The sequence below is a fragment of the Monomorium pharaonis genome, chromosome 4 (genome assembly GCF_013373865.1).
Source record: "Monomorium pharaonis isolate MP-MQ-018 chromosome 4, ASM1337386v2, whole genome shotgun sequence".
Taxonomy (NCBI): Eukaryota; Metazoa; Arthropoda; class Insecta; order Hymenoptera; family Formicidae; genus Monomorium; species Monomorium pharaonis.
Genome location: NC_050470.1, coordinates 10,178,577 through 10,643,861, shown reverse-complemented (window position 1 = coordinate 10,643,861; position 465,285 = coordinate 10,178,577). Strand labels below are relative to the sequence as shown.

At 30.2% G+C, this 465,285-nt stretch overlaps 28 protein-coding genes and 1 long non-coding RNA gene across 64 annotated transcripts; 21 read left to right on the top strand and 8 right to left on the bottom strand.

The window, feature by feature from the left end:
- Window positions 1–5,923: 5,923 nt before the first annotated feature.
- LOC105828146 (putative uncharacterized protein DDB_G0271606) lies at window positions 5,924–17,866 on the bottom strand. 4 transcript variants are annotated; one of them, XM_012666360.3, is made up of 16 exons: window positions 16,321–17,864; window positions 14,255–14,352; window positions 14,094–14,167; window positions 13,605–13,875; window positions 12,599–13,498; window positions 12,139–12,490; window positions 11,922–12,058; window positions 11,765–11,845; window positions 11,530–11,700; window positions 11,210–11,458; window positions 10,959–11,142; window positions 10,758–10,829; window positions 10,285–10,551; window positions 8,511–8,687; window positions 7,952–8,356; window positions 5,924–7,490 (listed from the first exon to the last, which is right to left on the bottom strand). In XM_012666360.3, exons 1-16 carry the CDS (start codon window positions 16,535–16,537, stop codon window positions 7,240–7,242), a joined length of 3,906 nt encoding a protein of 1,301 aa, XP_012521814.1. In that variant the 5' UTR covers window positions 16,538–17,864; the 3' UTR covers window positions 5,924–7,239. The 4 variants fall into 4 exon arrangements, with proteins under 4 accessions (XP_012521814.1, XP_036141465.1, XP_012521815.1 ...); XM_012666361.3 differs by having other exon boundaries at window positions 7,240–7,490; window positions 11,922–12,055; window positions 16,321–17,866; XM_036285572.1 differs by lacking the exon at window positions 10,758–10,829 and having other exon boundaries at window positions 11,922–12,055; window positions 16,321–17,865.
- Window positions 17,867–19,172: 1,306 nt separating this feature from the next.
- Window positions 19,173–22,048, top strand: LOC105839043 (NAD-dependent protein deacylase Sirt4). The gene is made up of 4 exons (XM_012685059.3): window positions 19,173–19,374; window positions 19,519–19,789; window positions 19,886–20,168; window positions 21,575–22,048. Exons 1-4 carry the CDS (start codon window positions 19,308–19,310, stop codon window positions 21,914–21,916), a joined length of 963 nt encoding a protein of 320 aa, XP_012540513.1. The 5' UTR covers window positions 19,173–19,307; the 3' UTR covers window positions 21,917–22,048.
- Window positions 22,049–23,370, bottom strand: LOC118645118 (eukaryotic translation initiation factor 3 subunit H-like). Its single transcript, XM_036285565.1, has 3 exons — window positions 23,298–23,370; window positions 22,948–23,235; window positions 22,049–22,873 (listed from the first exon to the last, which is right to left on the bottom strand). Exons 2-3 carry the CDS (start codon window positions 23,208–23,210, stop codon window positions 22,126–22,128), a joined length of 1,011 nt encoding a protein of 336 aa, XP_036141458.1. The 5' UTR covers window positions 23,211–23,235; window positions 23,298–23,370; the 3' UTR covers window positions 22,049–22,125.
- A 1,903-nt stretch (window positions 23,371–25,273) lies between these two features.
- LOC118644128 (THAP domain-containing protein 1-like) lies at window positions 25,274–29,947 on the bottom strand. 4 transcript variants are annotated; one of them, XR_004962900.1, is made up of 6 exons: window positions 28,986–29,702; window positions 28,690–28,864; window positions 28,221–28,467; window positions 27,873–28,127; window positions 26,342–26,455; window positions 25,274–25,385 (listed from the first exon to the last, which is right to left on the bottom strand). XR_004962900.1 is itself a non-coding variant. In XM_036285569.1 (5 exons), exons 2-5 carry the CDS (start codon window positions 28,849–28,851, stop codon window positions 26,448–26,450), a joined length of 672 nt encoding a protein of 223 aa, XP_036141462.1. In that variant the 5' UTR covers window positions 28,852–28,864; window positions 29,738–29,947; the 3' UTR covers window positions 25,418–26,447. The 4 variants fall into 4 exon arrangements, 3 of the variants coding, with proteins under 3 accessions (XP_036141462.1, XP_036141461.1, XP_036141460.1); XM_036285569.1 differs by lacking the exons at window positions 25,274–25,385; window positions 28,986–29,702 and adding an exon at window positions 29,738–29,947 and having other exon boundaries at window positions 25,418–26,455; XM_036285568.1 differs by lacking the exon at window positions 25,274–25,385 and having other exon boundaries at window positions 25,418–26,455; window positions 28,702–28,864; window positions 28,986–29,706.
- A 1,896-nt stretch (window positions 29,948–31,843) lies between these two features.
- On the top strand, window positions 31,844–35,002 carry LOC118645261 (putative nuclease HARBI1). Its single transcript, XM_036285976.1, has 3 exons — window positions 31,844–32,678; window positions 33,586–34,445; window positions 34,685–35,002. Exons 2-3 carry the CDS (start codon window positions 33,617–33,619, stop codon window positions 34,954–34,956), a joined length of 1,101 nt encoding a protein of 366 aa, XP_036141869.1. The 5' UTR covers window positions 31,844–32,678; window positions 33,586–33,616; the 3' UTR covers window positions 34,957–35,002.
- Window positions 35,003–35,123: 121 nt separating this feature from the next.
- Window positions 35,124–38,521, bottom strand: LOC118645260. 5 transcript variants are annotated; one of them, XM_036285973.1, is made up of 7 exons: window positions 38,299–38,509; window positions 37,610–37,806; window positions 37,339–37,546; window positions 37,123–37,238; window positions 36,889–37,053; window positions 36,619–36,802; window positions 35,124–36,166 (listed from the first exon to the last, which is right to left on the bottom strand). In XM_036285973.1, the coding sequence occupies exons 1-7, from the start codon at window positions 38,360–38,362 to the stop codon at window positions 36,135–36,137; spliced, it is 966 nt and encodes a 321-aa protein (XP_036141866.1). In that variant the 5' UTR covers window positions 38,363–38,509; the 3' UTR covers window positions 35,124–36,134. The 5 variants fall into 5 exon arrangements, with proteins under 5 accessions (XP_036141866.1, XP_036141867.1, XP_036141868.1 ...); XM_036285974.1 differs by having other exon boundaries at window positions 35,124–36,159; XM_036285975.1 differs by lacking the exon at window positions 35,124–36,166 and having other exon boundaries at window positions 36,356–36,802; window positions 37,339–37,559; window positions 38,299–38,521.
- Window positions 38,522–38,613: 92 nt separating this feature from the next.
- LOC118644096 (E3 ubiquitin-protein transferase MAEA-like) lies at window positions 38,614–44,462 on the top strand. The gene is made up of 5 exons (XM_036285970.1): window positions 38,614–38,998; window positions 39,464–39,875; window positions 40,254–40,566; window positions 40,738–41,047; window positions 42,490–44,462. The coding sequence occupies exons 1-5, from the start codon at window positions 38,960–38,962 to the stop codon at window positions 42,589–42,591; spliced, it is 1,176 nt and encodes a 391-aa protein (XP_036141863.1). The 5' UTR covers window positions 38,614–38,959; the 3' UTR covers window positions 42,592–44,462.
- Window positions 44,463–49,170: 4,708 nt separating this feature from the next.
- LOC118644106 (NADPH-dependent diflavin oxidoreductase 1-like) lies at window positions 49,171–63,646 on the bottom strand. The gene is made up of 12 exons (XM_036285969.1): window positions 61,764–63,646; window positions 59,306–60,799; window positions 58,970–59,052; window positions 52,709–52,826; window positions 52,509–52,590; window positions 52,285–52,424; window positions 51,827–51,972; window positions 51,552–51,637; window positions 51,328–51,474; window positions 50,904–51,209; window positions 50,554–50,756; window positions 49,171–50,453 (listed from the first exon to the last, which is right to left on the bottom strand). The coding sequence occupies exons 1-12, from the start codon at window positions 61,952–61,954 to the stop codon at window positions 50,327–50,329; spliced, it is 3,123 nt and encodes a 1,040-aa protein (XP_036141862.1). The 5' UTR covers window positions 61,955–63,646; the 3' UTR covers window positions 49,171–50,326.
- Window positions 63,647–63,685: 39 nt separating this feature from the next.
- On the top strand, window positions 63,686–69,693 carry LOC105840114 (ubiquitin thioesterase trabid). Of its 3 annotated transcripts, none has more exons than XM_036285968.1 (8): window positions 63,686–64,337; window positions 65,231–66,247; window positions 66,504–66,785; window positions 66,891–67,092; window positions 67,419–67,696; window positions 68,040–68,269; window positions 68,750–69,179; window positions 69,347–69,693. In XM_036285968.1, exons 2-8 carry the CDS (start codon window positions 65,532–65,534, stop codon window positions 69,423–69,425), a joined length of 2,217 nt encoding a protein of 738 aa, XP_036141861.1. In that variant the 5' UTR covers window positions 63,686–64,337; window positions 65,231–65,531; the 3' UTR covers window positions 69,426–69,693. The 3 variants fall into 3 exon arrangements, with proteins under 3 accessions (XP_036141861.1, XP_036141859.1, XP_036141860.1); XM_036285966.1 differs by having other exon boundaries at window positions 63,686–64,360; XM_036285967.1 differs by having other exon boundaries at window positions 63,686–64,400.
- A 6,248-nt stretch (window positions 69,694–75,941) lies between these two features.
- On the top strand, window positions 75,942–160,680 carry LOC105830491 (octopamine receptor beta-1R). 2 transcript variants are annotated; one of them, XM_036285965.1, is made up of 5 exons: window positions 75,942–80,817; window positions 81,354–81,828; window positions 92,822–94,050; window positions 150,844–151,065; window positions 160,208–160,680. In XM_036285965.1, the coding sequence occupies exons 3-5, from the start codon at window positions 93,332–93,334 to the stop codon at window positions 160,512–160,514; spliced, it is 1,248 nt and encodes a 415-aa protein (XP_036141858.1). In that variant the 5' UTR covers window positions 75,942–80,817; window positions 81,354–81,828; window positions 92,822–93,331; the 3' UTR covers window positions 160,515–160,680. The 2 variants fall into 2 exon arrangements, with proteins under 2 accessions (XP_036141858.1, XP_036141857.1); XM_036285964.1 differs by having other exon boundaries at window positions 75,942–81,828.
- Window positions 134,507–137,692, bottom strand: LOC105830492 (DNA translocase FtsK 1). The gene is made up of 2 exons (XM_012669839.3): window positions 137,320–137,692; window positions 134,507–134,677 (listed from the first exon to the last, which is right to left on the bottom strand). Exon 1 carries the CDS (start codon window positions 137,628–137,630, stop codon window positions 137,322–137,324), a length of 309 nt encoding a protein of 102 aa, XP_012525293.1. The 5' UTR covers window positions 137,631–137,692; the 3' UTR covers window positions 134,507–134,677; window positions 137,320–137,321.
- A 15,807-nt stretch (window positions 160,681–176,487) lies between the features above and the next one.
- LOC105836380 (octopamine receptor beta-3R) lies at window positions 176,488–354,925 on the top strand. 15 transcript variants are annotated; one of them, XM_036286005.1, is made up of 6 exons: window positions 325,134–325,260; window positions 330,767–330,833; window positions 331,030–331,838; window positions 334,539–334,845; window positions 348,556–348,667; window positions 354,077–354,925. In XM_036286005.1, the coding sequence occupies exons 3-6, from the start codon at window positions 331,236–331,238 to the stop codon at window positions 354,285–354,287; spliced, it is 1,233 nt and encodes a 410-aa protein (XP_036141898.1). In that variant the 5' UTR covers window positions 325,134–325,260; window positions 330,767–330,833; window positions 331,030–331,235; the 3' UTR covers window positions 354,288–354,925. The 15 variants fall into 15 exon arrangements, with proteins under 15 accessions (XP_036141891.1, XP_036141901.1, XP_036141889.1 ...); XM_036286001.1 differs by having other exon boundaries at window positions 325,163–325,286; window positions 330,770–330,833; XM_036285999.1 differs by having other exon boundaries at window positions 325,175–325,286.
- Window positions 229,028–240,193, bottom strand: LOC114253940. Its single transcript, XR_003625371.2, has 2 exons — window positions 240,143–240,193; window positions 229,028–229,910 (listed from the first exon to the last, which is right to left on the bottom strand). It is a non-coding gene; the product is annotated as an uncharacterized LOC114253940 (long non-coding RNA).
- LOC105831479 lies at window positions 243,714–245,319 on the top strand. The gene is made up of 3 exons (XM_012671624.3): window positions 243,714–244,405; window positions 244,549–245,114; window positions 245,228–245,319. Exons 1-3 carry the CDS (start codon window positions 243,733–243,735, stop codon window positions 245,282–245,284), a joined length of 1,296 nt encoding a protein of 431 aa, XP_012527078.2. The 5' UTR covers window positions 243,714–243,732; the 3' UTR covers window positions 245,285–245,319.
- LOC105831476 lies at window positions 250,199–256,413 on the top strand. The gene is made up of 3 exons (XM_012671621.3): window positions 250,199–253,242; window positions 253,389–253,954; window positions 254,166–256,413. Exons 1-3 carry the CDS (start codon window positions 252,570–252,572, stop codon window positions 254,247–254,249), a joined length of 1,323 nt encoding a protein of 440 aa, XP_012527075.1. The 5' UTR covers window positions 250,199–252,569; the 3' UTR covers window positions 254,250–256,413.
- LOC105840436 lies at window positions 256,641–313,241 on the top strand. Of its 5 annotated transcripts, none has more exons than XM_036285992.1 (4): window positions 256,641–258,436; window positions 311,804–311,889; window positions 312,033–312,592; window positions 312,710–313,241. In XM_036285992.1, the coding sequence occupies exons 1-4, from the start codon at window positions 258,339–258,341 to the stop codon at window positions 312,815–312,817; spliced, it is 852 nt and encodes a 283-aa protein (XP_036141885.1). In that variant the 5' UTR covers window positions 256,641–258,338; the 3' UTR covers window positions 312,818–313,241. The 5 variants fall into 5 exon arrangements, with proteins under 5 accessions (XP_036141885.1, XP_036141884.1, XP_036141883.1 ...); XM_036285990.1 differs by lacking the exon at window positions 256,641–258,436 and adding an exon at window positions 304,127–305,839 and having other exon boundaries at window positions 305,984–311,889; XM_036285989.1 differs by lacking the exon at window positions 256,641–258,436 and adding an exon at window positions 304,128–306,543 and having other exon boundaries at window positions 306,661–311,889.
- LOC105831477 lies at window positions 260,755–263,790 on the top strand. 3 transcript variants are annotated; one of them, XM_036285995.1, is made up of 3 exons: window positions 260,755–262,264; window positions 262,409–262,527; window positions 262,700–262,966. In XM_036285995.1, the coding sequence occupies exons 1-3, from the start codon at window positions 261,592–261,594 to the stop codon at window positions 262,721–262,723; spliced, it is 816 nt and encodes a 271-aa protein (XP_036141888.1). In that variant the 5' UTR covers window positions 260,755–261,591; the 3' UTR covers window positions 262,724–262,966. The 3 variants fall into 3 exon arrangements, with proteins under 3 accessions (XP_036141888.1, XP_012527076.3, XP_028044928.2); XM_012671622.3 differs by adding an exon at window positions 263,077–263,790 and having other exon boundaries at window positions 260,764–262,264; window positions 262,409–262,959; XM_028189127.2 differs by having other exon boundaries at window positions 260,766–262,264; window positions 262,409–263,790.
- Window positions 268,084–272,104, top strand: LOC118645263. The gene is made up of 3 exons (XM_036285994.1): window positions 268,084–270,560; window positions 270,705–271,261; window positions 271,375–272,104. The coding sequence occupies exons 1-3, from the start codon at window positions 269,888–269,890 to the stop codon at window positions 271,450–271,452; spliced, it is 1,308 nt and encodes a 435-aa protein (XP_036141887.1). The 5' UTR covers window positions 268,084–269,887; the 3' UTR covers window positions 271,453–272,104.
- On the top strand, window positions 276,074–278,243 carry LOC118645264. The gene is made up of 2 exons (XM_036286009.1): window positions 276,074–276,834; window positions 277,298–278,243. Exons 1-2 carry the CDS (start codon window positions 276,708–276,710, stop codon window positions 277,843–277,845), a joined length of 675 nt encoding a protein of 224 aa, XP_036141902.1. The 5' UTR covers window positions 276,074–276,707; the 3' UTR covers window positions 277,846–278,243.
- Window positions 277,900–281,391, top strand: LOC118645265. Of its 2 annotated transcripts, none has more exons than XM_036286011.1 (2): window positions 277,900–278,441; window positions 280,263–281,391. In XM_036286011.1, exon 1 carries the CDS (start codon window positions 277,936–277,938, stop codon window positions 278,434–278,436), a length of 501 nt encoding a protein of 166 aa, XP_036141904.1. In that variant the 5' UTR covers window positions 277,900–277,935; the 3' UTR covers window positions 278,437–278,441; window positions 280,263–281,391. The 2 variants fall into 2 exon arrangements, with proteins under 2 accessions (XP_036141904.1, XP_036141903.1); XM_036286010.1 differs by having other exon boundaries at window positions 279,535–281,368.
- LOC105829209 lies at window positions 284,384–287,046 on the top strand. Its single transcript, XM_012667899.2, has 3 exons — window positions 284,384–285,996; window positions 286,143–286,705; window positions 286,823–287,046. The coding sequence occupies exons 1-3, from the start codon at window positions 285,306–285,308 to the stop codon at window positions 286,886–286,888; spliced, it is 1,320 nt and encodes a 439-aa protein (XP_012523353.2). The 5' UTR covers window positions 284,384–285,305; the 3' UTR covers window positions 286,889–287,046.
- Window positions 299,988–301,619, top strand: LOC105840367. The gene is made up of 3 exons (XM_036285993.1): window positions 299,988–300,679; window positions 300,822–301,381; window positions 301,503–301,619. Exons 1-3 carry the CDS (start codon window positions 300,007–300,009, stop codon window positions 301,605–301,607), a joined length of 1,338 nt encoding a protein of 445 aa, XP_036141886.1. The 5' UTR covers window positions 299,988–300,006; the 3' UTR covers window positions 301,608–301,619.
- Window positions 315,052–319,454, top strand: LOC105836379. Its single transcript, XM_012680368.3, has 3 exons — window positions 315,052–317,501; window positions 317,644–318,206; window positions 318,326–319,454. The coding sequence occupies exons 1-3, from the start codon at window positions 316,826–316,828 to the stop codon at window positions 318,455–318,457; spliced, it is 1,371 nt and encodes a 456-aa protein (XP_012535822.1). The 5' UTR covers window positions 315,052–316,825; the 3' UTR covers window positions 318,458–319,454.
- Window positions 354,926–373,714: 18,789 nt separating the features above from the next.
- On the top strand, window positions 373,715–386,242 carry LOC105837054 (organic solute transporter alpha-like protein 3). Of its 2 annotated transcripts, none has more exons than XM_036285888.1 (6): window positions 373,715–374,072; window positions 377,283–377,478; window positions 379,225–379,456; window positions 383,339–383,495; window positions 383,931–384,071; window positions 385,245–386,242. In XM_036285888.1, the coding sequence occupies exons 1-6, from the start codon at window positions 374,066–374,068 to the stop codon at window positions 385,436–385,438; spliced, it is 927 nt and encodes a 308-aa protein (XP_036141781.1). In that variant the 5' UTR covers window positions 373,715–374,065; the 3' UTR covers window positions 385,439–386,242. The 2 variants fall into 2 exon arrangements, with proteins under 2 accessions (XP_036141781.1, XP_036141780.1); XM_036285887.1 differs by having other exon boundaries at window positions 373,881–373,968.
- Window positions 386,243–399,854: 13,612 nt separating this feature from the next.
- Window positions 399,855–409,615, top strand: LOC105837055. Its single transcript, XM_012681525.3, has 5 exons — window positions 399,855–400,826; window positions 404,044–404,127; window positions 405,649–405,908; window positions 406,302–406,533; window positions 406,938–409,615. The coding sequence occupies exons 1-5, from the start codon at window positions 400,641–400,643 to the stop codon at window positions 407,355–407,357; spliced, it is 1,182 nt and encodes a 393-aa protein (XP_012536979.1). The 5' UTR covers window positions 399,855–400,640; the 3' UTR covers window positions 407,358–409,615.
- A 140-nt stretch (window positions 409,616–409,755) lies between these two features.
- Window positions 409,756–419,259, top strand: LOC105837057 (protein jagged-1). The gene is made up of 7 exons (XM_012681527.3): window positions 409,756–410,487; window positions 411,512–411,615; window positions 411,785–411,941; window positions 412,835–412,957; window positions 413,884–414,014; window positions 414,864–415,140; window positions 416,457–419,259. The coding sequence occupies exons 1-7, from the start codon at window positions 410,345–410,347 to the stop codon at window positions 416,785–416,787; spliced, it is 1,266 nt and encodes a 421-aa protein (XP_012536981.1). The 5' UTR covers window positions 409,756–410,344; the 3' UTR covers window positions 416,788–419,259.
- Window positions 419,260–442,257: 22,998 nt separating this feature from the next.
- Window positions 442,258–445,182, top strand: LOC105837073 (cuticle protein 79). The gene is made up of 4 exons (XM_012681551.3): window positions 442,258–442,407; window positions 443,205–443,516; window positions 443,909–444,076; window positions 444,881–445,182. Exons 1-4 carry the CDS (start codon window positions 442,396–442,398, stop codon window positions 444,998–445,000), a joined length of 612 nt encoding a protein of 203 aa, XP_012537005.1. The 5' UTR covers window positions 442,258–442,395; the 3' UTR covers window positions 445,001–445,182.
- Window positions 445,183–455,713: 10,531 nt separating this feature from the next.
- On the top strand, window positions 455,714–459,776 carry LOC105837063 (cuticle protein 64). Its single transcript, XM_012681538.3, has 3 exons — window positions 455,714–456,790; window positions 457,503–457,784; window positions 458,934–459,776. The coding sequence occupies exons 1-3, from the start codon at window positions 456,779–456,781 to the stop codon at window positions 459,291–459,293; spliced, it is 654 nt and encodes a 217-aa protein (XP_012536992.1). The 5' UTR covers window positions 455,714–456,778; the 3' UTR covers window positions 459,294–459,776.
- A 1,706-nt stretch (window positions 459,777–461,482) lies between these two features.
- On the bottom strand, window positions 461,483–464,192 carry LOC105837051. The gene is made up of 4 exons (XM_036285817.1): window positions 464,008–464,192; window positions 463,063–463,348; window positions 462,463–462,594; window positions 461,483–462,121 (listed from the first exon to the last, which is right to left on the bottom strand). Exons 1-4 carry the CDS (start codon window positions 464,190–464,192, stop codon window positions 461,825–461,827), a joined length of 900 nt encoding a protein of 299 aa, XP_036141710.1. The 3' UTR covers window positions 461,483–461,824.
- Window positions 464,193–465,285: the final 1,093 nt, after the last annotated feature.

The following is a 465,285-nucleotide window of genomic DNA, read 5'->3' as shown; positions in this document are numbered from 1 at the left end:
AGCTAGTTGCGACTTGCGACATCCAATAGGCGCTTAGTTTCTAGTTAAAGCTCGACATTTATTGGGTGTTGCAAATTACAACTGGCGACTGCAATTAATGTAGAACGGGCTTTACATCCACGTTTGGCGCTGATGCTAGTCAAATATTGGTCGCACGAAAAAAGCCACGGTGGCCGCTCTCAGGTTCCTCTCTGTGTATATCCACACAATGGATAAAATATCTACACCTTGCATAAGCGCATGAGCATATACATAAGAAAATAGACCAATCGAATTTCTTATACATATGATTATGCATTTATCGAAGTTTGTGTGGATATACCATAAGAGCCCCCGCACAGGCTAACGCATAACATAAATGCATAAGAAATTCGATTAATTGAATTTCTTATGCATCTTACTTATGGACCAATCAATTTGTGTACATACGTTATGCAAAAGTCTATGCGGGAGTCCAAGGGCCGCCGCACAGACTTCCACATAATACAAAATGCATAATGCATAAGAGAATTAACCAATCAGAGGTCTTTATTTCTATCCTAAACCTAGACAGATTTTTGCATAACGCATAAGTGCATGACGCATAAGAGAATTAATCAATCAAAGTCGTCTATTTTCCTCCCCAGGATAGAAATAAAGACTTCTGATTAGTTGATTCTCTTATGCATTTTGTGTTATTCAGAAATTTGTGCGGGGGCCCTAAAATCTTGTGTCCACGACGATCCGAGAACTTGGTCCAAGTTGGATGCCAAATATAAAAGCCACTAGAAAATTACTGCAGATGTTAGTAATTTTCTAGTAACTTTTTTCTAGTAACAAAGCTTAACTTCTAGGTATCAATCATGTAATTTTTCCCCTAGGGCGGAAACGTGAAAAGTGAAAAGTTTCAAGTTACTGTCTTTCTATTTGACACCAATATAAAAAGATAGTTACATGAAATTTTTCACTTTTCACGTTTTCACCCTAAGAAAAAAATTACATGATCGCTGCCCTTAAGTTTAGGGGCTTGATTCTTGAATTCATTTGCAAGAGAAACGTATGCGCAAATATTCGCTTTAACAGAAAAGTTGCAAGTTTATTGATTAAAAGCCATACAATAGCCAATAATTTTTCAACTTTTCTGTAAGAACAGAATTTGCAAATACGTTTTATTGTTATTTTTATTGTTTTAGAGCAAAAAAATATTTACCGTAGCAAAAGAATTAGTAAAAAAGTGGAATTTATATATTATATTATATTATAAGATAATAAAGAATTTTTTTTTAATTAAAAACAATTTTGATGTTAGAAAATACTATGCTCTAGTTTACACCGAGCACTTGGTACGCGTATCAAATAGTAAATAACTAATGAATGTGTTTAATCATTGGCTGATCAGCTTAAATTCACTACTTGATACGCGTACCAAATGCTTGGTGTAAACTAGTAGTATGAAGATAGAAGAAAATAGAATACCGGCCTTAGTTCGGTCTTCTGGTTCTAGTCTTCATAGGTGCTATTATGGCTGCGTTCCGATATTTACTTTTAATACTGAAAATCTACAATATATGTGACGTAAACTATAGATTTTCAGTACTGGCAGCAACTGGCAGTGAATATCGGAACGCAGCCTATATATAACGAATTGAAAATATCGCGGCAAGATGGCGGTATCTGAAAGCAACTTTTCATTGGCTGTTAAAAAGCATATGCGTATGAGCACACCTTGTATTCTTTCACCATGGTATATCATCAGCGCCAAACATGGATGTAAAGTCCGTTCTCCATTCGCAGTCGCCAGTTGCAATTTGCAACACCCAATGACTGTCGAGCTTTAACTAGAAACTAAGCGCTTATTGGATGTCGCAAGTCACAACTGGCTGCTTACGATTAATGTAAAACGGGCTTTACATCCACGTTGGGTACCAGGGGCTCGATTCTTGAATTCATTCGCAAGAGAAACGTATTCGCAAATTCTGTTTTTACAGAAGTTAGAAATTTATTGGCTATCGTATGACTATTAACCAATAAACTTACAACTTTCTGTTAGAGCGAGTATTTGCGTATACGTTTTTCTTGCGAATGACTTCAAGAATCGAGCCCCTGGGGCCCGATTCTTGAAGTCATTCGCAAGAAAAACGTATACGCAAATTCTGATCTTACAGAAAAGTTGGAAATTTATTGGCTATCGTATGGCTATTAACCAATAAACTTGCAACTTTTCTGTTAGAGCGAGTACTTGCGTATACGTTTCTCTTGCGAATGACTTCAAGAATCGGGCCCCAGGGGCTCGATTCTTGAATTTATTCGCAAGAGAAACGTATTCGCAAATTCTGTTCTTACAGAAAAGTTGATTATTTATTGGCTATCGTATGGCTTTCAACCAATAAACTTGCAACTTTTCTGTTAGAGCGGGTTTTTGCGCATACGTTTTCTTGCGAATGAATTCAAGAATCGAGCTCCTGGGGCCCGATTCTTGAAGTCATTCGCAAGAGAAACGTATACGCAAGTACTCGCTCTAACAGAAAAGTTGCAAGTTTATTGGTTAATAGCCATACGATAGCCAATAAATTTCCAACTTTTCTGTAAGATCAGAATTTGCGTATACGTTTCTCTGCTAGTCAAATATCGGTCGCACGAAAAAAGCCGCAGTGGTCGCTCTCAGGATATGAGAAAGTTTCCACTGAGAGTTCAAATCGGGTTAGAATTGAGCTAATTAGCCAATAGTTGTGCTGGTTACAACGGAAGTAATCTAATTTCCGTTGTGACCAGCATAGCCATTGGCTGATTGGCCCTACTCTGACCCGATTTGAACCCTCGGTGGAAACTTACTCGATCTCTATGAAAATCGAATATATGCAGATTTTACGATGACCTTAGAATTCAGCAGAATCCCCGTGACTTATTCTCACTTATTATTCAACAAAAATGCTCAGTAATTTAATAAAATGATGGAAAAGAAGTTAAAATTATATTTTTTTAAATTTAAAAGTAATAATATATTAATGAACAATCGCGCACAATTTAATCGCTTTGAATTTTTAAAAGAAAGTCTGGTAAATACATAGAAAAATTTTTAAACTATCGATTAATAATAAATCAAATAAGAATCTTTCAATCTTACGAGCAAAATAAAATTTAAGAGATATATCAGTTATTTCGGCAAGATGATGTAATAATAATAAGGATAATTAGTTTTTTGTATTTATTTGACATTTTCTTTTTCGACTTCACGTAATATAATATTCAGTAATTTTATTTACAGTCATCGACACCCACAGTGCACAGACTAAATGTATTTTAGCGTTTACTTGGGAATCGATTTATTTACAAAAACGTGTTTTCGAGTTACGGAACAATCTTTAAATTCGCAAATGCATCGGATCTCGTTCGCAATTTTCCATTTAATGAAAGCAGAAGTGTAATCATCAGAAGTGCAATTGCATTTTATAAAAAGATCAAGTAAATGCTCCTTTGTGCATTTCGATCACAATTTCTTCATCTTTCTTCTGTTCTTCTACCAAATATTGGTAAAATGAGCTTCCATCATCCAAGAAACGCGAAGCTAAATGTAAATGCGGTACGGTGCCGAAACGTAGCAATTCTTGTCTCAAGAGAATATAGACATTACTATCATCAAGCCAATAAGTAGATGTTACATTCAGAAATGCGAGATCTCGAAGAACTCTCAAATTTCGATTTCAACGCTAGAACGATTGATTTTTAGCTTTTCTTAATTATCCTCAGACAATTTAAAGATAAACATAAAAAATAAAACATTTTTAAATAATAAAAATAAAATGACAAGTCAAGAACGAACGTAAAATGAGTTATAAAACTGCCTGAATCGTAGTCATCTTAATCATTCGAAAACTGTGCGAGATATAAATGTCCCGGTCGTTCTAGTGTTACAATATCTTTTAACGTTAACTGAACGTCGTTAAAAATTGTTTCCTCAATTTGTTTCGTGCATCTGATCTTATTGAGAAATTAATTTTTAAACATTACATAATAAATGCTTTTTTACTTTCGTGCATTCGGTATCTCATGCCTCTTTCTATAGTAAAATAAACAATCAAAAATTCCAATCTCTCCTCTCTGCGCGCGCGCGCGCACACACACACACACACACACACACACACACACACACACACACACACACACACACACACACACCCGCACTCTCTCTCTTTGATGGTGCTTGCATTTAGATATGATTCAACAATTTAATCCCTTTTGTTCTTCGTTCTCATACGCTTTGTACACTCATGGACGCTCGAGATAAACCTATGGTGATAAATCAGTTTTCAAAATACAATCTGAAAAATTGCCTTCAATACACTAGATGAGAAAATATCGATGAACAGAAATATTATACAAAAATGAAACTTTTCTCTTTTTCTCTCCGTCGCGCGTGCAAGTATTGTTTATACGCCATTTTATTCAATCTTGTGAACGCGACGACATTTAGGATAACGTTAGAGTCCCACAAGCAGTCTTGCATTTTTCGAGTTTGCGAGTTGTAAAATTTATTAATGTCATTATGAATGTGTATCATTTTCGTAATTGTATCTATGTGTAAATTATTTTCGACATTTATTTTATCATATTATATTATTATAATGTGTGTATATATACATATATATACATATAAAATGTTTTCTACATATTATATATATATAATATATATATATATTATATTGTATTAAATATAATATAATATATATTCATAGTTGATATACATGTATATATATATACATATACATCACATATTTATATATCAGTTAAGAATTTAATCAATTGTTGAGTGTAAATAAATGTTACAAATAGCACTCTTGTATGTGTTTTAAAGATATACATACATACATACATACATACATACATACATACATACATATATATACATATATATGTGTGTGTGTGTGTGTATGTATATATAAAAGCTCTGTTTCTCTTAAAATATTATCATTAAAGAATATTTTGTACACATAGAATAACAAGCGTATAAGAGATCATTTATCAGCCAGATTCAATGGCGAAAATAAATGTGTGAAGGCGGATCAATGTAACACTGCTGCAAATAATGTTTACCTAACATTAAATGCTTTAATTACACACAATCTTTATCAAAATTATAGTGTTTACAGTATATTATTAGGACATTTTTCGTAATTACATCTATTGTGCAAACCTGAGTCTATATAATTTTATCTGCAAGCACACAATATAATTATGAAAATGAACTTTACGTTATTTTCCTCTCGAGATTTCACATCCCAGTAAACTTGCTTTATGTGCTTCTTATACAACTCCCAACACATTCATATCAAATTTTTAAAAAATTAGCATATATGCAATAAAGTAAGTGAAAACTAAGTAATAAATGCAATTAATATTTGCAAAAATTATAATAGAATATAATATTTAAGAATTGGAAAGAAAAACTTGTTTACATAAATGTCAAACAATTAGTAAAAAAAGATACTCTCTTTAAAAGATACTTTCGGTACAAAATACTTGTTCTTTTGTTTTTAATATAAAGTACTGTAAAATAATTTTGTCTCAAGTAATTATTAAGGGTATGAAAGTATAATATGCTTAATAAATTATAAAAAAAGAAAAATGCAATTAATCGCGCATGAGACTCTAATGTATAATTAAATAGTAAATAATATTAATCTTCTTTTAAAATATAAGTTGAAGTAAACTTTTAACAGAAATGATTATTTTGAAGTTAGTGGGATACATGTAAATATCCTTTTTTGCGTAATTACACAGAAATTGTAACTTTCTCGAGATAAACAATTAAAACAATTGAAACCAAATGCAGGTTAGTAATAGTATTGATGTTGTTCGAAATTCTAAGAGATCTCGTTTAATTTGATCCTTTATTGGCGGGTGGAATGTTTTCGTTTTCTTTAATTCTGCGAATAAATCTTCTATGTATCTTCCGAGCTTCTTTATTAAGAAACAGTTCTATATATCACTTTCGATCAGGATAATGACACTTTCATGCGCCTTCTACACACGAGAGAAAAGTATATATTATATATTTATTTTTTGTAATATATGTATGACTTGATGTCACATACTCATCGTTTTATTTCGTACGCTTTTCGTGTTAATAAAGTCGCATTGTTTGCAGTAATACGAATAGAATATTAAATACGACATCACTCTGTGTATGTAATTGTAATCAGGTGCTATCTTGCAGTTCACAAGTTCAAGGGATCGCATATTATTTGCCTAAGGATCTTTGCAAGTCCCATCGTAAATAAGCAAGCACGTGATGTATTCTATAAATAATACTAGATTAAACGTATCGACTATCTAGTTCTTATTCCTGCTGGCGACAACGATATAAGTTTTTTGCGTTAGACACATACTTAGTATATAGACTATATTTTTACGTTTGCTGACAGCAATAAATAAAATATCTTGTTTTTCTTTGTTCCGAAGTTAAGGAACGTAATGAACGTAACGGTGCTTTCAATATTTATGAATTATTGCAAAATATAGTCACAATATATCTCGTAATATTTGTTAATTGACAACAAGAAAAAATAAGAGACTGATGACAAATGTGCTTTAAATATAAAAACATTGAAATTAACGCTTTATGCAAAAGTCGCCAGATAATTTTTAGTTTCTTGTTAGATAATGAGATAGGAATACATAAGAAACTTGCAGTCTTATCTTAGGCAAATAGATCTTATTGTGTTGTTATTTAGAAAGTACGCATGAAGCTCTAACAGCTTGATATATAATCAACAATAAGAATTTTCTTTTTTTTCAGTCTTATAAACAATACGTCATTTTCGTATAGAAAGCTGTCCACTTTTTCGTTCTAACGCTTTGTTCTTACTATCATATTCTATTCTGTACATTTGTAGTTTCTAAATAACATTCCGCGAAACTTGATGGCTTCACAAATGATGTTAGTAATCATCTTCAACAAAAGATCTTTCGAAAGAGAAGTACTGTCCAACCGATCATCGACTCTATTCCTAATCAAATTACATGGTATTACTTTGATAAATCTCTTGTCAATACGAAGACTTGATAAAACGATCTACGTAGGCGAGCACCATTTGTCATTTATCAGCGTGTATCCAGCATCCATATAGGGGATGTTATATAGGTGCTTTGGACGTGAAGGAAGATGTACCGAAGAATACCGAATTCTCCAATCAGTAGCGAGTAGTGTTACCAATGCAATTTCACGCTAAAATTGAAACGTAATTCGAATACAATGTCACTTTAGTTATGCACTATAGTTGATGCATGTTGAAGTCTCTCGAGCTCCTCCAACGATAGGACGTTCGTTTGCGCAAGCTCCGGAAGCTTGCCGGCCCGAGCTTGAGCGAGAAGTTCCGGGCTGAACCATCGCGCAAGCTGATTAGATGTTGGCGATAGATCACCTCCATTACTGCCCACAAATCCGAGGCCTGGTGAAGGTTGACGGCCGACTGTCATATTCAATTGTTGTGATCGCATCACCCGTCCTGCATCTACACATATAATTTTAATGTACAGATTATTGTTTAAATAAGAGTAAATATTATCGCTATCTATACGGGTTGTCACACAAAATATTAAAAAGAATAGTTGATATTATTTATATATAACTCGATGATACTGTTATAAAATTTGCTAGCGTAAAGCATTTCAATGTAGTTAATAATTGTTTACTTAATTTAATCCAAAGAGGAATAAACAAGATGATGTCAAGACAGGATTAAACGAAGAGGAAAACTAAGGTAGTTTTGTTATTTTTCCAATTTCTGAACACCATTGCATGCAATTTGATTTGGGAGAGAAACACCTGAAAAATCAATGTAAATGGAATGAGAAGGGATCTAAGCTCTGCAAATATTGATGTGTAAAAGTAGAAGTCGCAAAGATTATTCGACTTGTTTTTAAAAAAAATATTTCAAAAACACTCATAATTCGTACTTTATCAAATTATTACCTGTACGATTAGAATTGTAGTTTTGGCTCATAACAAGTTGCATAGGTGTATTTACAGTTCTCTGCGGTGGTTGTTGTATGTTAACGGTTCCATGCGGCGGTTGTGGTTGTTGCATATTAGCGAGATGCGTTGAAACTTGCTGTGTCTTCATTTGCGTATTCATAGGATTCGCTCTTTGATTCATAATCGAGTTCTGCGCTACATTGTATTGTGGAACATTGTGATGCGATAACGAAGTTGCCATCGTGTGCTTAGATCGTGCTGGATTGCCATAAACATTCGGAACTGTTCTATGTTGTTGTTGTTGTTGTTGGTGTTGTTGGAACTCTGTATTTCCCGTATTATATTGGAACTGATTGCCACTCGCGTTGTTGTTATTATTACCACCTTTTACTATAGGTCGACCTGTAATTAGAATTCCTGTGGCATTAAACATAGAGTACAGCTACATTTACATTGTCAATTTCAAGATTAGATTTTCGAGATCAATAATAAGAGACTTTTACAATGGAAAATTTCTCTATAATTTTAGGAAAATTTTAAAAAGTGATAAACCTACCTGGATGCTGTTTAAGCGGTGGATTCGACCATGTCGATTGAACAGGAGGTTGCGATCGCAATGCGGTGTGTCTCGAAAGAGCTCCCTGTGCAAGTAACTGAACCGCAGCTGACTGCATTTGTTGCATTTGAGAAGCTTGAGTTTGTGTAGACAATTTGGGTGGCTCATTGCTGCTTCCTATGTCCAGATATAGATACAATAATTTTACAATGACAAAGAATTATTTTAAGGCTAAATATTCATAACAAACACAAATGTTAATGCTTTCTTGATTCCTTAATATTTTCCTTTTTTTATCTTCAAAAATTATAGTCTAGTGATATAAAAATTTGATTTATATCTTCGTCAAAATTAAAAGCTAAAATTCACGTTTTTATTTAATATTTATATATGTATATACGCAACTTACAAATTAATTATTTATTGAACATCATTCTTATTCCTATACTAATACTATTTAGTTTCCTATTTCTTATAAATCATATCTCACTTTTATATATTATCTTTATATAAAATCATTTTGTGAATAAAACAATAATTAACTGTAATAATTTTATAGAAATAACAATAAATGTAGTTGTCACTTACACATTTATTTTCTGTAAAGCATAACCCATGCAATTTTGGCAAGCAGATCGAATAAAAATATGGCATATTAAAAAAAAATTCTAATAAAAACGAGCAATATTAAAAATAGGAGAAAAATGTGAGTGTGTAAAAAAAAAGAAAAGTTAAAGCAGATGATACAAGATCAAAATAAAGCTTTTTATTATAAAAAAATTATTTTAACATATACTATTTTTCGAAGATAAATCTATGTTAAGAAATGAAGAGTTTATTTTATAAAGTGCTTTTTTATCACATATAAAATAAAAATAATATTTCAAAATATCTGTCATATTAAAGATATTTTTTAAGCTTATAAAGCCGCCGCCGCAAACGTAAAACGAAGAAACAAAATAGCTCTGCTTTTTATGGGTGCTTTCCAGCAACGACACGGTGCGACACAGAGTCTCATTCTATCTTTGTTGTTTACTGATATTGAAAGAAGATAGAATGATACTCTGTGTTGCACCGTGTCGTTGCTGGAAAACACCCTATAACGCAAAAATAATAGAAAAAAAATATAGCTCTAAACAATTAAGAATTTACTTTTATGAAACATCAATGTACACTTTATCAAACTCCTCATCCACGTGACAGCACAATTAGACATTTTCACTGGTTGTAAGTAAAGTAGCATTTTGCAAATCAACGTTCTTTATTTCATCTGATGCTGTAGATGTGGTTATTTTATTTTCGTCTACCGGCATATCCAATTTAGATGGTTTTTTTAGTACCTCGTTAAGCGAGACACAATAATCATTATTGTTAGTATCATTATCAACATCTACTACATCAGACTTTGTTGTTTTTGTATTATTGTTTGCATTTTTATTAACACCAAGGAAAACCTTTTCCTTCGTAGTACTAATTTTCTTATTATCTTCTATGTCTTTTTTCTGCTGTAACGAATACAAATATTTAGTTTTTAATGCCGATTCTTCCGTATCGAAGGTATTACTTGTACGATTAGCTATGGCAGATTGCAGGAAGATCATTTTAAGAGTTTCATTTTGCACCTGATTGACAGAATTAGAAAACTTAGAGAGATTAATAGAAGAAGCAGATGTGCGTTTCTGATGATTATTTTGAGACATGCGAAAATTAACATTTCCATTAATTGTAGGAGTAATAGAAGAGGTCGTTTCTACTTGACAGAATTGATTCGCACCGTCAGGTTCCTTATCAGCAGTCATTTTACGTAAAACGGAGGTTGGAGTGAAAGCGAGCGGACTCGCAGTTTGCTTAGCTGGCGAATTAACAGGGCTCGAAGCGCGTTGCTGTTGAACTTGCTGCTGCTGCTGTTGTTGCTGCTGATCTTGCCGCTTACGAAAATTCTCACGTTGTTCCTCCAATTTTTTCTTGATTAAAGCATTTTGCATTATAGACTGAGTATGCATAACAATCTCCCTTGGCGACGGTACTCTATGCGGTATCACTGTTATAACAATAACAATTTACATATATTTATATATATTTTTTCAGTTTTATTAAATATCGCCCAATAATTTAAATTAAAATAACTTATCAAATAATATTATTACATATAGTCCTTTTCTCATGTAACTTTAATACAAATTTTTTTATTTATATAAAAGATTTAAAAAATTACAAAATATAAAGTTTATGTATTTATTATATTACCTGGATGTTGTACTGTTAAAGTACTAGGACTAGCTGTTAAATTTGACGATATTATCGGAGGTGGACAATAAGCTGCATTCCAAATACAGTACAAAATCGTTCAATTTAATAAAAAAAAAAAATATAGAATCTCAACATTTTAAATTTGCCTTTACGAAAAAATAAAAATTTTTTTAATTATCAACACGTAAAATATTTTACCGTTATTCATAGGAGATGGAATTCTCTGTTGCTGTTGTTGATATAGCATCTGTTGCAGGATGTGATCCTGAGGGATAGGAGCAGCGGGATGAGGATGCGGACTTATAGTGCGAGGCGTAGTGCCACCATACATTTTCAATATGTTCACCAGTACTTCTCGATGGCGATGTTGCATTGCGGGGTTCTGTGGGAAGATGCAATTAATTTTTTAAAATCTCTATTCTGCAATACAATCTATCGTAATAACTAACCTGCAACTGCTGTATTAGATGTTGCCTAGTGATCTCCCCTTGCTGTAAACCTTGAATAATTGCTTGAGCTTCCGGACGCTGTAAGAGCTCTTGGCTCGACGGGACATTATTTATCATCATTTGCATCTCCGCCGGCACCGGACTGACACCTAACATCCGTTGATTTCCCATCATCATTGATAGCATATCGGAATGTCGTTGTTGCTTTTGTTGTTGTTGTTGTTGTTGTTGTTGCTGCTGCTGTTGTTGCTACAATTAATATTAAATATTTCGTTTACCAAAATGTATCACATATTAATTATAAAAAAATATTATTGTACCTGTATTTGCAAAACTTTCATTAGATTCTCGTGTTGCATCTGAGCTTGATGCGGATGTTGAGTAGGACCAAGGGGACCGACGTGATTAAATGTAGTAGTATGAATAGGTTCTGCGGGCGGCTGTTGAGATGGCATCGATGATTGTTGAGTTTTCAATTGTGAATTAAGTAACTGAAAGAAAAAAATATATGCGTCTTAATTAATATACCAAAAATTAAGTATCATATATACTTACTTGCATTAATGTTACAGGCTGTTTTTGAGTGATAGGTCCGTTAGCTGCAGGCACAGCTTGTCCTCCAGTCACTTGAGCAAGCTTAAAAAAAATCTTTTTTCGTTTTGATATACTTATGAAATAAAATAAAAAGTCAAATTATCATGTGTAAACCTACCAGTTTCTTAAAAGCAGAGAGATCTTCTTCAGTCTTATTTGCACGGGGTGCATCAGTCGAAGTCGCAGGTGGAGGAGCACCACCCCGCATACGTGCTTCCAACTCTTCCAAACTATGCACAACTTTGCCACCAACTTCTAAAAAGAAATTTATGCCTATCAATTTCACTGTAATTTGTTTACTTGATAGCAATATTTATTTAAACAATCTATCTTACCCAAATCTTTAATAGAACAATTCTTCATCATAGGTATAGCTGTACTACTCGCATCACCCTGGCCGTTTTGATTTGGCTTATTACCACGATGTAACATCTCGAGTAATTTGACGCCATTTGTGGTAGTATTAGCATTATTGGTAGTGTTGGCCGGAGAAATTGGAGCGAAGTAAGTGTTCGATTCCGTCACCGATGGTATTTGAATATTCGGTTCGGTGATGTCGTTTAATAAATTATTCAGCAATTCATCTTGTATGGAAGCTCTACGACTATCTGCTTGCTGAATTGGGCTTTCTCTCTTGAACCACTGACTGAATCGCGAACCGGTACCGCTATTCGAACCAACGCCATTCTACAAATAAAAAGGCAAAAATTGTTTGAGTGTGACGCGAGAAAATAAATTACAAATATTCGAAACAAAATATTATGTAAAATATTTCGGATTAACGAGACGACTCACCGTCAACAATCCGGAAACTCCAGGGAACGTATCAGATTTCAGAAACTCATCTAGATTAAAATCAGGATGCGAGTCCTCTTGATTCTGATTTGCGCTGTTGGAGTTCTCTCTCGATTCGGAGGTCGGCCCGGTGACACTACTTTCATTAACATCTTTCTCTTTCTTCTTAGTGATAGATTGCTCAGTCTGTTCGGAAAGCGGAGAACGTGGCGCCGGCACAGCGTTCACAGGCTGATCCATGACAGTCGGAGTGCTGCGTCCCTTAGGACCCGTCGCCGAATTCTCATTCGGTTTCTCGTCCTTCTCCGTGGAATTTCTCTTGCCACGTTTCTTTTGTGTGGGATTTTGCTTCTTACTTTTGGCATTGCTACCGCTGCTCACTACCTTTTCCTCCGGAATATCCTCGAAGCCTCTGAGCTCAATCGTATCATGTTGAGACGTAGGTCCTGAGCTAAACCATTCGGGCTCGTCCAAATCACGAGTGTCACTGTACGTTCGTTGACGACGGTCGTTGATAAATCTCTTCTCGCGTCCGCGATCCTTGTCACGGTCCGTCTGATGATTCCGCTCATTGTTTCGCTCCGCTCCTCCCCTATCGCCACGATCGCGCTCCCTTTCACCGCGATCCCCGTAATCCCGGCCGAATGATCGCCGCTCAAACCTCTCATCCCGTTCGCGATCGCGTTCTCGCATGTCGCGATCCCTATCTCGCTCCTTCCCTCCATCACGATTATCTCTACTGTCACGATCACGCAGAGAGCCACCAGCAGCTGTGCCTGATCTAAACCCGTAATCTGCACGCTCAGATTCCATTTTCTCGTTCTCCGCTCGAAAGTCCCATATATCCCGTGTTAGAATTCTACCGCTACCAATTCGACGAACAGGTTCACGGTGGCTAACCTGTGTAAAGTATTTTGTAATTGTGTTTATAAATAGCAAAGCGATGTAAAAGATAATGTAAAGATATGAAGTCTTGGAAAAGTGACACTTCAAGACGAAGACGTACCTCTGTTTTGCCAATTGGGCTTTCTGGGCGCCGGCTCGGTGGCTGATTTGAAACGTTAACGAAACAACCTGAATTAAAACTTCTTCGTTGTGGACTCAAAACGATGCCGTCTTGCTCCTTACGTATTCGGTCTCGTGGATCGCCATTACTACGTCGCTTACTATGATTCTCAGTGATTTGATCACCACGTCCAGTCCTCTCTTCCTTCGGGGGTGTATCGCTACGCTTTCTGTCCGAATGCCAGCGTTCAGGATCCCAAACGCCTCGCGAGCTGCAAGCAAAATTAAGTATTACGCGATTGGTAAGACAAATATCGATATCTTGATAATTCGATTCATTTTAATCACACCGTATGTGTGGATTATTTTGATCTTAGTTTTAACTGATTTTTTTTCTTTTTCTAGTTCTAAAAATTGAAAAAAGATAAGATAATATAAACCAAGATTGAAGTTAATCTACTTTGGTGGATCATAAACCTTTATAACTTACTTGTTATAAGCGGCATCTAGGAATGTAGGTCTACGTCTAGACAATCGCAAATTTTTGATCAGCATTAGATCTTCCTGTAGAAAAAAAAACAAAAAACACATCACAAGATATACTTGGTTTTTTAAATATAAATTTCAACACTTGCAAAATGCGATATTTACCCGAGAATATTGAAACTGCGGTCTAGAACGGCCCACTTCCATGATCGAAGTGTCAGTCACCTCCCCGGCCAGCGACATCGATATAATGGCCTCATCTCCTGTAAAACAATGATGGAAAGGAAGAAAGATAAAACAATCGCAATGTAAAAAAAAAGCGGCTTCTTCGTTAAACTGGGTCCAAAGTTCATCGAAATTCCGAAAGTTCCTAATTCTCGGACGCGATTTGCTAGCTTTTGGGGAGGGTTTGTCTGCGGCACGCATCGCGATCGTACTTACGGAAGGTCACTCGTTTTAGCGGATTGACAGACTTGTTTCTCCGAAACCAACGGCAGGACCTGGTTTGCATGACCAGGATGTCCAGAAAGGGAGACCCAGTCGGGCCGACCAGCGGTCGCTTCCGTGGTCGGCGGTACCAATTCGACCCGATAAACCGATCGACGGCGATCAGTCTCATTGTGCTCGTTCGTTCGCCTCGAAATAAACCGAGTGCGCGAGAAAGAGCCTGCCTTCCTTCCTTTCTTATCCTTCGGCTCCTACCTAAACCGTTGTGTTTCCCGCGCGCAACCGTCTCGCCGTTTGTAAACAAACGGGTGAAGGGCAAACGAGGGTCAGTGAATTTGCGAAATCCGTCACGAATACTTGGTGACTCCGTGAGTCACTAGAAAATGAGATTCCTCCACAAGTGATATTTGTTCTCAAAAAGCTCTCGCGAGATCTAAATGTTACGAGAATCTCTGTCCACTCCCCCCTTTTTTTGTCGGCTTTGAAGTCAAAACAAAACGATTCCAGTAGATTCGCCCCCTTGTTCCTTGGCGCAAAGCAGCTTAGAAAAAAGAAAACCAACTGCCGTCCTCCCCCACGTGTTCCTTCGCGGAGAAAGAAAAAAAAAGTATTAAATCGACTTTTCGTCGGACGTATCGGGCTTTAGAAGAACGCGAAGTATTTCCGTTATCGAAATAATTATTATTTGACACTTCGGTTCCACGCCTTATTCTACTGCTTGTAATTCACACTCGCACAACACTCGATACAGAAAGGAGTATATGTAAACGTCGTCGTGTAAGCAAAGTACAGTGTGGACTGACTCGATTCGAACCGTCCTCGCGGACACGAGATAACACAACTCTCTCCCTCTCGTGAACCAATCGAAGTCTTCCTAGATAAGTGAGCGCTTGATTGGTCGGAGGGATGATTTAAATGTAACTGATTCCTGCGTAAACGGGGAGGTTTCTAGAAACTTATATGATTATCTCATAAACAGAAGCGCAAATTCACATGCACAACGTACAGTCAGCCCCCCCCCCCAGGATATTTGAGTGCACGTAAAAGAATATTTCATATTTATCTTGTCTATCGCTCGATCCAGAAACGCACGTGTCTCTGCTTGAAGAAAGTATGGATCTTTTGTTAATTCAGTACTTTTAAGACGGATCTTTTTTGCGCATAAATGAATGCGAGAATTAACACGAAGAAAAGCAGAATCGATGAGGAGTGCTTAATGTCGGTGTTAATGTTAAAGATCCTAAATAAAATTTGAACAACAAAATTCAAGAAGGAAGGGCTCATGTTTTTGATCCACTTTTAACGATAAACATGTTTTCAAATATATGGTCTACTAAGTTTATTAGTAGCGAACTTTTATTAGAAAACTATATTTGAGAAGGTATGTTTACCATATAGATTATTAAGTAAAGGTTCATCTTAAAAAAATTAGAAAGGACAGAAGGCGGCGGGGACAAAGAAATGAAATTATTAAGAACTTAAAAAGTGATAAAGTGGACTTTGAGTAACTCAATCGCGGGTCGCATAAAACAGCTCATAATCTACCGTATATAAGTTGTCAGATTAGTTAAAAGTTTACGGATCTGCAGACTTCAATTGGCAGCGTGCGCAGTAAACAAGTGCTAAGTTTTTTTTTTTTAATCAAAATCGCGCTTTCGTTTTCAGCGTAGGAAACATGACGTTTAACGAGAGAGAAAGCGGAAGAGAAAGCGAACGGACCTAAACTCGCGAGGTTATTTCGAGCTCGGGGAAAAAGGGACGTGGTCAAATCTATCGGCTCGTACCTTCTACCCTTTTCGTCGCGGTCGTGGTCGCGGTCGCCGCCGTCACCGACGTCGTCGCCGTTGTCGTTGTTGTTGTCGCCGTCGTCGTCGCTGCTGCAGCCGTTGCCGTTGTCGCTGTCGCCGTTGCCGTCGCGGTGGTCGTCGCCGTCGGCAGTGGTGGCGGCGGCGGCTGCTGCTGCTGCTGCTGTTTGTCACTTGTCACAGACTCGACGGACATCGCGCCGTTGATCGCCGCTCGTCGGCGGTGGACGGCAGCAAGAGGAGGAGGAGGAGGAGGAGGAGGAGGAAGAGGAGAAGGATGAGGATGAGGAGGATGGGGTGTCCTGCGCCGATACCGGCGTCCCGTTCCCTGTGTGATGACGACTCGCTATCTTCCCCGAGACGCGATCTCTGTCTTCTATGTCTCTCGTGCTACCATAGACGAGCGGTGGCACGTAACACACAGCCACAGCCACAGCCACACATACACACACCACACACACGCACACACACGGTATACACAACACAAATATGCGCTCGCGCGCGCACGACACACGCGCACAGATACGGGACGCGCGCGAGATTGCTAGTTGGCTCGTACGCATGCACACTCGCACGCACGCATATATACACGAGAGCGAGCGCGCACCTTTTACACGTTGCTGCAGTAGTAGTAGTAGTAGTAGTAGTAGTAGTTTACACCCTCTAAATATATATATCTATATATATATGTGCATATATATTGCTTAGTACTGTTTAGTATCACAGACTGGTTTTCCCTTTTACGTTTTGTGTGGCTCGGCCAGCGACAGAGCTTAGACGGGGTGATGTGTATATGTACTTTTTCCTCCGACCGTTTCGAAACGGGAGGATGAATAGTAGTGGATAGAAAAAGAGAACAGGAGAAGGAGGTGGAACAAGAGGGAGAGGAAAAAGAGAGGGAAAAAGAGAGAGAAAAAGGGAAAGAAAGAGCAAGGAGCGTGTGTTTACGGGATGAGAGATCACACGGGAGAAAGAGAGACAGAGAGAAAGAGAGGGGAGGGAGAGAGAGAGCAAGAGTTACACGCAAAGCTGCGCGAACGAGTGGGCCCCGTGAACGTGGATTCTGCGAGTGGCACGATCGCGGGATCTTTCGGTGATCATCTCATGTCACAGAACACACGGCCCGTAGCGCAGCAGCCGTCGCCGTCGCTGTCGCCGTTGCCGATCGCTCGGTCAGTCCATCGATCTTCGTATATATCACGCGCAACACAAAATAAACGGCCCGTGTACACACACACGCGCACGCACTGACTCTCACTCGCGGTGCTATGCAAAAATAGAAAATGGCTGGCGCGATCCCCACTTCTACCGCTGCTCGGTTGGTTTCCTCTGTGACTGGCCCGAGACTGACCGCCTAGAACCGCTTGTCTTCCTTTCCTCGTCTCGCCTTGCCTTGCCTCGCCTGTCTTTCCTGCCTCCGCGAACCCTCACAATGCTAGCCGAACGTTTCTGACCGAGGGGGATCGAAAACAAGGAGATGATGGAGTTTACAGTAGAAGTTTCCCGGAACACGATAGAAAGGGACGGGCGCTGTCATCGACGAGAGTTCGACAGCCACTAGCAATCGTCGACGATTAAAGGCCCCTCGCACAGACTTTGCATAACGCATAACATATGTACATAAGTAAATTGATTGGTCCATAAGCAAAGTACATAAGAAATTCAACCAATCGAATTTCTTATGCTTACTACACTATTGTAGATCCGGACTAAACGATGTGGGCGACGGAACACGATCACGAAGCCAATCACGAGCCTAGAAACAAAAATGCATGCCGCTTCGTGCATGTCGATACGCCTGATTGGCCGACTCCTTTGACTATTAAAGACCTATGGTCTGTTCTTTCTAGCTGCACTGTTGCACTGGTGCAATAAGTTAGAATGAGAAAAATGGTCTGTTCTTTTTAGCTGCACTGTTGCACCGGTGCAATAAGTTAAAGTAAGACAAGTATATTATTTTCTCATTCTAACTTATTGCACCGGTGCAACAGTGCAGCTAGAAAGTACAAACCACTAGTTTACATCGTGCATTTTGATACGCGTATCAAATAGTAAATAACTAGTGAATGTGTTTAATCATTGGCTGATCAGCTTAAATTCACTACTTGATACGCGTATTAAATGCACGATGTAAACTAGGCCAAGGATTAAACACATTCACTAGTTCTTTACTATTTGATACGTGTATCAAATGCACGATGTAAACTAGGCCAGTAAGGGCCACTTGCACCAAACTCTGCCCTAGTTTCCAAGTGCTCGGTGTAAACTAGGGGTCTATTCGCGTCACATGTCCCAACATGCTCCTATTCACTCCATTGCACTCCAATACGTTGATTCCGATGATGCCAACCTATTAGAATGCGTTGGAGTGAGTAGGAGCATATCGGAGCATGGCGACGCGAACAAACCATATGTCTCTGATTAACTTAATCTTTGATTAGTCCATTGGAATTGACCAATCGAATTTGTTAATTTTGCTTAACGACAAATACGATTGGTCAATTCTAATGGACTAATCAACGATTAAGGTAATCAGAGTTTGGTGCAAGTGGCTCTAATGTCCGATTTCTTTACTTCCCGATAAAGTTATCCGGAGGATAAATATCAAGTTTAACCAATCACGTGCATAGATCTGGTAGTTTATCTCCTGGATAATTTTAACCGCAAGATAATTGCATGGACATAAAGAAATCGGGCATAAATATCGGAACGCAGCCTAAAGGCCGCCGCACAGACCTTTGCATAACACGAAATGCATAATGCATAAGAGAATCGATCAATCAGAATCGTCTATTTCCCTCCCTAGGATAGAAATAAAGATCTCTGATTGGTTAATTCTCTTATGCATTATGCATTTTATATTGTAGAAGCTGTGCGGGAGCTCTAAAATTTAAAGGTCAAACGATGCACGTGTTAATGTGCATGTTTAATATTTATGTCAGAATGATTAAATTATAGGTTTCATTATGATTGCGAGATGTACTTGCCATAACACGAAGCTCTTTACGGATGTTTTGTCAGGAGGATCACATCGTAAGTTTATGCTAAATTTGGTTATGTTCGTTTTATTAAATGCATAAAAAGCTGTCTTTTTAAATTTTAATTATTTAGAGTTCACGAGTTATATTCCGTATAATCACATGTGAGGATCGTATTAAGATGTTTATCGCTTTGCAGGGCAATTATCGAATCTTGCATTCGTTCCGAAATGTAACCCAGTGTCAACAGAGGATGTGACAAGATTAAAAGAATTTGTTAATAAACGTCATCATCTATGCGTGTTGACTGGAGCAGGAATATCCACGGAAAGTGGTATTCCTGATTACAGATCAGCTGAGGTTGGACTGTATGCCCGAAGCAATCGCAAACCAATTCTGTATAAAGAGTTTTGTGATAGTGAAGCAGCCAGAAGACGATATTGGGCCAGAAATTACATTGGATGGCCAAGGTTTTTGTCTTTCTATAGCTTCGACGTTTCTTATTATATTATTTAAGAAAATTAATTAAAAAATCTCAACATCTTTTATCAGTTGTGCATTTATAGGTTTTCCTCTCTTAAACCAAATATTACACATGAGATACTAAAACACTTGGAAGATATTGGAAAGGTGGGATGTATTGTCACGCAGAATGTAGATAATTTACATTTCAAGGCAGGAAATAAGAAGGTGATTGAGCTGCATGGTACAGCATTCAGAGTAATGTGTCTTAATTGTGATCACAAAATATGCCGACATGAACTTCAAAGAGTGTTTCAAACTCTTAATCCATCCACAATCGCAACTGCTCAAATGATAAGACCTGATGGTGATGTAGAATTGTCACAGGTATACAATAGTCATATTTATATATGTATATGGTATCTCTCAAAGTTGTAATTTGACAGTTTAGTGAATACAGACATGCGCTGCGTGCTAGTCCCCTTTTAAAAAAGTGCATGTTGTAACAATTGCAAATCTCAAAGTGATTGTTGCCTCTTTTTCGCGATGCTGTTTGGTTCTCTTGCTGCGCTTACTTTATGTTGTGAGAGTAGCTGTCATTGTGATTGAATTTTGATAGCTGTCAAATTTGTATAGATGATTATCTATACAATTATTGTTGTAATTTATTTTTAAAAAGTAAAAAATAAAAAGTCAAATAGGCGCGAAGCACGCGTCTGTGATGTCTAGTTTTTTATAAAAAGAAACTTGTTATCATTGTTATTGATTTTAATGCATCATTACTTAGAAAAATGATTCATTACTGTTTGATTTTTTGTAATTGTTAGAAAGTGATATTTTAAAATAACAATTACATAACATAAAATGTAATAATATTAAACTTTACAATTCTAAAAGTTTTTATATAACAAATTTTAATTAAACATATAATACTGATTTTTTCTTTATTAATATCTTTATTTTTTACACTTTATAGAAATTTAAATTGTAATTCATAAATGTAAATTTTATGAAAAATTATTTTAAAACGTTAACGTTATAAAAAATTCTGGTAATTATTAAATTCAGAGTGCAGCTTAAAACATAAATTACCAAGTATTTTTTTATATTTAAGATATATTATGAAATATAAATGTGAATAAAACTTGTGACTATGTCTTTCAATAATTAAGAAGGGGATACTCTTACTGATCAGTGTATTATCACTGAAAGACAGTGTATATATTGATTGATATAGTTATAAGTATACTTGAATCAAATTTATTCAGTTTTCCAGTGAAAAATTCACTGATTACGATTTAGAGAATAGATATAAAGAAACTAAAAAAAATAACGATAAAAATGATTAAATTTGATTTGTTATGGTTACACACAAAAAAAATGATTGAAGAAAAATAATGATTACGCGTTACTTTTCAATTCTGAATATACTTAACAAATGTTTTTTTTTTTATATTATATATAGAGTAACTCGATCATTTAGAGATCAATATTTTTTTTAATAGAATGATATATTTTTATAATGTAGTAATATAGTTCTTTAAAAAAAATTTGAGTATGTTGATTTTAAGATGACCTTAAAATATAAGTCATATATATGAAAATGCCTTTCTAACATAAAAAAAAATTGAAATATCTCAGTCTTATAAAATAATAAGAATAAAAAAAATGTTATATTTGTTTTGAGATAAATTTTTCATATTTTCTCATATTATTAAATACAATCAATATAAATGATCAAGTTACAGGTAACATATTCGGTGTAGATATTATTTTTATAAAATATGATACAGGAACAGATAGAAGGCTTCAAAGTTCCTGCTTGCGACAATTGCGGTGGCATTTTGAAACCGGATATTGTATTTTTTGGAGACAACGTGCCACACGATAAAGTACAAAATGTGAAAGCTAATGTGGAAAGTTTAGATGCTTTGCTAATTTTGGGAACAACACTTAGTACATTCTCCGCATACAGGATTGTACTGCAAGCGTTTGATGCTAAGAAGCCAATAGCAATGGTAAATATCGGTGAAACTAGAGGCGATAAACTTATCAATTTGAGAATAAAAGGGAGATGTGGAGATGTTCTACCAAAAATTTGGCAGTTAAATGCTTCAAAGGATTTTCTAAGATAATGACAAATGTGAATAGCTTTCAAATTGTTAAATATTATTTGAGATATTTGTACATATTATAGTATATTGTTATTTAATTTTAAATTTATTATAGCTGTTGAATTAAAAAAAATAAATAAACAATTGAACGAATTTCTTGAAAAATCGTATGTTTCTTTTATTTTTGTAATTATTTTTTTGCATGTTGTAAATATCCTCAATACAATTAATCAACGGGATGACTTTGCCTCCTTTGCATTTTGTAGACTTTGAGTGATATACAATTTTGCTAAGCTCTGAGCACAGAATTGCGAGATATGCTCGCTGTACGTGTTGATTTGTCCAGCGACAATCATTGGATTTAATCTTGGTGGGACTGGTAGAGGTCTCATCAATTTGTTGATATCGTCATCGGGTAGCGGTGGTTCGTCCTTCGCAGCCCTAGCAGCGTTCTCTTGGGCCCTCTTGGCCAATAGCCTGTTCTTATCTTGCTGCTGTCGAACCACCAACTGTTGATACCTGTTAAACTTCATTGCCTCCTGATTCAACTCATCCACTCGATCCATTAGGCATCTTAATTGGTTCTCTAACACTGTAGCTGTTCCAAGATCCAGGTACTTTGTGCCCTGCTCCTCTGGAATCATTTCGTCCAATTCTGACATCATGATATTCGTCAGATTACTGTTCTTTATAACAACTGGAATTTCGACAAAGAGACTTTCGTATCCAATCTTTAAGGTGCGCAAAGCTTCTGGAGTGAACTCGTTCTCCTTGTACATCTGTATCGCTTGCGGAGTGAGCCGGTATGCTTTGAGCGTTAGAAAACCTCTGGCGGACTTCGCCGTGTCGTAAATAAGCACGACCGATTCCTCAATAGAGGTCTGATAGTGATACTGCGACTCTAGCAGGGACAGATTCAGGAAGTTGCCGACGTCCGCGCTCTGATACCAACCAACGTGGAAGTGATCGACATTCACCCTGCGTGCCGTTAAACAAAATATTGTCCTTGTGTTCTAAGGCGCTACATTTTTGAATTTTATACTGATACTTACCATCTTAACCTCCGCATCATGGCAAGCTGATACTCCTCTTCGTCCATGATCTCGTCGTTTTTGGGAAATGGGAAGCAGTTGGTAATCTCCAGGCGGTTTTGCACGACCAAACCAAGAAGAGCACCCTGGGCGACTTCCATGTTGCCAGAGGACTCCTCGTGGCAGTGTTTCACCATTTTCATCACTACCAATCCGTCACATTGCACATAATCTATACGCGGTTCTACCTCGGGAATCCTTCTCGACGTCGCTCTTGAAACCATTTTTGATGGATTTAATCTCCCGTAGCTGCAAAAAAGTTATATACAGCTACTCAATCAACCAACGTCCATCAACGTCTACCACCGTACCGCGTCAATGGAGGTTAACCAAAAAAGGATCATATGTTTTTCTCTTCCTTTCTTCTTCTTAGGCCGAAATCACATGGTGCGGAATAGAGCTGCGGAATAGAACGTGAGTCATAGAAGCAGCCAATCAGAGCTTTGCAGCATCAACGCATTCTGATGCGGCAAAGCTCTGATTGGCTGCTTCTATGACGCAAGTTCTATTCCGTAGCTCTATTCCGCACCATGTGATTTCGGCCTTAGGTAAAGTTTCCATCGATGCTTTGCGTAAGATGATTGGTCACTTAAAATAGGGCATTTTTCAGAATATTTTGGAATCACATTTGTAGTCGAATTTTATTTCAAGATTGTCTCAAGTTATTATTTTAAAATGCTAATACTCTATCATTAATTAATGACTTCTTAAGGCCCGGTTCCACAACTCACGGTTAACTGCTAACAGGAGATTAATCGACTACCTATCTTTCTCTATATTATTATCTAAGGAGAGACAGAAAATCTATTAACCTCCCGTTAGCAGTCAACCGTGAGTTGTGGAACCGGGCCTAAGGGCCAGTTTCACAAACGTCGGTTAACTGCTAACGGGAAGTTAAGGCCCGGTTCCACAACTCACGGTTAAATTAACTGGCCGATTATTCCATTGGAATTGACCAATCGTATTTGTTACTTTTGCTTAACGACAAATACGATTGATCAATTCCAATGGAATAATCGGCCAGTTAATTTAACCGTGAGTTGTGGAACCGGGCCTAATAGATTTTCGGTCTTTCCTTAGATAATAATATAGAAAAAGATAGGTAGTCGATTAACCTCCCGTTAGCAGTTAACCGACGTTTGTGAAACTGGCCCTAAAACAGTATTTAAGACTTAAGGTCGGATCTACAATAAGGCCTTGTCTACAATAAAGCTTTAAGCCGTAAAAAATTGACCAATCACAATTGAGAATTCTTATAAAAATTGATTGTAATTGGTTCTTATGGCTTAAAACAAATTTTCATTGTAAACTAGAGCTAAGTGTAATAAGCCTTAAGTCGCCTTAAGATATTAATCAATTATATTTGAGTATTTTTCGCACATTCAATTGTAATTAGTCAATTTCTTAGTGCTTAATATGCCTATTGTATAAGGCCTTGTCTACAATAAATATTTAAGCTTTAAGCCGTAAAAAAAGTTAATTAATTACAATTGAGTATTGAGGAGTAGATTACCCCTAGTCTACAATAAAGATTTAAGGTGCGAATTAATGCAGCGAGAAATCGCTGGCGACTTGAGAGAAGTGGGTGAAACAGGGTGAAAAGTGACGCCAGCGACAAGTATCCGTCGCTTTTCTCTCGGTACATATTCATGTGACGACAAATCGCTAGCGACTTCAATGCCAGTAAAAGGCTAATAATTGCGGAGAAATAATATTATTGTTTGTAATAAAAATTGAAGAGTAGTAAATAAAAATAAAGGTGACAATACGTACAAACGGAGTGTATACCGCTCAGTGTGCAAATAATTTGCAAATAGCTATAACAACCTAGATAGCACAAAATATTTATAAAATATTTATAAAAAGAAAAAATATTTATAATAAATATTTTGTACATATTTTTATGTCCGAGTTTGTCAGGTATAAAAAAAATTATGATAAACATTTTTAAAAATATTGAAAACAAATATTTATACCATTAATTATTATCAAAGAATATTTCAAGTTCATATATCATAAATATTTTTCAGTACATTTTAAAAATATATTCTATATAATGTTGATAATATTTTTTGTATCACTTCTAAATGGTTTATAAAAAATAATTATATATATATATATATATATAACTCTTTTTTTAGTATTTATTAAATTACAATTAATCTCTGTACTTTGTTCTATTATTAATGCTTCGATGCATTCAGAACAACGTAAAGTTTTTTTAATATACAGGGTGTCCCTGAACAGGTCGACGCTCGTAAAAAGGTAGAAGGAATTGAGATAAACATGAATCAACAATATTGTCTTTAATTAGTTCTTGGGGTAGGTCTATCAATATCGAGGTATTAATTTTTCAAATTATGCGAATGAGAGCGAGGAAAGAGCTCGATCCGCTCGAGCTGTAACAGGAAGAAAAGATCTATTGTGAATGTACGATAAGCTTTCATTAATTTATTGTTCACAATTACGATAGAAATTAATTAGATTTTTGCAAATCCCATACGCTAATCGTGATTAATACATTTTGTGTCAAACATATTAAGCCAGTTTGGATATAAATTTTCATTTATCGTCGCATTTATAACATTAATAGAGTTATCTATTGACAGTTTACATAATATTGGAATATTTTTTAGAGGTATACAGTTATCATTTGCTGTGTTTCGTATTTCTGTGTGTTATTAATTTTTTAAAAGTGGCTTTAAATTGTTTAACATTGGGGTTATAATTATTATAGCCACTGTGAGAACGTATACTGTTAAATAATAACTCTAAATCTTGGCTCATTTTATACGCTTGAATATATTCTAAAAAATTATTATCAACGCAATTAAATTTGTACATATTTTTCAAACTTTTTATATTTATCAAAAATCCGAGAAAATCAGTTTTAGTTTTTAAATGAAATTTTTTATTTTTTTGGTTTTTAACAAATTCTAATGTTTTAATATACTCTCTATATTTTTTAAGTTTTTTAAAAATTTCTAAATAATTATTAGCACTTATCGGTTTTTTGAAATCACATTGACATCACTTATATTTTTTGAATTAAAAATATTAAATAAATCATTAATAATAGAAATACATTTTATAGTTGCCGAACAATCTTTAAATTGTAGCAACTGTAACAAGTCTTTGCAAAACTCCAATGCTGTTTGCAACTGATGTGCTCGATAATTGACTTGCTAATTTGACTTTCATCTTGTTTTTATAAAAATCTGTGTTTAGTTCTTAATTTGTTACCAAGATGGAGACCTTTTTTTTGTAATTAATGTAACTTTTTAAAATATTCCCATTTTATTATACTTCCAGCACTATCTAAAAGTTCTTTTATAATGCCAAGAGTATTTCTTACCAACTTTAGCATACGGCATGCTTCCAAAAAGACAGAGACCTTGGTGTCCGTACTTGAATGTTTAAACCATCTTTGGAAATTATTTGACTCTATGTCAAAGTTACAATCAAGATTCTGAAACATTTGAATATTACTTGACAAACCATTACACGTTAATGGTACTATTAACATGCCAGCTTTATGTAGTGCATTTAAACATTGTATTGTTAAATTTTGTTTTTGTTTTGTAATAATGCCGTTTATCAGATAGTAAGCAATAGGTAATTTCCAATTTTTATTTATACACGCAACGCAAAAGAAACTAATACTTTTTTTGCAATTTTAGTCGTATTACATTCTACATACAAATCACAATCTACATATCCAACAAATTTATCTTTATTATAACCAGCATGCTTCTATATTGCTATTTCGTCAAACATTAGTGCATCTACCAATCTATAAGAAACTGAATATACGTGTCGCTTAATAGCCTCTATAACCTCAGTATCAATACCGGGTTCTCCATCAACTGATCGATATCCTTTGGCTAATGTTTTTGAATGTGGCAATGCATTATAAATTTCCCGATAGGAAAAGATTTATAAAATTGTATGACAAAAAAGAATCGTAAAAGATTTATAATCCGTCATTATGAAAGCATAGTTGAGAAAATAGATGTAGAAACATTAACCTTTTATAAAACATTAATAAATGTTTACCCAATTAAATTTTGAAATGATATGTTGCCATAACAATAGCAATATGGCAAATCATCTTAACAGGACAATTGCAAAATTAAATTTAGAAATAAATTGTTCAATAATTGAGAAAAATATTTCAGTCGTAACATGTTTAAAACATTAAGAAATATAATTGTGCACAAGACTTAAATTATTTCCCAATTATTCCTAAATTATGATGCACAAATATTGAAACATAAAATGTGTAATATTGCATGTTTCAATATTTGTGTATTATAATGTAGGAATGATTTCTGACCGCTATTACTATCAATGAGATACTTAACTCTCCAACGGACGCAACTAATCTGTCAGACAAAATGCCTCTTTTTAAATCTTTATTAAATGTCTAGTGAATAAGCAATATTTGTTAAATTCATTGTGCAATACCTTTTGGTATTAATTTTAAATTAAATTTTGTAGATTAAATGCTGTAAATATTGCACATGATTATATATTGCTGCATTATATTGTGAAAATATTGAAGATCATAATGTGATAATTTTAAATGCTAAAATAATTACAAAATATTTAAGTTTCAATATTTGTTTAATCTTTAACAAATATTTAAGAATTATGTTCCGACAAAACTGTTGCGTTATGGCGAATCATCTTAGCACAATCTTTAATGCGTTATTGTGCAATGTTTGCAAAATCTTATCGGGGAAATTTATAGCAAACATAATTATAGGCTTTTGGAGAGTAATAGTGAAGAGACAATGCAAACTGTCGCAAGCAAAGCTTATACATTCTAGATACAGATAATTTTTTCCATTTCTTTATTCCACGTTTAATTAATTCTCTTGTACCTGCTTTTAAATGTTGTAAAATATCGTTGTCTTCTGCTGCTAGTAGATTCTGTTTTTGCAGCTCCTTTAATATATTCTTTAATGCACATAATTTTTTCTGTGTTCTTTTTTGCTTATACCGACTTATAGATAGTTTTCTTTTTAAATGTTTAATTTCATTTTTGTACACTTTTCGAATTCTAGTTTTTACTGGTGAATTCATAATTCTATCAGGAGATATACTAGTCGAACGATGCACCATTTTATTGGTATTATCTATAACAATATACAATATTCATTATAATAGTATTACATTAATTATTTAATAGGATAATAAGCAGATACATTGTTTTTTTTATTTATACTGACCAGCTTTATTTTCTTCAATAGAAATGTTTTGATGGTCTAAATTACTTGAAACTGTCTGCAGAAGAGGATAATTTGAATATGTCTGAGGTGGCGGATTATCTGAATCTATCTGAAGTGGAGGCACATTTGAAGTTTTCTCAATTGGAGGCTCATGTAAATTTTTCTGAATTAAAGGCTTATCTAAATTTGTCTGAACTCGAGGCTTATCTACATTTGTGTATTTAGGTTGAATTTCAGTTTTAAGTAACTGTGAAAGACAAGTTATCACAATATATCTTAAGCTTGTATTAGACTACGCATTAAAAAATAAAATTTAAGATTGAAGATTAAAATTTGATTAATTCATAGATCAAAGAAGTTTTGTTCTGATCTGTCAAATTCTAATCTTTAATCTTTACGTTTCAATTTTTAATGTGTAGTCTGATACGGGCTTTACAATTGTTACATTTAAGAAATAAAATATTATTACATGTGTATTTACATGTGGAACAGCATCTTTTTTTAATTTGCAATATTTATGATTAAACTGATAATCCGTTTCTTTAAAATGAACAGAACAAACTGTAGCAGATTTTTTTGGCTCATAATTTTGTAAATGTATGGCTTCGAGCCATTTCTTGCGCATTGCCATATCTTGAGGAAACCTAAAATTATATATATATATATAAATTATATTTATAATATAAATATATTAAATTATTAAGAAATTCAATTTATTTACAAATATTTAATTTACATAACCTACATTTAAAATATGTTACTTACAAATGAAATGAAATGTTTCTATTTAGAACACGTTCCATCTCTAATTGTTCAATATTTTTTTTGTTCTTGTGTTTTCGATTTTTGCAATTATATACAACGCAAAAACTCATTTTTATATCTCTTTTTAAACTTTGATATTAGTGGGTACGGCGGGCGCGTCGAACCACGTCTAACTACGTCGAATTCTCTTTGCTTCATCGGTATGAAGTCAGCTGTCGTACTAACATTTCCAATAATTTGAAAAATGCTATTCGATTGCTAGCCATTTGCTAGATTTTGCATATTTTTTAAAATTTTGTTTGCATACTAATTATTTTTCGCAAAAAATCGAAATTAAAATTTGGACAAGTCGCTATCCGGAAAAATCGCTATTTGGAACTTTTACTTATGATTTCGCAAATATTTACCAAAAATAACCTAAAATTGATTTGACGTGTTACTATTTATAATGGTAGCAACTTGCTATATTTAAAAGTAAAAGACGTTATAAAAAAAAGAGTGACATATCGTTTCATCTGTAAGTATTAGTATCCCCTTAAGTAATATATATAATTTGGAATATTTGTTAACTTATAAATTATGTCAGGATCACATAGAGAATTTTTTTAATTCTACCCGCAGTCATGGTGGATTTAATAATCCATCATGCATTTAGTTTCGGGCTGCATATAAGAAATTAATAGTACACCATGAAATTACAGGATCAGAATATGGAAATTGTTCATTTGTATTAGATACAACATTTATTTTACCTGTTGATAATGAAATAACCACATAGCACAAAAATTGCAATTACATTGTAGCAATATTGCTGCAAGATTACAATGTTGTTGTAACATTGCTGTAATATAACTGCAATTTTTGTATTACGTGGGAAGTAGTATAATAGAAAAAGAATGACAAAGAGCAGGAAAGTCTTGCATTCATTTTATAATCTTGATACTTTGTCCATGTTCGTATCATGATCAGGGACTCGATTCTTGAATTCATTCGCAAGAAAACGTATACGCAAATACTCGCTCTAACAGAAAGTTGTAAGTTTATTGGTTAATAGCCATACGATAGCCAATAAATTTCTAACTTTTCTGTAAGAACAGAATTTGCGAATACGTTTCTCTTGCGAATAAATTCAAGAATCGAGCCCCAGATGTTGTACAACATATAACAGGTTTTGTTGTACGCAAATTAAAAAAAATGTTTGTGCACAACATGTTTAAAATATCTAGAAGAAAATCATACAAATAATATCTTAATAACAATAAAAAATAGAGGTGCGTTAATAAAACCTTCAAAAAGTGTGACTATATAGTATGTAAGAGTACATAACGTTTTATACAAATGTATAAAGATAATATATTCAATTTATCGAATTTAAAAAAGCGTATTATACATAAGGTTTGACAAGATATCTGTATTTTTTGCAATATAAAACAATCTTATGTCTACATATATCTGTGTAACACAGAAGTATTTCTTAATATGTTTGAACATATATCGTTACAAGAAGTATTTAAAAATCATAAAGAAGAGTTGATAAATACTATATTATTACTTATTATGTAGACATAATAAGATTTATATTGCAAAAAATACAGATATATGTAAAACTGTAAAAAACGAATAAGAAAAAAAATGACATTGTTTAATAATGAATAAACATTACATAAATTATTTAAACATTTAATAAAACACGTTATTTAATTTAATTTTTCTAAAGTTTTAGAATCTTTTTTTAGTTTTAATTTATATTTCTTAAATATATATGTACTTTAATATTTTTGAAAATTACAAACAATTTTCAAATATTTTTTTATATAAATATTACGTAATATTTATATCTTATTTTATCACTTTTATTATTTACATGTATACTTGTGTTTCTTTAATTATTTGTAAAGTTTAAGTGCAAATATTTAAAAAGTAAGATTAATAAAATTGGCAAAAAAAATAAATAAAATTACTGCGAATATAGGTTTAAGTACATGTGTTATCTCTAATAGAATAGGCCTACATGTCTTATTTTTATCTTTTTGTTTTATTATTATTATAGATTTCCATTTAAGTGTACAAAAAAGTTTTAATGAATAATGAATCAAGAAACTTTTCCAATTTGTACAAAAAATTTTTACATACAAAAGTAATACTGTACATTATATTGAGTGGCATGCATTTTTTAGATCTTAAATTATGTACCACTTGATGAATGCACAGTGTTATCTTTGTAAGCAATTTTTTTTGTATGAGTTTGAGAATCGGACCTCAGATTGTGTAGTACGGAGCTGTTCCCACAGGAAAAGAAACAGAATATATCCACCTCTCTGTCGATTTTCCCCGTGCGCGTCACAACCATAGAGCTTATGTGTGCTTTCCAGCAAGACACAGTGTAACACAGTGTCCACTAGTGTGAGCGAGACACACTGACATGTTCTTTCTCACACTAATGGACACTGTGTTACACTGTGTCTTGCTGGAAAGCATACTATAATGGAGGGGCCTTGATGTGACCCGAGTAATGCCCGATTTCTTCACGTCCACATGCAGTTATCTTGTGATTAAAATTATCCAGAAGATAAACTACCAGATCCATGCACGTGATTAGTTAAACTTGATATTTATCCTCTGGATAACTTTATCGGGAAGTGAAGAAATCGGGCATAAGGCCGGTATTCATAGTCGGATCTTATATTTAAAATCATCTTAAGTATTGTCTTAAGATGCCATCAACCAATCACAGAGCCATATTAGTATCTTAAGATATTGCTTGAGACGATCTTGAAATAAGATTTGACTATGGTCGGTATTCATAGTCAAATCTTATTTTAAGATCATCTCAAGTAATAATGTCTTAAAATGCTAATACGGCTCTGTGATTGGTTGATGGCATCTTAAAACTCAAAATATCGATATTTGACATAAAAAATATCGATACGCAGGTGTATCGATACTGTATCGCCCATCCCTACTGTGCCGACTGTGCTCCAAAATTTACTTCCAGGAGCTCGATTCTTGAATTCATTCGCAAGAAAACGTATGCGCAAATACCCGCTCTAACAGAAAAGTTGCAAGTTTATTGGTTAAAAGCCATGCGATAGCCAATAAATTTTCAACCTTTCTGTAAGAACAGAATTTGCGAATACGTTTCTCTTGCAAATGAATTCAAGAATCGAGCCCCAATACTGAAAATCTGTATACTTCTATGTCATGTATACTATAGATTTTTAAAGGGTTTTACTATAATTAAGTCGGTATTCATAATAAAATTTTATATTTAAGACTATCTTAAGTACTGTCTTAAGATCATTAATCAATTAATTCGCAAAAATAAATTCAGGTTAAAGGAGTTCAGAAATTAGTCGCTACAATATCACTCATGCAAAGAGTCATATGTATCTGTTTGCATTCAGCGCTACGCTGATTGGTTTCTGCCATGGAACTATCTAACTTTATAGACATAGACAGGCGTAGACATGGAAAAGAGAAAGTGGAAGACAGGAAAGTCTTTGATTATAACAATTCGTACCACATAACGTTTTTTCTATACAGTTCGGAAATCTTCGTTTATAGAGAATTGTATTATACTAGCTTAAAATTTTAGCTAAAAACATTGGGTAACAAACAAAATTGTATAGTGATTTTTAAAAAGTTACTAAAGCTTCTCAAGCTAAATAATAAACGTTTTGTTATATTTATCATGTAAGTATACGTTTTACACATATATATATTTATTTATTTACACCTTACTCACAATATTCATAATTACAATAGATTAAGTGTGACAATGGCAATTAAGACTCAGATAACACAGAATATTTATCATAAATATTTAACAAATTTATTTTCAAAAAATATTTTTTAATGTTTATATAATTATTTTTTTATAAACGATACAAATTTAGAAATAATACAAAAATTATTATCAACAATATATAGAATATATTTTTTTAATGTACTGAAAAATATTATTTATGGATGAACTTGAAATATTTTTTACATTCTTTGATAATAATGTATAAACATTTATTTTAAATATTTTCATAAATATTTATATGTTTTAATATAACTAATAAATATTTATTAGTTATATTTTATTTTATAAATTTAATGAAATACATATATCATAATTTTTTTATACCTGGCAAACTTGGACATAAAAATATGTACTAAATACTTATCATAAATATTTTTTCTTCTTATCAATATTTTATAAATATTTTATAAATATTTTGTGCTATCTGAGGATTTATCAGAAACAAAATAGAAAATTAGCATAAGTATTCTAATTTACTATTTTTCTCTAAACGTTCTTTCTCTAAATTAATAAATATTAAATAATAATCAACTGAAAAGGATTAAGCAATTAAAATAATCCTTTATTCGCCAGTGATTGTAAAAAAACACAATGTAATTATTACATTTGACCTGAATGTGTACCACATAATTTCTATGTATCCAAGCACTTGAGAAGGATCGAAACCAACGGTCGAAACGTTATATGTTATTTAATTAAATCAATTTGAGGCCAGCCAGGTCAAACGTAATAATTACATTGTGTGAAAAGCATTAATCTGAAAAAGTAAAAAAAAAATATTAATACTTTCAGAAAGAGAGAGAAAGAGTGAGAGGGGAGGGAGATGGATGCAATAATGAGAATATTATTAAGAGAAGAATTAGAAGAAGAAGAAAAAGAGAACTTACGATTAGAACGTATATTTTTAAGAGATAGAAACAATCCTTTTGATTTACCAAATTCAGAATTTAAACGCTTATTTCGATTATCCAAAGAATTAATGCAACAGTTAATAGAAGAATTGACACCACACATGGATGAAGGGCAAAGAGATACAAAAATTTCAATTCCGTTGCGAGTTTTTTCAATAGTACATTTTTTTGCTACTGGTCATTATCAACGAAGCGTAGGAAGTCATTTTAATATTGCAATTGCTCAACAAACGATGAGTAAATATCTTCCAGAAATATGTAATGCCATAGAAGCTATTGCACCACGATGGATTCAGTTTCCAATTAATGAAGAAAGAAAACAACATATAAAAGAGGAATTTATGCGTAAATTTGAATTTCCTGGAATTATTGGAATAATTGATGGCACACAAGTGCGCATTAGTGAGCCAGAAGAAGATGAACATATTTATTTCAATAGAAAAGGGTATCATGCTAAAAATGTGCAGATAATTTGCGATTCAGATCTTAATATCATTAACGTTAATGCAAATTTTGGTGGAGCAGCACACGATTCATTTATTTGGAATTCCTCAGCGATTAGAACTGTTTTAGAAGAAAATTATCGATTAGGTGACAGAAGAAGCTGGTTAATTGGAGATAGTGGATATCCGCTGGAACCATGGTTAATGACTCCAATACGTAATGCAAGACAAGATACACCTGAACGAAGATTTAATGACCATTTAATTATAGCACGCAATTGTATTGAACGATGTATAGGTATACATTTTTACTTTTATAATTAAACATAGACAATAAATTCTGTAATTATACATAGACAATAAATATATACACATACAGCGTGCGCACATACACATATACACACACGTATGTATAATATCACTGACGAGTACTACTAATAGTATTTCGTCGGTGATAATATATATATATATATATAATATATATATATATATGTATATACAAATATATTGATATTATAATAATATTATACATTTTAGGGGTACTTAAAACGCGTTTTAGATGCCTTTTGAATAAAGATCGCGTTTTAAAATATCATCCACAAAAAGCTGGAATGATTATTAATGCTTGCTGTGTTCTACATAATATGTGTATGAAAGCTAATATGCCTTTGGATGATGAACTAGAAATGGATGATGACAATAATGGATATATAGTAATGCCAATAGATCATAACATACCAAATATTGAAAATGTTTTAAATGCAGGTCGCAATCAACGTGCAAATATAATTAATCGATACTTTCGATAATGGAAATTGTACGATAATAATAAAAAAAAATTATTTTTTAATATTCAATAAAATTATTTTATTTCGAATCATATAACAATATATAATGACATATAATATATATAATAAATAATACAAAAATAAAGAACGCAATACGATTACAGGTAAAAACTTAATGTCACACTTATGTTGCACTAAACATAATATTTTCAGCTTTTATTGAACAACGGAAAATCTCGTATTAAACAACACAGCAGTTTTGTACTTTCTACATAGATTATTAAACTACATAATACTGATTATAAATATTCTGTTTATAATATTTATAATATTGCATATATTAAAATATTACAGTAACATTGCACTTAAACTTAATAATTTTTTGCCTTATTTAATTTAACAATGTATACAAAAATGCTTTTGCAGAAAAAATATCGTAATACTGCAATTTTATATTCAGGGATAATATTAAAGGTGATCGCATTTACATTCTAATGTATGCTATAGAGTTTTTAAAATTAACTGTGCATTTCGAAATACGCTGATAATATTAACTGTGAAATAGTTGTTCAAATTATTTTTAATAATTTCTACAGCAAGACAATTTTACAATTAATATTATAATCCAACTATGTCGTTAGCGTACATTTTATTAATAGTGAGTAATGAAAAATTAAAATTTATACTTTTGTATCTCTTTGGCTCTATGTATTAACTATTGCATTAATTCTTTGGAAGCGAAATAAATCTTTAAATTATAAATTCGGTAGATTAAATGGATTGTTTTCATCTCTTAAAAATATACGTTTTAATCTTTTTTTTTCTTATAATTTTAACATTGTCATTATTGCATTCATCTCTCTTTCTTTTTCTCTACAAATATTATTAATTCTTTTTTCACTTATATACTAAAAATTTGTAATATGTATCGTATAAAGGTGCCATTTCATAGGCGTCAGTTGACGCGCGTCAAGACGATTTGTGACGTCATGATAGTTTCTACGTCGACGTTGAAGAAGTTCGAATTTTCTAACTTCTATAGCGTCAAACCAGCGTCCAATCGTCGCACGCGATAGACAACGCAAGTTACAAAACTGACGCGTGAAAACGTTTACGCGTTAGAATTGGTCAGAATATTAGCGTCAACTGACGCCCATAAAAAGGCACCCTTTAAGGTTGGCATATATAATAAGGCACCGTTAAAGGTATCCTTTCACGCTGACGCTTGACGCTCATTTTTAGCGTCAAAAGACACCATGTGACTAAAAATGACGAATGGGTATCTTTATTTTTAATCACGTGATGTCTTTTCACGCTAAAAATGAGCGTCAAGCGTCAGCGTGAAAAAGCACTTTAAAGATCAACGACATGTAACTTTAATCACAATGCAATAACTTTTAATATATACTTTCAATATAACTATATATATATATATAAAACAAATAAAATTATGAAATTATTCTGTCATATTGTAATTGTCATCAAGAAACTCAACAGATTCAAATTCGTTATCTGTTTTTTCATTTGTAATATAATAATTAACCAATTGATTGATATTAGATGCAATCTGTTCTAAGTGATAAGAAGCATTTTGAATATTTAGATTAATATTATTTAATATATCTGTTTGTTCTCGATGCATTGTGGTCAAAGTCACATATCGTTGGCTTTTATCAGATGACGTAATTATTCTTTTCTTATTTTGTAATGAAAAATTCTCCTTGTCTTCATTTACTGTTCGTTTGTTTGACGTTGATACAGAAGGTTTTTCTTTATCTCCATTTGCTGTTCCTTTCTTTAATAGCACTAATGGTGGAGGTTCTATTATTCCTGAAGATTTGGATGCTGTTGATAGCACTGTTTGTATCTATCATATAGATCATTTATTAGATATTTACCATAGGTCATTAAATTAACTTTTTAAGTACTTGTAAGTAATCAGTAATTACTAACCGGACTACTAACAGTCTTCGCTTCTTGAAATATCTTCTTGTTTTTATTTTCAACAATATTATATTGTGTCATTTCTTTTGTCGACGTTGAAGTCGATGCTGACTGTGTCATTTCTTTCGTCCCAGATTGCCATGCTATCGACTGCAAATTACATAAAAACACTTTCTATTTATATAATTTATTACACACTTTGTTACATTTTATTATCATTTTATTATCATTAATATTTCTCACCTCGGGTATAATCATTTCAGTGTTTGTACGAATAAAAGGTTGTACAGATGTGGATGATATTACTTTACTCGGAGTTGATGTTATAATTTTATTATTTGTAGATCGTTCTGTTGTGACTATAGTAAACAATAGATAATAAATGTGTAATAAACTATATGATAAAATTATAATATAAAACTACTAATACTATTTTAATACTGTTAATACTACTTTTACCTTTATTATTAATAGTTGTATTGGAGTCAACTATTCCTAATTCTTTGTTTAAATCTCCAGTTACAGCTTTCCACCCTAAGATGGCCATTAATTTTTCTTCCGTTTGGGTGAGTGGTATTGTTTTCATAGATCCACCACCTGTTGCAGTCATTTCCTGCCTTTGACGTCTTGCTTTTGCTTTTACTTTGGATTTCCAGCGTCCAATAGCCTGTAGCATAAAACTAAATTTTATTACAAATAATATTCAGATAATCTTATGTATAATATATACCTCTTTCCATTTCTGTATAGAACGTTGTCCATGTCCTAAACTGTTGAGGATTCCAATCATTTCTTCCCACAATTCTTTTATTTTAATATTATCTCCATCAAATCCTCCAAATTTGGATTTTAATAACATGGGATAATTTATAATTACGTCCCAATGTTCAGAAGTTGTTTTAAAATCTCTTTCAAACTCTTCGGTTGCTTTTAAAAAATAATTAAAATTTAATAACTATAGCGTATATATAATTTAAGTTTTGTATAAAATAATCCTGTAGAAAAAAATTATGCAACAATTACTACACAAAAATTGCATATTTTTGTACATAAATTTTTGCAGTTTTTACAGATTTTTGTACTGAAAGTTTTTACAGATTTTGTACAGAAAATTCTGCCAAATATTCTGCAGAAAAATTCTGAAGGCAAAAACTTTGTACAAAACTGCAGAAATTCCTCACAAAAATACGCAATTTTTTGTACAGTAATTTTTGCATAATTTTTTCCTACAAGGTAATAATATAATAATACATTATATTAATTGTTTTCTAACAATTTACAAACATAAAACATTGAAAAAATTTTATTTCTATAAAATAAACGACCAATAACATACACACACACACCTACACGCACGCACGCACCCACGCATGCACACACGCACATATATACATATAAATAATATAAAATAATACTTACCCATTATTTCTTTTAAAGTTATCCTTGTTACAGTTAGTGAAACGGTCAGGGCAGGGTATACCATTAGGTTAGAAAATAGATAAAGAAAGAGCTGTGAAAGTCTTTCTATTTTTACCACTTCGGGCGACAATCGGAACAGTCCGATGATGCACGATTTTGCTTAAGTAGTTACTTTCTGTATATAGACAGGAAATTTCTTTCTATTTCTCTGGTTACTTTTTTACATAGTACGGGTGCTGTTCAGTATGTATATTGATGTCTATCTCCCTCCTATATCGTTGTAGTACTCAATGTTGTAGCGACGAATTTCTGACAACTCTTTTGTACATTTTTTCCGACACACATTGATACTTTCTGATAGGTCGACACAGGACTTTAAGCGTCAGAAGAGAAAGACACTGAATCGACCCAAATTACGCGTAAACAAACCAATGCATGTGACGGAAGAGTGAACTAGAGGTGAATTAAGGCGAGTCGATGTAGTTCTTCGAGTCGTGTCGCTTATTGTGCATTGCCACTGACTTTGTTTTAAATCGCATTGACATGAACATGAATATCATGCCGCGACTTGTCATAGTTGACACCTAATCTGTTGTTGACTCCGTCACTGTTTTCCACTTCGTGGTTTCTTGTCGCTCATTGTCCTGGACATTTAACCAATATGTCAGACGTAAAGAGCCTTGAACATCCCACACTGAAGGTAAATATTCGCTCGTCTCATTCGCTACTCTTTTTTATAGCTGTAAGCATGACGGACGTTTTCACGATATTCTGGAAATTTTATTTTGTTTCCCTGCATAATTCTGTACACGCACATGCGTGTATTTGTCAAGTAATAATCTTTTTAATACCTAAACGCATCTTTCTAATATATATGAAAATAAATAAAATAAATAACTAAAGATTGCTAAAAAGTAATACTTTTTTAAATATAAATTTAAATCTGAAGAATATAAATATTTCTAAAAATAAAATTCTTTGTACCAAACACACACACACATATACACAGACACATACATTTTTAACAATTTTCTATATTAAATGCATATTTTTTTAAATCTAAATTTCTTAAAATGATGGATGTTATAATAACAAATGTTTTAATAGAACACATACATACGTATCAAAATACGTATAGGTTCAATAATATAATTTTAAAATGTAGGTTCCATATGAACTTTTGAATAAGAAGTTCCGCTCTGCCCAGAAAACTCTCGACAGAGAAGTGTCACATGTCCAGGCGGTATCTAATGAACTTGAGAAAAGCCTGAAGACTGACGGATCTTATGTAGCAACTGGAGAAATCAGCAAGTTGCTTGGTGGAGTGGTTGCTAGGCTTCAAGTCTTAAAGCGTAAAGCTCAAGAATCCATAGCAGAGGAGTTGCAAGCGGGTATGGTATGCAAGAGAAGGTTGGATCACTTGAAGGATCATGCTAATACTTCTCCAAGTGCTGTGAATCAGTGGAGACGACAGAGATTAGATAGAATGCTAGTAGAATATTTTCTTCGCAAGGGATACTATAAAACAGCGACTAAACTGGCAGATAGCAGTGAGCTTAGAGATTTAACAAATATTGGTATGTAATTTGATACCATGTATGTATATCACATTTTATTTATCTTATCTGAAATTATAATTATAATTTATCAACATTTTTACAATTATTTTAAAGTTATAGTGTAAAGTTAATTAAAAAACTACAATTTTAGAAAAGTACAATTAAGTATTGTACAAAGAAAGAAAAAGAAAAATCAAAAATATTTGGACATGTAAATTTGAGTAAAAATTCAAGAAAATGAAAGAGAGTTAATATGGATTGAAAAAATTATCCCAAGAAAGAGAAATTCAAGAAAATATTTTTTAAAATCACATTTTTTTAATTTTATGAATTTTTAATAAAAAAAAATCAATTTTTTCAATATCTTATGTGCATTATTAATACATTTATGGGCAGACGTATTTATGGTATCAAGAGAAGTGGAAAAATCTTTGGCCAATCACGAAACAGCAAGATGTATTGGTTGGTGTCACGATAATCGCTCAAAGTTAAGAAAATTAGGCAGCACCATGGAATTTAATTTACGCGTACAGGAATTTATTGAGTTAGTGCGAACCGACAGACGTCTCGACGCAGTGAAGCATGCACGCAAGTACTTTGCCAACTACGACGATTATCAGTTGCAGGAGATTCAGTGTTGCATGGGCCAATTGGCTTTCCCAGCCCAAGCATATTTGAGTCCCTATAAAGATCTACTAGATGAGAAGAGGTTCGCAATTGCTATTTACATCTGCTGTTTATAAATATATTGCAATCGTGTTTAATTTGATATACAAAGTTATTAAAAACTTTCATAATAATATAATTATTTATTTGATTCATATAAATAAATACTTTATTTATATTATTAATCAATAATAATTCAAGAATTTGTCCGTAGATGGGATAAGCTGATCGAAACATTCCGGCAGGAAAATTATAGATTATTTCAGTTGGCGAGCCAGAGCGTATTCACAGTAGCTCTGCAAGCTGGCCTGTCGGCTCTTAAAACTCCCCAGTGTTACAGTGCAAATAAGGAAGGTCGAAATCCTAGCTGCCCAGTTTGTAATGAAGCGTTAAATGAATTAGCCGCACCGTTGCCTTTCGCTCATTGCTCGCAATCGCGACTCGTTTGCAGCATAAGCGGGAAACCACTAAATGAATACAATCAGCCTATGATGATGCCGAATGGATATGTATATGGTGAACAAGTAAGTTAAATTATTAAAACATTAAGTAAATATTAATTTTAAAATATTATAGCTCTTAAAATATTTCAAAATATAAAGAATAATACTAGTATGAAATATATAAAATAAGAGATAATCATATGACATTGATTTAAAGTATTAAAATAATTTTTTAAATAAAAGAGAATTAATTATAATAGTAAATTTATTATACAAGAAAAATTTACGTATGCATTATGCATGCACATGCATATGCATGTTATATACTATCATATTAAATTTAGGCAGCCATGAATATTACACACACACACACACACACGCGCGCGCGCGCGCGCACATACACAATTATTTATTAAAATCAAAATTTTGTTTGAATAAAAATGGATTTATTTGTATATTTTTAACTATATATTCGAATATTAATATATTTTGTTGATTAAAAGAAATGTTTTTTAAATTAAAAAAATATTTGTAAAAAAATTATAACAAAATTACAATATAAAACAAACGCTAAACACAAAAAATTTTTATACTTTAACATTTTGTTACTAAACTTAAAAAAATAATGTTAAAAAATTGTTTATTTAAATTAAAAAAAAAAATGTTATTCGAAAAACCTACATGTCTCCAACTTTTTCAAATTAACAGATTAATGAATAAAATATTTAAATAAAAATATTTAAACCAATTATAAATTATTAGGCACAAATATTTGTGTTTAATAGTTTATCTGTTTGCATTAATATAGTATTTAATATATTGTAGTCTTTGTCAAAATATTTTATTTTAAAACCCAATTTTTGAATTTATCTCAAAAACTCACTTCATCACTATTTTATAAAAACAATTAAGAAAGCTTATAATACTGTGTTAAAAAAAATTTTATTTTAGAATTTTTTGATCCTGTATGAGAAAAATAAAACTTCATCACGTCCATCTGTTCACGATGCTATCTACTACTCGCTCAAGCTTATATATAAAATTTAATTGCTTAAATTTTTATGTAACTAATTTTTATGTAACAATTTTTATATAAAAAATCAATTTTCTTGAAAAACTTATTTTTAACATTACAACATTGCAAATCGAAGAAAATTTTAATTTTTAAATTAGAAAACTGAAATTAAAAAGTCTTATATTAAGAAAAATATTTAAATGAACTCTATTTTATGGGAATTACGAACTCATTTTATTTCTAAAATCCTGGTCCTCTCTCCAAGGGTTAAACCTAACAATTATAATATTCTTTTACTGAGAAAAATATATTCAAAGAAATACATTTTTTAACAAATATTTTTTAAAATATATGTATTGATTATAAATATATAACTTATAAATATGTATTTTTTAAATAATTTTAATTATATATTGTAATTAAATGTATTAGAAATTATCTCGTGTTTTTGAGAAAATGTTTGATGATTGTATCTTTTTAATATACTTGCAATTATATTTTGTTACAGGCATTGGAAAAAATGGCTCAAGAAAACAATGGTACAGTTATCTGCCCTAAGACCAAAGAAGTATTTCCATATAAAAAGATTGAAAAGGTTTACGTAATGTAAACTTCCAAACTGACAGGAAACTGAAGTATACATACATACTTGTACTATATGTTTAACTCTTATAGACCTTTTCTTGCTTCAATCATTTTGTTATTTAATAATAATTGTATATTACTGATAATACTGGAACAAAATAACATTTATTTTTAAGAAAAACTTCATCTACTTATTTGTATTCATTTTGTCTCTCTCTCTCTCTCTCTCTGTGCGTGTGTAAAAAATATAAAATAATATTATATTATTTGTTGTTATAGGATAATATTAGTTAATAGTTAATTAGATAATAATAGATAATATTATTTGTTAATGAGGATAGTCCTTATTCATTTATTTAACGTTTTTTCTACAATAAATCGAACAGTTTAAACTGTTTCTATAAATCTACTTATTCATAAAACGCAACTATAAATTTCTTATCTTACGAGGTCTTTTCATGTGCAGGGTTTATCAGGATTTAAAAGTTTTATTAATTGCGGATTAAAAAATTAGTTTTCCAAATATTCAATTAAAATGATATAAAAATGATACATACACGTAATTAGTTCATAATCTGTTCTTATTTTAAAACTGTTTCAAGTAATGTACTTTAAGATGCTAAATTCTGGTAATTAGTTTGACATCTTAAGATTTAACACAATTTTAAATATAAAAATACAAATATTGGTCACATAATAAAAATTAAAAATTTCTAATATTAAAAATTAGTGAACTATAGAAATAATGTGAATTGATTCTTAAAATCAAACTTTTATTTTACAAAAAGTAAAATAAATTTTGAAAAAGAATAGAATTAAATTTTTTTTACAATAGTACTTAAAAAATAATTTTAAATAGTTCAATGTATGCTTGTAATTGAGAGATTAGCAAGTTTTTGATCACCCTGCATATCTATATATATATTTAATATGTATGTATGAACTAACTCCACATAGAAATGATAAAATTCCTGATAAAAGGTGTAGTCAACTTAATGTTATAAATGTTTCGACACATTTGAATAATCAGTGTAAAGAATTTTACTAATTAATCAATTAAAGAATGTTTCAAAGTATCTGTGGCGCCTTTGTCAAAATAGTTAATTGGCTGATATTCACAGTTGTTCTTTATATTTAAGATTGTTTTAAGATTGTGTCAGTCAGAATAACATTAGTATCTTAAGATATTACTTTAAGATAAACTTGAAACAAGAATCGATTATGAATATCAGCCAAGTGAGGAAAGCCTATTCTTTCTATATACTGTGGCTGTGTTCCAAAATTCACTGCTAGTACTGAAAATCTATAACTGTAGATACGTATCAGAAATAAATTTTGAAGCGCAGCCTGTAAGTGGCTGCCATTTTCCATCCTTATCCACAAGTCCCATTAACTGCAGAAAAAAACTGTTTTGCATCATAAAATTCTTTTATATAGTTGGTTTATACATTAAGATCCGATAGTAAACAAAAGCCAATCGTATTAAAGAATATAATATCAGTTAAAAGTTGAACGTATCCGTTGTCTCTTCTTATAATTGTTATTGATTACTCACAAATTCGCAAATGAGATCGATAGCGATAAAGAAATCCAAACAAGTGGCGGAGAAATCTATTCGGACTACTGATAGATTCGCAATAATCCAACGTAGAGCAGTATTCACTTCATTTTTGGATTATTATAATTGTACTTCTAATTAAATTACCTTCTATAATAGAATTAAATTATCTCCTATAATAGAAATTGATCTATAATATTATAGGCAAGTATTTAGTTTTTGTTCTAAGCTCTAAACTGCGACGCTTATTTCTGATAAAAAGCGTTTCCGACGTGGTCCTATCACGATTGCAAAGTTTAGGGCTTAAAGCAAAATAATATTACAGCTTAGAACTTAGAGAAAAAAAATTTATTACACATTATATTACAGATCAGGATTTAGCCAAGAGTTCTAGAAAAATCAAGTAGTAAAAGTAAGCTTATATCCTTTTGAAGACTCTGAAGATATTTCCAAGGTTCTATAAATTCTAGAAATCTAGTATAGGAGACTATTTGTTTAGTCTAAAGATGGCAGCTCAAGAAGATATCTCTCAACAAGTAAGGAGAATTCTAGGTGAAGATGCAGATGACAAACTATCTCTATTGACAGAATTAATTAGCGACAAAAATTATGACGATGAAACTGCAAAAAAACCTGTTTCAAGCCTACTATTGTACTTCAAAGCCTATTATATTTGAAGATATGACTGATGAAAACATGACTTTCTTCACTCTCTTTCCGAGTTAATAAAATATGAAGGTTTTAATCCTTTATGGATGATAAACATTTTCATGGAAAAACATGCAAGAACTGAAACGGCATTAAGAAACAATTCAAAATGTGTGATAAATAAGGAAATAAATGTTTATGAAGAACAGGATATGCGAATTTCAAATAATATGAATTTTTCAGAGGATATGACATTTCTTTGTTTTGCTTTCCTTACTAGAGGAATTAAATTTAGGAATAAAAAAATGTTCGCTGTTATGAAGAGACAAATGGCACTAATGAATGTTAAGTATGATATTAACATAGTAAAGAGAAGACCGGAACGTACCTTAGATGCAAAAAAGTGACAATTTCAAGAATTGCATCAGCATTTTCTGGAATTACTGTTAGATTATTTCATCAAGGTATAGGAAGCTCTATTGTGAATCCTAAAATCTTATTTCCTGATCACAATTTACCCCGAGCATTGTTTTCACCAATGATAGCTTCAGCGATTCCAGTACATCCTGATGCTCCAAGAACAATAATAATGGCAATAGACGTTGCTACTGATGACATTCTTCATCGAAATGCCAAAAGAGGATACAAAATTTGTATAATTACTTCTTGGCTTCTTACAACTCTAATGCTATGCTACAGAAAACGAGGATTCATTTTTGCAGAGATTGGAACATAGTCACTTATCCAAATGAAGACACAGATGCATTTAGATTTACAGATAACGTTAAAGCTGCAAGAGAAAGAGCTAAAGCTTTAATATCAGCTTCAAGACCCGACAATCCTTACTTACAAACTTTAATAAGTTTGATTTAAGAAAATAATCTTTTAACAATATAAATTGTGTGATTATCATCATGCAATTCAATCTTCAACATTTTTAAAAACCTTACAACTTATATCATTAAAGACTTGCACCATTTCTATGTGGAAATAAATGGGCATTTGAACCTTATAATTAATGTAATCTTATGATAAATACTATATATAAATATTTTAATAAAAATTTGCTTAAAATCTAAATGATATACGATATTGCATGAAATAATCTGTCGACTGAAATTTATTTGTGTGATTGAGAATTGATATAAAAATATTTTATCTACTCTATCAATTTTTTTTTCTTTTCTCTTCCTTAAATTCAATGAGTTCCGATTTTATTTGGATTATTTATTAAATTCCCTTGATCATTTATTGTCTGTTGTTTTATATGGAGGATTGTCCTTGTAGGAATTCAGAATATGTTTTAGAACAGTCATTTTCGTCAGTCTGATAAGGATCGAGATAAAAAATTCCATTTTTCCTTAATGCGGTAGTTAATAGAAACACATTTTTAGTTGCAGCGATTCTATGAAATAGCTTATTGTTTTACAACCGTATTTTTCCTGGAGATCATTTAATATATAATATTATAATCCATTAAATCAGTTAAATAGGTTAATTAAATTTTTCCGAGTTATCTAATTTGTCAAATTCTTAAAATCACTGCATCACAAATGAATAAATCACCTATTTTCTTCGAATGCGTTTACATAGTGCAACTTGTTACGTTTAATCTATTAGTAAAGGTTAAATCGGAAAATGGATGAGATAATAGATTATCATCATGCACGGTAAGTTGATAGAGATAATGGATGTGTTATAGAGCTTATACTTGAGTGTAATTAAAAATGCATGTGTAAATGCGATCGAATAAAATTCGCTGAATATATTCCACATCTTATATAAAATGTTCCTAATTCGACATTATATTCTATAGTATTGTGCGGATTTAATAGTTGTTATCAATATAGAGAATAGAGTAGAATTAGTATAAAATCCGATAAAAATAAAGAATAAAACTTGATAAAAATTAGTCAAACATTTTAGAAACATCTTGTTTGTGTTGTAACGGAGAATTTGAATGAAATTTGTACAAAAATATAAAATTAAAAACACGTTTAAACTGCATCAAAATGTATTTGAAAAGTTAATGTAATACAAATATATATATATATATATATATATATATATATATATATATACACTGTTATAAAATCGCAATGAGAAAATTTTGATCAAAACAAATAAAAACTGCTAAATTTGTGTAATAATATTAATTAACGTAATTATTATACAAGCTTCAAAAAACATTCAAAATTGTTATTTAAAGCTTAAACTTTAAAAATGTTTATCTATATTATATGTGCTGCGATTGAAACAATTGTGGAGATTGTCCAGGTACGGCTTAATGGAAGAGTATTATGTATTGTATAGCTTAATCTCATGACCATTTGAAATGCGTAAAACATATGAATTTTATCGCTACATAAAACATAAATGATATAAGCATGTATACATCATATGATAAAAAATTACGTAATTATTAAAAATATAACATAATCATAGCCAAAAAATGTAATTATTTCCAGTTTTTTAAATTATCGCTCATTAATCTACGAATATAAAGACCCAATAAAAATCTCGCTATAGAATATCCAGTTTTGATCCTCTAAATCTAGGTAAAGTCTTAAATTTGGGCAACATATTTGAATCTCGTATGTGAATCACATTGACTATTACCATAAATATTATATTTCAACACAAATAAATGTTTCAGAAGAATATAAATGTTATGATCTTATGTAAAACATTAAAATATTGTATATAAGAATCATGTATACATATATTATAATATGTTGTGTAGCGTCATAGATCGTTGTGACCAATGAAAACACCTAAACGTATAAAAAAAAAGTTATTTTTCTTTTTTGCTGAATTTTGGCCAGATATCTTTATGACAAGACTTTTATTATAAGGTCTATATATGAATATAAGGTGGAAACTCGTCGTCAAAATTGTGAAGGGACTAGTATCAATTGGATGGCCAACAGTCTTAAACTCTCCTGCATCATTTCTTATAACGTAACATAGTTTGTTTCAATTGTTGTAAAACAAGGTTTATAAAAGAATATATTAACATTTAATTAATTTAAAATTATTGATCAAACAGTCGAAAAATAACTTCATTATTATAACTTCTGAAAAATTCAAGATACTATAATTTTTTATGTAAATGCAGTATATATCAACATTATAAAACTAAAAATATTAAATAAAAGTACTAAATAGTACTAAAAAATACAACCTTGCAATTACAGAGTAGAATGTAACACTACAAATAATATGAAAGTTTATTATAAGACTATTATCAGATCTTGTATTCTATTATGATGTTAAAGATATTATTAGACTTGGCCTTTTGTTTTTTAAATTAATTGTTAATTATTATGTTGACTTTCATTTACCAAAGATTCAAATCGCAGAATTTACAGAATTTGAAATCGTACATTAATTTTAACTTAATTAAATAAAACTATTTGTATAAAATTGTTCAATTTATAGGATTGTTACTAGGATTGATATTTAAAATTGTCTCGTTTTTAAATTAATTTCATACTATTATACATCTATGATCAGATTAATTTAGAAACAAAATATTTTTTTCTGCAGGAAAATTCAGCATGACAACTTTAGCATAAACTCTATTAAAAAATGTAATGCTTATCTATTAATATATTCTCGTTACGCGTTTAGCGCTACATAAAAAAAAATTATTCGATAATTTAATTAATGTTTTTATTCTCTTTTAACTCTAGAACGTCACACTAGGATAGTTTTGTACTCCAGCATAAATTTGAATTTATCTCCTAATTTAACAGATCAAGAGATCAACTCAAGACAGCGACTATAATTCGATTTAAAATCTTAGGAATAGAAAGGGACATTAGCTGACGCCAAAAGGCCATTAACTTCCGAGCAGTACAAACGTAGTGGAAATGGGTTTATACCCCAGTCTGCCGTTTGTTACATTTCGTTTGAATATCACTATACAAAACACTGTTTTTTCCTTTTACATAAAGAATGGAACTGAGCATTGTGATAGACAGACGGTCGCAAAAGATGCCGCTTGGAGTCGTGAAAATAATTTTTTAATAATTTTTTTACTTCAATAATGTATTCTAAAACTTTTTTTAGTTTTATAGCAAAATAAAAAATTTTTGTCTATTTTTCCTTTTTCTTAAGCTATCGTTTTTTTCAACTTTTATTTGTCAAAAAAATTATACTTTTCAAACAACACCCAAAATTTATTTTATCCCGGTTCAAAATCTATCTTTTATCTTTCAAAAACTTTTTTTTGTAAATTTATTAAAAATTGAAAATACGATAGATTAAAAAAAAAAAAAAAAAAAACTCATTTTTGCGATTTTTTTCTTTATTTTATTAAAATTTTTAATTATTTAATGTTAATTAATATTACTATAGATTATATTATCGTTTTTGTTAGAAAAACCAAAAAGATTCATGTAGCACAATATTGATTTTAGTTTATTTGTTCAATACAGAACGCTCAGGAAGACATAGAGTACATTTATAAACCACTGTGCATTAAAGTGAAAAAAAGTTTACCGTTCTAGGGTTAAATTTGATCGTAGTAAATAAAAGTTAGCTATGTTTAGCTTTAAACGCGTAACGAATTATACAGATTTAAATATATGATCTTCCTGATAAATTTAATGCTTTAGCGATTTCTATTTTAACAATACGGAAACTGGAGCATCGCAGCTTCTTTTTCTTAATAAGGCTTATTGGTCCAGTTTTAATAATGTGGGGCAGTAGTAATATAGTAGAGTTTAATATCTCTATAATTCTCATAAAACCATGGATTCCGGTATTTCATATATAAATCTGTTATGAGACAATCGTACTGTGTCATTAATGCACTTTACGTGATCTTAATTTATTTTTGTATCTATTTTTTTTCCTATCAATGGGACTTTAAAAATTATTAATCAATAGAAACTTCAAGCCACACGTTTATAAAAAACACGCACTTCAAACGGCTTTTATTTAATTAAAAGCTTGTCCTTCTAGTTAATTATTTAACCCTGTGTTTGGCGCATCATTTTTTATGAATGGTCGCTATATACATCATAGATACACTAATTTTCTTCTATTTTTTTAAAACAATTTTTCTTTTATTTGCACTTTGCTAATAAATTTAACATTGAAATACACGAAACAGTGAAGAATAAATTGACTGAATACCTAGAAGAACAAGTTCGGATTTGTTGCTCAATGGCAACGACGACGCATTGTAGTCCGAACTGTATATACTGGATATTGCGACTAACACAGGGTTAAAGAATTGTAAGATTAGATATGTATATGTTTAACGTATGTATAAGCAAACAAGCATTCTTTTTAAAACATTTCTCTTATTCGTGTCGAAGAAAGTAGCTTCCGTTTCTAAAATGTTATTCCTTTTCTTGACTTGTTTTTAGGAATAATGTTTTTTCTTCGACACATTAATTCTTCAAATTTTTAAATTGTTATTTTACATTATTTAAATATATAATTATAGGAGATAGATTGTGCACTCTAAATTTTCAATCTGTTTCCTCGCTCCTGAGTTAATATAAGCATATCGTAATGTTAAATCTTATCTTTAAAATAATCAAAATGTCACGTTGGCTACGATAAAAGGCATCACCATTGAAAACAGAATTCCCGTAAAAAGTCCAGTGATCAAAGATGCCGCGCCAAACATGCCGGCCGTCGAGGCGTACTGCGAATCTACCATTCTGAATATAATGATATTTGTCATTAACAACATTCTATAGATATACATTATATACATTTTTTTTATTTTAAAATTTCTCTTTCTCTTTTTCTCGTGCTTACCTAGGACAATACATCATCGATAGTGATGATAGATAGCCGCTACTAAGGCCCATAGTAATGGCAATAGTCCAGAATACCCAATCATTCTTGATAAGCACTGGCAGTATTCTTTCCGTCTTAATTGGCTGATAGTTGCACAATAAGAACAATGGTATGTAAGCAAGTCGCAAAACCACTGGAATAATCAGATACTTTCTACTTGGCTGTAAAAAAAATTAATGAATGTCAATCAAGATATTGTACAAAACAGTGTATATGAGAGGGGGGGGGGGGCACAAAAGGAAAAAAAGAAATATGAATATATAAATATGGTAATATAAAGTATGTAATATACAAGCAAATCTACGTACCCATTGAACTAATGATGCGATCGAGCTTCCTAGCATGGCAGTGATATTGAATGTTAAAAAGCACATGACACTGCTATAATATTCAGGTGGAACCACAAAATTCTCATCCAAAGACTTTATATCGGATTGGACAGTTGGGAAGAGCGCTAAAGTAACGAAGAAAATTAAAAATGTGTTGAAGCATTGTGGGAAACATGCCTTGAACACTGTCCAATAAGGTGGTTTATGTTTTCCTCTTGAATTATTCTCTAGTTGTCTTTTGTTAGTTTCTTTCTGATGAAGAAGCTCGTGATATCTATAAAATCTCTATAATTCAATTTGTTAACATTAATTAAATAATTTCTTTATAAAATTAATAAATTACTATATTTTAATTAACAAATTTATGTTTGACTTAACATTTAATTTTTAATAAAAATCTTACATTAATTGGAAGTGCAAAGTATGTATCAAAACAAGCCAGGAGAATGAACAAAGCTGTGATAAAGTAATATATAGCGGCGGTGCGCGCGTTTGGCGCCATTATTTGAGCCAGAAAGTTTATTATGGCTGTAAAAGTTCCACTGATATTCTGAAAATAACAGATTACAAATGTTTTTTACATTATGCAATGATTCTTTATCAGATGTAATTAATGTTAACATTTACCGATCCTAAGATAACAGCGCCCGTGTATTTGATGGGTAATTTAGCTGCCATTCCAAACACTGAATTCTGGTAGATACCATTGGCAGCTGAAACGTAAATTTCCAATGTAGTATGCACGATTAAAATCTTAAGAATTATCAATGACGTTTATTAATAGTTATGCAAATATATCTTTATTTAATATATTAGTTTTAATCTATTTTATTTAATATAATTTATTATAAGTATTATATAACCTTAAGTACTGATAAATGTGTAATAAAGCAGTTACTTACTATTTAATATAACAACAGATACCATAGTAATCCAGAAAAATATTCCGGGCCATCCAGAACTATCAGTCATTGCCAAGATGACAGTAAAAACAAATATCAAGACCAGAACAAAAATACTCCATACTATACGCGTTGTCAAGTTGCCTCTAAAAAACAAAGTTTTAGTAAAATACACTATTATTATAATTAAATAAATTACATATATGATTTAACCCTTACAAAACCGGTATATCTTTAACTGACTATTTGTTTTTAGTACTAGAACTTTTTCATCAATGTCATTGGGTTGAATGGTGAAAATGTTGCTCCCCTCCCCCCTCGCGCCACTACACTGGCTTCCAGTCTTGTAAGGGTTAAGATCAATAGAATTTACATTTATAATTGCAATTATCGTTAATATCATAATAAAGTTATACATAAGTTAAAGAACACACAAAATATTTTTATTATATACATACCCAAATTGTAAAAATATATTCAACCAATTAAACAACAAATTCGGTACTTGTGATGCAAATCCCAAATACGCGAGAAAATTTGTTGCATAGTTTGAATCTATATCAGTATATTCTTTAGACAATTTGTAGTTAACAAAATACTGCAAATATAATATTGTTTTATGTAGATAGTATAATGATTTCAATTATTGTAAAATTATTATAAATCATTGCATTTGGCTTACATCTTTAGCTGTTATAAACATGTTCCATGGCATCAAGGCACCGATTCCATGAAGTATCAATATGAAAAATACTAAATTTAATCTGAAGCAAAATACAAATTATATCAAAATCCTTAAATAATTATTTATAATTTCTTATTATATTAATAATTTTGTATACAATTTTTCATATAAACAAATATTAATAAACACAATTGTACCTATCTCTAGGAGGATTTAATTCAAGATCTGCTTGATCCATTGTAACACCTTTAAAATTCAATTCGTCATCAGGTCTACCTGTACCTTCCCATCCTGGTGAAAGACGTACAGGTTCTGAACCTTAAATCCAAATTAATTAGTCCATTAATTTTATATATTAATAAAGTTTTATTCAAAATTTTCAAGTTTTATATTATATTTACTACACATGTTACTTATTACACATATACCTCGTTAACAATATTACTATTATTAATATTATACATTAATTATAAGTTTAAAAAATAGTTTACATTAACTTAATTAAAGTGTCACTAACACATAGGCTACCAAGCAAAATTTATCGGTTATTATCTCTCATGGTGCTGCAAATGACTGTCATTCTTTGTCGCTTCGAATATTATTGTGTGAGATTTATTATTGTTTTTAAACTGCGATTTGTTATTATTTTAATTTTAATTTTATTCATTGTATAAGTAATAAAACATTTAAATAAACGTTTTGCTGTAATAATAATTACGATAGAGTACAATAATACAACAAAATTTACTGACGAAAATAAACGCCGGCATAATCGGCACGAGATGCTATTCAAAATCCATATATCAACTGACATACGTTGTCTACCTGGCGCGGTAGACAATGTATTAATATTAAATTAAAATAAAAGTGTCTTTGTAAATTAAATTCAGATTTTCTTTTTCAAATTTTTATACTTAAATAATTAGTTTTGTTTTAACCTAATTGGTCAGATTTATTTCAAAATTATAGCACTACGTTTCGACCATAGATTTTGGTCCTTTTCAAGTGCAGAATGGGTTCCATTTCTTTTAGCTTTCACAACACAATCGATTTATGACGTATGTCCAGATAAATCAAAAACGAGATCACTGCATTATAAAAATTCAAGTTATGTACATATTAAATCTAAATCAATAACAATAGTACTTACAGATACTGTGCGTCATGAGAATTACAATGATAAAATTATAAAAACTATAAAAAACTAAAAAAAAAAGTCTAATTAAAACAATATAATTTATGTGTTCTGTTCTAGTATAAATAATTCTAGTCCTAAACCAATTTGTTCAACATCAACAAAATGATTTGAATTAATAATATTATTCTTAAATATAAAAAGAGGCAAAAAAACGTTAATTTATAGTTAAAACATAGTTTTAAATATCGAAATATTTGAAAGAAAGAAAGAATAAAAAAGATAATTGAACTAGTTGATTACAACAAAAGATAATTGTGTGCGGCAGCTATAATGGAATGTCGCAATCAATTGAGTCATTAAAATCAATTGATGCAGTTTGAGAACATTGTATATAAGTATTTGAAATATTAATAACAATGTGTACAGAAAGATGGAATAATGGGAATCATAAATGATTTATATGCATGTGTGTTACAATAATTGATTGTTAATTATCAGTAAGCAAAGGAAAGTATTACAAGATGCACAAACAGAACAAACCTGTGAAAAAAGATTCGTCATAGTCTAAATTAACGGCCTTATATAAAACTCGTATTAGCAAAGTAGCTAATATGTATTATGTAATATATACAAACACAATTATTATACATAAAAATATCTAAATAAATATACATATTATTATTTTCAATAAGTAATAAAATAAATCTCTCTTTCTTTCTTTTAAATATAAGATAAAAAGATTTGTATAATACAAAAAATCATACCCATTACATATGTAAAAGAAATTGTCAAATACCTTCTTCAACCATTTTCCTGGTACTTAATTATTTAAATGAGATTTTAATAAACAATAAAGAAAAATCATTGTACAGCGAATTATAATTATTTATAATAATTTTTTTACTAATAAAAATTAGAAACTTGGATTGCTTCAAGTTTCACGCTTCTGACTACTGTTAGTGACCACAGAAAAGATTCTTACATTCATTTAGCTAAATCAGCATGTCGTATCAGCAAAAAAAAACTTCATGCATAAGAAAATATACGGTTCTTATTTTTCACAATTATGAACAATGTAGGATTATTAATGTAACAATTAATAATTAATTTTACAATATAATAATTAGAAATAAAGAAAAAAATTATTTAATTTTTAAAAAAGTATATATAATGAAAGTATGCTGCTTGATTATATTCTTTTATTTATATTTTTTATTATTTTCTAATATAATAAAATTATAAATAAACAATAGAATTGTAAAATATTAATATTGTGTAAATAAATGTGTATATGTATTGATATCAATATTATACAATTCTATTGTTTATTTATAATTTTATTATATTTATACATTGTAATTCTATATATAATTTTTAATAGTTTACAATTTATTAGAAGTATCAGAAGTAAATAGATTGTGTATTTATACGTATTTATATATACATATGATTTATTTATTTTTAATAAATTATAAACAATTAAAAAATATAAAAATATAATAGTTACATTTAAACAATAGTATTGTACAATGTTAAGTGTTTAGGCAGTGCTTTAAACATATTTATCTGTTATAAAGCAAGACAAATAATAAGCATGCATAAAAAAACCTATCTTTTAGATATCTTATCAGTCTTCAACTGTACTACAATAAATTAAGATAACTAAATGATACCTCAGAAAAGCTACTCAGAGAGTTCAAGAAAATATATATGTTCTTTTGAAAATTTTCAAAATTTGAGATAATTAAATTCGTTCAAAATAAATTTATAAAGTTTATTATTAATTACAATCAGTTTATAATTGATATAGAGTTACAAATTTTAATATTTTTGTTTATAGATTCAGAATGTTAAAAACTGATAATTAATCTTTTTTCCAGACTAAATTTTTATATTTCTATCAGTGATATAAAATAAAATTAACAATATGTCATAATCAATCTTATAAAAAAATGATACACCTATAAAAAGCAAAAATCACTTTTAATTTTGTCACTTTTAATTTAATTGTAATAATATATATACACATACATACATACATACATATATACATACATACATACATACATACATACATACATACATACATACATACATAGTATCAACATCAATTATATATATATATATATATATATATATATATATATATATATATATATACACTGAAAAATTTTGTTAAATTTATACTTAATAAAAATAAAATTAAAAATAAATTAAATTTTTTACTAAGTTTAACTTAATACCATTTATTTAAATTTTACTAAATTATTTTAAATTATACTATCACTTGTATATATCACATGCACAAAAATTATTAATTTTAATAAATCCAGTCTGTTCAGCTTGCTCTTGTTATAAAATTTTTATCATTATGTGTTATTAAAATTATGAAGACATTTTTATCTTATTAAAATTATTAAGGCATATTATTAAGAGATATTTTGTGTATCTATCAAGCCCAACTACAAACCAATGTTAAACCCACAAATACTTCACTGTCAATGCCAAGTATACTAAGTCCACAGACTGCTTGAAAGTCTCTTCAACAGACTGGTTTGGGCAGCTGTACAGTGGGAAAAATAAAACACAAGAAAGCCATTCCAAGAAAGCCGCTGCATTCCCTTGTAGCTATGACAGTGAACGCAACAGACGGCGTATCATGGCCCCATTACCTTTTGAAGGTACAATGCGGGTCCCATTGGAATCCTTCAGAAGAGTCTGCTCCTCAGGTCCCGCACCAAATTCCTTTTTCGTGTAAGTGCCCGCCATTTTCCTTTTTTGTTGATTTGTTTTTCGTTACAAAAGAGAAAAAAAGATTCTTAAAAGACTATTAACTTTGATGACGACTTCGATAACAACTGTGACGACTTTAGTGTATCTCTCGACGACCGGTCCAGAAAGAGTGTAAGTTCATCAGCACTTTCTGCACTCTGTCGCCCAATTTTGTTCCTGCCTGAAAAACAATATTTACTTTAGCTGTGATACATTTACATACATAATCTGCGTTAAATTATTAAAAGTTTACTATTGTTGTAAACGTGTCAAAATAAATTTTAAAAACTCTTAAGCAAAAAAAATTTGCATTCAAATTAATCGTAAAGATTATATATATATATATATATATATATATATATATATATGTTATACATTAAAATTTTTTTAAAAATTTAATTATTATTGGAAAGATTAACATAAGAGTCAAAATAGAAAAATATCCTTACAAAAAGTAAATATATCAAAAATTTAAATAAAAACTATATATTTGATTTTTTATAAACTATAAATATTATAAATATTTTATATAAATATGGTCTAATCTCTAGCTATTACAGTTTGATAATTGAGTCTAGATACATTAAACGCAATATTTCTAAAGACTGAGAAACAAAAATTAAATTAAAAGTTATGTATCACCGTAAATTTTTACAAGTTAAAATTTTATAAGAAAATAAAGGGTAATCTTCTCGTCTACAATGACCTAGATATTCTCGCAATCAAGTAAATTTAATGTAGGTCAAGCAGGCAAAATATTAATGAGAGCGTGAGAAATATATATTCTTTTTAACTATTATAGATTTCGTAATAAACCAAAGAGTCGGACGTGTTTCCATGCTTCGCGGAAGGGCAGATTAAAGGGGAGCGCAGCCGAGAGAAAGAGACAGACCTTACGCAGGACGACCCCCTTTTTTTTTACGTTGCTCGTCGTCTCGAGTTAGACTATCGGCTACCGGAGAGCGATTCCGCGAGGCTTATTGCCGGCGATTGACGTTAATGGACCGCACGAAGGGTGGGTGCGTGGTGAGAAAAAGAATCACGTGTCAATGTCCATCGGCCGACGGCGGGTTCGGTGTTTTGTTCACTCCCCGCCTCGTACTTCGTGAGGAGGAGCGGAAGAGAGAGGAGAGAAAGAAAAAGAGGTATACGGTCAGCGACGGAATCGTTCAGCCGAGATCGTTCGAGATACGGCGAACACTACGGGACGGCGGCACGCGAGCGTTCGTACCATGTTTCCGCGGCACTTAGCTAGGTTAGGTCGCGGGGGTTACGAGTTCATCGAGATATGCCGTTCGAGGCGGCGGCGGACCGCCGAGTCGCGTCGAGGGCGACCGATGGCTGCCGAGCGCGCTCGCGAGGGACGCGCGACGTTCGAAACAGAGGGTCGTAAAAATAGCGCGCGCTATCGGTCCGTTCATTTTGGATCACGATGCGATGTAAAGGGACACAAATGGGTACTCACGCTCGCGCTCCCGTCGTGAAACTCACGACGGCGATCGATCGGCGAGATGCCCGCTCGAGACGAGATATCGCGACGAAGTGGCGCGGCTAATGTCGATAAATTATTCGCGATAAATTACACCCGGCGAGGCGCGACGGTTCCATCTGCTTACGCGCCCGTATCGCGCCATCCACTCGCGTTTTTCTTATCTCTTGGCATCTTCTTTCCTCTCAGGAGTTCAATCTCTTTTATTAATCCGGGAATACAGGAAGTGTGACTGAAACGATTCAGCAGTTAACATCGATAATTACGAGTCTTGTCTTCTTTAAGCTCTATTCAAACAGGTTTGCAAACGCAGCACAGATTTCGTACGCAGAGAAACTAACCAATCACACGTCCAACATAGACAGCGTTAACGGTATAATAAACGTTCGTAGATTGGCAATTGGTAGATTTGTTTGTACAAAATGCGATTGTATGAATAGACCAAATAATTATATAAAAGGCAATCTCTCATGTTTGAACGATCACGGTCAAACGATAAGAAATGTTATTAAAAAAATGTTACGTAATTGAATTTAACGCGAGCAGTAGCACATCTATTTCGAGCATTAACTATTTATGCTTTATAGAAATCATAAGTCTCGAACAAAACTTGGTTAGATTGCATAAGCCATTACTAAAGTTATAGTTTTACAATTGTCAAGACAATTTCGCTAATAGTTGCGAAAATAAAAGAAATATAGAGATAATTAATATAATAAAAAATAATTATATATTAATATTTAAATATGTTGTATATGATGTTAAATCTCTCGTATATAAAACAAAGTAAATATATATTTTTATTACATATACATAGTTAAATATGATATAAATTATATATATCTCCTTTCATATAAAAGCTATATTTTTGCCTATTAAATATTTTTCATAAATTTGTGATTTTTTAAATGTTTTATCAACCCCAAGTTTCTGTTTGATATCTATTATTTTTCTCCAAATATCTGACAAATGTTTCTGCCTGTTCTTTCGTCATTTTACCAATTTCTTTTGCTAAACTAACGAATTCGTCGCGGACGTTATTTGGCATATCTTTAGAATTTCCCGCTAAATAAATATTCCCATTATTTTCTAAAAATTCCCAGCATAATTGTCTTTGTTGTCGAATAAGATGTTGCACATATCTGGAAAAAAAAACGTAATGGATAATGTATAATATAAAGTGTGTGTGTATATATATATATATATATATATATATATATATATATATATATATATGAGTATAAATAAAAAATTAAGATTTCATATACTTTTTATTTAGATATTATAATATATTATAACAATCAGTTCTTCAATAGTAATGGACTTTACATTAATATGTAATTGTGGCAAATAATAAAAATTATAATTTTAAAATAATTTATTTTAATGACTTACATTTTGTGATCTTGATCTCTGGAAAACGCACAAAATAGTCTTAGATTATTCGTCCTTGATAAACGTTCAAAGTCTTCTTTGCAGTGATAATCTTGGTTCTTATTCCTACATCCAAAAAATAGGATGCATTCTTTTAAATCTTCTCCTTTTTTTGCTCTTTCTAAAAGCAAAGATCTAAACGGAGCCACTCCAGTGCCAGGACCAATCAAAATCATCGGTTTATCATTATCAAATTGAAAAGTTCCTTTCTGCAGCCAAAATATCACTTTATCATTATTTTTTAAATTTGCCACCCACTTTGAACATAATCCAAACCTTGGCTCCATCAATCGAGTTTTAAATTTGACTACTGCTACCAAAATTTGTATTTTATTTGGAGTGTCTTCTAAGCTGGAGGCAATGCTGTAGGGACGTGGCTTTATAGGTGACATAATTTCAAATAATAATTTAATATTTAGTTTACTGGTCGTGTGAGGGAAATCTGTAAGAACTTCCAAAATGTTTCTCCTTGGTCTGTTTACATAATCATAAAGTTCTTCTTGGCCAATTGGACTGGCAAATTCACACAGTTTCTCTTTCTCCAGTTCATTTTCGCTGATAAGAGATAAAGTATGCATAGTAGATCTTCGTGGCTTGAAATTCAGATCCCAGTACTGTTCAACAATTTCTTTTAAAGTTAAATTTCGTTTTAAAACAAATGGAACTTTTATTTCTTTTTTCGATACTTGAATCATTGTATCCGGAAACAATTTTATATCATGTTCGTGTAATATATCGAAAAACCGTTTTACTTGTCCTACAGTATTCTTCGGCCTAATGTAGATAACATCTCCAGGATTATATTTAATGTTATCCACTTGGATTGCTATTAATCTAACATCTTGAAAGTGATCTTTGGAAGTAGTTCTTATATTTTCGACTATTTTACCTATCCTAATATTACTATTTATAAGTGTTTCTTGTGCATAGATGTCAGTATTTGATTCATAGGGACTATCTATTAACTGTTCGTTAATATGTATTGGATTTAATCGATTCAGTTCTATTATTGAAACACTGTATCTTTCAATTATTAAATTTTTTTCATTTATTTTGTCTTCTAGAGAAATTTCGAAAACGTCCGCAATTTCTTCCCATAATTTTTTGATCCAAGGATCAACTACAGCATCAATTCCCAGATTATGCTGATCATCAGCAAGTCCAATGGATAATAATTCTTTCCCACCTAATTGCGCAAGACGTTTATTCAATTTCTTCGCAGCAAAGTTGAATTTTGAATATGAACTGTCGCCTAATCCGAGTACGCCATATTTTAGATTTTGAAGCAAGGTTGTTGGAAGATTTTTGCGTAATAGATGTCTCCAAAATTGTCTCATGTTGGCTGGAGGGTCTCCTTGTCCAGTTGTCGCCACAACAAAGATAATTAATTGTTCGGAAGAAAAATTTTGAATATTGTAATCATCCAGTGATGACACGGTGCTTTGCAATCCTTTCCTATAAAATTAAAAACAATTATATATTATAAATTCTTAGTTTTAAATTAAGATATTTTATGTTTTAAACATTTAAGCTTTAAGATAAGACATTTTTTACTTTTTAGATAAGTAATAAATGAGACACAAATTGAACAGCGCTTGTAGAGTTAGTTATGGCTCAAGATTTTTTAATAGAAACTAATATATATGTTTCAGTACATTGTTTTCGGCCATCCTCAGTGTATTTATATAAGCTTACATTAGTATTTCTATAGATACTATATAGAATATAGTTTCTGTATAGAAAATCTTGACCTATTTATAACTGACTTTGGCTCTAACCATTATTCAATTTATTTTGTATTTTATAAATAAAAAACCTGTTCATATTTAAAATTGTAATTACAAAAGAATAAGATTTTTCAAATATTAAAATACCAATATTTATTTTTAAAATCAAAACAATATTTTTGTTATGATCTTTTGTAGTTTAAAAAAATGTGCAATAAGAAATTCTTGATGTATCATATTTATTGTTATATAAAAAAGATAGAAAAAAAATAATTAAATGATGTAAAATAAAATTTATGTATAGTATAAGAAGTAAAACATTTGTTCTATCAACATTCTTTTCTATATCTTTTCTTTTAATTACTTCTTGTTTTATATATATATATAAAATTGCAAATTATTCTAAATAACATAAAAAAGAAAAGAGATAAAATAAAGATGTGTATGAAACACTAATTTCTATCTGAATATTGTTAATTAAGAAAAAGTTAAGAAAAAGACGATTATATCTATAGTGAAGAATTCTCTAGAGTTCTTTAATTATAAATATGCGGAAAATAGAGAACATTAAGTATATAAAAGTGAATCACATCTGTTTAAAGATCATCTAAAAAAATGAGAGCATAGTATGCATGCCAGAAATTTTCTCCGGGGAGAAGATTCACATGCCAGAGGGGAAACCACAACAAAACCTTTTGGCGCTTTTCCAGATCTGCTCGGCAACATCTTGAGCGGTTCCGGTTTCGCTTCCGTACAGCACCTGCATCACTATTTCGTTCATTTTTGTTTTTGTGAATCTTTCACGTTGGTAATCAAGTAAACTTCTTGGTGATGTCAAACAGTCAATAACTGAAATATCTACTGATTTGAACAGTGATATCATCACAAACTGATGACTTAAAGCATGTTCTTTTTAATTATGCTGAGTTATACACATACTTTGAATATTTAAAATAAAATTGGCATTGAAAGGGAGATGAAGAAAAATCAATAAATAAATATTTCAAGTTGTTCTAAGAATGATTGACAGCGTTACAGTTGTCTTGTAGTTGTATCATCCAAATTACATTTGGTTGAATGTAAATTCGTAAAGAGGTTTAATTTTATTTCCAAATCCTTTGATTGCACCAATTGAAAACACTGTAAAAGCTGTAAAAACAAGATAAGTAGATTTTTATCACACATCAGTTATACGTTCCTCGCGTTTTATTAATTCTCTATTTTGTTATATAATTTTAATGTAAATTAAGATTATACATAAAATCTGAAAAATAAAAGCAGTATAATGAACAGACTCTGTAATGAACGCACTATTGTAAAGTGTAGTTAAATGCTATAAAGTAGAGTGGACCTGAGAACATGATTGTATTCATGTTGGAGCAACGCGGGAAAACGATCGGTGGCGTTTGTGGCAGCTGGTTGACAGAACAATCTCGTCGATGAAATGTCAAGGATAAATGTTTAGACGAAGTGGTTGCAATTGGCAGTGAATCCGAGATATTTATAAATATAAAAAAAATAGCTTCATAAACCGCCTATCACGCGTACCTAGACGATCATTTTCTTTCCCGTGATTTCCGAACGCTATCTTGGGTTTAGCTTCACTGTGAAATTTAGAGACGCGAAAGTTGCAACAAACAGAGCGAAATTCATACTCTAAAGGTGGACGTGCAAATTTAATTCGCGGGCGTCGGTGCCGTCGATCACGAAGACCGGAGTCAAGCTGCCAAGGGTACGCATGAAAAGTCGAATCGTTCGTTGTCGATCCCTTTTCTTTTTCGAGAAACGAATGTCTCGAAGCTCATCAAGGATCCTGAGGACGAAAGGACATCTCTTGAATAATTCTTAGTGGCTTCGGTCCCGCGACAATACGGGGAAAGTCGCAAGAAAACGCGATTATGTACGCGTAGTTGCAACGCGATGTGAGGTTAGATCAGCCTCGTGTGACGTAACGAGATCAACAAACCAGTTGGGATCAGCAATGACGTCTCCGTGTGAAGGCCAAGTTGCAAAATTGTTGGATCTTAGTTTTCCCGCGACATTTATTGGTAACTCTGAGCGCGTTTCTCACGACGGGGCAAACAACATCACGCGACGTTTGAGGTTAGGTTAGTTTTTTCCGACAACAATCACAAGTCGTCAATCGTGCTGAATATTTGCATATCGTGATCTGCTCCGATCAGATTGTCGAATGAGTTCTTCTTTTCGCGAAGAGAGGAAAGCGCGAAAATAGCGAAACGTGATCGATGAAACTTAGGTTAGGTTAGGTTATCCATACGCGTGTCTCTGACGGAGAGATTAGGACCGGGTGATCCAGCTGACTGCCGAAACGCTCGAAATCGTCCGATCGCGCTTCCAGGGAGATTCCTCGGCGATTTTATCGCCGCCGCGAGGGAGGAGGAGGCCGAGGTTCGAGAGTTTGAGGTTAGCCGCGGCGCGCACACTCACACACTGACACGCTCTCGAAATCGTCGCGGCGCGGCGGCGCACGTCGCGCGCATGCTCCCGTGACGTAACGGTACGTATGGTGTGAAGGGGTGGCGGGGAGCGCGAGCTGCGCGAGCGGTTGGCAGTACTGGTGCCCGTCTGTTTGCGGATGACTGTCAAAACCTACTTCCGCAGGCCAGCGAGCGAGATCGCCGCCGCCGCTGTCGTCGTCGTCGTCGTCACCGCCGCCGTCGCCGTCGCGGAGCAGTTCGTCAGCATCGGGTGGAGCAGCATGCCGTGGAGCGCGCGCGAACGCTCATAGACGATGTCGTGACGCGCGGTGACCAGCGGTGACAGCGACTCGCGCTTCTCGTGTCTTCTACCGTGTATCTCGTTGAGAAGAGAGTGAGAGAAAGAGAGGGAGGGAAAGAGAGAAAAAGAAGGAGGGAGACGTCTTTCTTCTCGCTGCGTCCTGCGATCCGATTTCTGCTCCCTGTCGTTGTCATCGTCGTCGTCGTCGTCAGATAATCCCGAAGGAAGAAAGGAAGGAAAGGCTGAGCGTCGCGATTGCAAGATTTATCGTGCGCGTACGTGTGTGTGTGTGTGTGTGTGAACGAGCGAGCTTAACCTGCCTACCTGGCCCGTCCTCGTTCCCGCGAACGCGAGCGGCGCGCTACGTACGAAAATTGCGCGCTCGCTGGTGCATGAATAGTACATGAGTCGACTGGAGGACCGTGTTGACTGCCTGTGGGATCTCTCATGGAGGATAGTCGAGTGTGACGATAGTGACTGGCGACGTGCGGGGACTCCACGCGAGGGTGGCACGGGATAACGTCAAGGTTACCACTTCGACCGCCTAGAGGTAGTCTCGCGCGCGCGCCTCTTCTTCGACTGTCCAAGAAGTAAAAACATGAGGCTTTGATTTCCGAAAAATTTTCCCCTGTCGTTTCTCGCGTCCCCATTAAGAAGACAGCCTCTCGCTTCTTTCTCTCGTTCCGCCAGGTTAGGTTTCCCTCGAGGAGACGCGAAGGAGAGATACGAGAGATCGGTCACACGGTGCCGTGTGTCTCACTGTCTCTCCTAATTTCGCGAAGTGCGACTGAACGGAGCGAGTTACCCAGGCGTTTTAATTTTTGGTATTAATCTATGTTCTGCCTTTGTTGAAATGAAACGATTTATACAATTACGGTCGAGGTAGAGGGGTCATTCGCGTGCGAAAAATGTGATTAAAAAGGAGTTGTATTTCTGAATATTTAACTTTGAACATCCTAAACATCTCTGTCCTTTGCCTAGTTGCACTTTGTATATATCTCTTTCTATACATATAAAAATACGAACATAATTCTCATATATCTTTTAAATCTGTTTTTATTTCAATCATGTTCTTTTCATTTTTTCTATAAAGCAAATTAGATATAGATTCAAAGGAGAAGGAAGAGACAAAGTGTAATTAAAATAAATTTTATTAGTATGTTTTTCTTCACTATGATTTTTCTTTCTCCTTGCAGACATCCCACTAAGTGAATTAACCTAATAGCAGGAAGCGATTCTTTTGTTTTCTGTATGCTTGTTTATCTTTTAGTTTTTTAATTTTTCTTTTTTTACCATATTCAAGTAACACATTTATCTCATTTTAAATGGGAGAAGAATGTATAACTAGAAGCAGTAATATATTTCATACATATGTACATATCTGTTTATATATTTTATATAAATAATATCTTTTTTTCAGATACTTTCACCAATGTTCGCATTGGCACATCTCTAGCGGCTTTGTTTCATCATAATCACAGACATAATGCCGATCACATAGCGTAGACTGGGTTGTAAATCCATATTTGGACTTATTTATCTCGACTAGACTATGCGCTGTGTGGCATAGAAAATTCAACTAGGATATTTAGGATATTTAATATCTGGTGCACATCTCGGCGTCATCTTTTAACATTTTGTTCTACAAGCAGTACTGTATCCCTTGTGGCAACGAGAAAACAAACCTCCATTAATTAATTACTCCTTCATCCATTGAAAAGATGACCAGCAAATTCGAGGAAACGGAGCAGAAATGGACTTGCGAATACTGCACCTATGAGAATTGGCCCTCTTCCTTAAAATGCACCATGTGCAGGGGCGCCAAGCCACTTCTGGGCGAGGATATTTATCGTCTTCGGGATCCTAGTCCTCAAAGAGGTTCCTCCAACGTCGCTTCCGGTCCCGTGTCCCAAATAAGCCCCACGGACAACTTTACCTCGCAAAATTACAGTCAAAATCTGCCCTCGGCGGGAAAGTGGGCCTGCAGCATGTGCACTTATCTTAATTATCAGAATACAACGCGATGCGTACAGTGCAGCAACCGGAAGCCGGTCAATCAGTCTGTCAATTCGTTAGCATCGAATCTACACGAACATTTAGCGCCACTGCGCTTGGCCGATGGACCACCGAACTCGGGATCAAATTCCCAACTGAATCCCTCGCCAATTAATCTCCATCCGGAAAGATTGTACAATATGCATCCAGAGAAATGGTCTTGTCATGTATGTACTTATGAGAACTGGCCCAAAGCGACCAAGTGTGTTATGTGTGGCCATCCGAAGGAGAAGGACAGAAGAGATAAGGGAACGCAAGGAAACGTTGGGGTGATTTTACCGAGTCCTGAGAGAGAACATAGTCAACGGGGCTTACCGTCACCCCCACATGCACCCTATATTCATCAGACACAGAGGGAGGATAATTTAGCAGTAGGAAGGAGGTGATTATAATTAACTTATATTTTAAATTTCAAATTTTTTGTAAAATGTGAATATAAATTTTATAATATATTGAATAATATTTATATTAACACGTATAATACACACAATATATTCAGAGAAAATATATAAATTTAATATTTTAAGAAAATATTAAAGGATTAAATGATATTAACAACTCTTATAATTTATTTTAAATTTATATTCTTTTGTTGATATATCATAGTGCATACTTGTAACTTATTTTCAACTTTTCAGAGGTCCACATAGGTATACAGAAAGTCGAAATGATAGTTTGTCAACTCCTCAATCTCCGAATAACTGTGATTACGAGCGCCGATTAAAGCAGTTAAGACGCCACACCGATTGGTGTTGGTTGAATGCTTGCCTCGGTATTGTCGAAGGTGACAATACCCCCGTTGAGGCTTATCTGGCAAGCGGCGGCGATCCTGCACGCCAATTGACGCATTCTGAGGTCTTGCTCCTCAATAGAAGCAGCGCGTTTGACGTTGGGCACACTTTGGTGCACTTGGCTATTAGGTAAGTACAAATAATTTAAATAAATGCTTTAAGTAAATTGATAATCTATAAAATATGGTTTATAATGTTAATAGATTAATCGAATTTTAATTGGGTTTTCTGCAGGTTTCAAAGAGAAGATATTTTAGCAACGTTATTGTCACAAATTGAAGGTTCGGGCTCGGGGGTGAAAAGGGTACCGAGTTACGTTGCACCTGATCTCGCAGTGCAAATTCGTCGACATGTCACCAACAGTATACGCTTACGCAAGGGCTCGTTTCCCTGTTATTTCGTTACCGATATGGCTACTTTCGCATTGCCAGCCGAGGTTATTATGATATATGTTTTGATTTAATATCGATATTGATTTAATATAATTGTAATTATATATAATTATACATCATACATGAAAACTAAATTCTTCAATTCACTAATAGTCAACGTTTTACTTTTAAGTACTAAGTAATCTTTAATTTTCTCTCTACATATCTTTAAATTTTTTTCAAATATAAGTATTTAAAATACATTATAATTTACTGAATTGATTGCATGTAGAAATGCTTATATATATATATATATATATATATATATATATATATATATATACACATATATATATAATTTTTATATTTGAAATTAGATATATATTTTTAGGTTGAGGATCTGCCGAGTATTGTACAAGAACAAATGCTAGAGGAATTGTTAGATAAGGAAGCTCAACAGCAGTTGGAAGGCGGTGGTGGCGAACCGCCAGCTCTAAATTGGTCTTTAGAAATTACTGAACGATTAGGTAGTCGTTTACATGCGCTCTGGAACCGATCGGCAGGCGATTGTCTTTTAGATTCTGCCATGCAAGCTACTTGGGGTGTTTTCGATAGAGACAACGCTCTAAGGAGGGCGCTTGCTGATACTCTTCAACAAGCCGGACAATTGTAAGACTTGTAATTATAGTATGTGCAGTTTTTAAAAAAATATAGTTAATTATTTCCTATATAAATGTTATATATATATATATATATATATATATATATATATATATATTAAAATTTCGAAATAATGAATTAATAATCAATATAATGTGTAAATTTCATAAAAAAGATAAAAATAATGAGCAAATTAATTAATAGAATAATAACGAAAATAAAAATAAATTGTTGAAAAAATAAATACCTAAAATTATTATATTAAAAGACATAAAAGAATAATTAATACATTTCTTTTAATTATTCAATTAGAATGAGCTTCATGTGTGTCATACAAAACATTTTTTTTTAGCTTTTATCCACGTTGGAGAGAATATGAAGCCTCACAAGCATCTAGAATGTTAGATTTCACTTTAGAAGAAACACAATGGCAAGAAGACTGGGAAAGTTTGTTAGCAACGGCCGCTCAACCCGGAAGCGCGTTAGAACAATTGCATGTGTTTGCCCTCGCCCATATTTTAAGACGTCCTATTATAGTCTACGGAGTTAAATATGTTAAAAGTTTCCGCGGTGAAGACATAGGTAAATTTAAAAAATACTCTGTTTTCGTTCATCTAGTAATTAATAACTAAAATTTTTATACTTGAACTTTAAAATAATTTTAGATATTAATTTAAAATTTTTTAATTCTAAATTTATTAACTTTTCAATTTTTTACCGAATATTTATGTAAATAAATTCTTCCTATGTAAATAAATTCAATCCTACATAATTTTTTATTTAATAGTTACTGGTATTTAATAATAATTGAATTTAAATAGTAATTATATTTTTTGTATTTATATAAAGTGCTGTAAAAATTTTTGTAATATTAGTTTCCCACGGTCTTTAAAGTTTTAACTAATATTTTAAGATATATTCACGAATTAAGATTCTAAAATTTAATAATCTTTAGACATTTTTTACGATCTTAAAAGAAATGTTTTTAATTTTATTTTTTTACTTTTTTTAACTTTGTCAGTGAGATTTAAAATAATATTAATTATTTATATTATTTTGTAGGCTATGCGAGATTCGAAGGAGTTTATCTACCATTATTATGGGAACCCTCATTTTGTATCCGTTCACCAATCGCATTGGGTTATACCCGTGGTCATTTCACGGCGTTGGTTCCAATTGAGCCCTATGCTTCGTCCAGAATTCCGCCCCTCGCGACCCATGGGGTAGTAAGTGGAAACAATAGTCCACTCGAACAACTACAGATCCAGATGCAGACCACTTTTATGCCACTAATGGATCGCGAACATAAGCTCTTGCCAATACATTTTCTTACGACGGATGAAATCGGTCGTGAAGAATCAATCTATAAAGAGTGGTTGGATGTATGCAGAACCGAAGGTGGAATTCTTGTGGCGCAGCAGAAACTTCACAAGAGACCATTGCTCGTTGCACAGATGTTAGAAGAATGGTTGAATCATTATCGTAGATTAGCGTGAGTATTTTTATTTTTTTGAGGTTTTATTAAAGAATTATAACTGCAAAGTGTACAGCAGTTTGTAAGAGCAATTTTAATATATAGAATATAAAATGATTAAGATTGTAGAGAATAATTATTAATATTCGATTACGAATAATTTCTTTTTTTTCTGAATGTTGCAGTCAAACCAACGAGGCACCTTTCTCGAGACCACCTACATTACAAGATTATAGTAGCGATGGTGATACTGAGGATGAGTAGTGCAGTAATTTTAAGAGAGGAGTGTTACGACATGAGAAGCATCTCCATTTCTCACAAGTTTATTCTCGACCGAAAATTATAAAATGGTTAGTATTATAAAACGAAACTATAATGTACTTTTATGAGTAACTCAACTACAGAGGAATTATATACTACGTCCATACACTGGCAATGTACTATATAAAAAAAATTGAAAACGTCACATCGCTATGGATTGCTATGGATTGCAAGCAAAAATTATAAAAAATTTGAATTAACATGTACCGAACTAAAAAAATGCATTATTTATTGAATTATTGCTATTATTGGAAGAAATTCTTTTATGATTAAATTACTCTACATTTGTCAGAAATGTTTAATTTATGACATAACAAAATAATATCAATTCTATTGAAAAATTTTTTTCTTGTGAAGAAAATTATTCTTCGGGTGTTAATGTTATTATGATGTTAATGCAATTTAAAAAAACTGATGTAACAATTTTTTTATCGTGATAAAACATGGAAAGAAAATACGAATTTAATTTCTTGATATGGAAAAAATGTTGAATATAATATATATATATATATTATATATAAGTATGAAGATTTTTAAACAATATGTATAAGTGTTACACAATTCATTGCCAGTGATGATGAGCGAAAGTGAATTGTCGTTTGTTACACATTGTCGAATCGTTTTTGCATAATAATAGAAATTGTTAGGCTATTGAAAACAAGATTTTTTCACTGATAATTTGTAAAAATATAGTCTTGGAAGAGGAAAAGAATTTAACACTTCCTTTCTCGCAAAGTATTGCGAAACACTCGGATAAATTTTTAGGCGTTTGTTTGTCTATTCCATTATAATGATAAACGAAATAATAAGTGTGATTTAATGGCAGACTTTTTAGTCGAGCTTTCCTTTTTAAAAAGAAAACGTAAATTAGTAATTTTTTAAAATAATAATTTTGAGATATATAATCTTAACTTAAATGTTAATTATTCGAATGATTATTGATTGAAAATTTCTTATCTTTAACTTAAAAAATTAATAAATCAATGGGGTTTTTAAGAATCGAAAAACAAAAAAAAAATTTGAAATAGAATTTAATGTAAATCACGTTTTTCTTACTTTTGAAGAATTTTTCTTTAACAAAAATATTTAAGTGCAAAATTATTTTACTTTTATTAAATTTTGAATAAAATAAAATATTTTATTTCAATGATATAATTTTTTCTTGACTATAAAAATCTGCCACTAAAGATTGATATAGAACACCTTGTACAATGTTACGAGTTTCGATATATTTCCGAGACGCGATCCTTAAGAATAGTAATCTAGAAAAGTCAACAAATTCCATGTATAATCTTTTTTAAGTCGTTTCACTTGTTAAGAACTTAGTGCTGCGTTAAAGAAATCAAGCAGCCGAACACAAATGAACAACGATCTGTTCCTTTTTGATGATCGAAATCGTGCGGATTTAGAGTGTTTATCTCCAATGGTGTGTTAATAGGAAAAAAATATAATTAATGGACTTGTGAAAAACTGCTTTTTGCTCTGTAAAGTAAAAAAGATATGATTTCATTTTTATGCGAGAGATATAGTATATTATTATCTAGTAACAATAATAATATATTAAATTTTTCGTGTAATTGTGGTTCATAATCGTGTTAAATACTACAGATAACACTATATACGAACTTTTATAAGAAGTGATGGAGAAGAAATTAAAGAGATGAATATAAATAGCACATACGTTTAAGTGTTAGGATTATTATTATCGAACAGCCGATACACAACACACACTCATTTATTCACACATTTAACGATGCATTCTAGCGAACGAATGAGCGATTATAACAAATCTTTAATCAAAAAAGTACAAAAAATCGCTAGATATGTTTTTTTTCGGAAACGCTATTTTTTGTTTTTTCGACATATATATAATGATCTTTGTTTTTTACTATTTAATTTCGATATTAGCAACATTATCAACATCAACATCAACATCAACAATGTAGCGTCTAGTCCTTTTGCATATAGCACCACATCGCGTTTTTGTTTTTGTCTTAATTATGAATTAATTATTGCGCGAATGGAAGTCGTAAATATAATTAAAAAATTAGTGAAAGAAATTCGAAAGGATCGAAACCAGATCGAGAAACCGGTGTAATTTTGTCGGATTTCGATTTATTGACTTTCGAAATAAATCTCGGGATTACAGAGAAATGAAAAAGCATAGATATGAAATGTAAAATTCTGAACATGATGTGATATGAAAAAGGTTGTATTATTAATTTTGACTTATTATTTTTGTCTTATTGTTACGCGAAGAGTATTATTTCCTTTTCCAATTATCACTTAATCCCTTCACATCCCTCATGTACATCTGTAAATTAAAAGTAAAAAAAAAGAGGTATTAATTCATAAAAAAAAATCGAATTCGAATAATGAATCCGAAGTATGGTGTAAATTATTGGAAGAAAAATTATAGTAGATTTACATGAGTTCCAGGAATATTTCGAAATTTTATTTTAAGTCATTTTTAATTTATAACCAAAAATATAAAGTCAAAATATTCCTGTGAGTAATTATTCAATATTCTAATATTTATTCGAATTCAGATTTGTTTTGTTTTTGTTACTTTATAAATTATTATTTTCATAATGTACAGTTTAATGTAAAAAAAGCAAAGAAAACTTTTTGTTTCTATTTAAATCACAAAGTTATTTAATCCAATTAACAATCTCTAATAATCATCTATTTATTACAAATAAATTATGAATTATGTAAATAAATTATTTCTTTTTTCTAAACAAAGAAGAAATGTATGAAGGGGGTTACTTTTTTTATGAAACCTTCGATTTCCACCGAAATTATATCGGTTTCTGGATCCCTAATTTTCGAAGAAGATAAGTCAATTTCAGTGTCCTGTTTGCGAAAGCGGCAGAAGCGAAGCTTATCGCGATCATTGTAATTGTTAACGTTATATTGATTATTGTTATTGTTACGATCATTATTATGATCATTGATGTAGCATAAGTCCGTTACTTACAAAACTCAAGATTTTAAGTACGAAATTGTATCTCTAGAATGAATTCTATTAGTTATGGATTTAGACTATTTTTACCGTAAATTTATTTTTATCACAAAAATGCGGTAATGCTGGCTTCTGCGTAAAAAAAAAGAAATAAAAGTAAGGAAATTTCTTATTAATTTTCGATATTAATTATTAATAATAATAACCAGTTATTTTTAATATATTAGTAGTAAATTTAACTGTCTTGATTTTGTTTTTAATTATTTAATAATTAAAAACTTATTTTCATTATTGTAATTAAATTTAAACAAAGATTATTCATTATTAATAAAAATCAATATCGGAAAAGTTATTTCTGTGGTTAATTTTTAATTAATTAATTCTCAAATCAATTCTCAATGGGACACAGCAAGTTTTTTTGATAAAATAGAGAAAAACTGTTAAAAAAAGAATTAACAATGTTTGGAGAATGTGTTTTCTTTCTAAGCAAGTATAGTTTTTCCGATTTTTTGTTGTCAGAATTTACTGTCGGCAAGTGATAAAGTATAGAGTTTTAAAAATCTATTCTCTAATCAGGAGGCAAAGAAATCTATAAATATATAAATATAAATATTAATATAGAGCATATATATGTATATATGAGAAATAGATATTATATGAAATAATATATCGATGTACACAATAATTCGAAATAACGATTTATTATTATTATTATTATTAATTATTATAATGATTTTGACGATGATAATTATAAATAATAAGAAAACATTGAGGTGTGAATCAATAAATATTGAATTACTTTATGGCATTTTTCTCCTTATTGAAAGAATTTTTCAGGATTTGGTTTTTAAGATTTAGTTTTGTCGACTAAATAAAGATTAAGTTTTAGGACAATGATTAATGATTCGATGGGATAATATCTCCTTCTGAAATATCCTGAAAAGATTTAAAAAATTGAAATGTTTTTTAGACAGTTTAAAATGACTTTAACCTTTTTAACAAATAGTATCGATTTCATGAAAATAATTTTATTTAATTTTTCAAGTTTAATTTAATATTAATTTAAAGTTAATTTTTTCATTTTTGAATTTCTGTATTTTTTAAGTCAAATTTGTATTAAGCAAGCCATTTTTTCTAAAAAAAAGGTATAAATGTTTCTTTCCAAAACAAAGTAATAAGTTTATTGCAGTAATACAAAGTTTATCCTATATTTGGAATATTGTTTAAAATTTTGAAAAATCGCGAAATACGTGTTTCATTATTTCGAGAGATTACTCTTTTAAAGGAGTTGGGGAAAGAGTATAGCAGACCTTCGAACCGATTGAATATGCATTTTGCGATTTTTTAAAACACATTTCGTGATAATTTGAACTGTTTCCAAAATATAAAGTGTAAGAAGACTTTATAGACATCCTGTATAAAGTATGAAAGAATTTAATCATAGTTTTCAATTATTAGTGTTAGAATTATTAATAATGTAATATTTCATCATTAAATAGTTAACGACTAAGATTATTTATTTCTTTTATCATTTTATGTGTGACATAATCTTTGTTAAAAAAATGAAATGAAATTTTAGCTATTAAAGTCTCATAATGTCTTATGAAATTTTTTCTGGTTTAAATCACAAAGAATACTTAATACATATTTTACTTAATTTAAAACATATTTAATTGTGATAACAAATTTGCATAGATGATAGTTTTTACTCTCCTTTCACTAAAAAAAATGTGACTTTAGCTGATAAGAATTCAAGATTGGAAGGTGATATAACAGATCTAAAATTTTCTAAAAATAATGTTTTGTTTACTAGAATTGATTAATTTTTTCAAAATTTCTAAATTGTTAGTAAACTTATTTGGACAAGATATTTTTATTTTCTGCATGTTCTTGTACCGTTATATAAACCTGAGATAGTCTTGTAACAATACTCTTCCTGCAATGTGAGATAGCGAAGTCATTTTATAATGATATTAATCTGATTGCGTGTAGTCTCAGCTTGCAAGTAAACAGTAATATCAGTCAAACACGTTTGTTGTTCGTGAGTACGTTATTTATTGACTATTGGGAACTTGTAACAACAACTAAGAGAATCATTTATATTACATTATATATACACATAAATATTATAATAAATTTGTGTGTGTGTGTGTGTGTGTGTGTGTGCGCGTGTGTGCGTGTGTGTGTGTGCATATGTGTGCGTGTGTACGTGCGTGCGCGTACGTGCGCGCGCCCGTGGATTATCATGAAACATTATCTTTCAAAAGTTTCCTGTGAAAGTTCAAAAGGGATACGAAAACAAGGAGAATGGTAAAAGAGACAACGATATAAAAGAAAAATTATTCCATGAGTCTTGTCATGTAGGTACATGTACATTTAACATTATATTAATAACTTTTCTGATAAAAGTACACATTTTCCGGATGTAATTAATAAAAAAAAATCGAAAAAGTTAATATTAGAATTACTCTTTATACAAGAATTAATTTTTAATTAACGAGAAATATTTCTGTCGAATATACTTACTTCCGTAAAATAAACTTCCGATGTTTAGAACAATAGACTAGAATTCTGGAATTGGATTCTAGAAAGTCTTTGAAAAATCATTTAAATTGATTAAACATTAAAATGCAAACTATACGTTTTGTGTGCATTTAAGAATATGTGTAGTTAAGAGTATTATTTTCAGAAAGAATATTGGTAAAAATTCCTTTTTGTGTGAGAAGTTATTTGCACTATACAGCGTACATGTATAACAAGAAATTGATTGATTTTTAATATTGATTCTAACATTAATTTCCGTGCACCTTGAAACTATATGTAGTTAGTAGTGAATCGCTTAATCAGTTATTTAGATGGAACTCAACTTCCGGCCCGAGGAAAGCTCGAAAATGGAATGTCCGTCGCAAATAGACGGTCCGAGTATTTACCGCTTAGGTCATCGTCAATAAATCTAGTCACGTAGTATAATATGTAAGAACCTTTGAGAGGACAAGTAGTCCATCTCATCTTTTTCGCTTTCCTTGCCGAGAATACAACCTGGAAAAATGAGATTTTCCCCGAAATCTGCTCTTTTTCATGCATTACTTTGCGTACAAGAATCTTTATTTTTACTCACAAACTTTTTATAAGTGATAATAATAGTAAGGAATAGTAAATAATTTTCATAATAATATTTAAAATTTTTTCCTCTTTTTCTCTCCATTTTGTTCAGTATTTAGAGGATATTATCATTCTAGAGAGAGAGATTGTTCAATAAATAATGATATCTAATCTAATCTAATCTCTTTCTTTCTTTTGTTGCTGACAGAAAATTAAGTAAAACACGTAGAATTTCTAGAAAATTTACACATATTACATACATATATAAATATTGCTATTAGAATTTTTATTTCTTTAAGTCACATAATAATCTATACAGAATTTTAATAAAGAGACTAGAATAAAAATAATAATCGTGAAAATTAATAACAAAAAATAATCGCGAAAAAAAATGTTATTAATAAAGAATTAATAATAATAATAATAATTTTAGTTTTGTTAACACGATATTTTAATAACTCCAATCTGATTTATATTGACAACGAAATCTAACATATTATCAAATTGTTGCATGACATGTGTTACAGTAAATTGAAAATAAGTAACGTGTTGTTAAGATTCATACAGATGGCAAAGAATGTGTGGCAGACTGTATACGAATCAATATCCGATTTGTGAAACGACCTAGATAACAAGAGAGTAATTTTTCATGGCTGTGTAGAGAAAATATGGTTTTATCATTTTTAAATTTTACTGACAATTTTTAGAATTAATAGGATGAAAATTGGATAGTTTCTATCTCCAAAGTAATTTTAAGAAATAAAAATTACTTTGTACTAAATAACATAGCTTAATTAAAGATTAAGCAAATTTTCATAAATAGTTGAAGATGTATTTCTGACATATAAAACTTACTTTTTATGCTATTTTTCAACAATTTTGACGAAGTTATAACGATACTCGACAGATACCGAATCATTCATCATCCGAGTTAATTATTTCGGATTGACGCAATCTACAAATAATTTGCAATTCCAACGTGTTGTGTTACTGTGCGTTTATTTGTAGAGTACTTTTATTTGATACGAAATCGGTTGTTGGTTGTTTAATGAATGGGATATTCTTGCGCGAATGGATAATCGATTATGAAACCTCGTTAATTACAGACATTTATATTATTGCGCTGTAGTTGCAAGTTGATAAATAATGATTAAGCGATTTTTATTTTACTTTAATCCATTTTCTTGATTTAATTTTAAAAAATTTAATTTTTTTTCTATGTAGAAATTATCCATGCAAAATTAAAATTTTGTGTGAAAATTTACTTTTCACGAAGCATTAAGGATTTAATGTTAATTTATACTATATAAATTTGCGCATTGTTGTCCATATTGCAACAAATTTGTTTATTTTTCTTTTAAATTCATGATGAATTTAAATTTACTTCAGCATATAAATCCGATTTTATTTCCAACCAGTGTTGTCTTTCAACGCAGTCTTTATAATTCCGTGGCAAAAAGCTTGTATAGAGATTAAAGATTTATTTCTAGATAAAAGAAGGATAATCTTAAGTCTAAAAAAACAAGATAAAGATCCATATGAGAATTAAAATATCTAAAAAAATAGATGTAAAATAACCGTTTTTTTAAGTATTTATTTTGCATATTTTTACATTTATTATTAGTTTTTCTTTATCTATATAAAAGTAAATCTTTAATCTTTATAAAAAAGTTTTTTTTGTCACAGAGTTATGAAAACTGCGACATCTGGTTGAAAATAAAATCGGGTTTTGTATACAAAAGTAAATTCAATTTTACCGCGAATTAAAAGAAAAATAAACAAATTTATTGCAATATGAACAACAATGTGTGAATTTGTGTAGTATATACATTAAATCTTTAGCGCTCCGAACGAATGCGAGATAACATTTTTTTGTGAAAAATAAATTTTTAGACGGAAGATTTGAACCATTTAAATTACTTTCAGACATTTACGGGATCTATTTTGAGATATTTGAAAACATTATCGTTTCTCTCTAATTCGCGAAAGTAACAAACATCGTTATCGCTACCGCTTGTTTATACATGCACCATGACGGATGGGGATCAAGTCGATTGGTGTGATTAATACTCGTGAGACGGATTAATTGTCAGGGTCCACTATGACGCGTCTATTCGAGAGAAACTCCTCGATTTCACGAGAGAGAGAGAGAGAGATGAACGAATTATGCAAGATTTATGAAGCCGCGACGACAATCTAAATCTTCGATAATCGAGTGAAATCATTTGTTAAATAAATAATTATCCGACATTGTACAAGAAACGGAGTGTAATTCTGTCGCAGTTTGATTTATTAAATCATTAACACACTCGCCAGATCGAAGGCGTTATTTTAACGTGACGACATTAAATTTCTGTATACGTCACCCCACGAAGCAATACCTAAATAAAGTGGCGTTCGTCATCACTATATTTATTCATTTTTGACCTTTGTCGTTTATCCAGAAAAAAAAAGCACGCGACTGCTGCGAAGCATTCGTTACGTACATAAATGTGTGAACTTCTCATCTAGCTGGTCAGTCCGGTTTCTTACGCGCGTTCCGCTTTATTTCACCCTAGCTAAAACTTTTTTTTTTCCGCTCCGCCACATGTGCGCGATATACACGTTACGTGATGTATATGGCTGCTTATATATCTGTATGACAAGAGGACAGACAAATACGTGTGGGAGGTGAGACAACAGGGAGATGATGGATCCCGCTTCGTGTCCCGCGTCAATTTTTACGCGATTACGAAGACATCCTGTCAAACGATTGAAACAGTCGGTTCTTCCCAAGAGAAATATCAGGATATTGTTTAATCTGTAAAGAATCTTCTGAAGAGAGAGATTGAAAGGATTTAAAGAAGACAAATATATATACACTTAATTCTGGCGAATCAAACTTGATCTGAATTTTAATTTGCCAAAATATTTTAAACTGATGCCTCAAAAAAATAAGGAGAATAATTTAGTCGCAATTTTTGCGAAACTCTCAGCTTGATCCAAAAAAGTTTCGTTCGCATTACAAGTGTGCGCTAAAAAGGTCTGAAACGTCAGAGTTACAACTCTCCAACGAATCGATATTGACGTACCTTGTGTGATAAAAAATTCTTACAAAATTGTATCATGTATTAAACTACACAATATATTAAATTGTAATTAAACTTTTAATGGGATTTTAATGAGCTGATATTAACGATTTTGCTAAACAGCTGATAATCGCAATAAATATCTAACTACATCCCACATATCTCGCTTTTTACGAATTAGATTCACCCTCGCCCGCGCTCTCGCGGGGGCGGCGGACGCGGACGTTCGCGCGGCCCGCAGAAGAACCACCCTCTTCCGCGCGGAGGAGCGACGAAGAGGAGGGGAGAGTGAACTCGAAGACTCGCCGACGAAGAGGGAGAGAGATGGAGCGTGTGGGCCGGAGGGAGGAGAGGGTAACGATGGAGGGATTCGGCCGAAGGTGGAAGTTGCTATGCTGTCCGTGGTGGAGAGGGCGAGGGTGACAGCGAGGGCGAGAGAGGTAGAGACAGGGTGGCGCGGTGGTGCGTCGCGCTGGTGGAAAGCGGGAAAGCCTCTCCGAAGCGACCACCCACAGTTCACTGCGGCCTCGCGAGCCGAGTGAGCCACAACTACGTTGGGCATCCCGTGCCGTGTGCCGTTCAGTCGCTCGTTCGTACTACCCCTGGAGGTGCTACACACACTTTCTCCTTCCACCATGTAAACAAAACGCTCGGGGTACGCGGGGATTCTGCCACGGGCCGTTTTTCATTTCTGGGAAACACGTCCGCGATGTAAACACGTGGCGAAGGATCCGGAGACATTAGGATCCGGAGGTGTACTCGATTGCACACACGTACAAAAATGAAAAAATAAAAAAGAGAAATGAGAAAGCAAAAGTGAACAAATCTCCCCACCTTCCTGCCGAAAGAGAGTAAACCGGACGCCAGTGTGTTGAGTGCTGAACTGGAGGTATTTGAAATCCCGGATGTGGCTTTCCGCCGGCAAGATCGATGATGGTGGAAAGTCCCAATTCCAATATACTGTTCCTGCGGACATCATAATGTTATTATGAGTTGCCGAGTTCGCGGAAGATATCTTGCTCCGGGGGCTGCAAGACCAAAGTAACTTCGACCTTCTCCTCCCGGTACACCGATAATAATCGTTCGATCCTGAAGATGCTTCTGTCCGATAAATTCAAGATTGATGGTTCAACTTTGATTTTCATAAAAATTCCGCTCTGCTGAACTACGTCACGATAAACGCCCGACTAAAGGGCGCTTCTCCCCCGTGTGTGGATTTTATTAATCGAATCATCAAGTTCGACAGCCTCAGCAACAATTCTCAGTATACGGACGATCGTGGCGCAGCATTCAAATGAAATATTCCAAGTTATCCAAGCTGAAGGAGATCACCGCTCCGTTCGACCGCGGCAGTTCGTTCCTCTCTCGTTTTAATCGAAACGAACAATTCACCAATCATTTCTTTCACGCCTTTCACGGCGTTCATCGTATCGATGCTACGTGTGCATTCGCCGCCCGTAATCGGTGATCAATTGTTGCGACGATCTCCAATATTGCGTGACCTTCGGCTATACGGCCGCCTGTTAAACACTTTGATGAAGTAATACGTCATCCTTTCGCCTACGGGGGTACTGGATTGTAATTACATCCTTTCCGCCTGCAAGCCAAGACAGGTAACGGACGAGGGCAACGAGGGATCCTGTTTGTTACCGCGGCGAATCAAGTACACAACGGACATTCGAGAAGATCGACAGGCCCTATCCGCATCGTCCACGATCTTGTCGGCCACGTGTTTCGTGTGATCTTCGTGGTGGTGTGCGAGTGTTATGACGAGCGGGGTGTAACGGGTGAGGTCCCGCGATAACGATGCTTTAAGTGTTTGCGCGGAGGAGGGTAGCTTGCCTTCTGATAACACACATTTAGCGATCTTACCGCGGTCATTCATGTATAAATCATGTGTTAACGTATCAAAATTCCCCGGGTTCTTGAAAGGGCAACCCCTTTGGCGGGGATACTGATGAATTATCGAAAATTACCCGCTCGATAACATTTTCAACGGAATTAATCGGGATTAATAGTTTGGATCAAACGCATTAATATACATGCTGTACGATACTCGGGGTATCTTGTAATTATGCAAACCATCGGTTACGATTGTACGCGCCACGTTGTCTACGCTTAATCTACGATAATTGACGATATCAACTACGGTGATATTGGTAACGTTTCAGTTTTCAAAGCGATAACGCATGCCGTGCAGGTATGATTTCTCATAGCGTTGACCATAATAATAATTAACACTTTCGCCGCCGCCGCCGCCGCCGCCGCAATACTCTAGGAAAGGGTAAATGATTAGATAAAATTACTTCTCTTGACGTAATCTGTCTTTGAATTGGAAGAAATTATTTCATGTTACTTATTATTATAAAAAAATTATTATTTGTCAATGTAAAAATTCCTTCCTCGTTATGCTATATGTCGATGTCTTTTTTTAATGCTACTTGTTCTTAAAGCACACGGGAGTGATTTGTAATTGTAAATTGAAATTGAACAGAATTTTTAGGTATAAAATCAAAATGATAAGAGAAAATAATTGATTCCTTTATCAATAAAGTATTGCGATTTTAATTTAAATTACTGTTACAGATACAATGTTATAGATACAATGTTATAGTACAGATAATGTGCTAAAATAAAATTGTGATGTTGTAGGTGTATGATACTTGGTGGTGAAAGTGTTAATGCGGTTTCACAATCTTGCTAACAATTATAATCAGAAAAATATGACAAAATTAGCATACACTGCGTCATTGATGATACAAGCTAACAACTCAATTCACCGACTCAATTCACCGATTCGGCGGCGTGTTTGTCCTGAAACAAGACAAATAACGCTCGTTCGACGTAACGTAAGCAGCTCATAATGAAATCGTGTATACCGCACAATGTCTTGTTTCCCCACGAACCTTGCATTAAAGGACAAAGAACTTTATTTTCTTAACGAACAGCAGAATGTGATTAAATAATCCCGAATAACTAGAGAAATATAATCGAAGAAGCGATGATAACCGTTCGAGTAATGCCGAGTGTATAACTAATGAAGATGCCACCACCGGAAACCACTAGTACTCAATGTGGAAAACATTGCGATGTTATTTTCGTGCGTTGGAGGAATTGTCATGAAACTAAAATATTGCAAATTGACTTTCCCGCGGCGAACGGGATGCGTCGGGAGTGAACTCGATAACGAGCGCAGCAGAGAAACACGGAGGTAAGATATATATTGACTTACTGATGCAGGTGAAATATACCGATACCAGTATACCGTATGTTTGTTTATCTGCGATCGGATACGAATGTGCATACTTATTTGGCTTTAGCTAATATATAGTGCTTATCTTTGCGATCGCGTGATCCGCCAATCTCAAACGAATGCTTTATCCGACGGATGATGGCAATGCTAGTTAATTCAAGCAGATAAATACCCATTCATGTACGAATTAATTTGCTAAATTGATATCCAGTGTATATGTATATATATATATATATATATATATATATATAAAACTGTAAGTTTTGCAAAATGTTATAGATAGATCTATATCTAGCTATGAGACATGAATAGTTCGTGCATATATTTTCGAGCCAGCTCTGGAATCAATATCAGTATGAAGAACTGAGGTATTCCTCTTACGAAAATATTAATAAGAATTCACAAACTCGCGGAGAAGCGTATAAGGTATTCGTATATTTTTCCCATCAGGAAATATATTTCAAACTTTCAAAAAGAATAAGAATAATCGTTTAATGAATATTTAACAGAATTGTTCTTCTATGATTGCATAATTTTATTGAATCAATTATTTTGGAGGTTTTGCTGAATGCAATATCGCGTTATACACGAATTTTCTTTGATATCCGTATTATGCAATTGACTCTGACATTCGGATCAATTTTCAAATTACTATCGTCGATAATTGAAATTTTTTTCACGGTTGCATCAACTGTATTATCAAAGGTATTATACGCATTAATGTAGGAGAGAGCAAACGCGAGTTAATGAGTTGAATTATTTCGCGAAATGTTGAAATTTTCTGGTAGGTGCCGACTGAAACAATCGCGTCGCTTTCATTTCATGCGTGTCGATCGATTTTCGATGTGGCTGACATAAATGTGAGAACTGGCTCTACCTTGAAACTCATTATTGCTCAGATAGCTATTTTCATTATGTTTTAGTTCCTGAGAATAAACAGTTGCGGTTTATCATAATTTATATTATGCTGTAAAACTCAGCTCAGTGATCTAAAAAAAAAACTCATCCTTTATTTACAGTTTTTAATAAGGGCAAAATTTGACGCAAAATTTTAACTTTAATTTTAATTTGATGTAAAGTAAATTTTATACGACAAATTAATAATTAATCTTCTGTAGGCAATTATATTTTTACTTACTCGACGGACAATTTTGGTCTTTTTGTTCAGCTCAATTTTTTACTGTTTTAGACTTAAAAAAAGTAGGGTTATTTTTTTAACATCTTTGGTACATTACCAAATAATTAACTGAAATTGATTTTAGTTTAATTAAAAAATGTTAAAATTTTTGTTCGATAAAAATTGATATTTTATTAGAGCGAATTTGGAGAATGAAATTGGGTTTATATCAAATAAAAAACTTAAATTGCCTACTAAAGATTAATAAATAAATTACAGTTAATTCTAAATTGCGTAAATTTTATGTAATAATCATAGTTTAAATTATAATTGAAAAATTTTTTTCTGTTTATCACAATTTTAAAAATTCGTAATTTTTAATGTTAATTATTAATTTAGCGTGTAAAAATAGATATAAATCTATTATACAATTTGAAATTCCGTTGTATATTATATATATACATATATATTTGCTTCACAATTTAAAGCTACCATTAACTTATATAAAAATGAATAAAGATAAATTGATAAAGTAAATTAACAGAATGCTTTAAAATTTAAATTTTATAATGGGATATCGCAATTATACCATAGATTTTAAATTTATTGGAAATAATCTTACAAAGCTACAACGTGTGGCTAAATTACGTACGCTGCAAGGAAATCAATTCGCCTTTGAAATTTTCATAAGGTTACGATGTCACACGGTTGTCAAAGGCGTCGGGATGCCTTTCTACGATCTGATTAACGTAACATACACGTAACACATAATATACGCTCGAATGCGCGTACGATAGCGATAAATAGCAAACTAAATATAATAATAGAAGCGATTTCTTATCTAAGCATGAAATAGAATACACTTTTAGCATTGTTTTTTAAGCAAATTTTTTTATTTTATAAATAAAGGCGGAAAGAGGTTATGACAATTGATGCCAGTGATCTGTTGCTGCAGATAAAGAGTTGCAAATATGATTCAAATATATATAATACAAATATCATTCATCTGCAAGAAAAGAAGACACAAATTGAAATTGTTTTCGAATTCTGTTTTATATGCAATTTATGTTTAGATGTATTTAGCTAAATTTTTAGACATTTCAGCAAAACTCTTCTTTCCATGTATCTAATATATATTAAAATTAATTATTTATGGTGGTATTATAAATATAAGTAACGTAAAACTAACCCTTAGTAATCACTCCGAGGTCTATCTAACCCCAACAAATACATTGATATTATTAAACTCTCAAAAGCGGAAAAAAAGAGTTCCGAAAGAGTTATAAATTTTTAAGTGAAAAAGGTTTTTTTTATCTTTCTTCGAGAATTTTTCTCAATAACTTTTAAACATAAAAATTGATTATTTAAATTATGAAAACATGTTCTTCAATGTACAAATTATGTCTGGGAATTTTTTGTTGTCGATAGGATGCATACTTTTGTGCAGTAAGCGTTCAAAATCGTTGGGCTCCAAATAACCCCATGTAATTATTATGGAATTTTTCAGAGATATGATTACTAAGGACAAATTGTAAATTGTTTGTTTTTGGAAGTAATATAGATGACAATTTTGTATAATGCTATGTTACCCTAAATACTATCCTTTTTTGATTTATGTCAAAAAGGAAAGTTTTTCTGTTTTTATCTACTTTCTTTATTTTTTCTTATTTGAATTCAATTTGTATCACTTTTCTTGATTAAAGATCGATGTATTTATTTTTGACTTATGCCATCTTTCTTAGACGATATTTTGAAGAAATATATATCATACACATGGAAACAGAGAGAGAGAGAGAGAGAGAGCGACAGTGCTTTGACTGAAGTATCTAAAAATTCCGCTGGGTACCAATGTGAAAATAATTTCAAACCATTAAAATAATTATGAAAGATGTTTGAGCATGATGAACAATGTTACAAAAAGTTTTGACATCCTAGTAATTAACTTGAGTATCCTACGTAATTATTTTATTTATGGTCTAACAAAACTATTTTTAAATTTGTTTTCACATTGCACACAGTTAAAATTTTAAATACTTTAACAAAATCGTTATTATTTTGGTGTCATATTATATTAAATATTCTCTTTATAATTTTGTTATATATATTAATTACGCTAAAGAATATTTATTATATAATGTGCTACTATATAAATATAATTATTTAATTACTTTAATAACGTTATATTATAAATGAAATCAGACTCAAATTCTAGTAAATGTAGTATAAAAATCTGTCGGGATAGAATTACATGATATTCTCAAGCATTTTTGCATAATAAATCCTGACTTCCTTTCTATGCAATATTTTTTACGTTAGCATATTTGTATGCCTCTAGAAAAATGTAATTTTACACGTGCTCAACGACATTCTGACAGGAATATCACAAAGGCATTTAACATGGTTTCGACTTTCTAACGAGTTCTTGCTTTAAAATTCACGTAAACTTTCTAAGTCTCATCGTACATTATTCACTTCTACAATTTCTTATTACGAGAGTTCGTGGCCGCGTTTTACACGAAAGATTCGGTCATAAATTTCCATACTTGCGAATCCTATTATCGTCATTTGAATAAAGTTGCGTATTACATGCGATTGACCGTTTTTTTTATTCGCAAACTAAAATTCGGCTTTATTCGAATTCGAAGACCCGGTAAATTTCCATTCGCGATGTTCCATTCGTGAAATGTCAACTAAATTTCGCAGTTGTTTTTGCTTGGCGCAAAAACGTGCGATTTCACACTCAACTATGACGAAGATATAGAGAGAAAGAATAAGATAATAACGAAAAAATTTTTAGAATAAGAATTATGGACAGCATCAATAAATTATAGTATATAATTTTTTTCTAAATATTGTATTTATATAAAAAAAAAAAACACGTTAATTTGTTTTCGGGCGCCATGTCGCTTGAAATTCTTGTGTTCACACTCGCACGAGAATCAGAGATGCAGTTTGTATTAAAAAAAAGTGACGCGCAAGAATTTAGGATATTACGCGAAATCGCAAAAATCGTGGACGACGAACGCCTCGTTTTTCGCGCTCGAATTTCTTACTCGCATTTCTTACTCGTATTTCGCAATCGCGGTGAAAACGCAGAAACGGCGACGCCGACGGCGACCGCGTCGTTCGCTCCTTCGTGGCTGCGCCACAGTGAAACATCCACGCGTCTGATCCGACGATGGAAAGGTGAGTGGTTTTTCGCGAAATCCCGGGAGGCTAATACATAATTTATCGTGAGATGGGATCGCGGAATAGGATGTATGTAACGTATAGAAACTGCGTCTCTCTATATTTGCACTCGATAGAATTAATTTTAATTCCCCCGTTCGTTTCGGGTCAATTTCACGCTGCGCGCGCGGCTCGGTTCAAGTTGCTCCGATGAATCGTGAAGTCGTCGCCGTCTCTCCACAGTCGCGTCGATGAGCGACGGGGTAGGAGGAGGGGGGAGAAACGCGCGAGCTCCTCTCCTTGCGACGACGACGCGAGAATCCGAAATGTTCCGCGGCATCGCGATGCGGAAATGTAAATCGCGGATCGCGTACGACACCTTGTGTTTCGTGCTCGTATTTCGCGGACGTAGTAGCGCGAACGCGGAAACGACAGGCGTACGGCGACGACAACGGTGTGTGCCTTGTAGTCACATCGCTGAAACGTCGTTTGACTCTCCTCGCGACGCGTGGAGGAGGAAGAGGAGGAGGAGGAGGAGAAGGAGGATGAGGAGGTGGTACACGTGCATGAGCATGTATTGCAAAATCGAGTTGAGTACACAACTGGAATATGTAGTATAATTGTGTCTACACGTGTTTGCACGTGCAACGGGTATTCCCATTCTCTTCCCACCCGGGCCAATTTCACGTCGCGCGTTTTCGATCGATTCGATATTCCCTTTGAAGTTGGCGGCGGCCGGCGGCCGATCGACGACGCGAGAGCCGCGCTGTTTACTCGAACACTTCCTCGGTTCGCGAGAAACCCCTCTCTTTCCCCTCCCCTCCTTCCGACAGAGGAGGGTTGATGTCTCGTATAAACGGAAATCGAGATTTACATGCAGACGACGCGCAAACTTCGTGCACTTTGTGTAGCACGCACGTCGCACGAGTGCTTCGCTCTCATATTTCGTGGCGCGTACGGAAATGATGGTGATGACGACGACGACGACGACGGCGACGGCGGCGGCGACGACGATGACAATACTTTATGTTCGCGTTGTAGTGGAACATCCACGCGTTTGAGCCGACGGAGAAGTGAAGCAAAGGTGAGATGAGTCGGCGCTTTGCTGCGAGTAGTATAGACGTACGCTCATTTTCCTTTCGCGTTTCGTATTATGGAAGCCTTCGTTCCACCTTCAAAGCCACCGGATCTTATTAACCCTTGGCGATTGTTCGCTTTTTGAATTATTCTCTTCTTATTTCTGCAGATATCCAGAGATGCGGTTGCACTATGCGGGATATATATCTTTGTATTATCTTTGTTGAAATGCAATAAGAGGATATAGAAAAAAAATGCATTACAATTATATATTAAAATATATTAATATACATTATATATTAAAATATATTAATTAGCAATCAGTAAGTAAAACTTTGTTCAATTATGTTTTGAATTTTATTTTAAGATTTATAAAAATGTAAGAATTTGATTACTAAAAAATATTTCAAATAATATATATTATTTAAGCAATGTATGTATTGAATAAATAAATACTTTTTAAATTCGAACTTTTAAATAATAATTCTATATATTTTCTTTATAGTTATTAGAACTTAATTTAATATATATTATATATATTACATATTAAATAATATTAAAAATTTTAAACTTATTTAAAATGGGGGGAGGATCCCACTTGCCTACAATCCCAATTGCCTACAGTTTCGTTTGCACACTTTAGCAGAGCTGCTCGATTGCCTACATTCCCGATTGCCTACAGCTTTCTTTGCACACACGAAAATAATTAAGGTATAAGAGTACGATTGCACACATGACATTATTTCGCACATGCACATTGCACACATGATATTAATACATTTGTACACATTGCACACATGACATTATTGCGCACATACACATTGCACGCATGACATTATTGCACACATAAGCTAAAAAAATAATATTAACACATTGCACACATGACATTATTATGCTCATACACATTGCACATATAACATTATTGTACACGTGCACATTGCACACATGATATTAATACGCTCATACACATTGCACACATGACATTATTGCGCACATACACATTGCACGCATGACAATTATCATACGGGTTTGCGACTTTCCAGGCACCCCTACCGACGAGGTGGGTGCGGGAAGGGAGAGAAGCCCCTCTCGCACCCCGCGCGCGCGCGCGCGCGCGTGTGTGTGTGTGTGTGTGTGGCCACAGCGAAGAAGTGTTCACGCTTTGTACTGTTCCACATGGGTTTGCGACTTTTCATGCAAAGCGAGGTTTATCTACTTTTCTCTTCATTTTTAATCTACTTTTATATTAATTTTTAATATCTCGAAAACTAAAGCAGTTAGCTTTATAATAAGATCTATACAATTTTTTGTTGAGCATAAAAATACTATCAAAAACCATGATCAAATCAAGGCGCCCAAGTTATTGGAATCGTGCCTTCAAAGTGTATGAGCACAATGATATCATGTGTTATGACTATTGTTTCTTTAACTTATGTGTGCAATAATGTCATGTATGCAATGTGTATAAGCGTAATAATGTGTGCAATGTGTATCAGCGCAATATTGTCGTGTGTGCAACGTATATGGGCGCAGTAACGTCATGTGTGCAATCCTACTCTTGTACCTTAATTATTTTTGTATGTGCAAACGTAGGCAATCGAGATTGTAGGCAATCGGGAATGTAGGCAATCGAGCAGCTCTGCTAAATTTGTGTGCAAACGAAGCTGTAGGCAATTGGGATTGTAGGCAAGTAAAGCCCTCTCATTTAAAATATATGTTTAACGTTGTCGCTATTTTTATATACCCAAAAAATTGTCAAAATGTATCATAACTTAGAATTTAAAAAATTATCATTGATATTTAAATATATATACGTATCAAAGTAAATTAAGAAATAATATATACACACACACACACACACACACACACGCACGCACACATATATGTGTACATGTGTAATTCTGAAATATTAAAGTAAAGAGGCAATTATAATGAAAAATTGTGTATAAGCAATATTATTCGTACAATGTTAGAAATGTATGACATAATATTAGTAATAGGGAAGATATAATTGTAAAAAAAAGCGCAGCGCAAATTGCATTCAAAAGATCGTGATTTACGTGATTATTCCACGCTAACAATTACATTACACGTTTCGTGTTCCGGGAAATTATTACTCGGGGCTAATAACAAGCCGAGCGATTTTTCTCACGTGAGAAAAATTATTCGCGAACCAACTTTTCTACCATCGCGAAATTTTCATCATCACGCGATGAAACGGGTGTTCACGTATATAACTTTACAAAAATTTTTCTCTCTTTCTTTTTTTTATCAGGATTGTCGTTGACTGTCACTGAATTTTTCAGGACAGTTCTAAAATTCTAGCAGCAACATTTTGCGCATTTCGCGAATATGATTAGCCCGACAATACGTTGCAAATGAAAATTTTATATACATTTCTCACGTAGAGGTCATTCTATTCAATTTTATCTTGAATTTTCACAATTTTGCTTAAGTAAAGTAACGTAAAAGTTTTCAGTGAAGTTTTTATGAAGATACGTATTATTCTTCTTTCTATTTTTTTCAAAACAAGCAAAAATTAGAAATTTAGGAAATTATTACATAAAATACTTGATAATAATACAAACTGCTTACCGAATAATTATATTAAGAGACACGATAGTGGCTTGCGCCAAGTGAACGCGTAGTATCAATTACGCCAAATTATTTGGCTTATTATTTATTATATATTTTGTTTACTCCAATGAGAGAAAAAAGAAATTTTGTTTATTCATTTTTTTAATAGTGATTTTCCAGGAATTAAATTTTCAAAACTATAAAATTAAGAATAGATGTTTAATTAGAATATTGATTAAAAAAAGATTTGATACGTTGAAAGTGACAAGCACATCGTGGACGTGCTGCGCGAACTGCTTCGTTATGGACATGTCCGCAAATTATTTAGAGAATTCATGGATGAAAACTTGCCACAGATCTAGGACACTCTGTATTGGACAGATCTATAAATATCGAGGGAAGTATTTCATGTTACGGTCGCAAATAAATATTGCGTCCGATTTTAATCTGGCTTGTACCGAAATAGATAGAACAGCCGATAGAATCGGAACTCTTTAGAGAAGTAAATTTCTTAATGCGACATTGCGAGGGACGTCAATAATATATATTTCGTCATCCTGTATATTTCAGTCCGGTTCGTCTTACACCGATAAAGGATTTTCTCGCGATTGATCATAGAAATCGTTCGTTTTAAATGCACTTTAGGTGTACCCCTACATGTAAGATGAGACACATATAAGTATGGAAGTATAAGTGGTGGAGATTGCAATTAAAATGGATGACCTTATATTTATAGAAGGGTATTTTTGAAACGAATAGATCTTTCTATCTATTTCGAGGACATACGTTGACGTTAGTAAGAAAAATATATCTGCAATAATTATAGCTTTGTACTAAGATAATCGTGATGTTTTCGATATTTTTTGTTTTCCGTATTTATTTATTAAATGTTGTATTACTTATAACACATAATATATAAAATATTTATTAAGTAGTGCAGCTTGGCAAACTATTTTATGATTTTACAGTACTGGGTAATTTGGAGGCGTCCGTTTGTTTGTCCGTCCGTCTGTAAGATATCTCAGAAACGGTGTAACTTTTTCAAAACTTTGTTTTCGTCAGTAAAAATATCCAAGGATCTTAATTCCATCAAGGCAAAATATGAGTCAAAATCAGTTGACTGTAAAGGTCACGGTCAATAAAATCTTTGAATCAAGTTTTTTTACATCGATTTTTGACTGCACTACTTTGGCTCTGTTACAATGAGTTTATTTATTAAATACCACATCGTTAACCATTATCCATATACCATTATTCTTAATATTATTTATACATTGTGTCCATGTAATAATTAAATTTTCTCATGACACAGTAATGATTAAATTTTGAATTATGAAAATTTTAAATAGTATATTTAGGGGTTTACAGGTGGTTAATACATTTGCCGCATGTTAATTTGTGTTTGTTATGGCTGTATCTGTTATGGTTGATATACATATTGCCTTAGTATTAGATCGTATTGTCACTACTTGTTATCCGCGTGCGCCTCGCGCGAATCCTCGTGCAAATCCAATTTCGACAGAACATACGAGCATATTCCTGCGGTAAATCAACGGCCTTTTAACGCGGATTATGTGTTCGTACATCGCCGGAATACATCTAAATACATTTACCGTGGATAATCCAAATTATTTGAAATATTTACGATAGAGAGCTTCCGCTAAATTTAGTTAAATACTAATTGAATCCCAAGTGTTACAATACAAATATTGCAAATTTAAGCCTCTGATCTCGAAATATTAATATTCAAACATCAAAATTTTCAATAAGCTAAATGTTTGTAAAATTAGTTAATTATAAGAAATGTAACTTTTTATTACTGTCATTCTTTGACTTATAAAATTAATGAAATTTGTGCGTGTGTGAATTACAATTTTTAATGAAAAGAATTAAATTTTGACAAATAAAATTACATTATTAGAAAACGTAGAAATCTATTGTAATAATGACATTTTTTAAAATAAATTAAATTAAGTAAATTTAATAATTCCATATACATATATACAACATAGTAACATAACTTTAATAAAGTTATGTCAATATGTCGTATATATGTATATGGAACAAAAAGAAGCATTAAATTTCTAATAATGGTATTGTAAAGATTTAAATCTTAAGATTTTATAAGAGAGAAGAGTATAATTGATTAACTTTTAATTAGTTAAAAAAAATTGTATTATAGCTTGAATAAACGGTAACATAGGGACATGGAAATGTGGTTCCTTTAACGATGAAAGTATTGGAATTTTGCTTCCCAAACATTTGCCAATTATTAATTAACCAACTTTTTTATGAAAAGTATTATTACTGCAAAGAATAAGTAAACAACTACATTTTTACCAATAATTACGTCATTTAAATTAAAATCTCATGCTTCTACGCATAATAAATAATTTTTAATTAATTATCTTTATAATGTATTATTGTTGGATGGAATAAATAGAAATGTGTTTTCTTTAATACTAAAAAATTGAAATTGAAAATTTAAATATTTCAAAGCTGACAATTTTTAATTAATTAATTTTAAAGTTGTATTGCAAAATGAAATAAGAAAAATGTTTTTAATAACAGTGCAATTATCAAAGTTGAAAGTTTTTATATTAACAAAAGTTAAAATATGTATTAAATAAAAAAAATTTATCTAATTTGTAAAAATTATTTCTAAGTGTGATAGGAAATTTTTGAGCTTTTTTTAAAATTTATTTTCTAGATAAATTAAAAGATAAGAAAATCAATTATTATAGTTTTTTACAAAATCGATTTTATGTAACATTATACTATTAATCTTTGTATATTAATTTAGAACTATTGATTGAAATCGTTTGTGTGTGTTGTTCCGCTGTGTCTTAAATATAAATATAAATAGTAAATATTTTTTCAGTACAAATCTAGATGTACAGTTGTATATACACAAAACTTGTAAATATTAGACTAGAATATTTTGCATTTTACATTTAATATTGCATTATTTATTTTATTTTTCAATATAATTTGTTTATATTTTGTTTGCAGGTTATCGTTGCACGAAGACATTCCAAAATCAGTGAGAAATGTGTTGCATGATAAATTCCCTTTGGACATCAGTTCGAAATTTGAAGAAAAGGGAAAGAAAGCGATTATGATATCACGTAGAACCTATGTAAACGGACAATCATTAGCTCAAGAAGATCCAAGTATACGAAATGTCTAGAAGCTCAAGTACTCAAGTACCAATTTATCCGAGTAGTTTAACGAAGCTTATTTTCCGAGATGCACCCTCGCCTAATTACTTTATTTTGGACCTTATTGTCCACTTACTTAAGTGAGTCACGAAGCACTATAAATAGATCATCTTGGATGCTGCAAACTAATTACCTCGCGATCTACTAGTATCGCTCAGGCGAAACTGTAACTCGACCCTCGTAAATGGATCAATTGTACGTCAGCCATATCAAGGGAGAAGTGGAAGAAGACGAGAAAGAAGTCATTGGACGACGGTAGCCAGTCGAAAAATTCGCGAAGAGGAAACTCTAGTTTCTCAAGATGGGTTTTAACGAGACGTTAGATCTGAACAGCTCCGCGAATTTACCGAGCAATTCCCTTCTCGACACCGGCCAGCGAAACATCAGCAAAAACGATATCGAGTATGTCCTCTGGCTAACTTTTAAAGCCTTCATTATGATATTCATCATCCTCTGCGCTCTGTTCGGTAATCTATTGGTCATTGTTTCCGTTATGAGGCACCGCAAACTGCGGGTGATCACCAATTATTTCGTGGTATCGCTGGCCCTGGCGGATATGCTGGTGGCGTTATTCGCCATGACATTCAACGCTTCCGTGGAACTTTCTGGGCGTTGGTTATTCGGGTATTTCATGTGCGACGTTTGGAACTCGCTGGACGTCTTCTTCAGCACCGTCAGCATTCTTCACCTTTGCTGCATCAGCGTCGACAGATATTACGCGATCGTCCAACCGTTGGACTATCCGTTAATCATGACGAACGTGAGATTGGGAACCATGTTGAGCGTTGTGTGGTGTTCTCCGACTATTATGAGCTTCCTACCGATCTTCGCGGGGTGGTACACCACGAAGGAGCACCTGGAGTACAGGAAGAACTATCCGGACGTGTGTGTGTTCCAAGTCAACAAGTTCTATGCTGTCGTCAGTTCCAGTGTGAGCTTCTGGGTACCGGGGATAATCATGATCGCGATGTACTACAAGATTTATCGCGAGGCCGATCGCCAGGAGCGCATGCTGTACCGGTGAGTCCTTTTTTTTTTGTAACCTCTTGTTAGTAATTATGGATTATTACGGAACCTGTAATAGGATCCTGATAATAGATCCTGATTAATTAATATCTTCAGAAGATTAATATCTTTAGCCACGATGCCTTTATTTCCATAAAATTTTCATTAATATTAATATTTTAATATTAATACTATGTAAGTGTGCAACGAGATTGCATTTTTATCGTTTTTGAAAATAATTCGTCATTAAAAAAATTTCTCTTATCGCTGCAAACGTAATACAATGTAATAATTAAAAATTACAAACAATCAAATTAAATTTGTTATTGTATATTTTATGAAAAACAAAAGAGCATAAACGAATGTTATCGAATAAATTTTATCGTTGAAAAATCTAACTCTATAATCCACAATATCTTGTTACACGTGAAAAATAAACTTACGTTTTCCGCTACATTATGTAAACAATATAATTTGGCAAACTACACGTTTATTTTTGAAATATGATCGCGCATTTGTCGTGTCAGCTGCTTTCTTAAATTATCCGCTACCAAAGAACCTAATGGACAAAAATAGCTGAAGTTGTTAGAGTGTTGTTATAATGGCGATACATGGTTGTTAAATCTCCGAAGGTACTTTCATATTTGAAAGAGAAAATAGGGGAGACAGAGAGAAAGAAAGAAAAAGAAAGTGCTTTCGTCATTAGTTTCTTCCAAAAGAATTCCAGTTCCATCCAAAAGACGCTCCCGAAAGCTTCGTGCCGTTCTTGAATGTCCAATTAGGATAAAAGGCGCAAAAGAAGATAGAGACGAGTTGTTGGCCGACTAAATAACAAATGTACTTTTCAAGAGGGAGAGAGACAGAAAAAGAGAAAAAGTATTCTGAAATAATGCTTCGCCATTCTTTTTCAAGTTTAAAATCTCGTTTTTTATTCAAAAATTTTTATAATAACAACATAATAATAATAATAATAATGTTTTTATGTAATACGAATGTTGCTTTGTTGTTTCGGAATTGTGTAATTTCATATTTCGTAAATTTCAATTTTATTCGGCAAATACGATCTGGGTTTCAACGAAGTAAAATTGAAATCTCAATAACAGAAGTAAGAAGTTGATTGCTAATAAAAATAATATTTTCCAACAGTTATTTTTGTCGCGAGCGATGCTATCTTCGCTTTATAGTTTTCCGCGTTCGATCGATGGGGCTCGCTCTCAGCTCGCGTCTCGCGCGACCTTGCCGTAAAGTTTTCTGTATTTTCATAAATTACATATCCGCGGTACGTCGCGTGTTCGCTCTTTATATAACGCGGACCACGTCGCGCTTTCGCGCACACACGTCATTCCGTCGCACTTTGAATGCGCCACCGAGACACCCCGTTCGGTTTATGAACGCCACCGGGAAAACGCGAACGTATAATAAAATAGGAATTATGCGTTGCTCTCGAATTTGTATTAGCTGTCAAAGGAATCCCCGAAATGTCGAAACATAAAATTATATACGGTTTAATTAACCATCTTCCAACAAAATTCATAATTCTATTTTAAATTAATAAATTTATAAAAATTAGGAAGATCTGATGATCTCAAGCATAGGTGATTGATATTTAATACTGATTTTAATATTGATTTTAATATTGATTTAATAAAAAATATCCTAATTTAAATATTGAATATTTAATCTATTCAATTTATTAATGTATGTACTCTTTAAACATTGAATCTTTTGAAGTGATGTCTATCTAAATTCCATATTTTCATATAATTACACAGTTTAGTAAAAAGTAATTTTTTTAATACCTAAATTAAATTAGTTATTTTTAAAATAGTTTTTTAAATTCGGTCAAATGCAAATTTGGTTTCTGTATTTTTCTATTACATTATGATTTTTGAAACTAGACAACACAGACGCGTGCTTTACATGCGTTATTTAACTTTATATTTTTTATATTTTTTAAAAATAAATTGTAACAATAATTGCATAGATAATTATTTGTACAAAGTATTATTTGCTAATTCCGTGATGACAGTCTCACGAAGTTGATGACCATCTCTTTTTTAATATAGGACAAGTCATTTACCAGCTGTCATAAATAATGATAATATCTCTCGAAGAAATGGCAGTAAAGACATTCATATTTCACTACTTTTAACTCACTGATAATACATATTACGTAGGTATCATGTTATTAATTTAAGTTGTCAACATTGTCACAGTTTGATAACTGTCAACATTCAATTGCAATGATAGTTACTATCGCAACATGATGTAAGTGCAGCGAGAGAATCAATCAGCATCGCGGAAAACCATCAGTAATAAAATCGATAACATTGTTTTAAGAGTGGATTTGCAATAAAGTCTATAAAAAGAGTTATTTTCACGTACTTTGTTATATTATATCCATCTATTATATCTACAATATATTATGTTGGAAAAGTTTTATAGTAATTAAAATTTAGTATATTATTAAGACTTTTAAACCTAAAAAAGATTTTTTTGTATTGGCTACGGTTAATAAAATATTTATGATTAAATATGGGTCATGTATGTAAAAAATATATATAATTTTTTAAAATTTTATCTAAAATTCAAATATTGTTTTAATTTATCGGTTATATTAATTCTATATCATTTTTGATTTGTTAATTTTAGCATTAAATTCATATTCAATATTATAAAAGATCTCTATACGTAAGTTTTTGCAAAAATTTGGACAGTTTAAACATTTTAATGTCTGTCATATTGAACCCATTTTGAATTTGTCAATTTTAACATCTAATTTAGCAATCTAAGAAATCCTAAGTTTGAAAAAAATATATTTTAAAGCTGCTTGGTAAATCATTAATATTATAATTTAATTCAGAGCACAATAGACCTCATTTAATAGTGAATACCTTAATAATCATAATTATCACGAAATATTTAAAGTTTGGAATTTCTAATACACACATGAAACTTTTTCAATATGTAACATATCGTAATAAAAACAATAAAATACATAAAAATAATCTTTTTTGCAACTTTAATAAATTGTTCAAAATTGTAACGTGATGGCAATTTAGGAACCAGATTCGTATTTAGCGTCTAAAAACTACAGAAAATAACTATTCCCACTCTATGTCGTTTCTTTACTGAACAGTGTTATCAATGCTTTAATATTTTTATAAACTAGTCATCTCTTTCTCTCTCTCTCTCTCGATAAATTAAAATGTTTTGTGGCTAAAGGTTTTACGACTAAAATTAAAAAGTCAGCGATAGAAATAACTTCAATTTAAAAATAAAAAATCTAGACTTTCGTAATCTGATTTAAAAATCACACCGCAAAACTTTTAGTTTTATGATAGCGATGTAAATAAATGCAAAGTGCCAGAAATTTAGTTTCACTTTGTTATATGAGTGACAATAGGAAAATGTGAACGGGACTAAAATGAAAATTTTATTTTGCTTTCGATTTGTTGTGTTTGCAAATGCTAAAGAAATTGCTGAAGCTTCAGCGAAGTTATGATTGCAAAACGTCAATTTGAAAAAGGAAATTAAATGCGGTTTTCAAATTATTCATTTGTAAATAATGAATGTACACACCAGAATTAAAAGAAAAAGAACTTAACGAAGATATTATTTCATTTTTAATTTGATGTTACCTTTATAATTAATAAATTAATAAAGGTGTCATTTACGTATACACGTGTGACAAAATGTAATCAAAATGTTAAAAGATTATTACGATAATATCATTATGATTTCATTATTTAGCTTGAAATCAAAGTCATGTTTGTTAGCACATTAAAGTTACGCTAAACAACTCTGACGTTTTCACCATTACGAGCTGCAATCTTCATGCGGGATTGTCTTGTCTACTGACGATTTCAATCTGGACCACTCTTGGATGCTGTGCCAAAACTGATATCGCTCAGTGTCGCGTTGAGAGACGGAATATCAGTTTTGCGTTTCGCTTTTGCGGGTACGCGCCGTAAATTTCGCAAAATCGATTGTGACTGGCGAGCTAGAAAGCCACATTCGGTTTACGAACATGTGTGTGCAACATGTTTGTAGCATGTTATAACGGGTTTAGAAACAATGTACTATGTGATATTTGCAGAATATTATAAAAGTAGACCAAATAAAATATTTTATTTGAATATTCGCAAATTTTCTGCAGTTTGTTACGTTTTAAAATTATTCAGCTTGAATATATTAATTTAAATTTTAAATCTGGTGAAGAAATAGCAAAAAATTTGTAATTTTGAATGATAAAATTTATAGAAAAAAAAAAGGAAAAAAAATCTTTAATATAAAATGAAAAAAAGAAATTATTTTGTAGAATGCAAGAGAAATATTTATTTTGCTACCTTAAACTTTAATAAAAAGTGGAATTTTATTTTGAAATAATTAAAAATAAACTTTAAAAACAATGAAATTACATATTTTGAATTTTTATTTCCATCAAATAAAAAGTTATTTAGGTCAAATGTACTAAATTAGAAATTTAATCCAGAATGTATAACATATCAAGCATTTAAAAAATTTCATAAAACTTTGTGTGTACAATAAAAAAAACAAATACATATGAAATAAAATTGTTAGGTAACTATTACAAAAAGAAATAATTACAAATTATACATTTTCTTTTTTGCATGGATGTTTTTAAATAAAAAACCTCTGAAAGAAAAACTGTTTCAATGGTTTTACGACTCACTGTGTGTACATATATACTTCAATTTTACTTTAACGAGTGCAATCTTGACGTGTCTAATGTGTTACTGATTGATCAGTTCCCACTTCCGCTCTTGTTCCTAATTTCGCCGGAAAGCTCTGATTGCGCGCACCAAAGGTTTAATGAGCAGCCTAACTGAATCCTAAGAATAATTTCGCGTTCCAGTTTACGTTCAAGAGGCTCTTCTCTGTCTAAAAGCCTTTCGACTTTCTCGCAATCGAATTTGTGCCGTGGCACCGCAATTTCTTCGACTGTCATTGACTTTTGCGGCATTCAATTATTTGTATAATTAAACTTGAGAGATCACATTTCTCAACACAAATGTGTGTTTTGTTGAATAATTAACTTTGGAGATCAAACACATAATGGAAATATGATGATACGGCAAAATTGCAATTTCCAACTGAGGCTAATATTAAGGATTTTCTTATTTTTTAGTACAAAATGCAAAAATTTGATTGATTTTCTCTCTGCTAATTTAAATTTAATTGGAGAATTTGGCTTAGTTTTTAATTGATTTAATGAACGGCACTTTCTAGTTTAATTAGATTTTTAAAATCTTGCTTTCTATTTTTTCTTTGGGATTAATAGTTGTGAATAATTAATTGTTCAGAAGTGTTATATCTACGATGTGCCAATCTTCAGATCGACGAAAAGTCAGTTCTAAATTCGAAAAAGATATTCGATAATGTTGAGTATATTCTATAATATAATCTATATAGATTTCGAATGATATAATGTAAAACATATCAAAGCCTATGAAAGATTTAAATACTCTTCTCCATAGATTTTTCAAATTCTTTTATATTTTTATATTCTTTTTAAAATATTGTAATAATGGACGTACGCAAGGAGGAGAGCAGAGAGAGCGTTTGCTTTCCCTACTTTAAATTTTAGCAAGAAAAAAGAATTAAATTATGAAAATAATTTTTACAACTAAAAATTAAATACTCATAACCCAACGCGTGATTCATTATTCTCTATAAGGGATAAAAGAATTAAGAATGAGCTTAAACAAATGTTTAACAGAGGTATTAAGCGGATTTTAACTTTTTCCTGACTAAAATTCTGAATACACGCATGATCATAATTATAAGTAATAATGAACTATATTTGATAATATCTTTGTTATGAAGATACGTGTAATAAACATGTCAATAAAGATGAGAAATTTATATATGTGTAGGGAGAACCCAACATGTGTCAGCATGTGCGAACATGCTCAGACAGGCAATTTAAATGCATGAAGGTGATTGAAGTTATGCAAGTGATGCCTAATTCGATTTTAAAGTTTAACGACATTCAGCACGAGAAAAAATATATGCATAATTTACGCAACTTTAATAATAACTAAACTTTTATTACTAAAAAAGTAATTTAATGAAAAAGATAACAAAAAAAAATATATATATAAATACCAAAACAAAGTACAGAAACAGTTATCATATATATTTCTATATACTTTAATTTTATTATTTATAATTATAACATTATCAGTATTATAAAAAGTAAAAGAAATATATAAGATATAAAAATATTAATTTTTACAAACATGTTTAAGTGTAATTAGAAATTAAAGTTTAATAATAATTAAGGCAATTAAGTCAAATACTTAATTATCTTAATTATTATTAAACTTTAACCAAAAAATCAAATACTTAATATTGTTGAAAAAATAAAATTAATTGTTGCAACTATGTAATTACAACTTTTTATTTAAACAAATGTTTATGAAATTTGTGTAAATACAATTTTTAATAAAAGAATAAAGCGTTTTTCTTCTGCTACTTATCGAGTAAATGATCCTATGTATTCATATACTGAATTGCTGAGAACGGCGGATTTCGCATCAATCCCGAGATCAGAATTCGGATCAAGATACTCTTGACAGAGTTTCCCGCATAGAATCCTGTATCGTATCAATGACACTCCCATCTACCCTTCAGTTTCCTTCGTCGATACCCCTAGGAGATCTTTGACGTGCTAGACAACGCATCGATATTCCACTATCGATACTCTATTGCTTATTCGTCAGTCCCTATTCCAAGTCCCCCTAAGGAACTCGAAAATTTTTTATTCATACGATTTTTGCGATGCGTTACAGAATTTATTCGTTTCGCACTGTCCGCAACATCCTTGAAGCCTCGAGGATCTACTTGTCGAAACTTCCGTAGAAATACGGAATAACAAAAGAAATCGCCGATTTCGGCATCAACTTGTCGTTCGGGAAGATGGTGGCTGCGACTTTTTGGCAGGTGATTTCCCAGGACGCTTCTTGCACCCTTCTTCATCTTATTTTATTCATTGTTTTGAAGCTATGGAGTCTGCAATAAAGTTTCTAAGACAAAGTTTCACATGTTTTGTACGTCGTGCAAAATAGAAGCGGGAGTTTCTCGGCTTTCTGAATGTCTCTTTTTCCTTCGGATCTTCCTTTCTCTCTCTCTCTCTCTCTCTCTCTCTCTCTCTCTCTCTCTCTCTTCGACGTTTAATTCTTTAGAAGTGCTGTTTAAAGTCGCATTCACAATGTTATTTCACCATTCGTCGTTTCTTTTTACGAGTTAATTCTATTTCGTACTAGAAAGAATTACCGCAAAAAAAATCGATTTAGAATCAATTTAGAATTGATTATTTTAAAAGATTTAATATTTAACTACTATTATTAATTTTTATTATGTTGTTTTATTATTTTAGTATTTTATTTACTTTATTATTTTACTTACCTAAATATTAAATACTAAGTATATATTCTTTATGTATTATTTTATATGCTTTTTTATTATTATTTTATTTTTTTATATTGTGTATTGTCATTGAGATCAATATTAAATTTAATATTAAATTTGTATTAGTACTTTTCTTTTCTAAATACAATTATTTAATAAGCATGACAAAGTTCTTGCAAAAATCTTATAATTTTAAAATTGTAAATCATATATAAAAGTTATAAATGTATCTTAACTTTTTATGAAAGAAAAAACTTTTATGAGATATCATTTTCACAACATTCAAATGTTTGTATTTCTAATGTCATTTTACACGCCATTACATTTTACGTACTTTTAGTTTACCTGAAAATCTCAAAATTTTTTTATGCTGGTTAATAGAAAAAAGCACAAAGAAAACGTGATTAATCGGTTGAGATATTTTCTTATCCTATTCGCTTATTTTGATAAAAGATACACTTAATTATTACTTGTAATTATTGCCTACAAGTTACTTATATAGTTATTACAGTCATATTACGTAAACGTTTTTTATAAAAAAAATATTTATTCAATTAAATATACTTTAAATATTTTTAGTCCTATTTTTATTTTATTTTATTATTTTTTACCATTTTACTTTAGTTTATTATCTTTTTTATTATTTTTAAAAACTTATTTTGTCAACAATATTATTTTATTTTTATTTTATTTAATTTTTATGACTTTTTATTATTCTTTTATTTTATTTTATCTACATTTATTATTCGCGCGCGGATATAATAAAAATGTCCAAATTCTATGGATAGAATTTCCGCGAATTTATTAACGAATCTATTATATTTGCTTGTTAAGGAAAGAAAAATAATCGGTTTGGTTTTCTGTAGATTTTTAATTAAAAGGTATTCATGAAAGTGACTGTACGTTGCGCATTGTGTTAATCAATTTTCCATTGCAGGCGCTATCTCGTTATTACGGTATCTTGTAATACATTTTGCATCTTTTGTTATTAAAAAATGTGAGAGAAAAAAAGAGAATGATATTGTTTGCAAAAAAGAACTGGTTGCCTAATTATCTGCCAACATACTGAATAAGAATTCCTATAATCTTAATTGATTATAAATTATTATACATTAAAGCCGATTATAAATTTGGATTATATATTAAATTATTATAGAGATTAAAGCAAATTTTACAAATTTGAAATAAATACAGAAATTATATTAGGAATTTGAAATTAACGTTTGAGTTAATTTTATTATTTGGAATATTAATAACACAGGCACACAAAAAAAGAAAAGTGGTCTGTCCTTGGGATCTCACTAGTCAATTTCTACGTATTTTGACATACTGAACACGAATTCGGTGTCAGAATTGCTCCATCATCCACCCTCTTTTTTTTAATTGAAAAAATAGACTAAAAAAACATTGAAAATTGTAATAATTTCGCTGCACGTGGAAAATAGTAGATGATGGCACAATTCTGATACCGGATTTGTATTCAGCGGATCAAAATACATAAAAATATCATGGTCTGGTCCGTGATACAGATTTTTTTTTTGGTGCGACAGTGCAGTACAGTCACCCACAAAAAAATGGTTTGTATCACGGACTAGACACTAGACTATGATATCTTTATCTATTTTAAGCCGCTGACAAATCCGGTGTCAAAATTGCCCCATCACTCACCATTTGCTACGTGCAGAGCAATTATTGCAATTTTTAAGGTTTTTAAACTACCTTTTTGATAAAAAAAAAGAAATGGTGGGTGATGGAGTAAGTCTGACACCGGATTCGTGTTCAGCACGTTAAAATACATAGAGATTGATTAGTGGAGTCCTAAGGACTTTTCTTTTTTTTGTGTGCCTATGTAATTTTATGTACAAATATATTTCTGATTGCAAAATTAAATGTGATTTTTAATAACAAAAAAAAAACTTAACGTACATAATATATTTCATCCGAAAGAAATTTTACGTAGTGGGGCAATTTCACATCGACAAAAGACTGGATATAAGCTACGGTTCTCACCAGATATCTCGCGATGTTGATGGCGGTGATTCATGAGTATTCGCCGTTTCAGCGGAGTCCACAAAACCCACCCCAAGGCAAGAAGCTTCCCATTCTTCGCGATATCGAGCGCTATATCGTGCACTAACCGACATCATTATCCCCTCACAGTCAGATAATTTCGAAAAAAAGTGTATGCCATTTCGACGATTTTTCAAGAGAGGAAGAACGGGAACTAAGAGCAAAACTATGTCACAGTATTTTCATTTGAGTGACATACGTACAGAATAGTTCATCAGAAATAGAGTATCTTCTATTAACTTTTTCTGATTTAAACTCAGATGGGGAAACTTTCGCAATAATTGTTATATAGTATTTTGCAGAAGAAATATGCATTTTTTTGCTACAAAGAAATTGTGATTATAATTTTTAATTTATTTATTTAATTACTTATCAAGTATTTATAAATAATATTGAAATAATATTGAAATAATAATTTAGTAATAATTTAGTAATAATTATGCTTTTAATTACTATACTATTACAATTATAAGCATTTAATTTAAGACCCCAATTTTAAAAAAATTGCTATATGTGTTACAATAATTCAATTTAAGTTTAATAATTTTAAAAATTAAATTTAGATTTATAACATAATCTAATACATTATATTTCTAAATAAAAATAATGCTGAAATTTTTCTGTATCCGTTTATATATGTAAAGATATTAAAAAATAGACATGATTTGTATAGTTTTATGAAGTAGACACTACATAATACAGGAAGAATTTTTCCTGTTAAAACTATAGTTTGAAATTATAGTTGAATTTTTAATTAACATTTTGATTACTATTCATTATTAATCTTTTGTAATCCAATCAGGTTACTAATGTATAATGTACGATTGTGTTTTTTAAAGAGTTTTTTGGCTTCAAAAAATCTGAAAAAGTTTCGGTGCACTCCTTTAAAAATTAGTAATACATTTTTATAATGAATGTAACTCCGAAACTGTTTTTACTTTTTTGTATGTGTCTATTTAAAGCAGAATTAACAAAGTGTAATAAAAAAAATTCGTAACTTTTTTATATTATACATGCATAAAAAACATTTAGCTTCAAGTAATTCAAGATTAGTACTTATGAAAAATAATATAATAATACTAGCTTGCTTAAAAAAAAAAAATAGTTATTTGGTAATTTAAAAATCAATAATTTCAGTTTATAGAAAATAAGAATAAATGTAATAAAAAAGAGGGAAAAACTGTTTTGCAAAAAATCAATATTTTATTTTAGAAATAATTACTTAATAGTAATTTGAAGAAAAAGATACCTTTGTAACGCACTATATTGCAATAGTGATTTGTATATTCTTTTTAAAAGTTCACACGATGTTTTTACTTTCTGACACGAAACACAATAATGAAGCTTTTTTATTACATTTTGAAATTGATTGCAAAAAGTACAGTATTTTTTTTTAATTTCTCAAAATACGTGAGTCCATTCTTTTTAAGTCTTAAGATTTCATATTTGTTTGATTTTAGTATTTTAGGCTGTCCGTGTACAAGCGAGGTTACATATAAGTTAAATATTTTCCTCATTATTTCACTCACCTTGTTATTGTTAGTTTTATTATTAGAAAACTTGCCATAAAATAAATCATGTGCTCGATCAGATTAAGAAAACAATTTTGTTTGCAGAGCGTTTTTCTTGAATATGAATATATTCTAAATTTCTATATTTATTGTGATGAAAATAATTTTTACTCACATTATGTATCAAAATAGAAGCTAAAAATAGCAGAAAAGTAAATTACTTACAACTTTGGCAAAATGCTACTTCGTTCAAACCGGGTTACTGATGGCACACATTGAGTTTTATTTATCACTGTACAAAACACGACTGATAAAATAATTTGGTCCCTTATAAATAAACCCTTAATATCAACAAATTTTTATTTTTTAATGAAGGGAGTTGAATCTCTCCATTTACCGAATTTAAATAACAAGATAACATTGTGTATATAATATATTCGTGTACTAATACGCTCTTATATTACTATACATTCTATTTTTAGAAATCTTGTGAAAAATAAAACTTAGTAAAATATTTATTTTTTATCCATTGCTAAAAGAAGATTACTATAAAAATAGGCAAAAATTCTATATCACGTCAATCGTAATACATTAAATCTATATGTATTAACGCGTACACGCACACGCATGCGTGTATTGATTATCAGAAGGCATGTCGATATAACGGGTGTCTTAGAAATAATATAAATATAATATCTTATCTAAATTAAATAAGAGATCTGTGTGTGGTTTTGTAACACAGAGTACTTGATCGCTGCAGTTTATTTAAGTATTATCCTGAATTTCTGTGATACATTTTATTATGTTATACAGAAAGAACGGCTTTGCTAAAGTATCTGAAAATTTAATTAAATACAAATCTGAAAATAGTTTTGTTAAACCGTTAAAATAATTATTTAGGACCTTCAAGTTAATAATTAAAACGTCAAAATTTTTTGCAATATTGCTTATTTCAGCTATTGCTTATGCTTCAATATTCATCATAATTATTTTAACGATTCAATAAAATTATTTTCAGATCTGTAGCTAATTAAATTTTTAGATTATTTTAGTACTTTTAGAATTTTTATTTTACTTTAGCAAAATCATTCTTTCCGTGTGATATGGAATAATATGTAATAATATATACAAATTATATGTAAATTAGCAATTACATAATGAAATAGGAAGGCCGAACTGCTTTCGTCGTAGACAACCATTCAAAACAATTGAAATTTATCTTTATAAAATCATGATTTTTTTCATGATGGCAACGATTATTTCGGAGAATTGAAATTTCTCGCTAAGACGTATTAGGGTCGCAATTTCTCTTTGAAAGACAGCGAAAGAAACGGCCTCGTTTTTCTTCTTTATCGTAATTTATACGTTGTTGATCGTTATGTGATGTCCATTCATCACCATTTACAGCAATATTGCAGTGAAAGCACGGCGCAAAAATAAAGGGTAAGAAAAGTCCGAGGACTTTCCTCTGGCATCATGATACGCAATATCATCTTCCAGCAAGAAGCTGATGACAGGTGAAACGTAACGCAAAATATACGAGAACTACAAGATAGAACATGACTTTTACGTGGTCAGGAAGTTTCTTCAAAGCAAGCCGGATTTCCTTTAACAAGCTCGTCTCAAGGGCCATCGTCGAGAATTCGATGTCGATAAGCGGATTTATTATATTGCATCCAAATGAACATGTGAATTCACGGCTTATTGGATCACTGAGGATATTTCGAAATCCAAAGCGAAATTTTATCCCATTAAAGAATAACATTTTCCAAATAGTGACGTAAATAGGACAATGAAATGTATTATTTTAAGATACTTTACTTTTTCTAGATGTCACTTTTAAAATGTGCATTTTTAAATATTTCGGGAGAAACAACACATTATCACGATAATGTGTTATTTTTGTGCCATATTTTTTTACAATTTTCGGGATACTTTTCTTTCCATTGCATGTTTGGTACGTTCGCGTGTTCGGTAATTACTACAGTGTCCTCTTGTAAGTCGATCGATCTTGGAGCTATTGAATTTCGCGTGCAGGCCAACGTAGCGCGGTTTACGGGTCACGTGTCTAGTAGCAATGATCAAAAGATCCATTAGGCCTCTATGGTGACCGTCGTGATTACGGCGACAGGGCGCACGATATCATAGCTTGATCACGACGGGGAAACTGTGGTAGACAATTTGCTTTGTGGCAAACGAGAAACTCTTCGCCGAAATTTCGTCTATATTATTCTTGTTGAATTCAGTATAAAGCAACCCGCAAAAAGCAAAATTTCATTAAACTTTGGTTTTTAACGACGCGTTAAATTAATCGTTTTTATCTTGTATTTAGATAATTAGAATATTATAAAAAAAAGTGATGAAAATGTAATGTAAAAATTATCTCAAAATGCGTTACTTTTTCTAAAGATATAATTTCAAATGCATATTATACTTTTAAATATTACGTGTTAATAACATCTGTATATAAATTTTGCAGTTTATGGGATTTTATAATGTTATTTATTCCACATGTCGCGATTAAACATATGATTCGATTTCTTGTATGTGCAAAATATTTCGAGTATATAAATCCAATAAAATATGTGTATTATTAATAAATGTTATCGTAATTATAATGGTTTTTCATTACTTGTCGCTTCGATTTGCAAGTAAAATAAGTAAATCGCGTTAGACATTTATTCTGATAGAAATAGTCGATAAGTTTGCAATCGTCAATCGCGGCCGTTAATTAACCGCACGCGCTGATAGTCGAGTTAATTGTTTGTAGAAAATAATCGCGTTTCGATGGGTAATGTTGTAATACGCGAAGCGGCAGAGGCATGTTAGTATATCTGCCAACTCGATTGTCACAGCTCGAATGACAACGGCGCGGATGACGCACAATGGCCTTGTGTATGTCTTAACGCATGCCGCAACTAAGCAGAAACCAAGTATCGAATAACAAATAATCTCACTCAGTGTTATAATAGTATATTGTGTTACAAGTGCGGAAGGTCGACTATTTCCTTCGAATGCATTCACCTGCACGAGTGGGGAATAGCCGTTCTGCACATGTTATACACGATACTTTTTGTTACTTATGCATCGAAGTGTGATCTTTGAATGTGAATTGACAAGGTTAGGTTCACGAAAGCAATGAAGCGTTGAGATTATTTACAGTACGTGTGTCGCAAGATGGCAATAAAATGTCGGTAACGTCTGTTAAAATTATCATATGCGTATCGCGAGATGATGTGCCCGTGGTACAATGTGAACGTAGGAATAAAGGGGAAGATGTGAAAGAATGATTAAATGTGCGGAAAAAAAGTAGAAATATTTCTGCACGACTTTCTCGTACGTTTGATTGGTAGAGGAATGAGTTACTTGTGCGAGAAAACTGTCCGTGCACAATCGGCGACTTTGTGGTCGGTAGAGAGTCACGAAAAGGATCTCTTTCGACACATATATGTAATAAAAAAATATTTAACAGTACTATTAAAATAGCTGTAATAGAATAACTTTGCTTCTACTTCAAAGTTTGATACGCAACTTGTTATTGTAGATTTGATTTAGTTATTAAATCTTATGTCTTAAAATTTTAGTTGAATTTTTTAACAAAAATGCAATTATAAATGAGAGTCTTAGTCGCGTAATTTTTTTTTGGATTCTAAATGTGGTTTGTTATTTTCTTACTTTCTTTTATTCTTTCATATTTAGTTTTATTTACGAATAAAATAATAATTTTTGAAAATAACTAAAAAAGATAAGTCTTGTTCGATCGTAGATCTTTATGATGATGGTATTTATCATGTGAGTTTATGTATTTTTTTAAATTTATCGAATTGTATGCCGAATAAAATTTCAATCTTTAAAACACAGTTATACGATGAACAAAAACAATAATATTCTGTAATATCATGATATTAAATTGATAATTAATTTAATAATAATAAATTAATTTAATAATAATAATAATGCTAACAAGCGTCTATTATCCTTGTTTGTAAGGAGATACCGCTTTAGGAAACCTATGCCAATATTAGCGACCTCCCTCTATAATTATTTGACAATTTAAAAATTATTTTGATTTATAAAATATAGAAAAGGAAACAGAAAAGAAAAAAAAACTATTTCTTGCAAAAGAAAAATTAGTATTTATTTTTAATAAAAACAATTACGTAAAAGTACTTTGAAGTAAAAGATATTAAATAATAATATACTATGTCAAGAATTATACTTATAGTGCTTTATTAAATATTATATAACGGATAGTCTTTGCAAAAGTGTGTGCATATACAAAAATGTTTTTCACAAACTAGTTTTTTTGCAAGAAGTATAGCAATAAAAAGTTTTTCTATCGCAAAAAACACGATGTTTTTTTTCTACATAATTCAGAACGCTTGGATACGTCTCCGTTAATTTGTAAGATTTTACGCGTGTCTAATTTTAGTGTTTTAGGTAACTTTGCTGTAGACAAAGGAGCTTGCATAAAAGGTTATACCAAGAGAAAAGAAAATATAAGCTCTTTTACTTTATAAAGTCACGTCGTGTTAAACATGCATTATTCAAAAAGTTCGATGTAAAATATATCTTGCAATTGCTCTCGAAGAGAACACACAATTTCCTCTTCAGAGCGTTCTTCAATCTTGAATATTGGTCTATTCTGATTTCTATACCCATTTCTATACTTATGATGAAAATATTTTTTTTAGTTATATTGCATATTAAAATAAAAGTTAAAAGTAGCAAAAATGTGATCTACTTACTCAAGCAAAAAAGAAAAAAAACGCTTAACCATCTGAATTACTTGTGACGGCTTGACTTTTACTTGTCACTGTATGAAACACGACTGACGAAATACACTTGGCTGAGTCCTCATTATCATTAATTTTTTTAAGAGAGGGAAGCTGATGGTTTTTCTTTGTGTTTATCATTTACTGAATAATTCAAAATTGAAGAATCGAAATTGAGTCCTAATATACTGGATTAACTGTCGCTTAACGGAGTAAGGTCCTCAGAGGACCCCAACCATAAACGGTTATAAATTGGACAGTTTTTATGCAATTAACGTCAAGATTTGCATACAAGGTTTTTAAAGACCGCTGATTTCAAATCCGATGTCAAAAAATTAAAATGGTGGATCTAAAATGGCGGACCTAAAATATCCATAAATAAACGTAGAATTATACTGACAGAAAAGAATGCTTAACTCAAATAAATATTCATTCGAATAGTACCAATAACATATTTTATCAATAATACTTATTTAAAACAAGAAATACTTTCTATAATTTAGAAAATATTTCTTATTTGAAATAAATATTAATCATTTTCTATAAAATGTGTTATTAGTACTATTCGAATGAATATTTGAGTTAAGCATTGTTTTCTGTCAATGCACAAAAAATGTAAAAATTTTACACAAAACATTTTTCTAAGGATTTCAAGGGATCTTTAATTACGGATTGACTAAATTTTAAAATTAAAATTTGGCGCACTTTAAATGACTCACATTCTGTCGTATCCAGAATTAAATTGCGACGGGGACGCAGCGGGGCTGTGGTTACGTTTTCTTGTTTTAAAAAAAAATATTTTTATAGTGTTTTATAGTTCTTTTTTATATTTTTTATATTTTTTATTTTTTAATGCTTTTTTATTTTAACATTTAACGAGTGAAATTGTAATTAGCGTCCTCTTGGATAAATGTTTTTATAATTTTTACATTTAGTAATTTTACGTTAATATGATTTTGGATCCGCTATTTTGAATTTTGCATTTTCGACATCAGATTCGAAGTCAGCGATCCTTAAAATCCTTGTATGCAAATTTTGATGTTAAATGCATAAATGTTCAAATTTATAGGTGTTTATTGTTGAGGTCTTCTGAAGATCCCACTCCGTTAACGACGTGACAAAACATGTTTCTGTCAAGCGAGGACTGCAGACTTGTTAGCCTGCAGAAAAGTAAGAAGAGAACGATTACTTAAATATTTAAAAACCTAATTTGTTAAGCTTTCTTTTTAATTATTTATCTTATATTCTAATTTTATTTGCTTTATATTATATATGTTATCATGTAAGACTAATTCTATTATTCTTTTTTTGATTATTGTATGCTTGCATCATTATTGCAATGTTATTATAATGACATGCAGAGAAATATGTGACTTGGTGGAATCATGTAATTAATTTATCATTAGGCTAATTAATATCGCATGAACAATCAAAATCCGAATTACCGAATTTATGTTAATTGTTACTACTATATATGCTAATTATTAAATACAATACCTAACCTGAAATTACACTATCACTATGCCAATTATTAAAGATGTACGTCATTAATTATAGCAATTGTATACTAAACTAAATCTGATCAATTTAATCCTAATTTACTATTATATTATGTAATTTTTTTACATAATTAATTTCGCGTATGAATACTTTTAACGTTTATAAAAATGACGACGCATTGGAAAGCGGGCAAAAGTATCCGAAAAATTAAAGTTAAGCGAGCGGCATTTGCTATTCGTGATTTCATTTGCATCGATTATGTATAATTTGGTACGCCGTGATTATTTAAAAGTAGCCAATTTCATTTGAATGCTCATGCATATTAAATTCTCGCATGGAATATTTTAATATATTAATTCATTTTTCTTTTCTCTGATTCGCAGTTGCTCCATCGATTTCTTCTCTCGAAATTGAGCGGGTTTCCTATTAAAGCATTTGTAAGGTTTCTCTTACGTGTCATGACCATGTTCTCGCAGATAATCTTTTTAATCATTCTGCATTATGCATCGTTTTATGATTAATAATTATTAAATATATCAATTATTAAATAATTACATGTATACATATAAATATACATATATTTATACGTATAATTATTTAATAATTAATATATTTAATATCATACTTCTTTATTTTTTTAAAACATTTTTTTATTTTAAAAGTCTATTACGATATTAAAGCAAATTTTCATTATATTTTACATATTTATATTAATCATATTTTAATTGAATTTATTTTTAATCTTTTTTATATTATATTTATTTTAATATCTCTATTATTATATATACTAATTTTAACTTTTAGAGTGTGAAAATTAATATCGACAAATACCAATAAATATTATTGCTTTTTAATTTTATAATTCTAATTATATTTATTGTGTGCGTGCGTGTGTGGGTGTGTGATAATTAAATATATAATTAAATGTCAAATAAATTTTCTTAAAAATAACTTTGGAATTAATTTTATGAGTTGTAAGAAATTAAACATTAGAAAATAATAATTATATTAAAACTGGTTTATAACTTCCATAGAAGTTGATTCTCTTTTTTTCTTTCTTCTTAATTTAAAAAATAAAAATACAATAACTTTTTTAAACAAAAAATGTATAAAAAGAAAAGATATAATATATATTTGATTTTATAATATATTAAATTAATAATAATATTACAAATTCTTTTGTAATTATTGTAATTATTATATACACTTATATATATATATCTTCTTCAATACAATAATCATATTATATATGAATTTTTTAAATAAAGAATTTATTCATATAATATTGTATTGATTAAGCGCGCAATAACAGTAAGTGCGCACTCGCTGTATACGTTAGTAGTACGAGGTAGTAATAGGTCAGGAAAGAAATTCGAAGCAGTAGCAGCGGAGCAAATAGAACCCCGTTAATAACGATGCGAATGAAAACCGTGTCCCGAATTACAACGGTGCTGCCTTAAGCTGTAGCTTGCAGTGTTTGCGATCAACGAAACACCGTTGATTGCGGAAGATCGAAAGTTTTGTTGTTAGTTGCAAAAGCTCACCTCACAATCAAATGGCACGCATTCAATACATGCGTGGAATATATTTGTATAAAATTACAGTTAATATTTTTACGTTTGTTCAAAGTGATAAAATAAATATAATAAAAATTACGTAATATTTACACGAGAATATGAATTGAAAATATAACGCAGTGCAAAATTAATAGAAAATTTTGCGAAATATAATCTATATTTTTAAAAAATATAAATAAGTTTATTAATTAATGTAACATTAATACATGATATTAATACGCAAATTTAATATGCAGTTAGTATTGTTTTACGTAACAAATATAATAGTAATAATTTGATAATTTAGTTAAATATATTAGTTAGTTAATGAAGGGAAGAGATGAAAATAATATTAATATGTAGTCTGTTTATAATTCAACGTCTCTTTATTTAACAGAGCGAGAAAATTTGATTTGTGTGTTAGTATTAGTATTTAAAATAATAAATATTAATAAGAGGATAATATGAACATTATTGTTATTATTGTTTAAAGTTTTTTAAATTCTTTTAATTGTTAAATGAAAACATTCAGTCGCAATTAATTGACGCACTGAAAAGTTAACTTTTTGATCTTTTGACAATTTGAGATTTAAGATAGGTATCGACTTGTCGTTTGCGTAGCAAATGGAATGATACGACAATCGCGCGAAACTCGAGAATCACTATTGCAAAATCGTAGTGTCGGATCATGTTACTCAAGAAGACTCGCGAAAGCTGTTTAAGTTACCCAAAGCCAATGTGCAGTGGGAAAACGAAACATTGAAAAAGAGAAGAAAGGTGAATAAACAATTTCACGTTGAAAGTTCACGAGTTAACCTGAGAGAGAGAGAGAGAGAGAGAGAGAGAGAGAGAGAGAGAGAGAGAGGGGGGGGGTGCAATTTTTGCAATTAACACTTTAAAAATTAGACAATTTAAAATTTATGATAAAAGCAAAGATTTCGCTTTTGCAAATAGTGCTTCTATTTAAAGAAATTAAAAAATGAAGTAATAGAATCATAAAATATATAAAAAAATATATTAAAACAATAGAACAAAAAAGAAGTCATATCAAATATACTTGTATGAAAAGGGAAAGAACCATAGGACAAATTAGTATTCATAGACCACATTGTTATGATTATGAGAGCAATGGAACAATCGTGTAGCATGCTAACTGTAAGGAGTGAGAACGAGAGATCCTGCATGAGATTAAATCTTGCAGCTAGTTCCGTTTTCTATATATTTCTATTTAGTTTTATTTTATATAAATGTTAATTTTCCTCATTAAAAATTTTATCACTACACGAGTAGCAGCTATCATTAGAACTTTTTTAAATGTGCTTATAAGTTTTTGAAATTTTATGTCAAACACATCCGGAAGTTATCGCGCTCATGTCAGTGCGAATTTTTTTAATTAACGGTCGGCATAGAACAGTGCTATGAAAGCAACGCATCACTCGTACTGCATCTCTATTTGAAGTTAGAGAATCCCCCATTCTCATTCCAGTCGCCGTGATGTATTCGGTGGCGCGAAACAGCCGTAAACACACGTTACATACAATCGGGCCGCAGTCCTATTCGCTGCTGTATTCAATCCCGAACACCGTATGTACGTATGCGCGTTCCAGTAATTTTCATTTGTGTTGTGTGCGAATGCCACAGTTTCCGAGTGAAGTATGAAACGTTGCAACGCTGGATTTATCCAACGGATGAATCCCTTAAAACCAGAGTTTTGAATTGCGTTAGAATTGCGTTATAAAAGACAATTTTTGACTGACATTTATTTATTATTTATTCTTTTTTGATTAATTATTTAATATACCTAAATATGTTTTATTTATATCGAGTTAGATATATTTAGTTGTTTAACAGTATTTTAATCGACTTATTTTTATATTTAGTAATACAAGAATGAACAATACAGAACTGAAACAGTTATATAATAAAATTATTAGTTTATTAAACTTCTTTTTAGATTTCTTATATTTTGTATTTTATTTCGTACATTTTTTATTTCTTTCATATTCAATGATTTATTTACGTGACTCGTTCTGTATATCACAGCTTATGTTGTAGTTTAAAGAAATATAACACAATAATAAAAGAGTAAAGAAATCGAGAGAAGAAAAAACATCGCAATGAAAACTAAACGCGTTGGAAACTTGTTTTCGTTCTGTTTCATTAACTGAACATATAAGAGTATCGAGAGTATAACTGATTTTATATCGCCGCCGGCAACGCAATCGGAAACTGTATTTTATAACAGAACTGGCTATATGCGATAGAATTATATTTGCAAACAAAGTTATTAATTAAAAAAAATTTTTTTTGATTACGTAATATTTATCACCAATAGAGTTAATTTTACGCTGATTAATAAACTGAATAATAGTACCAGATATAAATGGATTCAATTCAGGCGCAATTTAAAAATAAATGTTCCAATTTTTCTTTATCCACTTCGTAGAATGCTTGATTAAATTAAACTTCGACAATTAAACTTTAACTAACATATTATTAAAGAAAATTATATATATAGAACACTTCTGAAATTTGTTTACATTTTTGGTATTTTTGGAACGGTTAAAAATATGAAAAAATATTGCAAAACAGAGTTTTATTTTTATAACCTTTTTAACCCCGAAAACATTTTTTTTAATCGTTAAAAAAGAAGTAAGAAAGGGATTCGCAAAACTTTGAAAGGCAGGAACATCTTATTTAAAAGATCTTGTTAAAAGAAAGATTTTGTACAAGTTTATTATATTGTTTCTATCTAAAACGGGTGATCAAATTTAAAAAATAACTTATACTTCTTTTTTTATTTATACATATATGTTTGTTAAAAAATTAAAATTAATTGCCATTCTTAGATGAACATTTACCTGTTTTACCACGTCGCATGCTCTTATAATCATGCTAGCCTGAATAAAAGATACAAATATAAGAGTCATTTTGACCGTTTACTATTTTTGATAGGAAAACAATATAGTCACACACAGAGGAGGAACAAATCTAAACTTGCATCAAAATTTCTTTTAATAAAATCTTTTAAATAAAATATTGCTTGACTCTCTTTGCCATTAGAGTTTTCAAATTATTTCCTATAAAGTTCAAGGGTATTTCTTCGATAAAAAGATTAGCTTCTTAAAATATGTAAAGAACCGTGTTTCATTTTTTCATATTTTTAGCTGTTCCGAAAATATAGAGGATACGAATAGATTTAGAGACACTTTCTATATATACATATATATATATCTTTCTAATGTCGTAATACATTTTTGTTTAAATTTTAAAATTTAAATAAAAATGTATTACGATATTAGATATTAAAAATATTATTAAAATAATCGTTAAATTTGTTCAAACTATTTATTCTGTTATTTCAAATATTGAAATTTAATCTAATTGCATGATTGTTTTCAGTCATTATTGCCGGATTTCTAAAAAAAAAAAAATCTTGCTATAAAAGTATAAAAAATGTCATAAATACAATAGCTATATGCATAAATACGTTTTTAAAATATAAATAACATGATTTATGTATAAATCATATTATTTTCATGTGTTGTTTAAGTAATTTTATATACTTTTTTTTAGTATAGTTTCACTGACAATCTTTACAAATGTCGTATGTCTTGATTTTGTACACTGTGTCTCGGTATATACATATACTAAACATAACATACATTAAAAATGTATATTATATAACGTGCAGCTTGATTATTTTTATACATTAACATGTATTTAATTATACGTAGTTATAAAATTCGGAGTAGTGACGTCTCAACTCGTCTCATTGTGCGATGCGAAAAAGCTTTAATGAGCATAGCGTTTGTTTTAGACGTGTTGTAGAAGTCAGAATCATTTTCCACATATGTAGTTTTCTCGCCTCGCGTATATGGCGCACAAATTTAACTCTCCGAATTAAAATTAATTAAATAGAGAAACATATTTTTTAAATTTAATTTTTTTGTAAATTTGTTTGTAAGATTATTTGTTAAAAATATAAAGAACTGTCGGACATCGCGATCTTTTAACCGAGCAAAGCACTAAGCAGGATAAAAAGACGCAAACCGCGGGAAATGGAAAGTATTTATAAGAGAGTATTTCTTAGAAATGCGCAGAAGTCTCGGGAAAATATATGAAGCACAAGGAAAACTATTATTTATGACAAAAGACTTAACTCTTGCTCGCTCGATGAATTTCTCGAAAAATATGCGACGGTCCCAGACATTATTTTTCGGCAAATATTAAATATCATGAACTTTAAATAATTTTAAACATTAAATTGCTACGGAAAGGAGAGCCATAGATTCGCTAAGTTAACACGAATTTACATGTACAGAAAGCAATATATATGAGATGGAGTGAGGATTATATTATTCAGCAACAAAAATTAAATGTTAAATATCAGAGTAAAATAAACGCTTCAATGCTAAATGTGTATATTAAATCGTGTATATCAAAGTATCTGGCAAAAATAATATTTTGAAGAAGGGGTTGAGAAACGAAAACAAGTAGCTGCAACATTGATTTTCTCTACTTATTCACGATATATAAGTACTTACCTATTATATTCCACGAACCCTCTCTTATAAACGAGTGTGTCTTTTTGCGCGGCAGTCTTTTGTAGCATGTTTCGATTTTTTGTATCTCTATTGTGCTTTCATCTCCTCTGAGATGTAAAAAAATTGACTTGTGATACGTTCGCAAAAGTGTGCTCATTTGTATTAAAATAAAATACGCCCCAATTTTACGAATGTAATTCTTATTTTATAAATGTTTTACACGTTGCATAATGTATATTAAATTTTATGCAAGAATAAATACATAGCTGTACAGAAAATCTCCGAACAGAAATATCACAAATTAACAGTGTTTGTGTTGGAAATATCGAAAAATTTCTGTAATTCTATAAAAAAAATAATAAACATATCGCAATTTTATACATATACATCTAAATATGGAAATAAGTAAAAGTGAATATGTGTTAGGAATATCGCAAGATATTTTTCTGTAATTATATATTAAGAATTCTGTAATTATATATAAAGAATAATAAAAATATTGCAATTTTATGTAATAAATATTATGCAATCAATATGAAAAAAAAAATATGCATAATAAATATTATGCAATCGACATCAATCTATATTTTCTTATTTAACTTTTTTTAATGAACTAACTCTTTCAACATTTTTTTAAACATAATTTATATATACAAATTTTTAAAAAAAGTTATTAAATATTATTTGTTAAATAAAACAGCAGTAATAATATTTATTGAAAAATATGAAGAGTAATTTTTACAATGGGAAATAAACACACTGGTAAGTTATATCGATTGTATAAAGTACAATTGCGAAATGTTGCACGTTAAAGTATAAGCAGCAAATAAAAGAGAAAAAATAGAGAGCTTTATTGATATCAAACATAAAATGCGATAATATAAAGTCAATAATAATAGAAATTCCAATATTATTATTTTGAATGAGAGAAAATATAGATGTAATATTTTTTTATATGCATACATATTTTGTACAGATAAACAATTAGTTACATAGTTTGTAATATATGTGTAGAAACTTACGCGTAAATATATTTGCATGTATAACATTCCAAGTTGAAACTTTAAGACGTAACGTCACGGCGTGTCGACCACCGCTAACATTCCAGTCAAAACAATCCTTGGCCTCCAAGTCGCACGCACTTTACACGATACGACGCGTACTTTTGGCGTAAGTCCTCGGTCGAAATAATCCTTGAGCGAGGTTATTCGAGACGAGTTATGTGACTCGACGTTTATTTTATCGAATCGATCGAAGCGAATGCGACGATAAAACACGCGAGAGCAATTGAGTATCTGGTACAGTGAAAATATTGAACGATACTTAAAAAAAATTACTATCGATTCATAACTCAAATTATTTGTGTGACAGCTTGTAGTCAATAGTAATGGCTTACGTGCATGTGATTGTAATGGTGTTTATTGTGACAAAAAGATTCTTTTAATTTACTGTCTCGTGATTTTTGTGCCATTTTTGCACCACTGCTTGAATTGATTACGTGTCGGAACCAATAGAGAGCTTTTGTGCTCGATTTTAGTGCCTTTGTCGATTTCGCCTCTCTTTGATATCAATATAGTTTAAAAAATATTGGTGTGAAATTCTCACCGTGTCGATGTTTATGTAAACCCGTTGTAAAATTTTATCGTATAAATGTCATCATTTTTAGACATATATATTAAATATTATATATATATAAAATAAGGTATATATTAAATTATAATAGAGCCACTTGTTGCCTAAATTTAATATGTATACATTTACATGTATTGTATCTGGATGATTTACATCAACTCACAATTTTTGTATTTAGATTTGTAATTTACGAGTAGACTCTTTCTTAATGAATTAATTCAGTAAGAATTACTTAAAACATTATTTAAAAAATCGTATTGTGTTTTCGGTAAAATTATGTACCACTCGATTACTATGTACTATGCTTCGGTATACAGTCACGTAAAACATTTTCTGTCCTCTTAAATTGGGCATTTGGGACTGATTCTAGTACCTAGATTTAGGGATTTAGGAAGTTCGAAGAAACCGTCTCTTCCTTAACGAACCGATAAATAATGGCATCGCGATCTATTATTCAATGGCAATCCTTTCCTTCCTTCTATCTTTCTTTACCTCGATAAATTTCCCGACCCGAAAGTAACATAAAGCCGTGAACCAAAGGTGACGACCCAGCTGGAATTTCAATGAGTGTTCACTTCGTTACTTCGGGATCTTCCAAGAGAAACTGACGCACACTTTGACAAGTCAAGGTTGCTAGGTGGCCCGTACAAAATTCATCACACGAAAGAAATAAGATATTTATTTGTGGAACTATTTAATATATATACTTTGATCTTTTAATTATTTTATATTATAAATTGTTGACTAACAAGTCGGGATATATAATGTTAATAAGGTTATATAAATACGAGAAAAAAAATCGATGTATAATTGAATCAAATTAATAACTTGATAGATAAATCATTGAAATGTCGATGTATTAGCATCATAAAAAATTTGGGTGGACAAATCGTTATAATAACTATTTTGCTCGTATCTCTTTTTGGGATTATTTTCACACGTGTACGCGCAGAATGCTACATACTATATATACGAAGGCCTAGATATTCGCTCGACAGCGAAGCCATTTTCACTAAAGGCACACGCGTTATCGCGTTATCGACGATAGCTAAAATGCCATTTTCTACATGCCTGCATCTTGATAAAGCTGGTAACAGCAGCAGTATGTTATGCGAACGGCAACATGCAATTCCTGTCGTGAAATGATTTCTACGAAAGATCGTGACGGTCGTGGCGACGGCTTAAAATTGCTAAAACTTTTGTCACATCGCGAAACATCACTCTGCTTCCGCTTTAATGATCGCGCGTTTGCGTTACGCTTTATTCCTCAATCGCAAGAAAAATAAATAAATGAAAGAGCACAAAAAATTATATAAATAAAATTATTATTAATGCTTTATCAAGATTATATTAAACTCTTCTCTCTCTCTCTCTCTCTTTCTCTTCTCAGCTCTTTCTTCTTTTGATCTTATATAATGTTTATTTTGGAAGATGGATATTGGCAAGGAACCTCGTCTTCCGAAAAGGCGCAACAGTCAAAATTAATCTGGATGATGTGCTCTTTCTTTGGCCGATTGCCAAAAGTGTTATTTCTTCTCTTTATCGTTCCCTCTTTTATTGTCGGTAGCGAATGTTCACGAATGACAAGCAGATGGGATAGAGTGTATTAAAGCCTTCAAAAGTCCGACGACCGGCAGCCATTACATATAGGAGATCTCTTGACTCAAGACCGGGACTTTCAGAAAGTTAAATTGCTCGCGAGGAACTCCTTCCGAAATTCATAGAAAGAAATAACGAACTGAGGAAAATAAAGTTACATTCTTTTCTAATTTTAGGTACGAACTTAAACGATGACAAAAATGTTTGCGAGTTAAATTGCGAATAAAAACTTGTTTGCATACATTGCAAAAGTATAAAAAAATTGGCGTTTAAATAAAATTTAACTTAATCGATTTGTTCAAATGAATAATATTATAATATTTAGTTATAGCAAAGTAAATTTTAACTTTCAAGTAAGAAAGGTTTTGTAAATATATGTATATGTATAATAAAAAAAATAAATTAAAGATTATTTGGAAAAAATAAAATAGTTATAGAATAATAAAATATGAAACAAGAGATATTATAGTGTAACACTGTAAAATAACGAAAAAAAGAGTAAAATTTATCGTTAAGTATAAAAGATTATATATTAGAAAATAACATCAATACTATTTTCGTAAGGATATATTTTTTTTATTTTTGATACGATTTTCGATACGCGGAAAAGTAATGTTGGCAGGTATAAGAGATGTAAAATTTTTCATATATTTTCAAACTGAGATTAAATTTTTACGAGGAATTACTATAAAAATTGTACCTTACGTGGAGCTTTTTCGGAGAAACGAAACTTCCATATTCTGCAACTCTAATTTTTTATTTCTCTCTCAATTTATGTCTTATCGATTAAGGGGATTGCAAAAGATTATAAAATGTTTGAATTTAAACCAAATAAATTCTTACAGGTGTGCATGAAAGCACTTTGACATAACTAAAATGAGGTCTTTCTTTCTGTCGAAATCAGCTATCAAAATTTATGCGAATAAAATTCTTCGATTTGATTGACACTTTATTTTCGTTAAAATTTCTGAAAATATTTTACTGCAAAAAAATAATATATTACATATTTTAATTTTTATGAATTAATTAAACTTAATATTTGTATAAGGAATGTTTAATTAGTTAATAAAATTAGAAATGGTAAAGAAATAAAATTTAAACGTCTATAAGTTATTAAAAAGAATGAGAAAAAAGATAGAATTGAATGTATGTGTATAATTTACGTATGTAACTATAATAATTATATAGACAAAAAAAAAATTTCATAAAGAATTGTTATTAAGATATCTGAATCAAATAAAGCCTAGGACTAAATAAGACCTACTTTTGAATTTACCACTTGAAATTGTGTTTTACGTCTAGAGTGTACATTGTAGTAAGCTTAAAAGATGTGTCATAGGAAGTAGATAAAGTGGTTGGGAAATTAGAACCGGCAGCAATGCGTCTTTAATGTAATAACAACTTGTGAGGAAATGAGTATATAAGATGTTTTTATAAAAATTTGCTGCAAAGCTTATTGTATACAATACATAATGTATTACGTATATAAATATACATTATTCTCTGTTTAATACATTATTTTATTATGAAATATGGTAATATTATTTAATTTCTCCTAACTATAGAAAAAAAAAAAACAAATAAATTTATATTGATTTTTTTTGGAGTACTTATATATTTTTAAAAATAATGCCTTTGTTAAATAAGAGTTACTCACATAACTATTGTTATGACTATAGTTATTGTTTGTTATGCATGAATTATAAGTTTTTAAACTCCTAACTTTTGAAAAATTGTAATTGTATCCAAATGGCTAGAAATTTTCGAAAATTAAAAAATTACTTAAAGGCTATTAAACTAAAGATAATTTTTATGTCTAAAAATAAAATTTGTTTTTTATGGAAATTATATTTTATTTTTGTGAGTAACTGAAATAAAGATTTCATCAAAGACTCTCACTTAATTTATTTTTCGATACATGTGTATATAATATATATTTTTTAATAAAGTAAATTAGGCAGCTTTTTTATTTGGCATAGGTATTTTATAAGAATTTTCGATAAATATGTCACCCACTAATAAGTGGCGCGTTAATCTTGCACTTCACGTCTGCTATCGTCGAGCGAATCTATTTCGGACTAAGTGCACCATTACGTAGAGCTGCATAATACGAAGCGATGTACGTGCTGCAGCATCCTGTTAAGTTTTAATTAACAAGCGAGAGCGCGGATAATGCGACCCTGCAAGAAAAAGTATTTCCGGTCATTCATATACTTTTATTTTCCGTTATTTCGAGGGACAGAGTTTGTACTCGAGTAATCGATATATATTACTCGCAGGTGCAATTAGAACTTTATGATACACCCAAGTCGGTTAATTAAACCAAACACAGATAAGTACATGTTAATATGTATGTTCATATAATTATGGCATTATTTAAATAATGTTCAAAATTAGTTTATAAAATATGTTTTGCAACTTTATAAAATTATTTTTATTTAACTGTGTATCTGTATATATGTATCTATATATTTTTTACTTGATATTTTTATTTATCCATTGGTTATCAATATCGTCAAATTTTCATATAAAAACGTTATTTACAAACATATGTCTAGTTTGAATTGAATCACGCGTGGATTTTTTTTACTCTATTTAATTGTTATTATTCTTTAATTTGGAATTTCTTATAATGTAAATAAAATAACAAAAAATACTTTCTTGGCAAAGTTATTAACTCTGTATCTTTCAAATCATATGTCCTAAAGGGAGATGCGTAAACATAGTGTAACTCACTGAACTTCCAACGTAATTTCGGTACAAGCTCTGTCTCGAAACTTGAAGCCGTAGGTCACTGCGTGCATTTAGCGGTAAACAATATAGGTTCCGAGCAACTTTGACAAGAGTTATGCAAATTGCGGCAGCGAAATCTCGAGTTAGTAATGTCTGTACGCTGTTCGTATAAGTATAAAGGAAAAGTTTTAATGAATTGCTAGTTTAATTGAAGCATTATAATAACACAAAGAATTAAAAATTATTCTCTTTTATAATTTATATGAAAATATCTTCTTAAATTGATTCTCCTCTCGCATTTTTTGTTATTAATTTACAAATGTGATAATATTGGTTATTAAGATATGTTATAATAATACAAGGAAATAACAATTAATAATTAACATGTTCATCGTGGCGTGCATTAAGTGGTGACTTTGATCTTCATTTAAGATCGACTTGAAAGAGAATGTAATTAGAATATTCTAATCTTGATAATAACTTGCTTTTGCAGAAATTATAAAATATAATGTCTTTTGTAATATATATAAAAGTCATGTAATTTTAATAAATAAAATGTGAGATACGTGACAGTACAAAAATCTGTCTACTTAAACACTTTTAAGTACCCTTGTGTACAAAATTTGTCGATTTTTTGTTAGAAAAAAAAATTCTGAAATTTCCGGAAACCAAGAAGCTCCGGAATTTGTGCTATATTTCGAGGTGAGTGTCGACGGATTTTGCGCGATCAATTTTTGCCATCGGAAGTTTTTTTTCGGACACCGCCGGGATGAAAAAAAACCAAGTTCCGGCTGAATTTAATTGCTGTCGGTAAATCATTCCCCGTCGCATCGGATTTGCGTGGAAAACGGAACGCGTGCTACGCAAAAACGGTAGGTTTATTTTTTTTTTTTTTTATTATCTTAGATATCGCATCGTGATTTTAGAAGGCATACCGTTTGCAGGAAGCGCTAACAGAAGACAGAAAAATGACGGCAAAGAGATGCAAAGAGGCATAATTGAATTTCTTCAATTTTTTCGTTTCCGGTTGTTCCGACATTCATTTTAAATTCTGCGAAAATTTATGCGGCAGCATTTATAACGAAATCCATCCGGAAACGGGATACCGCAGAGAATTCTATGAAAATGGCTGCGATTTTAATTGGTTTAAGTTTCGCGATTTATTATTATGCTCGAGTCTTCGCGTAGTCGACCTACCGAAATAACTAGGAATTCATATTCGGAAGCGGGTTGATAATTTAAGAAAAAAAAAAAAAATTAAGGAGTTTAATTTAATAAGGTTGAAAAGAAAATATGTGATCGGAAAACTTGATAAATGTGACTAGTATTAATTTGATAGTAATGGTTAATAAAAGAACTCAATTGTTCGAATAAAGGGCGTTTCTTCGTCCCTTGGGATCAGTTCCGAATGGAATTTTCTCCACGTGGTCGAGCTTTATCTGGACCGTTCTTCTTTATCGAAGATTCAGTTAACTCGCGGATTAAGGCTACTGCGCGAATTACAGAGAAGCGTTCTAAATTGCCGTGGCAATCCCGAATCTGTTTCTTCTTGGGATGAACTTGTTACGCAATTCCACGCTTGACACACCGCCATTAATCTTACCGTTGTGGACCGTTCCTATAGTGTAGCCAGGTCCAGGCGAATTTCAGGTGCAGACATGACCATCTGTCCTTCGGTCATGAATCACACCCTGGTGTTTCGAATGAAAATGAGGATTTGCCGGGTCCAGACACGATGTTGTAAATAAACGTTTCCCTTACATGCGATATTAATTCCCGTTTCCGCTATTATTTCGCCAAACGCAATTCATACAATTGCCGTCATTTTCATTGTTTTAATTACTTTACCATTTAAACAGTAAAATGAAAAGCGTGCAAATAACCAAGCAAATAACCTGCAATGCCATGCGATTTTATTAAATGTTAAAATAAAACTTCATATAATCCTATAAATGTACAGCGCTTTAAAAGAAAACCAATGCAATATATTATTAACTCTCATATTGTCTTTTTACCGAGACAATTTGTAATAATATTCTATAATTTCTGCAATTGAAAAAATGTCTTACGGTTCTTTCTCTGCAATGCATTCGACGATATAATAACGCAGCTAACAGCTGTCATGTATTTTGACGCAACATATTTAAGGCAAGATATTCATTCTTGATTCTCGTCGTTTTCACCGGTAGACCGAGACAAAACGGAGCGGTCGTTGTCGTCGACACAATGTGTTCGTGAAAGAACCGTGGTTGCAATCACATAATAGCGGCCTGGTTTTAAAGTTCCATTTCTTAAACATCGTGGAATATTTTACGACAAATATACTACGCAGAAGAAAGAATATTATTATATAAGACAAAGTTGCATGTTCCAATTATTATTATAAAATAGAAATTTTTTAAAACAACTTCTTTCATTTATTTAACTTTTTAAGTGAGGCTCAAACTTTTATTTACTAACTTAAGTAAATATTCTGACTTTTTAAATTTATTTAATTACTGTTGTATTCCTTCTAATATTCATTTATATATACATATATATTTATTATAATTCTACAAAAATCTAATTTATTTTTAATTTTTTTTATTTTACTTCAAGCTTTCCAGTTAAATTACAAATTTATTAACTTGACGAAAGATCTGTTGTAAAGTATATAAAAATAAACAAGATATAAAATAGAGCAACGCTAATAAATTCAGAAGTCGGTATATCATCAAATAAAGTAAAAAATAAGAAAAAAATTTCAATTTGCATATCTGGAGTTATTAAAAAATATTGTGTTGATAATAATAGTGCTAATATTATCAGGCTTGCACATTTACGATTGCGATGTGAATATAGTTAATATTTACATCGCAATCGTAAAGGTGCTGAAAAAAAGCGTATTCTATAAATGTATGAGTTACACGAGCTTATCGATGATAAGCTCACTTTATATATAGCTTTTATCACTGCTATTAATCGCGCGTAATTATTACGCTCATGACGAATGCAGCGTATCTCGCTTTGTATTGCTGGGAAATTTATGAATATCGCGATTATAAATTATTCATAGGAAATTTAGTCACAATTAGATGAATATTTTTGGCAATATTGTAATAGTATAATTGACTATGTATAATTTCAAATAATTGAGAAAAAAAAATCGGTATTTGTGAACGTGATCAATTATTAAGTAACCAGCCTGTCACACATATGTGTATGTGTAGTCTATCTAATTATATTTATACATGAAGTGATGTATTACAGGAAGTGTTATAATGAAGAAGTGTCTGTGATTCGTAGCAGCTGTTTAACATAATTATCCTTTGATGTTCTTTCTTCACAGAGTTCCATTTCGCGAGTTCCATCTCTTTGTAAGATCTTTCGAATTGGCGAGGAAGGGAGAAGGAGAGATGGCTCTTTTAGCGGCTCGAAATTGAACTTTCCAAGATTATCTAGCAGTTCCTCTGGCCTTAATCTAAAAGATTATTACTTACTTCGAGACTCGTCTGCCTTGTCACTTTCATTACTCCCCGTTTTTCCCCGCCTAACCCTTATCCTTAAAAGGATACGAACTTGCAAAGAACGACAGCTTGCGCGGAAATATCTCGGAAGGAAATTAGTCTAGCCATACATTGACATTTGATGATCCAATTATGTTAGACACTTTCATCGAATTATATTAGAGAGATAAAAATTTGGACATGAGACAAATATGTCAATAATATTTCGCTGTGTATTATAAATGTAGACGAAAGACACCTATACTATATTATTCTGCTTTTGAATCGTATTTCTTAAATAAAAGCTAAAAAGATAAAACTTTGGAAACATAAATGTAAAGTAGAATGTGTCTTTTATCAATGGTATAGCAATTTTGTAATATATTGTTTTATATTTTGTAATAATTAATGTTTTCGCAATATAAAAATAAATTTTGCAAAATTACGCTTTAATTGGTATAATAGATTAACATGAATTACTTGTACCAAATATTTACAAGTTAATCTACGTGAAGATTTCTAGAAGTCTTTCAGTTTAACGAAATACATTAATTCTTTTGTCAATTATATAAATACTTTATGTTCCACAAAACGCAACATGTAGCGCGACTGTATGTTAAGGTTATATTAGTTTAGATTAGCTCTTAGTACATTTATATAGAAAAAAAAACACATAAATGTGTTTTTATATTTAATATATCTATGTATTAAAATACATAATAATATCTATTATTTCTTATTTATAGAATAAAAATTCAGGTCAATATAAAAAGAAAAATAGAAATAATTTTAATTCAATTTTAAAATAAATTTTTTTTTATTAATTAAATTAAAATCTATAATAAGTGGTTGTTATTATTGGCAACAATTAGATTTTAAAAAATTGTATATTAGTACTATATATAACAATTATATAAAAATTTTTAGCAAAAATAAGTGAAATTGGTAATCTAATTAGGTAGTCTAATTAACAAATTTAATTAGACCGCTGTACACTAATTTAATCCGTATAAAGTAACATCACATATTACTTTTATGTTGCTTTGTGTACGATAGTTTTAATGTGTACTAGTGCGTCCAACTGAATTCGTTATAATTGTTTCATTTGCACGCGTATGTCAACATATGTCTACATGTATATATGTGCGTGTATGTGTGCCTTTCTATTTTTATATAATTTTTATAAAGGATATAATCCACTTGATATTACAAATGCTTCGAAGCATTTTTGATTGATTGATTCATAAAATTCGTTATTCGTTATTCGATTGGTCAAATCGATTAATCAAATGCTTTGTTGCATTTGTAACATCGAGTGGATCGCTTTTATTGATACATACTCAGTATTTTAAAAATATCCAACATCACTCATCTTTCAATTCTCTCTCGACTTTTATTAAGAAATTCTCTGCAATATAAGTTATAAATTGCTCAATATAATTTCAATTGCGTATGATTTTTGACAATCATACTTAAAATCATAATAGCATTTATTTAAAATGCGCAATATTTCTTTTCTTGAAATTAATATTAATTTTTTTGAGTATTATAAAGTTTTTTTGTTACTATATACGATTATTTTTAAAAGAAAGAATACGGTTATAAATTAGATGAAAGATTATAAAATTCACAATATTTTACATATTTTGTGTGGAATTTTGAGGATAACCTTCTAAATTACTGTTTTATATACTAGCTGTTTAGACGTTATAATGGCCACTAAATGTTTATTGTGTTGTTATAAAAGTTGCATTTTAGTATTGCAGATAGCCGAAAGTTTTATAGATGTGTATTCTTCACGTTTTTTTGTGAGAAATATGTTGGGTATTAATTTTTTAACTATTGTGTAACTTGAAAGGCTTGAATTAGCTTTTAAATGACGTAATTGAATTTAATGTTTAATATAATGTGTACATGCATTTGATGCATGCATTTATTTTTATTTTATTTATTAACTAATACATTTTGTTACAATAGAATATTTTGTTACAATATTTTATATTACATCTACAATGCTTCAAGAGTTGTGTCACGTAAGTCCAGAGTTGAAAAGTTACTTTTTAAAAGTAACTCGTTACCGTTATCGTTCTTTATTCTAAAAAGTAACGCGTTACCGTTACTTGCTATCAATTTTCAAAAATAACTTGTTACCATTATTGTTACTCAAAAGTAACGCTTGTCGTTACATTTTTTGTTACTTTTCAATTTTTAATATAAGTTTATTAAATATTACAGGGTTTATTTTAAAATAAATAAAAACATTGCTAAATATTAAAATTCTTTATTAATTTTTAAAAGAATTTGTTGTTTAATAGTATCATTACGCAGATGTTTTCTTTGTAGTATTAATACGTATCCACCGACACTAAACACTTTTTTCTTTTTTAATGGCGCATTTACATATGCAATGCTGCATTCCAACAATTTTCTTTAAAAATTATATCGAGTAAATTCGCAAAAAATAACGATAAAAGTAATTGTTTAATTTGTTACTCGTTACCGCAAAATGTAACAAAGTTACTTTTTTTGTTACAAACAAAATTTATAATGCGTTACTTCCCAATTCTGCATAAGTCAATATTTTCTAAGTTATTTAAGTAAAACAAAATAGTGGTTTATAACGCCCTCTTTTTATTTTCTATTCTTAGTAGTATTTCTATTCTTAGGGATGTTCTCTATATTTTTGAAAATCTGTTTTTTTAATTACAATATTATTTGGAATGTTTTTTTAAATATTTTTGCATTTATTTTGTTGTTCTCTTTTTATTTAATATTATTATAAGTTTTTAAATTGTTATTAAATTTAGGTAGGAAAATATTTTTGCAACATTTTATATTATTTTTTATCTAGTTGTATTATTTTTTTAAGATACAAGCATTTGGCACTTTTTTAACTTTTTTTAAAAGTTTAATTTTTAAACAGTAAAATATGTAATTTAAAAAGTAAATAGGTAATTCAAAAGTTATAACTTTAAAAATTGGTATTTATTTTATTATCAACATATACCGTATCAAACGATGCATAAAAATGTTTCTATTTTAAATACAAACTTTGATAAACTTTGTGTGTGTGTGTGTGTGCGTGCGTGCGTGCGTGCATGCATATGCAGACACATTTAGCTATTTTTATTTAAAATTTATATGAATTATATCTCTCTCTGAGAAAGAAGAATGAATAATACATTTTTTACGAATTGGAAGTCTGATTACTCGAATGCATGAGTGAAACTTTGTATAATCTATAAACTTATTTTTATGTTGTTTTTTACGGAATAATTGTAATAACTTCTATTTATACGTGTACAATATATTGCAATAGAGATGACTTGTTAGCTGCATTGTAATTGAAGGATATCTCATTTACAATTTAAAATATGAAAGATGAAAAGATTAGTATTGGAATTTTTTCTAATAGTCATATTAGCTTCTTAATAAATTTAGTACACATTACTGCACAATTAGAATCAGCGTAACTAATCTCTGATTTATAAAGATACTATAATAAAGTAGCTTTTTTTATTAACAATATTTTTATTAATCTATAAACAATTATTATTTAATGATACTACTTTTATTTCATAATGTTATTTTGCTATTTTATTATTAAACAGTACAATTAAGATGTTTAAATTTATAATTTAACTTTAACACATTACCATATACAATATTAATTAATGAAATTTATATACATTTTATAATTTTTTCTATTAATTAAAACACATAATTATATTTATTATCTTATTTATTTAATCTAGAATTAATTATCTAGAAAGGGAGATAGAATTAATTTTCTTATTTAATTTAGGGAATAATACAGGAAATTTTAATTATAAATTTTCTTTTGTTGTATGCTAATTAAAATCTATAATCAGTTATAATTTCGGGGATAATTAAATAGATTTTATTAGCCAAATGTTATATCTGAACATCAAGCTTTATATGTATATAAAAATTCTTAGCAAAAGAATTAAAATTGGCTAATTCCGGTATCTAATTATTTTATTTGCACGCACAAGTGTGTACGTATAGATATATTTTTGATTTATATAATTATTATTTTAATTTAAATACATATTATACCTTTCTCTGAAAAATCACAAAATGACAAGTTTTATATATACATATATACGTATATATGTGTGTGCAGTGTGTGTAATACCACTCATTAGCACTTTCTAACAAATTTTCTGCAATAAAATGATAAATTTGTGTTAACATAAATTGAAATGCACGTGTTCTCTCACAATTCAAATAATAAATTAGATTTATTTAAATTCTAATACAACTCTTTTCTTTGAATTAATGTTAAAAATTGTTTTTAAATTTAATTTCTTCGTTACTTTAAATCCTTATTTAAGTATTTTATCTTTAAAGGTGTGTTTATATTCCTGGAGTTATTTAAATAACATATTTTCTTAATATTATTCAATATTATTTGGGACATTGTTCAAAACTTTTTAATTAGCTATACTCTGGTAGAAATTGAGTGCTGCTTTCAATTGCAGGTTATTTGACAGTTATATTGATTATTGTTTAATAATTGAACAGCGAAACTTGTTAGAATTTTAATCAAGTTATAACGCAATTATTGTGCAAAACTGTATATCTAAACTTAATTATTTAACAATAGATAATAAATAGACTAAAAACTTTATAGTTTAAACGATAAATATAACGTTATCAGTTGCTTTATCAGTTACAGTTAGTTTATTTTTAAATCTTCCATTTGTATGGAAATTATAATATGAGACACTTTATATATGTATATAAGATGCGCGAATTTAGTGCTTTAAAAATTTTGTTTTAAATAAGAATTTTTGAATAGTAAAATATTTAACACAGAAAAGTGAATATTATTACTTCTAAAATTTATCAACGCACATTGCATTCAACGACGCATAAAAGTATTTTTATTTTATACATAAATTTTGATAAATATGAATTATAATATGTGTATACACTATGTGTATTGACATGCGCGCAGATACTTACATTTATTTACTTAAAATTTATAAAGATTATGTAAGAAGAACAAATAATACAATTTATACGAAGTGCCAACTTAATTATTAAAAAAATGCAATTAAATATATTTATTTTAAATTTCAATTTTGATAATATAATATTTACAATAAGTAGTTGTATATTAAAGTAAAATTTTATCAACGGTTATTTATAATAGTATAACGTAATAATGGATGAATGTGGTATTCAGTTTAGCAGTACTGCTTTTTGCATAAAATATTTTTTATTTTGTTAATATTTTTTGTATTTGTCTTATGATTTATTTTTAATTTTTCAATTAACTTTTTGTTTTATTGGAGTACATGTATGCGTTTAAATCTTCAAAAAAATCTTATGAAAATGTATTTAACATACGTATACACAGAACATATATAACATATTTTTCTTGGAATATCTACTTTTACAATGTTAAAAAATTATATATTATACTTTATCAGATATAATATTTTTACTATTAAAGCATAGTAATGACAAAATTTTATATTGTATATAAATTTTACTATGTATTGTACTATGTTACAATTTTATAATTTTATTTTTTTAGCAAAAGTAGGTTTTGCTAATAATATTGTAAAACATTTCTCACGTTAAAAAAATCACCAAGAGTGCACATAAAAAAAAAAAATAAACATAATAAAAGTTAAAAAATATATAATACAAAAATAATATAAATCTAACATAAAATGTTTTTCTATATAAAAATAGAGTTTTATATAATGTTTTTTTAATAAAAGAAACAATTGAAAATAAATTTATAATAATTTTCATCAAAAAATATTATAAATTTATTTTTAAGTGTTTTTATTATTAGAAAAACATTATATAAAATTCTATTTTTATATAGAAAAACATTTTATGTTAGATTTATATTATTTTTGTATTATATATTTTTTAATTTTTATTATGTTTATATTATTTTTTTATGTGCACTCTTGGTGATTTTTTTTCAATCCTAAAACATTTGACATAGAATGCTTGATAATAAAATGATACGTTAACGATAACATTAATAAAAAGCGAATATTCGCTTTTTATTAATGTTATCGTTAACGTGTCATTTTATTATCAACTCACGTTGCATTGAACAACGTATAAAGTTATATCTATTTTGTTATATCTATATGATAAGTAAACATAAATTTTTATATATGCGTATGTACAGTATTTAAAAAAAATTTTGAAGGGTGATTCTACCATTTAATATGACAACTTTATATGACCGTGTATGTCTAGAATGACTAATTTTCAAAGATAGGGTGTTAAAGTTGGAGGAAAATTCCTAAAATACCAAAAATTACAAGTTATTAACTCTTTTATGTCTAATTTTTTCCTGGGAATAATTCGAATGTATGTCTTAGAGATTTTTATATTTACTAATTATAAAACTGTAGTCAAAATTTCAAAATTTAAAATAGCAGATTAAAACAAGTTTCGCTCAAATTTAACAAAAATTGGCATTTTGTTTATATTGAATATGCCATAAAAAATTTTAAAACTTTCAGTGTAGATTTGTTATGAGCAATCTCAAAGGCTTCAAAGATCTGTATATATCAACTTATATGTAAATACAACAAAATTTAACATTTTTGTTTGCTACATTATATTTGTTATTATAAAATTAAGTATTTTAGATTAAGTATTCAAGAAATTAAGTATCAGATTTTGTTCACGTAGCTCTTTTTTATATTGACTTTTAAAAATTGTTTAGAAAAAAAATTTGCTATCTTAATTTTTGTGGAAGATATGTGCATTTTTTATTTATTCCATTTTATGATTATTTGAGATATGCACACCACGGAGTGAAACGGGCGTTGAATTTTTTGTGAAGGATTCTATCTTTTATTTTAAAAATGAGCGTAGGAAAGAGTAGCTACTTTTATTTTTGAAAAGTATGCATTTTTTAAGGATTAAGACATATATGTTCCATTAGGCACGAAAGATTATGTAATATTATTTTTTTGATTAATTTATATTAATATAAAAATATTAAGGAAGAATTGTCGAAAAATCAATAGTTATTAGATTTTTACATTCTATTTTGTCATTAAGTATCTTGTAAATTATTTAATTTTTTGCAATTGTACTTTATTAATATTTTAATGCACAAAATATAATGTGATAAATTAATTTTTGTAAAAATAACATATAAAGAAACGTCGCCAATACTGGCATAAGTTTCCTAAAGAGGCATCTTCTTATTTTTTCGGAAATTAAACACTACTTAATTTTTTTATATGCAGAATAATCAAAGAAATTATATATTATGTAAAAAAATTACATAATTTTATTTAAAGGAATGACAATAACTTTTATATAATTTAAAAAAAATTGCTTGTTAAGAATTAATTTTATTATTATTATCTCCCTTTACCATGCAATTTTTATTTAAACATTTTTCTCGATAATGCTTTATTTTTTTGGCTTTTTTGAAACTTTTGCCATGCACCGTATATGTATACATATTATAGTTGTATATTAAGTGCTTTAATTTGAAAAAATGCACTTAAACTATTAAACCATTTAGATATAACATATTCATATATACATTATTTTGGTAATAAGCGTTTTGGATAAAATGTTGGTAGTATCACATATACATAATTAATAATTATAATATTTATTTATTTATTTATGTTTTATAGTGACATAATTAATATTATTTATGTCGTGGCACAAATACATTGAAATGTGATCTTCTTAATTGATGTGCTACTAACTTCTTAACTACTTATTTGTCGCAATGTATTGAATGAACAATAGGAACATGAACACCTGAAAAAAAGTAATATATGAGTTTCAATATAGAAAGAGTAATATTTCACATTGACGCACACTGTGCCATTTGTGCCCAATGTAGTATTTTTACTGTATGCAATTATTCTGCATTATCCTTTATGATTATTACTTAAATCCTAGAAAAACCGGTAAAAAAAATATTGCAAAAAATAACAGCTTATTAGCATCAAAGATATCAAATTGCTAGTCAATTTAATTTGTAATAAGTATTACTTATTCCGGCTAAGAATTGTGTTTCAAGACTGACGAATTTGTCGGTGCACAGCATATGCTGATGATTTTAAATTAAAATAATTAATTATACACGCAAATATTTACTTCGTAGCGGCGATATTAAATAAATAAATGTATATTATATACGTATATATAAATTTAAAATGAAAATAAAATATCGGTATGTATTTATATATTGTTATATATGTATAATATATAATTTCGGAAATTTTTGATTTTAAAGTTAACTGTATTTATTTATCTATACTAATTTTTGTGTGTTTTTACATCTACAAAAACTTTAAATATGGAAATGATCAAACCCTTGTGTTTCTTCTTGTTCAAACCTAATGCATCTGGGAGGACAAAAATTGTATGGTCTAAAATTCTAAAAAAAAAGGTAGGAAATAATGATAAAATTAATTTAACTTTAATTCAAAGAAAGCAGGCTCATATGAATTAATAACAATTAAGTTAAATTAAGGCCAATAACGAGCTACTAGAGATGTATTATAATAAAAATTAGAAAAGTTTTTTATTTATTATAAAATCGATAAACGGACTGAACATTTCGACTTACTGAGTCTTTCTCAGCAATATATACAAACACAAACTTGTAGATAAATTAAGAGAGTACGAATAAATAAATAATTTAGTGTATCGATGTAGTTAAATCATAAAACGGTTACATCACAGCTTAACGTGTCAGCGAATAAAATTACAAACAATATCGAACATATAACATTTGATAAATAGAGTTGAAAATATAAAACAGTGGTTAGTCTAAATAATTATAGAGAAATACATAACTAATTCTTGCGTCTACACGAGAATAGTTTAAGTCTGTAAATAAAATTGTAGTATAGAATTTGGTTCAGATTAGTTAACTAAAGTTATTAGTTATTTAATTTTATTGTATGCAAATATTTTGCATTATTATTTAGTTTTATAATTATTTATATCATTATATATACAGTAACCGACAAAAATAAAAAGCCACCTTATTTACAAGATTAGTTTACTTCATACAAGTGTATTATAAAAACAGTATATTATAGATTTTTTATATCTAAAATTAAAAACTTATTTATTAATTAACGGTTTTTAATTAAAAAGTAATCAATTTTTTATTTAATACAAGATTTATTTTTTCAAATTATATATTTAAGAGTGACGAAATAAAAAAACTACTAAAATCTATTTGGCATAATATTTTGTGGTTGTCATGTCAACAGTTTTGTTTATCGTGAAGTTTGTCATGTCCACGTTATTGTGTTTTTATTTACGCTGTTGCATTCATATTTGTGACATCGGCTTGTTTTGATTATTGTCCGAAGTCCGAGTTAAAAAATGGGAGGAAAACGAATTTCCATACAAATCCGAAGTTTAATTGTACGGAATATTCAAAAAAGTTTTTTTCAACGTAGCCAAAAATTACGAAGTAGAGAAGCGGTAGAACAGATCCTAAGAAAGTTCCAATCAACTGGATCAGTGATAAATAGAAAAGGCAGAAAACGAGCAATGTCCAAAAGATGAAAGAAAGATGAAAAAATAATCAGAGGAATTAAAAAAATCAAATTACTGTCAGAAATTTAAAAAAGCATTTATCTTAATGTTTCTGACCACTGTTTGTCGTAGACTTGAAGTAAATTTACATAGCTGGTTTGCATGTAAATGAACAGTTCTAATAATAAGTATAACTGAATATACTTTCACTGATTTCACTGGTTGTCATTTAGAGAGTGTTTTTAGTAACAGAGAAATGCGATTTTATTTTTACCCTATCATGGAAAAAATACAAAAGATAAAAATATATATAAACAAAACAATTTTAGGAAATTATAAACATATAAAATAATATTACTAATATTATTAATAATATTAATATTATCATTTTATATATTTATAATTTTCTAAAATTATTTTATTTATTATTATATCATTATTATATAAATACTCACTATTGTTTAAGTTTGTAAACTGCAAAAAATTATGAAATATTATTCGCGCTTTTGAAAAATTTATTTTAAGGTTTTGTATAGAAAAAAAAAACTGTGAATATATAAAATATATATAAATTTTTTAATTATCTAAACAAATCGTGTTTTTATTATTACAATAAATTACAATGCAATGTTTAATTTTTGAAACATATGCTGCTTTAGGAAGCTTATGGCCAATGATATTTCTCTGTATGTATATTACATATATAACATATGTATTATATATATAATATAAATATTTATACTCTATAAGAATGTCATAATATAAATAATTATAATTTTAATATAAATAATTATAAAGCTAAAGGATAATGCAGAATATTTACATACAAATACTTTTTTCCAACTAGATTGGGCAAATGGCACACTGTAAAGTGTTATATGAATTAATATCAAACTTACCATTAAGTTTGAATAGATGCACCTTTGGCTACAGCGTTGGCGAAAGCTTTGGCTATAGGATCGGCTAGAGCCATAGCTTTGGATGCCGCTACGGCTATAGCTTCGGCTATAGCATCGGCTATAGCTTCGGCCACAGCTTCGGGTGAAGCGTCGGCTATAGCATCAGCCACAGCTTCGGGTGCAGCTTCGGGTGCAGCTTCGGCTATAGGTTCGGGTTTAGCTCCGGGCTTGGCTATGGGACTAGCCCATGTTAGCGAACTACATAAGCCTACGACAATCACCGCGATAAATAAAAATTTCGAAATCTTCATTGTTGTATTCTAACTTTGTGCATTACACTTCCATCGTTTTATACCCCGTGATTAGTCGATTTATTATCAAGTATTTATGATCACACAATACGTATATAGCATAGATAAAAAAATCATGAAGTGCAGTTAAAAATTTAAATATGATTTTTTTATCTGTAAAGTCATGACTTCCAACATTTTATATTGTTATTGCGTAAACTATCCTTGAAATAATGCGGAAATAATTTTATCTTAGTACTTTTCTACAGAATAACCAAAAAATCATAGTATGTTAAAAAATCATATAATTTTATTAAAAAAAAAATAATAAAAGTAATCTTGATATATCCGAAATGCTTTCAAGTATATATATATAAAAATATATACCCTCGGTAACGATTTGCTCGAAGTCATGCAATTTTTGTATATAACAATTTTTTATATGACATATAATTTGCGAGTTTTTTAAAGTGTGCAAATTACGTACTTCATTTGTATATAATAATTTTTCATATAACATATAATTTTTGCGAGTTTTTTAAAGTGTTTAAGTTACGTACTTCATTTTGTATATAACAATTAAAAAATAAATATATATAAAAATTTGCACTGTATAATATGCAATTACTAATATCTAAATTGTTTACTGTTCTATCTAGGCTCTTGTTTTATATTGTAGTATGGCAAGCTTCTTAATTGAAATAAAAATGAAAAAATAGTTTTACTCTTGGTCCGAAAGTTCGTATATAAAAGATGTTTTTTGTTATCTCGCGACACGCATATGGTAACTCCCGAAGAATTGACCGATGCTTCATCGTTTTTGCGAACTTAACCTCGGCTAATCTGTTAATTTGCGAGAATCAAAGGCACTCAAGGTATTACACACTGAGGCACGGATAACAAAAAATACGGTATGCAGCACGGACGTAATGGCACTCATTCGCTTACGGCTCGTGTGTCCACTCCTTGCACTCGTGCACAAAAGGCCAACTTTACGCTCTTGTAACATAATGTATTATTCTTAGAGCACAGCAAAATATCTTCCTAATACTTTTTTTTTGTAACATCCTTTTTTAATTGAATTTTCCTCCTTTTTTGTTCTTTTTTTATTTTTAACAAATTCGTAAATTAGATGGAAAGTTTATTATTACTTATTCATTTCCTCGTCACGACGTCCTGTATTGTTCACTTCGACGACGAAACTTTCCTTTTAGTTCAATGTTTCGAGTTGCATCTCTAGCTGTAGTAGTTGCGGCCACATTATAACGGAGCACGTGCTACTCATTTACAACTATATGTAGTGCATATCTAATTATGACAAAAAATAAAGTAAACGATATTTTAATATAAATTTCTCGTTGCTTGTTTTGAACGCTCATTAACGCTCATATTAATCATGTTTTGAAATTAATATGAAATTTTAATTATATCTATATACAGATACTAGATAAAATTTTATTACTTTTCCAATTTTATTTTTTTTGTTATTATTATTATACCTTATATTTCAAGTTTGTAGAGAAGTTAAAATTTTAAAAATTATAGAAATTTTAAATTAAAATATTTTTTTATATTAACAAGTGATTAACAATCAAAGATAGTTTATAACAAATTAAAAGTTTTATAAAAAATAATATTTTAAGCAATAAAAAATTACATTTTTTAATTAATATAAATTTTGTATTAACACATACACACACACACAGATTATAAAATCTAATTTTAAAACTTTTGCTATATGTTTTTATTTTAAGTTAAAAGATTTTATATATTTTTCTTAAGCAATAACTAACTCTAAATCAATTTGGAACCCTATAGAAAGAATAGATTCTGTACACATGTGTCTATTTTCACGAAGTTTACGACAAGCAAGACGCTATACAGATCGATCGGAATATGAACTGTATCTAACTAGTCGTAAGTAGAAGAGACTTGACTGTGGTCAGACATGCAGTACGACGTCAGACGCCATTTAATTATAACACGTGTCACGAAGAGTTCGCCAATTTTGTCCATAATGCATGAAATTAGAGATCGTATTTAATCGACATCGAGTGTAACTAATGACTATTATAATGACTTTCCACAATCATGGATATATTTCTTTATTTTTATATAATGCAATATGTATCTCCTATCACGCTTTTTATTAACAAACATTTCCATTAACTAATTTAATTCTTTTAAGGCATAAAGTATAGTTAATTTAAAATTTGTAAAAAGCTTAAAAAGAAATTCTAATTGTAAGTTTTAAAAGCTTAAAGTTTTAATTTAGAGCTTAGTGTATAATTTGCAAATTGTCAGTTTCTTTTACTTAAAAAATTTTTACATTGTGAACAATTTTTTAATTTATAAATATTAAAAAAAAAGAATATATTATGTATATGTTTTTTTTATTATTTATACAAGTAAAATAGAAATTTTTATTACCATTTAAAATAATTAAAAATGAAAAATACTGGTAATTGTACATTTAAACAATTAATTATACATGTGAACATTTAATGTTGGTTCGTAATGGTGATATTAATAAATAAAAATTTATTTTTTCTTGTAAAACAGTCTACCATTGTAAAACAGTCTCTCTGATAAAATTAAATGTTTATAAAGAAATGGTAATATATTTTTATTATTAATTTTGAAATTTAAACAGCTTTTTTCGTAATTCTTTCGGTAAATCATTTGTCAAACCTTTGCGATAGAGCAGTTTGTTTTTGAAATAGAAAGAAACCAGAAGAAAATGCAGATGTGCTTTTCGTTCTCTTTGATATGCTAAAACTAAAGAATAGTCGCGAAAGAAATCTGGCATGCACATCTTTAAAGACTCCAATTCTTTGAATAACTTTTTGAATTGCGAACCAATGAAGTTCATCATCAATTGGATACGTGTGCAAATTGGCTTTTAACGTTCATAGTCAAAAGAATTATCCGGAGTTTTCTCTGGAAGCGCGAGAACGCATTTTAGCTTAAATCTTCAGTAATTGAGCTTCAAATATCGTCATCTACATTGTTATCAAACTTCACTCGAAGCCTGAGATCCAATTCCATTATCGAATATTACATTTCTTTTAAATATAAATATGGCTCTTATTTCAATATTATTTCGCAAATATAATTTTTTTATTATAATTATAATTTCATTACATATTATTATTATATTATTGCATTTACATACAATATAAACGTTATTTTTTTTAATCAACATTTTTTAAAACGTCTCAAAAATATTGTTGATGAAAATAATATGAATGGAATAGTGTTTTAAAAACGTTTTTGTTCCCTTTATTATATAAATATTATTTTAATAATTCGTTTTATAAAACGGTAACAAAATAATAAAATAATAATTTTTTAATTATTACTCACGCAATGTGTAAAAAATATATGTATGTATGTGTGTGCTCCCTTAGAAATGTGAAATCGGGAAAATAATTTTTCGTGGGTCAGACTTTTAATAGTGAGAATTTGGTCCTAAAGGTCCGCTTTCCATACAATTCACCCAATTTTCAATTCGAACCAGCGGCAGGCTGCTTCTAGCCCTTGAGTACCAATCTCTATTTCCTCCTGCTTTCCTAGTGCTTGGAATATATACGGTAACTCACGTTATTCCTCGTCTCGGAATTGCTGGCGGAATCGCTTTAGCAATTCCGATGTCGCTCACCAATTTCAAAGCTCCACGCGGTATCCGCTTCTCTTCCGCTGAAGAAAGGCTCGTCGATGAGTACTTTTTCCTCAATGGGTCCCGGTGGACACATTTGCGAGTCGCGGAAAATGAAAAAAATGCGGCACTTTAAAGGAAACTGGTGATAGCACTGTGACATTTAAACATGTTTTAAAACTGTAATAAATTCATGATGAAATTCGCAATAATTCATAAAGAAAAATATAGTATTATGATGGTATTATATATTAAGATCACTAGTAATATTTCTGTTATGATGAATTTCAGTGATTAGTTATGGAATCATTTGTTTAGTAGCCTGCCGTAATACGCTAATACGCCAGCACACAACAACTGACATTTGCTACATAAATCATTTTCACTTTTAAGCATTTTGAAAGTTTTTAAAGATATATTTTAGCATTTAATTACACATATTTATTCATAATTTTTAAACTTGGATGTATTGTTATACTAATTTATACATATGTACACTTGAGTATTCTTTTATTATTTAATACATTTGAATGTACATATTCCGTACGTGTTATGCCAAGTTAAATAATAGTATGGGATTTTATTAATGTAGTTGTTTAAGTAGTTAATTAAGACATGCTAACCTTTCAATAGGCCCATATAATACAGTTTCTTTTTTCAAAATTTTTATATTGAAGTAATTATTTGAGTGTACAGTTTATTAATACAAATCTATAGTTTACATTATTAGAAATAATCAGTTCATAATATTTATAATAATTTTCGTCAATCGTAAAATGGTTAAATTTATAAGTATTATTTATACATTTATACAATAATGAAAAAGTAATAATAAATTCGTTATTGATATCATAAAAATGTCGGCTATTATGCATTGTACAAAATGTAAAGGGGGAGGAAGTAGTATTACAACTTTCTCCTTTATCAATATGTTTTGATGATTTTTATTTTACAATAGGTATTATCTATCAAATAAATTACATAATTAAAGTAAATAAGTTTAAAACTTTTCTATCAAAACTTTTCTAATAATTTTATTTATCGTTTTTAATCAATATTTTAACTTTGTTTCTGTATTATAATATTTAAGATATTATTTTATATCGTATTATATTGATTTACTCTCTCTTTCTCTCTCTAGTCTCCTTTTTGTGTTGCTATACAGGAAATGATTATTTCCTCTTTTAGGATTTTGGATTATCAATTGCAATTGTCGGTCAGTGATGTGATTTTATCAATTATGAGAAATAACTTAATGTTTAATGATCTTAAACTCAGATGCGCATATTGGACGATTATCGAAGTTCAATTACGTGCGGTCGTCGCTAATAGCAACGGTGAAGATTGTGGCTACGACAACATGAAGTGTTCGTTATCGTACACTTTAACAAACGATAATTATCGTAACACTAAGCTAACAATATCAAGTACAACTCGACCACTCATCATAAATTTCGTATAAGTTATAATTGATTGTATAACTAGTCACATAATTTTAACCAAATTTTAAGTGCTGAGTAATTGCTGACTGACGTAGAAAATTATTATCATCTGGTTACCTGAGAAATTTGTGTTTGACTTGTATAAAAAATTTCTAGTTTATTTTGACCCAAATTTATTACAAGCTTTGTTATAAATTTATAATAAAATCAAAATTATTAAATTGTATAAAAATATTTAAAACTAAATTATAGGAAGGTCTCCAATACTGGGATATGCCTTTTAAAGGGGCATCCTTATTTTTCGGAAATTAAACACACATATTACACTTATTATTAATACTTTATATATATATAATTATATATATGTTATATATATATATATATATATAAATACCTATAAAACATGATCTGTAAAAATAAAAAAAAAAAAAATAAAAAAAAAAAATAAAAAAAAATTCTAATAATTTACAATTTATGGTTTTTTAAATATAAAATTTTATTAAAAACGAATTTAACCTAATCTAATTCTTTATATAGTCGTACATATTACATCTTGCAAAACAGCATAATGTATTTATAATTGACAAAAATGTTTTATATTGAAGTGTAAGGCTTCTAAGAATTCTTATATTATATATATCAATTTGTAAATATTTTGTACAAATAATTTATGTTAAAGGAGAAAAGAAAAAAAAAACTGTAGTCTATTATATCAATTTTGGGATCTAATTTTTTTAGTTTATTTGTTATTATGTCGTGAAAACATTAATTATTATATATAATTTTTAAAAAATGTTATAAAAACTATACTGATATGAGCTAACACTTTTATTGATGCATTGGCTTATATCAGCAATTTCTTTATATATTTTACTTTTACTCACTTAAACATTAGTTTTAATATTATAAAGATTGCCATATGATACTAACTAATTGATAAAAGACTCTTTATAGTTTACATTTGTATTTTCAAAGTTTTATTTTTAACTTTTATTTAAGAAATACTGTCCATACAAAAACAAAAAGATATCCCAGTATATATGTCAGATTTCCTTTTATTATTAAAAAAAAGAAACTTGCATAATTTTCTTTTTTTCTCAGAAAATTTTATGAAAGAAGAAATTTGTTAGTTACAAAGTCTTTTATCACACATTTTGTTGTTTTTATTTATACTTTATACATTTACTAAAATACTTTACAGCCATGCTTTTAAAAAAATCTTTTTTACAGATTATCTTCAGAACTATTGGGTTGTAATGGGTGCAAAAATTTTTCTTCCATCTACTGTACATTTATTAAATTTTAAAACGAAATATGGCCAAATCTGCTTATCACATACGAATGCGCGCGCGCCTCCTTCTCCACACACACAAAAACACACACAGGCACACAATGTAGATAGTGTAATTACACTATAGTCTAAATAGGCCGCATGAGATTTCCAGACGGCCTACTTTGCCGTCATAGGCTGCAGTCCTCGGGGCTAATATCAATTCGCTCTGGGTATGTGTGTGTTGTGTTGGATTTCGTCGAGATGTGTACTAGGAGCTAGTAGCGTCCGGAAAGTAGGTCACATGCGCCATGAAGATTTGTTGAAAAGAATTGCAAATAGTATACGCGGAATAGACTGTGATGTGTGTGTTTAAAAAGGAAACGTGGCGCAGTTTGCGACGCACTTGTTTAAATCAGGATAAACTCTCGTTCCGGAAGACCTCGAAACGTCACCGAAACTGCGCCGAGGGTTGACTAAAATACCGACGTGATATATTCCCAGGACGATAAGACGTAACGTAGCAACGTAGTAATCTTTCATATTCGTATTATTACGTTATTGATGCAATAATCGTATTATAATTTAAATAATATGTAATACAATAGAGGAGAATGTGTTATAGTAATTTACATTTTGTACAATAACTTCGTTAATCATCAATATTGTAAATTTTTAACATTTACATTCGTCAATACGTTGTTTTATCGATTTTAGACTTATAGTTATAAAATATTTATTACTTAAGATGTTGCGTGTATAAGCATTTTTGTGACGACACTATATAATAAATCAAAGAGAAACAGAGGTAACCATGTGTTCGCTCTACTAAAACGGATTTAAAAACTTAGTTTTATATATAAAAAAAATAATGTTCTGTTATATATATAAACTTATATATAAATGAAAAGAAAATATTGTAGATACAAATAGATTTATATATAGCCTGCAAATTAATATATGTAACTATAGGTTAATAATAAAACTATATATGATCTATTTATTTACTTCAAATCTCTACTTCAATATGAAAACTTTGAAGAAAATCATATGCGTCTAAGAGTCAGCATGCTTAAGAGGCTGCATTAGTAAAATCCCATGCTATTGTTTAACTTTGCATAACTCGAAATGTGTACAGCCGAATAAAATGTTAATGGGATGCTGGAGTGCTCGTCGAACTTAATCGGATCAATAAGTAGGTCACCAATATTTTTTATTAAAAAATATCTTTGCGTTGGCTTTACAGAATTCCAAATCCTTTTTTTACACAGTTAAAGTACGTACAAAAATTAAGAGAGCAAAGGGCAATTTCAATAACAAGTTTTTAAAATTTTTATGTGTTAAAACTTTTTTTGTTCTTGACATAAAATCGTCTATTGTTTTTTTATTTTTGTGTACAAATTTTAATTGTATAAAAGAATTTTAAATTCTATTATAATAATATTGTAATAAAAAATTTGTTTTTTAAAAGAGAATATCTTTCTAGACTTTTAATCTTAGTTCTAATTGTTTAACATTAATCTCTCGTATTGTCGTTAGAGAGCAATTATTTTATTACATATATATTATTAAAAAAAAAGGAACAGTTTTTGTATATCAATAGATTTGGGCTATAACCGCTGAAACTTAATAAAAATCTTACCTATTTTAGATTATAAATTTTATCTATTTTAGATATTTTAAGAATTTTTATGGATACCAGGCAGATAGGTTCTTTTTTCTAAAATTGTCTAAAGTAATCTGTTAGGTAAAAATTCATGTGGCAAATCCTTTATTATTATTCTTCACTAGCGATAAAATCCGAAATACTTTCTATCGAGCGAAGCACCATTTTTCTTTTAAAACATTTCTGAGGTGGAAGTCAAATTTTCTTTTACTTTGTTTTCTTTCCTGGATTTTTACTAAAAATCTTGGACGACTTGGTTCAATCGGTTACTTATTTTCGCAAAAAAGAAAAAATGTACACTTACATCAAAGAAAACTTGTAATCTAATCTGCAAAAAGTTTCGGAAAGTAAAGTCGAGTTGGATCAAAGCAAAGAAAAGAAAGCTTTTACCCTAACTTCTTCACTGTGTGAGCTTATCGAATCGTTTTGGATGCGAGCTTTTACGGTGAGATATGAATTTGTCGCGTGTACATTTGACAAATTTGAAATATTAGATGCATCAAAATTTCTAAACAACTTCTTCTAAACAACTTTTTAAAATTTTAGAAAAAAATGTTTTTCCTGAAAAATAAGCAGTTAATTATATTTTTATATTATTTTATATTAAATTTTAATTGCACTATAATATTTTTATAACTATGTATCTTATATATTTATATATTACTCAATACATTTTAATATTGTAATTATATTGATATTATTTATTTATTTTTTTTGCAAAATTTATATTTTTTATCAGTTATATTATAATTTATTAAATATTTTACATTTAATATTTTTATTAAAAAATATACTAAATATATATCTTTCCCTTTATAAATATTTTTAAATTGTGCTGCCGACTACGTTGTTTTTTACGAGTAATTTTTATTCTTTCTTAGCCGTGTACTTTATTTCATATCCCTGCTTTGCAATCATAAGCTGTATCTATCTGCTTCTTTTTCACAACCGACCGACTGATTTTTCATTCTATTACCTGTATACATAAAATATACTACATAGACTCCGTTTCTTTTCTGTCAAGAAAACGATGTCTCGGTGATATTCATTCCAAGTATACACTCGTTGCTTCACTACGAATTTCAAATTAAATCTTTTATCAATAAAATTTTCAATAAGAAACATGGATAATATATATATTCTCGTCCAGAAAATATATTTTTTTCTCAAAAAATTTTAAATTGTATTGTAAAAATGTTAAGTTGTATAATATTAATTGTATTAATTGTTATAAAACAGATGAGAAAAATTCTGTTTTAGGAAATATTGTTTTTTTTAAGAATCTAAAAATAATTTTATTTAAAAGTAACTTTAACCATTTTGCAATAATTTTTTATACGTGTTTTTATACGGTTATTGCATATAATTATACATATAATTATACATACACCTTATTCTTATGCTTTACAGGGTATGTCCGTCCAATTTTCCCCATTTCTCAACTACTTAAGCAATTCTTAGGAAATTTAAATTTTTGAGAAACTATTAAGAATGATTGAAAGTTTTACTCGGTAAGCCTTCGGCACAAGATACGATTTTTTATGCTAGCGCGTATACGAGGCGTCTTACGATTGAGTTACGATTGGTAATATAATCATTTGAGCCAATCAGGACATGTAATAAGATGGCTCGTATGCAATCTATGTATGAAAAATCGTATTATGTGCCGAAGGCTGTATTATTATTGATAGTGATTAGCGTGGTCGAAGATGTTTTATGGGGTTTAAAGTTAAAAAATGGAAATTTGTTGATGTGAGTATGCTTAGAATTACCTCCAATGTATGCCATTCTTTTACTCTTTAATTGTTACTTACACACACACACACACACACACACAATAATTATCAATATAATTATATGTATAATATTTTATGTTACTAAAATATCAATAAACAGAAAAATCGATTTTTGTCACATAGATGAGCTGAAGGCAATTCTTAGTATATTTCTATTAGTTTTTACCTATTTTATATATAATGTAATATAAAAAATGCGGGTAGGTTGTTAAACATTCATTTAACGTAATTGCACGAGGCAGACGATAAATGATCCCGTCGTGGTAATCTTGCGAAGGATAATTCACAACCGCCATCGCTATCAGCGGCCTTATTTCGCGCAAATTACGATCGGACTATCCGTATGGCAGCGAAATACCGCGCATAACTATGTAGCGAGTAAATGTACCTATATTCTAGATCGAGCGTAATGCGGCTGCAAGTTCCGATTTAATGAAGATGAATATATTGCGCATTGTTTCAAGGAAGTCGCGAATTTATTTACTTGAGTTTTAAAATTAGTATCGATGACGATGGTCGTAAAATTATATCCAAAAAGACAAAATTAAAATGAAAAAGGATAGAAATAAAATTAAACAAGAAAATTAATATAAGTTATGCACATTACATACAAATAGTAAAATTGAAATAATATTTGAAGTATCTCGACATTCTAGGAGTAATTTCAGCAATTGACACATTTCTAAAATTTTGTACCTGATTAAGTCTAAATGTGATAAATCAAATTTCACGAAGATATTTTTATTGAGAAGAATGCGATTGTTTATTTGTTAGAATCTCAGAAGTTTCCAATCTTTTCATACTCACGTAATATCGAATTTAGCTCCAACCGATGTTTCCCACGTTCTCCTCATGCCATAGCGAGTTTATGGAAAAAAAAAAAAATTAGTCGAGAGGCATCTTCCAAGTTTGCGCCTGTTTCGAGAACGAGCGTAACTTCGCGAACTGAAACAAGAGGTTCGTGCGATATTCTTTTTGTTAAAAACCGTGGTTGCCAAGGTCCGAAGTAATATGGAAGCTTCAGTTCAGATCTCAAACTTTTTAATTGAACTAGCTTGTACAAACGGTTTATCCAGTGGCGAGATCAATCTTCGATCGAAACTTCATTTTTTAATAAAACATTCAATAACAACAATAAAAATTTTAATTTTTTCTATAGATTATCATATGAGATAAATGAATCATGCACTTTGTTGTAATTGCCTATATTGGAATTATCTGTATTAATTGATGGAAAATTGTACACTTTATAAATTAAAAAACATGGTATAAGTGTAATTTATTGTGTGTTGTAAACTTTATCTTTTTCTCTCTTTCTGTTTTCTTAATCTGTAATAAATCAAGATATTAATATATCTATGCTCAGTATCTATGCGGATTTCTGAGCAGGGATATGCCGGAGGACTACCAAAGTTTAATTGCATTTGCCTCCAGTAATGAGCGAAACTACTTATTTGTAAACTACTTATTTAGGTTATGCTAATTAGTGATTCAAAGTTTGAGAACTTTGATATTTCGGTGTTTTAATCATAATTATTATATGTCAATATTCTCAGAATTTTTATGAATGCAAATTTTTGTTATGTATAATAATATATATAATTATAATCTTTCTATTTACGAGACATCCCAGAATTAGATGGTAATTATATATATTAATATATAATTTTATCATCATCATCAATATGTCTAAAAAAGAGCTATAACACATTTAAAATGTAGAAAGTAAAATATGATGAGTACAAAAATGTTATGTATACAAATATGTAAAAAATTTAACTATTGAAATATATTTGAAAAATCAAACAGCTTAATAATAAAATATTTTTTAAAAGGTTGTATCAGTACATATTTTTTAAATAAAATAAAATAAAAATACTTTTGCTTTCAATTTATGGCTTGCATCTGTCTTGCAATATTAATTTTCGCAAATATGAGTTTAGTTGAAAGTTGAGTTTGCCCATGAATCAGCTGTAAGTGCGAAATGGACGTTGTTAAACGTGCGCGCGAAGCAACTAAATCGAATAACGAATGCAATATTTGAATGCAAAAGCGTACCAACAAGTATATATGATGTGCAATTTTCTAGATTATGCGTATATATCACAGCAATACAAAACCAAAACATGTACATTACATTTTCTGAGTAGCGTTATTCCATGCAGTTCTAATTTAGAAATTACTCTAATATTTGAAAAACAAGGAAACCGTTTTGTTTTTCTATTTTAATCTTTTTTTTATTGTACCGAATTATTATATTGTTATTTTATATACATTATTAAATAATAATAATAATAATAATAGAATAATCTAGATGAAAATACTTTAATTTATAAAAATAAAATAAAATTCTTATGTTTTAGTAATAAAATGTTAAAATTTCTTTATTAATTTTTGTAAAATTTTTTATCAAACTATGATAAAAAATGTAATTTGAAAGTTCAGAGTTTAAGTTTGTCCAATTGTACTGCGGCAAATTCAAAGTGAAAATAATAATAAAATAATCGTACGTTGGGAAGATATTGAATTTATGCGATTTAGCAGGTCGAGAAGGTAGTGTAAAGTAAATTTGGATAATGGCCAAAGTGGTGATAAAATCATATGCATCGTATTCGTGGTCGAGAAGGTCGCAGTTGAATAAACATCAGTGACATGACTTTAAACAGAGAAAAAAGAAAGCACGTGATGATTTTACAAAAAGCAAGTCGTACTAAATGAAATATAACAAATAACTTGTTAATTTTTATAAGAATCTTTTAAAAATTATTCATATATTCAGATAAATAAAAAATTTATATAATTAAAAAAATTTATTTTTTAAAAGACTCATTGTTACAAAACAATATTATTAATGACTTGATGCAATGATAAAAGTCTAGGGTTATCAATAAATATTTCAATTGTAATAAATTCAAATTGCAATACATCATCTTTCAATTTTTTGAAATCGGAAAAGCTGTTTGTAATTTTGTTTATGCAATTCAGTGTTGAGTTGAGTTTGTTAAGTATTATTTTGAAATTATGAGAGATTATTTAATATTGTGTAACTTTAGAGCAAAAAATCTCTTAAAAAAACTTTTTTTTTTAATACAAAAGATATTGATATTTAATTTGTCTAATTGTTTGTACTAAATTATTTGCTATAACACATTATTTGTATCTGTATAATTTAATTCTTTAATATATTTGAATCACTTCTGAAGAAAGAATTATAATTGCACGAATACTTCCTAAATTAAATTCTGGATCGCATATATGTGAAATTAATTAATTAATTAGTTAAACGATAAATATTATTTTATAAAATATGAAAAATATTACGTTTTATAATATTTTATAACATTAAATAATTTAATATAGTAATGTTATTTGTTACTTAATTATTCTATATTTATGTTTCAGAAGCAAAGTCGCGGCCGCTCTATTAAATAAACATCTGCAAATCAACGGGATCTCGGCCGGCCTGACATCTCTGCCGGCTGTAGATCAATCGTCACCTGAACCGCAGCCAGAAGAGCCACCGATAACTAGCAGCAGTAAAATGAAAAGAGAACGTAAGGCAGCAAGGACGCTCGGTATCATCATGTCAGCGTTTTTGGCATGCTGGCTGCCTTTCTTTCTTTGGTAACGTATATTTATTATTTTTTTTAAGTTTATTCGCAAAAATATCTTTTATTCTAAAAATGTGGCAAAATATATTGGTATAACCTTGGATGAGTCGAATAAAGTGGAAGGAAAAGTCAAGAGAAAACGGAATTTACTATTAAATTCCAACAAATGTATTGGCTTTTAGGAAGAAACTCTGAGTTGTCAATCCACAACAAATTAATAATATATAAACGAATCTTAAAACCTGTAGAATATCCATTGGGGTTGTTTAAAGAAATATAATATTAATATAATTCAATCAAATCAGAGCAAAGTATTTAGGAGGATAGTCAGTGTTCTGTGGTACATAAAAAATGACGATCTGCATTGAAACTTATACCTTTGTACAAGTATAATACTGGGCAATATTAAATTGGCCAGTAATGATTACTTATTTTGAGTATTAAAAGTACTAACAGCAGTGGTTTTAATATTTAAAATAAGTAATGACTGGCCAGTTTAATATTGCCTAGTAATAAAAGATTATCAATACTATAACAGAAGAAATACAAAGATTCGCTGAGAAGCATGATCAACGTCGTGATTCACGTTAATCAAGAAGTCAAGTGTCTAAACAATAAGAAATTTATTACTTAAATGGATATTCTACACATGTGACATTTTAAGGAAATTGTCAATTCATGTAAACTTAATTATAATATTTTACTATATTAATTTTTTTATTTTCTCTCACTTTTTCTCTCTCTTTCTCTCTATGTGTGTTTAATGTTTTATTATCATTATATTTTGTTATTATATTTTTTTTTATTTCTTAATTTTTTTCTATAATTATAATTTTGTATTGTTATTATTATCATTATATTATATAAACGAAAAATAAAAATTATATAAGAGAAATTTTGATAAAGATAAAATTTTAAGAAATAAATTTTTCACTGTTACATAGCTGCAATTAATGTATAAAAAAATCAAAAGAAACATAAAGTTGCGTTAAAGAATCTCTTTGTTCCGTTTTAATTAATTAAGAAAATAAGTTATAATTTTTTACACATGGCAAAATTGTATAAAAAATATAATAATTTTCTTCAGTATGTAATAAAGTCTTAATTAAAGATTAAAAATGTAATTAATAAGAAGAAAAAGCTGTAATACGTGTGACAAAAATATTGTTTTTCTTATCAGCATGTATCATGTGAGATACACGATGCGCACAATCTGTCACGGTAATTAACGTTATTTTCTCTCGCTAAATAACATACAGTATGTCGGCTTCATGTTCGCCTCGTGTTCGCTTCGTTAATTACGTGGGTGGAACGTACGTGAGGTAAATCATGACGTTGCGATATCTTTTGAGAGGATTCTTAAACGCTTTTAAGAGACTCATGCACACCCATTGAAACTCATATAATTCTCTCAATTTTAAAAACTTGTTAGTTATCCTTATTGTATTAAATTAAGCACTGTGCTGCGTAAGAACGTAAGAACGTAAAGAAAAAATATTACACATTTCTTCTTATTAATATATGTACTATTTTGTTAACACTGTTATATTATTGAATGTTGAGAGAAGAGGAAAAAAGGGAACTGATGGATGTTTCATTTTACTTTGAATCCGATGAAAAGTTCGAGAAAGATATTTCGTTCAGTGAAGCATTTTAGAGAATGGTACGTTTTTGGCGAGAGAATGGTCTTAAAACTCGATAATTAATTTTGAGTGTAAATAGAACTACGCCAGATATAGCGTGTGCAGGATGCATCTCCATTTCGCTCCATTTTCCTGCAAACAACATGAGGTATAAGAAACAAAGAAAAAAAGAGACAAGAAGAAAATATTGTGTACATGAACTGCAACGTTCGCTAATTGCTTAATATATATAGAAATCTCATTGATTCCAAATGAGAAATTATTGTCGAATCAGATACAAGCTGAAGGATCAATATATGTAGATAAAATTATAAAATAGATAATTATAAATAAGAATAAAAATAAGAATTTATATAATTATGTAATAGAAAATTTAAATTAAGCGTATTTATCATTAATGATGCTACAACATAACAAATCATTAGTGGCGAAACTAAATTAATTCTTTTTTTTATTAGAAGAATTTATATGATTGTGATTTTATAAGATTACCAGTAATTTCATAAAATTATGTGTAATTTTATGAGATTGGAGATGATTGTATGAAAAGATGTTTGAGAATTTTTTATATTTATTAGTAGTTTGTCTATAAAATTGTCAACGATTTTGTGATCACAGAAAATTAAGTATTCTTTCATCGTAACGTAAACATATTATTGAGATACGCATATTGCAAAGATTTTAGTAAATAGAAATAACAATGACTGTGTATAATGATATCATAGACAATCATTCGTAATTTCCGACATTACTTATTCTCAAATTGTTTGTAAATTTCTGTAGGCATTAAGAATTCCGTAAGTTTATATTATATGAGACATCTTTCATTATATATATAAATATTTTTTTTATTACAAAACCATTTTTTATTAATTTTATATAAATCATATTTTACGGACAACATGAGAAAAACTAAGAAATTATGATTTAAACGACTTTTTGATAGTATTAACAAATTAAAAGTTTTTAATAAAAATTTTCACTTTTTCTGTTTTTTTTTTTGTAATTTAGATTAAAATTTTATTATAAATTTCGATGCATATGTGGGGAGCCACACTGAAAAAAAATGTACTAAATTGAAATCAATATTTTTTCAAATAGTATCAAGCAGAAGTTTTGTAAAAAATAAATAATATTTATTTTTTACTAAACTTCTGCTTAATACTATTTGAAAAAATATTTCAATGTAGTAAATTTTTTTTTCAGTGCACCTCCAATAATCTTGATTTTATGATATATTGTTGGTCACTTTTCTGAGCGATCTTCAAAAGGTTTTAGTCGGCGCTTGTGATTTGTTAAAAAGTTATAACTAAGAAAAGTTTCATAATGTATATATTTCCAAAAAAGAATATATATAAATAATAATAATAAAAGAATAGTACATTATGTAACAAGGGCATAAAGTCAGCCTTTTGTGTACGAGTGCAAAAAGCTGTTACGCTTGTGTTACACTTTTTGTTACCCGTGTCGATGTGTGGTCCCTTGAGTGTCTCCGGTTCTCGCAAATTGACAGGTTAGCCAAAGTTAGGTTCGCGAAAGCGACGAAGCGTCGGCAAGTTCTACAAGAGTTACTATATGCGTGTCACGAGATGATACGCATATGCATGTTAAAATAATCAAACGTGGTGAAAAAGTCGTGCTGGAATACTTTTCGTTACGATTTATGTCATCCATTAGAGAACAAGAACTGCGAAATGATATTAAAGTGTTGAAATCGGCGACTCTGCGCACAAAAATGACACGAAAGGGACCACTTTCGACACACGTGTAACAAAAAATGATTTCGTTTTGCGTAGACTAATATAAATGTGGGCAGGGAGGAACTTTTTTTTAGTGAAGAACGTTCTATTTGTTACGGAGAGTTTAATATCAAATAAATGATTGTCATATAATATAAACAATTAATAATTTCTTATTATATACACATAATTCCCGAATTACACAAATATTTGAAATCTCTCATAGCCTATTGGTACATACGATATATACGGTATATATGGCCATTTAACACGTATTCACGTTATATATTAATGGTCATTAAACACATATTTACGCTATATATATAGTGGTCGAGAATTTCTGAAGAGGATACGCATCAATCGACGTTAATCTCGAGAAATCGTCCGTTTGACGATTATTATCGAACGACATTTGAACGAAAGCCGAAGGCTGAGGGATATTGCGCCGTGTCACCCCAAAATTCCTGAGGGTGCAGTAACGCGGAAAGGAAGTGAGAGAGTCGGTTGGACGGACGATTATATAGGGAGCCGCGATCGATAGAGAAAAGTAGTGTATGCCGCCACGATCTCCGGAGATTTGCAACGAAGAGAGCTGGGGGGTTGTGTGCAGCCACCTCGAAGTGAAGAAAGGGTGATTCCGGTGTGTGTCAAGTGCCTCTCTGCGAAATATAACGTAGTGGCATGATGGCATGTCACAATAGACTCGTGACGACGACAAAAGACCGAAAGTCATTTCTAAATTTAACTTTTTGGTACATGACAGTAATTTTTTATTATAAATACTAGGTTTTATTAACAAAGAAATTGCATATGTTTAAAGCAAACATTTAAAACAATATATCTTCTATGTGAAAATATTTAGATATGTATTTATTTGTCTGTATTTAAATATTTTTTAGTGTAATATTAATTAATATTAATTTAATCTATTATAATACAAGAGACATGAACAATTTACACATTGTGTATATATATATTTTTTATTTACATATACCATGTAAGAAATACTTAATTTAATGTATAAATTAAAGTATAAATTTATATCTTTTCTGGTTGGTTTGTTTTTTGGAGGTCTTTTTTTAATTTTTTTACAGAACTTTTATTACGGACTTTTAGTGCGTGATAAACATTCATCGCTCGTATATAATGGAGATGAATGGTCACATAGCTATTTTATGAGACACAATATGCATATTGTTCAGAGAGGGATTTTGAAAAAAAAACAAACAGTTGCATCTGTTACAGATCAGTTATATTGATATCCGATGGAAACTATTCATATAGAAATATTAAAAAATGGAATTTTCTATTTAGCTTTTATTTTTTAATTTTAATTTTTCTTGTTTTACTAAATTGTTAATTAATATTTATGAAGATATGTTATCTCAGTGAAAAACAGAAATTTCTAAATTTTGATTCAAAATTTTGAAAAATTTGTATAAAATTATAAATTATAAATTATAAATTATAAATGCATTTGTATGTAAGATAATATTTAATCTCTAAAATGCAAGTAGACGAATTGATTAAATTAAAAGGAAATTAACAAAAATTATATAACCTTTTTATCGTTTAATATAAAAAAATTAAGTTTTGCCGATTTTAAGTAAATAAAATAATATATAAAATAATATATTTCTTTATCAGTGGGAAAGTAGAACAATAACATTAATGGCTTTCCCAAAATATGAATTCACCAAAGTGTTTTTCCATGTAATCACTTAGTGGGTTCTTACTTCGTGAAAAATTCTTCGCGACTGTCAAGGAAGTTCAATAATTCGGGAGAAGGCTGGGAACGAAAAGCACAGTTGTCATATTTCGCGATAATCCGAATCGATCCAAAAATCAGTGAATTTATAAAAAGAAAAGTTGAACATCTCTGTATACTTCAATTTAATCAACTTCTAGTCAGTTTCATATTTCGAACTCTGCTGCATTTTCACTGTTTCTTTAATCTCTCAAGTGATCCGTGTCAAAATAAGTTGACTGATAACCGCGATCTCATTTTGCTAATATTTATCTAGATGTTGAGTATTGCATAGTTAAAACATTTTACAACTTTTGTGTTATTTTTCGAAAAAATAATAAATATATTTTTATTTAAAATCTATTTTATAAATATAAACTACGAAACAAAACATTTTTCATATTTTTTTATATATTTTTTAATTTTTTATTATATTAATATTTAACGTTACTTATTAATGTTATCTTGCAATTGTTTTATTAATTATTTAATGAAGAAAAAGAGTAAATTAGGATATAGTATCATAGTAATAACAGATGATGGTAAATGCTTTTGTACATTTGAGATGTAAAGGGAAAATGCGAGGAAGAAGCGAGACAATTCGTAGTATTCAATTATTTGCTTGTTATCAATTGTCATTATACTGTTGTTCGTGGTTCCAACCAACTCTCTCGTTCCGCCGGAAAAACAATAGAATTGATTTCTCGTCGCATGATTTTACTAGTATATCGCCGCTAAATTCACTATACGACTATCAATTGTTCTATATATTCGAGAATCGGATCTCTGTTCCTATTATTTCGCCGAATAATACAAGCCAATACTCTACTTCTCTCTCTATCCCTCTCCCCCCCCCCCCCTCTCCCATCTCCGCCTGGCCTCATCACAGACCAAATCCTTGACCTACTTTTCCATTCTTGCCTACCAAGCTTTTTCGATTCTATTTGTCGCCGTCTGACATGTCTTAGAGTGTCACTACTTGCACTACGTGAATATTTTCTTAAGACAAATTGAATATGTCAACGTAACAAGGACGCGAACAAATTTTGTAAAGAAGTACGTTAGATCATCTTAGATATAATACGATCTGATATGATATAAAAATTTAGAGGAAAAATGTATTTATAATTTTATCACATTTATTTAAATGTATACTTATAGCATGTTACGTCACTGATTATAATTTATCGATCTAATGCAGAGCTGATTGCATGAAAAATTGTCTTGAATAAATTAAGGTAGGCTATTGCATAAAAAGTAGGCAAAAGGAATCACGTATTGATTTTGTGTGACAATTATGTTGCGCCGGCCATCGTTAAAGAAAGGGAAATGCGGATAAAATTTTCAAAGGAATTGAACGACGTGACGGTCAATGAGAAACTATCTTGATGTGTAAAGAACTTTAGTCATTCACATGCGCTCACAGAGAGAAAGTTGACCTTAACCGGCAACCGTTCTATTCTTAGCTAGTGAAGCTCTAATACACTAATATGAGACACACAGTTCGATTTATATCGAACGATGTAAATGCGCGTGAAAACACGACGATACTATAAAGTTCTATGGGTGTAAAATAATTTTTGGTCCTTTTTATAACGTATTAAAAATTGAAGAATAATTAAGCGCAAGATCTATTTGGAATTTTATATAAATAACAGGAATTTTATATAATTAAAAATAGAAGTTTGCTGAATGGAAATAGTGGTTACAAGAAGTTTCCATCGACATTGAAAATCGCGAGTTTCAGAAGCTTTCTCATAAATCTGATTAGAATCTGTTCTTGATTTTACTTTCATTTTGCCTAGAGATATTATTTGAAAATGAAAAAGATTTAAGTAAACTTTCTATATATATGGATTCAGAATTGATTCTGAAATAGACAATTTATTTTTAACTTTGCAGTGGGCATTTTTACATTGAGCAATTCAATATAGTTATTTCTACCTTTGCCTCCTTTCAAATCGATAATGGAGGGGAGAAATCGTATAACAACGTGGTTCAAGAGAGATCGTGATGAGGAGGAAGGATCCGTCCCCTTCTGGAAGCCTGTAAATCCATTCTTTCCTTGTCGATGGAAACAATTTCGACGTCAGGTGCATGTAGGTCATGCCGGTAGAAAATGAGATACTTCGTTTTCTCCTTTTTGACGCAGTATACAGATTGTTACAGATATACTATATATATTTTGTAACTGAATTTTACGTGACTTTTATAATTAAAAATTATCTTTTTCTTATGTTATATTATTATTATACTTTGTTATTGTATATTAGAAAAGAGAGTTGCTGAAATGCGTTACTACTTAAGTTATTTTAAGTTGTTTTATTTATTATGCATGCATATATTTTCCATTTGGAGCTGATTTGTATGCAAATAAACATTAGAAATTTTAATAATTTGTCTAGCAATAAGTGAAAGATTAAATATTTAATAAATAATAAATGATAATAATGATAAAGTAAAGATCTCAAAATAAGACTGGCTTAAATTTATTTTTGCAATCAAAACATTTTTATTCATTTCAATTATTAATTTTACATACTATTATCTTTTACATACCAGTTTTACATTAATATAATTTATTGTAATAAAATTTATAGTACAATTTAAGAAACTTGATAAATTTAATAAAAATAACGATTTAATCTTTATAACTATAAATATGTAAATAAAGTCGAGACTAAATATTTTGGCGCCTGAGGTAAAAAAATTTTTTATGACTTGTAAAATAAATTGGAATATAATATCATAAATAGCGGCATTTATTATATTAGTAATGTATTAACTTAATAAGAACACATAATTACGGTTAATAAAACTGCATTAATAGCGGTTAAGATATAATTTAACATAATTAAAAAAAATATATATATTTATTCCTATTTTAACACAGTATGGCAAAATATGAGGGCAAAAATGAGGGAACAAAGAATACTATAGATTTTCTTACTTGAGAAAGCATTGTAAGATGATATTAAAAGTACTGATGGAAAAAAGTATAAATAAAACATCACAGCAATATAAAATACTAAACGATACATTTTATAAGATAGATAAAAAAAGTATCTATTGGTAGCAAAGTGAAACGTTTCATGCAGATTATTTTTTTTTAATAAAAACTCGCATGTCATGTATTAATACGCATTGATTATTAATTGAAACTCATTGGTCATTTGCTGGTTTTCTTTGCAAGTTTCCACTTTTCAAGTTAAAATTATATTTTTTTAAATTTTTAAAAGCTAAAGTACATGATATAAAAAAATAAATACACATTTATCATGCTATTGGTATTCAGTGATTTATTTTTTTCTTTTTTACATACTTCATAATATACGCACATCGTATCAAATTTTTTGTTTGTTTACTGACTCGTGCAGTGAGCCTACGATTATATGATATACAATTGCATATGTAATCTTTACAGTTAACAGTCGATTTCAAAATATAATCTAATGTACTTAACAATAAATATATTATTACAAAATATCAAGAAAAGAGAAGTTTTCACAAAATATTAGCAGTTATTATGTGATTTATTACAATTATTGAGCAAATTTATTATAAATTCAAGTGTACTAATTATAATTATACAAGATGTCTTAGACATTTATATGCCCCTTACAAAATAAAGAGGAGTGATTTTTATTTAAAATCCTTTAAATTTAGGTATGTAATTGCGTTCTATCGAATAGTGATATATTCAATTTCCGGTTTAATTTTTTCAGACCAGATTAAAATTATTAAATTTACGTTAAAATTTTTTTATATGTAATTTAAATCTGCAATAAAGACAATGTGCCATATGGTTTAGGACACCCTGTATATGAACTTTTGTATTCTATTATATCTTTATCGCATTCATTTATATAAATCTTTATTGAATTACAAAATTTCAATTTTACAGCAGGGCTGCCATTTAACGCGTTAATAAATTTTTTAAAATCAATTTAACGAAAAGTGAGACGACCAATTTTGTTGTATGACTTATTTCAATACATTAACATTATGAATGTTTGTTTGACGCAGGTATGTCATCACGTCTCTGTGTAATTCGTGCAAGAGCGGCGACGTGGTGGTAGCGACGGTGTTTTGGGTGGGCTATTTCAACAGTGCCCTGAATCCGCTGATCTACGCGTACTTCAATCGCGAGTTCCGCGCGGCCTTTCGCAAAACCCTTGAAAGCTGCTGCCGCGCGATTGGACCGGTGCGTGACCTGCGCCAGGTGCATCGCAAACAGGACCTCGTGCACAGTAACGCTTCATCCGAGCTGCACGTCAACAATCAGCTGCGCAATAGCGAGATGACTAACGTCCACATTGAGGCGTGTATTTAAACGGATCATGCGATCCAGTGAAGTGAAAGTAACGGCGAAGTGCTCGGGGCATCTTCTGAATAGATAAAAATAGGTAAGATCGGAGCAGATAGGACGGATAAATTCCAAAAAACCGATAAAAAAATTTGTTACTTTCTATTTCTATACAAAAAATGTTTAATAATTCGAAACTATAATATTCTTTTCTGTGCAAAAATGTCGAGCTTAAAGAATTATTTATAAAAAAATTTAATTTTTAAGATAACTTAATTTCTGAAATATAAGAAAAAGAAAATTTTGTAAAAATTTATTTTTTTAAATAATACAATATTTTCGTATGCTTATATAAAACAAAGAAAGTTTTTAATTAATTTATTTACGCGGTGATGTTGGTATTTACCAATTATTCTTATCGGATCTTCTTTTTATGGTCTTCTCTGTTTATATCTTTGATAGGTAATTGAAAAAAGAAATTCAGGGATACAGTAAAGTATAAAAAAAAAAATAAGAAAGCGCAAATATTTCAAAGAATTTATCATTGAAATTAAGACTGTTTAAAAAAGTACATAAAGAATTTATCATTACAATTAAGATCGTTTCAAAAATGTCAAAAAATTTTCAAATCATTAAAGCTAAGGTCGTAAAAATGTGCGGCGACGTCACTTATTTGCATGACATTAAGCATTCGCCAAATCCGATTTGCGAGAGACAAGATCATAGTCCCAAAGAGAATGTGAATGGAGTATGTACGCCATACTCGTGCCTATTTCGTCCTGTGGCCGACCTATATTAAGGGACACATTCGCCACTCGTCCCCAAGGGTCTATTTCTGTCCCAGTAGCGTTCCATCAGGTCCGTAAATAAGGCTCCTGTCCGTCGGCAGATTGATGTTCCGATTCAGTAGTAATATTTTAGCGGTGGTCCAATAACGCATCGAAATGAACTTTCGAACTAACATTTGATTCGTACGCGAACTTCTATTTTGCCGTGATTGGCATATATTTTTACAATAAATTAAATTTCTGAAATTGAACAAATAATATTATAATATATCACGTCAATATAACGTTAATTATATGAATTAATATATACATATGTAATAAATTAATTATATATATATATATATATATATATATGTGTAATATGTTACAAAAAATTTGAACTCTTGCATAAAAAAATGATTCTATTTATTCTATTGTTATGTTCTCTATTAAACTATTTTTAGATAGATTAGTTTAAAATTTAATTTCCAAAATTAATTAACTAAAAGTTATTATGCGCTTTGAGAATTTTTTTTGAAAAAAAAAAAAATTCTCTCAAAACTGAATGTAATTTACAAAAAGCACGAAAGGATTAATTAAATGGATCAGGTAGCTTGAGGTATTTCTGTAGATGCTGTCCTACGATTGGAAGAGAAGTAAAGGGAAAAAAACAGAGACCAAAGAAAAGAGTTGGAGGGCGGGAGATAAAGCCGTTCTACTCGTTTAGGGGATCACTTTGTACATAATTGCGCTGCGAAAGCGCGTTTCGTTATAATCAAAGGGATTTATAATAACGAGCTCTTAGCGTTAAACGAGGTATCATTGTAAATACGAATCTGCGTTCGTTTAGGCTCGAGTAACTTCGTGTATAAATGTTAAAGCGTATCATCCCTCCCGCAAGACAAATCATTTTATCGGAATAGATAAATTTATGAAGGCATCTTATTAAAAAGAATCACTAAAATGCCAAAGATGAAGCAGAATATATATATATTATATATATATGCGTATACATAGTATATCTATATGTACAGCAATAAGACGTAAGAATGTTGACTACGTTATTTGTTAAATGTAACATATAATATATATTTATTATAATTTATTGTATATTGTTTATTATAATGAATGCAGCAGATATTTGATTTTGATTTGGTTCAAATTAACTTTTAATCTTTGGAAATATTTAAAACACATAGAGGAGGAACGTAAGTTATTTTCATTGATATATTATCATTCATATCATCTAATTAGTTTTTAATTCACATCTTTTTTAGTTTTGTCTTAGAAAAATAACGTTATTATTGAAATCATAATAGATCGATTTATCTCAGAAAGGGTATTTTATTTATCAAAATTTTAATTTTTTAGAAGAGAATATATCTATATTTTAGAAACAGTGTTATTTTAGAGTCATTATTTTATTCATAATATTAAATTTCTTTCTGCTTAATAATATTTATTATACGGTAATTAATACTAAACAAAATAATGATAAGAAACATAATACATATTTGATACATTATTTACTCTTATGAATATTATCAATCAATACATCGATTATACATAATAAAATATTTTATAATATATTTTACTGCCACATCTCAATAGAAATATTTATATTGGTGAATATGAATAAAATATCACATATATTTTTGTGATTTTAAAAATAAAGTTAAAGTCTCTTTCTAAGACTATTTCGGTCTATTATTATATAAAACGTTTAAATTTTTCAAAGAGGTTGTTGGCGTAATTACAAAACAAATTAGTTTTATAAAGGCGTAATTGATTTTCCATAGTATGTCTCTTTTTTCTTCTTATTAGTTTTTTATCGGCTGACAGATCAAAGAAGACGGTATACGTATATAGTTATGTATACTTCAGAATGCAGAACAATCACTAAAGTAAATATGATCGAGCGTGAACGATATCGTGGACGTATCTTTTTACTGCGATTAAAAATTGCAATTAGTAAAAATGGAAATTTTAATTATATGGATGATAGTTCCTAATAACTTTAGCTTTCAAAGCTGTAGAAAAATGAAAAACAGAGAGAAAGAGAGAGAGAGAGAGAGAGAGAGAGAGAGAGAGAGAGAGAGAGAGAGAGAGAGAGAGAGAGAGAGAGAGAGAGAGAGAGAGAGAGAGAGAGAGAGAAAGGGAGAGAGAGAAGAAAAGAGAGAGTGAGATTTATAAAATATTTTAGAAAGAAAACAGATTTATAAATGTAGGTTTTATTTAATTATGATATCTTATTATTTTAAACTATAATTTAAAATCATTTATTTTAATCATGAAAGAAAAAAAATTTTTGTACCAAATAAAATGGATCTCAGAAGATTTATATAAATTTCAATTTTTTTAATAAAAATTTTTTTTATTTATAATTATTTATACATATTTAGTTTATAATCTTTCTTTTGTATATTTTTATAGGGAAGGAATTACGTGATATGAAATCGCTACGAAATCGTTCGCCGGCTCGATCCATTCGTATATCACGTATCTGTTAGGCTGCATATAAAAGCGGTTAGTGTCCTCCTGATGTAACGTAATGTGCAACGTTGTAAATCGATGTTTACAAGACGTTTTTGACGTTAAAGTCGTTTTGCGTGCGATCAAGTTGGCAAAGCAGTTTTATTGCAAGAAAGGAAAAGATATAAAACCGATTTCAGATGATTTGTAATTTGCGAAAAAGTTACAGAAAATTTCGAGTATTAAAAAAAAAACAAGAGGAATTAAATATATAAAAATTTATACATGTATCGAATTATCAATCGTCTGAAGTTGGCCTTAGACAGAAAACATTCCTAATGAAAGAGAAACACGTAGTATTTTAATGACAATAGTGTGAATGAGTGAAAATTTATCATTCCTTTTATGAATGCGCAATTCCCGTAAACTTTAGATTGATATCAAGATTGTTCTGCGAGAGATTGTAATTACATAGTTGCATGCTCACATGCGCATGACGGAATTTACAGATTGCATAATTATATTTACTGTAGTGTGGTTTCATGGATCGTGATACGTAACGAACTGGCTAATTTGCCGCGAACTTGTCACATGCAACTAATTTGCAGCGTGTATTACTACTAGGTATTAGAGAAATTAAAACGATAAAAAATAGTTATATTTATTTTTTCATAAATTTTAAAGTCTATATACATATATATATTTTGAGGTAATAATTTGTTATGGATATTTTCTATTTTAGAACATTAACCATTATTTATTGAAGGGACTCTAATGCACAACGTATATTTTAAGTAGTATAATTATCAATGATTAGTTTTTAAAATGTTAATTATCAATATTTAATGTACCTGAAATAAAATTAATCCGCACTCTCTAAATTACAATCAGTGTATTATCACTGATTTGCAGTGGTATAGCTGTGATAATTAGTATTTATTATCTTTTAGTGATTTTCACTTTAGAATTAATATAATCACTGAAAGATCAGTGTATTTATTTTACTGATTAACAAGTTATAAGTATGCTACTGAAAATTATTGTATTTTCACTGGTTTTATTAATTTTTTACTGATTGTAATTTAGAGAATAAGTATACACATAAATGCATTTTTTTTAAGATTGATTTTTATGTAAGTGTGAAAGACTATGTATAAACCTATACACACATAATCTTCTAAAAGTTTATAATTTAGTTACTGCATACATATATAAAATACATTGTTATTAATGGCAAAAATGCTTTTTAATTTTATATTTTTTTAGATTTATGATGTAAATATATTTATTTATTTATGCCATCAATTGTCTCTTCGCAATTATTAATTAAAATTACATTGTCGTTAATAATGATAATTTAATTAAAAGTTGCCTACGTTGCTACGCATCCGCCATAGTGAAAGCCTAATGCGTGATATATTTGCAAAACATTGCAAATAGCATTTTTAAGCCACGACAAAAGAATACGTGTGTATGTGTATGAGATAAGATCTTTATTTAGCGCGTGGGTACAAAGAGCGAATGTATAATAGACTGCGTTTGAAGATGTGGAGAGATCTACTGTGTAGAAAATTAATAATAATGTTTTAAAAAAACTTGCATTTTTCCTCTCTTGCCATAATTACTTTCCTATTTATCACTGGTAGTTTTTAAATCCATCCAGATTTCTTCTCTAAAACTGAAAATAGCAGCAGATTTAATTATATTTTCTTTAAAATAAAATCGTTTCTTAAAACTCTGAAATGGTTCTTATTAAAACAAAATTTGATTCACAGGATTATCTCTTTTTTCTCCGTTATTATTAGTTAATGATTCTAATTAAATTTTAATTTTTTACAGTATTCTTGTGAAAGCTGCTTTTTCAGAAAATCTGATAAATTCGCGTAAATATCGTAACAATTTTTCAACTTGGCATGAAAAACGAGGATGATTTAATTACTTAGAACTAAAAACGTATAACTTTATGATATTAAATTTTCGTATGATTAATAAAACCCATTTTGGTCGGAAATAAAATGTAATAGATAACATTCGAAGTAAATAAACAATTAGAGTAATATATACCAATAAAATATTAAAAATACAAAATTATTTGTGAAAAGGATTGCAGATAATTGTTGTGCAACTGATTTATACAGTTATTAACTTGATTTTATTTAATTTAAATAGAGATGTATAAAATTTATTCATTTTATATTAATTTGTGGGGAACTTTCAACAAAACTGAAATTACATTTCTTTAATCTCGTGGTACATTTAAACTTTTTTAATGTCGAACATTTCGATAGTAACATTTTAGACGTTTATGCTTGCGAAGTGTGAGATGCGACATCTCGTTCCAGAAAGCTTGTCAAGATTTCATGGGTAGTCAAACTGCGACGTCTGCTTAGCATCCGGGACAATAGCATCCTCTCACTATTGTTGTACACATAACTGTGCTGCATCGAGAGCTGCATTCGTGTTATCGTAGAATATTTGCGCATAAACGGTTTTTTTAAATAAAAAATAGAATCTGAACAATAAATCGTAGAAATTTTATTCAACTTCTTTCTCTCCATATCATAAATATTAACAAATATTAATTTTACATACACACATAAAGAGAAAAAAGGTCATCAAGAGATTAAGTGACAGTTCTAAGCGATATTTTGTATTTCACATTTCATTTACACTGTAAAACCTAGCCTAATCTTTAGTAAACGTCTACTAATAACCACTTTTACTTGTAACTATACAGTGGAAAACATTTCAAGTTGTTTTCTACGAAGGATTTAAAGTTTCTCAAAACCGCTTGTATTTTACCTCCCGAGTTTTATTACATTCAGAAAAAGAGAAAAGTTAAAGTTCCATAAAATATATAAAGAGAAACGAACCGATAAACGGAACAAATTTCGAAGCAAAGTTTCGTGTACTGTGTAGTCCGTGATTTAATACATTGCTTCAAATGCAATATTCTCTTTAATGCAAAAATGTCTTTAATTAATATGTTGAATAAGGATATTTCTCGGGAACTTTTAATATTAAATATATTTTTTTATTATTGGCATGTTGGTAGAAAGAGAGAGATAACATTAATAAACATTGGTAGAGAGAGAGAGAGTGAGAGAGAGAGAGAGAGAGAGAAAGAGAGAGAGAGAGAGAGAGAGAGAGAGAGAGATAACATTAATAAAAAAATTTTTATGTGAATTAAATAAAATAATACCTTTAAAATATAAAAATACTGATTAAAAAATACACTAAAGTTGTACGTCTGGATAGGAAATTTCAAGATCATTGATTTTTCAATTGTTTGAATCTACGCATACATAAAAATCGATTGCTTCATCCTTTTGAGGGTACGACGCACAGTAAGTCCGTATCCTTTTATGAAACTTACACTAGAAGATTGTTAATTACGCAAATCGCAAAGGAGCGTCTCCGCTGTAACAAGAGGCTCGCCAATTAATTTGTGGAAATGAAACTGGGTTAATATAATATCGCCCCCAAAGTGTGCCAAACGTTTGCCTTCCGATTCCGTGTACCATCAAATGTCGGGATGTTCTTGAAGACGCTACCTCGTTGACGTCGATAGACGTGTAACACGATAGAATATTCGCTGTTCCATGTTGACGAAGGAAATTCAATTAAACCCTTCTCCTGTACAATCGGAGTCTGTTCAAAATCTTGACTAAATAATGCTTCTCTTTCGATAAATTGCGTTTGTTACTTTAAATTTAATTTTTTCTTTGAGAAACAACTGTAGAAATTTGATTCTATATTTTCCTGAGAAATTTAAAGAAACTTTACTGTTATCAGTTATTTTTTAAATTGATCTAGAAAAGTTGCACATCTGGATTTTAGTTTTTTCTCAACAGTACTAGAAATTAGGGATTCCAGACATTTCTTGAAACCTATATTCGAGAAATCGTTTTCAGAATTTTGCTGATATGAATTTAATAGAAGAGAGAGCTTTCTCTCTTTCTCTTTTATGTATAATAATTTGAAGGAAGTCGAGTTCCTTCTTTTGCTTTTTTCATCAGCGCTTCTTCGAAAAGCGAGAGCGGAGAATGTGGGGCATGCACCCGGTGCTGCTGTTGTCCCGGTTTCGATACTGGTTCCAGTTTTTTCTAGCTCGCCCGGGGGTTCTTCGCAGCGGGCGACTGCGTTCATGCATATGCGTTTCATAGATTTTCTAAGGACCGCTCATAAATGGAGAAAAGTCAGGATAGAACATCCAGGTCGGCTTTACTTATCGATGCACTTTCAGTGCAATTTCGCAAGAATTAGTAAAATGTCATAGGGCGTTGCGGTAAAGACTCAATGAAGCGATACTTCCTTTTTTTTTGTATTTTTATAAATAAGAAAGAGATGAATAAAGAGAGAGGCGGAAGGGGGGGAAGAAGAAAAAACAAAATAAAGTAAAATAATGTAAAGAAATTAAAAATATATACAATTATATTCTCGTTTTACAGCATATGTTATTAAAAAATAGTATTTAATACTACTTATTATTAATTATAATTAATTATAATTATAAATTATAAATTAACTATACTCTATAATTATAATTATTTACAACAATAAATAACTTAAATATGTTCTTATTAAATTAAAAAATTATCTTAAATGCGTTTTTTAAAGTCGCATTTGGTTTCTCAAAGTATTTACGATTTTGCTATGGCAGTTTTTTTTTCGCGATTTTGAGAAATGTATATTTGATAACGCGACAATAAAATATTATTGCGACCTTCGGAACCGAAAATACGGATTATTGACCAATCGCCGTGGTAAAAATAACATAACGCGAAGAACGTGTCGCACGTGTGCTTCATTAAAACTTACGGGTCGTGAAACGACCTCCAGACTTTGCTGTTCTCGCTACATTACTTTATAATCGTTTATTCAAAGAATCTAAAATAGGAGTTATGCCCCAGTATTTTAAAAAAATATCGATGTTTCTTGATAAATAGGAAATTATTACTTTGACGATCGAAACCTATTTCAAGAATATTTGATGTTATTATCGCCGTTTATGTCTATAGTTGAAAGAGAGCCTCCTTGTACATATATTTTACAAGGTATTCGGTTATTTCTTTTTCAAAAGGAATTTTTTTAGGAAATGGAATTATTTAATAAAGAATTCTTACAATTTTGTAGCAGAAGAGTTGAAAGAAGGGAAATTATTATTCTTTTTTTCATCTTATAAGACCTTGCAAAATGGTTATTACATATCATATATAAGATTGAGAACAAAGATATTTCACTTTATAAAATTTAGGAAGATTTTATAGAAGCTTTTAGACTCAGGATCATATTTATTACATGATTGTGATATTCATATTGACCTTATGTCGTAATTCGGTCATAATTTGACAAATGTCGCTTTCGATTCCCGGAGGAAAGTTTGGTTGAAAACTTTGGATCTATATTAGCTGCGCGGTATATCCCTAGAACATGAATAAATCTCAATGGAAAAATCCATTGCAATAAAACAAGAAAAATAACAACGACGGAATTCAAAACTTTATACAAGAATTATACATAATTCGGAATAATTCGAGTGTAAGGGAGACCGATGTTTGTTGGCACAGTTACCATTTCGGTATTTTAAAGATTTAAGTATTATAATTGAATATACTTATTAATGTGGTAGAAGAAACTTTTTTCCACAATTTTACATCAGGAATGATTTTGTATGAGTTATAGTTTCTTTGTGTAGTAAGTAAAATACGAACAGCTGTATTGTAGCATGCTTCGATAGCAAGATAAATTGATACACAGCACGGTATAAAAGTTACCCATACAATAAACTTCACATTAAGTTAAACAAAACGTAGTAGAAATAAAAAATAAATTACAGATATGTACTTTTTGGAAAAAGATTGTATTTTTAAAATTATTTTATGAATCAAATAGAGCAAAATGCTGTTGTAGAAAAACAAATATTTTATATACAGTAAAAACTATTTTATATATAGCTTATTTTAATAGAAATATTAAATATAAGGTGTTTTGTCCAAGTAAAGTTACAATTAAATGTTTAATTACTCCTTGCGCATAAATTAGGTTTGCCTTAAATATGAATCACGTACCCTATCTTTACATAATATATTAATTTAAATCATTTTATTATAACAAATAGTTTATTACTTGTTATAAAATAACATGTCATATAGTAATAAAAATTTTTCTTTTAATTAATAATATGTAACTTAAATTTGTTCTTGTAGGCTGAAGAACATTAATACAAAATTTTGAAACGCTTCGAAACTTGTTTTCTCTTGAATCAGATTTTTTTTATCGTAATATGTTTGATTAAAATAAAATTTTGGATGTAGTATGAGTTATGTTAGAATAAAAAAATAAATTGTGATAACATTGTTTTTTTGTCATAATAAAACGTTTTTTAACTTGCCTCTTGTGTCAACATATTCCCAATTTTTCCCTATAACGCATTGTGTTGCTGGGGCAAAATTAAAATCGATGGCGACAAGCTTGATCACCGCTACTTTAACGCAATCGTTTAATTAATACAGAGTATGTTTATGGCAGGGCATAAAGTTTTGTTAATCTTTGCACCGAAATTAATCACAATTAAGAGACTGTACTTTTTAATGTTGGAATATGTAAGATTATGGTAACCATGGAATATGTGAGATTATAGAATAATTCTCTAAAATATTTTTAAAACTGTACTGTTCAACATTTAGTATCGTTAAAAAGAGAAATAAAGAAAGCTTTGCTAAATTTTAAATTATCTTGTTAAATTTATATTTTTAATTATTAAATAATTATCTAATATATATTTTTTAAATAAATATTTAAAAGTAAATAAATTAAAATAAATACAGTTTGCACAATTTATAATTAGAATTAAGTTTCAAAATTTATTTCTTGGAAATATAAGTTTAAAATAAAAAAATTTAAATAATTTTATACGTATGTATAATTTTATAATATATGCATATTGATATATAATACATATTTCAATAAAATATAAAAAAATATTTTAAACTATTTAGAAAAATTAACACTTTAATTATTAAAATATTATCAGCAAAAAGTATGTGTAATTTAAATATCTGCTCTACTACTTTGTAAAAAGAAGAGTAAAGTACATCGATCTTTGAAATGTGGACATATCCATTAATACTGCACGCGCGTAATATCTCACAGCGAGAGGTTATCAAAACGATGTCATTCTTCCAATTACTTTTATGTTATATTTAAAAATAATATTATAAACCTCCCCCCCCCTCCTGTATCTAAACCATTTATATTCAAAATTAATTTTATTTTCATTTATCTTAATTACTATGTTTCAATTTTATTTATAGTTTATTATCTTGTTATAAAATTTAATGCATAAAATCTGTTACATGTTCTACGTTATTGATGTATGCTTTATATATATATATATATATAATTTATTTATTTTTTTACTTATTTTTTTATTGGTTTTGTTTTTATCTATATTTTTTATCTATTATCGTCTCTTTAATTATATATTTTAATTTATTACTTTATAATTATTTTACTATAAAATTCTATGTTTAAATTTTGTCATTATATTTATTCTTATCATACAGTTTCAAGAATACTTAAAAGCACAATTAATGGTTCTGAAACAGGTTGTATTTACTTATTATGAACTATTAGCATTTATTAGTTTTATTAATTAACAAATTATTTGTGTTATGTGTTAAAGACAACTGGTTTTCTGTTGCTAATGCAAAATCCAGTGTGTTAATGCTCTTTAATCTGACACGTTTGCTCGGTCCACTGATGCGACATTGCACTGAGTTCTGGAATCAGCGTCGCGTAAATCGAATTAGCAGCAAGTTGCATTCCGACATTTCATTGTTCGTCACCTGTTATACGTAACTGGTCTAGCGTTCTCGCTGATGTTTCATTCAGTTCCTTCATTAAATGAGTAAGTAACTAAAAAATATAATGTAGCATGTGATTTCATAAGATGAATGACAATAGACTAATTGAATGATTACTCTATTTTACTTAGTATGTCATGACAGTGGAGATTTTGTATCTTTTTTATTCTTTATAGCAAAATGTTTTTTTGGCAATTAATTAATGGAAATTGTTTTAATATGACTATAAAAGTTTTATTGTTTTATTCAATATTTCTAAAAAAATTTTTTAATCTGAAAATAGAAAATTGAAAATGATAAATTAAATAGCGAATTAAAGGATATGTATAATATTCGGTATAATATTCTATATAGTATTCTATATAATCTGCATTTTGGATTTCTGACAAAAGTAAATACTATTTATTACATTGATTACGTATGTTTCGTAACATCAATTTCAGTTCGATTTAATAATTCAGATTAGGATTTGGCTGACATTTCCACAATTAATGCAATAATTTAATTTAATTTCTCTTTCGAAATTCGTCCATTGAATTTAGAGTGTTATTTAATATCGTTACTTTACATGAAATCAAAATATTAAACGTTTTTAAATATTGAATCTTTCTCTCTCTCTGTCTGTGTCTCTCTTTCTTTAACTCCATCTCTCTTTTTCTTCTTTTCTTTCGTAACTGTCCTGAATAGAAAATTGCAAAGTTGTGCACAAAAGAATCCAAATCAAAATAAAATTAATAATATTAATAATATTAAGAATAATTTATTTACTTTTATATTTAATGCAGTAATATCAATAGATTGACTTTTAATGAACGTGTATAATATGTAAATAAAGCATTTAATAAATAAATAAGATTGGAAGCATTTTATAATATAAAAGTTAATAAACAAAATTCTTGTAGAAATATTAAATAATAATGGTGATAATAATAATAATAATGGTATTATATTTTTTTATATTATTATATTTTATTATACTATTTTTTTTAATGGAAAGAGGAAGAGAGAGAGAGAGAGAGAGAATTTCTTTGGAAGATTTATATAAGATTCTATAAAATTAGAAAGCTAATTAAGATAAATGTAGTGATACGAGTTGGTAGAATAAACCAGAATATTTTCTCAATTTTCATCTCATTTTATCTTTTTTTATAACCACAAAGTGATACCAAAAGAATGAAAATTTGCGCTTAAGAAACCTAATTTTCCATATCGATTTTTTTGTAATTTGAACTAAACAAGATTGCTAACAGACGATAGTCAAACGTAAACAAAGTGAATGAAATTTGCGTTTATGTGTATTACATTCAAGATTACCTGAGGTAGGAAAATACCGTTTTATCGACAGACTGTAAGGATTTCTATAGCATCGAGCCCAACACCGTGCTGATAAGGGTGTATCGATTCTCTCTTTAATTTTCTTTTTTTATCTAAGTGTAGAATTGCCTGTAGTCGGTAAGCTTCAAGTTAACATATGATGAAGGTAAACCTACCGAAGATCTATGTAAAGCTTATATCGTAGTAAAATTTCGCTTTTTTCTGCAGACGATACATATAGGTAATTTCTTTCGAGAAAAGCAAGTTTTTCTTGTTATGATAATGAAGAAATGAGAAGTTTTATTCTAAAAATCAATGTGTAATAATTATATTAAAAATATTATTTTATTGATTTACTTTATTGATTTACTTTATTGATTTACTTTATTGAAAATACAGTTTTTGACGATTGTGATAAAATTCTATTTTGAATACAAAATAAAATTAACTAATTTTTTATTATTATTATAATAATATAGTAAGTCTGTGCATATATCTTTATTATAATTACACATCAATTTGACTGTCCCTCAGATGTACTGTCAAGATCCAAAATAAGATTAGTGTGTATTTTATTTTATAATATAATGTAATACTTATGTTTTTTACTTGTTTCAATCACAAATTTTTTAAACCGTTAAGAAATTTCAATTTTTTTAATTGCTACAATTTTGTACACTATTATTATTATTATTATTTTTGTACACTATTATTATTATTTGTAACATTTGTTAGTTTTAATAAATGTACAATATGTAAACAACTAAATATCCATAAATTCTATGAAAACTATAGAATTAATTAATTTTTATTCTAATTCAAAATCAAATTTGAATAACAACGCTGGACGATTAAATCTATGCGTTCCTAATGGCAATTCCCTATTATCACGTTCCTCAAGTCAAGTTGACAAGGTCGACCATCGACCAAGTCGATGAATGGCATCCGGGGTGAGATGAGGGTGAAACACGCCGCATTGGACCATGTTGTCGAATCGATTATGCACGTACGACCCTCGTCCCCATACACACGCCGTCAGTTTTGTCAATGATTAAGTTTGATTGCCGTCCTCCGTTTGCCAAAAATATACATTAAACCCCCTAATATATATTGCCTAATTTATGAATCTCTGAATTTACATTTATATGTGGAAACTTTTTAAAAGCAATCCGTTATTCTTCTTTTGCGGTTAAAAAGTCATTCAATCTACGTAATCTTTTCAGCGTCTGGGGAAATCATGAAACATAATACTGCTGGAGGAAAAAGTACCTTCACATGTACCGTTATAACATTCAATATCATTTGTATATATATAATAAAAAGATATAGATATATGTTAAATATAAAAAATACATGTGTATCCCCTTTGAACATTAAAGATTAAACAGAATCAAAATTTAAATGCAATCTAATTTTATAATTAATGTTCAACATGGTTTCGCATGCCACGTAAGACCCTTCGTCGCGTGAATGTTGCACAAGCATTAGAATAATTTAAAGGGGAAATTGACGGGGCGTTCTTGTACAGAATTAGGAATTTAATTGAGAATTATGGAAATCGCACAGTGTATGTACGCGGGTATTTTAATTATTAATTTAATATATTCCCAAGGGGAATGGGTACGCGAGGTCCTTGATCGTCTAAACGCAAGACCGTAATAACCGAATTACCCAGGTGCTAACTCTATCGCTCGTTGTTGCCGAAACAATCAGGGTAATACCAGAGCGGTGTATCGTAACGTCCGCCAAGTGTCCATAGTTACTGGTGCGACAGTGCGCGAGGCACTGTTCTGAACTTGTTCGTGCGATGCAACGCCTTGAGAGAAGTTTGCTCTGGCGCATGTTCCGCATCTAAATGCGCGTTGTCTAACGTTAATGTTGTAGACGTTACGCGATGCGATAGTACGTGAATACATACACCTACGCGTAACGGCTACAAGATCGCAGACGATTCTCCATTGCGAAGAGAGTTTACTCTGTTGCACTAAAACGAACTGAGAATGTTCCATTAAAATAAATGGAATAGAGGCTAAGATAGTTCCGTAACAATTACGAACAAATCATTGGCGCTTAATAGCTTGAAACGTACGCCAAGGTGTATGTACACCATAGATATTTAACTAAGATGATTCTATAAGACGTTATAACAAGAAAGCAAATTTTAGAATTATTCAAGGTAAATTTCATTACATTTCAATATATTTAAATATTACAATTAAATTGTGATATCATATTAAGGAACAAAACACATTTGTGGGATTAAATAAGTTTCTACGTAAGTCCGGATATATAGATACATGTTCTGGGACATTTATCTTATAAAAAAAAAAAAAATGTTTCTGTACCTCTTTTGAACTCGCGTGATCCGTTCGAGGTTGCATCCAAGAGTTTCGATTTCTTTTTCTTTTCATTGATTATACGGCTATCTGGAAAGTTGAAAGTGCACCGGGAAATAGAAGTTCCCGACGCGAGTTCTATCTGGAATTGCAAATACTTAGGAAATTTCAGCCGGAGTTGATTTATTACCTCCCCCTCTCGTTTAGCTTGTGTTGCGAGGTGAAAGCTATTTACACGCTGATCGCAGTTTATCGCCGCTCACTGCCCTCGGGGGACTTGTCTCTCTAAACGACGAGATAGTAAACTTTCGAGATCGCTTCCCCTCTTTGTCGCCGTTCCTTCGCGGCTTAATTTAACACCTTAAAAATTTCTCGCCCCTCTAATTATAATCGTGCCATGCAAACAATCAAAATACTACAGCCATTTTAGAATTATTTCAAATTTTCTTTTATACAATTTACATATTTTATTTTGGAATACACCACACATACAATTTAATTTATTATATAAAAATTACGTATATACGCGCACGCAGATAATAATTATAGAAACTTTACAGAATGTATTGAAAATGCCTAAAAAAACAAAGAAAGTTTATATAAGCAACCAGCATCTTCGCCATGTTGAAATGAGGTCAAGATTAAAAAATTTATACTTTGTGAAATTCTTGAGACGTAAAAAGTTCAAACGCAATGTAAAAAATATATTATAATAATATTATGCATGGAGAGGACGGTTTTTGCTAAAATATCTAAAAGTTTCGCTGGATACAGACCTAAAAGTAATTTTGCCGGACCATCAAAATAATTATGTGGGACGCTCGAGTCGGTTGCTGGAGTGTCAAAACTTTTACCAATGTTGCTCGTCATGCTTAAACGTTCGTTATAATTATTTTAATGGTCCAAACTATTTTCCAACTAAATTTTTATGTTTATTTTTAACTTTAGCAAAACTGTTCTTTCCGTGCAATTATATAAATAACATATTTATAATTATAGTACTTTTCAAGCGGATTATAAATAATATAATTTTTATAATGTTGTTACAATCATTTATATAACATTCTAAACTTCTTATATATTGCTAGAAATAACTTTTTGACAAATCGGGGGGGGGGGAGGAGTAAATCTCGCGTTTCCGCGCTCGGCAGGACTGGCATAACGCACCTGCCAGTATTGAGGTTCACCCAGAGGGTTGTTTTCGACTACAGCCGCGCCACGAGTGGAGGGTGCCGGAAGCAGGCGACCCTCTCTCTCATCTGGGAAGACAGTGCGGCCTGATCCGCGGCGCCGGCCGAATCGCCGGCACCCCGTCCGCGTCCGCCGAGCGTTCGTTTCTCGACGCGATGTGCCGGAAACGATGAATGAAAATGTGCGCGACCTCATTATATCAAATGCGCATCGCGGTGAGAGCAGCCCGCACGATTTCCCGTTGAACCGCTCGCCCGTGGAAATCGCAATTAAAGCGCGAAGATTTAACGAGCGCTAAAGTTACTCGAAGGGTGCGAATCCTTTTTCTTTTTTCTTTTTTTTTTCGGTAACGCCGAAAAGGGGGAGGAAAGGTACAACTTGATCAATGTCGCCTGTTGGTGGTTGACCGGCGAGAGAAGCTGGGGTTCCAAGTTCGTTTGAATCCGTGAGGCCGCAAACCGATTTCTACTTCTCGTGACCGATATCTTTCTTAATCGAAAGTGCTTAATGCTTTGGTCGGCTGACAATTGAAGGCCTCTCAAACTTTTCCCTCGCATTCGCAAAACTGTACACTGCATCGCACTAAGTGGGCATCGAGCGAAATTCTAAGTAGGGTAGGTCGCGGAAGTGCGTAATTCTGCACTCGTGGTTTGCTTAACAATACCACCGGACAATTGGCACCGTCGAAATGTCTTCGTTGAAGCTCCATTCATTTAGAATTTGTCCCGAGGTTAAAAAATATTAAACGCGTCGGTACGTCAAACTTTTTTTTAAGTGTTTTATAGAGAGGCAGTTTTCACGAAATAAAATTTTGAAACAAGGATTACAGCTTGAAATTATTGAATACGTTGTTGTTTTGCAAATTGGAATTGTTTTCCGAAATTTAATCTTGCCCCTGGAAAGATATAACGGAACTATTTCAGTAGATATTTCAGATCTTTGATAAAGTTAGAAATAATACTTTGTGCTCGAGAGTGCAAAATATAATTTTCGTAACGCTAATGTTTAATGGATTCTCACGGAGTTCCGCCCGCGTAAGAAGATTTCCGGGTGGACCGTCGTTAAGATCGTTTGTTAAGACTTCGTAAATGTTCAATGTTATATCTTTTCAGTAGATAGAAATGGAATAGTGAACAGCAGTTTAGATTCAAGAATGTAATTACGCGCCGTTTGATAAATTTCATCCGCCGCTGAGTGCGGTCTGCTGAAGCTGCACGAAAGGAATTTCTGCTTCCTGTTCGTTTGTCAGAGGTAGATTAACGTTCAATGTGTGTTCGCGTACGTGTATTAAACATGTATAATAAAATTAAATTTCATTCACATCGTCATTTTGCGAGATAAATCCCGTCTCATTATCACGTAAGCAATTTAAAGGGGGAAAAAAAACATGCATTTTACATCAGCCAAGAATATATAAGCTTGACGTTTGTCATTTAGTTCTATCTAGACGTTCGCCCCGTGTTAATAATTTCTCGAGATATATGCAACGTAATCAGAATGTAATTTAACTCTTTAGATACGGTGTAACATATATTTCTTGCGCAAATGCGGACGCAAATTTGATTTGTAAGATCACGTAATGATTCGTGGAACAGCTCACGCGATAATCCGATTTTCCTCGAGTCTCGAGAGCTATCGTAATAAGACTCCTCGCGTAATTTCGTTTGTCGGGATCCCTATGTGGTATTCTTATAATAAGAGCTATGGGAGCTGCGAACGCGAGATTACACTCGTAGCACGTAAGAAAACGTTTTGGTTCTTTCTAACGATCCTGTATCGCTTGGTTTTTCCGCACACACCTGGAGAAGAGTTTATTTCTTCTCTCTGGGGAGCACCGCTCTCACCTTAAACGTAACAAAACCTATTTGATTTAAGAAAGAAAGAAAATGTTTTGTAACGCTATTTAAACCGTTGTATATCACGACAAATTGATACATTGAGAAATCTAAACATTATTCCTTATTTCTGATATATTAATGGTTTAATTATAATTAAATGCATTTGATTTGATATTTATTTGGTATTACGCATTATTACTTTATATTGTTTATTCTATGACGTATCATTTATTCATTTCTGTATGTACGTTAGACGTGCTTTTTATTAAACGTCATATTATTTATGTGCTACCAAAGAGAATATTCGTATCATTATACATATTGTAAAATAATTATGATTAACCTTAATTCGATTGTATTTGGTGACATTCAAATGTTACGTAATGCGAAAAAATCATCAGTCGACCTACACGGGGGACTTTGTTAACGGTATAAATGTCGAGAGTCAAATGCGTTTTCTTGAAGTGTAGTTCGTCGATATTTTTTTTATTAAAAATACTTTTTTCTCACGTGATCTTTCTTACGACCAAAGATATGCGCACGTTATGAAAAGAAAACGCCGAGGTGTTTCCTTCGTAACGATGAAAATGCTTTTCCACGGAGAAAAGCTGCGTTTTTATATCCAAGGTGAAATGTGGTAACCTAAGGAGGATAATCCTCCGATCAATTTAGAAGAGTCAATTTTTCTTAGCAAAAATTTAATTGCAGCTTCTTTATTATCGACATTAAATATTCCAGGCTCCGAATTAAGATACTGCTTTAGATAAAACAAAAGTCTGACCTTTGTTTAAAGTAAATTTTCACTTTAACGCTTGCAGAAAGTGTTTTACATCAATGAATAATTTCTATTTTAATTTCTGTCTTCGAGAAATAACGCGCTGCAAGTGCAAAATTTTTTGTACTAATTGAATGACGTTTAGCGACGTCGAAATAGCAACACAATATCGTAATATGGAAATAATGTTAAAGCGTCGTCATGATTTCTAGGTAAATGAGTAAATATTACAATTTTCAAGTAAATGAATGTTAACCCGGATTTTTGCCAGCTATGTAGATCAATTAAGAACTTTTTAAACTAAAAATAGTGAGGATGCTAATTTTTCGGGATTAATTAAGTGGATGAATAACGAGTATGCGTGATTTACTTTCTTGCTTCAAGAACTCTTAAAATTCGGTCATTTAGGTAATTGTGCGCAATGAAAGAATTACTTAATTTCTTCCACGCAGCAAATTGCTTTCTTTGTTTTGAACGTAACTATCGTAGTATTTAAGCATGAAAAATCCGCGCAAAATTGCAGCGAAATGATTACGGAATTAATTAATTTTAAACAAGAAGGTAAAGATCCTGCGGTTTCGCTTTTCAGGAAAATAATTGTAAATAATTGTGTAACGAGGAAAATGCTTAATTAATTTTTATGCAAGTTTTACGATAAGAATTTTAGAAGAAGTAATTGCATAAATAAGGCTCAAGTTAATTATGAAAATTATATTCAACTCTCTCAAAGAATTACGACAGAAGATTACGATGAAGAAAATCCATTTTAGTTTTATTTTGTGCGTGCAATGAACACACAGCAACTAAATGAAATTGGTAATTAAAGTCGTATCGTAAAAATATGCGCCTATCAAATTAAGTGTTTTAATTCCGACTATAATTATAAGTCTTAAAAGACTTTTCTGCAGACAATAAGCGGTTTTATGTATTAAAAGCTTTTTCTTCATTATTTAATGAAATACAATTATGCACTTTTTGAATTTATTTATGTAAATTATGTGTCGAACTTATTTAATTTTTCTGCATAATTTTTAAATATTTGTTAATTTTTTATTACAATTAAACTTACTAAATTCGTTAATATTATATTAATTTTTATTATTATTTTGCTACAATAAAAAATAAAACAAAGAATTCGCTTTTGTATTGCATTCAATTTTAAACCTTTATTAACTGTACTTTGATCTACGATAGAATATTGTGCTGATGCCAGGAAGAAGATGCATTACCGCACTCGGAAGGTGCAGTTAATTGCCGGTAATTATCTAACTAATGCTCCATGAAAAGCGGTGCTTGCACCGCCACTCGTTTCGACCTACTTTTATTCAACGATGTACGTATATCGAAATCTATCGCTTGCGCAATATTTTCAAACCCATCTTCCATACAGAAATTGACGTAAAGAAAAAAATATTGTTTAGATATTACAATTCACAGTGTTACTTCAGAAACTAACAGTCCTTACAATAGTTTTATGGTAAAATCATAATTTTATTACATATACAGTCATTTTAGTTTAATTTAATTTTAAATTGTGTTTAGTAATAATCTAATTAATTAATAATTATTATCTAATTATTACATTATTTGTCAGAGAGCGTTAAACAAATTGTATTGTAAAATAATCAGCACACAGATAAAGTATCTTGTCGTAAAGTACTTTAAAATACTATCGTATTTACTACGGGGATTATTACACGATATCATCAGATTTTTAAATGCATGTAGTATCCCATTATTACGGAGTACCGCACAGTATCTTTCCTTTCTCTTTTTATCTCCGCCATATAATTTTATTCACGCTCTTTTGCCAGTGCAAAAAGTGTCTGGCTGTATGCCAGTGAGCTAGCTCGACGATTATACCGCTACTGCGTTTTAGGACGAGTTTTATATAGCATTTGTGATGGGAAAAGGGAGATATCTATATAGACGTCTGTAAAATTTACGAACTTTTGTTTGCACTTTTTCGACGCAACGGCAGATGACAGGTTATTTCATATCTATCTCGTGTGAAGTTTGTATATGCGTTTTTAGAAAGAAAAAAAATGTTATCCGATTACGTGTAATTATAGAAAGTTTAGCTGTGTATATTAAATGAATATTATTAGAATAATCTGATTAATATCGATTTTAATTTGTCTCTAATTAAAAAAAGTTAAAAACTAATATAAATAATAAATAAAATAAAGAGATAAAAGATTTGTTTGTTTTATAAAAAAAAAAAAGTAAGGCTATCATCATTTTTGCTTAATTCAATTGCATTATTATTGATTGATATAATTACAGCATTGAAAGCTTTATTATAAAAAATTCGTATTCTTTATTAATTTTTTCTTTTTCTTTCTCTTTCAAGATTTTTTTGGTATAAATATAATATTTTTCCCGAAATCTTTTCAAATTTTATTCTCGGAGATATTTTGTTTATGCATTACTGAACACACGAAATAGAACAGTAACGCAAAAATACAGAATATTTTATATCAGATGAAATATTTCTACACATTGAGCACGTTTTGTCCTGTATATTTCCCTTAATATTACATCTTATAATCGATATTTCGGTTTTCTTCTTGCCCTTGTGGAAATGAGAGAGTTCCGATACATATTCCTGTTGATTAATTCCATTTGCTATTTTAATAACCAGTCTGTCGAGTCGATTGAACGAAATGAAATGAATCGTAGTTGTTGTTTGCAAAAACAGGATTGTTGACAAATCCATGCGAAAAAAATTCCCCCAATATTTGTTGTCGCAACAATAGCATAGACTCAAATGGTGATTGCATTAATATTGTGCGGTCAACAAATTTATTTGTTATATCGACTGTGACAATGTTTCTTTTACAATAAACCAAAAATATATTTACATTACAACAAATATTTTTACACATTCAAGATTCCAATTGTTATTGAATATTGCTTTATTTTTTAAGTTTCTCTCTATCTCTCTCTCTCTTACTTTTTGTTTCCCGTACCAAACTATTTTGTGTTTTTAAAAATCTTTCTTCTTAAAGTACTTGTGTACGTGATAACTTTGCAAAGTACCTTTTATCTCAAGTATTGACACATTTTCTTCAGGTTTGAAAGTGCTTTTTTCGAGATTTTATAATACGATCGAAAGGAATCATTGATTTTGATAAGCGCGCGTATTCGTGATTCAAGGAGAGAACTCTTCCTCGTGGGAGTGCTGATTCTTCACTCACCAGATTGGATTCCGTGTAAACACGCGAGCATTCGATTACAATTTGTAACCTACGACTTACGTATAAACATCTGAGAGCGATGTACCTTATTTATCTTCGTACTTGTACTGATAGAAATACGCTTAATTTTACCTCATTCGTTTAACCTTTTAAGAGTATCATAATTTTTGTAAAAAAAAAACATATATTAATACAATGATAAGAATATAAAGAGAAAATAAGATTTAACCTATCATATTATATGTATTTAAAACTTAATATTATACATTTGTTACACATGAAATCTATTAAATCTATTACATTATACTATTTATAATTACACATAGAATAATTATAAAAATTATATTTAAAAAAAGTTAAATTATAATTAAATAATAATGTTTTTATACTTTAAAAACTTCAGGCTTAGAATTCAAATAGTGTCTGGTTATTTTTTTTAATTTAATGTTTAAAAAATGTTTTTAAGAATTGAAAAATATTTAAAGAGGCATCTATAAAATATTTTTTTATGTTTAGTACTTAACAATTATTTTTAAATATAATGTTTATTTTAAAAATATAGAATGTTAGGCATTAATGAATGAAGTGTTTCTAATGCGTAAATTAAAAATTTATTTGATAAATATATTTATTTAATTACTATAAAGACAACTATAGCAATAAATATATTAGATAAATGCATCATATTATTTTTAACTATTATTAATTTTTAAAAATTGTAATGAACTCTTTTATTAGATATTATTAAAGCATTATGTTTAAATAGAATAGTTCAATGTCAACGGTTCATTTCTAAGTAAATCTTTTTATAGATGCTAGTTTTATTACAGTAATAGCGACGTAAACTGCTCACAGTAACAGTATCCTCTATCTATCCACTAACCCCTGTGCAAAGAATTTGATCCTCCTTTAAGGCCACGTACGTAGACGCAAGGATTCGCGTAGGATATGATGTTAAGGATTCTGCGGTAGAGAAAGTCAGAAATTTCGTCATAGAAATTCGTTAGAAACATATTAGATGTTCATTTAACAAAGATCTACTTCATTATATCTTTGTTATATTTTTTTTTCTTTTATCTTATGTGGATGTAACAAATAATTATTTACAATAATTTATGATTCTATTGTAATTATTTAAAATTAATGTTTTCATTATTTTATTATGTTTGTGTAAAATATTAAGTACATATAAGAAAAAAGATAATAATTAAAAATTTAAAAACGAACAATATATAGTAATAAGAATGTATATTTTATTATTTATTAATTTTATTAAATTTTATACATATAGAGAGAGATACATTAACTTTTCTATTCCAAAATTATTTCATAATATAATATATGACTACTGTTTATTTTATTAAATAATAATTTATATTAAGAAAAATATAATTTTATTTTTAAATTTTAATATTCTTGTAGTTATATATTTTTATTTTATTATAGTGTTAATTATATATATAGTTCACTAAAAAAGCTATATTAATTTCTTTTTCAAATTATTTTAATTTAATTTCTTAATTTATGCTGTGTTATTTAATAACCTTATCTGCTTGCTTTTCATAATTGGGAATATTCTAATTTTTCTCCTTTTTACAATAAATCACAGTCGAGTTTCACGACGAATCGCTTTAAGTGGAAGCCGCTACCTGATTAAAAGTTTTTCTTTACTTTTGCCTTGTCTTGTAATTACTTAAGAGTAGGCAAAGCTTCGAATCGAGGACGATCTAAATTTTGCGATACCGCGGATTCATCTCCTATTAAAAGAATTCACGTAGCAGTACCTATTTAAATTGCAAAAGAAAACGACGTCTTTAGAATTGGAAAGATTTTTTAAAATAAATATAGATTTTTAGTCCAAAAGTTATGGAAAGTTGTAAAGAATGATTAAAAATGTTTCTGTGCGCACATCAAATGTTTTTTTTGAAAGTAGAGTTCTTAATATAAAACTTAAAATAAAAGGTTTAAAAGAAGAATTCAAAATGTAATAAATCTTTGTATAAACGTACTATTTGAAAATTTCTCGTATAAGTTAAATTTTTTTAGTAAACAGTAAAAATAAAGAATTTCCGACGACTTGATGATTCATATTAAGATTTTCAACATTGACAAAGTAAGCTATTTCTATTAAATTTGAATAAGTACATTTATTATATATATTCTATATTTAATAGTTAAAATAGTTATTATAATACGTAGAATATCTCTTATTTGTCATATAAATAATTTTTTTTGTCATATAAGTAAATTATTTTAAAAAATATAAAGTATTAAATAGTATTAAAATTTTAATTGAGAAATAATAAAATGACAAATTTCATCTAATTAAAATTTAGTACGTCACATTTGTTTATTGTTATATTAGTTTAATTTTTAATAACATTTTCTATTTTAAATTAGTATTTATTGTTTATTACAGTAAATAATAATTATCATCATATATGAAAGAATTTCTTGCCAGAATGCTTTTGTCGATTGTTATTCGAGAAACGAGGAAGAATCCTTCTTTCCTCCATTCTAAATACTTCTATCACAAGAACCTGGAAGTCATTAACGTCCTTTCGTCTTTAATATGCTGCCACTGTGTCACCATTTTGCCGATAACGTGATATAATAATTAAAGATCGTCGCAATGGGTATTCTGAGAATCCGATATTTCATTACGTTGACTACTGATATACAGTTGTAATCACATCTGGACAAGATATTACTGCTTTGTAATGTCAAGAAATATATATATGTATATATATATATATATATATATATATATATATCTCAAATAGAATAAACTATTTTTATTTCATTACGCTGCTTACATCGTGTTTATAACGTTGGTTTCAAAAATCAAGACTGATTACACAATTCAATGAAAAATGACTTTTTTTGGATGCTTAATATAAATTCTATTTTTAAATTGTTCCATTACGTCACAATTTAAAGAAACTTGAAATTAAAGTTGCAAAAAGGATTATTTTCTTTGTCACATTATGATATGTGATGCTGAAAATGTTTTATTACAATCAAAATAAAATATGTTGTTAGGTAGGACTTTTAATTTTTAAAAGCAATTTTTTATGTCTGTTATTAATGAGATTTTTATATTAAATATATAAAATGGAGTATGTAAAAAATTTCTAATGATTTTTTAAAATTTCAATATAACTTAATTTTTGTCGACTTGTACACATTACATGCACTATTTTGAATTTGGCAATTTTAGCATTAGATTCATATTTAGCGATCTAAAAAACTTTAAAGAACATTATTGTTAAATTAAATAAAACTAAAACTGTCAAATAAAACTGTCAAATAGCTTTTCCGTAATAGATCTCACATAAATATCTTATTAATTATAACCGATGTAAAAAAAGATTTTTACCTCTACTTTTAAAAATTAAAAATCTGAACAGCATTTAGTTTGATTGCAAAAGAACTTTTCAGCACGTCACGTAGTTATAATATGACAAAGTACATAAAAATATCTTTTTTGCAACTTTAACTGTAAATTTCTTAAAATTGTAATGTGGTGAAGTGATTTGGAAACTACATTCAGCATTCAAAAAGTACAGTAAATAATTTATTCCTTTTTAGTAATTTTTTTTGTTAAATGTTTTATTGATTTATATTTACAATTTGTTGCATGATTTAACATGATTATGCATTTCTCGAAACATTCGTGAGAGAATAGAGTCTTATTTACCATTTTCGCATCTGTATTACGTTTTTCTCGTTATTATTATTAATACATACGTTTAATAAGCATTAATATAATATATTGAAATAATAATAATGCAGGCAAGAATGATTATTCCGAGTATATTGAATATATAATGTTATTCGTGACAATGCATCGATTGCAAGGCTTGCAGCGATTGATACATTTTCGCTACTAAAGTTGGAAATGGTAAGCTTTACTCATAAGTACGAATGCTCTTGAAATGCTTTTATTAGACGTCCTAGTATCGATCTATTCTAGACATAGCTGTAGATTGTAACAATTTGCTAAGAAATATATGTATCTCTCTCTCTCTCTCTGTCTCTCGTATATAGTTACCTACTAGCTAGAGGCAATTGCATTATATAGAGGTTCATCCTCAAGTAAATCCTCTTAATAGCATCGCCTGTAACGTGTTCGTATATATCCACTGGAACATTTAGATAGCTAAAAGTTCTGAGAGGCCTTCACGTATTAATATCCATCGTTTATTTCATGCAAATACGTTAATAAGTATTTTAACAAGCGTGCATTCAAGCTTAAAGTAAAAGATCAGGTGTGTTAATCTTTGATTATTGGGTTGGTGACATCTCGTGTAAAATTTCCACGAAATTCAAGCTGCATTACCGCATAAATTATTGATGAAATATATTGCGTATTAATTCGTAAGAGGTGTTAAAGCAAATTAAACAAATTTATCAGTTTCATTCTTTCAAAGACGAGCAATTTGGCGTTACGTGCGATTAATGAGAATTTTTTGATCTTCCCCGCTGACCGGAGCAAATTATTGATTGAAATTAATTATTCGGAAGTGAATTTATATCGGTCGATCGAAAAGTAGATCGGACAAATCGCATTCGACGCATTTGACATATACAACTGTCTGTCGTTTTACAGAGGTACTTGGTGCCATCAAAATCCTCGATATCAAAAATGGTGCTAAATTGAACGGTGAAGCTTATCAAACTATTATCATGCGTGGCAATCAAAATAGAGTTTTAATTCTCATTGTCATAGACTGACATTATTCCTAAAACTGATAAAATTTGCGCTCGGACCAACCGCACATAATCATGGATATACGAAAATTAGCAGTGACCTGTGCGAAACTGTTGCGAGACAATTCAGTGCGATTTAGACTAAATCGTGCAGAAAATAACGAAATGTTTACAGGAATGCTCAAAAAACGTGATTTGAAAGTTGAGAAGGATGAATCACATCCCAGAAGAAAATATCCACTATTATATATGTATTAACTCTATGAATAATTATATTTAATATACCTATGTATAAAAAAGATCTCTAATGAATACATATGTTTAAGAACAAAAAAGATAAATTAAAAATAAAGGATAAATCAAAAGAAAAAGAGAGAGAGAAATAGATTGAAGTACATTTATAGTAAAAAGTACGTGTATATATATATATATTTGAGTCATTTTTGAAGCAGAAGTGACATACAGAAATGGTGCTAAGCAATATTATTTTTTTTCCGCTGACAAAAGATTGCGGCATCATAATTGTGTATTCGCTATTGTATAAGAAAATTGGATCTTGGACCAGCGAAGTACGAATCGAATCGAATCTTGGACCAGCGTAGAAGTACGAAAGTCACAATCATGCGTCTTGAATGGAGAAGTAATTTTGTTCAAGACAATTTCGAAGAATACTGAAATATTTTTTCAATTTTCCATAATGCAACAAAATATCAGTTATAAATAATATCTATAATTAATTTAAAACTCAACAAGTTTTGAGGAATCCCGATATACGCAATATCCAATAATATTTAATATATCAATCACAATATTACGTGATTAATTCGGAATATCAATGTGTATCGAGATAATTCATAAGGAGGGATAACCGTTGTATTTGTGATGATAGAGAAAAAAGTAATGCGCCCAATAATGCAGCCCTTTTTACCATCGCGGACTTTCGAACACCATAAAGTCCAGGAGGATCACCCAAGAGAAGCCGTTTTCCGCGACGTAAACGGTGAGCTAACATTGACGCATTCACCATGTTGCTCGTAATGGCGACGATGTCGACGGACCTGCCTCCAGTTGAGCCCACGTCTTCGTTGGTTTTCATCAACAATACCATTATCGCCTCGAGCACAACTGCGACCACAACGACAGCCGCAAATGTAACGTCATCAGCGGAAAATCCGACGGTGGAAAATCTACCGGAGAACGTGAACGTGCTGCTGGCGGTGATCAAGGGTATCATTATGGGCACCATCATCACCACGGCGGTTTTGGGCAACATGCTCGTGATCGCCAGCGTGCGGCGGCATCGCAGATTACGAGTGGTCACCAATTGTTACGTCGTCAGCCTGGCGGCGGCCGATCTTCTGGTAGCGATGTGCGCCATGACCTTCAACGCCTCGGTCGAGCTATCCGGAGGGAAATGGCTCTTCGGGCCGATTATGTGCAACTTGTGGAACTCGCTAGACGTGTACTTTAGCACCGCCAGTATCCTCCATCTTTGTTGTATCAGTGTGGACAGGTACTATGCCATAGTGAGCCCGCTTGAGTACACAGTGATAATGAAGCAGAGTACTGTGGGATGTATGCTGGGTAGCGCTTGGCTTCTGCCGGCGCTGATAAGCTTTATTCCAATCTTCATGGGTTGGTACACGACAAAAGAGCACTTGGAGTACATGGTGGAGCATCCGGAGGTACGGAGGAGCTTTTTCTTTCTCTCTTTAGTGTCTTTGTAACGCGTTTGATATACGAGTTATGAATATGGAAATTGTCATTAACCTTTTAACGGTATAAGCTACCTTGATATAGAAGATGGAATATTTTTAAATTTTTTAAAATTTAAAAAAATTAATGACTTCTCGTTTGAATAATAATTGGACTGTGTTTTTAGAGCTTTCCGTGAAATTTTCTGTTTTTTTTAGGTATTTGTTGCATTAATTTACGCGACTATTAAAAAATTATTTAATTGAATTTGCGACATTCTTTCGTGTTTCAGAGTTGCGAGTTTATAGTGAATTTACCATACGCGGTCATCAGTTCCTGCGTATCCTTTTGGATTCCAGGCCTGGTGATGATTATTATGTACTGCAGAATTTACAAGGAAGCGATTCGGCAACGAAAAGCGCTCAGTCGTACGTCCAGCAATATTGTTCTCAACAGCGTGCACCATCATCGGCACTCATCCCGGCATCATCATCATCAGCAGATGTTGCTGCAGGCCGCTGCCGATACCGGTGAGCTAGCCCTTCACACAGCACACTTCGCGGTGCCCACGGAGCTCCACGCCGTTAACGGTGAGTGGAACTCCGTCAATGTATGTGTGTATTTAATTTAATTTGTAACGAATAGCCAAAATTAGGGTAAAAAGAATCAAGATTGAAAAAATCAGCCGGTAAGCTCATTTAAACCGCAACTTGGTTGCGATATCTCAATAATTTCGGGAAAGGAAAGATTTAGCAACAACGTTCACAAAAGAAACACATCAAGAAGTATTTGATACAGAATACGTTACAGAAAGTACGCAATTGAGAATACTAGGTTTTCACTCGGCAGTTCTCTCGCTGAGAGATTATTATATTTGCGTGAGTTATAAACAACTGCACGTATAAGTTATGAATTCAAATTTACGTTCCAAGGTGTGAACGTCTTGTTAGCATAAAATTTTGTACTCGCCTCGTGCGACGAAGCGATAAGAATTAGCATGCGACGGGTTACACTTACGTCACGAGTTTAGTGCGGTAATCAAGACTTGAAACGCATATTCTCGCATCGTGCGTCTGCCGGCGCGGTCGTATATTTCGACAGAAATGGTAAATGCTCGCTCGTGTGAAATCCTCTTATCTCCTTAAACCATTATACGGACGCGAGTGTCCCCTTCACTCCCACGTATAGGACGGCGAGTAGAATCCGCTATTTCTACTGCAGCGTATCCATAACGTATTTTGTGTGATTACGCAGCGAAATGCGTTCTATCATCCTATATAGAGCCGCCCTAATAATATCGTCCGCGATCCATTTTGGCGGCGACGTCAATTTAGTTCCACATTCGATCGATAGCGCGGTTTGATAACGGAACATTCTCATGTATAATTACTGAGAGAGGTAATGTACATGTATTATTATCCAGTAACAATTTAAAATATTTATGAAATGACGTCTATTTAAATTTTACAAATAGAATAATATTTATTGTTTTCCTGTTAGTGTCTGTAATTTTCAGTAATCTTTTATTTTATACAATGTTTTATAATGTTTTAAAAAGTAAACCGCGGAAATCTTAACAAAAAGATCATTATCAATTTTTCTTAATAAATAATGTAGGAAATTAATTGAAAGCGTATTTAAATATAGCTACGTATTCTTTTTATAATTTTGCGAGCACATTTGGTTGGCCGCTTTGATCAATGTGAAGGATTTATAGACTGCGAAATTCTTTAACACATTTCATCAAATGACGAGAGCGATGGGCAATTATCTATGATTGGCAATCGAAAATGGTAGCAAGCATTATTCACGCGGGAAAATAGGATTTTGTGGTCCATTAATAAAATCATCGTTTCAGCTATTCTCATCAATGAATGTTGTAACAGTTCGTGTGAATGGATTCACTAAAATTTCCGCTATAAACTTTAATACTTGACGAATTCCATTGTTTTACAAATTTATAAAATAAAGTTGAAATTAGATAGAAATTTTTTTTCTTTATGTTTCTTATTAAAGAATAATTTTATATTTTCCGAAGAATTTGTTATTTTTTTTCCACAAAAATATTACAATAAAAGATTAGATTATTAAGATAGGATTATATTAAATTATTTTGAATTAATGTTTAATTACTTTAAATTTTTTATAATTTAAAGTTTAATTAATTTTTTAAACTATAATTATTTTTAAAAATTTCAATTTATTTTAATTTATTTTTTAAAAATTAAACTTTGTTTTCTATTTCAGTGTTAATAAAACTCTTATTAAAGTAAAATTTTGGATCATAGAAGAAGCAAATAAAACAATAAATAATATACTTTTAATTATGCACAATTTTAATAAGTCTGACAGCTGGATATCTTTTCTACTATAAAATTGATTTGAAATAAAAAATTTAAATATCCTCATACATATATTTAAATAACACATAGAATTCTGTGGTTGTCACGTAATTTCGATAATTCGAGTGGTTAGACATGTGCTTCAACGAAAATGCATTCCGCGAATGTGCAGTACGCTCACGTGTGCATGATTTGGAAAATAATGCTGAACTTAAGTTGTTAGCTACCACCATTAAACACATGTGCAAAAAAACGGTCGAGTATTTCCAGTTCGTATTTTTCCTACTGTCAAAACCATATTCTAAGATAATTATACGCGATGATGGAGGTACTTGTGCATTTCATAGTGACGCGTGCCTTCCAGTATTCTAAAGCATGCTTATATTAGTTCCTTGGCTGAATTTTCTTTCACCGTATTGCACTATAAAATTGAATTTTAGTTTTTTTATTTTCACTTTTATTGTTTTTTAAAAATAATTATATTTATATAATTATTTATATTAAAAATACACTTACTTGAATATTTTAATACTTATATTAATATTATATCAATATTTTAATATTAAAAATTGTATTTTATATATATATATATATACATATACCCCCTCCCCCCTTGAAACTAGACACTTATAAGTTTTAATACATTTTTTAAAACTAGAAAAAAATTTAAATAAAAATTGAAATGTAAATTCTACATCTTTTATTTTAAGAGCCCTTTAACTTTATATACAATGTTGCTCATCAATAAAAAACCAATATAGATGAAATTTTAGATAAATAAAAAAAATAAAATTGTTTAATATATTTTTAAGGTTGTTTATGTAAATACAAATTTGAATAATTGTATAATTCTATTTGTGTGTGTGTGTGTGTGTGTGTGTGTGTGTGTACGTGTAATTATTCAATAGAATATTCAAATTATGTAGTAATTATTTACATAATTAACAGTATTTAACAGTATTCAACAGTTATGTACAACATTCCTTAATTGGATTTTTCAACATTTTAATATCTTTCGGGTTTTGTAAAACAAAAAAATTATTCGCAATTATTGTCCATTTAAAATATGTTTTGCAAACGCAATCATTATTAAACCGACTGAGGTGGGCGTTATCAAGTGCTTTTTATTTTAAATTGTTAAAGCGAAATATCGGTCGATCGTTGTATTATGCGACCACGAAATATCGGTGAAAGTTTGTGCAATAATATTGGCGTCCGCGAATTTTGTTACCGCAGTTGCGTATGCCTGTAGAAGTTGTTATTGAATTGCAAGCGCAACAATTCAATTCAACTGAAAGCGAGACGGACAGGCGGATTAAGTATAGTTATCGTATATTTCTCATCATTTTTATTACTTTTCTCATTCTAATTTTCTAAGTTACTAAAATAAATCTCTTATTTTTGTTTCTTAAAGAATTGAATATTAGCTTTTAAGGATTCTAACAATAAGTAACCTTATTTCTCTTGAGAATATTTGCTTGATGGAACTTTCACATTTATTAAAAAAAATTATCCATGTTTTAGTAAAAAAATATTAGGATGTATAAAATATGTATTATTATAATATAGATAGACAAAGAGGATAGAAAAAGGAGGTTAAAGAGATAGAGATGAGGTTGTCTTTACATTGAACTTTTGAACGGAGTTTGAATACACAGTACAAATACACAGGAGAGTAATCAACAGATTTGCATATGACTCTGGCGTTTCAACGGGCGTTTTCATTAGCGTAGTTTTATCTGTCGACTCGGACAGTCTGAAAATTCAATTAAACACCATCAAACTAGTAGTGCATCTGTGTCAACAGTACCATTCCCTTCTTGCTTACGTCGAGGATAAAAAATTTTGTTGAGGTATTTTTTATTGAGAGAGAAAGTAATTTATTATTTTTTAAAGAAATTATTTTAAAAGTTGTACAAACGACTCGTTAATTGAGAAACATGTCATAAAAATTTTAAAAGCGGCTAATTTTCAAAGTAAAGCAATTTATAAAATAAAATTGCACACATGTATATATACATACATACATACATACATATATATATATATATATATATATATATATATATATATATATATAAGAGAATAAATACTATAATTTTATTTTATAGATTATTTTATTTTGAGAACTTTAGCCGCTTAAAAAGTTTTAAAATATAAAATAAAATTACACTATTTATTCACACACGCGCGCATACACACACACACACACACACACACACCTCTGTGAATAAATAGTATAATTCTATTTTATATAATATTACATTTTTACAAAGTAATTTATCATTATGTTCGTTTCTTATTTTAAAAAGTAACGCATTATTGTTACTTGAAAAGTAATCACTTGTTTTTTTTAAATGAAATTTTGACCTTTTTCTTTAGAGAAGCAACAGCAGCGATATATTGTTTCTATAAATACTTCTAACTCTACATATATTTTATTTGCACAGTTTTATATTTTAATATTTTTTATATATTTTATATTAATTTTATTTTAATTCTTTATATTTTAACAGAATTTATTTTATAAAATTTTCTAAAATATGATTTTATAATTTACATTATTATAAATGTATAGCTGTCGTTATTCTATATTTAAATTCTGCGTTATCTAAATACTTTGTTATTAATATGAAAATACAGTTAATCCTATATATAGCAAATTATATTTATTCAGAGATTTTATTTGTTAAATTCATTATTAATTTTTTATGACAAAAATATATAATTTTGTATACATTTTTAAGAAAAAAACGAATTACAATAAATGTTTGTAAATGTAGAAAACATTAATTTACATGTTCTCAAAATTTTATTTTTAGCTTTTGTTTAAGAAATATCTAAAAATAAATTGGCGGTGTTGGTAATCTCTTTTTACAAAGTATTACAAAATGTGATTTTACATACAAATCAAGAGCAAATAAAAAATTAAATAACTTTAAACCAATATAAAAGAATTACGCTAAATTTTACGCAGATATTTAAATGCATTAAAAATTATAAAATTAAAAAATTTTTGAAACACTTTGAGATTTGACCCATTTTTATGCGGTCAAGCTAAAATTATTAATGTTTTAAATTTTTTGTTATTTTTCTTTCTTCTGATCACCTTTTGTTCTTTAGCAATGACGTAATTAATACTGTCGTGCTTGCATTAGAGATGAGATGTGATATAGAGATGAGATATGAGATCACAAAGCTCGCTATATATAATATATATATTGTATATGATATGTATGTGCAATGAAATATATACATATACAATAGAACATGTTTAAAACAAAATAATAAATTGTAAAGATATAAGATTGTAAAGATATTATAGATTCAAAATAAAATTATTGATACGGAATCCCATACGAACGAAGATTATACTACTTTAGGAATCCATATAAGCGGAATTCTCAATGGAACAGTTATTGCATCATACATTGCAACGCTGTACATATCGAAAGCTCTACCTAATGGATCCAAGTAAGATCCACATACAGTAAGCGGAAGGTATCGTAAATATTATCGATGAGAAGAGAAAGCCAATATCCCACCCGGCAATTTCTGAAATCGGAAGCTATTTCCCGGACAGAAACCCGAACTGAAACCACTGCTTCCTGTCTTCTCACTCACTCATTCTCCCCTCCTCCCTCCCACACACGCACACACACATTTGAGTAACATTGCATGAACATCATAGAACAAGCCTCATTAAATTAGTTTCGGCGAGATATTAATTAGGTCGCTAATGCGTTATTAAGGACATCAATTGTCCACGGTAATTTCCTATCAATGACGTAACGTTCTGAAGTTCAGTGAATGAAATGCAGCAAATTTAACTTCAATTTCACATTTCACATTTCTATTTAATAAAAAATGTTATTGAAATAAAAAAAAACGTTTTTATTTTTTTATCTTAGAAATTTAAACTATAAACATAAAAAAGGTTAATTGATTATAAAAAGAAAATTGTTGGTCATTATTGAATCTTAGTGCTGAGATTTCTTGTGTAATTTTTATGTATACTTTTAAATTCATTAAGCCAATACTTTTCTGTTTTGAAACACAATTCTAAATTGTGAACGAGAATACTAATATTAAATCGGCCATCAATTTAATAATAATGATGCTAACAAGTATCTAATATGGCAAATGGCAATGCCTACAAGAAACTTCTTTCTCTCTTAGAATACTGTAAAGAATTGTGAAAAATAACACCTCAGCCTGAGATCAAATTTTATTTTTTGTATTGTAAATATTATTTCTAGTTTCAATTTAAACCCGTTTTAAGTCCTATTTCGTTTTAAGTCTAATAATTATATCGCAACATCTTTTATTAAAATATACTTACCTAATAATTACTTAATTATTATATATACTTAATAATTGATATGAAAATATCATTAAGCAATATGATCCGCATTCACCGAGAAATTGTACTTTCTCTTATTTCTTATTTTTTCTGCTTTTACATATCGGTTTATGTTTTGTTATTAAAGAAGTTAGTTTTATTACTTTTTTACTGTCACTAGTTATACTATTATTAATATAATTTAGAACACAAGTTAAATTTATTTTTATTGCGTTAAATAATGTGGAGTTTATCTTATTATTTTATTTATTTTTGTTATTTTAATTATAAAAGTTAAATGACTTTTATATTTCTGTTATTTTATCCAACTTGGTAATTTTATTCTTCAAACTTAAAACTCTTTTTGTAAGATAGTTCTCTTTTTTTTTTTTAAGATAACGAATGTATCGAGATATATACGACCTGACGTTTTGTATGCGACTTTTGTGCAGAAAGCGTTGGTAATTCAGAACTTGAAACGAGGTGAATCTCGCGAAAAGAACGAGCTGGGACGTAACGGCGGGAATAAATTAGGGGAGTCGCGTAATAAATGTAAATACGTGTGGTTATGCTAAGCAGACGCGCAGGAGAGAGAAGGTGAGAACTTAATTTTGCCACGAAGCAGAATTGCACTTTAATTCTGTCGCCGGCACGCGACTTCACCCTCGCCACGCGAGACTTAATTAGATAAACATTATTTGCCCACACGGTATGCAGCATGCAGTGGCCTGCCGTTCGAGTTAAATTTGGCCTTTCGCCACGAAGAGTACTCGTGGCTGGAAAAGGCCAAAAGAATTTGTTTCGCTTTCTGATTTATTCTAAATAATACTTCCAGTGTTTGTTCTTCTCTAATTTCTTCTTTTAAATTCCTCTAATTGATTTTTTTCAAAAATAATTCTCCGTAAATTATGTATTTATCGAATATAAAGTACATCTCTCGTTGAAAACACGGGATTTTTTTAAATAAAAAAAAAAGTTATATAAAAAGAAGGATTATTTAATAATCTTCAGTGTAAGACTATGTGAGGTTACGGTAAAGGGGATAAAACAAACCGCGTCGAGCAAATCTCTCCCGTGTTCAAATAAACCGATGATTGTGTCAACCGTTAGGAAGTGCAAGCGAAGCATTGCGGTGTTTGCGAAGCGGATTAATACACGTCCAATTTCGCTTTTTGATAGGAAATTTAATTTACAGCGGCCTCGTATTGCCCATACCAGCGTCCGCAATCGTGGCAATTATATCGTACTTGCTTGAAAACACTTTTAGGATACTATTTGATAGTATACTTTCTCAATGTTTGCGTTCGTACAGTGTCCAGTCGACTGAAATCGATAGCACTGATTGTGGATAAATAACAGGGAAATCCGTGCAATTCGCAGCGAAGTATAACGTAAACGCCATTCTACTACTTAAGTAATAAGTGATTTTTATATACGTAGTCGTAGTACATTACAATGGAATATTAACATGTAGGGTTAAATGATCTATGCAGTAGTATTTGTAAAAGGAAGTAAACACAGTGTACAGTTAGAATTGCGAAAAAAAGAAGTAAAACGGTAAAATTTGATTTTACTTTACGTGCCGACTTTCCTAAGAATGGATAATTTTCAAAGTTAAATCGAGCTCAATAATTTAGTCTCCGACGGAAACTTTCCACGGGGCGAAGACAAACATAATTTCCATTCTGCCAGGAACATTAGTACCCGCGTGTACAGCTCTCTACAGATTTTATGTATGTATTTTGTATAACAATATATACGTGTATGTGCGTGGGGGGAATGGAAGGGGGAGGTATATGAAATATACCAGGTTCCCGTGTAATTGTGCCTTTGGCAAGATAGACTCCGCGACTCAACATAGCGATAAGTTTTGCCTTGAATCACTTTACCTCATAGTGAATGGAAGCCTGATTAGGTGTCTTCAAAACTTCCCTCACTTCGAACTTTTAGAAGACGATATACGTATCGAGGAGAACGTATTGGAAACAAACGCTGTTGATTTAGCAGTTTCCTTTGACGTCGAAATTCGCGCAGATGCAAGATGCAGCCGAGCAACATTCTATTGCTTGCGTAGCGTTTCTGCATTGTATTCCTATGTTATATAGTTTGAACTTTTTAATCATATATTATATATTATTACAATGTATACGCCCACGTATACATACAGGAAGGTTGTCAATACTGACATAGGCGTTCTAAATTGATAGCTTATTTCTCGAAAATTGAACATTGCACTGTATTGATACAAATAATAAAAACATGATCTACTTAGATAATTGAAGAGATAAAAGCCCATAGTTCATGCATTGCTTTTTTTATATGAAGTCTGTTAAAAACAAAGTTTTTAAAAGTAGGAATGAAATTTGTACGATTCTTTAAATGCAAATTGTATAGTTTATATAATAATAAATATATTGATAATACTAGATTATTTTATATGTTTAAATTTTTTTTAAACTGTGTTAAAATTTTTCTCTTTTATATTTTTTTCATAATGTGGTATGAAATCTATATGGAGCACAAAGCGGTGCATTTCTTTGTTGCTGAGAACAAATTCCAGATGTGCATTTATATAATTTGTTTTTTAAATAATTTTCTAATAATTTTAAATAAATAAAAGGCTAATTTTTATTTTTATTTTGTAGTTTTTAAATTGCTTTTATTTTTAAAATGTTTAATTCTAGTCTCTTTATTTTATAAACTTTGTTGTTTAATAGTACATATACATATTTTAATACTTATTGTTAGTTTATAAATTTATTTATATATTATTTTTTCACTCCAAAGCTGTGTCTGATTACTATTACAACAATTTTAAAATATTATTTTCTTAGACATTTATTTTTGATTATGTTGAAACATTAGTTATTAAAATACGAAACAGTATTACAAAAACTGCTGTGCCATATGATAGAAGATACTTTTGAGTTTACATTTATGTTTTTAAAGTAAAGTGTTTTATTTTTAGCTTTTGTTGAAGAAACATAAAAAAAGTAATATACAAATAAAAAAAAATTTTTACTTGAGTAATTAAAATTAAAAAACTCATAGTTTATTGCTTTTGTTTCCATGTCAAAGTAGTATGCCAGAATTGATAATCTTTCTTTACAAAGGATTTTCAAAGTGTGTATTGTAATCTACTGGTTAATGAATCGCGAGCCAAAGTTTGGTTGATTGCGAATTGCGAAAAATTTTTTAATAATTTAGGTAGGATTTAAATTCAAATTTAAAAATAATTTACATTGATATTAACGTCAATGCTGTTATCCGCAGAAATAGAAAATTTAATGTTTTATTTATTGTTTATATGGAAAAAGCGAAACTCTTGGAACAAGAAAAAATAAGAGGGCAAAAGTTTTACTCTTGGAGAAGCAAATTTCAAATGAATATTATAAAATAACAAAATTTCGTAATGTTATTTGGTTGATAGTTATATTTTTCATTTTTGAGAATAATTATGTCTTAAGTTAAAATTCCATTAAAAATTTTATAATAAACAAAATTAGTTTTTTCTAACTATTTCTTTAAAATAACATTCTATGAAATTCTACACGTCGCAATATTCATATTGATAATTAATACAAGCACGTTATAAAAACAATTCGTTGAATATTTTTCCTTTGGTACAAAAAATATTTTTATTAAAAGAAATATTTTACAAAAAGAAATATTTTTATTAAAAATTATTCAGCATTGTAAAAACTCGGCTCTCATTCACCTATGAATGCAAGAAAAATTCTTTCCTATTGTTTGCGGATAAATAAAAGTGTGAAATGTAAAGGCCTTTCTACATAAAAACGTAGGACACAAGCCTCAGATCGCAAAGCGAATGCGACAATCAATCGGAAGTCAATAATATTATTAATGTCTTTGTTTTTGGTGTCTGTGTTTGCGACTTGTGATCCACGTTCGGTGTCTTATTGGGTAGAAAAGCCTTAAGATAATTAATGATCTAAGAATGCTTCTTCTTTTCCGAGGAAAAAGGAGAGTGAGTGAGAGAGAGAGAGAGAGAGAGAGAGAGAGAGAGAGAGAGAGAGAGAGAGAGAGAGAGAGAGAGAGAGAGAGAGAGAGAGAGAGATGCGTCCTGTGCTCCACATCCATCGCGTGTCAAGTTTAATAGATCGTCATCGGTTGGTTTGTTTGCCAGCCAGAAGAGAACTTGTAAAAATTGGCTCATGTAACCTTAACCTTCGACTACAAAAGTGCTTTCACGGCCATGGCGCATCGCTGTTGTTGTGACGCGTCGAATTTATCGTTATTATCGTCACAAAACTCACCATTTCCCTCTTCAGGATTTATATTTCGAGATAACGGTCGTGCTTATCAATGTAACTCGCACAGCCGTTTATTTCTGTATTATATCTGTAATGCGGTTAAAATTGCATGTAAAAATCATGATAAAATTAAAAAATTTTGTTTCATTAAAATAAAGCTAAATTGAAGTGTTTTTAGTACTTTTCTACTCTATTTTTTATTCTTTTATGGGAAATAAAATTAATAGCAATAACAATTTTTAATGTATATAACTTTAAGTTATTAAAATATTTATTAGTAATTAGATGTTTCTAATTCGAGAAGTTAATTACGAAAGAAATACTTAATATCCTTCACATATTACAATGAAAAATAAAAAAAATCGAGCCAATGCAACCGATTGTGATAGTTTTTTTCCCGTGAAATCCGAATCTGAAAACAAAAATAGTAAATTGACTTTTGTTTTTAAACAAAGCAGAGTTAAAGATGTAAAAAAATACGTTTTAAGCGATTTTTGAACACTTGTAGGAAAACAATGGAAAGTTCGGAACCGTCTAATTGGAATGAAATAAAAGCCTAAACTTTGCCCTTTTAAACTATAGATTGAAATGTTAGGTGCCGTTAACTTGGAGAACTTGATAACAATATTTTATATAAGCGTTCGCTAATTCCGCTATACTTTTCTACTTTTCAATTTTTTTGTTGAATTAATCATAACTCATTTTAAAGAGTTCTTTAACATAAAGTTTTACTCTGAAAATAAAAATACTTTGCTCTATTTTTTTAAAAGGGTGCAAGAAAATGTTTATAAGAGGTAAAAGGATTCAAATAAAAAAGCACTTTTATTTGTAAAAAAACTTATGCTTATTAGCATTCAAATTCGAATAATATAAAATGTCAGTTAGAAAACAAAGAGAACAGTACGCGTGGTCTGAAAAACATGCGGCGGAATCGATACGCGCTCGTATAAAAAACTGTTACTAAGTATTCCAAGTTAATGACAGCTAATATTTCCATCTATAATTAAAAAGAGCAAAGGTTTAAGCTTTTTTTAAATTCTAATTAGAAAGTTTTATAAGCTTCCGTTGTTTTTCTATAGATGTTCAAAAATAACCAAAAACACATTTCTTGCATCTTTGATTCTGTTAAAAAAAAAAGAAAAAAAAAACCAGTAACAATTTATTTTTAAGCCCAGATTTATGTTTAGTGTACTCAAATTAATAATAAATATTTATTCCCGTAAAAAATCTAAAAACAATAAAATTTTATTGACTATACATGTACATACATATTATGTGATAGATTTTTCATTGCTCGGTCAGACTGATAGACGGTTTGTTATATCGGTCTGTTGTGTATTTTTATATATTTATTGTGATAAAAATAATATTTTTATTTATACAACATTTCGAAATAAAGGTTAAAAGTAGCACACCATGATATTTTCTGTAATACTTACAAAAACCAATTTTTCCCCATTACTTGGATGACGTATGCTCGTTTTTCATCCGTCGCTGTGGCACGGGCTGATAAATTCGTACTATCAACAATTTTTTTTTACGCAGAGGAATTAATTCTTTCTGATTACTGAATAATTCAAAATTGAAAAAACGTCTGAGTCAATATGATCTAAGTCTATGAAGGATTAATTAACTTTCTGCTCTTATGAGCGCCGCGCCGCGCTTATATGTGCGTCACTGATTAATGCAACGTTGTCACACAGATCTCTCAGATCATATAAAGATGATCATTAAGAGAAAAAAAGTTATGAAAGAAATAAAAGTAATAAACACAATCTGTGTTCCGTCAGCGTAGTCTTGTAGAAACAAAATAACGAGATTGACTTTTGAATAAGCTTATAAAATTTACTGATTTATTGTAATAGTTTAACGAACTTTTCAATGTTTCATTCTTTTGTTTTTATTGTATAATCTAAGTTTAATCTATAATTAAGTAAAAATGCATCCTGTGAACGATAGCAGCGTGGATATGTGACAGTCCGAGTATTTTAATTTGTTTGTACAATTAATGTTATTGTAAACATTGAAGATAAAATTTAACCATCTCTTACAACATTTTACAATCGTGCAGTAATAGTTTACAATCGTATCTTATAATTACGTTTACGCAAATTGCATCAACTGCATATATTTGCTCTCGCCATGATTCGAATGCTGTTTTTATAAGATAAATCACATTTAACATTTTAAGTCCTTAACAAAAATTGTACTAAACAAAATTGAGAAAACAACTATGTACTCTAGAAAGTTATAAATTAAAAAAAAAAACAGAAAATTTTAGTCAACTTTTGCGCCATATATACACGATCAGTTTGATTTTTTTAATTACATACACGGAGAGAATTTCTCTCTTAAAATTTACCTTCAAAATCTGATAATTTACTATACTTTTAGTAAATTTTACTAAAATGTAAAATTCTTCGAAGTCACACATTATCCCACAATTATTAGATTTTGAGGGTAAATTTTAAGAGAAAATTCTCTCCGTGTATGTAATTAAAAAAATTAAACTGATCGTTCGCCTCATTAGAAAGCACAATGGAGGACTAAATACTAAATATAGAAAGAGTGACATGAAATAAATTACAAAATATAAAATTACCATTCGTAATTAAATTTAAATAAGATAGAATCGATTATTAAAAGTAATATAAATTATTCGGATTAATAAAACAAGAAATCGTACGATAATATGAGTGCCGTTAGATTTCCATATTTTAAAATTCGAATATGAAAATACAAAAGGACACGCCGAAATAATTTCCGTCAGGTATAAAAATTGACCTAGTTTTCTTCGTTCAAATCGAAGAGTGGAGCAGCTCTGCGGATATTTTCGCGAGTGTTCTCGAGCGAATTTCAAATGACAAGAATCAAATAGTGCAATAGAATGAATCGATTGCGCTGATGATGGATAAACACGAAGAGCGAACTGCAATAGTAATTGCGAATGAAATTCCTTTGATGCTGTGACGTCCGTGTAAAGAATGAAATCATCGTTGACAGAAACCATCACGTCAATTAAACCGCTAAACTGCTCATTACACATTAAACATATATTGCGTTAAATTAGATAAATTATTATATCAAGTGTAAATCACGTTACATTAAATGGATCGCTCCGTTAAACAAGCCATTAAACTAAACGAATCTCTATGAATATAATGCTTGATATTTAAAGAAAGATTGATGTAAAAAAGAAAATGTATGGATAAAAGAAATTCAAATTTCTAAAAAAGAAATTTATTTCTGAAATGGGCCTTATGGTGGTACAGTACGCTCAACACATTAAAAGCTGCAGACCTCGAGTGGACATAAATTGCAGGATATCTACGCCAATTAATGCATATGCATTAACGCACGGTTATTTCGTAAAATGTCGGCGTCGTTGACAGTTTCTGCACGTTCTATCGTTCTCCATTGTACGTCGCGTCCTATTGTTCTTCTTTATCGTTCGAAAGCTAATTATAATCAGCCTTTGTTAAGCGCATAATATGGGAATCCTGGGCGGACACCGCACGCAGAATTTGCATAGTCGTAACACAAACCAAATTCATTTAAGCGAACACATGCATGCGCGCAAGCGCGAGTTACTCGCACGACTGATCGATCTTCTTTTTCGCGCCAAGAGTTCCAATAACGCAAATTTAAATCCCGGATAAAATCAAGAGGATTCAAGTGTACGTGTTTTGTTTCGTTTATTTGTGACGTTTTCAGCCTTTAAATCCACAGGAAATTTAACTGTTCGAGATAAACGGCGGAATAAACGACAATGTAGTTATCATTGTTTTATTATCGCGCGATTCAACAACATCGAATATAATTGTTTGTTTACGCCTGTTTGTCGTAATTCGCGATTTTAGCGCAGTGGGTATTATATATTTATTTAGAAAAAGGCTATGTATGAATTGTGGGTTCTTTTTCTCTTTAATTTTTTTTTTAAATCACGTTTTTATCAATAACAAAATTAATTATAAATTAATAAAATTAATACAATGCAATGTTTACCTTTTGAGAAATAAGGGTTGTTTCATAAAGCTTATGCCAATATATTGGCTACCATTTTTTCTCTCTCTTGTTCTGCTCTCTCCTCCATACACACACATATATTATATTTCTGAATTAATATTAAATAAGTTTCTTTAATTTTTTCTGCTGACAAAAAATTTACACAAAGTTTACGTCGATTGACAGATAATTAATATTTTAATTAACAAAAATCAATATTTATAATTTATTAGTAAAATATTTACAAAATATAAAAAATAAAATGTAAATAAAATATAAAATAAGTAAAATACGTATGTATTTTAACTTATAAAGCATAATCAGCCTCTAACTTTTAGATAATATCTTTATGATTTAATTTATCATTCGGGGTAGCTCAACAAGCATACGGGATACATTGAACTACTCTGACTATACACATTCTCTCTTTTATTAACATGATTTTTTCTAAACATATTTAGGATCTGATTGTTTAATCAGATAAACACATAACCTGTTAAAACAATTGTCATTAGTCCATAATTTTACTACACTGAAAAAAGCTAGATTTAAATAAATATTTTTTGAAATAGTATATCAAGCAAAAATTTGATAAAAAATAAATAATATTTATTTCAAATAATATGTATCATACATTTTATAAATTATAAAAATTATTATTTCCTCTGAAATAAATATTATTAATTTTTTATTAAATTTCTGCTTGGTACCAGTACAAAAATATTTCTTTAAATCTAGTATATCGTTTTTAGTGTTTATAATTATATAAAAATTAATAATAGTTTTAATAAAAAGTTGTTCAACTAGTCTCACTTTATCCCAACACATAATGATAAAGATTTACCTGTCAAAAGTGAGTTTTAATTCTAATCATATTATTATAAAAAAATGTAACATTATTAAATCGCTATTAAAAAAAAAAAATAAATAACAGTTACTCATAATACATTATTTTTTATCGCTAAAAATCAAGCAAAATAAATTTAAAACAAAATCAAGAGTTTATTAATAGTCTTACATCTTTTTTATACTTTTATTTATGTTTATATTTTCATTTTGGCGTTTAATTAGTCGTTTTAGTTAAACTAGTTATGACGTGCGATATTTAATCTGCGTTTTTGATCGACGTGATATTATTGAAGCACTACGATTATATAGGTTTTCATTATTGAAAAGTGTATTTACGAGAATAGCGAACAAACACCCTGAATGAAGCTTGATTAATGGCTATTGCTAATTGGTTCATTTGTTCAGAGATATCACTGTCTGCACTGCAGGACATCCTGCACTCTTTTGATTTTCACTATTCACGCACCTGATGGTAATTCATTTGTAACAGTTCGTTGCATTTGTTAGCAGGACAAAATTTTAACAAAACGATTTTCTTTTAATCTGATAAGTAATTAACCAAAGTATCTTTACAATAAAAGAATTTTTACAAGATAAATGAAATGCAAGATGAAACTGGATATGAATAAAATGTGTCACAAAATAAAATAAAATAAATATACAAATTAATGCATTAACTTTTCGATTTCCATGTTAATTTTCCATTAAATTTTCAAATAAATTTTTAAGTGTTTTAAAAATAAACGTTGACTTAAAAAAATGTTATATAATACCGTGTATATATAATGCTAAAAATTTAATATTAAAATATATTAAATAAATACAACCGTGTGTAAACATAACTATGTATAAATATAATATAATTTTATTTATTTTTATTTATATCGATATAAATTCTTTAAAACCATAATTATAATATTAAAATGACTATTTTTTGTACAAACTAAACACTACAGACGCGCGCTTTGCGCGCGCTATTTAGCTATTTATTTTTTACTTTTCGAAAATAAACTACAGCAATAATTGTATAGATAATCATCTGTACAAATTGTTGTCAAAATTCAATCGCAATGACAGTTATTCTTACAACATGAAGAAGCGCAGCGAGAGAACCAATCAGCATCGCGGAAAAGAGGCTTTATTACATGTCTTTTTTAGACAGGATTATTTATAGGGCATTTGGTTTGACCTATTTGAGAATTATCAAAAGATTAAAATAAAACAAAATAATATTAATATATTATTATTATTATATTATTATTATAAAGTTAAGTTAACTATTATAAGTTAATCGAATAAGTAGTTTTAAAGTAGATAAAAAATAATTATTTTTGATTGGAACTTGTTATTATTTGATTGGTTATCATATAATTGAAAAATTGATTAAAATATATTAATTTGTTATTAAAAAATTAATACAACGAGTAATATTTGTCAAAGAAACCAGAGAAATCCAAAACATTATTCCTGTATTAAAAATGTTATGATTGTTATAGGATAAGAAAGAAATTGTCGACTGTAACTTTTGTATACTAAAGCAATAATGTAAGAAAGTTCTCAAAATGTCTTTCACAAATTCTGAATGATATAATGCAGGACGTTTCAAAGGTATAGTAGTACTAAGGTATTTTATTGCGCGCACATAAAGTAGACACAGCATCAAGCGGTAAGCACGGAATAGCGAATCGTAATCCATGCTGGAATATGCAAATGGTTTTTCTTTGCTATTACATTACGAAGCGTAGTCGACAGACTGGCTTTTCCTTTGCTTCGATGTACGGAAATCCTTTTGAGAACGGAAAGCCCTTTGTATCTCATAATTTTAATCAGCATTCCTGTATCGAGTAGGTTAACTTTACTTTGATCAAAGTACTTTGCATCAATCTTCATCGTAATTTTGAAAGATTGTAGAATCTTATAAAATATAGAAATTTGCTAAATTGTCACGTGTTATAAGTCATCTTTTCGATTAACTTTCAAGTTCTAATTTACTTTAAATTTTGAAAAAAAAAAAAAAAAAACATTGTTAAAACATTATTATGTTTATTTTTATTTAAAAATAAACGACATATATTAAATTACATTAATTTTTAAAAAATATTAATGTTAAGAAAAAGAAAAAGGAAGAGAGGAAGGGGAAAAGAAAGAGATCGACTTTGAAATATTTAGTAATATCCAACGGCACACATTGAACATCGATGGAACGTTCATGGGAATTTAATGATACCGCGTTCGTTTTTTATGCGTAGGATGAACTCAAGGATAAATTTTCCGCTCGGTCTGTTACGGCCGATTTAAGCTTCACGTGCCACACCATTATTCTTTCGTGACACGTGCGTGAAACATAAGGATTACGCGTGCTTGCCGATATCCGGCTATCGCAAAAACGTACTTTTTAAGAAAATCGGTTGTTGCATTTTCCTCACGATCATTTTTTATTGATACTTTACGATGAAGCAATTTTAGTACTTAGAAATGACTATTTTGTTTTATATTATTTTACTTTATCAGACGATAATTAACATCTTTAAAATATTAAATATTGGTTTATTAATTTTAATTTACTTTTTATTTCAGTGAAGCAATATAGAAAGGTCATCAATGCTATCATAAGCCCTAAAGCGGCGCCCTTTTATTTCTCGGAAACTAAATTGTATTAATACTAATAATAAAAATACGATCTGCTCAGATAATTAAAGAAATGTCTTAATTCTGCCAATTTTGAAGCTGTCCAATTTCTCAGACGTTTATTTTTGGTTATGAAGACGAAACATTAATTATTAAACAATATAAAGCAATAAAAAAACTGCTACATTATCTGATAGATGACACTTTCTAGTTTACATTTATGTTTTCAAAATTTTGCTTTCAGCTTTTGTTCAAGAGATATTATTCAAAAATTAAACGGCTAGTATTGGTGACCTTCCTCCTGTTAGCTGTGTAGAATTAATAAAAATATTTAAATTCAAAATACGATTATATTTGCGTATTAATTTATTTCTATAAAAAGAAAATTCCAAAATAAATTTCCACATAAATGACAAATTAAGCAAGGAATTTATTTCAGCTTTGAAAGCTTTCTAAAACACCTTGTAAATGAGGAAAATAATACAAAAGTACACAATAGAGTTCGCAAGACTGGGTCCTTACAAAATATAGCGCTTTTTATTTTTGAGACAAGTGAGGGCCAGGTGCCGCGCTATAATAGCGCTTTCATAATCATGTTCGTTCCCTCGAGTTGAAGGAAACGGTTTCGTGCAGCGAATATATATCCTTTCGCTTCCACATTGAAAGCTTTTCGAGAAGGAAAGCTTTAGAAAACCGGAAGCTCGTTGTTCGCCCTTGACTGGATCGAACGAGAAGTCGTATTCTCGTTCACGGTCAAAGATTGTTGTTTCTCTCTCTCTTTCTCTCTCTCTCTCTCTCTCTCTCTCTCTCTTGTGCCCTAAATATTTTACTATTTTTATTTCATTTCTAAATTTTATCGATTGTTGTATTGTACAAGTCTGTCGCAGTACAATTCGTCTAAGTGGAGATGAGAAATAAATAAAATTGTTCAAGAATTAAAAGACCGGTTGTTATTTTTTAAATTAATATACAAAGTAAAAAATATTAAATATATATATACAAAAATATTTTATTTATTTTCAATTATTAATTTAAATATTTATTATTAAAGCAGGAGGACGATTATAATTAGAGAAAAATAATAATCACTATAATTATATTAATTGTAAAAGAGCAGATAAAAAAAATTCTTAGTCTTTTTAAAGATCCATTAAGTTATGTAAAGATTATTAAACATTATATTTGAAGAAATACCTTAGAGATTTATACAAAGCTAAGTAGAGTTTGTGATCTCGATTCCGCGATATTTAAAAGGATTTCTTATATACCAAAAATAGGACAACGTCCCAGTCTCTGCGGGGTTTTCCTTCCCATCTACTATCAATCCACTTTTTCGTTTCATACGTCTGCGGATAGGCTTTGTCTCGATGGCGTGTGCTCGGTTTCCAAAGGGGGTATAAATTGCCGGTCTAAAGATACGATCCTTGAAGCGAATCGGAAAGACCTAGTTTTGCTGTTAAAACCGGGACTTAGATAGAGCGAAAAAAAGAACAAAACGAAACGAGCTTTAACCAAAATATTTATGGAGGCTGCTGATTCTTAGACATACGTTAAAAAAAGAACTTTTGTTTTTTAGTTTAGAGAAATTTAAGTTTTAGGAAATTTTTTTGAGTATAATTTAGTACTTTTAAATCTGAAATTTTTATTTAGTGCTTTATGAAGAATTAATTTTAATCACATTTGATTTAAATTAAATCGTATTTGTTAACGTTTATTAAGGATTAAATGAATAATAATACGTTATATTAACGTTATTCGTATTATTTATTAATATTGCTTGATCCATATTATTAATACTACTGTTCTTATAAATATTAAATGGACATATAAATGTTAACAATATTGATTTTATTTTATAAATCTCTCTCTTTCAAGTCAAAGAATGATCCAAAAAAGGTTCTCTTTTTTGTTTCTCTTGCTCGTTCATGTTTTCCAAATAAATTTGAGAATGTAGAAATAGAAAATGTAAAAATTAAAAATAATACTGTGTATATTATAAAGGTAAGATTACATATATACAAACACAAATAAATTTAGCTTGACCACAATTTTTGGCACATTATTTATTAGAATTATTATTTATATATTAAAGTAACATAACGTTTTAATCAAACACTTTTTAATTTTTTTATTAAGTATTTTAACCAAATTCACGTAAAAAATTATAAATGAAACATAAAATCATAAAAAAGTATTGCTTCGGAATCCGTGTTGAAAGACACTTCATTTGACAACAGATAATAAATAAATATAAATTAAAATTTCTTATTTGTATTATTAATTCTTTTGAAACATTTTAAAACAATAATTGCATGAATTTTAATACAATATAACTAATTTTGCACTTTTGTAATGTTTTATTATTTTGTATTATCTTTATAACTACTTGATTGCATCCGACTGTAAAAATATATTATAGGTATATAATATAATATAATATAAAAATAATTTATTAAAAACTTTTTTAATAACAATAAAAATATCATATGTATATTAATATAAATGTTATATATTTTATTAAAGACTAATTAATGTGCTTTTTGTTTCTTGCATTTTTCTTATTGTCTTTTTGTCTCTTCACACAATGTTTTATTGAAATTGACAAAACAAAAATTGATAAAACTATAAAAAAAGATAAGAAACCTGTGTGACAAAAAATACGATTATAGATAAAATACTGTATTAAGAACAAAAAGCCAATGGATAAAAAACAAGAAACATAAAGTAAAGAAGATATTGTAAATTAATCTTTAAATAATATTATTTATAAAAAAATAAACGTTAAAATTTAATGTTACATATAGATCACATATAGATCAATACTGCATCTCTCTCACTTTCTACCTTGCTCCTTTTTCCTTGTTTTTTTAAATTTAATATAAGAATTATATACACATACACATTCATACAAAACGCACGCACAACATATTTATGCAAATAAGTATGATTGCAAAAGCTATGTGGAAGTTTGCACGGAAAAAAATGCACAAAAAAACTTTTATATAGTTTCGTACTTTAATGCAAAGATTTTTACAAATATGCACGTTACAAACAAATACAAACGTTCGGCTTCGTATTTGAGCTATCTTTTAATATAAGTGTACACTAAATGATTAGATTATAATTATATAATAGATAATTAAATGATAGATTATAAAGATATATTATGATGGGTTTATTATAAAAATACCGGGTCAAATAATAACCACAAAGCAAATTCATCATTTTAATTGCAAGACTCACTTCCATGTGGCCATATAATTAGTTTGAACAACTGTTTGGATATACCGTGCGAATAATTTATTTGACTTGATATTACTTTTCTAACGTACCTTTATAATTTAACATTTAATTTGTGCCGAAGATATTTTAAACATGGAATAAATGTTCGTATTTGTTCGTAATATACGTTATATGCGTCGAAACGCACAAAGCTATATAAAACAGTTTTTTGCATTTTTCTTATTGTACAAACTTTTAAAACTTTATGTGTTATGAAACGTGTGCGCGTGTAAAATTTTTTTCAGCGTTAAAAGAATGTTACTAAATTTACAATATGTGTATAATATAATAAAATTAAATCTAAAAGTAAACTTAATATGAATTATCACTTGCGGATATAGGTTGAGTAATTTCAATAGTCGCAACTGCAATGAATGTTGCAATCATTGCAAAGATAGTTATTTTTATAATTTTCATATTTATTTTTAACTAAAATTAAGCAAGTTATATATTGACTTCTTATTAACAATGTTCATTATTAAAAAAAACATGTGACGTTATATACTAAAGAACATGAATTATATACTGAATATTATTAAGCGATAAAAGAAAATATTGTTTTTGAGAATATATTATTATTTGAATATATTAAAAGTGATGCATCAAATACACACATTGAAGTAATCTAAAAAATAACTTTTATGTCACATACTAACTTTGACGAATGAGCTTGCTTATATAAACTTAAATATTCATTCTTTTATTAAAGTTTGTGTGCATTATATCAAATAAAAAAGGATAATGATGTAATTTGATAAGGTCACATCATTTTGAACACACGATCAAAATGCACGCAAAATGTATTTGTAGTTTACATTTCTTTTTAAAATTACTGATACGTGAAATATTATAGAATATTTATATGTTTAATGAGAAATAGAGAGAGAGAGAGAGAGAGAGAGAGAGAGAGAGAGAGAGAGAGAGAGAGAGAGAGAGAGAGAGAGAGAGAGAGAGAGAGAGAGAGAGAGAGAGAGAGAGAGAGAGAGAGAGAGAGAGAGAGAGAGAGAGAGAGAGAGAGAGAGAGAGAGAGAAAGTGTGTGTGTGTGTGTGTGTGTGTGTAATATATTATAAATATTTAAGTCAATTTATTCTATAATTAGATTAATTATAAGATATGTGGACAATAAATAGTATGTATCAGTAAGTTAAAGCGCAGCGGATAAAATAAAGTATTTATTCTGAGATTCTGAGAGGTGCGTTTCAAAATCTACTAATAAGATAAGCAAAAAATCCAATAAAAAGTTTTATTTAATAACAAATAATTAATTAAGTAGTTTTAAGTTTAATAAATACATGTAATATAAAAAATAAAATACATATAATAAGAAATAATAATAAAAAATTATAATTTTATTTTCCATAAATTTATAAATGCGTTTATAAGTGTGTCTATGAAATAAATTGACAGACATATTCATCGATTATATTTACTTATAGGTGTTTTACATCAATACGCATAAATCTATGAATTTTTGTACGTTTATTACACTAATCAATATTTATTAAAGAATCATTATGATAGATAATGATACTAATGATAAATAAATCTAAAAGTTATTTTCAGAGTTTTTGAATATTACAATAAAGTTCACTGTTACGTTTTCAGACGGAATTGCTTATTTTATGAATCATCCCTTTTGTATTTGTGAATGTCTGCATAGACTTGCATATACGCGAACAGATTTAGGGATTTGACAAGGATTCAAACAAATAACAAAAAGTTCGTATTCAAAAAATCTAAAGAAGGAGAAAAACTATATTTGCTGATAAATATTGCTAGGAAATTGGCGTTATTCGACCTTTAATTCTGCTTGAGAATTGACGTTATATTTGAAAAATTGTGAATTCTGCAGCCGGCCTTACGGAACAGACATGGATTATTAATGTTGCATGATAATACCTGACCACACAAACTGTTCGCAATACAAACTGTTAAAAATTGACTAATTTGAATATCGAAGTTCTCCCTGGCTTATACACACTCAAGCTCTGATCTTTCGCCTACTGATTATTACTTATTCAAGCACATAGCTGGATTTGACCGAAAGAATATTTCATGAAGATCAGGTAAAAAGTACTTTCGATGAATTTATTGCTACTCGTTTCACCGATTTTTTAAAAAAAGGATATCAGTGCACTTATATCATGTTGGAGCAAGTGTGTAGAAGTAAAGATAGACTATTTCTCTTAAAGTTCGTATTAAGTTTATTAAATGAAAGTTTAAATTAGAAATTTATAAATGGTCATTTTATTTGCAACCTAATATTTATTTTTTTCCATTGCTGTATATATATTACAAAATATAATTTTCTTAACTTTCTTTTACTTAATTTCCTACATTTTTAATTTTTTTTTAGGTGAATTTTTGAACAGAAATTTTTGCTACAGTATTTTGTTACAATAACAACAAAAGATAGCATATTACTTTGTTTTCGAGCTTATTTCTTGAACAAAAAATTGAAAATAAAGCTTTGAACATAAATAAAAACTAACGTCTTTTTCTAAATGGTGTAGTTTTTGATACCTTATTTTGTGGTAATTAATGTTTTTGTGTCATAATTCAAAAAGAGTATTTAAAAAATTACACTTGAAATTGTATACAGAATTCACATAAATTTAGAAATGGTTTTATAATTAGGCGGAAGAATCTGGCGTTTTATATTTTATTTTTTGATAGTAACTATGGACTTTACAATATTTCCAGGGATGGGAATCTTTTTTGTCACCTATATTTAAAAAAAAAAGATAAAATTAAACCTATTACACTACAAGTAATCTATTACACACCTATTACAATACAATGCAGAGTCAATTAAGATGCAATTGCATTATTAATTGTAATCCTAGAATCCGCGACCTTGTCATGACAAATTAAAAATTAGAAGATATAGGAAAGACAGAAGCTAAAGATAATTATATATCTAATACTATTAAAATTTACTATATGTGTATAAGATTAATTTTAACATCAATTTATTTATACATTTATCTCTAAAGATAATTATATATCTAATACTATTAAAATTTACTATGTGTGTATAAGATTAATTTTAACATTAATTTATTTATACATTTATCTATTTTGGTATTACAATTTCATAATGATTTGTGTCATAGTATTCAGATTTATTTCACTTTTCCTTAAATAAATTCCTCAAAGACTTTCTCAAGGTCATCCTAAAAAAAATTATACATTAATGTATAACTTTATTATAATAACAAAAGTAAAAATACTTTTTACATATATATATTAGAATGTTGTTACACAATAATCTTAAAATAAATTGCAAGTGGTATTATATGACTACATATTATTACTACATCTCTCTTATCTATGAGATTTACGCATTTAAAGGAGGATGTTAAAAATGAGCCTCTGATGGGGCCAATTTTTGCCTCTGAAGATACAAAAGGAATAATGTCCTTAAGTAAAAGGAATAATGCTTTGTATAAATTTTGATCTCCTAAATACAAAAAAAATATTGAGAAGTTTGTGGGCGTTGGGAAACACCGTAAAAATTAAACAAGAATATAGTATAAATTGTAGAATTTATTAATGTATTGAGCCATTACAAAACCCATGAGTTTTTTGGGAGGTTAAAGGGAAAAAAGGTAAAAGAAGATATGTTTTGTGTGCGTTTGTAAGGAAAAATGTAAGCAATTAAGTGTGGGGACAGAGGTACTTGCAAAAATCTGCAAATAACTTGAAGAATAAGAACTTCTGATTGTGTATATGAGTGTTATTTTCTTTAAAAATTTGTTTAGTTTTTTTTAATTTCCTTAATTAAAATGTAAAAAAAGATGAAAATTGAAATATACAAAAAGAAAATAAAAATATATAAAAATAAAAATACAACACATTAAAAAACAAAAAAAAAATGGAACCAATATCTTGTCGCATTCTCGTTGCAGTTCCGGATTCGGAATAATGTGATTTGCAAATAATGAGATTAAAAAAAGCGAAATGTAGAAGATAATAGTTTTGGAAAGGTAAAGTGCATAAAGTATACTCATGCACAGTTTACAAAATCATAATCAGTTTACAAAATGACATAAGTTATATTAAATAAATCAAACAACCTATTTACACTTATATACACAATCAGAAGTTCAATTGCTTACAAACTTTATTTTTACTTACAAACGCACACAAAACATACCTTTTTTTATCTTTCTTCTCTTCAGCCTTAAAAAAAAACTCATATGGGTTTTGTAATGACTCAATATACATCATCTTTTCTACAATTTACCACATTCTTCTTCTTGTTAAATTTTCACGATGTTCCCCAACGCCCACAAACTTCTCAATATTTTTTTTGTATTTAAGAGGTCAAAATCTATAAAAAAATACTATTTCTTTTATTTACACCTTTGGGGGCAAAAATTAGTCCTTTTTAAACATTCTTTTTTTAGTAGAAATACTTTTGTATCTTTATAAATAAGAAATGACAAATTATTTAATTTTTTCAGTATAGTATACGAAAATTTTGTAGTATATGGAAAAAAAAATTTTGTTAAAATACTAAAAAATTTAGTACGTAGATGCAAAAATATTAAGTAATTTGTATGAAATTAACAAATTAAGTGTTATTTAGTTAACATTTTAATTAATGTTTGCTTATTTATTAGCTAAAATAAAATACTTAATTATGTAAAAATAATTTTTGTATAGAAATGTGTAAAAAAGAGAAAAAATGTGTGTAAAAACATAACTTAAAATTAAATATTAAAAGTTAAGAATATGTATATAATTAATGTAAACGTTTTTTGAGGAACTAAAGTATAATTAAACTATGGTAAAACTAAATTAATAATGTAATGTAACATCAATTACTTACTTTACTTGTATGTGAAGCAGTAATTATAGTTGCCATAAATGTTATAATTACCGCAAAAACGTTGATCAATTTTAGAGTATTCATACTTCCTAGTTTAAATAAAGCAAGGTAGAGTATATTGACTTTTTACTGGTATATTGCTTCAAAAACGGTTTACTTTATATATATATATATATAACAAAGATCATGACTTACCTAATGCGGTAAAATGCGAATTATCGTTATTTTCAAGAGTTTATCATTATTCACATACATAAAACACATTATTGCATCACGTAATGTACATAAAACACTGTTTTTATATTAAATATAAGAATGTGTGAAAGTGTTTCCGCTTATACATTTAAGTATTTTTTAAATTAAAATTGTATAGATTACATGTACAAGAAAAGAAGTAATAACATCGTTTCCATGAAACTATATTTATTTTAGTGCAACGTTGTTTTAGAATGCGACATCCATTTGAAAACTTTTCATATTGATAGAATTAATGTGGTGATAGTCTCGACTATAGTATTCATATTTATTCTTTATTTTATATATTTTTTCTTATATTTGAATTAGGATCTATACAATATATGTGATGATGATCTTGAATATATGTACAATGTAAAAGTCGTTAACGGGGTACTTCAGAAAATATTAATATTGTTTACATTCACCAAAGAAAATATTCACTCTTCTTTGTCTTTTTAAATATTTTCTTCAAACAAAAATATCTACTATTTAGCAATTTGTCTTCGAGAAGATTTTTGGAAACGGCGTAGAAATAATATTTTGATATATGCAGTACACATGGTATGTGTGCGATTATAGAACAGAGAATTGTACGATTATGCTCTCTGCAGCGCCGAAGATGCATACTCGAGGTGTAACGATCGAGGTAAATCCGATCTGAAACATCCATCTAAAGCATTTACTTGATTATAACATCTTGGAAAACAATAGCAAACTATCGAGAGTATCTTGCCATGAAAACTTTCTCTAAAATGCTGTTCGGAACATGCTGGTACGGCATTAAAACTATAAGTCTTGTATATGTTTAATAAAGCGCATAGAAATTCAGAGGTTATCATCATTTATTTCTAACAAGAGATTAAGAACTGGGAGAAGAAAAATAAATACTCTTAATATTTTTTACGAAAATATTGTTATAATCATCATAAAATAAATTGTAATTAAAACAATAAATTGAATATTGGTCACATCGCGTTATTACATCTCTTTTTTTTTTTATCTATATAAGATTTATAAATTTGTGTTTTAATATAGAAATATTTCTAAATTTTCATAAAGTTAGGAAAAGACAAATTGCTTAATTTTTGTAGTAAAATTGTAGCAAAATTTGTGTAAAGAAATAGAGAGAGAAAAATGTTTAGAAACAAATTAAGATCAAGATAAGTAATTAAAAATGTTCTAAACTTGAGAATTGATTTTTTAAATCAATATTCTATAACGCGTTCTAAATACGATTGTTAATTTATAATAATTATTTATTGGATGAGATGTATTATTTTGTTATTTAGAACAATTTAATTATTAAAAATTACATTTTAATTTAATACAAATGACACGTTTTAAATTAACTTTTAATTTAACTTAAGTTAAATTTAATCTTAATTTTTAACGTAATACTAAATTAATTTTATGATTAACTTTAATTTAGTTAAAAAATATATTAATACTTCTTCCAACTTTGACTTAATATTGTAAATCTTTTTCTTTATGTTAAAATATTATTAATTAATATAAACTAAACTAAATGAAACTAGATTGAGAAATTAATGTAAAATCAATCATTTACTTCATTCAATTTAGATTCCGCAATAACTAGAGTTGCTATCAATGTCGTCGCATAGATGGTATCAATTTTCGTCTTTGTATTTACTAATTCTATCATATTAGGCGAGCTGCAATATTAATTTCCTATTAGAGATGATGATGTATATTATTTCGGAAACGTGTGACTATATATTCCAAGAACGTGAACTATTTAACATAAAAAACAGTTACTATTTTTAGGAAGTTGTCAGTTTATCATTAATAGAATGTATCAAACATTCTATTACCATTGCATCGAGTGCATAAAATACGACGTTTTTACGAATGTCAAAGTGTATCCGCTTATACTCATACCATATACATATATCATAGTACTTATTTTTTTTATCAAAGTCGTGTCGATTATATCAAACACAAAAAAAGTAATAATATAGTTTTGATGAGTTGGCCGTTTTCTTGAACAGACAATCGAGAGATAAGCGAAACACATAAATTTGTACTTTGACGCGTAAAATTTTTATCAAACAGTCATAATTTGAATGCAGAGCATCGTGATAGAAGCCCCTCTATTACGTATTTCCGCGAACTGAAATTCTGTACTTGAAACAATACATTCTTTTCCAATATTTTAAACATTAGATATAAAGTAAATTTGTAATAACATGTAAACAGATTTAAAATGTAATTAAAATTGCAAATTAATGTATAATGTATAATGTATAATTTATTTAATTGAGAGAAAATATATGAAGAATGTATGCACAAAGGGATACTGTAATAAAATAATAAAACAAGTAATATAAATCCTTTCATAACAATTCTATTTCCTACTGAATAATAACAGAATTATATCTTTGCTTGAATGTATTGTATAGGAGGAGAGTTTGAGAAGCTTACTTCCCTTCCCTATTATTATATATTTTTTAATTTTAATTATAGAATACGATTTTTAATTATAAAATACTTTTAATTATGAATAAAGTTTTTCGTATTACGTAACATATTGTTTTCTTTTAGAAAAAAGAGAAAAGTTATGATTTTAAATGTTACGGCAAAATCTAATATTTTTCTCATTAAAAACCAGAAACAACAAGATGTTCTAAGCTCAAAATCATCCAAAAAAGCAATGTATTAATTGCTGCTATATGTATTAACGGAATTGATAACCTTCTTCACCGCTGAGAAAAATCCTGAATACGCCCGTATATATTTGTAATTTTTTAATTTTTTATATTTTTTTAAAATTAAAATTAGAATTTTTTAAATTCTTAAATACGAGTAAAAATCACTAACAATCTTTTTTAATGTACCAATTTTGTCTACATCACATGATTTTTTGAGAAAAAGACTGCACTTTTTACTTTTTTAACAGTTTCTTTAACAAAAAGTATCTACCGCAATTTTTCTTTGACAATATTTTTGCAAACCATGTATCAGTATTATTTTGGTACTGTATATATATTATGTTCCTTAAAACACATTACATTGAGTAAAAAATAGTGTTATGTAAAATATATTACATCGATATTTTATTTCTACAAAACACAATAAAACTTCATCCGATTTGCGAGAAAAGTGAAGATGAAAATGATGAAAATATATAACCTTGTAAAATATATCAAGTTTGGTGACTAGAAAATATAATTTAAAAAAGAAGAGTTTTCTCCCCTTTTTTTCCTACTACAATTCCAATTTCCTTTCCTTCCAATTACAAAATTGACAAATTTGTAATATTTTATTTAAAAAAATAAGACTCCTAATTGTTACTTTATAAAATTCTTAAACTTTTAAAAATTCCTAAAAATTAAAAATGCATTATAAACAAACGTTATATATACATGCTGTTACAAATAATAATTATAATTTACTATCTGTGTGATATTGATCTATTGATATATCCATTACACTTATGCAATTATCATAATTATTTGCGCTTTAGTATTTAACATTATTTTTCTGCTAATGATATTAATAGCGGATCCTGAAAAAATATTTATAATAAATAAACATAGTAATCAGAGTTGCCATCAACATCACAACTTTCGCAAGATGATCTTTAATCTCGTAAAACAAAATGTCACTCAAAAGGGTAAAAATTGAGCTTATGCAATTCTTCAAGTAATTTGTCATTTTAATAAGAGCCAAAATTCACTCTTACAAGGTAAAATTTTATTTTTATAGTGTGAAAATTAAGCTTGTGCAATTTTCAAGTTATTTTTTATTTTATGGGATTTAAAGCATTATTAATTTTATAATTTTTATAGCCACTAGTTTAAATTAAGTGAGTTATAAAATTGATTTCTTACTAAAGATAATGCTGTGTATTATTTTAAAGACGTGTGATTTTATCAAATTTTATATAACATATTAGATATCGTAAATCATGCTTAACACGATAAAATAAATTATTATTTTCAAGAGTTTATTGTTGTTTAAATACAAAAACAAAATTGCATTCAGTAATACATACAAAATATGATTCATACATTATATACAAGCTTAGACAAATATGTGTGTGTGTGTGTGTGTGTGTGTGTGTGTGTGTGTGTGTGTGTGTGTGTGTGTGTGTGTGTGTGTGTGTGTGCGTGCGTGCGTGCGTAATTGGATTGTGCACTTATACATATACTAAATATTTCTTACATTAATATATTATAAATTTATAATTAGCATCAAGCTTTAGCTGTCGATCGTATAGAACTCTATTTTATTGATTGAAATATTTCTTTATTATTTATTTTGATTTTATCAAATAGGAAAGAAACAGTAATATTTTAAATAATAATTTCGATGAGTTGGTGACATTCTTGAATATACTATTGAGAGAAATATGTAACACATATATTTTTTATTAGCATATGAAATCTTTATCAAATAATTGTTACAATTTTGATAATAATATATAATGTATTATGATAAAAGTTTCTGAAATGTATTTCTGGAAATTAAGAATCTGTGTTTCAAACAGCATCTCATTTTCTGCTATTAAATTTAAAAACTGATTTGTAATAATGTACGAATAGGTTTGAAATATAGATGATCCTTGCAGATTAATGTGTAAAATTTGATTGTATGAAAGTATTCACAAAAGAATGAGATATTAAAATATAATATAAATTATTTTACAATAATTTTAATAATTTTATCTTTATTTTGTTAAACTGCAGTCTATATATAAAATTTTGGTACTTTGTATTATATGTTTTATCTACAAATTCTATTAATTTTTGTAAAATTCTTGTTAAATTAAAGAGAAAAAAAAATAAAGATTATTAATATTTAGTTATATATTAATAATATATATATGTATATATGTATAATAATATTCTTATAAATTTTTAAAAAATTACTAATAATATCTTAATATGTTACCAATTCTATTTACACTGTTTTTTAAAAAAGAAACTTCTTTTTTTGTTTTTTTGAAGAAAAATGTCTACTTGCCAGTGATTCTTTTTGACGAAATTTCTGTAAACTATATTTCGATGATATTTTAAAATTATATAATATACTACGCTTTTCAATACATTATATTGAGTATAAAATATAGATATTGATAAGGTTTCCTTCTGACAAAATGTTGGAAACGTGAGAGAATTCTATTCGGCTCGCAAGAAAGATGAAAGAAAGAAGGCTGAAATGTAGCCCTGCGAAATATATGAACTTTCGTGGAATCTGAATTTCGTGGAACATAATTTGATAAAAGAAAAATGAATAGCTTTCTTTATTACTTTATTACGTGCACTAAAATAACAAAATAATAAAAAATAAATCTGCTTGCAGTAATATAGAAAGTCTAGTAGTCATTATGTCTGCATGTTCAAAAACGGACAAATCAAAATTTTTGTAGAAAAATTATCGGATAAACACTATTAATTCATTTCTGTTAGATATATCAAAATTTCTTATCGACAAATTTCTATTTAAATTTCTAATTATTTATTTATTAATATATTTGTTAAATATTTGTGGATTTAAAAAAAATATATAGAAGTTTTTAAAAATGTGTAACATTGTTAATTTACATTTACATAATTATTGCTTTGTAACACTACCGTATATAATAAATATATTATTGCATGTATAATACTGTTGTATTACAAACCTTTAAGAACATTTTTCACAATTGGCGATGAGAAGAGAAGACGTTTTCTTATCAGTCATATTACATTACTTTGTTTCACTACAGCATACACACGCAACACAAAACACTGACGTGTTTTGTGTTCACTCGATTGTTACAATTTTGTTGTGTGAACAAATTCACACATTGTGCCACATCGTATAATAGAACTACTAGAATTCTATGCTAAAGTTACATTAACTATAATTTTGATTACGTTACATTTGTCTAGTAAATATAACTGAAAGTTTTATAAATCTAACTGAAAAATATTAAACAAATTTTTATCGTAAAATTTATCGAATGTACTAGTCATAAAATTTTGAGTTCTATTATTGTAATTAAAAATTGATTGGTTTTACCAAAACATACTCAATCATATGTGCCTTGTTAATATAATTAAATAATTTTTTAATGTAATAAGATTTAATGCAGATTTTAAAAATGGAAAAGAAACCAAAAAGGCTAAAGAAAAAATAAGAAAAAAATTAAAATATAAGGAAAAAAATAACAAGCTATTATTACAAACGATTTTACAATTTTACAACTTATTATTTATTTTTCTTGTTATTTATTATTAATGTATACTATATTGTATTTTTTATGTCTTATGTGTGCGTAAAAGAATAGTTTTATCTTTTCAAATTGCCAAAATTTCGAAGAAGTACGATTTTGGACAAATTATTTTGAAATCTTGAAACGGATTTCCGACAAGCGGATTACAATGGATCACATACGCCATGTTACGAGAGACATTATCCTGTGGATAAGAACTATTCGGGTCTTGCCCTTTTAAACACTAAGACACAAGACATCAAGGCCAAAGACCAAAAATAACTTAAACGGCATTGCAACAACTTTGCTAGTCGAGACTTGATTGAAAAGTCGATAGGCACATTATTAATACGTAATCCAAACCGTTATAGCTCTATGACGACGCGACTGACATCAATTTTTCGACTTTTGCACGCTGTCTACTACATCTTTCTTCTTGTTGTTTACAATCTTTATGTTACTAATTAATTTAATATATTAATTATTAAAAAAACATATTTTAATTTTAAGTTAAATAAAATTTAATATTTATATAAACAAAATAGAACAACAGAGGTGTTATAAGTATGTAGAAGTTTTTATAATTTAAAAAAGGAAAAAAAAAGAAAGGACATATAATACAAAACAAATTTTTTAAAGTAATTAATATACACACACACTTAAAAGAAATTTACTATATGTTACAAAGAATTTACATCTTTGTACTCTGAGTATTTGACTTAATACAAGTCAACACACATACACACATTATTTTGTTATTTATTTACAAAAGATGAATAGACATTTTCCATATTAACAAATCATATTTCATAAATTGAAGAGAGTAAGGCATTTTGTAGAACCATTTTAAATGTTAAATAAACTCATTCATCCACTTTGCGGTATTTGATACACGTGTACGGTGTTCAGCGAATACGAAATGTTGGCAAAGTGTAGCTCATAAAAAAAGGAGGGAATACTGTGGGCGATCCCACCGGAAGTTGGAATATTGAACCGAAAGGTGGCAGGGTCATTGGCAAACGTCCAGAATTGATGCACGTGTATGCGTGGTTCATATCTCATGCCCTCGCGGCACGAGGGAAAATAGGATCGAATTGTCAACAAAGAATCAAGAGGCTCGAGATAAACGCGATAGAAATTAGGTCATCTAGGGTGAGCGAGACTTAACGGAGAATCACTAATAACACCTCGCTCCTTCCTAGATTCTCTTCTCTCTCTCTCTCTCTCTCTCTCTCTCTCTCTCTCTCTCTCTTCCTTTGAAAATCAAAACGATACCTGAGTAGTTTGGAAAGTTTAATATTTGGTTTGGTTCGAAGCCTTGTTTAATGTAAAGTTCATAATTATGTGGTTATGCTTATTAGAGGAAATATCCTCTTACTAATAATAATTTCATTAATCCTTAAGCACTCCTTTGGTAATCTTTAAGCATAATTATTACTTATTTTTTATAATGGATAATAATGTATATAAATATTTTATATTTATACTTTTAGGTATATTCTATATTTACATATATTTACTAATTTTTAGTTACATAAAGAACCAAAGTAGTAATAGTAATATAGTAATAGTAATAGTAATAATAATTATAAAAGATAACTATAATTTTACATGTAGAATTATTGTAATTGAATAAATCATTTTATAGTTATTGCAATCAAAGCTTTAGTTACAATAATTATAATATAATTTGTTCAACTATGTATATTTTATATATATATAAAATTATAGTAGTTACTATGTATTGTTACCTTCTTTTTTGAGTATTTAATTAAAAAATAAAGTTTTCTTTACATCTATTTATTTTATGTAAATTTAACGATTTGCTTTTATATTTATTGAATAATTTTATCAATCATCAATGTTTAAAATAGAAATATTCTTGGATTTTTCCAATTTTAATCACATATTCTTTAATTTTTATAAGAATACGATGTACACAATGACGCCTATTTGAATTGAATCGGCCGAATGAAATATTTTTGTCTCTGTTAGACTAATTGTTGAAAAAATTCAATTAACGAATGTTATTGGATGAAGCCGCGAAGTCAGCCTCTCGAAAGTCTTGAAGCGAGTCGAGATTGCAAGAGCGGATATTCCGCATTGGCGTAAAAGCTGTTACGAAATAAGTAGTGGGCGTTGTGAGTTTTAACGATGCGATCGCCTCGCATTTCTTTTTTTTTCTTTGGTTCAAAGAGCTGCGGAAGAAACCGGTAGTCTTCCACGTCCGCAAAGTCAACCCTCGTAATCGTAGAAACGATTACGAAACATTAAGGAACATTTTTCCCATCAAAGGAAAGAAAACTAATAACAGTCAATGAAACTTTTTTTATTCGTTTTCTGACCTCATGTTATACGAATGCTTATCCCGTAATAGATCTTCCAATAAACCTTTTTTTTTATCGCAAAAATGTTATTTATATTACAATAATCTACATAGATTCTAAATGATTTAATAATTGTAAAGTAATTAATTTTATATTTACATATGTATAAAATCAAAAACTTATACATTAATTATGTTGTATAAATTATAATAAATTTGCACACATGCATACATACACACACACACATTTCATTTTAACACAATTTTAGATTCACACACCTGGTTGGAAGCATAAATGTTAAAACACAAACGTGAATTAGACCTGTGGCACACGCTTTCCGTAAGACGTAACAGTAAGGTTTCGACACATTGGATTGGGCGACCGTAACCGTAACTGGCTAAATCGAGTATGTGATTGGTCAAAACCTTACTGTTACGTCTTACGGAAAGCGTGTGCCACAGGCCTTACATAATCGGGCAATGATAAGAGAAACGTAACAGAGATGAAAGATATAGAGAGACTCAAACGAAACTATACAGAAATGAAAATGTCAATTTTGCTCTCTGCTTCTCGCAATCAGGCCGTTCCACCCTATTTGCTCTTGACACATTTTTTCACGTTTTTCGTTTCCGATTTTTCCCGCATGTCCATTTCGGCCGATCATCATTGCACAATGTGCATTAGTGTATAAATTAGTGTATAAATTAATAAAATGCAGGTTTTAATAAGGAAATATTAAAACATATCGATATAATTTCAAATTAAATAAATATTAAGTAGTCATTATGGAAATATTATAAGATAATAAAAATTGGAATTATGAAGAATTAAAGATAAATAATTATATAACAAAATAATTAAACACAATAGGTAATACCAATTGTAAAATTAATAAATAATTTGTTATATCACGATTCTAAAACATTTAACTAAACTTTTATTATTTTAGAATTTGAATTAACATCCATATTTTTATTAATTATTTTTATTAATAAAAAATATAATATTACATTGAATAAGGCCTTAAAGAATTTTATCGATGCTACCTTAGTAGATAGCATCGATAAAATTCTTCTTAAACTTACCTTTATTCAACGCGCCGCGGTTGCAGCTGCAACTACAACTGTAGATTTGATTTAAGGCGGCAGCGCAGCCGGGAAAGCAGCCGAAATATAGAAAATTCACGCAGAATGTGCACAGAAAGACGATGTTGGTTTTTGTTCTTATTATTTTCCCATCAATTTCGCCGCTCTTATTTTCTCGTGCACTTTTCTATTTTCTTGATTGCTTCTTACACGCACTATTAAATACCAAAGGACATCATTCGTTGGTTACACGTTTACGAGAAATTTTATCTTCCAAAAAAAAATCTTTTATGACATTTACAAAGTATCTAGAGATTTTACTGGGCTGGCTGGGCTGCGCTTAACAAAGGATTTGCCTCAGGGATTTTCCTTAAAATTGGGGAAAATTGAATCACTTATGATAAGTGCTGAAAGCCTTGACCAAGGTACGCGAAAAAGAAAGATTAGATGCTGTTAGATACAGAAAGAATTTATATAAGGTAGCTAAATTTCGGCTGTATGGAACTAAAATTTAATTACTACACACACGAAATAAAATTGCAAACGAAATAAAATTTTGTTTTAAAATGTGTACACATATATTTTACATTTATATTAGTACTTTATTATTAAATTTTTGAAAAATATTATTTTTTTAAATTGGAAGAAGGTCTCTCGAGATAATGAAAAAAGAAAAATAAAAAAAATTAATTTGATTCTGCAATCAAAGAACTCTTTTCAATTTTTATAAACATTTCTGCTTTCATTTCGTCGATTTTCGAGCTGACAATTAATATCCGACGAATACTTCTTATTTCTGCTTTTATATCACGTACGCCATCAACTTTCTCGATGAATCTATGTTACTGTCAGGGAAATTGGAAATGGAGAACACTACATGTGTGGCAATGTGAAAAGCTGTGTAAAAGTTGAAAATTGAAGCTGTGATAGAATCGTTCCACCGCGTGTGCGAGCCACGAAGGATTTTCTCTATTCTCGCATAGGGACATCTCGCACGCTTTCTCTTCTCTATCGATTCAGTAAGCGGTCCGTAAGGAAGAAGCGGCCTTAAGGGCGCACGCTCAATGGCGCTAACCTATTTACCTATGTAGACCCGCCGGGACACCACACCGGGTGACTCATTTTCATCGATCCGCCGGCATCTCATCGTTGTGCAACTTCCGCCTTTCTCTCTCTCTCTCTTTCTTTCTTTCTATTTTTTTCTTTCAATGGGCACGAAAAAATTCGTACACCAATTAAGAGCTCTCTTCAGTGATAAAAGCAGATAATTGCACGAGAAGCCTAGTGCAAATGAAAATTTATGCAGGTTGTTCCGAAGTACTTCATTTACCGATCCTTTGATCAATTAAGATCAGATACTAACTTTTCTTAAGAAAAATGGGTGATAAATTTTTTAACTTATATTTAACGTTTAATACGTCTCTTTTAAAAATATTTTATAGAGAAAGGTTATCAATACAGATATACTATGTTACTTTTTGAATTATATTTCTTGAGCAAAACTAAAATTAAAACTTTATAAGCATAAATATAAACTAGAATATAAACTAGAAAGTATCTTCTGTCATATCTTATAATAGGTTTATTAATATTAATTCAAACTTGCAATTAAGTATTTCGCAAGATTAGCAAAAATGAGCATCTGACAATATGAGTTCCATATATTAAGCATACTACATTTTTCTTTTATTTTTTGTTTTACATAAGTTTTCTGTACAAAATATTTAAAAGCTAATAGTTACAAGTGTAATATTTATATAAGAATGCAATAAATGTTTTCTACTTTGATGTGAAAAGTTATTTATCGATTTATAAAAATATTTTATATATTCTGCAAAATGCAGTTATAATAGCATTATAATATTTAAAGATTAAATTAGGTTACTAATTTAATAGATAGATCTCTTTAATAGATAACACTGTACTTTTTATTCTATTCTATATGATTTTTACTAATTTTCTAATATCAAGTGGATAGATATGGTTCCATTATTCCGATTTTATGATTAAAACTATATTATAGAAAATAATAAACAGAAAACAGATAAATAAAATGGTTTTAGAAGATTACGAACATAATCTAATATTATTAATAGTATACTTGCTATTGTTTAAACTGCAATTTAAAAAAAAATCGTGCAATTTTATTCTCGTTTTTAAACAATTTATTTTTAACAAATTTTGTATAGAAATGAATGGCTATATAAATTTTAACTTTTTTAAATATTTAAATCAAATATGTTCTTATCAGTATTAAGTGTAATGCTTTCTAAAATATAAGGATACTTTAGGAAATCTATGTTAGCGATCTATTGGCAATTATTCTCTCGACAAAACTTAAAAAAAAAAAAAATTTTAAATTAATGTTAACATTAAGAAAATTTAGATTCTTGTTATTTAAAATTATTTAATTATTAAATGGACTATTGTTTTTATTAAATAGTGTAAAAAATTATAAATATTTTACTATCTCTTTTTTTTACATTTATCAAACTTTTAATTTGCAATTCAAAAAATTTTAAATAATCTTGTAATTTTATTTAAAAAAAAATCAATATAAAATTTTATTAAAAAATTGTAAATAAAAACTAATGCAATAAACTTTAAATAATTTTAATAATAATTTTAATAATAATATTAAATGTGTGTCATAAATAAAATTCATAACAAAATATTTTTCTTTTCTGTTTTTACTTATAGGAATAATTTTTATGCATTCAGTGTTGTAAGATATTTAACTACTACGTACTTTTTGTGTATCTGTGTAACTTTTTAATTCAGAATTAATTAATTACATTTCATTCTGTATCTTATCTAAAGTAACATTTTAGATACATTAAAAATACATTCAGTACAATTGCTCACTAAACGGCTAAGAGTAACAATTTAATATAATTAATTGAATCTAACGATAAGATAATTAATTCAAAAGGTAACATTCAACTGCTGCTTAGCCGCTGAGTGAGCAATCATAATACTGAATGCAGCAACTAAATGTATCTAAATAGTATTTGTGAATATTTCACTCATTCATTATTAAGGCGTATCATAACAAACATGAGGTATAGTGAAATAATACACACACAGACACACACACAAAGACACACACACACACACACAGTATACACACAACATAATTCTAATTTCTTTATCACATTTAAACTTCAGAATCAAAATCGCGCTTCAACAATATTTTTTGTCACATAGTAATAAATACAGAGTATAAACGTGGGTTTTTCCTTCATTTTAACTTAACAATTTCGTCGAGGTTAGTAGAATAATCGTTAGCAATCTTTATTTGAAATTTATGAGAATGCAAGAATGTCGGCAAATGCTTATTCGAGTTTTGTTTAGGTGTTAGGAGTTTTAGCATCACTTTTGCGCAAACTTTTTTAAGATTTTCGTGTAAAATCTACTTTACCGTTTCTTTATCGATGTTTACTTTCAATTGTGCAAACTCTTTGATAATCTTTTTGATTTCATCAATTTTTTCAATGTTATTGTTAATAATTGTTCGAAACTCTGACGTCTTTGTTTTTTTCTTTAAACTTTTTGAACCATTCAAAAACTTATGTACGAGATAGATAATCAACCTTATAAATTTTCTTCTTAATAAATGATGCGTGGCGGGATTTTTTTAAATTTAAAGCTTCTTACATTGATACGTTGCTCGAGTCAACATAATTTCGACAAACGGCAGAGGATTACTTCAAATGAAGATTGCCAATGAACTAAGTTCAACTAACTTAGCTAAAACTTTTAGAATTGGATGAGGAAAAACCTCTAGTCAGTACTCTATTATTGTTTGGAGAGTGCAATTAAAAAAAAAATAGTTTTTATAATCTCATATGTGACTATATATTATTGTAATATACGTATTATAGTATCATATGCATATGTATTGGTATCTAGATTTATTTTTAAAATAAAATCTTTCATGAATTCAGTTATTCATAAAAAAGGTGTATCTGTATTTATTCGTATTCAAATTACATTTTGGTCATAATTATATCTCGTTATTAAAAAAAACATATTTCCTATAACACTGTTTTCACGCTCTTTTTAGTTTTTATTATAAACAATTTTCGTATCTTGTGCACATCCACACACGCATGCACGTACGCGTGCGCACGCGCACACACACGTTTTTCCTTTAAAAACCATTTTAAAAAATCACACATAAAAATATTTATAGCAAACCGATAAATTTATGAATAACAAAATAAAACGTTATTTTATCTCATAGCTAGTCTATTTTGAAACTTTCTCCTTAATATTGTCTTGAAACTTTACTCATTTGTGATCTTTTAATTATTATATAAATTATTTTAGAATGGATGGAGTGCGTGGATGCGCTTTTCATTGTCCTTTCCGAAAGTGAACAGTGAACAACCTATTATTTACTAAGGCAAACTTTGATACGCAAATACAGAATATCGATATAAGATTGCACATATGTGTATAATTATTAAGCTTTCCGGGAACGAAAGCCTAATATTATGCTTATAATTAGATTTATCGAAAACATTATTTATTTAGCTAAAATCACTTTTTTATTATAATATGCGCAATTATTTCGAAATAAATTAATGTTGTTTTGTATAATGACATTTTTCACCATCTCATATCTCGCAAAGTGTGACATAATTATGTTTTTATACATATTCTTCAACACATTTTTATTGCAAATGACATTAAACAATCATTTTAACAATAAACAATAATATAAAGTTTAAATACAGCAAAAAATAACCACTTATTTTTTTCGGACCAGAAGCCTAATATTGGTGCTGGAGCAATGTCATCTTTTTCGTAGTTAAACTCCCTGACAAGGACAAAAATGTTTTAGCACTAAAACTAAAAAAGTCGTCCAAAATAAAACGGTTCTCTAAAAGTTAAATAAAGTTTAGTATACTTTAATTTTTCTGATTACAGAAAAAAATGTTAGCTCTTCTTTTAGGAATCACAAAAGCACGAAAAACAGTTTTTCTTATTTTAATTGCTTTCTTATTTTAATCTTCTTTTATCTGAATGTTTTGTATGTTTTTCTTATTAAGCAGAAATTTGCTCTTTCAAAACGTCATGAACTTATTTGACAATAAGTGGACTCTTTAACTGCACTTTATAATAAGATCAAATGTTTGTCATGTAAATGGAATTTACAAGAAAATACTTTTTCTTTTTTGCTTTTAGTTTCAAGAATATTTTATTTGCTCTTTTTAACTTTTATTACTACAGTCAATTTTTCATATCTTGTACGTGCGCGCGCGCATACACACAGAGGCGCACGCACACATACATGTTTTACTTTTGGAAACTATTTTAAAAATCATACATGAGATCGGTGTTGGAAAGCAACTCATTACTTGTAATAAAATTATAGTTAGGGTTACTTTTTTCAGTAACTGCAGTAATTTAATTTTGCTCCTTTCTTTCTCTTTATAACTATAATTTAATTACATTTTTAGATAGCTATAGTAACTAATTTAATAGTTATTTTTATAGTTATTATGTACACTTTACTTATTTATCGATATATAGTTCGCGTTCAATGAAATAATATTTAACTTCGATAATAGTTATATAATATAAACGTTAAAGTTGAGACTTTATTTTTTAAAACAAGCTAAAGTTAATTTCTGTTTTATTATCAAAACCATTGGTTTACAATAATTTTAACATAAAATTTTTATATAAAATTTTAAATTTGATGAATTTTTTAGCTAAAAAAATATTGGTAATTTTAATAATACGTTTTATAAATATAAATATAAATTTATTTTAAATTATTAACTTAGTTAATCTATTAGAGATTTTGATTTTAAGTTATTAAAATAACTATGATTCATTATAGTGCAGCATGTAATTGAGTGTTTAGTATATAATAAGTAAAGAATTTAATAATGTCAGAAATGTAAAATTCTTGTATTTAAAAGCAGCAATGCATGAACGTTGCGAAAAAGTAACTAAAATGTAATCACTTGTTACTTTTTGTTAATCATAACTGTGCCGTGTTATATTTTGGAATAATTAACATGTAATAATTAGTTACTTTTTAAGAGAGTAAAACTATAACGGTAAGTTATTTCTATAAAGTAACTTTTTCAATTCTGACAAAAGAATATTTATAGCAAACAGATAAATTTGCGGGTAACAAATTTCATTTTATTTCGTAGCTGGTGTATCTATTTTGAAACTTTTGTCTTAAATATGGTCTCGAAACTTTATCCATTTTCTGTTATATTTATTATGAAAATATCTATAGAATGGATGGAGTGTGGATGCACTTTTTGCTCCTTTCTAAAAGCGAACTGTAAATGGCGCGTTGCTTATTAAAGCGAACTTTGGTGTATATAGAATGTCAGTATAAGACTGTATTTGTATGTGTGTGTATAATCATTAAATAAAGTTTGGCATACTTTAGCTTTCCCAAAAGAAAAATTATTATCGGTACAATAGCTCTTCTCTTAGAGATCACAAAAACACGAAAAACATTTTTTTTCTTAGCACTTTAATTGAATCTTCTTTCATCGGGACGTTTTGTATGTATTTTTCTTACTAAGGAGAAACTTGTTCGGGTCTTTCAAGGCGTCGCGAATTTATTTGACAACATTAAAGACTTACTTTCCTTGAGAGGCAATCTTATTTTAAACATCGTTATATCATGAAAATTAGTCCGCCGTTAAATCACTGTTTCTGCACAGAGGATGGGAATAAGTTTATTATCCTGTAGCATTTGGAAGTTATAATAGACTTCTGTTTATCTTCATCGGATTATCCGTAGTGTATTCTACTCTGTGCTGGCAGAATGCCTACAGGTAAAATTTCTTATTGATCTGCCAATTTATTATAAATGTCTCCTCCTTTATTCTTATGAGAAATATTTTTCTTACACATCTCTTATATATTGCAAAAGCTTTATTTATGTTCTCATGCATACGTACTTGAGAATATCAAAATAAAATGTGACATGCGCGTGTGGAGCATTCTGTATGTATGTAAAATATTTGAAAATTATAGCTCTTTTTTTCTTACTCTCTCCTTCCCTCTTTTTTATCTTTATTTTTTTTTTTTAATAAAAAAGGTAGAAGGAAACAATGAATTATTTTAACATTAGTTCTAAATTAGTTTTTTTTTCAAATTATAAGTAATAAAGAATTGAAATAGAAAGTTTCGTAAAAATTTATTTTCTTATGTCTCTTTATGTGATGCATTATGAAATATTTTTATTATATATAAAATTTTCCTTTATTATGTTCCAAACTTTATCATTCTTTGCTATAATTATAAAATATGCTAATATTTATTTATTATAACGTTCAATTCAGTGAAATTTCAATAATTGCATAGCTTTGTTCACTAATTTTTCATTGATTTTTCATTGCCTTTACGATTTATCTTCTACACAAATTCTCATGAAAGGGATTTCATCTGTTTAAACTGTTCAAAGTCTCGCAATTGTCCTACAAGAAAATGTCGTCAAGAGGAGAAAAAACGCGTTTCCTTTTTTTCATTATTTGAGAATTCTATTGTCATGAGCCAAGTATAAGTTTCTTTACAAAGAGAAGGAAGAACATTTTCATTAAGCCGTAATGAGTGAAGATGCAATTCGTGCTCTCGCGGTTCGTTTCTCGCAAGAAAGTGATTGGCGGATTGAGTCTCTCTCACGTGACAACTCTCGTCGACAACTTTCAACTGTAATAAACATTTCTTTTCTTTTCTCCTTTACAAGAGGAGGCGAATTTCTCTGCGTCAAAGAAAAATGGTGCGAACAAAACAAATCACTTGTACGAGGTAACTTTTCGAGCTTTTAGCACGTTTTTCTATAAAGAAATAATGCTCTCTATATTCATCTTTTGAACTTGGAGAACGAAAATATTACTTCAATTTTTCTTATATACTTTATACAGTAGAATCAACTAAATCTAACGGTATTCGAATAGTATTCCCTCTGCTGAATAGTAGTGACAACATAAAGTTTAATATAAAATTGACATTTATTAATGTCTTATAAATTTGCAGATATTTTTGTAAATTTCAAATTTAATATTATAGAAATTAAGATACGTTCTGATGTGAATCTGTAATGCGATATACAATATATTTGTAATACGTACAGACTGCACACACAATCGATAATATTCATAAACAGCCGTCCTGTGAAACGTCCTAATTTGCGTTATGACATCATTTTATCGAATTAATTAGTGCCAATACATCGCGCATCACTGCACTGCTTCAAAGTGCACCGACAAAGCTCAAATATTAAACTGTTCCTGCGATATGTCCATTTTCGAACGTTTTCATTATATGCATGTACGTCATAGACTTTTGCTCTTATCATAGTCAAATGAACAATAATCATTAATTTATTTGTATAAAATTAAAAGTTATTAGGGTATTATAATAAAATAAATATTAGATTGTACATAATTTCCTCTTTGTTCTTTTTACTCTTTTTTTAGAAATTAGTCGTATTTGTTGTAACTTTATATATACGCTAATACATTTAAATTAAAATATTTATATTTAAATTGAAACAAATTAGGACGTTGTTAAAATTTAATTTAGTCTTAAAACGTTATTTACAACATTAAATTTTATTATTTGATACGTAGCTATAATTTCGTCATTCATTAATCTTTAATGTCAATAATTATATTTAGTTAATAATATTCAGTTTTCAATTAAAAAGCTATAAAAGAATTTTGCAAGCTGTTTACAAAAAATTAAATTTGATAGTTAAAAGATTGAGGTAAATTTGATATAAAATTATGATTAACGTAGATTAATGTAACATAAATTAACATAACATTACATACAAAGTGTCTATAATTCTCTATATTTTAGAAACAATTTAAAATTATAAAAAAATACGTGTTTGATCATATTAAGGGATTGAGAAGATTAGAATACTCCGAAATAATCGAGCACAATTCGCGGGTTTTAATAATTTTAACCGTTTTCAAAACATAAAGGGCAAGAATTGATTTTATAGACACCTTGCATGTGTAAGTACAAAACATATTTTTATTAAGCTAAAAATTGTCTTAATTAAATAAAATTTTAACAAAAAGTTGTTTTATTTACAAAATATTGGCTTAATTTGTTCTTTGAGACAATGCAATTCGTAGTAATTCCATAATTGTTTACATGCGTTGTAAGCGGAAGTGATGATCAAATTATGCCGCTAGCAGTTCGTATTTGTATTAAATTAACAAATAAATGTGAAATTCGGCCGTTATATTACGGATAGAGATGCTGGACACAAATATGTCGTTAATTAGCAGTTAAATTATTGCGCAATCCAGATATTTCAGTTGTAAAATACAGATAAATTTATAAAATGACATTTTGAATTTAATAAACATATTTCTGTATATTTTTAAATGCTTTACATTCTTTCTTTCGCTCTCTCTCTCTCTCTCTCTCACTCACTCTCTCTCTCTCTCTCTTTCTCTAAAGTGTACCACATGGAAATAGCTTGATCAAATTTACACCTTTTGTGTGTGTGTTGTTGTGTATTAAGTGAATGCCGAGAATATGAGCAGCGATAAGAACTCCATGGTTCGTCATTTCCATAATACTTAATGACTTCAAATGCTCAAATACTCAACGATATCTGAACTTTGTCAATTTATATTTCGCGCGGAAATTATTTAACCGAAAAGAATTTTATTACAGTGTTTTAATCAAGTGTCAATGTCAACAGTACAAATATAGAAGAAAAAATAAAAGGTTTGCCATTTAAAATTTTAAAATTGACTTTGAGAGTTCCTTCATCTGTGTTTAAAGTCAAATGGGTATAGTTTTTTATTATATTAATTAAAACTTTTGCATGACATATTTTGTTCTTAAATGGCTTTTAATTCAAGATATTTTAGCTCCATACTTTTACCTCTGTGTATGTGTGTGTGTGTGTGTGTGTGTGTGTGTGTGTGTGTGTGTGTGTGTGTGTGTGTGTGTGTAACTTTAGTACAGTATATTGAATAAGGATAGTATGTGTGTGTACATAGACTATAATGAATCAATAAAATCTCCTTTTGATTAAATAGAAAAGCTCATTCGATTTGCAGGAAAAGTAACAAAAATGATAGTAACATAGCTTTGCGGAATATATAAATTTTTGCAAGTTAACATAATATTGTTTAAACATAGTGTTTAAAAAAGAATACTTTTTTCCTTATTTTTTTGTTTAAAAGGATCTTTAAGTTAATAGCTTAAATTATATAATAAATTTTTTTCTTTTTTAACATTTTAATTGATAGAAAATGTTTACTCTTTCTTGTTTTTTTTTTTGATAAACGTTTTTCAAAACGTTTAAACTTAGAATTTTCATAACAATAGATTAGAAATTAGACAGAAAAAGTAAAAAGTTAAAAGTTTAAGATGGTAATTATAATTTTGTAAATATTGTATTGATTGTAATTTCTTTTTTAGATAAAATAATTACTTCTTATTAAGAAATTATTAATAATATAAATTATTTTATATTCTCTTTTTTCTTTGTTTTTAATTAAAAGCAGCAATCTCACGAAATTAACATCAAACAGTCGTTAATATGGCTTTTCGTATTTCGATATTATCATCATCAATGCTTGCATAATTACGCGTTTCGGTAAATTAATCAAACAAGATTCAACTCGACACAATCAGCTATCGCTTAGACCTTAGACGATAGTCAAGGTTTCTATTTAGCGGGCACAGTCAAACTCGAGTATATTGTTGCTTGCAAGCAATGATGTTAATTCCGGATATTTCCAACAATTCGAGCGACAAATATTCTTTAATAATAATTAAAATTTATTAACTTATAGTCGTGTATTTTGTAATTCATAAAGAATTTATATTTGCAATTGCGTATCCGAATAGCACGCAACATAGACGTCCGATTTTGGTCTTTATTTTGTTCAAATGTCGTTGGAGGTAATTCATATTTGTACGTTTTAAAAATGTTTATTTTACGTTTGAAAAAAATTCTCGTCTAAAAAGTTATTGTGTAAAATAATTGTTACCTTTTTTTACATGTATTGAAATAATATATAGCATAAGAAAAACATTCTTTTGAGAATTGGCCTAGATAAGGTTGAACAAACTACAGTTGCATTATCTGTCTGTTGTTTTGATAGAGCGAGATAAAGAGTAAACAAAAAGAATAGATGCATCTCTTAATCTTGAATAATAAATAATACAAAAATCGTATTAAAATTATTTTAATTTTTAAAAAATAGAATCCCTAATTTTCATTACACTTTCTTGTAATTTACGCTGTTAAAACAATGATGATATAAGTTTTTATTCGTTTGTTTTATTAATATAGTCGTTTAACAGTCAAAAATTGCTTTTAAAATATGTATTGTATATTTAAAAACTAAACAGACTAAAATTAAACCTCTTTCAATTATTAAAAAAATAAAAAAATAGTGTAGGTGGAATGTTTGTTTTTAATACAAATTGAAGTTAATTTGTTAGCAATTTATTAATTGCATAAAATATACTAATAAATTAATAATGTTATTCTGTAATTCTTAAAGTTCTGTACCGTTTTAATGCTATTGTGCAGATATTAATTTGTTAATATATTTGTGCAGTTAATAAAATGTTAATAAATTGTTAACAAATTAACTATACATTGCATTAAAACAACACTCTATCTAATACACCTTTTTTTTGAAAATTTTTTAAATAGTTAAAATAGGTCCAATTTTGATTCGTTTATTACTTAAATTTTCTAGATGTCCAGAAAAATAACAGAACTTCTTTAATGCTTTAAATGTTTAAGCATTTGAATATTTTAAATACGTACGAAACGTCCACTACGTACATTTTTAATACATTTTTTAAACATCTGTGTGCTGTCTAGCAAAAATTTAGTAATATATTCACTTAAATCAACTCAAAAGACATTAACTTTATTAAATTACTATGTTGTACTATTTACATTATGTTAGGTATTAAGCTAAAGTACAATTACATTAACCTCGGAATTTATTATTATTAAGTATTTCTAATTTCTCTCTCTCTCTCTTTCTCTCTCTTTCTCTCTTTCTCTCTCTCTTTTTCTTTCCTTCTATAGAATAGAGAATTATAAGAAAAATATAAAGTTAAATATGACACTATACATATATCATAATTTAAATGTATTAATTGTGTGTGTGTGTTCTTGTTACATAATAATGCAATTTTTTTTATTACAAACTTGTCTACAAAAGACATATTATATTATTTATCTTTAAATTTCAAATACATTTTTACTTAAAAAATAATAAAATTGTTAAGTGTTGAAAAAATTTATAATAAAATTATTAAGATTTTAAATAATATCGAGTATGTGTTTACAGCGCAATTTTACAACTTAAGCGTAAAGCAACGGAAAGTTTTTGCATTAAACATCTTTATTTTAATAGTGTTTTTTATTTTATTATTTATTTTAAGCTAAGTGCTTTGTGTGTGTTTAATTGGAATACACACCTATATTTTTAAGAATTTTGTATATAAATATATCTTAAAATATTACACATTTTGTTAAAAAAATTGCCTTTAAGTTACATTTAATAACTATATAAAATACATACACATATAAACGCGCACAAACATTTTTTTAGATGTAATATTTTTAATATTAGAGCATGGCAATAAAAAAATTATGCAACATATAAATTTTATTTTTATTGAAACAAGTTTGTGATATTATTATATTATTTTTCTAAAAAAATACAGATTAAACTAATAATATTGCAACATGTTTAAAAAAAAGCATTTATATTGTATGCTTAAAATTATTACATACTTTTAAATCTATTTTTACACGAAAAACATTTTTATAACATTTTTATCTAGTTATATTATTTTTTCAACTAATGCGTGACACTTAGCAACATTTTTACTTTGTTATATTAAAGATAAAATAAATATTTTATCATTACCAAAAACAGTAAAGCTAGCAGCGATAATATAAGTAATGCATTACTTTCCAACTTTATATTTTAGTATTGCATTCGAAGAGTCCATTCTTTGAATGCAATAACACATTGCACACGTAATGCCTTCAGTGTCTCGACAACAAAATTTAGATGTGAGCAAATAGTCTTTTTTTTTAGCATTTTAATATAACACTGGAGAAAACAAAAAAGGTTGGTAACAATCAATTTTGATACTTTTTCGCGAAAAATATGAATTTGACAATAAAATGGTGTAGTTTTTAAACAAATCGGATCAAAGGTGAATAAAACATGTTTTTAACATTTATAGAAAAACAACATCAAGTCTTAGAACTTTTTAATTGAGATAAAATAAATGCCTTTTTAGACTATAAATTGAAATATTAGACGCTGTTAATTTGGAGAACTTGGTGGTTATTTTTACGAGCGCACATCTATTTTGCTACACATTTTTCTGGCCGCGCGTATTATTCTTTCTGGTCTCAAATTTTTTTGTGGAATTAATACAACTTATTTCAAACAAAATATTTTTATAAAATTTAAAAATAAAATTTGCTTTAAAAATAAAAATTTGCTCTATTTTTTTAAAGAGTATTTATTAAAGGCAAAGGATTCTTATATGAGAAAGCACTTCTATTCGCAAAAGACACCGGGGCTTATTCGAGTTCATAAATAACATAAAAAGTGGTAATTATTTAGTTTAGGGGACACCGCGCCGATGACTTTGACCTTGACATATGTTGTCAAGGACGTGATTCTGAGTAACTTTTACTTACAACTTAATCGACGGTCATTATTTGTTAAAAAGTTATTAACAAGAAAAGTTTTGTAAATACGATACATGATATCTCTGCTTTACTTAAAGTCGCAAACTCATGTAGTGCAGAGAACGCGAGGGCGGGGTACAAGGGGAGGACTTTGTCTAACATCCTCGCATTAATTTTTATAAAGCACGCATAAATTAATAGATTTTCTGTAAAAATTTTGAATAGGGGACCCATCTCCAATGATCTTCACCTTGACATATGTTGTCAAGATCATGAGTAATGTATAAAAAATTTTAGCCGTCGCTCATCATTGTTTATTAGAAAGTTATAAACACAAGATGTTTTATGAATTACATGTAATTTTCTAAAACTACATGTTTATAAAGATCACGTTTTGCACTGATCACGAAAAGTCGTGAAGTTATGTGGTATAGAGAATGCGTGGGCGGGGGAGGAGCGTTAATAATAACTTTTTAATAAACAATGACCGCCAATTAAGTTATAAAGAAAAGTTACGCAGGGTCATGTCCTAGATAACATATGTCAATGTCAAGCTTATCGGCGCGCGGCGCGGTGTTCCCTAAACTAATTAATTATCAAACTGTTACTGAGAACTCTAAGTTAATGACATTTAATATTTCTATAGCTTAAAAGGGCAATATTTAAGGTTTTTTTAAATATTAATTAGAAGATTTTTAGAAGCTTCCGACAGTTTATTTTTTTAAAGATGTTCACAAATAATAAAAAACAAGTTTTTTGCATTTTTAACCTGTTGCATTTTAACCGTTTATGTTAAAAACCAAAGCCAATTTAATATTTTCCAGGTTTTCAGATTCATGTTCAGCAAATTTAAATTAATAAAAAATACCCATTTCCCTAAAAACAATTTAAAAGTAGCAAAATTTTGTTAATTAGTGTAATTATTTAAATTTCATATAAGTTCCCGGTCTTTCGTGTTTTTGAAGAAATTAATAACGAAATTTGTAAGACGTCTTAATTTAATTCGTTGATAACGAATTTGTAAGACGTCTTAATTTAATTCGTTGGTAACGAATTTGTAAGACATCTTAATTTAGTGATAAATATAATTCTGGCTGCGTTTGGCTTGCCAAATCACGGGTATTTGTTTGCTCTTTTACCTCGAAACTTGTTTGGCAACTCACATCTCGGAATTAATTTCGGTGCTTGAATTCGTTAAGATCACGCGATTTAAAATCACTTTGCTAACTAGCATCTTAGATTTGCAATGCCAAACGCAGCACTACTAAAACCATGGTGTAAAAACAACAAAGAATACAAGCGCAAAATGGAAACGCTAAATTAATTGCATATTATTTGCCTATACTTACAGATCTTGAGTGTTTTTTATGAGACCTGTGGCTTTATCTACAAGATACAGGAACACTCTGAAATATATAGACGTTTAATCTCTTTTGCTACATACATCTTATACAATAACACAGCCATATTTCTTATAAAACTATTTACAGATCTTACAGTATGTTTTTAACGTTGTTGGTAATTTTGATTTTGCTCAATAACGTAGGCTATCGTACAGAAACCTTCTGATTATCACACAGAAATACTCGGGCAATACTCAGGCTATCGTACGGGAATGCTCAGGAACACTTCGATGCACTCAATGCAGCCATATTGGATTCTTGCATTCTTGGTAAATGGTGATTGGCTATTACTTTAGGCTACTGCGCATCCACGGAAATGATTCACCTCGTATCTTCACACCATGACTAAAACAATAGTAAACAATGATCAATGAAAAGTTATGTATTTGATATAATAACACAATGTTTCAACAAGTAAGAAACGCTACTAAAGTGCGAATCAATTTGTTCTACTTTTTGGTGAAGATGTTTTGTGTCTCACAAACAAATATTAGTTTCAAACTAGTGATTTTAACTAGTGACTAATTACGCTCTGGAACATTGCACAAGTTGGAGGCCGATGATTTGCGATAACAAAAATTCGTAAAACAATTGGGAGCTGTGTGTGCAATCGTTGAATAATTTAATCGAAAAAATTTGAACAAAAAAGACCATTTAGTAAATAAGGAGGCCAAAAGATCATTTTGCTGCCTGACAGTCAGGTCGCATGTTGCTTTTCGTACTTAGCAAACTATTTTTAACTTGGGTTGATAAGTTCTTCCGCACGTAGCGTATTCACGCGATCTGTCGCCTTTGGATTACAACTTATTTTGTTCGGTGCAGTATTTTTAAGTCTGCAGCGATCTTATCTTTATTTTAATGTTTAACATTTTTATAATAACTGAGTAAAACTGTATTTTATTCAGTTATTATTATACAGTATATGTTTGAATGACAAATATAAGAAGAAATTAATGTATATTTACAATCTTATTGGTACATTAATAATAATTAGTTTATTGGCATTCTATAAATTAGTCACATATTTGGAAATACAAAGATTTATTGTTTTGGGTCTAATTACTAATTAAAGTATATTGGATGAATGACAGTTTTGCACAACTAAAAGACCAGAAAAAAAAGGAGACATCAAAATAAGATTTTTGTCTAGATTTAAGATGCAAATATTTTTTATATGGAAACTAAATTGATCGTAAAAAAGGCGACTTTAGTTACAGTTTTAGCTATGATTTAAGTTATAACTTTGCTTTTAAAATCAGCTTCGATTTAGGAATAGGATCATATTAATGAGCTATTCAGACTCAATATTATGAATAGAAAATAGATTAGGATGTAGACAATGAATAGCCTGTTGTAGATTTCTGATCAATTAATTGGTCAAATTTGGAAATTTGCTCTTTAAATCGGAAACAATATGTTAATCATTGATTTGCTATATTTATAATTGTGGTTAAATATTTATTGTTTTTCAGATTTCAATTAAATAAAGAATACTCTCACTAATCGGAATCAATGTATTATGACTAAAAGATTGTGCATATTCACTTGACTGATATACTATCTGATAGATATGAATATGTCAATTACTGAAGGCCAGTTGTTCCAACTTCTTGGTAAACTTATCTACCAGGTAAGCATGTCTATCTTCATTTCTTTTCTTAAATAAATAAAGATAACATATATTTACCTGATAGGTAAGTTTACCAAGAAATTGGAACAACCGACTCTGAAATCAGTAAAATTTCACTAATTTTGATTTAGAAAAAATGCATTATATTTTTAATTTAAGCTAATCTATCGATAACATATATATTGGATTGCTCACGACAAGTTAATTATTGCATATTATAAAAATAATATTTTATAAATGCTAAAAAATGCTAGAGAAGTACCTTTTAAAAAGTGTATTATCACTGAAAAACAGTAAATAATCTGATGTTAGTGATGATTTTATTATTTTTTACTAATAATTAAAGTTGGATAGTAACTTGTTAAATAGTTAAAAGTTATGCAGTAAAATTAAAAAGTTAATAACTTTAACTTAGTCAATTTTAAATATTTACATTTTTAACTTTAACTAATTATTTTTAAAACATAAACTTTAATTTTACAAACTTTATTAACTGCTTCTATATTAAAAATTTATTTATGTAAAAAAATAAAAGAAAAATTGTAAAAAATGATAACTCCGATTTGATGAATTTGATCCAATTGGCAATTTTATTATAGATTAAATTATTAAATACGACGTTTTGATCTCAATTAGGTCCTTCTTAGGGCCGATTTCACCAACTCCGGTTACTTTAATCGGCCGGTTATTCCATTGGAATTGACCAATCGTATTTGTTGTTAAGCAAAATTAAATTGGTCAATTCCAATGGAATAACCGACCGGTTAAGGTAACCGGAGTTAGTAAAATGGGCCCTTAAGAATAAATTGATAAAAATTTCCAAAGAGACATTGCGGTCAATGCACTTGGTCACAAGTCACGGATCATACACTACGTAAATGGACAAACAATAGAATAATAAATAACTGAAAATAACTGAATAAAATATAATAGATTTGAAATTGGGTAAAGAACAATACATAATACCTACTTCTTCTGGACGTTATGTAAACTTTTTTTTGAACCATCCATTTAGATATAAAACTAACACCATCATTAGTCTCGTTGATAAGACCATTTTACCTTCTCCAAAAATATCATAACAAAAACATTAGGATCGATGAAAATATTTTAAAGAAAAATTGTTTCCCGTCAAAATTGATTAATAAACATATGAATATTAGACTTAACCAGCTCAAAAAACGGATCAACTCTAGTGATTCCGTGCATACCACCGCATTCGACTCAAGGACCTGTTTAATTGTGCCTCATTTTGAGGGCGTCAGCGAGAATACGCACAGTACGTTATATTAATGATGGTACTAATCTCCAAATTCGGCACAGTCGTATTACTCTCCACAATGTAATACGCCTCAAGTCGTATTGCCCTCCACAATGTAATAAACCTCGAACGCGTTATTAACCACAAACTGTCACGTTATTACTGTAGTACTGACTAACAGAATCTTGGCCACCATCTGACTGTCGTAGCATTGGCCAAGCGTTGGCTACGTTGTCACTACTAGCGATCCTACCTGCGCACTAAGCTTAATTAATAATTTTTTTAATGAATTCAATTTATTTGAATTGCGTTACACTGCCATGCAATCTATTAGCGCTATTAGCATCAGTCTATCCTTGTTCTGCTTTTAATAAGTAATGAAGATGGATTGATTCTAGTAGCGCAGATAGCGTCTCCCCGAACGCACCCCTAAAGTTATAAAACTGCCGAAGTAATACGTTGCTTTCTATTCTGTGTGATACATCAAGGAGAATTTACAACAATTACAACTCTCGTGCTTGTTGGAGTATTTCGTGCGTTTCCAGAAAGCTTTATTATTTTCCTACAAAATATTCTGTATCGGAAACGTCAATATAATTAATAGCTAATACTTGTGAAACCGTCAATTAACAGTGAGGGCCGAAAATGGAGGAGATTCACATCCAAACGCAAGCCAACTTGCCTTCGATAGAGCACATCTTACGTCCAATAACATATACCTCGTGGCTTCTGGGTGCCGGTGTTGCACATCCGCGCAAATATCCCAAGATTGTCACGATAATCCTACGTATAATTTATTTGGCCCTGTGTTTTATTGGCATGATATTCCATATGAAATCTTACTTCAATATCGATTACATCTTCGAAAACATATACCATTTTTTTATCTTTATTCATTTGGTGATAAATTATGTATCTACGTATTACTACATTTATCAAGTGATTAGGCAATACGACAAGTGGCCGGACCTAATGGATAAAATAAAAGAGTTCGATGAAAAGATTAGAAAGAAAATGCTTATAAATAATAGGCCAGTAAAAATTGCGGAAGCGCTAGCAATTCTCGTGACGTTTATTTGTTGTCCTTTGTGCATAATTGTGGCCGTTTTGTATTTTTATTTTACAAATCCAAAGCAGATCGGGATTGACAAAATAATGTCTTACTACATTTTGGCCCAATCTCTCATCAACAGCTTCGTTTTTGATGTTGTTGTTTATGCGCTTTATTATAGATTAAAAGCGATAAATAAATTGGTTGGCCAATTGAATGAGTTCTCCGACGCGCTTAAGATTAGAAGTATCCGAAAAATGCACAATGGTAAGCTGCTATAAATATATTCTTTTTATTATTGTAACTTGATTAAAAATGTATGGTTTAAGATACAGTTTAAAACTACTTATGAAAAGATTGTAATAATAGTAATATCAAAACGAATTCAAATCTCAAATTCTGTTACGCAGGTATTTGTGACCTTGTCACCATGGTAAATGATATTTATGGATTTAATCTTCTCATCTGTTCATTGAACTGTCTCATCTCAGTTCAATTTGAACTATCCACAATCTACATGCTAGTTATGGAAAATAATCCGCCTTCGTTAATGTATTACGTTTATATTATTACTTGTTTGGTTCTGTACACCACGCAATTTGGTCTGATGTGTTGGAATTGCACGCTTGCGCGTCGAGAATTCCACAAGACTGGGATAATCATATATGCAATTGCACTGAATTTCAAACATGTGAATTTTAAACTAAAAGGGAGGAGGTGTCAATCGAATTTAGAAATGCAAACATTAGTGGAAGGTCCAAACAGGCAAAATTCTGTTTGGAACACCAGTTACTATTGGAACAACATCGCCGCAGAAAATTTTTTGCAATGGCGTCGTGCAGAAAATCTACGCAAAAACTTAAATTGTGAACGTATTAGAAACGAAATAAATGATTTTTTGATTCAACTACAACACCGTCGAATAGTATTTACGGTCTGTGATTACTTCGAATTAAACAATGGAGTGTTTGGTGGTGTGAGTACATCATTTATTTTACTGCAGTTTACATAAAATTAACTACTTTTAAAGTGCAATATAAATAATAGCTGTTACACAAATTAATTAATTAAATTAAACTTATTTTTCAGTTTATTGGCATAGCCATCGTTTATATGACAGTTTTTATTCAATGTCTTGAAGTCTAATAAGGGATAACTTCTGAATAATAACATATTGCAATTTTTTTTGTGGGAGATACAGCGAGCTATAGCTAATGTGTCGCAAGAATGTCTGTAATTTAATGTATCAGAATCGCTAATGTAGTATGCCGTCTTTTATTCTTATGTAGTATATAAATAAGAAGAATTTGTAACTCGCGCTGGTTAGAGGGTTTCTCTTTCAAAAAACTTCTCTATTCTTTTTAAATATTTTTTATCGCGGGAACTTTATATAATAGCGTCCATATTCGTTTGCAAAATGAGATCGATTTAGAGAGAAAGAAGATTAAAGACGAAAGTGGAGGAATACCGTGCGTCAATAGAAGATAATTCGCCCCATTGATAGAGAATATTTAAATCCAATGTTATATATTTACTGACAAAGATTGCAAACTTACGAAAATATTTTAAGGCTCTAACGATAATTATATATTAACATTTATAATAGCGCGCACACACACACACACACACACACACACACACACACACACACACACACACACAATGTGCTAATTAATGAAAATATTCCTTTCATTATCGAGAATTACTAAGAAATAATGTATAATTATTAAAAAATTACCTAAAAATAAACGTTTTTCTACATAAACATTTTATTCAAAATTTCAAATTAAAAAATTTTTAATGTAGCTTTGAAAATTATGTTATTATATTTTTTACGTTCTTTAATTATATACAAAATATCACTCAAATTATTATAAATAATAAATTTCAGAATGTATTAAAAGAAATAATGTAAGTTAAATAGAATATATAATTTTACTCAAAATATAATGGAGCCATTTGTTCTAACTTTTTCGCAAATTTTTACTTATCAAATAAACATGTGTCTATTTTTATCTTTCTTTCTAAATAAATAAAGATAGATGATAATAGATATTTTGCGTGTATCTTCCTAAATAAATGAGAATAATCGATTCTTAAAGCATGGAATATAAATTCTGTTTAAACACACAACGCCAATCTGTAGTGTGTGTGCCATATTTATTATACAATTTAAGTATAGATAGGCCATATTTATTAATTAATTGTTAACATTTCGTATTATTAACAATTAGAAGAAACGATAAAAAAACAATTTTGTCACAAAGAAAAACAGAATTTAAATAAAGTTGGTTAAAGTAAAAATAAAATTTCAAAATTTTTTTGAGTTTCTATAAAATATCATAACATACCCTGAAAACTCCGATTTTTTCGGTTTTTCCTGATAATACTTATCTTGGATAATCACAGTTATAAATGTATAGCATTACAAATAATTAATAAGATTTCACTGATTTTATGTTTAAAGAGTTAAATTTGATATAATTTGACCCTTTTATTATCCACGAATACACATAGATTTAAATAATATAAGATAATATAAGATAATGCAGAAACTTTTGAATTTTGATTTAAAAAGAAAATTCAATATAAAAGTTTTACCTTGAGACAAACGAAAAGATTCACCAAACGAAAGGTAAAATCAATTTCCGTGATACGTTGCACGGACAGGACACGTCACCACCGGTTTAAAATCCTACTGTAAAAAATGGACAGTATCAGAAAAATGACAGTATTCTAACTGGCCAGTCACATACACACAATCATAGAACACAGAATTCATAAGAAATACCCATTCCCTTAAAAACTATCTAAAAGTGATAAAATTTTATTGATTAGTGTTATTATTTAAATTTCAAGGAAAATTCCGCTCTTTTGCGTTTTCGGAGAATTTGGTAACAAAATTTGTAAGACGTTTTAATTTAATAATAAACATAATTTTGTCAGCGTTTTATTTGGCAAATTGCAGGCAGTCCTTTGCTCTTTTACCTCAAAACTTGTTCGACAAATCACATCTTGAAATTAATCTCAATTTTGTGCTCAAATTTGTTGCTCAAATTCGTTGAAAATCACGCGATTTAAAATAATTTTGCTAACCGTATCTTAGATTTGCAATGCCAAACGCAGCACTATACTAAAATAATAGTAAGCAATAAGAGATAAAAAATTATGTGTTTGACATTACAATATAATCATTCAACAAGAGAAAATTTTTGGTAAAATGCGAATTTATTTGTTTCAATTTTTTGTGCCTTACAAATAAATATTAGTTTTAAACTGGTGATTTCAACTAGTTTATCCCCTGAAACCGATTATCCCCTGGAACATTACTCAATTGGAGGTCGATGATTTGCAATGACAAAAAAAATTCGTAAAATAATTGGAAATTGTGTGTTTAATCATTGAATAATTTGGTCAAAAAAATTTGAACAAAAAAAAAACCATTTACTATAGATAGGAGGTTGAAAAGTTATTTTGCTGCATGACAGTCAGGTGACATTTTGTACTTAGCAAACCATTTTGGGTTGATGAGTTTTTCCGCACGCGGCGTATTTATGCGATTTGACGCCTTCGGATTTTATTATAACATATTTTAATCGGTGGAACCTTCTTTAAATTTATAACTTTATTTAATGTTTGACATTTTTATTGATCTATGTTCTATTTAGTTATTATTATATAGTATATGTTTGAATGACAAATATGAGAAGAAATTAATGCATATTTACAATTTTACTAATACATTAATAATTATTAGTTTATTTGCATTCTATAGATTAGTCACATATTTGGAAATACAAAAATTTATTTCTTTGGGTCTAATTATTAATTAGGGTATCTGGGATGAATGATAGTTTCGCACAACCGCCAAATGACCATAAGAAAAAAGGAAACATTAAAATTAAATTTTTGTCTAGATGTAAGATGCAAATATTTTATATGAAAATTGAATTAATCGTAAAGAAAGGTGACTTTACTTACAGTTTTAGCTAGGGTTTAAGTTGTAATTTTGTTTTAAAAATCAGTTTCAATTTAGGAATAAGATCATATTAATGAGTTATTTAGGCTCAATATTATGAATGGAAAATAGATTTCATAATATACAAAGTGAATAGCTTGTTATAGATTTCTGATCAATTATACTAATCAATTGAAAATACTGATTATATTCCAATTTACTTTCTATGCAACAATGCGTGATAAAATGCAAATTTTAGAATTTGTTCTCTAAATCGGAAACCGTGTTAATCATTGATTTAGTATATTTATAACTGTGGTCATTAGTGAATATTCACTGTCTTTCAGATTCCAATTAAATGAAGAATACTTACACTAATCGGAATTAATGTATTATGACTATGCATATTCACTTGACTGATATACTTCTGATAGATATGAATATGTCACTAAAATCAGTAAAATTTCACTAATTTTGATTCAGAAAAAATGTATTGTTATATTTTTAATTTGTTAATCTATTGATAATATGTAATAGCTATTTGGTAGCTTACGATTGGTAGCTTAAGTTAGTTATTGCCTCTAAAAATAATATTTTATAAATTATATAAAAAAATACTGAAAATATACTTTCTAAATCAAAATCAGTGCATTATCACTCAAAGACAGTAAATAATCTACTTTTAGTAATAATTTCACTTATTTTTAATAATAAATAGAGTTGAATAGTAAGATAAATGTCTCTGTTTGTGACCATGTAAGATTCTCGCCTGAATTAATAAGAAAGTAAAAAAAAACTCTAGCATAATTTAAATAAAAAAATAATTATACTAAACTCAAGATTAATGATTTTTGTATCGAAAAAGTTGTTTTACTCAAGTTTTAAATATAATTTAATAAATATTAAAAAAGAAATTGCAGCCTAGGTAAATATACGCATTAGTTACCGTAATTTTTAAATATGATCCTGTTAATGACCGCATCTGTCCCCGGTTAGTCACCGGTACATTCGATTTGATGCACCGATTACTAACCGGGGTGTCAAATCGAGTGTACCAGTTATGAACTATTTAGTGACCAGCAGATTAATTTTTTCGTCACAAATCAGTACAAAACACACGATGTCTTATCTAAAGTTGGTTGTTCTAACCTTGGTAAACTTATCAGGTAAGCATTGTTTATCTTCATTTTTTCTTAAATAAATAAAGACAGATACATATTTACTTGATAAATAAGTTAATTAAAAAGATAAAACTAAGTGACTTAATTCAGTTATTACTACAATTTTCTCTCGAATATGCATTGAATATTTTTCCGTTTACTTGTACAAATGCAATTCACACGCCCCTAAATAAAAAATATATTAACCCTTTAAATAAAAAATATATTAATTCTTGTGTGCACACTCGGGTACCCAGGTGCCCACTTTGTCGTATTTTTGTTTATAACTTGACTAAGAATTGAAATCTCGACATAAGCCTCCGAATTATTTAATCCTTTTAGAAACTAAAAACACACTGGTAATTTTTTTTCAAATTTTTTGAATCTAAACTAAATGACGTTAAAGTATATGTGTTTAGCGGACACACCCGGATACCTGGGCATCTACTAGATGAAAAATCATCTTTTGACACAAGAATCAATTAATAGCATTAATAAATATTTTATTAAGGTAACAGAGGTTAATAAATAAACAATTACAATAATTTTCAAGTTAATTAAACTATATTTACATTTATTTAGTGCAATTAATACATTTAATTGTCGATACATATTGTTCATCATAGAAGGGCTTTTCGTAAACTAAACAACATTTTCGCGTTTTTCTGCGTCTTTTGAGCAGTTTCTTTGTAGTAAACATGACAACAATCTGTAATGTTTTTCTTATTAGTACTGTTTTGAGGTTGAGTCAATCACCAATTCGCAAACGTTTTGTCTAATTAATTGGCATCATTACTGTCTTTATTATTATTAATATTAAACTAATATTAATATTAATGTTGTGTGAAAATGAACAAATTTCAAATTAATTTATGTTTATTACTTCTGATATATTTACATAGAAAAATTGTTTTGCATAATGTAAAAAATTGTAAGAATTAATTTTCCATAAATTAAAAAAAAATGCTGTTATGACGCTGTTTTTAAGCTATGAATTATTCTGCTTGATCTGATGTCTTTTACTTTATAAAATAATAACTAATTGCTAATTGTCAATTGTCTTACGGCACACACTCATAGAACAGGTTCCAACACAACTAACATACGCGCAAATACATTTGTTTTAAGTTTAATAAATAAATATACTGAAAAACCTGTAGATATTGATTCAACTGTATTTACACGTAATAATCGATTTTATTTGGAGTATATGCTCTAAATATATTAACAATACAATAACTTTGATATCAATTGACATTTCGTCAAAACTGACCGTGTGCTACCTGCGCAGCGCTCGGAAACTCTACTTTTATTTCTTTTTTATGGAAGCTGGAGGACTTGGAAATGGCTTACAATTAGATAGTTTCTATTAATGTTTATTTAATAAAGTAAATTGACTTCTAATAATTACGTTCACATGCAAACTCAGAAGTTAAAAAAACTAGTGGTGGACACCCGAATACACTGTGTAACAACGTGGTAAACGCTAAGTGTGCACATAAGGCTTAAATTAATTATACAATGCCTGTGGTATGTGTGTATTGATGTGTGTGTGTGTGTGTATGTGTGTGTGTGTGTGTGTATGTGTGTGTTTAATTGGAAATTTGCATAAAAAAATATATTTTTTTTTATGATAGAGAAACTCAGATACCATATTTGATTTCAGAGCGTCAAAATGGATAAAAATACTATGGCTTAATCTCAAGTGCAAATATAACAATTTTTTTGTTTGCTTATGTAATCATTACGTATTGTTTACCTGGGCATGTGTTTTGTTAGAATGGTGTACAGTGTACTTGATTTCTTCGCTTTCGACACTGTCTTTGTGCTCTTGATAGCGATATGTTCATGTTTATGTACGTAGGTATAACATACTACATGAACAGAATGATATGCTACGTGTCAGAATATTATTACATTTATTACAGTATCAGGCGGTATGACAAGTTGTTGAAAATGATGGATAGAATAATGGAGTTTAATCAAAAAGAAAGAAGTATTCATGAAAAACGTATAGTAGCATTATGATTTTCGCTGTCCTTTGTTCTGATCATGCACCTCCTGCATTATTACTATACATCGAGAGTACGTTTTCGCGGCCAATTTTGTATTTTACTACATATTAACTCAGTCGTTGATCAATAGCTTCATTTTTTGATATTATTGTGTATGTAATGTACTACAAATTTTATTTGATAAATAAACTGATCGGTGTGCCATATATTGCACAAAATTAGATGAATCAAAGAAGTCCACAATAGTAGTAAGTTCTTTTTATTAAAATGTTTAACAAATTATATTACTTATGTCTATGAATACATTGCAACAATATTACTATCAAGATAATATATATTAAAAATGTAAACTATTATGCAGGTATTTGTGTTGTCCGGGCTGAACGATATTTATCTTTTTGATCTATTTGATCTTTCGATCGATCTTTCATCTTCTCCTTTGTTCAATGAATTGTTTTATCGTAGGTGTAGAAACTCTATTCAGAATTTATAGTGGTGTCGAAACATTTTATGTTTACATCAGTTTATAGTATTCTTTGTGTTCTTTATGTTACACAATTCAGTCTTCTGATATGCTGGATTTGTACGCTTACACAGCAACAATCCGAGAAAACAATAATAATCACTATGCATTTGCACTGAATTGCGAAAGCCTGGACCCAGGCTACGTCAGAAATGAGGTTAAAAATTCTTCAATTCAATTTTAACAGCATCGAGTAGGAATTACAGCTTCTAACTTCTTCGAAATGAACAATATCCTTTTGATTGATGTGAGTACATTACTTATCTACTTTATCGCAATTTATAGACAGCTCTTCTTGAATTGTAATGTAATATCTTTGGAAAAATTAAATGACGTAAATTTATTTTTTAGTTAATGTATTACTTCCGTTTATTATAGCACACATATTTACTTAAGATTAAAAATTAATTTATTTTTTTAATTGTCTTAATTGTTTCGAATTATTAGATATTGTCTGACCTTGCTTTTGCATAAATTTATTTACAGATACTAAGCTTTAGTTAAATTAATAATTTTTTTAATGCATTTAGTTCATTAAAAAAATGGCATTATGCTGGCATGCAATCTAATGTTATAAAACTGCCGAGGTAATACGTTGCTTTCTATTCTGTGTGATACATCAAGGAGAATTTACAACTCTCGCGCTTGTCGGAGTATTTTGTGCGTTTCCAGAAAGCTTTACTATTTTCTTCCAATATATTCTGTATCGCAAACGTGAATATAATTAATAGCTATACTTACTCGTGAAGTCGCTGATTAACAACAAGAGCCGAAAATGGAAGAGATTCATATCCAAATGAGAGACAACTTGCCTTCAATAGAGCATATCTTACGTCCAATAACATATACCTCCTGGCTTCTGGGTGCCGGTGTTGCACATCCGCGCAAATATCCCAAGATTGTCACTATAATACTACGTATAATTTATTTGATCCTTTGTTTTATTAGCATGATATTCGAAATGAAAGGTTTCTTCGATATCGACATCATCTTCTTAAACATATATAGTTTTGTAGAATTTATCTACTATGTGACGAGATATACATTTATGTATTACTGCATTTATCAAGTGACTAGGCAATACGACAAGTGGCCGGAACTAATGGATAAAATAAAGGAATTTGATCAGAAGATTAGAACGGAAATACTTATAAGTGACAGGCCAATAAAAATCTTGGAAGCGCTAGCGATTGTAGTGACCTTTACTTGTTGTCCTTTGTGCATAATTGTGACTATTTTGTATTATTATTTTACAAATCCAAATCAGATCAGGAGTAACAGAATAATTCCTTACTACACTTTAGCTCAATCCCTCATGAATAGCTTTGTCTTTGATGTTGTTGTTTATGCACTGTATTATAGATTACAAGCGATAAATAAATTAATTGGCCAATTGAATGAACTATCCGACGCGCTTAAGATTAGACGCATCCGAGAAATGCATAATGGTAAGTTGCTATAAATATATTTTTTTATTACTGTAACTCGAGTATAAATGTATGGCTCAAGATATTGTTTAATACTACTTACGAAAAAATTGTAATAATATATAGTAATATCAAAACGTAGACAAATCGTAAATTCTGTTATGCAGGTATTTGTGATCTTGTCATCATGGTAAATGATATTTATGGATTTAATCTTCTTATCTGTTCAATGAACTGTCTCGTTATGGTTCTATTTGAACTATCCGCAATCTACTTGGTAGTTACGAAAATATTCACATCTTCGTTGATGTATTATGTTAAACTTATTATTTCTTTGATTCTGTACACCATGCAATTTGGTCTCATATGTTGGAATTGTACGCTTGCTTGTCGAGAATTTAACAAGACTGCGATAATTATATATGCAATTTTACTGAATTTCAAACATGTAAATTTCAAACTAAAAGGGAGGCGGTGTCAATCGAATCTAGAAATACGAACATTAGTGAAAGGTCCGAACAGTTCTCAAAATTCTATTTGGAACAGCAGTCACTATTGGAACAACATTGCAGCAGAAAATTTGCAACGTCGTCATGCAGAAAATCCACGCAAAAACTTAAATTGTGAACGTATTGAAAACGAGATAAATGATTTTTTGATTCAACTGCAACATCGCCGAATACTATTTACGGCCTATGATTTCTTCGAAATAAACAATGGAGCGTTTTGTGCTGTGAGTAGATTATTTATTTATTTTACTGCAATTTACATAAAATTATCTACTTTTAAAATGCAATATAATTAATAGTTATTATGCGTTTTGTGGTGTGAGTACACATTAATTATTAATTTTATTGCAATTTACATAAAATTACCTACTCTGAATTGCAGTATAAATAATAGTTATTACGCGAATAATTAATTAAATTAAACTTATTTTTCAGTTCATTGGCGTAATCATTGTTTATATGACAATTTGTATTCAATTTTTTAAAAGTTGGTTAATTAAACGTATTGTAACTCAATAAAGTATTCCGACTTTTATGTGGGAGGTACAGCGTGCTGTAGCTAATGTGTCGCAATATCTGCAATCTAAGTAGTTGTGCCGCAATGTTTGTAACATAATGTATCAGAAATGTATGTTCTTTTATTTTCACATGAAATATGAAGAAGAATTCATAACGCGCGTTTGTCAGAGTGTCTCAGTTTTAAAAAACTGTTATATAAAAAAAATTGTTTTTTATGGGAAATTTATACAATAGCGTCCATATTCATTAGCAAAATGAGATCGATTAGAAAGAAGTCAATGGAAAACAATTTGTCATTGCTAGAGAATATATTACAACCAATGTTATATACTTACTGGACAGAGATTGCACACTCACAAAAATGTTCTGAGGCTCTAACAATAATTATATTGTATTGAATATAATTTGATGTGGTGATTCGACGGAATTATTCGCGGGTGCTCCACCAAGATAAAATAAAGTACTCGGGTCTTGATAACGAGAAGAATTTATTTAGCGCAGCGATTTTTAGCGAAGACCTCGTCAGTAGAATTCGTTTCGCTTGTCCGTACCGACAATTGATGTGTATTATTCGACGGCTAAGTACGGAGTCCCCGTCTCCTGCAAATCCTTCATTACTCTTCCCTACTGAACGCTCGAAATCGCGAAGAGCTCCGAAGTTTTACGATTGAACCGGCACAATCAGATCACGCACTGATCACGATATATGATATTTCACTGATGTATCAAACAAGTATATGATCACATTTATAATAACACACACACATAATACAGTAATTAATGAATATTACTTTATTAATCAGAATTACTAAAAAATAATACATAGTTACATACACTAAAAACATAGCATGTACTCATACATAATTTCTGCAAAAAATTATCTAAGAATAAAAGTTCTTCTAGAAATTTTTGATTTAAAATTTCAGATTAGAGAATTTTTAATGCAGCTTTGAAATAAATGTTATTATATCTTTTATGTTTTGAATTATATACAAGTGTTACCGTCCGGCGGGGTTAGGGTCGCGTAAAATATGGTATTTTAATTCTTTCCTTTATTTTACGGGGATATTAATTCTCCCTGCCGAGCGGTAACAGAGAGAGAGGAAAACACGGAAGTAAAAGAGGCGCGTGATAGAACATAAATTTCTTTTATTCCAACACATCAAAGAAGGTGATCCTGGCGGGGATGCATGTTCCTGGTCTAAGGGATTGTATGGCTACAATTCTCGGTTTATCCCGAAAGCGACTATCCTCGGCTGTTGGGGAGTCATTTGTGGCCCATGGTGCTGATTCGGACACTCTTGATGGTGGGTCAGGAGGCCCAAATAGTGCCTCCAAAAGTTCTCGCGGCTGTGGGAGAGACGCTGAAGGCCGAGACGCGAGAGCGGGAGGAAGCGGCCGCTGGAATACACTGGGGTCGAACTCCCCGTGCTCCAAGAGTTCCTCGTACAACCTTTTTAATTGTATCTTTCGCCCTCCGCGTCGGGACCGTCCCATGCTGTCCTGAGAAATGCCATTTCTTTAGTTCTCTTAATTTAATAGATATTTAATGCATCAGCGGCGAGTGAGAGATTGTGATTTGAATGTTCGGACGGTGCTTCGCGCGACGATTATTATTATTATTCGGAGGACGCTGGATCGCTCTAAAGCGTGGATCTGTGGGGACGAGAGACGTGTACCTGCCACCATACGTGTGGGTGGAGGCGCCAAGTTTAGTAGCGGCACCGTCGTTGATGTCCGCTCCGGTGCTGTCAAGAATGGCGGTACGCTTAGAAGCGCGCCGATCCCCGCGCCTACGCTAAACCCTTTTGGGTTCGTAGGGGCAGTTGACGGGGAAGGATGCACGCTTCACAGCGCGCACCTTCCCGCACCGTTGGCTAGTCGTTTCTCGAAGGATGGATAGCGACAGAGAGAGAGAGAGAGAGAGAAAACCAGAGCGCACGTTTTTCTCCCGTGTTCTGCGAGGGAACGCTGAAAAGCGCTCGCTCAGCGGGTGACGGGGGCCGCCGCGTTCCGTACGGAACTGCAACTCTACGCTATGCTTCACCTCTAACACCGTCTGTGGAGAAGGATAATACAAAAAGGGGATCGAAGCACCACCGGTTGTGTTAGTCGCAAATCCGCGACACGAAGAAAACAGGGAAAAGAAGAAAAGAAAAAAAAACTTGACTTTGCTATTACAATTTAGGTTTTAATTACGGTGAGAAAAATGAAAAGAAGATAAATTGAGAACTCGCACCTTCACAATCAGTCGTATTTGCTCGAGTATGTTGAACACGCGCACGCTCGCTACGGTCGCACTTCCGTTCTAAACTATAACAGAAATTAATTAGTACGATAAAGGGGGAAGTTGCCACCTTGAATCTCTCTTGATGGCGTAAGAACTTTAAGTTCGAACTCGCGAGAAATTCTATGTTCGAATTCTTGAAATAATCCTAAGTTCAATAATCGAGAAAAATTCTAAATTCGGTAATCGTGAAAATATTTTAAGTTCAAATACGCAAAAATATTCTAAGTTCGAGTTCTTGAAATGATTCTAAGTCCATAGATCGCGAAAAATTCTAAGTTCAGTGATTGCAAAAATATTTTAAGTTCAAATACGCGAGAAATTCTAAGTTTGAATTCCCGAAATGATTCTAAGTCCGAAAGTACAGAAAAGATTTTGAGTCCGAAAATCGCGAAAAATATTCTAAGTTCAAAAGTAATAAGGAATGACTCTTACAGCCTACCGGCACGAGAGAAGGTGGCAAAATCCCGAATTTCGCCCGAAAATCACGGCTTATATACCCGCAAGTAAGGGCGTTCGGGGGTGAAGAGCGGTGAGAGCAAGGCAACAAATCATATTTTGCCTGTCATCATAATTCGTTAATTGATTAATTAATTTCTTTGATCTCATAATCGTCGGGTGTAACTTTGCGTTTATGTTCATTCTTTCAACTTGCGCGGCGCACAACTGTCGCCTGCGCTTGTTAATCCCGCGCATTCCTTAATCGGTTTTTTCATAACGGAGTTGAGAATAGGAGGTTTCGGTACCACGGGGGTACCGCATGCTCTTCCTCGTGTTCGAAATTAGTATCGCGATTAATTAATCAACTGAGGGTGCTCGGCCTTTTCTACTTAGCGCCAGGTGGTCCCGCGCGAGCGGAGATGCACTGGCGTGCAAGGGGACGTCGGCTTGTCCCTTCTTTAATGACTTATTAGCGGTTTAGCTTAATTAATTAATTAAATAGTTATTACTAATGTGTCGGAGCGGAGGCGCCTCAGAAGGAGGCCTGCTAGGGAGAGGATCCTTCCAGCGGTGGAAAACTTGTGATAACTATCGCGGTTTTCCAGTAATTAATGAAAATTGTTAACGCATGCGCGTGCTGGAACAGATCACACGCTCGCGGCGCGTGATTGCCGCCCGGCAACGAGAGCGTGCTCGCCTGTCAGCGTCCGGTTGCCTCGGCAACGCGGTTCGCGGCACGACGCATCATATGTTCGTGACGGACGGCGTGAATCATTTAGCCGGACGTGACGCAAGAAAATCACTCAAATTACTATAAACAATAAATTTCAGAATGTTTTAAAAGAAATAATATAAATTAAATACGATATTTTATCCGAAATAATGCGGCCGATTGTTCCAACTTTTTGGTAAACTTGCTTATCAAATAAACATGTGTCTACTTTTATCGTTCTTGCTAAATAAATTAAGCAAATAATAGATACTTTGAATCTAGTTTCTTAAATAAATTCGAATAATCGATTATTAAAGTACAGAATATAAATTCTCTCTTAATACATAACGCCAATCTGTAATATAATATGTATACCATCTTTGTTACACAATTTAGGTAGAGATAGATCATATTTATTAATTAATTGTCAACATATCATATTATTAAAAGTTAGAAAGAAATGACAAAAGAAATAATTTTGTTTGACAGAAAAACATAGAATTTAAATAAAATTTTACCCCGATTATACAGCCACGAAATCACCGCCGGTTTTAAAAAAAAATTACACAGCGAATTTTCGAATCTTACAATGTAAAGTAGCAACGCGAGCGGGAATGATATATCGAAGAAAGCGAAAATATTTATATTTATGGTCACGGAGGAGAACGAGAAGACACAGGAGTTAAGCGCGGTTAGAAGAAGCGAAAACACTCAGTGTCGAACAGTTGATCAGAGAGGACGATTCCTGTACGAAATAAAGGCAATTTATCCGAGATTAAAATTTTTGCGATTTAAGATAACTTTTCTAATTTGCATTTTAGATTTGTAATGTCAAACGCAGCATTACTAAAACTAGAATAAAAAAATTGTAAAAAAAAATATTTTTTTACGTAAAAGCAATTTTTTTATTTCATATGAACTTATTTTATATAAAATATTAAATTTGTTTGATGTTCTATATTGTAATTGTTTTGAATAATTTAACTTTAACTTGTATAATTGTAAAGAGTTGCGATTATTGAAATATAAATAATTCTTTTCTAATAATTTTAATTTAATTTAATCTTAATCTTAACTTAAATTTTAATTAAGTTATCTTTTTTAAATGTAACTTTTAATATAGCTTAATTAATTTTATAAGCTATTATTTTTAACTTAATATAGATTAAAAAATACATCAAATTATTCAATCTTTGTGGTACATGTGTGTGTGTGTGTGTATGGGTGTGTGTGTGTGTGTGTGTGTGTGTGTGTGTGTGTGTGTGTGTGTGTGTGTGTGTGTGTGTGTGTGTGTGTGTGTGTGTAATTAGAAATTTGCATAAAAAATTTTTTTGTGACAAAGCAATTTGAATATCAAATTTGGTTTTAGATCGTCAGAAAAAAATACATAACAACTATGGTCTAAACTCCGGCACAAATATAAAAATTTTTTTTTGTTTGCTTGTGTAATTACTACGTATTGTTTACCTGGTCATGTGTTCTGTTAAAATGGTGTACAGTGTGTTTGATTCCTTCGCCTTCGACACTGTCTTCGTGCTCTTGATAGTGATATGTTCAAGTTCACGTAAGTACATATTGCATGAACAGAATAATAAACTACGTGTCAGCATATTACTACATTTATTACAGTATCAGGCAATACGGCAAGTAGGGGAAAGGAGGGTAAGATGACAAATCGCTAATTTTTATAAATTAATAACAGACATTGATCCGATGTTAAGCTTATTAAAGGCTTTAAATAATAGTAAATTATCTGTTGTAGATTGGTTTCAATCGGTCCACAAAAGTGGGTAATGTAATAAAAAATGTGTTTTAGATACACCCAAGCATAACTTTTGGCACTTGTTTATAGGGAATGACGTAATTATAACAAATACTTTTGGTTTTTAAATAAAATCATATAGTATAGTTAAAAACGCACATATTAATGCATTTATATTTTTTATTTCTTGTAGTGTAACCTATTTTTTAAATAAATAATTGAATACTATGATTGCGGGTAAGATGACAGATGACGCCAGATGATACATTTGTACTTGTAGATTATGTTCTGCAATAAACGTTACTGCATTAATGTTATGGTTTATAAATTGTGATAATGGTTATACTGGTAATCTGTAATCAAATTTTATCATATGCAATTTATTAATTTTGTTATTAAAAAAAAATAAAGTAATTGTACTATTAATATAATATATTATTAAATAAATAAAAAAATTGATGTTTATACAGATAAATAATAGATAGGTTACAATGTCAATTAGCTTGACTCTTTTCGCTACTGAAAGTCATCTTACCCACATAGGTGGGCAAGATGACGAAATTGACACATTCTTAGAAAATCAAAATTTCTTAAAATTCTAATTTATTTAACAGCTTTTAATTTTTATGGTAGATATAAGAGGCTTTAGTAAATCTAAAAAAATAGATTATTATTTTTACACCCTCACAGAAATTAGGAAAAATCGACAAACATTAAAGTCGTTATCTTAACTCCCATTCTTTAGTCGAAAATGATAAATAAAATAAAGGAGTTTAATCAAAAAGAAAGATATGTTCATAAAAAACGCGGTAGCATTGTGATTTTCGCTGTCCTTCGCTGTGATCATGCATGTCCTGTATTATTACTATACACGTCGAGAGTATACTTTTGCGTCCGACTTGGTACTTTACTGCATATTACCTCAGACGTTGACAACTTCATTTTTTATATTATCATGTATGTGCTGTACTACAAATTTTATTCGGTGCGCCATAAATCGCACTGCACGAAATTAAATGAATCAGAGAACTCCATAACCGTAAGTTTTTTGTTTAAAATGCTTAACAAATAATATTATATCTATCTATATCTATGAATACATTGGAATGATATTGATATCAAGATAATATATATATATATATATATATATATATATATTAAAATTGTAAACTATATTATACAGGTATTTGTGATCTTGTGCTGAATAATATTCATCTTTTTAATCTTTTCAATCTTTTGATTGATCTTTTATCTTCTCCTTTGTTCAATAAATTGTTTCATTGTGGGTGTAGAAACTTTGTTCAGAATTTTGTATCGTTAATTAATTTTATGTTTACATTAGTACATAGTATTTTTTGTATTCTTTATGTTACACAAATCAGTCTTTTGATGTGCTGGATTTGTACGGTTACACAGCAAGAATCCGAGAAAACAATAATAATCACTACGTATTTGCACTGAATTGCAAAAACCTGGACCGACGTTATATGTTAGAAATAAGATCAAAAATCTTTCAAATAAATTACAACAGCATTAAATAGTATTTACAGCCCCCAACTTCTTTGAAATAAACAATACTTTTTTCAGTGATATGAGTCCTCATATTACTGAAAAGAATACATTCAAGAATTCAATATCAAATTTTTTATTATAGTTTATAGAGAACTTTTCTCTAATTGTGATGCAAGTAATACATTTAAAAAAATTAAATAACGTAAATTTATTTTTTAATTAATGTATTACTTCCATTTATTACAGCACACATATTTACTTAAGATTAAAAATTAATTTATTTTTTTAATTTTCCTAATTGTTTCGAATTATTAGATATTAACTGTCTTTCTTTTTGTACAAGTTTATTTGTAGATACTAAGCTTAATTAATAATTTTTTAAATGCATTCAGTTTATTAAAATGGCATTGCTGGCATGCAATCTAATGTTATAAAATTGCCGAAGTAATACGTTGCTTTCTATTCTGTGTGATACACCAAGGAGCATTTACAACTCACTTGTTGGAGTATTTTGTGCGTTTTTAGAAAGCTTTACTATTTTTCTTCAAAATATTCTGTATCGCAAACGTCAATATAATTAATACCTATACTTACTTGTGAAACCGCCGATTAACAACAAGAGCCGAAAATGGAGGATATCCACATCCAAACACAAGACAACTTGCCTTCGATAGAGCACATCTTACGTCCACTAACATATACCTCCTGGCTTCTGGGTGCCGGTGTTGCACATCCGCGCAAATATCCCAAGATTGTCACGATAATACCATGTATTATTTATTTGGGCCTGTGTTTTACAGTCATGATGGTCAACTACATATTGTTCTTTAACATGTATAACCTTTTCAAAAACATATACACTGTTTTATCCTTTGTTCAATTGATGATGAGTTATGTATTTACGTATTATTGCAATTATCAAGTGATTGGGCAATATGATAAGTGGCCGGAGCTAATGGATAAAATAAAAGAGTTAGATCAGAAGATTAGAAGGGAAATACCTATAAATGACGGGCCAGTAAAAATCGCGGAAGCGCTAGCGATTCTAGCGACGTTTTCTTGTTTTCCTTTGTGCATAATTGTGGACATTTTGTATTATCATTTTACATATCCAAATCTGGTCCAAGTTTATTTTATACTTGCTTATTACAAGTTAGGCCAATCCTTCATCAACAGCTTCGTTTTTGACGTTGTTGTTTATGCACTGTATTATAGATTACAAGCGATAAATAAATTGATTGGCCAATTGAATGAGTTCTCTGACGCGCTTAAGATTAGACGCATCCGAAAAATGCATAATCGTAAGTTACTATAAATATATATTTTTTAATAACTGTAACTCGAATATAAATGTATGGTTCAAGATATAATTTGATACTATTTACGAAAAGATTGTAATAATAGTGATATCAAAACGTAGTTAAATTGTAAATTTTGTTATGCAGGTATTTGTGATCTTTTCATCATGGTAAATGACATTTATAGTGTTAATCTTCTTCTATGTTCGGTGAACTGTTTCACTACGATTCTAGCAGCCCTATCCGGAATCTACGTGGGAATTTGGGTAAAACAGTACCACTTTATGTGGATACATATTACTTTTTTGATCCTGTACACTATGCAATTTGGTTTAATGTGCTGGAATTGTGCGTTTGCGTGTCAAGAATATGACAAGACTGAAATAATTATATACGACATTATGCTGAATTTCAAACATATGAATCTTGAATTAAAAGGGAAGAGGAGTCAATCGAATCTAGAAATGCGAACATTAATAGAAAGTCCACACAGCTTGCAAAATACTGTTTGGAACAGCAGTCACTATTGGAACAACATTGTCGCAGAAAATTTGCAACATGCAGAAAATCTACGCGAAAACTTGAATTGTAAGCGTAATAGAAATGAGATAAATGATTTTTTGATTCAATTACAACATCGTCGAATAGTATTTACAGCCTGTGATTTCTTTGAAATAAACTTTGTAGCGTTTGGTGGTGTGAGTATATTGTTTATTTATTTTACATCAATTTACATAAAATTAACTACTTTTGAATTGCAATTTAAATAATAGCTATTATGCAAATCAATTAATTGAATTAAACTTATTTTTCAGTTTATTGGCATAATCATCGGTTATATGATAGTTTGTATTCCATTTTTTGAAAGATGGTTACCTAAATAATAACGCATTGTAACTCTTTGTTACAAGGGAGATATAGCGATCTATAGCTAATGTGTTGTAATGTTTGCAATTTAATCAAAATCGCAAATGTAGTATGTCCTTTTATTTTTACACATAATATAAAGAAGAATTCATGACGCGGGCCTGTCGAAATGTCTCACTTTTAGAAAACTTTACTATCATTTTTTAAATATTTATTTTTGTGGGAAATTTATATAATAGCGTTCATATTCGTTTGCAAAATGAGGTCGATTAGAAAGGAGTCAATAAAAAACAATTCGTCATTGCTAGAGAATATGTTACAATCAATGTTATATACTTACTGGACAGAGATTGCACACTCACGAAAATGTTCTAAGGCTCTAATGATAATCATATATTTACATTTAGAATATAATAAAACACACACTTTATAATAACACACATACACAATACACTAATTAATGAGTATTTCTTTCTTAATTACTAAGAAATAATACAAATTAAAGTTCAAAATTAATCAGAAATAATCTATAGTAACATAAGTTAAAAACATATTATGTACTCATAAATTTTGCAAAAGAATTACCTAAGAATAAAAATTTTTCTAAAAATTTTATTCAAAATTTTAGATTAAAAAATTTTTAATGCAGCTTTGAAAATTATGTTATTATATCTTTTATGTTCTTCAATTATATAGAAAAAGTCACTCAAGTTATTATAAACAATACATTTTAGAATATATTTTAAAAAATTTATAAATTAAATAGCATATAATTTTATCCGAAATAATATATTTAAAAAATTATATGAATTAAATAGGATATAATTTTATTCGAAATAATGCGGTCGATTGTTCCAACTTCTTGGTAAACTTGCTTATCAAATAAATATGTGTCTACTTTTATTGTTCTTTCTAAATAAATAAAGCAGATGATAATACATACTTTGAATCTAGCTTTCTAAATAAATTTAAATAATCGATTATTAAAGTACAGAATATGAGTACTCTCTTAATACGTAAGGCCAATCTGTAATATGTATATAATCCTTATTACACAATTTAAGTAGAGATAGATTATATTTATTAATTAATTGTTAATATTTTATGTTATTAAAAGTTAGGAAAAAATAATTTTGTTTGACAGAATAACATAGAATTTAAATAAAATTAGTTAGAGTGAAAGTAAAATTTCAAAAATTTTTTTTATTTCCATAAAATATCATGAAATATCCTGAAAACTCCAGATTTTCCCGGTTTTGCCTGGTAGTACACATTTTGAATAATCATAGTTATAAATGTATAGTATTACAAATTAATAAGGTTCCCCCGATTTTATGTTTAGACGGTTAAATTTGACCTAATTTTACTCTTTTATTAATCATAAATATGCACAGTTTTAAATAATATAAAACAGTATACAGAAATTTTTAAATTTTTGTTTAAAAAGAAAATTTACTATAAAAAGTTTTACTTTAAGATAAATGAAAAGATTAATAAAAAAAAAAATAAAATTAATTTTTGTGATACAAAGTACGGATACGTGTCACCATCAATTTAGATCCTACTGGGAAAGTGGACAGTGTCGGAGAAACGACGGTATTCTAAGTGGCCAGTTATGTACACAATCAGAACAGATAATTAATAAAAAATACTTATTTCCTTAAGAGGAAACTTGTGTAAATGACCTGTTTTTATAAATTTTTGAGAGAAAAACTAATGGATGGAATTATTTGAACTTTTGTGTTTTTTGTTGACATTATTAACTATGAGATATAATTTTTTTGTTAGTAAATATCGACAAATAAGCCAACAATGGCGGCTTAAAAATGGCACCTCGAAAATGCGCCGGGACAAATAGAGGCAATAAAAATGGTCTGAAACAAAAAATCCAAAATAATTCCTTTAATTTATGTGATTGCATAAACCTCCAATATTATTAAAATTTACAAAATTGCAAAAATGACAATGTTTAAAAAAAAATTGACTTTTTTAAAGTAAATAATTGCTCATGAGTTTTGTACAACATTAGAAATTAAAAATTAGAGAGGTTTATGCAATGGTCAATAAGTTGAAGAATATTCTCTGAAAGTTTCATCAAAATCGGTTGAGTAATTTTCGAGCAATCCGTCCCGGCGCGAAAAATTTAGCTTTTCAAGAAAAACGTGTTTAAAGTTAACACGACCGCGTTTAACACGACACCGTTAAACTCAAACAAACAAACATAAACAAATAAACATAAAGAAATTTGCATTTTCTTCTGTCTTTTTCCTCCTTCCATTGTTATAAAAAAGTAAAAAAGATCGACGGTTAAGCGCCCGTCGCATGCTGTATACTTACACGCTCAGAGCGACCGTTTCACTTTCTGACGGAAATAATTAACATAAAAGGAAGTCTCAAATCGGTTTCTGCTATTTTTTTTTAATATTCTACGAAAGATTTCCTATAAATTTAAGCAAAAAAAATTGCTAAAAAGTTTTGATCTACACGAGTTTCTCCCCTTAAGTGGTTAGGCCTTGAAGCATCAAAGATTATGTGATATTTAAGAATTTTTTAAAGAAAAACAATAAAGTAAATACACAATCAAATTAATAGGGTTTATTTTACGTCTTGAAGTGTATAAAAACATTTTTTAATTTCAATTTTCTTTAAAATGGCAGCTGTCGTGTCACAGAGTGTAACGCTCCTTCTTTGAAACATGCTCCGCAGCAAGCAGTAGAAGTCGTCACCAGTTGATCGTAGGGCAAAACAAAGTAATCTTCATTATCTTTATGAAATTTACTACGAAAGTACACATGGTTCTTTAAAGATATTAATTTAAAAAAAAATGGTAAGCATTTAAAAAAGAAATGTCTTTTATGTAAAAATTACGTATAAAATACTCAATAATCCTAAAAAGTACTTAATAATAAAATCTATATTTAGCTTTTTAAATAATTTACTTCTAAGGATATTGTTCAAATTTAAAGTAAATTGGTTTAAAATTGTTAGAGTTCTTCTACTTGCCAGGTTTAAAAATGCAATTAAAAAAAAAACCGCGTTTAAATTTGTACAAATGTTCTTAAATATAATAAGAAATTTTTGATTTACACTAATTCGCTATCATATTGTTTTTGCTATCCTAAGGTATATTTTTAGCAAAAAATTGATTTTTTTTTGAAAATTTTAAAGTGGTCTGAACCTTTAAAAACAATGTAAAAATGATAAAGTTTTGTGGATTAGTGTAATTATTTAAATTTTAAATAAATTTTCGCTTTTTTGTATTTTTGGAGAATTTGGACACAAAATTTGTAAGACGTTCTAATTTAATAAATATAATTTTGATTGCGTTTGATTTGGCCAATTGTATTCCTTCGCTCTCTTAATTTAGAACTTGACAATTTACATCTGAATTAATCTCGATGCTCGAATTCGTTGAGGATCACGCAATTAAGATATATTTGCTAATTCGCATGTTAGATTTATAATTATAAACTACTATTAAAGCTTACAGCACTACTAAAACAAGAGTAAGCAATAAGAGATGAAAAGTTATGTATTTGACATTACGGCACAACAAGTTTCAACAAGTAAAAAACGCTGCTAAAGTATGAATCAATTTGTTCTAATTTTTCGTAAATGTTTGTGCCTTGAACGAAAAAGATCATTTATTAGATAAGGAGGTTATTTTTCTGCATGACAGTCAGGTCGCATGTTGCTTTTTGTACATAGCAAATCATTTTTAATGATAAGTTGGGTTGATGAGTTCTTTTTCACGCAGCGTATTCACGCAATTTGCCGTCTCTAGATTATGACTTATTTTGATCCGTGCAGCCTTCTTCAAGTTTATAGCAATCTTATCTTTATTTTAATGTTTGACATTTTTATTAATCTACTAGAACATTGCGCGCGCTTGGTGCGCGCCATTTAGCCTTTTTATATTGAATGTTGCACTTATTCTTCTTCTGTATTTATATTCAGTTTATATACGAATAATTTTATTTTCAAATGTTTTTTATTTATTCTAATTTCTTATTTCTTCTCTCTAAAACTCTCTTTCTCACTCGCTGTGTCTTCTTCTAATTACTTGCCAAACGTAATCTCTTGTTCTCTCCTTTTTCAAACTATTAATCTATACACTCAAAAAAATTTTTTTTCTGAAAAAATAAATAGCATAGTTAAATAGAGGTATTTATACTGTAAAACTTTTGAATAAAACATTTTTTTATATTTTGTTTAGTTTGCGAGATATATCGAAAAAACACAAAAATGTCTCAACTTTGAAGGGTGGTTTCACCCCTACAAACTGTTTATAAGCACTAACTAAAAATTTCTAAATTCATGTATTTACCCCCTCTACATTTATGCCAAGTTTCATTAAAATCAGAATTTTCGGGTTCGTGAGGTTCCCTTGTTAGTTAATTTTAAATTATTGATTTTTTGACTTTATTCATTTTTGAAACATGTATTTTAACTTTATTAACTTTATTAACTTTATTAATTTTTTTAGTTTAAAATGTTATGTCTAGTTAAAAAATTTTATATATGTAAAAAAATTATAAAAGAAAATATACTTCCTAAAAACTATTTTTTTGTTATTTATATAAATTTAATTTATGTAAAATATTAAATTTATTTAATGTTTTATATTGTAATTGTTTTGAATAATTTATCTCTAGCTTGAATAATCGTAATTAAAAGGATTGCAATTTTTTAAATATAAATAATTCAAATATAATATTTAAATATAAATACAAATATAAATATAAATATAAATAATACAAATAATTAATAAATAGTAAGTATTTTTTAATTTTACTTAATTTTAACGTAAATTTTAATTAAGTTATCTATTTTTATGTAACTGTTAACATATCTGAATTTTATAATTTTAAGCTATTAACTTTAATTTAATCTAGATTAAAAAATATACGAGAATATTCAATTTTTATTAGGGCATATGTGTGTGTGTGTGTGTGTGTGTGTGTGTGTGTGTTTATGTATAACTGAGAGTTTGCATAAAAAAAATTTTTTGCAATGGAACAATTTGGATATTAAATTTGGTTGTAAAGCGTCAAAAAAAATACATAAGAATATTATAATCTAATCTCCGGCGCAAATATAACAATTTTTCTTGTTTGCTTGATACGTATGGTTCTCCTGGGCATGTGTTCTGTTAAAATGATTTACAATGTGTTTGATTAGTTTGCCTTTGACACTGTCTTCGTGCTCTTGATAACGATATGTTAGGTTTCACGTAGGTACATATTACATGAACAGAATGATATGCTATGTATCAGAATATTACTACATTTATTACACTATTAGGCAGTAGAACATGTAGTTGAAAATGATGGATCAAATAAAAAACTTTAATTAGAAAACGATTTTTGTTGTTTCTCGTCCTGATCATGTACGTCATTGTATTATTACTATACACATCGAGAGTACATTTTCGCTCCCGACTTGGTACTTTATTGCATGTTAACTCAGTTGTTATTAAAGCGTGATACTGTGTTCCAATTGGGACAGAAATCCATTGGGCATAAGAAGAACTCAGTCGTTGATCAATAACTACATTTTTGATGTTATTGTGTATATGCTGTACTATAAAGTTTATTTGATAAATAAACAGATCGGTCAAATGGACAAACTATTCGTTGCACCATAAATCGCACTGCACAAAATTAGATGAATCAAAGAACTCCGTAATCGTAGGTTTATAGATGTAAATAATATTATTTACATCTATAAATACATTGCAATGGTATTGCAATGGTATATATCAAGATAATATGCATATATTAAAATTGTAAACTATGTTACACAGGTATTTGTAATCTCGTTGTCCGATCACTGAATAAACAATATTTATCTTTTGGATTTTTTTCGATCTTTCGATCTTTCATCTTCTCCTTTGTTCAATAAATTGTTTCATTGTAGGTGTAGAAATCCTATTAAAAATTTACAGTATTGTAAAAAAATTTTATGTTTACATCAATACATAGTATTCTTTGTATTCTTTATGTTACATAATTCAGTCTTCTGATATGCTGAATTTGTACGCTTATACAGCAACATTTCGAGAAAACAATAATAATCATTGTGCATTTGCACTGAATTGCGAAAGCCTGGACCCAGGCTGCGTCAGAAATGAGGTTAAAAATTCTTCAATTCAATTTTAACAGCATCGAGTAGGAATTACAGTTTCTAACTTCTTCGAAATAAGCAATGTTCTTTTTAGTGATGTGAGTACATAATTTATCTATAATTTTATTATAGTTTATACAAAACTTTTCTCGAACTGTGATGTAAGTAATATATTTGAAAAAATTAAATGACGTAAATTTATTTTTCAATTAATGTATTACTTCCGTTTATTACAGCACACATATTTACTTAAGATTAAAAATTAATTTATTTTTTTAATTTTCCTAATTGTTTCGAATTATTAGATATTAACTGTCTTTCTTTTTGTACAAGTTTATTTGTAGATACTAAGCTTAATTAATAATTCTTTAAATGCATTTAATTTATTAAAATTGCGTTATGCTTGCGTATGCAATCTAATGTTATAAAATTGCCGTAGTAATACGTTGCTTTCTATTGTGTGATACATCAAGGAGGACTTACGACTCTTGTTAGAGCGCTTAATTGTTAGAGCATTTTGTGTGTTCCAGAAAGCTTTACTATTTTCCATCAAAATATTCTGTGTCGCGACCGCCAATATAATTAATAGCTATACTTACTTGTGAAACTGCCGATTAACAATAAGAGCCGAAAATGGAGGATATTCGTATCCAAACGCAAGACAACTTGCCTTCGATAGAGCACATCTTACGTCCAATAACATATACCTCGTGGCTTCTGGGTGCCGGTGTTGCACATCCGCGCAAATATCCCAAGACTATCACGATAATTCCATATATAATTCATTTGGTCCTGTGTTTTATTGTCATGATATACAACATCATATTGTTCTTTAACATGTATAATCTTTTCCAAAACATATACACTATTTTATTCTTTATTCAATTAGTGATAAATAATGTATTTACGTATTATTGCATTTATCAAATGATTGGGCAATATGACAAGTGGCCGGAGCTAATGGATAAAATAAAAGAGTTCGATCAGAGGATTAGAAGGGAAATACTTATACATGGCGGGCCAGTAAAAATCGCGGAAGCACTAGCGATTCTAGTGACGTTTGCTTGTTGTCCATTGTGGATAATTGTGGACATCTTGTATTATTATATTACATATCCAAATCTGATCCGGATTTACTTTATAATTACTTACTTCAAGTTAGGCCAATCCCTCATCAACAGCTTCGTCTTTGACGTTGTTGTTTATGTACTGTATCATAGATTACAAGCGATAAATAAATTGATTGGCCAATTGAATGAGTTCTCCGACGCGCTTAAGATTAGACGCATCCGAAAAATGCATAATGGTAAGCTACTATAAGTGGTTTTTTTTTTGTAATTGTAACTCAAGTATAAATACATGGTTCAAGATATAGTTTGATACTACTTATGAAAAGATTGTAATAATAGTGATATCAAAACGTAATCAAATTATAAATTTTGTTATGTAGATATTTGTGATCTTCTCATCATGGTAAATGACATTTATAGTTTTAATCTTCTCCTTTGTTCGGTGAACTGTCTCATTACGGTCCTAGTATTTCTATCCCGAATCTACGTGGATGTTAAGACAAAAAATTACATCTTTATGTGGGTACATATTACAATTTTGATTCTGTACACCACGCAATTTGGTTTGATGTGCTGGAATTGTACGCTTGCGCGTCGAGAATTCGACAAGACTGAGACAATTATATACGAAATTGTATTGAATTTCGAACATGTGAATCTTGAATTAAAAGGAAGGAGGAGTCAATCAAATCTAGAAATGCGAACATTAGTGCAAGGTTCGAACAGATGGCAAAATTCTGTTTGGAACAGCATTCACTATTGGAACAACATTGACACAGAAAATTTGCAAAGTCGTCATGCAGAAAATCTACGCAAAAACTTGAATTGTGAGCGTATTAGAAATGAGATGAATGATTTTTTGATTCAACTACAACATCGTCGAATAGTATTTACGGCCTGTGATTTCTTCGAAATAAATAATGGAGTGTTTTGTGGTGTGAGTACATCATTCATTTTACTGCAATTTACATAAAATTAGTTACTTTTGAATTGTAATTTAAACAATAGCTAATATGCAAATTAATTAATTTAATTAAACTTATTTTTCAGTTTATTGGCATAATCATCGGTTATACAACAATTTGTATTCAATTTTTTGAAAGTTGGATATTAGAAAATTCGAACTAGTGTACACTCAGTGCAAAGGAGATGGGAAAAAATTAATCGATTTTTGCCCCCAGCTGGCAAGTGAAATCGATATGTTTTCTTATAGTTTTTTGGTCATAAAATAACGCGATGATATTTATTTTGCCCGAAATGTGGGGAAACACGTGAAAAACTAAGTTTAAGTACGATAATTGCTAAAATTGCGTTATACCGTTTGTTGCGGATAATTCTATTAATATCAATATCGATAAGATATTTTTATCTGAAAATGCGAGGAAAAAAGACTTAAAACAGAGACATAAAGTGTGATTATTGTGAAGAATCTAGTTTCATTAATATTTTTTTATGGATGATAGTGTTCGATTTTTGTCTTCTGATATTAAATTTGATATTAAATCTGATATTAAAGCGTCTGTTCTATTGTCGCTAAAACATCTGTCCTTTTTTGTTTACTCTCCGTCTCACCCTTTCGAAAAGACGGAGAAGTGGAAGCGCTTTCGGCTCGCGAGCTAAGTTTGGACAGGCCTGTAATATAGCATTTCATTTAAAAAAGTTTTAAAAAAAGACTTCAAGGGTACATTTTATTAGAACAAAATAGTCTTTATGTGATTCTACAATAAAAAACTATTAAAAATATACCTGAATTTGACCTTTTTTTTCTTGCATTATAAAACAAAAATATCATGTAATTATCCGCAACAAACGGTATAAAGCAATTTTAGCGATTATTGTACTTGAACTTAATTTTTTGCGCGTTTTCCTGCATTTTCGCAAAATGAATATCACCACGTTATTCTACACAGTAAAAAATTTTGTATTAAATTTAATACATTTTATATGTCCCAAATTATCCACAGAAATGTTTGTGTTAATTTAACATATTAAGCATATGTTAAAATATAACATAAATATTATGTTATATTTTAAAACAATTTTAATTATAAAATTTATTATAAAAACAAATGTAAATTATATAATTTAACATAATTTTTATGTAACAATTTAATGAAAAAATTATGTCAAAGTAACACATGTAACATGTCACTTTAACATTATAATAATGTTAAGGTAACATATATAACGTGTTACAATAATATATGTTATTTTAACATTATTATACTATTATTTTAACACGTTATATATGTTAATTTAACATATCATGTATGTTTAATAATTATTTTAGAAATGTTAAAAAAAAATTTACAATTGCATATAAAGATTGTTCCAGGATTATTGATAAAAATTTTATGTGTGCTCTCAAAAATTTTTTGAAGTGAAGTATTTTTGGTTTGTAAAGTATGGATGTGTCACCACTATTTTAGGATCCTATTGTGAAAAGTAGACAGTGTCGAAGAAACAACAATGTTCTAAGTGGCCACTCATATGTACATAATCACAGAACAGATAATTAATAAAAAATATCCGTTTTTTTCTTAAGTTGTTGAGTCACCTTGAAGCATCAAAGATTACGTAATATTTAAGAATTTTTTAAAGAAAAACAATAAAGTAAATACAAAATCAAATTAATAGGGTTTATTTTACGTCTTAAAGTGTATAAAAACATTTTTTAATTTCAATTTTCTTTAAAATGGCAGCTGTCGTCTCACAGAGTGTAACGCTTCTTCTTTGAAACATGCTCCGCAGCAAGCAGTAGAAGTCGTCACCAGTTGATTGTAGGGCAAAACAAAGTAATCTTCATTATCTTCATGTTTACTTCAAATTTACTACAAAAGTGCACATGGATAATAAAAAATATTTATTTTTGAAAAAATGGTAAGCACTTTAAGAAGAAATGCTTTCTTTTTGTAAAAAATCGCATATAATGCGATTTTTTAATAATTTAAGAAATGCTTAATAAATAATAAAATCCATATTTACTTCTTTAGATAATTTAGTTCTAAGAATAATATTCAAATTTGAGGTAAATTGGTTCAAAATTGTTAGAATTCTGCTGTTTGACGAGTTTAAAAATGCAATTTTTAAAAAACGCGTTTAAATTTGTAAAAATATTATTAAATATAATAAAAAATTTTATTTACTACTATTCCAGCATTACAATGTTTTTAATATCCTAAGGTATGTTTTTAACAAAAAATATCTATTTTTGATTGAAAATTTCAAGGTGGCCTATTCCCTTAAAAATAATCTAAAAGTGATAAAATTTTGTCGATTATTGTAATTATTTAAATTTTAAATAATTTCTGCTGTTTTGCGTTTTCGGAGAATTTGGCAACGAATTTGTAAGACGTCTTAATTTAATGATAAATATAAATCTAGCTGCGTTTGGTTTGGCAAATCGCAGGCATTCATTTGCTCTTTTACCTTGAAACTTGTTTGGCAATTTACAACTCGGAATTAATATCGATGCTCGAATTCGTTGAGAATCTTGCAATTTAAGATTACTTTGTTAACTCGCATCTTAGATTTGTAATGCCAAACATAGCACTACTAAAGCAAGAGTAAGCAATAAGGGATAAAAGTTATGTATTTGACATTACGACACAATGTTCCAACACGTAAAAAACGCTGCTAAAGTGCAAATCAATTTATTTTAATTCTTTGTAAACATGTTTGTGCCTCATAAATAAATATTATAGTTTCAAACTGATGATTTCAACTATAGTGACTGATTACGCTCTGGAACATCGCACAAATTGGAGGCCGACCATTTGTAATGACAAAGATCCATTACAGAAAATAATTCGTCAAACGACTCGGAGTTGTGTGTGTAATTGTTAAATAATTTGATGGAAAAAATTTGAACGGAAAAGACTATTTATTAAATAAAGAGGCCAAAAGGTCATTTTGCTGCGTGACAGTCATGTCGCGTTTTGCTCTTTGTATTTAACAAACCATTTTTAATTTGGGTTGATGAGTTCTTCCGCACGCGGCATATTCACGCGATTTGCCGCCTTCGGATTATAACTTATTTTGATCAGTGCCGCATTTTTTAAGTCTACAGCGATCTCATTTTTATTTTAATGTTTGACATTTTTATGAATTTATATTCTATTCAGTTATTATAATATTATATAGTATATGTTTGAATGACAAATATGAGAAGAAATTAGTGTATATTTACAATTTTGGAAATAAAAAGAATTATTCCTTTGGGTCCAATTATTATTTAGGGTATCTTGGATGAATAATAGTTTTGCACAACTAAATGGCCAAAAAGAAAAAGAAAACATCAAAATTAGATTTTTGTCTAAATCTGGGATGCAAATATTTTATATGGTAACTAAATTAATTGTAAAGAAAGCGACTTTATTTAGTTTTTGCTATGGTTTAAGTTCAAGTTAAAACTTTGCTTTGAAAATTAGCTTCAATTTAAGAATAGAATCATATTAATGAACTATTTATACTCAATATTATAAGTGGAAAATAGATTAATATGTAGATAGTAAATAGCTCATTGTAGATTTCTGATCGATTATACTGATTAATCATAATTATAAGTTATATACCAATTTACTTTCTACTCGACATTGTGATAAAATATAAATTTGGGAATTTGCTCTCTAAATCGAAAATAGTGTATTAATCATTGATTTGCTATATTTATAATTATGGTTATTAATGAATATTTATTGTTTTTCAGATTTTGAATCAAAAATACTCTTATTAATCGGAATTTATGTATTATGACTGAAAGACTGTTCATATTCAATTGACTGATACTATGTAGTATCTGATAGATGTAAATATAGCATTAAAATCAGTACAATTTCACTAATTCCAATTTAAAGAAAATGCATTATTATATTTTTAATTTAAGTTAATTTATCTATAACATGTATTTGATAGCTCACGACAAAAGTTATTGCTTGTAAAAATAATATTTTATAAATTCTATAAAAAATGGGGAAAAAGTACCTTTTAGATTGAAATCAGTATATTATCACTGAAAGACAATAAATAATCTGATTTAAGTGATAATTCCATTATCTTTTAGTAATAATTAAAGTTAGATAGTAACTCGTTAAAAAGTCAAAAATTATATAGTAAAATTAAAAAGTTAATAATTTTAACTTAGTTAATTTTAAATAATTAAATTTTTAACTTTAACTAGTTATTTTTTAAACATAAACTTTAACTTTACAGACTTTATTAACTTCATTAACTTTTTCAAAATTAAAAATTTATTAATGTGAAAAAAATAAAAAATCTCATACTTTCTACGTAAAAATAAAATTTTTTAGGTACTTTATATAAATTTAATTTACATAAAATATAAAATTTATTTAATGTTCTGTATTGTAATTGTTTTGAATAATTTAACTCTAACTTGAATTGTAATTAAAACAGTTACTATTTCTTAAATATAAATAATTTTTTTTAAATAACATTTAATAGTTAATCTTAATATAATAACTTTTAATTAAGTTACTTTTTTGTCTGTGTCACTATTAACATATTTTTATTAATTTTATAAGTTATCTTTAACTTAGATAAAAAAGTATATTAAATTATCAAATTCTTGTGGTACATATATGTGTGTGTGTTTGTGTGTATTTGTTAGTATACACAAAAATATTATTGTTTTTCTTTCGGGATGGAGCAATTTGGATATTAAATTTAGTTCCAGAAAATCAAAATACATAAGAATATTATGATCCAATCTCCGGTGTAAATATAACAATTGTTTTGTTTGCTTTTGTAGTCATACGTATCGTTCACCTGGCCGGGTGTTCTGTTAAAGTGATGTACAGTGTGTTTAATTTCTTCACTTTCAACACTATCTCTTGATAGCGATATATTTAAGTTCATGTACATACTTCATGAACAGAATGATGTGCTACATATCAGCATATTACTACATTTATTACAGTATTAGGCTGTATGATAAGTAATGATGGATAATATAAAGCAGCTAAATCAGAAAGAAAAAAAGCATTCATGAAAGACGAGCTAGTGAAAAGCGCGGAAGCGTTATGATTTTCGCTGTTCCTTGTCCTGATCATGCACGTCCTGCATATTATTACCATACACATCCAGAATACATTTTCTCGTTCGACTTGCTATTTTATCACATATTATGTTGCGTCGATGATCACGCACGTCTAATAATATAAGATTGTATTTCGCGCCTCTTCCTCAAGATATAACACGTAGTACTCTCCGCTCTATGCCGAGGTCGCCACAATTTTTATAGTTAGAAACCAAAAATTCTCCCCTCTTCCTAGGGGATTCCCGCCAGCGCTCGTGTCATTCTTTATCTTTGTGCCGAGATAGTCACATCGCCAGTGCATTTTCAAGGAAAAAATAAGGAAAAAATGGGAAAAAGGAAGCACAAGAGCTCACGTTCAGACGATGAATCCAAGGAAAATAAAGTAAACAAAAAAATGAGGCGTTTATCGAAGGAATTAAGGAAATTAAAAAACATAATACAGAAAGGTACAAGTAAGTATCACATCAAGAGGATCTTTTCCTCTTTCTCATCAACACATATCGCTTGATACACCTCTGTAGCGTCATAGGCTCTAACCTACGACGAACCACAGGCTCTAACCTGGTGGTGAGCTTGAGCTCAAGATGAGAGGTACAACATAACCTAACTTGTTGGCGTAAATAGCCCATCAGACAAGCGAACTATCGCTTATGAAATGACATCCTTGAGACACATTTTACGCGTATATATATATATATATATATATATATATACATAGGGTACACGGTCGTCACGTCATAGGCTCTAACCTATTGACGAGCCACAGGCTCTAACCTGTTGGCGAGCTTGAGCTCAAAGACGAAAAGGCAAAACGAGGCCTTCAGTGTATACCGCAAAACCAGTCAGTTTTACTGATTCCGGCGTGAATGTGATTTCCTGTCCTTAATCGTAAATTAAGAAATAAAGTTTTTTCAGGAAACAATGAGTCAAAGGCAGAGAACCGGGGTCAACAAGAATCAACTAAAAAAGCAGACTTGAGGAGTTTATCGAGAAGCCCCTCATGTACTCCTCCAAATTCTCTGTTAGAATTTTCGGAGGATTATCAACACTCGCCTTTGACAAATGACGAGATCATGGTTAACCCAACGAAAGTTAATTCAGCGGTTGTAATGCAAAACCATGATCCCAACGGTGTTGCTACAACGCAATCAAACATCTCTAATGAAGGTCAACTGACACCTAAGGCCGGAGAAAATTCAGCTCCTCCAAATAACCAGGAAGCTGACGTTTCCACACAGGGAAACGAGGTCGTCATCGAAGACCTGGACATAGAAATTCTAGAAGCTATCGGCAAACGAGTAGCGGAAGATAGAGTGCTAGCTCCTTCAATTCCAAAAAGCATCGCCGTTCGATTGGAGGACATTTTAAAAAAAAGGTCTTCCAAAAGAAGAAAAGGAAAAATTAATAAAGGAACACGCACCACCAAAAAATTGCACATTGATAGATCCTCCCAAATTAAATGACGAAATTAAAGTTTCTGTAATGGAAACAACCACGAAAAGGGATGATCGCATAATAGAAAAGCAAAAAAAATTACAGCTTGTCTTGCCCTAATGGGAAGTGCCATAGTGGATATCATTAACAGTAATAAAACAGAGAGAGAAAATCCAAAATTACCCCCCACTCAAATTGAATTAATTAAGAAGATCAGCGAGGCTACTCGATTATTAGCAGATCTGCAGAGAGATGAGACCCTGACTCGCAGGAGCCTAATCCTTGCTGTCATTAATAGCTCTCAGAAGGAAGTCTTACAATCATCAACGGCGGATGAATGGCTCTTTGGCCAGAAGTTGGGCGATCGTTTAAAGGCGGCAAAATCAATTGAACGATCGAGTAAGGATCTGAAGGCGAACCCTAAAAACACTAAGAAAACAAAAAACTTCAAGGCCCCGCCTCGACGTCAACCCTTCAAACCCAAGACGTCAGGCGGGTATCGAAACAAAAGTTACAATCGAAACCATCCCAACAAGAAAAATTGGGGAGGTCAGAACGAGGAAAATCGCAGCAGTCCCAAATCACAAACTCCAGCACAACAGAAGAAATCACAAAATTAAGTGACGTAAGTAGACCGGCGGGTAGATTAAAATTTTACCTAGAAGAATGGAAAGCTTTAACTACCGATTCCAGAATTCTGGAGTGGATAGAGGGATATAAAATTCCTTTTGCTCGTTCAGTATTTCAAAATACAAATCCAAAAGAGCCCATGTGGTCCTTAACAGAGAAAAACACAATTAGAGAACACATTGAGCAATTAATTTCAAAAGAAGTAGTAAGTAAAAGCCATTCACAAAAAAATCAATTCCTATCTAGTATTTTTTTGATTCCAAAACCGGATGGCTCAAGTAGATTAATTCTTAACTTGAAAAAATTAAATAAATTTATTGACACGGATCACTTTAAAATGGAGGGTTATAAGATAGCGAGTAAATTAGTAAGTCACAACTGTTATATGTGTAGATTAGATCTCAAAGAGGCTTATTACACGATCCCCATTGACAAAGGTTATAGAAAATACTTGAGATTTTTATTTGAAGACAAACTTTATGAATTTAATTGCTTACCGTTTGGCCTTAATACGGCTCCATATGTGTTCACAAAAATCATGAAACCGGTGATAAGCTATCTAAGAAGTTTGGGAATTTTATCGGTAATTTATCCTGATGATTTACTTCTATTAGGAAACACATACGCAGAATGCTTAAAGAACGTAAACACATCTGTGGAACTGTTAGAAAGGTTAGGTTTTATCATTAATGAGGAAAAAAGCTGTAAGATTCCCTCTCAGAGCTGTAAATTCCTTGGCTTTGTATTAAATTCACAAAAAATGACATTAGAATTGCCACCAGAAAAAAGATATAAGATTCGAGATCGAATTAGAGAATTCAAAATAATGAAAAAATGTAAAATTAGAGATTTAGCACAGTTAATAGGGTTATTAGTATCAGCTTGTCCAGCCATTAAATATAGTTGGACACATATCAAAAACTTTGAAAGGGAAGAATATTTAGCCCTGCTAAAGACCGATGGCAATTATGATACAGTTATACAATTAAATCAGGAATTACAAGAAGATTTTTCGTGGTGGGAATCAAATGTCTTACATAGAGTTTCAAATATTGCTACTCAAAAATTTAATCTGGTCATTTTTTCAGATGCTTCCCTGACAGGTTGGGGAATTTCATGTGAGAATATTAAAACACATGGACATTGGAATGAAGCCGAAAAGCTGCATCATATAAACTATTTAGAACTTTTATCAGCTTTCTTCGGACTTAAATGTTTTGCCAAAGAACTTAAAAATTGCAGTATCTTATTAAGAATTGATAACACCACTGCGATTTCATATATAAATCGAATGGGCGGTATTAGATTCAAAAAACTTAGTGATCTCGCAAAAGCTATATGGAAGTGGTGTGAAGAACGCGAAATATTTGTCTTCGCATCCTACATTTCTTCGAAAGAAAATGTGGAAGCTGATTTAGAATCTAGAAGATTGAATAACGAAACGGAGTTTGAGTTATCAAATGCAGCTTTTCGGAAAATTACTAATACATTTGGTTATCCCGATATAGACTTGTTTGCAACATGAATTAACGCAAAATGCAAAAATTATGTCTCATGGACAAGAGATCCGGATGCTATGGCAGTCGACGCTTTTACTATAAGCTGGAACAAATTTTTTTTTTTTTTTTTTTTACGCATTTCCACCATTTGTGTTAATTATTAAAGTTTTACAAAAGATAAAATCTGAAAGAGCAAGAGGGATAATTGTAGTGCCAGATTGGCCAACACAGCCATGGTACCCCTTGTTCGCCTCAATGCTAAAAACGGAACCGTTAATAATTAAACTCAATAATAAAACTTTACTTTCACCTGACAGGAAGCCACATCCTCTGTGGAAATCTCTTACCCTGGTGGCCGGGAAATTATCAGGAGAGCTTTCATGGCAAAGGGCATTCCGGAGAAATCCATAACGATTTCTATAGCTTCCTTAAGCGACTCTTCCTTAAAACAGTATGATTACGCATTAAAAAAATGGTGGTTATATTGTAAGGAAAAAAATTTGCCCATTTATGACGCAAAAATAGTAGATGTAGTAAAATACTTAACCGAAGAATATGATAAGGGAGCGTCTTACGGTTCTCTAAATAGCATGCGATCGGCCATTTCACTGATTATAGACCCGGAGGTAGGACAGAATGAAATTATTAAAAGATTCTTTAAAGGAATATCAAAGTTAAGACCCCCGGAACCAAAATATGAATCCACATGGGATCCAGGAATAGTCCTTGATTATTTTGGAGACTTACGAAATGAGGACTTAACCCTAGATTTGTTAAGTAAAAAATTAATAACATTGCTAGCACTAGTAACAGGTCATAGAATCCAGACCTTATCTTTAATAGATATAAGAAACATAATTGTTAAAGTTAGCTTAATAGAAATTAAAATTCCGGAGAGAATTAAAACTTCTAAACCCGGGAGAAGTCAGCCTGTACTAATTTTACCGTTTTTTAAGAAAAATCCGAACATTTGTCCAGCAAAAACTCTTCAATGTTATCTCAAAAGGACCGAAAATCTTAGAAAAAACATAACAGTCCTATTTATTTCGTTCAAAAAGCCTTTCAAAAAAGCATCGACGCAAACACTTAGTAGATGGGTAAAAGATGTTTTACGTGAAAGCGGTATAGATACAGATATTTTTTCAGCGCATAGTACAAGACACGCTTCTACCTCTGCCGCGAAGCGCAAAGGTATTAATATCGATGTAATAAGGAAATCAGCAGGTTGGACCGAAAACTCATCTACGTTTACTAAATTTTACGATAGACCCTTAGTTCAAGACGTAAGAATGTTTGGTCGTGCGATATTAGACAGATAAAGGAAAACGGAGTCATTACTTTATACTGTCAACATTTGAGTTACAAAAACGATTAGAGTAATTAGATCGTTAAAGCGTTGTTTTTTCCTTTATATTCATTCAAAGAAAAATAAAAATTATAGTATTATAGCCGTAGTCACACCTTTAAACATCTACGTGTTATATCTTGAGGAAGAGGCGCGAAATACAATTAAGTGATTAAACGAACTTACCTGTAAGTGAAGTTCTATCATAATTGTATGTAGCGCCTCTTCCGAAAGATAAGTCCCACCCTGTACCCACATCCGATAGCATCTCGGATTCCACATATCATACTAGACTACGGCGGAACTTTCAAAGAATGACACGAGCGCTGGCGGGAATCCCCTAGGAAGAGGGGAGAATTTTTGGTTTCTAACTATAAAAATTGTGGCGACCTCGGCATAGAGCGGAGAGTACTACGTGTTATATCTTTCGGAAGAGGCGCTACATACAATTATGATAGAACTTCACTTACAGGTAAGTTCGTTTAATCACTTAAATGTTCAGGCATATTATACACGAGGCGTCGGACGATCGAACGTTCTCGCAAGAACGGACATGCATGGGCAAGTCGTGCGATGCAGGCCGGTGACGCGTCGCGAGACCACCAGAATCTTCCCGAAATCCTTCTCAAGGTATATAAGGGGGAACCGTTGAGACGAGCGTCACTCCTGTCGGGATACTCGAGCGGTTAACAACACAGTTTTTGTATCGTACGACGAACTCTACGTGCAGCCAATCAGTCGAGAACGCGCAGTGCCCGTGTATAAGTGATCCAGGAGCCGGGACTCACAGGCTCCGTCACCACACGTGGCCATAACGTACGACGCTCTCGAGCCAATATTCGAACGCTATATTCGGAAAGTAAATGCGCTATCGTGTGCGAACCAGTATCTGTAAAGTGTATCACGAATTGAAATAAACTGATATTTTGTTACACGAAATTACGGAGTGAAGATTAGTTTTTTCATCCCGACGAAACATATTAATTCAGTCGTTGATTAATAGCTCCATTTTTAATTTTATCGTATTTGTGCTGTATTACAAATTTTATTTGATAAATAAACTGATTGGTCGAATGGCTTAACTATTCGATGCCGTAGCCATAGATTGCACTGCACGAAATTAGATGAATCAGAGAACTCCATAATATCAATCTTTTAACCTCGTTCTTAATTCCGTTATTCTCAACTCTCTTTCCTCTATTAAAATTCTTGGTGTGCACTTTAAATCCTCAATTGTTTTTTGAACATAATGTCTCCATTAAATGTAAGGCCGCATACGCTCGTCTCCGTTAACTATACCCTCTTTGACACATTCTTTCTACTAGTCAGAAACTTCACTTTACACAAGTTCTCGTCTTATCACTATTCGACTATGCGGACGTCGTTTACATACCCAAGTCAGCACACTCTAAAGCGCATTTAACGTATTCAAAATGTCTACATTTCTCATATGGTATACGTAAAATCATATTACTCCTTATTATATGTGCGGTCTGTCTGGTTAAACATTTATCAACGTTTTGTCCTTCATTTATGTTGTCTCGTTTTCAATGTTCTTCGTTCAAATACTCTTTCTTATCTTCGTAACCTCCTCCATTTAAACTCAGAATTGCATATGGACAACATGCCCGCTACGCGTTTCCATGACCTACTTTCCACTCCCTTGTATCGTTCTTCAAAATTTCGTGCTGCTTTTTCTTTCATATCTGCTAAATATTTTAATTCGCTTCTATCTGATGTCTGTTTTGTGTCGTCGCTTTCCTGCTTTCATTCTGCTGCTTCTAAATTTATTTTGTCGCGGTTCAATAATCCTTAATACTTAATATTTATTATTCTCTGTTCATCTCAGCGTTAGATTATGTTTTCTGGTTAGATCTTGTAGCAGCTGTTAGCTGTCGCCTCGCCATTTGTAGTTGCGAATTATATTCTGTAATCTCATGATCTCAGTCATTTTTATAATTGTACGCACTCAATAAAGTTATTATTATTATTATTATTATTGTTATTATTATAGTAAGTTTCTTGCTTAAAATATTTAGCAAATAATATTACTTACGTCTTATGAATACACTGCAACAATATTGACATCAAGTTTATATATATAAAAAATGTAAACTATATTATGCACGTATTTGTAATCTCGTCATCATGCTGAACGATCTTTTCGATCTTTTCAATCTTTCGATCGAGCTTTCATCTTCTTCTTTGTCTAATGAATTGCTTTATCGTGGGTCCATGCCGCAGCGTTGCGTCGCCGTTTCGTTACCTGTCCTTGTTCTTGCATAAATTTATTTGCACATATCCATGTAGGGTTTTACATTGGTTCAGTAATGGCTCAGTAACGATTACCGCAGTTGCAGTACTGGCGTAGTATCGGTAACGTGCTAGCGCAATACTGTGGCAGTGTCGGGTAATAACTTTGGTCCAACACTGATAAAGAGTACTGATTCAGTACTGGTTTTGAATGGTCCCTCATTGACCTACGAATGGTTCAGTACTGATTCAGTACTGGTTATGAATGGCCCATTACTGGTCGCTAATGTTAAAGTTTTGGCGCAGTCTTGGCGTAGTATCGGTTTAGCCGGCTTATGCCCGATTTCTTCACTTCGTGATAAAGTTATCCGGAGGATAAATATCAAGTTTAACCAATCACGTGCATGGATCTGGTAGTTTATCTCCTGGATAATTTTAACCGCAAGATAACTGGACGTGAAGAAATCGGGCATTAGCGTCGGATCAGTAGTGCGATTCTGTAACTCGTTAAGAGGTGTTAGTATCGTTATACCGTCGTTGTGCAACTTTGTCACATATAAAATATCTGCGTAACTGTCGTTATGAGCACATAACGACGAGATAACGAGTTACAGAATCCTGCTACAGGCGGGCTGACGAACTCTCTCTCTCTCTCTCTCTCTCTCTCTCTCTCTCTCTCTCTCTCTCTCTCTCTCTCTCTCTCTCTCTTTCTCTCTCTCTCTCTCAATTTAACAACAGTCTTTAAAATACATTAATTATAATTTATTTACATGTGTAAATAACTTATTTTATTTTACTTTTCTTTCTACTCTTTTTAATTGAAAAAAAAAAAAAAAAAAAAAAATTGTTTAACTATTCCAATTTTTTTCTTTTTCCTTACTAGCGCACTTTTTTTAAATTTATTTTTCCTCTAGTTTAACTTCAAATAAAGTGTTTCTTCCATTATTTCTTTTGATAATATATAATAACTAAAAATAAAACATGACCAAACTTATCTCAGAATACTTATTTCCATTAAAAATATGAAAATTTTGTCTAATACTTATCTGATTAGTACAACGCACAGTACGTTATATTATACTAATTTGCAAATTCGGCACAGCCGTATTCCCCCCCTCCCAATGTAATACATGTACAAAAAACGCAAAATTGACTCGCCACTAATCTCGTGCGCGTTATTAAATAAAAACATCACATCATGACTGCTGTAGCATTGCGCAGGCATTGACTGCTGTATAGATTATTTGTCGATTATTTGTCAATGCTGGGTCAGTACTGACTAACAGAATCTCGGCCAACATCTGATTGCAGTAGCATTGGCCAATCATTGGCTACGTTGTCACTACTGAAGACCCTCCCTACTAAGCTTAATTAATAATATTTTTAACGCATTTAATTTATTAGAATTACGTTAAGCTGGCATGCAATCTAAGGCGCGTTCGGCAAGATGCTATTAGGGCTATCAGCATCAGTCTATTCTTGTTCTACTTTTATTAAGTAATGAAGATGGACTGATGCTGGTAGCGCTGATAACGTCTGACCGAACGCACCCCTAAAGTTATAAAATTGCAGAAGTACTACGTTGCTTTCTATTCTGTGTGATACACCAAGAAGAATTTACAACTCTCGCGCTTGTCGGAGTATTTTGTGCGTTTCCAGAAAGCTTTACTATTTTCTTCCAATATATTCTGTATCGCGAACGTGAATATAATTAATAGCTATACTTACTCGTGAAATCGCTCATTAACAACAAGAGTCGAAAATGGAAGAGATTCATATCCAAATGAGAGACAACTTGCCTTCAATAGAGCATATCTTACGTCCAATAACATATACCTCCTGGCTTCTGGGTGCCGGTGTTGCACATCCGCGCAAATATCCCAAGATTGTCACGATAATCCTACGTATAATATATTTGGCCCTGTGTTTTACTGGCATGATATTCCACTCGAAACATACGATCAATATCAAAGATATCTTCAAAAACGTATACAACCTTTTAAACTTTATTAAATTGGTGATTAGTTATGTATCTACGTATTATTGGATTTACCAAGTGATAAAGCAATACGACAAGTGGCCGGAGCTAATGGATAAAATAAAAGAGTTAGAACGGAGGATTAGAAGGGAAATACCTATAAATGACAAGCCAGTAAAAATCTTGGAAGCGTTAGCGATTCTAGTGACGCTAATTTGTTGTCCTTTGTGCATAATTGTGGACATCTTGCACTATTATTTTACACATCCAGATATGTACGAGATATTTTATGCACGAGATATTTACGATATAATACTTTACTATATGTTGGCTCAATCCCTCATCAACAGTTTTGTCTTTGACATTGTTGTCTATGTGCTGTATTATAGATTACAAACGATAAATAAATTGATTGGCCAATTGAATGAGCTATCTGACGCGTTTAAGATTAGACGCATCCGAGAAATGCATAATGGTAAGCTTTAATAAATATATATTTTTTTATTGTAACTCGAGTATAAATGTATGGTTCAAAACACAATTTAATACTATTATACTTACGAAAAGATTGTAATAATAGTGATATCAAAACGTAGTCAAATTGTAAATTCTGTTATGCAGGTATTTGTGACCTTTTTATCATGGTAAATGATATTTATGGTTTTAATCTTCTCATCTGTTCGGTGAACTGTCTTGCTATGGTTCTATTTGAACTATCCGCAATCTACTTGGTAGTTACGGAAAATAATACGCCTTCGTTGATGTATTATGTTTATATTATTACTTGTTTGATTTTGTACATCACGCAATTTGGTCTGATGTGTTGGAATTGCACGCTTGCGCGTCGAGAATTCCACAAGACTGGGATAATTATATATGCAATTGTATTGAATTTTAAACATGCGAATTTTGAATTAAAAGGTAGGAGGAGTCAATCAAATTTAGAAATGAGAACATTATTGGAAGGTCCAAACAGCTGGCAAAATTCTGTTTGGAACACCAGTCACTATCTGAACAACATCGTCGTAGAAAATTTGCAACGTCGTCGTACAGAAAATCTACGCAAAAACTTGAATTGTGAAAGTAGAAACGAGATAAATGATTTTTTGATTCAATTACAACATCGTCAAATAATTTTTACGGCCTGTGATTTCTTCAAAATAAATAATGGAGCGTTTAGTGGTGTGAGTACATAATTTATTTTACTGCAATTTACATATAATTAACTACTTCTGTATTGCGTGCAATATAAATAATAGCTCTTACGCAAATCAGTAAATTGAATTAAACTTATTTTTCAGTTTATTGGCATAATCATCGCTTACATGACAATCTGTATTCAATTTTATGAACGTCCACAGAAATAACTTCTAAATAATAAAGTATAGCAAATTTTGTTTGTGAGGGATACAGCGAGCTGTAGCTAATGTGTCGCAATATACGCAATTTAATGTATCAGAATTGCAAATGTAGTATGTCGTCTTTTATTCTTACGTGAAATATAAAGGAGAATTCATGACGCTCGCTTGTCCAAGTGTTTTACTTTCAGAAAACTTTATTATCTTTTTTTAAATATTTTTTATCGTGGAAAATTTTATATAATACCCATATTTATTTGCAAAATGAGGTCAATTAGGAAGAAGATAAAAGGCAAAAATGGAGAAATATCATGTGTCAATAGAAGATAATTTGCCGTTGACAGAGAATAGTTTTCATCCAATGTCATATACTTAACAAATAAAGATTGCACACCCACGACAATGTTCTAAGATTCTAACAATAATCACATTGTATATATTGACATTTATAACACACACACACGCACACAAATTTTTTAAAATTAAAGTATTACACCAAAACGTTTTGAAACGATATAGTATTATTACTCGACATTTATATTGTATAAAAAAATTTTTTTGTTAAAAAATAATCAAGATATATATATATATATATATATATAGTCATATATACTCTAGAATACTTTTATTATTTGTTTAAAACGGCGTGCGACCTAGCGTCCCGTAAAATGGTCTGAATCAAATAAATAAAAGTTTTTTTTAATTTACATGAGCATAGTTTCTAGATAAATGTAAAAATTTTACAAAAAAATTTAATTTAATTTTTTTTTTAATAAATAAGGCGAAAATTTTTAGCAAAAATTGAAAAACTTTTTTTAGTGACGCCATTTGTTAATACTTATTTTTAAAAATTTTCTTCAGATTTATCTAGAAATTATGGTCATATAAATAAAAAAAATTTTTGTTTATTTGATTCAGACCACTTTGCGGGACGTTAGGATACCCGTCGTTTTAAACAAATAAAAAAAGGATTCTATATACACACACTCACATACATATATTTATATATCGATTATTTTACAACAAAAAAGTTTTTTTATACAATATAAATGTCGAGTAATAATATTGTATAGTTTCAAAACATTTGGTGTAATACTTTTATTTTAAAAAATTCTTAAAAAATTGCTTATTTTTGGCCGTTTATAGGAAATAACCCTCTTAAGTAAAGATATTTATTAAAATTGTTAACATTATTAACAATTAGAAGAAACGATAAAGAAATAATTTTGTCACAAAGAAAAATATAGAATTTAAATAAAGTTGGTTAAAGTGAAAATAAAATTTTAAACGGTTTTTTAATTTCCTTAAAATACCTGAAATATCCTGAAAGCTCCAGATTTTCCCGGTTTTTCCTGATAAATATACATCTTGGATAATCAAAATTATAAATGTAAAGCATTACAAGTAATTAGTAAGATTTCACTTATTTTATGTTTAGAGGATTAAATTTGACATAATTTGACCCTTTTAATACTTACAAATATACAAAGTTTTAAATAATATAAGATAATATGCAGAGACTTTTGAATTTTTATTTAAAAAAAATTCAACATAAAAAGTTTTACCTTAAGACAGACAAAAAGATTCATCGAACAAAAGGTAAAATCAATTTCTGTAATACGAAGTACGGACACGGCACGTGTCACCACCAGTTTAGGATCCTACTGTGAAAAGTGGACAGTATCGGAAAAATGACTGGCTAGTTATACTATATACAATCATAGAATAGATAATTAATAAGAAATACTCATTCCCTTAAAAACAATCTGAAAGTGATAAAATTTTGTCAATTAATGTAATTATTTAAATTTCAAATAAATCCCCTTTTTTGTTTTTGGAGAATTTGGTAATAAAATTTGTAAAATGTCTTAATTTAATGATAAACATAATTTTGGCTGCGTTTGGTTTAGCAAATTGCAGACATTTGTTTGCTCTTTTACCTCGAAACTGGTTCGGTAAATTTACATCGGAATTAATCTCGGTGCTCGAATTTATTGAAGATTACGCGATTTAATCCATTAATACCCAACGCATTTTTAATATAATTTTCAGCGATCTTTATTTGCAATGTTAAAGGTCTATAAAAAATTTGAAAAGTACTATTTCTTACGTAAAATTTTACGCTCTTTCAGAATCTATTGTCAAAATTTGTGTAAAATAAAGTTCAAAAAAATTTTGGCAAGTTTTAAATAAAAAAATGTGGAAAAATCGCAAAAACTTTTTTCAATTTTTTTTTTACATTAAAATATTATAATATAAAACTCCAATTCTTTTCGCAACCATCGGTGCACAAAATAGTTGTACTTTAAGTGTATATTTTTCAAATTTGTTAAAATTATTATTTTCATTAAAAAATGGCAGCTAAATCGCAAAAATTTACAAATTGTCGTATTTTTTCCACAATAATTAAAAAATTTGGGATAACTAACAGCTATTATCAATGAAAATAATGATATTGATATTCGCAGTTTATTTTCAATCAAATACACAGTTTTTAATATGACAGATTCAATATGGATAAGGAGAGAGAGAAAGAAAGAGAGAGAGAGAGAGAGAGAGAGAGAGAGAGAGAGAGAGAGAGAGAGAGAGAGAGAGGAGGGGGTCATCTTTATAAAAATACAATTCACAGATGCGGCTTATTTTGTTAAAAGTATTAAGTTTAACACCTATTGCAGTACTGTCACGCCAATTATTGAACATTTTTTTTGTGCAAGGTATAATAAAAACTTTTCTTTTTGGAAGCATTTTTTTCCACCTTTTGTACTACATTCACGTATTCAACACGTCATTTTATAATATAAATGCACAGGTAAACAAATTGAGATACAGTCGAACTGATCGAGTAAAGTTAATTATTGCAAATGACAGCCATGGATAAGAATCCATTCCTTTCAGCGGACATCCTCTCAATTAAGGATCTAAAAACGGGACCACTTTTGTTTCACGGAGATTGTGTCCTCTTCTCTTACTTCGTGATGTGCATATTCACTTTCATTTTAATATGTTTATGTTCTAAATCAAGCACCAATATTATTTCGGCAGTGCTGCCAACTTAAAATAAAGCAAAAAATTTTAGCAGACGAATTAACGCCTTTTTCAACTGGCTTCTCAATTAACGCCTTTTCCAACCGGCTTTCGAGTTAACGCGCTTTTCAATCGGCTTTTGAGTTAATGTCCTTTTATTCGGAAGCGACTACATTTTCGTATCCAACTTGCTATTTTATCACAATTAACTCAGTCGTTGATCAATAGTTTTATTTTTAATGTTATTGTGTATGTGTTGTACTACAAATTTTATTTAATAAACGGACTAATCGACCAAATGGATGAACTATTCATCGCACACTAAATTAGATGAATCAAAGAACTTCATAAATAGTGAGTTTCTTGCTTAAAATGTTTAACAAGTAATATTAGGTACTCCTATAAATACATTGCAATGATATTTATATCAAGATAATGCATATTGAAATTGTAAGGGCCATCACACACGAAATGACATAACCTGCATAGCATAAAAGCTCTAGGCCAATAAGTATTTCATGTATATCAATATGGCGATTTTATGCTAGGAACTGATTGGTTCAACAGTCTTATGCTATGCAGCTTATGTTATTTTGTGTGTGATAGCCCTAAAGCATGTTATGCAGACATGAGTGATCTCGTCATCATGCTAAACGATATTCATCTTTTCGATCTTTTTTATCTTTTGATCGATTTTTCATCTTCTCCTTTGTTCAATAAATTGTTTCATCGTGGGTGTAGAAACCCTATTCAGAATTTACAGTATCGTAGAAAAATTTTATGTTTACATCAGTACATAGTATTCTTTGTATTCTACATGTTACACAATTCAGTCTTCTGATGTGCTGGAATTGTACGCTAGCACGAAAAGAATCCAAAAGGATTAGAATAATTATTACGCATTTACATTGAATTACAAAAACCTACACCGAGGATATATCAGAAATGAGATCAATAATTCAATTGCAACAGCATCGAGTATAAGTATTTACAGCCTCCAACTTCTTTGAAATAAATAATTAATATTCCTTTCAGTAATGTGAGTACATAATTCATCTATTTCATTACAGTTTAAAATGAGCTTTTTGAATTGTAATGTAAATAATATCATTGGAAAAATTAAATGACGTAAATTGATTTTTCTGTTAGTGTATTACTTCCGTTTATTACAGCACACCTATTTACTTAGGATTAAAAATTAATTTATTTTTTTAATTTTGTTAATTGCCTCGAATTATTAGATAATACCTGTCCTTGTTTTTCCATAAGTTTATTAGCATATATTAAGCTTAAGTATTTAAATAACTTCAGTAATAATTCTTTAAATGCATTTAATTTGTTAGAATTGCGTTATGCTTGCGCATGCAATTTAATGTTATAAAATTGCCGAAGTTGTTTTCTGTGTGATACACCAAGAAGAATTTACAACGCGCGCGCTTGTCGGAGTATTTTGTGCGTTTCCAGAAAGCTTTTCTATTTTCCTTCAAAATATTCTGTATCGCAAACGTCAATATAATCAATAGCTATACTTACTTGTGAAACGTGCCGATTAATAACAAAACCCGAAAATCGAGAAGAACCACATCGAAATGAAGGACAATTTGCCTTCGATAGAGCACATTTTACATCCAATAACATATACCTCATGGCTTCTGGGTGCTGGTGTTGCACATCCGCGCAAATATCCCAAGATTGTCACGATAATTCTATGTATAAGTTATTTGGTCTTGTGTTTTATTGTAATGATGTTCAACATAAATGTGTTCTTCAAAATGTACCAAACCGTGTTTCAAAACGTATACAGTATTTTAATATCTATTAAATTGGTGATAAGTTATGGACATACGTATTATTGCATTTATCAATTGATTAAGCATTATGACAAGTGGCTGAAACTGATGGATAAAATAAATGAGTTTGATCAAAAGATTAAAAAAGAAATACCTATAAATGACAGGCCAGTAAAAATCGCGGAAGTGTTGGCGATTGTAATGACCTTTATTTGTTGTCCTTTGTGCATAATTGTGGATAAATTGTATTATTATTTTACAAATCCAAATATAATCCGGATATACACTCTGTTTAGTTACTATAGATTAGGCCAATCTCTCATCAACAGTTTTGTCTTTGACATTGTTGTTTATGTGCTGTATTATAGATTGCAAGCGATAAATAACTTGATTGGCCAATTGAATGAGCTATCCGACGCGCTTAAGATTAGACGCATCCGAGAAATGCATAATGGTAAGCTATTATAAATATATATTTTTTATTACCGTAATTCAAGTCTAAATGTATGGTTCAAGATACAGTTTGATACTACTTACAGAAAGATTTTAACAATAGTGATATCAAAACGTAGTCAAATTGTAAATTCTGTTACGCAGGTATTTGTGATCTTTTCATTGTGGTTAATGACATTTATGGTTTTAATCTACTCCTCTGTTCGATAAACTGTCTCATTGGAGCTCTAATATACCTATCAGGAATCTACTTGGAAATTAGGACAGAAATGAACCTCTTTATGTGGATGCATATTACTTTTGTGATTCTGTACACCACGCAATTTGGTCTGACGTGCTGGAATTGCACGCTTGCGCGTCGAGAATTCGACAAGACTGGGATAATCATACATGCAATTCTACTGAATTCCAAACATATAAATCTTAAACTAAAAGGAAAGAGGAGTCAATCGAATCTAGAAATGCGACCATCAATGCAAGGGCTGAACAATTGGCAAAATTCCATTTGGGACAGCAGTCACTATTTGAACAATATCGCCACAGAAAGTTTGCAACGTGATCGTGTAGAAAATCTAGGCAAAAACTTGAATTATGAACGTATTAGAAATGAGATAAACGATTTCTTGATACAGCTACAACATCGTCGAATAGTATTTACGGCCTATGATTTCTTTGAAATAAACAATGTAGCGTTTAGTAGTGTGGGTACATTATTTATTCATTTTGTTGCAATCTCTATAAAATTATCTACTTTTGAATTGTAATATAAATAATAGCTATTACGCAAATTAATTAAATTAAATTAAACTTTTATTTTCAGTTTATTGGCGCAATCATTGTTTATATGATAATCGGTATTCAATTTATTGAAAGTTGGGCAATAAGATTTGGGTAATAAAATAACGCATTGCAACTTTTTTTGGAGATACAACGAGCTGCAGCTAATGTGTCGCAATGGTTGTACCAAAATTGCAAACGTAATGGGTATATTGTTTTATTCTTACATATGAAAGAGAATATGAAGAAGAATTTATGATGTGCGCTTGTCAGTGTGTTTCACTTTCAGAAAACTTTACTATAATTTTTTAAATATTTCTTATCGTAGGAATTTTACATAACGACCATATTGGTTTGCAAAATGAGATAGAAAATATTAGGTAAAATTAGGTAGAAAATAAGAATATCAATGAAAGACAATTCGTTATTAATAGAGAATATCTTACATTTTAATGTTATATATGTACATTTAATGTTATATACTTACTGGATAGAGATACACTCACGAAAATGTTTTAAGGCTCTAACAATCTAATCACATTGTATATATTCACATTTATAATAACATATACACGTAGTCACTCGAGTTATTATACCAATAAATTTCAGACTATATTAAAAGAAACATAATGAATTAAATAGAATGTAATTTTATCTAAATTTAATATTACTGTGGCTGATTCTTCAATCTCTTGGTAAATTTAACTTACCAATTAAATATGTATCTATTTTTAGATCTTTTTAAATAATACAGCTTTCCAAATAAATTAGAATAATCGATTCTTGAAGTACAAAATATGAATTCTGTCTAAGCACACGATGTAACGTGTATGGCATATTTATTACACAATTTAAGTAGAGATATGCCATATTTATATATTAATTGTCAATATTTCATATTATTAAAAATTAGAAAAAATGATAAAACAAATAATTATGTTAAAAATAAAAACATAGAATTTAAATAAAGTTGGTTAAAATAAAAGTAAAATTTCAAAAATTTTTTAAGTTTCTATAAAATTCCATGAAATATCCTGAAAACTACAGATTTTCCCGGTTTTTTCTGGTAGTACACATTCTGAATAATCACAGTTATAAATGTATAGCATTACAATTTACAACACAACAAATTAACATGATTTTACTTATTTTATGTTTAGAATGTTAAATTTGACATAATTTCTCCCTTTTATTACTCATAAATGTACACAGTTTTAAATAATATAAGATAATATACAGAAACGTTAAAATCTTTGTTTAAAAAGTAAATTCAACATAAAATGTTTCACCTTGAGACAGACGAAAGATTCGTCGAAAAAGAAATTCAATTTTTGTGATACAAGGTACGAACAGGGCACGTTGTTACCGCAGATTTAGATTCTACTGTGAAAATAGACAGTATCGGAGAAACAACAGTATTCTAACTGGCCAGACATATACACAATCACAGAACAGATAATTAACAAAATAACTCTTTTCTTTAAGTGGTTAGGCCAATTTAAAGCTTCAAAAATTACGTGATATTTAAAAATTAAAATAACACTAAAGTAAATACAAAATTAAATTAATAGGATTCATTTTACATGTCTTGAAGTGTATAAAAAACATTTTCAAATTTCAATTTTCTTCAAAAGGGCAACTGTAGTCCCACAGAATGCAATGCGCCTTTTTTGAAACATGTTTCGCGGCAAGCGGTAGAAGTCGTCACCAGTTGATCGTAGGGCAAAACAAAAAAATCTGCATTATCTACATGAAATTTACTACAGAAATACACATGGATATTAAAAAGTATTTATTTCTGAAATAATGGTAAGCACTTGAAGAAGAAATGTTTTTTTTTTGTAAAAAAAATGCTTCAAAAATGCCCAAAAACTTAAAATACTTAATAAATTATAAAATCCACGTCTTTAGATAATTTAATTTTAAGGATACTGTTTAATTTTGAAGTAAATGGGTTTAAAATTGTTTGAGTTTTGTTGCTTGTCGGTTTTAAAAATAAAATTTTGGAAAAAACGCGTTTAAATTTGTGAAAATATTTTTAAATATAATTAAAAAATTTTAATTTACTATTATTCTTGCACCATATTGTTCTTGATATCCTAAAATATGTTTTTACAAAAAATCAATTTTTGATTGAAAATTTCAAGGTAGCTTAATCCCTTAAAAACAACTTAAAAGTGTTAAAATTTTATCAATTAGTGTAATTATTTAAATTTTAAATAAATTTTTTATTTTTTGCGTTTTCAAAGAATTTGGTAAGAAAAGCAAGGATGTTAAAAAAGGTCGATTTTCCGATTACAAAAGGAATCTAAAATTTGAGTTCCATGGATATCTATGAGCCGTATAAGAAATGGAAATGACAGTCTTTTTTTCTGGAAACCTGTGGAAAGTGTTTCAAATCTGTCAAATTGAAAATTGCGTCTATCCGGAGACAAGTCGAGTCTGTGGCATGGAAGAATTTTCAGTGATGATTTTAAACTAGTGACCGATTATACCCTGAAACACCGCATAAATTAAAGGCTGATGATTTACAACATGACGAAAATCTATTACAGAAAAGAAATTTGTAAAACAATTGTGTGAGCAATCGTTGAATAATTTGGCCAAAAAATTCGAACAAAAAAGACTATTTACTGGATAAGAAAGCCAAAAGGACATTTTGTTACATGATAGCCAAGTCGCATGTTGCTCTTCGTACTTGGCAAATTATTTCAAATGTTTGTTGATGAGTACTTCTGAACGCGACGTATTCGCGCAATTTGCCCCTTTCGGATTATATCTTATTTTGATCGGTTCAGGATTCTTTAAGTCTACAGCAATCTTATCTCTGTTTTAACGTTTGACATTTTTATTGATCTATATTCTATTTAGTTTTTTTGCATTCTATAGGTTAGTTACATATTTAGAAATACAAAGATTTGTTCCTTTAGGTCCAATTATTCATTCAGGGTTTCTTGGATGAATGATAGTTTTGCACAACCGCCAAATAAGCACTAAGAAAGAAGGAAACATCAAAATTAGATTTTTGTTTAGATTTAATTGTAAGATGCAAATATTTTATATAAAAACTAAATTAACCGTAAAAAAGGCGACTTTACTTACAGTTTTAACTATGATTTAAGTTGTAACTTTGCTTTAAAAATCAATTTTAGTTTAGGAATAGAATCATATTAATGTGTTATTCAGACTCAATATTATGAATGGAAAATAGATTAGGATAAACACAGTAAATAGCTTGTTGTAGATTTCTAATCAATTATATAGGCCAAACGTAATTACTGATTATATTCTAATTTATTTTTTATTCGACAACGTGATAAAATACAAGTTTTGAAATTTGCTCTTTCATCGGAAACAGTAATTATTGATTTACTATATTTGTAATTGTAGTCATCAGTGAATATTCACTGTTTTTCAGATTCCAACTAAATAAAGAATACTTTCACTAATCGGAATCAATGTATAATGACTGCAAGACTGTGCATATTCACTTGACTGATACAATATCTGATAGATATGAATATATCACTGAAATCAGTAAAATTTTACTAGTTTTAATTTGGAGAAAATGCATCGTTATATTTTTAATTCAAGCTACTCTATTGATGACATATATTTGATAGCTCACAATAAGTGAGTTATTTCCTGTAGAAACAATATTTTATATTAAGTGTATTAAGTGTATTATCACTAAAAGACAATATATAATTTAATTTTAGTGTTAATTTTATTATTTTAAATAATAATTAGAGTTGAATAGTAAGATAAGTGTCTCTATTTGTGACAATGTAAGATTCTTGCATGAGTTTAATAAGAAAATTAAGTATACTGTAGAATAATTTAAATAAAGAAATAATTATACTGAACTCAAGATTAATCATGTTTTATAAAAAAATTTGTTTTACTGAAATTTTAACTTTTACTGTACACACTCCTGAATAATTAAATACGGTACACGAGGGGTCTTCTGGACCCCAATGATTAAAACAGCTGCCACGCATGTTGTATTAGAAATTTTGGTTTGAAAAAATTTGAGGATATTCTTGGAACCTTAGAAAATAAGGTATAAGGTCCAATAATTAAAAAAAAAATTTTTAATATTTACATAAGAAAAAAAAATTCATAAAGAAAAAAATCCGAAAAATGCCTTTTTGTATTAAAAATCATATCTCACATATATTTGTAACATAAAAAAAATTCCGCAAGTTTGAATACCTTACCAAAAATTTAGACTAGAATTTTATTGGGGTCCACTGGACTCCACGTGTACAGTAAAGGTTAAACATAATTTAATAAATATTAAAAAAGAAATTGCAGACTATGTAAATGTACGTATTAGTGACCGCAATTTTTAAATTTGACCCTATTAGTGACCGTCATCTGCCTCCGGTTAGTAACCGGTATATTCGATCTGCTGTACCGGTTACCAACCAAACAAGATGTCAGATCGAGTGTATCACTTATGAACCATTTAGCGAGCGGTGGATTAATTTTCTCGTCAGTACAAAACACGAGATGTCTCACTTACAATTAGAGTTGGTTATTTCAACCTTAATAAACTTATCAGGTAAGCTTGTGTTTATCTACATCTTTTTCTTAAATAAATAAAGACAGATACATATTTACCTCATAAATAAGTTAATCAAGAAGGTGAAACAACTGGTCCTAAGTGACTTAACCCACAGTGATAACGTTGTCACTACAGTTTTCTCTCGAATATGCATTGAACATTTTTCAGTTTACTTGTACAAATGCAATTCACACATGCCTAGAAGGATGTAAAAATGGGTGTTAATTGTTTTTTTTTTTTTTGAAAGAGAGCAGCGAAATTTACTGATATAATTAGTTTTCTTGAGCCTGGTCGAAAATAAAGACGTGCATTTTTATTGTCCCAATTTGTAACGTTCGCTTATATTCAAAACTATCAACCTTTCTCGAAATATACTATAGCACAACATTTATTCATTCACTGCAATACTTACACAAAATTGTTTTTTAATATTTGTTATTGACGGCATGTCAAATCCATCACTGTGTTATGATAAGCACTCTTAATTACCTATTAACGTGTCAATAAACTTGCACTCGATCTGCCACTGATACCGACCGAGCACCTGATTTCATATTTTAATGAGTACTTATTTGACAAATATCATTAAAACCGCTATGTCAAACTGTGGCTCATTAAAACCGTCAAATAGTATAAATATTTTTTTAAAGATAAACTACTTAAAACTTTTGGTTAATTTAATAAAAATCCGCGAGTGGTCACAATTAACTCGTTAAAAAGTTAAAAGTTATATAGTAAAATTAGAGCGTTAAAACTTTAATTTAGTTAATGTTAAAGGATTAAATTTTTCACTTAACTAGTTAATTTTAAAACGTAAACATAACTTTATTAACTTTTTTAAGTTAAAAATTTATTTATGTAAAAAAAAATTGTAAAAGAAAAATGTTATATTTCCTACATAAAAACAAAATTTTTGAAGTACTTTATATGAACTTAATTTTTATAAAATATTAAATTTATTTGGATGCTCTATATTGTAATTGTTTTGAATAATCTAACTCTAGCTTGAATAATCGTAAAAGGTTTGCGATTTTTAAAATTTAAATAATTCTTTCTAAGTATCTTTCAATTTTAATGTAATTTTTAATTGAATTATTTTGTTATTTGTGTAACATTTAAAGTATCTAAATTAATTTTATAAGCTGTTATCTTTAATTTAATTTAAATTAAAAATATATTAAATTACATAAAAAATTATATAAATTGCACGAAATAATCTTTTCTTAAATAATAGAGCAATTTAGATACCAAATTTGGTTTCAGAGTGTCAAAATCCATAGAAATACAATGTGTATTTGATTTCTCCACCTTTAACACTGTTCTCCGGTTTTGAAAACGATATGTTTAAGTTCATGTATGTAGTATACATACTGCATGAACATACTGCAGAATGATGTACCACGTGTCAGCATATTACTGCATTTATTGCAGTATCAGGCAGTAGTCGTACAATAAGTAGTCGAAAATAATGGATAAAATAAAAGAGCATAATCAGAAAGAAAGAAGTACTTATGAAAGACGAGCCACTGAAAAACGCGGAAGCGTCCTTCGTCCTGATCATTACGTATTATTATAATATATTATTTCGTTATCCGTGTGGAACGAAATTTATCTTTTTAATCTTTTCGATCTTTCGATCGATCTTTCAACTTCTCCTTTGTCTAATGAATTGTTTCGTCATGATTGTAGAAACCCCTATTCAGAATTCATAGTATTGTAGAAGAAATTTTATATTTACACTGTTATATGGTATTCTTTGTGTTCTTTATGCTACACAATTCTTTTTGGTATGCTGGGTTTGTACGTTCGCACAATAAGAAGATTAAAATAATCATTACGCATTTGCACTAAATTGCAAAAATCTAAACTGAGGCTATGTCAGAAACGACGTCAAAGATTTTCAATTCAATTATAACAGCATTGAAAAGTATTTACGGCGCGCAATTTCTTCGAAATGAACAATATCCTTTTGAGAGATGTGAATACATAATTTATCTACTTTATTACAATTTACAGAGAGCTCTTCTTAAATTGTAATGTCTTTGTAGTATCTTTGGAAAAGTAATATCTTTGGAAAAATTAAATAATGTAAATTTCTTTTTTGTTAATGTATTGCTTCCATTTATTACAGCACACCTATTTACTTAAGATTAAAAATTAATTTATTTCTTTAATTTTTTTAATTGTCTTATATTATTAGATATTAATACCTGTCCTTGTTTTTGCATAAGTGTATTGCAACTAAGCTTAATTAATACCTTTTTTAATGCATTTATTTTATTAAAATGGCATTACGCTGGTATGCAATCTAATGTTATAAAATCGCCGAAGTAACACGTTACTTTTCATTCTGTGTGATACACCAAGAAGGATTAGGACTCGCGTGCTTGTCGAAATATTTTGTGTGTTTTAAGAAAGTTTTACAATTTTCCTTCAAAATATTCTGTATTACAAACGTCAATATAATCAGTAGCTTACTTGTGAAACGCGCCAATTAACAACAAAACCTGAAAATGGAGAAGAGCCACAACCAAATAAAGGACAACTTGCCTTCAATAGAGCATATCTTACTTCCAATAACATATACCTCGTGGCTTTTGGGTGCTGGTGTTGCACATCCGCGCAAATATCGCAAGATTGTCACGCTAACCCCCTGCATAATTTATTTGGCCTTGTGTTCTGTTTGCATGACATTCAGCATGAAAATATTCTTCACAATGTATAACTTCTTCCAAAACATATACACTATTTTATCCTTTATTCATATAGGGATAGGTTATGTACTTGCGTATTATTGTATTTATCAAGTGATTGGGCAATACGACAAATGGCCGGAGCTAATGGATAAAATAAAAGAGTTTGATCAGAAGATTAGAAGGGAAATACCTATAAATGACAGGCCAGTAAAAATCGCGGAAATGCTGGCGATTATAGTGACCCTTATTTGTTGTCCTTTGTGCATAATTGTGGACGTCTTGTATTATTATTTTACAAATCCAGAGCTATCTCGGATTTTTGTTTTAATTATGTACTACAAGTTAGGCCAATCCCTCATCAACAGTTTCGTCTTTGACATTGTTGTTTATATGCTGGATTATAGATTAAAAGCGATAAATAAATTGATTGGCCAATTGAATGAGCTATCCGACGCGCTTAAGATTAGACGCATTCGAGAAATGCATAATGGTAAGCTATTATAAATATATATTTTTATTATCGTAACTCGAGTCTAAATATATGATTCAAGATACAGTTTGATATTACTTACGGAAAGATTGTAACAATAGTAATATCAAAACGTAGTCAAATTGTAAATTTTGTTATGCAGATATTTGTGATCTTTTCATCATGGTAAATGATATTTATGCTTTTAATCTTCTCCTCTGTTCGATGAGCTGTCTTATTGGGGTTATATATGAACTATCTGCAATCTACGTGGAAATTAATTTTCATGAGAGCGACTTTATGTGTATATTTATTAGTTTTTTGATTCTGTACACCACGCAATTTGGTCTGATGTGCTGGAATTGCACGCTTGTGAGTCGAGATTTCGACAAGACTGGGATAATCATCCGTGCGATTGTACTGAATTTTAAACATTTGAATATTGAATTAAAAGAAAAGAGGAGTCAATCGAATATAGAAATGCGATCCTCAGTGGAAGATTGGAACACTTGGCAAAATTCTGTTTGGGACAGCAGTCACTATTGGAACAACATCGTCGCAGAAAATTTTTTGCAACGTCGTCGTGCAGAAAATCTACGCAAAAACTTGAATTATCAACGTATTAGAAATGAGATAAATGATTTTTTGATTCAACTACAACATCGTCGAATAGTATTTACGGCTTATGATTTCTTCGATATAAACAATGTAACGTTTAGTGGTGTAAGTACATTATTAATGTTAATTTACTACTAAAATTTACGTAAAATTAGATACTTTTGAATTGGAATATAAATAATAGCTATTACACAAATAAATTAATTAAATTAAACTTATTTTTTAGTTCCTTGGCGTAATCATCGTTTATATGACAATCTGTGTTCAATTTTTTAAAAGTTGGTCAATTAGTAGCAAACTTGGTCGCCTTCTCTCATTATTGAAAGAATAACAGAAGGGAGTGTATGTAATCATATATAGTCGCATGTAGATTCTCAAATAAATTTGAATAATCAATTCTTAAAGTACAGATTTTAAGGCATGTGTTTTATTAAAATGGTGTTTGATTTCTTCACAATGTGTTTGATTTCTTTAACCTCGACACTGTCTTCGCACTCTTGATAGCGATATGTTGTCGTAGGTACATACTGCATAAACAGAATGATGTGCTATGTGTCAGCATATCACTACATTTATTACAGTAACAAGGCAGTACAATAAGTAGTCGAAAATGATGGATAGAATAAACAAGTTTAATCAGAAAGACAGAAGTATTCATAAAAAATAAGCCAGTGGAAAACGGTGAAGCGTTTTTCGTCCTGATTATTACATTCTGTATCATTACTATACATATCCAGAGTACATTTTCGCGTCCGTCTTGCTATTTACTACATATTAAAGCAGTTATTGATCAATACCACAGAAAAATATCATTTTATATGCAAGAAGACTATTTAATCATTTTATTTTATTTTGTTCAAGTAATAGTATTCTTCAATAAAGAATATTTTCTTAATATTAGTTTTAAAATATACTTGATACAAATATTAGAAAATCTCAGCATTTTTTACTTAAAATAAGAATTTATTTTTTTTTTAAGAAATTAATTTTTGTTTCAAGAATATTATAAAACTTGATTAATTAAACGATATTTTGTTGTACTCTACAAGTAAACCGAACATTTGTTTGAAATGAATATTCTTGTTTGAAGTGTTATATTAAGATTCAGAATATATTTTAAATAAATATATTTGTGGCAAGTTTACCGTAGATTTGCGGATGCATTATTTGGTGTGCCATAGATCTGCACAAAATTAGATAAATCAGAGAACTCTACAATCATAAGTTTAAAATCCTTAACAAATAATGTTATTATTGTTATCTATAAGTACATTGCAATAATATTGATATGAAAATAATATATATTAAAATTGTGAACTGTGTTATACATATTTGTGATCTTGTGATTTGTGCTAAACAATATTAATTTTTTTAATTCTTTCGATCTTTCATTTTCTTCTTTGTTCAATGAATTGTTTCATCGTGGTGGTTGAAATGCTATTCGGAATTTACAGTAGAAAAAATTTTATGTTTACATCGGTATATAGTATTCTTGTGTTCTTTATGTTACACACGGAGAGAATTTTTTCTTAAAATTTACTTTTAAAATCTAATAATTGTGGAAGAATGTGCAACCTCAACAAATTTTACTATACTTTTTAGTAAAATTTACTAAAAGTATGGTAAATTTTACTAAAAAGTATAGTAAAATTCTTCGACATCACACATTATCCCACAACTACCCACAACAGATTTGAGGATAAATTTTAAGAGAAAATTCTCTATGTGCACAGTTCAGTCTTTTGATGTGCTGGATTTGTATGCTTGCACAACGAGATTTCGAAAAAATTCGAATAATTATTAGTTATTTCAACTGAATTGCAAAAACTTGGACCCGAGGCTATGTCAGAAATGATGTCAAAAGTTTTTGAATTTAATTACAGCATTGAAAAGCACTTACGGCTCGCGATTTTTCGAAATGAATAATATCCTTTTGAGTGATGTAAGTACATTACTTATCTACTGTATTGCAATTTATAGACGGCTCTTCTTAAATTGTAATGTAATATCTTTGGAAAAATTAAATAAGGTAAATTTATTTTTCAGTTAATGTAGGGGATCACGGGGTAATAGAAGCCATGAGGTAATGGGAATTTTGTAGCATATCCGAGTGAGTTTAAGCGCGTTTTGTTTAGTGCTGGAGAGACGTGAGAAAGAGACGGCTAATGCATTGCTTCACTCAATTGTCATTTGAGGCCTAAAGAGACTAGAACTAGTTTTTGTAGTCTGCCACTTTAATTTTCTTGGATCTTTACCGATAAAATATGCGTATTAAGAACATATATTACCACACTTTATTACTTATTATCATTAGATTGCACTTCAGTATATACTATATGTAAACAACTATTTGTCTTGAAACAATCATCCGTTTTTAATTGTTTTAATAAATTCCAATTAAAAATAGTCCATTCGGGGTAATGATAATCAGACGGCCCATGTCGACCTTTTATAACGTTCTTTTTTATTATAACTGTTTTTATTTTTTGTTAAAGATAGGAAACAAATCTAAAATAAAAAAAACATAAATGTAAAACTCTATCTACCTAGAGATAAATTCAGTTTTTTAGATAAAAATATCATTAACTAAAATTAAAATAATGATAATGGTAAAGAAAATATTTATATCTTTTGTGATGAAACAGGAAAATCAAATAAATTATGATATTGATGTATAATAGATCTTGTGGCATTGGGTTTACGCTAAATGCTCTGGATGCAATACATAATATGTGTACGGCTTTTGTCTTTTTTTGAAAGTTTACAAGTTTTTTATAATAATTAAAGTTTTCGTCAATAAAAGTATATTGTTTTGTGCCGCAAATTTTTAAATTTTGCATTTTTCTACAATAATTACAATTTTGTTTGTAAAAGTACAGATATTGATTATAAATTTTGCATTTTCTTATAACAATTAAAGTTTCTGTTTATAAAAATATATTGTTTTGTGCTATAATAAGGAAAAGAATATATTGTTGTATTTTAGGTTTATTTATTGGTTGTAATTATTCCATGTACCGACTGTCATTACTCCTTACCCTGGATAATGGAAGACAAAGCTGTTTTTTTTTTAATAAAAAAAACACATATTGAATAATTTTAAACAATTCTTGTGAATTCTATCAAGAAAATCAATTATTATAGTTTAAGAATCTCTTACGTTCAACCCTAATCCACATTACAAATAATTCAGTATTCTACACAAGGAATGTAGAACATTTCAGTACTTTTAAATGATTATTACGCGTATTTTGTTAAACATTTTGGCTCAAATAATTTTATAACATTCTTCAAACTTCTAAAAATAAGGTCTAAAAGTTACTTTTGGAACAATTAGAAATTTAAAACAGTGAAAATTAATGAATCTACAAAACTAGTCTAAAATTGAAACCAAAAATCAGTGAAGTTTATTCTATCCAACAGTATAGGATTAAAGTTAAATAAATATATAAGAATTACAATATTTTTTTTGGCTTTATTTTTAAGTGGCTCTCATTTAACTCTTTTCCCTGTTACTTCCATTTATTACAGCACACCTATGTACTTAAAAAATTTATCTTTTTAATTTTCTTAATTGTCTTGAATTATTAGATATTACCTGTCTTTGTTTTTGTATATACTTATTTGTAGATAGTAAGCTTAATTAATAATATTTTAAGTGCATTCAATTTATTAAAATTGCATTACGTTGGCATGCAATCTAATGTTATAAAATTGCAGAAGTAATACGTTGCTTTTTATTCTGTGTGATACATCAAAGAGGATGTATGTACAATTCGCGGTATTTTGTGTTTCCAGAAAGTTTTACTATTTTCCTCTAAAATATTCGGTATCGCGAACGTCAATATAATCAATAACTATACCTTGTGAAACGCGCCAATTAACAACAAAACCCGAAAATGGAAAAGAACCACATCCAAATAAAAGACAACTTGCCTTCGATAGAGCACATTTTACGTCCAATAACGTATACCTCCTGGCTTCTGGGTGCCGGTGTTGCACATCCGCGCAAATATCCAAAGATTATCTCGATAATTCTGTGTATAATTTACTTCGTCCTGTGTTTTATTGTTATGATATTCGAGATTAAACAGACTTTTGACATGTATAACTTAATCCAAAACATATACAGTATTGTATCCTTTATTCAAATGGGAAGTTATGTACCTGCGTATTATTGCATTTATCAAGCGATTGGGCAATACGACAAATGGCCGAAGCTAATGGATAAAATAAAAGAGTTTGATCAGAAGATTAGAAGGGAAATACTTATAAATGACAAGCCAGTGAAAATTGCGGAAGTATTAGCAATTCTAGTGACGTTTACTTGTTGTCCTTTGTGCATAATTGTGGACATCTTGTATTTTCCAAATACAAGTCTAAATGAAATTTTGTCTTTACTTGATTACTATAGGTTAAGCCAAACCCTCATCAATAGCTTCGTCTTTGACGTTGTTGTTTATGTGCTGTATCATAGATTACAAGCAATAAATAAATTGATTGGCCAATTTAATGAGTTCTCCGACGCGCTTAAGATTAGACGCATCCGAAAAATGCATAATGGTAAGCTACTATAAGTGGTTTTTTTTTTGTAATTGTAACTCAAGTATAAATACATGGTTCAAGATATAGTTTGATACTACTTATGAAAAGATTGTAATAATAGTGATATCAAAACGTAATCAAATTATAAATTTTGTTATGTAGATATTTGTGATCTTCTCATCATGGTAAATGACATTTATGGTTTTAATCTGCTCTTCTGTGCGGTAAACTGTCTCATTGGGGATCTAAGTAACCTATTAATAATCTACTTGGGAATTAGGACAAAAATAAATTTCTTTATGTGGACGCATATTACTTTTGTGATTCTGTACACCACGCAATTTGGTCTGATGTGCTGGAATTGCACGCTTGCGCGTCGAGAATTCGACAAAACTGGGATAATCATACATGCAATCGTACTGAATTCTAAACATATGAATTTTAAACTAAAAGGAAAGAGAAGTCAATCGAATCTAGAAATGCGAACCTCAGTGGAAGATCGAAACAGTTGGCAAAATTCTATTTGGGACAGCAGTCACTATTGGAACAACATCGTCGCAGAAAATTTTTTGCAACGTCGTCGTGCAGAAAATCTACGCAAAAACTTGAATTATCAACGTATTAGGAATGAGATAAATGATTTTTTTATTCAACTACAACATCGTCGAATAGTATTTACAGCTTATGATTTCTTCGATATAAACAATGTAGCGTTTAGTGGTGTAAGTACATTATTTATTAATTTTACTAAAATTTACATAAAATTAGTTACTTTTGAATTTGAATATAAATAATAGCTATTACACAAATAAATTAATTAAATTAAACTTATTTTTTAGTTCATTGGCGCAATCATCGTTTATATGACAATCTGTGTTCAATTTTTTAACAGTTGGATAAGTAATCGCCAGCTCTTATCATTGAAATAATAACAGAAAGAAGTGTATGTAATCATATGTAATCGCATGTAGATTTTTAAATAAATTTAAACAATCAATTCTTAAAGTACAGATTTTAAGGCATGTGTTCTATTAAAATGGTGTTTCATTTCTTCGCCCTCGATGCTGTTTTCGCGCTCTTCATACTGCATAAACAGAATTATGTGCTATGTGTCAGCTTATTACTACATTTATTACAGTATCAATAAGTAGTCGAAAAGGAAGAAGTATTCATAAAAAAGGGGCCAGTGGAAAACGGGGAAGCGATTCCTGATTATTACATCCTGTATTATTACTATACACATCCAGAGTACATTTTCGCGTCCATCTTGCTATTTACTACATATTAATTCAGTTGTTGATCAATACACACAGAAAAATATCATTTTACACATGCAAGAAAACTATTTACTCATTTTATTTTATTTTGTTCAAGTAATAGTATTTTTCAATAAAGAATGTTTTCTTAATATTAGTTTTAAGGTATACTTGTCACAAGTATTAGAAAATCTCAGCATTTTTTTACTTAAAATAAGAATTTATTTTTGTTTGAAGAAATTAATTCTTGTTTCAAGAATATTATAAAACTTGGTTGATTGAAGAATACTTTGTTGTACTCTACAAGTAAACCGAATATTTTTTGAAGTAAATATTCTTTTTTGAAGTATTGTACTAAGATTCTGAATATGTTTTAAATAAATGTCGTATTTGTGGCAAGTTTACCGTAGATTTGCGGATGCATTATTTGGTGTGCCATAAATCTGTACAAAATTAGATGAATCAGGGAACTTTAAAATCGTAAGTGTTTTGTTTAAAATCTTTAACAAATAATATTATTTTTATCTATAAGTACGTTGCAATAATATTGATATCATATAATAGAGAAGGTTGTAATATGGCCACCCATTTATATTTTATTTAATAACTTTGTTAATAATCAATGTTTTGAGTTGAAATTTTATAATTGTATTTATCAAAGTGTTGCTCATTAGATTTTCAATTTAAAGTTATAAAATATTTATTATGTTATATATTATTTATATATTATTTATACAAATGTAATGATGCTGCATAATGGGCCGAAGAGAAATAGGGAGGGTAATATGGCCACCACAAAAATAAATGTAAAAAAATTGGTTTTGTTTAAAAAGGTCACAGTATTTTGTTAGAAACAGGTATGTATATAAAATAAGTTGTTATATCAAAACAAGTGATTTTTATTCACATTTAATAAAAGTTATATAAAAATAACCTTATATCTAAAGAACCTTATTCATATAAAGAATTTAGAAAATTAACAGCCTTAAATTAAGTTTTTAACCAATATATCGAGGAATTTTGTCGATATGGAGATCACGAAAGTGGTCATATTACTAGCACATTTAGATGGCCATATTGACAACGTCCTATATCATCGTTTAATTTTGTATAACTCGAAATATATACTGCCGAATAAAGAGTTAAATAATAAGAAAGTACTCAAGTGTACATACATTTGGGTGATAATGCGGGTAAGTTTAAAAAGAATAAAGAAGTATGTGTAATTAAATGTTAAAATGTACCTCAAAAAATTTTCGAAATTCTTAAAAGTTAAAATGCCTTATAACAAATGTTCACTGTTGTGTTTTGTCATATTAGCATCATTATATAACAGTAGGCTACTAAACAAATGATATCATAAATAATTACTAGAATCCATCAACTAATAACGGAGATAATGTGGATGGCCATATTATCCGCACTGGCCATATTACCACCTTCTCCTCTATATATTAAAATTGTGAACTGTGTTATATACATTTGTGATCTCGTTATTTGTGCTAAACAATATTTATTTTTTTAATCTTTTCAATTTTTTTATTTTCTTCTTTGTTCAATGAAATCATTTTATCATAGTGATGAAAACCCTATTCAGAATTTACAGTAGAAAAAATTTTATGTTTACATCGGTATATAGTATTCTTGTGTTCTTTATGTTACACACGGAGAGAATTTTCTCTTAAAATTTATCTTTAAGATCTAATTGTGGAAGAATGTGTAATCTCAAGGAATTTTGCTATACTCTTTAGTAAAATTTATTATAAATATAATAAAATTTACTAAAAGTATAATTAAATTTACTAAAAGTATGGTAAATTTTACTAAAAAGTATAGTAAAATTCCTCGACATCACACATTATCCCACAACTACCAGATTTGAAGATAAATTTTAAGAGAAAATTTTCTACGTGCACAGTTCAGTTTTTTGATGTGCTGGATTTGTATGCTTATACAAAAAGATTCTGAAAAAATTAGAACAATTATTAGTCATTTCAACTGAATTGCGAAAACCTGGACTCGAAAACTGAGGCTATGTCAGAAATGACGACAGTTTTTTATTCAATTACAGCATTGAAAAGTATTTACGGCTCACAATTTCTTCGAAATGAAAAATATCCTTCTCAGTGATGTGAGTACATTATTTATCTACTTTATAGAGCAATTTATAGAGAGCTATTCTTGAATTGTAATGTAATATCTTTGGGGGGAAAAATTAAATAAGGTAAATTTATTTTTCAGTTAATGTAGGCCCTACATTGTAGGGGATCACGGGGTGATAGAAGCCATGAGATAATGGGAATTTTGTAGTTATACGCATATCCGAGTGAGTTTGCGCGCGTTTTGTTCAGTGCTGGAGAGACATGAGAAAGAGATGGCTAATGCGTTGCATCGCTCAATTGTCATTTGACTCCAAAAAGACTAAGACTAGTTTTTGTGCTCTGCCACTTTAATTTTCGTGGATTTTTACTGATAAAATATGAGTAAGGACACATATTACCACACTTTGTTACTCATTATTATTAGATTGCACTTCGGTATATATATGTAAACAACTATTTGTCTTGAAACGATTACCCGTTTTTAATTGTTTCAATAAATTCAATTAAAAATAGTTTGTTCGAGGTAATGATAATTAGACAACCCATGTCGACCTTTTATAATGTTCTTTTCTATTATGACTTTTTTAATTTTTTGTTAAAGATAGGAAACAAATTTAAAATAAGAAAAAAATATAAATGTAAAAATCTATCTACCTAGAGATAAATTCAGTTTTTAAAATAAAAAAAAATATTAGATAAAACAAAAATAATGATAATGGTAATGAAAATATTTATATCTTTGGTGCTGAAACAGCGAAATCAAATGAATTATGATATGATGCAGATCCTGTGGCATTGGGTTTACGCAAAATGCTCTGGATGCAATTCATAATATATGTACAACTTTTGTCATCAGTATTAAAATGGCTGACTTTTTTGAAAGTTTACATGTTTTTTATAATAATTAAAGTTTTTGTCAATAAAAGTATATTGTTTTGTGCCGCAAAATGGGTAAATTTTTAGATTTTGCATTTTTCTACAATAATTACAATTTTGTTTGTAAAAGTACATATATTAATTTTAAATTTTGCATTTTCTTATAACAATTAAAGTTTTTGTTTATAAAAATATATTGTTTTGTGCTATAATAAGGAAAAGAATATATTGTTGTATTTTAGGTTTATTTAGTGATGGTTGTAATTACCCCGTGTACTGACTGTCATTATCCCGTACGCTGAATAATGGAAGCCAAATCTCTTTTCTTTTTAACAAAAAAAAAACAAAAAAAAACATATTGAATAATTTTTAACAATTCTTGTGAATTCTATCAAGAAGAACAATTATATTATAGTTTAAGAATCCCTTATGTTTAACCCTAATCCACATTAGAAATAATTCAGTATTCCGCACAAGGGTTGTAATACGTCGCAGTCTTTTTAAATGAATATTACTCGTATATTATTAAACATTTTGGCTCAAAAAAATTTTATAATATTCTTTAAACTTTTAAAAATAAAGTCCAAAAGTTACTTTTAGGGCAATTTAAAATTTAAAACAGTGAAAATTAATAAATCTACAAAACTAGTCTAAAACTGAAGCCAAAAATCAGTGGGGTTTATTCTATCCCACAGTATGGGATTAGAATTAAATAAATATATAAAAATTATTTTTTTTTTGGCTTTATCCTTAAGTGGCTTCTATTCAATCCTTTCCTCTATTACTTCCATTTATTACAGCACACCTGCGTACTTAAAAAATTTATCTTTTTAATTTTTTTAATTGTCTTGAATTATTAGATATTATCTGTCCTTGTTTTTGTATAAGTTTATTTGTAGATAGTAAGCTTAATAATTTTTTAAATGCATTTAATTTATTAAAATGACATTACGCTGGCATGCAATCTAATGTTATAAAATTGCAGAAGTAATACGTTGGTTTCTATTCTGCGTGATACATCAAGGAGGATGTATGTACAATTCGCAGTATTTTGTGTTTCCAGAAAGCTTCACTATTTTCCTCTAAAATATTCTGTATAGCGAACATCAATATAATCAATAACTATATCTTGTGAAACGCGCCAATTAACAACAAAACCCGAAAATGGAGAAAAACCACATCCAAATGAAGGACAACTTGCCTTCGATAGAGCACATTTTACGTCCAATAACGTATACCTCCTGGCTTCTGGGTGCCGGTGTTGCACATCCGCGCAAATATCCAAAGATTATCTCGATAATTCTGTGTATAATTTTTTTTGTCTTGTGTTTTATTGCCATGATATTCGAGATGATTGAGCTTCTTAACATATATAACGTCATCCAAAACATATACAGTATTTTAATTTTTATTCAAATGGGAAGTTATGTACTTGCGTATTATTGCATTTATCAAGTGATTGGGCAATACGACAAATGGCCGAAGCTAATGGATAAAATAAAAGAGTTTGATCAGAAGATTAGAAGAGAAATACCTATAAATGACGGGCCAATAAAAATCGCAGAAACGCTAGCGATTCTGGTGACGTTTATTTGTTGTCCTTTGTGCATAATTGTGGACATCTTGTATGATTATTTTAGAAATCCAAATCTAATCAAAATTTCGTTATTAATTGATTTCTATAAGTTAGGCCAATCCCTCATCAACAGCTTCGTTTTTGACGTTGTTGTTTATGTGCTGTATTATAGATTACAAGCGATAAATAACTTGATTGGCCAATTGAATGAGTTATCCGACGCGCTTAAAATTAGACGCATCCGAGAAATGCATAATGGTAAGCTATTATAAATATATATTTTTTATTACCGTAACTCGAGTCTAAATGTATGATTCAAGATACAGTTTGATACTACTTACGGAAAGATTTTAACAATAATGATATCAAAACGTAGTCAAATTGTAAATTTTGTTATGCAGGTATTTGTGATCTTTTCATCATGGTAAATGACATTTATGGTTTTAATCTACTCCTCTGTTCGATAAACTGTCTCATTGGGGCTCTAATAAATCTATCAGCAATCTATTTGGAAATTAGGATAGAAATGAACCTCTTTATGTGGATGCATATTACTTTTTTGATTCTGTACACCACGCAATTTGGTCTGATGTGCTGGAATTGCACGCTTGCGCGTCGAGAATTTGACAAGACTGGGATAATCATACATGCAATTCTACTGAATTCCAAACATATGAATCTTAAACTAAAAGAAAAGAGAAGTCAATCAAATCTAGAAATGCAAACTTCAGTGGTAGATCGGAACAATTGGCAAAATTCTATTTGGGACAGCAGTCACTATTGGAACGACATCGTCGCAGAAAATTTTTTGCAACGTTGTCGTGCAGAAAATCTACGCAAAAACTTGAATTATCAACGTATTAGGAATGAGATAAATGATTTTTTGATTCAACTACAACATCGTCGAATAGTATTTACGGCCTATGATTTCTTCGAAATAAACAATGGAGCGTTTTGTGGTGTGAGTACACATTAATTATTAATTTTATTGCAATTTACATAAAATTAGCTACTCTGAATTGCAGTATAAATAATAGCTATTACGCGAATAATTAATTAAATTAAACTTATTTTTCAGTTCTTTGGCGTAATCATCGTTTATATGACAACCGGTATTCAATTTTTTAATAGTTGGACAATTAATAGCGAACTTGGTCGCCAAGTTTATTCACGGTGGAAAGAATAACAGGAAGGAGTGTTAGAGCGAGAGGAATATTGCAAACTGCGAGAGACGAAGAAAGAACCTGATTGGCTGCCCTATTCTGAAACCCTGTGACATCAAACACATGTTCTAAGGCTCTAACGATAATCGTATTGTATATATTCACATTTAAAATAACACATATACATACACACATACACACAATATACTAATTAATGAGAGTATTTTTTTCTTAATCAAAATTACTAAGAAATAATACATAGTTACATACACTAAAAACATACCCCAATAAAACAGTGTGTAAAATCCACGTTGTTTTCACGTGGAATCCATTTTTCTATGGATTCTACGTGGATTCGACGTAGATTTTATGTACTGTTTTATTGGTATAGTATATATCCATACATAAATTCTGCAAAAGAATTACCTAGAATAAAAATTTTTCTAGAATATATTTAAACAGTACAGTCAGTTACTGAGTCAGTGCACGCAAGTGCATGTCATTCTGTTGGTACTGCTATCTTATCTGCCTTTATCTATATTTAAATTTTTAGACTTGATTGTGAAGTCTCGCACCTGCACTCCCCTTCCGCTGCCAATACCCATCGCCAATACACTGCTGCCTGTTATTTTTTCCTCTATGCCTGCACTAGTATATGTATACACTGAGTGTCAATTTTCGTAGTGCAATGTGTTCGATCGACGTTTGTTTGTTTTGGACTTAATGTTGCACTCGTGCGGTTTAATGCAACACGAGTTTAGTGCCAGCGTAAGGCGACCGAATTTACTATAAATAATAACGTATCGCAACTTTTTTGTGGGAGATACACTAAGCTGTTGCTAATGTGTTGCAATATTTGCAATTTAATTAAGTAGTTAATGTTGCGTCGATAATCACGCACTTCCAATAATATAACAATATTCAATATATTAACATAAAAATATATTAACCACGAGGCGTCGGACGATCGTTCTCGCAAACGAATAGACATGCATGGGCAAGTCATACGATACACACGTGTTCCGTGACGTCATCTTCCGGTGACGTCACGAGAGCATACCAAAATTTTCTAGAAACCCTTCTTAAAGGTATATAAAGGGCGATCGTTGGGACAATCAAAATATCCAAGCAGGTATCATAAAAGTATCGTACGGTGAGCTCAACGTGCAGCTTACGAAAGTCGAGAACGCGCAGTGCCCGTGCATAAGGTGATCTAGGAGCCGGGTTTCAGAAACTTTGTCACCACGTGGCCATAACGACGATGCATTCAATCGGTTATTTCGAACATTGTACATAATCGGGAAGTGAACGCGCTCCCGCATGCGAACAAATATATATAAAACGTGTGCAAACAAACTTAAATAAACTATCATTTTGTGACGCGAAACCACGGAGTGAAGAGTAATTTCATCGCTCCGACAAAACAGTTAATGTATCGCAATGTTTGCAATTTAAAGCATCAAAATCGTAAATGTTGTATGTCGTCTTTTATTTTTACGTGGAATATAAAGGAGAATACATGACTCGCACTTGTGGTGTCGTGGTGTGTGCGTGCGTGCGCGCGCGCGCGCGCGCGCGCGCGCGCGCGTGTGTGTGTGTGTGTGTGTGTGTGTGTGTGTGTGTGTGTGTGTGTGTGGTCATAGTTTCTTACTTTCAGGAAACTACTATTATTTTTTAAATACTTTTTGTTGAGGAAACTTTATATAATAGCGTTCATGTTGTTTGCAAAATGCGGTCGATTAGGAAGAAAATAGGAAGCAAAATGTGTCAATGGAAGATAATTTGTCATTAATAAAGAATATATTACGTCCAATGTTATATATAATATTTACTGGACAGAGATAGCACACTGACGAAAATGTTCTAAGGCTCTAACGATAATCATGTTGTATATATTTACATTTATGATAATACACGCACATACATACATACGTATACACAATATATTGTACTCACTATACTATACACACAATTTACTAATTCATGAGAGTATTTTTTTCTTAATCAGAATTACTAAGAAATAATACATATAATAGTTACATGTACTAAAAACATATTATGTATACTCATACATATAAATTCTGCAAAAGAATTACCTAAGAATACAAATTCTAGAAATTTGATTAAAAATTTTAAATTAGAGAATTTTTAATGCAGCTTTTAAATAAATGTTGTTATACCTTTTACGCTTTTTAATTATATACAAAAAAGTCACTCAAATTACTATAAACAATAAATTTCAGAATTTATTTAAAAAAATAATATGAATTAAATAGAATATAATTTTATCCGAAATAATGGGGCCAACTGTTCCAACTTCTTGATAGAAACTTACTTAACCAAATAAACATGTATCTATTTTTATCTTTCTTTCTAAATAAATAAGGGCAGGTGATAATAGATACTTTGCATGTATCTTCCCAAATAAATTTGAATAATCGGTTCTTAAAGTACAGATTCTAAAGCATGTGTTCTGTTAAAATGGTTAGTTTGTGTGTTTGATTTCTTTGCTTCGCGCTTTTGGTAACGATATGTTTAAATCTCGTAGGTACATACTGCATGAACAGAATGATGTGCTACGTGTCAGCATATTACTACATTTATTACAGTATCAGGCAGTATAATAAAAGTAGTCAAAAATAATAGATAGAATAAATAAGTTTAATAAGAAAGAAAGAAGTCTTATTCATGAAAGACGAGCCAGTGAAAACGTCCGAAAACGTCTTTCGTCCTGATTATTACATCCTGTATTATTGCTATACACAGAATACATTTTCGCGACCCACTTGTTATTTTATCATATATTAATTCAGTTGTTGATCAATAGCTTCATTTTTGATGTTATTGTGAATGTGCTGTACTACAAATTTTATTTGATAAATAATCTGATCGGTCAAATAAATGCATTATAATTAAGTGCATAGATCGCACTTTACAAAGTTAGATGTATCAGAAAGCTCCATAATCGTAAGGTTTTTGTTTAAAATCCTTGACAAATAATATTATTTACATCTATGAATACATTGTGATGATATTGTTATCAAGATAATATATATTAAAATTGAGAACTATGTTATACACTATACAGGTATTTGTGCTCTCGTTATTCGTGCCAAATGATATTTATCTTTTTAATCTTTTCGATCTTTTGATTGATTTTTTATCTTCTCCTCTGTCTAATGAATTGTTTCATCGTGATTGTAGAAACCCCTATTCAAAATTCACAGTATTGTAGAAGAAATTTTATACTTACATCAATATATGGTATTCTTTGTGTTCTTTATGTTACACAAACATTTTATGTTCTTTGTGACATACTGGGTTTATACGCTTGCACGATAAGAATTCGAGAAAATTAGAATCATTACGCATTTGCATCAAATTGTAAAAACCTGGACCGGGATATGTCAGAAATGACCTCAAAGATTTTTCAATTCAATTACAACAGCATTGAAAAGTATTTACGACTCGCAATTTTTTTTTAAATGAACAACATTCTTTTGAGTGATGTGAATACATAATTTATTTACCTTATTACAATTTACAGAGAGCTCTTCTCGAATTATAATGTAAGTTATATTTTTAGAAAAATTAAATAATGTAAATTTATTTTTCAGTTAATATATTGGTTTCATTTATTACAGCACACCTATTTACTTAAGATTAAAAATTAATTTATTTCTTTAATTTTCTTAATTGCTTTATATTATTAGATATTAATACCTGTCCTTGTTTTTGTATAAGTTTATTTGAAGATACTAAGCTTAATTAATAATTTTTTTAATGCATTTCATTTATTAAAATGGCATTACGCTGGCATGCAATCCAATGTTATAAAATACCCGAAGTAGTATGTTGGTTTCTATTTTGCGTGATACACCAAGAAGGATTACAACTCGCGCGCTTGTCAGAGTATTTTGTGTGTTTCCAGAAAGTTTTACTATTTTCCTTCAAAATAGTCTGTATCGCGAACGTCAATATAATCAATATACTTACTTGTGAAACGTGTCGATTAACAATAAGTGTTGAAAATGGAGAAGATTCACATCCACATGAAAGACAACTTACCTTTGATAGACCACATCTTACGTCCAATATCATATACCTCGTGGCTTCTGGGTGCCGGTGTTGCACATCCGCGCAAATACTCTAAGATTGTCACGATAATCGTACATATAATTTATTTGGTTCTGTGTATTATTGGCATAATATTAGAGATAAAATTTGTAATGTATGATATGGATATCTTCAGAAGCATATACTCCTTTTTAATCTGTAGTTGTTTTATGATAAATTATGGATCTACATATTACCGCATTTATCAAGTGATTAGGCAATACGATAAGTGGTCGGAGCTAATGGATAAAATAAAGAAGTTCGATCAGAAAATTAGAAAGGAAATACTTATAAATGACAAGCCAGTGAAAATTGCGGAAGTATTAGCAATTCTAGTGACGTTTACTTGTTGTCCTTTGTGCATAATTGTGAATATCTTGTATTATTATTTTACATATTCAAATCCGATAAACGGGATTGACAAAATATTTTATTACTACATGTTGGCCCAATCTCTCATCAATGGCTTTGTCTTTGATATTGTTGTCTATGTGCTGTATTATAGATTACAAGCAATAAATGAATTGATTGGCCAATTGAATGAGCTATCTGACGCGTTTAAGATTAGACGCATCCGAAAAATGCATAATGGTAAGCAAAATATAATTTTCATGTTATTATAACTCGAGTATAAATGTACGATTCAAGATACAGTTTAGTACTACTTATGAAAAGATTGTAATAATATTTAGTAATATCAAAACGTAGACAAATCGTAAATTCTGATATGCAGGTGTTTGTGATCTTGTCATCATGGTAAATGACATTTATGGTTTTAATCTTCTTATCTGCTCGGTGAACTGTTTCACTATGGTTCTATCTCAACTAGCCATAATCTACTTGGTAGTTACAAAAATAATCACACCTTCATTGATGTATTATGTTGAACTTATTACTTCTTTGATTCTGTACACCATGCAATTTGGTCTGATGTGTTGGAATTGCACGCTTGTGCGTCGAGAATTCCACAAAACTGGCATAATTATGTACGACATTGTGCTAAATTTCAAACATACAAATCTTGAATTAAAAGAGAGGAGGAGTCAATCAAATCCAGAAATGCGACTATCAGTGGAAGGTCCGAATAGTTGGCAAAATTCTGTTTGGAACAGTAGTCACTATCTGAACAACATCGCCGCAAAAAATTTGCAACATCATGCAGAAAATCTATCCAAAAACTTGAATTGTGAACGTATTAGAAACGAGATGAATGATTTTTTGAATCAACTACAACATAGTCGAGTAGTATTTACAGCCTATGATTTCTTCGAAATAAACAATGCACTGTTTAGTGGTGTAAGTACATAATATTTTATTTTATTTTTTCGATTTATATGAATTTAATTACTTTTAAATTGTAATATAAATAAGAGCTAGTACGCAAATCAATTAATTAAATTAAAATTATTTTTCAGTTTATTGGCGTAATCATCGTTTATTTGACAATCTGTACTCAATTTTTTCTAGATATGAAAGCATCTGAAAATATTAATAAGATATTGCAACATGTTTTGCAGGAGATACAGCGAGTTGTAACTGATGTGTAGCAATGTCTGCAATTTAATGTATCTAAATCGGAAATGTAGTAGGTTGTCTTTTATTTTTACGTGCATGGAATATAAAAAAGAATTCATGACGCGCGCTTGTCAAAGTGTTTCAGAAAACTTCACAGGGACATAAAATTGGTTGAGTTAGAGTTAGGAAAAATTCCGGAGTGGAGGTGCAGGGAGGGGTGCTTTGCCCCCCTCCCTCCGCCCACACGTTTCCTTTTGCACCTTCCCATGTGTGTGTGTGTGTGTGTGTGTGTGTGTGTGTGTGTGTGTGTGTGTGTGTGTGTTGTACTTTGTTAAACGTAATATTTACCGTTTTTTGTTATTTTTCATAACAATTATTTTTCATAACATCTTAGAAAATGCAAGCAATCCCCCAAAAACAGTTTTAGATTTAGGCAGCAAAAATATATACGACTCTACTACCTTTTAATTGATTTCTCGTATAGGCCCTAATTGTACATATTTACCAAAATGGCCGAAAAAATTAGTAAGTTACATATTTTTCGGACTCCCCTAATTGATTATCACTATTAGTCATAACAAAAATTTTTACAAAGAAACCTGCAAAAAAACTTCAAAATTGGGGAAAGCCATGATTCTAAACATTTACCTAAATTTTGATTACATCTTTTATGTTTTTTAATTATATGTATACAAAAAAGTCACTTAAGTTACTATATAAACAATAAATTTCAGAATGCATTAAAAGAAATAATATGAATTAAATAGAATATAATTTTATTCAAAATAATACGGCCGATTGTTCTAACTTCTTGATAAACTTAACTTACCAACTATCATGTATCTATTTTTACCATTTTTTCTAAATAAATAAAGGCAGATGATAATAGATACTTCGCATGTAGCTTCCTAAATAAATTAGAATAATCGATTCTTGAAGTATAGAATATAAATTCTATGTAACCCAACGCCAATCTGAATATTATATTTATTACACAATTTAAGTAGAAATAGGCCATATTTAATAATTAATTGTCAACATTTTATATTATTAACAATAAAAAAAACGATAAAAAAATAATTATGTTAAGAAAAAAAAACATAGAATTTAAATAAAGTTGGTTAATGTAAAAATAAAATTTCAAAAATTTTTTTAGTTTCTATAAAATACCACGAAATACCCTGAAAGGTCTAAATTTTCTCAATTTTTCCTGATAATACACATTCTGGATAATCACAGTTAAAAATGTATAGCATTACAAATTAATAAGATTTCACTGATTTTATGTTTAGAGGGTTAAAGATAATAATTTGATCTTTTTATTACACAAATATACACAGTTTTAAATAATATAAAATAATATACAGAAAATTTTAAATTGTTGTTTAAAAATAAAATTAAACATATAAAGTTTTATCTTGGGACAGACGAAAAGATTCATTGAACAAAAGGTAAAATCAATTTCCGTGATACGAAGTACGGACACGGCACGTGTCACCACCAGTTTAGGATTCTACTGTGAAAAGTGGACAGTATCGGAAAAACGACAGTATTCTAACTGGCCAGTCACATACACAATCACAGAACAGATAACGAATGTAAATTGCGACGCCATGTGTTCAAGTCAGCTTCCATCTTACATCTTCAGAAAAATAATTTCAAGGATTTTTTTTTAAACATGGTCTAATCCATTTATAGGTGTATTTTCAAATAATTAAAAAATTACCGTACACCATACAAACATATGTAGCTTCTTTCAAATTTTAATCATGTGCCGATTACTTTTGGATATTTACATTTTTAAAATAATTATTATACATATTTTTATGCATTGCTAAATTTAGTTTTTACTTCAATATTTATTTTTATTTATTTTTAAAAGTCTATTTCAATTTTTTTAATTTTGACTTAGTTTTACTTTTTCAATTTAGCTGTATTCTTATGGATGTTGAAAATCCATAAGACAGGCAAAGTACGATGGTGTCCAATTAAACTTTGTTGGAGAACAAAAAATCGTTTCAACTTTCGAGAAATATTAAGAGATCATATGCACGTGTGTGTTTCCTAAATATTACGTTTTTGAGGATCTTGAACTCAAAAAGAGGAATTCAGTCATGATATAGATATACAACTCGAATTGACCTGTCGTAAATAACGCTTGTGACATAATTTCGCTCAAAGTTTCTCTCACAGTCACGCGGTGTGCGTAGTTCCGAAGGATCAAGAAAACTTCTCGCTCTCTACGGTCGTCGGAATAAGATCGGAACTTCTTACTTACTACGCAGATGTACTTAAGTTCCTTGCAGAGGGTAAAAAGTTAGAACGAGGTGGCAATTCGAAAAGAGTCGGCGTAATCTCCGTTCTCGTCGATCAAAGTGAACCCTCACTTACCGCTTTTCTGTAATGTAAACGACTTTTTCTTAGGTCGAAATTTGCTTTAGGTTGTCCCCAACGAATCAATTCAAATCTCAGATTTCTATGGCATCGATCTATTAAGATTTGAATTTGTGTGTTAAATACCTCATTAAATTCGAACGCGAGAATCTCGACGCGAGGGGACCTTGAAGAAACACACGAAACTGGCTCACCCGTCCGTCGTTGCGTGTGCGGTCGCTCCTGCTTTTCGCGTGATCGCCGCCTTTCGAGCGGCGCGCGCCCTCGAGGAGGAAGCGATACCCTCGAAGAGGCGATTTCGAGAAAACGAGAGCGTGTAGTTAAAGCAAAATCGCGCGCGAATTACGAAGGGAAACACGTGCGCGGCCTCGGTGCTTTCGCGCGAAGGCCGCTCGTCATTATTACGTGCCCCGCGAGCCAATCGATCTCACGCATACGAACTCGAATAGTGGTAAGAAAACGATTTTACCTCTCTCTCTCTCTCTTTTATCTCTACTCTTCTCTCTCTCTCTCTCTTTCTCTCTCTCTTTCACAATTTTTAATTTATAATTATACTAACGGTTGCTGATTAAATTTTTTGCACTCTCATAACACATATATTATACAACATACAAAATATACTAATAATTTGTTAGAGCTTACTATGAACTTGATATATAACTTTAATATATGAGTTTTTTCCAGTATTAATAAAAGAAAATCGCCAATATTGATATAAGTCTTTTAAAGGGAAGATCTTCTTACTTTTTGGAAATTAAACACTGCTTTATTAATATTGGTACATAGAAACATGATCTGTTTAGAAATTAAAGAAGTAAAAATCTTTAATTTATAAATTCATGTTTTTTGTATATAAAATTTACTAGAAATAAGTTCATTAAAAGCAAGAATAAAATTTATACCACTTTTACTTGCAAATTCCATGGTTTAAATAATAGCGAATATATTATTAATAATATTAGATTATTTTACGTTTTTGTTGCGTTCTGCATAAAACCGTTTTATTTATGTTTCTCTTTTTTTTAATTTTTTTTCATAATGCGGTTTTAAAAATAAAATTGGGATGCTTAAACTGGCGGATCAGTCTCAATAAAGTAGATATAAAATTGTAAAAACCATGCAGGACATAGAATAAGACGTCAATATTAGGAAATCTCTATCTATTAAATTAATAACCTAATCTAATTTATATATTTTTTTCTATTGTACTATACACATATTGTATTTTTGCGGAACAGCATAATTTGTCTAAATCGAAGACTTTGTCTAAAGAGACGTTTTACATCAAAGTGAAAGGCTTCTTAGAATCCTTATGTATGTACATTTACTTGTAATTATTTTGTACAGATGACTTATGTTAAAAAAAGAGAAAAAAAAATATAGCATTTAATTTTTGCATTCATTTTTGACGCTTATTTTATCAGACGCTTATTTTCGTTTATCTTATGAAAAATTTTATTGTCACAAAATTTAAAACTGCTATATTATTTGACACTTTCGTTTATATTTATGTTTTCAAAGCTTTATGTCTTTTAATTTTTGTTTAAGAAATACAATCCAAAATCAAAGTAATGTGTGTCGACATCGACGATTCTCCTCTATGACAACAATCTTATTCTTTTTTAGATAATCGATTTACTACGATCTATATATATATATATATATATATATAATATATACATTTGATGGACGAAACGTTTTATTGATGGAATAATAAATATTTTATATAATTATTTATGTCCTTGTGTGCTTCTAGATTTAAATAGATAGACTTAAATTTTCTTTCTCAACTACTTTTATTCGCCGGTACGGTGATATGAGAGTTGCGAAATATGGCATCGATTGAGGCGGAATTGTTAGCGAGCGTGTGCGGTTATTGAGATGAATTAGTATAATACGCCGCTAAGGTTGCAACAATAAAACGTCATTTCTTTTCTCGAGATCTCGGATCAAGGTTTCCTCAATCATCATACTTCTGCGCATTCACTACACAAGTAATTTAATAAAAATTTCTACTTTTTATATTAAATTTTTCAAACGATATTCCTTTCTTTTATTTCTCTATCTGCTCTAAAGAACTTAACTTTATTAGAGAGTTATTTTTTTTGTATCTGGAACTATATTTATATCGAAAGCAATTGACTATTGTCATTTGTGGTAAAAATAGACGTAAAATATGTTTGCGGTAAAAATAACTCACAAACTATTCCTTTCGTAGACCGTCTTCTTTCTACATTATAATTAGCATCGGCGACTGCACCCTTCACTTATTGTCTCATGTTACGTCGTGTATGCAAATATTTATACGGCGCAGACAATGCATTTCTATGCGTAGCCGAGGTCAAGCATCCGAATATGCGACCTTATATCATCGAAACAATAGAATTGTCCGGCGGAGTCATTAACAAACGCGAAACAATAGATCGGTTCGTTTTACTTGCGTTTCTCTCTTTTACATAACTTTTCTGTTTTGTCTTTGGAATATTAATCAAGTTCAAATAATAAATTTTTAAACTTTGTGTGTATCTCTCTCTTTATAAAGCGTCACAAATTGTCTTTCCACTTTTTCGAAAAGAAAGAACATTGTTTTATAAAAATATTAAAAAATATCAACGTACGCACATATGTTTCCTAAAAATAACGTTATCGTTATTTGTTACTAATTCAGTAACAGTTTGTTACATTTTTTTGTAACTTTTTTATAATGCTAAAAAGTAAGATATTAAACTTTAATGTTGTATTATCTGATAATCTCAATATTAAATGTAATAACCAACTTGTTAAAACTTATAATTTTAAACTAGCTTCTGTACAGCCAACTTTTTTATTTATTAAACTTGTCTAATAATTAAAAACGGTTTTTATTAATATTTTTATTTTTTAGTATTTTAAATATTTATTTTTTACTTATCTTTACGTTTAAAAATTTAGATTGTAATTTACAAACACGTGTTTTATTAAAAAAATTATTATTCTTAGACATTTGATTAATAGTCTAACAACGATTATAAAAATACAATAATTGCCCGGATAGAAGATCTTTAGTTCAAATTACATATGTATCATAGACTTTCAGTACTGATGGTCATCGACAATGACTGTCGCAACCTAGATATGAGCTACAAAGTATTTTTCAAAATTTTAAATACATTATCAATTATAAAAATAAATAAAATTTGCATTTAGTGCACGTAACTTTTGATCTGGCACGTTGATTACTGTGTATTAAGCGCTGAAAAGACGGGTGAATCTGTTAAATGTAAAGTACAAAGATATAATAGAGAACTAAAGTAACCATAAATATAGGGCGGCGGCATTCGTTACTGTAAAAATGTAACGACGTTACCGAAAACAAGTAACGACGTTGATAACCGGTAACGGCGTTATAAATAACCCGTTGTACTTTCCAACCCTGCATGTACGTGTACACGTAATAAACAGCGTGTTCTGCGCGTGCACGAAGGAGGTTAATTGCAACGCACGTGATATTGTTGTATTAACTCACTTTATATTATATTATGTCGCACTTCACATACGTTTTCATGTAAAATTACTTAACTGCGGGCGCCAAAATCAAAGGTCATACTGACATTCCACGGGTTGCCTTACATCAGAGAGCGGGGGAATAGTGCAGGAATTACCCTGAGAATTACCTCGCATGTCAAATTGATTTCACGTATAAATTTTTCCTACGTCTATTATATTGTTATTTCGCATATACACATCTTGAATTATTCTTTGCATTGCCTGATTAAGCACGGTGGCTTTGGGAGGTCAATTTATCGATATCCCGCTTTTGTATCTCTTTCTTCTACGCATTTACTATACACGAAGGGCGGCACTGGGCGAGAAAGGAAGAGAGAGGTAAAGAGAAAGAGAGAGAGAGAGAGAGAGAGAGAGAGAGAGAGAGAGAGAGAGAGAGAGAGAGAGAGAGAGAGAGAGAGAGAGAGAGAGAGAGAGAGAGAGAGAGAGAGAGAAAGAGAGAGAACGAGAGAGTTCGAGGGGGAGAGAAGCGCGGCGCCGTGGCGAACGTCGCGACGCTCAGTCTACCGGCGTCGTCCGAACATGTACGATCCGTCAAGGCGTTACTCTCCGCCGCTCGAAATCGCCGCCACCGACGACGACGACGACGACAACGACGCCGACGACGACGACGACGACGACGGTCTCGTCGCGACCTTGCCCGCGAAAGATCGATCCGACAGTATGTCGCGGATTAGGGCGGAATACCGATATCTTAGAGCCGGTCTTGCCACTAACTAATGGTGCAGTTAAAAAAATTGTGAATAAATATATCGCTGCCCTATTTGTTTACGGAAGGAGAAATGCTCAACAGGCACTGGCAATTCAATTGACATTGAAAACTCAGTAGTAACACTAGCATTTAGCATACACGAGTGATGTTCGATAGTGTTCGGTAGAAAGTTTGATTTTAAATGGGGTAACAAGTTATTTATATACACCATGGTAAATTTATTTTTATTTTATTTGCACTGCACTTTGTTGTGTTGTTATTTATTGTTTTCGTACCAGTTCAGCGTAGAACAATGCCGTAAATTGACAGCAAAGTCGCTAGAAATTTTACCGAGTCTTTGTCTTTAATTCAGGATTTGAAAGCTCGACTCATTAAAAATTTAATCAAATCTCGTTTATAATTAATGGTCCACTTGCATTTAAGGAAGTAGAACCTCCTATTGTTTCTCGTTGGTCGAACGTATATGTGTATACGCAGTTAAAATGTCGCAGCTAAGTGGCAATATTGAGCATAGTATGCTAGCATGATCAATAATAATAATAATAGTAATAATAATAATATCCCATTGACTGTGAGCAGTGCTGGTTGACGTTGGCAGAATCGATCCTAGATCGAGATCGCGGGTGCAACAATTGGCGTTTTGTTCTAAGGCGCTTATAATGTGAAGGGTTTGTTATCCTCATGAAAGTGGTTTTAATTCAAATTATTTTGCGGCTTTTCAACGATGAAACAGAAAAGTGGAAGAGTTTCGACTAATTGCTTCACCGTTTACAAAACAATTCGGAAGCGAATCGGTGGCATTGATAACGCTTGTCGCGAACCGTTGCCCTTTTGCAAGAGGTGGTTGGAAACGTGAAAGAGCCCGCTGCTGCGCCTGCGTCTCCCGTCTGGCGTCCTTGGACGCGGTTACTCGGAGCGGCGTCTAGACGTCAAGACGCGCTTTTAATTTCTCCGCGTCTTTGAAACGGAAGATGAGGCGATAAAGTAGCGAGTGGTGATCTGCTTTTTCTCCCGTTCGAGGTTGCCAATTCGTCGATAGTCTTTTTATTGCACAGTGGCATTGAGATAAGCTTAATCTTCGGAATTTTAATCCCGGGATACAATTATATCTCGTAGACTTAACATCTCACTTCTATGATAAACCATGACAGTTTTACGAGAATTTTAACTCTTGCTACACAGTGAAATAAGCTTAATTTTTCAGAATTTTTTAATATTAAAACATTTTGATTTTCTGATTAGTATACTAATAAATATTATAATAATTTTATTTTATTTTATATGCGTTAATTTTTTTCATGCTGAGTAAGTTTTATTTTAATGATACTTGATTATTATTGTCAATGTTAATATTGTTGATGATAAATTTGATAGTAAACTTTTGTATATCTTATAATTTTTAAAAGTTATTTTCTTATATTGTAATAAAAACATACTTTTTAAAATGTTTTTGTACCTTTTAAAAATAACTTTAAATATAGATCTTCCTTCTGGCTTTTATCTCTATACATATATTTCTAAAAATATATGAAGCTTTGAGTAATTCGAGAACGAACTCTTCGATTTCACATATGTACGTAAAACGCGTTGGCCGCAGCTCAATCGTCATTCCTATTTACGTTTAGACGAATTGGCACTCAAACTGACAGCTTCGCATTTCAGTATTACTGATGTACTGATGTACAGGTTCTCAGTGCCATTTAATCTGGTTGTAAACCGGAAACCACAAAGGCATTCTCATTATTCATTCCCCGAAAACCCGCGATTAATTCAGTTCTCTGTTGGTATTAATTCTATTGTTAATTCTGACACTTTCTCAGCGAATAATCAGCTTTCTTCAGATTTTTCAGCAATTTGTAAAGTTTAACTCGACTTATAATATTCAAACGAAGCGAGGATTCTTTCTTTTATCGATTAAAATCGATTGTAAATTTAGAAATGTACGCAATTTGGAAACAATCCCTTGAAATAGAGTAATAACAAATATAAATTTTATTAAACATAAATTATTTTTAAAGAAAAGCAAATAAAGTTTTATAAAAAAATCTAGTCGTATATGAATTAGATATACAGACAGAATACACTTTACAAAAAAAATAAAATTTATTGCGTGTCTGATAATGGACAATTAGTAGCGCTAAATTACCAAAATTGTTCTCGAGTTCTGTTACATGAAAACGTTTTACTTAAAAATTATGTAATCTGACATTTTACAATGACGTCCTTCACAGAAATAAATTGTTGAGAAGCATGCACACATCGATTGAATTGTCGATGACATATGTCGACATTTTTTAAATTTTAATTTTTAGAGAGAGGAGGGATCCACTGACACGTTGACGTGTAAAGCGAATGTGTCTGTCGATCTTTCAAAACTTTATTTATTTCTACGTTCTCTCGAATGTCTCGCGCGGAGGACAAAGAAATCAATCCGCCAATCGTAAGGTTAACTCAAAGTCATTATATGTATCGAATAGATCAAGTAGAAAATATCGCAAAGAAATTACGACAACCGCGAGATTAGAGAGATAACGAACAACAATACAACATTTAAGAAGTAAAAATAGAATATAAAGTTTATTAAAGACGACATGGAATTGTTATTTCTAGTAAAATACAAAATTACAAATTTTGATTAATTGAAAAATAAAATAAAAATGTTAAATGCTCGGTAAACAAAACAAAAGAGAACCGTTATTTTTTATGAATCTTGTATGTGTAAATTCTGTGGTAATTAATTTTTTACATAAAAATATATAACTAAATTACATAAAGTGAATTAATAACAGATTAACAAAAAAGTTATAATAATAAATATCAATAAAATTTTATGAACGTTTAAAATAAAATAAATTTTATTTTGCAATATTGTGTTTATGAAATAATTCTAATTTTATTTATTTGAAAATGTTTAACATCTTGAAGTTAATAGATAATCGGGAATTATTACAATTCTTTTTATCTTCTCCTTTTGAATTATTTTCCGTTTTTGATAACTAAATTATAATTCATTCAGTTGTTCCATTATTGATAATGAAAGCGATATTATCGAAGCGATTTTATTGTGTATGTCGCCCACACTCATACACACATATAATTGCTAATAGACTAGAGCTAGAGTTCTATGAATATTGCAGTATGTAAATCCAGGCCTCTCTTGAACTTGTTCTACTGTCAACTACCCTTACCCTGACCCCCTCTCGGCTGCTTTCTACCGTTCGCGTTTCTGTTGCCCAGAGAAGGCCAAACATCCGCGAAGGCCGCGCTTATTAATATTTAACACTTTATAAGGAAATATCTCTCCCTAGGGTTGCCGGGAAACATGAGATATTATCTCTCGGCAAGGAAACCAGGCCCAATTTACCGATCATCTAAAAGGACAGCTACAGTTTTAGGATCTCGTATTGCAAGAAATCTCATGACGCTTTCAATATCTCTATGTAAAAATCATAAGACTCGCACGTACGAGGATTTTTAAGCAATAAATTTCTATACGAGTTAGAAAAATTTTTTATAAAAATTTCTAATGTAACATCTACCCTTATGTGAAGGACTGTAGCACTGCAGATAATGTCTCTCTCGGATTATAAACTTTGTTATTTTTAGAAGTCTGAAATATCTTCCGAACCTGTTATATAAAAATTCTTTATTATTGTATAAAGTTACGAAATTAATCCGTGCGTCGTTTAGAATTATGAATGTAGAATAAGAGGCAAATATTTTCCCGCAATTTTCAAATTAAATTCTCGTCGGCGGCAAGTTTTATATGCGAGAAGCTTGAAAATTTTATAAGCTTACGTAATGAAAAAGCGTTATATACATAAGGTGCATCTTGAAAAACCCGCGTCAAAATAGATTATGTATATTTGTATATTCCTACTTTATATTCGAAATTTCAACCACTTTCGACATAAGTGATCTACATCTATTATAAGTTCGTGTGTATCGTTATTAAAATTTCAACAAGTCGTGACATATATATCTTTACTAACAGAAACGAGATGTAAATTTGCCTCCGTGCTGTTTGCAAAATTAATACGAGACACTACTCTTCCTTTTCCCTTCGGTCTCTTAATCTTCTCAAGGTATACAGTGAAAAATAAAGCTCAATTTTCACGGAAATAATGTTAATTATCAATTACCGCTTATTTATCATTATTAATTAAACAAATTCATAAATATGTATGTGTCTGTAAGAAAACCAGAAGAAAATTATAATATTTATTATTTTCTTTAGGTTTTTAGTTTTTACCTTTATCATCTAATATATTAGATGCGGTTTAATTTCGCCGTGACAGCATCGCCAAAATGCTACCACGATCAATGTGATTACGATAAATCGAGCTTCCAAAATTGCAGCAATTACCCGGGGAATCTCCTTCGCAGTTTCGCTCGAGTTGTCTTTCCGATATCTAGGAGGAAGTTTCTCGCGAGGAAAGTTGCGCTGATAGGTCGATGTATCTGCGCCAATTTCGCTATAAATGTTAATGAACTGTCAGTAGTTAGAAACTGTCACCTTCCAAATTTTGAGTGGAAATTTGATAGATTATCTGATTAAGTAAGTGACAAAGTTATGTTGCTGTGACGGATGTCGTTTCTTTAAGAGAGTGAGATTCGAAAAAAATATATCTACATTTTTTCCTGTTTTTGTGCACGTAAAAAATAAAGAAATTGAAAATTATAAAATTCGGTTTTAATATATTGTATGTCTTCAATATAATTAGCATCTTATTGTATAAATATTAATTAAGAAAGTAATTCCAATTGTAATTAAATATTAGCATTAATTGAAAAATATTAAATTAGACTGATAATTTATTTTGACCGAAGTCAGACATCAATTACAGCGAAATTAATTGGAATCTGAATCGTAATTATATATATTTGTGAATGTAGCGGTAATGGAGTACTTTTTTATTCATGCATTTTGAATCGTTAATATTCGATTCATCAATTCATTGCTAAAAGACTTGGATGACCTAAAATTATATACATGTGCAATCGCATGAATAATAAAATGTGTGCAGTTCCAAGAAGCGAAGGAGAAATCGTTGATGAGACGTTTTCGTGGCTTGTGGTTAATAACACAGTCAGATTTACAGATAATACACTCGTGGCCACAAGAGCGGCTATACATAACTGACGGTACGATTGTAATTTTGATGTTCGACCATCACGATCGGTAGTAACTGGGGACGAAAGAAAAGGAAAGTTTCCGTTAAAAAATCACCATTATATCTGCATTCTCCATATTGGATTTATCGCCTTATTTTTTATTATTTAGTTGCAACACTGTAATAAATTAACAGATATTTTTATTATCAATAAATGTATAAAAAGAATTAAAGATAAAAATAGTTAAATTGAAATTAAATACTATTTACTTTCTAATTTAATTTTATGAACTTTATTTAATGTTTTATTTATAGATATTTTTATTTTAATAAAATTAATTGTAAACATATTTACGGCATTGTTTATGATTTTAATGTCTATTTTTCTATTTTAATTCATTTAATTCATCTGTAATGTTTCATTTAATTAACTTATTTCAAAACGTTACATTTTCTCTTTATGACTTATAATTTTATATAAATATCCTTAATGTATTTTTTAAATTTATTTGTTATAAATGCACACATATCTTACAAACAAATTAATTACTTTTAATTAATATTTATTCTTTTAAAAGCAGATAACGTTTACCAAACAAACAGACAATTAAATTTACAAAATGCAAAGACTGTCATGAACAATGTGTAAGAATCATAGTAACTTCAAACAAAAAAGATACGAAATTATTATATATAATATATATTTTTTTATAATATAAATTATAATTTTATAATATAAATAATATAAATTATATATAATATATATAATACATTGCCATTTAAAATAAGTGTAAACCATCATTATAATGAGAAGTGGTTGTACTAATTGGAGAACTTGCAGTGGACAGACACGTGGATTGGAAATAATAAAAGTGATACTTTTGTGTGCAATACGGAATCTGACTCGTCTCGAAGATAAAATATTCAAATGGCCATCACTTATTACATCACTTATTACATTATGATCCAACGGTTACAATTCGACGTACTTGTCGATGGATGTTAATAAATCAACATTTAATATGACATTACGACTTTCCGTCTGGAATGGAAGTCAGTGAGCCTCCGGACGAGGAGGTCTACCGCTCGATATTCAAGATTAATTTTTCTTCAAGCTTTGAGAATGTTCCCCCCGTTGAAAGCAATCCGAGCGTTGTCGTTGAATCGAGAAACGTCAGTTTAATCGCCCTTAAGGGCGTCATAATGGTCAGCATCATCGTCACCGCCCTGTTAGGCAATGCCCTGGTGATCGCCAGCGTCAGAAGACACCGGAAGCTACGGGTGCCCACCAATCGCTATGTAGTTTCGTTAGCAATGGCGGACCTCTTAGTGGCGGTGTGCGCCATGACATTTAATGCTTCTGTCGAGCTGTCCGGTAAATGGCTTCTAGGAAGTATCATGTGCGACGTGTGGAACTCGATGGACGTTTATTTCAGCACCGCCAGCATCCTCCATCTATGTTGTATCAGCGTCGATAGGTATTACGCGATAGTCAGGCCGCTGGAGTACCCGGCCATTATGAGGACTGTAACAGTTACTGCCATGCTGTGTAGTGCTTGGACTCTGCCGGCCCTGATTAGCTTTATACCTATCTGTATGGGCTGGTACACCACGCAGCAACACCTGGATTTCCGTCGCAAGAATCCGCAGGTAGACTCGCCAGAATCGTTTTGATTTCAGAATTTAGAAATTCAAGGTTACAAAGAATTCAAGAATTATCAGAATACAAAAGGTTGAAAATTTAGAGATTATTCTTTTAATTTAAGAACGTAAGAATCAATCGAGATTTAAGATTTGACTTGATAAAATCTCTCTTTGCCAATACACTACCATCACATTATAATTTACTTGTTTTCACACATATAATTATACAACCTATCAATTTTATTTCGACATTCCGATATCATATTTTTTTAAATTTTATTTTATGACCTGTTTTGTGATTGTTAAATTAATTCGCTTTTCAAATTAATTTTGAAACAACAATCTAAAAAATCGTAAAATTATTACTTTTCTAAGTTATACATAGTTCCAGGAACATATTTAATATTTTATTTAAAAAGACTTTCAATAAAAGACAAATAAGATGGAAAAACTTCTGTTTAAAGTGTTTTAAATTCAGAGTTTAAAAGAGAAGAAGAATTATACATTATAAACTTTTCGTGGAATTAAAACATTTTTAATGTATGTACTAGAAAGATTTTCACATAGAAAATTTTACGTGAATATAACACGGTTTAGAAATATAAATCACAATTTATGTTATTTTGTTTATCAAGAATAGTGCGGACCTTATTGTTTCAAAATCTGAAGTTAACAAAATAAAGTTTTCATATCAAAGCAAATCAATAAATTGTTTTGTGATGGTCTCTGTTTAAGAGTCTTTCGCTTATCAAAATGTTTCTATATCTCACTCTTTTGTAGATTACATCAAAAAACAATTTCTCATTTCAACCTCTAATAGCTCCGTGTCATGTTTTTATTTTATTTGTCATTTTCCCGATCCCATTTTCTGTGGACTATATTCAACCCATACTTGTAACAGTATCTATTATGTCTAAAAGACAGATAAGACAGATAACTCAGATGGATCAATATCTCAGAAAAAGTTAATCAAAAAATTCTGTTTTTGTTGCAATAGTGTGTTTATTTGCAACATAAATGTTTTATAAATTTTTGTATATATACAAGAAAATAATTTTAAATAATTTATAAAAAGGAAAAAGATGCATAGTCTTTATACATAAATGACAAACAATTTTAAAGAAAAATGTAAATAATTATGTGCAAATATTTAAATAAAAAATAAAATCATTGGAATACCAGAGCGAAATAGTAATCAAAACATTATGATTTTTATGAAAAAATAAAAGATACTTTTGCAGATTATCTTTCGCAAAAATGTTGACTCTTATAATTACATTGTCTCGGCGGTATAATTTGGTTTAGCAGCGATACAAATTGCGATATTATAAACGTAATGTAACTTATATTTACTGTTACGGTCACGTCAGTGCTCTGTGAACTATCGATTTTTAATCGACAGTGCTCATTTTTTCTGTCAGACAGAAAACTGTCAGCGATAAGATTCATTTATCACAAGCAACACTGTTCTTAATCCCATTGGAATTATAATGTCCTTTTCCTTACAGTAATTATATTGATTTTGTATTTAACTGATTTTCAAAGATAATAATAGAATCAGACATAGGTCATGCATTTATCAAATTAATGTTTCTCATACTCGTACTATCGAGTTCTTTAGTTTAAATACTGCACTCAAAAACAGCGACATCAATTGAATATCGTGATTAATATTTCCATTATAATAATTAATATTTCCTTAACAGCTATCAGTGTTTTAATTTCTTTATCAACCTAGAATTAAATGGATTTCTAGAGATAACATTAGATTAATTGCAGTATTTATCTTTCCTCCAATTAATATATTTTTAATGATGGAGTTCTTGTAATCTCAGTTGTTACGGAAAGAGCTTCAGTTTGTATCAATCCCTTAATTACAGTGGAATTAATTTCCTATCGTAATTTGTATCTTACTAATACCACGTTGCTTTTCAAAGTCAATTAGACACAAAGGCCAATAATTATGTTTAAAATGTACATAAAACAGATGCTAGTTTCATCTGTAATTAATCGTATAATTAGTATAAATTTCCTCGTGTTACTTTGGCAAAAAGCAGTTCGTTAGTGTTGGCGTTACAACAATGAATCAGATGCGCCACGTAATGAGGAGAAAGAAAAGAAATATGAGGATTACAAAACGAAAAAGAGACTTGACATGGAAGGGGCAAAAATAACAAAAAAGAGCGCATCCTTTTAAATTATAAATAGTACCTTTGAATTTTTTATTTAGTGGCTTTTTTAATTTTAATGGTTTATTTTAGTGGCTTTTTAATATCGTCACAGATTCGACGATTCTTCAATTTTACTCAGAGATAACTATTATTAAAGTGACTATTAAAAGAATGATAAAATATTACGACGGCTTATCCATCCTTTTCATTCATTTAATCCTGCATTCACGAATGTGATACGCCGAATCTTCCGCTGCTCTATTTTCTAACAGATTAAAAAAGAACCCTATTCTTCTGGTTATATTTACACATATATGTGAACTTATAAATTTGAAGTGCAAATTTATGCGGAATTTTTTAAAATTTCCTCATCCATTCCATTTATTTAATTAATTCTCACATATATACACTGGTAAAACTCTCATTCTGAACGGTTTATAAATTGTGAGGGGGGGGAGTAAAGAGAGGGAATTTTCATACGATAATCCCACGCGTTTCGTGAGGACTGAAAGCGCTCCGGCTTCTGCAATCTCAGATTTGCATGTTCGTGGTGAACCTCCCATATGCGCTGATCAGTTCCTGCGTGTCCTTCTGGATCCCGGGTGTCGTGATGATCATCATGTACTGCAAGATCTACAAGGAGGCAATCAGACAAAGAGCGGCCCTCAGTAGGGCGTCGAGCAGCACGGTGTTGAACAACGTTTACCTGCGCCGCTCCTCCGGCGGCTCCAGGCATCCCTCTAGGACGTCGCATCAGCTGCTGCTACATCCGAGTGACGCCAGCGATTACGGGAGACCGCTCTCTTACAGATCCTCAGCGGCGGAGCTCAACGTCGAGAACGGTGAGTGCGAGTGTAAAAAAAAAAAAGAACGCGATTTTTAACAAAAACAAAAGACGAAAGTTGAAATAAGAAAGGAAAGGAAATTAAAAAGGGTGAGGTAGACCGCAAACTAAGATGAGGATATATAAAAAATGTTGAACAGTGCCGGGGAAGAAACTCGCGAACTTCTGGGTAATAGGGGAGGGGGAGGGGGTGGGGAATGGGGTGGTATTAAACTTCGTGCATCAATTGCATGAAAAGCATCGGAGCGAGAATGATGTCCCTCAAATTATCGGTGAAATTGAGCGGTGGCAAATTCAATTGCGTTTCCCTTCCATCACTCGTCCTCTCGTCAAAAGGCCTTAATGCATGTTCCAGCCGACGTGTACAAAGCGAAGATTATTACTTTCGCCCGCGGGCACTTCGCCTTTTTCTCGCTACGCTTGATACGTCGAAACCAACCGTGTAATCATCGATTCGAGGAGAAATTTCGCTCGGATCTCGTGGCAAATGACACGCAGCGCAAAGGTGCACGACGGAACGTTCATTATGTCGGCCGTTTTAACGACGCAAAGAACGTTAATAAAATACTCTCGACCAAGTGAGTTACACGGGTTTACGCTTTTCCAGTGCGTACACACGCGCGCACATATTTCATTGTAGCAATGCTAAATTCCTATCGTTTTTCATTGCGAGTTTTTCATTTTAAAGAGCAATTTTTTTAAGTTTAAGAGAGAAAATTATCCATCTAAATTTTTAATATTCTCATATCCTCTTTTTCATGAAACGTTTTCAGTTTTAATTAAGACATAAATGATATTATAAGAAGTATTTAGGTCTATATATTATAAGCTTGAGACTTTTTTTTTCTTACGTTAACATCAGAAGGGCAAAATCCGAGGAATTTGAAAATTACCGCTCTTGAAATATTTTAAACATATGAAATGTGAAGATATGAAAAGGAAATGTTGGGATATTTTTATTCGAATAAATTCACTTTTAGCTTTATTGAGAAGATACATTTTTTATGAATTGGCACAATAGAATTGTTACAAATCAAGGCTATGAAGGAATAATGTTGGAATGCTTTTACATCGAAACTCCGTGCTGAATGAAGTAATTGCGCGCTACACGCAATCAACGAGAAATTCATTTTCGCATTGAAACGATGATTAAAAGCATCGTTTTGTAACTAAACTAATCTAAATTTTACAATAACATAATAAAGGCGTTTCATTAATCTTTTTTAATCGTAAATAGCCCGGCGATTCAAACGGCTCTACGATCCGATTTCGAAATACAACAAATACTGAAAACTGCATGTCGCATTGAATACCAGCGCTCACAGTGTCTTCGAGAATGAGGAATTCTTAGTGCTGACAGCTGACTTTCAATCACAGATTCTCCGACAAATCCGAAGTTAATTTATCTTTAATGAAAATTCCCTGAAAATCCACGTAATCCGCACAGATTTTGTTCCACATATATATATATATATATATATATATATATATATATCTCGCACAAAATAACATATCGATTGACGTTGTTATTATGATATAAATGCTAAACGATAAACGGCATTCGTCGCATTAGAAAAGCGATTATATGCTATACAAATGCATTTAGCATCGAATTAAATATCTAATATTATTACACCGACACACACACACACATACACACACGCGTTACAATACCATCTCCACATTGTGATCGACGCGATATGCGATGACGCTCGTGGAGTATTCTATTTGAAATGCACGTCGCGACAGATTTTGCGGATATTATTTTCCCCGCGTTTGCGATAAGAGAGAAAGAGAGTGGCGACGGTTCTGTAAAAGGAAGATAAAAAATTCCTGCACACTTTCCATGGCGCTTTATTTGATGGCATAGAGAAAAAAAAAAAGCGCGAGAATTCTCATCCCTGCGGATTTCTTTTTTTTTCTTTTTTTCTTTTTTTTTTTGCAAATATATCCCACACGCCCACGAAACAAGAAATTGCGGTGAATTGTTTTCCATAAAATGTGCTTTTTCGTTAGACGCGGGGACAAATCGATCGGGTTTCCGCGCTTTCCCTTTAATATCGCGCGTGTTACAATCTCCAGTAGTTCGTTCCGTCGTATCCTCGTACCGGCGCGGCGCATTTGAGAGCTCGTGATGATTTCTTCCTCTCCTTCTGACACTCGCTTAAGCCGGGTATTTCATCGCCACGCACGTGAAAATAACCGGTCAGGAAGTCGTGTTTCTAATTTTGACATGTAATCCGCGGAGTAGCATAGTTCCCGCTCGTCGTTTGCGAGCCAAGTAAACACGTCTAGTAATAGATCATATAATCTAGTAATAGATCATCTAGCAATGCATCATGTATTATATTCTACATGGCGTGGGGGCATCGATAACGTCGTATAACGTGTAGAATAACTGCATACCTTTTTTTTTGCGTTTGTGTGTAATATGGATCTGAATGATAAAATAAAGTTACTGTGGTATGAGGTAAAATTGCGCGCGTAAAATATTAAATGGTGTCGAATTCATATAGATAACAGCAGCGCGTGTTCAATCACTCCGTCCTTTTGTATTAACTAATGTAATAATTAATACGAACGCAAAATAATTTATGCAAATAATAATTTATAATAATGGGGATAATAATTGTGCAAATAAAAATTTATCCCAAATATATATATTACTTCTTTTGCAGATTTTTATCTTTGAGCGTGGTTATTTACCGATATTGAATGTCTACATTTTATTACTGAAATTTTTCAAAACTTTTCAGTTCTCCTTAAACAGTATGTGAAAGGCGATATCAATATAGAATCGCAACCGTAATTGTTGACATTTCCATGTAAATATCTTTCAGCAATTTATTTATTTTTAAATAAAACATTTGTAATGGAAGCTTTCAAAAGCCCCTTTAAAAAAAAAAACGAATAAGCATGAAGGCTTAAATATCAGCGTACAAACGGATCAAAATACATTGCGATATCAAGAGAAATATTCCCAACATATAGCACGATTTTGCTGCGGGATTTTCGTTATTCAACAACCTTTTTTCTTTTTTTTACTCTTCTCTCTCTCTCTCTCTCTCTCTCTCTCTCTCTCTCTCTCTCTCTCTCTTTCTCTCGTGTTTGTTGAAACTTTGTGAAACTTGCTTGTTTACAACGGTACGACCAACATTGACACCGTTTGTAAAATTTATAAAATACCTAACAAAAACATTTGACACCTGTAGCGGCGGAGATCGATGCTTCATGTCTCACCGTCGGAAGAATATTATGTTCTAAGCTAGCAAGATACGGAGACGTATCAATAACTGATTGTGATACCTTCTACGAGGGAATATTGCGGCCATACAACTGTCAGCTTACGGACAATCTGGTTACGGCAAATTGCAATTAATTCATACGTAGGTATAACGCGTGTACGCGCCTCCGAATGCGAATCACGATAGACATTCATGTTTCCAGCCACAAATCGAGATTTCACAATTATGTCACAATTCGCCGATACTGTACGGATTGCCTTTTGATGAAATATTGCATATTATGTTAAGTATATATATGTATTTTAATCTAAAATACGAAAAAATTATATTCGTAAATTTCCCTTAAAGTAATTTCAAATGTATCCTATTCGATTACACACGTAACATGCATTTTTATTTTATCAGATCCAATTTATCGAAATTTTATTATTTTTATTATTATTTGTCAAGATTCATAATAAAATTTTTAAATTATCGTATACAGGTTTTCAAAAGTGGAAGTCAGCTGCTCGGGAAGTGACGTTTTTTTAAAAATTGAAAAAAAAAAACAACATAATTAAAGTGAAATAAAAGTTGTCTTAGTACTAATCAAGATGTCCCAAGTGGAGCTACAGCCCGCTTAGCTGTCTCTGTGAAGGGTATATCCTGGACTTATTCGACTTTAATTATGTTATAAAACTTATACAAATCATCTTTTCCTTCGATTTTAACAAAAAATAATTCGAAAGCAAAGCAATTTTAAATTTCAACAAAGATACGATAACTCGAAAACAACGCATTTTCGAACTTACGTTATGTTAATCTTTTTTTTTTTTTCATTTTTGAGCCTCGACTCATCTCCTGAATAATTGATGATAACTCCTCTTCACTTTTGCAACATCATGCGTATTCATTGTTATTAAGTAAAATTTCATTAAAATTGATGTTGCGTTGGATCTTCCTCTTTTTTTCATACAATTTCAATCAGAAGTTCAATTACAAAGCTATATAATGTTAAAAATTATAAATTCGATCAAAACTTCATCTCATTTTGTTACTTTTAACATTCAACTTTAGGTATTCTCGCTGCCAACCCTATTAAAAGTTCGTTGGCGCGAAGTTCCGCGCGAATAAAAGTGCGGGTGATAGTTTTTAAAGCCCTTAGAGGTTGACGAATCCAGAATCACTAAATCTCATTAAGGACCGTAGTTGCGATGCAAAGAGCTCTCATTCACTATCGAACTATGGTCTCCTGTTTTTATTTTCGCGTGGTTAAGCGGCGGGGATCGTAACACGAGAGTTGCGCGTCTGCTTTCTACGTCGAAAAAAACGGGTTAAAAATCTGTACGAGACAATATCAAATTTTTAATCGATCATCACCTCACGGAAGGCAATGGCAAACCACCGAGAGTACTTTTGCCAAAACAGTCACCAACCGGAGCATGTGTCAAATGGAGACTATGGTCTCTTTATGATGGATCGATTTGAGGGAGAGAGAGAGAGAGAGAAAGAGAGAATAATATGAAATTGATATATTTCAAATAGACGCGATATAAATAGACATACAGAGGTATGTCATGAGACATTCTTTTGCGACTCTCCGTGACTATAATGTAAGAACCATTACCCTTTTTCCACTCACCTATTCGCTTTCTTGCTCTTTATCTCCTTCTCACTCTCTCTTTCTCTCTTTCTCTCTCTCTCTCTCTCTTTTTCTAGTTCGGTTTCCTCTCACCCCCACAACGCATTCACCAGATATTGAGCGAACAAGTCGCGGGCGAGAGGGTGCTACCCCGGACGGGAGGGTGTTCCCGTTGGAGCTGGCTGACTGGCTGGTTGCTGCAGTCGCGTTCACTGACCTACCTCAGCCTGCTGCTGGGTCGAGAGATCGAGTCTGCCCTTTTCGCGATGCCATATCACTCGCTGGTCTTCATTTCGATTCATTTGCAGGATCGAATCTTTTCGATCGCAAACACGCCCGCGAATTAAAGACCGGAAGTAAATGGAAATGAATGATCTGTGTGTTCCATCTGTCCGATACGAGATTGTCGAGTATACAGACGTCTCTCACGCATTCCTCAGTTTAATTAATTTCTAATAAGAAGAGAAGTGTTGACATTCTTATTTTAAAAGATGTCTATTTTCTTCTTTCTTCTTCGGAACTTAATTTATCAAAAATTTTTACATTTGCTCTAAAATAATAAAATACCAATATAAAATATATAAAACAAGAGTATTAAATACTAAAATAGAGTTATAGAAGGAAAATTAAATTTTAGCGCGGTTCACAAAATAGGAACTTATAGAAATTAATTCTAAAATCATATAAATTTACCTTGATATTGGATCGAGACGAAATCGATTCTAACTTTTGAATCTCCAGTAAAAAGCAAATATTTGTCGCAATGTTTTGTAACGGGCACTCTCATAAAACGAGTCAAATAAATCTTGATCAACTTTTTGTAACTGGCAAAACCGGGCGCTTTGTAGGTTAGATAGTGCGTAGGCGGTATTATATCCAACGTCCGCAGTGAAATTACGCGTGTTCTTCATCGACAAAGGGTCCACCAATTTTTTGCCAGCTACCCAACCCATCAGTAGGAGAGACAGAGAGAGAGAGAGAGAGAGAGAGAGAGAGAGAGAGAGAGAGAGAGTACAAAGAACAGAAAAAATCGATATCAGTGACTAAAAAAACCCATTTACTCACTGTATACTGCGTTGACAGAAAAAAATACTTGAGTTAAATAAGTAGTTTTTGAATAGTGAATTTGAATAGTGCTAATAACAAATTTTATAAAAAATGAGTAATATTTATTTTAAATAAGTAATATTTTCTATAATTTACAAAATATTATTTGTTTGAATTAAATATTATTGATTTTTTATAAAATTTGTAATTAGCACTATTCAAATTTACTATTCAAAATTATTTTATAAGTGTGTTACTACTATTTAAATAACTATTTATTTGAATCAGGTATCCTTTTCTGTCAGTGTTATTTATATGAGTTTATATTTTTATATAATGGTAAAAATTGAAGTAATTATGGAACAACAAACAGATGTTAGTGATGTTATATCCTTTGTTAAGATACGTTTCTCCACAAACAAATAATATTTCTATTATTCAATCGTCTATAAATTTCCAATTAATATCTGAATATTTAATATGTATTTCTTACAAATTTCTAACAAAAAGAACAACATAAAAGGAGACGATCTTACCTCGAAGATCAGACGCTTTTTTACTGGAGAGTTGTATGGGATAATACACATAATACACCGGGTGACTCTTGCTGGATTACGGTTTCTCGTTCCACGAGATGAACAGTGCTGGATCAGCTCCCGTTTTGTACGATTCATCATTCCGGACGTTCACGAGAGAGGTTCTGATCTTTTTCTATTTTCTATTTTACGACTCGCGCGAAGCCATAATGTGTGTCTATCGATGATAAAAGCGTGGCGGCTAAATGAAAAGCTTATTGGCAGGCGAATCGACCGTGAAGTATCGACAGCTTAACGTGATTGTGTCTACGTGAACTTCAATTTTATGGGAGGAGTCTAGAACAACATGATGAAAATTGCTTTTTGTCGATGACTGCCAATTTACATCAATTTTATGAAAATTAAAAATTTGTTTTGCATATTTTGTAAATATTTGTTTTTAATTTGTAAAAGTATTTCATATAAAGTTTTGTCATTATTTATCATATTTAAATTTTTGAAATTCCATTATTCCAATTAAAAGATTTATTATTCTCACGGAAAATAATTTACTATTACTCAAGGCTCATTATATATTTTTATAAGGTTAATATCGTCTATTTTTTGGTAAGGAGGAATCTTTTTCAAAAAGCTTTCTTTTTCTTTTCGCTGGATTCTTCTTTTGTTAAGAATAATATAGAAATTGCCAGAGAAGAATTGCTGTATATCATAAATGATTTATGGACCTCTTTTTCTTTTACTGGTCTGTTACATATATTTAGGAATTGATGTTGATTTACGATTCTGATTATTTGTTATTTATGTTTGTTGGTTTTTCATGGTACGGATTTCATGCGATTATTTATAACGTATCGTACATAGAACCTCCCTCCCGCCTCACACATATATACACACACACACGTACACACACGTCGACCGCATACATGTGCATGTAACATTCTTAACGTTCCTCACATTCCACTGTTATAAATTTAATTCTCAATCGGTGGTGTTGAATCATTTTTATGTTTTTTTTTTTTTTTATAACTACTTTTATATCCTTGAAAGCACTTTTTGAAATCGCTCAATCAAACCGAATCGATATATAGAACGATGACCTGATTCGCCCGTTAGGCCCGCGCAGCGCTTGCCTCCTCGTACACCTCGCGACCTAATTTTGCGAAAGGCCTTTCAGAGACGTCGACATTTAGCTAAGTACATATCATTCCCGCGTGCGTATGTGTGACGCGATCTACGTGTACGTACATGCAACCGCATCGGGGATGCATCATTAAAGCGGTTAGATGGAATGAAGGCGTAGGCCGATTTCCGAGGATGGTACATTTCAGCCACGTTGCACGTTGCACACCTATTAACCCCCTGAGCGATATCACGGGGTCAAATCTCGATGCCAGTTCGATTGAGCACGCGTTAAACTTCATTCCCCTCCGAAGAGGATTATCACGTCTTACTGTGAGAGATACTATAAGTGGTTGAACTAAATATTATTGCAGCACGCGCGAAAATACAAAAATATAATAGCCATAGAAGAAAAGAGAAAGAGAGAATAATAACAAAATCTATGTAATATGTATTTTTAGGTAACAACTTATATAATGATAGAAAAATATATAAAATATACATATATATATATATATAAATGTAATAGCTATAGAAGGAAAAAGAGAAGATAATAATAAAATTTATGTAATACATATTTATGTAACAATTTATATAATAATAAAAATATATATGTAAAATATGTATATTTATATATGAAATACATATAAAAATATATAAGAATTAATATAAAAAATATATATAACTTGGAAAATCAATTTTTAGCGCTGAAAGTTAAAATAAGAATTGCAAGAAGTTTCCATATTATATATATTTTTACTGTTGTAAATTGTATTTATGGAATTTCCAAATAAAATTAAATTTACATTTTATACATTTCAAGAAATCAGGATTTAAAATTGAATTTGGCTCCCAATACTTTACGCAGCTATTTTATTTTTCTCTCCAGTGAATCGTTCTTTTCCACAGACCACAATAATGTCTGGCTGTTGCGAGAGAGAATAATGCGCACAGTTCCGTCGAAACATTCCATGGAGATCTCTATCGTGTGTCGTGTGTTTCTGTGTCGGCAATTTGATATGCAACATCTGTATCAATCTCATCTCTTCGCGAATCACGTTCCCAATAATAGACGCGACTTGAAAGAAGAAACGATTCGTTTTAGTTGTGGACGACAGGACACTACGTGTCATAGAAATGGAATTATTAGGGATAATTGAGTAGTATTCTCTGTATATGCATGAAGGAATATTGGAACTTTTTTTTTAAAACCCGATATTGAAAGTTGTTGTAATATCTCATAAAATTATTAATTGAGCAGCATTAAAACGATATATTATGCAATAATATAAAGATATATTATGAAATATTATGACAATTATTTGTCCATTTTACTTTGCCCCTTATGATTTTATAACAAAAGCTTTATAATATTTATATTCTTTATCCCCTCTCATTAATATTTCTATTGAGAGTATTTCATCCGTTACAATCAAGTCATATCGCATTTGATATTCGAACAAAGCCTCGTGTTCTCTATCTCGAGGGTGAACATGACGTGGATGACGTGTCAAATTTGCGGTACCATTTGTTCATTAGCCCGTATAATGAAAAAGAAGTTTGACAATAATAAGCAGCTTCCATTTCAAATATAAGATAACTGAAAACTCGCTAAATATATCACAAATTTATTATATATATATATATGTGTAATTTATAAAATTGAATATTTAAAGTAATTCTAAAATACTATATATAATTATTATTGTTTTTTAACTTCCTTTGCTGTGGAAGAATTAATTCCAGAAGTCTAGAAGGGTTATTTTCCACTTTAGGACTCTGTTTAATAGTCCATTTGACTGTCCATTTGTCAGTTAGTGAGAAATGAAACCTTTGTAATTCGCAAAGCCGACAAGAGTCGCATATTGTGGATGAAAATGGAACGACGAACAGAGAATCTTCGTTAAGTTCAGCAAAAACATCCTCTTTACTGCCGGAGAAATTTCACTGCCGGACAATTCCCATGGTGGTAGCGTTCCGTCGCCATAATTACATAAGTCCATCATTATCCGATTATACCCTGACTCGGAGTTCGTGTGGAAAAACGGGATATTGTGTCAAAAAATGTAATTTGAGCGAGTCGATTTTTCGATCCGTTATTAATGATTTAATTGATCGTGTTACCTGTGTGTGTGTGTGTGTGTGTGTGTGTGTGTGTGTGTGTGTGTGTGTGTGTGTGTGTGTGTGTGTGTGTGTGTGTGTTGGGTAGAAGAGAATCTACACAACAGAACATATCAAGTTTCACATTTTTATATTATATTTTTAAAATTTTTTAAAACTTTTACACACACACACCCACACATATATTATAGCATACATGAATAGTATTAAAAAACATTAATTTATAAGATCTGGTATAGTTTCTCAAAAAATTGTAAAAATACTATAATTTATTAAGTTGAGAAAGTGTTATTGAAAAATTTCATTTATGATGCACAAAAATTTTAATTATAATAATCATGATTTTTAATGTTTTAAACGCAAGTAAATATTATAATTTATTAAGAGTATGCACTTATATATTATGCACAATAATATATACATATATAAATATGCAAATGAAAAATAAGTGGTAAGACTTTTATAAATTTTGCACGAATAGTCATTTGCAGATATTTTATTTATTAAATTTACAGAACACACGTACCACATACTATTTCTTTACGATATTCACAATTTTTATATGCAGCAGATTTACATTTTTTTTGGAAGTGAAATTTTTTCACTCGCTGAAAAAATTACCATAACATATCATATTGTTCATGATTGATATATTCACGTTTATCACTACCCATCCGCTTTAAAAAGATAGAAAATTAGGCCACAAAAGCGTTAAAGATATTTCCCCGGAGGCACTAGGTAACGAGCGACATATTAAGACGCAGCTTTAGCTTGCAAGATTACGCGATGTGAAATAGGGTCGCGATTGTCTTGCATTCTCCGATTGTCCCGTGCGCACGTGCACATGCACAGGGTGATTTGTAGTGGCAAAGAAACGCAAATGGTCACAGGCGTAAATGTTTTAACTTTCAAATATCTATCTACAACATGTAAACACTAATACTTTCTACATATAGAAATTTCAGATTTGATAAACGTTGACAAAACTCGATTAATGCCGTCTTTCGCTTACGTAATCCATAATAAGTTAATAACACTTATCATTGAGGATTATCTTATAAAAATTGTCTCTAAAATTTGCCAGCAAAGCACTTGTACTTACTTGCTGAAACCACCCTGTATGTACAGGCGCTTCTTATATCTTGATAGACGAGCGCATTGATTGCACGAAAGCGCTGAGCATCGACCAACCAACCTAAATCTGCCTCAGTACGCCCGAGCACGCGAACCCTTCAGCCTTCTGTCCGGACGGACACCCTTCCTTCCATTCCCGTATTATCTAAACAACAACCACCCCCGTCTTCCCCTTTCCCGGATGTAACCCCAAGTAAATTCGTTCTAGCTGCGGTTTTCAAAGTCCCGTTGCACATCCGGAAGAGTACTCAGGAATTTAGGATTTCTATGTGAACTGACGAAACTTTTAAGCCTCCATTAACAAACTATATATTAAAAGTTCGAGTTGGCGAATAATTTTTTTTCAGGGACATTTGTCGTGATTTTGTTTCAATTACGCTCAGAAAAAGTGAGGTTAAATACAGACGTATATAAAGAACATTAAGACGTATTTAAATATGTAAAATATCGGAATATTTTCAAAACAAATGTGACTATAAATGGCGAATACGAGTCGGGTTAATGATGCGCTAAAATAAAAAATACGCATGCAATTCTTTTAGTTTTGAAAGTTAGAGGCAATTCAATTAGTTTCGAAAGTTAATAGTAACGTTCTTGAACATTTCGGCTTCTTCCTCGAACCATTTTTAGGAAAACTTGAATAGAGATGATTTTTAACATTTGTCGATTTTAAATTGAGACTTCGTCCAATTTATATATATCCATGCCTATCAGCCCGTATGATTTGACATCTTTCGGTTAAGAGAACACTTCTCAAGATCAGCGTACAATATATCCGTACATTTGTATTCGAATTTTGCTGAAGATGGCTCAAAGAAAGAGCCAAAACTCAATGTAGTTAATATAGTTAGCTTTAACTTTTAATAAATTGTTCTTTATTTTAGCGCATTATTAATCGCACTCGTATTCGTCGTTTTGCCACACTTGTTTTGATTTTAACAATTTCACAAGTTCTTTTATACATAGCATCGTATTATTACGTATTTTTATAATTATTTTGCAAAAGTGACTTATATGTTTACATTGAAAGTTTTAATTAAATTCTCTAATAAATAGAATTATATATTAAATTTTTATTTTAAGTGACAAACGTTTTATAGGTACCATTTTCTGCGTATAAAAATTATTATCTGCTCCTGGAGAATTTTTTCACGTTGGGAGAAACTTTCTCGCGGAACACTGACTGACGTGATTAAATGAGCAGTGCGTGTTAATAGCTTGTGGAAAAATTTCTGTGTACGATGATGTTCATAGTGCGATTATCGCAGTTGTGCGCTACGATAACAACGCTCGATAACACGTTGTGCAAGGTAATTATATCAGAAATTGGGTAGGCTGGCTTTTAATAGCTTTTGCAGGAAAGCTCTCGGGAGAAACTCGGGGGAAAAAAACGCGATAATATGAGAGATAAAGATAGATATATAAACAGACACATAGAAAGAGAGAGAGAGAGAGTGTTTCTCATTAAATTTCTTTGTTGTGAATTCATCAATCAATGCTTTAAAATGTGAATTTTTATTATAAATCAATATTTTTATTTAATTGTATTATATTTTAATTTAATATAATAAATTAATAAACGCGGAATAAATTTAGAATTAAAACGTTACTAAATTTACATTATTCAATAATTTTAAAGTTATTTTATTTTCTCTCAACTTTGTACATATTAATTTATCAGATCTTTTTCTCTCTCTCTAAAGAAAAATATACTGATTTAATACAGTAAAACTTTATATTTTTAAGAGTACAGAATTTATTCGAAAAAAAATTAAAAACCAATTACTGTATTTCTATTATGAAAATTGTAACATTTTTTATATTGATATACTTTTAATATTGTTTGCTATATATTAATTATTATATAGCAGTTAGTGTTATATAGAGTAGTTTATTGCTACATAATAATTCTTTATATTTACATTAATTTGTTTATATGTTTGTTTTTTATCAGATATATATTTATTAGCATTTATGAATTAATATGCTAAATTAGCGAGACTAAAAAATATGCTATAATTCAAAATTATAAAAGTTAAAATAAGAGATAAAACTGTACGCTTAAATTAAATTGTAGGATTTAAAAAGTGAATAAAAGCATAGTACGCAACAAAATACAATGATTGCTCTTTTTTTAACTTTATAATTTTTTAATTGACCATAAAATGAAACTGGAAACAAATGGAAAAAAGGAGAAAGAAATTAATTACAAAAGAAAGAAATTAATTATCGAAGTTAATAATCTAATATGAGCCGTTTAATTTGGAATAATGAACAATCAAATTGACTTTGCCAAATTGCAGAATGGATCATCACAAATCTACATGACTAATTGAAGGTTGATAATTATGTTGTAACTGAATTAATATGACGATGGATTTTTATAGAAAGAGCCAAAATTAGATATTTTGTTGGAAGAACAATAATAATAATAATGTTATTACTAATGTTAGTATAATGGCGGTTGTCGATGAAATTAGTTTACATTTTGTAATGATAGTTATATATATAAACAACGTTATTCGTTGAATATGAATTAAAATTTATCAATACAATGCGTACAACAACGTAATAGGTTAATACTCTTATGCTTCATACTCATGCTTCATCCACTAATAAATTTGATTTACATTATATAGCACGAGTATTAAATACGTAATTTCAAATACAATTATTCTAGAAAAGTCTGCAATATTTCTATTTTCGATTCGATTTCAATCATCCCACATAAATTTTTTTTAAGCTTTATAAAATAAAACTTAAGGATATTATATAAAGAGATAAATTTAGGTTTAATAAAAACTTTGTTTCATTGAAATTAAAATTCTGACGACTTTCTTAAAAAGTCCGCATTACAATACAATTTGGCATTTTCTGTGTTTCAGGTACTTCGATACGACAGCAAACGAAAAGTTGGCGGGCTGAACACAAAGCTGCGAGAACACTTGGTATAATTATGGGGGCGTTTCTTCTTTGTTGGCTGCCGTTCTTCATCTGGTAAGAATTAATTGTAAAAACTTTAATGACACATTTTTTTTAAAGGAAATTCGATTTTTTTATTTTGTTTATGCGATATCAACGCGAATGTTTTGCCATCCACGCCGCGTTTAGGTTTTTGAATGAATAGTCTTGTAATTCTATTATTATCACATTTATGGCTAGTTTATTGATACACTCCGCGATATTGTTCGTTTTATTTTACAGTTTATTTTCACAACGAAGAAGCTCTCGATCGCGTACTCACTATCTTACAGCGACAACGCCTAGGAGCACACGCGTTCTGAGTCGCTGCAAGTCGATGTGATGCGTGACGGTCGTGCTGATAATATCTCGTCAAAGATCCGTAGATCTTACGATCACTAGTCTTGTAATGCGTGGCGACTCGAGATCGTACCGTTTACTGCGTGACCGCGGAGAGAATGATGAGAGAATATTAAATATAAATAATAAATTAAGATTATATTAGCAGTTTTAATGTAGGATATTTATTTAAAAAAAATAATTTTTTTTTATTATTTTTATTAAAAAAAAACAGTATATTTTTAATATTTTATTATTTTCTAAAGGACGAGACTATTTATTATGTAAGAAAAAATTGTTTTCTATTGTTATTGTTGAGAAAAATAGTACACGTTTTTGTATCTATGTGCATATGTATGTATGTCGATACAACTTTTTTCTATCTAACTTACATCTGACTTACATTTATTAAATAACACATTTTTTTATTTTTATAGATTATATATTATTTGTTATTTCATCCAGATATTAGAAAGCATTTTTTCTCTTTTAAAGACTTTTTTTATTATGTTTAATGAATGAGAAACACTTTTGTGATTAAAATCAGAATATATTAATTCAACATTCAATTTCTATTATTTTCTTTTATGTATTAATGATTGTTAAGATATTACGAGATATTAAAAGTTACCTGTGGCATCTTCTCTCGACCTTATTAAATTCTTCAATCGTGTATGTACTTAATAGATCTCTAATGATGTTAAGTAAGAGATATTTAACGTTTCTCTCAAATATCGATCTCTGAAAGAAAGAACGCAGTGAAGCGTAAGATTTCGTTGAACAAAAGAATTTTAGTGAAAATTCACTTGATGACTTTGCTTTGTATTATCTGTAGAAATCTTGGAGTGCACGTAACGAAACATCGTATGAAGACAAAAAGAGAGAGAGAGAGAGAGAGAGAGAGAGAGAGAGAGAGAGAGAGAGAGAGAGAGGGAAGAGAAAGAGCTTTGCTGATTCCGAATGTCTAAAGTTAGCAAAGGAAGCGAGGGTCTCCTCTGCCCCATGTTTTATTAATGCAAGCTCTGAAAGTGCATCTCTATAGAGTTTGCCGAGAGCTTACCCTACTCTCTCCGCAAGCTTGCTCGCAGTTTGACTATTTGCTTGACTAAGCGTCGCGAATACCGTAGCGGAATATGAAGACCTCTCTTAAAGAGGCTCGAAAGATAAAAAGAAATTGGTATTAAAACGTTCCAGATTTCAAAATTCAAAATAGATGATGGAAAATATAGAAGATAAACACTACGGTTCGTTTGTAACCAGCTCTTGATAGATATCTCGGAAATTCGTTTGCTTTGGGGTGCAAATCCCTTTAGGCACGTAATGATTATACGTGATGTGGTCACTTAGATGAGTTTATTCCTAAAGGAATGGATTTCGTAGCGAAACGATGTTATACGATTACGTACATGAAAACTAACGAGAATAACAGAATATCTTAGTTTAAAATAAATTTATCAAAGGTACACTAATTTTAAATAATTACGAAGAATTCGCTGTTTCTATCTTTTTTTTAGTATTGTTAAAATTTTAGATTGCACTTATAAGTTTTAATTTTGTTTCTGAGCATTTTGTAAATAATCTTAATATTTTACGATGCAGCAAAATTAGAATTAACTCTTGTACAATTGCATATATGAAGTCCATATTGTATAATTTTCTATTTTATTATCTTAATACTACACATTAAATTGGATCTCGTTGAATGCGTAATATTATATTAGCCTGGCATTGAAATTTATGAAAATTTCGTGAATTCTATAGAGTTAAACAGCGAATGATGACTGTGAATAAATACACCTAAATGAAGCTCCACCGGAAAATGAGCTCTCTATGGAAATAGAGCGAAGCAATGCAGATATATATGTGCAACGGAACACCTCGATTGCAAGTCAGTTTTTATTCATGCAAATGCACAAAGCGCATCACTTTACTGACCTGAAAGCTCGCGTTAGTTTCGTAGTCTGGTCATTTTTTGAATCGCCTTTTGCACGATTGATTCTCTCTTAATGAACGAATAATTTGATTTTTTTTTTTAAGAAAACGTCCGAATAGATTAACTTTGTAATTCCTCTTTTAATATTAATATGAATATTATTTCTTTACATCAAATCCTATTATTATGGTAATATTTGTATATATATTTTTATTTTATTGAGTGTCTAATATTATTTGTCTTCCTTCATGCGACATATATTTCACGAGTCGTGCAACGGTAGAAATAGCAATAGAGATATATTGGGAAACAATAGGCGGGATAAATCCGTAGGAGCGGATATATAGTTGTGCAGAGATCAACTGCGTTTTCAAAGTCCAATTTGTTTGATTGATATCGTGGCTTTATAATTTTCGTCAAACGGAGATAACTGTGACCACAAATCCACGTCGATCCATTTAATATCACGCTATATCGGTATCGCGATCAATGCTTCGTGCATTAATAATGGTGTATGGTCGAAAATACGGTCGCATTACATTCTTGCCATTTTGATTTATATAGCATATCTAGAACATCAATCTTTTAGTGACGTAAATTTCTCTATAAATAAAGTTTTTCCTTAGGAAAAATTACGTAAAATCTTTGCAGTAAAAAAAAATAATTAAAAAATAATTTTATTTTTCTTTGTGTTTTATAATAATTTAATTTCGTAATAAATTGGAAGTAATTATATTGAAATACAAGCACCGTCACTTCTCAATTTAGACTCAATTTAGTAACTGACGTGATAATTCTGGAAGTTACCGGAGCATTTATAATAGTTCCTGTTTAGCAGATATATCTTTAGACATTTACCTCGTTAAACAAAATTCCTAGAATTTATGCTATATTTTTGCAAACGTAATAACATCTATAAATGGCAGGAAATTTCGAGTTCCGTTGCAAAATTATGGATGCTGCGCGTGCTGAATTCAAAACATGAATCTTATTTTCACGTCGATTTTCACACGCGTAGGAAGGGCAATATTGAAACATTGATTTGAAATCTGCGCATAATGCGGCAGATGCATCTATATGCAAAATACTCAGCGTAGATGCCCATGGAAAAGTACACGAGGCGCACATAGAGGAAACTCGTTTCCCTCAATGTTTGGCGTAAAACAAATCCCATAAATATCTAGCCGCTATATCTGTATTCGCACTTTCAAGATACGCGGCTAACACCACACCGAGGTATCCTTATCGGAAATTATGGCGCACTGTATTTGACCAATCTATTCTCTTGACCTTTTCCTTACAGATTTACAACCTTTTACTGTCTCGATTATTAATGTTATCACGATACTTTCGAAACACTTTCTTCTTTGTGAAAAGATCGTTTTTAAAGATTTATGTTATTGTATTATTTATAGCATTACGTTTCTTAGACGAAAGTAAGAAACTGACACCTTTATATATAATAATAGAAATGAAAAGAAAATCGGAATAATATGATTTATAAATATTATATAAATATGTATACATCACTCTTCTATATTCTATAAAATTTATAACCTTTTTGTATTTATTGGATCAGTCACAGATATTATATTACAAAATTCGTCAATATCGACATAAGTCTCCTAAGAACTATTCCTTGTTTTTTGAAAAATAAACATTGCACTTTATTAATATTAATAAACACATGATGTGCTCAGATAATTAAAAAAATAAAAATCTATAGAGTAAATTTTTATATTTATTTTTATATAAAATCAGCAAAAAACAAATTTTTGAAATGTGAAAATAATATTCCTATGATTTTCTTTTGCAAAATGCGTAGTTTAAACAATAATGAGTGATGTTCTAATGTTATTGATAAGATTATGTTCTAATGTTATTGATTACATTATGTTATACGTTTGTAGTACATAATATAAAAATACGAAATTGTTTTTATTTATATTTTTCTATTTTTTTATTTTTTTACATAATGCAGTTTAAAAATTAGAGTGAAATGTAAACTGACACATCTGTCGATAACAATAAAATTATAACAACTATATTGAACAGAAATAAAACTATATGAGTTTAAAAACCTATATATTGAGTTAATTTAACTTAATTGATTTGTAAGTATTTTGTACAGAATTTATATGTGATTGAAAAGGAAAAAAACATTATTGTCTACATATCGGTTTTGAGACTTATTTTTTCAGACGTTTTTGTTTGTTTTATGGAAAACTTAATTATTGCAAAATTTGAAACAAATATTTCTATTTCCAATGTTTTATTTTAGGAAATATAATTCAAAAGGCAGTATGTCGATAGAAGATCAACGATTTTCTCTCTTCTACCCTTTTAAAAAAATATATTAAATTATTGATATGCTGTGTGTGTGTGTGTGTGTGTGTGTGTGTGTGTGTGTGTGTGTGTGTGTGTTGAGTGTATGTATGCGTGTATTAATAATATTATTATGGATGTGCAAATCAAATTTATAAAGTTGAATCAAATCGAATATCTTTAATTGGAATGAAACAAATCAAATTTTCCTAGATTTACATTACATTTTAATATACATTGCATACTAATTTACACGTAATCACATATTTTTAATGACGTTGCAAAGTTTTTTTAATAAAGAAAACGAGAAAACTAATCGCAAGAATTTCAAAAAGTTACAAAGTAATTTATTAAGTAAAACGCGAATTGTTGAATACTCTATAAAATTTAGAAATGTTTGAAAAATTTTGAAAATCTCGACAAAGCAGGCACGAGAATTGGTACAAGATTAATCGCATGGAAGATGAAAGGTATAAATGAAACAATCAAAAAGTGATCGATAAGAAATTCAATCATTTATGATTTGAAATTCTCGAGTTATTCGAATTTAAACCTTTCAGATTCGTAACGAATCGTAAACGAATCGAATCGAAACGAATCAATCTATTGTGATTTGATTTGATATTTGATTTCTTTATAAATCGTATACGTTCTGATTTCTTAAAATACACAAAATTTTAAAATGTTTTTTAAACATAAATGTATAAATGGGGGGAGATAAATTTCTTCGTAAATTTATTCGTATTTATATATAATAACACTCAATCTTTAAGAATAAATAAATTAACTAATTTTCGATTGGTTTTGAATATAAAAACAAATGAGTTTTTTTGTTTATCATTCCTCAGGTATCTGACGACGTCATTATGCGGCGAGGCCTGTTATGTCCCGGACACGGTGGTATCCGTGCTTTTCTGGATAGGTTACTTCAACAGCGCCCTAAATCCACTCATCTATGCGTATTTCAACCGTGACTTCCGTGACGCCTTCAAGGATACCCTAAAGAGCGCCTTGCCCTGCTGCGCCGGCTGCTGGAAGACACCCTCGCAATTCGTGTAGTCTGACGCAACTCCGGAAAATCCGCCCCCGAAAGGCGAGTTTAAAATCCCTTTTTTTCTCGACGAGTTTCCAGCCAAAAATGAAGCCGATTCGTTTCAGCAATTTTTGAACGCCAATCGACGTTATTCGCAATTAACCCTTATTGCGCGGATATATTGATTTCACCCGTCGCTTTTCCGTTATTTGCAACGATCATTGGTGCGTACGATCATTACGTTGATTGTCAATCATCATGTAATGCGCACTTTGTTAAATTGCATTCCTTCCATATGGCCAATATATATATAACAATTTCTGGTTTAATAAAATATGTTACGTAGATGTTATTCCTTTTATATAAAAAGTTTTAAATAATTTAATAAATAAGAGAGAGAGAAGTAAAATATATGCAACAAGGATTTTTAAATTTTCAATCTAGAAGAATATTTTAAAATAGTATTTTTTTACTGTACAGAGAGAATTTTCTCTTAAAATTTATCCTCAAAATCTGATAACTTTGGAATAATGTATGACCCCGAAGAATTTTACTATATTTTTAGTAAATTTTACTAAAAAGTATAATGAAATTCCTGGAGGTCACACATTATCTCATAATTATCAGATTTTGAGGGTAAATTTTAAGAGAAAATCCTCCCCGTGTATTTTGAGAAAATTGATGACTTACTAAAATCTTAAAAATTCTATATTAATGGGACTTTTAGATTTTAACAATTAAATATTTAACAATATTGAAAGAAATAAAAACATAAACATATTATTTTTAAATTACAATTGATTATATTGAAATAGATTTAAATGTAAAGGGTTAATTGCAAATCAGCGGTTTTTAAAGTGTGAGTTCCTATCAGATACTACCACAGTCATTGTTCGATAGAGTGGCGATCGGCGTAATTGCCTTCCACATAATCGCATCCCGAAATACATCCGGTAATGTGTAATCCACGCTATCATATCGCCTCGGGAGGCGCGCGACAAACGCTTTCGAGAGCGATGCGAGATCGAAATTAATGCTTTCCAAGAGCGGTGCCGTTAAAACGGGTATTAGCGAATATAATCGACATCATTAGTGAACGATTATCGATATGCCTAGATTTGCGTGACGGTTGAGAGGCGGAAACCCAGAATTTTTTTTCTCGGTCGATATAAGAAGAAATCCATTAAATGTCGTACAATTGGAAAGACTTTTAGAAAATTTACGGCAGTGATTTTTTTAATTTCTTCGAACATTCGCAGAAAATTAATGAAAGAGAAAAGTGATCTATATGGAAAGTATATGCGTGTTAAATATTTTTCAAAATGTACAATAATTTTCTCGATCCGAGGTAAAAATTCGTACGCGGGCAAGACGTTTGCGGAAAACCGCTAAAAGTCAACATTGGCGCAAAGATAGCGACACCGGAAATTACGACAACGGAATGCGGATACACATGTGCGAGGCATAAGGGGATGAAGGAGGAGTTAATCTGTGTTTACTCTGTACATACGTCGAGACGGCCGGCCAGCGCTAATTAGATGTAATTATTAGCGCACCGGCATATAGAAGGCGGTATCATACACGAGACACTTATTAACGTGGTGAGGTCGTGTGTAACATTATCGTAATCACGAAACAATAACGGCGCGATGGATCAGCACGCAGGATAAGGAGGCATCCATCGCGTGAGCCATTTTACTTGTATAAATGTACCATACTAGCAATAACCAGAGGCGGATTGTAAATATATAATAACGGGAGAGTGAGTGGTTTGTTGTTTTTGTAAGTATAACAAATGTAACATGTATCGGCGTCGAGTTCTGTGTGTTTTACGTGTCGCTTGCATGTACACGATAGGAAATTTGAGCCGAGAATACCGTAGGGTGACATAATTAAAATAGACAACTCACACATTGTTCAAATATATACTTTTATTTCTTGGAATAATAAGAAGACTGAATGTTTATTTAAGTCGAGAGAGACAGAGGGGGAGATTGATTGAGAAAGGGAATGAGAGAGAGAGAGAGAGAGAGAACTCTATACTAAATTTTATTAATATAATGTGTTTTTTATTATCCGCGCGTGCTTATTCTTCAGAGAAGTAAAGATATATATTTAGGTGGAAGATAGCTTATTTATGTCATCCTAGAATATATGTACCTGTAGAGGTATTCCGTATTTTGTTAGAGTTACTCTCTTTCGTCAGTATCTTAAAACATTGGAAAATATCGCTTGCAATAACTACAGCAACAAATATTGATGTAACATCCGTCTACGTCGGGTAAAAATCGAAAAAAATCGTAGTATCTTACCAAACGCGTGTCCCACATTCTATATAATAAAATAAAAATAAAGAGAGCACACATAAAGTAATTAAAAAAAAAAACAAACAGACAAATAGAGAAAAAGTCTCGACTTTCATAAAAATCGAGGTATAACGAACTGGGGGGCCAATTATATTGAAAATAACAATTTCAGTTAACGGACTGAAGAACAGAGAAATGAGCAAAAACGTTCCGCTCTATATTTAGATCGCGATTTGAATGAAATTGTTATTTTTCACGACGGCTCCCTTTTAGTCCGATACATCTCCAAGTTTATTCACTTTATTGCAGTCTGACACGGTGCGCGATATTATTTTCAATAAGATATCGACAAATGTCGCAATATTAACGCAGTACGGAATACCTTTTCTGCATCAATGTGACGGTCTACTTAATCGACCGTCTCCATTTGCTTCTGGATAATCATTCCAGAGAGAGAGAAAGAGAGAGAGAGAGAGAGAGAGAGAGAGAGGGGGGGGGGATGAGGGAGGGAGGGAGAGAGAGTAAATGAGTGACAGGATGAATGAGAGAGACAAAGAGAGAAGTTACGTTACACGTGCGCAGTTACGCGGACCGTCCGAGTTAAAGATACTAATTAGCATAATTTCCCGTTAGGCACGACTTTTCCGTGCGTCCTCGAATTTCTGACAAGTCATCTTTTTTACGTTCCCTTAATGAAACTCTCGCCGTGAAAATTAAGTCGCTCTACAATAGCTTTGTCGCAGATCCTTTAAAAAATTCACCATCGAGTTCGCCTCGCCGTTTGTAAACACGTTTGCCGAAAGTCAAGAGGAAAGGGAACTTGGAGAGACCCGCGCAACAATGGAGGGAAAGAAAGATAGTTGGAGAGTTGATGGGCGAGACCGTTGCAAAATATTTGAGATCGTAGAAATCTTAAAAAATACAGGGATTAAAATACTCGCTGGGATTTGCGAGCAAATCCACGAATTATGAAATAAGTAAAAAGATGGGTTTAAATTGCTTTTTGTTGGGAATATCATTCGTTTTGCAGTTCTCCACGGGAACGGAATCTGGCGAATCCGCGACTGGATTCACTGGAAAAGGCACACGTTGCGCGGATCCTTTTCATTTTGAATGAAAAATATACGTTCCCGTGTAAGAGGAATCTTACAAATCTCTACAATGCGTACGAGAAGAAATCTTGCAAATCCCACAATATACGTACAGGGAGGAAAACAAATTTAAAAAGAAAAATTAAATCATCGCTGTCGTAACATACATTTGTTGCTTTTTGCAATTTAATTCCTTTTTACCTCTCAGTGCAATATCGTACGAATCGCTTTTATGCTGACTCAGCAAAACATCATCGAGCAGCATTTCGATTTACATCGAATTGCTAATTAATTCTGTCCGCTATAGTCGGTCGCGATATTGTTATTATCCCTAGACATGATTGTTCCGGACACTGAACATATACATGTATCGGACTAAATTGCGCGCGTCGTCATTGCAGAATTACTGAAAAATAAAAGTAGAGCGTCAATTAGGGACGTCAATAATATCACCGCGAGCGCACTTTTATTCCGGATCGTCAGTTATACGGAACGATTTTTAATTGACTTATTCGTTCGGCGACGTTTCTCATCCGCGAATGTGAAACCATGCACATAATCACGGAAACGTAATCGCCAGACACGCGCGCACGTAAAAGAGGGAAAGAAAAGAGAAGGAAATAGAAAGCTGAGGAAATTAAAAAATTGTTATTAACAGGAAATCAGTTCTTGTGTCCAATTAAATAAGGATAGTCAATCTCCGTTTGATCCTCCATTATTTTAACATAACGGATTAATAATTACAGATAAATTTTTAGTTGTAATAAGTTAATAATATATTTTTAATTTACATAAGGGCGTTTCTAAATTGAACAATTTTTCCGACGATACGAATGATCAAAAATAATATATTAATTTTTACCGTGGTGAAAAATCAAAGATTACGATGTGCATCCAACGTGTATTCAAACACGAACTTGAAGCGAGTATGGTGAGTTTTTCTGACGTAAGTGTTCCTTTCTTGATATATTAACCGGATTTGTTTTTATTATTTTTTTATATATACATATATGTGTGTGTGTCGCAATTAGTTGTGTCGTCCAGGCGTTTAAACATATTTTATATTGGGCTTCCGTTCAAATAAGTTTTGGCTGGTCGTAATGTAGGTGAAAATAACAAAATGCAATTAAAAACCCATTTCTATGTTCCGGTTTAATTAATCAAATGGCAAATTGAAATATTGAAATATCAAAACAGTGTAAATTAGGTTTTGCAAAAATATCAAAGCACCATTAAAAAATATGAAAAAAATAAACATCAATCATTTGCTAAATTAAATCTACTCTTTCTTTTAAAGTAATATATGAAAAAAAAGGTAAAATGTATGTTAAAATAATCGCGTAATAGTTTAACCTTGAAAATGTTAAGTCTTGGTTCAGCTTTTTTTCCTTTCGACGTGAGGAAACGCGATCTTGACGCGTTAGACGGAAAACCTCTCGATTAATCACGTCGGGGGCGTTTTCAGAGATGTTTTCTTTTGTCAGCGATAACTATCCGGAAACATGTCATAGAATACAGGAGACTCAACGTACATTCCGACCAGCAAAATAAACAATCGGTACCGCATGTTCCGTGCGAACGCGCGCAAATGTATCCGACAATCCCGAAGTGACGCAAAGAACATTTTTCATCCCATTAAAGAGACAACAACGGTTTAACTTAAGTCACGCTGTACACAGGGCCTAATAATTAAAAAAAAAAGAAAAAAAAGAAGCGTAGTGTTTAAAAGAGGGACTCTAGCAAATCACTGCAATGGCAATTATAGGGCGGCGTAGGCGTTTTAAAAAGTGTCTAGCGGCAGATCAGACACACGCAGCAAGTAGAATTAAGCGCGAATGTGAGACCGCGATGAAAGGACTGATATGTAGATATCTATGTAAATTGCGAGAACGAGAACAAGAAATGGGGACGAGAGTGTGAGAGAAAAAGAGCGGCTATAAGTGAATCGAGTCGGAGTAAAATTGACTCGACTGAAATGTTATCGCTGTGCAGAATATATCGTCTAATAATTGATTCGTTGTATCCTATATGAGTTTTTCAGATACATAAATTCTCTTTATTCCCGTTTTTCCCCGCACTTTTCCAGATATTTTTCAAAAGAAGTAGTTATTGTCGGAACTAAAAAGAGCTAAAAGTGGACGTTTATCCTTTTATAATGTAATTCCGCGAGTCAATATTATTCCATTCGATAACAACTAATGAGAGAATGTGTGTTAGAGAGAGAGAGAGAGAGAGAGAGAGAGAAAGAGAGAGAGAGAGAGAGAGAGAGAGAGAGAGAGAGAAAAGGAAAAAGAGAAAAAATAAATGACATTATATTACGAAAGACAGGACAATGCAGTCTTTAATCCTTGTCATTCATTCTCCAATCCATCCTGTGGCATTTCCCGCGTCAATATTTTATGAGTTCCTGTATTTTGTGTGGCGAATTAATTTAGAGCGGAGACATTGTCCCGCGATGATCGGGATTGTTTGCGGTTAACCGAGAGCGGAAAACAACGTGATTGATCGATAGTATAACAGACTGTAACGATCTCGAGGGATATTCCACGCGTTTCCTATTCTTGAATATTTTTTATTAAATTCTCAACACTCAGAATTATATCTTGTAATATTTTAACTAAAAGTTATATCTGCAATGAAAGGGCTCTTATATTGAATTAATAACAAATACAGTTAGAATCGCTTATAGAGCCAAAGCCAGTTGGAGTTTGTTATTTCAGTTATTAAATAAATGTACAAACATTTCGGCACATTGTTTCCGATCATTCTCAGTGTACAAATAAATTTCTTTGCAGTTTCGAACTTAGTGTAGCCAATCCATATAAGAGATTATGATATTGATCTTCGTAAAATTTCTTTCTTGAAACACAGATAAAAATTGTAAAGACTTATTGTGCCAGTATCCTATCAGTTATTTTTACAATGATTGCAGCCATTATGAATTGACATAGGAATATTTTTAACGGACTTTCTCAGTTATTGTATGCGGACGTTACCAAGGTCGGTTTTACTAATGTAATTTGCAGCAATTTACCAGTATTACATTCTGAGAATTTCTGTAGCTCGCTTCCATAATTTTCTCCTGTCAATAAATAAATAAATGAAAAAAGTAATAAGCAAATGTAATATAGAAACGCAGCGGGATAACGAATAAAAATAATGAATATAAAAATGTAACGATCTGGAAAAGTTCATCTTTTTCCGCAATGATATTCAAAGAACTTAAACGAATTTACGAGAATAATTTCGTACAACATTCGCAATTTCTGATTCTATTTCCGCTCAACTTACGTACAAAGCACACGGGGTAAAAAAGAAGAGAAAATTTTATACTATATTCTCGTTTAACATATGCGTTTATATTATATTTATTTCCCTCATATTTGATTCATAGACAAATTTTACATGGAATACGAATTTTCTCCTTGCTAAGGATACATATATATCTAATAATAAAATTGATAAAAAGATCATCGTAATAGCGAAAATTTATTACAATTTCCTGAATGTGCAACGCTGCCTCTGTTTTAATAATAAAAGGGTAGAATAAATCAAGGTAGAATAAACAGAACAAATAATGCTCTTCCTCATGCTTATTAAGAACACTCGTTTCGCTGAATGAACATGAATAGTAATATTCCGCTGTTAAATTATACATTCACGCTTACAATTCTTTCGTTATCATATGCAGTTAAAATATTTTTCTTTTTCGGATATGTCACATTCACGTCAGCCAATATCAAGCTCGACGTTAAATTCCGTTTCGCAGAAATAACAATTGTATCTGGTGAAATCGTGATCAACGTCGACGAATTGCGCATAAAGCGAGTGACAGACAGCGCCCATTAAAGGAAATGGTCCGCGTAAACGGAAGGCGAGAGATGCGATTTCGCAAGAGTAACCACCGATACTTGCATCGTTTCGCGTCGACAGACGTGTTGACAGCCGCGAGAAGACGTTCTCTTATTCCCCTGCTTTGTAACCGACCCTCGTCGTCAAGTCGCGGGATACACACGAGAAATTGCACATAGAGATCAACGAAGGAAAAATATTTTTCCCGCTGCCTTAAGAGGGAGAAAAGGCATTCCCATAAGCCGACCCTTGTCTGTCCTCACACGTGAAATTTTCTACGTGCAAAGGCAGAAAAATACTCTACGTAATTGTAAAAAAATATTTTATTATATATATTCCTCTTTGTTTTTACATTTTACGAATTTTAGATAATATAAAATTTTGACTCGAAAGAAGGATGTTGGGAAAGTATATATATTTCTATGAAAAAATTTGTCAGTAAAAAATAAGAATAAGCAGGAAAAATGTACAGAAAATGAGGGAGAAAAATATAGATAAACTCATAAAGAAAAAACAGAGAGAGAAAAATTTATAGAGAAAAAAAATGTAGAGAAATGTAACGAAGAAATGTAGAGGAAAAAATATTTAGAAAGAATATAGAGGGACATAAAGGGGAAAAGCGTTTTAAAAATATATAGAAACAAAATAGAGACAAAAATATTTGAAATGATAAAGATAATAAAGCATATTTATATATAAGGCAAAATTAAGAACAAATTAAGAATAAACGGAGAATAAAAAATTAATTATTCGGACTAAACAAAGTTATTTTCATAAACTGCATTTTTCTAAAATAGCAGAATTTTTGTTAAAAGTGTGACCGCAAATTGAAATTGATACTCGCGTTCTTTTGTATATTTTAAATTATTTCTCGGTTGCAGTAAACATTTTTCTCCGTATTAATATAATATAATTCTTCCTTTTTTCTTTGTGTTTTTTTTTTTAAATTCTTTTTCATTTAAACCCGTTACACAATGGTTGCATGCCGTGGGCTTTTACGGTAATTCGTAGTCGCGTTGTGGTCGTATCGGGGAATCGCGTATAATTGCGACTTACAAATCAGAGATAAAACGGCTTTATTTTCTACGCGAAAAGCAGGAATACGATTCTGCGTTACATCGCACTGATTGCTCTTCAGGAAGCACGCAACAACCTTTTCGTAACAAGTCTTACTAAGGCAACGAACAATAAAGTAGGATAATTCCCGTGCAAAAGAGAAAGAGGGAAGAAGCGAGAGCAGCATTTATCACGCGCTTTGGATGCTGCGACGTGTATTCTACTTAAAAGAAATCCTATGTTCTCTCTTTTCTATGGAATTTTATTTTTTCTTTATTTAATGCAACGTAAATGCATGCGATGCAGCGCTCGAGACTGAACATTTGAGAAATGACAGTTTCCGCGTGATAGATACTTGGTAAGAAAAAATATTGTTCTCGGTTTTAAAATGGCTGCGCGCACGTCAGTGCGCGAGTGCAATAAATAAAAGAAAATTAATAGCATAACATGTATTCTAAGCAAAACACTAATTCAGAATACTATTCAAGTTTTCTTTTTTTTTCGAATTTTTAATAATTCCTAACAAAATAATATCTCATAGTCAGTGTTGTAAACGATCTAGATCATTAATCTAGATCAACTTCTATGATCTATTGATCTGGTAAAGATCTTTTTTTTTACGGTAATCTTTGATCTGATCTAGATTTTTTAAATTATATGATCTTGATCTATAAAAAATTAGATCTTTTTATTACTTGACTCGACTTTAGAGGGTCTCTATTTATACTGTAACCTCTACTCTAGGTCAATAGTTTCTGAGATTAAAGTCCGCGATGCTAGAACTTGGTCCTTGTGTCCAACTTTTTCCGAGTTGAATTTTTGTTTAATATGTTTGTATGATTTTTCCGAATAAGAATCTGCAATAAAAGTGCCTCTTACAATTTTTTCTCGAAAAAGTCTAATTTTCCTGTACTATTGGTCCAAGTTCGCAATCCGGGAAATGTGTAGCCAATCAACTTGCAAATTTTAATTTACTTATGTATAATTATATATGTATACTTATAAATAATTATATTATTAAAGTTAATGTCACAAATAGTTGTTTAATTAATTCAAATTTTTTTTGAAAGTTCCGCGTGAATTGTGCGATTTTCTACTGCGCATGCGTATCACTAAATCTTCGAAAAAAATCTTTGACGGCAAGAACTTCCTTTTAGGCCAGTATTCATAGTTGAATCTTATATTTAAGATCATCTTAAGTACTGTCTTAAGATGTCATCAACCAATCACAGAGCCGTATTAGCATCTTAAGACATTACTTGAGACGATCTTAAAATAAGATTCGACTATGAATACCGGCCACAGAGGCGTAGAGTGGGGGTGATAAGATGAAACTATCGAAGATTTTCTCCTTTGAAGATTTCTGGGACATTCCTAAAAGCCCATTAAAGAAGCTTAAGAAACTTTGATTGCTACTCCTACCAAATTGTCAAGTAAAAAAAAAGAAACGATCTTCGATCTAGATCAAAATTAATGTAATCTATGATCTAGATCAAATGTATAAAAAATGATCTGTGATCTGATCTAGATTCAATATTTTGATAAAGATCTTAATCTGATCTAGATTATTTATTTATTGATCTATTACAACACTGCTCATAGTTATGTAATATAGTTAGTCAAGTATATGTGATAATCTTATATAACTTTTTATTCTTTTCTTTTTTAATTTTTAGTGTTCTCTTGATTTTTTTAAAATATGTTACATATATTAATTTTCAACTGTTATTTTTAAAAATATTAGCAGAATATATAAAGCAGAATTCTTAAATTTACATCGGCAGATTTAGGACCGGTCTATTTCTTGCGCACTAGCCAGTATTTTGTAGCAACCGTAAATACACCGTAAAGACAATAGTAAAATGTGCAGTGTATTTTACAACGTTGTTAAACATCCTCCGCTTTTATCCCCCGTCCCATAAAAACATTTCTACAAACCACGGTGTTTTCCTTTTCCATTTGTAAATGCCTAAGGCGTGACGCGAGAGTGTAATCATGCTTATGGCGGAAGATGATGCATCGCAAACGATATGACGTTGCTATTCACCGCGACATGGAGCTCCCTTAATTAAATGTACTTCGATACGATGCAGATAATAATTCACTGAAGTAAGTAACTGAAAGCCTTGAGGCAAAGAGAAAAATAAACCTTTAATATTGAACTAATTTTATTTTATATTATATTGTATGCTGTTATTTTTGTTTCTTAATCAATGCTAAAAATACTCAGATATTTTATAATTGCGATACTTGGAGAACAGATAAAAAAATATGTTTCCAATGATAAGATTGTACATGATAAAAATACACATAAAACATTAGTTTTAATAATTTTATTAATAATCCCGCATTAAGTCTTTTTATTGTTGATTATATCAATTATTAAATATACAATTATTAAGTATATTTCCGATATTTTGAAATGAACAGTAATGACGGTGACAGATCCTCATTTGAATATATATAACAAATAATACAGCTCGTCCTCCTTTCTGATTTTCTTTTCGAGAATCCGTACTTGTCATCCTATAGATAATTAATCGCGAACATTTATTGCTTTTCCAAGAGATTCTTATTGAGGAATAATCGTTTGTTAAATTCACAGAATTGCGATAAAGGCTTTTAAGCACTCGTCGTGTCAACAAATGGTCGATTTAACAGATTTAACGATATTTCATATATCAACAAGCACCATATTCTTTAAACTAGGTGAGAAGTCCCATCATTTTTGTGCTTATAAACTAACGAGGACAATTTATCGAAAAAATAATTGCCTTAGATTGTCACTTATATTAGAATCTATTATAAGATACATAACTTTTTAACCACATATTTCTTAAAGGTTATATGTATAAAAAAGTATAAGATATGTATAAGATTAATACAAAATAATTAATATAAATAAGTAATAGTATAATAATTAAAAAAAGATTTATTAAATTAATTAAAATAATTAAAATTGATACTAAAACATGATTACGAGAGAAAATTTCAAAAAAAAAAACTTAATTACAAATCAATTACAAACTTTTTATATAAATCTAAAAATGAAAATCTTTTTACAAACAAAAACAAAAAATAATAAAAGGTCCATAATTTAGTAATCTTGGAATTTGATTGCCATAAATCGATATATCGCAAATAGTACAGAAAAAAATATTTGCTCGCGTGAGGGGAAAATATTGCGAGAACTTACAGCCAAATATTAACGTTTAGTAATGGTCACTAAAATTGCTTTTTACCATATCAAAATTCTTTATTATTCTATGATTGTTATCGATATTGACGACATTAATGCTTTTATTCTGATAGAAATATCGAAGCTTTGAAGGGAACAAATGGTGTTGCGCTACAATGACGAAAAAGCAAGCATATTGAGAGATACCTTTTAAAATGTTATTGCTCTATTTCTACATAAAAAGATTCTCAAAATACGAGATCTGTATATGGAATAATACCGTCTTTCGTAGGAAGGGTAAAAAGGTTGCGGGCTTCTAAATTGGGAAAATTTAGTAGTCACTATAATTCTTACTAAAGTCCCGTTTTATGGTAAACAAGAGATCTAAGCAAATTATGATGTTCCATAATTTTTCACGCTCTCCCTCAAGGTAGAACGGTAAGTATGAATAAGTGTGAGAAAGAATAAATACCAAGTGGATTAGTTCAAATAGGTAGAAAGAAGAAAAGAAAACAATTAACGAAATGTTAAGGAAAGATAAATTGCAAATTTTAACAGGTTCGCGTTTTTTAAGCGTTTCTCAAGACTGAAAAGGGACCGCGTTGCATTTTCACCTACAAGATTCGTTCACTACTCTGGGAAATAACGAAGTTATTAACGGAGTTAAACTTAGCAGCTTTCGATGGGTACACTTAAGTAGCTCGCAGAAGTAATTAGTGTTATATTACAGAAAGGATGAATATCGGCCGCCTCTTTGTAAGCTTATCAGCGCGACGAGGTCTGATACGTCAGTCATTAATAGGGATGCGCTAGATATTCCTGATCCCTGATAACTTACCGCTTTACGCCGACGGATTGCATTAAGTTACATTCGCCAAATTTAAGACTTTACACAAGAAAGGAAACCTTTAGACATTTTTTAACAGAAATTTAATCAACGTTTTTAATATAAATTTAACAGAAATAGAGATCCTTTTAGATCAAAATATAATTTACAGCTTAGCAGAGAGCTCTTTGTTGGAGCTTGAAGAGTAAATTTATTATATTATAAAAGCCGTGACATGATGTATATATAGTTTATCGCTTTTGTAAGACACTATACTAATAAAATTATAGATAACATATAAGTATTTCACAAAAATACAAATGCTGAATAAAAAAAAAAATGTATTGAAGAAGTGCGGAAAGTTATTTCTTCAGCATCTTCGTTAAATGATTTTAAAGACGTGGAAAACTTACATCGAAGATCAAAGTTACAGAGAAGTGATTATAGATCCGCTCGTTAGATTGACGACGGGTTGCTTTCGCGACACCCCGCATATATACCAGAGCTTTATAACTGTAATGTTCGCGGCTACGCTGCGGCAGATGGGGCCATCCGCGCTATGTAAGCTCGCTCTATCCAGTCAATTGTCCCAATTCCCGGGCGGAAATCAATAGCGAAATGCCTACAAAATTTATTTGCAAATTCGCACGCTACCGACACAGCCGCGAAAGTGAGCCATTGTCTCGCGCTCCGACGAAATTCCGAGGCTGTTGGACTCGGAACGACCGTGGCGTCTGCCATTAACGAGCGGAATTTGTTGGATATGCCGATGATTCGGTTCCTCCTAGTTCCTCAGAGCTTATGACGGAAATCGGCTTTGTAATTTATTAGAAGGTGGCGATCGATCTTTCGTTAAAATCACAGCGATTAATGAATAAAAATTATTACGAAAGAAAAACTTCATTAATTCGTTGATGAGTGGTATTATCGTCTTCTCCTGTCATTAAGAATATAATTACTTTTAATTAGGTTTTACTAATACCGTTTACGAAATGAGAATATAATTTAATAATAATGAGTACATTGACATCAGTTACAGTTAGTAAGTTACAAAGAATTCGAATTTTCACCTTTCTGCCAGTCTTCATCAGCAGAAATAAAGATAAATCGAGCTCATAAAATCATAATATAATTTATATTACATAATGCAAGAAATAAAATTATTGATAATCATGTTGACATCGCATCGCGCTTGTCAATAACGGTAGAAAGAGAGAGAGAGAGAGAGAGTAGTTAATTCGCAAGTAAGATCGATATGATTTCAATATTTATCACCGGTGTAAAGGCCACTTTTATCTACGTCAAGGCTGGTCGTGTATCTATGACCGACTTAATATAATATCTCACTAGATCTCCGCAACAAAATGTCCGCGGTCCAAATTAATTATAACAATAAAGCCAGTATTAAATCTCGTATATTTTAATAATAACATAAACAAAAGTTTTCGAGTATGCAAAGAATTATGTACAATAATGTAATTATATAGAACTGTCAGAAAATCGCTATAATGAAATTTCACTGAATGTAAAAGTAGAAAAGGTCAAATGACAATTTAATAATGACAACGCGAAAATTTCACCCGCGCAAAAGGTTGAATTATTAGCTTACTATATTCAATGTAAACTTATTATCCATGAAATTCCAGTATTAAATAGTTAAACTTCTTACGAAGCAGTAACAAATATATATTTTCCATGAGATATTTATAGTAAAATCAAATTAATGTAAAAACTTTAAAAATTTTTTATGTTATAAATATTATCCAAGTCGCAAAAATTAAAAAAAACATTTAAACAAAAAGAATAATATGTATTATATAAAGAAAGAGACAAGCATCAGTACACTTCAATACATATTAAACTCTATTAACTTCTTTTAAGAAAAAAAAGAAGTAAAAATTAGTATTATAAATATTTTTATATAAAATAAATTATTTTTTAATACAACAATAGAGTTAAATGTTACTTATTATATAAAATAGTAATTAAAATTTGTACATTTTATTATATTATTTATATATTTAATTTTAAATACACATAAATTAAAATTAGGAATATACAATTTCTATATGGTAACATGAAAAAAATGATATTGATAATACCATCGTAATTCTATAACAATTGATCAGAGAATAAAAAAAAAGTTTAATAAGATGTGATTAAAAATGTGAAGAATAAGTAATAATAGGAGTAATAATAAAATAAAAAGGAAAAAAAATCCAGAAAACGTATATAAATATAAAAAAAATGTGAATAAAAAAAACGCACTATTAGTATTCAGGAACTTTTTAAACAATCAATTGGAATAAACGATTTCGTAGACGTATTCTTACTCCACAAACAGTGTGACAGAATGCATAATTCCCAAAAGATTAAACGTGACTGGGATTCAGTAGGATTTCTCCTTGCATCTATTTTCATTCTCGCTGTTATAACTCACATCTTTTTGCTTTAACGTGACTGTTCTGGCAGTGAGGATAAGGTAAATTCCTCGTAAAATTTCTTCCTTTTCACATACGCAAGAGTTCTTGTCTGTTTGTTGCATAAAATTCAATAATTCTAAAAACCTGCTATTTTTGTTTTTTTTTCTTTATCAGAGATTTTATTTAGAACATTAAAATCAATAATTATGACGCATATCTTATAATCAAAAGATATTAATCTTATAATATTAGTCTTATTTATCTTACATATGATTCCGAGTATTAATTATTAGATATTTGAAAAAGTAATAATAAATAAACTTTGTGCCTTTGCAATATTTGCAAAATTTTAATTTTTAAATGTCAATATATAATAAAATATAAATATGAAATTGTACACTGTAATTTTTATCATGCACAAGATACATGTATACTTTTTTTTCTATAATGCTGTGGTAAATAAGTCATATCACTGTATGTCTTTATCGTATCGGAATAAAGTTTGCCTTGTCAATATCAATATGCATTAACGAAGGCAATTTCGTGGACTCTTCAACCTTTAAAAAGCTCGAGAACAGCACTGCCAGCAGAGAAAGCAGTTTCGCATGCACGCGCTTAATCTGTATAAGAAATCGACCCCTTCCGTCCTACCTACTCCACCAACCCCAAGGTCACACATACGAGCCCCGAAAGGTTCTCCGTCTTAGGAGGAGCTTCTTCGAGCTCGGGTTTTCGAGATTCGTCTATCCGATATTTCAAGTCCTTCAATCGATCGCTATCGCTCTTTCACCCTCCTTCGTTCTTACCCTTCCGCTAATATCATACTCCGTTAATATTGTTCATGTTTATTTAGTCAAAACGCAATGGTTAAACCGACAGAAAGTCGCGTCATGAAAATCCGTTAAAACCTTTTTTTACGTTTACCTCTTTCCCTTGTTATAGGAAGACATATCAAGTTTCTTCTCCAGCGAGATGAGATTTTGCCGATATTGGTCTTTAAAGAGAATATTCCATCTCGTCATTGCCAAACGGCAATCAGAAAATCAAAAGAGAAACGATATGTGCCTGGCAAATCAATTAAATTCGGAGAAATTGCTGTTTGGATTTGTAAAATAATTCATTTTAGTTACATTAACAAATTGTTTTATTAATAAAATAATAAGAAGTTATTCTTATAATTATTATATAAAAAGAAGCAATTTTAATCTATTTTTTTAATTAAATTATTTGTCCTTAAATTAAATAAAAATTTGATAATTTAAGAATATTTTACATGTATTTATGATTAAAAAATTTAACGAGAAAAAAAAAATCTATTTTAATCTGCATCTTGTAATTTAGATATAGTTATATTATAAAAATATTTTTTAGTTAATTTAGTTTCTATTTTTTTTATTTAAATTAAAAAATACTTATTTTTTACTGACGTGATTATTAAATATTAAATAATTTTTAAAATTTAATTAATTATAAATGTATAACGTCGTAGACTGGTTTCAGCCCGAGTATTTCGCATATTGTATAAAAGAGAGAAGAAAAAAGGTACTATAACGGACCGGATATGAAACGAAATGCAGCATCGAACAGGCCATCAATCATATCTCTGGTTTCCAATTTTTCTTCCAATCGCACTGCAGCGACCTGCCGAAATTTTTCATGCTATCCGCGTGTTGTGATAACGTATTGCAAATATATAATGTAAATTCTTCAAATTGGACGTGTCGAAAGTTTTCCGTTTAGTATTCCAATACGACTTTAAATAATGTTCAATTGAATGGAAAAAAAGGTATAACTATTAATTCGGAAATTGGAAATATAATAAATATATTTGTGTAAAATTTGATATCCAAAAATGTAAAGCTAAAAAATCATATTTAACTAACACATATAATTATACTTTATATATAAAAAAACATGAAAGCTTTTATAAAAGTATCTGCAAATATATTTTTTATCAAGGTAAATTTACTTTTATTTTTTTAATAAAACTGCTTTAAATCTTTGCAAAACTTATAAAATTCAATTTTTTTATTCACTAAGAATTGATTGATTTAAATTTAAAAAAGGGAGAAATTTTAATCCTTTCTACTTTATTTAAGTTTAATATATTAATAGATTTTTTACACACAAATCATCTATTTTTCGATTTGGGAAACTATAAAATTCAAATGTATATTCCGTTAAAAGTTATTCATGAACAAATATAAATCTGTACATTTTACTAAAGAGATAGAAAAATTTTGAATGTTATATTTTGAAAGTATATAAATATGTTTAAAAAAATTTTTTTATGAAAATAATTTTCAAATATAATATGATCATAGAATTGCGATTTTTCCAATATATTTAAAAGTTATGTTCTTTATGAATGAAAAATGAGTTCAGCGACAGTCGGTAAAGAGTATCGTTCGAAGATACGTAGCGATCAACTTTCTTTCAGACTGCAGTCCCGTAAATACCGCTAACCAGTAAGATTTGCTAACGGTAAGTTAGAAAATATTACGTCGTCATAAATTTTCAATTGATAACATAAATAAGAAGTGAAAAATTTCGGCAGTTTATAGCTGGTCTTATAAAACGTAATAATTACAATAACTTAACATAAGTTTTGTGTATAATATAATCATATATAATAATTAAAATAGAATTATTAAAGAAGAATTGTAAAATAACTAATGTTAATATGTTGATTAAGATGATCAGCAATTTTCTAGGCAACGATGATTCATACGTTACACAAGTAAATTATTCCACTTTCTTGCGCAAAAGTCAAGTCATTTAACGGTACAGTCATCATTCCTTATTATGTATATCATTCTCTAATAAGTATTCTAACTTTAACCGAGATATTTTCTTAGTGTGTCAACCAGTATGTGACATATTAAAATATGTGTTACGTACTGGTTTAACATGTTGAACAAGTTATATATACATATACATATATATATATATATATATATATATATATATATATATATATATATTAAAATATGTGTTACGTACTGGTTTAACATGTCGAACAAGTTTTATATATATATGTATATATAAATATATTTAAGGAATTCTAATTTTTGCCATAAAATGTTGAAACTTCGTAAATTTAAAGAAATGCTGGAGATTGGTCTGTCTTACCGATTAAACGCGATTATTGTTTTAGTAAAAAATCTGTTGATTACACAGAATTAAAAATTCTTCTCTAGAATTAAAATATAGACACTAACGGAGTGAGCAGTACACAAATTTATATGAAAAACGAACAAAAATTAAAAAATTACAGTTTTGTGATCGACTCCTGCGGTCGACTCGTGAAAACATTTGCTGTGTATAAAAGTTTTAGACTTTATACATACAAAACAAGCATGCTCCGCACATTGCATTATAAGAAAGAACAATTCTATGCTTTTGGAAATAAGCCTAGACGCTTCAGTATAATAGATTTCTTTTTATGAAAATCTCGTATATATGTGTGAGTGCGGATTCGGAAGAAGTCGATAAGTAGAGTAATATGAAAAAAATTTTTTTCGTTCTCGATATAAAATCGAATTCACAGATTAATATTAATAAGTGTACTTTAATTCTGAAAAAGAATTTCCAAATCTATAAAAAAAATATATACAAAATCTCATTAATGATGTACATGAATAACTCTACATTATTGACACCGATCAAGTTTAAAGGAGCAGTACAACATCCCCTTAATATGTGATATATATTTTGTTCGTTAAAAAAGACCAACAGGGGATTTTATAAATATAGTTATATACACTTATGATTAACGAATTATAAATTTTCTGTTACACAATTCAAAAATTACTCATAAAAGTTACCATCCTATTTAGATGTAAATTTATAAATAATTTATAAAAAATTACATTTTATAACAAGTCAAACATATATGTACGTTGTATAAAATTATTTAAATGAACAAAAATCAATCGAATTATATAAAATGTGTGTCCTATTTACATTTTAATCAATATATGCTTTACATTACGATCATTACTATTCAGGGTCATAATATACAGATATACAATTTGAAAATTTATAAGTTCTATACAGATAAAATAAAATAAATGTTACTTTATTAATTATAAAATGCTTTAATTTTAAAATAAAATTTTTATTTTTTCATGGAATTTTTTTCTTTCTTCGCTAGTAAATCTTTCTTTTTTACAAATATTTAAATTTAAAAACTACACAATTTGAAAAAATAATATTTTTAATAATTTTCTAATAAATCTAATAGTCTTAATAATTTAATTACTTTGAAAATATTAGACTGCTAACCCAACTCCTGTTTACCTTACCAATTCTAATTTTCTTTTACTTTAACAATAATTTTTTTTCTGATAAGTTGTAATAATATTAATAATTAATTTTACATTATTTTAATAATAAAACATTTATTTATAATTACATGTTCTTTTCCTTCTTCTCTCTGTACATCACTATCATATTTATTTTTATTTACACATATGTTAGTAATCAATAAATTATTTGATTAGTATTCTGTTCACATTTTGCAAAAATATGTGAAAAATTACTGAGAGGGAGAAAGTTGACAGATAGGAAAATTTTCTTACATTTATTATCTCTCATGCTCTCCATCTAGCTCTATCCGTATCTCTATCTTTGCTTCTTGCGCGCACGCGTTTTTGCAAGTGATAATTTATTACAACATCGCAATCCAGTGGCGACACAGGTAAAAGTGGGGACTTACTCTCACTGCTCGCAGCCGCGGCCGTCTCTCTCCCTCGCGAATGCACTCGTGAGACTGCTACGCGAGCGCGCAAGTTTAGAGTTTGTCAAACCCGCAAGTGACAGACGGCGGAGTGCTGTGAGGCAACGAGATTCTCTTTCGTCGAGTTCAGTGGAGCATCTGCAATCATGGACAATACAATAGAAAACTTCGCTGTTCACTCGGATGCTGGCTGCAACCCGAATTACGTGCCCTCCGCTATCGAACTCGTAGAAAGTGAGTTTCGACATCCGGTTAACGGTGCGATAATTTCGCCGGTAAAGCCTGGTGTTAACAGCATTGGGATTTTCACTTTTGAAAGAAAAAATGGAAGATGCAAGGTCAGGTGGCACAATTAATATCCTCAGAATAAACGGGAGAATTCTTTTTAATTATAAAATTTGTAATTTTCATGTGATATTAATATTTCCCACTAATAGTGTCTAGAAGATTTATTTAATAATTATAACGTTATTCGTTTATATATGTACATTAGTAATTGTTGAATAAAACGACTAATAAGTTGTTAAATAAAAAATAATTATTTTAAAGGTAAAAAAATAATTAAGTATAAATTAATTGTAAACAATTCAGGTTATTATTAGATTATTAAATTGAAACATTTCTTTTACCTTTACTTTTGTGATGACTTATTTATTCGATGACCTTAATCCACTTTCTGTCAAACGTTTTACTTTAAAAATTTGTAACTTTGCAGTAAAGATAGAGTTGCAGGTCCAAACTTTCTCAAAATACTGTTATAATGATAGAAAGTGAGTTACGTATCTGAAGCAAGTATTCCGAGTTTGGTGCAACAGAAATCGCGTAATAGAAATACCAGTGTGCTAAGTTGATATTAAGTGCTCGAGTAATTGAGCCTGTTTTGAAATTTTAAGTAAAAATAACTCTATTAGTACATTATTTCGACCGTAATATATTAAACATATCAATGAGTTTTAAATCTCTTAGCGGTCTACATCGGATCTTAGTGATGGATATAATTCTTTTTTATTAAATTTAAAGCTAAAAAAATTAAATTTAATAAAAAAGAATTATATCCACTAAGATCCGATGTAGACCGCTAAGCGATTTAAAACTCATTGATATGTAAAATAACTCTGTTTAATAAGAATACGACATTTTTGCGTAATTTACGTTTATAGAAGTATACTGTATTAGGGCACAGTCGTTCCTCTTTTTTTTTTTCTACAAATTCGAATGTATCGCAGTGTACACAATGTGGATACGCTTGCATTGAGCAACGTTGCAGCGCATCGGTGAAAGTTGTACGCTCAAGTTCGTCTGGTACACGAGACCTTATTCGCGCGAGTTGAATATCCTCGAACGAAAATTCTCGGATGTAATTTGAAGAGTATTCATTACACTTGCGCTCGTGCACGCACGGGTACACAAACCGAAAATATTTCTATGTAGATTCAAATATCGGATTAGCTAAATCTAAGAAGAGCACATATTTGGTCAACTGAACGCGGCAAATTTCTTTAAAAGAAAGGCGACGAATTTGATACAAAAATCTGATACTTAATTAACTTTAAAAGATTGCCTATCTGAGCTAACGCTGTTGTTTCCGCGTTAATCATTTAGTGTTTATTAGACTAAACGGAATAAACATTACATGTAGATTTATTGAATGATGATTAAAGCAATGTTCGCAAAATCAACAGCAATCAAACAGAATTTACCGCTCATAAAACGAGAGCACATGGATGCCAAAACTCGAAATTTGTTGGCATGATCTAATAGCAAACGGACGACAAAAATACGCCGGACAAGAATACGCACGGCGAATTGGCAGCAAACAGAGCAAGACTTTACTGCCAATTTGGAAGCATGTTGCTACCATTTTGTTTAAAGAATAAATTGGAAGTGTTTTTACTTCCTATTTATCAAACCCTTTTTATGCTCCTTTCGATTAGAAAAATATTGCACAAAAATAACCGTAATAAACATACAAAAAATGGAAATATTTTACAAATATAATGTATAAAATACAGACTGCCCTAAAAGTCGCGAATTAATATATTACAGCAAGAAAGTTCTCAAAAAATTTAAATAATCATTTATAAATGTTTATTTTAAATAATAGTTTTTGAGATATAAGGCAATTGTCGTCAATCATAAATCATATTTGGACAGCCATATCCGTGAATAGCGTGTACGATAGTATTATCGCGTATCAAGTGACCGTATAAACGTAAATAATCCTTATCTCAGTTAAAAATATTTAAAATAAAAATTTACACACAATTATTTTATTTAACTTTTTGAAAACTTTTTTTTGTTATATTACAAATCATGAATTATAGGAAACCTTTTATGAATAATGAATTTAAATACCATCGATGCATTTCTCGAGGCTCACGATTTGGATAATTACTTTTATATGAACTACGCGAATGTTTAGTACGCAATTGTATAATTCGCAAACAATTGTATAATTCGCGCCACTCATTGTAAAGCTTTTATTGAATGTACAAATTAAACAGCTCAACGGCAAACTTTTGATAAGCATCGCGCATTATATTTCCATATCATGCTGACTGTATAATTCTCTTTACACATATGTATACATTTGTATATACTTTTTTATTTATATAATCAACTAGGTAATTATTTATTTAGTATTAGTTGTATTAAATGTAGATAAACTTTTAATTAAATATATCTGTAATTTTTATAAAAAATATTATGTATATAATAATAATGTCAAATTACTTTTAGACATTTTCAATACGCTTTAATCAATTTTTTTCATTGTCTTGATCAGATAATAATGAAGACGCTTCTAGGTATAAAACTTACAAGAATTTTTTCCAATCAGATGCGATAACATTGAAAGGATTAATGTGATAACAATGATATGAATTAAAATTAGAAGAAATATGTTTCCTTTAAGATGCTACATGATAAATGAATTTTCGATTTATAGTAAATTATTGTGTAATGTTTTGACTCGCATTAGCTTTCTAATAATGTTGATAAACTGTGATTGATTAATTGTTAGAAATATACTAGAAAATTAATTGTAAGAAGTTTAAACGTTTTTTATCATCTTTGTTACCAGTATTTATCGATAAGATAAGTTAGAAAATAAAAATAATGATAATGGCATTTAATATGCTGAAGGCCGTGTATTATCACATATAACTATATGTAATATAAATATTGTGTATATAAATACACAAATAGGTTATTTAAAAGATCAGTATATTTATAATACATATTTTATAATTAGATCTTGATCTTTTTTAACTAGTCAGTTTATTATCAGCAATTTATTCCCATTACAATAAATATAATAATTTAGTATGCAAAAAGATAATAAATATATATATTAATTTTTTATAAATTATATTATCTGCATAAATAATTTTATTTATTAATTTATAAATAAAAAATGGATTAGGAATAGTGATTAATAAACTATTGTTTATTTTAAAAATAAAAATATAAAAAAAATAAATAGTTAATCATTTTTATAAAATTGTATTAAAAACGATCTTTATTTATATTTTAAATCTCTTTTGCAGATTTGGATGCATTGGGTACTGCATTACTAAGTGTTGGTTCGATAATTTTAGTCCTCACAATATATTTCTCTGCCAATACTTGTCGCAATATTCTTTTACAAAAAGAGTCGGAATTTTATAAAACGAATGCCATAATAATCCTATCGGTATATCCTGTTGCAAGCGTTTGCAGTCTCATGGCGATTGCGATACCAAGGTAAAAAATAAAGGCCTATTGGAATTATTTAACAATATCGTAATAATGAAATCGAGAGAAACTTGCTACCAGCGAAGTGTAAAATAAAAACAGAAGCATTGTATTATTTCTGTTTTCACTTCATTCTTTTACATTCACTTTACTAATAATTAGAAATAGAATTCCATTAATAATTTTACGTATATGAAATGTTTTATAACGTGTAACCATAACTTTAGAAATAAATTTACGACACAAAAGTAAAAGAAAGTTTATATGCATTATAGATCAATTCGGCTCAGTTATTATTACAGATAATTTTATTAATATTGTTACAAGTGAAAAATACCAAACAGTTGTTATTTAACTTTTATTAATAAATTTTGTTATTTTACAATTGTATTAAATATTGTTAAATATTATAGTAAATATAATTGCGTTTTAGTTCGACAATCCGTATCAACACTTACATAAAGCTGAAAAAATAATACATTTAATGGATATACTAAAATTTTAAGCATCCTTTGATTAAAAAATCAGCTTTGACCAAGAAATGAAATTTTCTTTTTATGATTAATTACATTGATTCTAATTATATTTGAAACTTTATTAAACTTAGTTAAACTAATTAACAGCGTTTTATGGTATAAAGATCAACAGTATGTTTATAAGTAGAAGATTGACATTTTGAACAAATAATATAATTAAAAAATTTTTTATTTATATATATAGTTAAAGGATATATTTTATATTTTTTCTCTGTATCACAATATTAATGAAATTATCTAATTTTTATAACTGAGCCAAAAGTGACTTATAGTGTACATAAACTGTTTATTTTTATTTTTGAAGTTATGCTCACATGTTGTGAAACACATTGTATATTAATATTATAAAGTATTTTATCTTTCATTGTTTTAATACATTATCTTATTATTTTTTACAGTAAAACTAGAATTCTTAAAAACAAATTTTTTAAACACGTGTTTAAAAATAAACAAGAATTTAATAAGTATCTATAAATTTTAGTACTTTAGTAAAAATCTAAGTAAATAACTTTAAATTTCTCTCTCTTTCTCTTTCTAAACAATAAACATTTTACAGTTTACATGAAAAATATTTAAAAAATAAAGAAATAGAAAGACTGTAGGAAGAGAAGCTAAAGAAAACAAGGATCGACATGCAGAACATACATAAGAATATATGAATATATAAAATTATAAATAACATTCTGTGTTACAAGTTATCGATCATAAAGCGAAGTATGTTCAAGCAGTTATAGTAATATTTTTTTACACATACTTTGCATTATTCATTTATTTGACAACTCGCATAATCAACTGTCACTTTAATTTTTATCAGACAGTTTTATGTGAATAATGTTTGCATTTGTTAGCGAGTTAAGCGCCTTCCAAAATAAAACTTTAATAATTCCTATGATTCACACTTTAAATATTAACTTTGTGACTTGCTTAAAGAAATTATCACTTGTAAAAAGACTCATATTCAAATCTTCTATCTTCTACGTTACTATTAATTTATGTTACAATTAAATAAACAGTATGTTCTATATTTAAAATTAATAAAGTTGAAAAAAACAATAAAAATACATTTTGTTAATTGTCGTATTACTGTTGTATTTCGTTAATTTGTTATATGTTTTAATTTTTATATAACAAATAAGTTATGTCAATCAATAATGATAAATGTATTCCAAAATAAATTCTTCAGCAAAACTTGCGAAAATAATGATTTGACTTTTGACAGAGGTCAGTTACTATCAGAGGCGGTAATTCAGATTTTCTTAACGATTTCGCTGTACCGGCTTTATCTCCTTTTGGTGGATTTCGGTCGCCGAAAAATCAGCGAAACGCCAACATTGATGCTACGAGTTGGGCCCTGTTGCTGCTGGCCCTGTCTGCCCTTTCCAAACCTTCAAATGACCGACGCCAATTTGTCTTGGATAGGAATTTTGGCCCTACAGCTTCCTATAGTTCAGGTAAAAAAGGATTTGTTTTCCCCCCTCTCCCTTCTCTTCACGCTTCAATTATCACTCCACTCACGCTAAATAACTGTTATAATTATCACCACAGAGGCTAATTAAAATTTATAATTGAAATTTTTTAAAATCAATTGTTACTCACCATATAGTATTAATTCTCTCGACACAGTACACCAAACACAGATAACAATTGAAATACAGCTGTACTTATTGTATTTATTATTGTTTATCAAATTAAATACCAAAGAAAAGATTAAATTAACCTTAATCAACTTTAATTGATTTAAGTATTATTAAACCTTATACGTTTATATTGGATATTAGGTTATCCATTTGAACACTTTTCGTGAAAAATTTGTCATAGCCGCTCAAATCGCCATAAACTTTTTGAAAGCAAAATATCTTTTTATACTTGTTTTTTGTTCGAGAACTGAAAAAATTCTCGTGTTAAATCTCACATAGTCATTTTCAATAACCAGGGTACATATTCATCTAGTATTCATCTACAAAGAAAAAGATTTATGAATAAATTATACTAATAAATAATATAACAAAACAAATATAATTGTATATTTTTACAGAGATAATAAATTAAATAAAAACAAATTTTAAATAAATTAAATAATTTTGAATTGAAATAATTTTTTAATAAAATTAATATTTATATTAAAAAGAAACTAACAATATTTATACAGAATCTTTGCACTTTGTTGCTGTTATTGCATGTTTATCGCATGTTTTTAGCATTCAATACAAAATTTTATTGTCTTTCTGCGTTTTTTTATTATTGCTCTATAACATAAATACCATGAGCCTATAAACATTTTTCTTCCGGTGTTGTCCGCTGCTTGCGAAGTGACACGTGAAATTCCAGACTCACTGTTCGCAGGATTCATTTGCATGCTAGGAATTTGCATACTTTGAACAGCAAATTTTGTTGCAAAATATCTCATCACTTGTATATTTTGCAATCAAGCTTCAACAATAGAAGTAGCGAGTTGTTTATTAAGCTCAAAAATAACCTTCGTTGATTCGTTTGTTTTTTGACAGTATGCATTATTTTCATAATAAATAATGCAGCAAAGCTGACGATACGTACAACGTTATAGAAAAGAGTGAGCGGCCACCTGTTTGTACGCCGAATATTTATCCAACAGCTGGTCCATTGTATCTACTCTAGCCTTGTACTTGTAAATAAAAAGTTATTTCTAGTTTTTTCTTCACAAAATTTGTCACTGCCTTACACGAAAAGAATTTTCTCTTAAAAATTACCCTAAAAATCGCAGTAATTGTAGGACGTCGTAAACCTTGAAGAATTTTACTATACTTTTGACAAAATTTACCAAAATTTTAATAAAATTTGACAAAATTTTGTAAATTTTACTATACTTTTAATAAAATTTACTAAAACTTTGCCAAATTTTATTAAAATTTTATCAAATTTTAGTAAATTTTAGTAAATTTTATTAAAAATAAAATTCTTTAAGGTTTTACGTTGTCTCACAATTATTACGATTTTCAGGGTAATTTTTAAGAGAAAATTCTCTCCATGTATCTAAATGCATTGTGAAGAGTTAAGATAACTGTTTTTATTTTCGGTACGTAAGATCAAGAGTTACTTTCTCGTGGCATCTAAAGAACGTCGAAAATTCTTCTTCCGTTTTTAAAGGAAGCCATTGCTTTAGCGAATGTACGCTCTATTTTTTTCAATGGACCGACAATTGTTAGATTCCAAAATAGTAGATGCTCAACTGGCAAAAATTTAGGTGAAAAAATTATTTATAGAAATAAATACCAGATGTTTTGTTGAAATGAAAACTTAAGACTTCATAAATGATAGGTGACTGTATCAAAAACCAACGCAGTTTGCGAGCAGGCTTCTTTGATGAAAAACGTGTTTGTCTTTGTGTACAAATCGATAAATACTGCAAGTCTATTTTGTAACTCTTAATGACAGTTTGGTATTATTATAGTGTTATTGTACGTGTTATACATCTCAAAAAAGCTGCGCATGTAACGATACTAAACTGTCGTCAAGAATTACAAAATACCCGGGAAAAAATAAGCATAAGATGATCATATATAAATATATATAACTAGATATAAACAGATCTGATAACATATATAATTATATATGATTATATATAATAATAATATCAAAATTTTGGCTCAATATGATCTTATTTATTTGTAATCATATTTGTTAAAATGTTTCCATATATAATCACATGTAATTGAATATGATTACATATAGATAAAATCATATCTTTTTTTATTCAAATATTATTATATATGATCGTATAACATAACATATGATCATATTACATTTACTCATATATAATTATATATAATCATGTTACGTATAATCATATTATATTTGAATATATGTAATTGTATATGGTTGTATGTAAGATCATATCGCGCTATTTTTTGGATCCAATTATATTATAATATATATGGCCAATTATATGATCATATATAATTGCATAAGTCCATTTTTTCTCGGGTAGACTTAGGCCGAAAGCAGAGAACGAGATGTAGGTGTCGTAGTCGTAAGGTAAGGCAGAGAAAAACGTAAGTTGTACATGTCGTAGTATACTATTCTAGACTCTAGAATAGTAGTATATTACGACTTACGTTTTTCTCTGCCTTACACTATGACTACGACTACGACACCTACGTCTCGTTCTCTGCCTTCGGCCTTACTGGGATTCCTGTAAGTCCTGTTTTACCGATTATTATGATTATTTTTAATTAACTAATTTTTTAATTGTATTTACAGAATTAAAAATCTTTTTTTACAATTAAAGTACAGACGGTAACATAATACGCAGGTAAGAATTTTTTTACAAATTAAAATTTTTTTTGTTTTTTATATAAATTCTTGCGTGCGCATTACCGTCTGTACTTTAATTGTGAGAAAGAATTTTTAATTCTATAAATACAATTAAAAAATTAGCGAATTGAAAATAATCCAAATTATCGGTAAAAACAGAACAGCTTTAGCATTTCCTTCAACCTTTATTTTATGAACTTTTTTTTTACAAACTTACGAAAATAAAATCGACGCGATACAAAGCATTTCTTTAAAAAATTCTAGCTATGAGTACTCGAGCTATTGAACAACATTGTAAGTTTAGTTATTGACATAAAGTTTAAAATTGCTCTCGCTATTGAAGCAAATACAAATTTCGAAATGCAGTAAATTAATTTTCTTAATTTAATCTAAATATCTCTTTAATCTCTTTCTAAAATATTTATAATTTTTAACAATTTGATGTATAAAATTGTAACTTTTCCTGTATGTGGCAAAACTTTATCTCATGTTTATAAAACTGAGCAAAATAAATATTTCCCTATATTAATTCAATTTAATTAATTTTTTAAGTAAATATATATTTTTTCAGAAAAACAATTTAAAGTACTAATATTAAATTAATCGTTTTATATAATTTTGGAAATTTTGTTAAAATATTAAAATACAAGGTAGCGCAGAAAATGTCACACTATTTAATATTCTCATTAAAACTGTACTTGTGGAATATTGGTGTTGCAGCCGTGTATGTTATATTTATTTCGTGGAAATTTCGCCTATAAGCGGAATTTAGCAGCTCACAGAGCTGCAACACTGATATTCCACAAAATAGTTTTAATGAGATAATTAAATGGTATAACATTTCGTATAACAAGTGTAATCTTGTTCTTTAGAATTATTTAATTAATTTTATTAAAAACAATGTGTAATATATATACATATATATAATTTATTTAAATGTTTGTAACAATATATAATAATTTATACTGCATTTATGAGATATTTAAAAGTTAAAGGGGTCTTAAAATAATTGAAAATTTAATATAAGATATTTATATTTCTAGAGTGCTCTCTATTTCATATTGCTCTATATGGGAGCTGAGAATCCAATGCTTGCCATACAGTACGGCATATTCCTTCAGCCAGTCATGGTAATCAGCATACTTCTAGGGATATATAGTTTAACTATCACTACAAGGACTTTACATACAGCAATTCCAGGTAATGACTATGCATATTTATTCAAGATTTCTTTCGCCACACATTATACGAAATTTTATTTATATATATATTTATATATATAGTATATTAATGTATTTTTTAATATCTATATGAATTTTGGTGTATGTACAAACGATTAATATTATATTTTATTTCGTAAAAATTTTTTAAATGTTATATTATAGATCTAACAATACTTGCATGCTAATAAACCAATTAGTTTTAATGAGATAATTAATTATACATTTCGTGTATATTTTACGTGTATTATTTATTTATTATTATTGAACGTAACACACATTCGTTGAACAGTAATAATCAAATTGGGATATTTGTTTGAGTGCCGCAGGAAGTAATTTTCGAGAAATTCGCGTTATTACCATGACATTAATAGGAATGAAAGTTTCTGATTGATATCATCCGTTTCCGTTTCAGAGGCCAAGTTACATTTTAAGACACTTGTGTTACAATTGGTACTGTTGTTCTCGAAGCTGCAGACAGGTATTATCAAAGCGTTGCCTTCCGCGGGCGTATTTCCGTGCAATCCTCCTCTCACCCCGGCAGTTTACGCCAACGGTAATATACGTGCAATTTGCTACATACATTTGTTGCTATAGTTACTTATATTTATTCACGTATTTCTATCTCACTCAAAGTTAACGATTAAGAATAATTAAAGAAGAATTAGAGAAAAATAATTAATGATTAAAAACAAATCGCTAATTGTGAGAGATTTTATTATTATTAAAGATATTTATGAATAAAACAGATAAAGATATTACAAACGCTATTCTATTTATGTCTTCATATACAGTTCACTTATTTATTCGGCTAACTTATACGTTTCTGTAATAAATCTGAATTGTTTTAGATTATTCATAAAAACTACAAGGCAAATTAAACATATCAACAAGTTATTTAACAAATTTATTACAATCAATATTTTATTAAAATGACAAATATAGCATATACATTTTGTATTAACTATAACGAAACAGGTATTTGATAAATTATGTAACATCTGTATTCAAGATAAATAAGCTGCTGGTCGTATATCCCGTCATAATCGTTTGGCTTATGCTAGTTGTTTACCATCAACCGTTTATCATTTAATTTACTATTATACGACGTTCTGGATAGGGACTGATAAAAGAACGATGATTTCACGGTACGGTAGTTTCTTCAAGCAACATGATAAGATCGTTTAACTCTGAATTTAGAATACGTCTCTACTTTTCCATGCTCCACGGACCTATGACTGACTGTAACAAAGAAACTCGTTTCATTGAAAAAAGAGACGTCACGCAGCATCCGCGAGCGCCATCAAAATTCATCCGTTACATAAACGTGCTATGAATAAATTTCTCAAACCAAGATGAGGCAGCATGTCGCTGTCAAAAAAGATTCTCTTTCAGATATTAAATCTTTCATATATTATCGCACATGATATTTTTTATGTTATTGCATACTGATATTAATATTTTAATCTTAATTAATATTAATAAAACTACTATTTTTCTTAATTCTAATAAAATTATTTTACTGCAAATCTGAGAATATATTTTTAAATCATCTTACACAAATATATATTTTTGAACATTATTTAAAAGTAATATATATAAATTGTTACAAAAGTAATATAAATTCTTTAACGTTATACGATATTAGAATAAATTCTTTCAGTGATAATAGATTAAGTTAAATATAATTGATAATATCGCTTCATAATTTTTCTATTCTCGATTTCAGTGACGTACAACGCGCTGATGCTAATCGAGATGATGATACTCTGCTACGTCGCGCGGCACATATATTACGTCGATCTGGAGAAGAATCAAGAAACAGACGTAGTAGACCGGGCGCCGAAGACACCGGGTCAGGTAGACGCGACGAATGGCAATGACGGCAACAAACAGCTTCCAGCGGCAGTGGTGACCGCGTAAGATCTGACGAGTCATCGAAGATGTTGCTCATTTGAAAAGACTTTCATCGAGAAATTCGTGTTTCCCGAAGGCACGCCTGACACATAAAACGAACAAAAAAGTAGATAATATAACTCGCCAAGTAAAAATAACTCAAAGTTCCAAGCTTTTACTACAGATAGCTCGCTAAAATCGGCACTACAGAGACAGAACTGATCTGCACATTTAGCAATTCGAGACTGACTTTCTCTGATCAATTAGAAAATGTATCGTGCACTTTCCATTTTAACATTTATATCTTTTTTTCAATCCTTCTCGTTCGCTGATAATAATACTTTATGATTTATCTTACGGTATAGTGTAGTCTTAGAAACAAGCAGGGAGTACATAAGGGAGGAATACAGATCTTGCTTTAAATATAGTTCTTTGTAAATAGTAATTTGTGTAAGATTATATAACATTAAATATATGTGAACGGATGTACATATTTGTATGTTTCATACATAATTTAAGAGTTAATTAGAGGAAAATTAATTGTAAAAAATGAATTTTTTATTTCTAAATGATTTATAAACATAAAAAGAAATATAAATATTGATTTAATATAAAAATAAAATTACAAAAATTATTTTATATTATTATTATGTGTGAATTCTCTCTCTATATAAATTCGGTACCTAATTGCGCATGAAAAAAAAAAAAAACTGATTAAAAAAACGAAAAAAATTATGTATGTTCTCTATTCCTATTTATACTTATCTAAAGTTTTTATGTATTTTTAAAGAGAAACGATAATATTCCGATAAAGTATTTTCATGAAATATATATCAAAGTATCTTTATTCCAACAATCTTTCTTTTCCATAGAGATGAATGTTCTGCAGATAAGGGCTGACACAAAGTCCTCTCGTCTAGCTTGTTACTCTGTCTTAAATCCTTTGCTTTATTTATGTTATCCTTCGCTTATTCTCCGTAAAATGTTATTAAACGTTTACAATAAAAACTGATCTTTTTGACGTTTTCTAAAGCTTAAATTGGATTCTCTCGAATCTTATTTTAAATTTAATATTATCTAACGTAAGCGGTCAGTTGCAATGTTGTTTAAAAAATTTCAAAATAATTCAATTCCGCAGAACAAAACATTAAACATATTAGTATCAAATCGAATTAGTACAAAAAAATTAAAACTTATATATTCTGTTTAATAATCATTGTTTCATATACATATAAGCAAGACATTATATTAGCAATGATAATCTTGCTTATATAACTTAATCTTTTTTATAAAATTTAATAATTTAAATTTTAGCAAAATATACTATTGTTATTTTATATTATAATAATTATCTAAAGAGCACAATATAATTTTCTTTATAATACTACAACATAACATTACGAGCGCCATTTAGAATAAAAGTCATTAAATATAAATATAATTTAACACAAACTTTGTAATTTTTATCTTCTTTAATTTCTTTTAACTTTTTTTACAATCTATCACGCGGACAAAAGAAAAAAGGAAAAAAATAATAGAGAAGCAATCAATACAATCTTTATATTAATACAGAAATTATTTATACACTTTTATTTAAAAAGTAAATAATTTATTAATTAATAATAACTAATTATAAGTAAATATTTTTATATCGTTAAAATACATACATATAAACATTAGTTTTAAAAAAGGATTAACGCGCGCACGTCCATATCAGCGGCGGCCATATACATCAAAATGAAATTATCAAACTGAAAGAGTTACAGAGACGAACTGCTACGCAGTTTTCATCCCTTTCACCGCCATTCTTCCACGTCCACCCTTCACGAGAGGACAAACGATTATATCGCGTTTGAACAAGAAAAAAGAGAAAAGAAATCTTACGGGGGCCTGTGTACCCCCTCATTTTTCGAGTGATTTCAGGGGCCCGCTCGCCGCCTACCTGCGGCCTGGCCCACCGAAACTACAAAACACACTTCTCTGTCTCTCCCTTTTATCCCCCCTTCTTACCAAGATGCAACTCGCCGCTCGAGACTCGATCCTCGACCCTCTTCACGGGACGTGATCGTGATCGAGCTTTACAGCCGTAATAGATTTAACAGTTTCCTTCGAAGGAATGGCTTAAGAGGAAAGAAGGGCAGAAAGAGGGGGATTTGCCGAAATTGAATAGGTTGCTTCCTTTTCTTGTTTCCACATGGCTAGATGGATACTTCTCATTTTAATTGTATCAGATTGACCAAATACATTTCTATACAATTACATACTTTTTCGAATTACTCATGCAAATATATTATTATTAACTTTCTTATTATAGTAATAAATAATTAAGATTTAAAATTTTTTTGTTTCATTTTATTAATTTTTTAACATTTTCGTTTTATAGAAAAATTTATTTACTATATTAACTATATCATATATTTTAAAAACGTATTTTATATTTATTTTGCTCTTTTTTATTTTAATTGTAAAAAATATGCGCACAAAAATAAGAAAATTTTGAAATTAATATATTTATACGTTTGTTTCAGTGTTTTCACAATATGCGATATCAAATAAGCTGGAAAATGAGGAAAAGTGCGTTTTCATGTATTGATGTCCTATCGGTATACCTTTATCTGCTTAAAAAGTCTCGAATATTATGGTCAGCAGGTTGAAAAATCACCGCATCGTAATTGCCGAATTGTTGATTGGTAATCTGCTACGGTGGGACTAATTAAGGCACTACCTGGATCTCAAATGGAACGTCCAAATTGTTTTCTACGCCGTTCGTCTCGACCTCCCCCCCACCGCCACCCCATCTCCCGACTAGATAGCCTTGAGAAGACGAGATAAAAAGAGAAACCGGACGATATTTCGCGAACTAATGAGCTGACCGTAGCGGATTTTAACATAATCATCCTTATGATTTATAATAGAAGATCGTCCCTTCCCACACACATTCTTTTTGCGATATGTCTCGTCATTTCTCTTTTCTGAATTCTTTAAAATGTTCACAAAAGTTTATATATATATATAATATTTATGACACCTGTATATGATAAAGTGTCTTTTGTTTTCATTGTCAATCATCAGAGAAAGTGAATTTTTTTTGCTCAAGATTTTTCAATTTTAAAAAATAATTTTTACTTTTGTAAAATTATTTTAAATATCTCTTTAATTACATTAAAATTTTTTAATTATTTTTTGCAATATTAAAAAATAAAAAACATTTTTTTAAAGTATTCTTACTTACATTTAACGTTGTTAATTATATTGTGAGAAATGTGTATCTGTCTAAAAATTATCATCAATTTCCTTATCTGTAAATTCAATTAATTCAAATTATTTGCCAAATAACTTGCAATACCTTTGAAATATTATCTATATAATATTAGACAAATTCGTAATAAATGATTAAATCATTCCTTTTTAGATTTCGTTAATTAATTTTAAATTCACATGAAATTAAACATTTATTCATTTTTTATCTGAAAAAACTATTTAAATTTTCCATTGACTTTTTGATTATTTTATATTTTTCGTTTCTATAATAATTTTTCATAATTGTCATTTCTACAAAAAATTTTTTATTTTTGTAATGGCTTATGGTATAGCTAGTAACAATTGAACTTTTATTTTAAAACGTACAAAAACGTTTTACACATAAACGATAACTTTTTAATATATTTCTTTTGTGAATGTTAAGAGTTATTCCGATATATGATACAAATCGCCAGTTTGTGGTTGGGGAAAACTTGTCGAAGAATGAAGACTCGCTCTCATAGGATTTCCAGGTCCATCGAGACCAGGCCCCACCCGGCCATCTGTTGCACGCGAGAAATCGGAAAACGCTTTCCAGGATCAAGTCGACATATGGCACGCGGGCAGACAGATTTATCTTTGTAGAGGAAAAAATACAGTTTCGTCGTAGGGTTCTGTCCGCCAAAAATGTTAGAGAAGATAGAAAAAAAAGAGGACGATTATTCTCTATTTTAGGAGATGGTTAACCGTTAGTTAAAAGAGAAAAAGTGAGCGTAAGGTGAAGAATAAAGAAACGCGAATGAGTTAGGCGAGTACTGAAGTTCTTTTTTTTTTTACGCAACTATAGCACATGCATTAAGCAGCGCGTGACGCAATCAAATATTATTGCAACAGACATGAAATACCACTCGTACGATGTCGTAGCGATAAGTATAAGTTTACAGCCGCGCAAGTAGTTGAGGAAGTAATTAACACTTCTTGCTACACACGCGCGCATATTTGTTCAACGTTATGGCGATCAATAGCGTCGTAAAGACGGCGATATTCCAGATTGCATTTCAGTTTCTCGCGCCATTCGCTACCGCATGTCTCCAAGGGATATACAAATCACGGTGAGCGCTCCAGAAAAACGTTTCAGACAGACGAGACTCGTGCCAAGCTGCATCTACATAAGAGTAGATGCAGCACGGGGAATCCGAGGTTTTCTCTAAGATCACTCGAGAAGGCGGGAAGTGGCTACTTGGAGTTTCACTCCTTTAAGTAACGAACCGACACGAAAAGTATACACGATATCGCACTTATAAGATGCTGCTAAGGCTCTATGTGTACAATACATATGATCCCCGTCACGGTATTTTAAACCGGACTCGCATGACTGGCGGCATGATCCTAACGACGGTGCCTTTTTTAATATGTCAATAAAAAAAATACCCGACGTATATTAAATCCCAAGTGCCACCAATGTATCATATACCTGACACGTTGAAGTGGAGTGTAAAGTTACAGTACAAAAAGTAATAATTTATGGCAATGTGATGTATTATTGGCATATTGCTATAATGGTATCGCATAATATATTCAATACATTTCCAAGTTTAATGCCAAAATTTAATTAAAGCTTGATCAATCTTTTTGCAAGGTTTCAATATATGTTGATGATAATTCTATCTCAAGGTCTAAAAGCTTAACTAGCTAGGTCTGAAAATAATATATTTTGTTGGACTATTAAAATAATTACGTAATTATGTAGGACGCTCGAGGAGCAATGTTATAAGAAGTTATAACAATCTAGCAATCAGTTTGAGCATTCTGCATAATTAATTACGATGGTCTAACACCATTCTTTTCAGATCTACTTTCTAAATTTCTTAGAGTGAAAATACTATCACTACAATTTTTCGACTGATTCCACTCCATTAAGAGTTAAAATTCTAATAAGATAAATTTTTAACTTTTATTGAAGTGAAAAATCACTAGAAAAATAACTCTTATTGTAGTGGAAAATTCAATCTATTAGAGTAAATTTTAACTCTTACGGAAAATCACTCGAAAAATTGTAGTAGCGGTATTTCCATTCTAAGAAATTTAGAGAGTACAGCTACAGCTAAATTTTTATGGTACTCTGGCAGAATCGTTCTTCCCGCCGTATTAGTTTGTTGCGGAAATAATTTTAAACGGAACGGATACCCCGATGCCGATCAAGCGAATATCGATAGTCTCCTCGTGGCGGCCGGTATCGCGTTCCGGGAAGAAACCGGGGGAGAAGAAGGATCGTGTGCCCTCCGATCCGTATTGAAATTCAAATTAAAAATCCCCGGATCATAAAATTATCCCTGAAAAACGAAAAGCCGGGGCGAGGTGCGCCGAATAATTTTCGAGCAATTTCGTGGAGGGCCCCGCGATCTCCCCCTTTCCACTTTCCCCTTTCCACCCTCTTCCGAGCAATCCTGCTAGAAAATAATGACCTGTGCCGCCGGCGACCATATGGTCGCACGCGCGCGCGCGCGCGCGCGAGATTGTTCTCTCTGTATATCTCCGAAAAAGCGGAGTTGCACAAGCAAACCTTGGGGACTTTGACGTATCCCAGATACCGCCGGACACTTCTGCTTCTCTTCCGGATGATGGATCGACGCGCGCGTCCCTGGACGCGAGCATGACGAAGCCAGGACGAAAGTAAGAATTTCAGGACACGTCGCTTTGAATTTTCCGCATCGTTTGAGCGATTTACCATCGTTTCCAGCTGACCTTTCGAGAAAAGTTCTACTAAAGCAATTCTTTGTACAGCTTTTAACGCTAAATTGCAAAATAACAAAGGCTTGTTATAATTTTAACATATTTTTAAATTTTTATGTTTTATATAATAATTTATTTTTTTCTTATAAAAATAACTTTGATCAATAATTATAATTTTGTGCTCTTAAAACTTATTTTCCGGTAAAAAGTTTTTTATATAAAAACATACATAAATATATATATAAGATATGTCTATATTTGTTTATATTAGCTTTTTTTCTTCGTAAAATTTTTGTTTGGTATAAAGAAATAATAGCCACACTGAAAAGACAAAGTTAATTAAAAAGATAATTTCCATACTGCTTCTTTCACAAAAAGTTAAGATGGAAAAAAATTGCCCACGTATAATGATATATATACCATGAATTATAAATATATGTATATGATTATACGTGGGCAATTTTTTCTCATTTTTTCATACTTAACTTTTTGTAAAAGAAACAATGCATAAATTATCTTTTTAATTAGTTTTTCTCTTCTCAGTATAACTATTATTATTTTTTAAGTATCAAACAGAACTTTTAGAAAGAAAGAAATTATATACGAATATATTTTATATAGGTAAGTTTGTTTATGTTTTTGTATGAAAAAATTTTTTGACCGGGTTATATTCTCCGTATGCAATTTCGCAAATTAATTCACGCATTAAATCTCTTTAGAGTAATCTCAGATTGAGCCAGTCGAATCATTTATCTCGAAACAAAATAAAATCATGAAACGCTTGCGCATCCACGCACACGCGCTCATCTTACCGAATTTAATTTCCCTCCCGCATCCAAAGGCGTCCTCTTTTTTTTCCTCCTCCGCTCCTTTTCTCTATAAAATATGCTAAACGCCCGTGGAGCCACGGCGCTCCCACCGACACTGTTATTTACGAATTACGAACGTTGTAAACGATGGAGGAGCATAATGATCGTGCGATGAGGTCCTGGTCAATTTCGCCGCTTCGAGCCTTTACTGCGTAACCCTAATGCGGTTAGGCCCCAATATGCGCCCTACTGGGGTTCCTAGGATCGACCTCGCTTGATCACATGTTACTTTTTGATCCAAAGTACAAAATTGTGATTTAAAGTTATATTGTGTTCATGAAGAATATGTGTAAATATTTTTCGGATGCATATTCCATTTAAAACATTTTTTTAAGACGAGCCCTTTATGCGATGCATGTAATTTAACTTCACAGAATCAATTTATTATATAAATCATAATTATCCCTTCTAAAATTGGGAGAAAAGTTTCGATACATTTCTTCAAATATAAAAAATTCTTTTCGCAGCCTTTGCACGTGGTCTTCGCCACTTTGCCTTCAGCGACGATTAAGTAGCCGCAGTCTAACAATTCTCCCTTTCATCATAAAGTGGTGAAGCCATTGAAACACATGAGATATACATATAACTGCACGTGCGTGCGAATATTAGCAGCGTTTCCTTTTGTGGGCGCCTTTGTCATGCAGGACCAGATATTGCAACCACAAGAGAGACGTGCGGCGTGCAAAGAACACGAAACGTATTGTTCTTTTGTGCATCGACCAATTTAAAGATTTGCATGTAGTTTTATACTTGCAGTTCGCGTTTATTCATACGATATATATGCATAAAATACTACATGACATACAGAAATTATACACAGTTCAACATATCTATATTTTAAAAGGCTTATAATTATGAATTATGTTACATAATGCAATATATTTTATTTTAATTAAATTTAAAAAATTTCAATTTAAAATAGTAAAAATTTTTTTCATTTATTTTAATTCTTACCCAATACTGTGAGTATCTGTCAGACTCCAACTAAATTTGACGTTCAATTTACCCTCAAAAATTCGCGAAAATTGTACTTATAATTAAATTTTAATTTAAAAAACTACTCAATTTTGTCTCAAAGTAAGATGTCTAAAAGGTAATCTGTAACTTTTTTAAGTTACTAATGTCAATATCTTCTATGCGACAAGCATTTTTGTCATTGGGGTTCCACAGACCCCAGTATACTGTTATGAAATGCCATTGAAGTGTATCGAATAAAGGTTAATAAAATGTGTTTTATAAAAAAACACGTTTTTTCTTTTTTCTTTACTTATTTCTCTCTGTCTTTCTCATTTATTCATTTTTTCTTTGTCTTTATAAAAATTAATTATTTTATTACTTTTTCATAACATGTCATAAAATATATAAAAATTCTTTTCTCTCTTAGTTCTTTTCTTTTTTAATTAATAATTGTGTTGCCAAGTAATAGTTCTAATGATATCCTGACATCTCAAAAAATATTCCTTCCAAAAATGAGATTATTGAAATTACAGTACAACCGCAGTTCTAAGTATGGCGATGACTTTTTAGTCACAATAGGTAATAAAATAGATAAACCTGTCTTATCCACATCAAGCAAAAAAAAAATGAAAACTAAAAATAATACTGTCCCTAAAAAGACAGCGTGAAACCTTGAAGGAAGTCAGAGCATATAAATCTTTCTTGTTTCTGAAAGATGAAACACCGAACAAAACGACTGACAGAGCTTCCTTGTTCAAGACTTGTACTTTTGTAATTACCGTATCGGAACCTTCCGAAAATTCTTATTTTTTAAATCATTGAATAGAATTCTATGTAATATATAATATTCTGTAATACCGAATTTCCGTAAAAAAGTGACCAGTCCTAATTACCGGAAAATAGGATGATCAAAAGCAATTGTAAAAATGTTTTATGGGAATGGATTCTAAAAAAGTTCTAAAATTCTTGGATTCCTATTTTTCGCGCATACTTTTTATGTATTCTTTTTACTATATCAGAAAAAGATTTCCTGCATGTGTGTGAATAGAGAAAAACGTGATGGTCACACCTTTACATTAACTTTATTAATAATTAATATAAATTAAAACTTAACGATTATATTTATCGAAGTGTTGTTTATTATATAGACTTTAAATTCAAAGTATGAAATATTTATTACATTACATATTATTTATAAAAAAACCGACACTGCATAATAAATCGAAGAGAAACAGGAATGGTAATACGACCACAAAGATAAATGTAAAAAATTGGTTTTGTTTAAAAAAGTCACAATTATGCTACAATTTTTTCTACCCTACTAATTTATTTGATCTAGATATATAATTCAGTAACAAAATGTGAAAAAAATAAAAGTGGACTTACTTAATAAAAGTAGTACTTAATAAAAGATTTTTAAGTTTATACGTAACCTCGTTCTTCTGTCACAACAATAATTTATACATGTTACAAATTATTGATTAATTGTAGAACAACAATTAATTTATAGAAGAATTTTTTTAATATAAAAATAATCGAGAAATGACCATATTATTACCAGCACACTTAGATGGTTATATTACAAAATCCTGTTATTGTTTAACTTTGTATAACTCGAAATATGTACAGCTAAATAAAAGATTAAATATAAAAAATACTCAATATTCAAATACATACATTGTGTCGTAATACATTTAAAAGTTAAAAAAAAAATAAAAAAGCATGTGTAATTAAATATTAAAAAATGTACTTTAAAAAAGTTTAGTTTCCAAATTATCAAAACTGAAAATGCTTTATAATCAACATTGGCTATTATATATGTTTCGCTATATTAGAGTCACTACATAACGGCGGGCTGCTAAACAAATAATTTCATAAGTATAATTACTAAAATTCGTGAGCTAATAACGGAGATATATGAGTGGCCACATTGTTTACATTGCCTATAATACTACCTTCTGTATACAGCATTATGTACAAGTTATAAGTAGAAAACATCAAATTTGTTGTAACAAATTCTTTATATTATTATAGAGAAGGGGGTCTTATTGATATCATTGTTATAATAAATGTTAGTGCTATTATTAAATTGAGTAACATTGCATGGATTATTATATATAGAACTTAAGAACTGCGTATCAAGCATATAGAATGCAGTTTAAAAAATGTATAACTAAAAAAATACATAAACTAAAAAAATATATAATCGAGTATTGTGACTCGTTTGTTAGTTTTCTCTAGATTTTCACTATGTTATTCATATTCTTTCTTCATTAAAAAGTAATGATAGATTGTTCTTAAAAGTTCAATATGTGTCAATTCCATAACTCAAAATTTAAAGGATGACGATTTCCTTCTGCCCATACTGTGTGACGTCAATATCCTCGAAAGTAGGAAGCTTTGAAACTTAATAACGCTATCTCCTGCCGTAACATGCCGTAATATAGCGGCGTTAACAATGTAACGCGGAGAAATGGAAGATGGGTAAAGAAAAGCAAGAAAGTCCATCTCCCCTGCGTGACAAAGTCGTAAACTCGCCAGCCCTGCTTTTGACCCGCCAGTGGATGGACCATAAATTCTGCTTTTTGAGAATTTGTCAGTCATATAGCTGCGTAGAGACCCCGCCAAAGTCCTCCACCGTAGAGAAGTCGAAATCCGTGGTCCCTCAATAGCGACTTCCACCATCACCTGTCGTTTAGAGAAATATGTCTGGGCCGCAGCTTATTCCGCACGGCGGCACAAATTCGAAGAGTAAGGGGAAGCGAGGCAGCCACAATAAAAATTTGTCACTGCCACATTTGACGCGAAAACTGCCTTTCAAAGCTTTCGCTTTCCTTCTTCGATCGAAACGAATCGGTCTGAATTTTCCGCTTTGTCAGCCAACGGTCTTTAGGTGCATTCGACAAATAGAGCAAATGACATTCTGTAAGATCGTCCTCGAAGTAAATCGTCAGCATATTAATTTTAAGTTTGAAAAATTTTTGATAATTTTTATATTCGAGGCAATTAACAATAAGGATGTAGACGGATGCAATGCAATTAATAAAATAAATAGCGTAAATATAACGAATAAGCTGACGAAACGCTTTCTTTTTTCTTACATTTTACGGAGCTCGAAGCTCGATTTTGAATAATAAAGATTCTGTGGGATACAGAACGAAAAGCGTACGAAAAGGAAACGATTACAGTAAAATACGAGCGACAGATAGGATCTAAATCTCGATCAGCAAGACGAGAACGCGACTGACGAGGAAAGATGAGGGTCTTACACGTTCTGCCTCTCACGAGATAGGACTAAATCCCGGAAAATGGACATAATCGTATGGAAAATCGCACGACCTGGGTAAATCCCTCGCATTCCCCGGATTACAAAACCGATAAACAATCAGGGTTCGTAAGAAACAGGACTCGTGTACACTTGTGAGAGAGAGAAAGAGAGAAAGGGAGAGAGAGAGAGAGAGAGAGACGCAATAGTCGTCCTTTCGTGAAGTTCCGTGAAAAAAAGATAAAACGAATCTAGACTGTCATTTGGTTTACCAAAGTGTCCTAGGAAAATATTTCTACGACGGACCAAAATTCTTATTCGAAAATGTTGAAACCTTATAATTAAACAGAAACAAAAATAACTGATTGCATTTTGCGGAATAAAAAGACGATATATGCAAATATAACAAAAAAATAAAACAACAGAAAAAATCTAAAATTTGAAAAAAAAATGTAAAAAACATTTTTCTATACATTAATCCTCTTAAGTTTAAATTTTTTCCAATAAATTTAAGAAATAAATATTGTATTTTTAAAGATTTGGCAAAATAGCTAAAATATAAAAAGAAAACTAAAAAAAAATCATAAAAATTAAAAATAGTGAATTTAATATGGCTAATCAAAGAAATAAAATATTATTAAATTTTAATAAAATTGTTTATTAGTGTAATTACTTATATTGTATTGTTTGTTTGGCGTAAATATAAAGAATATGGTTAATTATGGTTAATTATGTTGTTTTTTTCCTTGTATTCAATTAATAACATTCTTCTCAATAATATTTTATTTTTAATATTCTTTTAATATATTTGTCTAATAATTAAAACAAAACATTTAAAAATTACGCCTATACATTATGTATACTATAAATGTTATGAAAAACTTTTACTATCAAGTAATACAAAAAGTATAATACAGATGTGTAATAATAAAATTGCAGAAATTTTTTTACATTTTTAAAATTATTTTTTAATTATTGCATTATACATAAAATCTTTTTTCTTAATCATTTGCTAATATCTAGGGAAAAAAACGGAAAGCTACCTCTTTAATTATTAACGTCTCTAAGTTTTTTAAATATAATATCTCTTTAATAATTACTTGTTTAAACTTCAAAATCGATTTATTAAATATATAATAATTTCTCGTTAAAATTGAAAAATTTACACTGCTTCTACTAACATTAAACAACTTTGTTGAATGTTCGCTGAATTTTTTACAAGATAATAAAAAATAATTTCAACTATAAATAATCTCTATAATTGAAAACAATCTTAATAGTTTTTTTTAAATTGCGGAAATTTTCAACGCGCAAATAATTATTTCTAAAAAGAAAAATATAAACTTCAAAGTTTACAAAGATTAAGGAAAAGTAGCTCAACAGAAATCAATGCGATTAATAAAATTTGGCACTTCGAGTCATTATTTCACATTAGTCCGTTAAAAACCGTTAAGATTCGTTAACGTCTTACGACGCATAGAACAGTAATAATACATTGCACGGGGGTAAAAAGCGACCCGATAATCAATCATTTCTAATTGTTATTGACAGAAAACCAGGAAGCTGATTAATCACCGCGTAAGTTACATGTTATTCTCGAGCTCTGTATACACAGGAGCTGTACACGCTAAGATAATATTTTTGTGCACGTCCGAGCGAGAAGAGAGGACGGAGCGGAGGCTAAGCCAGCGCTGGTCCAGGTGTGAGAAAAGCGCGGCGCACAATGAAACGTCACTCTCGGCGTCCATTGAAGGAGCCTTCGCGATCCATGCGCACCACCCCTAAACTACGCCGCCTAGATGAATGGATCGCTCGGGCCCCTTTTCTATTTCACCGTCGCGCACAAGCGCGAGGGATGCAACCCGGCCTTCTCGTTCCTCCTCCTCCTCCTCCTCCGTTTTTAGCGTCACGTATATTTCACCCTACAATCAGCCGCCGCGGACAAATACCCTTATTTGTACACATCCTGTACATTGTGACGCTGCGCGCGGCACCCGACATTGCACGGGCCCCGACGGCTTCCGGCGCGGTACAGTTTTTCGTCTCCCCCCCTCTCCCCCCGCGCGTTTCCTTTCCCTCTAACTCCGTGCCTTTTTCTTCTTCTTCCCCGATTGCGAGAATGGGTGGAACAGTTCGTGTACCTGCTGAGCGGAGGGCAGGGGAGTACGCAACGAATTTCCGAGGTAATATCAAACTTCGATGGGTGGGTCGATCATTTGATCCACCAGTGCGTTCGTTTCCGTTCAAGGACCCACACTCTGGATCTCTTCTACCACTCTCTTTCTTATGTTAAGACTCCCCCGCGCGAGGACCCCGGATGTCGGATAGGCGGAGAACGCCTAATTGCGCTTAAATTTCGTGACCGTGATAGCAAGGTTGAAGCGTGACCGTTCCCTTCTGAGAAATCAGAAAGATCTCAGACAATTATTGTTTGTAATATTATTTTAGCAATTTACAAATGACTGATCAAAAACAACAGTTCTCCGTACAAATGCAAATACTTTCATCAAACTTGCTTTAATAAAATAAAAGTCTGAATAAATAGATATATTTTAGTATATATTATGTAAATATAGATCTTGCTTATGCGTACTCGATTATCGGATTGAAAGTCTGCGATTAGTCCGAAATAACAATTTCAATGTAAATATAGAAAATTCTTCATAATTAATAATTTTGATTAAACTTTTTTTTTAATTGCAAATCAATCGTACAAATTCTTTCATTTCTTTAAAAGAAAAGAACGTTGTGCTGAACGCGTATACATCTGGATGATGCAGCATATATCATTTCTACCATCTCCACATAATTACTGCACTCTCTGAGGCCTATCCTAATTATCCACGCTCTGGTCCACGATACAAGATCTTCGTGCGGCATATGGCCCAAAAAACGCAATCTTACCTTCAACCAACCACTTTTCTACCACAATAAAACCGACCATTTGGCGGCATTTAGATACAAATCGAAATTAACTTTGTTCGCGAGATTAAATTTCGTTTTTCGTCGTACGTAAAATCATGATGCTTTATAACTATGATGACTTATAATTATGATGTAGAGAATTTAATATTAATTATATAATATAAAGTTATGCATTAATTATTTAACTTTGTATAACTTAAAATGTATATCTTTTAGAACTATTATTATTAAAAAATTATAAATGTAATTATGAATTTAGTTAAAAAATAATTGTAAATATAACTGTAATTAGAATAACTGAAATTTGATAATAACTAACAATTATATAAGGATTATAAATTTATATCAAATTTCTAATTATAAAACTTTCTACGTTTTCATAGACATTGTATATTACATATTCTCAGTTTCAAAAAAGAAACGAATAAAAACTCAGTTGTATAGAAAATTAATGGTTTTTCGTTTTTTGTTATGTTGTTGGCATCGCCATTGTGTCGGAGGAAAACTATTTTCAAGGAAAGGAATGAAAGAAATTTCTTCAAATAATATCACTAATTGTTTTCTACTTGAAATCAGTTCATCGATCACTATCATAAAAACCATTAATCAGTGGGCCATAAAAATACTTGTTGTTAAGTTTTACATCAATTACATTAAGCGTTAAAGCTTGCATTTGTGTTTATTATATCTGTTTACTAATTTGTTATATATTTATTTGAATTAACATCACCCGTAAAATCGTTATTCAACTAAGAAAATTATTTTACAAACAATATTCTAATCCTAGCTATGAAATATTCGTAGCATCGCGATTCCTTCAACAAACTGGCCTACATTTCATGTAGGCCGAATAATTCGGTCAGAACTGAAACCTCAGGGCAGGCCATATGCTGAAAGACGACGTATAATTACGAGGGATGCTCTTCACGGCAACTAGTAAGGGTGGGGACCCACGAAAACCCAGAGAGAGAGAGAGAGAGAGAAGAAAGAGAGAGAGAGAGAGACAGCGCGGTGGGGGACGCGCGGTTATATAAGGAGGTTCCCGAACCCTGAAGGACCGCAGTCGCATCGAAATTTCTCTCGTGTAGTCCACGCCCGTGGCCCTCGTGTCCTGCCGGCACAATCTGTGATCGAATTTCTTAGACCACGACGAGATATCTCGGAGTTTTAATCGGGAGGAAATAATAATAGTAATTTTGTGGTGAAAAAAAGTGTGGAATAAGGTTCTTTGTTATCGAAGATGAGGATGAAGATCGCATGGCTTCTGGCGCTGATATTCTGCGCGACCTTGGCCTCAGTGGCCGCCGGCCTGGATCTCGGACCGATCATCAAGACCGCGCAATGCCAATCAACGTGCCTGCGACGTTACATGGTCAACGGCATCTGCTGGGCGATAAATAGAACCAAATTAAGTGACTGTCATAAGGTAATTAAAAACGCATCGCATTGTCTATTTATGGCCTAAAATTTTTAAAAATCTCGGAGCACACGGCAAAAAGCAACGCGCACGACCATCCTTTCCGACAAAAATTCTCAAGAAAATAATTCTTCTTATTTCCTATTAGCAACATTTTACATAAACAAAAAGATATTTACGTTTCTTGATTTTCTAACTTTATAAAATGTCTTGCACTTTTTAAAAAGTTTCAAAAATGTCTTTTAGCGATGCAACATTTTGAAATATTATCTGAGACATTTTTTGAAATCTAAAAGACATTATATGCAATATCTTAAAAATATCTTTAAGGGCCAATTGTTCCAACTTCTTGGTAAATTTATCTATCAAGTAAAGGTAGACATATTTAGACAGACTGATAGATAAACTGAAACAATCGGCCCTTAAATAACATGTTCTCGAAATACCTTGAAGATAACTTTAAATATTCACAAGCTCTCAATGTTATGTGAGATGATTGTGCTAATAAAACAAGAGATTAGAATAAAAAAAACGTAAATTAGTTTTGCAATTTATCGACAAAGTGATTGAATATAATAGTTTTATTAGCAGATTTAATTAATATCAAATTTATTTATGAAATTTATTTATGCACGTATACTACTATACTTTTACTTCAGATATCTCGAAAATGCAAAAATTAATAAGAAATAATAAAGAAAGGTTATCAATATACACGTTTTCGCATTTTGTAATAATTGTTTTTTCGCAACTGAAAATAAATTTGAAAACTTATGTCCTAAAAACTGTATAGATAACATTTTTTCCTTTAACATAAATTATTTGTACAAAATATTAAAAAATTAATATATATAGAAAGATTCCTAAAAGTTTTTTATTTTGTTATAAAACATTTTTGTGTTAATTATATATACAAATACCTTATTCTGTGACGCAAAAGGCAACATGTAGGACTATATATGCATAGAGATTAGGTTAAATTAGATTTATTTTTATTCATTTTTATGCTATAGATGTTTTTTTCTTTGTTTAAACATTTTCTGTATTATAAACATATTTTCACTTAAAAAAAAAGTAAAAGTGTTGGCGCATGTAGTCTCGTGTGCATTACACGTGCACGGTCCAAGAGGGGCACCGATTGCAGCCGAAAATCGGGTATCGATAAATCTTTTGGATGTTTCACGGGGGGGAGATTGCTATGGAAAATCACCAGGTGTGGTCGCCACCCCTTGAGCACATATGGATGAGAATCGCAGTCAGGGGGGGACTCAGGGGATACAGGGGATCCAACAACACGCGCGCGAGGGCGTTGCTCATTTTATGCTAAAGGGGGTGTCCATTAATTTTGGGAGAACCGTCGATTCCGTGTCCCGCGAGAGCGAGGGAACCAAACGTATAAATTTATGCGCGGGCCCCTGTGACGAATACAGGGGTGAGGGGGCATCTTGTATTGGAATAACAGCCTGCAGAACGGGCGGGAATAAACCCTTAACGAACACCATACAGTTGGTCACCTCCTCGTCCACGTCCTCCTCCACCTCTTTGAAAAAGGAGAACGATCCACCCACCAGCGATGACATCGAAGAAAAGAGAAGAAAGGAAAGGGCTTCTTCGCAATTTAACATGATTGTTTTAATTCCGGGGGAATAATAGTTTTTAAAAAGAAAGAAATTTACTTGAATGGGAAATATTACCAATGCATTATAATTATATGCTAAAATTTCTACGTAACATAATGCAGAATGCAGAAAGGAGAAATACATTTTGATTTACAGAATTTTTTTTTCATATTAACCAGGATATGCGAATAATATTTTTTACTTAAAGCATATTTATATAAAAATATAATAAATAATGTGACAAATGTGTGCATAACGTTTTAAAGATTAAAATAAAATTAAAATAAATAAAGAAAATAAAAAAATTTTTTAATAAAAAAAATATGAAGCCAAATATACATTTTTTCTAATATATCTATGTTATGTGTTTTCTAATACATCTATGTAATATGTTATTGGAGATATGTGTTTACGTGTTTATATGATTATTTCTTAGTATCTTTTTACGTATTTCAATTTTTTCCTGGGTCCTGCGCTATTAAGTCCTATTATTCTTTGACCAATTTTCTAACTGACCGTTGTGTTCCGTTCGACCATTTATTACTTTACGAGCCTATCGTTGGACAAACGAGTCATTGATTTTCCGATTAGAATGACACATTTTGTTTTATGACTTAAAACAATAACCTCAATAACGCAGCCCTGATTATCGATCGAAAGAATCACTAAGATCGGGGGATCTGATTTGATCAAGAAAACCAGTTCTTGTTGAAATGCAACAGTTTTGTAAAAAAAAAAAAAAAATGCTAGAATATTTATTTTAAGAAAACAGAAATGTAATTAGATATAGAAATGTAATATTGTATTAATGAAAACGTACCCCGTTTGGGGCTTGAATTTCTTTCGTACTGAGCGAGGGAATATCTCGGCGTGGCTTTCGGGAAATGTCATTAGCGAGAAACCACGGGGCCCTTCGCTTCTCCGAAGCGGAGAATCGGGCTTAGCGAGGGTACGCGACGAAGAAGGGTAATCGAGAATCGAAAGAGAGAGAAAAAAGGGGAGGGACGGAGATAGACTATGAAAAAAAAAAATGGGGGGAAAAAGAATTTAGGAACAGGGCGAGCCCACTCAAGAGTCGGTACCCCAATAAATATGAAGACAACGACAACGACGATGCCTGTTGTGCCCGGAACAGGTTGGAGCTAATTCAGTTCCCCTTCCTTTTCCCTGGGCCCCCTTTTCTACCTTTCTCGCGGTGTTTCGTCCTTTTCCTCCTCCTTGGTCTCTTCTTTCCTCCTTAAATCGCTCGATTCAACGTTTTTTATTCTGCCCTTCCTTCTGCATCAAACCCCCTCTCTTCCTTCTCCTTTTAGTAACTCCTCTTTCTTTTCGTGCATCCCATGCATGCCGTGAGAGGATTTTGTTTGCCTCTGAATCTCTTCTGTCTAGACTTCTTAATCTTTTAAAAAAAAAATTAAGAATTCGAAAATTGAGAAATTGGAAACATAAGAATTTAAAGTATAAAATCTAAAAAATAAAGAATTTAAAGAAAGGAAAAGAAAGAGAGAGAGAGAGAGAGAGAAACGTACACTTAAAAAATCTACTATCATAAATATAAATAGAGATTTTGATTAAAAATAATAATTTTTATTTAAATTTTTTTACAGTGCTGGAATACTTGTGAAGTCCTCAGTCTTTTGAAGAATGAGCAACGGAACAATACGTGCGAGCAGTATAATATTCACCAAAATGTAAGTAAATAAACAGTTTTCATTCTTTTGAATTTAAAATTAATTAGAAATATAAACATGATCAGCAATACTATATCAAAACAGTTATAATAATAATAAAAGGATATAAAATTTTATTCTAATATATATATAAATATACATATACATATTTAAATCTTTTAATTTTATTTTTTATAATTTAATCTGTGTCTTTAATTTTATTACAACATTATTACATCTAGATATATTTAATTTTTACATAGTATATTTAATTTTTTTACGTAATATATTTTATATAATACATTTAATATTTTCACTCACATATTACATTTTGTCTATATTTATTTTTCTCTTTTTTTCTTTCTCTATTTAATTTGTATTTATATTACTTGCATACTCTTATGTTACTTTTAATATTTTCTAAAAATGTGTTATAATAAAAATATAAATAATGCATTTATAGTAAAAATTTTTCTCCACTTGTATGGCAATTATCTTTTTTTTAAATCTACTCAAAGCAGATTTGCACACAATTTCAGAGCGTCGTCTTTGATCGTGGCTTCAAATTTCTAAACCTTTTACAAGCGTGCAGGTAACCTAGGTAGATTTTCCTAGCCCTTCATTACGCTTCGAGGTAAAGGGACTAGTCGCCCAAATGCGAGGAAAATCTCGATTGTCGTTTGAGGGTAACTTTGAATTCTATGAGAAAGAAAGGAAGGTCTCGCACAATGAAGATAGTCTAGTAGAAGGTGAAATCCTTGGAAACGACTATTTATCTTTTTTCCAAAAAGATCCAATTGCATAGATAATACAAAAAACCGACTTTTTTTATTTGCACTGAAAAAAGATACAATTTACTTTTGCTTTGCTATTTCTTAATTTTAATTTATTATATAAAAAGTTAAAATTTATGAAAAGTTATTTAATTACAAAAAGCAGTCAATAAAAAAAATTGATTGATATATCTAGAAAAAATCCAAGATTAGATGTTTACGCAAAAAATATAAACTAAATAAGTTTATGAGTAAAATCTACACACATTACGTATAATGTTTACATAGATGACATGTAAAATATAGTTTCATAAATTAATATATATGTACAATATATATAACACAAACTATATTTTACATATTATCTATGTAAATAATAATCATCGAAGAATAGAAGATTCCGATTTCATATAAAATAATGAAAATTATATTTTATATTTCGATTAAACGCGTGTTTACATTATGTATAGTATTAATATATCAGACCATATATCAGTAATATATCAGTTATATTAAGTATTTTAGATAATTGCCATACAAAAATAATATTGTGCATTATGTCGAATCTCTTACGATTAATCCAAAAGCTTTTTAACTTACTACATAAATAATTTTTTTAATCTTACGATTGTATTTATTACAACAATTTTTTCAGTTAAAGTTTAAACAATTTTTTTAAAACAAGCTCTAGTTGAATTAAATAGTTTAATATTTATTTATTATTTTGTAATGTTTCTTAAAGTATTTTTACAATGTTTTTATTTTTCAGTGCCAAGGTTGCCTAACTGCTTGCACATTTCATCAGACACGCAGGATGGAAGAAGAGGAATACGAAACAACTAAATTACCAGCTCCAGAAGAAAACAGCACTGTTCACATGAATGACTATGACGTTGCCGTATTAATGCGGAAAAATGTACAAGGAATATGGGAAGAACAAAGTTATCACTACGCACAGCATCAGCCTGCAATGGTACCGGGTAACTGGATCATCGTTGTCATGGACGATGGCGCGGTCAAGCACTACAGGTATTTGATTTTCTTTAACGCAAACTTTACGTCAGTTCCTCTTCATAAAAAGGATATCAAAAGAACTATTTTAAGTAGAAACATAAAAAATTTAAACAAAGATCAATCTTATATACTTGAGACAAAGCTTAATAAAAAGATTAATGGATAGACTTTAATTGGTACATGTAATAAGTCCAACACTATCCATATATACAAAATAAAAAACAAGATATGTCTTGTTTATTATAACTGTTATAATTATTTTTTATAACAAATTTGTTTTAAAGAAACGTTAATATTATAATAAAACAATATATTCTTTCAAAAATTCTTTTTTTATATTTTTAAAGGTATCTATTAATCTTTTTTATTAATTTTTTGTTACCGATAACGTCATTGTTGTTCTTATAGTTGGGAAAAGTGGAGGCCAAAACTGCAGTTTCTCAAAGCCGGTGGTCCTCTCTACCAGGCCTCTATCACGTGGCAGGACTGGCAAACTCAATTAAAAAATCAACGCGAACAGATTACCTCAAGATACTTTAAGAACCTTCTTCGGAGTCGAGCTGAGAAGGAGGAACAAAATAATCCTTCCTTTGTCATTACCTGGCAGAAGAAGACGGGAGACGGTATTATGGGCAACCAGGTAATTAAACATTTCACAAATAAATTTAAATCAGAGTTGACGTAGTTTCGACCTTTTTACAATTACTTCGAGAAACAAATCCTAAATAAATTTAATTGCTAATTATTTTTTGAGAAAACAAAAGTGAAATAAGAAATAAAAGATTACGATATTTAAAATTTATAAAAAAGAAAACTCCGTTTTTACCTAATAAAAGAAACAAAATATCTAAGTACATTTTCAAATATTGTAAGTACATTCTTGAGCAACCTATTTAAATCACGTTATTAGGCGAATAAAACTTGTTATATAATTAATATTCGAATTTATTAAATAAAAATCAGATATTTATAAAATAATTTGTAAAATAATTCGAATATTATTATTCGTGCTTAATTTTATCGCGCTTAATTCTATTCTTGCAGGTAACGGATAGCGAATCAGCGCAGATTTCCTTGTCATGCGGTAAATATTTGGTCAGAGTAGCCACTGATAGCGGCCCCGGTAGCTACCCGATCGTTGTTGACACTGGATTCTGTGAGAATCACTGGAAATCATTGTGGGGTATATCCGAATGCCTCGAAGAAGCACTCACATTCCACAAAAAAATGTTTCTGTTAATACTCCCGGCGACGGTGCTTGTTTGGATTATAGTGTATTCAAAAAAGTGTCAAATAAGAAATGGAAAAAAGATCGAGGAAGGGTGTCCGGCGGACGCAGAGAAGGGGTTGATGAAGGAGAGAAACCTGATGCAGGAGAACGCAAGTGTTAACGTGAGTGTAAAAGCGCAAAACGCGAATGCGAGCACGCCAAATGCGAACGCAAATGTGATTCAAAAAAGTTAGGCACTTCTCTAGATAACTCGATAAAACTCTTTCTTCTTCTCGCTTAACTTTGTGAACTCAGGGACTTTACTTACGACTCTCGCGAGCAGAGTGTTTTCCATTTTCAATAGCGTGCAGAAAGATGAATTAGATATCTCATGTTTCTTTGTCACCAAGGCAAACGAATATATAATCTCAACTTTTCTGACGCACACTAATTAAATTAGGTTATGTTTAGCAAAAATTTAATGATAAAAGATTTTTTTTTATTCATTATATTACAGCAATAGCCAAGAGATAGAATTTATGATTAACATTCGGAAATCTTAAAATTACCTATTTGTAGAATAAAGTATAAGTTGTAAATTTCGTGATTAAGCTGAATCTAGTGTACAACTTTGCTTCCGCCGTTTTCCAATAGATGGCTGTAAGCGCTAAGTGGTGGTCGAAATAAATAGATGGTAGACATCATACAATAAGCTTAGGCATTTGTAAACATAACGCCATCGAAATATTAGTCGATTTGTGTCTCCATCATAAAGTTATTTTCGATTGAAAATGTCAGCTTACGAGCCAAATTCTCGTCATTTGCGAGAGGTTTGAATTTTGAATAAATTTGCGGCTGAGGCTCATCGAATGCTGTCAAATACGTATGGTAAGGCCGCTATTAGTGAAAAAACGTGCCGAGAATGGTTTCAACGCTTCAAGAACGGTGATTTTGATGTCGAAGATCGGCATGGCAGTGGAAGAGAGAAGGTTTTCGAAGATGCAGAATTGGAGGCATTACTTGATCAAGACTCGTGTCGAAAATGCAAGAAGAATTGGCAGGATCATTGGGAATGACTTAACAAGCCATTTCAAAATGCCTGAAAGTTATGGGGATGATTTAGAAGCGAGGAAATTGGGTGCCGTACGAGTTGAAGCCGAGAGATGTCGAACGGCGTTTGTTTGCTTGTGAACAGCTGCTCGCAAGGCAAAGGCGGAAGGGATTTCTACATCGTATTGTGACTGAGGACGAAAAATGGGTTCATTACGATAACCCGAAGCGCAGAAAATCATAAGGGCTTCCCGGCCATGCTTCCACGTAGACGGCTAAGCCGAATATTCCCGGCTCCAAGATCATGCTCTGTATTTGGTGGGACCAGCTCGGCGTAGTGTATTATGAGCTACTAAAACCGACTGAAACAATCACAGGCGATCGGTATCGAAAGCAATTGATGCGTTGGAGACGAGCACTAAAAGACGAACGGCTGCAATACAACGATAGACACGATAAAGTGATTTTGCAGCATGACAATGCTCGACCCTATGTCGCAAAGCCCATCAAAACATACTTGGAAACGTTGAAATGGGAAGTCCTACCCCATCCGCCATATTCTCCGGACATTGCTCCCTCTGACTATCACTTGTTTCGATCAATGACACACGGCCTAGCTGACCAGCACTTCCGTTCGTATGAAAAAGTGAAAAATTGGATCGATTCATGGATCATTCTAAAGATGACCAGTTTTCTCGACGTGGGATTTGTATGCTGCCAGGAAAATGGGAGAAAGTATCCAGGCCAGCGATGGACAATACTTTGAATCGTAAATGTATAACCAGTTTTTTACAATAAAGCCTCGAATTTCGAAAAAAAATTGGCGGAAGCAAAGTTGTACACCTAATAAGATGCAGTTAGTAGAACAATAATTTGCACGTACTGTCTTTTTTGAACAATTTTACATAAAAGAAAAATATCGCTACAAAATTTGTTAGAATGCAGAGTTGTTGTTGATATTACATATATTTGTTAAATTGAACCATAGAGTGGTAATTCTTTCTGTAGGCAAAATTGTTAACAAAAGAGACAATGTGCAAATGCATACGTTGCGAGATGTGTCAATCATTTATTGTATACGCATGCTATTAAATTATTTAATAGTATTTTTGTAAATATTCTGCTACATAAATATGTGTGACAAGAGACAAAAAATGTCGAAAAGGCAAATGTACAAATGAGAACTTAAACATTATAAGGTATACGAATAGCGAATAAAAATAGGGACATTAGTTAAAATTTTACAAACTCTTGCATAGATTTCTTGATGGAGTACAATACATAAACACGCTGTTCTAGCTCAATAAAATGCAACGAATAGACTGAATTTTAAGAGTTCCTATCGCCGAAAATGATAAGCAGCGTCGAACTCCAAATATTTATTTGTAAATAACTGTAGTCCTGTATATATTACTTGTATTATATGATTCGTAACAAAATAAACACATGTCAAGATTAAAAATTCTTATTTATTTATATATATTTTTTTATTTACTTTTTTACATATATAGATTATATATGTTTATAGTATTTTATCATTTATTGTTAGTACTTTATTGTAATGTTGTGTATACAAAAACTTTCTACATTGTTTTCTATTTCTGTGTGTAATTATACATAAGAAATTCAATTTTTCGTTCAGAACTTTACATTAAAAATTTCCTATATAAAGAAATTATATTATGTATATTATCGGAAATTTCTTTCAGGCGTTAAATATTCTTTATTACGTATTATACATATAAAACATTCTGACTTTTCTTAGATTTTTAACGAATATAATTTAAAATTATCCCCCCCCCCCCAAAAAAAACTCTCGAAAGTTAAGAGTTCCTCATATCAAAAGGAAAAAATTGAAAAAAAAAATCCTTGCTGCTGGCTTCAAGAAGAGCTTTTAAGAACCTTAGAAGAGTCTCTTTTGATTTTCAAAATAGCTTATTTTCAAAGAAGACCCTTTCTCTCTACTTTCTTCAGCCTCGCTCCTCATCCGCAAAGTCCGTTGAACTTGCATGACGTACTCGCGATGAGTCGACGAAAAAGTTAGAGCTGTACCAGGCGAACGCACGTTACTCGCACACATGTACACGCACACGGTGAAAAGTGTGCCGTGACCTCGAACAAGGTCCCGTTATCCTAGGCTTCGCCTTGAACGTCTTCGCCTTCGCAGTCTTGACTCGGAAGTCAAGCCAAGATGATGATACCACTGCTTATCGCCACCTTCCTGGTCAACTTTCCTCATCAGCTCGCGCAATCAGAGGCGAACAATGGATTAATCAGAATTGCTGCGGTGCTAGGGGCCTCGGTGCTGCCCGTTGGACTCGCCGCCGGACCCAGGTATCATAAACTACGATTATAAATCTGTTTAGATAACAAGTAATCACTCATAGACAGGGAGGTAATCAATCTTAGACACTTTCCTATATACATATACATATTAACTACATTTTATGCTTTATAATTTAATTCAAGTTTACAATTCATAATTCTAATTATAATCCCGAGTATTAAAAAAATTATTCTATAAATTATATTTCTATAATACTGTAAGATTTATATCTTTTATGAGAGTAGCTTGAAAAGTAACTTATAATAATTCTATTATATTTATTATAAAATTCTTTTGGTCATAGAATATTTATTATACGATTATAATAAATTATAAATTTGAAATATCTATAATCTATAGATTGTAGAAATTTTAATAAAATATTATAGGTAATATTATAAAAAGTTTTTTCAAATTAAACAAAATTTTAATTATCTCGTTTCAATTACAAGTATTAATTTTTCCTCATTTTCTCAATGAGCCATTTAAGCAACTGTATAATCCTGTCTGATATATTCGATCAGTTTTAAATAATTAGAATCACATCTTAATGTTAAAATAGCACACTAGACTTTAATGAATCCTAACCGTGTCAATGCCATTCTAATAGATCTAATCAGCAGTTTCTTATCTTCAAGAATGCATCAATTATAAGTGATTTTTAAACATTATTACATAGGTGGGCGATACTTCTTTCTGTGTGCGTTAATTATTACACACATTCTTTCTTGAACGTCGTTTTCCTTGGCACGATAGAGATTAAACGTTTTTTTCTTCACGCGAGAAAATGTACTTCTAGAACTATTAATAAGCGTTCATCTGGTTTATTAAAACTTTTGCAAAACTTCTGCAGAAGTTTCTGCAAAGAAGTATCTGCGAAGAGACATTCACGATGACATTTCACAATTTTTTGCATATTGATGTCGATAGGTATTTGTGTCGCTGTTTCCTCAGATATTATAAAACCTTATTACTAATTTATAAGCTTCACTTCAGTATTTTATCAGCATTTTATTAAATTTAATCACCCAGATATGTTCCAAAATGGAAGAAGCAAGCGTGTGAAATACCAGCATCCCAACATCCGAATTCGCATTACATTTGCGACGAAGCCGGCGAAGTGAAGTGTTTGCCAGGTACAAAAACAATTAAATTCAATCGAATTAAACTTTAATAAGTAATCGAACTAAAATAAATTAAATCCATTTATACATGTAATAAGATAAAAAGAGATGTAAAGAATAAGAAACGCTTAAAATTGATATCATCCTTTTTCTAATGCAATTATGATAAAATATTATTTAGGATGGACCGGAGATCTTTGTGATGTACCGATTTGCCGCAAGGGTTGTGATCCCCTTCAGGGTTACTGTCGGCGACCAGGAGAATGTCGATGCAAACTGGGTTTCTACGGCGATCTATGCGATAAATGCGTAGCTTTACCGGGATGTCAGCATGGAAGGTATAATCATTTGGTTTAATACACGATAAAGATAAAATGTAAACAAATGTTTTATCGAATCTTTACAGTAATATAAAAATTTTTGTAAAAATTTGAATTACATTTCAACAACAAATATTATACATATTTTCCTTTGTTGTATAAAATCCAATTAATTAAATATATTACCTGATATTAATTTATCATTAAATTAAATTTATATTTAATTATGACATTATTATGACGAATTAAATTAATTATATAAAAGTAACTAAATTTATAAAGCCAATTCTAATTTTGCATGTAATGTAATTTGATTAATTATTTCTGTTATTTCATGATCTTTTGCGTCTTTTAGCATAAATGATGGATCGTTTTTCATTATTCTCATTTGTATATCATAAAAATTCTTACTTTATTATTCTGTTTATTAACTGTTTAATTTTATGACGTCTTTTAAAATTAGATAAAATTTAATTTTATTGTATTTATTTAAAAAGTATGTTTTTAAATTTTGCATAAACATATTTCTTTTCTGCATAATCTGAGCGCAAAAATGGAACATCATTTATATTCCCAGTGGAGAATATTAAACTCTCTAACTAATCCTTCATCGATCTCTCTCTTACGTTCAATAAATTCATAACAATTATACTAGATAACAATGTAGCACCCACGTCGCTATAATGCGGCACGATTTATCATACGACACACGTACGATATAAATTGGACGCCGCTTGGATAACAACACCCCATATCAGCTTTGCTTTCACCTTGGGTGAGCGAACGAGCCTAATTTCCGTGTAACACGAAACACTTCCCCGCTTGGAGCAGTCTCTCGTGACCATCGATCGATTCCATTCGATAGACGGATTAGACAAACAGGGACTCGACGTTGAGATTTTCACTTTCAGGTGTAACGTGAGCTTCGAGTGCTCCTGCGATCCAGGTTGGAAAGGCATGTTCTGTACCGAGCCCATTTGCGCGCCCGATTGCCTCCCCAATCAAGGTTACTGCGAGAAACCCGGCGAATGCAGGTGATTAATCTTGCATCTCCTTACGCGTACCGTGTTCTACAGGGTGTCCTAAAACATGTGGATCAACGCTTGTAAAAAGGTAAAAGGGATTGAGATGATAAAAGTCCAATATTGTCTTGGGTTAGATCTTGGGTTAGGTCCACGAATAATCGAGGTATTAATTTTTCAAATTATGCGAATGAGAGCACGCCGAAGAAAGAGCTCGATCCGCTCGAGCCATAATACGGAAGAAAAAATCTATCGTGAATGTACGATAAGGTTTTATTAATTTACTGTTCACAATTACGATAGAAATTAATTAAATTATTTGCAAATTCCATACGTTAATATCTCGATTATTGGTGGACCTAAGACCCAAGACAATATTGGACTTTTATGTTCATTTCAATTCCTTCTATTTTTTTTACGAGCATTGACCCACATGTTTTAGGACACCCTGTATATTTTCAGCAAGACGAGATTTTCAGCAAGATTGACTTTACATACTACATAAAATAAGAACACCGAAGCAAAACTTATCGGAAACAAATTTTGTAAACTTATTTGCTTTCTTTTATGGCATATGACATATTTATCATTTATCAATGTACGATTGCGAAACGTAAATGGCAAAAGTTCTATGTAGTATTTATAGAACGTACTGTTATAAAGTAACGAGAGATATACATTGTCGCAGAATAATAAAATAAATTATAATAAAGAACTAAATTATGAAGAACATTGTAAAAAACAATGTACAAAACAAATATAACACAGAAGAATATTCTGCAAAGTTGAAGACATAGCTTTGATATCAGGCATGACTAATAAAAAATATTTTGATGCAGTAAACGCAACATAATTTAAGTGCTAGGATCTCTCTTCAGGATTCGGCACGGATGTGCCGAAAAGAGGGAAATCAGAGTCTGATGTATCCTTACTTTCAGATGTCGTTTGGGTTGGCAAGGGCCCAAGTGCAAACAGTGCGCGGTTCTGCCGGGTTGCGCCCACGGGACCTGTCAAGGGCCCCTCGAGTGTCGATGTGATCCGGGTTGGACCGGACTGCTTTGTCAAACACGTAAGTTTATTCTCGAGAGCAAACAGAAGAGAAACTCTTCCCAGAATAAACGGAAACGTGACTATCAACGAGAATCGCCTTATTTTTCTTCTATTCGAATGGAGAATGAGAGAGAAAGAGAAACGGAATCTTTTTCCAACACGATCATACAAGATTCTTCGCTAACCGACTTTGACAACGTATAAAAAATATATATACATTGTGACGCACGAGACTAAAAAAAATACTGTCTTGAGTAACGTATATTTGCTAATCGACAATTTTTTCTCTGGGACACTAGAAATGTTTCTTATCTTCAAAATAGATAAAAATAAATATTGCATTTTTAATCTTTTTTGCGATTTTGTAAAATTAAAAAGACAACAATTTTTTTTAAATTCTAATATATATTAAAATAAAATTATTTAAGAAAATTCTTAAAGAAAGTTTGAATCTAAATAATGCGTTTTAAAACTAAACCAAGATTTAAAATAATAATAAAATAATTATAAATAAATTAAAGTTAATAGTTTAAAGGTCGAAACGTAGCGTCTATTGTATTCATTGGCGAAGAGAACGACCGTTAACTATTTTAATAGTTTTTATTATATAATTAGTTACCGACAAATCTTTCTAATTTCTAATTTAAAAAGTATTATTTTCTCTTACATAATATATAAAAATTAAATTTTAATTAGTAAATATAAAAGATAGATGCCACATAATTAATAATTTCCGTTTTAAAAAAAGGTATATTTAAACACATTTTCCAACACTGATGTAATATCATTAATGTTGGGTCCAACAGCATTAATATGTCAAGAATTGATAATAGATTAAGGATCTAATATTAAAATGCCGTATTTACAGCGATCTGCGCGCAAGGATGCAGCCGGGAACACGGCGGCTGCAGGCGACCGGGCACGTGTAGATGCCGCGTCGGCTGGACGGGACCCAATTGTACCGAATGCGTGCCGTATCCCGGATGCGTGCACGGATCTTGTAAACGACCATGGGACTGTCGATGCGAGCCCGGCTGGACCGGCGATCTGTGTAACGAAAAGCTCACTTATTGCGACGAGCATCCTAATGTCTGTCGAAATAACGCTACGTGCATCAGTATGACTCAAGAGGATGGTGATTACAGGTGAGATAGAGTAAAACCCGCTTTTGTAGGGAAACGATTTAAATTGCATTCTATGAAACTGCAATTCTTCTGTTCAAAGTGACATTGCTTCACTTTTCTTTAACAATTGTGATTAATATCAATATTGGATTATAGTATACATACACAGTAAAAAAATTTGTGTTAAATTTAACAGATATCGCACGTCCAAAACGGTCCACAGAAATTTTTCTGTTAATTTAACATATTAAGCATATGTTAAATAGCAACATAAATATTACGTTATATTTTAACATAAAAATAAATGTAAATTTTATAATTTGACATAATTTTTATGTAACAATTTAATGAGAAAATTATGTCAAAGTAACACATGTAATATGTTACTTTAACATTATAATAATGTTAATGTAACATATAATGTGTAACAATAACATATTATATATGTTATTTTAACACAATCATAATATTATTTTAACACGTTATATATATATTAATTTAACATATTATATACGTTAAATAATAATTATTCTAGAAATGCTGAAAACATTTTTTACAATTGCATATACAGATTGTTCCAGGATTATCAATAAAAATTTTGTGTGTATATTATTGGAATCAGTCCAATATTATAATATATGTGAATGCAATCGTACTTGGTTCTCTATTCTTGCCGAGCCCCTTTTATTTACCTAATAGATGAATCTTTTTCATAAGAAATGCGCCATCTCGGGGTAGATAATAAAGTCCTCAAAAATAAAATTGTTAAAACTCTTGTTAAAACTCAACATTTAGAGTAACTCAACTTATAGAGTAAATTTAACATTTTTTTCTGTCAATTGTAACAGCTAAATCCTATCACAAATAATAAGGAACATATTTATTGTGTAAAATTAAAAGTGCACATTGTGTTACTTTTACACTTTTCTCTGGTTATTCTAATAATTTAACACTTTACTTGAATTAACACAACAGCAATATATTAAAGTAACAAGCAAATATGTTAAATTTTAACATTAAAGTTTTAACTAGGATATTTTTTAACAAAAAAACACAAAATTTTTACTGTGTGTTATAAACGCATCATTATTTGTTTTTTGTTATTATACTGCACATATTTTTCTTTGTAATTCTTTATAAAAATTTAGTACTTCGTCACTGTTTCTTTAGACTTTTGCATAAAATCGTTTAAATGCAAGATTTATTTTATTACTTATAATATTTACATTCGTATAATTAAAATTAAATTCTGTTAACATTGTTACGGTCGTGTTTATGATATTTATGACATTTCTTTGGAAATATTAGGAGAAATTCTCTATTCGTTTCTTTTATAGATGTGTCTGTCCCCTGGGCTACATGGGCCGACAGTGCCAGATCAAAACTGTAATGCCATCCATGGATTTAACACCACCGATGCCCGACGCTACCATCGAATTATCACAAGATCAAGATCTCGCGGACAAGCCGAGCATCGAAGAAACTTCGAACGAGGACAATCAAGGGATGAAACCTCCTAAGGAAGAAGAACAGACCGCGGAACCTCTTGGACCCATCGTGATCACGGATCCACCGACCACTACCATCGTACCGGATCCGGCCGCGACTGCGGGAAAATGGCCAACGGAAGCGGCAACGACTGAAAGAGACGACGAGAACGAGACATAAAATTGAACAAGCACACGAACGTCAATTTATTTATTTTGTTATTTATTTATTTATTTATTTAGAGCCGTGCACGATAAAGAATTTCTCGAAAACAATTCAATTTCTGTTCTGTCTTATGCGATAATCATATAGATTATCGCATAAGTTAAAAGTGTCTTGAAAGAAATTGTTATTTTATAATATTAACTGGTAAATTTGATCATATAATTAACAATTATGAAGTGCGTGCACGATATTATTTGTGTTTGGAGGTATCTATTGGAATTGAAGGAAACAAGGACTTTATTTTTCTAGCTTTTTCATTATCTTTTTATTTACTGTTTATTACTTTTCACTCTTATTGTTAATAAAAAAAAAAGCAAATAAAACAGCGGGAATACCTTACGATTATTTTTTTGTCATGAATTTCTAGAAATTCCTGAAATAAAAACTTGTCCTATGAAAACCGACGGACATTTCTCGTTTTATCTATTGAATTTCTTCGCCATTGTGTGGGCGAGAGATCCTGGATCGCGATCTCGACTGGCGAAACAAGGATTTTCGAGAAAGCTGTCCGACTATCTCTGGAACCAATTATTGCTACGTCCAGTAGACGTAAGTAGGATGTAAGACGCAAGATACCTGGAGTGTATCCTACGAATAAGAAGAGAGAGAGAGAGAAAAGAGAAAAAGAGACACACACACACACACACACACACCGAGTCCGCGCCTGGATACATAAACCGCTCTCAAAGTCACGCTTCGGTGATCACACGTTCGATTTGATCCCTCGATTGTGCGTGTGCATGTGCCGTTTTATAGATACGCCGCTGCGATCGGCTTCCCACATAATCGAGCGCAGCCAGGAGAGTTACATGCATCGCTTACGTAATACCAACGTCGGCTGCATTTCTCCCTCCATTTCGCCGGATAAAGGGACGCCCGTGGAATACGTGAGAAACCGAATATCGTGTTGCGATGTAATTGCTTTCAGAAAAATAATGTCTATCTTTCATCGCGTCTTATATCTTTGCATTATAATTTACTCCTTGCTTAAATTTCATGTCATAATTATTTATACATCGTAAAATTAAATAAATGAGTTGTTTCTAGCTAAAATATAAGTGTAATTAAATTAAAGGCTGATATGTTAATGTAATTTAACGACTAAAGGAGTTATTGGAATTTCTCTATTTCTTTCTCTTTCTTTTATTTTCTAAAGAGGTTTAATTACGGGATTAAATAAACGTTCACTTGTTATATAATTATAACAAATAAACATTTATTTAACCTTTAATTAAACCTCTGACAACGTAGATTATAAGGTTTACATTTGTTATAATCTTAATTGGAGATTGCATTACATCACATTATGTGGACTTTTTGCAAACTGTCAAACGTTTTGTCTACAAGTTCTTTGATCAATTTAAAATCAATTTCTTTTTAATAAAATGTAAAAAAGATTGATATTTCTCGGAAGTTATTAACTTTCTAGATATAATCTAGATATAATCTAAATATTTTAAATAAATAATAAACTAATATAAATAAATTTATATAAACTAAATAGATTTAATCTCAAATACTCTTTCTCTCTATTATAATCCTAGCAAACAAAGTGACATTAAACATGACATTTCAACGATGTCTTATTAATGTTGGAGACATTTTTTACGATATTTTGTTTGCTCGAATAAATAATTTCAAATAAATTAAATATCTTTATTATTAATTTTCTTGAAGATATAAACTTTTTACACGCATGCAAAGCAAACTACATTAAAAATTAAATCTTTTTTTTAACATTTACTATCTACTTTTACCTTCAAAAATTTAGTTTCTTTGTAAAGAAGTTCTTAATTTTACATCTTAAATAATTCATAATTTAGAAATTATCAATTTGTTAACGATACGAAAGATAACGAGATAACATCTTTTTAAAATAGAATTTAATTCTTTTAAAAATTTGACTGTAGAAATAAGACGAAAATCGATAGAACACCCTGTATGTTGAAGTTAAAACGAAGCATGAAGCGCGTTCAATCTACTCTCCTTTATGATATATTGATTAGCCTCCAGGTACCGATTAAACCTACCAATTCCACATCTTTTGTTGCACATTTTAACGATAAAACTGATAAAGTAACTTTCTACACTGTTACGATACGCATATATAAAATGCAATAGCACGCTGCTATTTTCATTCTAATCATTCGCGGAATGTCGGAGGGGGGGACGGAGTTTAATTTTTTTTCTATGAATCCACATTCTTACTTACTACTCGCCCAGACCAAATCATTAAAGAAATTGTGTTCAAGATACTTTGAAGTTTTAACAAATATTGTAGATTTTCGTTTTTCTCGATGTAGGAATTTAATGGAATTAAATCTCAACTATTTTTTTTAATTTTAATAACTCAATATTAATATAAAGAGAGACAATATGATATACGTAGAACAGCAATAAGCAATACAATCAACTAATTGGAAATTTATTTATCTTATAGGCAGAAGTGGAAAATGATCTTATTTTACGAAAGATTAATCGTGACGCTTAACATGAGAGGACAAAGGGTAACGATCTGTGACAACATATGTAATTGACACGCGAGGCTCTTGTCGCTTTGTAAAAGTCTAATTCCGACTTTGATCACAGCCGCTTTATTGCTACCTTAATTCACGTTGGAGTATCGTAAAAGTCGCCACCGAGTAAAAACGCCGATGTTAAACACTGTTTGGGGCGTGTTTTTTGTTGAAATTATCGACATCATTTATATCTACATATCAATTTCTCTCGCAAGCTAAGAGATATGAAGTATTTAAATAAGTGACATAATGAATTGTATAACAGAGCTCCCCCTTCCTATCATAAATTTTCAATTTTAATAACCTAAGCTTTTATTATTTATAATTTATTATAAGTTAATCAAAAATATATATTTCAAGTAAATATAATTTTTTTCAAAAAAAAAAAAATTTTAATTTTTAAAAATTCTTTTTACTCCAAAATAATTTAAAAAATTAATTTTATTCAATGTATTGATATTTTTACCATTAAAATGGTAATTTTTTTTTCATATTAATATAAAATATATTAGCATTAACTTAAATAATGTTACAAGAAATGTATGTAATAAAAATTTCTTTTAATCAATTAATTATAAAATCTTTTTTTTAAGTATGCGTTCTAATTTAAAAATTGATATATATAAATAGTAATTGCAATATAAATGTATACCATTAAAAGAAACACTTCTCTGATACTACAGTTAGAATTGCTGTTGCATCACAGCTAGCACGTGCATAATAAAGGAATAACGAGACAACAAACTATCTTGAAGTACAGAACGTTAACGTTTATTCGCCATATTCGTCACGTAGTTAAATTTGTGCGCGTGCTAGGCAAACGAGGCAGCCAAGAAATATACGTAACCATTATCCTTAATATAACGTGCTTGAAAATGCGGCGCCTAAAAAATTTACCGATTTTCTACTCTTGATAACCGCAAAATCATTAAAATATAGCCATCAAAAACGTGAAAGCCACATTTTTTAATCCAAAGTTACGTATATCGTCCTCTATAAATAATTAATCTTTGTCTTCTATCTAAGAATTAATATCTAATAACAAACATTAAATTGCATTTCCTTAAATTGTCACATGTATTTCATTATCTTATCTTAACAATAAGTCAATAGAAAACGTATGTATATATACATTAAGTACGAATGCAAAATTTAATTTATATTTTTTATTATTTTACATAAAGGAAGATCTACTTGTATGGGCTTCCTAAAGCAAGACCTGTTTATTTCTCGGAAATTAAACGCCGCATTGTATTAATGCTAATAAAAACATGCGCTTAGATAATAAATAAAGAAATAAAAACTCATGGTTCATACATTCATAAGATTTTTTGTATAGAATCTGCCAAAAATAAATTCTTTAAAAACGAGAAATAAAATTTGCATGATTTTCTCTTACAAATCGCATAGTTTAAACAATAGTATATCATTGGTTAGATTATTTTGTTTCTAGATTTCTAAAACTGTTTTGTCATTCTTTCGTATTCTTCTTATATTGCGATATAAAACATGAAACTTTTGTGGAGTCTAAATAGTGTATTTCTCTGTTAAGAAATAACGTAATACATAGATGTGAGATTAGTTCTTTTCATAACATAATTTTATTTCAAATAAATTGTCTATTTCTTAAAGAGTATATTTTTATTTCTTAATGAATTACTTTTATTTTTTAAATGTTTAACTCATCTTTTTATTTTATAAAATCTTTATGTTTTACACATAAAAATATACTTTATTCTAAAATTGTCAATTTATTTTATAGTTAACTCTTCCATCACAAGGTTATATTCGAATTCTGTTGCTCCAGCTTATTGTACCAATTATATAATTTAATTCTCAGATAAAAATTCGTAAATCTTATTGTCGCTAGTGATTATTAAAAATAATTAAAATCTTAAACTGGCGATACCAGTTGGGTTGACGTTTAAGATTTTAATTATTTTTAATTCTCAGACTTTTACTTTTGCTTATATTTGGTTGCAAAACATTAATACAAAAGTTATTACAAAACATTATTACAGAATATGAAAAATTATTAAGCAATGCTATATATCATCTGATAAAAGACACTTTCTAGTTTATATCTATTTTCAAAGTTTTATTTTAGCTTACGTTTAAAAGATATTACCAAAAAACAAAAGTATGTAGTATGCGCCAGTGTTGGTGACCTTCCTCTACTTGTTTAAGAAATAAGATAAAAATGACATTTCTATAATATATTTCTTTTATTAAGCTTACATTAAGACTGTAGATTTTGAGATTTTGCATAAGATTAATGAAACGTAGTAAGCTACCCTTAGTCATTAGTTACACGTGGGAACAAGATCGAAAGGAAAAAAAGACACATGAGTGCATCGAGTAAATCGATGACGCGATCGGCCGGCTGCTTCTAGAGCGAGACGACCCAGATTCTACCGTATGTGCGCGTGTAATAAGATTGGTATTACATCAGAAAGCAATATATTCGCGTAAGATCCCCGTATATTTACCATCGCTGAGAGCAATCTTTAAGATATTCACAAACTGGATGCGTTCAAAACACATCTAGAGAGAGATCTAAATTAGAAATTTCAAGACTTTAAATGTTATGTTTGTAATCATTTGTTTCGTAAATATACATAGCTTTAAAATACTAACACAAATCATTCTTCATAATCGCGCAACTTTTCACATTTCTCATATTTTATATTAATTTTTATTTAACATCTGTAAGTAGTTCTATCATTTAATTTGAAATACATAAAATAGATGTCTTTTAAAATTAATTTGTTTTTTTTTCAGATATTTAGATTATTTAAATATTTTTAATTTTGTGTTTATAATAGCCGCAATAAATAATGTATGTTATTAATGGATAATATAGAGTTAAACAATTTTTAATTAATAATTTGTGTCTCTTTGTGTATAAGTAGAAAAAAAGAAATAAATTAATTGCATATTAAATAGTGTTTATCAGTATTGATAACGCAAGTTAATTTTATTTTCTCTGTGTGAATTGAATGACTCAAAGTAGAATTGGAAAATAATTAAATTATTTTCAATATTTTCTTCATTATTTTAACATTTCCATATTCTTCGCAGAAAATCTGAATAAAATTTCGTTAGTCAACATATATCGCGTACACAGATATCGAAATACATGCATGAAATGCAGAGTTAAAAGGAAAATCGGACCTAGTTACAATATTCGGCTCAATTTTCATTGCGACATTTGTTCGGAAAGTACGATCAACAGCATCAGGTTGGTGCAATTGCGGATCTGGAATTTTTTGATCGCGAGTCCAAGAACGGCGAAGGGCGAAAGGGAAACAGCTCTCTCGTGAAAGCCCCTCTTTTCCCCCTTCCGCTTAAGCAATCTCGCTTTTCCTGTTCTCCGCCGTTTCAGAGTACACGCTCGAAATTCCGATCGACATCCGGCGCAGAGGAAAATATTTGCACAATATTTCCGGCCAAAAGAAACAAGAAGGATAAAAGAAACATTTTGTTCCCATCCTCATTTAAACATTAATTAGATTAATTACATCAAATATAAATATGTTATGCAAACAGAAAAAGGTTATAAAAATTACACAATTTAACAAAAAGAAACACAAGAATGGGACTAGATTTTTCATAACTTTTTATCATCAACATCTTATTAACTATAGCTAACACAGAAAATTCATTTTGAAGATTGAAAGTCTTAACTTAATCTCACTTGAAGCAAAACTTCTTCAGTATGTCACATTAAAGTATGTAATATGAAAAAATTGCAATATAAAGAAATATCTGAAAATAGCTTTCTTTTAATATTGATTAAAAATTTTTCAAAATTATGATTTGATAAAACAATATGAAAACCAGATTCCTATTCAATAACCCAAAAATTATACACAATAATTAGTCTTATTCTGATGTTCAAAAAAAATCATTCTTTGAAAACTCAAAGGAAACTTCTCAAAACTTCTAAAAACTCTTTAATAAAATTTAAAAAATCAGAATATATTATATTACAAAATTGTAAATCAACTTTTAAAAAAATTTATTTTTTAAAAACCGTTAAGATTAAATTACTTAGCGTTTTTAAAAAGGTGATTTTAATTCTTGTTTTTATATTTAATAGTTTTAAACTTTTATATTTAATAATATCTCAAATAAAAATATAAAAAATTTATTACATATGTTATCTTATTTATGATAGATATATTATTTGTATTCTATTTATTTAAAATTAAATTTAAACTAAGAACGAGAGAAGTTAATTTTCAGGCTAAACGAGACATGATACTCGCAGCGAAATCTTTCATATTACGATATATCAGAAAGTTTCGACGAGACCTCTCACGCTTGCATTCGCATACATGCATGTGTTAGTTGCTCGCAAGTTAGTTGAACGTTGCAATGATTAACGAACTCGGTCGCTTCTGTTTCTTAAGTGCACCCTTCACCAGATTCCACGTGGATGTAGTTGATATTGCGTTTATATAGTGTGCATTTGCAATAGAACGATAATGTAACGTTGTGCGATGCAAATGGTACGAATATCCAACAGATCATCATGCAAAAATAATTCGAAATTACAGAATAAATTTTTTAATGCAAGTTTCCAGTTAAATGTTAATAATTTTGATTTTAATAGAAAATTAAAAAATTTATATAATGACTAAATAAAATTATACAATTTTATAAATTTAGATAAGATATATGAAATATTTTTATGTATATGTATATTTGTTTATATATTACGGAAGTATTTATTTTATATTCATTTATATTTGTTTCAGCATTGATTAATTAATTTGTTTGTTTTCATTAATCACATGCTTGTGAATTCGAATAAACGTAATAAGATATATTCGCATAACGCATTTCAAAAGTTTCACGACTGCTGTGCAGATTCTCGAAAATTGCACGCGATATCGAAGTTAGCATTATGATACCGAACTTGTAGTGGGTTTCCCGCGTGAAAATTGAGACAAGTATCTGATTGCAACAGCGCATAACCCACATATCATCTGTGGGAGGTCAACCGCATAAACAGAGTTATGGTATGTCGATAATAAACAGTTGAATTGCTAGACTTAGATAGGTAATTCAAAATCGATTTCGCTTGATATGTACGTATGAGCAAGAACGGAATGATAAATGAGTTATGGCCACTGTTATAGCTAGTTTTTTTTAACTTGATCTACTGTATCAACTGTTACAATATCAGTTACGATAATTATCAGTGAAATAATCATAAAAGATTAGAAAAGCCTCTCTTTATTCAGTTCCTATCTTTCTATTGATTTCAATAATTATTAATATCTGCTTTTCTTCCTTCAATTTCCCTAACATAAATATATCAATTTTTTATGTCAAAAAAAAAGATTCAAAGCATAGTAATAATTTCTTCTTGCAAAAGTTTAATATTTTTACGACAAAAGATAAAAAATAGAAAAATCAATATTAAAAACATAATCATATTTTACGTCATAAAATGTACTTTTCATTACTGCCAACGTCAAAAGAGTTATTTCTGTATTTACGATAAAACATCAATAGTGAAATATTGCGTTAAACGAGATTTAAAGAGTTAAAAGGGCATAAAAAACACATCAAAAACTTGATTTTTTTAAAGAGAATATAATATGTTTTTAAATATATCTAAAGTTGCAAAATTGCTCAACGTGCACAATTTAATTATTAATGATTAATCTTTCATTCCATGTACGTAGACCATTTTACAGATCTTTATTTGATCTTTTTTTATCAAGTCTGAGATATCCTGTTGAGATTGATTAAAGTTTTCTATCTCTGCAAACTTATTGCAGGTAATTGGCAATAAATAAAATATAATTTAGTTTTTTTCACAAAAACGAAACTACGACAAATTTGCATTTTATTAGTATTTACTTCGTATCTCTATTATAAATAAAAAGTATCACATATTATACATATATAATAATCTGATAAAGTGTCCAGATAATAATCTTCAGAAATAACTAACTGGCACACCACTGCATCACAAAACTAGTTTGTGCAATTATACGATTGCGGGAAAACAGAAATCGACAAACGATCATGTTGAGATTAGTATTAGTATCGCAAGACATAATCGTAGGCATCCTGGTTGAAGCTGCTTTTCTACTTAGTTCACTGAAACGATTTAACCTCGCGTGCGTAAGATTTCGCAGCTTCTACGCTGTTCGCTGACGCACAATATTGCATAGAAGAAGGTCGCTAAATACTATACTGGAATACGCTTGCTAAAGCAGCACCTTCTTTCTCGGGAACTAAATATATGTGTAAATCTTTGGCACAAGTATATGATTTAAATTTGAAAAAAAAAAAATGTAGTCTAATTTTGCCAGTTTTGGAGCTCAATTTTGTGGATATTTATTTTTTATTATATTGTAAAAACATTAATTATTATAAGATATAAAAACAGTCTAAAGCTGCTATGTCATCTGATAGAAGATACTTTTTAGTTTACATTTATATTTTCATTTTATTACGTTTCATCTGTAACTTCTGTTTAAAAAACGTTATCCAAAAACAAAATACTATGCTTGGTGATTTTCTCTATATTATAGATACAGTATAGATGTAAATATTAATTGTAAGATTTTTAATCGTTATCCATTTTTTATTAAAAAATTTATCGAAATTGTATAATAGTGCGATTCTTACTTTTATGAAAAAAAAAACCTTCTAAAACTGTAACATTCTAAGATATTCAGATATTTTTAATATGCCAGTAAAAAAATTAAAAACATTTTTCTTTTCATTTATCTGGAGGAATCACAGTCTCGTAGCGTAGTGTTTCTTGCTCTTTCTCGATTTTATAATACCTGTGCGGTATCATCGAGAATCTAGTATACCAATTAAGTTTAAAAAAATATTCATCCATCAAAAATATTCTTCATCAAGTCCAATGTACAAAACGTTCATTAAGCATTCATCGCGAGAGATGCAATTTCTCTCGGCAAACATTCTGCCGGCGTTAGAAATGATGATACGTAGGTAAAATAACATGAATCAAATACATGATGAATCTCTGCTGTCGCAGGGAAATTCAATTAGGCGTGATCACCTACCGCGTTAACGCAATTTATTAGCGTCACCCTCCCCTCCCCGCGGGCTAAGTCTCTCAACGAGTCAATCAAGGCGCCGACATAAGCGGCCGACATGTAACAGCCAAAGGGGGGATTACCCGTGAGCGGAAAATGTCCCGCGGCTATTTTCGTGTCAAAGAAAGTAAGAGAGAGAGAGAGAGAGAGAGAGAGCGAAAAGCTAATCTTCGATGTCCGCGACCTACCGCAATAAGTTCTCTGCCATGGCCGGTAGCGTGAATTAACGTAACGTCTCACCTCGATCTCACGTGTAGCCTGACCTTGCTATTGTTCGTCGCGCTATTGTGACCTCTCGTGCCGGCCACTCGAGGCTGCCGCGCGAGCACCCGAGACCATTAGCACACAGGTTCCACCTTCTTAATAGCCGGACTGCTGATAAAAGGCGGATCGACAGCCAGGTGGCACGCGCCACCTTTGATTTACGCGGATATCATTGTTACGTGATCGATATCGCTTACGTCGCGTTGTCGTATCCTATATACGACGTGACGCCGGTGAAATAATTGACGCGAGTGATATATGAACGTCTCGCGTAACGCTATTTTACAATTAGAGTACCTGAGGTAAACGTCCGAGTGGCCGGAAATGTATACCCGGACGCTTGTGATTAAAATTCTTATTATTAATCTCAAATACTTCATTGTTTTATAATATTTAAATTTAATTCTAATTTTCTAAAAAATATTTAAAGATACAATTAAATTTTAATAAGATATCTGTACTTAATATGGCTACGTGCCCAGTTTGGCTTACCCTCCAGATAGTTTCCAAATAGTTACACAATAAATTTCACAGATAATGTTAATATATCGCTCGGAAAGTCGATACGATGTATTTATGCCAGTTAGCCGGTTAATATCTCAAATAATTTCTACGAGTCGTAATCACACTTCATTCAAATTGTGCTTTCTTGAATCTAAAATTTTAGAAATTTTTGCTTTGTATAACTGCCGTGTAATAATTATGAATATTTGCAGTTTATATTATTGTGACTTTTTGTTTATGCTTTTTAACTTTGCTTTTTTATTAAAACGTCTTGTTTATAATTAAAGAAAGGAAACTTTTTGTATGAAAATCATTATGGGGATACTATTGGAAACGCAATGTATCTTATTATCATACAAAAGTTAAAATTCTATTTCTTTATTTAGGGTTTAACTTTTTATCAGTATTTTTTGTCTTTTGCCAGTTAGTTGAAGGAGCTTTTTGACAGGTGAAAGTTAAGATTGCTTAGTAAGTGAACACAGTTTTATATTTAATACATATTTACATGTATAATTTTCTTCATAGATATATCAATAAATGCTTAATTAAACATGTTGGTTTTTTATTTCGCATTTTTTCAAAAATATTTATGAAAGAGGGGAAAATATATAACTGGGCTATATTATATATGTATATATGTATATAATTGCATGGCCCAAGTACTATCTTTTTTTAACAATCGTTACTGTACTTATATAAATAATTAAAAATATTTTATATGTTTTTTTTTTGTTTTAGAATCACTCATATTTTCTATTTTAAATCTGACCTTTATTTTTCAATTTTGTATTAATCAAAAAATTGGAAAAATTCCTAAATCTTAGGTGAGCTATATTAATACAGAGGTACCTTATTATAATAAAGAAGCATTCGAGAGAATAATAAATTTTTGTGTGTAAATGTTCAGATTTAGGTACATGTCCGGTCACTAGAGCATTTACCTTATTTCCGACTAGTAATTAAGAAGTATTTGATCTTGACCTAACAATTTTAATTATAAGTTTTAACAGTGATTTTTTAAATTATTAATAAGTTACCTAGATACTACAATTATTATTGAAGATTTTACATTCTTGTATTTATCGGGAATCGTAAAATTCCAATGTGCAAAGTTAGCATCTGAACCTTATTTGAAACATCGCCATCGAGAGTTACGAAATCGTCATTTCGGCGAACGATGCCACAAAAGGGGCGTTACCAGCCGGGTGCGATATTCGCGGTAATATCTTTCCAAATACACGAGTAATTATCCGCGCGGCAATTATCCGGGGCGTATCTCGTTCACGAAAGACAGTTCTCTCGACTCGATTTTTATAAATAATTACGAATAATTGCGAAATGCCTTTTACGAATAATTACCAGTCTCGCATTTCCGAAAACGCGCGCGTGGATTATTGCTGCACGGGAAAGAGGCGGTGGGAGGAGGAAAGGAATTTGAGGGGAATATCGGCGACGGCTCGCAACGCTCTGCCGTAATAATTTTCTCATTATCACGTAACGTAATGAACGACGCGCATAATGCTTGTCACACGAGAGACGGGCGATACTTACGGCACGCAATGGCACATTTGCGAGACGTTCAATTGAATTTTCCCGGCATTATGCAACGGCACTTTCGAGCGACCAAACGCGATCCGTATTTAAGAGCCTAACATATATATTTCCACGCTGATCGAACATACTTAACGCTTGTCGCCGCGCTTATTCGTTGACAATAATTCATTCTTTCGTAAGCTTATTTTGCGTGAATATATTTTCAGCGCAAATACATGGGCACGTTTATTAGCCACGAGAATATTAATCTATTTATCCAGCACACAAATGTTACAATTTTCTCTTTTTCAAAATAATAACATTGAATAATTTTAGAAAATTTAATTAGTTTATTATGTCATTATTCTTCGATTAGATTTATTACATCAATATTCCTCATTTTCTTACTTTCTCTCTTTCTCCTTCTCTCCCTCTCTCACATTTTTATTTATTTTGTATTATCAAGGTTTTTTTTAATATTTATAATTTAATTTAGAGTAAGAGAGAGAGAGAGAGAGAGAGAGAGAGAAAGAAATTCTTGAATAAAAATTTTTAAAAATACTTGACTAAAATAATTTTTCTAAAAAAATCTTCCCGAGATTTTGTCTGTATTACTACATACATATGATAATAAAAATTAAACACATGTAACTGTGTCTTATTTTACTTAATGCATTTTGGATAAGAATATAACAATTTTGAAGAAATTTTGAAAAAATCAGAACAAGACTAGTTATTATCATTTATCTTTTTTTAAATGTTAAATATGAATCCGTTTCCACGAAATTGCTTCATAAAGCTGTAATTTTAAAAAATTTCTAATTGAAGTTACAAAAAATTATTTTTATGTACTTGGTTGTATTATAATTATAATATGCAATATGTCAGACAATTTATTGCAATTATAATTAAGCAATATTAGGATGTTGTTAAAATTTTCAATTTAATAAAATTTTTTTGTATTAGCTATAATTAATAAAATAATGATGATTACAAAATAATTAATAAGTTATTCATAATTAAATATAGAATTAATTGCAAACAAAAGTTGTGAATCAGATTACTGACGATTTACAAACAGCTTCCAATTATATTTTTTTATTTGAAAGCTTTTCAGATTATTGAATACAAATTCGATGTCAAAATTAACAAATTCTAATTTAACGTGACGTACAACGTGTGACAAATGTCAACATTCAAAAAACGTTCAAATTTTTGCAAAAATTTCTGTATCAAAATAGATATTGAAAATAAATTTAATACAAAAATTAATAACTAATTTAAAATGGTGAAATTAGTATAATCAAGAAAAATTAAATCATATTTTATCAAAAAATAAGATATAGAATATTTTGCCTAGATCACATTTAACTAAAAATGTTTTATTAACTGTCGTTGACATACAAAATTCTTTTTAATAGTCTTTAACATATTTAATTTTAATTGCAATAAAACTTCTCCAGCATATCATATATCGTAATCATACTATTACAAAATACATGAAAATTGCTTTTTTTTTAATTGTAAAATTCTCAAAATTGTAATCCAATAAAGCAATCTAATAAAAACCGAATTTGTATTCCAAAAAACTATAAGAAATGGCTCGTCTCATTCTGATGTTCAAAAAAGTCACTTTTATTAAACTGTGTATTTAAACAATATAACAATAATTAAAATATGTAATGAGTACTTAATCAATTAATTTACCATTTATCTCTCGATAAAGTGAATATATTTAGTAAGCAAATTTTTGAAACGTTAAAACAGTCTTACAATTAGAGGTAACCGTTTTCACCTAATGGCTTAGCAAAACACAAATTAATTATTATTCACTGATCGCTGAAACCGGCGCAGACGAGCAGCAACCTACGGCTCTGATTCTCCGATAATCCTTGATACTCCTTCAGTCCCTTCGTCGATGCACAAGACGCAATTACACTGTTGAATAACACGGAACACAACACGCGATATATGTTGTCACATGCGAAATCAAATCTCCCTCCGACAAATACCGATCCCGAGAGAACGTTGCGATAAAGCGTACCAATTCGCGGATCAACGTTAAAATTTACGACTGCCGTTAACGTTACGATCGCCCGCGTAAACTCATTCGACGCGCTCTTCGTGAGCAACATAAATTTTTCCGCCAATATACGTACGACGCGCGTCATGCAGAGATTGTGAAGAAGACACGATCGAGCGGTTCGAGCAGTGCCGCCCGCGAATCGACTCGACACTTTCCGACTGACTTCGCGGCATCCTTGATTTGTGTCGCGAAATTTTGGAAAGCCCGACTAAAGCCCGTATCACAATACGCAATTGGAAATTGAGGAAGAATCGAAGATTAAAATTAAATTATTTTGTTGACCGAATTCTTATCTTTAATTCTAAGTAATTCTTATTTGTCTATCTCTAATGCGTAGATTAATAAATTTGATAACTACTGATGCCAATCGAAACATACAACAGTCGTAAAATTTGTATCAGTTTACGCATTGAATTAAAGATTAAAGACTGCGAATTAAAGGTTAAAATTACTAACCAGAAAATTTTATATCAGTTTTATTTTGATTAGTAGAATTCTATTCTTCAATTGCAATTCTCGAACTGTAATACATAATTTGATATAAACTTTACAGAATTAAGCCAGGATTATGTAGAAATTTCAAGATTTATGGCTACATGAATAATGTAAGTATTGATTTTTTATTTTCTTTATTTTATTCTTTTTTTAATATTTTTATAATTTATTTTTAAAAATAATCTGAAACTTTTTTGAACCATTGATTGTTATTTACATAATTGACATTACACGTAAAACATGGTTTACATAGTTTCTACATTTCTAGATAACATAAAAATAAAAATAATATACAGAGTGTCCCGCAGATATGCAATACTTCATGGAAAGATAGACGAAATCAAAAAAGTGAACATAAAAGTCCACTATAGTTTTTGGATATCTCCATTGATAACCGAGATATTAATTTTTCAAATTGTACAAATGAGAGCACGCCGAAAAAAGCGCTGAGCCACTCAAGCTGCCGCCGACAGCTACTGACTGACACAGTAGTGCTATAGCTCGAGCGGCTCAGCGCTTTTTTCAGCGCGCTCTCATTCGTACAATTTGAAAAATTAATATCTCGGCTATCAGTAGAGATATCCAAAAACTATAGTAGACTTTTATATTCATCTTGATCCCGTCTATCTTTCCATGAAGTATTGCATACTTGATGTAGGACACCCTGTATAATTTATTATATTTGAGAAATACATATAGAATGAGGAAGGTAAATCTGAAAAATAAAGATTATTATCATTTATAATTATTTTTATACACTAAATAATAGTTTATCTAATAATTTTTTTTATATTTTATCAGCATTTTTTTGCAGTTAAGTATTTCTTTATTTTTAACTTCTTAGCAATGGCATAGTGACCTCTTAACGTGCAACCCTTCTATAGTGTACGCTTTTTGTAATTTCCACAAGTATACGAAACTTGCAGTTTAAATGCCGATTTTAAACAACCTATTTAGAGGGGACCTCATAGCAAGACATTGTCAATCGATGGTTTGCTATTGCTTTCCGACAAACAGCAATCAAATAAATCCAATGTTTCTAATCAGATTTGAACTCGACTCTTCAATATAAAGAATGAACATTTGAAGTATTTCTTAAGAGTTTATTATAATAAATACTTTGAAACTCAGTACTTTAAATACTTTAAAAATTCATAAGGAATTATCATCACACGTGTTGCGAGATAAATCCGAATTTATTTCGTGCAGAACTGCGTTTGAAAATGTCATTCTCATGTATCATTTTACTTTTGTTTAATATTGTGCACAATTGAAAAATTAGTGTGAAATTAAATACACATTGCATGTCCCAAACAGTCCTGAGAAATTTTTCTATTAATTTAACATATTAAGCATATAATAAATAGCAACATAAATATTATGTTATATTTTAAAATAAAATTAAGTGTAAATTAGCTTATATAGAAATTTTAAAATTTAACATAATTTTTGTGTAACAATTTAATAAGAACTGTAAGAATTTAATAAGAAGAAAAAAAAAATTATATCAAAGTAACACATATAACATATATTACTTTAGCATTATTATAATGTTAATGTAACGTACATGACGAGATTATGTCGAGAAATAACCGTCACTCTTATATTATAAAATAAACTCAACATTTTTTCTGTCAATTTCAACAGACAAATTTTGTCACTAATAATGAGGAACATGTTTGGATAAGGATAATTAAGTATTTCTTTATTTTTAACTTCTTAGCAGATGACATAGTGACCTCTTAACGTGCAACCCTTCTATAGTGTACGCTTTTTGTAATTTCCAAATTTTGAATAAATAAAAAAAAGGAGGTAATAAGGAACATTGTGTAACATTAGAAATACGTGCACATTATTACTTCTACACTTTTTTCAGTTATTTTAATAATTTAGAACTTTATTTAAATCAACACAACAGCAATATGTAACAGCAATTAAAGTAATAAGCAAATGTGTTAAATTTTAACACAAAAATTTTAACAAGGATATTTTTTAACAAAAAACACAAATTTTCCAGCTGTGTAGAAAAATTCTATTAGAAATACTGTTATGCAACTTTAAAATATATATAGTAATGCCAATTTGTCAGAACTTTCTACGATCCATCGTTAATATAATTTATTATATTTAGAGAAATTGTGTCAACTATTTGAAAGAGTTATATTAATAAGTTTGACAAACCGGTCGTCGGATTCAGTGCACATAAAGTGTTTAAATAAAAACACTTTTTTTTCAACAAATTATTTTTTTAAAAATATAAAAATACGCGCGTGCAAATACAGTTATTTTCAACATGTCTAGTGCATGTAACTGGCAAACAATTACGAAATTCAGGGCGGTGATGTCACGACATATCATCTCTTTTTGAGAACGCGAAAAACTTAGCAAACCGCGAGCGACGTGCTAAATGTATGTACACTTTCATTCGCTTCGGGGTTGAAAAATATCATCCGTAACTCGTATAACTTTCTCGTTGCGCGGTTATATTTATAAACGTTAATTTATTACATCAGTTATCTCTAGAGCCATTCCTTTCAGTTGCGAATATTTTTTTCGTGTTTTCCCACCTTTAAAAATTTAATTTATACTTGTACATACGTTTGACGTTAAACGTCGTTAAATCAAAGATTAACACCAGGAAGAAATTGTGACTCAACATCAAATGTATATTTAACGTTTTATGTTAACGACTTTCAAATCGTCTTTATTATTAAAATATTGTAAAAGGTGTTGCTTTTAGTTACAGTACATAATTTTTTTATTAAAAAATTGAGAGATCCATTGAGAAAAAAATAGTGATATTTGCGACTATAATTGCAGTAAAATAATTATAGTCAGAAATATTATTTTTTAGATAATTATTACTATAATATTGGTAATAATAACTATATGCTTATAGTGGATGCTTTTAGTGATTGTTGTATACTATATTGAAATCTTTATTTTGGTTATGGCAATCATAAATTGCATAGACCAATAATATACTTATAAAAACTTTAATATAGTTTAAACAAACTATAATTTATATTATTAAATAACTATAAAAATATTATTAGATCCAAAGATGATTATAAATTATAGTGACATTATAATTACTGTAACTTTTTTTTATGTACATTCTATGATTTCACGCGTTCTTATTTTGCTCGAGAAAAAAACATAATGTAACTCATTCAATATAAAATGAGTGTTGCCTTAGGTGCACTTTTTCCGCTTACGAATTTAAAGTGCCTTGTTACGCGACGATTTCGCCGAGTGTAACTTAATTTTTCTCTCGGCTAAAAACAGACCACGCCGAAAATAAGCTCGTGCACGTGCGTACATGCGATTCCTTGTGGAAGATAAGCCAGTCGGTCGGTCGATCGCTACCACGCCCCGCTCTCGGAGTCCTTGCGAAGAATGCGTGAAGCCGTTGCAGTTGCATCATCGCAACGGAGTGCAACGGCGTATCCATGCATTGTACGTCGCGTCAAAAGACAAAGGAGCGCTGTTCAAGCGAAGAAAGACCGTTAAGGTAAGAGGGAAAATCGAAAACAAAGAACGATGACCGTTCTCAAAGTAGATAGAGAAATTCTACTATTATTATAAAAATTTTTCTCTAGAAGTTTTTGTATATTATATAAAAGCGTTATTCATTTATCACGCTTAAATGCAAACCAATATTTGATACATACATGCTTGCGTACACATTCTACTAATTTATGTGACAATTAAAAAAAGTTAGATTTTATAAATCTATCTTAAAGAAAAATAGTCTAATATCTATAAATTTCTTTAGATTCGATCTATACATCGGGTGTAGTAAACCTTGCCTTTTACATTAATTTTTATACTTTTTTTTTCAGCAAAAAGTGTTCCCATGCTTAAGGAAAGACATACACTTAGAAGGATAAAAACCATCCACTTTTATGTATTTTTTAAACAAAAACTATTAACTTTACACAAACAAGGTTTTAAACATTTTACACGTATAATGAGTGTTATATAAACTTTTCAACTTAAACATTAATTATTTTATTATATAATAAAATAACTCCGGTCTTGAGCTTTCCGATAATAAACGATAATCATCGTAACTTTTATACAGTTTATCTGAAACTTTATGTAAAGTTAATACTTTTTACAAAAAAATTGTGAAAATAAATACTTTATCTTCTTAAATGTACGTTTCTCCCTTTCTCCCCTCTCCCCTTCCATCATTAAGTAATTTCTATTTAGTGAAAATTACAGCTAACAATTAGAGTAAATTAATGTCAAAATTAAACCAAGAGGCTAAGAGCAAAGACTAATTATTTTGATTTTTAATTTGGCTGATTATAAGTTTTTATTATATCTATGTTACTGATTTTTTCTTACTAATTTATATGTGTATTAGAATCTTGGCTCCTCCCCCTTTCTCTCTCTCTCTCTCTCTCTCACTGTCTCTGTCTGATCAATTCTCTGATACGATTATAAAAATTACAAGGCTCACAAATCCCCCATTACTGTGGCTCTCACTTTCAGGCGACCCGACCGGTGAAAACTGCAACCGTACCGCACTTATATCAAGATCTGCATCTTACATAAGCGCGATGCTGGATTGGGTTCGTCGTTTGTTACGTTACCTTGTGCACACACGTCGATCGGGTCGCCGAAAGTAATGCGCTCGCGCCTTTTTTATCCGCAATACGAAAAGTCGCTCTTGCCAAATGAATAAGGCAGGAGTCAAAATCTTGTAGAAAAAAAAAGGGGGGATCGAACCGATCTGAATAAATAACCCGAATAACAAACCTGATTCATTTATTCCCCCGACATTATTTATTTTCGTCTTTATTAACTTGTACATTTACTTGTACGCATAAGTGTTACACGATAATAAGTTTAAGGTCTACAATTAACATGTTGAGGTCGAAATTTATGTATTATTATCAAATTTGTGCAATTCTTTAAGATTAAATTAGACATTTTCGCAGATTCGCATTTATCTGCCATCTCAATCTTATCTGCCGTTGCGATGCAAACCGCAAGTGGGTATTCGACCTTTCTCCGCGGGTCTCTCAACAGGATTGTCACGCGAGCTCCACGCTTCCGCGTATCCATGAGACTTCCGGGAGGCCCGCAGAAAAATCCTCGCCGCTGCTGGGCGTTTTACAGCCCAGGGAATGTAGAGTATGGACGACGACTGCCAGCGAGCAGAAACTCATTGTCGCGCCCCGGTTCTCCTGTGCAGACTGTGCCACCGAGAAGGGAGCTATTAAGCCAGTGACATGTCTCTCATTACAAAATCTCCCGCGAGCGCCGCGGGTCTCTCGCGTGTGACTCATAATTATCGCTAAGGCAAATTCTTCTTGAGGCTTGAGCGAGCAAGCAATGACGTTCGTGTTCTGCAACATATCTCGCTGCTTGATTTTTGTAACGCACGCGCGTGCACGTAAGTTGTTATAGGTCCGCTGATTTAGCGTCCCGATATCGATCCCGATCCTGATCAAGAAGCGTGAAGCAAGGAGGAATCGATTACAATAAAAATTACCGTAAACGCGAACGTCCTAATGACTTTGTATTAGCTTGTGAAAGACTAATTGTGCGACCTTTGCACAGTGAGTCTTTATTACCAATGTCTGATGTAAAACTTGAGGAATTCCAAGATAAAACATTAATCGAAATTCTTGTTCTAAATAATGTGCAAATAGAAATTTATATGGGCAAATAGAGTAAAATAAATAAATATAATGAAAAAATTAGATTCTATTAAATGTTATCATGTAAGTCAAATTATTAATAAAATAGACAAATAGAAACTTTAAGGGATGGGAAAGATTTAAAAAATATTGAATAATGTAACGTACATTATATAAATAATTCTTATTATTTTATTAATTATTTTATTTATACTTAATAATCAAGTAACGCAACGCTTTATATAAATGTTGATAATGATACATAATAACACATAAAATAATATAACGTTAATACATAAATAATATGTTAAAATGTCAAAGAGTTTTGTAAATATATGTATATAATTACTAATTATTATTAGTTAAGTTATTCGCCAGTTATTGAACCTATTCAAAGTTATCCCCTTCCATTCTCTGCGTAAGGGTAACGCATTTATTTGTCTCGACTATGACGGAGAGAGGCGTTGCCGAAGCGGCGCGCGATATTGCGTAATGTGATATCGAGATTGAGAACCAGCCTGTGACCGGACGGAAATAATACTCGGAGGTGTGTCACTCAGGTTCGCGACCGCTCTTCGATATTTTCGCTGCGATATTTGCTGACCGATTATACCGGGTCCACATTAGATATGAATGCGAGTTCGAGTGTGTCGAAAAATAGTCTGGTTCTGGCTTCACGCACGGGCGATTTCGTACGCGTGAGAAAAGCTGGTTGATGCAATTTACATTCGACGTGTCGTCGGTACAAGGGTGCCTACATCCGTGAATAACCTCTGAGAACCATATTTATTTCAATCAATGTAGCCGAAAGATTTGAAATTATTCAACTATGTAATTCGAAATATTCGGCTTAATAAAATCTAACATAAACGTTTTGATTTTTCGAGTCAATTTTTTCTTTTTTGCTCGGTTCCATTTTGGAAACTTACGAAACTAAATATTTGTTTTTAAATCTCATTATATTAAAGTTATCTATAATAGTATAATCTTATATCTAATGTTCTTTTTTTTTATTTTTTTTCTTATTTTTTTATTGTCTGTGTTACCATTTTTACAAATAAAAATGCTATGCTCTTTAGAAAAATAATAGGTTTTTTTATATGAAAATTGATGGTACAAAACTAGTTTAGTTTCTTCCTCAAGAAGTAATCAACATATTTTTTAATTGAGTTTCTATTCACAGTCCTTTTCTTTCTCTTAAACGACATAACTTTTTAAATTGTGCTACACAGGTTTAACATATTTTAATTATAATAATATAACTATAATGTAATTTAGATAACAATCATTTTTATTTTGTTTTAAGATTTAAATTACTTCTAAAGATGAATGCAATGGAGAGTGAAGTAACAACTCAATAGGTATAATTATTTGTAATAAAACATGTCATAAATAACGTAGTGTTTATGAAAGTGTCGCCAAGGTACCGAAATATCCTTGAAAGTTAACTCGATACTGTAAGACATATAACGGATTATTACTTTTTACCAAATATCATATACTGGTTTTTACTTCTATTTATCTTTCAGCAAAGAAATCGATTATTTTCTTAATAATATTTACAAATCGCTGCTTATTATTATATATGTTCGTAAAAACATAATATTATATAAAGAGATGCAAGGTTAAATAGTAATTTTTTTTAAAAAATTAAAAGTTAAATAATAAAGCTAAAAAGTTAATAATTTTAAATACATTTTTAACATATAACTTTAACCTACTTTTTTCTTAATTAAAAAACTATAAAACCTATTTACCTATGAAAAGAAAAAATACTATAGCGACAAAATATTTTCTATATCAAATATCAATACATCTATTCTTTTTAATAAAAACGTAATTATAAATAAAATATTAAATTTATTTTAGGATTTGTATTGTAATTGTTTTGTTAATTAAAACATTTTAATTTAAGAGCATTATTTATAACGCGTAATTTTATAAAATCAAACATATTAATGTAATGCTTTTTAAAATTAACTTTAAATTTAATTTAACTTAATTTTAAAACAACTTTTATTAATAAATTTTAAAAACCAATAACATTAACTTAATTTAGTTTTAAAAAAATTTTAATTTGTTCAACTATGGTAAATTATGATACAACGGGGATAATTTTTTGAACTAGTCGTTATCTTGTTTGGTACATTAGTACAAAACTTGTAACAAAATAATAAATAATTTTTACAAAATAAAAAATATTTTTTATTAATTTTAAAAAATAATAAATTATTGATGAAATAATCATTTCTAACTAATCTTAATAACAAACAATAGAATTGATAAAATAATGATAACATGCGTAATCAAATCTTCTTTTTACTTTTTGAGATCGTAATGAAATCATAGGTAATGCAGTATGTAATAAATAGTACAGATAGATATGCATCTTGATAGACAATTCAGTTACGTACACTACACGATAAGCATTAATCAATATCAATCAGTGGTGAACATAATGAGATCAATCAAAACATGCGTTAGATTAGCGAATTAACTGCTCTCCGGTCATAAGGGCACTCAAGCCAGACCACCGTGCGATCGTGTGACACTACAAATTTCCACGATAAATTGCATGTCAAGGATCTCACAAGTGCACAAGCTCTTGCTAAGTAATCGTAAAAAATAGTAAAACTGAACCTTTTTCGAATAGCATATTAAATATCTCTATCGTTATTCCGTAATCATGCAATAGTACAGATTAACTTGTTTGCTGAGGCAAGAAATAGCAAAATATAGTTATTCTGAACAGTCGGAGGACGGATGTCATTGTGAAATAATTTATATAAATTTATTAATATTTAATTTCATTAGTCATAAAAGTTACACAGTATATTTAAGGACTTAATTAAAAATGTTATTTTAATGTAATTAAATCAAAGTATCTATAATATTATTAATATCCAACGTCATTTGTTTTCTAAATTTCGTAATATTATATTAATATTATAGTTAATAAAAGACACAGTTAATTAAAAAACCTCTATAAAAAATTAAACAGTTTACGAATTAAGGAATAATAAAACTTGTAAATAATAAGTTAAAAGAAGAGACACGGTAATAAATTATTGCAAAAATTAAGCGTGAAAAAGCAATAGCGTAATATAAAAATATCGCTAACAAGCCGAGAAACTTAAATTACCGCTCGTAAACTGTACAAGGCTTCTTATGGTGTTTGAGGTGCGACTCTAAGAGAGACGAATGAACGTTAAACCAGGAAACGTTTGTTTGGGTGTAGTGAAACGGTAGGGTGCATATTCTGCGTGCCAACGTGACAGACTTAATCTCCTTGTGTCAACGTAGGTATGTTATATGTTATTTGTCGTGATTTAATCATTTTGCTGTTACTATTTCATGACTAATGTACTTTCTTATTGTACGATTTGCACATACACACTACATTACGCATACTGTAAAAAATTTTTGTAAAATTACAACTATAATAGTTGTAAATCTCGTGTCTATAATTTTGCAGTATACAAGTAAAAATAATTTAATATGTCATAAATTTGTTTACGGTGTATACGCAAGTGTAAAAAACAATTTAAGAAATTATTGCGATATTTATATACAAAATTACATACACATAAAAATTCACAACTATTATAGTTGATCTCAAAATTACCTACTATTATAATTGTAATTTTACAAAAATTTTTTACAGTGCATATACGATAAGAAAATTAAAAGGAAATTACAATCAATTCTACAAGTTAACAGGAAAATCGATTTTTAATAAAATTTATAAAGCTATCTTATTGATTACAAATTTGCTAAGAACAATTTCTGTTTATCAAAATACAAAAAAAACCGTATAAATATTCAATCATTTAAGAATATAATTTTCCTTTTTATTCGCTGAGTGTAGATGATTCCTTCGCAAATAACGATTAAAATCCTCGTTTCGAGATGTGAGATGTTCAATGAGACTTACGACTGACGTGAGAATAAACTAGCAATTAATTTCTCAGGAGTAAGGGATTTCCCATAAACCAATCGGGACAAAAGCGCCATAGATCAATCAGTTGGCGGTTCACGCCGTTAATAATAACTTTTACAGGCATAAAACCAACATATCAGTCTCGTAGATGGCAATGATAATACGTGCTAGAATCGCTACCTTATGGACAACCTGCATGTCGCGGTACGGTGGGCGCGTAATAATAGTGCACCGCAATAGAAGACACTGCCGTTCCTCGCGCCGCGTGATTTATATTACCGCGGCGAGATACCTGCCTCACCTCGTAATGAAGCATTGAGCAATCTTGCGTAAACCGACACAGCCGCCGCCGGACACGGGCGAGGATAAGTTCACGTGTTACAATTAGTACTACGCTATACGTGCGTTGCTTTAATTAGAAATTCGTTGCATTAGATATAAAAGATATCTTATTACAGAGAGACTAAAACTATATGCAACAGAGAGTCAAAGCTATACGCAATATATTATGTATATATTGCGTATTGTTGAAAAAATTGTTTTTTTTTTCTGTTACATGTTTTATTACTTGCATATAAATAATGTTCTAATTAAAATTTTGCTAAAACAAACCAACCGTGTCAAATTAGCTACGAATATATATAAATGTATATGATACTGTCATTATTTATTTATCTATTACCATTATTTATTACTTATTTTCTCTTTTAAAATTGAATACTCCAGAAATTCTTTATTCTCAATTTTTAGTTTAATTGCATTATTGTTAAAACTAATTAAGCGTTAGTAAAATAATTAAAACTACAAACGTTTTGATTATTCCGCTGAAGGAAAGTCAATTTTTAATCTTCTGTACAATCGACAACAAAAACCGTCCAACAGTTTCGAGGTGCACTGTGTGTGTGTGTACCTTTGAAAATATACTTTACAATGTACGATTTTACAAACAGCAATCTAAGCAATCGAATTCCAATTTCGTAACTTCAATGAAACAATCGCGAGAAAAAGGACTGTCGACTGTTAACAGGATCCTACGATTTTTCAATGACGCTTGTGACATCACGGCTGAGGCAGATCTCTCTGCGACGGGTGGAAAAATGGTCTCGTTAAGGTTGTGGCATCGAGAAATGCGCTCGCATATCCACGCATATCTGCATAAAGTGGTGGCCACAAGCGCGCGCTCCATTTACCTATGGCGGCTCAGCGCACGTTTAGCGTGTTATACAACCGTTGGACATTACGTGTTATAACATACATATAACTGTGTGCAGTATATTGTCGGTAAATAGCGTTAGGCTCTAGGTAGGTGTGGCGATAGACCGGCCGTTGGCTTCCCTCGCCTATTGGCGGGGCGCAGGGTGCGCGAAATGAAAGTCAATTCCCTATATAAAGGGTGGTTTTCCAGCCCGACAACGACAGAAACCGATCTATTTTACTCACGCGCGAGTATCACGTCGAAGTATCGTTCAACATGAGGGCCCTGGTACGTGCTGTCACGTCTATCTCCGAGCTCGTAGTTAAAGAAGCAGTGTTGAGAATCCGCTTAATTCCGCCGAGAACACTTTCCGTTCGGACGTAACGCTTTAAATAAGGTCGAAGTTATACGGGGACGTTGTGCCGATCGAATTTTTCTACGCTCTCCGTGCCCTGTCACAGTGCTCCCTTGCAAAATTTCTGGAAGCTTAACGTTAACATTTCGGGGAAAAGACCTATTATTTGTGCAAAGTTTGAATTTCGTGCGGAGACCCTTCGATTTCTGGATAGATAACTTTTGATTGTGATAATCGTCAACTTTGTTAGAGTCGTTAGTATCGCTTTGCAGATATCGATTCGTTCGTCTACGGTTACCTGTTCTAAAAATGATCAAACTAGAGTGGATTATTAACTACGTTGTTAATTGTAGATATTTTCATTTACAATTTAGCATTTCATTCAATGTCTCGGGTAATTCTGTCGAGCTTGTCAATTTCTGATGACCGTAAAATGAAAATTTTATTAGACAGGGTCACATCATAATTGTTATTTTCACAAATCTTGATACACTTATCCGTAGATTTTTTCTAAAAAATCTTTTAACATAGTTTCGTCCTTGATTTTGAAGTATTTAGAATTGCGACTTTTTGAAAGAATGATTTTGAAAGATTTAGAATTGCGACAGTTTTAAAAAATTATCCGTTATTCCGACAATTGCCTATTAACATTTGTGTATGTTAATATTCACTTTTATAGATTTCTCGGTCGATTTTTACACTTTTAACGTTTTTTTCCTTTATTCTGCAGATTTGCCTGGTGCTGATCTCCGCGGCGTTCGCCGCCGAAGAGAAGACGGTAAAGAAGCGTGGTCTGATTGGCAATACGGCCTCCTCGATTCTTTACCTGGGTGACTACTATGGTTATGATGGCCAAGGTGGTCTTGGTGGCCTTGGTGGCCTTGGTGGCCTTGGTGGACTTGGTGGACTTGGTGGCCTGAGTGGTCTTGATGGTGGTCTTGGTGGTGGCCACGGCATTGCTATTGCCGTTAAGGAGAAGGCTGTCCCTGTTGCCGTCCCGGCCCCTGTTCCAGTTCCCGTCGACCGTCCCTATCCCGTTAAGGTACGTTGATAAGTTTAATTTTGGACGATAAATATCTATCGCGATAAATAATAATACTAAATTGTGCACACAGATTTTGTGATTTATATTGCATAAACAAAACTCAATGAAAAGTTCACGTTTATATATTTGGATATATAAATAGCATAATTATTTAAATGTTGCATCGTAAATAAGCCTTAAGTTAATTAAGTGTAATCTCAAATTTAATTTAGTGCTAACATTTTTATTATTTTTAAATTAGTATTAAATTTTCTTAATTAAATAAGGTTATTAAAATAATTGTAACGAATTATATTACAAATATTTCAACAAAGAGATCGGAAAAGCAAAAAATCTTATATAATTCGCTTTGACGTGTAAAAAAAATGTGAATGTTCTGTTATTTTTAGGTTCCGGTTGCTGTCCCGCACCCAGTTCCAGTAGCCGTTCCGGTACCGAAGCCCTACCCCGTGATCCAGACCAAGACGATCACGGTTCCCGTAGAGAAGCCTTATCCGGTCCATGTCCCCGTTAAAGTGCCAGTGCCCGTCCCTGCCCCATACCCCGTACCCGTCAAGGTAAATTATTAATAAATTTCAATCTTCCATTAGTCGTAATATAATCTTTAACAAAAGATCAGCAATTAAATTAACTAGAAGTGATAGACAAAGAATTCTGACAAAAATTGGAAGTCAAAAACAAATTTTGTATTGGGATTTCTACCGTAATTTCCGAGAGATGAGAAAACCGTTGCTTTTTAATATTTAAACGTAATTTCTAATTAACGTTAATTATTCTACCTCACTAACGTAATAAACTCATTACAATAACGTGTTGCCTCATTACACAATTCTTTGTCTAGCGCAACAAGTAGAAATCGATTTCGAGACGTAACTATTAACGGGTTCGTTGTGTGCTCTCGATTTTCCCAATATAGATAATTTACCGTCTACATTGATCAATTGATATCTTGATTACGTGTTACGATAAGTATCGTGATTTTGGTCTTTTATTTGTACGGTTACGCAATTATGTGAACGCATGCAAGAAGGATGCAATCGATCTCTGATTGAACATAATTTTACAGTCGGCAAACTATAATTTGTTAAACTATAATTAACTAAACAAAAATGCTATATTTGAAATAATTGATTGATGTTTGCAATTGACGATTAAAATATGTTTCGATCAATTGCATCGAATTAACGCAAGCATATTGCTTAAAATTATTTTATCTATTATTGTGTTTTGTTTTATTGGATTTGTAATGATAAAAAGTCGACCAACAGCTACATCATCAGTATTAGCTTGAATATTTATACTAATTATTTCAATTAGTATATTAATTGCTTTATATTAATACTGATATTTTGTTTGTTTAGGTTGCTGTCTCCCACCCAGTCCCAGTTCCAGTCCCTCACGCCGTTCCAGTCGCGGTTCCGCACCCGGTCGTCGTCAAAGAATCGGTTCCCGTTTACGTTAAGAGCTACGGCCATTACTAGATGAATTTTTCCTTAAAAAAAATAAAATCATATACACACACCACCCCGCCCCATTTTAACTGCCTTTTTCCAGCAGCGCAAAATCCATCACGACGAGCGTCTGTTCAAGAGACGCTTTCCTCGTCGTGTAGTACCTTGAATTCATGGAATAAATCAATTTTGTAAATGTTTTCATAAAGAAACAATCGACTTCTTATTTTCCTTCTGCGCCCATAACTTTTTATGCCAAAGATGCAACAAAGATTATTTTAAACCACACACTGCATATTAGAATCTCGGAATATTTAATTCTTTCAAGAATATATGTTCTAAATTTTTTAATAAAGTTTTTAATAGAAAAATTAATATAAAGTTAAAAAAAGTTTATCTACTATTCTTTCGTATATTACATTGAATAAAAAATAGAATGCAATTTAAATTGTATTTCATCGATAAAATCTTTCTTTCTGACGACATGTATTCTAAAAACACAAAAGAACTTTATCTCGGTTTACGAAAAAAGCGAAGGCAAACATGAAAACGTGGTCTTATGGAACTTACAATTTTTACAGACTAATAGCGGAATATAATTTAGAAAAACAAAAAATAAAATTTTTTCTTATTATTTTTATTGTTTAGTTTTATGGATTTTATTGCAGATTTTGCATATTGTTATTGCAGATTTTTATTAGAAATTTTATAAAAACAAATTTAAAGATTAAGTATTGTATAAGATGTATATTTAAAAAATCAAACTTTTAATTGTTAATTTTAAGATTGATTACTTTGAATATAAATCTTTGCTTGAACACAATTATTTTTATGTATAAAATATATAAAAACTTTAAAAAAATTAAAAAAATAAGACTTTAATAAAATTAATAATTTCCACATTTTTAAACAAATTCATTAAAACTTTTTTAATAAAAATATCGAGAAACCTTTAAAATTAGATTTCTTCTGTTAATTTATCTAAAATCTTATAATAAAGTAAAAAAAGCGAACATACCTTATATACAAAAATATATTAATTTACCCAACCTTGTTATCTATCTACCTCTCTCTTTCTTTAATACATATAACAATATTTTGATACATATAACAATATTTTGATTACATAGTATGTAAACACAGTATGTAGTGTTTTTTTTTTTGTTAATATGTATAGATTAATCTTTGTTTAAAAAATACAAAAAATAAATTAAAAATAGAAACTAATATGCTTTGTATCTGTAATAAAACTTTATTATTAAGAAAGAAAACTGATTTATAGAGTCAAAAAAATTAATTTTTCAAAAGTTATCTTAATTGATAGTAACATTACCTGAAAATATTCGATCAAAATTTGAAGTACGTATATTTTTTAAGTTACAGCCTTGAGAAAGTCATGTGTTATACAGATGACGCGCTCGGTTTTCTTAGTTTTTCTTTCAAAAATAATGTTTTTGAACATTTATTTTTTTTACATATATATATATACACATAGATTTATAAAATATACATAATGATCTTGTGATAAGATGTTTAGACGGACATGCAAAATTATAATGACAATTTAAGCTCTACTGTATGGCATCTAGCTGCTCAGGACTTGAATGCGGGCATGAAGATCATTGGAATTATTTCCTTTATTGCTGCATGCGTCTTCAATAAAGAATATAACAGTATATTAACGATAAACCTAATGGACATTAGAATTAAGCTCGCTAAATGTTGTTGAAATATACGACAAATAGCAACTTGTAAGGCAGCAGAGTCGCAGCTCAAGTAGCTCAAAAGAGGATCAAGCAGGTCATAGAATGAAACTAATTCAAAACGATTTTTATGAAGAAGATAAATAATTGTTATTTGGGTCTGATATAGCAGATTAACCTGTAACTGCTGTAAGTTTTTAATAAGTAATATTTTTTTGTTTCAAAAACTTTAAATGTTTTTCTTAAAATCGTAATTCTTTCTATGTAATTCCTTCTCTAGAAAGAGAAATTGATTGATCAGTAGAATTTCTCGTAGACTTGTTTTGTAGGTAATTAGTTCTTCTTTTGAGTAAACTAAAATGTTTCTAAAAAAAGTTAAATCGTAATTTTTTTCAAAGTCGTGCACTAAGAAGAACATATTGTTAATTTGACTAAATTTTTCAACTTGATTAAATTTTGTTAAATTCAAATGTTTATATATTTCAGTTAAATATATAAACACTTAATTGAAGTTTAAATATTTTATGTATTTTAATTAAATGTATATAAATACTTGAAAGAAATTTAATCAAGTTGAAAAATTTATTCAAATTAACAATACTTTTTTCTCAGTATGTTAATTTTTCCCTTTTGCTTTTCTTTTAATTATTTAGTTTAACAATTAAAATTAAAAAGCAGTAGCATAAAAATAAAAAATAATTTTAGTTTTTTGTTTTAAATTAAAATTATGACCGCTAGAATGTATAAAGTAAAACAACTAGCGCTATCAACATGACTTTTTTTTAACAATAAATTATTATTATTTTATGTAATTAAAATATGTGATAAAACGTCTCTAAAAGTAATTGGTTTTATTTTAGCTGAGAAAAAATACCTAAAAGACACGAATTTTTTGGCCTCTTAAATCAGATTCTTCTCTTAAGTACTACAATTGTTTATAATAAAATACTTTTTATTGTTAAGAGTACCATTTCTTATCAACTTTTATTAAACTTTTTATTTTGTTAATTTTTATTATAAATAACTTTTATAAAAAATTATATATAAATCCATAATTAGACATCTGTAGATTACTTTGTTAGTTTTCTAATATAAAAGCGCACATTATTTTTACTGTTAACCTTTAGAAGACCGGGATTTGAGATCTTAAAATTTTCTTTGAAAATAACCCAAACTTGTGTCTTATATCGTGGATTTTAAAAGTTTTGTGAATTGATTTTCAATTCCCACGAAGATTTAAAACTTTAAAGTTTGAAGTTAATTTCGAAGTTTTAAAGCTTCGAAGTTTTAAATTCTTTCGAAATTTTGAATCGTTTGAAGCTTTCAAAGTTGTTAAAAAGTAACAGTCCTATTAAATGTTTTTATTCATTTGCGCGAATTTAACATCAAATGTCATACATTGCTGCATGTTCTTTCGTAATGAGAATTTAATTGCCTGACCTTAGTTCCGACCTTATAATCTTAATTCGCATTTGCTACTGATTTGCTTTTTCACCAGCGCTTCGTTCTACGTTTTACACCTTGTACGAATATATTCGCCTTTCACGCTCTCTTGCACTATTCCTAAGCGAGAAACGTGAGAAACAATGTCCTTAGGCTCGATGAAATAACGTAGAGGCGTATTGCAAAAGCATTTGCCTGTGAAATTGCTACACGAAATTTCGGCAATACATGCTTTTATTTTTTTCACGGTTCTGACATTAGTGGTTCGCCTTGATTACGGAATAGAGCAAAATGAATGGCGGATTTAGGGAAATTGACCAACATATGAAGGTCTTTTGCTGAAATGATGATGAATGACTTGTTCAAAATATTGTAATATTAAATTTTATTACCTGAAAGTACAAATAAACAGTTACTTATGTCATGCCTTGAAAGTGCCTTTTCACCAAATTATTATTTACTCAAAATCAATGTAAATGACTGTTAATTACAATATTCTCTTTTAACTTTTATTTTTTTATATTTTAATTTCTTTATATATAAAATTACATAATGAAAATTTATTCCAATTTCTTATACTAAAATAATGAAAATAAAATTTGCTCAAAATATAATTTTGTTTACATTAATCTGTATAATTTATATAACTTTGAAACATTCATAGAAAATTATTATAAGGTTTTTTTTTATACAGAGTTTTAATTAAAAATGCACGCATTCTTTGATAACCACTATTGGACGTCTTATTAATGAAATTACGTGAAATTAAAGCATAACATGTAAGCATAAAATGAGGAAGGATCAAATTATAAGAAAACAACATTTTTACATGAATATAATTAGTACCTGTCATCTGTCACTGGTATCATTTAACTTGTTTCTTTTTTTTTAACGACTGTCACTTTTGCCAAAAATGATTGAGCAACCATTTTTCGCGCGTTCTCTTTTTTTCTCCATCTCATACGAAAAAATATTTATTTGTAAGTAAATTTAAATTTCTTATATTTATTTTTATATCTATTTCTAAATATCCTAATATAAACAGTTTTTTAATTTTAATATACTAAACTCGGGTAAATATTTTTTTAAGAAAAAAGAATATAATATAAATTCTTGTTAGAATCTCTTAATACTTAGAATAAAAATAATTTATTATATTGTTTTTTCGAGTCCCTTTAATGATTGTTAATATTTCTTTGTTTACAGAAAACAAGAGTCAAAAAGTAAGAATATAAATATCAACCGAGAACGAAACTCATAAAGGAATGTGAATAAGCACTTACATAAAATATCCTGGATTATTTCGAGATAAAGGGAAAGTATACGTATATTTTTATAATAATGTCTATTACATAAGAATTCCATAAATTTTCAAAGCGACTACGGAATGTAGACAAAAGTAAAGATATAATGTTTTCATACACATAAATGCGTTTTTAATTACATTACGTATAAAAATTCTATTATTTATTGCCATGTATAAGATAATGTATATTATAAAATCTATGAACAATTTTAATGTTTAGTCATTTAGTCAACAATCTCTATTGAAGGTTGACCACGCATCTTTTTAGTCACATTTTGTGACGGAAGTGTTCCAATTAAAAGTCAAAAAACTTAAAATTACACTGAAAAAAAAATATTAAATTGAAATAAATATCATTTATTTTACAAAACTTTTGCATGGTATCATTTGAAAAATATTTATTTTAATTTAGTAAATGTTTTTTAGTGTAGACGGTTTTTGAATATAAATAAAATAAAAATTACTATCAAAGTTTTTTTAATAATTATAATTGTGCCTAGAAATAATAAATAAATGATAAATTAAGAAAATCGTAATCTTTTCATTATAAGAACTTTATTATAAAAGTCTATATATGTGTGACTGTGCGCGCGCGCGCGCGCGCACACACACACACACACACACACACACACACACACACACACACACACACACACACACACACACACACACACACACATACATATATATCAAACAATTTAAAATTTCAGAAATAAAATATTGTCTGTACGCTTTAAAAATTGATGTTAATTCTATATTTATTTGTTTTTTATTATATATATTATATATATACAACAACTACTATATAAAATAAAATAAAAAACAAATAAGTGTACGATCAACATCAATTTTTAAAACGTACAGACAGTATTTTATTTTTAAATTTTAAAATTATTTAATTTACATAACACAAATAAGCAAGATAATAACTGCAAATAGAAAACAAATAATATCGATTTTTTAATTCAATAAGATGTTTTTTGAACAATTTAATAATTTAATAATAACTTACGAGTAATAGTAATTAATAATTCTAATTATGTAGTATCCAATTTTATTTTAACAATTATTTTATATATAATAACAGAATTTTAGTAACTTTATAATATTTTTTAAATACATTATTAATAATATATTAATTATGTAACTATAAAAGTGCAAAAGAAGTAAAAATACAATTAGAAATACAGTTAGAACTAACACATTACAAAACACAAAGTTAGAAAGCCTACAAAATTGTCAGTAAAACGACACCTCGATAATCAAACACACTCAATATGAATGATACAAAGAGGATAGGGAACAAAGAAGACAAGAACGAGCTTCCTCAGGGACACGAAATTGACTTTCTTTCTTAGATGATGCGAAACGTTCCGCCTACATAATGACTTCTCGATTACATTCATTTGCACAACAATAACGACGCACTTAGTGCTTCATATGCCATATTTAGTAGTTAATACATTTGACAACTTAATCACTTAGAATAATTTCTTTATAAATTATTAATAAATAATTAATAAAATAGTTATTATACTTTTGTCACTTATATCATAAAATCGATTTACATTACACAATTTAAAATAAATAAGAATTAAAGCTACTAACAGGAAATGTCGACTAAATATTATTTTTGTCATAAAATCTAATTGGTTTTTACTTTTGTGTTTGCAATTACAAATAAACAATTATTTAAATAAAAAATAAACAAATAATAAATTTAATAAATATTTATAAACATAAATGTATAGTAAAAATGCAGGAAGAAATGTTCAAATTTTGATAAAGGCGACCGCTTAATCCTTAAAGATACGAAAGTAACGTTATGGCGCTTGTATAATCGTGTGCATTCGATGCAGAATGCGTATACAGGTATACATTTATCGAGGTGACGCGAGGAACGTGCGTGTAATAACCGGTGCGCGACGAATGTAACGTGGAATTTTCGGCGATTTCGCCGGGCTTGACCGGCTAGGCCCGGCGCTCGCGATTATGCAATCGCTACAAACGATTATATACATCTCGCGCTTGCAACAAACTACAAGAGGGCGAGCAGGGGCCAGTTTCCGGTGTCGAAATCAGAAACGGTTACCGATTTATGCAATTCACGAATACCAGCTCGTTTTTCCCATCCGGAAACCGTTGTTCTAAGTGTTTACTGACGTACCCGATCAAGCCCATTTTCCAAAATTGTACACAATTTTAATAAATCTTGCATCTTGTAGAGCATGACAGATATAAGTTTACTCTAATCTTTCAATTTTTTTAACGTAGTTTTCTCACTTACATTTTTTTTTAAGAATACGTTTCTCTCCATACGCATACATAAAAAAAAATAGATATTAAACAAAGAATAGAATATCAAACAAAAAATAGGATATCAAAGAAAATTGTTTTCGCAGATTTTCAAAATGTTTCAAGACCAAATTTTAATTTACAAATTTACTTAAATAATATTTTATACATTTTGGAAAATTTGTTACAGTTAATTTTTTTAAATAAAGGCCGGCTAGAATAGACTAATAGCTTATAAATACTGCCACTTTCTTTGGATCTTATCGGTAAAAATAAAATTAGGATTTACGATGGATGAGGCGGTTAGCTAAGCATAAATCTTCACGAAGAAATGTCCGAAAAAAATTTATGTCGCAGATCTCGATCGTTCTATCTCTCGAGAACCATTTGGTCTACGCAAAAAGTCAGTTGTTGGCACCGGCCTTGATAAATGTCACATGTAAATTCGGATCATCCATATTATCAGAGGAGAATTCCTCTTTTTCTTCAGCATGGCAAAAATCCGGATTTGCGACAGTGATTATTTTTAATTGAAACATTCCCGCTTCTTCTGCAATAATTGATGAAAGTAAAATCTTTCACGCACGTAAAAGATGTATTAACACGTAGAGCTTGATATTTTAATAGTAATCTATAGGCCCGAGATACTAAAAATTAAACTTAAATAAACGAGAATTTCTGTTTGTTAAATCTTAACGTAATTTATCAAGTGTTTCGTCATTTTAATTGCATTAAACGCATTACACATATGCACTTAATTATTTAATGGTCGACAGTTGATTATTTTTTTATTTAAACTAAGAAATATTTTAATTTAAAAATATAATTTTATTATTTTCTAAAGAATTTTTAGAAAGAGGCATTTGTATTATACGACAAGATATTAATCAAAACTATTTTAAGTGAGTCCAGAGAAAGAGAGAGACTACTCACACACACGCGCACGCGCGCATATACACGCCCACAAAAAAGTATCTTTTGACCGATTATTTAATATTAATTAACTAATCCTAAATAATATTGATTAAATTTGAAATAATTGCACATAAAATATAGCAGAAAAAAATACGTTGAATATTTTTCCTAAAAATCTTTTTTAAAGCCAAAACTACTTGCCGATACTAATATATTTCATATAAAATATAGAAGCACTCATCAATCCTAATTCACGAGTCATATAATTTATGAATTTATTTGCTATTCGCTCGTACATTCTGTTAACTGAATAAGTCATTAATTAAGCCTATTTTAAATAAGCCTAGACTATTATAAGCATGATCGATCATTTAAATTTACTAAATTATATAAAGATCACGGATACAAATTTATATTCAAAAAACTTAGCGTCAAGAGGAAAATTATGAAAGAATATCAACTCAATTATAAATCAATTTTGAGTGATGTCTTGCTAAATAAATATATTACCTTTTAAAAATAATTGACTGTAGCGATAAAAAATAAGATTGATGTAACTTTTATTTAATGTAATAAGAAATTAAATTTCTTATTATATACTATAAAAGTATTAAGAATGTACATTTTATAGTTTATAAAATGCGTCAAAAATATACAAAAAAATAATAAGTAATTATTAAAAAATAAAACACAAGTATCTTTTTTTAGAAAAATGTTATTTCCTTATATTTTTCTGTTTATGTTTTATACAGAATGTATAAAAAAATCCGATTCCTCCTTTTTTCTTCTACAGATTTTTTGTATAATATAAAACATTATTTTATAAATATTTAATATTTTGTATCTTTCAAAAAAGCATCCTTCGAATCAGAATTTTGTTTAATTATTTATTCAAAATAAAATTGTGAAAAGTTAAATGTAAAATATAAAAAACAACTTTTGTGCTATTTACATATATTTTTAGTTTTGTAAAGATTAATTCGCCAAAAATCCCAAAATCGTAGAATCATTTGTCATTCACCGCCTGCAATATATATACAGCAATTAATCTGCATAAAATATCTTTGTTTTGGCTTCGTTTTGGTTTCGTTTTATTGATTCTACGATGGTAAAGGAATCCGAAAGATGCATTCTGTTGGCGTGACCTCGCATACCACAATTTTGGCGTCATCCGGGAATCCACGAACTAATTTACGGAGTTTAATGACAGCGTCCCGAGGGCAACGTTTTTTTCTTCAAAGTTGATAGTCTATAAGGTATACTTCTTTTCCTTTATTAATCTGCCATTGGGTACACAAATATATTTATACATATAATTTTTAAACAATTCTTTTTGACAATTTCTAATTAATATCCGCATAAATCAGTATGAAAACAATAAGCAAAATATAATTAATATTTATTAAATGCCTTTATTTTTTTTTTATAACAAAGTTTTGTCATTTTATAACATAAATAACATATATGCATTTAAATTTTAAATATAATACTAAAAACATTTTATAATTCTTTAGCTGGACTTTGTACAAAAATTTTATTTTTATTTTTAAAAATAATTTATTTCAAAAGAATTTATTTTATTCTTATTTTAATGTGTGTGTGTGTGTGTGTGTGTGTGTCTACATATTGTTTTTTATTATATAAAATATTTTACTGTAATTAAAACCAATTATCATTTCTTTTATTTGTAATCAGTTATATTTTTTTATTATTATGCTTTTTTTACAATATTTTGTATCAATATCTTTTTAAAGTGATATAAACAACCGTGTTACAAATGATACCAATGATGCAATAAAATCCATCATTAAATAGCATGCAAATTAATCATAAATATTAATCATACATAACGATGTCAAGTGCTGTAACGAGAATAAGTGATCCGTTGCCGCAATAATTTTTGTTCAACACGTAGACAGCTGCATTTGTTCATCTATGAGAAATATGTATTAACGATTACGCGCTCTCCTCGGCTTTTCTGGAACTGACCGGACAGGTGGGGCCAATTAAGAAGCAACGAAATTACGCGAAGCTGCCCAAAAGACGGACCACTTTCGGTAATAGCACGGTTCAACCTGGAAAGAAGAATCAGGCCGGTTCCATAAGTCCCATAAACAACCTGTGAAAAGCACAGAACAAAAGAAATAAGCGGCGACAGCCATTCAATTTTACAATATAGAATGAAATCAAATGGAATATACGTAAATATAAATGTTAAAATTTTATTGCAAGCATAAAAAATATTTTAAGAAAATTTGAATAACACTTTTATAACGTCATCTATGTTTAAAATATTAAAAAACTAAAAATACATATTTAATTTTTGCACACAACGGAAATTACGAATCACTTTAGTAAAAATAAAAGAGACTATTTCTTTGTATTATTGTTTAATATTTATATATTTTTTTTATCATTTTCATTAGAAATAATTAATTTCTCTTGATTTACTTATTGTAGAACGCCGTCAAATAATCGATATTTCTCGAGCTTTTTCTCATTTTTCTTTCAAATTTATGGGATCTTTCAAACGCATATCTCATGCCTGTCGCTTTTTCTATCGCCAGTTTCAAGAAGAAAATAAGACATGGTCTTATTACATGGTAATAAACGATGGAATAATGTATGAACGAGAGGGAATTTCAGTGCAATCTCAAAGGATGCGCAGAATATTATTATATCATTTCTATCAAGTAATTAATTTACATTAAAATCTATTAAGCAATTTTTTACGTTCTTTATTGCTAATATGCTGCTGCACAATTTTGTATGAAAATTAACAAAAAATACAAATACAATTAAAAATAACGTTACTTTATAATTATACAATGTACAAATTTTATACACTAAGATCTATATTTAGAACGCATTTAGATATTAACACGTATTCTATCTTTGCCGTTTAGTAAATATAAAACAAGACTAGAACGATAGAAATCAATATTATAAATATATTATCAGAGAAACTTAAATTTTAATCTTTATTACAACAATAATAAATAAAATTTAAGACGTTTAAAATTATATTTAATATTGAAACGTAAAAGAATAAACATTTAATAAAATATTTAGAGATTTGTAATAAAAAATATATAATAACGTAATAAATCTATTTAATATATTACACATAAATTTAAATTTCACCTTTTGTGTAAATAAAACTGCCTTGATTCACACGACTTACAACATAATTTTGCTCGCAGACATTTATTGCCCATAGTTAGTCAAGAAATAATCTCATTATTTATTTCTCATTCGCGTAGGATTTCAATTATGGAATCGGGCGAGCGCGCAATTGCACAACCAGATGATTGAGAGAACACCCGGTGTGATCACGATCGCAAAATAAAGATCAACAAAGATTAAATCGGAGCCTTAATTAGCTGTACTGTGCTGCACAAAAGCCCTTTTAATGCTATTTATGCTATTATACAGTTCGAACAGAATAAAATTTGTAACAAAAGTAATACAAAATGTTTGTTAATCGGAAATTTATCTAAAAATGACATAAACTTTTTAGTATAAATAGTTATAGTACAATAATAATTTAAATTTTTTTATTTAATGGTAAGAATTTTGTTTTTATAATTACATATAAAAAATTTGAAGTAAAAGTGTAAAAAAAGTAAAATTAAGCACATGAGGTATACACTGAGGAAGAAAGTTATTAATTTGATTAAATTTTTTAACTTAATTAAATTTCTTTAATTCAACTATTTGTGTATTTCAATCAAATATATAAATACTTAAATTAAAGTTCAAGTATTTTATGTATTTAAATTAATTGCATACTTTACATAAGTTAAGCTTCAAACTTTTCTACGGTTTTCTCACAAGCCACGTAAAAAAAAAAAAACTTAACGCTATGAATTTCGACTCGTGCGAGGTGGTGGATTTGCGCAAGAGTCTTCCTTACGAGCGATGAGAAGAGTCGCGCGGGTGCGAGTTTTTCGGCGGTCCCCTACTCGCGGGACCCGGTTTCGGTTTCTTTTCACCTAACCGCGTTTCGGCAGTGGGCCCGGTTGCCCACTACCTCGCTCTCCACGCCGTCTCTCCTTCAGGGTTTATCGTATAAAAGCAGGGGGATCTTCATCGTACTCATCAGTCGCAAACACGACGAACCGAATCCGAAACTCGTGCAGCATCATGAACGCCAAGGTATAATTGGATACGAGAGTTCTTTTATAAAAATTGGTTCTGCGAAGAATCGTCCGGGGGGCGGTAAAAAGATTTAAAAGATCTCGGAGAGGAAAAACCGATTGTGCGAGGATGAACCGTGCTCTTTTCCTTTTTAAAGGAAAAAAGATCCGTACAGTCAGTTTGTTGCAGAAAGATAAACGATCTTGCAACTGACATTAAATTTATTGTCAAATAGATTAATCAGAAAATAGATAAACAAAAAGTATTTACGGTGGATATGTCACCTATTTTTAATTAATTAATATTTATTAATTTGATATATTTTTAATTAATACGTCAGATTAAAATTACAGAGTTTGTTTACAGCAAGTAAGCAACGCAAAAAAATAATGGACATATTTTTCAATTATTTTTAATTATTTTTAATTTTTAACTTTTATCTTTTAATTATTTAAACTTTTACATGTTTTTATTTTTCTTGCATATAATTTTAATGTACTTTTTAACTCAATTACAAATTACTCAAGTTGTGTAGGATCAAATAATGAAACTACTATTCTTTCCCACGTTTCCTTATTTTAATTAAATTACAAGAAAAAACAGTTACATACGTATAATTTCAAGATCACATTGAAAGGAAGTTGAAGAACTTTATACGCTCTTATGCGAATATAATTTCGCAGAATCTTTAGAGAAAGCAGAATATATCTTCTGACATATCTTGTTGCAGGTGATAGTGCTCTTCGCCCTGGTGGCGCTCGCTTTCGCCGAAGAGACAAAGAGCGACAAGACAAACCCAGCGGAGACCACGAAGAAGGATAAGCGAGGCCTTTACGGAGCCTTGGGCTACGGCTACGGTCTCGGCTATGGTCTCGGTGGATTGAGCACGTACTCCTCCCTTCCGGTTGGCTTGAGCCACGGTATCTCTACCGTCTTGACGAAGGAAGTTGCTGTACCCGTGCCCCAACCGGTCGCCGTGCCCGTCGAGAAACACGTCCCAGTCCCAGTTAAGGTATCGATACCATTTTCCATTGCCAATTCCCTTATTGGGATAACCAACACTCGCGCGGTTACACGTGTAAACACCAAACGATGAAAAACTCGGCAAGATTTGGTGAAAAATATTCGCAACGGCTCTTCTTAATCCTCGTACTTTGATATCATATCGCGTATTAGTGAAAAAAAAAGAAGTTTCTGGAAGTCGATTTACTAGAAAGCGCAATTTGATGAAAGCAATGCAATTAGCAACGTCAAATGACTCATTGGAGAAATAATGGCTTCACTACGTTCGTACCTTCCAATGGGAAGATCAATTAAAGACGATTATGATTTCTCTAATAATGACACCCAGGCGAAAATTATTTTGCAATTATAACGAGGAATTTCGATCGTTTGAGTGCCAACATAAATATATATATTTTTTTACGAATATATTTATTAGATCTTTAATACATAATTTGTTTTTGCGGCGTAAGTTTAAATTCTGCACATTTCATGAAACTCTCTCACACGCAGAAGCCTATTTCTCGAGAAATTTCTACCTGATAGACGTGCATACTGTTAGTTTCTAAAATAATATACAACTGGAATCTATATAAATTACGGTGATTTAGAACTTTCAAAACGTATGCATTTCTATGGCGCCTTTAAAGTTATATGCGATCGCATTAAGAGAGATATACCGTAACAAGTGGAGCGTGATTAGAAGTGCGAGGTCTTCGTTTCGTATGCGGGACCGGTGTCTTGCGTTGTCTCGAGAATCAGTCACCTTGATCCAGATATATATCTCTCGTAATAATGAAATTGAAACTGTATCGCGTACATTTGCATCTTAATGAGATACACGATGTCTTTCGAACGAGAAGAACAGGGGACAGAGTAGCAAAAAAGAAATAATTTGAATTGCTAATTGCCTAGAATAGAAAGTTTGTTTTCTAATAGCCGATCGACACGCCAAAATTGGCTACAAGGGACTATCAAGTTTCGTAATGCAAGTTTTTATAACATATACATTTCTTAATTCTCTGGTTCGTTTCTCGTTCATTTGCTAATGTAACATATTTTCCTAATACGATTATGGGAAACGCGGACTGGAAAGAAGATTAATTTACTTCAAATCCTTCTAATCGCCGATGATCAAAGATATCCGATCTTCCCGCAGGTGCCATACGCCGTGCCAGTCGACCGCCCGTATCCCGTTCAAGTGCCGAAACCCTACCCAGTTGAGGTGACCAAGCACGTTCCTGTCCCGGTAGACCGTCCCGTGCCCGTTCCCGCCCCGTATGCCGTCAAGGTTCCAGTACCCGCCCCGTACGCCGTCAAAGTGCCCCAGCCCTACGCCGTCCCCGTCGTCAAACACGTGCCGGTGCCGGTCGAGCAGCCGGTCCTCTACACCAAATTGCACTCTGGTATCGGAGGTTACTACAACGGATACAGCGGCTACGGTGGATACAACGGATACAACGGATACAGCGGATACAGCGGATACAGCGGCTATCCTTATGGATACTCCTCCTGGTAAAATGGCAATTCCGTGAGCGACGCTCTCCGTCATCAGCGCGAGGCAACCACTCGGGCCGCGTGGGTCTTTCAGAGCTTTCAAGTGAATCACCTTATTTAGGAATGCGCCCGCAAAGAAACAGATACGCATAGATATATATTAATGTAACGTTAATGTATATTCTTCTTCGTTCCGTTGATGAGTGCGGTTAAAGTGAATACCTCTCGTTTTGGAAAAATTGAGGAACAATTTCGCGGGTCTCTCGCGTGGGATTCTTTCGGACATTTTTACGACGGGGAGATAAGAGGAGAGAGAACAAGTGGCTGGAAGAGAAGAGCGTCCTCTGACTTTTGAATGAAGAAGAAAAACGAAAAGACATTTTTGCGGAGGGAAAAGAATCGAGTGGTGCTCGCGATCATCAAATGTGACTACTTAGACCTACGTTTCTACCTGTAACTTCATTATGCTGACTGTTCATCATTAAAATAAATCTTTTCCTATGAAGAGGTCGTGTATATGTCCTTACCTCCCTCTCACTGTTCACTGTAACATTCTCTTTTTAATGGAAATTGCGGGAAATATGTTGTTTTACTCCAGGTAAACGAAGATTTTTTTTTACCATTACATGTATACACTTCCAAATTTTATTTTACATCTATATCTTTTAATTTATTTATAAGTTTTAACATATATTTTGACTTTGTGCGTGTGTGTAGGACGCCTAGATATATAAAAGATAATCGATAAGTTTCGAAAATTAACTCAATAAAAAATGAGCGATAACGCGTTTACTGAATTCAACAATTTCAGTCTCACGATTACGTGAACTACAAACGTGAATTACAAAGTTACAAAACCCGGATCGAAATTGTATAATCCACGGGCGCGAAAAGGAAATTTTTTAGGCCTTATTATGAGAGGCGGTTACACGGCGGTAGTGACGGTGAAATGTCCATTAAATGGAGAACGAGGACACGTTAAAACACGCGATTAATGGAATTTGCATGCAGAGCGCAGGCCACGCGAAACGTACGCCGTGTGTATGTACGCACGCACGTATGGTAAACGATCCCGTTGGGCAAGTCCGAGTTCGTAACGCTACTTGCACACACCTGCCCAATAAAAAGTGTCGCAACCTGATATTTATGGCTGTACACAGGACGCGGCAAGACAGCCAGATTTAACGAATGCCGAGGAATAAGGAAGACGCCACTCTAGCATGTAAATGTTTTATTAAAAAATAATAACTACAGTATCAACAATCTCACATAACAAATAAAAAGCTGTAACATGAAGGAAACAAAAACTTAACACTTTTAAAGAACTTGCCAGTAAATAAGAAACATTGATCGACGTTTTAAAAATGTTGATTTTAGATAAATTTTCTAAACATTGTAACTTAATGTTTCATAAATATTTTTTTTAATGTTATTAAACATTATGTTATAATGATGTTGTATACAATGTTAACAACTTGGAACCTACTTGGAAACGTTACTATGTTAGTGAATAACATTATAATAACGTTGCAGCAATGATTTTTTGCTTACTGAACTATTTGCCTATATACAAAAGTGTACTATCTCAGCTCAGTTCTTCAGAAATTAATGGTTGTAATTTTATAATTAATCGCGTTAACAGACTGCATCAAAGAGACAAAAATTATTATTACGTGATCCTATTTTTTGTTCCTTGTAAGGCTAATTAAAAGAAATCTAGTTCAGAAACATTGCAAAATTCACGATCATTTGCATTATAATCTGGAAGAATTCTGTTTCTGAAGAAGCAGAATTTCTGCTGCTATACACTCGAACATTATTAAATCGTAAGAAAACTAAGTTGGTAGAAACCAATTATCTAATTGCAGAAATAGTTTTACAACATTTGAGAATATATGTTACAAAATACATTACCAACGATTATTGCTATTGTGGAAAGGACATTAACGTTATTAACGCGTCTCTTTATTGGTACTCTCTAAATTCCTGGAGTGAAACATTACTCTAAAAGAGTGAAAATCGAACATATCTAAGTTCGATTTTCACTCTTTCAGAGTAATGTTTCACTCTAGGAAATTTAGAGAGCAGTAGTTAACAAATTGCACTCTACATAAACATGTACAAGTATTTAACATTTCTCAAATAAGAAAAAAATAAAAATTTTCAACTCTCATAATCAATATCAATTTCATATAAATCTACATGTTTAATTATAAAGTTAATTTCCAAGAGCTAATTCTTCTTTTTTCTTTTATAAATTTAATCTTCTAATTCAAAAGTGGTCCATAGTTACTGCAAGTTTGAAGACATGATTCTATATTCATGTATCGAACGATCGACTTTGAAAGTGGAATATGTCAAGTTTCCAAGAAAGGGCATCATTTAGTACTTGTATTTTACTTATCGAAACCCTTTAGCGTTCCGCTTAAACCGTTTTCAAGGTAACCAGCTCACGTATATCATACGTCAATGATTTATACTTCTCGATTTACTTTTCCTTTCAGAAGACTTTGCACGCTGTTACAATTAGTTGTCCTGTCCGTATTTCGAAAACTAATGATTCGCCGAGTAGTCGGCCTGGGATGGCTGAAACTGGGTCCGCTGATCGCTGCTTTGCTGATCGTAGGCCTCATGGCCTTGAGAGGTATAACTACTGTAGTTGGTCGTCTCATGGCTAGCGTGATCACCTCCGCCTTCGGTCCCAGCGGAAGTGCCGCCTTCGTCGTGACTCGATTGTGGAATCGGAATTGTCTTCGGCACCGGGATAAAGATCGGCTTGGTCAAAGTAATCGGATGTGGTATGGGGACCGGATGTGGCACAGGCACCGGTTTAGATATCAAAAACGGCACCTAAATTAAAATAAGTTAATTAAATTAATTTATCTAAACGCTGGGATTAAGTCTTTTACACAACCAAGAAAGCAGATTTATTGTTTATTAAAGTTCTAATATAAAGTCATGATTATAAATTTTTTCTACTCCCTTTTTTATATATACATATAAAGAAAAACTTAATTATAAAATAATGTACACTAAAGTAATTGTAAAGTAAATCTTCTACGCAACATAATAATAACAAAAAAATTTGCTAGTGTTGTAATTTAAAACACTAATTAGGAAAGTTTTGTGACCTTTCTAAAAAAAAAAAAAAAGGATTATTAGCTTATAAAGTTTTTTATTTAATTGATTACCTGCTGATGCAGTTCCACCGGGACAGGCTTCTCCACTGGCACTGGCACGTGCTGCGGCACTTTCACTATCTGCGGTACTCGAATTGCTACGGGATGTTTCACCGGTATCGGAATTGGAATGTGATAGGGTACCTAAAAGCAAAAAAATTACAATCAATCAGTCATACAAAAACGTTTGCACATTATAATGTGCGACAAAAAGATTAGAAATTCGTGATATCCAGTTTTATATACTTTAAAATAATAGCAATTATTTTCTTTCCCTTTTATAACATATTATGCACACATACATTATTTTACAACATTAATATGCGTTAAAATAAATGTTACTGTATAAAATATTAATTAATTTAAAAAAAAATAATTTTTTAAATATTTTTGCTTTTTATTATATTTTATTTTATTTTACTTTATATATTATATATTTTTTAATGTATTTACAATAGTGTTACAAATCTCATAATGTTTCTAGCAATTGTTTTGCATTCTGATGTTCAATTCCTTTAAATGACAAAATTAAATCTTGTTAAAGATTTGTAAGATGTTGTGATGAATTAATTAATCGTTAATTAGCTTCCGTCTTCTCGGAAAACTGTCTACCTTAACGGGATACGGCACAGGAATCTTGATGGCTACTGTCTTGGTGACCTTGATTATTTTTGTCGGCACCTCGCGCAAATGTACTGATTGCGAGATGAGCTTTGGCTCATCTGCCCCAAGATTGTGGCCTTCGTGTCCCAAGAATGAGGGCCATGCCGTGACCGTCATCGCCACCAGCACGAGTAAAAACTGCAAACGTGTAACATCGTCATGAAAGCGTAACGGACCCGTCTGGATAATCAGGGGTTTAACATATCCGTGAAACCACGGCAATTGCGATGGTAGAAGATTTTAAAGATCAAGGTTTAAGGAAATTTCAAGTCGAAACTTGCAATTTAATAATAACAAATTTTTACCTGGTTCAACAAACAGTGGAAAAATATGACTTATAATATGATAAATTAATATATATTATAGATAATATTAATAAACTAATTTTCTTCTTTTTGTTTCCAAAATCTAATAACTTAAAATTTAATCTTTTATTTACTTTTAGGATGTAATCACAGCTCAACAACAATAATAAAACAGATGTTTCAATATGTCAATCACAATTCATTTTCACTCTTATCTACTTCTAGATTTCAACACAACCATACATTCAAGTAATCTCATTTTGGGACAAAAATCTCGAAGTAATGTCGTTCGTAAATTGCTTTTGCACATTGTTAACTCTCAAAAGACCCATCAAAAATCACTATCGAGCACAAGTATCACAAAGCTGATATTTCCGGGGAGAAGAAATGAAGAAATGTGACTCTTCTTAAATGTCCGTGATTATAAATTTTCCGACCACAATGGAAACTTACGGCTTGCAACGTAATCGTCATTCTGTAATTGGATCAAGATCCGTTGATGTTTCCGTACTGAATATTATCGTCTACACGGTGCCTTATATACGAGGACCTTCACCATGAATCGGTTCACCACGAAGAAAACACTCACTCTCTTTCCGAGCAGCCGATCTCTTTCGCCGTCGATCTTGTCTCCTCTTCTCCGCTTTTTGCGATTAGACCTCTCGCGCTACTGAGCAAGTTCAATAACCCCCCGCCGCTATGGGCGCGACGGAAAGAAAAGACAATAGAATAAAAGGTCTTAACGTGATCGAGAGTCCGGAGATCCAGAGTCATGATGATCACGAAGAGGCACACCCTCGCCAATGGAAAGCTTAACGATATATAAAAGACATTTAAAGTAAAGATACATCTATATATATATATATATTTATCCATCTAAATCTACATAATTAATTTATAACTTAATTGTATATATATTTGTTTACTATAAAAAATGTATTTATTATAAGTAGAAAAGGTTATTCACAGACGCATATTAACTGATTGACAGTAGTTCCTCATTAGATAATGTCATGCGAAAGGCAAAAACAGTTATATAGAAAGTAATGATTTCAGTACATAGCTCGCATTTTCATTTCCTGTTATACAGGGTGTCCCAAAACATTCTCGGCGCGCTCTCATTCGCATAATTTGAAAAATTAATATCTCGATTATTGGTGGACCTAACCCAAGACAATATTGGACTTTTATGTTCATCTCGATCCCTTCTACCTTTTTACGAGCGTTGATCCACATATTTTGGGACACTCTATATATACTAATGTAGAGATCGTGTGATCAATGTCTTCTCAAAAGCGAAGCGAGTGCAATGCAAACGAGAGTGAAAGGACTATCACTGCAGAAAGGCGGCGACGGAACTTACTTTAAAATAAAAGAGCCTGTGACCTGATTCATCGGTTTCCATTTGGGCACTCACCAGAAGTAAATATCATAAGAGTGCATTTGTTTCGCGAGAAAATACGCAAGTGTATTATTAGTGTTCATTGTCAATCAGTCACAAAGTGATACTTATTCATGCATTTACAATTGTGATAGAATGAAAGGAAGATGAAAAGGAAGGAAGACTTTAAAACAAATCTTTTTGTAATTTATGTGAGAAGAGTATTTTTTATATTGTATATACATATTAATTTGTAAAAATAAAAATAAAAATTATTTTATAAGATCTAAATGATAAATATCTAATATCTAATTTAATAAATACATAATTCAAATTAATAACGTAACTATCTTGCAAAGTAAGAATAAAAAAATTAAAATTTGTTTCTATTATTATTTATTATAATTATAAATTATTAATTACTAATACAATAATTATAATATTTAGCTTATCGTTCTAATTACATTTATTGATAATTTATTATAT

What these genes read in the sequence shown, in the direction of transcription:
- LOC105830491 (XM_036285965.1), top strand. Translation starts at nt 93,332, where the DNA reads ATGGGTTTTAACGAGACGTTAGATCTGAACAGCTCCGCGAATTTACCG. An exon ending in CAGGAGCGCATGCTGTACCG is followed by an intron (nt 94,051 to 150,843) that starts GTGAGTCCTTTT and finishes TTTATGTTTCAG; the next exon opens with AAGCAAAGTCGCGGCCGCTC. An exon ending in TGGCTGCCTTTCTTTCTTTG is followed by an intron (nt 151,066 to 160,207) that starts GTAACGTATATT and finishes TGTTTGACGCAG; the next exon opens with GTATGTCATCACGTCTCTGT.
- LOC105840436 (XM_036285990.1), top strand. Translation starts at nt 311,220, where the DNA reads ATGGAGAAAAACCACATCCAAATGAAGGACAACTTGCCTTCGATAGAG. An exon ending in CATCCGAGAAATGCATAATG is followed by an intron (nt 311,890 to 312,032) that starts GTAAGCTATTAT and finishes TTTGTTATGCAG; the next exon opens with GTATTTGTGATCTTTTCATC. An exon ending in ACAATGGAGCGTTTTGTGGT is followed by an intron (nt 312,593 to 312,709) that starts GTGAGTACACAT and finishes CTTATTTTTCAG; the next exon opens with TTCTTTGGCGTAATCATCGT.
- LOC105829209 (XM_012667899.2), top strand. Translation starts at nt 285,306, where the DNA reads ATGGAAGAGATTCATATCCAAATGAGAGACAACTTGCCTTCAATAGAG. An exon ending in CATCCGAGAAATGCATAATG is followed by an intron (nt 285,997 to 286,142) that starts GTAAGCTTTAAT and finishes TCTGTTATGCAG; the next exon opens with GTATTTGTGACCTTTTTATC. An exon ending in ATAATGGAGCGTTTAGTGGT is followed by an intron (nt 286,706 to 286,822) that starts GTGAGTACATAA and finishes CTTATTTTTCAG; the next exon opens with TTTATTGGCATAATCATCGC.
- LOC105828146 (XM_012666360.3), bottom strand. Translation starts at nt 16,537, where the DNA reads ATGTCCGTCGAGTCTGTGACAAGTGACAAACAGCAGCAGCAGCAGCAG. An exon ending in CGCGACGAAAAGGGTAGAAG is followed by an intron (nt 14,353 to 16,320) that starts GTACGAGCCGAT and finishes ATTGTTTTACAG; the next exon opens with GAGATGAGGCCATTATATCG. An exon ending in TCCATCTCCTATGAATAACG is followed by an intron (nt 10,830 to 10,958) that starts GTAAAATATTTT and finishes TTTGGAATGCAG; the next exon opens with CTTATTGTCCACCTCCGATA.
- LOC118645118 (XM_036285565.1), bottom strand. Translation starts at nt 23,210, where the DNA reads ATGGTTTCAAGAGCGACGTCGAGAAGGATTCCCGAGGTAGAACCGCGT. An exon ending in ATGATGCGGAGGTTAAGATG is followed by an intron (nt 22,874 to 22,947) that starts GTAAGTATCAGT and finishes AACGGCACGCAG; the next exon opens with GGTGAATGTCGATCACTTCC.
- LOC105837057 (XM_012681527.3), top strand. Translation starts at nt 410,345, where the DNA reads ATGATGATACCACTGCTTATCGCCACCTTCCTGGTCAACTTTCCTCAT. An exon ending in CGAAGTGAAGTGTTTGCCAG is followed by an intron (nt 411,616 to 411,784) that starts GTACAAAAACAA and finishes AATATTATTTAG; the next exon opens with GATGGACCGGAGATCTTTGT. An exon ending in CCGGGATGTCAGCATGGAAG is followed by an intron (nt 411,942 to 412,834) that starts GTATAATCATTT and finishes TTTCACTTTCAG; the next exon opens with GTGTAACGTGAGCTTCGAGT.
- LOC118645263 (XM_036285994.1), top strand. Translation starts at nt 269,888, where the DNA reads ATGGAGGATATTCGTATCCAAACGCAAGACAACTTGCCTTCGATAGAG. An exon ending in CATCCGAAAAATGCATAATG is followed by an intron (nt 270,561 to 270,704) that starts GTAAGCTACTAT and finishes TTTGTTATGTAG; the next exon opens with ATATTTGTGATCTTCTCATC. An exon ending in ATAATGGAGTGTTTTGTGGT is followed by an intron (nt 271,262 to 271,374) that starts GTGAGTACATCA and finishes CTTATTTTTCAG; the next exon opens with TTTATTGGCATAATCATCGG.
- LOC105837055 (XM_012681525.3), top strand. Translation starts at nt 400,641, where the DNA reads ATGAGGATGAAGATCGCATGGCTTCTGGCGCTGATATTCTGCGCGACC. An exon ending in AATTAAGTGACTGTCATAAG is followed by an intron (nt 400,827 to 404,043) that starts GTAATTAAAAAC and finishes ATTTTTTTACAG; the next exon opens with TGCTGGAATACTTGTGAAGT. An exon ending in AGTATAATATTCACCAAAAT is followed by an intron (nt 404,128 to 405,648) that starts GTAAGTAAATAA and finishes TTTATTTTTCAG; the next exon opens with TGCCAAGGTTGCCTAACTGC.
- LOC105836379 (XM_012680368.3), top strand. Translation starts at nt 316,826, where the DNA reads ATGGAGAAGATTCACATCCACATGAAAGACAACTTACCTTTGATAGAC. An exon ending in CATCCGAAAAATGCATAATG is followed by an intron (nt 317,502 to 317,643) that starts GTAAGCAAAATA and finishes TCTGATATGCAG; the next exon opens with GTGTTTGTGATCTTGTCATC. An exon ending in ACAATGCACTGTTTAGTGGT is followed by an intron (nt 318,207 to 318,325) that starts GTAAGTACATAA and finishes ATTATTTTTCAG; the next exon opens with TTTATTGGCGTAATCATCGT.
- LOC105831477 (XM_028189127.2), top strand. Translation starts at nt 261,592, where the DNA reads ATGGAGGATATCCACATCCAAACACAAGACAACTTGCCTTCGATAGAG. An exon ending in CATCCGAAAAATGCATAATC is followed by an intron (nt 262,265 to 262,408) that starts GTAAGTTACTAT and finishes TTTGTTATGCAG; the next exon opens with GTATTTGTGATCTTTTCATC.
- LOC105837073 (XM_012681551.3), top strand. An exon ending in ACCGTCCCTATCCCGTTAAG is followed by an intron (nt 443,517 to 443,908) that starts GTACGTTGATAA and finishes TGTTATTTTTAG; the next exon opens with GTTCCGGTTGCTGTCCCGCA. An exon ending in CATACCCCGTACCCGTCAAG is followed by an intron (nt 444,077 to 444,880) that starts GTAAATTATTAA and finishes TTGTTTGTTTAG; the next exon opens with GTTGCTGTCTCCCACCCAGT.
- LOC105840114 (XM_036285968.1), top strand. Translation starts at nt 65,532, where the DNA reads ATGACCAGCAAATTCGAGGAAACGGAGCAGAAATGGACTTGCGAATAC. An exon ending in TTGGTGCACTTGGCTATTAG is followed by an intron (nt 66,786 to 66,890) that starts GTAAGTACAAAT and finishes GGTTTTCTGCAG; the next exon opens with GTTTCAAAGAGAAGATATTT. An exon ending in TTTCCGCGGTGAAGACATAG is followed by an intron (nt 68,270 to 68,749) that starts GTAAATTTAAAA and finishes ATTATTTTGTAG; the next exon opens with GCTATGCGAGATTCGAAGGA.
- LOC105837051 (XM_036285817.1), bottom strand. Translation starts at nt 464,192, where the DNA reads ATGACTCTGGATCTCCGGACTCTCGATCACGTTAAGACCTTTTATTCT. An exon ending in ATCGGCTGCTCGGAAAGAGA is followed by an intron (nt 463,349 to 464,007) that starts GTGAGTGTTTTC and finishes TCTTTAAAATCT; the next exon opens with TCTACCATCGCAATTGCCGT. An exon ending in CTGTGCCGTATCCCGTTAAG is followed by an intron (nt 462,595 to 463,062) that starts GTAGACAGTTTT and finishes TTTTGCTTTTAG; the next exon opens with GTACCCTATCACATTCCAAT.
- LOC105830492 (XM_012669839.3), bottom strand. Translation starts at nt 137,630, where the DNA reads ATGAAGATTTCGAAATTTTTATTTATCGCGGTGATTGTCGTAGGCTTA.
- LOC105837054 (XM_036285887.1), top strand. Translation starts at nt 373,881, where the DNA reads ATGGACAATACAATAGAAAACTTCGCTGTTCACTCGGATGCTGGCTGC. An exon ending in TACAGCTTCCTATAGTTCAG is followed by an intron (nt 379,457 to 383,338) that starts GTAAAAAAGGAT and finishes TTATATTTCTAG; the next exon opens with AGTGCTCTCTATTTCATATT. An exon ending in CCCGGCAGTTTACGCCAACG is followed by an intron (nt 384,072 to 385,244) that starts GTAATATACGTG and finishes TCTCGATTTCAG; the next exon opens with TGACGTACAACGCGCTGATG.
- LOC105837063 (XM_012681538.3), top strand. An exon ending in ACGTCCCAGTCCCAGTTAAG is followed by an intron (nt 457,785 to 458,933) that starts GTATCGATACCA and finishes ATCTTCCCGCAG; the next exon opens with GTGCCATACGCCGTGCCAGT.
- LOC118645265 (XM_036286011.1), top strand. Translation starts at nt 277,936, where the DNA reads ATGGGAAGTGCCATAGTGGATATCATTAACAGTAATAAAACAGAGAGA.
- LOC118644096 (XM_036285970.1), top strand. Translation starts at nt 38,960, where the DNA reads ATGTCAGACGTAAAGAGCCTTGAACATCCCACACTGAAG. An exon ending in TAGAGATTTAACAAATATTG is followed by an intron (nt 39,876 to 40,253) that starts GTATGTAATTTG and finishes ATTTATGGGCAG; the next exon opens with ACGTATTTATGGTATCAAGA. An exon ending in GATATGTATATGGTGAACAA is followed by an intron (nt 41,048 to 42,489) that starts GTAAGTTAAATT and finishes ATTTTGTTACAG; the next exon opens with GCATTGGAAAAAATGGCTCA.
- LOC105831476 (XM_012671621.3), top strand. Translation starts at nt 252,570, where the DNA reads ATGGAAGAGATTCATATCCAAATGAGAGACAACTTGCCTTCAATAGAG. An exon ending in CATCCGAGAAATGCATAATG is followed by an intron (nt 253,243 to 253,388) that starts GTAAGTTGCTAT and finishes TCTGTTATGCAG; the next exon opens with GTATTTGTGATCTTGTCATC. An exon ending in ACAATGGAGCGTTTTGTGCT is followed by an intron (nt 253,955 to 254,165) that starts GTGAGTAGATTA and finishes CTTATTTTTCAG; the next exon opens with TTCATTGGCGTAATCATTGT.
- LOC105836380 (XM_036285998.1), top strand. Translation starts at nt 187,987, where the DNA reads ATGTTGCTCGTAATGGCGACGATGTCGACGGACCTGCCTCCAGTTGAG. An exon ending in GGAGCTCCACGCCGTTAACG is followed by an intron (nt 189,247 to 348,555) that starts GTGAGTGGAACT and finishes TCTGTGTTTCAG; the next exon opens with GTACTTCGATACGACAGCAA. An exon ending in TGGCTGCCGTTCTTCATCTG is followed by an intron (nt 348,668 to 354,076) that starts GTAAGAATTAAT and finishes ATCATTCCTCAG; the next exon opens with GTATCTGACGACGTCATTAT.
- LOC118645260 (XM_036285971.1), bottom strand. Translation starts at nt 38,362, where the DNA reads ATGGTATACCCTGCCCTGACCGTTTCACTAACTGTAACAAGGATAACT. An exon ending in AACTTTAAAAGAAATAATGG is followed by an intron (nt 37,807 to 38,298) that starts GTAAGTATTATT and finishes ATTTTTTAAAAG; the next exon opens with CAACCGAAGAGTTTGAAAGA. An exon ending in TACAACTATTAATAATAAAG is followed by an intron (nt 37,239 to 37,338) that starts GTAAAAGTAGTA and finishes TGTTTACTATAG; the next exon opens with TCACAACAGAACGATCTACA.
- LOC118644106 (XM_036285969.1), bottom strand. Translation starts at nt 61,954, where the DNA reads ATGATATCACTGTTCAAATCAGTAGATATTTCAGTTATTGACTGTTTG. An exon ending in GAATATTTATTTAGCGGGAA is followed by an intron (nt 52,827 to 58,969) that starts ATTCTAAAGATA and finishes GGATTTAAGGTT; the next exon opens with CAGAACCTGTACGTCTTTCA. An exon ending in AATATATTTTTACAATTTGG is followed by an intron (nt 51,973 to 52,284) that starts GTATGTATATAA and finishes TTTGTTTTTTAG; the next exon opens with AGGCAACTTGACAACGCGTA.
- LOC105839043 (XM_012685059.3), top strand. Translation starts at nt 19,308, where the DNA reads ATGATTGCGAGATGTACTTGCCATAACACGAAGCTCTTTACGGATGTT. An exon ending in TTTGTCAGGAGGATCACATC is followed by an intron (nt 19,375 to 19,518) that starts GTAAGTTTATGC and finishes ATCGCTTTGCAG; the next exon opens with GGCAATTATCGAATCTTGCA. An exon ending in AATTACATTGGATGGCCAAG is followed by an intron (nt 19,790 to 19,885) that starts GTTTTTGTCTTT and finishes GTGCATTTATAG; the next exon opens with GTTTTCCTCTCTTAAACCAA.
- LOC118644128 (XM_036285567.1), bottom strand. Translation starts at nt 29,095, where the DNA reads ATGAGTTTTTGCGTTGTATATAATTGCAAAAATCGAAAACACAAGAAC. An exon ending in AGAAACATTTCATTTCATTT is followed by an intron (nt 28,865 to 28,985) that starts GTAAGTAACATA and finishes ATATAATTTTAG; the next exon opens with GTTTCCTCAAGATATGGCAA. An exon ending in TTCCACATGTAAATACACAT is followed by an intron (nt 28,468 to 28,689) that starts GTAATAATATTT and finishes TGTCTTTCACAG; the next exon opens with TTACTTAAAACTGAAATTCA.
- LOC118645261 (XM_036285976.1), top strand. Translation starts at nt 33,617, where the DNA reads ATGGATGCAATAATGAGAATATTATTAAGAGAAGAATTAGAAGAAGAA. An exon ending in TTGTATTGAACGATGTATAG is followed by an intron (nt 34,446 to 34,684) that starts GTATACATTTTT and finishes TATACATTTTAG; the next exon opens with GGGTACTTAAAACGCGTTTT.
- LOC118645264 (XM_036286009.1), top strand. Translation starts at nt 276,708, where the DNA reads ATGGGAAAAAGGAAGCACAAGAGCTCACGTTCAGACGATGAATCCAAG. An exon ending in CATAATACAGAAAGGTACAA is followed by an intron (nt 276,835 to 277,297) that starts GTAAGTATCACA and finishes AAGTTTTTTCAG; the next exon opens with GAAACAATGAGTCAAAGGCA.
- LOC105840367 (XM_036285993.1), top strand. Translation starts at nt 300,007, where the DNA reads ATGGAGAAGAGCCACAACCAAATAAAGGACAACTTGCCTTCAATAGAG. An exon ending in CATTCGAGAAATGCATAATG is followed by an intron (nt 300,680 to 300,821) that starts GTAAGCTATTAT and finishes TTTGTTATGCAG; the next exon opens with ATATTTGTGATCTTTTCATC. An exon ending in ACAATGTAACGTTTAGTGGT is followed by an intron (nt 301,382 to 301,502) that starts GTAAGTACATTA and finishes CTTATTTTTTAG; the next exon opens with TTCCTTGGCGTAATCATCGT.
- LOC105831479 (XM_012671624.3), top strand. Translation starts at nt 243,733, where the DNA reads ATGGAGGAGATTCACATCCAAACGCAAGCCAACTTGCCTTCGATAGAG. An exon ending in TATCCGAAAAATGCACAATG is followed by an intron (nt 244,406 to 244,548) that starts GTAAGCTGCTAT and finishes TCTGTTACGCAG; the next exon opens with GTATTTGTGACCTTGTCACC. An exon ending in ACAATGGAGTGTTTGGTGGT is followed by an intron (nt 245,115 to 245,227) that starts GTGAGTACATCA and finishes CTTATTTTTCAG; the next exon opens with TTTATTGGCATAGCCATCGT.